Source organism: Pungitius pungitius, chromosome 5, assembly GCF_949316345.1.
Source record: "Pungitius pungitius chromosome 5, fPunPun2.1, whole genome shotgun sequence".
Lineage (NCBI taxonomy): Eukaryota > Metazoa > Chordata > Actinopteri > Perciformes > Gasterosteidae > Pungitius > Pungitius pungitius.
The window spans coordinates 8,283-566,070 of NC_084904.1; the positions used below are offsets into that span (position 1 = coordinate 8,283).

The window sequence follows — 557,788 nt, forward strand, 5'->3', positions numbered from 1 at the left end:
TTAAAGACAGACAAGGACATACTGGAAGCAGACAGTTAAGGTTGAAAGACATTTTAACAAGCATTACATAAATACCTGGATGAAGAGCCCAAGCCTCGCCCATCTGCTACCCAAGATCCATAAGCTTCCTTTAACCTGGATGGTTCCGTCATTTGAGGTCGACCACCCATAATCAGCAATCGCAGGTGGTTCCTACAAGATTCCAGAATACATTAACTATTAATCTACAGTCAAAATTAAAGTACAATTGTAAAAAAGGAATACATTTTAACACCAAGGCCGTAACATAGAGGGTGGGGGTTACATTGAAGTGTTCGAATTTCAGAGTCAATATTCCAACAACAGCACTACATTGTACAATTTTGAATATCCATTAAAATAAATCTTTAGAACACTCCCATTTGTCATTGTGGAACAAAAATCATTTTCAGTCAAGATGACGGTTCTTTAAAGCGGTTTTAATTACTGTCCACAGACATGTGCATTTACAGTGCATTTTTACAGGGTACGCACATACAATTCAAGCAATTTACACTACAGAACATACAGCACCATAATTTTGGACTACCAAGCCATTCAAATCATTAAAAGCTTTCCGTTGGCGATAAGAGCTGCGTCCCTGTGGTATTGTTGTTAATAACCCAAGTTTCTGACGTTTTTGTACTCCACCACTACGTTTCTTGCCCAAAGCATATGGAACAAACAGAAATGAGTAAAAAAAAAAAAAAAAAAACTACAATATTAAAAAAAATGAATGGTTACTTTGCCCCCTCACCTAACAGGGTGACTCCACAAAAGGAAGGTCAAACATGTTACACCTGGTTGGCATCTTAATATTCCCCAAATCCTGAAGTTCAGTAATTGAATTGAAATTTAAAGAAGGTAATAGCAAAAATCTTGGTCCGTGTATAGCAGTCAGGGGTTCGCCTTGCTTTTTTAAAATCCATTTTGCATTGCCGTTTCCATTTTTGGGGCCATCTACTTCACCTAAATAAGAGAATGGGGGAGAAATCTGTTTAATTTAATTTAACTGAAATGTAAGTAAATACTTTTGGCTAATGCATTGTGTGTATATTGAATGAGAAGTTGATTAACTGTAGGAAAGACATTTATAACTACTGGTAGCACAGGGTGGATTTTTCTCATAAAATTCATTATTGAACAAACACGGAGCAACGGGTGACCAAAGTCCCAGAATAACCGAATGGGCATCTAACAAATTGAATTCTACTGGTGACTAGGCCACAGGGCCCTCGCTGGCTTGGATGCGCCACACAAATACAGCTCAAACTAAGGAATATACTGAAGAATTATGTAAAAAATATACCATCAAACTACTGATAATGTGAAGTGCAGGTGAGAGGCCCAATCACCACACTCACCACCACCTGGGTAGCCACACTGTTGAGCCTCAAGCGCTCCTAATAAGAAGCAATTTTAACAATAAGTATCTTCTGGAATTTAACTAATACTACAAAAAGAAAGAGACAAAACCAGAAAAGAATATAGCAAAAACAGCAGTGGCTTACAATCGCAGCCTGGACTTTGAGCCTCCTGCACCTGGGCCCTGACGAGCTGGGAGACAAACCAGAAAGATCACCAACAGCCAAATCATTTGCTCAAGAACTGAGAATAAAACCACCTACCTGCTCTCGGAATTCTCAAGCCAGAGTGCAACAGCGAAAGGGACAAGCATGCTGACACAGCTTCATTACGTGAAGCTTTTACAGCCTGTCTAATTGGTGAACCAGGAAGTAGGAGGTGCCAAGGCTGACCTGAATCTATAGTAGCTCAGGAGGGACATTTCCTCACTGGCTACACAAAAAATGATTTATAATGGCAATAATTGATTTATGATCTTACAGGCTGAGCTTCTTCACAAACAAAGATGATCTTGTTTTGCAGTATCACCATTTAGATGATTTCATCAAACGCACCCAGTAAGCCGTAGATTAAATCATTACACACACGTGGTTTAATCCATTATATTACATTACATGTGGTTTATCTTTCATCAAAAGTGACGTACTTTTAGTCGCGTGTGTGACCTCGGCAGGCCAAGTGATGTCCAAATGATGCCCCATATCGAGAGAGAGGAAAGGAAGAGGTGTCTCACATCCAAAAAAATAATTGAAATCTATGTATACGTGACATTTCACATATAAGGCTTAGAACAATGACATCAAAAACAATCAAAAAAAATATTTCTTCACTAATGAATAATTAAATGTTGACCTGCATCTGTAAAAGCCTAAAATTCTGTGAGGAGACTGAGATAAGTGTCACTCAGAGGAGTAGGAAGATTGGACCAAACTTCTTGGGGAGAAAAGGAGCTTTAATACACTTCAGAGAAGTTTGTGTTGTCCAATCAGAAGCGCAAAAGAAATTTCAGTAGGAAACACTTATGTCCCAGTGTATCGTGTTTTTCAATACTTGCAACATTTGAATCATTTCTGCCGGTGGGAAAGGAGCCTTTTTGAAAATCTCACGCACACTGTGCACAGACACACATGGATCCATTTAGACTCTACCTTGACTAAAACACTAGCAAACTGTAGCACTAACAAATGGTAGCACTTAAACTGTACTTATAATGGCACTTTTCTATAACATGTTTTGAAACTGCTTATTTGATGAAAATTGTACTTTCTTGTTACTTGTTCTTCTGAGTTTGCATCTTTATGTGGAAATGCACTTATTGTAAGTCGCTTTGGATAAAAGCGTCAGCTAAATGACATGTAATGTCATGTCATGTCATGTAAAAATCCCCCCCTGCCATCGGAATGGACAGGCTGCCCTCTGCCGTTCGAAACGCGTAACGACACGGCATTTCCTCCGCCGTCAAGTTCTCCGCAGCACGCCAAGACACGGAGCGCTTCCGCCGGAACCAGCACGTATCGGCGTTGACGCTGACTTGACGTGCGCGCAGCCTCCAGCCCGCTAGGGGGCGCTCCCCTCCAATCTGCGACCTGAAACCACCGAAATAAAAACGACGAGACCCCCCCAGCTGTTTACCACGTCCGGCCAGCCGACATTGCCCTGGCGCTCTGCTGCATAGACATGTATAGAAAGGCTAGATGGCTTACCGGCGCTGAGAGCCAATGGGACCCGACGACGTCACACGGCGGCCATCTTAGGACAGGACCGCTCGTCCAGTTATAACATTAAAGTCTATTGTGCATGTAGTGCTGAAATAACTATATTTTGCTCAATTTTCAACCGATTTTCAAACGGCTTGGTGTGTCACAAACGTCAGGGATGCGGCTATTTAACTGCATACTTGTGAAAAATTATAGCCACGGAGTTTATTAAGAAAATAGTATATTAAGTAGACTAGACAGGTAAAGCACTAGGTATACCCATACACACACACACAGTAATGATATCAATATTTATAAGGTACATGAAACATGAAATAATATTAGTAATAAACAAAATTGCACTAACATTATTAAATACATGTGTAAATTCATGTATAATATAAATCTGTAAATATAAAGTTGCCATTCTGTAAAATAAAGAGAAAAGAGATGGGTCTTTGTTTTTTTACTTAGGTCCAAAGGCACACAATTAGAAAAAAAACAAAACATTAAGACACAATTGGACACAAAACTCTTTCCATCAATACAATATAATCAATACAGCTCCCTCCCTCTCCTCCTCTCTCTTAAATGGTCTGAACTTACATAGCGCTTTTCTACACCGTCTTGGTGCACAAAGCGCTTTACAAAGCCCCACATTCACCCATTCACGCACACACTCATACACCACTCATTCACATGCAAACATCAAAGAAGAGTAGCAAACTAAACAGACCACCAGTTGAAAACCCATCCTTTAGGTGCACAAATAGTTTGCGCTACTGCCCTTTGAAAAGGACAGTTTTTGTGAGCTTCTGTCTCACACTGTCTTTCTGCAAGCTAAGCGTTGACATTTTCGCAATGTGGTGCAGCCTTAGCTTGAAGAAGAGGGACACAACCAGAGTCAAGAGTGTATGGTGGTGACTGTCAATGCCATATCGCGTGTCAGTGACGTGCTCCCCGAGCAAAAACACATCCTCTCCACCTATCCTCTTCCTCACCACGTAGAGGACCTCCAACAGTTTGATGGGTTGCGATCTCCTGGAATCTGCTACTGCCTGCCGAACAACCCACTCTGCTGCCCTGACGACCTTCACGGTGCCTGCTGATGGGATGACAAGACCTACATTGTTTTTCAGCGTCAGCAGATGGTAGCTCTGGTCCTTACTGGCAGATTCAGCATCCATCAACAGGCTTGCCCGGCAGACATCACAGGAAAGCTTTTTTAGTGTGCGTCGCACCACAAATCCTGAAATCAATGGTGGACAGATTCACATTATAATGACTTTTTTTAATTAATAAGCATGGGGAAATGAATTAGTTATAGGCTAAATACTATATACCAGAGGTGGGAGCAAGTCACTGTTATGCAAGTCACAAGCAAGTCTCAAGTCATTGCCCTCGAGTCCCGAGTCAAGTCGAGTCAATGATGAAGCAAGTCCCAAGTCGAGTCACAAGTCAAAGCCAACAAGTCTCAAGTCGAGTCACAAGTCGTAACATTTTATTTTCGAGTCAATTCAAGTCATTTTATTATAGTGGGGACGGGGAACCCTGGGTGATGGTGCGCTGCCTCACAGACCTAGACTACGAAGGGAAGGGTAATGGTGGATGGACTGTGACTGTGTTATAGTGCTGTAACGCTCACCCCAATGCTGCAGCGTAAATAAGGAGGCGATGACTGGCTTGCAACTCCGCTGCATTTATTTATATAAAACAACTCAACTTCGGTCACTGTTGGCCGTCACCACGCCGAACGAACACTTCCGCATACACGGCTCCCCAAAACTCGGGTTGTCTCGCGTAACTACAGCTGGTAACGGAGCATAACGTGAACACATGCAACATCTGCATAACTGATTAACTAATAACTTTAACTCAGCTCATTACACTACTTTAAAACGGACGTTGACATAATGTTGGCGAGGATTTCCATCGGAGTCTGAATCCGGGTTCAAAAATCCCGATTTTTGTAACCATGAACGAGCTGTCTCGTTGATAAGGCCAAATGGACTGCAGTGATTGGATGTCGTGCAGGCAGCGCTCTCTGCATACAGGTGGCGCACATTTTTTTGACAGATGCAGATAAACAGAGCGGCGCGGTGGTGTGAAAATGTTTCCCCCAGTTTTCATGGGAAGTAGCAAGTCTTCTCGAGTCAAAAGGCACGAGTCCAAGTCAAGTCACGAGTCATCGGTGTTCAAGTCCAAGTCGAGTTGCAAGTCTTTGTACGTTTTGTCGAGTCGAGTCTCAAGTCATCAAATTCATGACTCGAGTCTGACTCGAGTCCAAGTCACAGGACTCGAGTCCACACCTCTGCTATATACTACTATAAAGTCTAACTCTACCTGAAATGTACACAAGCACATTTTCCACAAGACCATCAAACTTCTTGGGAAGATAGCTGTGGTCTTGTACAAGGGCAGGAATGTCTGCAAACAGGGAAGGGAGATCTTCTCCTTCTGCAGAGGACATGTCTACAGCCGACAGGTTGGTAGATGTGTCTATGCGGTAGGAACAGCAGACTGATCAGCTGGTAGGGACTCTGTGTCATCCTGTGCTGTCACATTGCCTTTGCTGCTTGGTTTAACAACCCCACACCTGGCCATCAGCTTCCGGAAAATGTACTTGAAATGGCTGGCGTTAGGGTTGTTATTCCAGCCACATTCAAAACAATATTTATGCAAACACACAGACATTCTAAATACTCTAAATAGTTTTTCTGACAACTCCAGATACTGTATATGTGAAAGCTATAAGAGCACATGCTGACACTTTATGTGGCTGGTAAATATGAACTCTACCGGATGCTCTGATGAGTTGAAAAGAAGCTCCAAGTGGTCCTGGCTGAATCGGTACGTCAGGACATATCGCTGTCCTTCGAGGAGCACGGGAATCATCGCCATCAATGTGTCAATGTTTATGACAAAGCCGAGGACAGAGAGCAACCTTCAAAAACAAAGAAGAGAATTGCAACAGAGACTAATTCACAGACAAGTAAATACATTATCATATGAATTATAAAATAATATGTACCACTTGAAGAGTGGGCCATCTCATGAACTCAGACAGGACAGAGCATCTTTTGAACGCAATGCAGACAGGAGGAGGACAGAGCATCTGAACATGATGCAGAAGATAGCAGAGAATTAGATATCCGGACAACCTCATAGACCAGGGATGCACTGAAACCCGTAGTGATGAACTATTGGTATTCAAATATAAAGTCTCATTATGATTATTACATTATAATTAAGAATCTGTAGTGGATATTGGTGACTACTCAAAAGTTAAATAGTTGTACTTGTGTCGGGGGGGGGTATCAGTGCATCACCAACAGAACATTCTCTTTTTTTTTAAAGACCTCTTTGTACGGTAGAGGGGTGTGCCATCTCCCATCCTCAAAGCGAGCAAGTAAGCCCTGGCTCTTGACAAGAACTCCCTGGTGCTTGTCCAGTTCCGAGAACCAAGTGGGGCTTTGAACCCTCTGGCTCTGGGATTGCGGCTGTTCAAGATATCGAACAGCCTGTCCGTTATCTATAAACAAATATCTTAAGTGACTGGAAGCACTGAAATCATCACCTTAACTGAGTTTAACGTATCATAGTATACATCTAAGTCTGAATAATTTGATATTTAAACCTGAGATGGGGGTGTTCCTGGGCTAATTATGAGTTGCGGTAAGTACAAAAAGCTCATACTGTACATATGTGCTTGCATATTGTTAGACTTGAGGATACTTTTTTGATACTGATACACCAATTATATATTCTGTACACATTAACAACCAAAATAGTAGATCTACAAGTGTTGTGTTGTCATGTTTTTGTGAAATCTTAAAATCTGGAATCTGTCACCTGTAATAAATGCCATAAATTCCAACAGAATTAAAGCAATTAATCACTCAAATGTTCATAAGAACAGTAGAATATTTGGAAATGACTTTGGATTGTGATGCAGATCTCTTGCTTTATTACCTCGATAAATTCTGCTGTAGCCTCACAATCTTGCAACACTGCATATTCCTTCAGATCCTGCAAGGTGCGCAGGGCCACTGCCACGGAATTACTGCAGGCCTGAGCAGCCAGGGAGACCTTGATTGAGATAAAATACACAAATGAGGAGAAAATTAGCGCTACAAGATCCAAACATCAGCACCAGGATAAAAACACAAAGCAAATCATCATAAAAACATACCTTCATCTTCTGATTACCAAAGTAAACATGATTATCAGTGACCCTATTTGCAGCATGCAGGCCAGATGAACGATGTACTTCCAATTGATGGTGCCAGTGACGCTTAAAATTGGGCTGTATGCCTGCAGAATAACCAGTTTTTAACTGCTCGCAAACATGCAATGTAAATCTGCATATTCTCCACAATTATGTGATAACACAGATTTCATACAATTAAAACATAAACAACTGAATATGGTCAACCAGAGAGGCACGTACCTCCAACATATTGCGCGTCAGCTTCAACATGTGGCAAGCGTCCATCATAACAAAAACCTTGTCACGGGTTCTTGGATGGGGGAAATGTGTCTTCAAGGGCTCACATGGTGTTGCCTTAAGGTCACAAGATCTGGCGCTGATGAAGCTCTTCCAGAGCATGCACAACTAAGACACTCTGCGTTTCCGGGGTTAGGCTCTTAGTCAAATAGTAACCAATTGGAGCCTTCCAGTAACCTTGGAGCCCAACGACCAGAAACACAAGAGCCTCTGAAGCTATGTCACTTTGATTTATACGATCCCCCATGTCCACAAAACCAGACATGGTTTGTGACTGTGGATCGTACTGAACATGCTTCTTTATGGCCATCGCATCCAACATCAGAGTGACAACCCCATATTTGGCCTCATCTTCTTGGCGCCGTTTTCCCAGCATGTCCAGCATCATTTTGTTGAGGCCAGGTTTGGCGTCCAGTGAGCTCAGCCACCTTGACACAATTGAGACATTGACCATTTAATTACTTACCCAATGAGCCACTAACCCAATCACCCCTATTGTGGACCCTGGACATACTAAAAAAACAACAACATCAAAATGTATTAGCACGACTTAGATCAGTAAGTTTAACTATTCATGACACTACAGTCTGTAGCTGAAGTTGTTACTGTAGTTGAAATTAGAGACGAAGAATACCTTTTCAAGGAACTGGGATGTGGAAGGTGAATTTTCAGGTCGTCTCTCAGGTAGTGATACGCCTTAGGACCATGCAGGTGGAGAGTGAGCGCAAAGTCTCTCTGGGCCTGGGTGTACTCTGCACCCCGTCTTGACAGGAGGTGAACCGGAAGATCTGAAATGTAATTAGAAAAGGTGATTTAGTAAGTCTCCTTTGATAGTAATTTTTATGTCTAACAAAGAACATAAAAAAGACAAAACATTTAAAGTCATTATTTATTTTACCTGAGTAGCATTCCAGCTTGTCATTCAGCTCTTCATTGATGAGGTTCTTAGCTTTCAGCTCCTCCAGAAGAGCCTTCATGTTCTTCTTGGCCCTCCTTACCCTTGCCAAGGCATTGCTCTTTTCCCGCCACAGTTCATGCGCTGTGGCCATGGCTGCATCAAGTTTGGCCTTAAGAGCCTTTGGAGAGGAAGGCATTGCATAAAAAAACAAAAAAAACAATAAATAATAAATAAATATATAATGAAGTTAATTAGGGTTAGGGTATTTGTTAGTGACATTCCTCATGTGTACAAATACTCACAACATCAGGTGGAGGTTGATCCTGCTCGGGGTACATGGGCTGGTTTTCTCCTGCTTTTCTTGAAGCGTTTGTGCTTCTTGGTGCTACCGGCTGAAAAAATAGTTAAATATTCAATTGATCTGTAATACACTTTATGTATTGCTAAACTTGCAGAAAGTGTGACATTAAATCACATTTAAACATCGATGCATCCATCTTTAACACCTTGTAATCTAGTTGGCCAATTGTACACGTACCCTCTGAAGATGAGCAGGGAAGTTGAAGACAGATGGAACAGCTCCAGCTTTGAATCCGATAGTCTGTCCCGTCCAAATCTTCATTTCTGAAGTGTTCGCTGCAGAGCAGTGTTCTGTCATTAGCCACAAAACCTTCCCTTCTCAGGGCACGCTCCCACTGTCTCCGGCGCTCGCTACATTTGGGAAACCTTACAAATGGGAGAAATAGTAGTCAGATATAAATGATTGTTAACCTTGCACCTTTATTTCCTTCAACACTGAGGGTATGGACTAAAATACAGTATAAAACATATTATCATTTTGATTCTATGTACTGCATGTATGCAAATATATGTAGCCAATCTTGTAATGTTGTCTCAGAAAAAACCCAACAAAGTAATCCAAAGGTAAAGATGTTTTTAAGAAACCAAACCACTTGGAAATCACGTGTAACTCAAAGCTATGTTGAAACGAAAGACTAACCCTGCCTCTCCCACCAATTTACAATTGCTTGGTGACTCACTTACGACCTCTTCACTGCTAGCCAGCAAATAAATACAACCACATCCACAAAATGACATTTAGACAAAAGATTAGGTTGTCAAGAAACGTTGTTGGTCTCAGGAAACCTGTTAATAATTGAAAATGTCGACTGTGTGGTGTCACTTTAGAGTAGAGGGCAGCCATGAAACACACAGCTACGCTGCAATGTTAAGCGTTTCTCAAAACGTGAAGCTACAATTTAAACATCGGCATCAGCACAAATCGTAGCCACGTTAATAAGGTTTGTAATAAACCAAACAGTTTGTAAATCCGTCAAGAATTCAGCAAGTTACGAGCATTTTAGTTGGCGTATGTCACTCACCTTCCGTCCACAGCAGCGCAGTCTCCTGACCCAAGATGGCCGCCAAGTGACGACACAGCTGACTTCGCCTTGAGCAATCTAGCCTTTCTATACATGTCTATGCTCTGCTGTCACAAAAAAGTGGAATCCCCCCCCCCCCCCCCCGTTCGAACCGATCAAGACACCCGGATGAAAGTCAGTCGCGTTGCAGCGCCGCGATCGATGACTGAGCGGGGCCACACGACGTGCGCTGTGGACGTTTCTACTCCCGCTGCCCTCTGGTGCTGCAACGCCCCGCCGCCGCCACACGATGGCGCCAAAGGACCCTGTTTCCCACACACGCCCCGAAGCTGAACGCACGACATGCCCCCGTTATAGATGCTGCATCCCAAGCACAGAGCAGCCCATGAATTGTGTTTGACTCGTGGCCCCGCTAGACGGAGCTGCCAGCCGGCTGCACAGCCCCAGCGGCTGCCTTCCTCCCAGAGAGGCTGGAATCCTTCCATGTGAATAAAACACATACATATATCTATGTGTGAGCGTGTCTCTACACGCGGCAGAGCTCAAACGCAGGCCAGGGGAGCGGCCCGCACTGTCATTGACGATGCGTAGACATCAGTGAATGCGACGCTTTTATCCAACACAGTGACGGGCCAACGTACGCAGCGGCGCCCTGCTGCTCCGCCAGCTTCAGCCGCCGCAGTCTTCTTCACCTGGATCCAACTCCTCATCTCAGCTGCTCCTCCTGCAAACAGTGTGGACTCTTAGTTTTTAAATTCCCTCATTTTAAATTGGCTGACAATGACCTTCTGGCCTGTGATGAGGTGAAACATCTTGGACATTTCAGGGTCAGACATTTCTAATGTTATACTATGGAGTACACAAACACCCATATTGTATGTGTGGCAGTAAAAGCGACTCTTATGAGATGCTTATGGGAATGTGGATAATTCGATTATTTTAAGCTGTGTATACGGTATGCGACTCCCACGTTTCATTTATATTGGTACATAACAGTAATATAACTGTACATACTACAGTAGTTTTACTGTGATGAAACAGCATTTGTAGAAGTTCCGCAACATTCTGCGTGCTGTTAATGGCTGCGCACTACCATTACTTAAAACAACGGCCAGGTAATACCTAGCACAGGTAGACCGTGGAGTCCACCCAGCCAAGTCTGAACGCTGGGCGGGCTCAGTGAAGGTCGTGTGGAAGGTGTGGAGCAGCGTCAGTGTGCCACAGGACACCGTGAAGAAGGACAGTTTCCCCGCTGACCAGTCCAGATAGACCCCCACCTTATTGGAGTTGGGTGGGATGGTTACAGCAGTGCTCATGTCATTGTGCCAGGTCCTGTAGGCGTCTTTGGTGCAGCTCTGTGCCCAGGAACAGTCGTTTTTCCCCAACCAGCTGTCCCGACCCTCTCCCGTCCTGCACATCTTTTTGTAGGCTACTCCTGTGACAGCTCTCCCGCTCCATTCTGGCTCCCAGTAGCAGCGGCCGGTCAGCTCCTCCCTGCACAGCACCTGAGTCCAAAATTCAAACCTTTCCGGGTGATCAGGATAAGGCTGCTTGGTCCAACGCCTCGCTTTCCTGTCTCCTCCGGACAGAGAGTGGTCCCTGTGTGCCGTGTTCGGGTCCAGGGTGAGTTTGGTGGTGTCTGATGACTTAGCAGATGGAGGATGTCAGTCAGCATTACATTTGACTCAATGCTATTTCATGAACTATAGCAGTTACTCACATTTCTTTGGACCTGGCTGAATCCTGGATTCACCACATTGCTCCACACTGGGAGAGGATGGAAGACATGTTTTCTGACACTTGTATTGTTAATGTGGTAAAAACGACAATCCACCAACTCAGCATTTCCCTCCAATAACATTTAGAGACTGGTGATGGAGAGTTTTTTAAATTATCAAAGTCAATGCAGCGGAAATAACATATTTCATTCTATTACTATAACTCTGACGTTGTGGAGCTATAAAGAGCTCTTCATCACCTTTTTCAGATATGCAGTGGTACTCCCAGATAAATGGTGACAGACTTTACGTTACGTTCCCCTTTTATGCTGAAAACGATGTGGAGATTATCTTGGAGATTTCTAAAGACAACAGCTTGAACTAAATATTGAGGCTACTACACTTTAAAGGTAAAAGAAAAGTCTGAAATCTGAGTCTTAGAATTTCCTAAGTTTAGTATTAAGCTACCCACATACGGGCTGCAGTGCACTCAGATGGATGTACTATCATGGATACAGTATATAACTTATATCTTTTTTTAGTTGCATTTGTCGATAACAATGGATCCGTGCCGCCACTACCTGAGTTTCTGCAGGCTGCATTGTGGGTCGGCCATCAGAGCAGACAGAAGCTGCACGCCCAACTCTCCCGGGTGGTTGTAGCTCAGGTCCAGCTCTCTCAAACTGGACGAGTTCAAAGCTGATGCCAGGAAAGTGCAGCCTTCCTCTGTCACTCTGCACAAGGACACACTTAAAAAAAAAACACCCACTTACCACAACATTTCATCTTATTTATCACCGTATCAACAAACCGCAAAGACTAATACATTATTTATAGGGGTGTCAAATGATTAAAAATTTTAATCAAATTAATCAGAATTTTCAGTGGATTAATCATGATTAATCACACCTGAATCCTAACCATTTTTTCTTTCTGAAATGCATACTAAAGATAAATAACAGGACACAGATACATAATTATCATTATTATTATCATAATTATTATTTTTTACATAAATATATGTTATTGATATTTGATTTTTTAATTCATTCCAGAAAATAATCAAATCAATGTTATTTGATAAGTTACAGACTGATTTCCCTGCATGGCTCTAGAAGGGTCTCGAGCCTCTGCAGTTTATCCCACTCTGCTGCGAGTTTGTGCTCCTGCGATGACCAGACATGACCAGACATGTCAACCCTCCCGATGTTTCAAAGCCCCCCCCGAAAATCTCCCGGACCGACCTTTCTCCCGATTTCCACCCGAACAACAATATTGCTGCACCACCCGTCACTGGGCGCGCCGTTTCAGACCGAACAATAATAAAGGTTACACCTTGAAGTCGCGGCGATTAGAACGACTGGCGCTGCAAAGAAATCCGCTACCACCCCCATTTCAGTGTGAAATATCCCCATACCCGGGAGGATTTACATCGCATTGGTTTCTCTTCCTCCGCATGTTTCAGAACAGCGCTGCTCTTGCTCTGCTGGGCGGAGCTTTTCTTCTTCTCTGTTCTGCTGCGCGAGAACGGGGGGGGGGGGGGGGGGGGGGGGGAGCGGGTCTCTGGCGCAAACAACTTGCTGAACCTGACGGCCTGACATATGCCTGCAGGTGGCAGTAATGTGTTGTATAGGATGAAGTGCATTCCCTAGAAGAAGAGGTTATTTCCGGACCTGAATAATTTGTCACACTGCGCATGCGTGAAATGCGTCAAAAAAATTGACGTAATTAACAACAAACAGCTAATTAACGCCGTTAACGCGCTATTTTTGACAGCCCTAATTATTTATTAATCTGGAACTCACGAGAGTATCTTCAGTTGACAGTGAGGACTCTCCAGTCCACCAGAGAGCGTTTTGACTCCTACGTCCTGCAAGTCATTGTCAGATAGGTCCAATTCTCTAAGCTGGCAGGAGGCTGAGCTGATGACGGCGGTCAGGTCATCGGAGCTGTGCTGTGTTAGATTGCAGCTCCTCAGTCTGAACGATCAAAAAATACAGAAAGAATAATATTTTTCACACTTGCAACTTTTAATTTTTATTTAAACTGGACGAACGTGGTTGTCTCATTTTTACCTGAGTTTCTCCAATTTGCTGTTCTTCAGTTTCTTGGAGAGCAGTGTTATTCCTGCATCTGTCAGGTTGTTGTTGGACAGGTCCAGCTCTCTAACTTGTGATGGGTTGATATTCTTTGCCAGGTTCTCACAGCAGCTCACAGTGAGATTGCATGCATGCAGACTGGAAGAGAGAAAGTATAAGAAACGTAAGTCATGAAGACATTTAAAGACTATTGAGACCAGACGGTCGGCCTATTTTCATCACTGCTTACTTGCAATATGAGCTAAGTATCTCAACTGTCCAAATGTTTATTAACGACCGCTCGTATAATTTCTAGGGCCGGGACTCAATTAAAAATCTAATTAGAGTCTTTGTAATTAATTAATCAAAATTAATCACATTTTAATTGCATAAATATTTGACCTGAGAACAGTGAGAAGTAATTTTTTTCACATGGATTTTTATTTTTGTTCAACCAATTCCAGCAGACAAGTGTAGAAATAGCATATTTAGAAATATAGTACTTTCAGAAATTCAGGTAGCCTATAGGTAAGTAGACCTTCTGTAAACTAGGTTTTTTTAAGTAGACCAATACTTTCAAGTACATTCAGAACATTGGTTATTTTTTCAGACGTGGACTTAGTTACCCTAGTCCTTAAACCAGTCATCTGGTGCAGTGTGGGTTGGGTGTGGGTCCTTGTACGTCCACGCTAGCTGCTAATTGTGTTGCGTTGAGGTGATACTTGAGGCTCGATGTGAATTCCTTGTTGCACAGCTTGCACACAACCACGCTCTTATCGACGCTTCCATCCGTGTGTTTATTATAAGAAGATTTCCCATTCACGGGGCCACCCGACACGGTCTCGTCAGCTTCTTCGTTCATGTTCACTGTGGTTTGTTGTTGTCTGAAGTCATGGACGCTAGTTGGTGCTCCGGTATAATCGGTCCCCCCGAAACTCATCCAGTGAGAAACGTTCCGCGGTGCAAAAAATAAGTGTAAAAATGCGTAAAAAATGTTTAATGTGTTATTGTGTAATTAATTAATCTTAATTCACATTGTAATTAATTAATCGTAATTAACGCGCTAGGGGTTAGGGGGTAAGTCCTGCCTCTAGTAAAAACGTGTTGGATAAAGTTGTCAATGAGAGATCAGAAAAAAATGATGAACACACTGGATCTCTCATGTGTCTCTTTCCACCCAACCAGCTGTTTTTCTGAAGTTTCTGTTTGGCCCTCGCTCACAAAGCCACCGGTACACAGGGAGGTACACAGAGGCTGTGGTCAGGCACACGTCCGCCGTCTGTGCGAGATTGTGTGTGTGTGCGTGCATGCATGTGTGTGCCTGTGCGTGTTTTAAGAGAGTGAAAGAGACGTAGAGGAAGCGGACATGTTGAAGGGAGACTCGTGTGGTTCTCACTCGGGCCCCCAGAGGCCCGGTCCTCCGAGAAAAGCAGGCTTATTGAAGAGTAGAGAGATGGGGGGTGTTGTTGTTTATCCTGACATGCTCTACTCAGTCTTTAATGCTCGCATCACAATAAAGATGCTGCGGCTCATCAGCCGTGTATACAAAACAGTGTAGCAAGCTGCATGAGCACACAGGTGATGGGCACAGTCAAAAATAGACCCAACGCTGGGATGTAGAGCCTTGTAGGAAAACCTTAATGTGAAGGAAATTGTTGAATAAAACATTGCGTTTGCATTTCTGTTTGTGTGTGTGTGTATGTTTGACCAAAGTTGTATAATACTGCTTCTGCACCCATGTAAAAAGGTACCGTTCACAATATTATATAATAAAATTCACAATACAATGCAACCAAAATAATTCAAACAAACAAAGACGGTATGGTATGGTGGGGCTGGACGGCATTACTGTGGATCAGAGAGCAACCATCAGTCTCAGGTCTGAACATGACAGCGGGCTCAGAACTGTGTATGGATCATTAGAGGCTCTTACTGTAGGGAGAGCCGGTGGGGGAGGCACTGCTGAAACACGGAGAGCCAGGGACTCCTAGACTGGTCATGGGAACTGTCCCATGGCCTCCAGTCATCCCTCCGCCGCCCCCGTAATTTGAGTGCTGAGGAGTGGAGGCTGATGGGTAACCCCTTGGAGACAAACTGCTGGAATTTCTGATGTAACCTGAAGTAACAATGAAAAGGTCGGGTCAGTTCTTCTTGATTTGTTAATTTAGGAAAAGGAAGGAAAGTATCAAATGGTCCACGTCTTATTCTGCTCACCTTGGCTGCTCTGTCCGTGCTCCCCGATGCTGACGCCTAACTGAGAAGGATATGAGCCCAGGCCCATGACACTGCCGTGGGCCGGTGAGCTGGGCAGCGCCTGCAGCTGACTGTGAGGACGAGGAACACTGTAGAGCGCCTCGGCGATGTCAGCAGCATGTCCTGCAGGAGATGCACAGACATTAGCAATGGCTTGCATTGTCACATTTACACAATGAAGCCACATGGACTTTTTTAGGCTCTTAAGATGTCGCCTGCATGTGTAGACGCACACGACTATAAGCTGACAGCTGCTTCCATTTACCTGATTACTGTGTGGATTTCCGTAGAGGGCCTCCACAAGATCTGCTGTTCTCTTTAGGAGAATCTCCTGCAAAGAAAATCATTCATTCCGTTAATATCTCGGTGGATATATTATTGACACAGTTCCTTGAAAACACATTATGGGCAATTTTTGGCAACTTATCTCACCTTGGCTAATTTCTCTGGGTCACCAGGATGTCGAGGAAGGACCTTTTGAAGTTGCTGGAAGCCATAGTCTATAGTGGGCTCATTTAGGGCTGAAAAAAGCGGAACATGTATTGCAAATCAAACCATATTCTTTAACGTCCTTAAACTATTGAAAACCCTGTGTGAAGTCCTGTGTAAATGAAGCGTCCAGGTGCTCCCTTGCAGAATTGTTTGGATTTATAAGACAGTGTGACCTCCACGACCCCGGGGATGTGTCGAGGAGGCGTCAGGACACAGATGGCGTGTGGTGTGATCAGCTGAGGAACAGGACACAAGACGGCACAAATTATACCCCTACACGCCTGGTAAATATTTAGGCCGACACAATACTGTGGAAAGATGAATGTATGTGCATTGCCCATAAATCGTTTAAATAATGACCCAAGCCATATGCTATGTATATATCATTTCAAAATAAGCTTCAGACTGTACCATCATCAGTGAGATGCTTTGAAGACAATTCCTACCTCACTCCACACCAGCATGCTGCCAAACACCACCTGCAGGCCGTCAAAAAAGTTCTCCCCAATGACGATGACCATCGCCCCGCCGGTGGTCCAGCCCTCACTGGGACTAATGGCTTTGATGCACGGGGTGGCTGGACAGGAGGGCAAAGCAAGAGTTACCCCAAGTCATTCAATTCAGCATGTACAGCAGCTGGAGAGAGGACGGTAAATCTCAGGCAGGTGTGTTGGAAGTGCTCTTTGGTTTTGGTTTATTCAATTCAATCAATCAATTAATTAAAAAGCTCATCACAAAACTTTCAGAAATGTTCATAGTTATTTAATTGTATATATGTGGCTTTGTTTGTGAATAACAACAAAAGCATCAAAAACCCACACAGAATTGGATCTATATCAGATTTTGCTTAGAAATCATATGATCTGCAATTGTACAGAATTGAAAAAGCTCAAGTGAAAACTGGTGTCCTGAGTACACAAATAGAAAAAGTGTTCAGCTCTTTTAATTGAGAAAAAGTAGCAGTACAACAGTGTAAAGAAACATGGTCCTACACAGTTTAACTACATAGAAATATGGATGCATTATCAGTTAAATGTACTAAAATGACAGCATTAACATGCAGGAAATGGATGGACTTCTTCATGTTTGAATTTGATTTTTTTTTTATCGTCTTAATGAATGCATTAATTAGCTCATCTAATGACCACTGGTTATGTTTGATGTATCACGGCGATTAGAAATGGACATTAAGGAACTCAAGTACCTGCTGTTACAGTGTGTTGAGTGTGAATGATGAAGTAGACACGTAATAAAACTGAAATGAGGTGTAACATTGTAGTGTTACGTTGTCACCGTCTCACCATATTCCATAGTATTCTCCACAGACTCGCCGGGCTCCAGTCTGCGGGCCCTTCGGCCGTGCTTAGAGTTGTTGTGGACAAACATGTTGTCGGACACTGCCAGGACGTGGCCATCTACACTCACGGTGCTGGACAAGACCACCTGAGAGAGAGAAAGAATTGAAATCTATCTATACGTGACATTTCACATATAAGGCTTAGAACAATGACATCAAAAACAATCAAAAAAATATTTCTTCACTAATGAATAATTAAATGTTGACCTGCATCTGTAAAAGCCTACAATTCTGTGAGGAGACTGAAATAAGTGTCACTCAGAGGAGTAGGAAGATTGGACCAAACGCCTTGGGGAGAAAAAGGAGCTTTAATACACTTCAGAGAAGTTTGTGTTGTCCAATCAGAAGCGCAAAAGAAATTTCAGTAGGAAACACTTATGTCCCAGGCAGTCGTGTTTTTGAATACTTGTGTAGCACCCGTCCCATGTAACTATATAGTAATAAGTGGATCTGCTTGGTGTAGTAGTACTATGGGCGGGGCCCTGGGTTCACTTGTAAATATAATGGCGCAATTACCTGGTCTTATACAATTTGTCTTATAATTATAGATCCCTTATTTTGTAAACTAATATAACTGGCGGTGCCTCCAATAGAATTTAATCAATAAAACAAAAGGTTAATGATTCTTATTAAAACCCTTTATCATATGTTTTAATGGTGTATTACCACTTTTACCTTTTAACCCCCTCTTAACCGAACACTATTACACTCAACATGGCAAACACACTTCAAAGGCATTTACAATTTGGCAAAACAGTTTGGCATTTATTACACTTTAATACGATCAATACAACATGCCCCCCCCCCCCCCCACTTTCTCACACCCATGACACACCAAACCCTCGTTGCAGGCCTGAGTCGATGCTTGGGAGCGTTGAGACCTAAAACTTAATGGCCGCTTCACTTGTTCACACAAGCAATAAACAAAAAGAGCAGGTGAAAGTTAGTCAGTACTCACGTCTCTGGTTCCCCATTCAAAGGAGAAGATGAGCGGAATCCGGGCGATGGACGGCAGCCAGAACCCGGGAGAAAAAACACACCAGCAAACTGTCTACAACCGGAAGCGCAGACGCGGGAAACCGTTCTTCTTAGTGGTCCACAGGAGTTTTTCCGATCCTCGTCTTAAATGTCCGTCTCCTGAATCAGCTAAACACACATCTATCTGCTACGTCATGTCGATCTAGCAACACTTGTCTCATCAACTGAATTCACAGCAAAGTTAACAGTATGAAAGCCGAGCTAACCTGTATTGTGCTTATGCTAATAGCTAATCGCGATTAGCATCATAACTTGTTTACACTACAACATTTAGTCACAGTATAGCAAACAATGCACAACCACATCATATTTACCTCGGGCAGGTCACCACAATCCAAACCATAGGCTAACTGGTCGTCAGCCGTCAAGTTATTAATAGGATCTCCGCTTAGATCATTGCAACTTTACCTAACGGTGAATGACTCTTCTCTCTTACACAGATACACTGAACCTGACCGTTTACGCCGAAGTCCCACCCCTTTTTCCCGAGAACGGAGCCGGATTGGCTGCACTGTCTGCACTAACCAATTAAACACAAACAAAACAAAGATTGACTACTGCCACCAAGTTAGACTGTTAGGGTAAACAAACGAGCTGAATCATGCACATAACACACAAACTATACTCATTTACATAAATGACAACCTTGAAACTGTAAAAATAAGGCTGTTATTGGAATAGCTTTTATTCACCTGTATCTTTTGCAACATATTTATGCACACTTCTAACTTGGTTTTTAGAAAACTATTTACATCCTGATGTCTGAGTGAATTTTGTGCCAGGGCTACACCTGCAACATTTGAATCATTTCTGCCGGTGGGAAAGGAGCCTTTTTGAAAATCTCACGCACTGTGCACAGACACACAGACACACACGGATCCATTTAGACTCTACCTTGACTAAAACACTAGCAAACCTTAGCACTAACAAATGGTAGCACTTAAACTGTACTTATAATGGCACTTTTCTATAACATGTTTTGAAACTGCTTATTTGATAAAAATTGTACTTTCTTGTTACGTGTTCTTCTGAGTTTGCATCTTTATGTGGAAATGCACTTATTGTAAGTCGCTTTGGATAAAAGCGTCAGCTAAATGACATGTAATGTAATGTCATGTCATGTAAAATGGACAGGCTGCCCTCTGCCGTTCGAAACGCGTAACGACACGGCATTTCCTCCGCCGTCAAGTTCTCCGCAGCACGCCAAGACACGGAGCGCTTCCGCCGGAACCAGCACGTATCGGCGTTGACGCTGACTTGACGTGCGCGCCGCCTCCAGCCCGCTGGGGGGCGCTCCCCTCCAATCTGCGTCCTGAAACCACCGAAATAAAAACGGCCTCCTGCCCGCTGGGGGGCGCTCCCCTCCAATCTGCGTCCTGAAACCACCGAAATAAAAACGGCTTCCTGCTCGCTGGGGGGCGCTCCCCTCCAATCTGCGTCCTGAAACCACCGAAATAAAAACGACGAGACTCCCCCAGCTGTTTACGACGTCCGGCCAGCCGCCATTGCCCTGGCTCTCTGTCTGCCGTCACAACAAAGTGGAATCTCCCCCCCCCCCTCGTGTACACGTACAAACACGGAACATGTGAATAAAATACATACATATATCTATGTGTGTGGGTGCGTAGGTGTCTCTACACGCGGCAGAGCTCAAACGCAGACCGGGGGAGCGGCCTCCTGCCCGCTGGGGGGCGCTCCCCTCCAATCTGCGTCCTGAAACCACCGAAATAAAAACGGCCTCCTGCCCGCTGGGGGGCGCTCCCCTCCAATCTGCGTCCTGAAACCACCGAAATAAAAACGGCCTCCCGCCCGCTGGGGGGCGCACCCCTCCAATCTGCGTCCTGAAACCACCGAAATAAAAACGGCCTCCCGCCCGCTGGGGGGCGCTCCCCTCCAATCTGCGTCCTGAAACCACCGAAATAAAAACGACGAGACTCCCCCAGCTGTTTACGACGTCCGGCCAGCCGCCATTGCCCTGGCGCTCTGTCTGCCGTCACAACAAAGTGGAATCTCCCCCCTCGTGTACACGTATAAACACGGAACATGTGAATAAAATACACACATATATCTATGTGTGTGGGTGCGTAGGTGTCTCTACACGCGGCAGAGCTCAAACGCAGACCGGGGGAGCGGGCCTCCTGCCCGCTGGGGGGCGCTCCCCTCCAATCTGCGTCCTGAAACCACCGAAATAAAAACGGCCTCCCGCCCGCTGGGGGGCGCTCCCCTCCAATCTGCGTCCTGAAATAAAAACGACGAGACTCCCCCAGCTGTTTACCACGTCCGGCCAGCCGCCATTGCCCTGGCGCTCTGCTGTCACAACAAAGTGGAATCTCCCCCCCCCCCCGTTCGAACCGATCAAGACGCCCGGATGAAAGTCACAGTCGCGTTGCAGCGCCGCGATCGATGACTGAGCCACACGACGTGCGCTGTGGACGTTTCTACTCCCGCTGCCCTCTGGTGCTGCAACGCCCCGCCGCCGCCACACGATGGCGCCAAAGGACCCTGTTTCCCTCGCACGCCCCGAAGCTGAACGCACGACATGCCCCCGTTATAGATGCTGCATCCCAAGCACAGAGCAGCCCATGAATTGTGTTTGACTCGTGGCCCCGCTAGACGGAGCTGCCAGCCGGCTGCACAGCCCCAGCGGCTGCCTTCCTCCCAGAGAGAACTAAAAAATCCCACCAGCCGCCACAAGAGGGGGCCAAGTGCCCGTGAGCTTGGCAGACTCATCAGCAGTCTGTTTATTGAAGTGAAAACCTCTGTCTCTGGCCATCTGTCTCCCTCTCCCACGTGTGCACGTATGAACATGTGAATAAAACACATACATATATCTATGTGTGAGCGTGTCTCTACACGCGGCAGAGCTCAAACGCGGGCCAGGGGAGCGGCCCGCACTGTCATTGACGATGCGTAGACATCAGTGAATGCGACGCTTTTATCCAACACAGTCACGGGCCAACGTACGCAGCGCCGGCGGCGCCCTGCGGCTCCGCCAGCTTCAGCCGCCGCAGTCTTCTTCACCTGGATCCAACTCCTCATCTCAGCTGCTCCTCCTGCAAACAGTGTGGACTCTTAGTTTTTAAAATCCCTCATTTTAAATTGGCTGACAATGACCTTCTGGCCTGTGATGAGGTGAAACATCTTGGACATTTTATGACAGAATAAACATTTGCACATGTGGACTCTTTTCAAATGCTTGTCGTTTTAAAAGCATTAAACAATGTCTCAGGGGCCTTCAGAACCAACCACAACAGTGCCCACGCGTTGATAAACAGCCGGCGTCCGCTGGTGTCACAGCGAACAAGGCCACAATCGCGCGTCACTCGACTTGACCTTTGACCTTTCCACTAACAAGAAAGAACGACGGAGCACCCAACTTGGCATTTCAGTCATCGGCTTAAGAGATGGTGCATTGAAAATGATAACATGTATTTCTGACTCTGTTACATGTGCGCACACACGCACACACAGCTAGAGTAGAGGGCCAACGCACACGGCGCCGCCGCCGCCGCCCTGCTCCGCGTGTGAGCGGCGAGAAGTGAGTGCAGGAAGGCTGAACCAATCTGGCGGAATACAAAACTTCATATTCACAATGGTATCTATAAAGAGCGCCTCCAAGCCTACAATTTAGACTTAAAAAGTGATGGAGAAACATTCTTCTCCAACATCATTAACAACAACACTAATAAGGCAAAAACCCCATTTGAAACTGTTGACAGACTGACCAACCCCCCAACACAAATACCACCTGAACTCCATTCCACGGAGAAATGCAATGAGTTTGCGTTCTTTTATACAGATAAAATTGAAGGCATCAAACGCGCCATCAATATCTCAAACAAAAATGCTGGATCACCACCCTATTTAGGCAAAAGTAACACAGCAATGATGACAACCTTTAATGTCATAGACTCAAACTCTAGTGGAAAGGGTGACAAGTCTAACCATCGACCGGCTGTCTTGATGCTCCTACCAACTTCTTTAACAATGTTTTTGACTGCCTAGCAACAGACGTATTGCAAATAGTTAATAACTCTATTCAGTCAGGCCATTTCCCAAAAGCCTTCAAAACTGCAGTTATTAAACCTCTAGATGCCTCTATTATCAACAACTACAGACCAATTTCAAATCTACCTAAAATAAATAAAATAATTGAGAAAGTTGTCCTACAACAACTTAATCACTTCCTGGCTTCAACTGGCTGCCACCACAACTTCATAGCACCGAGACGGCCCTTATTAAAGTGGGAATAGAGCTGTAGGTGAAGGAGTGAAAGTGGCATAGAAGGAAAATTAAGAGAAGAAAGGAAATGGAACAGTAAGTGAAGAGTGGGGGGGGGGCACAGGCTGGTTTTAGACCCCCTGAGTCCCTTTTATTCCCTCGCTCCTCCCCCCTCTCATTCCTCATCTCCTGCTCTGTCCCTTTCCATTTGGCTTCTTCACCTTTAGTGAGGTTCTGAAATATTTGATTCAGTTCAGAAACATTGAATTAAAATAACATCTGGCCGTATTGTTTCAAATACTCGGACCCCAGAGAACTAGAATCATCTTTGTGTGCACCGTTAGAGTAATTACTGGTTATCTTTTACAAGGTAAAACCAGAGCCCAAATAGACAGGGACTTCCCTCTTGACACCCAGCGAGTCCTCACTTTGTTCCAATCTGTTCCTTTAGATGTACAGTCCGCCTCCTTCCACCTGTCTCCTATTCTTCCTTTCAAATCAGGCGTCACTGCCAATCAACTGGATTGCCATGACAACATTTCGCATGACGCCCCTCCAAACCCGCCAGCAGCCCTATAAACAAAAACAACATACAAAAAAAAAGCTGAATTCCGACAGCTCAGGATTGATGAGGGGGAGTCCTGTCAAAGGCCAGATTAGATTAGGATTGAAGCACACACACACACACGCGCACACACGCACACACGCACACACAAACCACATCACAGCTCGGAGGCAGCAGGTGCTTTTGGTTAAACCTTAATTACATGATCTCTGATTTCTCTAATTGATATGGTAATGACTTTGTAATTAATGCAAAAGCAGAAATACCAGCAACTCTCCTAATGAATGGATTTATTTGATTAGATATCCTCCTGCATATTTTTGCATGCTGGTATAGAGGACAGTGAGACAAACGGTTGTTTGTGGTTGTTCGCAACCAATGGATGTGACAGAATTACACATACAGATACACAAATGAATGCGCTCACAATAAAATCATGCTGAGAGAAAAAAGGAGACTAAAAGAGAAGCTGGTGAAGTGTTCATTCAGAAAAATATGTTTTTCATCTAGAGGGCGCTATAGGGCTGCCTCAGACACACAAGACGCACTAAATCACAGAAAAAAAGGAACCATTATAAAGTCTGAAGATAGAATAAGGTTTGAAGATATTCCACATGTGTTCAAATCAGCAATACAAAGTGGAAAAGCCCTCGCTAGACACACACACACACACACACACACACACACACACACACACACACACACACACACACACACACACACACACACACAGCTATAACTTCATTGTCAAATGGTCACCTATGAAGACCAGATGTGATCCAGCTGCAATTACTCTCTGCCTCTGCAGCACTGGAGGGCAGATATGTGTCAGGACTACACGGTATGATGCGTCACATTCTGGGGATGAGAAATCATTTCTCCCTGCTCACACAGAGACACCCTCTATATGTGACTCCATGTCTTCTCTCTCTGAGAGACGTGGAAGTCAAGTGAAAGCACATGTGGACCCTGACCAGGCGTGTAGAGCAGAGACCTCAGGCCTTCTCCACCTTTCACTATAGCTACAACTGCACCACCCAGACAGTTGCTCTGGACCCTGCTTTACCTGTCTCTCCTACTTAGTCAAAAGGTTTGCAAAAGAGTGAAAAGACATCCAATAACAGACCAGACTGATCGTTACCATACCAGCTAATGATCAGTAATGGTTTCAGCTACTTTTATGGTCATGTCTTCAGAATTTATAGTCCATCGGAAAAAAATGGTTATCTGCCAGGATATATTGATCTGGCATTATTGCTATATGCTTGTTTTGATGGGTCTTAAAATAATAGCTCTGTCATCTACATCTAATGGCAAAGATGTGCTAGGATTTAGTCTAAAGTGGATTGCTAAATCACATCAGGTTTCTCCACCATTAAGGATTTCCCTGCTGTCCAGGTTATTCTACAAAAAGGGGAGTTTAATAAATGCTGAGTCAGTTGAAAAGCCCGACCGTATGTATGAAACTTACGTTTGATGATTGGCTCAAACAAGGAATTATGCTACACGAGGCGATGCCACACGTTTACGACGTGTTGGGAAAGTTATTATAGCATTTCAACTGGAGTCGCGTATCCGAAAACACGAGCCACCAATTCGGTGTTTTATCCTGGGCATTGACTCTACTTCGCGGCCAAACAATGTCAACTCACGACAACATCCCTCAATATCGCTATGAAACACAAAATAAACCCACTTGGTTTGGGATTTGCTTCCTGCTCATTTGATTTGTCGAAGCAGACGACGCGATCCGGAGAGCAGGCGACTCCATTAGTGATCGGTTTGAGCGCTAGTTGGTTAACTAACTTACCTCTGAATAATGTGTTTCTTACGGGGCCACGAGGGCCACGCTTGATGGATGGCCTTACAGGAGTCGGGTCAATTAGCCCGACTGGGTTTCCCTCCATGTCGGCGGCAGACAGCACCGGGGGAGCTCCCACCTCTGTCCTGCGGCCTGGCTGTAATTAATCACCAGCGTGGGGCCTTCTCACCTCACAGCAAACAGCCAATACGGTGGTTTGGCCCAAATTACATCTCCACTCTTCTAATCTGGCTAATTGTCAATAGTACACCCACAAGAGGAGAGAGATTGTGACATTAGGAACTGTACCAACAAAAGTGACTCTCTTACATTAGGGTCTGCATCCTAATTGTTGGGAACATTTACTAACAAGGCAGATCTAACATGTGATTGACAAGTCAATTATAGTTAGTGCAGCAAAGTAAATAAGTAACTATAAAATAACTGTGCCACGGACTGGTTTTATTATTAGTATATTCGCACCACACTGCTGTTAATAGTTTGTACATTTAAACAGCAGTACAACAGATCTATTTGTTCCATTATAACCAGAAGTATGCCACTTGTGCAATATCTGTCCTTGCGCTAATGTAGGCTACATAAAATCATGATGAAAATGAGTCAAAACTAGGGCCGGGACTCGATTAGAAATATTAATCTAATTAATTAGAGGCTTTGTAATTAATTAATCAAAATGAATCGCATTTTAATTGCATAAATATTTGACCTGAGAACAGTGAGAAGTAATTTTTTTTCACATGGATTTTTATTTTTGTTCAACCAATTCCAGCAGACAAGTGTAGAAATAGTGTTACTGGTTTCAAATGGAAAGTAACGGCAGTAACAAAAAGATTCTTTATGGGGTTCACTACTTTCACCTCGATGTCCATCTGGAAAACAGAAGCACTTTGTCCGACATCTTTAGATCCCAACTTCAATATCTTTATTACAATACATCAAGTCACAATATCAAACACTAACATTCCCTAAGGTAAACATATTTCAGTTTGTTATTGTCAATTTAACATGTCAATAAAGTTTTCTACACCTAACAGTGTTCATCTTCAAAACTTACATCCTCAAAATACTGTCTTAACAGAAATAAATGTCCCTCTCTTAAAGTGCAATAATAAATGCAATAATATCACAAGGATAAGTCATTCTTAAAGCCATATAGTTATCTATATTTATAGTTATTTGTTTTCTGTTAAACTTCAGAAATGTATCGTCTCTCTAAGGCAATGATGTGATTCAAACACTTTAGGAATATTTAAATGACTACAGTCACAACATGAATAATACACATAGGGAGACTGTTCTTCTGCACCGACCCATTCACTCAGAGTATCGATACGCTCATGCTGAGCAACCGCGCGCCATAGTGGACACACGCCCTCTCCCCCCCACCAAACACTCCACTACCAACCCGCCACAGCTACAACACACCTCATACACCCCGGGAGGAAACAGTTCTTGTTCTTTTTCACAGAGTACGAACCTGGAAAACAGAAGCACGTTGTGAGCGAGAGAACCGCCATCTTTAGATCCCAACTTCAATATGAGACTAAAGTAAGGGTCCGTCCCTCTAGGCGGCGCGATGCAACCCCACTCGCACTTTGGTTCCGGTTTACCTGGTCCCCCCTCCAATCCATGCTGTACAACACAATAAAAGCTGCGATTCCCATGAATGCTTAAACTATTATAATGAAATATTTTGTATAAAATCCCAATTGTGTTAACACATAAAGGTGCATCACAATAGCATATTTAGAAATATAGTACTTTCAGAAATTCAGGTAGCCTATAGGTAAGTAGACCTTCTGTAAACTATGTTTTTTTAAGTAGACCAATACTTTCAAGTACATTCAGAACATTGGTTATTTTTTCAGACGTGGACTTAGTTACCCTGGTCCTTAAACCAGTCATCTGGTGCAGTGTGGGTTGGGTGTGGGTCCTTGTACGTCCACGCTAGCTGCTAATTGTGTTGCGTTGAGGTGATACTTGAGGCTCGATGTGAATTCCTTGTTGCACAGCTTGCACACAACCACGCTCTTATCGACGCTTCCATCCGTGTGTTTATTATAATAAGATGTCCCATTCACGGGGCCACCCGACACGGTCTCGTCAGCTTCTTCGTTCATGTTCACTGTGGTTTGTTGTTGTCTGAAGTCATGGACGCTAGTTGGTGCTCCAGTATAATCGGTCCCCCCGAAACTCATCCAGTGAGAAACGTTCCGCGGTGCAAAAAATAAGTGTAAAAATGCGTTAAAAATGTTTAATGTGTTATTTTTTAATTGTAATTAATTAATCTTAATTCACGTTGTAATTAATTAATCTTAATTAAAGCGCTAAAATCCCGGCTCTAGTAAAAACGTGTTGGATAAAGTTGTCAATGAGAGATCAGAAAAAAATGATGAACACACTGGATCTCTCATGTGTCTGTCTCTCCACCCAACCAGCTGTTTTTCTGCAGTTTCTGTTTGGCCCTCGCTCACAAAGCCACCGGTACACAGGGAGGCAGAGACGTCACTCTGTGTTCACACAACATGCCCCTCTGGTCTGGTGAAAGCAGCAACTGACAGATGAGGTTTCTGCTGGAAGGAGGGTGTGGGGGGGTGCTATGTGTTGCTGCCTGTGCACACGCATGCATATGTGCATGCACTTCAATGTGTTTGTGCTTGTGTGTGTGTGTATTTTGTGGCAGGGGTGTTGGCGGGGGGGTTGGGGGTCTCATGGGACAGCTCTGTGTCTGTCCCATCTGCCACCCCACTCTACTGACACCCTAGGGAATGGCAGAAAGGGGGGGGGGGGTATTCATTTTGGTAAAAAGGAATCGGGGTCCAGTGGTCTAATGGGCAACAATGCTGGTTGTACGGACGGGCCAAAGGCATAGCACACCGGCTGGGTGTGTGGAAGCCAATCTACCAATCTATTTGACAAAGCAGTGGGCCAGCCCTGTCAAGCTCGGCCTCAGTCTGCCTAATAAGTCACGCACACCCCTGAAATTGTGCCTTAAATGGTAAAGGGGTGCACTGTATTTTACACACACACGCGACGTTACATACACCCGGGGCTAATGTCAGCCTAATGCATGGCCGTGCTGTGGCCAGAGGGCTAATTGGGTGTACAAACACAAACACATCCCTTGAGAGGCTACGGAGGGAAGGGTTTATTTTGTGCTATATGCTCCCTCTATTGTTTGCAAAACAATACTGTTATTTAAACATGGAAGCTCATCAGTACTTGAGCAGTAACGATAATGAAAGATGACACAGCGTTTGCTCTCATCTGCCCAGCAGCTAGATGTTCCTTTGAAGCTCTGCACACAGCGTGATGTGGAACGACTCGATGGCAGGTGGCATCTTATCCCGTTATTTATCCAAACTGTGATCAGATGACGGTAAACGGCCCCGCTGAAGACTCAACAACAGCAACAACAAAACAGTCATGTGGAAGAAAACATATGGCTCCTGCACCACTGGGCAGAAGGAGCACTCTGCAAGATGAATGCTGAGGTGCTGGGAACAAAGCTGACTTTAACTTGTCAAATTAACAGCACATCAAACGAGAGAGAGAGAGAGCGGGAGATGAGGAGGAGGAGGAGGAGGAGGAGGAGGAGGGGGAAGTAGCTCTTTTGATATGTGCCACTTGATGGTGACAAAGACAGCAGAGACAAACAGTAACTTGAGGTCAGATACTAGACTGGGTCAGCAGCAGTTTGAGCTGCTTCTGAGCTGAGTTGTTAATGCTTTGTTTGTCCATACATCTTTCATACAAACAAACACACACACACACACACACACGGGCATCCGCTGCGTGCTACCCTGCCCCCTCACTGCTTTGAGCGCTATGTTAATGAAACAGTTGCTGTTTCCTGGCAAAACATTAATTACCCGATCAAAATAGAGTGGGTAATTAACTGCCCTTCTCTACCTCTGCTAATTATATTAGCAGAGGCCGGGCATTTTAGGGGAGCACATGAGAGTCGACAAAGAAAGACGGGATGAAGCCCTGCCGAACAAAGGCCGAAAGAACAAGGCTGTGGTCAGGCACACGTCCGCCGTCTGTGTGAGATTGTGTGTGTGTGTGCGTGCATGCATGTGTGTGCCTGTGCGTGTTTTAAGAGAGTGAAAGAGACGTAGAGGAAGCGGCCATGTTGAAGGGAGACTCGTGTGGTTCTCACTCGGGCCCCCAGAGGCCCGGTCCTCCGAGAAAAGCAGGCTTATTGAAGAGTAGAGAGATGGGGGGTGTTGTTGTTTATCCTGACATGCTCTACTCAGTCTTTAATGCTCGCATCACAATTAAGATGCTGCGGCTCATCAGCCGTGTATACAAAACAGTGTAGCAAGCTGCATGAGCACACAGGTGATGGGCACAGTCAAAAATAGACCCAACGCTGGGATGTAGAGCCTTGTAGGAAAACCTTAATGTGAAGGAAATTGTTGAATAAAACATTGCGTTTGCATTTCTGTTTGTGTCTGTGTGTATGTTTGACCAAAGTTGTATAATACTGCTTCTGCACCCATGTAAAAAGTTACCGTTCACAATATTATATAATAAAATTCACAATACAATGCAACCAAAATAATTCAAACAAACAAAGACGTTTACTTATTTGTTTTATTTGGAGCACAAAATATAATTACACCTTGAAGATATACAAATCACATTTGCACCATTTTGTGTACCGTTTCAAAGGATGATGGCTTAAAAAAAACACATTATTAAATTGCTAATATTTTTTAAATAAATTAAATTAACCAAACTCTAAAAAGAGTGTCATCTACTCTTTGTGTTCTCTGTTTTCACGACCTGAGAATGAAGTTTGTGTTCTGATGACACAAATCAATGAGTAAGAACAGCATGATATGGATTCATTAACACCTAATACGCCCCGTTCTTTTCAATTGAGCAGTTGTATGTTTTCATTTACTGTACTGCATAGTGACTAAACACCTGTATTGGGTTGAGGCATTTTAATTATAATTGTTAAATCATATTCAAATTTGCAATGTGGAATGAAATAATATCAGGGCTGGTGTGAGGAAGCATGCATTATAAGTAAAATGAAAAAGAATAGGGCTAACTAACATTCTTCCTTTACACAAGGACAATACACTCTTTAGGGTACAAATTCATTATGCTAGAACCTTGAAAACTGGGGACATTTTATTTCCAAAAAGTGTGCCGGACTTTATCCTCTCCACTAATGACCATTTAGCAAATTAATTAGCAATTGTTGAGATAACTTCATTTCATTAACAGTTGGAAAAGGACCACTTTATAAAAACACGTTTATATTATTCCCTAAACTAACTATAATAAGTTAAATTGCTTGTTCTTAAATAAATCAATATATGAATTCCTTTAGTAATAACCACTGAGACAAAGAGTTCTCTCTTGTAAAACCCTAGAGATCAGAACAAAAAATAAAGGGTCTATTTTTCTGGAATGTAAATTGTCATCAAAAACTCTACTACAAAAAGAAAACTCTTGCTTACTCACAGGCAGCGTATTCTCGTGCCATTAAAGGTGTCCACACATGGACAGACAGCACCCTGCGTCTCAGAGCTGCAAAGTTGCACCAGAATTGTTCGTCTCTGAAGGCGGTTTATGCGCGTTGGAAGAATCAGATGCATGCGGTAGCTCGCCAGAGGTCAATACAGATGCTTTTGAATCTGGAGTTTTCCTTTTGACACACACGCACACACAGCAATACCTGGTCAAGTCTGGTGCTGTTAGCTAAGGAGCTTTGTCCTGTTGTAATGTGCTTTGCCTCTTAAGTAGATGGCTGTTCTTTGGACGTTATCAAAACCCATCCTTTTCAAGAAGAAGGGACTAAGAAATGGCAGGTTGGGGGGGGGGGGGGGCTCGGGAGGGAAAGTTTAAAACGGTGATCAAAAGTGAGACATTTTCCGTTCTCCCTTCCCTCGAAATGCCAAAAAGGGGCTAAGTGAAGCAGTGGTCTGGGGTAGCTTGGTGTGGGTGCTTTGCTTACATCGGGGGAACAACCAGGCCCATCATCGCTGGAGAGAAAAAAATATACCAAATCTATGATTCTAATCAATCAGCTCTTGCATTATTGTACATCCAGCAACTTTTCTTTCCGCCTTGTTCAGTCAAACTTTCGAGCGGTTAGTACGAGGGGGTTAGACTGCATTCGTGAGCTCGGACAGGGGGGTCAGATAGTGAGTTGGATGGCTACCTCTGAAGCTGTTCCCCCCTGTGGCGGGGCAGGCAGGGGAGGGAGAGCCCTGGGGCCTGAGGACGGGGGCAAAAGCACTCTTCTGTTTAGCAGCAGACGGGAAGGAGGAGAAAGGCAAGAGGGACGATGAAGAGCTGGAGCTCCCTGGTATGGTGGGGCTGGACGGCATTACTGTGGATCAGAGAGCAACCATCAGTCTCAGGTCTGAACATGACAGCGGGCTCAGAACTGTGTATGGATCATTAGAGGCTCTTACTGTAGGGAGAGCCGGTGGGGGAGGCACTGCTGAAACCAGGAGAGCCAGGGACTCCGAGACTGGTCATGGGAACTGTCCCATAGCCTCCAGTCATCCCTCCGCCGCCCCCGTAACTTGAGTGCTGAGGAGTGGAGGCTGATGGGTAACCCCTTGGAGACAAACTGCTGGAATTTCTGATGTAACCTGAAGTAACAATGAAAAGGTCGGGTCAGTTCTTCTTGATTTGTTAATTTAAGAAAAGGAAGGAAAGTATCAAATGGTCCACGTCTTATTCTGCTCACCTTGGCTGCTCTGTCCGTGCTCCCCGATGCTGACGCCTAACTGAGAAGGATATGAGCCCAGGCCCATGACACTGCCGTGGGCCGGTGAGCTGGGCAGCGCCTGCAGCTGACTGTGAGGACGAGGAACACTGTAGAGCGCCTCGGCGATGTCTGCTGCACGTTTCAGCAGCATGTCCTGCAGGAGATGCACAGACATTAGCAATGGCTTGCATTGTCACATTTACACAATGAAGCCACATGGACTTTTTTAGGCTTTTAAGATGTCGCCTGCATGTGTAGACGCACACGACTATAAGCTGACAGCTGCTTCCATTTACCTGATTACTGTGTGGATTTCCGTAGAGGGCCTCCACAAGATCTGCTGCTCTCTTTAGGAGAATCTCCTGCAAAGAAAATCATTCATTCCGTTAATATCTCGGTGGATATATTATTGACACAGTTCCTTGAAAACACATTATGGGCAATTTTTCACCTTGGCTAATTTCTCCGGGTCACCAGGATGTCGAGGAATGACCTTTTGAAGTCGCTGGAAGCCATAGTCTATAGTGGGCTCATTTAGGGCTGAAAAAAGCGGAACATGTATTGCAAATCAAACCATATTCTTTAACGTCCTTAAACTATTGAAAACCCTGTGTGAAGTCTAAACAAAGCCGACGGGGGTGTTTTACCTGTGTAAATGAAGCGTCCAGGTGCTCCCTTGCAGAATTGTTTGGATTTATAAGACAGTGTGACCTCCACGACCCCGGGGATGTGTCGAGGAGGCGTCTGGACACGGATGGCGTGTGGTGTGATCAGCTGAGGAACAGGACACAAGACGGCACAAATTATACCCCTACACGCCTGGTAAATATTTAGGCTGACACAATACTGTGGAAAGATGAATGAATGTATGTGCATTGCCCATAAATCGTTTAAATAATGACCCAAGCCATATGCTATGTATACAGTATATCATTTCAAAATAAGCTTCAGACTGTACCATCATCAGTGAGATGCTTTGAAGACAATTCCTACCTCACTCCACACCAGCATGCTGCCAAACACCACCTGCAGGCCGTCAAAAAAGTTCTCCCCAATGACGATGACCATCGCCCCGCCGGTGGTCCAGCCCTCACTGGGACTAATGGCTTTGATGCACGGGGTGGCTGGACAGGAGGGCAAAGCAAGAGTTACCCCAAGTCATTCAATTCAGCATGTACAGCAGCTGGAGAGAGGACGGTAAATCTCAGGCAGGTGTGTTGGAAGTGCTCTTTAGTTTTGGTTTATTCAATTCAATCAATCAATTAAAAAGCTCATCGCAAAACTTTCAGAAATGTTCAGTTATTTAATTGTATATATGTGGCTTTGTTTGTGAATAACAACAAAAGCATCAAAAACCCACACAGAATTGGATCTATATCAGATTTTGCTTAGAAATCATATGATCTGCAATTGTACAGAACTGAAAAAGCTCAAGTGAAAACTGGTGTCCTGAGTACACAAATAGAAAAAGTATTCAGCTCTTTTAATTGAGAAAAAGTAGCAGTACAACAGTGTAAAGAAACATGGTCCTACACTTAGAGTTTAACTACATAGAAATATGGATGCATTATCAGTTAAATGTACTAAAATGACAGCATTAACATGCAGGAAATGGATGGACTTCTTCATGTTTGAATTTGATTTTTTTTTAATTGTCTTAATGAATGCATTAATTAGCTCATCTAATGACCACTGGTTATGTTTGATGTATCACGGCGATTAGAAATGGACATTAAGGAACTCAAGTACCTGCTGTTACAGTGTGTTGAGTGTGAATGATGAAGTAGACACGTAATAAAACTGAAATGAGGTGTAACATTGTAGTGTTACGTTGTCACCGTCTCACCATATTCCATAGTATTCTCCACAGACTCGCCGGGCTCCAGTCTGCGGGCCCTTCGGCCGTGCTTAGAGTTGTTGTGGACAAACATGTTGTCGGACACTGCCAGGACGTGGCCATCTACACTCACGGTGCTGGACAAGACCACCTGAGAGAAAGAAAGAAGGAAGATACATGAGTGTGTGCAGCACACTGCGAAGTCTCCGATTACGAGTCCCGGAGCGACAATCTGTTTGAGCATACAGGTGATAGTAATATTTCTCAAAAGCTAATGTGACATCCCAGAGATGTTCATAATATGTCTGCATTCTGGTGATGACACTACTCACCCCTACACTCCTCCATCAGGCCTCCATATGGCCTCTCCACTGCCCCTCGCCTAACTTTTTGGGATTCATGTAGCCTGCAGCAGGCTCATCGCTATCTCCTCCTGATACTTCATTGACACCAAACACATGGACCAGATCTCCCATTTTTGCCGGCCGTTAAAACAGTGGATGATATATAGTGGCCTAATTTGATTTTCTGGCTGCAGCATGTGTGTCCATTCCCACATCTGCCTCGCATAGATGAAACACGTAATTAATGGGAGGATACTTCTCTGGATATTTATGAGTATGGATGTGATACTATTTGTGAAACTTATAAGGAGGTTGAGTGTTTCTGTAAGAGCATGTTTTTGAGAATTAAAAAGAATATTTCAGCAAGAAAACGTAACTTTCTATTAAACAATAACCTATAACTATTTATAGTGACCATTTTTAGAAAATCAGACGGCAAATATAAAACCTTGCTCTCCCTTCAAAATAGACACATGGCAGTAATTTTGAAGGTGAAGGAACATGAGAAAGAAAAAGGAGAAAAAGCATATGTGCTGTAGGCGGTGGAAGGGGAGGGGAACATGAAGGAAAATAACTGTAAATTATCGATCAAGCCGAAGACTCCTGTCCAGTCCTGATCACCTTTTAACCCAGAGATGAGAGTCTTGGAGCACCCGTGTGCCCATAACTTTTCAGCATGTGTCACATCGCAGGAGTTAAAGTAAACAATGTGGAAGACAGAGGGAGCAGGAAGAAGAAGGGGAAGGTACGTAGGGTTTGCAGGGAGAAGGAGAATGCCAGACAGGGGCCGCTGGTGCTGAAAGACGGCAGAGGAAGTCGGGCGGGAGGGTCCCCTGTGACCACTTCCTGGGTCACGGAGCATGACCTCCTCCATCTGGAGCCGATCACTCAAATCTTGACAACTTCCTGAAACACCTCAACCTATTTCCTGCACCGCAACAACCAAGTCTCCCACATATCTAACTCTTTTTGTTTGTCTTTCCATCTCTCTGACTCCTAATTGATTTTTGATTTTTACCTCCTTCCTCTATGTCTCCTATTGGGAAATCTTTTTTCAGAGCTTTACTAAGCCAAAGACTCAACTTAGAAAAAAGATATTGATTATGAAGTCTCCATCTAATACAATGGGGGGCATGAAGGGGGTGTATTTTGACTGTAAAATGTAATTTTTTAACATAATTTCATTCCCTTAATCAGTCCAAAGTATCACCAGCCTCCCATTTCCCACTTACACACACGCATGCATTTTACCCGTCTTTTTTCCTACCTGGAATCTCCTCATATCCCTCGGGTTTCCTGCTGTCTTCAGACAATTCTGGTTACATTTTAGGAAAAACTTCAGGAAAAACCTGCAAAGGTAAAGAAGAGGACACACGTTTGTACATCAGCGAAGAAAACGCATGAAAGCGACGTGCTGCACTGCCACACTGGCATGCAAAGAAGACATTCATTATTTCCCAGAGACAGCTCGTGTGTATGGTGTGTGCGTGTGTTTGCGTGTCTTTGTGATTACAGTTCTGACATCAATCCAAGCTGTTTAACTTACTATTAAAATAAATGTTATTACACTTTAAATCAAGTAATTAGAATCTGAAGCACAGTCCAGGGAAACATGCTGCTGTGTTTCAAAGTAAAATGGAGACAGTGATGTATTCCAGGGGACTCTGGGGACCGCGGTATCCCGCAATGCCATATTTGAACCCCCATATGGGAATGGAGAGGGAACGATGTGGAGACAACTACAGAGAAAGTGAAATGAGGAGGTGGAAAGAGGAAGGTATTGTGACATGGGCCCAGGCATTGGTATGGACATTTGTTTTCCAGTATACGTGTCTCATTAAGTATGTGAGAGTACTTTTGAGTATGTTGAGGCAGGGGGAGACTGAGACGCTGGGAGAGAGCGCTGCTACACCAAAGAAAACCCGAGAGAAAGGTGGAATAAGAAGGAAAGAGGAAGACTTTAGAGAGAGAGACTCCAAATCCCAGGTGTACACAGTTCGGCAACACAGCCCGCTGCCATGGCAACGCAGCTCTGCCGCAATCCCAAAGTCCCCACGCAGAAAGGCGAAGAGAGCGATGGGAAAGAGGAGGCAACAACAAGAACACATTCCATCACAGAAATGTAGGAAAGTATATATAAAAAGGGCAGGTGCAGACAAAGCCATGGAGATCCACACAAATCTCTTTAGACAGAAGATGTGTGTTAAAGCAAAAGAAAAGAAAAATGAGCTTGGAAGCGTCATGATAGAATTATGGCAATTGGCACATATAAAGCCCTCAAACCAGATGTCCACTTCACTTTGCAGAGAACACTACTCTGTCTTGCCAATGTAAAACACACCCATTAGTGTTCCGATAAAGCAAACAACAACAGTGCGGAAGAAAAATACTGCCGAGGGAGGCAGCGGTTTGAGGCTACATCTTCCTTCCCATTGCCACCCGCACTTTGCTCTCTGCAAAAATAAGTCATCTTAATGGAGAGCGGTTGTTTGGAGAGGAACTTCATATTGCCCCCACAGCCCCGAACTCTCCCATCAAATACTAATCTCTCCCTCATTCTGTCAGTCTTTACTCGGCCCTCTTCCATCACTCGCTCATGCTTTCTCCCTTGTGAACAGAATCTGGCTTGAAACGGGCTCTCAGTTCCAACAGTGTGTCCGAAATTTCTTGATTTGGGGTATTTTTTTCGAGGACAATCAATATTGTGGTTGGCAGAGGGTGGTTTTAATCTAGAGAGTTTGGACCTCCAACCTCAAAGCTGGGCTAGACCTCGGTTTGGGTGGAAAAATGCTAATTTGTGCCTCTCCCATTTCCCTCCTCAACAGCCTACATCTCCTTGTTGGAGATCATGTCTGCATCAGTTTAACACCATTTCATATCACAATGTGCACAGTATCACATTACAACGCAAAGGCTATATGGGTTGTTTCCTGCTTCTGAAGAGAGACCATGATCTTGTACTGCCTTCTTTGAGGGTTCTGCTATTTGTATGTTTGATCCGTGCTTTAACCGCAATTTTTATTCTCCGCCACTTGCTTCTCAGCTACTTAATGTTCATCTTACCAGCAGTCATCATTCATTTGACTGACTGACAGGATAAAACTTGTAGAGACGCTTCCGATAGCAATATCACAACCCTAATTGAGAGGTTGTCTGCATCCATCTGCGGCTTTGTGCACTTTCTGAGGGTTCTTGACCTTGTTTGTTGACTTCTTCTCATCATTCCATGTTTGTATGACATCAGATGCCTCACACACACAGAAATACACATTCACATGCATGCACGCACAACCTAATACACCGACACCCCCACCTTTGCCCTCCTCCTAAAAACCCATTGAGTCAACTTTTCACCCCCCTCAGTTCGGACGCACACAGCTGCAAATGCTGAAATTAAAGCGAGACATTGACGCATATATTAGCATGCATTAGCCGCTTCCCCCTGCCCACTTAACATGCAAATCTCCCAGCCCCGTCGCCTCGCACCTTCTGCCACACATTCATTTGCTGAATTATAATTAGACTAATCTTGCATAATTAATAAGAAGTCGAGGACCCTCTGTTTTTTATCCCCTTCTCTATTGTGGTTGCAAAAGTTTAATATTGCTGTTGTTTGTTTTTGTTTTGGTAATGTAATACACCCACACACCTCCCCATCCAGAGTGAAGAGATAAGGAGAAAATGCAAAGAATTGGAGGTGATCTTCATGTCACAGGAAGATTGCAGGGAAAGGCTATTTTCAAAGAACTACCTAAGCATGTTTATTTTATAATGTGTGCCTTGTTCTTTACATTCAAAGAATATCTGTTTGGTAATAAAAGACTAAAATGGTGGTTATGTTTGTTAAAAACATTATGAAGTGAGTAACACAGTACAAATAAAGCTACTGGAAACATTTTACAACTTTTTAAGTGTCATATAAATCGATAGTTTGTTCTTGAACCACTGATTTGTGAACGTACTGTAAACTGAGACATATTCCTGTGACATTAGATGACTTTAGTCTAAAATGACTTTTACAATAAACCAAGGATTGATAAGTGCAACTCCTCATTGTTCTCTGGAAAATGAAAAAGGTAATTTAATACCAGACTTTATTGTGGCAAACAAAGGCAAAAGGATTTTACCCCTCACAACATCTACCCTCTACAGACACACTTATGACAGGAAAGACAAACAAAACATGGACCCAAATCTTAAACCTTGGGATCAATTTCCACTGTGGCACCACAGGGAGCCGGCTTTTTCTTTTCTGTCCTCACTTCTGCATCTCTGTCAGGGCCTCCAATCTCTTTTGTGTGCATCTGCTTCAGTTCCCAAGACTAAACACATGCCTCCCAGCATGAGGCGGCCATCCTAACGTTGACAACATGCTTTACGAAAACTAGCTCAACGACTAACCAGCAGCTGGCGATACTGAAAATACTGCAGAAATGCAGTTTTTGCAAATATCTCAACTCTCAGTGTGGACTCTCAGTATCGCATTTCTCAGCCCACCGTGGCATCTGTTACAGATGAGTGTTACACATCGGGCTTTACACATGGCCTTAATCATGCAACCAGCACCTAGGCAGCGCAGGACCCCTAACAAAAGTTTTCATAGGCGCTCATCAGCACTAATCACTGTTGACATAAACTGCCTTTTCACATAGACATAAAACACATCGCCCTCTGTGCTCATTGTAAATGAAGGTTTACTGGTGGCCGAGGCTCTTGAAGCACGTGATGCAAAAGGCTTTAATACAGAGTGCAAGTTAGTCAACACCAAGGCTAGAAAACGTATCTCCTTTTCTGGTAGGTTTCCGAGGCCTTACATTCCTGGGGTTACTGCACAAAATATGACACATTTATGCTTTAAGAAATAAGAGGGGATACTTTAGGGACAGAATGAAGAGATTGTCAGGAGTTTTAATGAGCACACATGGAGGCCCTGCTGCTCAGACATGGAGGGAAAGAAAAAAGGGAGCGAAAGTACCAATCCAGTATCCAAGCATCCACGTTCATCCATGTAAATCTCTCCCCTCCATGAAGGGCAATAGGTATTGATTTCTATTGCGGAGCAATAGAGGAACAGAAAGGTGGAGAACAGGGTCGGCAAAGACAGAGGAAGAATGTTGATGTCCTGTATTCAGGGCAATCACTCATCACATATCCCCACCTCCCACCACCCCCCTTAACACTGAAAAAACAAAACACTGTCCTGACATCGCGGTGGAGGGGAGCTAAGGGGAGGGCAGGGAGGGTGGGAGGAAAATTAGGAAACCAGATGTGAAGCATTAAAACATAGTGACATGCTGAGGGCCTTCCTCTGCCACACTCACACACAGCGAGCACTAACTCATGCAGCAGGCCCAGATAGTATGCATGCATGTGTCCCACACTGGCTGTACACACACACATGCACGCATGTTTTCACAGGAAAATACACAAAGACAAATAGCGACTGGCAAGCAGCCATGCGCGCACAACCGATCGTGAGACAATAGACACATTAGCAAAAAGCACACCTCAAAAACAAATGTCTAAAAGTCAGTTTTGCACATGCAAGCTGTGATAATGGGTCAAAAACATGCTGTAGCCTACGGCTATGTGCTAAGATTTGGATAAATTAGGCCGGGGTCATCACGCATCAATGTATGGATATGCATCCAATTAGTACATTTACCCCAGCAGAGGAAAGGCTGGGGGGGAGAAAAGAAGGTGTTTTGTTTTCCTTCATTGGGAGAGCTGTTTGGGGGATGAAGCGGAGGGGTGGGGGAGGGATAGTAATAAATACCCCACGCCCGGGTCCCTTGGCAGACTGGAAGCTAGACTGGTCACCAGGGTTAACACCCGGGGCACATGACCTTTGACACTGCTAATGGGGCACAGAGAACCCTCCACGAACTGATACCCCCTCTGTCGCATACCGCCACAGGACCTTTCACACCAGCCTCCATATCCACCCCCCCCCCTCATTCGCCCCCTAAAACATACAGGAATATCTGTGGCATCAGCTTCACTCGCCTTTCACCAGCAAGCATCTCACAGCCCAACAGACTCCATGCTTGTCTTTTGTTTTGTGACAGCTTGTGAAAACTACATCCACTCATCAATAAAACAGCTGTAGCTTTCCAGACATTAACAAGATTGTCACAGTTGAGACTTGTATTCACCGTCTACCTATTAGCAAATGACTGGTTGCCACGTTACGCTGCTGTCTAATGGCCTCTCAGTGACATCACCTTTTTATCTTTAACCAGCATCTGTATACTCACATGCTAACAAGCACCTCAAAACAGCCAAAGATAATCCAATTGTGGGAAAAATATTCAGATCTTATCTCAAGTAATGGTGGTCATTGTGCAGCTGACTGGCTGAATGATAGTAGTAACTACATATATGGGTGATATGTCTAATTTATACATGTTTGTATATAATATATATATTACTGACTTAATTTAAGTATTTTATTTGAATATAATGTAAATAGTTATGTAAAGTACAAGTATCTCAAAGCACAGTAGTTGAGAATAACATACTTTATTGATCCCTAAGGGTGCCCAGGAGGGACACTGGCACTTGTCCAGATGCCAGTCCACACGACTTGCTCCATACTGGGAATGGGTTCCCAAGTCCCCACACATCTGGCTACTGCTGCCAAAATATCCCCTAAAACACTGGGTACTCTGCACATTATAATACATGTTATTATCCAAAGAGTTTTACATTGCATTGTAACCCATGAGTTACATTTTGCCTGGGGAGCAATGAGGGGTCAGGTGTCTTGCTCAGGGACACATGGCACATGGGGCAACTGGGACTCAAACCGCCAACCCTGCAGCTCCCAGCACATCACACTACTCCATGCACCACCATGCATAGTATATCTTCCACTGTGAAGATATTCCACTTCACAGATCAAAAGGGGGGCGCATCGCTCGTTGGTACCAACTGCAGCGCTGCTGTAGAAAACTGTGGGTGTTGGAAACAAAAACCACCCCAGGATTATAATCTAATTTTATTCATTTAGATTTATTATTTCTGATTCAGCTAAATGTATTTCCGCCTGCTTGCGGGTTGACAAAATTCAGCATTTAAGAAGTTTGTAAAGTAAAAAAAGTATGAAATATAAAATATATTGAGAAAACATTACCTTCCTTTAAATAAAGAGGCAGACAGCGAGCAAACGGGGGACTCGGCTCTTTATGAATTTGACTGGTTGTGCCCCTCCCGGCCTCCCAGGCTGGCTTCACCCCTGCAACCTCAGCCCCAGCCCACCCCGCCTCTTAACTTGAGAACTGTGACAAAGCCAAACATGTAAACCACTAGTGCTGATTTATAGAGCTTGGTAGCGCAGTAAAACCTTCAGGCTTGCCGCCGCAAAAGTGACTGAAGCACGGCGTAGCTGCGAGGAAAACAAGGCTGAGGGGAGGAAGCTGAATGATGGGAAGGGTACACAAGAGGCACTCGAGGGTTTCAACAAGGTTTCTCCTGGGTGTTGAAGTGTTTTACTGCGTAACCTCTCGCGAGCAGCTAAATGTGCACCTCATCGATTTAAACTGAATCACTGTTTCGGTCTCTCGTGCTCAGCTTAAAGCAAAGATTTGCATACAAAGCTCGGCCGCACGGGGACCGCAGCCCCTCAAATAGATGGATATGGATAGATATTCAGAGTCTGGAGAACATGAATTCGGAACCAGGACAGGGAATAGAAGTTCCATCAGTGGCCTCACCTCTCCCAGCATGCTCGCTGTGTCCTGAGGGAAAAACATTCAAAATATAGTCTCAACTGTCTCACGGAGCACCCTCTATAGCTGAAGAGATCTCAAACATACCAGAAGATCATCTGGAATGCACTAACACAGTTCTTTCTCCAAACCCTTTCAATCAATCAGCCACTAAGCAGATCTACTAATAACGTGTGTGGGTTTCAAAGCTCGACCTGAACCTCTCGAAGATGAACAATGAATCTTGAATTGATGCCACCAGGAGGCAGAGGAGAGGAAAGAGAAGCAACAACAGAAGGAGAAGAGATGTCTTCTTAATTAGCCAGTAATGATAAGATCTGACAAACAACATCTGTTTCCAGAAGGAGAGGGGGGGGGCAAAGAGAGGGAGGGAAGGAAAGGGTGAGAGAGAGGGATAGGAGGAAGGACGATGAAAAAGAGAGAGAGAGACACAGTGAAGAAACCTGTGAAGCCTAGACAACAGGGACTAGCTTGTAAGAAAGTATGGGGGATGAGGAAATGTGTAGGGGAGGGAACGCTGTGTAGCGTGACACAATAGAAGAGTGGAGGAAGAGAAGTATAACAGAAGTGAGAGAAAGACAGAAAGGGGAGAGAAATCTGACAGGGGTGAGGGAGTCGAAATGCCGGGACGAATATGACAGACAGAAGGAGGAAAACAGATCAAAATGAGAGAAAAGGACGGAGATGGACAGACGGGCTGGATAATGGTGCTGCTGCACCAGGGAGGAAGAACGTGTGAAGAGATGGGAACGGAATCACTCAGAGGTCCGGGGTGCTGTAATTTACTGTCCGTGGCTAATACACAGCAAATGTGTGGAGCCGAGGTATGGGAGAGGAGAAGGAACTGGGTGGTGGTGGGGGGGGGCTGAAGGGAGGGCAAGCTGACTGTTGGGGCTCCCAGCAGGCCTGCTGGGAGCCTGTCAGCAGTCACATCACCCCCTGCCCTCAGCCCTGACAGATTCATCAGGACCATTACACACACACACACACACACACACACACACACACACACACACACACACACACACACACACACACACACACATAGTGATGTTGCAATTGCTGTTCCTGTTTTCCTCTGAACTTTTTGTCCATGAGGAGAAAAATACAACATCTGCTGCATTAATGATTTAGCCAGAAAAGCACAAAAGAGCGAGCCAATATTTCTGCTTTGCTTTAACTTTGTATACTGCATTCAGTGCTTCTTCTGCACTCCCTACCATATTATTTTATAAGCATGGTGCTAATAAAGTGCAAGTGGGCTAAAAATGGGGATCTATTGTATAAAACTGTACCTACACAATACCCTTGTCTTTTCCGTGTCCCACAGGAGGGATAAACATTGCCTGAGGCATAATAAGGATACATAATCACATTTTATTTAAGAAACACTCCAGATGTGTAAATATTAGTGTTGGGAAAGGTTTTCAAAAAGGGAGAATTTGTATAGAAATCTAACTCCTGGGAGAGAAAAGTATGTCCAGAATCGAGATAAATAGACAAACAAACAAACAAGGCGGCTAGCGGGGCCAGCCGAGCACCAGGGGGCATTGTTAAGTCATTAGTGAAATTTAAGACTCTACAGACCGATCCCCATCACACACACACACACACACACACGCACACACACACACACACACACACACACACACACACACACACACACACACACACCCACAGCGGCTGCACCCAGCCAAAGAAAACAGCCCTTGTTCCTAAATACCACTGCTAACTGGCCTCTGACTCCGCACCCACACACACACAAACACACATGATGTCCTCATTATACTGATACAAAATCTTCTATAAAAAATGACACTGCAGGAATTTCACAATCAGTACTCACTTGCCTTTAAAACACCTTTAAATCACACTAATCTGCCCCCTTCTGGTCCTCTGAGTGCATCTCTACGCTGCTCAACGAAAGGTGAACCCGATTAGTGGACGGATAAATGAGAAGCCCCAGCGAGGCCTTTTCAGAGGGCTTAAAACTTCTAATTTGCTCCCCTTCCATCCCCTCTGCATCCCACCCCCTCTAAAAGTCCCCCTGCTGATTCTCCACATTAGCCCATCGGCAGTCCATTCCCATTTCCTGTGAAAACATTTCTCCACTGCTCCGTTTCCGACTGCCCCCCCTGTAGGCTCCCTCAAAGAAAACAAACCCGGCCTACAGCTCGTGTCAGGGTTCAAGCCGCAACAGCCAACACTGGCCGGAGCGGAGCAAAGGTGGCCAAACACAAACTAGGCTCATAACCTACTACTTATTATACACTTCCTGTGCACATATGAGTCCAGGATCTTCCCAGTTCACACGAGACCACTCCGCAGAAAGCTCGAGCCCTGCACATGGTTGATGAACTCGCTCTCAGTCTAACTCTGAGTCAGAGGCTCGCTGTTCGGTGCAGTTGCCTGTGAGTAAATTTGGTATTTCTAGACATTGCATCGTCTCTCCCTGTCTGTCTTTGTGTCATTGCCCCAGGGGAGGAGCCATCCCCGCGGCCCTGTGCCAGCTGCTCACTGGTCCACTGTGTGAGGCGGTGTGCACTGGAGCCTCAGGGCCCTGTCGCCACGCTGCCTGGCCCCCCGCCTGAGGGGCTGGCTGACAGGGGGTCTGGAGGGACTGGGCAGTACTACCCCACCGTGGAGAGACCTGTGACAGCGGGCTGAAAAGGTCCGGTGTGTCCGACTTTGTCTCTGAGCGCGTGTGTGTGTGTGTGTGTGTGTGTGTGTGTGTGTGTGTGTGTGTGTGTGTGTGTGTGGCACACAGATAATTTATACACATGTTTATACCCGCATCAGTGAGAGTCACTGAGTCGGACTGGGAGCGCCATCCAGTTTCTCAACAATGTGATCAGTCTGTGGAGAGAAATCAACCACCTGAGGACTCTTTCAACTCATATATAGCATCCAGTACTGAAATGTATCAGATACCTGTTCTGATTTTTTAGGATATACCTAGTAAATATTACATTATTATATGTAATACTTAACTGCAGTTACAAATTTTGACACGGAATTGCCAGCTGGCCCTAAATAGACCAAAGCCACTTTATGTATCGTCTTCACTATGTGATGGGTGGTCATGTACTGGTTTTTGATACTGCGTTATAGGAGAATACAGTAGTTTCTACATTAAAGCTTCATTTTAATGAAGGGCGGGTTTGCAGCAACTTTGCAAACATCATCTCCAGCTCTTTCTGTAGCTGGAGATTCTAATGAAAAAGCCCCTCCTCCATATCTGACTTTTTCTCAGCTACTTCTCACATGAAGTCTGCTTTGGAGATGATTTGTTGCACCTCAACATCTTCATCAAACATCCTGTTTCGGAGTAAATTGTTCATTTTAAGAAACAGACGGAAAATTTGAAACTCAAATCATTGAACTGGGTTTTCTTTATTTCTTGGCATCAAGAATGGAGGGTTCACGGCCCCTCTGGACTTGGAAGAGAGAGGGCAATGGGAGTACAGGTATAGGATGCCAGTATCAACAGCAAAATCTACAGCATGAGTTTCACTTAACAGCTAAAAAAGAATTGTATGTTCAAGAGTATGAGAAACAAATCTCCAAAAATGACAATGTTGTCTCACACATAAAACTCTCAAGTGCATATATGATGACCTAACGGGGCGACTTGGCGGCAGTGCATGAGTATGCATCTGGGAAAGGGGAGGAATTTGACCCCTGACACAGTCCAACAAATGTTACTGCATTTATTTTTTGGCTGATAGTTTAATGTTCTTTTCCCAAAGACTTGAAGCTTCTATTTTCTTTGTGGTTGGAGCTGAAGAACGAGGAGGCCAGCGTTCCCCTCCATTAGCAGCACAAGAAGCTATCTGCCCTGCTGCATGTACCGGCAGTGAAAAGGGGCCCTCGTCGTCATTTACTGTTATTTTTTAAATTAGTTTAGGACATGGAGACGCAAGCAGGTGGATGGACTACCATGGAAACAGATGGTGCCTCCCCGAGACTCCAGAGACATTTACATACACCAACAAATGATATCTGAATAGTTTATTGTCACACAGTCCAGACAGTGTTAATCCGTAAAGAACTGTTAAAAAAAGAGCCCACAGTTTTACTGCCCTGCAGAACGGAGAGTGCATGTGTATCTGAACGTTCATACTGGAGGAGCTCTGGAGAAAAACAGCTTTGATGATTAACATCAGCATAATGGATTAGCAGATAATAAACAATAAATATCCAACCACCTTAACTAAAGATATCCATTACACACCGGTAGGACTGAAAACAAGACTCTGCACTGAGGAGTTGAAAACAAACTAGTGGTACATGCACATCACTAGAACCAGCACTACAAACCGATCAATAAAATCCACAGTTTAAGATTAACAATAATGCATTCCGCTTGGAAAAACAACGATCAACTCAGAGAGAAAAGAAATAACTAAAAAAAAAGCCCAACATCAATGGGGCTTGTGCATTCTAGATTAAAGATTTTATTTGTAGTTCAGTATTAAAAATCCAGAGCGTAAATGTTCAAGTATGTTTGTCGTGAGCTCATTTTGAGTGTAAGGGAGGCAAGAGCAATATTGACAACATTGGAAAATTCCTATTGATTATTCTTCTTTTCTCTAAGCGCCAGCTTGTTAAAAAAGACCCGTCTTGGAAACACGATCAATTAGTGAGATAGTGCTCGCCATTGATTAGTCCTCCTCCAACCCCCCCCCAACTCACAAGGCTCTTGCCTTTCCATGGATCCCTCAACACACTTCTTATGACCAACTATTGATCACAGCTTCTTAGCCAAATATAAAAGCACTGAGCCTTGAGCACTGACCCCTCCCGTCCGAACCGCAGTCTCTTACTAATACTGACATCTGGTTGTCTCCATTGTAAACCCTGGGTTCACTCGTAAATGCAGAGGCCAGCTTCGGCCCAGAACCAATATAGTTCCCCTGAGGTCAGATGTCAGCATGGCAATAATGCCGCCATTACCGATCTGCCTATACGTTCAGAAGAGACAAAAAAGTGAAATAGCATTTAGAGGGAGGAACATGTGTTAGAGGGCTGATTATATGTAAAAATGAAATTGAATTATTTCAAAGTTGGTTATTGAATGGGTTAGAAAATGCAGTACATTTTGAGTTTATGTCAGAACTGGACATTTTTTAATGCTTGATAAATTACCAACACAGTAAATTGATTATCAACATTGTCTACATTAAATATTCTGACAACTAACCAATTGATTCACTAATTGTGTCAGCACTGAAAAAAAAAAAAAAAAGATAACCTGCCATATATAACAAAAATATCAGTCAAAGAGAAGAGACTCTCCAAACAGACCATTCACATCAGGCCTGTGAGTGTAGCAGTTCACCAGAGTTAAGATCAGACAATTGTAAAACTATTAGACACAGCGGGCGGCAGAGTATTAGATGATTCTCTCCCATCGGCAACTTAAGAGTCATCTCTTTGTCAACGACTGCCCTTGCTCTCTTCATCCCTCGGTCCCTCCACCCTCCCTATGGATCAGCTGTGATCGCCTCTTTCTCTTTTCACTCAAATCAGGATTAGGGAGAAGAGGAGGCGGACGAGGGTGCAGCAGCAGCAGAAGGAGAAGGGGGAGAGAAAACTGAAACAATATGGAAAGGAGATTAGAAAAGAGGGGGTTTGGGCCGTTTGGGGAATTGCAAACTCCCTTGTGCTTGGCTAGGTGTCCTAATGACACTGCCTAATTATGGCAAAATTAGACAAGCTAAAGGGAAGGGGGGAGGCGGGGGTGAGCCGTGTGAAGGCAAAAGAAGAGGAGCGGGGGAGCCAAGCAACGGGGAGTGATGAAGAAGCAAGCCGTGAAGTCAGTTGCATGTGAGAGCGAACGGGAAAAGAACCTCGTAAGGATACGAGGCGAGGAGGAGAGGAAGGGATGCAACAAAGACAGAGAAAAGGAGAAAGAAAAAAAGAGTTGAAAGCAGTGGCTGGTGCAATATCAGCAAGTGGGCCCAGCACGCTGCATGTTAATTGGAGAACAGGTGTTGGGGCTGGGAGCAGGAGGTTGATTACTGAAGCCACAGAAACAGACCGTCTCCTCCGCACACACACACACACACACACACACACACACACACACACATGAATAATTTAAGACCCAAGCAGTGACTGGGGAAAGGGTCAAAGTAGGGGTCACAAAGACACATAGACAATCGCACATACATCCATACACATACATAAATAAACGCGCAAGAATCCCCACACAGATGAAAATATACATCCGTCTGTGTGCACACAAACATGTAAATGCCATGAAAAACACACGCACATCTGCCAATCTTTTTCGGTTTGTGGTGTACATGTGTGCAGTCAGAGGAGGGAGAGCATATGAAGTGGGATAAAAGGGCACAGGGCCATGCGAAAATCCCATTGGCTTATCGGAAATTAACTGACTGCTAATAGGCTGCTCCCTGAGGAGAGGGTCTTGCAGGCCAGTCAAGAGATAGAAGCCCCCATCAGGACGGGATATGCCCCGGTGTGATTAGGGAGTACAGTATGTCAATGATTTAATTTAAATCAATCCTCACACGAGCCTTCGCACACAAACAAGGAGTTTCAAAGAGACGTGTAACAAAATGTGACTTCATCCGCCCAGCTGCTCACAAACAAATTCATCCCTTTTAGGAGGAAGTTTAAAGGGGTCACCGAGGGGGTTATTGGGAGAGTAATTCTCAACAGTAAATGGGAAAAGCAGCTGTTCCAAAAATATTGTGGGAAAATTCAACATACAACAGGGAAATTTTCTCCCTGTTATACAAAAACTATCTTTGGCGGAGATCCTTCGAGACAAACTGTCAACAGCCTGCCAGCTCGAACTGAGGAGGGGAAAGAAAAGGGTCCTTGACGTATATGAAGTGAGTGTTTTCCAGACAGACGATCGCAGAGAGGTAAGGATACAGGGAAGAGAAGGGAGAGGAGATGAAGGTTGCGTCTATGACATCACAGAGAAAGTATTTCACGTGCCGTCTGCTTACAAGCATTCATCACACTGGTTAATGGCGGGCCGACAGCCAGAGACCTCCAAAATCCCTCGGACGTGAAGGGCCTCACACACGCTGATTACTGACGGGGTCACCTGCCTTCATGCCCGGTAACTGGCTGTCAGGGTGAACATTTACCACACATGTCCTGTGCTGTGGAAAGCGCCACATGCTTCTGATAAAAACAAAATCTAAGCTTTTGGCAGGTTTCAGGTGCAACGTCGGCCTTTAGACGTAACGAGCAGGAGAGAGAAACACATGGGGGGCAGACAGACACATTTTTCATGCTGTGTACCACAAACCTCCCTGAATTGATGCCGTGTAAACTGACGCGGCAGAAACAATTATTTGAAAATATTAGGGTTTTTATGTGTTGCAGACATGCACATATTTATGTGTGAAATATACGCACAAACATCCGTGTGTGAATGCATTTTCACCGAGGCTTCTGTTCTGCTTTGTAGCTGCTCCTCTCTCTGTTCGTCTAAATGCAACAGCTGCTTAGTGGGATCCCACCACAACAACCTGCACATCAACCTGCAATCTCTGTCCTGGTGTCTCTGTGAGCGTGTAGGTGCATGTATACAAACAAAGGTCAACCTAAACATTTGGTATGAAGAGGTACTTGATCAAGGCAGTGGACACTGTGTGGGATGTGTTTAGATCTCATTACCTGTCAATGATGACTGGGTCAGAGGGCGTCTCGTTTCGGTTGCCGCAACTTTTCTTCTCACAACAGCGGCTGCGTGGGCGGTTAAGAGAGAGAAAAGAGGAAAAAGTCAGTCAAATTTAAACAGGAGGAGCCACTGTTTGTCTGACCCGTCCATGAGCACAGGCCCAGACTGCTGCGACGCAGCCGGGGCCAAAACCCAGGAGCACACAAAGGAGGCATCAGAGGGGGGGGAGGAGCAGACAAAAGAATAAAAGAGGAAGAAAAGGTACAACAACACACCCTACAAACAGTGAGAGACCATTCAAAAGTGAAAAGCCAGCCTGGCAATCTGTCACATTGATTTCAAAATCAAACTCATCCCCCACGCAGCCTCACACACACACACACACACACACACACACACACACACACACACACACACACACACACACACACACACACACACACACACACACACCCTCAACATCATACCATTCGTCAGCAGTCCTGTCCGAGGAGCCTGCTGGCCACCCAGACCCCCCCCCACCCCCCCCACCAAAGTCCCCTTGAATGCATAACAAAAGTGCCCCCACCCCTAACCATCTGCCACCCCTACACCTCGCCTCACCCCTCTCGTGTCCCAGCTTGGCCCTGCCCTGCCCCCCTCCGCCCCCCTGTCAGACGGCCTCACTCCCCAGCTGTGACGCTTGCCCTCTGCCTCCTCGGCTCTGTTATTAGCCAGCTGTGAGTCACATTCGGGCATCTGCTGGCTACACAATGGCAAAGCCCACTCTGTCTTAGCCCCTCTCCCAGTGTCCCAGCCCCCTATCCTTCCCCCTGCTGCCCTTGAATCCTGGGTCACTGCCCCACTTCCAGGCCGCTCTCGGCTTCTTCTCAGTCCATAACCGCATTTTCACCTTTTTTTTTTGTTCGCCAAACACTGAGCAAAAACCTTCTGATCCCGAAGTCATGACTGCACTCTTTAAATTTGCTTTCAGCTCCGTGTTACATGGAGACACTGGAACTATTCTACTGGACTTGTCATCGCATGTTGACAAAGTCACAGTTCAATGAGGAAATGGCTGATTGTTCACCAAAAGTATGTCAGCTGCTGTCAGCTGGGTCTAGTTGCAGAACTCCCGGCCGGCGAGCGAGGGGTGCCAGCAAGAAACAGGAGCTGGTTAGATGACATGCAGCGTTACAGCAGAAAGCAGCAGGGGGGAAACCAGTGTAACAAGGATGATGACTGACAGGCCAAACCACAGCTATGTGTTTATTCATTTTACATTGTAGAGCCAAAGGAGTCTTCTTTAAACCACGTTTTGAGCTGACAGAGACAAGGAAGGAGGATGTAGGATAATGACATTTGGATTTCTCCTTAGGGGTGAAGGTTTGAATGACTGGGCTGTGTGTGTGTGTGTGTGTGTGTGTGTGTGTGTGTGTGTTAGACTCACCTGCACATGACCTCATGAGTGAGCAGAACTCTGCACATTTCTGGATTCTTGTTTTGTCCTTCGTATGATATGGGCTGTGTGGAGGAAACAAGGATCACACTCAGTCTCATGTGGAACATGTGAAATTTCTTCTTGCAATACTGAGAGTTTACCAACCTGTTTAGTGACGGAGTCAATAAGTCGTGCATAAAGATCCTGCTCTGTGCGAACCCCTACCAAAAATAAGGAGAAATTGATAGTTGTCAATCGCAACAACATTAAACTGCAGAGAGAAAACAAAGGCTCAGCCCTTAACCATTAATGAAGCAACTCAAACTGCAAGTAAAGCCCCAAAAAAAGTTCCTGAGGATTTTTTAAAATAAACTGGAAAGATTTCTGACAAGAATCTTTCTTTTTTTTATCTTAAACTCTGAACATGCGTTCCAAAAAAGTATTGAACTCTGTCCAGCCAACACAGAGGGATAAGAAGTTGGTATTTTCTCTGATGGTTTCTGAGGGGATTGAGATTTATTTGATGTCTGATGATTTTCAGCGACGTTCGACTTTGAGGCCAGAATTAACAACCACGCTCTCACGATTTGTCAAGCTGTTCTTGGGATTTTTGTGGGTCAAGTTTACCTAAGTGTTTCTTAAGGGGTTTAATCAAATTAAATGTCCTTTTTAACATTGTCTCCTGCTTCTATTTACTCAGGAACGTCTCAGACTGAGATTTCCAGAAACACCTGAACTTCTGGATGCTTCGAAACCTCCACTGTGAATGACACCAAACAGGGAAGCGACATGTAATGAACAGCTTCAACAAAACAAACGCATTTCCCCAGGATTTTTTTCCCAGACTTTCAAAATGTGTTTCTCTCATCAAAGTCTCGATTGAGATGCCTTTGATATCGCTTGGGGGAAGGGGATGAGAGGAGGGCAGGCCGTGCTTTTGGTGTGCTTGTATGTACATGTGTTTGTGCGCGCGTGTGGGTTTATGTGTGTGTGTGTGTGTGTGTCTGCGTGTGTATGGTGGGTGTATAAGGGGGTTGCTCTGGAACATGTCTTTTATCTTCTCTCCCATGGGTGCCACTGCGATGGCAGACCAGGGGCAGCAGTGGCTCATGGGAACCAAATTTCTCCGTGTATCCCCTATCTGATGAGAAAGCACCATGGGGGCTGGAGGAGAGGAGGGGGAGGGCAACATGTACCTCATTTCTTCCTGCGTGCACACAGAAGTGGCTAAAACGTACAAAATCAGTGATTAGACCATGTGCAGAGGGGAATTTATGAGTTCAGAGAGGAGAAAAAACGAGGTGAGGATCCGTAGGAAGATTGCTCAAGTGGAAAGCTGTGTGTCATGTTAGCACACTCGTGTGTGACCTCCTTCAACTCCTGATTCATGCCGGGCCGATGTCTGCAGGATCAAAGCTCAAAGCATCCGCCCATAATCTATGAACTCGTGTTTGACTCTACTCACCGTTGCTGTAGAGGAGCTGCAGCTTGTAGTGAGTGCCGTTGTTTGTCTTTTCTCCCGTCTGCTCCTTGGAATGAGACACAGACAAGCGCAGGGCAAGCAGTTAAGCACTTTTGAGGCACAGATAAGTACAGCTGAGCATCCCCACGCCGTGTTAAGCACAGCGAGTCTCTCCTAATCCTGCCGCTCTGACAGCAGCACCGAGATCAGAGGGTTGTAGGCTCGGTGCCCATGTGGGACCTTTGGTTGTGTTTGAGAGCTGAGCTCTTAACCTTCACTCTGATGTTCTTTGTAGAGGTTGAACCATCATGTCGGATGCAAACTTCTAAAAGATCAAATCCAGGGGTCCTCCTTGCAAGGAGGTATAGCACAGGGCATGGTTGTGCGCGCATGTGTGTGTGCAAAGTGCGGAAAGTATTGTGTGTGAGACTGAGCAGCAGTCGACCTTGACAGAAAAAACTTCCCTTACACTATCCCTCCCTCCCCAGGCACTCTCACTTCTCACTTCTCCCCCCCCCTCTCTGTGTCTTGTTCCCCCTCTTTCTTTCTCTTCTTCTACCTCTACTGGTCTTTCTAAGTGGTCTCAAAGGAATGCTCTCTGGTCCAATAACCCAGGAGGCTGGCATCACAGAGACAAGAGCCAGAGAGGAGGAGAGAGAACGAGGAGGATGGAGGAGAAGAGAAACTGGGAAGGAGACAGTTGTGAGGAGGGGAGAAGAAGTGAGGCAAATTAAGATGCATGAAGATACGTTGGAAAGTACAAAAGGGGTCCAAACACAATATCAAAAGCGAGCCTTGATAAGTTTGGTGAATATACACAGAGGAACATTTATTTTGCCATGCCTCATTTTACCTCTGCATAATTACAAAGCCAAAACAGATGCCAGGTTAACCATGCAGAAAATGAACTGCTCCACTCCGTCACGTTGCTCTACTTTGGCCCGTGTGGCATAAAGAGGAGCAAACTGACAGCTCGGCGTGGCACTGCCGCCCGCCCTCTCCATCCCTCTTTCCCTGTGAAAGTCATAGTAAAACTATGTTTGAACTTCAGCTGACACCACGGTGTCCTCCTGTGCTTCTCACAGGGGAGATCTGGTGCCAGTTTAGGAGGCTCTCGCTTCCTTCCCCGCAAGGAAGAAACATCCATCAACACGAGGCATGAAGCTCCCGCTGCAGGCAGTCTCTTTCTAACTCTCCACATTGCACCCTTCCTTGTTTTGGTCTTTTCCAACCTGAGGAATCAAGACCCCCCCCCCCCCCCCCCCAACCCTGCTGCAGTATTTAGAGTGTAAGAAGCAAGGGGGGGGGCATGAAGGAAAAGGAGACTTTGATGATTAGTTCACTGTATAACTTAACAGGAGCAAGCATAATTTGCATTTTAAAAAGTAGTGATGTCCTCCTAATGAGGCGAGCTGCTAATTAGTCATTAGATATTCTTTTTCAATCCCACATCATCAGCTCAATGAGAGTATAGCTTGTGTAGACATGTAGCCGTCAGCTGTTCGATATGGTTGGCTTTACTGGAGATGTAGAGGATCAAGTTGAACACCTGCTTACAGCTGAAATATGGTTTGGTACAGATACATGTGATACAGACAATGCTGGTATAGATGAATGGGTTAATGTGTTAGAATGTCCCTGACATAACTGTAAAGACGGAATAGATGACATCTTCAAAAGAGATCAGGTGTTCAGAAACGCTAACACACCTTGTCATGTTCAACAAAGTCCACAAAGGCCGTCCTCTCCACCTCCACAGGTTGGCCGTGTCTGTCATAGAGCGCCAGGACAAAGTGGAAGAAGTTGGACTTGCGGAGATTTGAGGGCGGCTGCTTCTCAAAATGAGCTCTCGACAAAGCTACTCCGCTGAGGACACAAGAGAAAGAGACATTCAGCTCCACATCCATTCACATTGTGTCTGCATTATACCAGTGTAAAGGTTATCTGTGATTACAACTACATGGAACATAATATTTACTGTTTCTCAAATCTGAATAAAACAATATAAATAATATTGACATTGCTCTGTGTGCAGTAAATTATTGGAACTTACTCCATTTCGTTTTCATAAACTCTATTTTCCATTGGTTATAATTTTTGTTTTTATTTTAAGTGGCTTACTTTTTTTCATACAATAATTTGTAATGGAAAAAACATGCAGATAATTTATATATATTTGGTTTTCCCAAAACCTGAAGTGAATTTACTTGTCTAAACGATAAACTAATGCAGCATGAAAACACAAATTAGAGAAAGAAGAAATGGAAAAGCAAAGCTTGTTGAAACTTAATTTGTTACCAAACGAAATTTCGTTTTTGTTAACTAAAATCCACCATTTGGGACCGATGGTGGTGGGAAATACTGTCGAAATACTGATGATTTATTTTTCTTAGTAAAGATTTCGTTTTTTTTTTTAAAGGAATAAAGGAGATGGAATCGGAGGGGGAAAAAATACCCATTTAAATTTATTTTTTTTGTGGGGGAAATCCAAAATATCAATCGTTATTAATAACTATTCTAAGTTGTAACATTACATTAAATACTGCATGACATCAAATGCCCTAGCGCCGTTGTTGTATTATTACTGATTAAAATTGCTGTGCATATTTAGTATACATTAGGAGCGGGGCGTCTGTGCGTGTGTGTGTGTGTGTGTGTGTGTGTGTGTGTGTGTGTGTGTGTGTGTGTGTGTGTGTGTGTGTGTGTTGGTAAAATCAAAAAGTATGAAGATGTTGATTGAACATCTGGGGAATGTGGAAAAAGTGCAAAAAGCATTCAACGTCAAATTAAAATCAAAACACGTTTACATCTGTGGATGAAAACAATGAATATGAAGTGCGTTGCGCATGAAGATTAAAGTGTTTTCCTATTTATCAACTTAAAAAAGCTGATTTGTGAAATTCAGCTTTCACGAACAGGTTTTCAAAAATACTCTCAAATTTAACTGTGTGAGCTTTGTAATTCCCTACACAAGAGTATAAATCTGAACAGTTGCTCCTTATTTTTGACATCTTGAAGCCGAATCGTTCTGATTATTGGTTTCAGGTTTCTGCCATATGGGCCTTCTTTCCTTTTGTGCACATGATGTCTCACTACTTTAAAACCACCACAATAATATAGTTTAACTTTCACATCATTATTAAAGAGGTTTCATGAGTTGAACAGTATTTAAGGGCGAGACTTGTCATCTTTTTCAACAAGTTTTTATGGGCGTCTGCCATATTCACTCATTGTGAACTGCATTTTGCTCGTGATGCCGATTCCGAAAAATTGATCCGTTAATTTGCTAACGCAATGCAATTGATGAGAATAGATGGTGAGAAGCTGATGTCAGTGGATCAGCTGGCTTTGTACTGTACCTTTGCGCCGCTACGTTCGCATCGACAACCCCGACATTACGCACCCACGAACGGACCGGGTCCATCTCCTCCGCAAGACTTCTCTCTTTTAATCCGCTCACTTCTCGCATCAAATGCTCCTGGATTCCGAACATTTAAGCCACGTCCTTCCCGTTTGGTAGCACTTTTTAAAAACTTTATAAAAAAAACTCAGCTTGTTCGCTAAAGCACTTTGGCCAACAAAACAACGGAAGGTCCAGCCACGGCGCTGCGCTCCTGTGTGACCGACGCTGAGCGATGGTGTTTCAGAAAGTGCCCGCAGTTCAAAATCCAAGCACTTTCCTTCAAGGCTGGAACGATGATAACAGATATATCCCCACACAAGTTGCAAGCATTGTCCAAGCCCAAAACGCCAGAGTCGGTTCGAGTGCAGATGATCACCTGCTCGCTGTGCTCATTCCTCACACAGTTCAGTCCTTTCCCAAAAATACTCTCTCAAATATGGGTGTGCAGTGCAAGTATCCCTTTGTCAGAGGGCCAGATCGGATCGAAACAGTTGATCCGAGGGCCAGGAAGCTTGCAGTGAAGCGCTTAATCGAAGCATGAATGAGACCCTCTGCTGGGATAGAGCGCGGAGGAGGGGCCTCGGTGCCATATGGGGGACCGATTGTTGCGATGGATGCTCTCATTGGTGTAAAGTGCATCCGTTGTTTGGACTTCTGCCAGACTCAGCATCCAACCAGTGACCCGTGCAGCAAAGTTCTACACATCAACTTGGACCAGGAAGGGAACGCGTACACTTTTATACATGTGATAACAACAACTCCTAGATGCCAATAGTTTAAGTGTACACGTAGGGTTGTAATTGCGTGTGATTGATTGAATTGTTTATGGTTATGTGTGTGTGTGTGTGTGCGTGCGTGCGTGCGTGCGGAAAAGGAACGAGAGGAGCGACCCATTCAATCAATAACATTATTATAGCATCAAACCGCGTCAACAAAAGCGTTTTTCTTTCGTTCCTCTCTTTAGTGTTTTATACTTGTTGAAATGTTTGTACCCATTCTCATTCAGTGCCGCCCTGAACCCTCCGTACAGCAGATCCGGTTTAGTCTGTTCATTCAAGGCGAAATGCAACCCAAGTGCGCCTCGACACGCTCCTTTGAACGCAGTGATGCCGCTGAGGACGCACCGCATCAGTGTCAGCGCAACAATGGCCGTCTGGTTGGCGCATCAATCTCCGCCCGCAGCCGACTGCGCTGCGCTGTGATTGGCGTTGCGCTGCCTGACAGGCACCGAGAAGACAACAGACAGACACGGGGTGTCTCGTCAAAGTGTTCGTGAAATCGGTTGCTGGTAAAAGGACAAAAAGAAGAGTCTCACGCGCAGTTTAGCAAGTTATCTGGGTTGGAAACCGCAAACGCCTGCATATAAAAAGGTGTAATTCCTTAACAACAAAGTTCCTTAAGCTGTTTATTTTTATTTTTCAGCTTTGAAAGGTGTACTGGTCGAGCACATGTTTATGTCAATGTATTTCATTGATATATAACATTGATCATTGGATTGACTAAATAATTCTGAGTTCTGTTGAAACCCAACAGAACGAACTAAACGAGCTTTAATCTTCGTTTTTCTACACCCCAAAAAAAATAATTACCACTCCTGATCATCAGGAGCTTTTTTGTTTAACCCGGGGTCTTTGCTCTTTACTGAAACTATTGTCTCTGTAGAGTTTGTGCGCCTGGACAATAGAAATAAATCCCCCCCCTTCGATCCCACCCCAACCCACCATCTGCCAGTGAGGGACAAAGTCAGATGTTCCCCCAATTCTGAGAGCAGTCTTGGGGAATCCTGCTGCCGAGTCTCCGCCCTGTCGCGGTGTATCGCGCACACTTCCCATGACATGATGGACAGCTCTAATTAAGCATGAAACATTCTCATAAGATGACACACTTAAAAAATTCCTTTACTCAAATGCAGGGCGTTGCGCCAGTTCAAAGTGTTACTTGTTGTTTCCGGATTTGGTCTCATACAAGTATTTTTTTTTTTTATAGAAACCAGTTAATCGACTCAGAATGATTGCTCCTGTGCTTCTTCTGCAAGCTAAACGTGTCGTTATAATCTAAGGGGGGAAACTTCATTTCCTGATTCCTGATAACGTTTGATTTAAATACAGTTTAATTGTCCAGGGTGGTGTGCGATGGTCGTCACGCAAGCATTTCATTTTAATTTGGACCAAAGGTGGGCGGTGGCCGAACATGTTTTTAACAGCTCTGAGTCAGGATCAAACAGGTTTCTAAAGTCATCACAGGGGAATGTTTTGCTAAAGCATGCGGATGTTTTTAGCAAACACAACTATTTAATCACAGGTGTGTATTGGTGTGCTGCTAATTCTTTTGAATTCCATCCAGTCTTCTGCGCTTTAAACAACATCTATCATCTCATGTATGTGTTGAGATACAAGCATGTAGAAACAAGAAAGGAAATAAACCAATTAAGTCAATAGAAAATCCTCATCGATATTAAACCGAGTCGTCCGGCCACGCAGGACTCGTCCGCGATCATGATCACATGACTTCTCGGTCTAAATGTGCCTTTTATGAATTGTTGAAGGGGAGAGGGGCGAAAATGGGGGATTAGTCAAACCACAAACGTCTTTCTAATCCATTTAACCCGCTGAGACGGTCAGCCCGTGCGCGGGACCGGAAGGAGGTGTGTGTGTGTGTGTGTGTGTGTGTGGGTGGGGGGGGGGGAGATCAGTGACTGCTAAACTAAACAATGGGGTATCGTGTGCCGCTCGTCCTCTCCAGCATTCCCCTGCTCCCATGGGACACACAGCCCCTCTGTGTGGATGTCGCTGTGTCCACGGAGGTCAGGAGGGGCGTGGTCGTGTGTGTGTGTGTGTGCAAGTGTGTGTGTGTGTGTGTGCAAGTGTGTGTGTGTGGAGACGCAGCAGCTGGTCCCCCTCCCTCTTCTCCACTGTGCAGAAAACAATGCAAGCTAACCCTACCCACCAGGTATGCCATCGATTGCCATATATTGTGTTGTTTTTACTTTGTTTAGTAATCATGCAGTTTGGGAGTGCCAGCATCTGCAATTAGGGTTGGGTGACCTTCGGTGGCCCTGTTGTGATTTGGGTTGAAACAATTCTTTAAAGAAACGAAAAAGTATTCACAGCAACTAGAGGGGCTTATTGGACTTGCTAGCTAGACAAATAAAAGCATTTTGAAAGTTTAGAGGTTGGTTCTGAACATTGAAATTAAGTTTCTTGAACACGTTACATTACAAATAACTTTGACCTCATTAAACGTCATGCATGCTGTAGCTCAAATCCGAAAGAGAATGCTCCTTTAACAATCCATAATTATTTAATAAGCATGCCAGCACACTTCTGGCATGCTTTTCTTAGTACATTTTTTCTGCACTGGTTTTTCCAAAGAAGTGTGTCACCAAGGAGGAAGACCTAATTACATTTAGTGCACCTAATAGCTAGTATTGTATGTCTCGCAGCAGTACTCATGAAACCTACACTCAGTACCTCCTCTCTTTACTGAACTGTTCACCTGTTTTTAATTTGATATCAATTTATATACCAGCATTTGCAATTGAATATCAGATTGGTTTTTTGTTGTCGCTGCAGAAACTTTGCTTTAGTGAAGGGTTTTGCATTGCACACCAACCACCGAACTGAGGTTAATTTAGGGAAACAACGAAAATAAACATCCCTTCAGAGCAATCTTGACTTAATGTAGTTGCAAGCGATCGACGTGTTTGGATTCTTTGCTTCAAGTTTTTCAAAGATTCACGCGCATGTGTTTGAAGCAAAGAGTCAACAATGATTCATCAGTATTTGAAAGATACTGTCTACAAATTGATTGTTTATTTTAAGAAAAATGTTGTCCTCAAGATGGAGAAATAAGGACTTAAGGACGATTTTTCATTTACTTAAATATTTGTACGTCAGTGCCATCTAAAGGTCTGATTAAGAACATCATCACCGGTGGTTTTCTTGGTATGCAATTTAATTTGTTGTTTTTCTCTCATGTTGTGTTTCATCAGAAAAAGTATTCAGAGAAAGTTGATTTCATTTATTAATTAAAGTGAATTTCCCATACAAGTGTATTCCCAAATATGCATTGATATATTTAACCAGGTAATTCTGACTTTTCTTTCAATTAACAAAAAAGAAAATGAATGCTTTAAAAAAAATTGCATCACCTGTGCCTCCCCAAATTCTATTACAAAGCAGGAAAGTAAACTGGAAGTGGGATTACATCCTCAAATCATCATAAAATGAGCATTAGACTAAATGGAAGTTTGAAAAACAGCGTTTGGAGGATGCTGTGCATCCGAAGCTTATTCTAGAGCAGTCTTCTACTCTGTGAATAGCAGATGCCCAGAGAAAAGACTGTCCCTTGTCAAACTGTTGCCATTAGAATTAGCCACCAGATAGACACGGTCTCCCGGGACAAGTTTAACGTACAGGGTGCCACTAGCTGTGGTGGATCCTCTCTGCACGGTGGTGAATGAGTGCAGAATCAGATTGGAGTTACGGATCAGATCCAAACTGCCCTTGCCATTGAGGATGGTGCAGTGGAACTGGAATTCATACACACCTGGTTGCACACATGTAAAGAACCCTGTGGATGTGTTATAAGAGTTCTGTCCATTGTAGATGACCTCTCTGAAGGCCAAGGGCCGGCCAAGTCTGGGGAAGCCGTTGCCAAGTCGGACAGAGAAAGCAACTTTAAACGCAGAACCGGGAGGCCCAGGAGGTCCAGGGGGTCCAGGGGGTCCGGCGGGGCCACTTGGTCCTGTATGGAGAAAATAAATAAAATTATAAAGTGCAATTACATAAGCGGAACCTTCCTATTGCAGTATTTTACAGTTATACATTTTCAATTTGTATTCATAGATAAGTTGTAGATTTACCTGGTGGTCCCGGGGGTCCACGTGAGTCATTACCTAGTGAAAATAAAATTAAAGTAAGTAAATTATTCTAATGTTGGAAAGGATTGGCTTTGGTCAAATGTGTCTGATGTCATTTCAGGACAACTACTCACAATCATCCTTCCATGGACTGAGATCAAAGGAAGGGATGTTCTTGCATTGGGTGTAGCCAGCCCCTCGAGGACGGTACAGGAAGGGACTTTCCGGTACATCAGTGATACCTGTGTTGTCGCAGATAATCCGAGCCAGCGAGGTGTCCCTCAGGGAATTCCTCTGGGCAGCAGTAAATACGCCATCTTTCTCCCACCAAAGTCTGTAATTGGGAGGTTGCCCAAAATTGTAAGTATCTGTATCCTTGAGTCTGTCATCAAAGTAACACAAACATTTCCACAGAAGGCGTTTTTAGTGCTTACCGGTCACCCCGGCGGACACGCTGGAACTGAGTGGAAATCAGGCAGGCAAACAAAGGTCCAACCCTTCCTCCAGGGACAAATGGCTCTGCGACTCCTCCAAGCCACACATCAATGTTGTCAGGTGTTGAGTAGAGAGCCAGGAGTCTTTCGGCCAGGTCTGTGTTATTCAGCACTTGACCCAACTCGCTCACATTTTTTGGCTGTGACAGTCCACAAAACTTGCGCCATTGGTTGTACCCTAAAAATGACGTGCAGGATAAATATGTTGCCTGATTAATGAGTGTGATATGTAATGCCCGCAGAATTCTATATGTAAATAAAATTCTCTAGATGTAAAGACATCAGTAGTTTGATAAGTAAATAAATACCAGGGATTGCGTGGTCTCTTCCTCTCTGCATGTTGAGGGAGGCTAGATCCAGGGCCAACTTTTCAGTGAATTGAAACAGCCTGTCCCTCAGCTCATCAGTCATCATGTTTTTCTGTGTGTTCAGCTTGGCTTGACTACCCACCAGCCCCCTGATGAGTGGGTCCACACCACCTGAGGAACACAAGAGACAGGAACATTTTGATCAGTTTCATTTTTTCCTCTGGTTAGGAAACGATGAACAAGTTAAAGGCATCACCTTCAAAGACGACCCTCCACGGTGTGAAGAAGGATCTGTGCAGCAGTGGGCTGGGGTAAACAGGGTGCGCCTGGTACTGCTCATTCAGACGAAACATATGAGGCTGAACCATCAGGTGGGCGAATCGAAAGGCAGCTGTGGCGAACACACTGGCCATTGAGGCGTCCACGTTTTCATCATAACCAGGGTAGGTGGACAGATGGCTGGCAATGAAGTCTGGACCAACAATGTGAAGCAAGAAGTCTCTGAAGGTTAGAACCTAAAGATGGAAAATACCCTGAGTTCATGAAACCATGTGAAGACATACCAATATTTCGGCACTCCATGCTACTAAATCTGTCACTAACCTGCATATTTCCACCCATGATTTTACGTGCTTCCTGATAGAGTCTCTCTCCGTTCCAGTGTGGATTGAGTTTTGCCAGAGCACGGGCCAGCCGGTTGTGCTCTCGCATGAACAGTGTGTGCAAAGAGGTCAGAGCAATATTCTCATTGACCCGGTCCTCACCTTCAAAGTCAGATGAAACGAGAAGAAACGTGCTGTCAGCCACGCGCGATGCTTTTGATAGATTTAACACCTTAACTGTACATCAGTGTTTTTGCTGCCACTCACCAGCCACAAAGCAGGGCACCTCCGCTGCATTGCTGTCATTGGTAATGCGCACCCTGGTGGCACACATGTTGGTTTTCAAGGCGGCGAAGGGCAGGAGCTCGCGCCCGTTATCATCGTACTGTGCGTTGACTCTCAAAAGGCCCTCATCTGAAGTGAGGTTTCGTAGGACACGGGCTTTTGTGTCATCTGCACCGTACACCTGACCCACATCAAGGTACGCTGTGAGAGAGTTTATCTGCTGACGGACGGTGCTTGCTCCAAAGATGTGTCCGGAGTTGCCAGATCCACAAGCTGTTGCTGAGCGGAAGAAGGGCATGCACTTCTCTGACGGGTTGCGAGGGTCGTCATTAGGAAACTGTTTAGATGAGGAGAATCAGTCAAAATCTAGTCTGTGTATGTGTGTGTGTGTGTCTTTGTTGTATTCATGTCTTTTATTATGTAATGCAGAGAACACTGACCTTGATGGGGAAGCAGGGCTCTGTGTTCTCACAGCTCTCAGTACAGTCAATCCCGTTACTGAAAGACCTGATCACGGGTGAAGTAGGTGTCAGAGTCAAGTCGTGATCCGTCCATTGGGCGAAGATTGTCACCATGTAGGTGTACAGGGGGTCGCTATCCACAGCACCGTTCACTGTCTTCAGAATGTTGTTGGACACTGCTCTGACCTGAGAACAGGATGTGGGCAATGAGCACCTCGGTGAAAAGGACTTACAACTGCAAGTAATTCATATTCTCAATTGTCAGTGAAGGTGATACGCTTCAAGTACAATACCAAGGGAAGGATTTGTCCGTTGACTTTTTGGTCAAAGCCTTTGGGCAGAGAGATTCCATCCTGATATTCAGCAGGCAGCCAGCGGGCGAAAGGCGTGTTGGAAGCTCCCCAGCGCGCGTTTTTTCTAAAGAAAAAGAAATAATTATATTTTGTTAATCTTGTGTTTCAAGGTTTACTTACATGTCCCTTTGCCTTTACTGAATTTTACTGAGTGAAAAGAATACGGGAAAAAGGGTCAGGGACAAAATGCAACAAAAGTTGGACATCATAATCGTTTTCCTGAAATATAAGACGGCTTTGCAGTGAAAGGTATATTAAATGCCTCCATTGAAGCGTTGCCTCACAAGTTGTTACAGGTATTGTCTGCAGTGCGAAACTTGCTATCCGTTGGGCAAGACGGGTTGCGACGTCGGGGAGAGCACCCGGTCAGTCTGGCGATGAACTGCAGATCCTCCTCAGATATCAGATCTATTGAACAGAGACAGAAAACGATCAACTCAGCTGCACCCAATCTACAAATGTTTGACAGAAATGTCTGGGAAGCTGCGATGGATAAACACCTGTGGCGTTGATGGAGCGCTTTTGACGTTTATGCGAGGAAGCCTGGATCAGTCGAAGTGCATTGTCCATGTAGTCCGCAGCGCGCACAGCACTACGCGTCGCCCCGGCCGGCTGCTTCAACAAGCGCAGGACGTCCGACGGACTCACTGCATTCCTCCTCACGCGTTCAACACTCCTGCAGAGAGGTCACATTTTTCTGTCAGTATGTCTTCAACAGCCAATTTATACACCTTTGTTGAACAGCTTGGTTTTTTTCCAATTAAAATTAGGAGGGGATTGTTGTCCAAACAAGATGCACTTACACTCTCCTGGAGTACTCATAGGCTGCGTCTACTGTGGCCTTGGCTGCATTCACCGCCCTTTCAATGGCACTCCTGCTCAAATGGGATTCTGAAAGCATAAACACATTGGGTATATTTATTTTCTTTCGCAAACCTATAAAACCACAAACCATAAACTCAAACATTGATTGCGTAAATAAGAGAATAAATTGTGGCTACAATCAACCAAACAATGACGGCATTTAAAGATATGTGTGTAAGTAAGAGGATGGATATTTTACTCACCAGCATTCACCTGGCATTGCACGCTCAGGTAAAGAACTGCAGTCAGCAGGCAGAGAGGGAAATTCATCTCTGCAACAACGACCAGTCCGGAAGGCTTCGGTGAATCCACCAATTGTGAAAGTTGGAAGGCAAGTTAAATGTGACTGTGGTCAAGAGTCGCTTTTATAATCATGCTTTGGTAACGCCCATCAGAAAGGTTTTTCCTGTTGAGCCACTTCAGGTGGATGCTTCACAGAAAAGATGAAAGCAAGGGGAAGAGGAAAGAACTCCTTTCCCAAAAACCACGTTGCACTGCAAGGACCAGCACAATGCAAGTAATGATTGTTATGTTATGATGGGTTATTGAGGAAGAAAAAAATAATCTCACACAAAGGGACACATTTGGTTTGTCATTTTTCTGTTTCTATTGAAAAAAAAAAAAAAACAAGTCAAAGCTGTAACTTTTTGGAAAGTTGATATGAAACACATTGTGCGTGAGGATTTTTTTGGGGTGGAAACTTCACAGAATTTGTGACAAGTTGAAACACACTGCGCAAATGAAGAAAATGTATATAGATATATATCTATATAGATATACATTCTTATAGTATTTGTTGTTAAAGATGATTCAATATTTGGCTAATTTAAAAACTGCTGTGGTCCGATGGATCATTTGTTGCAGTGAAGGTGATTGCAGCTTTTTTATTAAGTCAAACATAAGGGACACCTGTGAAATATTCCAATCAATCTGATTTCAAACAACGGCAGATCCATCCACCTGTTTGCACCTTATTTAGCAACCTTCATTTGGATTTGAACACATTTCAATTCTGTAATTGATAGGTTGTAATTAGTTAGTGATCTAGGTGGACCTTGAGGAAGCTTTGGTTAACAGTAAACTGATCATCATCATGTCGTGTTACAGGTAGCACCGGGAATTTCCAAGTTTTTTTCTTAAGTACATGCCATTGCCTTTTGGGTAGTTTCCATTTTGAATGCTGAATCTCATTTTTGTGCGTCACTTCCTGCTGTGTCCTGTCATCTGTCCTAACACCTGTAGAGAGAGAGAGATTATATATATATATATATGTGTATCCCTAGTGAGTCTTTGTTTCTTTGGATAGCCAAAGAAACAAAGACTCACTAGGGATACATTTTGGTTTCTTCTCTCTGGGAAGGTGTGGTTTGGCAACAATTAGTAGCAATTATCAGATGGAAATAAGATGTTGACTGGAAGCGTGTGACACGTGTTAAAGAGTCATGTTGAGCTGGAAAATCCCTACCGCTAAATAATTTGCATCTTTGAATACTGATCCCGGCGACCCGACACAAAGAAGTAGTTTGAAGACGAAATGAGATAAATACTGGTGGGTTTTTCGAGGGCTTCGAAAAGTGCAATTTGTTGTATTCAGCAACATATGGTGGTCAGGCTGCCAAAAACCAAAACTTCTCCAATATGACGAGATCACACAACAACAGGGCGTGCACAGCAGTCAGATAAGTCTACTCCTCGGACTGATAGTCACCTTTAAAGCTTAAAGAAATGAGAACAAACGTAATCGTTTTACTAAAAGACTTGATCCCAGAAGAGTGATGTTTGAAGGTCAATTCATGATTGTCAGGATTCCACCCTTTCACTTCTTCAGTTACTGCAAAAGCACATGCAAATGTGCACTACTTCACTTGATCAAGTATTCAATCATTATTCAATTTATAGCAAGTTGGAGGAAAAGTGTAAAATAAAAACTTGGAAATTACAAATAATTGCAGAAAAGTCATTAATCATCTTTTACCTATTTTTAGATCTTTTATTAGCTTGTGTGAATCGTCTAAACAAATGGCAAGTGACGGCAGCCGATTGGCACTTGCTTTTATGCTTTTATGACGTTGAGGAAGTCAGTTGAGCTGTCCGGGAAAGCTTGTCAACTGCAAAGTTGGCAAATAACCAATGAAGTACTGCTAAAAAATGTGCCCAGCCTTGCTTTATATAAAACAACAAAACACTTTGGATGATGATATTATTGAACATCATTCTCATCATTTCTGAGCTCAAGCTTAAATTGACCGACATATATAGACAGGTTAGTTTACATCAAAGTGCTTTACAGGACCCTGCTCCTCGTACGTGGTTCAACTGAGTCGAGGTCAATCAAATGTCCCATTATCCATCAAATCAGCCAAACTCGTTTCCTCAAAGGCCGATCCGCAATCACACAGTCTAGCTAGTTTGAATCCGATGTCAGTCATCAGGATAGTCTTAGGTCAAAAGGCAGAAAAGTGGATCACTGAAACTAGGATTTAATATCAGTACAACTACAACAGCATCTTTTTTCTCCGCTGACGAGCAGGAGATGATCATGAACGAAGAATGAAAGGAGATAATACGGGTATTTGAGTCATTTCTGCCGGATGAATTGGACGTATTGCCTGATCTACGTCATCTTATCCTGAAAATGATCCTTGGAATCTTTCATGCCAGGCGCCAGTTGAAATGGAAACGGTGGATAATAACAACCCTTTGGCTTGTTCTTAATCTAAATCGAAAGTTGTCACATTCGCCAACTACCTGGACCTGCCAATAATGAGGCTCAGGCCAAAAATGACATCTCCTTTGACAGAGCAACTCCCTTCAAAACAACAGCAAACAATACTTAGTTCCTTTATGATCTAATCTCTATAACTATTTGAAGGGAACTCGCTGAGACGTTACAGTGAAGTATGGACTGGAAACTATTTGAGATATTTGCGAAATTAGCAAATCAAAGTGGGTAAATTATTATAAACCTGAGCCCCGTTCCTCATATGTGGCTAACTGAGTTAGCCGGATCATTTTCATGATAAGATTACGTAGATCAGGCTTTTCAGTTCCTGCGCAGGTTCTTTTGAGCCAGCTGGATTGGTTCGCCACTCCCATGGGAAAAAAGGGCAGCTCTTTTCTTTGATGAAGGAGCAATATCTGTTAGATTAACGTTTTACAGGGAGAGAGTTCTCCGATATCACAAAGACTGAAAGAGTTGAGCTCATTGTTCTCATTGGCTGATGATGCATTCCATTAACCCCACTGCCGGGCACATTTAAAGAAATATAAATCGGATTGATTGGAGTGATAAGGCCCTTACAATAGACCTTTTTCACACAAACCGGAAATGCGTAATCAATGTGGAAGTGGACTTCTTGTCAAGCGTCAACACATCAAGAGATAATGGAGTCTTCATAACTTCACTCACAAATGTACCTACACTTATATTTGCTAACTGTTAGCTACTGAACTGTTAACTAGAATGACAAATCATTAGCGTGTCCACTTAGACATAACGTATGTAGAGCAGGGGTCTCAAACTGGTGGCCCGCGGGACGATATTTTGTGGACCCCACCTTAATATGAAAGTTGAATATGAAAGTTAGTGTGGCCCGCTAGTTTCATATTGTAGCAATCCCGCTGATAGCTGCTGTGTGGGACAACATTATGATGTTCTGGTGTCCTACTGTATGCCTGTGCAGACAGCCATACAGGGGTGTGGGGGGGGACGAAATCAAAATCTGATGATAATTGATAATAACTAGAAAATGCATTTCCTGCTGAAAATGCGTTGGAATGCAGAAAGCTGAAATTTATTTCAAAAAGTTGCTTAAAGTACAGAATCGAAACAAGCTGAAATTATTCTAAACATTGCTGAAAGAATAGAAAAAGCTGAAATACATTTAAAAATGGCTGGAAATACAGAAATGAGAAAAGCTGAAATATAGTAATATAAGGTTTAGTACTAGTTATAAATCTAAACTCTGTCCTCAAACAGACGTAACCGGTGAACAACATCAGTCTCTGACACCACATTAAAATGTATGAAGACTCGTTATAGTATAGTTATGTAGCAGGTCGAACCAACCATAAAGAAAGTTAGATTCAATGTAGGATTTAATTGATAAAATTGAGTTTAGAACAATTATTTCACACTAAAACATTCCCCATTGTTCATGACCAGGCTTTAACAGGGAAACAAGGGGGAGTTATTCTAACTGAAGGGGGCTCATTAACCAGAACTAAACAAATAAATTCCCCCTAACAACGTACATTCATTCCACTGCGTGGTAATGTCATAAGCAACATGTAGCCATAGATGCAGTAAACGACAGGCCAAGCTTAACACTGTACTGTAACACTGAAAGCAGCAAACATGTAATCACAGCATTCAAAACTACCCATAACGTAGAGGTCCTTGTGTACAATTAAGTCTAATGTTATTATTCACACTGCTCCCTCAGTATTATGTCCACTTGCAGTTCACGGTTTTACCCGTTCAGTTCAAAAAAGGAGCCACGTTGGTGTTCGTGGACAAGGTGGAGTCACGTGTGTCAGGATGTTACTCACGTCGTGTAGTGGCGTGGGAGGGAGAGGGGGAGAAAGCAGGCGTGCTGCACGTCACGGGCTGTAGAGGCTGTCGTTGTTCGCTGGCGCGGTGAAGCGCGGTGAAGCCTTTGGTTGGTGACGAGCTAATAAAGTTGCTAAAGTTAGCTAAACACTTCACTAGCTAGCGAGGAGACCCCGCCTAGCACCCCACGAGCTATACTTTACCGCGGCGACGGACGATCTCCAACGCCGGAGGTGTAGACGCTCGTCCATCACACGGCCACTCCGACAGTCATCCTTCCTCGACACGGACCCTGAACTTAACTTGGTGCTAAACTTGCGATTAGCTGACATCCTACCGTCTCGCTTCCTCAATCACAGGTGTCCTTCCCGGGCTCCGCCAGCAGCTCAATGACGTCACGCCCCCGGTTTAAGTCCAGCATACGGGGAGTAGCCTCGTTAGCGGTTTAGCTAGCTAGCACTTATCGCTCTCCCATGTCCCACATATCTAACCGTCCTGCCTCCACATTACTTACGGTCTGCTCATCCCGGGTCTCCGTCCCAACTCACGACACGCACGTCCATGTACGGTTAGCTAAACACGGTTAAACCTACACGTCCCTGCGCAGTGGATGACTCCTGAGCTGCGTCTTCATGTCCATCGATCACCAGCTGGTCGCTAATGAGCTCACAGCGAAAAGAGCGAAGAGATTTACACAAAATCCACACCTCAAACAAATGCTTCCTGGAGCAAAACTAATTGGAGTAGCCAAAAAAATAACAATAACAGCATTTTGAGAGACACAAGACTCTACCGAACGCATGAGTGTAGTTTTATGTTTCTATGTGTTTTAAAACCGCTCAAACAGCCGTGTACCGTCGACGTACCGTCTGTGTGCTTTTTTACAGTTTTTTTCTATTGCTAAACGACAGTGAGCACAACTGGAACTACAGTCTGCACTACCAACAGTCATCTGAGCTAAACAGTTCACATCACCTGCAAAACTCACTCCAAGCAACATAACTCTTAACACATGGCTCAAAACAGGCTCAGTGCAGCCAAACACTATGCACAACCCTCACTGAGATAACACACACTGTCACTCAGAACACACTGAGAGTAAAAACACTAGCATCAAACACCAATACAGAAAATACTACATTTTCATCTTTACAGTTTGAACAATTTCAGTGACTTCATAGAAAGTAATATTTTCTTCAATGAAAAGATTGACATTCTTTCACATGATTTATTTTATTTACATTTTTAGAACATAACAATTCTTTAAGGTAAATGAAAATTAGCAGTTTGCTTCAATAGTCTGTACTGTAATTTACAGAATAACAAATAATTGAGGGGCTAATCTTGCCTCTCTCTAGCATCAGGCCACAGGTTTTCGTCAACATCACATCTAATGTTCTCTCTTGCCATGCACCTGGGGAAGAACCTTCTGGAGTGCCTTATCCATCCCTGGCAGTCCTCTGGACTTGTGGCCTCACATCCGGCACGCATGGCTTCCAAAAGAGACATTTGGTCATGTGGGTGGTGATCAAACACTTTCCACCTCCAGGCAGAGAAAAACTCCTCTATTGGGTTGAGGAAGGGTGAATATGCAGGCAGGTACAAAACCATAAATCTGCGATGTGCTGCAAACCAATCTGTGACAGCTGCAGAGTGGTGAAAAGCAACGTTATCGCAAACTATGACAAAAACTTGGGGGTTTCTTACTGGCTCCCCCTGTTCTGCTGGCACTAGCTGAGCATAGAGCTGTTCTAGGAAAGCTATAAGCCTTTCTGTGTTGTATGAGCCAATGAGTGGTGTGTTGAGAAGCAAACCATCATTGGCCATTGCAGCACACATGGTTATATTTCCCCCCTTTTGGCCTGGAACCTCCACAGTGGCCCTTTGACCTATAACATTCCTTCCTCTGCGCCGTGTTTTGGCAAGGTTAAATCCAGCTTCATCGATAAATACAAATGAATGTGATGTTTCCAGTGCTTCCACCTCCATTACTCTCTGAAAAACAGTAAGTGCACAGTTTACGTAACTGTAGTAATGCTAGTGGTTTTTTTACTGTAAATATTTTTACAGTAATAGCTGTGTATGTAACCTCAGACGTCTTACCTGGACATATTGGTATCTTTGCTCTTTTACCCGTTCACTGTTCCTCTCGAACGGTACAGTGTATAACTGTTTCATTGTAACTTGGTGTTTCTGTAGGACTCGAGCAATAGTTGTTGTGCTGACAGAATTAACATTTTCAAATATATCATTATCAGCCAGCACTCTATCTTGAATCTCCCGCAGTTTTATTGCATTGTTGACAACAACCATGTCAACAATAGCATTTTCCTGCGCATCTGAAAATATTTTTGCTCTTCCTCCTGTTGGGGGCAGCCTTTGGGTCCTGTTGTAAAAATATATTTTACAGTCAAACTTACTGTAATATATATTTGTGTAAATATTCCATAATTGCAATACAAAATAAATTCCTGTAATGTTTTCATTTACTGTAAGGTGTAACTCTCACCTGTTTGTATGATGGAAAATTCGCATTACAGATGCCACTGTGGATCTTTGCAGATTGGGTTGCACCCTCAACCCTGCCTCTCTCAATGAGAGACCATGGTTCACGACATGGTCTATAAGTGTAGCCCTTATTTCATCTGAAATAACAGCTCTTTGTCTTCTTTGTCTCCCTCCACCAACCCGTCTTCCTTGTTCCATTTCCAAAATTAGTCTTTCTGAGCTTTACCTGTGTATATATATATATATATATATATATTTTGTGTGTGTTCACTAACAAGTCTAAAACAAGACACCTGCTTAGCCTTTCAGCTGAAATTGCAATCAGCAGTGTTTGAAAGGCACAAGGCTGAAATCTATTCTGTTTTGAATGTGTGGTTCACAGTTTTGACAGCAGTGTGTTAGCATTTGAACAAAGTGCTGTAAATCCACAGTGTTGTGCAGGTTGTGGTTAAAGTCATGGGATAAGTGTGTAGAGTTTTGAAAACTGTGTTCAAGCAATGAAAAATGAACTAGAGTTTGGTCCACATGAGCTGCTGCTGTGCAGACTGTAGTTAGAGTTTTGCACATGTAGTTCCAGTTGTGCTCACTGTCGTTTAGCAATCGAAAAAAACTGTAAATGTCGGCAGATTTGTATGGAAGCTTATCGGGCTCGGGGCAGACTTTTTTTTTTTACTGGATCCTGACACGGCTTCACTCTGCCTCGCTCTAAGAAAACCCAATACACACTCATGTAAAACTCAGAAACGGACCCCAAAACTAATAAAACATAATTAGTGATTATGAAAAAATTATAATAGATATCAACAAGCTGTTTTTTTAATAAAATTGTTAAGACTTGTGTCAACATTTTAAAGTTTAAATGCTGTCTCTAGCTGAAGGATTAGAAAAGCTGAAAAAGTTTAAAGTTGAACAAGTTTTGAGAGGATTTGAAAATGTAATCCATTGGAAACCATGTTAAAAAGGTTGATGATTTTAATTTATATTAATTCAATTATAAGAGCTAAAAAGCTGAAAAGTCATAGCACCCCTCTCCTGAAGGAGCTGAACATTTTAATAATTGAATGGTCTTAATAGCTGAAAGTGTAAAGGAGTTGAAAGGTGCGGCGGAAGAAATAGAATAAGTAGAATAACGAATAGAAGAACAATACTTGGAATGCATTAAAGTACAAAAATATATATTCCACAACAAACACCACGACACAACAGCTTGTGATACATAAACAATATGTAACACTAATAAGTGTACATTTACAAAATGACCCTGCCAAACTGCATGCTGGGTACAGCTCACGACAAGAAGTAACAGTTGCTGCATGTAACACAGATAAGAGCAATACAGGAGAAACAAGAGAGACCAGAGAGGCACCAACACAACTTGTGTCCAAGATAGGAGCTGTGTCTGTTTGGAGGGTTTTTGGTTTTGGAAAATCCAAGTAAGTTAGATCAGGAAACAAATTAGTGCAAAGTTTCTCGAACCCAGGGAATTGCCTCTGGTGGCAACATTAGCAGATGCAACAAGCTAACACGCTAACAAGTTAACTCGATAACTAGCTAACTCGATGGCCAGTTGTGAGCCAGTAGGTCAGCCGGTCCTTTTCGGGGTATTTAATTAATGTGTTTACTTGAAAAAGTAATACCGTCACAATCTTTCAAAATTTTTGGCCCTACCGCCCAGCCCTAAATTAAAATACACATTTTATCTCCTTATTTCCGTTCATGATCATTTCCTGCTCGTCAGCGGTGAAAAAAGACGCCCTTCCTTAAAGTTTATTTGCCCTTGTACTGTTAAAGAATCCTGGTTTCGGGGATTGACTCTTCCGCCTACAAGTAGGACACCGCGCGTGATTATCCTGCTGACTGGCATCTGGTTCAAACAAACAAGTTTCAGTTGTCTGTTTGAGAGCGGATCAGCCCTTGATTAACCAGCATTGCCTGACAACAATCATCTCGGTAATTGGCACTGACTAATCGGACATTTAATTGACTTACGAGGAATAGGGCTCTGGTTTTGTTCTGTGAATCATAATTTGTTGACTAGAACAGCATGTAATGTTAATGTATGTCATTGTCTGTTTATCCGTATGATTTCATAGTTCCTGAACACGCCTACTGCCTGCGTGCGCACATATCTGCACATACACAAGAATTTTGTCGTTTTGATTTTTTGACGTTTTGTTTTTCTTTCCACACTGCAGATGGAATGTGAGTTATGTTGTTTTTTCACATTCTGTTTTGCCTTACCGGCAGTCCAAACCTTTTTTAAGAAGTATAAAGTGATACATGACATGTTTGCTTTCACAAGAATTAAAAATAACTTGCTAATTCAGGGACAAACACTTGTGAAGTATCATTCTAATAGTTGTAATAAATGGAAATATGGTTTATATCTCTGCTCTTAGAATGCTCCCAAGATTAGAACCCTGCAAATTTGAAAGTCTTTCCTGGTGAATTCAGTTTTTTTTCAATAATCGTAAATTGTTCATCTGTTAACATTCAAAGAATTAATTTATTTTAGCTTTGTTTTTGTTGCACATTTGGCACTGCCAACTGTATATCTCAGTGGTAAACGCCTTTACATGTACAGGTTGATTCCTTATGGATTTTGTATGATTAAAATGATTACTAGAAATTATGCAAAAGAATATTCATAGCGTATAATATTGACCTAAACATGATTGGTGTATCCATTTGTCGTGTGGTTCTCAAACGTTTTATGTTAAGACATTGAAAGAACCCCCACTGAATTAATTGCATTATAATGTTGTAATTTGTTTAATGTGTATAACTTAGTTATGCACATGGCTCAACTGATGTACTACAATCAAAATACAGAATTGAGTGGCATAGTGATACTTCCTTCTTCCGTGACATTCCTTGGCTTTAGGATTCATTCCTGTAGCACATTATCTGTGCGCGATAACGAGTGCGCATACTGCCCCCTGCTGCCCTGACGAAGCAACTACTAACTGTAACCGGTCGAGTGCACGAGGAAGCGCACACTCCGAAGCAGCAGGTGGCGCTGCTGCGCCCACGGGACGCACACGAGATGCGCTGCTTGCTAACCGCCAAGAAGAAGAAGAACAGCGGCGCACGGACCTTATGATCGATGGTAATTATTGACCTTAAGCCTTGAACCACCATGGCAGCATCTGGCCTCATCCTCGGGATCCTCGCGCTGTCTCTGAGTCCCGGTAAGATGGACATTTACTGCGGACGGCTTTGACGTCTGTCTCGCTGTCCCCCGACGATACGTTATTCATTCTGTTGTCAAAGATCAGGTTATTGTTATTTATGGCATTGAAAACACGGATGTGACGCTATCTATCGGGTGCGGACCAGTGCGTAAATCATTTAAACGTGTTCTCTGTTTTAAAGGAGACCCGTTTTCAATCATCAAACAGAAGCCACTGGTAAGCCTGTCTTTTGTCTTATGGCCGTTTCGTTACAATGAGCATCGTACCAATATTATATTAATAGCAATAATACAACACACAGTGTTTACACTGGACTGTGCAAGAACAATGTCTCGTTTAAAAACCTTTGTGTGTAAAATAGTTACAGTCACTTTGATTCAGCAACAAGGATTTCTGTACAATAGCTCTTACAAAGGTAAGACATATAATATAAATGGTCTCCCCGTGTCCCCTGTGCACTAGACCGTAGACGTGTGTTCAGAGTGCAGCCAGTTCATCCAGCTCTCTGCCAACATGATTTCCAGCAGGGATGCTAAGGTGAGGATGATGATGCTCGAGTCTCACTGCACTTTCCCTTCCCTTTGCTCACCACTTCTGCTGCTGGCTTTGAGGAATTGGTTAATGGGACACTGGCACACATTTTAAGAAGACATTAAAAGAGAGAGAGGCCGATCTTGGAATATCAGGCCGTTGAAATGTGGCATCGCTAAAGTTTACATCTGTCAAGTTATTTTGTAGGTGCTTGCTTGTGCTGTTACGTTACACTTTGCCAAGAGGACACTCTGTATACTAGCCACAATGTGGACTATGCATTTACTACTCTGCCTTTGCAGGAGACTGTGTATAAAACCCTGCATTCCCTGTGCCAACGCCTCCCGAGAGAACAGGCGTCAGAGTGCGATTCACAGGTGAAAGTGTATTTGCCGAAAGTCCTGCAGCAGACACCCGGTCACCTGGTAAGCTTACCTGCTATATATACATTTTTTTACTGACGCAGGGAAAATGAATGTACTCTTTGGCCTTCATGGATCACCTTTTAAAGATGGATGTTTTTTTTAGAAATCTGGAGAAACCTGCGTAGTTTTTGGACTTTGTGCTGCCCACAAGGAGGAAGTGATGGAAACTCTGCACCGCGCCACCAACACAGACGTGTCGGTCTCTGCACTCAGCTCCGCCTCCAAAACACAGGTTTGTGTGAGAAAGCAGAAGTTGTTATGAAATGAAAATTCCAATAAAATGTATTTTTCTACTTCAAATGTCCTGGTTTTCACGGTTTCTCTCTCTTTCTCCAGGGTCAGTTTAACCCAGCATGCACCCTGTGCTTGTATTTTATAAAGAAACTGGAGACACTGCTGCCAAAAAATATGACTGAGGTGACCCCTTTTTGTTTGTATTAAATACAGCATGTATCCCTCCATACACATCGCATCACGTGAATATCTTCTCTGCCCCGCAGGATGCTTTGGTGAAAGTCATGGGAGAGGTCTGTTATCTCCTCCCACAGAGCTACAAGGACCAATGTAATGATTTTGTTGAAAAATATGGCGTGCAGATAGTGGAATTCCTCTTATTGTCCGCTGCACCTCACACAATATGTAGCCTTCTGCACGTCTGCTTGTTCAAGGAGCAGCCCGTTCCAGGTCAGTCACATGTTCATAGTTGGTACATTTGGCCAGTATTTTCTCAAAGTTTTGACAAGAAAATCAACTCTGCACCAACATGTCTGACGCTCTGCCCCTCCCTCAGAGTTGTTCCTCCCCTCGGATTGTGACTTTTGTCGCACGCTGGCTGCCCTGAGCCGACTACACCTCGGTCTCAACTCCACCCAATCGCAGACTTCCTCTTTCCTGCAGTCTGTGTGCGTCAATCACCCCAACGCCATCCCCAAGGTCTGACACTCACTCTAAATATCCCTCAGCCTGTCCCTCAATCCTTGTTCATTTTCTAAAATATGCTCTTTTTAGTGTGGGGCTTTCACCAAAGTCTACGGCTCCAGACTGCAGAAGGTTTTGGGAAACCAGATGGACGGCCCAGATGCTTGTGAAGTAAGATTCAACCCATTTACAGAGACAAAGAAAAACAAACCTTGATGATTTGCCCGCAGTAAATGGTGGACACTGATCGCAACGAAGCCCTTTGAATGCTCACAAACTCATTTTGGCCCACTCGTCCTGCAGAGAGCGGATCTGTGTGTTGCTGCAAAGAATTTGGAGCCGCTGGGAACGAATCATTGTACCTGGGGGCCGAGCTACTGGTGCAAAGACATTCAAACTGCTCAAAAGTGTGGCGTAAGTTAAATTCAGGATTTCAGCGTGCCGCATGTTCAATGTATTTCAAGGAAAGTCATATTAAAGTCAACTTTGAGGTCGTTTTAGTGTATTTTGAACAATTCTTGCAAAGCTTACTGCATTCACAGAATCACAACGGTGTGCAACAGACACCACAATTCATGGTTTCCCTTCCCTTAAAATAGTTTCAAGTTTGAATATGATTTTGCAAATTCTATTTGTTTCACATCCTATTTCTGTTATCTGCAGAACCAGGCCTTCTGTGAGAAGTACATGTGGAAGGAGTGAACACGACGGACATCTGCATTTGCGTCCTGCTTCTGCCCCCCCCCCCGTCGTGACACTGACAGCATGTGGGCATAGAAATAACCGCTTTCTTTTTACAGAGCTACTGCACTGATCAAATCTTTTGTCTTTTGAAATTAATGCTGTACGCTATTTTGTTCAATAAGCTTAAATGTTTATCCAGAAATGATTAAATTTGTGTCAAGTAACAAAACAGGATGGGATTGAGTCTGACACATCAGTGTCTGGTATTCCAGTTCAGTGAGTAGTGATATTCTGTAGATTGCAAAAAAAGATGAATTACATGAGACTATTGTGTAATTTTATGATCCAATCATCCTATGAGCCGTGGTAAATTAGCACACGCAACAAACTGCTAAACCTTCATTAAAATTCAATAAACAGACACTCGTTTCCTGGAGTTTTTTTTATTTATAAACATCCAAATGGTAAAAACATAAAAACAGTGGAGAAAATCATGAGACTAATTTACATTTGTTTGTTTTTTGAAGGAGTAAAGATGCTCCTTTACCACCAACTTCTTATTCTGTTAACTTGAGTTTTCCCCCAAAATGAGGACACTTCTGGCCATTCAGTGAGGACACGCGTCCTCACTTACACCACAGTGTGGTGGTTTGTGTCATCGTCACTCTCTTGTCTCTTCCAGATCTAGGAGTAAAAACAGGTGTTTCCAAAGAATGTTTTACTTAAAACTGCAACCTGGTTTGAAAAGGATTCAATAGATACAGGTTTTAAAAAGCTACAATATATTTATTTGGAAGCTGATCATATACGTACACGTGGAGTATGGGGCTATTCCTTTTTTCATATCACTACTATTTCTAAATGCAATAAGCCACGCTATGAGTGCCATCAGGTGGAAGGAGATGAATATTTCATCTCTCTGATGCAGAGACAAATGGAACCCCGCCTACGCAAACATGACATTTGTGCTCAGAATGAGTTGGAAGACTTGCCTGGATGTAGGCCTCCGACAGTGTGATCATCTGGGGGAGAATGTCAGTCACCTGCAGATCCTGCATTTCATACCACTTCCCAGTTCCCTGATTAAACAAAACAGGAGATGATTTAAACATTAACACAACCCCTCCCTGGCCAGATCAAATTGGATACATTATTTTGTTTTTAGATACCAATAGCACCAGGAATAATTTCAGCAATATCTGGCCGCAACCTACATGATGCAGAACGTGTATTCTGTATGCTCCTTCAGTGGGTTTCCCATCGTGCACTACGTTGGCAACAAGGTCGTAGGTTGTGTTTTTCTCTGTAAGTTGAGCTTCTTCTGTCAAGTACTCACGGAGGTCTACATTTCTGTCAAAGAAATTCATATGGAAAGTATACAATAGTCAAAAAACAACCATTCATTTCTAGACATGCACTTCATGGTTCTGTTAAGCACTTTGATCAATGCTATCAAAGTATTTAAACAACACTTACGTGATGGGGAAATTGACAATTGTAGGGTTCTTTTCTACAAAGAAGTTGTTCTTGGTGAATCTTTTGATGCAAAAGACAAGGTACGGAGGCAGTTTGGTCAGCTGGAACCTTTTGAGAAAATTCTCTTTGTAGGTTTTGTACTCCTGGATGCAAATGAGACAGGAGAACATGCACTGGAGCTCAGTAGAACCCAAACAAACAGGACAACGCATGGCGCAGATTGCAGGTGGGGCTTGTTGCCCTAAGCATCTTTTGCAAACCACGGCTGTATTTAAACAGATCACAGTGGTCACTTTAAAGACAAAATCATGGCTTTTTTTTTAATTTACTGTGTTGTTAAATGGGTACAGAGTCCGACAGGTTGGTTTTCAAGATCTTTTTTGAGGGAATTACCAAAAATGACACCCAAAGGACCACATAGTAATTTGGGGTTAGGACATGTGCTGCTCAAAGGGAGTAGTGTAAGAGCAAATTGAAGAGAACAGGTATAAATGTGATTCAGGTGTACCTGGTTAGATTATCTGACAGACAGTTCATTACAACAATGTGTTATTTTCTGGTGTTTTATCTGTCCAAAGTAGCTGTGGTTTACATTTTTTACACCCTGAAGCCCCCCCCCCCCCCCAAGGCCTGACTCTGTCGAAATGTATTTGGGCCAAAAGTATTCAAGCCTTCTGTTTAGATTTCTGCTTTGCAACATTGCTTCAAATAATGTATCCTGCATTTCATACTGGACGGAATAATCTTTATTATAACACAGGTAGATGAAATCCAGCGTTCTGATTGGTAGGGAGTGAGTCCGGGGGGGTATTATTCAGCGATAATGTACAGTTGCTGTTCTCATTTACCCCCGCTTGTGCCACATTACTGCGCACTCAAAGTAACACGTTAGATTTTGCGCGAGGTGAAAGAATGAGATGGTGGGGGGGGGCCCGATGACGTTTACATGCACGTACTGGGACTATTTTCTCAAGGCTACTGAAATGCGATACACAACGTTTAGTGGCTACAACTATTTTGTGCTGAAAAGCAGCTATTTATAATTTCTCTGGTAACCGTATTATAAAAGCAATAAGGTACTTGAGGCAGAACTTTATCTTCAATAATGCAACGGTTCGCATTGGGCCAAATAACACGGGCGATCTGTTCCATTATTGGACGATAAAGTACAGCCTCTCGTAGCTCATTGCTTAAATAGACTTACCTTCTCTGTGTTGCCATTGAACTTTCCCAGGATGTTGAAGAGAGGGACTTGCGGGATAATGAGCTGCTCCTTCTCATCCTTGTAAAGTGGAGCTGTTGGGAGGTCGAGGGTTAGGAACAGGAAAGTGGACTCGGACATCTGCTCCTGGTACTCCTCCGTCACAAGCAAGGCCTGTTTCTCTTCTGGTGTCTGGGAAATAAACACAAATTGGACTTCAAATCATGTATCACAGGGATTCAACTCACAGTACACACCGTAAACCATTAATTGTCCGATAAATTCCAAGTTATGTAAAAATAGAGAATAGTCTTTTACCATTTGCATTGCACTAAAATATTACATGTGAGGAGAATTCTGTTCCGTCTCAGGTTGCTTTTCATTTGAAACGCTTCAAAGTTCATGAGAAAGTATTCAGGTAAAATAAAATCTTGATCAAAGGAAAAGTAGCTTATCAAAGTATTATTATTAGATTACAAAACTGGTTCAAGACTATAGAGCTACTCCAATAACAAGGTTGATCATATTCTAGATGGCAAAAAACTACTTAACAAGCAGAACACTCACTAAATCGGGATGTGGCAGTTTCTTGGAGAAGATCCGCATGGAGCCTTGAAATGCTTTTGCGATGATTGCTTAGAGAAAAATGTGGACAGAGGTTAATTCACTTAAAACATTTGACACGCTGAAATTAAATTTTACTATAGAGAAATATCATTTAACTTAGGTGAAAAAGTAGGTCATTGTTTTTTTCTTCACCTCAGAAACATTTATAATTAACGTACCACTATCTAAATATCACATGAAGGACTTGTATCATTGTGTGTCGTTAGGACTCATGGATTGGGGATTAATTGAAATGGATTTTCTTTTTGGCTCACATTTTTTTTTCTTTGTGCCTCCAAGAGCACCATGCAGAGCATTCAGGAACCACGTCATGAAGTCCACGGCATCTCCTGCAGAACAGAGAACCATCAATCGGCATCACAGCCTAGTTTGCAGAGAGTTGCATGTGTACAGTACTGTACAGTAATGTTTCTGTTTCAGGGAACCAAAGCATTACCTTGCTTAGTAATTTGGAAGTTCTTCTTGCTGCACAGCACTACAGCCTGCAGCATCTCATGGGGAGAAACATGAGCCTTGAAGTTTCTTGGATTCCAAAGTTTGCGCATTAGTTCACCAAACCTCTGCACCAAAAGGAACATGATGTCCCCCGGTGGCCGGCGGATTCCCCTGTAGTTTTCCTCCTCCAGAAAGTAGTTTCGCAATGGCGGAACATTGGAAAAAGCCTTGATAAGAGAGGCACACATGAAATGGTTGCGATAGATTCACACCTTTATGACAAAAGTCCAAAGACGGTGGCAGCTATTCATACCTGGAGGACCACATTGGCATAGTCATTGGCTTTGATGTTGTTCAGCCCTACAATGCCTGGCAGGTAGGTTGTGCCATCGTAGGCTCGGTAGAGTTTTCCCTGCTTGTCCAGACCTGCAATGTGGTGCTTGGTGAACGTTGGTTTCAGCACATACTGTGGAGAAAATTAGAGTAGATTACAAGCTTACAGTACATTATTTTGGAAACAACACCTCAACATTGACAAAGTGATATTGAAAGGTATAATAAAGACATGCCATCGTGATGACTTCCCCTACCGTGATGTCTTCTAGTGAAGAGTCAATGATCTCGTAGTTGTCTGGCAGACAGTAAAACTTGAGAGTGTGGAGATTGAGGAACACGTGATGGGTGAACTGCACACTGTGAGTGTAGGCATGGGACTTCAAACCTCTACCTACAAGGACGCACACACATTCATTTGCATACAAGGACAACATGGTCGTTGATTCCCTGGTTGAAAGTCAGATCGTTCACCTACCTTGAAAGTATTTCCCACATATAAGGCAGGCATAGACATTGATGTGGGAGAGAGAGATGGAGCAAAGTTTCTCAAAGTCAAAGTCCAGCACACTCCTGGTGGATAAAAAGAAAAGCCAGGGAATCAGCTGAAGAGCTAATGAAGAGGACATCGCTAACTAGCATTTAGCACAGACATTAGCAATGCGCAGTAAACATTAACATGCCTGTTTATGGTGTCAAGGTAAGGACAGTGGCGGCTTCTCCGGTCTTCGGTTGCACGTCCTCGGCCTATTTTGGCTGCCACTGCAAAATCGAGTAAAATAAAACAAACAAGAGTCGGATCAGATTGTGTTTAACCGTTGAATCGTTAGCTAACACGTTAGCTAAACTAGCTAACACAACAGTCAGGTTGTTGTTGAATGATGAAACATTTAAAAGCGGTTCGTTTATTTTAGCCAAATCAATATTTACACCGTAGTGGTCCTTGTTGGCCTACGGGTGACTGGACAGACCCGGGAATAAGACTGAAATAACTTGCATCTAACGTTAGCTCCTAGTAACATTAGCAGTAGCACGCTACCTGCTAGTCAAACGTAGCTTGTAGCAGTAAATAAACGCAACTTTACCTCTGCCTTCTTCCTCCTCGTCATCATCATCCTCCACTTCAGCCTCCCTTTCTCGCTTCAAAGAAATCATCATAGCAGTTAACTTGCCAGAGCAAAGTCAAAATAACGAGGTAGGCACAGCTTTATTTGGAAGAAATGAATGGCTCAAGCACCGAGCGTGTCGAAACTCGCGGTGGTTCAGCGGCTGTACGTCGAACTGCCAAATAAGAGACAAAAAAGTAGCCCGGAGTTTAGTCACATTCGCGATTGAACTGCTCAAACCCAACTCAATAACTAACGTGATCACTTCTTTATATTAAATTTATAACTAGTTTTTTTAATATTTAATTTGTGTAAACGCTCGGTTTGAGCTTGTTTAAGGATTTATTTTTCTGTAAACAGTGTGTCTTTTTTTATTCGTTTGTAAACTCCGGAAATGTTACATTTGGACAACCGTTTACCATTAGCTAGCATGTAACTTAAGCTTTTTGTCATTGGTGTCTGTGGATCTGCTTGTTGCCATCATAAGATCACACATACTGTCGCCGTAGTGGAACGATTTGTTAAAAATGGATATTTTAGGAGACGATGAAGCACTTGAGCTGAAATACAAACGTTGCGGCCGCTTGGACATGAGCCACGGCTTCCTGCACCATATCCGGAGGAACCAAATTGCTAGGTGATTTCCTCCCACGACCGTTAGCCGAAGCTAGTAACGTTAGCTTGTTGACCAACTAGGTCCGATCATCCAGTCGCAATCTCCTTGCGATGCAGCTATTCAATTTTGCGTAAGTTCGATGTTGATCTGAGGGGTGAATGAGGGGCCCCAGCGGGCCGGCCAACGTGTCCTCTCACGCTCCAACCGAAAATACGAAGAAAATGTCGCATTGTCCCAAGTTAGGCTTGGTTTCAGTTACCCCACTGGATGCAATATCATATAAATGTTATCTGCAAATTGCCAAAACATTTTTTACAATAATTAAAAAACAGTTGTTTTTTCAAAATGCATTTTACTTACACGATTAATTGATTAACTCTGGCCATGCTTTTTAATGGTAGAAATGGAATAGAAATGTAGTGAAGCATCTTCCTGAATGTGCCTTAGACTTATCGATATTAAACGGTTTTAGTTTTGAGGATCCTGTAAAAAATTCTTTAAAAAATAGCATTACACTATTTGTGTTTAAATAACTGGGTTAGAATGTCAAATGTGTTAAACTGAATGCTTTTTGCATTTTACACATTTTTACACTTCAAAGCAATAACTAAATATTCATTTTGTGGCTTCTCAAGAGATGACTATGATAAAGAGGTGAAGCAAGCCAAAGACGTAAAGCAAGCCAAAGAGCTTCAGCGGCGGAGGAACACCACGACCCCTAGACGACCACGGCGGCCTGATATCCAAGTGTACCATCCTCGATGCAGGCGTAAGCCAGATACACTTCATATACTTCTTTTGCCAAGAGAAAATCCAGGAAAGAATATAAACGTGTATGCACATTCTCCAGATGGATCAGACCCGGGGGCCGGTGCTGAGGCTGAAGAGTCTAATGAGAGTGGGTCAAGCACAGAGACCGAGACAGAGACCCATGGTGCTGAACTCTTCTGGCTCGACTACCAGGCGGACTCCGGTGCAATCAGCTCTTTTCTGGTGCACAAGGTTAATGAAGAGTCTTTTGACGGATGTTTTATAACTCCTTGATTTATTTGACTTTGTTTCTAATTACCTTATGTTCTCTCGGTTTCTACAGGAGGATAACCCTGAGAAGGTGGTGGATCGTGTTGCAGAGAAGAACATCCTGGATTCAGCCATGAAGGCAGCTCTAGAAGCTCGAATTCGGAAGGAAATCGATGAAAGAGACAGCAAACGTTGAGTGATATTCTCAAGCAGTTGACCATGATGACAGGGACATTTGGCAAAGAGGAGCTATACTTCATTTGCAGTTCTGAACCTCTACACAGCAGAAACGCTGCTGTCAGTATTGGGAACACAATGAGGACTTTAGGATCAGGTACAGTGACTATCAGCAGAGGTCCAACTTTATGACCGCTAACTAATGTTTTTTAAGGAGAAGGAATAGCACTTCTCAAAGAAGGTAGGATCGGGAGTTAACTGTATTTACATTTGTTCAAACCTTGTTTCGTTACCTCACACCCACATTCATAGGTTTAAGGACACATTTTCTACACCTTCAAGTCGATTGGACTTTGTTGCTTTCTAACAGTTAAATTCAGAAAATGAGTGAGGACAGAGAGCACTGTTAACTTCTCTCTGTTAAACACCTCCTGTGTTGCTTTTGTTTACAAAGACCTTGTTTTTATAAAGAGATGAATACTTTTGTAAGCTATACTGCTGGGAACAGAACATCGGTCTCAGTGATTCAATGGATAGAAATGTGAGAACACAGTTTTGTTTGCGTTTTGTTTGTGTTTATGTGGCAACTGTGTTTCATTTTTTGAAGTATTCTAATTTATTTTAGATTTTGAAAATGTTTATTTTTGATACTAAATATATTTTGATGATTCTTTATGTACAAAATGAATGTCACCTACATGTATATAAAATACATTTATTACTTTCCAATTGTGTCTGGATGTGGACTTGTTGACTTGAACAGCCATAAAAGTTGGTTGTTAGTGTCTCGATGTGTTGTAAAAACTCTCAATTGTTGGTAATTTGACATTTATCACTTCTATTCTGAAATATACATACTGTATAGTATTGGGAATACAACAAAATACTATATAGAATAGTTGGCTGACAGTGTTTCACACCATGTCCCCAGCAGGTGGCAGTATGAATCAGCATTGCAGGACTATTTGCTGTGTCTCAACTTTTCTTTTAATCGCTTGTCAATTTTAACGGTATAAATTAACTGCAGAACTAATTCTTGGAAATCTATTTTGATATCAGCTATCAAAATTAAAATATCATTGCTTTACCTTCAACCTAGTGGAGTGCTTTTTGTTTAAAACCTGTTTTCCATGCAGGTGCAAACCAGCAAGTTAGAACCAGCCAGGGGTGTGAATTGGTGAAAAAGACAAGCCTTTCATCTACAACAAAAGGGATTCACTGACAGAACTACCTGGGGACACAGAGATTAAAAAACAATTTCTTTAAAATGACAGGAATCCCCATTAAAACATAGCTACCAGCAGTTGTGCCTGAGGTAAATGTCATGCTGTCTCATCAGATTTGGCTGACATACAGGGGGAAACACGAAGTTCCGCCACCATCGCACGCTATGGTAAAAAGTTGACAAATGGTTAGACAAGCTGTCGATCCACTGTAGAGTAGGGGATTAAATAATTGTTTTCATGAATGGATAAAAATATGCAAACCTCACCCCATGACCACATGGCAGGCCAAGTTGCCATGGTGTTATGCAAAGCTTAGTCAATGAGGCGGGGCCTCTGCTCCGCTATTGGTGGAACAGAGACACTCCCCTTTAGGTTCACTACACCCTCCTGCAGCTCACTTGTCATCTTGCAGTCAGCATGTGACCGTGGTTATTAGAGGGGAGACACATTGCCTTGTCAACAGATTATCTCCAGTTTCACCAGGTCTCTATTTGTGGAGAATGACCCAATCACAGCTCACACCTTCACACTCCCCCCTAACCCTCATTAATAATGATGTGTAACACATATGTCAGGGAAGGACTTGCGTAATGTATGACATTACGCAACTAAGGGAACCTGAACATGTATGCTACCTGTCGTGGCAAGCAGTTGGTTATGTATGGCAATATTGCACAATATGTTATACCTTACATGAACTCTTTTCATTGAGATGTGTGCTTGGACGAATTGTTCGCATTGATGAAACACTGCACATATACAGATTTACATATTACAGAAAATGTTGAAATCCTGCTGGCAATTCTGTGGAAAGTCTCTGCTTCAACCGTGGATACTTGCACAACATCTGTTTCCAGCGTATGATTTCAAGGCAACGCTCCAGGCTGAGGGCCTGTTCTAAGGTGGGTTTCCCTTCAATGGGGACAAAAGTGAAGACACTTTAGGGAGAGCAGTAGAGGGGGATCAAACTACAATGGATGTCATGTGTACAGAATAAACAACATAAAATATGTACAATATATTCAATTCCTATAACAGAAATGATTAAAATAATACAAGTAGAGCCAGGTGTACGGACCACTGCAGGGACAACCACCTTCAGACATGACCACCATCAGACATGACCACCTTCAGACATGACCACCATCTACAGAAATAGCAGCCTGTCATTGCAAGTGTTTTTTAAACTTAATCTCTAAGACAAATGTTAAATGGAGAAGAAAGGGTGTGCCGGTAAGCGCAGGGTTGATGGTTTGAACCCCGGCTGCTCCTTGAGTAAGACAGCTGGCCCCTGACTGCTCCCCAGGAGCCTTCAGGGCAGAACACTTCTCCCTTGCAGGGATGAAAGCAGATTAATAAAGGATACTTTCTTTACTTTTCTTTCATAGCATTGTGTATCATTTTGTCTGGGTTGGGTTCAATGACACATTGAGTAAAATGCTACTTTAAAAACAATCTAGATCAAGTTTTGGAGTCCCTCCAGGACACACAATTGTATAACTGTAAAGTTCATAATGACTCAGCTGGATTTAAAGTGTGTAATCGGATGCAACTGCTGATTGTTGCATGGCGGGATTTTTCCACACACCCAAATAATGCCACATATATGGCGTCTAGAAAGAGACTATACTTAATATGAAGATGGTAACGGTTAATGTTTTGGGACATTTGACATTGTTAAACATGCACACTAATAATAATTAGGGCCGGGACTCGATTAAAAATATGAATCTAATTAATTAGAGGCTTTGTAATTAATTAATCAAAATTAATCGCATTTTAATTGCATAAATATTTGACCTGAGAACAGTGAGAAGTCATTTTTTTCACATGGATTTTTATTTTTGTTCAACCAATTCCAGCAGACAAGTGTGTTGTGTTGTGGATTCCAGCCTGAGAATCTATGAGAATTGAGGTTGGATTCAAAAGCATCAACAGGTGTGTGGTGGAACAGTGCAGGGAGATAGCAGGAAGGCTGAAGTGTGGAGGATCCTCAGTTCAAACCTGCTCTCTCAGAAGGAGGGTTTGGTTGCAGTCAGGGCTTCAGACTGTAAACTTTCAAACAGTTTTGAGGTTTAGTAAACAATCCCAAGGTCTAATATGAGAAACGGACACAATGAGGCATGTGCTTGAATAGCACAAGGGAACAACTGAAGGGCTGCAGGCTCCAACCTGCTGTCTGAGGTTGTGGGTTCATGCCCCTTCATGCAGACATCACTTCTGCTTTGAAAGAGTTTTGAGCTTAGAGTAGCAGTCTCAAGGTTAAATACGAGAAACAAAAATTTAATTTGTGCATGGTGAGGTAGTGCAGCACAAGAGCAGAGGAGCTACTGTCCTTAGGTTGTGGGTTCAAGCCCAGTCTTGGGTTTGAGCCTTTGGCTTTACTTCAGGTTTGAGTAGCAATCTCAAGGTTAAATACAACAAACAAAGGGTTGGTTAGTGTGTGGTGAAGTAGCACATCGGAAGAGCTGCTGACATAAGCCCTTGCACTGCACTTGAAGGTTGTCCACATGTGGAAGTAGCATTTAAAAAGAGTTTTGAGGTTTAGCTCACATGCTCAAGGTTAAATAGGAGAATCAAAGTTGCCAAATTGTGACCAGGACTGGTAGTGTAGGGGTGAGTGCAGGGTGCCAAAAGCCTCTGTGCGCACCGCCAGTGGGTTCAAATCCCACCCGCCAAGTCTTGAGCGCACTACCGCGGAGGTAGTAGTGGGGGCATTGTCCCCACTGGTTGTTTCAGAGAAGTGGACCCTAGGGGTTATGCAGAAACACAAGGCGCGTTCACTTGAGTTATGATGGCATTGTCAAGAATGATGAAGAATCTTTTGCTGATGAATTGAATTTGATGTTAATTGCTTTGCTTTAGCTTTTAGCACTCATTAGCCACGCTACGTAGCCTATAGGGTTCCACCTTTTTGACGGGAGAGAAGGCCGGTAAAGATGAGCAGATGTGTCTCATTCAGTGGTCACACTGACATGAAACTTATTACAGCCTCTGAGGGCATTTTTCAAGACAATCACATGTTTGTCTACTTCAGGGCATCCTGTGGACAACCTTAAACTGACAGTCTGGCACAGGGTGTAGATAAGTTGTGAATTCCTTGTTGCACAGCTTGCACACAACCACGCTCTTATCGACGCTTCCATCCGTGTGTTTATTATAAGAAGATTTCCCATTCACGGGGCCACCCGACACGGTCTCGTCAGCTTCTTCGTTCATGTTCACTGTGGTTTGTTGTTGTCTGAAGTCATGGACGCTAGTTGGTGCTCCAGTATAATCGGTCCCCCCAAAACTCATCCAGTGAGAAACGTTCCGCGGTGCAAAAAATAAGTGTAAAAATGCTTAATGTGTTATTTTTTGTGTAATTAATTCATCTTAATTCACATTGTAATTAATTAATCGTAATTAATGAATCTTTACATTAGAGTATAGCAACTAAATTCGCTCGTTTTATAAAAAATATAAAACGAGTAAATAGTGAATGTATAAACCCTTTACATCTTTATTTAAAATTTAAAAAATACAAATCAAGTTGAATAAACGTGAGAATGCCTACAGCACTTTGAGGTGCACCAACGTTTACAACTAGGGGAGAAATGGTGTAGTAAAAGAGCAATGTGCATAAATATAGCATCAGCTGTCACCCCGTCCCAAGAAACCACCACCTCAACTAAGTGCTGACCTGCTTCTGCCCTTTTCACTGTGATAAATATCTTTCTCTCCCCCCGCTGTGCAGTGAGCGTTGGCTGTGAGAAAAGTCTTTCAGTTCACAGCAATGTTTGGTCTGAGATGTGAGCAGAGCACAGGTGGCGTCCACTCAGATTTCTGTTTTGGGAAGAATCTGATTTTGTTTTTTAGGAGAAACAAAGAAACTACAAATCCACCCTTGACCTCAGCCTATAAGACTCTGTTTGATGCCTTATCGGCACGCCGTGTTCCCAGAGAGTAGCTCCATTCAAGGCTGCGTAAGACTGAACCCCCCTGACCGCTCCGAGTTAAATATAGATGTTGGACTGAGCCAACGTGGTCCTGCAAATGCACAGCTGCTCAACCTCGAGGTTTGAATATGTCCCTTAAGCGTACTTGATCTACTGTAACTGTATTAATGTAGTGGGAAAGTCTTCAAGATTCAGTGAAGCTTACAACACAAAAAGCTCACAGAGTCAAACAGGCAGGGCCGGTACAGCTAGCAGATATTTGGCAAACCTAAAAAAAAATTCCAACAATGAATACAACTCCAACAAAGTGCAGGAGGTGTAATGATTAGTGACTGACAACGAGGGAATTGGGAATTCAGGGCATTCTTGAGACAGGTGGGACTGAGCAGGGCAGACATTCCAATGTGGCAAAATAACAAAAACACACGATAGATTAAAGAATAAACCCAAAACCATAATACAAATTACTCCATTAACTATCAAAGTAAGCAAGTTTCAAGGTACATGTCTCACTGGTGTTGCTATGGGAGCTAAAGGCACCTGTGAGTATGCAGGTCTCCACCACACTGAAACTAATGCTCATGGGGCTCAGAGCAGATGTTCCCTGATTTACACAGCTGCAGGATTACACAGCACAGTAATATAGGTGAGGAAGCTCAATGGCTAGAATGCATTGTATTCATTGCCATGCGGGCATCTCCTTGTGTGGATTGGCACAATAGATTATGGGTTTGAGACAGCATTTCTATAAATGTGCATTACTGCTGATTATTACATCACATGTCATTTAGCTGACGCTTTTATCCAAAGTGACTTACAATAAGTGCATTTCCACCGTATCATCTGTAATGCCATCTGTCATCTTTAACGCCTTTAACACCCACGCACGCGCGCACGCACACACTTTGAAAAATGTAGTTCAGAGTTGAGAAGGGCGGCAACATTCAAGTTCAAGCAGTGTTTTCAATTAGCTGCTCGGCTTGAAGTGGCTGTTTTTTGTATAAATAATGAATGTAGTGGTAGTCGGTACCAACAAGCAGCCATGAGTTTATACTTTTAATGCTATTTGAGGAGGCAGCCTTATGGTTTTATTACATGGCTGTTTGCGCACAAAGACCTCCAAGAGCCCGGTTGTGTTCGTATTTTACCATTTTTAGGTGGCAATGGGCCAAAAGTCCTTCATTAAGAAAGTTAAAACTGCAAACACGGTGAGAGTCAAAGTACACAATGTGTACACATGTTAATCTGACCTTAATTTAGATAAAGGAGTAATTCCTGTTCCCAATATTTAGCCGCAGCAAACATAGAATCACTTTTGAATTACCTGATTATTACCGTTGACGTCTGACTTAACAAGAAAATCAAATCTTTTGATCAATTTAAAAAGAAAATCTGACGAGAATAAAACATGGTACTTCTAATCGTGCATTTGGGAATTCTGAATACACAAACCAAAGGTTGACGTTCTACAGACAATGTACACGACTGATTTCACAATGCTTGACCGAATATGATGAAACAAAGATAAAACTCCTTTATCATGTAATCAATGGGGGCTTTGAAAGCTTGCTATTTGGTGTTGCATAAAGAGTAAAGATCTGGACTCATTTGGTGGAAGCAAAATTACATTTCTCTCAACTGGAAAAAAACACAAAATAGACAATGAAACTTCAAATGCTCGTAAACCTGCCACACAGCAAATACAGAGACGCTTTCATGAGGTTCAACCAGCTGCTCAGGAACACCAACCCCCCAACTATTCCCCCCCGGCAACACACACACCCAGCGCTCAACGACTTGACTGTCCCACGTAACCCATTTAGCGCCTTACATACCAGAGAGCAGACACCCTGCTCTATTAACAGAAACGCTTTTAAAGGCTATCGGGTGGGTGAAGATCCCAGAGCAACATTTGAGGACTGCAATCAAGAAAACATCGCAGGACGCTAGAAATACATTTTGCAGGAAAGAATTGCCCTCAAACAAGTCATTTTGTATGGAGATCAGTTTCACAATCATTTAGAAACATTGAACGGTTAAAAAATTGTGAATAAAGTAATTCGTGGGACACAATGACAATGCAAAGTAGCCCAAGATGTGTTCTACCGAGTCCATTGAAGGCTGTGATCAGCTACCTCTGAACTGGAGAATAGACCATAAACCAGCAGCAGTTATTACGTTGCAGTAAGTTATGCCAATTTATAGTTTAACAGACTAAAACATTAATGGTGCATTATAGAGTTAGTTAATGCATGGCAGGGTTTGATGAGTTGTGAAAAACCAACTTTGTCACAATTATGTAATCATTGATTTGTGATTACATCCCTTTCTTGAACCTGAATATCTTACGTATTTAAAACCAAGTACTGGGACACATGTTTTTGCCAGGCATGACGTGTTTAAGAACACGCAACTGTTCTGATAACCACATGGTTTACCCAATGATCTCCTAGTTTCAATATCTACTTTAAGTGTGCGTGCATGTTAGCACACAGTGAGGTTCCATAGTATTGCAGAGATTCTTAGTGCTTTACAACATACAAACCAGATTGGTTACTTTCACATTGAGGGCCAGGGTCCCTTGTGTGTAGAGCAAAATATCCCTTTTATACAGAAACAGGCTTAAGGCTTTCTTCCTGCATGGCAATCTAGAAAAAATATTAGGCTTTGATACTAAACTCCCCACAGTAAATGTAATATTCAAGAAAGCGCACATGTCGAGTTGATCACACAACCACAAATAAGCACGTCAGTGACAGACATTTGGAAGTAGTTGTTTATTACAGAGCATAAAGAAACAACCCAGTCTAGACAGAGCAATACAGTACGAGCTACTTGTTCCTGTGAAAGTTGAGCGCATGTCAGTAGGAAAGCAGATGGGGAGTAGAGGCAATAGAAAAGGCACTCCTACACCTACGGTAGCCAACGGGGGGGGGGGGGGGGGGGTGGGGGAAAGAGTTGAAGCGAACAAAACTCAGAAACTCAATCTACCCTACAGATGACACGGCTGCGTAAACAAGGCTGGTTTCTCTGTACAACACCAACCAGATGTTGCCATTGCATCGAGGGTAGGTGAGAGCTAAAGAATTGCGCCAGACATTTAACAAGATTTCAAAACCAACTCACTTAAGATCTGTAGTCAAAAATTAGTAAAATAGTCATTAACAGAAGCCAGTGAAAATTGAGTTGAGGCGGACCAAAGCTTTTCTGTACAACACTCTGGAGCTTCAAGCCAAACACTGAAAAGTGATCACATCAAAAAGGAATTAAAGATTCAATAGATTGTTTAAAGCTGCTTTCTGAAACAACGGCTCCTCTGTATCAACGCAGCGTCTCAGAACAAATAGTGTCGCGGCTGGACTTTAAGCCAAAAAGACTCCGGAAATAAACACTCCACTAAGGATGAAGACTGACCAGGTTTCTCTGTAGCTACACCTGGCATCCACACACCTAGGGAGGGAAAGGCCCATTTGTCACTTCAAACAATAGTGAAACTACATTTAAAAAAACAAGACTCATTTTAAAAATGGAATTTCAAATGCATAACAATCCAATTATTCAAGTATAACAAAAACCTCTGCAGACCAGAGCATTGATTTAGCAGCTTCTGACTTTTCTGTATTACGTCAGAAAACAGCCACGGTCTGTAGGGGCGTCTGAGGATTTATAATCTGAGAATAATCTTTAAGAATTAGGATTTGGTTCTGCCATTAGTCTGCAATGCATAGCATTCTTTTTATAAACCGCAACAACCCTTCAATTTTAATTGTGCCATTAAAGCATCCTCCACAAAGATGCAGGGGTAAAGGTAACAAAAAGGCTCAAGAACAGCGACTGGGCCAGCAAAGCATCGTACTAGATTGAATGTAGGAGGAATGTTTAGAGAGACACTAAACTGTTTGGTAAAGTGCCACATCAGAAAACACGCCCCCTCCCCACCACTCAAATAATTATTGTAAACTGACTTAAAAACAGCACCAGTGAATGAGGAGTGACTCTTAAAGCCCAAAATGCGATCGCAAGGACACCAACCAGAATCGACTGGTCAAAGCAGCGTTTCAGTCGATCACACCAAGAATCAGTGGACCGTCACGACGTGGGAGAAGGTTATGGTTCATTAGTTCATGGAACCCATCCATTTCTTTAAACATTGAGTTTCTGAGCCGTGCCTGCTACGACCCACTATGTTACTGCAACCAGAGGAAAACAGCAAGAAGACAGGGGGAGGGGGGTGAAAGACAGGAGTCAAGGAAACCATTACTACGAGCGATAAGTGCATTTCACCCCCGGAACCTTGGAGGCTTCTCTGTAGTATACACCAACAGGCCTGGGGGGAAAAAGCTTAACATGTTTAGTATTTGAGTTTTTTGGGAACCTCCCATGGGAAGGCGTCTCGGCCAAAGTGGCCATAGGCTGCGGTCCTCTGATACAAGGGCTTCTTCAGATCCAGCTCCCTGGAATACATAATCAACATACTTAGCAGGCAGCCAGCAACGTCATAGGCACACAATGCTCACATTCGCCTGTTGGAGAGTCACGTGCCACCAAAAAAATTTAAAAAGCCGCCGTTGAACCAGCTGGTTAAGAGGGATTTGTGAAGCTTTAAAACTTACCCAGACAACCAAACTCATCCCTGAGCAGTGTAGTTACTGCAGCTGGAAACCACATTATACAATTTACAAAAAAAAGACATGTTCATAACTATGGCCGTTAAGGCTTTATTACAGAAAGCCATCATGCACATCTACCCCAATAAATTAATGTGTGCTCTTCCAATTCTACCTCAATGCCATAATAGAAGTTTAACTTTCGATACCAAAAGCAAAAAAAAAAAAAAGCAGGCTGCAGCAAACTGGGTATAGCGCTGCAGAATATCAAAACTATATCCTGGCCAGAGCAATAAATGACAAATCCTAGGGCATCAGGACTGGAGGGGATCGGTTGGCACCGAGTGGCTTTAGAGGCTATACATTACCTGACAATGACTCCAGGACGGAGATCAAAGTTCCTCTTTACAATGTCCAGCAGCTCCCTCTCACTCTTGTTTGAGGTCCCGTAATGGAAGATAGAAATTGAAAGTGGATGGGCGACTCCAATTGCATAAGAAACCTGATAAAACACACAAGCCATGTCAATTAAAAATTAAATACTTTGGGTAGGAATCTCTTGAGTCCCTCACCAAAAATAAAAGGGACTCACCTGGACCAACACTCTCCTGCAAAGTTCAGCCTTCACCAGTGACTTTGCCACCCACCGCGCAGCGTAAGCAGCAGAGCGGTCCACCTTCGTATAATCCTTCCCAGAGAAGGCTCCACCGCCATGGGCTCCCCACCCGCCATAGGTGTCAACAATAATTTTCCGCCCAGTCAGACCAGCGTCACCCTTTGATCAAAGAGCAGAGGTCACACAGGTGGATAACCCAAGTGAAATATTTTCTAAAAGCCATACCCTTTGATATTTACCTGTGGGCCTCCAATAACAAATCGCCCACTGGGCTGCAGGTGGTAAATGGTGTCATCATCCAAATAGATGCACGGAACGACAGCCTTGACGACTTTCTCCTTCAGAGTGTCTCTCATTTCCTCCAGGCAGATATCCTCATCATGCTGCACAGAGACGACAATTGTGTGCACACGGACTGGCAGCATGGCTCCTCGGTCCTGGCGGTACTGCACAGTAACCTGTGAAAAAAACAACATATAAGCCATAGTCCTAACAACAGTAAGTAACATTTCTGATAATTAAGAACTGTACCTGTGTCTTTGAGTCTGGCCGGAGCCACGGAAGGGTGCCGTTGCGACGCAATTCGGCCATCTTAGAATTCAGTTTGTGGGCAAGGACAATTGTGAGAGGCATGCTCTCCTCAGTCTCATCAGTGGCATATCCAAACATCAAGCCCTGCGGAGCAAGAGACAGTTTTTTTTAAAAGCGCATAAGTCTCCATTAAGGACAATGAAAGACACGTTATACAACTACAGCGCTAGGGTTAAATGTTAATAACCACGACTGACCTGGTCCCCTGCGCCAATATCCTCCTCGTTGCGGTCAACGTGAACACCCTGAGCGATGTCAGGAGACTGCTGCTCCAAGGCCACGAGAACATTACAGGTCTTGTAGTCAAAGCCTGGGCAAGACAGGACAAAAGCACATCAAGACTTGGATACCAAACAACAACAACAACAGAGTAGTCAATGCACAACAGCATCACGCACCTTTGGAAGAGTCATCATATCCAATTTGACGGATGGTGTCGCGAACAACTTTTTGATAGTCCACTGTGGCACGAGAGGTCACTTCACCAGCCAACAGGATCATGCCAGTCTTAGCAACAGTCTCTGCAGGAGGTAAGGATGCAACAGTCAATGTAAAGGAGTTGAGAAAACATTGAAATAAAGGAAGCGCGTTTTACTTACCACATGCAACTTTGGCATCGGGATCCTGCTTAAGATGGGCGTCCAAAACGGCATCACTGATCTGATCACAAATCTTGTCTGAAAAAACAAACAATGAAACTAAACATCTCGGACACTGCAGCAAAGGTGGGTGTGAATGAAAACGTGGGCTCACAGACGCCATTTCAGCATGTGCACATGTGGTGGGGAGGCGAGGGCGCGCAAGCAACATCCACCCGGGACCGGAAGGCGAGCGTGACACAGTACTTAAGAGTTTAAACTACGGCCTTTCGAGGAAAACCTTTTAGAAGGAACAAGACACGAGCGTTCGCCGTAAAGGCCAACATGGCGCTAACATAGCGGGCTTTATTAATGTTACATAACGCCGGTACAGTCTGCCACGCTCAGAACCACGCGTACGGACAAAACATTGTGATAATTCAATTAAGCAAGCAATTGTTTAACATCAGTTCATGTCGGATACGTTTGCCGTGAGTTGAGCACGCGAGAGCAGCAGTGATTAGCGCGCTAACGGTAATGTTAGCTAGCAGCGCGTGCACTCAGTCACTGGCCCGGCTAACGTAACGAAGAGGGGGGGGGAGGCCGTAATGTCCAAACCCACAGCTCACGTTCCTTCTTTCAGATTCAGAATAAAGTGAAGCGGGAAATCTAACGTCAGAGGACGTCGAGCAACATTTAGTCAATTTCGTAATAAATTCTCTAACGGACGGAGTGCGGAGGGTCTTACCGGGGTGTCCTTCCCCGACCGACTCGGAGGTGAACAAGAAGCAGTCCTCGTCAATGAGGGAGTTGTGGAAACCATTCACCTGCCCGTTCATTGTCGCTGTCGGTGGCTGCTGGTCTGTAAAATGTTACGGCCTTATTTATTTTATTTCTACGGGCGGCGTTTTCCTTCCTTGTGCAGAGGTCTCGTGATGGTTACTCGTTAAGTAGCTTCTAAAAGCCTCCACCTCATGGCGCAGAGCTCCACTATTTATCCTATAAAGTCAGCCGCTCTGACGTCACGACGGGATGGACCATACCATCGAGTCCCTTCAAAGGGTAGAATGGGTGCGTAATGTGGATGGTGATGTAATAATAGAGTTAGTTGCACCTTTTGGTGCGTTTATCAAACTAACTAGATCATTCTTCTTTTCACAGCGTGCGTCGGTGATGATTTGATTCCTATACAGATAAGAGTATGTTGAGTGATGCTTGAGACTTGATGCAATCCAGTTTGACTCCCCGTTAGTTGTGATTTAAGCAGGTGAGCTGACCGTCAACATTCAGTATAACATCTTAATGGCACATAGTCCTAAAAACGTTTTATTTTAGTTTGTTGTATTTACCACAATGTGTAATAATGTTTTTGATCAGAAAACATATTTTTCCAGCAAACCCTTGTTTGCTATAAACCCAAACTGGTCCATCATCTGCTACATGTGACTCATGGAGAAACAAGCAGAAAACCTGGAGATGATTGCAACAGCGTGATAGTGGACACGGGAGAGCGAGAACAGACTGTTTATTATTTCTCAAAATAACTTCATTATACTTTTGTGCCATTATGATTTTACATTGTTTCCACTCCTAGACCTTTTAGGGACGTAACAACTTTACTCAAAAAGCCTCCATCTCCCCTCTGCCCTTCAGGCACTGTTTTTTAATATAATCAAAAGCTCTGATTGTGAACAAGCTGTACCTTTGCAGGCAACAGATGGGTTTAATTATTGTTGCTAAAAGAACGGTTTTACCATGGCTCCAGAGCAGGACCATTTAATTATTTCAGGAGTATTTCTGGTTCAAGTTCTTGTCTGTTCTGAGTTCTGAGTGTTTTCTTTACTTCAGCAAAGATGTTGAAAATAAGATCTCGTGGTTTTCAATTCAGATTGCTGCTTCACCAAGAAAAAGTACATGTTCTGCATGTCATTGTGCCTATCCCTCATCTCAGTGACCTGATGTTTTCTCTGTTCAAGCTGCTCAATCTGCTGCTCGATCTTTGAAAGTCACTGTGACAGAAACGCAAACAATGACTGGTCTATAATGTTAGATTAAGAATAAATGCGGCATCAATATCCAACAGTACTGTTGAAGGGCAATGTCTTTATATGACCAGAGGTTAGAAATGGTCAAATATTAAAGGTTGCCTTCAACACAAAAATACTGTTCTACAGTAAAGTTTTATAAGCAGAAATTCAACCTTGATGGAAAAATGAAACCCAGAACAAACATTTACACTTGTTTCATTACATTGCCGTTAGTGTTGTCTGTGTTTACCCTTCTCGTCAGCCAATTGAATTATGGTATTATACTATGTATTGTCACTGAACAAAGCAACTCAATCTCTGACCGGTGTTGCATCAGGGGGGTAAAGTCATTTGTCACCATGAATTTGCAGGGCGGACCCTTTCTTTTCAGAGATCAAAAGCATGATGCAAGATACACCTGCTGTTGCCTTGTGCAGGATGTGTGTCCTGCTGGTTGTCCATATTTACATTGAAAGTCTAAAATATCAATCAACATCCACTGTATCCAACAATAAGTCCACATTCAAATGGCTGTAAAAGCTGATTAATAAAAGACTGAAGGGCCATCCGAAATCTGGTAAAAATGCAATGAGGTTAAATGATATCATCCATAATGAAATACAATGCATATGGAAGGTTGTAGGTGTAGTAATCGTGGAGTTACTACTTGCATGTCTTCATGTAAAGGTCCTAGCAGCCCAGGTTGCATTTTCTCAGGGCATCGCCTCGTATTTACTTTGTAAAACCACATTTCAGTCACACTTCAGCACTCTCATTCTCACACATTTAAGTGAGAAGAAAATAAATACAAAACTCTTCACTTATTCTTATAAATAAGAAAAAAAATACATTAAATTGTAATATAAAATGTTTCAGCTAATGACCATTTAGGAAACTTCATAAACACACAGGAAGCACACAGACAGCACAGTTTGAAGGAGAGTATATTTTGTCTTTGGACAGTTTCACTAGTTTCGGGGTTTGAGAACAAAGCAAAGCAGCCCCTAAAAAACCCTTCTCACTGAGCTGATCAGATGTTTTCACTGAGATAAACTTTTCTTATGATTTCTCACAGGCGTCTAATATTTTTAGTCGATTTCATTCATAATTATACAAATATCTGTTGACTAAACAATCCTCATTTCAGACAATTAAAGCAACATTTTGGCTAAAATGGAGAATGTTCACTAGGTCCTTACAGGAGAAGAAAATAATCATCAATATTCTCTGATAACTTTTGACATAATGCTCCCTCACTGGCCAGCAGAATTCAGGCTCATTTAAAAATGAAATAGGAAAATAAATACATAATTTAGGTAAAATCATCATTGCGGCATAGATTGTCTCCTATATATAATTTGCTAACATACTTAATATTAATCCTTTACGTGTATATATTTCTTCTATTTTAGCCACATAATTACAAAATAATAACATTCTGATATTTTTTTCCATTTCACAATAGATAGTTACTGGTCATGACAGCAGAACTGACCTTACTTATCTAAATGACCTAAAGTAAGACAAAGTTGTACAATCTTAATCTTTTTTAAACATATTACTCTAAACAAAGGCCCATTAGCATTTTCATTTCAAAGACAATACAAGAATGTACTATGACATTTTTTCAAACTATTTCAGATTAATGCAAGCTTAACTGCATGTCTTCACTTAACACGTTTACATCGTCACTGTTCTCAACAAGCTTTTCTAACAAATTTCACTTCCACTATTATAACAAAGAGGAGTCAAAAACAGCACTTTACGGCACAAGAATTACAGTACCGGAATGTACAGTATGTAAGCAAACATGCAAACACAGTCACACACACACACTCCCAAACAAACACACACACACACACATCCATAAAAACACATCCACACAGAAACTGAATACAGACACTTACAGCTACAACAGCACACACTGTCCTACGCTAACAGCCCAAAAGTACAATGTGTCTAAAATGGTGCATCAGAGGTCACACAGTAACAATGCAACATGACGACTACTGTTATGGTCGGCTAACCCCTATGACTAGATGGATCTGAGCGAATGACACCTGAAAAGAAATCATCTAATAAAATAAAGCATTAGGTAGGACCATTGAATGTAGTTAAAATAACGCATTGGCATGGAGATATTTCACTAGAGTGGAGCTTTGTTTCATACAATGCAAAGCCCCATAGCAGCTCTACATAGTAGAGCTCCTGCTCACATTTGTCAGAGATATCCAGATTGATTATCAGTTTTACTTGAGTTTTTGCAAAACGATCATACACAAAATACATTTTATTTTCATATCATACATGAAAATAGAGTAAAAAAGAATAAGATGAGTCTTTTTTTCCCGTGTATTTTTTGGCAAAGGTAACTAAACTGCTTGGATATGCCTCATTAAATGACAAACGTATAGTGGTCCCAGAAACGCACTGTAAGTGTATCCTGCTTCAGATATTGCTGTGGTTGTTGCCACTGAAGTTGGCAAAGCAGGGATAGTGACAAACAATTAATCAACTAGTTTTGGCAAGACAGATACGCTCTGCGAGCTGACAGCTTCTACGACCATCACATCCAACTGCACTCATTTAATCCATATATATATATATATATATATAAACTTTTCTAGGCTGTCGTGTGCTGTTCTGCGACCATGAGCAGCAGCCAAGGCCCCTAAACCCGTCCCCACCCACTTTGGTTCTGCTCTTTTTATTGTTGGAACGTTTGAAATGATTCCTGCATGTTATTCCCCTGGTTGGTGTATGCTGCATTTCCAAAGCAGGGAAATCCACACCAGGAGATGCATCACCAATTCAATCCAATGCATGGAACTCTCCATTAGCAGAGGATGTTGTGTTGTTGATTGACCCGTCGAGTATTTTGGATTTAAACTATTTTTTAACTCTGTCTCTGTGGTCAGAGGGATATATGTTTCACAACTAATGCAATTGATTTGTGAGTAATGTTTGTGGCAGGAATATCAGACTCAAAAGCCTTTACTGTTGTCTGCTGACCGTCCAGGGTATGAAACCATTGTCGTACGCTGCATGACCATGTGATCCTTGAGTATTTCCTAATGCAATGTGTCAGCTCCCTGTACTGTCCACACCTGAGAACGGACAAAAGGTAGAAGAAACACAGGACCGAGTGAAAAGACTTACAAATAAAAAAATATATACAATGTGCACAGCTCAATAGAACAACTCAAGGCAAACAGTAAGCCGTCTGGACCAACCAGATGGCTGTTCCTGAAAAGGATGGCATCAGAACCTGTATCATTTTATCACAGAAAACATACAGAGTAATGGATGTATTCGATCAAAGACACGACATTAGGCTGTGTGATCTGTGACGACAGCAGGACGAGGTTTGCTTTCAGACCCCTGAACCCTGTGCGTCTTTTTCTTTCTCCTCGGAAGCAGAGACCTGGCCGCTGCTGTCCTCTGCTGGACGTCCTGTGGACTCACGCTCAGCTGGTGTCGTGGCGACGTCCAGCACTTTCACGTTGGCCTGTGTGGGGCTTCCAGAGCGGCTGTGGCTACGGTGGCTGCGGTGCTTTGCTTTGCACGGACTGGGGCTGCGGGACCCCCCCTTGGTGGGGACGACGGTGCCGTCGTCGTCTGAGCTGAAGTCAGAGCTGTCCGAAGAACTGGCATCAAGACCTGAAGCTGGGAGCTGGATCTGGAGATGGGTGAAAAAGATAATACAGGTTGCATATGGGAACACCACCTTCCCAGAGCTGTAATATTCCCCTCGTAGGGCAAACGTATTACATACATAGGAAGCCGTGCCAAAGTGCCTTGATTACCTGAAATGGCTCTGTTACACCCACAATGGTGCTCATGTTGTTGCTATAGTAACCCAAGATGAAGTCTCCTGAGCCTTTTGGTAATTCCTCCTCAGTAAAGGTTACCTGGGAAGCAGGTATTTAGACATTTATTAAATGTGAAAGAAAAAGACATCAACGAGAATTCATCACGCAACCAGATTACCTGGTGCTCTTGTCGAGTAAAGTCCGCTTCCTCTTGCTTGGCCCACACGTATCCCACATAGTCCTTATGGTGCTTGAAACCCACCTAGGGTGGCAAATTGGTAGCGCACGTGATTCACCGCCGCGGATTGTTCAGAACATGGAATTGGGGGGGAGAGGTACGACTGTTTACCTTAAACAGTCCGATCCAGTCCCAGGAGCTGCGGGGGTAGTTGGGCACCAGGCGGAATTTTGCTACGGCATCTTCGATACTGTTCCACTCATCCTCCACTATGATTGTGACCAGCGGCACATCTAACTTGTACGGGAACTAAAGACAACATTTACCATAAACCTTTCTACAGCGCACAAATATCCTTGAGTAATCATAAAAAATGAAGATGGTTGACTATCAAATGGCTGTAAAGATTAAAATGTGTCCCGAGCATCAATTATCCACTACAGCACGGACGATGGTTTAAAGTGGTGAAAAGTCTCACCTGCAGGGTAAAGATGGAGGAGACTGGTTTGTGGTCACTGACGGTGTATTCCATGTGACTCCGGTAGTAGTGTTGCGTCACTTTGGTCCCACTGGCCAGCCCCAAAGTGGAGCCACGCTTTCCTGCGCCGAGAGCAGCGCCGGCAGCGGCGGTGGCTCTCAGGCGCCACAGGATCCGGTCGGTCCAAGCCGGTTTACGTTTTTTCCCGCTGGGTGAACAAAATATATAGAAAACGAAAACCAGAATCAGTCACTTCCTCTGTGCTAGTGGAGACCTTTAGGAAAAGGGATTATTCTTAAACTAGAGTCCGTGAAATCAGGGCAGTGGCCTAAAATTCCAAGCAGCACCTCACACGACCAACCTTGTGTCATATGTATCTGTTCCAACGTCAAACTTGTAGGTGGGGGGGAATTTCAGCGGCCCCTCTTGGAAACCCTCCAAGACGGTCTCACTGTCTTTGGCCATATTGAGCTGCAACCGTGAAGGAGAAGTCAGCATGTCTCTCTAGTGCCTTCTAGTGGCATCACATACACAGTGATTAGTCCACTAGACAACTATTTCAGCATGTACTTAGAGAGCATGTTTTACCTGATCCTTTTCCCACAACATTGGGAATTTGTTAGTATCGATGGCGGTTTTAATGACTTGCATTTCCAGGTCCTCAATGCGGAAGTTAAGATCCCCAAACCAGAACACCACACTGTGAAAAACAAAGAAATGATTCCATTAACTAAAACAAGTTCCTGCCTGTCTGGGATGGACCTCCACGGCTTCATGAGGGCGTAAATGTTGTGCCGACTCACTCATGGTCGAGAACACCAGTGGCCGTCTGGCCCTCAAACTGCTGCTGCTGCAGGATGCTCTCAAAGTCCTCCATGCGCTGCCCAGAGTTTTCCATGTGAGCCGGCAGGTGGCAGTTGAGGAAGCATATGGTGTGTCCGAACGCCGTCATGCGGGCGCTAACACCACCTTTATTCCCCTGTAACACCGGCAGGTACAAGGGGGGGTCAAAGCATTTTAAAGAAAGAGAAAACAACCACGTAGGGAACAGAGCTTTTGTGTTCGTTTTCTCATCCTTTCACTTCTCAAAAATGTAAAAATGTAATGCTGTACAGTAGACTGCACAGTGGGGAGACAGGAGGAGGTCACGGATATGTTTCAGTGTAAAATGTGAAGAATAGGCTGAGGCCCGATGAGCGCCAACGGGGAGGAATTCTATCCCAACGGAGCCTCATGTCATCATTTCAGTCAACAGGATCTTAGTTCTAAACTAGTTCATCAACCCATTTTTTCTTCTCCCAGTTTTCTCGACCTGCTCTTTGTTTTCATAGAACTGGTTCAAGTATACAAACGGGATCCAACAGCCTGTTGTGAAATGTCCACAATGGAGTGCTGACCACAGAAGGCTGGCAGTAGCTGTCTCACCCAGTAACCCCCGAGGCCGGTTCGGGTGGTCTCAGTCTGGACACCGCGGAGGAAGGGCAGATGGAAGTACTTGGCAAAGACCAGGAGGAGCAGCCCCTGCATCCGCTGGGAGGTCACCTGAGGGAGGCACAGGAGGACAGACAGACATGCAGGATGAAATAGGATAATATAGGGAAATATAAGGAGGCACTTTGCCTAATCCTGAACAGAGAGCACGTTTACAGTTCTTTGATAATCTTTATAATGTACACTAAACTTTCAATACACAAATTCTCAGAGCTGAGGCAGGCGTTGTGTGTGTCCTTTTCTCCCCCCCCCCCTCTCTAACCCTTTGCATTTTCATTTTCCCTGCAGAGGCCAGCGGCTCTCTCTCTACTCTACATGGAGTCACACATTAAGGAGGCCATAGCTCGTGGTCTACTGTGGCTGCAGAAAGCTGCTAAATGCATTGGGTAACAAGATGGATAAGATAAGATCTGCTGGATAAGTCAAGCCCCTCTCCAGATATTTATGTTCATCTCTCTGCAGTGGTCAACAGATCCCAACCCCCAATTGCAGGCTGAAGAAGCTTGATCACAGCCCGCCTGAAAGGCCTGTGGCAACGGAGGCACACATCTCTGCACGTGACTCGCTTGTATACTAACCGGCTATTTGAACTACTTTCGTTGCGTAATGGAATCTACTGAGCCGTGAAGTTGACTAACTTTATGTGTGGTACGTGTGTTTCTATGGGAAAAGTCCAAAAGGGTGCACCTGTGCCTGAATGCATTGTGGGAAGAAAAGCATTTCTCATTCATATCGATGAATATTGGGAGTGTGCTACATTTAGGCAGAGAAAAGAAATTCAATTAGTCCAAAGACAAGAGTGTTGGAGAGGTAGAGAGAAGTTTTGACATTTGGAATAAGTTTAGAGCTAAACAACAGCTTGCTTTTTCCTGTCTCTAATTATGAGGCCCACAAAAACATCAACATCTTCCAACATCTTCTCTTCTTAAGGTGATTCCGTCCACCTTGTTACATACACAGATTCCCAATGACACCGTAATCTACCTCTACTTAAAATCCCAACTAAATCCCCTTAACCTGTTCATTTCATAAATACCCACATGAAGGAAGTCATGTGGAAATTATTTTCACAAGGTTTAAGCTATAGTAGCAGTGCACGACATAACTGGGGGACTAAATCAGGCTCAATGTCAGAGGGATGTCAACACCGACAACAACGTGATCCAAAAATAAAACATCCTGAGAGACCTTTGTGAAGCTCTTTCAGCTCGACAGTTGATTCACACTTTGGTTCACCGGGCCAACGGAGTATCGCACACCAACCTCAGCTGGTACCAACCCAACCCTAACCATCGATAACGCAATGCGTATGAATGTAAGCTGTGTGAGAGTGTGCATGTGTGTTAATATAAAAGCCATTACTGACCAGCACATAACCAAAGGGGCTGAGTCTCTCCATGCAGACCTCGCTCCATTGGTCTGTGAAGAGGACATCTTTCAGCCTTTTGTTAATCATAGAGTTCACTTCCTGCAGCCTTGAAGAAAAACGACAAACAGCAACACACAGGGGTCAAAATCCAACAGAGATTCAAGAGGAGCTGATAAGGGAAAGCTTTGATAACGTAATGCTGGATTAATAAATGAAAGGAAAGTAGCCATGAGGAGAGAGACGTCCCCGGGGTTCAGAACTGAGCCTGACTGCTCATTAGTGACAATCTTTGGTGTGCATAGATGGAGGCTTAAGCTTTCAAGCTGGAGCAAAACACTCACCCAATAATGTACATGTCAGTGTTTCCATCTCCCACATTCAGCCCCAGCAAGGAGGTGATGTCATCAGGCGGTGTGGCCGAACCCACGTTCCAAGTGATGAAGTGCAGCCTGTTGGAGACAAGATGTCGTAAACGGTCATTGGTAACAGGCCTGATGATGACAACCTGCAGACCTGAAACAGCTGAACCTATAAACACCTGGAAAAGAGCCCGTCAGGTTGCAGGTTGATCCATGTTTGTCAAAAATTATTTCAAAATCAAGTCATCATCTTTTTACTTTCCAATGGTAGTGGGACAGGATATCGGCCTTTCAGGGGATAATATTGCTGCGCTTTGGGGGGTTTTATGTTGCTTTTTATGCTTCTATGTCAATGATTTATTAATCCACAAAGATTAGATCAAATTAGACTCATGTGGTTTCTGAATTTGTAAAACCTAAACAAAAAAGAACATGTTTAATAAGGAGATGTTTCCTGACAGAAGCAAATAACAGTGTCAAATAATGATGGTCGCAGCATGAAGCGAAAAATCACCAAAATCTACACTGCAGCGTCTGTCAGTGTAGATTAAGCCTTTGTGTGCTCAGCTGTTCTGGATGGAAAGCGGACATTAAGGAAGCTGAGAGACATTAGAACAAGCACTGATGAGGGAACTTGCCTGAAGTCTTCCACAAGCTGGGCCTGTGTGTCTGCAGTACCGGCTACAGAGAACGCCCGCTGTGCATGAGGGTTTGAGTGAGGAGCCACGGGCCTGCTGTCCGGTGGGTGGGGCACCGACGCAGCCCTCACCGGGTGGTGGCCCGGCCCTTTCGGACCAGCCTTGGCGCTTGGCCCGGCGCGCTCGCCTGTGGGTTTGAATGCTGCAGTGCGAGAAGGTTTGGGGCGACTGGCCGCTGGGCCGTCAGATTCTGTCTCCTGCTGGTTTGCCACCAGAGTGGGTTCGGCTTTGGGCTCAGCTTTGGGCTCAGAGATGTCCACGGAGCCCTCTACTCTGGCACTTCTCTGTGGCCGTCGGGGCCTGGCAGGAGCTGCAGGCTGGGTGGAATCTGTGGCTGGACCCGCTGCCTCCGGTTCTGTAGCTGGAGTTATTGTTAAAGCGTCTGCTGCTCCTTTTGGGTCGTCTTCCTCCGTCTGGATTTGGATCGGAGTATTTTGGTCCATTTCTTAAGCTTGCTGAGGCAAAAAAAAGGAATGTTTCAACTTGCAAGATGCACATTACATTATCATTTAAGCTGTTTAAGTCATCTGGAACATCAATAAACGAATGACTCTGAAGATAACACTCTTGTTCAGCATCAGAATCGTCAAAGAAAAATGATGTAAATGTGTAAAATGATGACATGATGTAATCAGGAAAGTGTATTCTAAGACTATACAGAGACAGTACATGCCTTTCACTGGACAGAAAGCCATGTGGCCTACTTCACAAATGACAAGTGAATTCAGCTGATGAGTGGGGGCTGTCATGAGACATCTTGACCCAGCAGGGCAACCGAGTGAGTCATTCAAGCTCCAACCGTGGTGACTTTTCAATTACCTGCCATAGCAAGGCCTTGAAAATGGATAAATGCAGTCACATGGACTGACAGAAGAAGACATCAGAAAGAACAATATACAAAAAAACAACAAGAGAGGATAAGGAAGAGACCAGGATTCACAAATTCTCCTACTGTCCTGACCTCTTGGAGCTTTAGGTCGGAACATTTGGATAAAAGCAAGCCTGGACACCGTGTATCCTCCTCCCTACTTGTGCCTAAGCCGCCTGCAGGTCCAGTAACCAGAGAGATGCTCAGTCAGTTCCTATCAGCTCACGGCACCTGCCACACACTGACATGAGGGGATGCTGCATGGATCAGAACCACATAAACAAACCGCATGGAATAAACAACAATGCGTTGAGAGGGAGCTGCAGAGAGATCAGACGGACTCAGAGAGCGTTAATAATGGAGTAACGATCCATCCAATTATGGCAAGAATAAATGGCTGCATTGCCTTTATCTACTGCTAATTAATGGGACAAAATATAAATTCATGCACAACCAATTTTCAAAAGCTTTCAAATGAAATCAAAGACACAGGAAGCATTTTACATCAACAGCTACTACTTCAATTAATTGATTAAAAAAAGTAATGATGATGATATCCAACATGATTGAAGATGTTGGAGTGTCAAATGTTTTAAAAAATCTTGGCCAATCTAAAGAAGAAATGCATTAGGGTACTGTAGTCCATACATTACATCACCAGAGATGATTCAAAAACAAGCAGGGATTGTTTGGATGTTGAATCCTTAAAACACTCGCCACGTAGAGTATAGAATGGGACGTGTCCTTGTGGACATGATGATCCTTAGAATAGCTGATTTAGACAAAAAACTGTGGCAGGCCGACCCAGATCCATCAGTAGAGTAATAAAAGTGCAACACACGGTATGGCACCATGAAAAGTCTCAGTCCTTTATGACACACAACCAAATCATGGAAGCCATTAACCCATCATACGCTCAACATGGTTCAAATGCTGTCCTCTAGGATTTTCTGTTTGGGGACGGAGAAACGACAGAGCTCTCATAACTACTCCCGCGACCTTGAAGAGACGGAGGTCGTGCCTCGGTACTCTGCATGCGCCCAGAGACGCTGGTCTTTCGGGTCCACCAATAGGCGGGTGCCTCGGCGGGGCATAATGTATTCATATGGCCCATGTATGGCATTCGGTGGGTGGGGGGAGTGTGGAGGGCGGCAGGGCACACGGGGGAGGGGGTGGGAGCAAAACGAGCTGAGGGAGCGAGTGACTGTGTCTCTTCACAGTGTCTCCACACTGATTCTCTCACACTTCCCTCTGGCACTATCTCGTTTTCCAGCCTTAATCCCCCCCCCCCCCTCTCTCTCTCTGTCTCATCGTCCCGTTTCTCTAATCCTTTTTCTCTTCCCATCCCCTCCCAGATGCTATTGTTCCATCTCACCACCTTCCTTGCATAGCCATTGATTTGCTCATCCCACCAATTTGATTTTCCACATCCTGTATTTTTCCGTTCACACCAAGACGAGGGCCCAAACTATTCCTGGCCTGAAGTGCTTTCATTGCTTTCCTCTTCTACAGCCCCTGTGCTCTGAGGGGACATTCTCTGCATTGTTTGCTTCAGCCAAACACCTCCCTGTCGCTGTGAGGTGGAGGCGCCGCAGTACGCCATGGCAACTGGACGTTATCATACCCAGTGGCTCGGGAACATGGGGATATTATCCAGGCTAAGAACATGTTCAAACCATGTATGAGGAAGATGGTCCAGTATGCAGGAATTTTTGGTGTCATTGATACTAAATTGTTTATTTAGAAAAAGCACATTCAGAGATTCTTCCTTCTGCATGCAAAAAACTACCATTCTGTCAAACTTCAAATACTTTTTTCTCTGGGAACCGCGTTGACAGATTCCACTTCTTATTCTGCTCACGTTCACAAGGAGAGGGTGAAATGATTTGATAACGTGGTGTTTACATGCACCCTCCTGAGGGGGAGGAAGCTGAGAGAACCAGGAGGGATGCATTCTAACAGACAGCAGGCTCCCGCCAATCTTCTTGATGGGATTATTTAACAACACAGATAGTTTTGGACGGCGGAGTCTGTTGAGTGGTCGGAAGACATATTTCTTTATATTCAAAGAGAGTAACACATCGATTTTTGCTGCTCTGCACGGCTGCACAGCGTCATTCCAACCAAAATGTTTCCCATGTTGCTACAGCCAGACAGGGTGTTGGTGTTCAGGGCCTCCGGGGCCATATGCCCCTGTGACAGGGACACTAATGGTGACCTGGGCCAAAATCACTGCTGCAGCTGCTGCCACAGCTGTAAATGGCTCCCCTGGGTCCTTGTGCCACTAAGATTCCCTCTCCTGTATCCAGGGGGCCTCATCCTTCTGATTAGGTCACAGCCTAGAATGCAGGTTGTCAAAAGTATTCTGGTAACATTTGAACACTGCAGACATGTGCATCTGCACAGCAAAAAATTGTGTCGTAAATAGACATTTCAGATTCTGCCAATTAACAATTACGGAAGCCAGCCAAATGGAAACATTCGCGTTTGCTTCATTTAGCCTGTTATCTGACGCAAAAGCTGCACCCAGTTCACTAAGTAATGGCTGTGCATGCATTGCACAATGTGGAGTAAATGGGGTGAAGATTTCCATTGAATCCAACATAATCTGTGAAGGAATTTGGCTATGCAATCAAGTGTGACAAAAAAATCATTAGTAAAGATAGAAATAAACCCACTGTGCAAAAAAGCCACGTCTATGTGGAATAACATCTGCATGTGCAGGAAAAGCTATTGCGTGCATGTTCCTTCCTGTTCAGATAGTGGGTTTAATAAGAGAATACAGAACAGTAGCTTCACAGTTCTCACGTTCTGTTGCACTGAGCGAACTTGTAAGGTAAGGTGAGTTATAATCAGTGAATTTGAAGTCAAATCTAATAGAGCCTTTTGAAACCCATTTTGGCTACAGATGGTTATGTTTGCAGCTTAATCCTCCAGCAGTGCATCAATCGCATTACATTACATCGTTGCATGTAACAGTCATCTGAATACTACGCTGTAAGTGATCCAGTGGGTCATCATTTACAAAAAGATTACAGTCGACAAGAAGAATTCTCGACTAGCAAGAGAAGGTTTTTTTGACATTTGATATCTAGTGTTATGTAAACACTAGAACTCAAGTACATTGCACACTTAAAGTGAAGCAGGCCCTGGTATTCGGCCAATGGTAGGTAGACACACATGTTTACATGTACACATAAATTACTGCTGGCTCGGCAGCAGCACACAAATCCACCATCTGGCCTTATTACACTGCTGCTTCAAGGACAATATTCATCTGGCTGACAAAGGGGATGAAGGTCATTGTATTTCATTGAAGTGCCATCACATATTAACGTCAGACACACGAGTGCCTGTGTGTGCATGGATTTGTGTGTATATCTGCTTTAGATGAGCTTAGGAAATCATCAAAGTCTACGTGTAAACTAATGTCTGATTGGTTCCTTCTTAATCATCGTGTTCCTCTGCAAACACATGATGTAGCGTGCACGGTGTCACCATCACTTCTCACGTAGACGCACAACTAGACCCACTTACAGGTGATGTCAAGATGAAACGATAGTGAACAACACATGTCCCTCTATGTGTGTTTCTTCTGTCTCTTGGTGAGTAATTATCAACACAATAAACACAGCTGATCTGGGATCACCTTTTACCTGTTTGGGTTCTCGTACGTTGATGTTTGAACAGCTGATGGATCTTGGGTGAAATGTTTCTACAGATGAAGAGGTGCCTCGTCTTCCTCGGTGCAGGTTGTGAATTTAGACGAATCACGACAAGAAGTGAGTCGCTAACTGAAAACAGGCTGAACTTTCCCTCCAAGATGAATCCATCGGCATCCCAGCGCCTGTTTGCCTTCCTTCCTTCCTTCCTTCCTTCCTTCCCTCCTTCCTTCCGTCCTTGCTTCCGTCCTAAGCAGCGAGGTGACAGGTGGGTTTGGAAAGCGATGCTGCCGATAGATTTGCCAGAAAAGCTACATCTCAGAAACGTTCCTGTGCCTCCTGGTTCAAAGAGCCGGGCTCCGCCTTCCCGGTGCCCGGCAGATGAAAACAAACCGTCCGGGACCGTGAGAGAGAGAAGGAGAGAAGGAGAGAGAGAAGGAGAGAAGGAGAGAGAGAAGGAGAGAAGGTCTGCCGGCGGTGGGTGATGATTACGCGCAGCGTGCAGCGCACAGAACTAAAGCACGCAGAAAGGAAACGTCATGGCAAATACACCAAACATGACTTCCGCTCGACATCGGCTTACGTAACACCGACCTGCGGTCTCCTATGGATGTGCGCATGCCAAATGGCCTTTTAACTGTACAGTGAGCATGAAAAAAAGAGCCGTTCTATGTAGTTTAAGTCTATGGTGACGCTCTACTGACCCCTAGCGGTAGTTAGGGAGAAGTGTTTGGCGCAAAGCCGCGCAGTGAAGCACCTGCTTCTGAGCTTCTTCTTGCCTGAGAGAATTTGTATTGTTGAAGCACCCCCCCCCCCTGTCCCCCCCCCTGTCCCCTCCCCCTCCCCCTCCCCATTGCATCAGGAGTCACGGGTAGAGGATCCTTGATGTTGTCTTGGCAGAACTTTGTACTTTTAAGATACTTGTCAGGGGAGACCTAGTCAAACATTTGCTTTGGGCCTTTCCTCCACTGAACCCTGTCCTCATTAAATAAAGACTTGGTTTAAGCCAAGACTATATTAAAAGCAGAGTTTTTATTAGAAACGTGTTCCAGATCTGTTACATTACCCTGATTGAGCTCTGTATGTCTCTACTAGACGTTACTTTAGCAGGGCCCACTTCAGCTGATGATGAACTTAGAATTAAACAACTTAAGCCAAACTTAAGTTTTTTTATTATTATGTACACACTATGTATTTCAATACATTTAATATGGGACATGTGTAATAAAACGATGCTCCAACACTGATACTGATATTGCATGTCAGTCCGATACTGAGTCAAATAGGTATGGTACAATTGTCCATGAATAATAAATGGAGGATATATATATACAATAAGAAACCATATATATATATATATGGTTTCTTATTGTTAGAACTTTGTTTTGCAAACGTAGGAAAGCAATCTTTAAGTCAGCCTCATGTTTCATTACACTTGACAGAATGTTCCCAGGCAAACAGCTCATTAATTAAAGGGCGTTGTATTGGGGGATAGCCGAGCCCAAGTACCAGTATGATAAGTAGTAAATGATACTTTTGCACGTGCATGTGACCCTTGACCTTTGTTCAAAGAGGTCAAAAGGTGACACGCAAGCTATATATTACTGCCTTAATCTCGTTTCACGGTTCTTCAAGGCTTTTATTTCCAGATGTTGTTGTCTGACTGCAGCATGTTTCTAAAGGTTATGCCAGAAGGTAAATACATAAAAATATACATTTATACTTATACTAACATACTAATATTTATACTAATTTATACCATTATACTAACAATACATTACAAAAATATAAGGCGAAAAAATAAAACAATTATTGTTTCGTACTCACCATAAACATGCTCCCTTTACAAATCTAATCTGGAAAAATAGGGCCTCAGTTGTAAAAACTAAGTTTTAAATGTGACGTAGCTGCGTGGTGCAAACAAACTGGACCAACATTATTACAATAACCTTCGCCTCGGATGCCATGACCTGCAGTGACGTGTTTCCTGTTCAAACTAACCCCACCTTGAACTTTGTCTCATCCAATGAAGCAAGAAAGCAGTTGTTGAAGGAATAACCGATCCGACCTCTAACAAATCATTTACATCGTGGTAAAGGAACACTCACTTTGTAAAGGGTTTCTCTCCAGTGTGCCATTGTCCTAATGAACTCCCCATAGGGAATGTTTCACATTATGGATTTACTTCCACAGCTCTCAGCATGGTTTCTGGATATAAAAGACACACACCATCTTCCGCCTGCACGGTCCTAGAATACTTAAATAAAACTAGTTTGACGATATATCAGCTCGTGTATGTTTTCTTTCATGTCTTAGATGTCATTTTTCTACATTTCCAAGCATCAAAGGATGCATTTAAATGTATTGGATTGCATCTAAAAAAGGGATTTCGCAGATAACCAATGAGCGTCCTGCACGCCCCCCCCCCCCCCTCTCCCTCTCGACGTGGCAAGAGGTCCGGACGTGACAGAGCTGCACATCATCCTTGCTCCCGCAGCCATGTGGCGGGTCGTTCTGGCCGCGTTGCTTCACTGCAGCTCGGTGGCGCTGAAGGACCTGGACCGGCTGGCCAAGGCGAGAGTGGAGGTACGTCCCCCCCCCCCCTTCCCTCCCCAGGTAGCTTCCATGACACCGGGCTGCATACGAGGCTGGTTGTGTTTATGTGGTTGTTTTAGTTGGATTGGCTTGTGTTACTAACCTGTTACTACGTGTACGTGGCCTCACTTTCCGCGGCGCATGCGCGTTGATGAGCTGCGGCTCCTTAGACAAATATGCTGCTTTGTCAGTTGATGACAATGATTTAAGGTAGTTGAGTCTGAACCATGAGGGTGTGGATCTGTAGGTCTTATTCCTGCACAAAAGTTTGTAAAACTCATCACTCCCCCCCCCCCCCCCAGGGTGTCATCAAATCACCACCTGATCCGCTTGTAATGCGCTGCTATTGTAGCTATTGTTGGATTAGTCACACCTGCTGATACTCAACACCTGTAGCCCAGATTTTCTATTTTAATTTTAAATCTGGATTTGTTATCAACACTGCGTTTCATTTGGGTCATAACCACGTGTTGATAACTGCATAAACATTTCCTGTATGTGATGTTCTGTTTCTTCCCAGACGTGTGGTGGATGACAGCTGAACAGGCTCATAGAGGTGAGTAACTATCTGGCATGTGGTCCACAAGTACAAAACACCCTGTTAGAGCTGGAGCCTCACCCCCGTCCTTAGTGTGTCTGTAACCAAAACTACCTCTAATCCCCTCCTCTGTCTCCAGGTCAAAGCCTTCGTGGTCCAGGACATTCCTCTTTAGTATCCTTTAGCATCCACTGCGGTTACTTATGTCCGTTCATCAATTGCACACAGTAAAAAGTGCCCTCTTTAACCACCCCTCCCTCAGCCATAACCTGGTGATGAAGCACATTCCTGGGGCCGACCCTGAGCTTGTCCTCCTGAACCACTACTATGAAGAGCTGGATGTAAGTTCTTCTCCTGCAGCGTACATATATTTTCATTGTAGGGCAACGGGCAATCTGTCAAACGCTCTATATGTACACTTTAAATGGGATTACAGCATGTGGACAGTTGTGATGTCAGTTATTAGGTTTTATACAACAATTATTGTCAATCTGTAAATCCTGCTGGAATTAAGACCTTGAGCTAAAATGTATTGCTGCATTGCTCTTTTGTTTCTGGCCACTTGGGGGCAGAATTACCACAAACCTGAACCCTCACCAGCACAAATCCAGACTAACACCGAGCTTCGGTCCCGTGCCGGCTCACGTCCCTCCACAGCGGATCGCCCTGTCCGCCATGAGTCGCTCCGAGATCAACGAGCTGCTGGGCCAGTTGGGCTTCTACAAGAAGGTCAAGCCCGAGGACCAGGTGCCCGAGGAGTTCCGCTTCTCTCCAGCCAAAGACAGCCCGTTTAAAGACGAGCTGCCCTACAAGTCCCCCGCAGCCCCCCCCGCCACCGACGGCGAGCATAATGACCTGTAACCTGCGTTGTGTGGAGAGGGAGATTCCCACAGAACCGCTAAGCTGACCCACATCCAGCTGGTCAACGTACTTAATGAAATAAACACTTTTCACTTTCTTTAATTTGCACACATTGCTGTTGCCTTTTAATCTCAATTTAGCTGCAATAATAACCCCACAGTTTGCTTTGAGTGCTTTTTTTACTCTGTACACAGAGCTTTTTGGTACATTGTGTGTAAACGACCTTCATTGCTTTGCCTCACTTGACCTCCTCTTGTGGGCCTGAATGCTTCCTGCTGGAAACTGAATGAAGCCTCAGGCTGAAAACTGTCTGGCCGGCCCGAGGCTGATGCTACATGTTCTGGTGGGTTTGACCTACGCCCACAAGAGGTCAAGTGGAGGAGAATAATAAAATATTTTTAAAAATAAATATTGCCTGTTCCGTGTGTGGATGAAGAGCGTCTGAGAATGAACGAAAGCATGTTAAACCCTTGATAGGACGACCTGGCGTGTTATGAGACCATTAAGAGCAATAATCACAAACTTATTCATTCTCAAATTGGTTTAATTTCAATTCACATTTAACTGTTTAAGCTGTAATTTACAGCATTCACTGCTGTGTGGAAGGAATTCATTTCTTTTAGTTTGGAATCATTTCTCTGAATATACGTGAGCAAGGCTTCAACATATTTTACATGCGGAATAATAATAATCTTTGTTCAAAAATGTTCATTAGTAGTTTCACAAAACGAGGGGATATCTTGAGCTTATTGGCACACTTTAAAACGAATATACACACACTAACAAAATGTAAAAAATATATACTTGCATTAATAAAGACAAGAGAGCTGTGAGTTTGCTGCTGGATGATGTTTCTTGTGCACATCTGGTCTCTGCACACACCTCTGGTTTCCTGTTTCACTGATTCAATGTTCAAAGAGTTGAAACATGTTGTCAGTAGCACTAGAGTTCAGGACAATCTTAACAATGACAAAAGAACAGCTCTATGATCATGTATTAAATAGTGAAAACTGTTTACATCAACATGAGAATTGTAATAACTTAATTCAAATACTTCAAGCAGCCCAAATTTGGTAAAAGTTCAAAAGTACCAAAACAAAAAAACTGCACCATTTGGTTGGGTTTGTGCTTCCTCTTCTGTGGATTTACCGATGGGGAAATAAAAAGTACAAATAAGTTAAAAGGAGAAATACTAAAAATTTATTTCATTTTCCTTTCTTGTATTTTTACACTTGAGCTGATGCATGTTAAATATGGCCTTGTACAAAGCTAAATACAAATCAATATGTAAAATTTCTAATTTTAAAAAGGTAGTCTTATAAAAACTTTGGTGCTCTTGTGCTGCAGAGAAGTGGACTTTTTGTTAATGAAATAATTAATACACATCAACGCTGCCAACCAAGATGAGAAGCAAAATGACGCCCGGCTCAGACCAGCAGGTCACAGGGGCGACCCTGGGACATCTCGTATCTGCGCAGGTGGTTGACCAGAGACTGCACGTAGGTGAAGACGCATTTGGAGTCGGGTTTATTACCCATGATCATCATGTCCTCCACTTCCAGGAGAGGCATGCAGTTGGCGCAGCTCCTGAGGAACAGCATGCAAGAGACGGTATGCTGTGAGAAGACAGAGCTGATGGAGTAGAGGGGACAACGTCCTCTTCAAATGTTCATGATCATTCATATTTAAAATCAACAACCACACAACCACACACACACCTTCCGTCCTTGTTGTAGTTACGCTCTGCTTCTTTGTTTTCTCTGGTGAGTAGAAATCGCTTTATAAGCTCTACAAATAAACTCCAGTCATTTAGGATGTTCCCACCAACAGATGGAGGACCAAAGACCACGTGGGGGCATCATATCTACACGCACTGTAAAACCTACATAGCACTAGTGATGGCAACAGCACCAGGGGGGTTCAACGTAAATCTGGTTTGGTTATTTAAGGAACTGTAGACATGGGATCATGCTGTGCTTCACCATTTTAAAAAGGCTTTACAAGCACAAACAGCAGTAAATTCCCCCGTGATAAACGTCAGAGGGCAACCCGGCCTCTGCGTTCCCTGCTTTGTTTCTTGACTTCTTTGTTTGAAACGTTGTGATGCAGCAGTTCCTTTTAAAGTGTGGAGCTGCAGATGGTCCTGGCCCTCTGCCCGGGCCATAGCCTGACTTTGCAGAAATGCACACATGGACCCACACAAACACACGTGCACACCATGTTTGGTTCGGCAGCTTCAGATGTGCATGAAGATAAAGGATCAAATGTCCAGAGTTGCCAATAAAGGAGATTTCTGAACCATCACGTTTGATTGAACAGCTGCTTCTCACACACACACACACACACCACACACACACGGACACACACACACACACACACACAGAGGCTCTTCCGTAGGCCTGCCCCCTCTCTCACCATGGATTCAGTGTTAGGTGGTACGACTCTAGGAGGAGTTTTTGGTTTTAACCAGGCCCTTCGTCACCAGCCCCCTGTAGAACTCCTGCAGGTACGTATACACACACTTCCAATCCGGCTCACGCAGCTTCACCATGTCGTCCACATCCAACAGCTGGGGACAGTCCACTAGTTTCCTGTGCCCACACCCGGCAGGGAGGGGGGGGGGGGGGGAGTAATGGCAGAGCCAAAGAGATGGATAGAAGGAAGAAGAGAAGGTGAAACACAGGTGAGAGAGAGAAGAGAGGAAGAAGAACAGAGACAGTGGAGGAAAGAGGAAGGAAAACAAACACAAAGCCGTGAGCAGCCAAACCAAAAAGATTCAGGGTGAAAAGAGAGAAACGACACAAAAGGAACAACATTACATTCTTTGTGGTCATAAATATATCCATGAGTCGACATGCTTCATGAACATCACGATACTTACAAACACACAAACATGAGACAAAACAAAAGGTCAAATGAGCTCATTTAGCCTTCTTGTGTGTTGTTGTTTTTTTCCGTGTGGGTTTTGACTTTTTCAACAACACGATGAAAAAAACAACAAGAATTCTGGAAAAACAACAACAACAACAACAACAACTGGTGAATCTAAAAAAAAAACGTACCGGTGCTCAAGATGGTGTGTGTGTGTGTGTGTGTGTGTGTTTGTGTGTGTTGGGATTCCAGATAAGAGCAAACTGCTGGAAGAGCCCGGGGGGGTGGGGGGGGGGGTGAGAGACGGTGAAACACAGAAGGTGAGGGGTGACGGGGAAGTTGGGGGGCTGTGGTTGGGTGACACTCAGTGTTGAGAGCGTGATTAACATCAGTCCTATCGGGAACATGTGAGCGCACACACACACACACACACATATACACACATGTGGTCATCACTAGTGTGGATGGTGTGATGCAGGAGGGAAGGCAAGACAGAGGGCAGGGACAAAGATTGGGAGTAAAAAGGGGGGCTCGTCCTTTTTCTGTTGCTTTGACCTGGTTCTGTTTGGGGGGGTTTCTCACAGCAGAGGACAGATGGAGGAGGTTCAGAGGTGGAGTAATTAAAGAAGACGGGGTTCGATACACCTGGGAGAGACAGGGAATGTTAGCAGTGGTGGAGCCTCTGCGTGTCCTCGGTCCACCAGGGTTCTTCAGGGTCAGGGGTCAGGGGTCAGGGTCTGAGCCCTCATCAGCTCAAGCTGATGTTGGCAAAGAGCAAAACTGAATAAAAACTACACGTGATTTTCTACAGTGAAACGAGGAAGAATATAATGCAGTCAAAGGGACAGGTTTGTGTTTGGGGGAAGTCGCTCTGGTGGTTTTATGTTGGGAAGCTGAAGGAGCTTCTCCAGCTGGTTTACCCCTGATATTCTGAAATGCATTTTTTCCAATAAGAACAGAAATGAAGGCTGAAGTGGGCTGACACAGCACTGATGTGGTTGGTGTAATGCTTACTGGGACAGGTGGTCCATGTGTACTCACTCTGCAGTGCTGAAGGCCACCTCAAAGTTCTGCCTGCGGTTGCTGGGGCTCAGCGAGTCGTAGTCAAAGGATTCGGGGAAAAAATTGTGTACCAGGGCACAAAAGGCCATGCCGTTGCTCCAACTGGATGAAAAATTCTGAATATCTACATGCTAGAAGTAGAAGACAGAGACATGGAGGCATTGAAAGATCCAGAGTAGGAAAATATCAGCTCCGCCCCGCAGACACTAATCACAGAATGGGCTGCTCGGCTCACCTCATACGAGCGGGTCTTGGCCCGGCACCAGTCCAGCAGCATCTGCTTGATGGAGTTTGCGTTGGGTACGCCGAAGCTGGTGGAGCGCTGCACCTTGTTGACCTTGGCGACCGCCTGATTCCCAGGGCTGAAAGAAAAGTCCCGTTTGTGTTGATATTCACAGGAGGTCTCTCTCTTGAGTATCTTCTCGTTCATCCTTACCCGCCTCCCTCCTTCTCCAGCTTCTCTATCATGGCTTTGCGGGCCTGCATCGCGGAGGTCTTCGGCAGAGTCTGAGCCCTCATCAGCTCCTTGCGCCTCTCCGCCTGCTTTCGCTCCAACGCCGCCAACCCGCCGCTGCCACCGCGGGACGATGTGTCATCCTCGCGATCAAAGACGCTGGGCGGCCGACAGGTAAGGCAGGTGAGACCCACGGGATTCCTAAATGAGTGCATTTCTAGCCGTCGTGTTTTGTGACCTACCTTCCCACTTTCTTCGTTGTGTTGGAGGACGATGACGTGGAAGAGCTAAAGCTGTATGATTTGGATTGAACGGTACCTCCTGAGATATAAAAACACAACACATAGATGTACTAATGACCTTGGGGAAAAGACTGTCGTAACTACACGGGATCGTAAGAGATCCCTGGAGCCAAATATAAGAGACTCACTGTCAGTTTTCTTCACATAACTGGCCTCGAAGACAGTGCTGCGTGTTGATTTGCTCCCATCATCTAAAACCACAAACACACACTTTATTAAAACAAACAGATTTTGAAAGTTTAATTGCAACTTTTTTTTCCCCAAAATGCTTTTTTTTCTATTGCAAAAGTTGAAATAATAGTCACTTCTTTGCTGACTAGGGTGGTTAAAAAGGAAAGATAAGAACTACCAGATGAAGCGAAGCGGTCCGTCTTGGTGACCTGGCTGAGGGTGGAGCCGTCCGCCGACTTCTCCACCTTCCGCACCAGCAGCTCTCCTGCTCCGAGCCCAGCGCGGCCCTTCTGCTGCCGGAGCTCCTGCAGACGAGTCTCGCGCTCCTTCTCTCTCTGGTCTGTGTTGGCGCAGAGGACAGGAGAGGGGACGAGAGGTGGGGATGATGTCAGTGGAAAAAAAGGAGGAGGAAGAGGACAAAAGGTCCTAAACAAACTGACAGCACCTCATTGGACTGCCACAAAGATGGATTAAAACATGAACCCTCTAAATTTGAGGAGATCTTTCCACAGTACTGGACAATTCCTTTGAACACACAAACACTCACAGGTGGCAGCAGCCAAGCCAAAGCTGTCAGGGAGCACAAACAGTGCAGAACACAATCCGATGCTCTCCCTGTGCCAGGTTCAGCCACGTCAAGAATAATGGTACCTTACAACCCTGATATTGTATTACACTATGCAGTGTACTCTACATATAATAGGTATTTTCTATGCACATTTCCACTGAATAAGAAATGGTTATGGTTCAATACAACAAGATGACCGGTGAATCAGATGGTGAGTGCTGGCTGCAAACAGGACACGTGGCAGAATGTTGCAGCATACTGAGGTGGGCGTGACACCATGGTTCATGCACGCTAACAACGACGCCAAATACGACCTGCGTCATCAACCACAGACATCCGAGAGATCACATGTTGATCACATGTTGTTGCACACAACGAAACAAAAAGCAGGCAAAGTTGCACACTGCACTCCAACCTGCCCTACCTAGTTCCTCCTGAGTGCATCCCAGCATCGCCTCTGAGTGCAGAATGGATAGAAATCATAGGTGCATGAAGAATGATCACGCTTGTTCATAATGAGGCAAGGCGTCAGCCTTTGATGAATATAACACATGTTAAGTGGGTTTCAGTATCAGATCAGAGATCACATTGCTCAGTTACCTCTCTTTCTCTTTCGAAGGTCCCTCATGGCTGCACGGATCATCTTCCTCTCCTCAAAGTCCTTTGACTCATCAAGCTGTCGAAGGAAACAATTGATGAAACAATTCCTCACAAAAAAGCCAAAGTAGCACGGCTCTATTTATGCATGCAGTTCTAAGATGGCATTGTGCATAGACACAATACCAGGCTGGGACATTTCCAAATATGTCCTCACATAGCTGGTGTCATTTAGTGTTAATACACAAACCTTCTACATGACATGACGGCGCTGAATGCATTACAAAGCGCTGCCTTCCACTCTGAATCATGCTGAATTATAGCTTGCGTGTTAAGTACCATTTTGTCAAGGACCTCCTCGTCCTCAATGGCAGCCAGCTGTTGGGCAGTCAGCTTGGGGACGGCCGGGACGTGAGATGCCAGCAGCGGGGACGGCCCAGCTGAAAACACCGGCTCCGGGGCCACAACCTGCTCCTTCTCCACCTGCACAGGAGCCACAGCGCAAACACACACAGGTGAGCGGCAGCATCTACATGCAGACAATGAATGCTCAGAAAAAGCTTGCGTAACCTTTAGGATGCAATCACCAATGCAGCCATAACAGGCCTGTGAGTGTAAAGCAGGCTGCCTCAAACGACCCCTTTTTGCAACCAGGCTGCCAGCTTACCACATCTGGTCATTTCTTCTACCCCCCCCCATCTTGCCGTCATGCCAGGGTGACAGTAAGCACACGAGAGCAGGCAAAACGCTGCCAAGTCACTGTGAATGTGACCCCACTGAGGGTCCAAATGATGCCGGGCTGCTCTGAAGCAAAAGTTTAAGTGACAGGTACAGCACAACATTATGGTTGAAGGATTTGAGCAATGCATTAGCAGATATAAACTCTGAAGAAATTGTATATACACATCGGGGGGAGTGAGCCATCATGCTGAAGAGGAAGAAGGGCACCAAGAGAACAATGATAACATTAAAGCTTGTTGAGCTGAACCCGAGTTTCTACCAGAATCTTTGAAGTGACCATAACCCCAAATGTTCCCCCCATGTGTGTCTTTGGGCCCCCGCTGTGGTGTTAATGCTTTTGTTGTAACCGAGTCCGTGTCCAGATTTAGCTCCGGCAGCTGGGCCCGTTCTCAGAAGGGGGGGGCAGTGCCCAGTGCCCCCACAGCGCCGTGCCATCACTGGTTTTAAGACGTCTCTGGACATGAAACGGGCCGGACTCAGTGGCACTTGACCCACGAGGAATGTTTTTCGGACACAACACGTCTCAAAGGCTCTGATTCAGGCAACGAGGGGACGCGAGTGGGGTGAGAAATTAAAGATAACTTGAAGTGGTTCGATCTGGTTATATAGTATATATAGTATACTTCTCTGCATCGGAGTTGACTGGCAGCTCCATCTGCCTGTGAAGGATTAGACAGGAATATGAACACTGGTTGGTTGTCAAACAGAAGGTAATATTAGGCATAAGGCATATTCTATCCATCAAACTGCCACAGAGATTACGTAACGCAAGTTAACCGGGGAAACTACAGGGCAGGTCCAATGTTACTGTTCAACAGGAGTTGGAGGATTGAAAGAAGCTCAGGACAGAAATCCACCCACATTAACCAACTGATCACTGACCGAGTCATGTGACAGACGGTCAAGCTTCTCCTAAAAGGAAGCCATGACCGGACGTACAATTAAAAGCAAAAAGAGAGTTAAGGGAGATGAAAGAGCAGCGCAGTGTGTGCACGGACACACAGTCACAGAGTCATCAGCTGGTTGGAATGGACATGTACCGTGCTGTTGTTGCAAGAAGCGTTTGCCATCAGAGGGGGAGCCGAGAGGGATCGGTGGGCAGCGAAGGTGGGCGGGTGGGGGACAGGTGGAGGCTCCAAATTTTGAGGTGGAGCTGTGTCGGTAGATGGAGAGTCTGAGCTCGAGAGGCATGAGAGAGGCTCCTGCAGCACGCTAGCTTCCCGGGTCGCACTGGACGAAGCGTCTTGGGGACGGTGGGCCGGAGGATCACAGGGGGGGCTTTGGTTTTCACACGGGGTTGTAGGTGAGCGGTCTTGGCTGGGAAGGAGATGCAGCAGCGCATCAGATGACCCCATCAGCTGGCACAGGGCCTCCACTTGCTTCACCAGCCTTTCTTGCTGAACCCTCAGCCTGCGGTTCTCCTCCTGCAGCCTGGCAACCACCTGGGCCAGAGGAGCCACCTGAGCTCCGGCCTCCTGCAGGCGAGCGTCCACTCGCTTCCCAAAGGCCTGCAGGTCACTATGGATCCCCTCCACGGCGCCCTGTAATGTCGATTCAAATGTACGCTGGCAAAACTGCTCCTCTTCATTCTCTGCCTCCTCCTGAGCGAGCAGATTCCCGATCACCTCCTCCAAGCCAGATTCTGCACAAACGCTATCTGGACTGCTCAGAGCCTCCAGAGCCTGTGGGGCTGGGAGGAAGTCCAGGTTCACTCCAGGCATGGTCAGATCTCTGCACAGATCTCTGTCCTTTTAGATTCAGATAGATAGGTTGGAGTGAGATGTCAGAAATGTTGTGGACACGGATGGGAAGTAGAAAGTCGGTCTACAGAGTCCTTTCAAAACAATGCACGTCTTTTATAGCCCGAGCACCCCCCCCCCCCCCAGCGCCGACTAACACCCCGACAGCCAATCAGCAAGGAAGGAATCCCGTTTCAGAAGCCCCACCCCTTGATTTCAGGTGGCCTGGACACGACTATTTCTCTCCAGTGGGCCGGGGAGGAGGAATATTCACCCCCCCCTCGCTCAACTTTCCTGTTATTTACAGCCGTTGTCCTTCACACCTCGATTGTCAGGCGGCGGGGGTTCAGATTAAGTTCTATTACGGGGCTGAGTTCCGTGTTTGTGTTTCACTCATAAAATTGATTTTGGACGAAATACGACGCACAAAATGTGTTGTGACTAATCAGGTAAATTGTGTTTAAGGACGGAGATTTAAAGACCTCCACTTCATGAAGGACAAGTTCTAGTTAAGAGCCACAACGCAGCAGACTGGCCGACCAGTGGGGGCCCAGCTGCTGCTCATGGGGGGGGGTTCAAGTGCGTTTGTGATAAATGAAGAGCTTTCCAAGAGCGCTGAAAGAAGTCTGTGTGCGCATGTTGTTTATAGCGCTAAGAGTTATAGCGCTAAGATGGTAAGGCACATCTTTAAAATGCCTACAGAGGATTTATTGGCAAACTGAAGACCCTCCAAAGCCCCCCATTGGTGCTGTACATGCTTCATCGCTGCAGGCAGTCAGGTAATTAGCGACACATAATAAACTTCTAATTGTTGAGGCCGTTACTTGACAAGCAAAGGGCCTCGATGGGGATTCACAGATGATGAAAATAGTTCACATTAGAAACTTTTCTCGAGGCGAGTGGAGAGAAACGTGGGTCGAAACCCAAGAAGGACTCGGCTCCAGTCTTCTCATGCACTGTAGCCCCAGCACAGCCAAGACCCGTCTATAGGAAGACACACACAACCGTCCCCATTTCATAGGTCTGTTCCTTATTGTCATGGCACAAACGTATGCAACTGTACCATCTTCTCACTCTTTTATGCGGCACTAAATGCACTAAATTACTTTTTGGAACAACAGCCAGAACTAAAAAAACAAGGCCATGCACAGATTTCAGCAATGAGGGAAACCGATCTAAAAGGAAGCAGCCAATCAAACATCGTCCACACATTCTCATGTCTCATCTCCCCAGTGTTCCCAGAGGCATAAACCTGCGCCCCGTGAACTGGTCATGAATCAGCAGCATGTTAACAATGGGCTCCTTCTCCTCCCTGTACGCCAGGGAGACGCTATTCTCCGTCGCCTCGTGCGTCCGGGTTTCTCACCGCGGCGCTTTACCAAAGACAAAAGGAATAAAGTGTTTACATTTGTACTCGAGGCCGCAGTGTTTGACAGAGATGAGTCGCAGGAGGAGGCATCCTTATCTGGACTTTCACATTAACTTTAAATAAACTCACATTTGGCCTTCGTTGTTTTCTTTGCAAAAACTATGTTTTGTTGGAATAAAATGTTAAACAGCACCCACAGGAGAGGTAGAGAGGGCATGGGGTCAGACCACAGGGGAGAAGCTAGGACCACCCAAACTGATCAGAGTCCCACATCAGGACCACTGGGGTCAAAGAACAACAAACCTCACCAAACAAGGAGAACTTGTACAACTCATGCTACTCTGCCTTGATATCTCTTCTTATAATAAACATACACATTAATTAGAGGAACTAGGAACTTGGCATGTAACTAAACTAATGTAAATCAAAGTTAAATGAAAAAAAATGAAATGGAATTGTCAATTCTACAACTCCATATATTTATTTTAGCATAATACACAAAATTATGTTTAGGATATCATACACAATGCGTGCCATTATGATAACATCGTAAAAGCACTCAGCTATAACTATGCTATAACTCAGCTATAACTATGACCTCCTGCAAAATCTTTGTCCTCCCCATTCTCAGCATGCGCTGTGCATCTCAACAAAGGTCCAACTGATGGAGCCGCTGTCATTCTAACACCTCAGATTCACCTTGTAGCCTCGTGCAGCCTCCTTCCGACCCGAATGACCCAAATCCCTGATCCCAACGCGCCCCACACAACGCAGTCACCATTCCTCGCCTCACCCTCTCACTCTGTTCATGAGGGTACTTCCTTCATGGAGGGGCAGGATATGGAATGAGGCAAATGTGAGCTGACCCCAGAGGTCACAGTGAGCCCACTTTCAGCCTCTCAAGCTGAACCTTTTGGTTTTGGCCCCTTTAGAAAAGACACGATGAAGAACTTTTAGTCAACATGTGTTTCCATCGGTGAGGCAGACAGGTGTGATTCAGGGACACAAACATCTCATCAAGCCTGAGGAGAGAACAAGGAGGAATGGCCCGGAGCCCCTCCCCCCCCCTCCCCCCCTCTCTCTCTCCTCCACATACCCTACAAGGACGTGAGCGGCTACCCACTCGGTGTTTGATAAACATGGTGCTTCCCTCTGCTCCCTCCTTTCCTCACGCTCGCTGTCTTTCACTGTCCCAGCTCACTTGCTTTTAAGGCCTTAATGGGTGACTGCTGTGACACTGACAAAAACACAGTGGAATTCAATTGAGTCAGTGGGAAATGAAATAGTAGATGAAAACAAAGCGTTAATCTCTAACTGGAAAGGTACTGGGAATGTGCCTTTGATTCATGTTTGACCAGTTCTGTCTTCACAAACTGCAGAGCCTCAAAGTTGGGCTCTTTTCCCAGAAAATAATTAGCACAGGCAGAATGTACCTTGATGGAGGATCCAGAGGAGAGGCTGGATGAGGAGATCTTGAATGGTGTAGCTCTGAGGCCAAAGGTCAACTCTGAAACACACAGTGAGGACACAAAGTCACCTGGATTTTAAATACTAAAGAAAAGCAGAAAAGGTGATGTGCACGTCACATGAACTGCCATAGAGCCACAAACAATCGGGTCTAATGAGAGTAAAGCTAGAGTAGATTCAGTAGACGCCCCCATGAACATAAACAACCCTCTTTATTTGCCCCCTGATCAGTTTTCAAAGCCCCAAACCTCCGCCCCTCCCTTCACTCCAGGCCCACACTAAAGCTACATGTAAGACTTTAAGACTTTAAGAAGGTCCCACAGTCTGACTGGGAGACCGTCAAGTTCCCAAAAAAGCACAAAATCATTAAATAAAACCGTGTGACCCCCCCGAGGGGCCCGGTGGGGCTGCCAGAATATGACGGCGGGGGGGGGGGGGTTCGGGTGTAAGAGGTGTAATCGCACAGTTCCAGCTTGAGTCTTAAATAAATTGTTTGGGTTGGAGTTGCCGGTTGCTGCAAAGAACTGAAACTTAAGACGTCTTGTTTGGACCTAACAGCGCCTGCAGCAGCTCTATGGGTCCGTGCTGGTTGCTAATGTACAGGAACAAGGTGTCCATGAGAGACACACTGCTTAATATACTTATTAACTCTATTTGACACACTTGTTAAACACAGTGAAGTAGGAGACGACTTGTCAGCATGACGTTACATGAAGATCGACTTCTTCAGAAAAAGCAGATGTTACCTCGATTAGGTGTTTTATTTAAATGTTTATCTCTCAGATAAGCGGCCATATTTCTATGTCTTTTCCATTTCCCTTTCTTCGAACATCTGGTTATCTGATAACTTAGAGGTTTTATTTTCTCATCTCTAATGGGGAAAAGTAGCGTAACGGGTGACAGAAGACACGTAAAGCACGGGACAAACGGAGCAATGTACAGCGTGGGCGAGCAAGCTCACTCCATTGCCCTGGAACAGTATTACTATTCATCATTGCTGCCATTGTCTGAATATACTTGCTTCTGTTGACCTCTGACCTGACGGCCGCTCTGCAACAAACGCCCTTCAGTGATTCTCATTCTGCTCTAACATCTATTCCCACTCGTACACTCGAGTGTTGCTTGTCATCGTCCCACTTGTGACCGCTTCGTTGGTGCCGGACCCCCCCCCCCCCCCCTGCTGGGATTCCACTGTGACCTCATGGTGGACAGTAGACCAACAGTCGTATTTAAGATTCATGCTGCCTGGAACACAGTGGGCTGCAGATCGCTATGATACCAAATCCTCAGAAAGCTTAAATATTTTTTAATATTTAAGAATATAAAAGACAAAAAAAAGTTAAATATAGTTACGTTTCTCCTAGAAAGTGTGCTGCATTAAGCGATAAAAGCAAACATAGGAGCTCACATTGCACCATGTGAAGACTCTGAGAGGTGGATCCTACCTGCTCTCTGTCCCAGAGCATTCGTGGCGATGCGTGGGGTCGTGTTGGGGGTCGGCACCATGTTGCTCCTAGAGGGCGACGTAGAGGAGGCGGTGGTGCGCCCCTCCTTGATCTCGATGGTGAGGAAGGTCTTCATGTCCGGGTCTTCCTCTCCCTGAGTGACCTGCTGTCCAGCTGCTCTCCCTTGGGTCTCGTCTTCCTTTGAGTTTCTGGAGACGTGCACATCTTTTTCAGCTGGATGCCTTGTCCCGCCCATGGAGTCCTCCCATTGGCTGGCTGTAGACGGAGGTCTGTTAGCCACGCCTCTTGGCTGAGGTATGGCCCCATTCTGGGACGCGGCGGAGTCGCGGGATGCCGAGTCCACACGTGGCCCTGCTGGCCGGCCTCCAGATGTGCAGAGGGATGCTGCTGTATGTGTAGACAGATTCGTCTCGCCTCTGCTGCCGGAGGTGGTCCCGTTCCTCAGGGGGGCGTTCTTCAAAGCCGGGACATTTGGGCCTTGGCTGGCCTCGGTGAACTTACGCATTCTATCGCGTACAGAGTTGTTGCGGTTGAAATGTTCCACAACATCTTTCTTCTCGAGTGCTGTAAAGACGTAATGCAGGAGTTGAAATGTGTGTAGAGCCTTTTGCTCTTATCTCCTTCACATCAAACTGCCTTTAGAACTCCTACCCCCCCGCGCCCCTCCCTCTAAGGTTTGATTCAATCCCCTTTATTTTGCTTGACTTAACCCCCGTCTACCGCCTTTCAGTTCCTTATTTTGTGGACTTTTGAGGACATGATTCTTCCACTTTTCATTCTCTGATCCTTACTACTGTGAACAAAGCTCATGATTTGGCACAGACTCCAACAGAAGAAACATGAATGATTAAAGGAGAAGATCTTCACTGAGGCTGTCATTGTCTCCTCATACTGGAGTCCTACCAGCTATTAACCATCTGCTGTCATCTTATTACAGACTAAAATACGATGTACATAAACTAAACCAAAATATACAATAATACACAACTTATAACGGAGTCATTTATTGAATGTAAGATCCAAGAATATTAAAAGACTTGTTCTTTTCAAATCAACTGCATTGTTCCATTGACAGGGATCACGAGTTGGACTGAAGTCTAAGAGAAGACGAGTTTCTCACCAGAATCCGTGGCTTTGCCGTGACGGTTTGTCATCTAAAAAAGAGAAAAACAAGAACAACACATCAACAATCACATGAGGAATTAGAGGAGCGTGTTAACATGTAGTGTCCCTGGATGACAACCATAACACCCATAACACCCCAACACCCCAACACCATAACACCCATAACACCCCTAAAACCCATAACACCCCTAACACCCATAACACCCATAACAACCATAACAACCATAACACCCCAACACCCCAACACCATAACAACCATAACACCCCTAAAACCCATAACACCCCTAACACCCATAACACCCCTAACAACCATAACACCCTGTACCGAATGGCTCCATGTTTAACAGTGATGCACATTCATGAGACAAGAGCCTATAGATGGCTCTAATGAAAACCACACACACACACACACACACACACACACACACACACACACACACACACACACACACACACACACACACACACACACACACACACACACACACACACACACACACACACACACACACACACACACACACACACACTTGGCAGCGGGGCCATGATGGGCTCCAGAGTGTTTACATGACTCTCAGGAGGCTGAGCATCAGCGTACTTTGCAGGGAACAATAAAGAGAAGCCGGGCCTCGGGTAAACACATTCTGAGGAGCGACGCGATGGCGCTGACCCGAGTCCCCAGAATGGGAGCCGTTGCTCGACAGCGAACAGGCTGTGCGTGCGCTCCCTGTGAGAGGAGACAGAGCCTCCGGTCCCTAACGCCGTCCATCCCTCCCACAGCAGGTGAGGAGGACACGCCGCTGACGTGAAGCAGAGACACCCAGGTGCAGTTTGTTTGTGTAGCCGAGTAACGAAAGTCAAACAGCACCTAACAATAGCTCGGCTGCGTTTGCGGACCCTGATGTGACCCGCGTGTCACTGAGGAATGGCGGGTCGGATAATGGGATTTAAAGAAAGAAAGGGGAGCTGGGAGGTCTCTACGCATGAGGCTCAACACCTCGCTCTAGTGGTGCAGTTAGGAGACGCAGCGAGAGGCCTCTCGAGCTCTAATGAGACAAAATATACAGGACCCCCTCATGTGGTGTTTTGACAACAGTGGTGAAGAAAGCCGTCCGACAGACGTGTTCAGAATGTCTTTGTCCAACTGAAGTAAACAAACTACACGTTTCGTGTTCAAGTTCATTTAAGCAGGCCTTTTGTTTGGTTGATATGCGGCAGCTGTGAAACCTTTATTATCTACATCCTCCTGACCTAAATGTGAGCTGTATTTACCATGTTGTGCATGTGTTCAATTTGTTTTACTCCACCTTCTGAGTCTGGAAGTCCTTTTCTCCCTTGGTGCTGCCGTTGAGGAGGCCATTTGAAGGTTCTTTTCCAGACAAAGCAGCCCCATCAGGCTGCTCCTGGTTGGACGCAGCACGGGGGCTGGCCGGACGTCGTCTTCCGCTCTCGATTTCGGAATAAGTCGAACCACTTGTGGCGACCTCTGCCTCCTCCTCAACTGGACCCCTTTCCTCAGAGGACGCACTCACACAGCGCTCAGAGGCCCCCGAGTCGGAGACATCGGAGCCCAGTCTCTGTCTGGCGCAGGACGCGGCGCTGAGGCTCCGCTCCGACGCCCCAGAATCCAGGCGACCACGCGGAGAAGGACTCTGGCTCCTGTCCGAAGCGCCAGAGTCCAGCCGAGGTCTGTAGGCCGAGCACACGGCGTGCAGACTGGACCCGGAGGTCCCGCTGCGGTCGGAAGCCCAGGAGTCGGACCTTTGGCTCAGGTCAGACTCTGTGGTCCCAGCCTCTCTCTGAGGGGGGATCAGCAGAGGTTCAGGGCCGTTGTCCAACACCATGCCGGAGCCTGTGAATCAGGAAAGATAAATAGATGCTTTAAGACAATGAATGCTTTCTGAATCCTGTGGATTTACGGATTTTGAACAAAACAAAAACAAATCCTCACATTACTTCTATTCTTTCTTTCACACCACACAAGTGAAGCGTGAGTCACTGTATGCGAGCAAAGGAACAGTCGCTGGGGGGGTTGAGACTGAAGTGAAATACTTCTGCGGGCAGAGGGGCCTCAGCTAGAAAACATCACTTGGGACCACGGAGGAGGCCCGTGGAGACATGGGGGGGTCGGAGGCATTTCCTCCAGACGGCTTCCTGAGCGAGATGCTGGAGATTGTGTCGGTGGATGTGCGTAAAGAGAAAGGGGTGAAACTAAAGAGAAGGAGCATGTGGCACAACCACAGGCGGTAATCAGGGAGTCAAGGAGGAAGTGAAACAGCCTACGGGACCCCCCCGCCCTCTGTCAGAGCTCCTGTACCGTTCCTCCTCTCCTCAGGAAACCACAGTCCAAACAACACAGCACTGCCCACATCCTCCCTCTGTGACGGTCTTCCAGCTCCCCGTAGAGCTTCTAGCGACGGAACGCCACGAGTACTAAAGTCCCACGATGGCTACACACTGCGCTGTTTGAACCAGCTATGAGACCGGTCCTCTACAGACCACATCCAGAGTCTGCACATGCTTTCACAGCTTCTTTTAAATCTTTATTGTGTAACCTTCCCCAAAAAAGATGCTCTCTAACTTTTGCATAATGAATTAAAAATGGCAGCAAGTGGTTGATCAAATAGACCAGACGATGATGTAATACACTCTGAATAGAACAAGGGACAATTAGGTCAATCATTTGCTGTCATTCTGACATGCGACAGATGTGCTGAACAGCAGAAGCCGAAACGCTTCTTCTACTAAACTCTCAGTATTGTTCCATGTTTTTGGCATCGGGAAGCGTGTTATGTTCATTGTGCAGCAAATTCTGGGAAAACCCTGGTGCTCCTGGGTAATGAGAGGCTTGCTTTAAGCTGCCAGTCAATAAATAGAGCACCAACAAAAAAAACTAAAAAACTACAGCTTCTTCTGTCCTTTCTCACACTGAAGCAGTGACCCGAGGAAGCGTGTGTTCGTCATCGCTGTGAACGGGTCAGAACAAGTTATTTGACACCAACTGGATGAGGAATCAGGAACATTTATTGCCAAAATATGTTTGACATACAATGAATGTGACAGTAAGACAATGGGAGGTAACAACCAAACAATAAAGCTATGCTAGACCACCAGGGACGATGCTCTCAGTCCTTCAAGTTCTTCACAGCTAAGTATCTCCTCTCCTCAGGACTTTTCACTGCTTCACCAGAATGCAGTCCAGCTGGACACATGGTAATTGAGGTAAAGCTTTTTAGTCTGAGAGGTAGAGGTATGTACCCAGCTCTCCTCCACCAGCCACAAACCTCCATGAGCCCACTTTAAAGGGCGCCTTCCCCTTTGCTTTCTCTACGGTGGTCTTTATTTTGTTCACCCCAGCTTCACCCTGGTCTAAATTGTAAGGTAGGGATAAAGTCAACAAGGACAGAGTGCTGTTCCGGTGTCAACTTTATATAGCGGGGGTGTGGCTGTCGGGCTTCTCTAATGCCGCCCAAAACCCCCCCACCAGCGCCGGGAGAAGGAGACGGGACATTTCTGGGAAGACTGGGCCACACAGATTGACATTATTATAGCAGTCAACCCAGTTAAGGTCAGCCAGCCCTAAAAAAAAGACTATGATCGATATCAAAAGTGAATTCTGTAGGTTTGTACTGATGGATATAGGGCTATGGGTGGGTTTGTAAAAACATGAACGCACTCATTGCCAGCTTTGTGAAAGTGAAGGAAGCACATTCATCCTCCTCCTAGAGGCTTGCATTCATAATACTGCATTAATGGCTGGACTAATAGAGTGGTTCACTCTGAAGAAGCCATTTGCACTAAGCCTCTGGCAGTGAGTGAACCTGAACTGTTAATAAAGTTAGATGAAGGAGCCTGAACTAATACGACCTCCTGACCTCCACCTCGGGATAATGGCTCCTTCAGCTGACGATTTTAACAGGCAGCAAAGAGGAAATTACACTAAGACGGAGACACGCAGCCACATAAAGGCAACACAGTTGGTCAGTGTGGGCTTCCAGCTATATGTTCTCAGACTGGATTCCCAAGGGGTGGAGTGGCCAAAGCTGAGCCATGTCGGCCCGTCAGAGGCTGTTTGTTACCTCGTCTCTGCAGCTCGGTGCCTGGTTGCGTCCGCTGGCCTCGTGACTCTCGGATGTCTCCCGTTTCCTGTAAAAAAACAAAAACATGCTTTGAGCTTTTCTAGCTCCAGACGTATGGCGCTCTTTAATGTCTTCAGCTTTTATTGGGGACGAACGCCCACCCTGTGATCAAAACCTCCCTACGGCCGCCTGCTTAAGGTCGCCTGCTGATCACAAGTCTTTTGTTGGAGGTCGAGGTCAAATCCTCCAGAAGATGTTTGGTCAGCTGGAAAAGCAACAAAACCATTTCTCATGGAATACGTCAGAGAAACGCACTGCGTGCCAAAGAGGCAATATGTCTCTAACCTGCACTGATGGCAGTAGGGGGAGATGCAGGAGGATTTGGGCCTCTGGAGGAAAGGAGAGAGGTTTGGATGAAGATCCTGGAACTACTGTTAGGCCTCTGGTGCCTGACCTTGTTCTCCTCCTCAGGAGAATCAGCTGAACAAATAAAGCTGCTCCGAGCACGTGTGAACACGCACACACCATTTAAATCACTACCATATTTCCACAACCCTTACAAAAAACACAAAAAAACGACTGTGTGTAGAGCATTAGGTGGTGAAGATGATTTGAAATGATGAACTACATCACTACAAAACATCCTGTTAAAGGTGTTATACAAGGGCCATCTGTTTTAGGACCAGTCCCACAAAAGGAAACAACACACAGGACGTGACCTTACATACTGTGTGGTGTATAACAGCCCACAATTACTTCACAAAGCTTCTGAAAACACATTCACGACCAGCTGTCCATGTGTGGAGCGGCTTCTTCTGCACAAGAGACGCAGCTACAGGTTGGAATCACATTAGTCACACCTCGAGGTGAGAATGGACGAGTCTCCTGCTCTGCTGACTACGTCCTTCCCTTTGAGCAGAACACAAGGTGGAGAAAAGGCAGCAGCTCAAGTAGGAAAGTTCAATCTGAAATGCACTGTTTAGGGTCACGAAGACACCACCTTGTTACCTGTAGTTAAATAACAGTAAATGAAAGCTTTCTTAAAGAGGAACCAAACTGAAATGTGACATCACAGCAGTGTAAATCTCACAGAAGGGGCTCCCATTACATTTTTTCCATGCCTTCCACTTTTCCATATGAAGCAAAAAAAAAAATGCTGGCCTAAATTCTGGGGCACAAAAAGAGAGCTAAACGTTTCCCAGACTGAGAATTTGGTGGAATGTAGAGATGATGAGTCGTCGTAGTGTCTGATGAGTTTGGAGGACACTACAGTAAGGTAAGGTAATAAGGTAATAAGGTAATAAGGTAATGAGGTAATAACTCACTAAAGGGGCGTCTCCACGGAGTCGCTCAATCAAGAGTCACACGGGGAGACGATGGTGTCACACATCACTTCACAGCTCCCACTAAACCGCAAGGGAACTATTTTCTCACAGGCGGACAGAGCGGGGAGGATGAAGTGAAACTGGAGACGCAGAACCTGCTGCCAGCCACCACGCTGTCATTAGTGACCCCGACCGTGAAGACCTGACACAGTGGAACCCACGCCGCTCCGAACCGCTCCCCCCCCGAGGCCTCGGGAGCCTGCTTGCTTCGGACTATAATTGCACGCGCTCAAACTCGTGAACACACAAAACAAGCGTCCTCCACTGTGACCACAGCCAGGCGTCGGCCATCTGGATTCCTCCCGACCCTCAAACGCCACAAAAACAACACGCCGCCGTCACCTTCCAACCCGGAACCCAGGGGTTCGCTGTCAGGGCCCCGTAATGTACTTCAAATATTAATATCAATGTTTGGAACAGTGCACAACGTACATTTACACGTTTAACACGACATGGACTTTGTTGCCGTCTTTCTGATGCGTCTCTCTATCTCTTTGCTGGGGGGGGGTCCCTGGGGACTGCTGTCCATGGGAGGGAGACCCATCATCCCATGGCAAGGGGAGACCTTTAGACTGGTCTTTAAGGCCTCCACACGGACCAGAGGAAATTTCCTGGAGGCTTTTTTTTTCCATTACTGCAGCCTGAGGAGCCACAAACTCGCCTAAGCTCCAATAACTGAAATACAGAAGCTGGAATGAAGAGGCAATCATCTCAGTATCATTCATTCCCACAGACGGCAGTGAGGTGCACCACGAAATAACTCAGCCCTTACTCTCATTATCATTTCTACTACTGCAAATCCTCACAGGCCAATCCAAGCTTACCGTTTTGGGCTTTTCTAAATGCAACTACTGTCCGTTTTAACGCTGAATCCTCTCTGGTTCAGGCCCGCTTTCACACTCTATCAACACTTTCAACAGGTTTATGAGGCCTTCAAACACCCACCTACCTGAAGCAGCCTACCTGAGCTCGGTCAACACATGCAACCCTGGGGCCTCACAGGATTCATCTACTAAATAAAGCGTTAAATACTCAAGATTTGACCTTAAAGTTACGTAGCTGCCTTAATTCAACAATTTGTCAATGATTAAGGTGTCATCTTATCCATCATTAAGGTGTCATCAACTGTTGATTCACGTCAGACAGAAAAATAAAGCAATACGTACAAATTCTGAAAACTAAAACAGAGAGGCGGGTTCTTCTTCAGTCACACAGAAACCAGCAAATATAGGAGGAAAAAAAGTGTTAAATGGCCTTTAAGAGCATAAAAACAACAAAGACATTCAGAAAGCAGCAATTGATCTGTGACACACAACAGCCCCCCCCCCCCAAAAAAAAATCAGAATGACATGTACCTCTCTCTCTTTCTCAGGAGCAAAACTTCTTTGAGCCACGACGTCCTCTATTCTGTCGCTCTACTCCCTCACCACACACTCTCTCTCTCTGACACACACACACACACACACACCACTAACAAGCCACTCCCTTTACTTCCCCTCCCTCCCATTCTGTCTCCAAAGGGATCTGACCCCCACCCCCCCACTCTCACACACACACATACACACACACACGTTAAAGGGTTGCCTGGTTGACACATTAACTTGGACACTCTAACTTAGTTTTAACATATTATTCCTCCAACTGTTACAAATGTTGCACTTTTTCCTTCTGCATTATTTTGTGGGCTACGTCATGCTATTAAAACATGGCCGTTAAATGCAGTCATCACCTTCAAATAGGTGTTGGATTCCGGTAAAATTAACAACTACACTGATCCAATAATTAAGCATCTGTACACATCCTAAATGCTTCATCACAAGGTGTCGATGCTTTGAAGTTGCTGGCAGCGTACACATATATTGTGCGTGTGTTGTGCGTTTGGCTGTTGCGGAGGCCTATCTCTGACCTCCAGCTGCCACGAGACAATCGCACACAGCTCAAAGAGATCCGCTGCTGTGATGTTGTTTCTGGCCACGGCCCAATTCCAGCAGACTAGGCTCAGCTGGTGGTCTGTCTGTCTGTCTGTCTGTCTGTCTGCACACCGTCTGTCTGTCTGCACACTGTCTGCCCGCTCTCGTTGTCATACAGACCTCCACCCTTCCACCCTTCCGTTGATCCATTACACAAACTACTCCCGACTCTGCTGAGTACAGCTATCCAACAGGAAGTGAGGTAAGAAAGGGTAGAATGTTGGGGCATCCTGTGACGTCAGCATGCTGTCATTGTGACACACACACACACACACACACACACACACACACACACACACACACACACACACACACACACACACACACACACACACACACACACACACACACACACACACACACACACACACACACACAGAGATAGACAATGGGCCTGATACTAACAGCATTCATTTGTTGACCTCACTGTGGAGGGACGAAAGACTACTTTCAGAACTTCGATAATACATCTGATTCTATCACACAAAAAGCTTAAGTTACAGCCACGGTGCTCGCATACAGTAAGAAGTAGTTTTGCGGTTCCTTAAACAGAAATCCAATCATCTGGAAACAGAGCATTCATCAAAAAACTGATGAGATAACTTCTGGCTCCTGGCAGACTCTCACCAACCGTGACGCCTCAGGTCGGCTTCAACAACCATAATGTTGTTAACGCTGAAAATAATAGAATACGCGTCCATCTGTAAGGACGCAGTCTGTTATCATCCACTAGAGGGCAGAGAGGGACGAGAGCTTTGATGTTGGCAATGAAACCATTAAAATAACTGAGCCAAGGTCAATTAAACCTTGTGTTAAAAACAATTCACTGCCTCCTCTAAACACCAGGCTCAAACTTCATTTCCTTCGTGGCAGCAAAGCAGGTGTTTTGTGTGTGTGTTTTGTGTGTGTTTTGTGTGTGTGTTTTGTGTGTGTTTTGTGCGTGTTTTGTGCGTGTTTTGTGTGCGTGCGTGATGCTGCAATCACATTCATGACCGTGTAGGACTGCAGTCACAACTCCTGTTGTTTTGCTGCATTTTTCATCAGACCAACCCAAGTTGTCTCTGCTGCCATGCGAACATTTTTTTTTTCTTTTTCATTTTATCCAAAAAGGAAGCCGACAGGAGTGAGTCTAACATTAAATACAGTGACCCGTGAGCAGCTATGTGACATCCAGACCATATCACGTGATGCGGTAACAAACCATTTCTCACCTCAGTTGCCATGACGATCTGGGGCTCCACACTGTCAGGTTCAGGGCAGCGACCCGGAGCTTTAGCCCGCTCCACAGTCCCTACAACAAAGTCCAATGATTACAGAAGGAATGACAGGAATCCACATGTGATCTATCGCTCCCACTCTAATGTACATTTATATCAAGACAGAAGCAGATTATTGCTTCCATTGTAGAGTTTGCTGATGGAGTATTAATTAAAATAAGATGAATTATCCTTGAGGGGTCATAGACTTGTGGTTGTGTCAGCTCATTAGATCTTCACAGAACCATCTTGTCAGTGCATGTGAGCCTCAGTGACGCATCATCCTTATATTTTGTGTGACAGTCACACAGATGAATCTCAGTGAGGAGATCCATGTTCCTTAGTTTAATGTGGCATCAAACCCACATACAGAGAAAGTCACATCTGCTGGACCCACCTTGCTGTTCATCTCGGAGTTGTCGGATGGCCGCTCTGATCATCTTCCTCTCCTCGTACTCACTGGCTGCTCGGAGCTGTACACAAACGCACAAACTCTCAGTTCACACACGTCATGTTTCGTTTCGTTGTGCCGTCATTACCATTTTTGTGAGCTCGTCGATGTCCTGGACTGATCGCAGATCTCGTGACAGGACGTCCAAGTCGTTGCATTCAGGCCTGAGATTGAGAGGAATTTGAAACACTCAAAACACAAATTGTGAACATTTGAGAGGCGACAGAAGATAATGACTGTGTATAGAAACTCATCAGAGTAAAGTGACATTCTGACAGATTGGATGACACACGGCACTTAGAAGAGGCTGCTCACTTTGGGGTCTGTTACTCATTCTCTGTCTCAGGTCCCCCTTTATCTTCTCTTTCCTCCTGTCACTGCTATTACATGATGCATGGAATATGTCACATTCCACCACTGAGAGGCAAAAGATAGTTGGAACTTCCATGCATGTTTTGTGTGTGTGTGTGTGTGTGTGTGTGCTACAGTAGCTGATGCTTTCTCTGGCAGGTGGATCGAGGCTCTGTTATTGTGGTCAAAGTCTTGATTCGGCCCTCTGGTCTTAAAGAGGATTCAGTGACAGCAGAAGGTTGAGAAATCCTTGTGGTGCTTAGTTCATTCATTCATTCATTAACACCTGTTACGAGACTTAGTGCATGCCGACCTGCAGAGATCACCCCCCCACAGAGAAAGAAGTTCAGTGTTACAGCTTAAACTACCACATTTGATATTTTTCTTCTAAGAAGCCTGTTGGAAAACAACTGGCATTTATCACTCAAATTATATAAATAACCCCAAAAAGATATTTTATATCGTTAACATTTTATAAAAGAGTGAGCTTTGATGAAGACTTTGAGTTCACAAAGCTTTTAAAGTAATGTTCACAGTAATCTTCTTCAATAACCAATTCTGTCCGTCCTGTTTTTCATTTATTATTATTATTTATTTATTTATTCCTTTAAGGGCAAAAAGGTCTTCAGAGCCGAGTCTTCAGTTTATTCACTTTCCTCAGATGAATTACACCAACTGGGAAGGATGTGTAACTGAGGGTGAACCAGTAAGGAAAAATAAATGTGCTGAGGAGAACGTCTTCTATCTAATTCTCCTATGAGGTCATGTGTTTAGTGTGTTTAATGTGTTTAGTGTGTTTAATGTGTTTAGTGTGTTTAATGTGTTTAGTGTGTTTAATGTGTTTAGTGTGTTTAGTGTGTTTAGTGTGTTTAATGTGTTTAGTGTGTTTAGTGTGTTTAGTGTGTTTAATGTGTTTAGTGTGTTTAGTGTGTTTAATGTGCAGATACAAAGGAAAACAGTACTGTGGTTGCAGTTGTGCGCTGTGATTTGTGACGTCTCTCTGATCCCACGGGGGTTGAGGAACGCTCCATCTGGGTTCTGTGCATTCCCCTTGCTTGTCCCTGTGTGCATGTGATCTCACCTGTGCAGGTTCTCCTTGTCCTCCTGCTGTTTGAGGCGCGTGGGCCGGAATCGCTTGGTGGCCAGAGCGGCCTCCATGTCCTCGATCTCCCTCATCCTCAGCTCCCGGATGGCCGAACGGATGAGGCGCCTCTCGTCCAGATCCACGGTTCCTTCCAGCTGTGCGACATAAAAACACATTAAAGAAAGAAGGCATGAAGACAAACGCAAGTGTCAAACGCAGCAGGGCGCCTAATATTTGGGTTGCAGAGAATAGACACTTGTTGCTCTTGCATCGCCACACGGTCGACCAAAGGAGCCACTGCCTCCGGGCCGTCGCTGTAAGTACAGGGTGGCGACTGAGCAGAAGTGTGTGGGTCCCTCAGACTTCTGTCTCTAGCCCTCTGTAATTAACGAGGACCAGAGTGCGTTTTTTGACAAGAGGGAGCCGACTGAGCCGATACATCACAAATGGGATTTCCAGCTGGTCTGGTGCTGGACCGAAACGTATGTTGGTTTGTGCGCTGAAGGTCGTGCTGCTCGGCCTCGTGGAGGCGCCAACGCGTTAACCGGAGTCACAGGTGACTGACAACAAGTATTCAGTAGGTGCCATGTGACATCCAGACGGTATTAGATTGGTTGTAGATGTGTGTTGGGGAGCCACAGGTCTGCAGGACCAATGCACGGCCCGGACTTCACTAATGTGAGGAGACAGAAGCACGTTTAGCCAGCAGCAGCTGGTGCTCAGTGCCCAGGTGACTCCTTCCCAGCCGGGCTGCAGGAGGCCCAAGAGACTTTGAATGTGGAAGTGGCTCACTTAAAAACACTCACAGAGGCTATTAGTCTAAGAGGGTTTATTCTCTCAAGCAAAAGAGGGGTGATTAAGGTGGTAAGACACGCCAGTCAGGGGGCTGGATGACTTCCACATTAGAGACAGCCTGAGAGGGAGCTCACTGTCGTATGGGAGACAGACCTCGACAGCGGGAACCTGTCAACACAAAAAGAGATGATGCTTCTTCTGATTCACCCAAAAACACACTTTAAGGCCTCCGAATGCCAACTGGCTTCTACGAGAGAGATGGATGTGCTTGTTAAGCTAAGCTTTGCTCCCCGGTGGGTCGATGTGTAAATGTGCCCCCCCCTGCCGGGCCGTGAGAGGAAGAGGGGCGAGGGGGGGGGGGGGGGGTTGTGAGATAGAGAGGTTGAGCGGTTTTTGAGGTCTCACTGTGGTTTGACTAAACATGCAGCCACTCTCCTACGTACTGTAATTTGTGAGAATGAAAAGTGCTGATGGGACTGAAGATTATGGGCAAGACGGGAGAAAGAATAAGAGGAAAACAGAAGACGATGTGAAAAAGAGCTAAAAGGAGGAGAAGCTGGAATCGCTTATGCCTAAAAATGGTCAGATGAGTGCTGGGTGGGAAAAGGCCTCGTTCAGGTCATTCCTCACATTCCTGCTGACTCACAAGGAAGGAGATGAACGAAATGAGAAGAGCAGGACCTGTCTCTGGGTCAGTGAGATGATACCATAACCACCCGCTCCCACACACACACACACACACACACACACACACACACACACACACACACACACACACACACACACACACACACACACACACACACACACACACACACACACACACACACACACACACACACACACACACACACACACACTGTTCGCATGTGATGGGCTGCAGAGCTGCACACAGCGGTCACTGCGATCGCTTGAATTACACAGAGATGGAATTATCATCATGATGTGATGGAACAGACTTTAACAGGTCCAACACACAACGTTTAAAACGGACCAATCAGTGCGCCGGGCGCATGTCAAGGCGCTTTGGGACAGCCAGCACGCCGCGTCCAGAGGCCTTAACCGACTTTTCCTTCATGCATTTCAAAAGTCAACCAAGAAGTTCCCTCCACAGGAAGGTGCTGAGTGGGCGGAACCTCAAGCCCATAAAACACACCTTAAAAACATGGGAGCCTGCCAAAGAAAACAGAGCAACCGTTAAAACAGAGACGGAAACACAGGGTCCGTTTAACCGAGCCTCCACATGACGGAGGTCCTCACAAAGAGGCCCCTGTGTCACCGGGACAATAAAACAAAGCAATGCAGTTACACAGCGTCTGACACCACAGAAGGCGTCTTCTCAAAGCAAGCCACAGACCAACTGCCACTGCAAGACAACAACAACAACAACAACAGCAGCAGCGTGACGCAGGGAGCCGTTACACTGAGGCAGAAACACATGTTTACTAAGCTGCAGCTTTTATTGGTGGGGAGGGAGGAAGCTTCCAGACGTCTCTTTCCAATGTTCTTACCCACTAGTACGAACCAATGAGGTGAAGCCTTATTTGGTAGGAATCCTTCTTCTGCCGTGGAGCAGAGTACAAAGAGATGTTTAATGATGAAGGCTCGCAGTCTGCACAAACTTTCTAACGTACGGCGCTCAATCAATCACTTCCAATCACACAGTTATTGGTTTCGTAATCGAGGCCAGCTGCGGCCCCCCCTGGACCAGAGCTGCACATGAAAGAGAGCCATTCTAATGGGAGGTTTCACTTTGTGTGGTCAGTTTAATTTATTGTGTGGTTGAAACATACTGCGCTGCTATAAATGGTTCTGAGTGCATAGCTGAGCTAAATGCACACCTTGTAACACGTAGCTGTGGCCGTGAAACGAGATCAAACCGTGGAAGTAAAACCTCCATGTGTGCAAATAGAAAGAAGATGTTAAAACCAACCCTTAATGATTCATTATGACGAGTATCCACAACAACTGAAACATGGCCGAGTACACGGAGCTGAAGGGCAGCTTGTGACAGTTTGCACACTATTAAGGGAAGGAGGCTGTTTATAGATTGCCTCTTTTACTACAGTTATTTTGGGATACAAATCCAAATTTTTCTTGTATTGCTCCAATTTCCGTCCACGTTTCAGCGCACCCTCGCAACAGAGGGTGGAAAATATCCAAATAAACCTAAAAAAGTGAAAGGTCAGGGGTTACTGGGTGTTTGTGAGAATGAAATGAGGGCTACAGTAATAGGTTAGAAGGTTAGAGTGATCGGATCAGTGCTTTAAACTCACTTTAAAGCCTGCACGTGAGTTTGCCCTTATAAGGACACACGGGACACTCCAGTTAGCATAGCTGTAGCACATCACCAGCACATTACCAGCACATTACCAGCACATTACCAGCACATTACCAGCACATTACCAGCACATTACCAGCACATCACCAGCACATTACCAGCACATTACCAGCACATTACCAGCACATTACCAGCACATCACCAGCACATCACCAGCACATTACCAGCACATCACCAGCACATCACCAGCACATCACCAGCACATTACCAGCACTACTGCAAACATTGAGACACAAATAAAAATTGCAAAAGACCAAAAGTGAGAGACAGTTCTGAAATATTTTGATCAAGCTGGAATCTGCTCATTGCCTTGCTTCAGATCAGCTGAAGGCCCATAAATCATTTCTCACCCAGAACAATGCAAGCACACAGCAGGGCGACTGGTGAATGGAACCATGAGGAGGACTCATGAGCCAAAGAGTTTCAGCCCCTTCTGCTGAAAATCCACAAGAAACTAATCAGATTGTCTCAAAGAAAAGGCAGAAGCATATTACTGTGCGTATAGAATAGAATAGAATAAAAGTACTTTATTGATCCCGAGGGGAAATGTGCTGTTGGCGGGTGGGGGGGCTCCACCTTATTCATAACTGGATGGTGGGGAGCAGACCTGAGGAGAGCAGTCTCTCCTTTACACATGAAGAAGCAGGCATAAAGAACGGAATGCATCAGGGCCACGGGGGGGGGGGGTCCAGCCGTCAACTAGGTTCTCTTCAACTGTTATGAAGATCTTCACCCACACATGGACTCATGCTGGTGGTAGAGTCGAGCATTAGTGCAGTGATGGATTAATCACAACCCACTGGATTGTTCACCTTTCAAGTTCTGAGGACTCGGACAGATCCGGGGGGGGGGGGGGGGGGCTGAAGCTGGATAAAGCTTCTCCAAATATGGGACATCACGGGCCCAACCGAAGCACTGCGTGACGGGCTGTTTGGGTTCGTTGATGCCTCACTAGAGACAGTTTGTTCTGATAGTGAACAGGAGTCCAAAAGGAATTGAACTGATCAGCTGTTATTATCTCGAGTTCCGCACCACATCGACCACAGCGGTCCAGAAAGCAAAACATCAACATCCGCTGGACGCTGGGAGTCGATCTCAGGAAACGGGCCCTTTCCCCGAGGGAGTCAATTTAGTAAAGTCCAACACAGTGTTTCTACATTCTGCTGCCTCTTCGCTTTCATGTGTTTTATGAGACCCATTCTTCCCCAAGCGTGTGAACATCTTTGTGTTTTACTACTTTAATTGGAAAAACAAAAGCATTAGTGATCCTGCTGAAACACCTTTATTCCGACATAAAGCCCCAAACTGCTGACGCAGTGGTGACGTCAAGCTGAGCCTCCATATGTGGACATCCAAGAGACTCTTCTGCACTTCACCAAAGTGCACATTAAGCTAGTTTTAGATGAGACATATCTATTCAGATCATTTAATTAGTGATCGTGAACGTTAAAAAATAATAAAACCTCTGGGAACCTTAATCACTTTGACTCTAGTAGTGATGTCCACAGACCACCTTCAATCCCTTTTCTGTTTGGCAGGATGATGATGATGATGATGATGATGATGATGATCCAGATGGAGATCTGAGTTTCTGCAGTTTGCATAAACTGCTCCAACCCTCCATTTGTCGAGCTGTGACTTTTTGGCCTCCCTCAATCACCCGGCAGTCGCTTCTGGAGTTTCCTCCCTCCTTCGAGGTCAAAGGTCACAGACTGCATTTTGACTTCTTTAAAAAGCCTGGAGGTGTTGCACACTAGTCGCAGGGAGTGATGTTTGTACCAGTGACTCGTCTCGTTGTGCAGCGCTGACACACTCGGACCTTGGGTTATTGCACTGCTGTGTGTGTGTGTGTGTGTGTGTGTGTGTGTGTGTGTGTGTGTGTGTGCGCACAAGTGTTACAGCGACACATTATTGTCTCTTAAAAATACAAATTGAATCCTATCGAGTTGCAGGTTCATTGAGACGACACAATGCAAAGTAGCGAGCGTGCAGTAACGTGTGAACGTGTGATGCACTCGATGTGAATTATTGTCCCACAACAACAAACTGCTTACAGGCCAAAGACCACGAAGAGCCCCCCCGCACGCACATCATCACTAAGAATACTGCTTTCCTTTCTCATCCTTCCTGAGCCAAAGTGGACATCTATTTATAGCCGTATCCAGCAGCAGGAGTTTCCTGTTTTATCTGACAAACCGGGGACTCCTTATCTCAGCGGCGCTGCAGCGGGCGTCGACCACTCGGACCGTGACGGTGTCGTGGCCTCCTGCCTTTAAACATGGAGATCCTGCAGGAAATGGAGAGGGTGCAAATATCTGTGAGAGCGGCGAGGAGCTGCAGACGTCCTTTGTGTTTGTGAGGAGCAAAGAGCAGGGAGGTGCTCTGGGAGGAGGGCTGCATGCAGCGGCTTGAGTCTCTGCAGCCTCTTTGAAGACAAAAGAAGAAAAATGCTGCTGGAGATGCGATTCAGGTCGAGTCTTGTCGAATCACATTCTGCCTTTGAAGTCTTTCGCATAGAATTTAAACCTATTGTCCTTCAAATTCCAACAGAACGTGTTAAAAATGTTCCATTTTGTCCGACATATCAAATACAATTATATCAAGTTAACTTTGTGAAAAAACTAAATTTACTTCAGGTTTGTTGAATAGCTGCAAATATCCAGAACATGAGTCCCAGACAGCAGTTACGTAACCTACCATCATTTTTACGATTTTTTTGTTCCTGATGATGAGTCTGACATTTTGGACCATGTCCCCGGGGGGCGAGGAGGACCCGAGAGTCCACAAAACAAACCCATTCTTCCTCCCACTGCAGCCCATGTCAACGCACAAAGGGTCCAAGGAGCCATAAAACGAGGACCCCGGGGTCCAATCCATCACAGGGGCCACCGAGACAAACCCACCTCTTTAAAAGCCTCTGGCTCGCAGAACCCGTCACGCATGCAAAGACACCGTGTGACGGAAACGTCTCCGGCGGGTCGCGTTAATTAGAAAACATTTTTTTTAAAAGAAAAAGAAAGAAAGGAATGACTTGTGCGTCAGAAGCATCACAGAACCACGTAAAAGCCAATAAGGGCGTGTGCTTTGAGTGACAGGGTGTCGTTGGGAGATACGGAGACAGTAGATCACGGAGCGGATAACGGACCTCGTGCACAGGTGCCACCACGACAGACACCTGCAGCCCCCCCCATGCAAACAGGAAGCCATCCAGGGCTGTGCACCTGATAGTCACCTGATAGTCAGCTGATCACATCTATGTTTAAGTGGCCCTGGTTGGAAGGAGCTTTTGTCTTTTTGCGTCCACGGGTCTTTAAGTTCTATTCCGACAGACGACCCGAAACAAACCGGACGATTATTTCTGTTGATGTTATAATAATAATTGGGGCAGCCTAAAAGAAAAGAAGAAGAATGTAGGTGGTTTCCACGGAGGGGATTAAGTGAGCAGAAAGGCAGCCAGGGTCTGAATGGAAGCGTAGAGGCGGGTTGGGTGGAGTGATTCTGGTCATCAGGTCCAACGGAAGCATCCGACTGTCGTTCCACTCTCACCACGTTGGATGAGGGGTGAACATCAGCTCTTAAATTCTAATGAAAAACAATCACATTCCACATGAACCTCTGAGCAGCAAGTTGTTTCCTTTGAGTTCACTGTGGAAAACTCTGACACCCAAAGTCACCGCCGCCATCATCAGGGGAAAAGTGGGATCTCGTTGACCTTGTAGCCGGCGTGTCGGCGCCACGGATCCAGCGCTCGGCTCCGTGGCGCAGGAAGAGGACCACAGCGGGTCCCAAAGCCTCCTCACTGCTGCAGCTTTCTGAGAGGCCTTTGGTCTTTTTACAAGGATCTTATCGGGCCACACAAGAAGCTTCAGAGGGAAACGGGTACCTTTCTCATGAATTAATGGGAGATAAAACAATGCAAAGAAAAAGCCACTCTGAATCCCATTAACCGACGAATCTGAAGCTCTGCTCACTTAAATATTAAACTACAACCAACACAGCATTGAAAACTAAAGGTCGAGCCTGAGCTCATTCTTTCCACTTCCAAAATGACCATTTTGAGCCCTTTATATTTATTTCAAGCTCTTCTATAAATAAACTCATAAATTTCTGATCAAAGCAACCAATACTTACTTACTGTAAATAGATATGCCAAAGTAAAATATGGTTTCCTTCCTACACTCCTGTACCCAGCTATTATCATCATGTTAGTGGAGATAAAAGTCTGAACTTTAAGAGATTTATGAGAAGAAAGCTCTTGGCGAGACAGCCGTGGGGGAAATAACGGTTAAATAAAACATTACTTTTATCCCCAGTCTTGTTCCAAAGTCAATAGCCTTTTCTTGTCAGATTTACTGATCTAAAAAAGGCAGAAATTTAAATCTTTTTGAGATATCGTGTCCTTAAAGAACACCAACGGCTGTGAAGCAGGTAACTTTATCTTCACCTCCGTATTTACCTTCACTTTAATGCCCCAAACCTTGAAGGTCGTGGTGTGTTTGTTCAGTGAAGGACAGCTGTTGTGTAACTGGGATTCTGTCTGAACAGGAACAGAACCAGTCACGCTGTAAAAGGGTTGCAGGTATCAGACAGACTGATGTCTCACCTTGCACATTAACACATGATGATGACTAATAAGAAACACACTTCCTCACAGACCGTCTGGACCCATCAGGACATCTTGTGAGTCACATGTTGGATCAGGACCTTCTCACACAATGTTGTAATGCAGACACGTCTGATATGTGTCATCATAAATGAAGGTTTACTGGAGTTAGCTCTGTGGTTTACATCGTGGACTTAACATGGTTGAGTAATTATCAGTTTGTGATCAGGCGTTAGTTCACAAAAACTCACTCAACTTCTTAGTCAGAAATACTTGCACCAAACTACTGATTTCATTATTGTGCTTATTATTTTATGAATTGCAATGTTCAATATGTGTGTGATAAATAATGGTGAAAACAGTCAGATATGCTGTCATCAAACGTGACCACTGAACGAATTCAACCCATGAAGAAAGAAATGAGTCACATCCCGGTACCGGTACCGGAGTCCACTCACCAGGGCTCGGAGGGACGACTCGTCCAGCGCGGAGTAACTCTGCGCGGACATCTTCCGCCTTCTTCCCCTGCTCAGGTGCGACCGGAAGCTCTCTGCGGGGTGAACGTGCGGGGCTCTGCGGGGTGAGGTCGTTGAACGTGCGGGGCTCTGCGGGGTGAGGTCGGTGAACGTGCGGGGCTCTTTGCGGGGTGAGGTCGGTGAACGTGCGGGGCTCTCTACGGGGTGAGGTCGGTGAACGTGCGGGGCTCCACCTGCGCGACTCGTTGTCCTTTTCTTCTTTTTTTGTTGTTGCCTTGAATGAACGTTTCTCGTCTCAAAATGTCCTCAAACAGAGTGAAGCCGTGTGCCGCTCGGTCCTCGTTCTTTGTCCCTGGGTTCTTGGCGGAAAGCAGAAAGTGGTCCTACGCTCGCGCTCTCACGCTCTCACTCTCTCACTCTCTCACTCACGGGACGTTGGCAGTTTTTTTTTTAAAAGAGGATTCCCACCAAAGGTGTAACCCCGCCCCTCTGAGCGCGCCGGCTTCTCCCGGTGCGCATTCAAAGCGTAGAACAACGTCCGAGTATGGAGGGTGATTAGTGCCACTAAAGTCCAATGGGTCGAAACGCACTCTTTCAGCATATAGTAAGTTGCATGGTTATTGGAATTCGCCATATATTTTGTAGTACATCATTTTTTTTCAAGAAATTCCTCTGGTGTAAAAAATCTAAACTACTAAGTAACAGTCTGAAAATGACTCGAATTCCCTTATAATGAATACCAGATTCTTTAGAGGAAAGTTCAGAGAAAAGTATGTAAATGACTAACCAGCTAAACGCAATAGCATTTTATTTCCATATATGAACGTCCAAATGCAGTTTAAAGGTTAAGCTGGTTAAGGTTTCTTCCGATCTTCTTTAAATTTGGTTCGTTAAGTTGTAATGACACAAAAAAGCTGAATCCTAGTCACTGAAAAAGTGCAAATACAAAAAATAGCATTGTTTTCAGAGCTCATTCTCACATCTCACGGAGGGACCCGTACATAACAGAAAGGATATTCCACATTTACCTTTATGCAGAGATTTGGTATCATCACAGGTAAACTGATCTGAGCTTAATGTACAAAAAGTACCAAACAGAACAAAAGCTGGAGCCATGGATCTCCCCATTAAACATTTAATAGCCAAACAAGACAAAGAGCATCAGACAGTTGTTCCTAACCAGGAATAGTCAGCCATGTGGCTGAGAGCCTACAGCCAAACCAAAACGCCACAGCAGGACATGTCACTGATGATTTGTGCCTCAACAGTTGAGCTTGATGATCAGATGTTAATCGGGGTGCTGCTCAGGCCTCGTCTTTAGTGAAAAGGGCTCAACCATCTGTGGTACCAGGTGCCCTTTCTTATATGTATTGCTTAAGTGGACCCTATGTTACACACAAAAACATTTTATCAATCTTAAAACTTATGCAGAGGTGAAGCACACAACATTTTTCATTCTACTTCAAAGGTGATTGGACAGGAGACACTGCTTCAGAAGACCCCTCATTGTGACACCACATTTAAAGTCCTACAGTTATGATTTAAAAAAAACAAAAAACAAAAAAAATCTAAATATTACTGAAGAGTATTAAAGACAAAATGTTCAACAGTATAAAAAGACAAATGTTCAGTTATACAGGGTTTTTTCTTTTGGGGACAAAGATGCATACATTTATCAAATGTGTTCCTCAAGCCCTTTTTTAACAAAAATAATCAAAGTGCTTTAGATTACATAAAGATTCAGAAACCTATAAGAACACTGAAAGAGCCTGAAAGAACTGGCAAACAGGGCTGAAAACAAAATGTCCTTGGCTGAAGTAACAAGGAAACGATTGAGTTCGTCCTGTGTCTCACGTTCTTAATGAGCCGCGTATGAAAATAATCAAATTCAGCACAAATCAAACTCATTTGATCATTTATCTTTCAAAGTCAGATGTTAGACATTCAAACATTTGAAAACAAATTGAAATAAAGCAGAATATGCATTAAACCAAATTACTTAGATTAGAATACTAGTAAAACTCAATAAAATATAAACTGCAAGATAACTAATACTCACACAGGCACTTATCAGATAGGTATACGTCTTGTTTTCACAAGTGTGTAAGAAGATAAATGAAAGCCCATTAGGAGATTTGGGTTTTTTTATTCCCCCACATGCTCTCACTCCTCCTGCTGCTGCTCTTCATTCTGCTTCTTGGGCAACTGCAAATGGAAAAAAACAGTATTGAGCTGCCATAAAAGTAAAATCTACATTTAGACTTTAAACTTGATGAAATGATTTGGTGAAAAAAGCATTTACAGTGAAATTATTACTATTACAAGCGTTTGAAAGATAAGGCAGCAGCATGTCCATTTACTGTCAGGTGATGCCGTTCCATTTATCCATATAAATATATAAAAATAATTTGATAAACCCATATGTATTAATGTTGTTCTGAGAAACTAATGTTAAAGTCTTTTACAAACAAGGAACAAATAGAAGAAACCAGGAGTCTGTCTAATGAGTGACCTGCGCAACAAACCACATACAAACTAAACCTCTACAAAGGACTAGTTCTTTATGAGACTAGAAGTGAACCTTTGTTAATGAAGGTCTTCTGTTCCCTCGCCCCTCTTTATTTTCTGGTAGATGTACTCTGGTGGAGAAACACAATAAATACTATTAATAATGACATCCCCCACAACATGTCCAAAAAAGGCACAAATCCTAATAGAGCTAAAAACAAGCCTCCTTTTTACCCCTTTAGAGACGCAGAGCCGGACGTCTCAAGCTCACGGACAGCAGAAGGAGCTCCGCCTGCTTCCAGGCTCTGCTGAGGGCGGTTCTTCACAGACGCGTCGCAGTTGGAGGTCTTCCTCTGACTTGGTAGTCCGATGTAACCTCTCTGCCATTCCATCTGGTTTAGTCCTGGCGGCGTCTCTCTGTCGCATCCAAAGTTCACTTCCGAAAACTCGACTTTATGTGGAACAGCACACGCACTAATTAATACCCAAATGAACAGTGAAACCCTGTAAACGTTAACAATGCCTGCTGACAACACCATCTTTGCACATCGACTATTTGCTAAAGGGGACATATCGTGAAAAACTCATGACATACATACGTTTGTAAATCTGTGTCTGGCGCACAAACTGAACTAAGACAACACAGTCTGTTTCTTTGTGGTTTAGAAAACATGTGATTCAACAAGCCGTTCAGGTTTAGCTCTCCTGCCTCGGTCACATGCTCATTAAAATGTACCGAGTACAGAGCGCCTTCATTCCCTGGGAACTACCTTTGCAAAGGTGTATCATGTTTCCTACAAGCCAATCAGAGCTTCTGGAGGAGGGATTAACGAGACCGGCGCTAAAGCGCAGTGTTTCGGAACAATGTTGAATATAAGTGTATTCAGACAAGCAGTATGAGAAAGTATTGTATTGCTTTATAATGTGTTTGAACAATGTAAATATGTTTCAGTAGAAATATCACTTGAATTTAGTTTCGATTTAGCATGATGTCCCTTTTAACAGAGATTTTGACTGTTACTTCCATGTCATTGTTAGTGGGGATGGTTATTTAAATGCTAAATCATTTTTCTACATGTTTTTGTAATATTCAAAATAGATTCCATACGATACCTTGGGGATTAATTCTCCTTTGAAAATCAGAAGACATCTGACCAAAGGTGTCTTTGGTGGGGCTCAAAGGCTTCTTGATGGATGCTTTTGTTAGATTATTCAAGGGGTGAGCATTCTGAGGACGCAGATCACATTTGTCCTAGATATAAGAACACAATAAATTAGCCATTAGACAATTACAAATCGGACCATTTCTTTATTACTCCATTATGTGTTTGATATTCAGTATCATTTATTTACTAGTGATTGGTTGTGGAAATTTTCATTAGAGACATAAAATACTGAAATATGCTCAATTAAAATAGGACGGTCACATTCTTAAAGTATTCGTACAACATATACAGATCATTTCCTTTCAGTATGGTAACCAAAAAAAAGTATGCAACCTGCCTTCTGATATTTTAAGGGCTATTGATGACCTACCTGATGGTGAAAGACGACAGCCTCCTCCAGAGCGACGCCGCAGAATTCACACGGAATGACCACATCGCCCTCTAGAGGACTGGCTGGAGGACTGTAGGAGGCCGGGGACACGGACCGGGGGAAAGTGGGGATGTTTGAAGCGAGTGTGTCGGGGATGTTGTGCATCATCCCTGAAGCATTCCTGCTCATCCTGTCCTCTTTTGGAGGAGACAAGGGCTGTTTGCTGTAAGACGCAAAGGCAGAGGCCGGGCTGCATCCAGTCTGAGAGGAAGAAGAAAAGAAGGCTGTTAAAATCATCACAAGATGGACTTCCTCTGGTTCAAAAGGGGTAAAGGCTTTAGCTGCAGTCTGAGCCGTGTGAACCAAATGTGAGGAAGGGTTGGACACATGATCTCTGACTGAATCAGACTTTTAAATTCTTTACATTTGTTCATACAACAATGTATTTCTCAATCATTTGACATTGCAGAAGTTAGACAGAATGTGGGCAGGTTTCAGTAACAATGACTCAGTCGCATTAAGTTTGTGCAACAGTAAAGTAAATTAGATTTTCTTTCAAAGTTAGCAGGTTTTGCTGCTTAGAACTGACAACACGTTTCTGCTTGTATTTTACTTGACTCATCACTGAAATACATTCAGGGGAGAGCAGTAAAATGAGTCAACAGTCTTGCTGATTTCTTGCTGACATCATGACCAACAGACAATAAAATATTTTAAAAAAAACTATTGAGCCTCAGTCCCAATTTCCTTTTAAAAAATGTGAGTAAATTCAATTCAGCAGACATGGGGAAGACCACCTGATCAGGTGACTCAACAACGATCAACAGCTTAACTGAAAGAATCAAAACGAATCACTAACCTGATGCAAAATGAGGTCCTCTTCAGGAAACAGTTCTTCACAAAATTCACAAGGAAGCATGGTATCTGTAAAATTATTTAGAAGTCATTCAACTCAACAAAGAAAAACTCCGAAGTATTCCAATCGTATCCAAAGTACCTGCTTGGTCGTGTTCCTGGACTGCACTCGTGCTCGTTCCTGTAGTGAAGTTTGGGTAGTTGTTATTGGGCGGAGAGAGTAGGGAGGTTAAAGATGTGTTTGAAGTCTTCCCAATCTTGTGGTCCCAGATACCACTCCACAGGTTTCCCTCTACGCCTCCAGCCACTGATTCTGCATCACTCTGCAGGCTGAGGGCCAACATGTAGTCCAGTCCGGATGAATCCTCATTCAGGGTGAGGTCGCTCTGCGGCCACGCACTGCTGCTGCTGCTGCTGCTGCTCCGAAAATCACTCTGCCCCATCACTGCAAGAAAAGAAAAGTAGTTATTCTAGAGAACAGCTGTGAATTACAACTACAATCAAGGTTTGACAAATATATATTTTCTGTGTTCTTTGGTGCTAAATGAGTAAAAACGAAATGGATAGACGAAAAGTTAGAAATCAATTTCCCAGAGGATCTCATACATATAAAATGAATGCATTTTCAATCACATGGAAATAATTGGGTCGAATTCAGTGACACTATAAAGTATTTGGAAGTTAAAAAAGGTACTTGGGGGCTATGTTTTTACATAGTGAAAGAAGGTGGCTCAAAGTCAGTGGAGAAAATGGCTCACGAAATATCTAGGTAAACAATGCAAACTTATATACTAACTTAAAGTATTTATCAAAATCTGCTATGAAATGTTTAATGGGGAAGGAAAATGTGTTTTGGTAATACATTGTGAGCGCCGTCAAATTCATTTTTAAAGCTTCATTGGCTACGTGTTTGGCCACTATATGATTATTTATTCAGATAAAACAATTAGGCCTGGTGAAAACCTTCTACCAAGTGTAACTCACGTTGGCTAAAAGTATTGCTGGGAGCGATATTCTTCCAGTCTCCTGGGACTTCAGGTCCCCTTGAAGTGTAATATTCTCTGGGATCAAATGGCCGTGGAAAGGCCTGTTCTGCAGCACTGATGTTATTATTCTTTGGGCTCCTCTCTTGGGCTCTTAGAAGGTTATGGATGGAGTGAGCTTCAAACCACGGCCCTGGAGACTGTGATTCTGCAGGACTGCGACTCGTCCGACTGTTGTTCCTCTCTTGGGGGGGCGTGAGGCTTCCACACAAGCCCGGATGCACAGCCTGTTCCCTCAACATTACGTTGCACTTGCAGTGCACGCAGGGCTCAGTGCGTGCGCCGCAATAATCCTCATGTTCTTTGGACTGACTGAAGACGATCTCCAGCTCACAGAATTGGCACGGGACCAGCCTCTGAAGGCATTCAAAACTCTGAAAGAAACAATAGTTGTGAAGAAACACAATTTGATCATTTAATAAAGATCACTGAATATTAGTGTTATAAACATCGAAGAGAAATGCTCTTTGAAAATACCTGGTGAACAGCAATATGATTCTTCTCAATCTTCAAACCACACTTGCATGTTATCTAAAATGAGAGTAAAAATGAATTAGTTTCATTCCAGTCCCAATGTGACATTGATTTCTGGAAGCAGGTGTCATGGAATGAGGACTAGAGGTTGAGGATGATGATTTTGGCTCTCATTTGATTTGCCACAGACACATGCGGCTTATAGCCAGTTTATAGGTAGTGTTACAATCCGCATCAGTGACATGATATCGACAACACATGTACCTCCCACCAATTTTCACGTCCTGCTCCATCAACGCATGACGGACCCTTCATTGAATCCAATAACATGCAACAATTTTGCTCAATAGACATAACAATCAGAAAAGTCACCTGTCCACGGTTACGTGGTTCCATGTATTGTTATTTAAATGTCCAGTAAGGCTGGTCTTTTACCTGTGTGTGTTCCTGCTGTTTGTGCTCCAGCAGCTCTGAACGGGGAACTGGCTCCTGGCAAACATCACACAACGCGATGTTTCTTCGGCAATGGATCTCATGGGTGGTAAAATTAGCCTCTGGAATGTCGTGTTTGCTAAAACGGCAAAGGAAATATTTCGTAACATTTTCCCACCATTTCCAATTGACTCATCACTTGCATGCGCATTATACCGTATTAATACGTACCAATTGCCACAGAACTGAGTATTTTCATCCGCCATGACTTAACTGCAGCCTATATGGAAATAGTTCACAGTTATAAATCACACTAAACAGCTCGGCTGAATTGAAAGTCAGATATTGACGTTAGATCTTTTAGCGATATAAGATGCGTGTATACATCTCGTTAGTATGCACATGTGTAGCTAACGTTATACAATGGGATTAACTAACATTAGTTCAACAGATTGCATTTAACGTTAGAGTGTCGGTCTAGTTAACGTTAAGTAATTTAACTGGCACTAACATGGGTTTACTCTTTAAAAAAGTGTCGCATGAATAATCAGGACTTGATGCCACAGCACAAATAGCTCCCACTGGCCTTAGCTCAATGAGAGTGGTTGACAGCTCACCCTGTGTTTACGTTAGCTAACGTTACCTGTCTGGATTTACGAGGAGATTCCTCTTAACGGCGAACAGTTAGTCTACAAGCATCGCGAAAAGTTGGACTAGCTTAACCGTGCTGCCTTTAGCTAGCCACGTAGCGTTAGTTTAACGGCAAATGCCCGTTTAGCAGCTACCACCTAGCATACATTTAGCTAACCTAACCAACGTTGTACGTAGCTTTTTGCGACGTAGCTACGAAGCCAAGAAGCTAATGGGCCGCGGAGTCCAAGCAAAACGAGGACACTCGTTGAAATGACACCATTTGTCAATGAATTACCTGTGTAGAAAATATAACCAAAATAATCCCGTAGACGAGAAATAACTATTGAACCGTTTCTTGGAAGACAGATCGTTATTTCCTCCTTGCTCTGTCGACACGTAGCAAGTGTTGCCCTAAGTAAGGCCTCTCAGGCTGTCTACGTACGCATCTATTCCACCTCTTTTAACACCGGCCCAATCGAACTAAACCCCAAATAAACTATTTGTAATATTACATATAATCTAAACGCAATACGATGGTGACAACCATACTGTGAGGGGCGAACATGTTATATAGTTTAGACGTGAACGCCCAGGGTGGAAGGTCGCTGTAAGTCCTGACTCAGGGAAAAGATACCAAGAGGCTCTGGGCCTCAATTCTGATTGGTTGAATGGGACCGTGCGCTTGGAAAAGCTTCTCGGGTGACACTGCTGCTTTATTTGACATACCTGATATTATCAACAGAATATCTTTTAACACTGTGATAAAGGTATGGTCAAATGCGTGTGTTGGTATTTGTGCAACAAGCTAATATCTGCAGTTAACAGCACAAGTCTTCCAGACATGCAGTGCACACATACACACAACACCATTGTCCTTTCAGTGTTTATTGAATTTTGATCTACCAATACTGTTGTTTCAGACATTTTCCTTTCTGTAAGGCACACTTTTGTTCAGATAAAACACGGATGTTATTTACAGCACATTCTCAGACGCCGTACGTACATCCTCAACCTCCTCAGTCAAAATGAAATCTCAATGATTGGACCATTATTTTTATATATACACACATATATAAAAACTTTCAAAGCCCTTGTTCCTTTTTGAAAAGGTAAAGCCAAATACTTATTTTACAATGCAATATGAAATTGAACTCCATGCCAAAAGCTGGAAAACAAAATTGAGGTAAAACAATTCATTTAAAAAATAGATGGCTAGATTTAAAGAAAAGGACTCGTTACATTTTCCAATAAAATCAGTAACCCAGCCTTGTAAAATATATTGATAAGCAAACAGATGATTCTTTTAATAGTTGTGCAGGCATGATTGGCAGATTTGAATTTCTGTCCAACATGACGGTGGTTATGGACCAATTCTTTATTCAGTTTGTTGAGTGAAACGTCATCGGGAAATGAGCTGCTTTAATTTGTAAAAGGATGGCAGTACAAACAGCCCTGCTGTTGTAGCCGGAGTGAATTCAGGAAAAGACTGCAAGAATGCACTAAAACTAAAAGACCTCGGAAAAATGACATATAGCTACGGACACGTCTCCTTATCCTGCACAGATGCATTACTTTTTGCTCTATTTAACAATCAAGGGGGTGACATATGTCAAAAAAAAGGTTAAAAGTACCAGCATTGAAAGATCAAATATGCAGAGTAGAACAAATAAATCGGCGCTACAAAATAAACTGAAATGACAAAAAAGACATTAGACTATATGGCTATTGACATGATAATTTCTATTATACAACTCCTTTATGGGTTCATGGTTACAAAAGCTTTAAGTTGATATTAATAACAACTTTCAAGCAGTTTAAAAGTATAACAGTAAGCACCATATCTTGCATCATACTATTTCAATATAGAAAATAGCTCAAAAATGTGCAAAACACAATATTGCTTGACCAAAAATAAAATAGCCATAATGCAGTTGGTGGTGGTGTTTGTGGGGCAAGAACATGAGCATCTCCCAGTTGTCCCTCACTACTCTTCACATGTATGAAAGAGCACATCAATAGGAAGCATGTGGGCAGATGTTGAAAACCAGATACACAACCAGCTTGTGACCAAGAGCGATATGCTACTCGTTCTTTTTATACCCTTCTGCAACTTAAGACTGAAAATACTTCTCACGCACTTGTATCGTCAGGCCAGCGTCACAGCGCTACTTTCCTCGCAATCTTTACTCGCCAATGAACACAGAAATAAAACATTGTAAAAAAGACGGGACATTTGGCCAGTCCCTGTTATTACAAAAGCTAAACGTTAAGAGTAAATTGCCTATCGATAACAAAAAAAAAAAAAGTTTAGACAATTAAAACACTGTGTGCCAACTTCTGAAGGAGGCAAGGTTTTTTTTAACTTTAAACTTCCAAATGTCCTCGGTCCAATATAAAATCCATTACTTTGCTCTTATAATTACCACAATCCTATGAAAAAATATTCCTACTACACTATTTTCCATGATTTAGAGTAGCAAAATGGAAGAAAGGGCTCAAAGACCTCAGAACAAGATGACAGGCGGAATAAAAAGGAAGAGTACAAACGTTGAAATGAAAAGAAGAAGGCACAGATTTGAAGAGACTAGAAGTCAGAGAGGTAGCGGAGGTCACAAAGAGGGAAGGGGAGAAAATGAAAGGTTAAAAAGAAAGGGAATGGTGATGAAATGTCTATCTGTCCTTGGATCCAAGCTTCTCGATCAAGTCCTGCAGGGGAGCAAGCTCTCGCCTGTCAATAAGGTTGAACTCCTACAACGACACCAAAAAAACAGTTTAAATAAAACATTTTGCTGCTTTGATAGTTGTGGTTCTATATAAAAAAAGAAAACAGAACAGAACTTGTAGTAAGACAAACACATATAGGGCTTCAATGCATTGCTTGACCCTTAAAGTACTTTGAAAATGATAAATGTAACTTGGTACTTTTGGATTAAGTCTTGCATCACACGTGTATACGTCCTCCTGTTCTGCCAACAAGCAGCCACAAAATCATGTGATCTGGGAAATCGTTGAGTTATTCGACTTGTCGTGACTTTTACATCTAGCTGTTGTTCTCTTGTTGATGCTTTGATCTGCAACAGCTTTCATTCACACTTGAGCCATATGACAGAAATGCTACGAGTTCATCAGCAGGCAGATTGCAAGAACAACTTGATGGAAAAACAGTCTTTTCATGTAAAATATAATGATTACAGCACATATCTAAACACAGACACACACAAGTAAATCAATCCTAAATTTGAATGGGAGAATCTTACCTGAACAAAGAAAATGAAGTGCTTGAAGGAGGTGTTGAGGTGCGCCTCCTCCTGCAGCTGCATCACGGAGTCAAAATGTTGGTGGTAAATGTGAGCGTAAACCCTGAAAAGTCGCTTCAGGATGGTTTTGGCCACAGACATGAAGTTCTTGGGAAAGGGAACTCCTGCGGGACAGAAGGTGGTGAAATATGCTGATGTCAAAAGAGGAGCAAAAATATGCTGAAGTCAAAAGAGGAGCATGTGCTCTTTCCTATAAACCATTTATGCAGGAATATGGAGTAGCAGAAATATCTCTGCACCTTCACAAAAAGCTCAATGTCCTGCAAAGAAGAGGAGCAGCACAGTTAGACCGTGTGGAACAGTTTGGCCTCTTTACTTCAAACATGCAGTTGGAAATAAAGCATCTACTTATTTTAGATATCCACCACTGGTTTACAGTTGGTTATAGTCATCCATTTCCTGCACTGTCAATTTCATTATTTGTAGACTTTTCACAATTTCAATTTCAAGGACAAAAATCAAACTGAAAGTTTTGGTCTAAACATTTTGTGACTTGTAATGCGTCTGTCTCGTTATCTAATGTTAGTGGATGATGTAATGGCCCAAAAATAACTGCCATTGAAAATTTTATTTTGAAAGAGGATTTTAAGAAAATGTTTTTCCATTAAAATAATGATTGAAAGAGTGTACTTTTATTGAATTATACTAAGAGTTGTGCACTTTTAAATATTAAAAAGCTAGATTTGGGAATTAGAAATGAAAAATCCTGATTAAACAAAATATAAATTAATTAAAACCATACAATCAAAGTAATAATTGATATGTACTATCTGGCTCCGGTAGGAGAAATGAGCAACGACTCGGCTTTAGACTGCTCTTCAGACATGAAGCACGTGATCAGCTGCATGCAGGGTCCAGTCACCTGACTTCAGTCCAGCTGATCATGTGCTCATTTCTCCTACCAGAGCCAGATAGTACATATCAATTATTCCTTTGATTGTATGGTTTTAATTAATTTATATTCTGTTTGCCCTGTCTGTATGCTTAGGATCATTTTCCTGCTGCATTGAACCATGTATTAAAAAGGGATACGAGACCTACACAGTTTGCGATGGGAAGAAAAGGTTTTAGCTGAAAGTTTGTTTACAAACTACTGAAAATGACAGTTATTTAGAATCAAAACTTACCAATCTTGGAAGGAAAAAGCGTCTCATCATCCAGTTGATCCTGCACCCAGGTCATCAAGTAGTCAATGTACTTGGGAGCAGAGCATTTGATGGGCTTCTTAATATTGGTGCCATCAGCCCAGTGGTACTCGTATCTACAGAGAAGCATCAAAATGAATTGGCAGCTCTTATATCATTTTGTCAAAAATGAGACATAAGCATTAGAAAGCTTGACCAAGCTTCACTCTGCCTTTCAGTCAAGACATCACATGTTTGTTTTTTAGATTAAGTTTAAAAAGAAACAGGAGGGGGAAATGCTAAAATAAACTCCTAATGGGGGTTATGTCAACAGGAAGTGAGCGGCGGGCTCTTCCTTCTGATTAGAGACCAAACACACCGAAACAATAGAGGAAGTGCCAAATCTGAAATTTGAACCAATCAGTCCAACAAGGGCCACATGCAAAGTAGAATTCCTGTTTCCCTCATGTGACATGCCGATGACGCATTTCAATGCATTTTACTTTAAACGTCTTCAAAATATAAACCCATAGGTGGGTTCTTTAGACAATCATATCAAGTTCAGTTCACAAAGCTTCTTCCCACTTTCATAGCAGTTTTCATCCTCACTTGATTGATAATTTAAATTTAAAAAAAGACAATTTCATAAATTCCTGTCATCCTGTACATCCCACATCAGGTTTTTGGTACCCCCCCCCCCAAAAAAAGAAACGTGATAGGCAATTCCTACTCATGGCTGAACCCTTTTCTCTTGTGATGTAGAGTATCGCCTTTAGCATGTTGGTATCGAGCGCTTTATAGCAAATAAATAAATAGAGCCAGGTATCTGGCGTCATGGATTTGCATTGTAATTCATGTTTTGTTATGGTCCAAAGATTTGTGGGTCCTAGTATACACCCACATTGCAAGCTGGTTTAGTGCCTTGTTTTCTCTTAAAACAGCACTGAGATAAGTCAGTGGGAGTTAAAGAGGAGTCTTGGAACCCCCAAGTTATTCTCCACCCGTTCCCCACACACAGTGTGATCCAACTACCAAGCCAAACTCTGTGTATGTGCAACGTACTAGGCACTGAACAGTTTGGGATTCTATTCAAATGTCTCAATAAGCCACGATATTGTGACAGTGAGCCAGCATGCACAATACCAGGAACCATAAAACATATCAACCATTGTTAATTTCATGCTATACACGTGTGCTTTTACTAACGGGACATGTCAGAATGTCTACTTTTGAGAAACCCTGTACTCAAAGAGAAGTAGCACGCATTCAGTGGACACGGTTGGCCGTTACCTTGGTCCAGCAGACATCACAGAGCAGCTGATCTCGGTGCAGAATTCAGTGATGGTGCCGTACAGCATATTGATCTGGTTGAAGAAATCCACCGCTGAAAGAAAAGGTTTATTGCATTTTCTTTCTCTAGGTGACATATTTTATTTTGTATCTATATACAACGTAGACAGTTTATGATCTGAATATTTAGAAAGGATTATCTAACGACAAAGGGAATCTAGTCGTTTCTGAACATATGCATTGCCTCCAGTATAATTAATCTTTTTGGCTACATTTCCAACACATGAGCATTAGTTTCCTGTAAACTGTTTCAAAGAATTCTGCTTCTTTGTGAACAATCTTGATCTATCAACTATATTTATCACTACGGTCTTGTGTTTTTTGCTTGTACCACTCTGTGGTGATCAACCCCTCTACAAAGGTCATGCGTGTATAGAACCAGTCATTTGTGGACCAAGCGGTGTGCTCTATAAATAAGTGAAATTGCATTTATCAACTCACTGTTGACAGCGATCCACTCATTGAGATCCTCTCCTTCAGGCAGCATGACGGCTTGCCTCAAGTTCCCACTGCCCAGCGTGGCCTCAGCGTGTTTCAGCAGCTCATACTGGTGAGAGCCCTCTGGGATGTTCTTCTTTGGCTTGAAGGTCTTGGATGAGCGATTGCCACTGCAAGTGAAATAGATGAAAAAAAACATGGGGGCTGAGCAGCTGTGAGCAAGCTAACAAAAAGAAGCGTTTTGAAGAAGTGGCTCCTCTTGGGGCCTTCGCGTGTGGTGAACCTTACATAGCGTGACAATTCAACAATAGCTGCCGCATATGATCAAAGTTATATTCGAACGAGTGTCGCTTTGATGGATTCGTTGACACATATCGGTGTCGTGGAGACCAAGTTATGGTGTCGATCACCCGCTAACAGGAAATGTGACATGGTAAACATGGTAAACAACCAGACCGTCAAGTCAATGTTTATCGATCTCACAACGAGGTCAAGACAGCCCCTCTGTGAACGATGACTAATGTCATCATGGCTCGTCTTAGTTGTGGAAGTATAACAATAAATTGTCAAAGTGACAATGTCAGCTATTTGGCTAACAAACCGGAAGCTAGTAACCATCATGCTAGCCAAGTTACAACGTAAATAGTTTTTTTTTTAACATTTAGGATCTATAACAAATATACAGCTCACGTATAATGTCACAACGCATGATGAGACTAGGTTAAAAAATGCGTGGTACGTTTAAAAACAAAGCAAGTATAACGTTAGCGTTGGAATAATTTAGCGGACTTGTTCTCGGTAACAGTCTTACTTTGACGCCAGTTACTTCCCTTGATGGAACTTCGTAGAAGCGTTAGCTCCGTAGCAAGAGACGGCTAACGCTAGCCTTACTTACAACAGGAAGCTCATCTTGTCGAAGCAGTCGGTCGCAGAGGCTTCGCTTACAGCTCGTAGATCTGGTGTTAACAAACTGAGCGTCGTGCGGTTCTGTCGGACACACAAGGAAACCCAGCTAACAGCAACGTTGACGTTCTCTCGGCTAACGCGAACTGCACCCAAAGTGTCTCTTCCTCTATCGGCTGTACGCTGGAGTCCCGCCGGAAGATTGTCGCCCTCTGCCGGCCGCATCAAGCTACTGCAGCCCTCCGCGTCAATTTATAATGGAGCCAACGGGTAACTTTTCCGTCTGCTAATAGCTACAAAATCTTAGGCATACGTGGGGGCCCAGTCATACAGGGTCCCAAAAATACGGTCCCATGTGCAGATTATGTTTTGGTTACTCGAAAACCTTTTTTTCGTGGAATCTACAATATTTTTGGCCCGCTTCAAGGTCCTGGAAGCAGACAAGTTCTGGAGAGACGTCAGATTGCAGCCAATCACCTTCTCTGCAGAGCGGATGACACGCTGCAGCCTGCCCTTATCCTTGGCTGTGGCAATAGCTTTACTCTTCAGTAAATGTGTATGTGAAGAATCCTTAGTACAGTACACAGTTCTTTGGGAGGGGGGGACTTTGGGGGGTCGTGTCCCCAATATAAAATATGTAAAATATATGTTCTCCTTTTATCAACCTTGGATCGGTCTCTTGTTATGTTTTATTTATATTCAATTCATTTCCGCATTAAGAAAACATGTGTGTGAATCCCCCTCCTAATTGTACACTTGTGTGATTTCGTTTGAAACCGACTTTGTTGGTTACCTGTCACTTTTCCGTCAGTCAAGTGAGAGCAAAGAAAGTTAGTTCGTTAGTGCTTGTTGGAGAGGAGGTAGTGATGGAGGATTTGAGGTTACCTAAAAAGCGGAGAAACCTGAACCAGCAGCCAAGCATACCGTTTTTTCAGACAGTAAGTGACCTAAATATATAATTGTAGGCAATGCACCTAACAAAAAATAAAATAATTTGTCTAAACCCTGCCACAGCGTTTCCGAATGTAATTTTACACTGGAGCCTCCCTGCAGGTTCGGGGCGGATCAGCATAACAGTAACGTGTAGTAGTCCATTAGGGGCGTGGCATCAGATTACAGTGACGCATGCACCGCGCCTGCAGGGGGGCGAGGCTATAAAGGCCATCTGCCCCACACCATCCGGCCCCCGCCTTTCGCACAAGTCTACCCGTCAGCCCGGCTCGCCGCTGCTGTATTTACGTAAGCGGTCTCTTCTCCTCTCGGCCGGGTCCACGATGGCAGCGATCAGGACTCTCAGGAAACTGTGCCAACTCTCCCGCCATCAAGCGTGCGAGCTGCACACGACCCCCTCGAGGTGAGTGACGCCCGCGCGCTCCTCTCGGCTCAGTCGCTTCAACCGCGACGTGGTTCGGCGCCTTTTCTCAGCCGACGCCGCCGCCTTTATTCGTCCCAAAACGTGTACCTATGCTTTGTCCTCGTCTCCCGTGACGTGGGATGGGACACCCCACGTTGTGTTATGCGGGTTCTGCTCGGTTATCGTACTAAATTTCCGCATCGGTTCCGTAGCGTGGCGCCCCTAGCGGCACGCCGGTAACACTGCAGGGGCCGGCTGGCTGATGAAATCGGTCTCCGGGTTTGCGCCTGGAGGGACCCGAGGTTCAGCTGGAGAGCCTGGTCGTTGCACACTCGTTCTGGGCTACGTGCGCTCATCGGGGACCGCAGGGTGGATGCACACTTTAGGGTTTTCAGTGACGTGACGTGAACGTGTAATGACTTAATGTTGCACACACGCCTTTTTAGAAAGTCAAACCCCGCGTGCTCCATGCACATGATCAGTCTCCAAAGGGCACAAGGTGCTTCATTTGAAGCCATAGGACTAGTCACGCGTAACACGGAACAGAGGCTCCATTCACTTTCAGAGGCACAGATTGGACAGACTCTTTGTTAAATTTCACACGTCAACAAGTAAGTTAACATGCAGGAGAATACTAAACGGATGCAGGGAGACGGCATAAAAAGGAAGAAACCAAGCAACCAACTCTCTTCCATTAGATATCAGACTTGGCTTTGTGGCCTTGGAGGCTCTTTCTGTTCCGTAGACCTTTGTGTTAAAGTTTGTTTGAGGCTAATGAGCAGTTTAATGCCCACTGTGTCCTCCTGAGAAATGGCCCGGTGGCCTCCTCTGCGCCTCGGTGTCACCTATTTTGCCCCCGAAGTGGTAATGCTTTTCTGCAGGTTTCATTGTTTTTGGCTTGATAAAAAGAGGGTTATGTAACTGTGGATGGCTCATTACTCTGGTGGTTGTTGGCAACTGATTTTGTTTGTTACGCAACCAGTTTGGTGCTTTTTGGTTTGACAGGTCGACCCAGTTTGTACTCGTACAGTGAATTATGCATCGGTTTGAAAAGTCATCCCTTGACTCGATGGAATCCAACATATGGCGCTGTGACTGCGTATGACTCTGTCCAGTGGAGACGTGCTGTGTCTAACTTTAGAGACCAGGGTTTGTGCATGCCCTGACCGCATGCTCCATATTAATTACAGGGTTCTGGTGTCTGTTTAATGGTTGAGGAGATAAAGGCTTTTTTTAAGAGTGGAGATTATTCAGAACTGTTTGTTCTGTGACTTGTGATAAAGTCATTAAAGCTACAGACTCATTTTTGTACAAACTATTCGTCCTCTGACCTTTTTTTTCCTTTTTTTCTCTCCCTTTTTTGGCCCAACTCTCAGACAGGAGGCGGTGGTCATCTCGGGAAAGAAACTAGCACGACAGATCCGAGAGGAGGTCCGGGCTGACGTGGAGAAATGGGTGTCAGCCGGTAACCGGAGACCCCACCTGAGTGTGGTTCTGGTGGGAGAAAACCCGGCCAGTCACTCCTACGTCCTGAACAAGACACGCGCTGCAGCAGATGTCGGTAAGAAAAAAAGAAAAACGAGTCTTCATTAGGACTTTGCTACAATGAATTTTTTTAAGTTGCTTTCTCACTTGACCCCCCCCCCCCCCCCAGGGATCTCTAGTGAGACAATTCTCAAACATTCAGCCATCAGTGAGGAGGAGTTGTTGGACCTGATTTACAAACTCAACACAGACCATCGTGTGGACGGCCTGCTGGTCCAGCTGCCTCTGCCCGGTACAGAGTGGGACATTTGGGCAAAGGGATACATGTGTTGTTGTTATAGGCAAGACGGACATTGCTTTGATATGTGTCGGCAGCACGCGTTTATGCTCTAAACGGCTAGAAAGATAAAGTTGTTATTGGATACACAGTGGCTTCGTGGAACCAGCTGTCCTGAATGTAGCTCGTCTTTCTTTTCCAACAGATCACATCGACGAGCGCGCCGTCTGCAATGCAGTGTCCCCTACCAAGGACGTGGACGGCTTCCACGTAGTGAACGTGGGTCGCATGTGCCTGGACCAGTCCACCATGCTCCCTGCCACCCCCTGGGGAGTCTGGGAAATGATCAATCGCACAGGTAACCGCGGGAGTCATCGTTCACTTGGTCTCGCGGTTGCAAACGATCCCAACTGACTCTTTGCTTTCCCGTCCTCCAGGTATTCCTACCATCGGGAAGAATGTTGTGGTTGCGGGACGCTCCAAGAACGTGGGGATGCCCATCGCCATGTTGCTGCACACGGACGGGCGTCACGAGAGGCCCGGAGGTCGCTTGCTGTTCACACGCGCTTAAAGATGACGGGTTCAAATGTACGGTACCAATCCGAAATGTTCCTCCCGTTGCAGGCGATGCCACGGTCACCATTTCTCACCGTTACACTCCCAAGGAGCAACTTCGACAACACACCAAGATCGCTGATATCATTGTGGCTGCAGCAGGTTCGTCACTCACAATGAGTCCATTGGTTAGATTTTCTTCCTGTTGTCTAATTGTGATTTGTTTGCTGATCCAACAGGGATTCCAAACCTCATTACCGCCGACATGATCAAAAAAGGAGCAGCAGTGATTGACGTTGGAATAAACCGAGTGCAAGACCCAGTCACCGGGAAGAGCCGACTGGTTGGAGATGTGGATTTCGAAGGTAAAGCTGGGCGGGAAATCGTGATCCTATTTCTGCAACTGGGCAGCTGAGCGCCCTGGTGTTCTCTAACTCCTTTTAATTGTCTATTTTCAGGCGTGAGGCAGAAGGCGGGCTTCATCACCCCAGTACCTGGAGGCGTGGGACCCATGACCGTGGCAATGCTCATGAAGAACACGATCAAAGCGGCTAAGAACGTTCTTCTATATCCCCAAGAGAGGATCCGCATGGCGGCTGCGTCCTAATGGGCCGCAGAGAAGCCAAGCGACACATTCCACCCTCTTAACAACAACAACAACAACAACAACAACAAGAAAAACGACGCCGCCGCCTCTGCATTTGTTACTTGGAGCAGCCGGATGAGCTCTTCTTGCACGTGGACTGGAAAGATGATCGCTTTTTGACTCTTGCTGCGGACATCTTTGCAAAGTCCCGGCTCATTATAGACTGTTACATTCACTCATGGACCTGTGACTTTCATGTTTCAGTATTTATGATGCAATGTATTTAAGTTTAAAGAAACTTTATTTATTGCTTCTTTGGCATACTATTGAAGCATGGACCGGGTGTTTTTCAGCATTCATCTGAGCTGGTAAGCAGTTTAAACAACGCATCCGAGGCCTGTCTTTTGGGCTTCTTTGTTAGTTTAGCCTTGGGTACCAAGAGAGAAAAGGGCTAACACCATCAGGAGCAAATGTTTGTCAATATATAAGCTTTAAAGATTCACAATTGCCTTTGTAAAAACTTTGAAATAAATATTGCAAATATGTTCTCATATTGATCCTTTTTGTGCCTAGCAATTATCCTTTAGTTTACCTTATAAAACTGTTACACTCCAGTATTGGATTTAAATATGCAACCCCTCTAAATGTATAACTTCTTAAGCGCTATTAAAACCAATATCTCTTGGTCCCCGTATTTAATAACCAAACCCTCTCGTCCTCTCCTTTAATCCCACTTCACGTGTTTGGTGTTCTGAAGCAGTCATTACTATCACCGATGTCTCATCGGGCTCTACAGGATGAGATAAACCTTTGCTACCAATTATTTGGTATACTAAAGCACTCTATTCCTTTAACACCATTACCCATCTTCAGGGGACATGCGAGCAGAGTCCAGATTCTAATGAGATAATTACTGGGGGAGAAAAATATCTGATGTGCTTTAGACAATTTGCTCAGTCTTTCATCTGTAATAAGACTATCTTTTCAAAGGAATTCTATAGATTAACCTGGTAAAACATTGAGCCGACCTCTGGTGCTATTTATGTTTTCTTGTTTCTGCTCTGGTTCAACAGAAGGTACCACAGCCTTAAAGGGAGGATGCTTTGAGGGCAAAATGTTGTGGTTTAAAACGATATCTTTGGATCTTTGCATGCTCCACCTCGACTTTAATCATTCCCTAAATTACAATATCAATAGCAGAGGTTGACTCAGCCAGAGACATATTTATATGAAACTTTATTTTGCATGCTTAACAGCCAAATGGCTGGTACAGGAATATTGCTCTTATCGTGGACAAAAACTACATTGAAATGTTTTTTTTTAAATGAACAGTTTAATAGGGCCGGGACTGGATTAAAAATATGAATAATTAATTAGAGGCTTTGTAATTAATCGAAATGAATCGCATTTTAATTGCATAAATATTTGACCTGAGAACAGTGAGAAGTCATTTTTTTCACATGGATTTTTATTTTTGTTCAACCAATTCCAGCAGACAAGTGTGTTGTGTTGTGGATTCCAGCCTGAGAATCTATGAGAATTGAGGTTGGATTCAAAAGCATCAACAGGTGTGTGGTGGAACAGTGCAGGGAGATAGCAGGAAGGCTGAAGTGTGGAGGATCCTCAGTTCAAACCTGCTCTCTCAGAAGGAGGGTTTGGTTGCAGTCGGGGCTTCAAACTGAAACAGTTTTGAGGTTTAGTAAACAATCCCAAGGTCTAATATGAGAAACGGACTCAATGAGGCATGTGCTTGAATAGCACAAGGGAACAACTGAAGGGCTGCAGGCTCCAACCTGCTGTCTGAGGTTGTGGGTTCATGCCCCTTCATGCAGACATCACTTCTGCTTTGAAAGAGTTTTGAGCTTTGAGTAGCAGTCTCAAGGTTAAATACGAGAAACAAAAATTTAATTTGTGCATGGTGAGGTAGTGCAGAGTTTTGAGGTTTAACTCACATGCTCAAGGTTAAATAGGAGAATCAAAGTTGGCAAATTGTGACCAGGACTGGTAGTGTAGGGGTGAGTGCAGGGTGCCAAAAGCCTCTATGCGCACCGCCAGTGGGTTCAAATCCCACCCGCCAAGTCTTGAGCGCACTACCCCGGAGGTAGTAGTGGGGGCATTGTCCCCACTGGTTGTTTCAGAGAAGTGAACCCTAGGGGTTATGCAGAAACACAAGGCGCGTTCACTTGAGTTATGATGGCATTGTCAAGAATGATGAAGAATCTTTTGAATGATGACTAAATTTGATGTTGCTTTTAGCACTTATTAGCCATGCTACGTAGCCTATAGGGTTCCACCTTTTTGACGGGAGAGAAGGCCGGATGAGTCAGTAAAGATGAGCAGATGTGTCTCATTCAGTGGTCACACTGACATGAAACTTATTACAGCCTCTGAGGGCATTTTTCAAGACAATCACAGTCTGGCACAGGGTGTAGATTTGTTTACCCTTTTTAGTGCATCCACCCTCCAATTCTCTGTTACATTCAAATTCAACTCACTTGTGCCTTTACCAATGCAGGAAGGATGAATAGCATGGTTGATCCTCCAAGATGCACCAATCCATCTCCGGACTCGATTAAAAATATTAATCTACGTAGAGGCTTTGTAATTAATTAATCAAAATTAATCACATTTAAATTGCATAAATATTTGACCTGAGAACAGTGAGAAGTAACTTTTTTCACATGGATTTTTATTTTTGTTCAACCAATTCCAGCAGACAAGTGTAGAAATAGCATATTTAGAAATATAGTACTTTCAGAAATTCAGGTAGTCTATAGGTAAGTAGACCTTGTGTAAACTATGTTTTTTTAAGTAGACCAATACTTTCAAGTACATTCAGAACACTGGTTATTTTTTCAGACGTGGACTTAGTTACCCTGGTCCTTAAACCAGTCATCTGGTGCAGTGTGGGTTGGGTGTGGGTCCTTGTACGTCCACGCTAGCTGCTAGTTGTGTTGCGTTGAGGTGATACTTGAGGCTCGATGTGAATTCCTTGTTGCACAGCTTGCACACAACCACGCTCTTATCGACGCTTCCATCCGTGTGTTTATTATAAGAAGATTTCCCATTCACGGGGCCACCCGACACGGTCTCGTCAGCTTCTTCGTTCATGTTCACTGTGGTTTGTTGTTGTCTGAAGTCATGGACGCTAGTTGGTGCTCCAGTATAATCGGTCCCCCCGAAACTCATCCAGTGAGAAACGTTCCGCGGTGCAAAAAATACGTGTAAAAATGCGTAAAAAATGTTTAATGTGTTATTTTTTGTGTAATTAATTCATCTTAATTCACATTGTAATTAATTAATCGTAATTAACCCCGCCCTACAGTTTAACTTGAGACAAGGATCCGGTGAATGTGACCTTCTGTTTTGGTCTTTGACCCCTTATTACTGGTTCAACCTTGTATATGATGTGTGAAATAATAGCTTATCAAACTTTAATTTACAATGATACCTTTGGTTGCTAGTTTTACATTGTATTTCAAATATTGTTATTAATTACATATACACAGTTGAAGTATATTTGTATGCCGACGCAGGACCTAGGAACCTTAGAAAGGCATTTCTACAGTTCCGCCAGGAAGACAATGAAAGACGCACCACTTCCGTAAACTAGAGCCGCTTCTTACCCGGTGAGCCGTGTGGGTTCCTGGTGGCTTTGTTGTGTTGGTGATGGATCGCAGAGGATCACCCGAGCGAGGTGGCAGAGAGAAGAAACTCGATAAGAAGAAAAAACGAAGGAGATCCTCTTCTTCTTCTTCCTCATCGTCGTCTTCCTCATCCAGCAGTAGGAGTCGAAGCAGATCGTCAAAGAAAACACCCAACAAAAGTCAAGGTTGGGACTTTACAAAGTTGGTAGCTTTGACAGCATCAAAAGTTGTGTTATAAGTGTTGACCTTCCTCTCCGGTTTCTTCTCAGATGTGAAAACACAAAGAAAGAAGCGACGAAGAAGCTCCTCTTCCTCTTCCTCATCGTCTTCTTCGTCCAGTGACGAAAAGACAAAGAAGAAGAAAAGTAAAGCCAAGAAAAAGAAGTCGAAGAAGCAGAAAGCAAAGCTGAAGAAACTGAAGAAAAAGGAGAAAAGGGAGAAAAAGAAGAAAGAGAAGCTGAGGAAGAAGGAGGAGAAGAAGAAAGCGGAGGTGCTGGTGCTGCTGCCCAGTCCTCCAGTAGAGAAGCCGCCATCTTTCCTGGAGGTGTGGCAGAGTGATGAGGGGGCCGTGGAGCTCGGACCTGGTGGGACATTCACTTCATTCTGTCTTTAAGTAGATTGTCTCATCCGGTTGTTGGACTATTGTAGAGGAATCAAAACTTGTGTCTCATATTCTGAATTCATGTCAACTTCAACTGACAAATGCATTTTTCTCACATTTATCATAATATGACGTGTTACGACTATTGAGAGACCATCACATGTCGTGTGTTCCAATTCCTCTGTAGTGATGACCGATGAGCAGAAGGCCCGACTCGCCACCAAGAGGCCCATCACCAAGGAGGAGTACGAGGCCAGACAGAGTGTGATCCGCAGGGTGGTGGACCCAGAAACGGGACGCACCAGGTGAGTCCACAAACAGATGGGACACAAACATTTATTTACATCTCACGTTTTTAAAAAACGTTTCTCTCCAGATTGGTGAGAGGAGAAGGAGAGATCATAGAGGAGATCGTCAGCCGAGAGAAACACAAAGATATCAACAAGGTACCGTAGGGTGTCATTTATCACCGTGGAAACGAACCGAGACGTCTAACCGTGAACTTCCACTGGTCCCATAGCAGGCCACCAAGGGAGACGGGAAGGAGTTCCAGAGGAAACTGGGAGTGAACCGGTAGAAGAGCATCTACTGCTGGAGTCCAGCTTCAATGAGATGAATGTTTCCTGCCAGGTGAAAGACGGCATCTTACTGACTTGCCTTATTAAATCTATGCTGCAGTTAGAGAGGGACTTTTTGGTCTACTGAGCTGTGCTAAAGGAACACAAGGACAGTGTCCAAAAGGATTTTAAATTGTATTTTTCAAAGTAGTTTTCTGTACGTGCTTCTCAGATGATGTGATACTGTTTTTGGGGGAACTCATTCCTAAAAAATAAACTTGTCAACTGCAATGAATTGTCCTTTATTTTTTATAAACAAAGCTCTGTGGGTATTTGCTATCTGACATGATCTCAATGTGAAGAAAGGCCCAACGCACTTGGTTGTTCTTTATATGTTCTTTATACACTGTACATAAAAACACAAGGAATGAATAAAATGAAGTTATCCAAAAGCTACAATATACACACCCTGTACAAAGGAAAAATATTTACCAAGGTATGTTGCATATACATTTATATACAAAGCCTATTGATTGATTGAACAGATGACCTAATAATGGTGAAATATTTCCTTTACAGAGAAAAGAGGTCAAAGCCTTTCAAGCAAATATCGGCCTCTTCTAATTCTTGTCATTTCCATGAAGTATTTGTTTGTTTTTAGGCCTCTCAACACAAAATGTAAGGCAGAGAAGGGACATCTAAGGCCTCTGGTAAAATGACTCTCTGCCCAGAGGGATCCAAACTCCACAGATAACCGCAACGCTTCTTCTTTACATTTTGGCGGATTTTAATGTCCAGGCATTTCAGATCTGAGGAAAGTTGGAGGACTTTAGATGAGTGCGTGTTTCACAGCACTGCCTTTACTGTTTTTCCAATTGCGTTTGATTTACAAACCATATTTTGTTCAACAGCCTCCGAAACGGTTTCATTTATAAGGCTGAAAAGTCACGTCACCAAATGGTACAACAGCCCTTCCTGAGTTATAGGCACCTAAAGGTTAGGATGCACTCTGTTATCCAGAATTAAGTCTCCACTCATTGATATAAAATGCCTGGACAAAATATTAGAAACACGTTTCAATATAACACAATACAATTCAACACCATCACAAACTACAGCCTCCATTAAGTGGATCATCTCTAATAAAGTACAAGCTTCATGACGCTAGCTGCACTCTCTTTCAGATCGCACAATAAACTGGACCAGTTCAGTGAGAAATGACTACTTTTTAAAAATGCTGCATGTTTTCCTGTTGAACTGATTGTCGATGCGCTGTTCCATTTGCTCAGCAGCAGTTTGATCTCGGTTGAGTAATATTGAACATTTCCCTTTCATCTGAGCCCAGTGGTCCATTGCAGTCAGCTCTCTGCTTCCCTATCAGAGCGCCTCATAAGAAGACATGTCCACAGTAAATGGTGAACAGCTTGAAGCAGGTCTGAGCTTCTGACAGCATGTTGTACATCATTGAGATTTCTCTTTCCCTCGAGGCGCAGTAGAACAGAGAAATGACATCTTAACTGAAGGAAAAGGATCTATGTGCACATTCAACGCCTCATTTACAGCTTAGGGATAAACCAGTGAGAAACTACATCCCACAAAATAGATAATAAACCTACTATATGTATATGACACAAGATAGGAGTTCTGTTGATACGATTCTTAAAACACAATACTGTGCCAGGCAAAGACCTCTTGAGTTTTGGCTGATGCAACTAAAGTTTAAAGAAAAAATGAAAACCAACATCGCATAATTAATCTTAAAACACACTTTGTTCACAAATCAATACATTTTAAAATATCTATAATCTTAAATAAGAATAGTCATCATGATGAATCATCAAATTGTCTCCGGAATGAGGTGGTGTTCGCCCCCGGAGTGAAGAAGACACTTGAAACTGGTCTTCAGTGGACCAGATACCAGATCTGCACTGGAATATAACAACTATATACAAGCCTTGTGATACTTATTCCACCTTTTTACATCATTTCCTTCTATACTGTTAACTTTGGCACATTCTCCGTACAGTTTGATTCAGGATGGGTCAGCAGCGCATTACGGTGAGATACGGTCAGATGATAAAAAATAAGAGAAAGAGGTTCTGCTGCAACCGTAGTTAAAGGGTTAATGTAATGTAATGTAAAGGGTGCTTCGTGGGAAACGAGTGGAACTGGAATGTTTGGTTTGGGGAGACTTGAGTTGACATATCGTTATCCCTATAATGATCCTAATCAAAGTACGTTATTTTTATCTTACACAAAAACATTATTCTTTTTGTTTTCCTAAAGCAATCATCAAGATAAAATCTCTCTGAACTAATCGGTGTCGGTCCAATCCAATCCAGTTCTGTGCCATTCTGCAGCTCTGCTCCCAGAAGGACAAATAGTTCAAACTCAAAGCTGACTCTAGTAGTCTGTTCCCGAGCAGTGTCAGAACTTGGACCTGATACAGGCTGTCTGTAACCACTGTCACAGCGTCGAGGTGCTTGTATGTGTAACCATCTTGGATCTAAAAGCCTGCTTTAGGAAGAAAACTGACCTTGAATTCAGGACCGATAAATATGTACTAAAGAGTAGAAACAGTCTGGATCTCGACGGTTTGGGCTCCGTATCGATGCCCATTGAAATGCCTGTTGAGTTATGTGCGTTCTGTATAATAAATAGAGCCTCAGCTCATGAATCTCTACGTGGAGTTTGTAAAGAGCGGTTTGCGGCACCTATTTACCCATCGTCGTATCTTCCAGTCGCTCTCGCAGCGTTTCCCTGACCTCATTTGGGGCTGAGGATGCCCGACTCCAGCTTGGTGCTGCTGCTCCGGCCCCAGCAGCTGGCTGTGATGCTCATGCTGCGCTGCGCGGCTCCCGGCGCGTAGCTGGCAGCGAACTCGGGCCGCTCGCCGTCTGATTGGCTCTGAGTGCGCTCGGGTCGGTTGGGAGTGCTGCCCGTCGGGGAGCTGGGGGCCGGTTGGGAGGAGATGGTGCGCAGCAGGTGGTTCCTCTTCCTTAGGAAGTCACTGTTGGCACCCACGCCGAAGCTGCCTTTACGCAGGACCATGCGTGCACTGCTGGACTTGGCTGGGCGGGAGCGGTGGCTGTACTCCAGCTGGGACAGGTGGGCCGCATATCCCTCCGTGATGAACTGGTGGAGGAGACATGATTTCATGGAAATCCAGTCGGACTATGAGGCTTTCTGCTTGTTGATTGATATGTATTCCTCCAGCCTATTTAGTTATACATTACTTCTAAGAGTGGTCACATGTTAAATCATCTTCATCGAGGTTTACTTGGGAATCCGTTGAAATAAGTTAATGTGATATTCCTTTGAAAAGTTCTGCATGAAATAATCAAATGGTACCTGGCACTGGTGCTGCAACTTCTTGGATGGTCTCCCGACAATATATATGTGGGAGGGAGAGAGGCCGATGGAGGTGTAGACGGAGATGTCTTTGGTCGATCCGTAGCCAGCGAAAATCTTCAAGTGAAGCTGCAATCAGTCAAATGAACATAATCCCATGTGAGCATTGTTCTTTTCAAGGATTTATTCCATATTCACTCCACACAAATTCAGACTACAAGTGCATGAACTAAGGTACATATACAACTGCACAGAGTCCCCATGACCCCCCCCCCCCCCAGTCTGACCTCTGTCAGGGACTTGAGGAAGTTGGCCTTGTGTCTGAGTGGGTCGTGGACCAAGCCGTCACAGAAGGAGACGATGCCATGAGGGAAGTTGTGCTGAGATAACCAAGCCACCACCCGCTGCTTCTGCATGTCTGGTCGTCCCGTGGCATAGATGATCAGATAGCCCAAATCCTGCCAGTGCCTGCAGCGAGGAGGGACAGAGGGTAAATGGACAAAGCCACATACAAGCCACTGGGCTTCAGTCTCAAAGAGACTCCTGTGAAAACCCAAGAGCACAGAGGTAGAAGGAGAGCAGCTGGGTACCTGACCACATCCACGGCTCCTGCCCGCACTTTGGGGTCGCTGCCCATGATGGACACACTGGCAGCAAACGACCCGTCGATGCTGAACACCACAAACTCTGTTCCACGAGGAATAACTGTCAGGTAGCTGTCTGCAAATGTGTGGTCGCCTCTGAGGAAAGAACAATGGAGAGGAATCAGAAAGTGACATTTCCCTCGAGCACACTGAACATTAACCAGACGTCCTGATGAAATTCAGTAAATCCTAAGAAGGCACAAACGCTTCTGTGCACGCTGAGCACCTGAAAAGGTCAAAGTAATCTCACCTGACAACCATTTTGACTGGGTAGACTCCGATGCCCAGACGCTTGTCCTCTGGGACGACAAAAGACACGCGCCCACTGCTGTTGCTCACTTCGGTGTTGAAGTAGATCCATTCTCCTGATGGAGGCTGGGTCATGATGTGGAGGTCAACCTGTGCAACACGTTACAAAACCATGAGCTCAATCTACACACACGTTACTGAAATGGGTTCTGCTGTGGTGGCACAAGGGTGTTCACCTTCTCCCCGGCCAAGGTGACCATGTCCAGGGGGCCGTACATGAAGCGACCCGTGACCACCTGCTGGGAGTCCTCCGTGAACACTGCGTCATTCACGCGGTGATTAGCTGTCACGTTCTGTCAGAGGAGGGAGAGAAAAGCTAGTGATGTCATTTCCTCCACAACACTACGAAAGACGAGTCGTAAGCCACGGGTCAGAGGGACGGGTCAGAGGGACGGGTCAGAGAGACGGGTCAGAGAGACGGGTCAGAGGGACGGGTCAGAGGGACGGGTCAGAGGGACGGGTCAGAGGGTTAGGGTCAGAGAGACGGGTCAGAGGGACGGGTCAGAGAGACGGGTCAGAGAGACGGGTCAGAGAGACGGGTCAGAGAGACGGGTCAGAGGGTTAGGGTCAGAGAGACGGGTCAGAGGGACGGGTCAGAGGGTTAGGGTCAGAGGGACGGGTCAGAGGGTTAGGGTCAGAGAGACGGGTCAGAGGGACGGGTCAGAGAGACGGGTCAGAGAGACGGGTCAGAGAGACGGGTCAGAGGGACGGGTCAGAGGGTTAGGGTCAGAGAGACGGGTCAGAGGGACGGGTCAGAGGGACGGGTCAGAGAGACGGGTCAGAGGGACGGGTCAGAGAGACGGGTCAGAGAGACGGGTCAGAGGGACGGGTCAGAGAGACGGGTCAGAGAGACGGGTCAGAGAGACGGGTCAGAGGGACGGGTCAGAGAGACGGGTCAGAGAGACGGGTCAGAGAGACGGGTCAGAGGGACGGGTCAGAGGGTTAGGGTCAGAGAGACGGGTCAGAGGGACGGGTCAGAGGGACGGGTCAGAGGGACGGGTCAGAGGGTTAGGGTCAGAGGGACGGGTCAGAGGGTTAGGGTCAGAGAGACGGGTCAGAGGGACGGGTCAGAGGGACGGGTCAGAGGGACGGGTCAGAGGGACGGGTCAGAGGGACGGGTCAGAGAGACGGGTCAGAGGGACGGGTCAGAGGGTTAGGGTCAGAGGGTTAGGGTCAGAGGGACGGGTCAGAGGGACGGGTTCTCGATGGCGTTTCTTACCCTGATCTTCACATGAGTCCTTTTGCGCAGCCACTTCTCTCGGGGTTTTGAGGGAGTGAATTCAGTCACTTCTTTGCCATCGAGCTCCAGGATACTAGAGGTGTCATGCCTCATGACCTGCAGGACACATGACCTATGCTGAGCATCTCTTTGAGAGGACCTTCTGGTCACCTACTAACAGGCCTCAATGAGGGGCTCACCTGTCTCAGGAGAAAAGACACAACATCAGTGGACTCCCAGTAGGATGCGTGGAAGAGGTGGGGTAGGGCCACGGTGGGGAAAGCGGTGAGAGCATCGGGGCAGTACAGGGCAAAGTCCAGCCGCTTTGTGCCCCACCAACGCGCTGCAACTGTTTGGGACCGGAGTGAACAGGGTGCAGACATGTCAGGGGAAACTGTACGATTCAGTGAGGGCTCACAGCCCAGTTCAATTCTGTCAGACCCCAGCAGCTTCTCAGCTGGAAATAAGGACGATCAAGGGCAGAAGGAAGAGAAAGAATATTAGAATTGACTGAAGATTTGTGTTGTGGTTAGTATTGGCTCAACGATTGGCTTAAATCCTTATGACTACAATTTAGAAAGAATACCAGCGGAGAAAAAGGCTTTGTGGAAGAGCTTTTAGGCTTGAATAGAAAAGAGCTCCAGCCTCAGATGTCCCTTCCCGGAGACAAATACCTTGGTCCACTTCAGCCTGGGAGTCCAGTGAGACCAGATCACATATAGCAGAGTCCAGCCCTGCTGACGGGCAGCTCTCGTACTCAGTGGGACTTAAACCTTCACTAGCCGCACCGCTCAGATCTGCATGAGGAGATCCTTCAGCCGGGTTCTTACGGGACTTAGGAGGACTTTTGAGGAAGAATTTGTTTTGCGATGACAGGGCGAGTTGGGACAAAAGGCCGAGCTTTTTGGATTGTTGAATTTTGCATGTTTTAACTACAGGGAGAAAAAAAAGACAAAGAAATCAAATGAAAAATGATGATGATAAAAATGTCACGATAAGAAGAGGAGTTTAGACAAAACAAGGCTACATCTTAATCGTTTGTACGATAAGTGACAGTTAAAAGAGTTAAAAGAGTTAAAAGAGTGATGTCGGGATGCATCAGGTTTCCTGCCTTAAACACAACTGTGGATGAAAAAGGTAAAAGATGATCGTTAGTACAGTCACAGCTAAGTTGAAAGTCTTCTGGTATCGCATGAACAAAAATCAGGTGTTATTGGTTCATCTGGATCTACACAGTTTTACTGCAGGAGCTAAAACAGCAGTGTGCAGGATTAACCCCTGACCCTAATAACCCCTAAACCTAATAACCCCTGACCCTAATAACCCCTAAACCTAATAACCCCTGACCCTAATAACCCCTAAACCTAATAACCCCTGACCCTAATAACCCCTAAACCTAATAACCCCTGACCCTGATAACCCCTAAACCTAATAACCCCTGACCCTGATAACCCCTAAACCTAATAACCCCTAACCCTAATAACCCCTAACCCTAATAACCCCTAAACCTAATAACCCCTGACCCTAATAACCCCTAAACCTAATAACCCCTAAACCTAATAACCCCTAAACCTAATAACCCCTAACCCTAATAACCCCTAACCCTAATAACCCCTAAACCTAATAACCCCTAAACCTAATAACCCCTAAACCTAATAACCCCTGACCCTAATAACCCCTAAACCTAATAACCCCTAAACCTAATAACCCCTAAACCTAATAACCCCTAACCCTAATAACCCCTGACCCTAATAACCCCTAAACCTAATAACCCCTAAACCTAATAACCCCTAACCCTAATAACCCCTGACCCTAATAACCCCTAAACCTAATAACCCCTGACCCTGAGGTACAAACACACGCTCCGGTAACAACGTGACATTGTGAGCAACGGGTGGACATTGGTGGACATTTACATAACAAACACAACAGAATACTGGTCATTGCCGCACACACTGGACCAAGTAGTAGACAATGTAGGAATGGCTGAGGTTATTCACATTAGATAAATGCAGCACTTGTTCATTGCATTTACATTTAGACAGTGGATAAGTAAGACAGACAGTGAAAAGTGGCGCTAATCTTCCTCTTCTTCCTCATAGTTTGAACAAAGTGGAGAAAACTGCTGAGCAAAAGTAAAACCATATATATATAAATATTTATCTGTCTGACTAGACGCTCCAGCTGGAGAGCAGGGTGAGTGTAGAGTAATAAAGAGAGAACAAGGGAGACAGAGAAGGGAGAAAGGGGGGGGGATAACGCTCTGTGTGAGTGGAAGGAAGAGAGAGGGAGGCTTGTTGGCATTTGGAGGACTTACTGTTGGCTACGTTGCTGGTAGTGTAACTGTCTGCCATCCCTGAGACCTGGCTGGCAATGCTGACCTCACTGGCCCTCCGCTGGGCCCGGGATAGGGGGCCCGTTATGGGGGATGAGGGGTACGAACTGTCCATGAAGACACCACCATGAGACTGAACAACATCCGCTATTGAGTCGAAACAAGGAGATCCCATTAGACAGAGACACAGGTAAGGAGAGCTGACAGTGATGGGGGGGGGGGGCAGCAGAGAAATGTGATGGCAGGCTCCGTGGTTTCACAGGTGAAACCGAAAGGTGAGCGGGTCGGATACCTGGAACCATCCAGCGTGAGAATAAACCCACAATCACATTTCTCCACATGTGTCGGTTCCCTCCATTTGTTAGTATCTCTCATGAAGGTGCTTTTATCTAATAGCTAAAATCTTTATCTTTGTAGACAAATAGGTTATAAATAAGATGAACAACATCACAACAAGAAACATACCAACCGGGATTCATGATTAATCGGTGAAGATCCACGCACAGTACACGATACACAACACCACAAAAAGCACAATATTCACATTGAGATATTTCTAAAGTTTGGATTATAATCTAATTGTATACAAACGGAAAAACACCACGTCACAAACACAAGTGCTTCAACACATTGAGAGGTGATGTGAATTTGAGATGGAAACAAGTGAATATAACGCCATATGAGATGCTTATTAGATATTCAACAGTATTTCCAGTACAAGTTGTACATATTTAGTCTGACTAGGAACACTTTGAGAGAATTTGACCAGTAAAATAAACTGCTGACCAATCTAGATAAATCTCCTTGCAGTGAACGGGACTGCAGCGCTTGCAGAGATGGGAATACTGGCGATAGTTAAACATCTGAGCATCTTGGGCGTGACAGCAAGAAGGTTGGAACACACAGAAAGAGAGACCCGGTGGAGGTGGGTGAATGGGAGAGACTACACACACTCCAGAGGGGCGGGTGTGGCTCTGAGGCTGCCCTCCTGCCAGTGTAGCACAGGCACAGGGATGCAGGTCTCGCTGATGGGCTCCTGACAGCGGAGGGAAAGAGGAGGCCCGCTCTCAAGCAGCAGCTGAGCGTTGCTCTGTACCGTCTCCACTACACGGGGAGGTGGAGGGGCAGAAGGGGCAGAGGTCAGGGGGGGTTTCGGAGGTTCGAGAGCCACGTACGCAGATAAGAGGAGAGGAGGGCCGAGAGAGGAAGAGGGAAAGAAGACAAGGAAAACACAAGAACATATGAGTCAAGCCCCAACTGCAGTCATATCACACTGTGGTGAGATGCCCTGGACACTGCTAAGTAGTACAACTGTTTAAACATCATTAACTCAAAAAAAACATTTCCCTCTTTTATATGACGCAGACTGGATATTCATTTTTAAGCCCTGGTTCAACTGATCATTATTTACCTAAAGAATTACTGTGGCCTTTCTTCCTGTTAAACTATGAGACAGATGTTTGTATAAAAAGGGCAGAGGGAAGCTCCAGATGTTACTCCACAATAATCAGGACTATCCAGCAGCACGATGACCACATACACATGAATAAGCCGCTTTGCAAAAGATGTTGAAGAACAATAATTAGAAACAAGTTTCATAATGTTTAAAGTGAGTGTGTGTGTGAAATAACTGTATCTTTAAGGCATATGTTGCCTCTGACCAGCACTTTGTGATCTATAAAACAGCCCTTTGATGAAAGGGACGTGTGAAGCCTGCACAGCATTAATTAACTGGAAATACAGGATATTACTGAATGAAAATGACTGAGTCTCGTATCTCTGCGCAGGGCTCACCAAGCAAGGCGGAGTTTCCATCTCCCAATGGAAAGCGTTGGTAGCGAGGAACGTTGAAGGGAGGCAGCAGGTGAAACTTCCTCTCCAGCAGAGGCTCCAGGCGGGAGGCGGAGGGGTCGGCGGGATGGAACAGGTTATAGACCTGTTGACAGGCAGGCCGCAGCTGAGCCACTAGGGGGAGAAACCACACCACCTTCAGCTTCACTTTGCAGGTCTGCCCTACAGGTCAGCGCGCTCCTTTGTGCATGTCCACCTTCTGCATAATGTGTCATAGACAATGTTTGCCATCAATGATTCTGAAAGGAGCTCACCATCCAGCGTAGGAATGACAGTCTTCCTCAGGGCGAGGACCAGGCCCAGGGGAGAGCCGAACATGAAAAAGTCGGAAACTTCAAAGTCAAACTTCCCCTGGGAGCTGCCGTCCAGCATGGTGCTGCTGCTGGACCTGCGTGAGGCCGCGTCGCTCCGCAGAACGCTGGAATGTAAGCTAGAAGGGAAGCAGACACAGTGTGCTTGGGTAGCGCTAAAAAACTAATCAAACGCTGACGGTACACAAGCTATTTCCCAGATGAGGATTTCTTCTCATCTCACACTCAACACACCTGGTCAGGAAGGCCTGGTGCTGCTTTATCGTGTCCGGTTCGTAGGTGGAGGAGTCACTGCCCTTGCGCAGAAGTTGCCGCTTGGTGTCGTCAGCCGCGCTGGCGCGAGGGATGTCGATGTTGCTGCGGCTGAGGTGGCGAGTGGCCTCCAGGGTCGGAGAGGCAGAGCCGTGACCGCTGACGGTGATGCCAGGAGAGAGGAGGTCCTGGTCCTGCAGGGTGAGGGTCAACATGTTTCAACATATCTTAAAAAATGTCCAAATTAGAGCTGCAGGGGAATGTCAACAAATAACTGATATAATCATTTTTATGTTTGATGAATTTGTCCCAATGCGTGTCAAGTATAAAAAGTAGTAAAGCATATGTGGGTCAAACATCTTTTGACATAGGTATGAAAGTGTGTTACCTGCCCACTGACTATGCTGCCCCTGCGACTGCTGTTCTGGCTTTCATTGACGGGCTGATTGCTGCTGCACAGCGCATCAAACCCCAGGATTCCTCCCACACAGTCCCCTATGAGGCACACCTGAAGAGGCCAAAGGTCAATATTCATGTTTTCATAGAAATTATTCTAAAATAGCTTATTGCACCCGAGTAACTGACCTGGCCAGAGAAAGCTGCACCGTCCAAAGACTTGAGGAAGTCCGTGTACACCTGGTTGGCTCTGACGACGACGGCGCCCATGGCGTCCTGGTACTGCGGAGCGGAGGTCGCCAGGAGAGGGAGCGCTGCCAGGGGGATGTGGTCCTGGCTGCTGGACAGACAGCCCTCATCGTAGCTGTACGGGCTCAGGCTGCCGCAACACACGCAAAACGAGACAAATTCAATTGTCACGCTATTTTCAGATCAAGAGAGCGCACAGAGGCCGTGTGCCCGACATGAGCTGTCAATCACAGTCAGGAAACAGAACCCGCGGATCGTTATTCACAAGGCTCTGCACATGCATGCGTGTCGTCTCACTTGGACACCAGGGAGAAGGCCTCGGCACAGATGGCGGGGCAGGGCACCAGGCGGATGGCGATACGTCCCAGTGCCGCGGGGTAGTGAACCCGCATCACCGCGTCGAACGCTGTGCTGATTGTGTTGACGTCGGCTTGCTTGCTGTTCTGGTCCCCCCCGCCTGTATCCAGGATGTTCCCTCCGTGCAGAACCAAGACCAGCACGTGGATCTTGGAAGGCTGCAGACGCGGCTGGGACAGGCTCTCCTGAGAACACAAGCGTGATGGACGGGACGTCAGGGACAAGAACCTCCAATAAAGTGAAGAAGATATCCCTCTTATCTGCATGACCAAAGACCACATGCTCACAGAGTGAAAGACATCACAGATCCACAGTGATGCCTTTGCTATGTGTGTGCCATTATTTGGGTTGGGTCCGATTCGCGAGTCACACGGACACCACCATAACAAACAGACTTATTCTCACAGCCAGAGATGAGTAAGGAACCATGGAGGGAAACAGGAGCAGAGCGCTCCACCCGGACAACTGTCAACCAACAGCAAACAACCACAAGGCTTCTTGAGGACAAGTCACATTCAATACCACATCATGTGCAGTTTCATGTTTCACATACAAAACTTTCCAAAGAAGCACTATATGCACACAAGGCCACAGCGGCACGCACACAGAGGTTGAACAGAGGTGGGTGAGGTTGAGGAGCACACATGGATTTGGATTTTGGCAACGCAGGAATAAAGCCAGTAGGAACTGGTTTTCTTCAGGGGTATCAGGGGTCTGTGGAGCTACTGTAGCCCACTGGGGCCAAAACGTTTACTTACTGACTGGTGCCTTGTTACCGTGATGGTGGGAATGGGAGTGCTATCGGTTTGGCCGCTAACAGACGCACGCATCTGAACACAAGAGGACAGAGAGGCTCAGGGACAAGCAGCCCTTCTCTTACCCCCAAACTGTAAAACCTCATGCAAAGGATTGTGCGTGTTATAACGATACCACGTTCAAATGGAGCTTTTGGCTCCTGAAGTGCTGTTTTCCTTCTTTTGGGGTTCCGTAAAGAGTCGCCGTCACACACACACGTACCTCGTCGAGTCTTTCCTCGCTGGTTGCTCTTTCGTAGTCGACGGTCACTTCCTTTCCTTCCAGCTCCCCTGCAAACGCACACATTCTTAACATCAACCACAACGGCAGAACGACCAAGTGCTCGTACTCTTCATCGTACCAGGCGGTTCCTCTGCAGCTTCCATCTTGTCTATGAGGTCGTTGGAGTTCCACTTTGCGATTTCCTTTGGGAAGACGTCCTCGCTGTCTGACAGGTCCTCTGTGAGGGCGACACAAGGCGGGTCGTGATGAACAGAAGCAAACATCTGCCCCTCAGGGCTCACAGTGACCCCATCGTCACTGATCGGGTCATCGCAGTGACGCAGTAAGCTGCTCTGGTTATTAAATGTTGGTCAGCAGAAGGAAAGAAAGTCAAATGAACCAGTAAATAAATATTTAGAACTTCTTCCTAGTGAGCATCACATAATGCATCGTACTCAGTGTGAAGTCTGATTGTACCTGTGTGCTGGAGGACAAGGTGAAGTTATAGAAAACTAATCTATTTACTGAACAGTTCTGAGAAGACGTTTCAAGGAGAATATATCTTTTTACATAAATAAATAGCTGACTGTTATCCATCAGCTGTGTAATACCAGAACTTCTCTCCTGCTGCCAGCAGCTTCATATCTGCTCAAATCTAAAATTGTATGCACAAATGTCATGTGATTCCATTTACTCCTGCTGCAGTTTTGAAATAAATAAAAAACCCAACTGTTGGATGATTTAGGAGTTTCTGAGAGACACCGCTCCACATCCAGGGACTTTATATATTTCATTTCATTTTTGAAGTAAAACTTTAAGTGACAAGTTTCCTCATGTCTTTCTTTGATATACAATAAGTTTTATCTTCACAAATAACCCTTTATTACAGTTGCAGGTTGTATAGTAGTTAGATTTTAGATGTCTTCTTGTCAGAGAAACATACCAACGGCTCTGAATGTGGAATCTATGAGTTCAGCAACGAGGCAAAAGGAAATCAAATATCAGATTACTGAAAGAGGTACTCGACCACAAACACATTTCAAAGGTAAATATCTAATCCCAATTAATCTGCACACCCACATTATGCTTATATACATTGATTCTTTATCCTGGGACACCAACCTCATTTATTTACCATACTTACATAACTAAGCAGTGTAGGCACATCTATTTGTTCTTATTCTTTTAGCTGAATTAATTGATAAGAATGTATGATGACAGGTAAATACATACATTATGCTGCTCCCTACCCCTGTCAGTCTTATTGTTTACCACCTTTATTTAGTGTAGTTTGTGTGATCTCATATTCAAATACTACTACTATTGAATCAAATAGAACCTGAGCAGGAACCAGACATTTAGGTAAAAGGTGAGTGTTCAAAAAACCCAATTGTAAACGTGCAGGTGTACAGTGGTGGGAAGCAGAGTGCCAGGGATCCGTACAGATGTTTGTTATTTTGTGGGTTCCGTACCCTTTTACAACAGCAGGCTTCGCTATCGGCTGTTATAACATCACTGCATCACTGACACATGGGTTATAAGTTATGAGTAGTCACGCATTTAATCCACTCTTTCACAAATGTGTCACGTTCGGCTCCCAACTCACAATAATTAGTTCAAACATGAATATTGCAATAAATTATCGGATTTAAAAACTATTGAGTGAATTTATATCATACCAGTTTCTCACAACGACATGAGCAGAATTTTATTGAACTTGAAACATGGAAAATGGAAAAAAATGGAGCTAAATCAGTATTACTAAAATAAATGACAATTTCTAGTCACATTTCATCATTATGATTATTGCTAAACAAAACACTTTAACCCCATTTATTGCACTGTGAATTGTAGAGGATTTGTTTGCGTGTCAGAATGAGGCAGACTGACGTCTGAGGTCTGTACAGGACGATGATCGAGCGAGTCCTCGGCCACGCTCATCCAGCAGAGAGCACGGATATTGCACCACACCCAACTATTTCAACTGCAGCCCCAAAGCATGCTGGGTATCTGGGAAGCTTAAGAACTGATCTGTGGTTAAAGAGACGCATGCATAGTCAGGGGAGAGCGGAACAAGCCGCTTCTTGGAAAACTGAAAGCAAACACTTCTGATCCATTAACTCCAACTTAAAATCTTAACTGAGGTTACCATGAGCGTCGAAGAACTCCTCGTCAGAGCTGTCTTCTGAGTCCCGCGCGATGCTCTGCATCCTCCACTCGGAGAGGCTGTGACGTGACGGGCTCACTGAAAAACAGAACCGTTATTCTGGGACATGTGTTTCAGCCTCTCTCTTTCCCTTTTTAACACACATACGCTACGACAAAGAAACATTGCACAATCTCCCCCGGCCCACACCAACACACAGTGTTATATAAACAGGCAACATTCTCTGTGGCCCAACACAGATGGACTGCTCAGTGGTCGTGGAAGAAGGGGATGGGGGGGGGGGGAGCACTCCGAAGACCAAAAGCCAGCCGCGAAAAAGGGCAAAACTAAAAGTGGTCCGTGTGTCTCACGGGTCCTTTGGTCCGTGCATCATACATAGAACTGGTGAGGAGAAAGGACCCGGCTGGTGGGGGGGGGGCACAGCTGTCAGCGCGCAGTAGGAAACTGCAGTGGTGGAAAGGAGGGGAGGGTCGGCCTCCTCTGGCCTGTTACGTCAGCACTGCTGCTAAAAATAGCCCAGGAGAGAACCACAAGGGGGGAGTTGAAGGGGGAGACAAGGCGAGCGGGATGAGAGTCATGGGTCCAAACGGCAGCTACAGCGAGCGCTGTTTCGAGGCAGGGGGGGGCACCAGGGATGGGTGTGTTTGAGCATCGTCTGTGAGGTCAGGTGTCTAAAAGATAATTAGCAATTTGAGCTCCGAGCTCTTCAGTAAACGAGGATTAAATCAGCTTTGGAGCAACTTTCACATCCGAGCCTCAAACACAAAACATCCTCTTGTTGGATGGACTTCTCCATCTAAGCCATTTTTTCATCTGACTCACAATTTCTACTGAATTTCGGGAAGATATGAACCAATACTTTTGGTTTGCTTCTTCACTGAGAAGTGAGCTATTAAGACACTTCCTGTGGAGCTTTGAGAGGTCATTGCAACACAGATAATCTTCATGCAACAGCAAAGCAGTGAGCTTTAAGGGCACCTTTCAATCCTCTCGTGGGATGAGTGTTTGATTCTCACACATAGAACTCCACTACAAACAAACAGCGCACACAACTGCGCTATTGTGGCTTTGCTGAAACTTGACACTTGACCTTGCTGCCATGTTGAAGCGTCTCCGATATCACATCTGACTGTTTACATATGCCACAGTTTGGGTTTGTTGTTGGGATACACAACCTTACAAAAGGTGACAGACTGAAGCGTAATAACAGCTGATATAATACGTGATGGAAGGAGTGCGGCTCACGTCATTCACAGAGGTGACAAACAAAGAAGAGTTGAAGTGAAGTTGGGGTGCGTCTAACCTCCTCTCTTGGACGAGTGGGAGGATCGGGATGAAGTGGACCACTGCTTGGTGAGTATACCTCGAGGCTGGAGAACCTCTCCACTTGAGCTTTCAACCACCTCCTCAGCTTCGATAGAGCTGATTGCCTCTTTGACCTCCTGGTCTTTGTCTGGGGACGCAGCACCTCCATTGGCCTCTGTGGCCTCCTCTGCCTGACTGAACTGAGCCATCTTGGTGGCCAGGGCCAGCTGGGTTTCCAGTTCCAGATGCCGAATGTCCTCCATGGTCAGACCGTACCACTCGTCCTGCCAGCACCAGGCCTGCCGGTGGGCTCGCACCATCACCTTTCTCAGGCCTAGGGGGAGACCATGGAGAATATTACTCACCCACTTCACAAGGTTCCTACATTTAGATGATCACATACAATTATGAGTAGAACTGGCTGTTAGTAAAACAAGTTACACAATTAGATCTGTGAGCGCACACTCACCAACATCATGGATGAAGCGTTCAATCTTAGACTGCATGCCCCAGTAGCGGAACTCCACCTTGCAGAGTTTGTATGCACACATGATGGGGGTCTTCCCGGGGTCATTGTTGTACTCTTCTATCCAGTCGTCCTGCAGAGGACCCCTCTGGGTCTTCGCTGACTTGAAGAGCCGTGTGTCCTCCTCTGCTTTGTACTCATGGGGGGACATGGGATCCGTCACAATGTCAATGGGGTCTGCCGAAGGAAAGAGAGCAAAAGCAATGACTAAAGGAGCCAGGTAGTTTAAATAAACTCAGCATTCATACCACAGAGATCTTCAAAAGCCTGCGGGGTGGGTCAGTAGAATGTTTAAGGCTTTGTGTTGAAGAGGCATGAAATTATTTTATTAACTGAATTTCACAGTTGGATATACACAAAAGAATAGGTAATTCATTAAAATGATTACAACGAATGTGGTATCTGGGTCACTGCAAGCCCTAAAACCATCCATTTCTCAGCAGCTATCACATTCAGTACCACTACATGGCCACAGGTGGGCCTTGTCTGCCTCCTATGCTTGAGACACAACAACAGATATAAAGACATCAGATTAAACCTCTAATAACTTAAAAGAAATGTCCTCTCATATAGCTACACAGTGGTGAAAGGGTTAACCCTAAATGTGAAAGTTAAAGCAGCCTGAACTTAATATTTAAATTCTCTTACCGATAGACCTCTGCCTCTTCTCCACTGGAGACAGGTTGAAAACATCTGCTTGGTTGCCTGTGTCGGGTTTGTAGTACGTCTCAATGTCAATGGAGAACTTCTCAACAAAGGGGCAGGTGTACCTGGACAAGAAGAAGCAACAAAAATACCGTGAAACAGAACAAATGTCCCGACACAGCCTCATTGCATTTTGGTTCCCGTCCGCTTTCAATTAAAGACCTCTCCCCTCAGTGGCTTAAGACCAGACTACATTATGAAGATAAACCCTCTCACTGCTGAGGACAGGGCATGTGTGAGCCATGGCCACCTGTTGCATCCGAGGTGTCTGAAGCAAAGCTGTCACTGGTTGGAGAGACGTGTCAACAGGCCCTCGCAGTCTATCAATATCCTGACAGTACAGCCAAGGGCACATCTCTGATCAGCACCGTCTAGTACCATGAGAGGCCCATCAAAGGTCCACCAGCTTGGACACACACTGAGCTGATGGAGTAATATTCTGACCACTTGCTATCAGGCCATTATTTTTTACTGAGGCCCAAAAGCTTCCAAATGTGTGTACACCGATGCAGAGAACATGTTGTATTCCTTAAATAAACCTCTTGGCAGTGGAATACGCTGCCGCTCTGAAGAGGTGTCCTTCCTGCAGACCTCACCTGGTGCGGGTGTAAGGGTAGGCGTTCCAGGACTCCTCTTCCACCCTCAGTGCGGCTTTGGGCAAGATGGAGCGGAACCAGCTGGGGATGTGCATGCCAATGTGGTAAACCTTGTGGGTGTACTGGCCCGTCCCACCGGGTCCATCTGTGTAGGGCTTATTCTCTAGAATCTCCACCCCGCTTCCTTCGCCACAGCTCTCTTCTCTGCTCTTTTTCTGTGAGAAGAATAAATGTGTGAGGTTGAAGGTAATCAGGTTTTTATGTTTGCATGTAGTGTGAACAGAGTGCTACTTTTATAATGAAGAATCTAAATGTACTGTTAATCTGAAACATAACCAAAATATCCAGATGGTTCCTTTTGCATACAAGACTCTATAGACTCACTATATGACACATGATTACACATGAACATAAATACACTGCTTTCTGAATCCTTCCGGCTATGAATTGCAAATGAGGAAAACTTGCTCATGGAGCCACACCTTTCCCATATTTACATTACAGGTGCACACAGGAAGAGGCTCTGTGTCGCCTGCACATGCAGTTGAGGAGACTCACAGGCAGGTGACTCAAGACTCAAAAACAGGAATTTGTGGCACAGAGAGAGAAAGACTTGAGTTATGAAATCCGTGAAAAGGGGAAGTGTGGAATGCAGAGCAGAGTCCAAGTGCACACAAAGAGCCCGGATCATAAATGTTTAGTGCCGCTCTCTGATAACAAAGAAGCAGACTCTTCGGGTCCAGTTGCGGATGAAGGCGAGGCAGCGAGGAAGCCACGAGTCGTCCAGTCCACCTCATCACCTCTGACAGGTCCTTCATTAGCCAGCCGGCCTGCTCTCAACAGCCCGGACACGGCTCCAAAGACACAGCACAGACGCCACATCGCCACCTCCACACACCCAGCCCGCTGCACCACAGGTGAAACACGGACAGTGAGCCACACACAGACAAACACTGTATGAGTGTATGCAGCTGGTTAAGGTCAAATAAGATGTGGATGTAATGTCAGCATTATGTTCTACTGTGGACTGTTACTTTGATTAGATCGCTGACGTGTGACAGCACCCAGACAAATGAGACAGATGATTCTCACCAGTTGAGCAGAAGAAAGATGACTAAACATAAGCCAGGGCTCAGCTGTTCACGCAGGCAAAACGGGACATGAGGGAATAGATAACATGCTTTCACTTAAATGAACACTAAGTGTCACACTCCATTCGTAATGACAACAGTGTGCTTTCTTCCTTTGTGTTCAGGTACAAACTGTACAGAGGAACATTAAAGAAGGAACAGTCTCAGAAGGCCAGTTGGCCGTCTCCTCCGCGACATTCACACAGACACAAAGTGCCGCTCTGTGGCCCCTTTGAGCCCCCCCTGAAGCCTCGCTGCCCCCTCTCCAACTTCTCTTCGAACAGACATCAGATCAGCCTGCGTTCAGGTTTGACAGGATGCTACTCACATCCTGGTCTTTTCCCCTAGACATCAAGTTAGTGAGCAGTGCTTCCTGTGTCCGATGCTTCTTTTCACTCCACAGATACATTTGCTTAGTCAGAACATGATGGATGTGTGCTGACAAATGAGACACAGCGAGATCTTCTCATATTTCATTTCTCACACATTCAGCATTTGTGTCGTGCACTACTGCAAATCTCTATGTGGTGATAATTCATTTACAATTATCCCTCAAAATCAAAGGCGGTGTTGTGAGGGCAAAGGAAAGGAAGTAGGAGGAGAGACGGGATGGGGAATTGCCGGCTGTCCAAAGGCCTGACTTCATCTATGATGCTAACACCGGGGAGGAAATCACAGGCATGCTGCAGTTGCCGTGGTAACAAACAGCAATGAAGCGATGGTATTCAGAGACTCCAAAAATATGTCCTCTCCGCTCAGAAGACAACTCTCTCTCTCTTTTCCATCCACCTCTTCTCTCGTTTTCTTGCCCTCCCTTCTTTGTAATCTCTCCTTTTTATCCTCCATTGCCTTTTTTTATTCACTCTCTCACTCGAACAGAACCTGACCACCAGCACGGTGCTGATGTCATGGTCGCCATAGTGACAAACGCTTCACAGAAACAAGTCTGAACTATAGGTCACCAAAGGCAGAACTCCTCTTCTTATCATTTGCTTACGTGCTTGATAACGGCCACCTGTGAGCTTCCTTTATGGCTCTGTGCTGCCCTGCTTCCATCTGTGTAATGTCTTCTCTGCACGTGCTGATAAACCTTCAAATGCTTGGAAAATAGTTTTTACTTCACATAGGGAACAAAGAGGCCATTTTAGCAAATACAGGTTGACAGGAAGCTGGAGTATTGATTTTCTGGTGGGCGAATATGTATTTAAGACAACCTCTTCAACATGAAACCCTATTAAACGTGTGCTGGAGAACACGTTTACCTTCCACAACATACATGTTTAACCTCCTGCTGCTTTGTAGCTCCCATCTGTGATCTCCTCCCGCAAATACATGTCAAGAAGTGTATACAAGTGTGTGAGATGGCTGTAAAGTGAAGTTCATTCACCAGACATTTACCAGATCTAGCTTGTGATTTCACTATTTAATAAATATATATTTATGACAAATGTGAAACTAGTGACAACCATTACACAACCCCGCAGCTCAAAGTGCACTTGGTTGTACCCTGTGATTAAACCCCTCCTTCATGTCATACGAAGCAGAAACATGCAGCCACTGAGGAGGACAACATCAACATCAAGTCCTTCTGTAACTCTACAGGCCTGATTACATAAAGTTACCTGTCTGACACGGTCAAAGCAGTGCATCAATAATCATCGTGTCAGTTTGTGTGAACCAGCAGCGGTGCACTCGACTTCCTTCTGACCAAACAGTCACCTTCATAGAGTTTAAATTGGCTAATCTATCAGCACACAAGCGCCTTTGTTCCAGTACACCACTGACGTCAGACCGTGTGACCGGCCATTTCATAATTGGGTGCGCTGCAATTGCACTCTGTACTTTTTTTCTCCTCCTCTCTTACAGCTCGTCTTTGTGTTGTGGTTTCTGCTGTAGTGACAGTTTGACCAGATACGTGTGGGTCAGAGTTCTGTGGGGAAAAGTCCGTTGTGACCTCACCTGGATCATATAGAGCTGGGCAATACGGTACTCCTCCACACTCATAGGCATGGGGATGCGGTACTCCTTGATCAGCATGGTGGATATTGGAGGAGGGGAAAGGGCGATCAGGAGAAAAGTGACAAGGGAAGGGAGAAGGAGGGACAGAGGGTAAGGGGGTAAGGGGGTAAGGAGGGGGAGAGGGGACAGGAAACAGTGGAGGTGGCTCCTATCTACGACTTGTCCAACCACCCGCCGGAGTCCACATCAACGGTTCCTGCAGAAGAACAAAACAAAAGCATTAGGTAAGCTATGAATGTAAGTACAGACACCCAGTCAGTCAAAACATGCTGTCAGTACGGATTTTTGGTTCTTCACCCACAAGCAAAAACCAGCTTCAATCAGTAAAAAAAGGATTTGTCATGAGAAAACTACTGCAGCAAGCAGACAATCCTCAGAAGTCAAAGATGATGTTGTGGCTCACGCGCAGAGGCGGTGAAAGGTATCATGCAGGGTATCTGATCCAAACCCGGCACCCAACACCAGCGCTGTGTATCCATCCAGCGTCCCAGTTCCAAGTAAAGAGTTTTCCACAATAAACTTCTCTTCTTATACACAAGCCGCAGCTCAGTGACTGTGTGTGTGTGTGTGTGTGTGTGGTGGGGTCAGGTGGCTGGAGTCTACAGAGATGTTGTCGACGGTCCAAACAGCCCCCCCGTCTCTCCCAACACTTCAGCACAGTCACATGGGGGGGCTCACTCGGTGTAAGAGGGATTACAGCTGAGTGGGGAGCCTTACGTAACTTTTTAAGAACCCCGTGTGCATGATGGAGGTTTCACAAATAGCAGCCTTAGAATTACACAAAGCATTGTTTTCAATCCACTGGGCACATGGGGGGGGGGGGGGGGGGGTGTTGGCTATACATAACCAGCGTGTGGGTGGCGTGAGCAGCAGAAGTCTGCTTTGACTGCAAGGAGAGGAACATCTCCAGAGCCAAGGAGGAGTCAAAGAGAGACATGAGGACGTCTTCATTCAAAATGGGTGAAGTTTTAATACAGTTTTAATATAGTTTTAATTCCTTTGTGAGAAGGGAGGGTAAAAATAATAAAAACAATTGGACAGAAGACAATTGCAAACAAGTTAGATACAAGTGTTTACACTAAAAGGTCATCAAAGATGGGAAATAAGGGAATAGTTATGTACGTAGAGTCGGCTGCATGCTGGCACTGTAATGCACTGTAATGCACTGTAATGCACTGTAATGCACTGCAATGCACTGCATGCACTGCAATGCACTGCATGCACTGCAATGCACTGCAATGCACTGCATGCACTGCAATGCACTGCAATGCACTGCAATGCACTGCATGCACTGCAATGCACTGCAATGCACTGCATGCACTGCATGCGTCTGGCAGCTGGCAAAACTACGGCCTGCTCGCTCACCTCAATGTGACTACACAACATTGCGTAACCCAAATATTCGCGCTTTCCTAAATGATGGCAGAAACCGGACCTGGCTCTGCCCCCCCGGTTGTCCTTTCAAAATCACATTAGTGTTCCAACTGCGTCACTTAACCAGTGAAGAGAGGCCAGCTCTGGTGCGGCTCCAAGGGTCAGAAAGGCTCCGGTCCGCCTCCTATCGAGTCCTCGCTGACGACACGTGATGAAGAGTACAGCTTTTCACTCTCAGACGGGCAGGTGTTCTGATTAAGAGAGCACACGGCCTTCTACAACTCAAAAATAATGATGCGCTCTGCAGAAAAACACAACAGCTCAGAGAGGCCTCGAGGGGTCGGGTCAGGCCGCAGGGCGAAGGTCACGGCGCTCTACTTGAAGCGTGCGTGGTTCAACACGTGGCACCAGGCATGTAAAGGGAACGGAGGGGTTCTCTGACTTAGTTACAGCTGCAACAAACGTCTGAATTCATCTGTTGATTTTTATCATCATTTATAAATTCTCAAATAAAATTGTAACCAAATGAAGTAAGTGTGAACTCACAGTTCCCCACGAGCCTTACTGACCTACTGAGTCACAACAAATGATCCATCACTAGTAGTACAATGATCATTTTATACAATAGTTTTTACATTTAAATACAGTTTAAAAATAATTCTTTGCTTGGTTATGAAAACAACAGAAGTGATGATTTAATGTACTTTCAGTTTTAGGCTAAACTTAAATATTTGACATGCAGCCAGCAAAGTTCAAAATTGTTTAAATGAGACAGAACATTTCGGGTCTTCACATTGTTGTTAGTCAGAGAGGTTTCATTTAGCTTCGGTTCCCCCCCCCCCCACAATCTGGTGTCCCTGTCGTGTTGAAACAAACAAATGATCAGCTTTGTTTCAGTGTTTTTTTAATCTTAATAAACAGACAGACACCCAACCTGTCCTCAAACATGAAGTTGTTGCATATTTCTTCTTTCTGTATTAGTAGTATTAGTAGTAGTAGTATTACTAGTAGTAGTAGTAATAGTAGTAGTCGATTGATGGTAGGGATACTTGGGCTAAAATTAAATTAAAACAGCACACAACTCTGCATGCATGGAACTAATGAGCTGCACCTTTAACAAGAAGCATCCATACGCAGTGTTTCCTCTGTGAGGCTCCAAAAAAGCACTATCCCCTCTAAAAAAAGCACACACATAGTTTAAAAATAGCCCGGTCAAAATAATCCGAGCAAGCAGAGTGTTTGACGTGGTTTGTTGAGAATATGCTCACTCCCTTCTAAAAATACAGCCCCCCCCCCGAGGCAACAACGCAATAGCAGCACAAAGCAACTTCCCATGTTGCTGCTCCTGCTCTGACTGACCTGAGTCAAGTAGGACAACCATCGCCTTTTTATACCTGCCTGTTACACCTGTGGCAGGACGGTGCAGACCCACAACGTGGGAAGAACCCCTCACTGGTACTACACGCAGTTCAGAGCCTTTATCAGTCGATCAGTCAGAAATCAATCAAACAAAAACAGCAAATCACCATCAAACCAGCGATTTTTTAACACATTCCCTGCTCCAAAAATCTCATTCTGCCTTTAATACTATTACAGCAATATGAGAAGAATAATCTTGACTACTACAGAATCATTATCAGCTTACCTGACACTTCATATTGTCCATTGGGTTTTTTCCCCTCGTACATTTTATTGAACTGAAATTGATCAACAGAGGAGTCCAGTTTGAGGCCAGCTGCTGGAATACAGCTTTAAAGTGATCTCTGCACACTGTACACTTGTATGAAGGGAGGATCCTAAACTCCAGTCTCTAACTGTCTTACTGACCCCCCCCCCCCCAAGCTGCATAAGGATAGTGTGCAAACGTGACCTAAACACAGAAACCTGCTTATTCACCAGAGCGCAGAGGTTCCTCTTCAGCTGAATGAAACGACCCTATCACAAGACCTTTTCCTCACCACCTCGGGCTGCTCCTCATCACAATGCTGGTATTGGTAAATGTGTCTGACGGTGCAACACGTGTTTTAGGGTTGAAGTCATAAGACAACATGGCAGGTTGACCACAGGACGGGGAGTGACAGCCGTGCTGTCGACACGAGGCACAGCGCTGGGAAGCAGGTGTTGACTCACAGGAAGCTCTTTGCTCCTTTAGATGTCGCTCTGTTCTAGAGAGCAAAGCCACGGAGGAGGAGGTGTGGGTGGAGTCGGCCCAGGACGGACCCGAGGCAAGACCCCCTTAAAATACAAGAGGGCTGCCTAAAACACCACAGATCCCTTTCACACAGCATTACGCGACATTACAGACAACGTGCTGTCAGCAGCCCTCATTTGATTCGATGGGTTTACCCACCGATCCAGTTCAAATGTCACAAGGCTTTGTAAGATGAGTCTGTTTGTTCTGGGCTGTGATCACTGCGGATCCATCTGCAATGACCAAAGAGCCCATGAGGCATCTTTCATATGTAAGGGAGATTAGACCCCCCCTCAAAGCATCAACTCAGAAGAGGAAGCATGGTGTTAGGGGTGCAGCAGGGGAAATATGTGGCTTTACTAAATACATAAGCAGACCGCACAAAACTGGCCCACTTAGTGTTTAATGAAGAATGAGAAGCATTCCTCCCCCAAAACGTACTACTTCTTCACCTCTAAATCTATCTTTGAGTTCAATGTTAACTTGGAGAGTTTCAACTTTTAACCATAACAAATTTGTAAAAGTTTCCCTCCATACAAGATACTACAGTGCAGGTGACTATATACAATATTTATATTCAGCATACGGGGGGGGGGGGGGGTTTGCATGTAGATCATTTCAACAAAGGCTGAGCATTAAAAAGAAAACGACAATCAAATGTAGATGCGACATAACGTGATCTCCAAGAGCAGATCTTTCATGGGGAGTAAGCTCCTCCACTCCTCCTGTCCCTCAGGCCCGTGCTCCTCCACAGGATGCACAACCTGCTCCTATTCTGTACTCACCATCACCATCCAAGGGGAAAGCTAAAAATACACACAGAGAGAATCGCATTCACTGTGTTCCTCCTCCTCGTTTTCCCTGTCAAACAAAGCAATACGTCTTCAGGGCATAAGGCACCACTTGAAATAGAGCTGCTGCTGTTCTTAATAACCTTAAATATATGGCTGGTTGTATAACAGGTTTACAAAGATCAACTCATTTGGGTGAACCTCCCTGAATCTGAAGCATTCATTTAGATACCTCCAGTGTGTAATTAAACATTCTCCATCAGTCTGGTGCCCAGTGACTTTAAGCTGGTTTAATACGTGGAGGCATTGTTTTCTCTCTGCCTCATTGGTGCTCATCAGCTTTCCAAGACCGAGCCGCTGCATCAAACCAGTTCTTCAACCCGCTTCACTCTGAAACCCAAAATAAGATGACCTTATATGCAAATTACCTTTGGATTAATCAGTTATGTTCCGAGGTTAAATGAGGATCTCCCCTTGCTGTCACTCAGTGTTCAGACAGCCTAAAGCTGTAAAAATGTGACTCAAAAGGACACAGAAACGGAGAGAGTCGCTACCTTCTAGAACGTTGACCTGATTCATGTCCCCAGAGACCACAGGATGTCACGCCACCAGCATCAGGTGACTAGCAAACAATCACTATGAATAATGTCTCAAATAAAGCATGCGATTTAATATTTTACAAAGTAGGGGCAGCTTACTATCCATTAGACAAACAGATAAAGCATATTAAAGTATTTTTTTTAATTTGCCTCAAAAACGTGATGAGTAACTGGCGGCAACTTTTTTGAACGACTCCATCAAGTAATAGAAATGAAATGAATAATAGGGCTGAAATGTACTCCCTTTCTGCCACTTTATCCTCTCCATCAGTCTTCAAAGGTGTGTGTGTGTGTGTGTGTGTGTGTGTGTGTGTGTGTGTGTGTGTGTGTGTGTGTGTGTGTGTGTGTGTGTGTGTGTGTGTGTGTGTGTGTGTGTGTGTGTGTGGTGGGGGCGGGGGGAGGGTTGGGGGTTTCCATGGAGATGCAGGGCTCTTTCCTCATTGGTTGCTGAGATGAAGTCAGACTAGAGAAGCAGAGAAACTTCTTCCTCTTGTTTCTCTGCTTTCACTTCCGTCACCGCGGCTCCTTTCCACTGCTCTCTGGTTTCTTTCTTCTCCCTGATTCTAATATACCTTCAATCTAAATATACGTTACTGTCACATACTATCCGTGAAAATGGTCAATATCACATCCAGCAGAATTGGACACACAGAGGTGGGTGTGATACACACTAGTTAAGGTGCTGCGATGCTGCTTTAAGCCAAGTGTGTGTGTGTGTGTGTGTGTGTTACTGCAATTAAATTAAATAGATACAAGTCCACTACTAGCAATTATAGTGAATGTCTTTTCATATAGTTAAAATGAACCTAGTAGACCATCAATGAATCCTGTCTTAACAATCTGTGAGTGGGGGGGAATATAGAGAAACACAAGAGAATAAAAATACAGACTTGATTGAAGCCCTTCAGGTGAAGTGGATGTTGTATTTATTAAGATGATACCAGCATTAAGGCACCGTAGTCTGAGACCTTTGGAGAAATACCTCAGATCCTTTTGTGGAGCCCAAAAAAAAAGGGTTCTACCCAGTGACCAGAGACAGAGTCTCTCCTGCTGACCATAAAAGGCCTTTTTCAAACGCTGCTGTGACTTTGTCCAACATTTTAATGGGATCTGAGGTCAGTTCAAAGCCATGAAAAAACAGGCGTTATCACCCTGGGATTTTCTCTTATGAGTAATTAAAAAAAAGGAACCTCTTTCAGCTTGATACCACGATGGATTCTGACATCCGACTCTGCAGGGAGGCTTCCCAAAAGCAGCTTGTACACCGGGAGGAACGAGAGGATCGGATTGAAGGGCCCGGGGTACAGCGTCTTAAAAGAGTCTATTTTTAGCCTCAAAGAAATCAGGTGTCCGCAGCCATGAAAAGAAAGGAGGGTCAGTAAATGGACACGAAGCATCATTTTACATGATCCTGGTGGGAGGAAATAAAACAGACACAAAGGAAAGAGGCCTGAATAGTTCAAACGGACATAAAACACGAGAAAAGTTAAAGACATTTTAAATGTGGACACAGTAGTGTCTGGAGTCCACCTGGGGGGCACGAGCCTGACGAAGCACCACCAAACCACACCCAGGATGCGTATCACTGACTTCATTCCTCTGCCATTAAACGGATCTCAAGCAAGGACACAGAAAGGTGGACAAGTGCTATAAAAAGACCTCATCTCTTCCATTCCACCCACACTGTGTGCAAAACCACGATCCAAAAGGACGGGGACATGGCGCCGCCTGCACAGAGCGCTCGTCTGTCTCATTTCACAGACACACCATAGCAGCGTTAGCGCTCAAGTGTCATTCATCAACTGGGACGGGCCGTAACCCCCATGTACCACCATGTCCCCCCATTAACAGCTCAACAACAGCATGGGCATCCCCTGATTTATTTGATGGGTACTGAGGCGGGATGGTTGATCCGAGGAGAAGGACGTGGTCTGGAGGTCAAGGCGCAGTGAAAACACAATGTTCCATTCGGTGCTTGGCTGGAACCCAGATGCATTATGGGCGATCATCTGGAATACTGTCATGATCCATGTCCATTTGAGAGGAAATAAAAGTAGACCTCCCCTCCTCTCCTAAGAGCACATCCTAAACTCTAAAAGATGTTATGCAAGACTGCTCCAAACCTCTGTGAGAGCTCCAGTACTCAAAAGAGGCTCCTGTACTCATCTGTTACTGAATAGTGAACTTGATTTAACAGCTCTCAAAATAATCTGGTGTTGTGCAGTATTATCTTCAGGGTGCAGGAAGTAACGTTCCTCACCTTCCATCATCCATCTTTACAACCCAAATCCAAAGCAGGCGCTGATCAGGACAATGCTTCACCTGAGCAGTTTATTGAATGCAAACTTCCAGCCTAACAGCTGACACATGTCTTATCATCATTCAAATCAAGTTTGTATTTCAGGACAAAACAATAAAGCTTCATGTAAAACCACTGTCAGGTGAGGTGAACAATGAATGGATATTCTAGCCCAGCTAACAAGAGGAGATCAGTTCACATCCTCCAGCCGAAAATATATAGAAAAAGACCAAAGCAATCACAGGAAGCTGCACATGAACAAGTCATGTGACCAAGTGAGATTGTGAGCTACAAACTGGTGTAATGAGTCTGGACTGTTTATCCTGTGCACAGCTGCTCAGACTCTGTGACCATCCACCGCATCTCATCACTGCCGCCTGGTCTTGGGTGACGGTGTGTGTGCGTGTGTGCGTGTGTGTGCGTGTGCGTGTGCGTGTGTGCGTGTGTGCGTGTGTGCGTGCGTGCGTGCGTGCGTGTGTGTGCGTGTGTGCGTGCGTGTGTGTGTGCGTGTGTGTGTGTGCGTGTGTGCGTGCGTGCGTGTGCGTGCACGTGTGTGCGTGTGTGCGTGTGTGCGTGTGTGCGCGTGTGTGTGTGTGTGTGTGTGTGTGTGTGTGCGTGTGTGCGTGTGTGCGTGTGTGTGTGCGTGTGTGCGTGTGTGTGTGTGTGTGTGTGTGTGCGTGGTGGAAACAAGATGCAGGAGATCCACGTGCACTCGGCTCTTCTAAGTAAAGAACCGAGCCCCTCTGCTTCAAACAGACGTTACGCAACATTTCAACGGGTTTTTAGAAAAGCAAAGGAGTCAAATAATTCTTATTATTTGATTACAACAAACGCACAGTACTACCGCGGTTGTACATGTCGTTGTACCTGACATTTCTCTCCTCTTCCTGTGACAGCAACCTCACATTATCGCAGCAGCTCAAATAAGAACAAGTGAAACGATGTGGTGAGCAGCTGCACACGCCACTCCAACCATAGCGGGCAGGAAATGAGTCTCTCTGCTTCCCTTAACTAACATGGCTGTACTCCACCTGTGTAGCCACGCCGGTGTTGACTTATGCCAAAAAATCAGAAGCGCTTTAGTGGAGCAGAAGACCTGGAACGTGTAAGAATTTTAAAAATCCTCCCTCAAAGATTCCACGCAGTGCCATGAATACACAAAGCCATCGGTCAGGAGTTTCCACACAGCAGATATTTATATATTCTCACAGCCTTTTCCTCCCGACCAGGAGGATGTGGTCAGCCACTCCTGGAACTGTGTAACATTAGTGGAGTGGTGGGTAATATTAGTCTTATGAAGAGAGACCTGTGAGAAACAAATGAGCAAACATTAGCTGGGTATCTGAGGGCAGCCAGAAATGATTATCCTCATTCATCAGGTCACTGAGCCGCGTAGCAACAGCTTTAATCCACAGATTCTACTGGTGAAAATGGATTAAAAATCCAAAATAAAAACCCACCACGTCTAAAATTGTACAGAACAGAGAGTGAGTCATAATTACTGTCACTCCTCCTCTCTCTGCAATACTGGGTTTGATTGAAGGGTCCGATTGCAGAGAGTTAAAACGTTATTACCATCCAACCTTCCGATTGGATTTATTGGTTTTCATCAGAAAGACGCGTCAAGACGTGAATATAACTTTTTTCACCATATTGTGTTTTCAGGATAATAAATCTATTGATTAATTACCCGCCAACTTTCTATTAATCAAAAGTATTAACTCATAATAACAATAATATAGGCAACATATTGCTGTCACAAACTTGAAAATATGACAAAATGATCTGTGTGGGCTTGTACGCTTTCTATAAGACTGCACCTTTCTGCATCTCTGTAATAACGCATAAAAATAAATAATTAGGCGTGTAAACGTTCACGGTGTTTATGCCAGCAAGAATATTCTAGCATTCTTTGTTTTGTGAATTCATCCGGATTATTCCGTTTTGATCTGATACGTACAAATAGCATCAATAGAAGAGGCCGGCGTAGACGTGGAAATTGAGGAAGTAACACCACGTTTTATGAAGCATACCAGGCTTGCGTTTCCTTGGCCACATGTGATTGGTCTAAACGGACCTCAAACGTCTAATTAGGCTGAACGTTGGCGAGGAGCCTGAAGCCCAAACTGTGAAAGAAATCAAACTGACCAGAATCCCAGAATACATTTTCCAATTTGCATGCGAGCAAAGCCCAGCCCACGTAGCGTGCTGTGTGACATTCCGTTAGTTGGAGGGAAGGAGGGCGGTTAAAACTGGTTATGCAGATGGCCTCCACTATATGTTAAGAGCTAACAACAGGTATGACAGGTAGAAAGGGCTGTGTGCAGTCAGGATAATGGCGTTGATCATCAGGGACGCTGATTTTATCAAAGTACTCTGCCCTTAATCCTCAGACTGGTACTTTGAGTGAATAGAGCAGCAACACAAGCAAACTGCTTGTTGTGTTGTTCCAAAAGCAGCAAAGTGACTCAAAGTGACTCTGACCAAAAGGGGGAAAGATACATAATGTGTCAGTTTTCTTCTTTCAAACTGTTCTGTAACTGTTAGTCCTCAAAATGACAAGAACTATTTAATCTTGAAGATCACAGGGCAGCTGATCCAGAGCGTGTGTTACAAACCCTCACAGCGCTGATGGTTCCAACAAGGCAGGTTTTAACACGTCAGCACATCTTCTTCATGCTCCAAAACACATCTTGCAATTTTCAACAAGCGTCAGACGGAGCGGCGTTCCAGCAGCTCGATTCTCTCCTGATCAGAGACTCGTCTGGTGGACAGACGCCTCGGAGTCAGCACCGACCCGCTGACTCAGCCGGGCCTTACGTTTTACTGACTTTTAATGTTGAAACAAAAACAAGCGTGTGGCAGGCCGGGTTGGAGCTAACTGAAGGGCTTGCTGACTGCCGCCCGATTGAAGGATGTATTCACATTTCCTTTCTTTCAAAGTGGACCTCCTGCCTGTCAGTCAAAGCCAAGCATCCAGTAAGGTGCAGCAGAACCTTCTCACACCTGCTTTCTCATTCTATTCAATGAGAAAATGTGTCCAAACGTTTGACTCGCGCTGTATATTTGAAAAAGTTATTACATGTTGTCTTTGAAACCACTCTAGGTCAGAATAGTGGGGACCAATTGAGAAGTTTTTAACTAGTATTTAGTGAGCCGAGCAGGACTAAAGCGTTCTGCACTTCCTCGGGCCTCATTAGGAACACAAACAAATCTAATAGCCACCAATAACCACGTCAAATTAAAATAAAATAAACTATTTAAGAACATAAAAAGGCGTTCTGTGGAATTTGAACTGGAGTAAACCCCCCAGTCAGTTAGTTACCTAGCAACATGGCAGCACGGAAACGGCTTGCAATGCTCATCACATACCTGGTCCAAACCAAAGTTCACCTGCCCGTCTCTGCGTCCTGGGGGGGGGGGGTGAAAACACGGGCTCGCTTTCAGCAGGAGACGACCGGCGACTCAACGAGGTCCGGAAACGATGCCATCGTTGGGATGAACGCATCGAAAGTCAGCAGCGGGTTTGGTTCGCGTGGCCCTTCAGCTCGGGAGAGGGGCGCGTGATGTGCGGGGGACACGCAGAGAAACATCGCCACGCGGGGATTGGGTCACATGGTGAGCAAGCGCCGCTTCGACTTGGTGTTTACTAAATGAGTCCATGTCGTTGCGCCGGAAAGAATCCCCGCTCCCGTCAACACGCTGGATTCCCTTCAAACGACAGGTAAAAAAGGCCAAAAGTCGCTATGGCAACGTTATAAAAATGTCGGTGGGTCCTCCCAGCTTCGCTTCGCAGGAGGCCGAGGTTCAGTGCCGCTGCTCTCGCCACTGTCCACGGAACCGGGAAGAAGGAAGCGGGCGGGGAGCTGCCGCCATCGTAAGTTGTGGCTGAAGTCTGCGAGACTTCACTGCGCTCCTCTCAGGCACGACGCGCAGCGCCGTCAAGCTGCCCCGGCCCAGCGCTACTTCCGGTTCACTTTATAAAATAAAGGTCGACACTTTAACGCAATGCATCCTGATCTCAGTCTATCCATCTATCCAACCATGTATAAAGTATACTTCTTCAAAGTAATTTAGCAGATAAAAACGTGTTTAGGGTCGTTATAATGAATTTTTTTCTGCATATTTGATGATGTTCAGAGGAGAGGACACGATCGTGGAGCGCCCCCTGTTGGCCCCGGAGTGAGTGCGTATTTCTGCACTCACAGCTGTTCTAAGGTACATTCACATCTGTCGTGTTAAACGCAGTTATAGGAGGAAGCTACTGTTACTGAATTCACCCAAAGTACTATTGTTTAAATGTATTCAGGCACACCTGCTTTTACATTGTACATTTACTATTGGAAAAAAAAATGTCATATTGGTGCAGGCTGAGTTTGCACATTTACTAATGTTTAGTTTATCACTATTTATACATTACTTAATATTGTATGATTGTACTCTTGGTACTATGGTAGCAACACATTTGCATTATCTAAAAGTCTGAGTTACTTTTAACACAATCATTTTGTGGTGGACCAAATATTGTAACATTTCTGTTAAAACGTATTTCTTAGGAGTACTGCACTGTATTGGCAAGACGAGTCTTTGGAAAGGTTCACAGAAACGAACTGAGGTTCAGTTTAGATGTGAACACTCAAGATAGTGTTCTAAATACATCTCCCCACATGATGTCATCACAGGTCACCCGAAAGGCTGTCTTCTCGTGGAGACCTACATACATTCCTAATCTACTAATTATAGGCATTGTCCATAGAGAACTATACTCTTTTTCAAGAGAGCAGCAAGCATCTATTTCCATTTTCCATTCTTTTTTACTTATTTTGTAATAAATGTAGCCACGGAAATAAATGGCTGTTGTTATTACATTCATCGGACCTTTTCAGGAAACCATCAATAACTACAACATTGTTTGCTCAATCATTGTAGTGATTGATGTCAAGTTATGTAAATAATAAAGCTAAGATTAAGCTTACAGCATTAAATTCAGGTAGAGTGAAAATTAATTGCTAACAACTATTGCAATAGAAGAAAGCAATCATCCATATCTTAAGGGCTGTTGTGAACACTAATCATGTTCTTATACGTCCCCTTCCTTTCCAAAATAACATTAACATAGCACCATGTAGTGGCCTGGCAGGTTTGGTATGTTTATGCAGGCATAACATATTGACATAACATACAGTGACACCCTGACATCTCTGAAGTAAGTTAGCCGACAAAGCAGTAGTCTAGAGATTATATGAACCACCTGGGATGGCTTTGTGGAATTCACAAGCTGTAGCATATTTTTCACATTGACGATACTACTATACTACTTAAGGTTACAACTGATGAAATAACTTGTATAACTTTGAGTATGCACGTCGCATATACTGAAGAAAGAGAGCGAGCGTTTCCTTCACACCTGATCAGGCAGACATTGCACATGAGGACTCTCTTGTTGAAGACGTGGCCCTGTTAACTTTGGTAACTATTTCCCACTATTGAGGCCCAATCATGCTTTTCAAGCAGATCCACCCTTACATTACATTTAAAACGTGTCCCCTTGCTGCAGGAGGTCTCTCGGTGAACCGACGCACGGTGGCGCCAGAGGCCGCACGAGGACATTCCGCCATGGCCACGAAGAAGAACACGACTCCTTCCGATTGAATCACTGTTGACGGAAACGAAGAAAAAGAAGAAGACCGAGCGCTAACTCACGTGGACACACGTCACCGTGAACACGTAATACACGTAATACCCCACAAGTCTCCACTCCTGCGTGGATAGCAGCAGGTTCAGGTCCGATGATCGATGCGTATTGATTGGTAACCCACGTGTTGTCTCTCACTTTGTAACAGATGTGGCGGCTGCCCCCCCCGTTCATCAGCTGTATGCACTGTGTGTCCGGCCGGGTCGTGTGGGGAGGTCCTGGCCGGGTCCCTGCGCTGCTCAGGCCGCTTCCAGCCGGACTGACGTGCGTTTTTGCATCCGGCAAAAAGGACCTGACGAACTTCCCCGTCCTGAACGAGGACGAGCTCGAAGAGCAGTTCGTGAGGGGATCTGGACCTGGTGGACAAGCCACCAACAAGACCAGCAACTGCGTGGTGCTCAAGCACATCCCGAGTGGCACCGTTGTGAAGGTCGATGCTGTTTTTAAACGTGAAACACGACGTGTCCGTTGCACTACGTAATATTTGCTGAATAAATACGTGGGTGTTTATGATGATGAATTTTAGTTTCATACTTGAGAAAATCTTACTCACCTCAGCATCCAGTGGTTCTGGTAGTTTGAAATCATATTACAAGGTTACAAATTCACAATTGTCATTGAAATGTAGTGATTGAAATGAAATGAAACATCTTGTAGGCTTAGAAGTTAGTGAGCTTCTTTCAGTTTGGTTATATATTAACCATGTTAATGTGATTTCTTGTACTCTTTCCCTTGCAGTGCCATCAAACCAGATCGGTGGATACAAATCGAAAACGTGCTCGAGAAATCATGCGAGAGAAACTTGATGTTGTTTATAAAGGGGAACTCAGTGAAGTTCTTGTGAAGAAGAAAGCGTCTGAGCTGAGGAAACAGGACAAGAGGAGGAAGGCAAATGAGAACTTAGAGAGAAAAAGACTATTTAGAGAGGCTCTGGCTGCAGACCCCAAACCTGGAAATGGCACTGCTTAGAGAATATATAATGAACACATCAATACTTGAGAGGTTCTATATGTTTTCATGCCTACACTGACTGGGTAACTAAACAAAAAAAGGGTTCATTATCAATTGTTGTATATCTAATAATCCTTGTATTGTAGTACAATGAGTTAAAGACAAGTGGAGAATAACATTTATGGTTCCTCTTACATTTGTTGAGAAGTTCTCCAGAATAAAACATTCATTGTGATATACAGTCTATATTCACTTCACTATATTCATTGAATTATGCTGTAAATATATTAAGCTCTGGTTAATTAATTAACTTTAACACACGCTTGAGTAAAGTATGGTAGTTAACTTTCTTCAGATAGTAGCATGCTGTTTGCCTCCTAAATATTACTACAGCAGCGTTTGGGGGGCACAGTAGACTGGGACACGTGAATGAAGTGAAACTTGGTTGCCCGGCGCTGTGACGATCCGAGCTACAGCCAATGAGAGATCTACATTCACTCTAGTGCCCCTCCCACCGGAATAAATGAGCCAATGAGAGGCGCAGAACGGTTTTTAAATCGGCCATGCTCCGCTCCACGGCGTAGTGCTTTAGTCCCCATTGTTGCAGAAGTAGTGACTGGAGCAAAGTGAGGAGCCCGTGGACTGCGTCCTCTATTTTTATTCTGGGACCTGACATGGCAAAAGGTAACCTCACCTGAAGTGTTTCTCCACGTGTGGGTCTCCCGAGGCTCGGTGACCGTAGTTCACTGCTAGCTGTCAGCCAGCTAGCGCTGAAAAGAGGACGCAAAAGGATAAGATGCACGCAGCTGGTCTGAGAGTTCTAATGGTACCAGCCGGTCAGGGTAGTTATTTCTATAATGTAACGGGAGTTGGGAAGCAGTTTGTGCTTTTATTCAATTCAGTGTTTTTTAAAAGGGAAGAAAAGTGTGCTGAAAACCGAAAAGAAGCCCGACGACTCCGTTGCACCCAAAATTGCCTCAAAGGACACCAAGGAAAACGAAACGACAAATAACAAGGTATGTTTAGTGGTTCTACGCTTTCGTCTTTGCAAAATGACATAAATAAACGTATTGTTGTTGCAACAGTCTGCCCCCCTATGACGTCATAGCAGCAGATATAACTGTAACCCAGAGAGGAGCCTTTCAGGCTAAATGTCCACACTGTGCTGCTCGGCCCTGATGAGCTACGTGAAGCGAGACGGGACCCATGTGCTTAATGAATAACACGGTTCTACAGGGCTGGTTTTTAATGAGCTGTAAGCCCTGAGCCTTTTAAAGTACATTTAATCATAACTCATACGCCACCAATCCGACGTGGTTCTGTTTACAGTTGTAACGTTGACCACTTCCGGTGGTTGGAAGGCAGATCAGTCAAGTCTTCATTAGGAATTAATCAGTTTACTTAGTTTTCTCACATGCATGTATGGTAAGTGGCGGTAACTCTAATAAAGATATTAAATACAGTATGCAGCAGAAACCTGGTTCTCTGCACAGTTTTGACAGATGCGATGCATCTCGTGCCATTAGGTGAATGTGTATATAAATCCTCAGGTTTACCTCAGAGGATAAAATCAACTATCAGTGTAAAATATTTTGCAGGATTGCATAGGTAAAGAGACTTCAACTTTACGGAGTCCAGGCAAACCTAGATCCCCCCTGAGCGACAATTCAAGCATGCTGATCCAGAAGGGAAAAGTATCGGATCCAACTAATGTAATCGCTTCAAAATTAAAAAAAGGTTGGTACCTAATTAACATTTAAAACTAATTGAATCAACTAATCTGACGTGTGGTTAATTTTTAGGTCATTTGATATCCTTTTTATTAAACACCCCATGTTGGTGTGGTCCGTAGCTGCATGTGAAGGAGAAACCTTTCCTGTGCGTGTGAACGTCCACTGAACCAACATCTACTGACCTTCACTGTCAAATCCATTCTTTGTTTCTTACTCTAGATTCACCCAATGAAATAAAGTGTGAGTCCAGGGAGCAGAAGCTTGACGTGGCCTGCCCCAGTCAAGTGATCAGAACACAACCCACTGAACAGCTTCAGCAAAAAGAGTCCACCACAAGTGCAACGTCTGCAGCAGACAGCAAAGTTCCAGTGAAACCTCGGAGTCGAACCGGTCGCAAACTTGGAGCAAAAAAGTAAGCATGCGAAGAAAAAAAAACTTCAATATTATTACAAAAGAAAACGTGGTTCCACAACGTCATTACTTTCACGTCTTTTTCAGGCCGGAGAATAAAGCTCAAAACAGAAAGGTCACAGACTATTATCCCATCAGACGAAGTAACCGAAAAACCAAGACCGAGTTAAAGGTCTGTATGAGGAGCGTTTCCTATGGGCTGGGATTGTTTCTACCTGTTAAGGTAGTTCAACTTTGAACCAATTACTGTCAACAGAGTGAAGAAGATCAACACATTGATTACCTGATAAAGAACAACATTGAAGAAGGGATGCAGGTAACGTTTTAATGGTTTAAAAAAAGCATGTTTCATGTTGACGGTTGTAAATAGTCAAAATGTTCTGTTAAGTAACCTCAATATTTACCCAGTAACATGTGGATGCATTTGAAGTATTCGTACTCTCTTAACATATGATTTATTAAACCAGCCATTGACTGATTCTTTGTGCAACAAAACCAATCTCTAACCAAAATGTTAATATTTTTAAGTAGAAGTACAGAAACGCCATCAGTGACACATTGCTGCTTCTGAATGTCAACAGATCAAACACATAGAAGGAAAAGGAAGAGGGATATTTGCTTCCAAACTGTTCAAAAGGGGAGAGTTTGTTGTGGAGTACCATGGAGACCTGCTGGAACTATCTGAGGCTAAAATAAGGGAGGCCCAGTACACGCAGGATCCCCAGAAAGGCTGTTACATGTACTACTTTCAGTATCAATCCAAGACCTACTGGTAAGTCCAAACGGGACATGTGGGATAACACTTGAATCACTTTATATTTCTTCAAATCATCCACTAGTCTATTCCTCTTGAATCAAAGGGATTTAGTTTTCTATTGACCTTCATGTTGGACCCATCTCTCTGCATGTTCCCACTTTCCTTTACAAGCAAAGATAAAACCAGAAACTTATCGGCTTCACAAATACCTGTGGATATTTTTTACATTTAGGGTTGACTGACTTATTTCTAAACGTTTCAGAATGAGCTAATAAGAAATCCTTGTACTTCCCTGTCTAAAGTAAATAGGTCCTTTCATTTGGCAGTCTCCTAGTAAGAAAAGAGACGGGTGCGAAAGGCTTTAATTAAAAAGGAAGACTTCTCTCATCTCTTTGTTCACGCTGTACAGTGTGGACGCCACGGAGGAAACGAGCCGTCTTGGAAGACTGCTCAACCACAGTAAAACTGGAAACTGTCAAACTAGGCTTCACGCCATCGATGGAAGCCCTCATCTCATCCTGGTGGCTTCCAGAGACATCGACGCAGAGGAAGAGCTCCTGTACGACTACGGGGATCGGAGCAGAGCGTCTGTGCAGGCTCACCCGTGGCTCAAATACTGAGCGCGTTTTCAGCTCCACGTACATGAAGGTATAGATGCAGACATCCACAGGATTTGGTTTTATGAACTAAGTTTTAAATGAGGACGATCAACTGGCGCGTGTGTGATTTTGAATTTATTTTTTTTTTCTTCTCAATCTAATTGAAGCAAACTGAGTTTTTCAAATTGTAATGAAAATAATTGACAATTCAATTGCCCTTTTATAAATTATTACTCGTGCTGTAAATGAAGGAATAAAACTGTCTTCATTCCAGCGATCACATGGTAAATGTTGACTATTTGACATCTGCTCCTCCATTTAATTTAGGTATTTTACTGAAATGTCCTACTTGTATAGATATAGAGGTACGGCACGCACCCTATATGTACACCCTAAGTGTCATCTTTTGTCAAAATGTTTGTTTGCCTTACAACTGATTTCTTTTAGTTATAGAATGCAAATGTTGACAGAATAAATACGTAGTGTGGCTATATATTTATTAGAAATATGTGCAACAACACTGGGAGTGGACTTTAACTGAATTAGGAATACAATCTTATTTGTCTACTTCCATGAGATGAATGTTTTAAACTTTTATCATTGATTTGAATCTGAACACGTCAAATTCAAATCAATGATTAAGCTTATAAATGACTTCATTTTGTGCGAGGGCTTCAACATAATCACTAACAGTGGTGAGATAATACTTTCCAGTTTCATTTCTTTACACACAATATATATTTCTACTTAATCCACTATGTTTAACTATTTTAGGTAAAAATGATCAGTACAAAATACAGTGCTTGTTAGTTTGACAAGCAGACGTGGTAAAAAATAAAAATCCTAAAAGTGGTTAAATGATGAGCAAAGCACCGATAAATCCTGTTTGTCTCGTGGTCCGTTCTTCTGAGATCCTTATTTTCGCCGGAATGAAAACCTAAAAATGGAAAAGATCCAGATGTAATTGAGGGAGTTTGTTCACGAAAGCAACATTAACTCAATGGAATGGAGTTTGTCAGACACACGATTTTCTCTCATTCAACATTCTTAGTGTCAGCATGAACTCACTCAGTCACAAGTCTTTCATTAGGAGGCTCACTTCAACGTCATGTGGTTACTAAATACATTCCACTTAAAACTTTTCCATCCAAGCGCTTCTTTCCAATGAGATCTTTGTTTTCTGCCTTTTAATATTCCTGTTTAGGTCTTTAACATTAAGGGACTATTTGGTTGGGCACCGACATGCTGCAGGCAGGTGGTTCTACTCACAGTTTGCCGATGGTGGTCTTCTCCTCTTTTGCATTGTTAGTTAATGCTGGACTCACGCTGTGCTCTGGGGGGGCGTCCAGATCCACCTCCACCATGGCTGCTTCCGTCTGTGGCAGAATCCCACTGCAGAAGAAAGTACCTTTCATTTGAATGTAAGTGTGTTGCACATCAAAAAGATCTGTAATTCAAAATCCACGATGCTGATATTCTTGCTATTTATTTTGGGATTAAATTTGTCAAATTAGCAACATGTACTGATAATATAAGTCTCTATGAAAACCTGATGTCATGTTTGTATTTAAAAGTAATCTAATGGCAGATATGGATGGGATAACACAGGAGAACAGTGTCCTTGTAAATAAATCTCTTACTGGTGTTACATGAATATATATTTATATATAGCCGCATATATACAGCCTCTCATTCCCATTTAAATCAATTCACCAGCCTGAAACATAAGTAATAAGTGGTACCATTCAGAGAACCCATCCAGTTTCCACTTCATTGGCAACACGTGACATATCTGCAATAAATACGCTCTTTGTGAAGCATGTTGAGGGGTTGATTTCTCCCTCTGGTCGTTTTCACAGCTGGACACGTTCAGAATAATGCACTTTTAGTGTGGAAAACAACAATAAGCACAGTTTAGATCCCACCTCTTGTACAGCTGAAGCTCCTCCTGAGCCACCATGAGCTGCGCTTTGAGCTGGTTCCTCTCCTGCAGAACCTCCTTCAGCTCCTGCATGGTGAAGCGCGGTCTGTTGGGGTCCGTCAGGTCCACCAGCAGCTGGTTCGGACCCGCCGTTTGCTTTTAAACAGCACACAGGGAAAAGCGTCTCCGAACGTCCACGTACCGAGTGGCTTCCAATGCGCTGTAAACACTCACCGTGCCCGGCTCGGACGAGCTCTCCGTCACGATCCGGTCCAGTTCGCTCTTCAAGTTGTCCCGCTCCATTTTCAGCTCCTCCAGAGACAAGTTGTACTTATTGACCAGAGTCTCGAACATCTCCAGCACGCGGACTATTCTGAACTGTAGGTCCGAGACCTCTTCGCCCGTGCTGCTTATTTTCAACAGATCTCGTCCGATCACGTACGAGATGTCGTAGACGTCTTCAACCGTGAGCTCGAACGCGTCCTTCTCGAAAGCCAAAGCGGGCGACGGCTCTTCGCCGAACTCCATGACGGAACCACGCGGCTCCTCGAGGGCTCCTTCGTACGTACGGGGTCGCTTCCTTTCCTTCTTTCCTTCTTTCCTTCTTTCCGAGTTCAACACAGAGTCCAGTGGCAGAAGGTAAAAACTTGCTTCCTCCCCATCAGTCATCTACCAATGGCGTGACTCTGGACAGAAGAGGAGGGCAAAGTATCCCAGCGACAGGTACGCACAGAGATCGTCTCCGCGTCAAGAGGACTCACTCAGGGGAAGGTTTCCACCCGGAAAACACGGGATTTCATGGTTTTGTTATAATTACGCACTCGCACTTCGTATGTCGCGTTCGGAGTGGTTTATGTAAGTTTATGTGATGTACAGTGGCCTTCTGTGCCGTCTTATTATAGTTGAATAACATCATTAAGACGCCACAGTTACAGGTGGCTGTTTGTTGTAAACTCGCTGAGACTATTGACGGGATGCTGGGTAATTAACACAATAATGCATGTAGTGTATTTATAAAAGAAAACCATTGCTAAAATAGCAGTAACTTTGTGATTCTGTTTAGTTATATACCACACTCAGTGTAACAAAGATATCATACTTGGTACTTGTACACGTGGGATTCTACTGCTGTAAACCACAGACGGTGGAGCCACACTTTGCATTTCTTATACATCTTAACATCACTTAAACATAAGTGACACAAGATATTCCATGTAATAGTCTTAAAGAAGCTAGACCGACATTTTATGTCTATAATCAAAGAAAAAGACAATTCATCCTCTGAGAAATGCATTGATAGACTTTATGTATTTTGAAGCCATGTAGTGTGAAAACTGGGTGTAAATGTATCTCACAATGTCTTTGAGGTGATTAATGCAAAGTTGTATCATTAAAGTGGACGTCATTTATTACACTATTTAAAACCCATACAAATTTAGTTTTAAATGGAAATTCTTTTGAAAGTAATTCTGAAACTTAATACATTCTGGTAAATATGTCTATTGACAACCTGTTGCACGGTGGAAAAAAAATAATTCAATGCAAGGTCATACAAAAAAAAGTCTTCTTATGGGCAACAATGTTGGATCATCTGCAATCAGGCCGGCTGCCACCATCGGCATGATGGCAGTGAAGATCCTGGAGGAGGGACATTTAGAAAAACAACATAAAGAGTCTAAGACACGGTGTTGTGATCAGAATAATGTAAACCTAAACCAACTAAAGAAAAGAAAAAAACAAGGAGGTGAGAGGCCACAATTACTTACAAGCTTCTAATGCCTGATTCAGCCTGATCAATGGAACCGGACACTGGGGGCGGAGATGGAGGACACACCATGAAGCTGATGTCATCCTCAAACTCCTCGCTGAGAGAGACGTAAAAGAGGTCATCGATAACTTTGGCATCGGTGTCACTTGAGTGGTTGAGATAACGTGTTGTACCTTTTGTAATGTGCTAGCTCCTCCTGTAGCAAGAACACTTGGGCCTTGAGCTCATTCTTCTCCTGCAGGACGTCCCGCAGCTCCTGCAGGGTGAAGCGAGGTTTGTTTGCGTCGTGTTCCGGGCTGTCGGTCTCGGGCTCCGTATCGTCCCATTCCTTCTGCAAAAATATATGTTTATGCAAATATTTTATGGAATAGGAACTTTATCCAAGATGCCAGTAGCGACAAACAGGGTGACAGTACGATCATGCTTTAGACGGTGTACAGAGCGGAGCTCAACAGGTCTAACCAGTGAGGATGTCTTCGTGTCCTTGTCCCCCTCTTCCTCAATATTTAGTCTTTTTGATGACCTTGGGAGAAGTGAAGGACTCTCGTCGCGCTCAAAGCAGTTTGCCAGAAAGCCGGGGTCCGCTCCACACTCCACCCACACTGAACGTGCTTGGATGGAGTTAGATGGAGACGACTGGATTGGTAAAACAAAGCATCCACTTAAAACCTGACAGACTTAATCAGCGATGCTCAAACCCAACTTCAGAAGGTCTGTGTGCATGGTCTCACCGGCACCAGCGACGGTGCAGGCGGTGAGATCCCGGATCGGCTAATAGAGGATTCTTCTATATCAGCGACCTCTTCCTCCATTTCCCTCCTCCGCAGCTCTGTTCTCAGCCCTGTGACCTCCCGCTGCACAGCGACCAGCTCCTGCTGCCGGGCCTGGGCTGCAGCCTCCAGCTCAGCCCTCTGCTGGATCAGAGACTTGCCCTGAGCCTCCATCACGCCGATCCTGTGACGAAGATCCTGGTTGATTCTGATCACCCGTTGCTGCTGCATCTGGAGCTGTTGTTGAGATGATGTAGATTATGACCTCACAAAACTGGGTTAGGGAGGTAAAGTGTAAACCGTGCTGTATGAGGTCTGAATCCTCACCGCCTCAATATCCTCGTTTTTAAGTGTCAGTTCATGGTCTCTAGACCGGATTTCCTCCCTCTGCTTATTCACCGAGTCCTTCAGCTTCTTCATCACCTGCCTGTCCTTCTCTGACATTTCTGTGTAAATCATACAGAAAAACATTAAAAAACAAATGCAACATAATACATAGCAGGAAAACCCTATTAACTGTTGACCTGTCTGGTGATGGCTGTTACCCAATCCCCTCATTAATGTTGATATTGTCGTATGGGATCACCGTATCATTTGAAAGTTAAACATTAGGAAATAACTGGCATCATAAGTAAAAGCAGTGGGGTTTTTTGTATTCCACATTAGTTAAAATCCTGGTTGAGTGGACGGGCAGAGACCCACCCTCCTGCTGCTGCAGCTGTTCCTCTGGGACGCAGCACTCTCTGAGCGAGAGGCTCACTAACAGCTTCTGGTTCTCTGCGTCAAGCTGGTTGATTTGAGAGAGCAGGTCCTGCACTTCTCCTCGCCACACATCCTCCAGCAGCTCCAGCTCCTGAGAACAAGGGACGAAGCATACGATTAAAGTTAAGCTGCCTGCAAAATTGCTTAGTTTAGAGTTTGTTGAAACGGTGCTTTTAATGATAATGTTGTAATGTATAGTGTAAATTTCTCCCTTATTACTATGATAGAATAGTTTGCTATGCTGATGCAATAGTATAGTCATATAGAAATATTGTGTAGGAAAGCTGTGACACAAATACTACCGAATTGATTGAAAGGTTAAACAGTTAATGACTGATGACGGATTCCAGAAATGTGAAGATTTCAAATGCATTACTTTTAAAGGGGATTTGTTGCTTTCCTTCGTCATCGTGGATGGGAGTCGGTGACTTGGGCTACCCATAAAGGTAAAAGAATACATCAAATTACAACAGACACAGAGCAAACACCTTCTGGTGCTTCTTCTCCTGCGCGCATCGCTCGCTGCGCTCCTGCCGCAGACGACCCAGCTCCCGGTGCAGCTCCTCGGCCTCATGCCCGGCGGCCGCGCTGCTCACCAGGGCCTCCAGCAGCTCCAGCACCCGCACCACTTTGGGCACCACTCCGACCAGGGACTCGCACCCGAACCTGTCGATGACCCGCTCGAACTCCCGCCCGAGCCCCGCCGCTATGTCGTACACGTCCGTGACCGTCAGCTGCGCCGCGGGTCGGTCCAACGATGACGTAACGCAGGTTTCCATGTGTGCCCTCTGCTTTATTTACGCCTCCGACATTGAACATGTCGGTCTGTCGCCCCTCCGACCCGCCGAGTGGACTCGCGTTGATGTTAAAAACAACAAACCGGGTTAACTACGCAACTTTTAAAGCACTTTGACGCTTTAAACGACCAGCGGCGCACGCAGTGCGCAACTTCTGATGCTGCCTTCACGGACACCCGTGAAAACTCGTACATACCGCTTACCGAATATTCAAGTTCGTATCCAAGTGACACGGGTTCGTTTAGGTGTGGCCTGGTTTTATTTTAAACAAGCTAAACACCGACTGTCTACCTGTAATACAGTTAAAAAGAAAGCGCCAGACAACAAGAAGCAGTAGCGCTACTAGCTACCAGTTTAACCACCAGTGTCATATACCGATCTATAATAACAATATAGGGTTTTATTGATTCATTTGACGATCACTATACATACACATCATGATCAGACCAGGTTCACCGTTGTGTTCGCGGGAATGATCATATTTACTGTCGCTCCTGAACGCAACAGCCCAACCTCCACGTTCACTCAAAAAGCCCTTTACCTTCTCTGCACATCGATCTATCTATCGATCTAACTATCGATCACAGTAGGCTACTACTTAGGGGTTAAGGTACTGGAAGCCAGGAATATGCAATGAATAAAACATGCAATGACAAAGGTGACCTTTTCTAGTTTGTATTAAAAAAAAAGCAAGTGGGCTAAATCAATTCGATAGGAGTGAAGTTCTCTTAACACTTTAACTGACGTTAAAATATCTAATGCTTTTTTTTAATGTTGATCCAATAAGACCTAAAAAAAACCTTAAGAGACAAGTTACACTGAGGGACACTTACACATTTATTGTTCATCTGTTTGACATGTACACTTCTTAAGGTGAAACTACCTTTACTAAAATATATTAATAGATCTGTATAAAGAAATGTAATACAGAGGAAAAGAAAGAACTTTAAAAGGAATTTTAAGACCCTTTATGAACGGCTCCCAAAGGCAGAGAGTGCTTGACCTTAAGCCTTCATACTATACAATAACTTACCCTAAAGCTTCATTTAGCTGAAAATAATTTGACAATTAAGACACCTACATCCAATAATTGAGCGCGCACACACACACACACACACACGATACTTAGTGTGAGTGGTACATACAGACTGTACATCTTAACAGGTACAACTTGATGTATCAGTGTAGTACATTCCAAGGCCTCGGAGACAATCTTGTACGGTTAAGAAAGAAAGACGTTTTGCACATAAAAAGGAAAATTGTCCACCATGAAGGCAAATGCTGGAATTAAGTAATATAGTAAATAAAGTTTTGTAGCAACGTGGACACACAACACCTGATTCGCAGGTTTCCTTCCACCAAAACATAAATAGCAAAAAGTGTACACGAAAAGGTGCTCAGTCATGAACATTAAAAAGTGTTCAAAGAGGTTGTCCAAAGCGTGATGAAAACTTACAAACTACAATATATGCTGTCAATTTGTGGTGATTATTTATTATTATTGAGGTTTCTATTCTAAAAGCAGCACATCGTCATTTAAAATCGTTGTGATGCAAAAAAGAAATCCAGCCTAAAGTAAAATATTATTTTATTATTGATAGAAAATAATAAAATTGGAAAAAAAGCCTAGACAGCATGTGCCTTTTTATAAAAGGGTGATAAATAAAACACAATCGTAACAGGCATTGAGGGTCAGAAAATAAGTCTTATGATCCATTTTGGCAAAAAAGAAAAAAGAAAAAAGGAGGAAGGAAAAGCAGCAGAACGAGGGAGACGATTGTCTGCGTGTAACTTAAAGGATTCACACGTTCACTCGGCACAGCAAGTCGATCCAACCATCCATCAGGGCTGGCGTGTTGTCTTCAGGCCTCACTTAAACTGTAACGTACAGAAGGAGATGGTTCATTATCAACAGGTGCAGCAAACATCGTCACATACAACACATCCTGGTCCCGAGCACCCCTCACCATGGTTTTGGGTGGGATGTTGGGTTTCTGGGCCAGCGTGGGTTTCTTGATGAGCGCCGGCTTGCTGGGTTTTGGCGACATGGTGACGGGACGGTCCATCAGTGCCGTGTCCCCGCCCCCCTCAGAAACCGCATCCAAGGGAACTCCGGCCAACTCGTAGTGCTTCTTCCTCAGCTCCCCCAAACGCAGCCGCTCGTTCTCCAGCTGACTTTCCAGTTCCAGCAACTTCACCTGAGGGGCAGGAAAATAACGCCGTTTATGCTATATTTAATTCAATTTGAGTTGGGCGTGAAGCTCATCCCAGGTCGCTGTAGCTCTATGAGGTCAGTCCATCGTTGCTGAATAAGGTTTTCTTTCAATTTATTCATGGCCCAATATATTAAAAACCCCTCATAGTTCTTTGACCATGACTGACCTGTGACTCTATTTCTTCTTTCCTCAACTTGATGACGGACAACCCAGAGAAGTCCATGGTTTCTGCGCATGAAAAGTATTGAAGTTATTAGACAGATGCACATCCACAGTGATCTAGTGCACGGATCCAAATGTAACCACCTTTCTCCTCCAGGTGCTCCTGACCCGTCCTTGTTGAGGCCACCACGTTTGCTGCCATTTCATTGACATGGCGAGAAGCCTGCTGCAGAACCGACAGCCTCTTGCTGTTGCGTTCCGCCTTAACCTGAGTGCAGAGGACACCAATTAAGACGCTACACCAACAAGAGTTGACAGTGTAATACAAAGCATCTCGAAAGGTTTCATTGTTGTGTTGATCGTAGATCAATCACCTTTGAGGCAGCGACCAGCTGCGCGGTGCTGGCGGCGATCTCGTGGGAGCAGACGATCAACTCTTCGTATTTTCCCGTATGCAGCACGACTTTATCAGCAGACTCTCTGTGGGGGACACAGTAAATATGAATATGTAACTCTGGCACTGCTGTAATCTTTGTTGTAGCGGCAGAAGCACACGATGACGCTATGACTTACACCATCTCCGTGGCGCCCCACCCCACAGCCTTGGCGGCAGAGATCAGCCCCTCAGTCCAGCGAGAGTTCCTGGCGTAGAACTCCTTGATGGTTGCTGCACCCTGTGCATGAAAAACAAGGACACCGTTACTCCCGGTTGGTTGATTTTCTGAAGAGAGCAGAGCAGCACGTGGTTTGAAACAAAAGCTGCAAGTTACTGATTCAGAGGAAGAAAGTTGGGTCTCACCCTCGAACCCTCGACTATCTCCTTCTGCAAGTCTGTGGAGGAGATGATCAGCAGGCGGATGGCCTACGAAGACAAGACGTTAGGACCAACTAAGATATATGCAGCATGGAAGAGAACACACGGGACATTTGTTGAAGGTGCAGTACCTTCATCAGGTCTGTACAGCTGTTGAGGATTCTGTAAAAAAGAAAAGAAAATTAAACTAAGGCACTAACTGTATCCACCAGTTTGAGTTTTATTAGACTTAAAGAGATGAGGCATCTTGTTACAAAATAAACTAACCTTTCATTGACCTCCAGTTTCACTCCTGATGTGTCCTTTCGCGCCTGATCCATCATTTCCTTTAAAAAAAATCATTTTATCAGTTACATTCAATTCACTGCCCAATACAAACCGTACATTTATAGATGATATCAGCACCTCTTGAAGTGAGCTTCACATCACTTACATCAATCCTGCGGACAGCCTCCTCAATAGCTGCTGATGTTGCAGCCATTTCCTTATCGACCAGATCTCCAAGCTCATCCTGACGCACGTCCATGCCCTTTGGTCTCAGCTCCTTCAGAAAACAAGAAAATACCATTAGGAATAAGCAAAAACAGCACCATCAGACTTAAGAAGTCACTGGTGAACTGAAATGTCTTTATGTAGATATTAGATTTAGATATTAGATATTAGGAATAATATAGTAGCAATATAGCATATGTAGAAAAACAAAGTATGTCCACAGCAAAATACTGCATTAGAACCCACTGATGCTTTTGCAGACACCCTGAATCCAGATATTTATTTGGGCCTCCATGGAAACTAATAATTAAGTGGATATATTGAGACCACATCGCAGCTTAAGTCCAACTTCTTTAAAGAACTGTTGTCATATTTCACCTTGTGAAGTAACACCAGGACAGGAACTGACTATAAAAAATACAGATTCAGATTTGCTGCTTTAGGGTCCCTCACCTGACCCAAGTGGAGGATCTTTTGGACAATCACTCGAATGGAGGCCGTGTCTGCCTTTTGGAGGGTGTTCTTGGACTTCAGGTCCTTGAAGAACTCCAGACTCTGCGTGGCGCAGCTTCTACAGTTCTCCGTCAGTCCTGTTCGTTGTAAAAAGGCAGCTATTGGGCATCATTTGGTGGCTGGACATACATGGTACTGAACGGTGTGGTTAATAAATAGCTATACAACCAATGTGATGTCAGGTAAAGTGCTTACGGTCTGCATGGTCAGGGGGTGCCATGTGTGCAGTGGCGCTGCCATTAATGATCGTATCCGCAGCCAAGTGGGAGAACTGGGTCAGAGCCCTCAGCAGCCCCCCAGCATCTGGTTACAAGAGCAAGCCGTAAGAGAGCAGCAGCCCACATACACAAAGTGCCATGAGGTCAGCGAGATCACGTTGGATCAGAGGCAGAGAAGACTCACCGCCCAAGTTACTCAGATAATCTGCATGGCCCCTTTTCACTTTGTCCACGGAGCCCAGCGTCGCCTCCGCCCGGCTGACCAGGTAATCTGTGTTTAAAGGTCAAACAAGATTTGTTGGAGTGGCTTTGGTGTTATCTTATCAGTTTGGGTCTGTTGAAATGAGGTCAGACCTGGAGAGCTGGTGCAGCGTATATGAAGGGGATCATCGAGTTTTGCAACAGCGTCTTGGATGATGTTCTCCGCCTCGGTGACGGTGCCCTGCAGCATGGAAAACTGATCCTGCAGAAGCTTCTGCTTCAGCTGCTCCTCCAGGCCCGTCTGAAGGTACCACACATGACAACGCACACGTATGTGGATTAATACTGACAAATGGAAACTACACAGATTCATTTTGTTTTATAACCATCATTAACAAGATTTACTTAATAGACTTAAATCACCAATTGAAGCGAGTGTTTGTTTTGCCCTTATTTAGGTGCAGCGAGTAAAGCTCTTCTCTACAGTGAAGGACAGGGTCCAGAAGCACTGCTCTGTAAATCCATCAACTCTCTACCCACATTCTGCTGGCAAATATTCATTCTAAAGAAAAAACAAAAAGTATTCCTTCATAACTCTTTGCATTTCTTAGAATGTATGTCAAGAGCTTTATATTGATTACATCCATTTGGCTGATGGTCTGAAGACTATTTATGTAAACTGAAGCTATTCTATTGATCCTCAAGTTAATTTACTCCACAGATGACTCTTTGCTATGGTATAGACTTCCCTTAAGACCAACTTTGAACAAAATACCTGTTCCTGTATTCATTAGGATGGTCTTATAGTAGTCCGAATAGGTTTATATTGTACAGGTGACTCTAGAGTAAGCGGAGACTCGTTCTCGCTGCTGAGCTCAGGGCGACGGTCCTGACTGACCTTCTCCTGCAGTTTGCCCTGCAGCTCTCCCAGCTCCCTGCTGCTCCTCTCGCGCTCCTGCTGAAGTGACGACTGCTGCACCTGCGCAGTCTGCCGCACAGTCGACAGCTCCGCCTCCTTCTCGCTCACAGATCGCATCAGACGCTCCTTCTCCGCCTGCAGAGCCGTCACCGAGCTGTTCATTTGGTCCGACGTCTGGCAAAAACGGGAGAGAGAGCGGTGAGGGAAGCAGATTGCGTCGGAAAGAAAGTCCATCTGGGTGTGTGTCACATGACACTCGAGCCTCCAGCTGAACACACCTTCTCGCGGTCCTTCAGAGTGCCTCTGATGCGCATCACTTCTGCCATCTTCTCATCCAGCTCCCTCCTCAGCTTCTCCATTTCAAACTTCTTTTCATCCAGCTACAATAAGACAGCCTTGTTTAAATCACTACCTGGAGAACCTCCGAGCTCGTGTGAAGAAGCAACACCGACCTTCATGTCAGCTTCCTGTTTAATTCGATCAACCTCAAACGCCAGCTGCATTTTGGTCCTCTCCACCTCTTCCTGGGTCTGCTGGGTTGCAGATAGCATCCTCACAGTATCTGCACTCTGTGGGCACAGGAACACGTTCAGCGTTGCCACACAGGGCCAGGTGCCGACATGGCATCGGTGGTCCGAGGTGTGTCTGTACCCTCCGGAGCAGCTCGGCGTGGCTGGCCACCAGCTCCGTGTGCTTCTCCTTCAGCTTGTTGTAGCGCTGCTCAGTGGCCTGCGCCCTGCCTGCACAGCAAAGACAGACGTCAGCGTCGATGCAGGCGCTCGGCCGCTTTTAGTCAGTCTACGCAAGAGACAGAATGGACTCGGCGTTTTACTTTCGGCTTCAACGAACACGGCCTGAGTGCTCTCGTGTTCTGCGTTCCGGCGCCGCGTCGCCTCCAGCTCCATGCGCAGCTGCTCATTCTCCACGAGCGCACGCTGCTTCTGGGCCCGCTGCTCCTCCAACTCGGCCTCCAGACTGTTGATCTGAGACTTCAGCTGTGTGACGTAGCGCTGGGCCTGGAGGACGGCAAGAGAGAGATCGTCCTTTCAGTAAATCTACCGGTGTCAGTGCAGATTAAGTTGGGTTAAATAGGTCAGTGGGTCAGGATGCACAACACCAAGGCCGCTGGCTCACTTCTAAGAAACGCAACATCATAATGTTATTGATCACACCCACGTTGATACTGTATATATATATATATATATATATATATATATTAAAAAACTAGACACCTCTGTCTCGTTTAGAGACTGCTTGCCAGGCACAGGATTTGCATACACCCAACATGTGACCCAGATTCCTTTCACGTAGATAATAAAGCCCTCTGCTGCCTCTTCTATGAACACAATAGAAGCCTGAAAAGGGGAGATTCTGTATCAACAGTCCATACCTCTGCTTTGATTTTCTCCAGCTCTGCTCTCAGTAGCTCCATGTCCTGCTTGTAGCTCTCAATCTGGAGATCCCTGCAGGATAGAAGACACACTCAGAATGTGCCAACTGAAACAACATAGTCTGACGATCACGTTAGTTAAAAACACGCTGGCTCACCGATCATCGAAGCCTCCGTTTGGAGGTCCAAACGTCTGGTCGAATATGTCGAATTGCTAAGAAAGAAAATAGAAAATAATACGTTTTAAACAGATATGGTACGAGTGCAGTGACTATGTGGCCTGTACCGTACCTGCGGCTGCGCCTGTAGGCTGGATGTGGAGACGTCGCTGACCTCGATGAGCGGCTCGGGGTCATCATCGTCATCCTCCTGTTGCTCTGCTCCGTACTCCTCGGGGATGACCACCACGGGCTTCACGTGCTTAGCCAGCGAGGCTGCATGCAGGAAGTTGGGTGGGGACTGACAAAAGGCACATTACCATTTTATTTTTTATGGTCACAGCAAGCTTCAACAGATCATAGCGTCTATGTGAATAAGATTGTAGCAAACAGGAGGCGTATTATTAAGAGGTCATTAACATCCTGCCGGCTCGCTCCACCCTTATGAGCTCTTACATCAGGCAGCTTGGGGATCTGGATCAGCCTCTTGAAGTACTGCATGTCTCTGGCTTTATTGAAGAAGGTCTTCAGGCTGCAGACAACAACAACAACAACGTTATGTCAAAAGATAACTTTGATGCAGCCACTGTCATTCACATGTAGTTGTGTCCCACCTGTGGAACTGGTCATGGAAACGATCACGGTGTCCTTGTAAGGTGTCAGCGGGGAGACCTGAGATCCACAACACACATTACTTCAAGGAAATAGATTAACTTGCTTGTACAAAGCTAGGAGGAGTAATTACTTGCTCCAGGCTACATTAAGAGATAATGATCCGTGTTCTTACAGGCGTGCAGCTTGAACAGCAGCTTGACAGTGAAGTGGTAGAGGTGACTACAGTCCTGCACAACTTGAATGAGTGGAGACAGCCGACACTGGCCTGATGTGAGAGTGGAGATTGCGATGGATGTGTTGAGTTGTCGCATCACTAGGAGAGATCACACAAAGGGAGGAATGTTGAGAATCCCTTTCGACTGTCACACAAAACATTCGTCTTTCATTAATATCCGAGCTGCAGAAGGCTTTAGGTGGCGACCTTTAGAGGAGGCCCGGTTACGCTGGTCCTCCGCCCTGCAGGCATGGGAGGCGCATACCATTGCAGTCGCACTGCAGGAAATGGACCTAATGTCCTTTAATTGAAGGCGTTTCCTTGAACACGAGTTTTAACTCGACCATCCGGTAAAATGAGTTTCTATCTGGAAATGAGGAAGAGTTGCTCACAATAATCCTTATTCTTCAAAGGGCTCTTAGTTTATTAACATAAATATTTCATGTAACCAGGCCGCAGCCCTTGTACTGTAGCTTAAGTTTCCCTCCTGGGGAGGGTAGGAGATGGTTTTTCACCTGTCTCAGCCAGCCTCAACTCTGCGTCCAAGTAATCAAACACCTCCACTGTGAGCTGGAAGCTGCAGGAGAGAAGTCGACACCTCGGTTAGACACGGACAAACAATGATGGTGTGACCACGTGGAATTAAAGCAGCAGCTTGTCAGATGCTGCTTTGTTGGATTGGAACTGTAGATTTAACAGATGAAGTCACTTTCTGCAGCAGCCAGAAACTCACACATTATTGATGTCGCTTCCTGCAGTGCGCTCCAGGAGTTCATCGGTGGCTTCCAGGTTTGGTGGGATTTCTGTATGCTGGAGACGTGCATTGTTGGGAGGGTTAGAGTCAATTCCAATTTACGCTGTGTATTCATATCATTTGCAGAGTCATCCATTCAGCGTCTGACCCGACACAAGGAGGAACATACGACAGAGGAAGCTCTCACCTTCATATGAAACTCCATTTTTGTGCAAAGCAGCCTGGTGTACAGAACTACCAGCTGTCCATATTTGTCATGGAGGTCCCTCTGAAAAAGACAAAGCCAAGAATAAAGCACAAATAATACTGATTAACATATTCTGTGTTGCTGAGTGGAAGCCTCAAGTAAAAAATCAAGTCAACCTGAAAAGTATATTTCTGAAATTGCATTCCTCTGAAATCCTCAGAAAATATTCAATAAGAAAAGTACAAAAACTCACCCATAGTTTCCCGATTTCCACCAAAGAGCTGTGGTGCCTCATGCAGTCCTGTAGAACCTGTGATGGTGACAACTTGAATGACCAACTCCTGCTATGAACTTAAATGAATGGCGCTTTCGCCTTTTGCACAAAGCCTCAATTCACAGTCTAAAAGTGAACCAATCCAGATGTTACTACCAGAAATAATAATAGGAAAGAGAGCCAATGAAGACATTATTAAGTCAATAACCGGATCATGTGAGGTTTCACAGCTTGTTGAACTCAGGATGCTGCAATCGTCTAACAGAATATTCAAAAGAGTCCTGGATAGTAAGAGGAAGTGAGGAAGGGCTTTAGGTGACGTACATTGCGGTGTCCGTCCCGCAGGATCTTGTGTAATACATGGCAGAACTTCCAGCTGAGAATGGAGCTGCTGGCCAGCGGGAAGCCGAGGGCGTAGGACCAGAAGGTGTAGGCTCCTTTCTCCCTGTGGGTCCCCAGGATGATTCCTGTTGGCGTGCACTTAAGGAAGCAAGTACACCTGCATGTTCTGCCTCCAGAATGGGTCTTAAATGAATGACCTTACAAGAAGCGATGTGAAGGCAGCACAAATAGAACAGCAACACTCTTGATGTTTGAAATAAGATGACATTTTTAAAAGGGATACGTCGCGCATGCTTCTCCTTCACAGGCATCTCGGAGGAGTTGATGGCCTTGCTGATGCTGCTCAGCTGAAAGGAGAGGAGGAGGAGAGGAGTTAATCTTGCTTTTATGATCCACACCTCAAAGACCGACGTGGAGCAAACTACCGACAACAAGCTGCGCTGCACTGACTCAGAGAAACAATGACTTTTTGTACCCACTCCGTAGGCATTAAGACCTAAAGGAGAGTGAAGCTCAGCATTGTTGCTGCTTCTTTGTGGCAAACAGCTTGATTAAGTTCTAAATCAAACTTTGTTTTTCTCTATCTAATGCCGCTACCTGTAATGTGCAAACCATGAAGGTGTGTGGTGTGTGGTGTTATTCTTCATGGCAGGTCGGATCAGAGAAAACAAACCCGCATCTAGAAGATAACCTCACATGCGATCTGCCTGATAATGTGGTGTCACAACCTGCTCAGCACGTAAAACCAGCGCTGCAGAGAAGGAGCAGGAAGCCAAAGAAAACACACAGACAAGAGTCCGGCGGCGTCCCCACCGACATTCAGTCGTTTGAATGAACTTAACATACGAAGCAAAGGGACAACTTCCTGATGCTCATGTTACAGCAGGCAGCGCTCCGTGGGCTTCAGCCCCCCGTTTGTACCCAGGGACTAAAAAGGACTTCATTAGGATTCATGCTTTTAGAATGAATCTAGTCTGCGTATAAAACTAAAAAGGCAAAATATTGTATTCTTTTACGCTTTGTCCAGTTCTAAGCAAAATAATGTATTGCTTTAGTGCACAAGACTGAAAACAAAGAAGATGGAAAGTTTGAACCACATTTACAGGAAGAAACAAAGTATGAAAATATATAATTTATGGTTCTGAGAAACTATGGGATGTTAATATGTTAACATGCATCGCCTTGTATTATGTAGTACAATGCATTTCCATTCCAGCAGATTTAGAATATATATTTCTTATCAAATAAAAAAGTAAAACATTGAGTCACTTACACAACAATTATTTATACAAGTATTTATGCAACCTAAGGCCATTAACAATTGCCTGGTACTACAATGACACCCAAAGCGATATTAGGCCTAAAAGCTGTGGTGGACTGAGACGTGGAAATGAACCGGCTTGTTTAACTTTAATAAACCTGTGATTATTGAGTCAAATCCTCACCAGTTTGCACCAAAATAGATAAAAACTCATTCAAATCTTGTTCCTTATGTACACTTTCATTTAAACTCATGTTTTCAAATGCATATAATCTCCATGACGTCAGTAAGCCAGCGTCACATCACAGTGTTACATAAGAGACTAATCCAAAATACAGAGAAAGCATCTTCAATGTCAGCCTCTCTTCCCAAATGATGTTCCCAGAACCACCAGTCTGTACCCAGAGCATGACACAAACCAGTACACGACATCACTCGGGGTATTTGGGGTCGACACTATAAAGGCCTCTTCACTACATTACAAAATCCCTGTAACCCCCCCAATCCACACACACAACATACACATGGTCACATTACAAAGCACAGAGGGCCACTGTGGAAACACGGAGGGGACAATGGGGGGGTTGTTTGGGGCGAGGAAGGCCGACAGTTGGGGCAGAAGATAGGGCTACATGGGGGCTAGGTGGGGGCTAGGTGGGGGCTACGTGGGGGCTAGGTGGGGGCTACATGGGGGCTAGGTGGGGGCCGCGGGTCTGGCACACAGCGCCTGGCACTGAGGCCTCAACAGATGGCCGATGAGCAGCGGGCGGCTGTAGTGTACTCAGATCCACGAGGGGCGGGGGGGCCACAACCATTTACTTCAACACGGGGCACTTTTTTGTACCCAGGAGCTGCAGAGTGCGTTCCCTTATCTTGCTTTACTGAAGGCTACCAGGAAGTAACAAGCACTTGTTCCATTGGCAGCACACGGCAGCAGAAGCCTTTTAGTCATTGATCAGTCATTTAACTGCCTTTCATTTTCCTTGATTAAAAAGTTGGTCAACAGAACATAAAGTCAACCTGATCTCCAATCATTTAAGGGTTTTATTTGATCAACTGCATTTTCTATCCGTCACAAGTCACTTTTGTTTAATCTAACGCAAAACAACTCAAACTATTTTCTCACAGTGACTGAGAAAAGCTGTGCAACGACACACAAACTAGTCCCGCGATGCTCGACCCACGCCCAGTTCACACAAACACGGAAACCACTTCCTCAATGCCACGAGCAAATGTTACTCAGACGACAATCCCAAAAACGTTTGACCTACTGAGCGATTTGGCCCGGGGGCCCAGGAGCTGCTGCAGTTTGCACTCGGTCCCAGGGTCAGTGAGCCCTCAGGGGGGGGGTCAGTGAGCCCTCAGGGGGGGGGGACATCCCGGCTAATCCTTAGCCATGCGGTCTGCTGGCAGCTAGCGTTACGGAAGCTACCAGCAGCCTCCAGGCTGCATGAAGACCTCCGGCCGGCCTTACCTGGTCATCTCTGCCTTTCAGCAGCGTGTCCATGTGCTTGGACATGGTGGCGTGGCTGAGCCGCTCCTCACTGCACGCTGCCCCGAGACGAGAGCACTTATTGCAGCTCCTTATCAGCTTAATTCAACAGGCGGGGGCTCCGGGGGACAAGGTCACAAAGGGTGTTCAGCACAGCGCACACCTATTGGCCAGGTGAACCGATGAACCAATGAACCAATGACAGGAAGGCGAGCGATTCACCAGGCGTCTGCTTTTCAGCAGCGGAAGATGTGAGTCAAACACAATTCATTGATCTTTTTTTCTCTGATTAAATGCTTTAAAAAAAACCTACTTTCACAATGTATTAATGTCACATTGTTGAACCATGTCCATTTCTTTGATTAAACTAGGCACTAACCATAAGAAACCCACACTTCAGTTTAGTTCATGCTCATTCCATCCGACAGCGTGGAAAGACAGTTTAAATTATCATGGTAACGGTTTGGAGTGATTGCACAGACAGTTTCGTTCCATTATAAGGTTCCGTCTTACTTAAGTCAATTATTTACACGCACCTCATCCATTCAAATATCCAACAAAATACAAACTGCTCTATAGCAGCCTGACTGTCACTAATTGACATGGTGTTTAGGATTAGGAGTTTGCAGTATAACATAACGGGGGAACAGGCCGCAAAACATCAAATATCATCGAGGCGGTACGATTACTTTGTGTTGAGGACGTCAATATTGAAAGGACATTTTGGAATTGGCGTTTTCATGGTTCTAAAAAAACATCAGCCTTTTAATTAAAAGCGTGGAACAATCCTGAGTAACATGCTTTTAATTCACTCTGACTGCTCCCACTCAGTAGCTGCGTTTCTGCCCTACTCCCATCCCCCCCCCCCCCCTCTCTCAGGCAACAAGAGCGAGGGAAAGCAAACACCACACACACACACACTTCATTCACCTTGGTACCGAGGTCAACACACAGAGGAAGAGCGCTGGAGGAGTGACAGCGAGCTGCAGCAGGAGTTTTCTCCAAAAGCATTTGATGAGTCACAAATACTCCATGACCAGGATAATAAATATGAATCTGTGATATGAGGGAGTCCAACTACACTCAAGGAGGAAATATTTCCCCGATGTACCATTTTAAAGTTGCTTAGTCTGTACAATTTGCAAGTAGTTGAGTCTGCTAAACTACCAGTAATCAGGTGTCATTCAGCTGAGCAGTGACACTAAACAGTCATTTAATGAAACAAGATGACAAGTTCAAAACTTTAAACGTTACCAGTTGCACATAGGTTGGAAACACACACACACACACACACATGAGGAGATTTAAGATCACAACTTGATGCCGTTTGATCTGAACAAGTGAACTCGGGGCCACAGACACGTTGTAGTTGTTGCTTGTGAGAAAGTGTGGGTGCAGATGAGAGGGTTGAAGCCTCTCTGCTTCATAAGCAAACAGCACGGTGACAGAGGAATAAAAGGCGAGCAGAGGGAAAGCTCGGCCCATGTTAGATAGCGTAGCACTGAATGTGCTGCGAGGGGGAACCTCCCAGGCACAGTGTGTGCACTGACTCCACCTCGTCTGAATCTCACATTTACGTGAGAGTCCGGGCCCCCGCCAGGACTTCAGCAGACTTGGTCAACATTACCGTCTGCATCACAGTATCCTTGATGGTAAAGAGGACATGACGTGACTCAGCAGAGGACTGCAGTGAGGTCATTCCCAAAAACCACAGAGCACCAACCTCCTTCCTTCGGTGAAAGGAAAGTGCTTCAGACTCAGTGAAGGAGGCTCCTACACCAGCTTGTTTAGTTTAAGGGAACCTACAGGTGGAAACACCTCGTGTCTGTGTGGGAGGGAGAGAAGCCCAACAGGAAAGACCTGATCAGCATGATGCCGCTTCCCAGACGGCTCTGTGTGGCACAGAGACAACAGGATGGACATGTGGGGCTTTCAGTGCTCAGCCTCTGGTCAGGAGGACGGATTTACGTTTAAAAAAGGGGGGGGGGGGATCACCACTAAACACTAAACACACATTGTCCACCTTATTTTTGCGATCTTTTGATCTGGGTTAGGGTTGTTGTACCAAACAAGATGCGTGTTCCACGTTAGTCTTTGTGGACATTGTTGAGTTTTTCATAGCTTGCAGGTAGCAGTTTTGGTGCCGCTATCAGAGAGAATTAAACCAGGACAACAGTCCAACAAACACACTCACAAACCAACGCGCCTGATAAAAAACCGCACTTTCAAATCACATTTTAAAACACCCAAATCCCAGGTTAAGGTGTTAATTGGAAACGTGGCCTGCGCGCTGCGCTTCTCTGTGAACACGCGCACGCGCACGCACGGTCACCAAGTGAAAGCCCGTCCCGGTTCTTACCAAACCCCCCCTCGTCCCTCGTCCCTCGTATGGAGCTGTTTTTACCTGCTGCTTGTCAAAATGCTCCTTCTCCGCGCCGAGGTTGACCTCGGATCGCCGGCTCTTCGCCCGCGTGGGCCCGTGCCTCATGCTGCTCATCCCGCGACGCCTTCACCACCGACCGGAGAGAGCTTCACGCCGAAGGGCCGTGTCGCCTTCGGAGGAGATGTGAGCGGCGCGTCGTTCTACCGAGACCCCCCCGCTGGACACCTCCGGGCTGCGGACTCACTGCTGCTGCACCGCGGCTGAAGGAGGAAGAGCGATGGGTGCGTTACGTCGATGGATCCTCCCCCTCGGCGGAGGAAATCATCCCCATCGTTGTCGTCATCATCATCATCATCATCGTCGTCGTCGTTTTCTGCCGCCACCATCATCGTAGCTAAGTGTTTTTAAATCAGCGTTGTTGTCCTTTCTTTAGATTGTGTGTTTGCCCCCTGTCCCTCTCAGCTGCGTGCAGTGACGTCACCGCCATCAAATCAAAACAAAAAGCGGATTACTCATATTTTAACTTTCGAGATTTCATCTGCTTCTACCATGACAGTAAACGGCTGTGGGAGGAAAAGCAGGAAGAGATGCTCAAACTAGAAAAGACATCTGTGACACAAGGACACACAAATAAAGCATCCTACAAATCACCATGTCCGGTTCCAACAAGGGTACATTAAAGAAAAGGCAATTATAGTCTCTTTTCTTTCTCTGTAGGGACTACAAACCCCAACTGGCTGATGTAACCTGAGGTACCTGGAATATAGCTATTTTTTTTGGGGGGGGGGGGGGGTGGTTCTGATCTGTTTCCCAGCTTCGACCCAAACCTTCAGAAAGACATCTATTCAATGACGAAAATATATTTTAAAAAAGGCAATACATCCTAGAATCGGACATTCTAAATGGTGTTGTGTATTAAGAAAACTAACCCTTGTGTCTGCATTGCAGACGTTTTCAAGGTTGTAGAACTGGAAAATCACGTTTCCCACGCGGGTGGAGTTGGACCAGTGTTTTGTTCACAAGAATACAACAGGAACAAAAGGAAGAGTTCGCCCTGCTAGCTGAACTGGCTCTTTCACATTTTTCACATTTTTGCACACACACACACACACACACACACACACACACACACACACACACACACACACACACACACACACACACACACACACACACACACACACACACACACACACACACACACACACAGTCAGTCAACCAGTTTCTACCAAACCAAACTCCCATCCATTGATACATGAGTGGGAGGCCCGACATGTGAACATGTGACATAACAGTAAATGATCAGTCACGTGAGAATAGTTCGACGCACACTTGCATCAGTAAAGCAAAGGAAGGTTCAGATGTCCTCCAGCAGGCGGCGGTAGAGGTTCACAAACGGATTGTGTGAGCGACACATTGAGCTCCCTCATAACCCTGTCCAGTCCTCTGATGGCTTTGACTAATAAGTCATGTTTATCAATGAGCCGATTCCTTCAAATCAACCCAAAACATCACAATCACCAAATTACAAACAATGCACTGCTCTGCTAAGCTATGGCCAACATTTTTATTTTTTCTAAAGCATTTTTTAAAATAAAGCATTGATTAAAATGCCATAAAATGCCAATGCAATTGTGTGATTTATGAACACGCACAACAGTGCAAATGATACATTTGATTGATCGTCACTTTAAACACAAATCAGTCCTCCTGCAAGCAGCTGATTAACCAAACAATCACATGTCAACACAGAACCAGAAGTGCTGTACAAGTCCATCTACACACTGATCTTCCTCTTTGCAAGGCTATGGTATAATTTAATAAAACATTCATAGTTGCTGCACACGTTTTGCTGCCTGAAAGACTAATTTATGCTCAATGTGAATTTATTCTACTTTATTCATTCTGTTTGAATTGTCCGTTCAAATTATGTCTAAATAAAATGATATCAGACTTCTCACATTCCTTCACTGAAATTATAATTATTTTAGGTTTCCATCAGCAAGAGTGATGACTTAAATGTTCTTCCCTTAGCAGTACATAACCAACATCTCGGTATCTGGAGAAATAGAATTCTTGGAGATTTGTAAATGAAGAAAAGCAGAACCGTCGGCTTCCTGTAAATATAAAAAACAGAAACACTTTTTGGATTAGAGGTTTACTTCTAAAAATGCTCGAAAGATGTCACAGTATCGTTTCTGTGACATCAGCACCAAAGTCAACATCTCAATGGAGCTCTGCTGATCACTATCCTGTTCACCATGTACACATTAAAACAAACACACAAAATAGTGAGAATATATTTTCTGTAAAAAAAAGCATTGTTTGTCGTTAGTGGCCTTATTAAAGATGGTAATTCCCAATAAATAGAGTGACCTATTTGACATAAAACTCCCCTGCAGACATGAGACAGATGTGTGAGCCTCAGTTCAGAAATACGAAGTGTGTAATGGATAACACAAGGAAGTCATTCATATGATAAAGATCTAAAAAAAACAACCTCAAATGTATGTCATATAAACTCGTAGAAATGAAGGGTAAATGTGAAGGGAATTAAGCCTATTTTATTCATTACACAAAATCAGAAAAAAACGTCTCTGAAATAGGCAAGTTTTTAAATTCTTTTTTTCTTTTTGTGTATTAATATTTGAAGCATTCTTTTATTTTTAGACTCTTGGAACGAATGCTCCATATGCTTGAAGTGTTGGGTCCACTTTGGCTGACAAAGGTTAACGTAGAATCCCTGACCTGAAGGATCAAAGCGGCAGTAAGGCCACTTTTCAAATTGAACACAGAACAAAATAGATGAAACTAAAAAGTAATGGCAGTAAATAACCGACCTCTTGGTACCTGGAGAAATAGCATTCTTGGGTACACATGACGATGAAAAGCAGAACCGTCGTGGCTTCCTGTCAATAGAAAAAAAACGGAAACACTTTTTTCATATTAGAGGTTTTCTTCTAAGAAAGCGAACATCTGTCACAGTTTCATTTCTGTGGCCGGAGGTCGGTGAGGCAGCACTGAAGTCAACATGAAATGCCATTTCAATGGAACCCTGCTGATCAGTGTCCTGCCGCCGATGCTCTTCACAGAGTTTCTTTTCGGAGTCCTCGGGAACGGTTTGGCTGTCTGGATCTTCTGCTTCCACATCAGGCCGTGGAAGAGCAGCACGGTGCTCCTCGTCAACCTGGCGATGGCTGATTTTCTGCTCAACATGGCCTTGCCTTTCCGTGCCGTCTACTACATGTCCGACATGGAGTGGAGGTTTGGGGACGCTATGTGCAACATCTGCCTCTTCATGTTGGCACTGAACCGCAGCGTGAGCACCATCTTCTTGATGGCCATCGCCCTGGACAGGTACATGCGTGTGGTGCATCCCCATCATCGCGTCAACTCGCTCTCCATCTCCGGAGCCGTGTGTGGAGCCCTGGCCATATGGCTGCTGACCATCTCAATGACGGTCCATGTCTTCACTCTGGAACACAACAACACAACCCACTGCGAGAGCTTCAGGGTTGATACTGAAATGCGGCATAATCTGAACTGGCATACGTTTGAGTTTCTCTTTTCCTTCTACGTGCCTCTGGTTGTGGTTCTTTACTGTACATTCCACATCAGCAGCCACCTGAGGAGGAGGCAGTTGGCCCAGCAGGCAAGGATTAAAAAAGCTCTTTGGTTGACCATTTTGGTGACGGTGCTCTTCGTCGTTCTCTTCCTCCCGAGCAACGTCACGCAGCTGCTGATTTGGATCAGGACGCCTCAGCTAGTCAGCCAACTCCCAGAACCTGAAGCCTGCCGCGCTCTGGAAGACCTGACCGTGTGGTTCTTCCTCACCATCAGCCTGACCTACCTCAACAGCATGTTGGATCCGGTCGTTTACTACTTCTCCAGCTCCGTCTTCAAGAACGTCTGCAGGAAGATTTTCCATCTGCCCCAAACAGACACCGCTGAAAGTACGGAGAGGAAGACCAGAGAAACGGGCTCCCAGTCGCTCAGCCAGCTCTGACCCCCCAACCATGGAAACCTGCAAAATGGACGCAGCTTCCCAGGTTACAATTGTGGAGAAAAATTGTCCTCTTAAGTGCCAAGGAAATACAAAATGCTATTTTTGCTTCTCAAATGCAAGTGTTAAAGTGTTGTGTGCGCTACTATAAAAAAATGTTCATTCATTTTCTTCCTCTTTTGATTGTTAAACTGTATTCATGCAGACTGCAGTGAGAAATGAAAATAAAAACAAGATGGTGAGAATATATTTTCTAAGATTTGGATTGTTGTTGGTGGCCTGTTCATTACCTATAGATAGAGAACATGTTTGAATCCGTAACACAAGGTAAAAATAGGTCATTCTTACAGACTTGATTCGTGTGATTGAGTGAACAGAAGGACACGCAGCTCGATGACAAGAATAACTTTAACACCTGCAGACTTGTGATATCCGATCAAACCTGAGAAAATGAATATGGATATAAATGTGGTGCATACAGAAACAGACTTCAAACTATTACATGCAGTTAATAAACTTAAATAACAGAAACTTGTTTTTATTTATTTGAACATATCAACTCTCCAAACCTGTTGCTATCTGTGTGCAATCTCACCGTTTACAAATAAGCGGAAACTTGACTAAGCAAATTTTCCCCCATGACAGAATGCCGAGTTGTGCATCGTGGACTTAGTTCACACCTGTGGGCAGAAGACAGAGAGCTTGAGGTGCAGAGAAAAGGTGGTTTGCTTGCATGCTTCCTCACCCAAAATATGTGTGTTTAACGAAAGGTGAAAAAGATACGCAATAGTTATCACGGTAAGTAAGTGAACAGAACCTTTTATTTATTTTAATCCTTTTAGGTGTTTACAACAATCTGATACAGGCATCAAGATGGGTTTTTAAGTTGTAGTCTTTTTAATGGAACAAATTTTGCATATTAATAATTTAATCTTAGACATTACATTTTATTCAAGAGTCTTGGAATGATTGTGATTCATTATTTTGCATATTGATCTCTTCAATAATTCCACTGCACAATGAATAATGAAAAGCATTTATTCCAAGCATTACTTGCACAATGGAAACATGTATAGTTGTGCAAATACTGCATCTCACTAGAGACATGGTAGGAATGTATATATACAGCTGCAGAAATGTTTGTTCATTCAGACACTCCATTTTGCACGTTGAGAAACTCCTGAAAAATAAAAAAAATTACAGAATTAAAGATCGCAGATTTTTTCTTTCCACAACTAATTAAGTATTTCTCCAGACTAAACTGGATCCAAGAGGTCAAGCCCCTTCACCTTCAGGCAGCTCGGTGGCGCTGAGCCGCTGGAGAGCGTTTTCCCTCCCTGTGGCTCTCGGTGCTTCATGTACTCACGAGCTACTGAGTCAGCATCGTCCTGACTGAAGAGAAGAACACAAGTCTTACACTTGAAACGGTCAAACCCTTCAGTGCGTTTCTGCTTTGGTCATCATAGTTCAAAAGTGTCGGAACATCGGGTAGTCGTCAGCTATTTAGAGAATTTTAAAAAAGCAAAAAAACTCAGACTGAGCCTTCACGGGACATAAAACTGTCACTTTAGCTGCATTTATGTTTATGAATAACTTGTTTGTTTGATTTAACTTCTTTTCATCATATCTTCTGTACTACCAGTCAAAAGTTTTAGAACGGTCCAGTGAATAAGCTGAAATGGTACTAAGGTAAGCAGCCAGACGTTAAACAAAAACTGAAACATAACGTATTGCACATAACGGCCTTTTTGAGGAACAAGTAATGGTTTAACAACCCACAGCTGTTCTGCAGGAAGTACTATATTGCTCTCCTGATGAGTGACAGGCAGACCATTATAACTGTTGACAGTGGAGGTTTTTCCTTTACAGAAAGCCACAGTGAGAAGTTTCCTACACCATCACATTCAGACACTGGAGGACACTCCGACAGGAAGAGGTCTGGCAGACCCAAAAGTCACAACGCAGGTTTCTGAGAGTCAACAGCTTCAAGCTCAACAGTAGAAGAAGCAAGCAAGAAAGAGAACTTTCTGCACAATATTTGATTTCCATTGTAGAAAGAACAAGTGTTTTCGGCTGTTAGATCTGCAAAATGTAGATTACATTTGGTTAAAAAAACGATTCCATGATTTATTTTTTGACTCCAGTTGTTTATTGGTTCTATGCTTTAGTTTCAGAGTACATTATGAAAATAAACTGTCGATTTTCAATAAAAACTGTGGAAATTGAGGTGTTCTAAAACCTTATGTTGTGTGCATGTAACCTACAGAAAGGTGTTCGCTAACCCAAACTCACCAGTTCTGACTGATCAGGTATTCCACCAAGTCTTTCACCTGGTTGGGTCGGCCACTCGACACAATGAGCTGCTTCAGATGCTTGAAGTATTTGGTCTTGAGAAGTTTCTGCTGTTGTCCACTTTGGTTGACGAAGGTTAACACGGTTTCCCTGACCTGGAGAACCAAAGAGGCAAATATGACATATAGAACAGACGAAAACAACTGAAATGTTGCTCCTCTTCTATGTGTTGAAACTTGAACTGATATCTAACCTGTGAGGGAACTCCAGCTAATTCCCCGGTGCTCATGAGCTCGTCCACCTGCTCCAGGACAGCGACGGGGTTACACGCAGACAGAAAGCCCTGGAAGCACAAGGAAAACACACAGAAGCCCTTGCTTTAAGGCCCTAATACATACAGATCTTCCAAATGGACCCTGCTGTACAGCAGTACACGAGGATGCTCACATGTATCTGCTGGGCCTTTTTATTGGCACATGGGATGAGCAGGAGTGTTCCCAGGGCAAAGGCTGGCAGGTTGAACTGTGCAAAGCGATTGGCAATTCCTATCAGGTCCAGATTCAACAGGAGAGGACACCTGTGTGGCAGGACGTTTGAATCAAATCTTCTCAGTTTATCACAGTTTCTGTGGCAAACAAATTTCAAATTGAGTAAATGAAACCTTTGTGCATGAAACCGACTGAAGTGTCAGAATGAGAATGACAGAATGATTTGGTGTCAAAGCGTAAATTGACATGTATTGCATGTTCATGCTGGGTCCCCATGCATCATGGTTGGTAAATGGTTGAATACCAGTACAACATACTTGAGGAGGAGAACAAAAGTCCTGTAGAGAGTTGCCTGTTGATCAGGACTCAGAGGAACAGATGCTGTCAAAAAGGAAAGGTCAGAGCGTGAGGAGCATTCAGGATGCAAACTGACAGGATTCCACCGAAACGCTGTACAATTAAAGATCGCTCCGCCTCAAGACAACGGACGGGAACCCTCCCTGAGTACCTGAAACAAAGGGGGCCAGTATCATGCTTCTCCAGGTCCTGGAGAAACTGGAAATCTGGAAGAAAATAAAGTAGATAAAATTACTGCTAACCTTTAACTCAAATATACCTCATGATCCTATAGGCCCACACGAGTGAAATTGTAGGTCATTTTGCATGTTTATATTTCTGCTGGACTATTCAGTAACTTCTTTGCTGTCTTGTGTTGCACCTCCTTGATGTTTGACGGTTAGGAAAGTTGTTGTCAAGCCAACAAACACAGCTACAGGCTGCCGTCTCTCACCATCTCCAGGTCGGAGATGAACCAGTGCGGATTGTGTTTTTAAAAGCGCCCACCCAGTCGATGGCAGGCAGCGGAACACTGAGTGCTTTTCTAATGAAGTACCAGTACTCCACCAGTAATCGTACCGTTTTCAGCGTAAGGGTAGCGCGGCACCTTTCTAGTACCGGTACACCGTGCAACATTACTGGAGAGTCAAAAACACTGACTGCAAGAACCACCAAGTTGGTTTTACAGGCCCTGATCAATATGTTTTTGAGCAGTTGCTCAACTGCAGCCCGGGTGAGGTCAGCCTCCTCATGGTTGAGCCTTCAAAGGGTTTGTTGAAAAAAGCCGGTTTCCTTTCACAACCACAACTTTTTATAATGTCATGCAAAAACCAAATGAGCTCAGGCATGTGGTCATAATCTCGAGAATAATCAGGTGGTACCTTTTTTTTGGTCTGTCACTCTGCGTCGACCTCCTCGCTCTAGTTTTGAACGTTTTTTCTTGATCTTAAAAACAGCAGCCATATTGATCGGCCAACCACTGAATTTCTTGTGCCAAAATACATTCATTTTGAGGTCTAAATTGACAAAATATCTCAAGCTGTTCAAGTTCTACACTGAAAAACCATCTCACCATCTAGAATAAATGGCCTTAGTACTTAGGCTTTATTCACGCTAAATGTGGTGCTTTTATCACAAAGTCAACAAATCTCATGGAAGATTGAGATAATTTGCTGGACTACAGCGAGATCAGGGGTCTGATTGCCTGGTACGGGTTGCATTTCAACCGTTTCACTTCTGGTATTTTGAATGGGACAGTATTTCTCACGTCTGTTTGAATGTTGTGTATTCTCAATGTTACACGGCCCAAGTTGGATTTTACCTCCCACAGAGCAGGCACAGCCACGACAGCCTCCAGCACCTTCTGGAGGTGGCCGATCTGAAGGCAAAAAACATACAAGTAGGTTTTATTTTCAAAGTTCAAAACAGAGTGGCCCGTGACTCTGTGTTCAATTCATTTTTCATATATAAACAGACTTCTTGAAACAGAGATTTATTATATGTATATAAATATTTTTACCAAGTTGAAGCCCAGCAGCTTCTGAAGAAGACTGTTCCACAGCTGCGGGTCGTACACCCGATACTCCAAGCACAGGTCGGCCACCAGCCGCACCGCCTGAAAGGACAAAGGGGGCTGCAGTTTTCCTGCCTGCTCGTGCCACATTTTTAACTTGGTGGATCTAAAATAAGGTAACTGGCTAAAGCAGTTTTTAAGGTTTTCATTTAGAAAATACCTGCGGCTCATGACTGTGGTTCTTCCACAGCCCTTTAACCAAGCCCTCTTTGGGGCTGCTGAGGAAGGACTGCACCGTGTAAGGGATGTTTAATGCCTCCAGTTGAGAGACAAAGATGTAGCACTTCAGGTAATATCTACACAGGAGAATAAAATACAGAAACATTAGTACGTCATGCACACCCCTTACATTGAGTTTGAAATTAATTACTTTATCGGTACTATGAAGGAGATTTTATATTACTGAATTTTGGTCTTGGGAATCTGCAACTGAGCCTCCAGAGTGGCTGAATCAGCAAGACGGACGAGACAAAGAAGCGCACGAGTCCGATGGCAGAAGGTCAGACGAGGCCCAGAAGCACTGAGGGGCTGCAGATGAGGAACCCAGACATTAGCCACTTTCTCTGGACACTTTGTCCAATTTTGACTCAATGCAAGACAAAACTCACCCAGGTTTGGGCAGATAGGATAGGGTTTAGGAGACGGACGGCATCCTCCATGGGGTAAGCCTGCAGCATGTACACCACCCTGAGTGCATGAAGTGAACCCAATTAACAGAAGCTAAAGGTTGCTGCTACACCTTGTGGCCAAAACGTGTAAAGAAAATGACAAGACCATTCCACTAAGTAATCTTTACATGCTGTACATTACATTAAATGTACTTACAAATAGATGGTACAAACTCGGTTAAGAATATATATGCAACTTGACACACGTCAAGATACACGGCTCCTCCTTGCAAGAACTTTAATGAACGTCCTTTTCTAACAGGCGAAACGCTGCCCCGAAGAAAAAAAAAAAACGTCAATTACTCTACCTCATTAAGTCCGGATCCTCCTCCATGTTGCTGGCACACTCTTCATTGCCAATACCCTTTATAGCAGAAAGTTGAATTAAATTTCCACACAACGGACTCAGTGATAAAACACAATGCAAGCAGGTGAGCTCATTGAGACCAACCTTGGGGACAGTTTTGCAGATCCATTTTTCCAACATCATGTTACGGATTTTCAGGAGATCCACATTGTTGATGGAGGCTACTTCCTTCACCACTGCATGTATGTCTGCTCAGAGGTAAATGCTTGAATTAGGATTAAAACCGGCTGGTGAAGAACATTTTTTTTCCTTACATTATGACGCAAGACAGTAAAAATAATCTATAGCGGATAGTAAAACAATTCAATGTGCGATATCACCAGTAGCCATCTTTAGCACATGAAGCTCTTCTTCACAGCCTGCTCACCAGGATAAATCTGCCCTCCTGATTCCCTGTAGCGCTGCTCCACACCGCTGTGCTCATACAGGGCCACTATGAGCCTGGCGGGCAGCCCAGTCAGCTTCAGATGCTCCGGGCTGTTCAGCTGGCTTGTAATCAGGATGTTTTCAGTAGCCGAGCGCTGGAACTGCAGTTTCAGCTTGGACAGAAATGTCTCCCCTCTGGCCCGCGCAGACTCCTACGAGTAGATGGCAATTAATCGCTTTATGGAAAAACTAAACAGACATGTGAGAGAAGTGATGTTAATATTTAATATCATTTGTGTAGCTGACCTCAAGTTTTGGATCCCTCAGCCAGGCATCTCCGAGGGCCAAACAGAACCTCAGAGACTGTGTCTTTTCAGGGCCTGTAGAGAACAGGGAACCATTCAGACCATTGATAAAACACACACACAAACAAGTGGTGAAGTGGAGGTGTCTAAGCGGCCGGTCGGACCTGGTGGCAGCTCCTGGGTGATCTTGTGGGCTGTAGCCGCTGCCCACTCAGGGCACTGGATGCAGTGGATGTACTTCATCATGGTCTTCGCTACCTTGAAAGTCTCACCATTGGAAACTTGACCTGGACCCTTTTTCCTCTGTTCCAAGAGTAAAGGCTTCATCTTCTTCTCAAACACGTGGTTTGCTGCTGACATGTACAACTTGTCCAGGTTCACCTGGAATGAGACCGGATGATTTGAATAAAAGTCAAACTTTATGGGTGAATCATTGTCATGATTATTGTGTCGACCTCTTTAGATGAGTTACCTTCATCAGTTTGCTAATCAGAAGAAGTGTAGGGAAGTTCTCCTCACTGAGCTCGGGCGCTAAACACAGAAAAAACATTTTAGTTTCCTTGCTCTTAACACAACCATTAACTGTTGATATTGACAGTTTTAACTCACAGATAATTTTCCAGTAATGTTTGGTCTGCATGAGAAGGTGGAAGGGCAGTCTGCTGTTGGACAGCAGGTTTGGAAGCTGACTGTTTTCTAGAAGATAGGTGTTCTCCACATCTGAGGCAGGAGAGACGCGCTTGTAGGACTTCAGATGTTGAAGGAGGCCCATTGCCTGTTGACAGATACCCTGGTTGATAGTCTGCACAATACATTTTGAAGGAATGGATTAAAAAAAATAAAAAAAGAAGTGTACAGTTTTTTTTTACCTGACAGACTGAAAAGGTCGTCACATTCTCGTCTGCAGCCGCAATGATCTTCAGCACTACGTCAATCCTCTCATAGTTGTAAGGGCTGAGCTGTACAAGGTACATTTTACAAGTTATGTGAACAGCTTGAATTCAGTTTGGGATTCAAATAAGTAATGACCTATGAAAGTAAATTCCTTTCGTCGTTGTTTGGACTCGCTGCTACTAAATACTAGTCAATGTTAGTCATTCTGAGCAAAAGTCAAGTATTCTGTTTGCAAAACAACAGGGCAGCTGTCATTCAAAAGCTGCAGAATGAAAAGCTTTTTGGTATTACTTTTTGGTGTTTTCCAGAAATGATCTGAAATGTCACTTCGTAAAAGGAGCTGAAAAACAATCAACACCAGGAGCTTATGTTGAAAGGAACAGGCTTTGTTCTTCCTCTGCTAGTTTGCCTCCCAGGTACAAACCTTGTATAAAGCAGCACAGAGACTGTCAGTGAGTTCGCTGGTGTTGCGCAACATTGGTATAATCTGCAGGACTCGCTCCAGTGCGTTTGCGTGAGCCAGAGGCTGCGTCTCCGAGTCACCTGCAGCTTCCTCGTCCTCCTGGAGCAGCAGTAAGGTGGTGATGTACTGGTTGATCACACTGTCGGGATCCAGACCGAAGGTGCTGCAGATGGGAGCAGAAGGCGAGCAAAGGAAGGAAAATAACACACTGTCCATGAGTGTAAATGAACCGCATTGATATAGACTGAAGATCATGACATTGTGGAGTGGGCACAATACCTGCAGTACTGGAGGATAATGTCCGGAGTGATTCTCCGGTTTTTAACCAAGTCAGGGATCAGGCTGCTCTTCATCTCCGGCCGCTGACGGAACACCGGCTGGATGGATATCTGCAGCCGGGCAGACGACAAGTCACGTTAAATGTCAAGTGTGACCATGACTTGTATTTCCATTCACTTCTTATTTCACAAGTGCTTCTCACACACACACACCTCCATTTTGCCAAGCTTAATGCCCCATTCAGCATCAGTGATGACAGAGAGAAACTTCTCTTGTTCCTCTGCCTCACCATACAAGCAGCAGAGATCAGCCCCAATCCTTGCTACGGCCTGAAACCACCGAAAAATACTCATTGTCAAAAATAGAAAAGGTTTGATGATAAAATACAGCTGAACAGTAACCAAATTGCTTACCAAGATTTTGTCGTAGTTTTGCCAGGTGTTGTCAATAACCTTCCACAGTATTTTGAAGACTTCTGCTTCGGAGAGGAGTGTACAGAGACCAAGAGCCAAATCACTATCAACCACCCTCCAGTTGAACACCTGCAGTTGATTATAAAAATAGAGTGATTTGAAAAAGAACTAAATCCCAGCATATCGGCAGCTACCATCTCAGAATATCAGACTCTGCAGACTCACCTTGTTCAAGAGAGCCACAGCAACAGCATTCAGAGACAAAGTAGTTGTCTTTCGAAGAGTATTTAAGCATAAATTGTACTTCTTAAGTTCTTTGGTATCATACAGCTGAAAGAAGAGTTTACAGTTACATATTACATGTTTTTGTCTCTCTGGGAAGTAGGTATGACTTATAATGCGGCGTAAAATGGATTCGGATACTCATCAGATATGTTGCAGCCATACCTGTACACTAAGCTTCATGTCCATAACATTAGAGGTGACGTGCTGCAGGCAGCTGCCGTACGAGTTGACCAGCACTCTGAGGGCCAGCTCCAGCTGACTGCACTCTTGTAACATCTGCAACATGTTGGTCAGAGGACCCAGGAGGGGCCGAAGGTAGTTTGAACCTGTATGTGGGCCAGTAAAGACATGGTCAACTTCCAAAAAAAGACAAATTTAAGAAGATACAATTAAATATAAACTACACACCGTCTTCAAATGAGCAGTGTGCCAGACAGGAGCAGTCCAGAGGGTGCAGTTTGGTCTCTGCAAGATTGGGACGAAGATGATTAGACCATCTAATCATTAAATGGCAAATATATTGAATAGATTCATTTCAGCATCTTACCCAGGGAAACCGGCAGTAAGCAGTTGGTAATTTCATACTGGACTGGAAGCACAGACACTGGGTCCAGAACAATACAGTCTTCAGTAAAAACATCCTGGAAACTCCACTGAGAATGTGGATCTTTGTCTGTCTCTGCAGTCGAATCCTGTGACGTTATACAATTCAAATACACACATGCATTATACGGACTTGGCTGATTTCACAACTGTAAAGGAGAGACGTTTGTTAATTCAAACTACTATAAACAAAACAAGAAGTCTAAATCCTGCTTTAAAATAATAAACCAGAAGGAAAAATGGGTCCAAAAGATGTCACATTGGGCCCGTTCCTTGTACGTGGTCCGATTCAGCTCAAATTAACCCGATGATTGATGTCAGGCTCTCGCTCCCTCAAAAGTTGATTCGCTCTAAAACAGTCTCGTTAATTTGAACGAGACTTCAGTCATCAGGAGAATTGTTCGTGCACGTCCTACTTCAAAAAGGGAAGTGTCGATAATCGAAAAGCACGACTACGCTTTCATACACATGCCATCCATCGCAGTCTGTACCTCTCGTGAGAGGGATCATCCTCTGCAGTGCTCTCCAAAGGGTTTCTTTCGGGGGGTTTTCTCCCCATCGCAGGGTTTTTCATTTTTTGGGGCATTTTTTTGTGCCAATGTGAAGGTTTCAGGACAGGGGATAATTTGCAATTTTGGGACAGACAAAATAACATGAATTATATATTCATGGCAAAATCTTACACCAGCCATGCTGCGAGGGCTACAAGCCCAGCAAAGCGTCGCAGACAAGTTAAATGCTTGTGTTGGGGAAAGGTAGAGGCTGATTTTAAGTCCCTCATCACCCCAATCAGTTAATATATATTTTGTCAAATGTACCTGCTCGCAACAGGCTTCACAGAATGCATCATCATCTAACGAGATCTTCCTGCCAAAAATGTTAATCCAACGGATATCGCTCAGTCTTTAATGAGGCGGAGAGCTGCTCATCAGTTAGCCACGTATGAGGAACAGGGCCCTGGTAGTCTCACAGTTTATAACGTTAATACTTGCAGAAAATGGATTGTATAACATATTAAGCATAAACCAGAGTAAGATTGTTTTATAGAGTCAGGTAAGATACCGACCTTGGCTATGAAGCCATAGTTGTCCGATAACTGACACTGATGATAGACATCCATCGCTATCCGTGTGCACTTGCAAAGCTCCAGACAGTCCAGGAGAAGATCTGCAACCGTCATTAAAATTTTATTTTGAACAATTTTACTTTCACTCTACGTTGTCCTGAAGCGTCTTCAGCAAGACCGGCTAAACTATTGTCAATATCTTAAAAACATTTTTTTAATTCTTTTTGATTCGTCACGTGTCTTTCTTTTTACTAGGTTTAAAGGAAGACTTGGCCCACAAAAATACCATCAGTATATCAATAACTCATAATACTAGTTCCCTTAAATGTTCTCGCTTACCTACAGAGTATAGATTAAAAGAAACTATATCAAAACATTACTGCTTCAAACAATTTGGAGATTCTCGCAATATATTCAAAATGTTGGTGAAAATCACTGATTTCAGAGCTTCATTGCGTTTTTACCTGCATGGCACGTGGCGATAGCCTGGCAGGCAAGATCATGGATGACTGCTGGCAAGTCCATGTCTTCAGGAAGCACCATGGGCACGTCTGCCTCCAGCATCTGGCATAACGTCTTGGCGGCGGTGAACAAAACCTTCCCTGTGCAGGTGTTGTAGTGGTGCTCATACAGCTCGCTGAACATTTGGAGGAAGAAGACAAATAAAACATATGAGATTCTGCATCCACAAAGAACTCAAGGGTGAAAAAAAGAAGAAGAAAAAAACCACCTCAGGATTAACACACCTGAGGATCTTGAGGGCCTTGTCCACCTTCCCCACGCAGAGAGCTCGCAGCGCTAAGTCGGACCAGAGCTCCTGTTCGGTGCGCTGCAGCTGCCTTCCTAGACGACGTAGGCCAGCTTCTGTGGAGATGGTCTTGATCTTGCCATCGGGGTCGTTGGCCACCACTGGAGTCGTCGTGGCCTTGCCCCGAGATGAGCGGCGGCCATGCGTGTTTTCATAGGCCGTGATGTGATGCTCCTGGATTTGCTTTCGGATGTTTGGATCCTCATAGTTTGAGGGGGTGAAGAAAACATCAAAATCCTCCTGAATAAACAAACAAAGAGGTTGGTTGTGAAAGAAGTAATGAAAGATCAGACGGGATAATAACACGTGCAATATTCCATGAACAAAACTCACCTGCAGGTTGGCGATCGCCTTAAACATGATGAGGTTGTTTTCACACTCCATGCTTTTAAGAGTGTCATCTGCAGAGGAAGAAGCCCGGTGTGACACACATAATATACATACAATATAATATTATACAATACATGGGCTGCATGCAGGAAGAGATTTACACTTCTAAACCCAATTTGTTCTTATTTTGTTAATTTTTTCAATTCACCAATATTTTCTCATTTTTCCTCTCACAATTTACAGATTGGAATTCACAAGGAAACTTCAGTTCAAAATGTGCATTTTTAAAATGCATCATCATCGATGCTTATAGTACGTTATAGTCTAGAATGATTGGATAACATTTTCTTTATTATCTAGGGATAGATTAATTAACCCTCTGATTATTATTATTATTATTACTCTGCGATGAACGACCTCCTTTGTGCACTTGCAGACTTATTTTATTTATTTTTCTTGAGAAACTGCAGACGTTCTAGAAAATCTTTGTTTAAGTGTATTGAAGAAGTTCTTGTTTTTCCTTCTTACAGCCTTTTTGGGTTGCATCCCTCTAACATCTCAGGCGTGTGACAAACAGACATTTTCACATGACACAAAACACTCCAGGCCTTAAATAGTCTTCAGATTAATATAGTGGATTATATTTTCTCCATGTAAACTTTTCCTAAAGCATGCAACACAAGTTTGAAGCCTTGAGCGTAATAGCTGGAACTAAGAAGAATACATTGAGTTACTCAAGAGCACATCAGCAGGATTGGTGTTTGCTGACAACAGCCCATGGACACATACTACATGTTTGTGTTATATGTCGAATCTTGCTGCTCATGTTTCAGGTTCGTACTTACGTTTTTGGATCGTGTACAAGTATTTCAGAGCTTCCACCATCACTTGAGCTATGACCATCTGGTGTTTCTTGTGCTATGGAAGACAGAAAACAAGGTTGAGATATAATAACAGTCAGAACTGACTACGTTCAACTCTGCACCTTTTAAAAAACATTTTTTTACAGGTTTTGTAAAAAGGACGATATGCTCTCTATAATGCTGTTCGATCACGTTCAGATCTTCGGGGTGCGATTTATTGCATTGATTGATCTAAACAGCAGGTCTGGAAATTGCATCCAAAAAATTGAGCGGGGAACACAAGCGTGTAAAAAGAAAATGATGTTATATTTTAGACACACCACATCATCTCTCCCCTCACCTCATCGGATATGTGGGCTTTGTCCTCCAGCTGCAGTCTGGCCCAGGAGGTGAGACGCATAATCACGCATTCTGCCTCCTCAGAGGACAGCCTCTTCACGACAGTCATGCTTTCCTCCGTCTGAAAGCAGCATGAAAGACTTCCCATCAATATGACATGGAAACATAAAAAAGCATTTCATACATCATACTTCCATGTGGATGACCATACCTTGCTGTGGCCAATCAGCTGGATGAGATGCAAGTAATTTATCTGCGAGGTTGGAAGTTTGTACGCCTCAGCTAATATGAGGGAGTCTTGTAAAGACATTGGCAAGTCTTGCTTCAGGATGTATCTAATCAGTGTCTGAGGGGATATACAGTGCATGACGGGAGGATCATATGATACAAGTCAAATGTCACATTATGAATTAGATCAAAATTACCATAATTTGAGTGCTGTTAGAGAGGTTGAAGTTGCGGATGCCATAGCCCCTCAGGAGCTTCCTGATTTCCATCAGACAGTAACTCTCCTTCAAAAGCCCTTGTCTGCAGAAAACAGCAGTAAATACACAATTATATTAGAAACTGATGATATTACCAAATTTTACTAAATTGAGAAAGAAAAATCATACTTTGGTCCATCCATCTCCAGGTACTGTTGAACAAGTTTTTCTACCACATTACTCCAGGGCACAACAGCTTTCTGCATTATCTCCAGCACTGCATCCACCATCAGCTGGAAGGAAAGACACAAATCCTGATACAAACATAGTTTCACTATTTTAGGGATTCTTGTTTGTCTGCCACTGTAATGCCCGTTTTTCCCACAAGCTTTTGGAGGCACAAGCCTTTAAACACGTGGTGAACTGTAGGTTTAATGGTGCTAGAGAAACTTACGTCAGGATCAGTCATGCAAGCCTGCACAGCCACTGCTTTGGCTTCCCATTCAGTGAAAAGAGTTGTAGTCTGAGAACTACAGCGCTCCAGCAGATCCTAGCGGAGATGAGAGGAGAACCATTTATAACCAGCAAGAAATTAAGGGGCAGTTCCCAGTGGGCCAGGGCGTCATTGAAAATTACCTTGATGTACTGGAGAAGTAACTCATCGAAAGGAATCTCATGCTCTTTAGCATACGGCAGGACACTGCTTTCCACCGTGGTGGAAATCAGCTCAGGAGCCGGCACTTTATCCAGCATGAAGAACGCAACGTTGCGAACACTCCCCTTTCAAAGAGAAATGATCACGGGTCACAAATGCAACACCACAACGTACTCAAAAGTAAGATATTGTTCATTTCATTATGAATTCAATGAAAGCTATCTTCACACGTTCCTGCAGGTTAATAAAATACAGGTTTAGTGTCTCAGTAGCTTGTTTGAAACTCAAAACACCTTCTCAAAGACAGAAAGTGAAAGTCTGCAGTTGTATTTCTGCTGGAGGTCCAGGAGCCGACGGAGGTTGGACACCAGGGACTTGAGGTTCTCCACTTCCTCTGCACCATAATTATCATCCTGAAAAAAAGATCACCAACCACTTGATGTCACAATAATTCAGTTACAGTTAGCATCCACTGATGAAATATGATGGTGAAGGCACAACAACATGAAAGAAAACGTTTCCGACTTACAGATTTCAACCAGGTCCACAGAGAAGGAAGTCCAACCACAGCCATGTCCAACCCGTTCTGGGGCCAAGCACCCTGGAACAACGGATCACATTACAATCATTGGCTCAACTCATGAACTTCTTCTATGTGTGATGTTTTATGAAATAAATAGGTAATGACCAGAACAGCCTGGTTTTACCTAACTTAGTGTTTAATGTCACCAGGATGAAGAGTGGTCTTTCTTCTTTTTTTACCTTTTCTGTTAACTCCAGGTTCCGCGTCCTCTGCTCCAGCCATCTCGCCAAGATTTTCTACGGGCACATACAACTCTTACGACTGAAACCATATTTCCATATTTTGAAATAAGTAATGATTCTTACTTGTCCTGTTGGAAGCACTCGCCTCACAAAAGGAACAAAAACCGCCCTCAACCAAGGACAGAGGTCTTGGGATGGCAGATCCTCTGGGATGGCACGAAGCACAGCTTCCAGTTTGCTGTCATCATAATGGGCTGCAATCTGTCCCTGTCATTAACAACACAAGGAGAACATCACAACTGGCCCGACGCCACAATAATTCTCCCAGTTCGGTCTCATGCAGTGCACCGAGCTGTCCGCTACCTCGTATCGGAGCCAGATGAGTTGTGCACCCTTCATGTCTCCTTCTCTCAGGTGGGTCAGAATTTCTCCTAAATTGTCGGTGCTGTTCAAAAACTCAATCCAGGCAATGCCGCTATGGATGACAGAATAACATACGAGTGTGCATTATGAACAAATCCCACGATTGAACATGTACAACACAAGATAACCTTGACTTACTTGAAGTTGTCAGGGCCGTGCAGGCTGCAGAATGTGGCCAGTCGGGCCAGCGCCTCTTGGATCTGTAAGGAGGAGTAGCGCGTGGCAGCGTGGCTCAGGATCTTCTCTGCCGTCTCAAAGGTCGGCCACGGAGCCTTGAGGCAGTATTCCACCACATACTGCTCATCCTAGGCAATGCGCAAAAAATAATAACCTTTATTGGAGGGGTTGAGGTCATGAACAATGTTGCAACCGTGAAATGAGATTGGACCAAATAACCGACTGTGATCTTCATCAGGTTGGTCTTGGCCTCCTCCACAAGTTCGGACCACACATCCTGTCCATAGCCGCCCACCGATGCAGAGGCCAGCTGCTCCAGCACAAAGTCAAGCTTCACCTTGTACACCAGCTGAAACAAACAAAGGACTGGAAGTTGAATGGAATACATTCTAATGAAATGTGCGTTAGCATTTTTTAAACTCACCTCCAAATCCAGTTCAAATGTGATGGCAAACTTTTCAGCTTCCTCAAACATGTGTTTGTGGAGAAGTTTGCTAAGTCTGGGAGTAGAAAAAAAATAATCAAGTAAGTCAAATTAAATATATATGCACAAACGACACAAAGCGCAGTTCATGTGTGAATGTCTGCTACCTGTTCTCAGGCAAAGCCTCAGTGAAGCATCGGACCACCACAGCAGAAATGGGCTCTCCGCGACTGCTTAATAGAGAAAAGAAAAGAGAAATATGAATATTAAAAATATGTTTTAACGCTCACCATGTTGTTCAAGTGCAGGCTGAAGATCGAAACACATCCTACCTTTCTGGGTTCTCACAAATCCCCTCAACTAAATAAATTGTATCCTGAAAGCAGAGGATACAACAGCAGAGTTAAATGTGGGCGCTTTGTATTTTTCAGTCAGTAACGGCCAGCAACAAATCATGCCACTGACATCTCTATTTGGAACATTTCCAAATGCCTGTATGTACTTTTTGATGTGCCTTGTTCTGGTCTGTGTAACGTGGAAAAGACAATACAAATATTTGTGGGCATATTAGCATCCACAAATAGTCCATCCATATTATAAGAGTAAAAGCGTTAATTATTTACCATGTTTATTTTTGTCTGGACAAGACAGGAGACTGAGGAGACGTCAAGAGAGTAGCAAATAGTCATGGAGGGAAGAAATCGTATTTCCAGTGAGTTGATCTGAAAAATGAAAGGTTCAGAGCAGGACTTGACATAATCATCTTTTCTGGTTTCTTCAAAAGGAGCTGCAGTTTTACCTGACTCTTGTCTTGCTTTGTTAGTGTGATCATCTTCATGCTTCCCTTGTCTTGGCTGGAACACATACATTTCAATTTTTGACCTTGTTTGAGGCACTTTCTTCTGTATATTTACGGATAGGGTACGAGATACATACGACACCATGGAGACGGAGCCACATTCTGCAGTGAGCTCAAAGTCATGAATGGAAAGATCCTGCCAACAGTGAATCATGACAAGGAAATGTAGGTCCCAGAGACTCAGGGCATCCTAGACCAAAGAGAAACACAAGAAATCCATATTGTCCTTAATTAAGCCTCAGAATGAACCACATGCAATATAACAGCTCCAGGTGATCGTACTGAACTCACCTCGGTGTCAAGAATATACAAGAGATTGTCCACAACCACCATCTTCCGAACACCTTTTAGAGTAAATATAAGGAGAATGTATTTAACAACACTCACACAATTCTCTTCAAAATCAAATCAAGACATTCTGACTTTTTAAGTGTTTATGTTTCTATCTCTGATGTTTTCCTCAAAAATGAAATATTGGGCTGGTAAAACATGAAGTTTAACTATGTAGTAAACATTGGGACGGGACCTTACCTGGAATTAAGCTGTTGTTGATCGAGTGAGCGAGGCACATCTTGCCCTGATGAGGGTCCATCATCCAGTGAGTCACAATACTTTCTTTATCCCCCTGTGAAGATAATGCTGTGATAAATTTAATTAAGAAATACATGTTGCTTTATGTAATCATCAACTACCATTCTTAGAAAGCTTTTGTTTACACTATTTAAAAGCTTAATTTAAAGTGGGTCTTAATATCATAGTAAGCATAGGTTCCATTTTTAGCCTGAAAACATACTTCATTTGGTTGTTCAGAAAAATTAGACATGCAACAGCATAGTGTAAAAAGGACCGATGAAAACAAGCAACAAATATTCCAAAGTTCTATCCTCCGTTATACTTTCATTCATAATTAACCAATGAATGGTAGTTGCAGGTGATAAATAAATAGCTTTAGACACTGACCCCAATCATTAAGTGGATTTCAGGACCCAGATTGAACGCCACTGCGGTACTGCAGCCCTCGTCATGGTATTGACTGGTGGGGCAGAAGTCTATCTTTATGAGAGACTGCAGCTGAGGTGAGAAAAAGTGATAATTATTGCTATAAAAAAATACAACTGTGACTTTGTGCCGTTATTATTGCCTTAACTAACCTCTTTCAAAGCTCCCAAATCCTTATTTTCAATGGCTGTGTAAGAATAAATGTGTCAATAGAAATAAATGTGTCAATAGGATGGCACCAAGAAAAACAATTAGTCTCAAGCACATGATGTCTGGATACCTGTCTCGATCTTTGCCAATGCAAGGTTTGTAATGTGGAAAAATCCATCCTTTACGAGAAGGAACACATGGTAGATGCCTGTGAACGACAGAAATTGGTGACACACAATCATTAAAGATTCAGATAAAAACCCAATCAAACATCTAGAGATAGAGATTCCTTTTAAGTTTCCATTATTTCTCATAAGATTTCTCATATTCACAAAGATTTTTACCTAACGAAGCCTTGTTCTCTTCTATGATGAGATAGCGGTAGGTTTTCTTATCCTCACTGTATAGTTTATCTACCAACGCCTGCAAACCCACACAACAAGAAATGTTAGCGTACACAAGTGAAACACATTGTTTTCAGGATTGTCAATGTTAAATATTTCCCTTCTAATGTTGTGGTTGAAATATGTAAACTATAACAATTTAAAGCTGGACACAGTGATCATATCTTATGTATTTCTTCACTATGAGACCACACTGTTATGAGTCCTATTACTATAGATATCACAAAAGCCTCATACCGTGGTGAGAAGAATTTTTTTGGTTGGAACATAGACCAAATTAAGGTTTCCGTTTCTTTCACAGACCACCAAAAACTGTCCTTCCATGCAGACATCGATGGCATCCACATTTGTTTCTGAAAAAAAAGTTGAGGTATTTTCATAGAGAAGTTCAAGAGTACAGATAAATGGCATTGATTGAAAATAGGATGATAAAATTCAGCCTGTGACTTCACACTGAATTTGGTTGGAATTTGACAGGCAATCACAACACATAGAGGGCACTGCCCATCAGGCAGCTTTGTTCTCGGGTCATCTCAGAGGACACAAGCGGACCAGCAACCCACCGAAATGAAGGAGCAGCAGGACGGCCTGGTAGCTCTGGTCAAACAGGATCACCGTCTTGTCAGCAACAACAATGTTCCAGTTTGAGCCGCCGGAGGAGGAGAGACGGGGATCCGTCTGCACCTGTAGGAACCAGCATTTCCATCGGTGAACTGAACCTGTGTAGGATGCACTACAAACTAGTCCGGTACCATGGCAACGGGGGATCGACTGCAAGAGCAGGTGTCGAGTTATTGTAGGTGTTGTAGGCAATGCGGATGTCGGGATCAATCACCTCACTGGCCGTGGAGATTTTGACCAGTGTATCCACCTGATACAAGCCGCTTCCATTCTCCTCCTTTGACACACTGCCGAGGCGGACAGTGTTTGTGTCCTCGTTGGTCAGAAGTTCAACGTCGCTCCACGTCGCCATTTCGTCGAGCTGAGGAAGTGTGACCGTTTATTTTGACCTAAAAAAATGCTCTCGTGTCTTAACTGTTGAGTTGAAATGCGATACAATAGCCATGCTAGCTGACGTTGTTAATCTTTACGCTCATAAACTATTAAGCAGAGATTTGCCACACCGACATTTAGACGACCTGCTGGTACCATTGACAGGTGCAGCTAACATTTACAGTTGCTAGTAGCCTGATATTAACTCACCTCTCCGTTGAAACAATCCCGGGGCTAACGTTACAGCACGGAGATGAGACACAAACCTACAGACGCAGCTTTAGAATTTGGCGGGTTGATGTGACGTACGGTAGGTCTCTTTCTCCTGGGTTTTGTCTAACAGACAGAACTTCCGTCCCCAGCTGGTTATAGATCTCACTGCTTTGTTTGGAGTTGCCAAAACTACCATAGTCCACCTTTTAATACTATCCATTTGTAATCCAAATGTAAGCATTAAAATGACAAAGCGTTTAAGTGCTGCCTGACAGACTGAATTTCGGGATCGAGCCCACGTCAAACAGAGGGGCGTGGCATTTAAGGGGCATCCGGAAATCGTTTGGGTGTTGCCAGGTTGGATACGTTTTGGTCTTTTAAGCATAAGCGATCGTACTTTATTGTTAAACTTACGGCAGTGATTTAAAAATCAGTTAATTTATTTTCATCGGGGGTTTGCTTTAAAAGAAAAACAAACACCAGAATAATTTCTATTAGTACAGTTTATCAAGCGCCCTAGTCACATTGATAAACATCGATTATCCATCGATTGTTATTTAATTGCGCATTATTTAATTTATTGGTTACAATGTATTTACACTATACATTTCTACGTATTTGCTGCACCTCTTTATGCGGGCTACAGCACTGTTAGTGTTTTGCCTGAATGTAGGGGATAGAAGAGGTAAACCTGGCAACTTCGGTCATACGCGATGAGCAACGCAGCGGCACTGTAGCAGCTTAGCACCTCTCCGTGCGTGCACGGTCAACAAAAAACAAAAAACATTTAACTCACATAATAGATAGTGCTTCGGAATTATGTCGGTAAGTACCAGTAGCATTTTATAACTGCATCGAGCATCTACATACATGCAGAACGATCTAACTAACGTTAGGGTTGGTTTACGATTATATCCAAGACTACTTTTTCTTTAAGATGGCGGTTATCGTTTGTTAGCTTAGCCACTAAGCTAACGCCAAAACCACTCTCTGGTTGAAGTATGAATGGCGAACGTAGAGGGATTCAGCTAATGTAGATAGCATGTTGGCTAACGGGCTTGTTTTTGTTGTAATCCCCGTAAAAAGCAATGTCATGACGTTCATGAAATCGAGCCTGTGTCGTGTTTTGATTTAGCTAATTTAGCTATATAAAGGATGCTGAAGAAGTGACACATTTAATAATCCGTATGTTGCCAACGTTACTATTTATTGAAGTTGAGGGGGTCAAAGGAGTGGTGAAGAACGTGGGGAATATCGCACTCGTACCCATTCTCACGAAAAGTGCTTTTTATCCAAATGCCCTCTGCCTCCCAGCTGTGTTACATAACATCTAAAAGGAGATGTTACATAGGAAGGATATACACACAGAGCGTGTTGTGTTAGTGATTAGTGATCTACTTAGTTAGTGCACCTTGTTGAATTTATTTGGTCGGGCTGAAACAAACTGCTGCACTATTTACAAAGCATCTACGTTTCAAAGTATGTTAGAATTCCATTTCAGATGCAGACACATTATGCAATTGGTGTGTGATTCACATGTCGCCAGTGTCACACTTTCCATTGTGGTTGTGTTAAATTTGGAATGTAAGTAAGTGGATTCATGCAGACATCGGCCTTCTTATCATCATTTTCTTCATCAACTGACCACGATATGCAGCCTTTTGTTAATTATCGTAGTGGCAATTGTTTTCCCCTTTGATGGCTGTGGTTTTCACACTATGACACAATGCGTTATGTCTCTATACAAAACAAACTATTTACCGTTGAATGTGTTAACCATGTGTCCATCTCTTCCAGGGAAGCGACAATGACTCGGTTGACATGACCAGAACAGCCTCCCCGGTACATCACAGAAAAAAGCACAGCATGGAGTCATCCAGATCTCCCAGGAGCTCCAAACACTACCATTCACGGTCACGCTCACGCTCCAGGGACCGAAAACGTTAGTATTCGCGGGGAAATCCGCGCGGAAAATGGGAATTGGGTCCATAGTATGACATTTAGTCCCAGTGTACTCATGTGATCCATTGATATAATTTATTGGAATAAAAACCGAGGAAAACTGGTTTACAAGAAAAATACATTATATTTCAAAAAGGGTTACTTCTGCATAATCTTTACCATGTGTTTGTTCAAATGTTCTTTACTCAGCATGATTTTGTTTTACAGCTTTGCTAAATGTGTATTTGTCCGCACTCTGCTTTGTGCTGTTTTCAGGTGACAGAAAACACAGACGGAGTCGCAGCAGGAGTAAAGAGGTAATTAATTCATTTCTATGAATAGAAAGACATTTGATGGTATTTTGAGTGCTTAAGGTGTTTTCCTTGTTAATTGTAGGTTGAGGTGAGTATGTTTCTATAAGGTTTAATGTGTTACAGTAACCAAAATTAAGAACAAAATAGATTCAAATGGGGCCACTTACATGGAAAGGTTTTTTTTTTTTTACCATCTCCATGTTGACATGTCTTAAAGGATGTTTTTATCCTTGGATATCTGTCATTGTTTGTAACCATATTAAATGGTGAAGAGTAGATTTTTATTTTTTTGTTAAACACTGTGTGTAGATCACATGATAACATTTCTATAATAAATCATACTCAGCGTGCTTATGCACGAAGAGACTGAACAGAAGACCCTGCTGACATAGCAAAATAATATGTCTACTACTGGGACAGGTAACTATCTGCCATTCAAACTCCTATTTGTCTCACACTATTTGTAGAACAAATTAAATTAACAATGGCATCTCTTTCAGCTAGGGATGGGCATGATTAAACAAACATTTCTCCTATTTCTTAAGTAATTCTTTCAGACTAATTTGTCTGGATAAAGAGTAACAACTACGGCCTCCCCCTTAGCACGTCATACCAAGGAAGACCAGTTCCAAACTATGATCACATGACATGAGTGGTGGGACTCTTTTATGAAGAGTTTTAAAAAGACTTTAAATATGGCACAAAAAGGCATTGTAGAAATATGTCATTTTAATTTAGCAGGTTTTTGGTATTGAATTATTATTGTGTTTTGGGTGATTTGGATGAAGCAAGCAAGTAAGGAAGCTGTGAGAAGTAAGTTGGATGCCCATCCCTACTTTCACCTTTCAGGGATTTAGAATTCAAAGAATTTTGGGTACATCGAATTGCTGTTCATGAACTGAACAAACCATTGTGTTTTTCTAGAGAATGAGTTTGTACAGTTTATGATTAAAAGATATAAGACGTTCCAAACAGTCTGGTTTGATTAATTACCTTCTACATTGAAATGAACTGGCAGGGCTTTGTTGGTACAAAAAGCAACATCAAAAACACAAATTGGCTTCCAGTGGTACATTTACAGAAATGATGTGGTGGTAATACATTTTTTGTGTTATGGGTCACGGTGCGGTCTGACCAGAGTTTTCAGTTTTCAATGGAATTCCATTTAAATGAGTCCATTCTGACAGACAGGCCCACGCTGAAGAATCATGCTCACAGAATGTCGTTCTGTATGTTATGAAAGTGGATTTTAAATGACAAGGTTATTCTCAACTTGTCAACATTTATTACATACCGTCTGCCATACGCCATGGTACTAACTCTCTTTGTTGCACTATTTTCCTGAAAGAGACAACTTCTTCTTAAAACAGGCACGAAAGGGGGACTCCGAGAAGCCATCGAAATCCCACAGAAAAACAGACGACCGGCAGGAGCCGGAGAGACTTTCAGCGGAGAACGGAGAGGAGCGGTCCAGGCGCAAAGACAGGAGACCCTCCAAGGGGCGGAGCTTGTCCAGGTCTCACTCGCGAGAGAGGTGAGTCTGATCCATGAAGTGTATACGGAAATATGTTGTTTGTGCAGGTGTGCTTTTAAATTCTGGTCATCATTATCTATGCTTTCAGGCGGCCTCACAGTAAAAGTAAGGACAGACGTCGATCCCGAAGCCGCGACAGGAAGAAGAAAGCTAGGTCTCGCTCAGGTTCAAGGACCAAACATCGTCACCACAGCAGAAGTCGCAGTAAGAGCAGGTGAGCTTTTACCTTCTGGGATGAAGTATTGTTTGACACTTGTCCTCCTGGCCTGCCATTCTACGTATTAACAGTATGTTCTTTCCTTTGGTTGTACCCTCAGGGAGCGAAAGAAAAAGAGTGAGAAAGTGCGCAGGAAGAGTCGAAGCAGGTCTGTTAATCCACCTGCCTTCCGGGGCCGAAACGCAGCTATGGATGCACAAGAGGCCCTGGCCAGAAGGCAAGGCAACAGTTCAATGTAGATCGGTCCTTCTGTTCAGGCCAAATCCCAAGAAGTGGCAGAAGTGCTTATTGCATCTGAGTAATAGCAGCTTCAAAAAAGAATAAATCATACATACATTGTAAACTTTGACCTACTTTATGATGCCTGACCTTTTTAAGAACATCATGAATTTAAGCACTTGGGACCAAGCATTAATGTGACCAATTGGAAATCAATTTAAAGCTGACCATCAGCCACCATTCGATCCTGAAAGGATTCTTGTAGCCCTCCAAAGCTTGGTTGTTATCTGACTTCTCATCCAAGGTACACTTTCCAGAGAGCCTTGTTGTTCATAAAACCACGTTGGTAGGGAAAGCAAGTACATGGTGATAGGTGGGGTGAACTGCTGGTCTGGGTCTCTGAAACACTGACCATGACATTTTAATGTCCATATTTGTCTGGCCGGGGACCTTTGTTGCATGTTACCCCTCCTTTCTCAAATCTCTCCTGCCCCCTGTTACATAGACAAGATATTCCAAAAATATATAAAAGAAAATTGTCTGTCTGCCAATGTCTCCAACGTGTGAAAATATTGATTTTGTCTCACACATAATATCATCACTTTGAGGTAAACGGCAGTGGAAGTGAGAGGCTTCTAAGTAAAGCTCTCCTCTCCCTTTCCAGACTGGAGAGAGCCAAGAAACTTCAGGAGCAGAAAGAGAAGGAACTGTTGGAGAAGCAGCAGCAGCAGCAGCAGGAGGAGATAGTGGCAGGTGAGAAGTGATTTCTGGGCCGTTTGTTAAACCGGATTAAATATCTTACTTACGATGCTCCTCTGTGCACCTTCTTCTCAGTGACTGCCCCCATCGCTGCAGTTGCAGCTGCGGCGGCCACCTCCCACCCTGCCCTTAATGTGGCAGCCCTCCTGGCCTCTGGGACCCAGGTCACACCTCAGATCGCCATGGCAGCACAGATGGCAGCCCTTCAAGCAAAGACACTGGCAGAAACTGGCATTGCTGTACCCAGCTACTACAACCCATCCGCTGTGAACCCCATGAAGTTTGCAGAGCAGGAGAAAAAGAGGAAAATGCTTTGGCAGGGAAAGAAGGAGGGGGTAAGATTAAATATAGCAGTTTCTAATGGATTTCAAATGTGCATATATATATATATTTGATGATGAATATATATTTTTATATATAAAGGATGCTTATATTTTTAAGGACAAGTCACAGACAGCAGAGTTGTGGGAGAAGCTGAACTTTGGGAACAAGAACCAAAATGTTAAATTCCGCAAACTAATGGGTATTAAGGCAAGTATTATTGTAATTTATTCAACCATTGGGTAGTTGATACTGGCGAAAAATCATCTTTCAGTCCACCAATTCAAGCTTTCTAATGTGAACTTGTTGGCGTTAATTGAATTTGGTGTCTTTACAGGGAGAGGATGAACCTGAAGTGGCCAAACCGCTGAATGAGGAGGGTTTGAAGACTCTTCAGAAGCAGGAGGAGATGTTTAGGAACCTCGACGTTCAGTACGAGATGGCTCGGTCTCAGACACACACCCAGAGGGGAATGGGCCTTGGCTTCACCTCCTCATTCTCACGTGGCATGGATTCCATCTAGGGGCAAATATTGGCTGTCTATATCATATAGGACCACTAATTCATCGCTAGGCCTCAAGCTTGCCCGGAACTGTAATTTATTTATAGACAAACATCTTGCAAATTGGAACATTATATTGTAAATAGCCTGATGCTGAGTTTGTCGCAGTGTTCATGAATCTGTACTGTAATCTTTGCAAAAGGGGGCATCGTTTGACTGGTTAAAATTAGATATGTTTCAATAATGTGGTAGCTTTTTTTAAACTCATATATATATTGATATGTGATTGTTTCAACATAAACTAAACAGTTTACATCAACTTAACAAAAAAAAAAAAGCAAGTTAATTTTACATTATCTGAATGACATGGATTCATTTTTTCTGCCTCGGAAAGAAAAGCTAAACTAAGTTTTAATTTTGTCTTTTGGATTGTGACAGACAGCTGTGTCCTTGATGAAAGATTCACAAACTTCAAAGCTTTTTTTAAATAAAAATTTGTGTTGAATACGATTTTTCCTTCATCACCTCACATTTACCGAATACTTTTTGATTACATTTGTTTTATTTTCCCTAATGTTACCAGGATTTGATGTGGAAATAGAATTATTTTTCCATATTCCATCTATAAAGCAATATAATCTTGTCAAAATGATATGGAATGAATTGATGTCGTTATTGGAGCTGTATTAGTCAACTGCATTACACCAGAAAAACAATTAACTTAATACATCTAACATTATTTTGCTAAACCCACTGCTTTGTATCGAACATTTTGCAAAACAAGATAATGTCAAGAAAAGGTGCATCCACCTTTTATAATCATCAATAGCACTTACCAAACCTGATAGAAATAAATAGTGTCCAAAGCAAGAAAGTACAACATCACATACAAACGACAATTTAAGAATTATAATAGTGGAAACGTTTTTGTTTTGACAACTAATTGGAAAACCACTCCTATTTACATATAAGACTGGAGTAGAGCACATGGGCCACACCAGTGATGAGGTTGTGATTGGCAAACTCCAGGATGAGGAGCAGGATTGGGTACTCGCTGTGTCTCCTCTCCACCGTGGACTCGTCACTTAAGCCCATCCAGTGGAGCAGCAGGGTTTGCATGGCTACGGGGAAAAGCTCTTTGGCCAGCTCCTCCGCAGGAGGCAAGTCACTAATTTGTTCGATGTGCTGTACTTTGAAGCCCTCCACGCGCTGGCTGATGCTGTTGTTGGCGGCATGAAACTGTTGGCCTAGCCATCGTCCTACAGCACAAAGCAGGGAACTGGAGTACGCACAGCCCCAGTCTTTAGCCGTAAGCAGGGATAACACCGTCTCCGTCACGTGCTTTTCTTCTAGTTTCCCGTTTACGTACTGATCAATGTTCTCCAAAAGCATCGATATGGTCTCCAAATGGTCCGTGTGGCTTTGAGTCTCAGAGGAGAGTTTGTCATCCAAGCTGTGCAATTTCTGCCTCAGTGTGGATACAACTTGTTGGTTTTGCTCAGCCTGCAAGCTCTGCTTGGGGAACGAACAATAATCGTGATCTGCTGAGGTATCACCGGTGTCACTGCAATGCACGTCCACCGACTCCCTGCCGCCATGGCAACGCTGGGGTTGTGCCAATCCAAGCTGCACATTCAGGCTGTAACTCATCTTCAGGGGGCTGTCATTTATCTGTGACTTCCAAACCTCCTGCAAAGGAAACACATGAATATATCAAAACAAAAAAGTATATATTGGGATATATTCAAAACAAAGCAAATGTCCGACGCGAACATCTGCATAAAGTAAACCGTACCGAACCTGGAAGTTCTCCAAAACAGCAAGCTGCTCCTCTTTGCTGTACATCTCAAAGGCCACTCGAAAAAGTCCTTGAATGCTGTAGAACCAGAGGCTGTTATTTGAGGTATGGACCTTCAACCCTTGGAACCGGAATGCTGCAAAAAGAAACAAAGTTTCAGTCTACGTGTGTGTAAAATCTCGTTAAAACCTCATGGTACCATTTTGTCCAGCTTATTTCACCTGAGGAAAAATGTACTTTTGTTGCAAATCCTTTCTTGGCAAACTTGGCGTGGTATCTGGGATGGTTCTCTGTGCGGATGTCTGTGTTCGAGAAGACATCTGCTCCTAAATAAAGAGGAACTACCGCACTCTGAAAAAAATACAGATGATACCTGCAGTGACACACTGGTATTGATCTTACTTTGAGTGAGGTTTATACATGGGACCTAGAATATTGTGTAAATAATTCAGCATCTTTGATTATACCATTTAACTCACACTCCCTTTGCTTTGACTGCAAGTAAATTGACCAAAAACGCACAATACACAAGTTAATGATGGCTTTCAACTTTATTAGGCTCATTTGAGAATAGCCAGCACACTGCAGGCCGGGTTAGGTTTATTTATAACCCCCCCCCCCCTACCGCGGAAACCCACGTGGTCAAGAAGCTCGATCTTCTATGAATGTGCACCTGAGCCAGTAGACCTGAAAGCTTTGCTTATACCTGCGGGCATGAACTGAGCCGTCCATACTCCCTACTGCGACCTAGCAGACAACGAGTAGATGGCTCTCGTGGCTTCCTGTTTACATGCCCATCGGGGCGTAATCTCACAACAACAGTAACCATCCTCCACGACAACGAGGGACGATTTGAAATATCTGTAAACTCATATATACACAAAACAAATCCACCATTTTCGCTGAAAGAACATATCCGAGACTGGTCTCACCTTGTTGGAACTCTGCGTCAGACTGAACGACGTCAGATTCACCAAATAAATATAGCGTATTTTCCGTGCGCCACCGTCACACTGCGGTAAAGTTAAGTGAATAGTTGAGCAACTTGACATTGCTGCATGCAAATTCACCCTCTCATAAGGCCACAATTGCAAAATTGGAAATCCGAATGGCAAAGAAGTTAAATGGCTGCAAAAATCCCCAACAAATAAAAATGATCTGACTCAACAAACAGAAATGCGAGTCTGGGGTTGTAATCCCTGAACGTTGTTTTAGGGACAAAGGAGGTCGCTTTGAATAAACGTAGGAATAAACGGTAGGCTTTGTGGCCGTGGTTTGTTTGCAACTACAATAGTGAGTTATACATAGTACAAAAAGATGTAACGCTCTTGTACGTTTTTTCCAGTTTCCTTTTCGTAATCTGAGCTAGCAACCTGCAATTCAACGCGTTGGGCTAAAAAAACACGTACTAACATGTACACGTGACATAAGGAGAACCAATGAATACAAAGAACAGCTGCTTTCACCTCTGAACTCCTTTCCTGTGTCGTAGAGCTGGGTGAAAATGGCTGAAGTGGATTTCGGGGATAGTGAGCTCTTTGAGCAGCTCGATGACTCCGCGCCGACGGCCCCGACGCACATTCGCTTCTCAAGCGACGATGGAGACCAGGAGGAGAAGAACCAGGTCCTGCTGGATACGTCTGACGACTCCTTCCAGAGACTCGTGGAAGAGAATATCCTTGTGTTAAAGTGTGTGCTGGCATGTTGATGTAGCACATGCTAACGTAGACTAGCAACTGCAACCCAAACAGAACAAGCACAGCCTCTACGTGTACGACAATGGCTCTTGTGTATGTATCCAGTCTGTTAACTTAACCCGTAGATTACATAAAGATTTGAGAAGACAACTGAACATCCTGACACCACCATGGTAATAAATTATTGTTGGCTGATAGTAAGAAATGCGCATTCAAATGAATCGAAACTGATCACCAACCAGTTTTTGCCTCTTGACGTTTCAGTGGCATCACAGTTGAAGATGTGAACACCGACGGGCCTGCTCTTCAAATCTTTTATGCCAACAACGTTATTTCAAAGTAAGGAGTTAAATGTAGTTCTTTTCTCACTTGTGCTATTCATAGAGTAAATGGAGTTAATGTCGTAATGGTGGACACATCTGAACCGTGTTATTGCGGCTAATCCAATGGAAGTGCATCATGTTCATCGTCTTGCTGTGTCCACTTAATGTCTAAATTGATAACAGATACAATTAATCTCCTTCTTTTTAGGCTGTGTCGTCAAGAGATTGAAGATTGCATCTGGAATGTGCTTTTAAAGCACCACAAACCGGGCAATGAAAAGAGCAGCTCCAGCTTTCAAGTGAAACCTCAGGTGTTTACCCAGAATATATATTATAATTGTTAATATCACAGTTTTTTTATTTGCTAAAAAAAACGTCCTATCCTGTCTAAAGAATTCAGCATTTGCTGTGGATGAAGATCTGCAGAAGTCCTCCTCCACAACTGAAGCCTTCAAAGTGAGGGTTTACTATTGTTTGGCATTTTGCACAAGAAGAAGAACCTTTTGTCAAAGTCTACTTTCAATACAATCATTTATTTTCTTCTCTCTCTGCCTTAGGTGGTGGGAAGTGTGCTGTATTTCACCACATTCAGTATTGATAAACTCGGACAGCCTCTGGTGAACGAAAACCCCCAGTTGACAGATGGTTGGGACATTCCAGCGTATCCTCAATGTGGATGAAATAACACCTCATCGAAACTCTGCCGTCTTGTCTGTTAGTTCATCCGTTTTGAACATGGATTGCACATCTGAATACTATTTCACATGTGAAATATTAAATATTCCAATTAAAGTAAATATGTCTATTAAATATCTAGCATGTAAGTCTGACTTCTGTTAAGGTGTTCAAATAGAAAAGAGTGTGTTTCTTACTTTTGCACAAAAATAATGCTTTCCTGAAATGTTGCAAAGCTATCAGCAGACATTCAACCAAGTTGTTGGCACAGATGGACTGGAAGTAGAGATGAAAGACAGAAGGTATGTCCTGTTTTTAATGAAGCTTCATTTGGTTTTCTTCTTTAGTTCATGACTTTCTTTTGTGGCATATATGTGCATAATGAGACCACTGATCTGTTCACCATAGACCCAAATCAATGTGTTTCAACTGTGGTTTGAGTGGTCATCAGCTGAGAGACTGTCCCAAGGTAAGAACAAGTAAGCATTATTGTGATATCAGCACAAGTTGAATATAACAACGGTCTTGACTTTCAACATTTCATTTTTTCCATCCTAGCCTAAGGACATGGCTGTGATAAATGAGAGAAGAAAGGAGTTCAACCAGAACAGCAACCAGGCCATGCAGAGTAACCAGCGGTACCATGCTGATGAGGTGGAGGAGAGGTTTGCTAAGTACAAGCCAGGAATAATGAGGTAAGATTGTTATTTTGTAAACCGCAGACACGCACATTATTTGATGGCATTCAATATCTATTGTACAAATACAACTTGAAAATGTAATGTTTTACATTCTTTGACCAGTGAGGAGCTGTTGAGAGCCATGGGACTTGATAGCAACACCCTCCCTCCTCTGATTTATCGCATGAGGCAGCTAGGCTACCCACCAGGTTGGCTCAAAGAGGCAGAGACCGAGAACTCTGGCTTGGCAATGTATGATGGAAAGGGTATGTTTAGGATGAAATTTAAACTTTTTTCTCGATTACATTACAGCAAAACATAATGTTGTTGACATGTTTATGAGTATCCTGTTTTTCTGTTTTCTAGATTCAGTTGAAGGTAATTTAGCAGAGAATACCAATTCACAGAGCCTCTCTTATGATGTTTCCAAGCTGGTTGACTTCCCAGGCTTCAATGTACCTGCCTCACACCAAATGAAAGATGTAAGTCCCACAACACAACTTCTATCCACCATATCACCAATTAGATGTGATTTCTGGTATTTGAATAATATTCATATTTGTGTTATTTATGTCAGTTTTTCTGAATTCGATGGAGGAAAATGGAAATCAATGCAACATCTGTAATGTGATTCCATCAGTATCTGTTCCAAAATACTTGATCACTTAAAATTCAATCGTATTCATTTCTATTTTATTTTTGGTTATACATTTGAGATAATGGATTTTTTGTAAATGCAAGGAGTCAATTTACATTATTTTTTTATTTAATCATAAGGAAATTGCCGCACAGGGTTATTTCAGTCACAGTGCTAATGGCAGGGCCTCTTTTAAACCTTCTCATCTCATTGTTTTTGTCATTTCTGACCACCAGGAGTTCATGCTGTATGGTTCAATTCCAATGCAGACCAACCACTTCAAACAAAACTATGCAGCCTACCTTTCCAAAAACTTCCCCAAGGTAATTCTTAAAGTCCCTCATCTCTTGTTGGCCGCAACTGCTTATTAGCTTCGATCGGACAGCCCGTCTTCTTTTTTTCAACCCCCTGCAGTCACCATTGCCTGGGTTTAATGTGCCGCCCTCATTCAAATCAGTGGAGGATGGGTCATGCAGCCTCAGCCTGCCACTTGTATGCAACAGTCCATGCCTTTCACATGCAATGGATGCGCTTTCTTCATAGACAGCCTTTCATACTAACCTAAGTTCTTATTGTCATTCAAACCTCTGGATTTTAAAGTTACTATTGTTTGTCAATTTAATGGCACTGATAAAGGGAGGATGTGTAATAACTACATTTGGGCACAACAACCCTAAATATTTTCACACCATGTGTCATTCTTCCTTGCAAACAGGCCGGTGATGCCACCTGCAGCAAGAGGCGGCATGAGTCTGAGTCATCTCCACACCAAAGGAAGAAGACCCGGTTCAGCCCTGACAGGAACTCCAATAGGAGCTCAGACATGGACATTGAATCGGGTAACTATTCATCGGTTACAATTTCAGCACAGTAGCCATTTTGCCTCCTTTTCAAGTTACTTTATAACAAAGGTTGAAGCAGTAATCTGTAATTTTCTGAATCTTGCTATCCACTTGATTTTAAAAATAGGACCATTGTTTGTATCCACAGCTTACCCATATATAGAATAATGTAGGGTAAAACTCACTCATCTTTTGTTGGGTGTCTCTCCTCAGACCCAGGAACGCCATATAATCACAGCGCAGGTGATTTCCAGTTCCAACCTCCGCTACCCCCTGGCTCCCCTTGCTTCAGTTCACCACCTCCTCTACCCCGAGGTACTCCTCCTGCTACACCCACTCCCCCACCTCTCCCTAAAGGTACACCTCCTCCCACCCCGACTAATGGCTCCCCAGCTCTGCGTGGGCATAAATGGGTTGTCCTCGATGACACTGCAGACGAAACAGAGGATGAATTGACATTGGAAGAACTGGAGGAGCAGCAGAGGCTGATCTGGGCAGCTCTCGAAAATGCTGACACTGCCAGTAATAGTGACTGTGAGACGCCTGCAGCGAGAACACGTGTACCAAGTGTGTCTTCACCTGCTCATGTCTGCACCAAAACCAAAGGAGATGTGATGGACACAACAAAGCCTGCAGATATCTGCCACGGCAGTAAAAATCCAAGGGATCGAGAAGGAAGCTCTCGCAGTCCGAAACTAATCAAAACCCAAGATGTCAGCCCTCAGAGTCCTGGTCCAGTCGAAGCCCAAGATGTCAGCCCTCAGAGTCCTGGTCCAGTCGAAACCCAAGATGTCAGCCCTCAGAGTCCTGGTCCAGTCGAAGCCCAAGATGTCAGCCCTCAGAGTCCTGGTCCAGTCGAAACCCAAGATGTCAGCCCTCAGAGTCCTGGTCCAGTCGAAGCCCAAGATGTCAGCCCTCAGAGTCCTGGTCCAGTCGAAACCCAAGATGTCAGCCCTCAGAGTCCTGGTCCAGTCGAAGCCCAAGATGTCAGCCCTCAGAGTCCTGGTCCAGTCGAAACCCAAGATGTAAGCCCTCAGAGTCCTGGTCCAGTCGAAACCCAAGATGTAAGCCCTCAGAGTCCTGGTCCAGTCGAAGCCCAAGATGTCAGCCCTCAGAGTCCTGGTCCAGTCGAAGCCCAAGATGTTAGACTCCAAATTCCTGGTCCAGTCAAATGCGTTGAAGACAAGCTGCAGAGCTCTGATGTGCGTTTGTCCAATGACGAGAAAGTAGTCGCTGTTCCTCATCGGAGCAAGTTTGCAGCTGGCATTGTTCCATTTGAAGATACACCAGAGTTCACTGAGGTTGCTGAAGCTACAGGGACATACCTAAAGATCAGAGACTTGCTTAAAAGTTCCCCCCGAAGTTTGGGGAAGAAAAAATAAAACATACATGGACATTTTAAAAAAAAAAAAAAAAAAAAAAGAATGGACACGTGGACATTTTTATGACCGTCCTATCTAGCATCATTTTAGCGGTTTCTCATTGTTTTACCAAGTTGAATGTGCTTTGTATATACACATTTTATCTGTTACCTACCACAACAATGTAGGCATTTAGGGATGCTACAACAGTGATAGTTTATCTGTTTTGACCAACTAGACCTTTTTTTAAATTCTTTTTTTGAAGCAGTTATGATACCCATGCTATTCTTTAGGTATAAAACTCGCCATTCCCTGACCTATTGATGTATAAATATCGTTTTCTATTTTTGTCTCACTCAAAAGTAAAAATGCTTTCCCATGCTTTGCTGAATTTCTTAGTTTTACAACCATGGATCAATGTGGGTGATTTATTTTTTTAATGTAAGTTGGAAGCACAGATGCTAATCTGAGTTTACGGTGTATACTTGATTGTTGGCTATTTATCAGAACCCCTTACATTACAATTGCTTGCTTTTTTCTATTTTGTCTTATTTCACTACTCATCAAAAAGATTTCTCACAGCTGAAAATGAATCCCCCCTTTTCAAACTGCTCCGCCGTCAAAAAAAGCTCCATAAAATGTTCAAATGCAGATTTACTACAAAAAAGTAAAGCAGCATTCTTTACCGAACTGTTATGCTCCCTCCTCACCACTAGGGGCGTGTCGTGTTAGCCAACTCAGCTGCTGAATAAGTGAATAAGTGTCTGGTCTTTCCTAGACAGCCTTCTTTAGAAAATCGTGGCAATTCAGAATATTGTATTTTTAGATAGTTGAGGTAATTTGCCAACATTGTCATGTCAAAATATTTTGAACTTACAGTACACATCCAAACCTTAATGTGCAGTATTTGCACTTAGACTTGTAAATTACTTGCACATAAATGCATACCAAATACTCATATTCCTAAAATACTGATGCAAATATACATGTGTGTGAACATTGCTGCAGCTCAGACACTGTTAAGAGAAGGACATTTATTTCTCCCCTTGCAAAGAGAAACGGAAGCTGTTCAGACCATAGACTCTATTAGACTCTGAGACACCTGGTTCCCTTTGGTCCACTGCGTTTACTTTCGTAACGTTGCTTGAACGTTGTATCCTTCAATAAAATAACATTGTTGGTTGGACAATAAGTTAAAACGAACGCAAAATAGTAGCTCATTTCAGGTTGACGAGACCCCCGTTTAACTTCCGGACTTTATTAAGCCAGGTTATAAAGTTTGTGTGTGGTGGAATAGTTCGTCCCTCTCACAAGGGAGGGAGTGCTGCATCGCACCGAACATCTCCTCTCTGCTCCGTCCCTCCCCGCTGACGTTTCCCGGCGGATAGGTGGACAGGTCCCGGCCCCCGGGCCTCTTATCCCCGGCTCTGATCCGTCTGAAGCGGAGCAGTCACTCGTCGTGCTAGCTGTGTATTTCCTCCCGAGTGGACGGAGGCAGTACGGAAACATATCAGCTCAGCGTTAGCTTTAGCTCACGTTGTTGAGGTCGTGCGTTTCCGGTAAACTTGCCGGTTCTTTCGCTGCTGATAACACCGGGACACGCACCGCGAGGTGAGAGTTTTCCGGGTACCGTTAGTGTAAATGGCACTTGTGGGGGTGTTGGTTTAGCTATCGTTAGCCAACCTAGCTGTCTTCCCTTGGTTCTGGTCACGGTTGGCCGTATTTTTCGGGCCTCGCTGCTAACGTTACTTAGCAACGGACCATAATCGGCTATGCCGCATGTTATCGTGACCACGGGCTGGGATCCAGGGTCCAGGTGACAGCGCGGTGGGAAAACTGCTAACAACAACAACATGATTTGTCAATCTTCTCGTTAGAGTTGACTGGTGCTGATCCGTGTGATTGTGTGGGGGGGCTGTGAACTTGTAACAGCAGTGTGTCCTGCTGGAGCGTCGGGCACATAGCGGAGACTGGCGGGCTTCACCGCTGTGTTTACCGCCGTGTTTGTGCTCAGTCGCTGGGCTGCTCGGATCTAACGTTATGCACATGTGTGCAGTGACCGGCAAACGTCACCATGAACAGGATCACCCCCCCCCCCCCCCCCCCTTCTCAGGAAGGTTCATTAAATAAGTAAGGTAATAAGTAAGGTAAGTTAGCTGCGGTGTTTTGATTTAAAGGCGCTTAGCTCTTTACCAGATGTGCCACCTCATCACGCCGTTAGCCGCGAGGCTCCTTAAAAGGGCCACATCGAGCCTCCGGAGACCTTCCTTAACGGGGACACCGGGGAACGCGTCAGTACAACCACCGGTCTGTGTATAAAGGCCTTCGGCATTCGTGGTTAACGTCAAAGCCTTTTATACTTGTTTGTGCTGCACGAGTAACGTGACCGCAGTGAAGGGGGGGATCTGAGAGGCTACATGCAACTTTCTGAATGTCTTCTTTTTACTTCTCTTTACCCCGTTTCAATGGAGTTTAAGATTGATGTGACTGGTAAAAATGTTTTTTTAGCTGGCTCTATCGTCTCTGGAGGTTCGGGGAGTGTTGAAAACCTCGACTACTAAACTGTTGAGTTATTAAAGTAATGTTTTAGTTGGGCCTGGGCCAGACTAAGTGCTGGGACACGTCTAGGACAGGGCAGGTGAAAGGTTTTAGTTCCACTTGGGGAAATGAGGGATGTTCATTTGAAAACGGTACCAATAGTACAGTACAATACCGGTGCAGAAGGCTTCTGGTTCCTCTTCTGTGATCATGTCCTGCTTTTTTACGCTTTCCTTTGTCAGCGCCAGCAGGGTACACAATCATCCCGGCAGATGTTTCCTCAAAAAGGAAGATGTAGATTTGCCCTTGTGATGACAGGAGTGTGGGAGTGAGGCCTACGTCTGTGAAGACACTTCCCAAGATGTAGAGGCATAGTAAGCAGCTGCGGTTGTAGCTTTAGATCAAATAGACCAACATTCTAAGGAAATCAGTTTGTACTCAAACCGACTTTCTTAATCGGTGACACACTGCCATCGGTTACAAAGTGCTTGGGAGGCTCAGAGGATCCAAGCAGTCATTTGGAGAAGTCTCAGTTCTGTTTTACAGGCTACCATCTTCCTGTTTCTATTTGTGTATGAACATCCCAAAACATTAATCCCAACTACCTGAAATATTAAGGTAGTTCAGATACACATACGTTTAATCTCTTTAAGAGTTTTGTTTTTAATAAATGATTATAGTGATTTACTTTTTTTACTTTTGGCTTTCTTCCTAGCTGCAGATTAGAGCGACTGTCTGTGGCAAAAGATTAACGTCACTGTAGTGGGAAATTCTCCAGAGTAAGTGGATCATTTTGGGTCCAGTGCACCATTCGGAGCAGAAACATCCTCGGGTTAATGCTCACACAAGTCGCAGTAAAGCCCGCTGGCGTTGAACTGGGGCATCATAATGCAGTGGGCTTTAACACACACCAGTCATATTCCACAGGCTTTGCGGGTCATTGATGGATATTCATCAAATCTGACATTTTTCAATGTCTTCCTTTTTAGTTTTTGTGCCAAATTAATTACTAAATGTTTGGCTAGGCTCCATCATGTCGTCTTCAGCTATTGAAAAGCTTTTCGTCTCAGACCTCTTCTTGACCCGAGGGAACCAATCGGCATCATTCAAACGCTGCCTATGAACTGGGTCAGTGCGTTCTGATGACCCGCCTTTTATTAGCCGTTGAGAACTATCTAGGAGGGGGTTTTGCAGTCTCCTCGATCCCTTTGATGAACCTGCACATTGTAGCTCTTGTAGTCTTTCATGAATTAAACATGGGTTTGTATGAGGCTGTTGAACAAGTTGGATAACGTATTTCTTTGCAGTTTGAGGTCAAGCGTCTCTGCTTTAAAAGTGACTCAAAACAGTTTGCATTCACCGGAGAGTCGACGAGGTGCAGGAGTTACACTTCTCACCCATTAGGGGGGAAAAGCAAATGCTGAGTGATATAACGTGTAATTCTTTGCTATTCACACACTTTTTAACCAACTGCAAGGTCACAATATGTCGTCATCATGGGTGTCCTTCACTTTCCATACACCTGTCCATGCTGTGTAGGCTGTAGGTCTGACTGTAGATGGAATCTTTACAGCATTTCATCAGTCCAAGCAAAAGTAGTATGAAAACCATAATGTAACATTAGGTCATATTGTCAAACTGATTACAACATGTTTAAATAGTACTTTCAGCCAATCAGTTCTTTGAGTTAATCTGGCAGGATAATCTGCTGCTGATTCTGATCTTTTTTCCACAGTAATCCTTTTTTATGGGAAAACTGCCAAGCAGATTTAAACAATTTCATATGCCAGATTCATAGATTGAGTGAGCGAGTGTTTGTTTTGTGGTCAAGGTCACAGATGAAAAGCTGTTCAGAAGTTGGTAATGGCAGTGACACAGACTGCATATCTGCTGGCCTTTGACAGGATATTTTTAGGTCTTCACAGTGACGTGATGTGTGCTGAGGAGCTTGTTGTCATAACAGAAACAAAATGCCTCCACAAACAAGGTCAATGCACATATAGCACATATAGCTTTATCTGTCGCTGTTCAATCATTTACTTCGTAACTTAAATATTTGCTTTCTGGGACATTCAGAGCAGAGACAGAAAAATATGGTACGTTTGCCTAAATGAGAAATTTGTTTGATTTATTTGAGTAATATTTCTTTTTTCCCCTTCCAAACAGGGACCTTTTTGTGACCAGCCCTTTTTCCCCTTTGCTTTTTTTAATATATTTTTTTCTTTTGGCGAGGAGAGACGAAACTTTAAGAGGGCAGAGCTGCGACTGGTTGTTTTGATGGTCCGGGGTTAGCCTGTACCCTACAACGCAAAGCCTTGTGGGTCTAAGCCATCGCTGGAGGAAACATGAGCACAGCCAAGCCCAGTGGGATCAAAGGGCCCAGCAAGATAGGAAGGCCTCCTGGGACGGGAGCACCCAAGACCAACCCCAGCACAGGTAGGAATCCCCCCTTGTGCAGCCTCTTCCACCTGTAGTGAACCTTTAGCAGTGCAGTATTCAATAACCTTGCTTTTCTTTTGCTTTATACTTGTGGTTCTGGTACAAAGTTAATTTTGTGTGTGTTTTACAATAGAAAATTTATGTCGCTTTAATTTTATGTTGTAGTTGAAAAAAAACAACTCACACTTTGTGTCCAGCTTTCTTCCAACAGACCTGTTGTACATTGAGCTTGGTCCTAGGTCATGTCATAACACCCTGAAGGTTGCAGTGACTGGTTTCATGTCGTCGTCTCTCTTGCGAGGAGCTTCAGCTATAAAAGCTGTAACTTTGATTGCATGGATATAACTGATAAATGACATCACTTGCCAGCTATATATTTTTTATTCTGCAGCCATCTGGCAAAATAAAAGCTGCAACAATTGCTGCCTAAATAATGTGATCATGTGGGATGTATTTCAGATTATTGGAAAGGTGAACAATAATGTGAAATAGTATCCTGACCTTGGCTAAGGGTAAAGATTGTGCTGTTGTAAAACACTGCATATCTTGGTCCATGGGTTGACTTTACTGCGACGGGCAGATTTTGAAGTGTCACATGATCCTCCTCAAGGAATGCCAGCGAAACACTTTGCGGCTCAGTGCTAGTTAGCTTAGCTTTTCAGTAAGGGGCTCAAGGTCTCATATGGAAGCCATTAAGGGGATTTTAGCATCCCAGCTGTACATGAAGATCTTTTCAAAACAAAAGTAAGAATTTGAATGATTTTTCCACAGCAGTAAGATTATCATGCTTTCTTGTCACTGTGGAATTTTATTTTAACACCCGAACAATTGGAAGTCATGTGGAAAGGTTTGTTTTATTACATTTTTTTGAGTTGCTAAGTGAACACGTATAAACTAATAAAAGATTAAAGATAATTTACGATCCCCTCTTATTTTTCAATTGGAGCTAAAGCAAATGCGGTCGACAAATCCGATGCACGGGTCGGCGGAGGAGATGCTGAGCAGAGCTTCCAGGTCGGGGACCGTGTCTGGGTAAACGGGAACAAACCTGGCCACATACGCTTTTTGGGAGATGCCCAGTTTGCCCCGGGACAGTGGGCTGGGATCGTTCTAGATGAGCCGATTGGGAAGAACGACGGCTCAGTGGCAGGGGTGCGCTATTTCCAGTGTGAAGCCCTGCGAGGAATATTCACCCGCCCGTCAAAGTTGTCCCTCACAGAAGGGGAGGCTAATGGCACTCAGACGGCGCCGCCGTCCCGCGCTGCCTCACCCACGCCTTCAGTCGGCAGCGTATCCTCGCACACGCCTGCCACAAAGTCAGCATTACCCTCGACCACCAAGAAGGCCTCCTCTGCTGCACCCGCTGCACCTGCAACACCGGCTACACCCCCCTCCAACCTCGCACGCACAAACAGTGAATCTGTGTCCAACCTCTCCGAGACGGGATCAGTCAAGAAGGGGGAAAGGGAACTGAAGATGGGCGACCGTGTATTGGTAACGTTGTTTTAGTTCGATACTCTAGTTCTATTCCACCGCATGACTAAGCACGCTCTCCTCTTCCTAGTAATCTCAGGGAAATGACTGCATAAAAGTAATAGAAACAGTGTTGATTATGTGTTTCAGTGTATACACCCTGAACATTTTGTTAAAACAATTTGCTTTAATAGTTTGGCCTCATTCTGTTAAAAGCTGGTACATGTTTGTGTGTGGAATTATCTCATTAAGGGTTTATCACCAGTCAAAGCTGATTACTCTTTTGGCCGCTCTTATCAGTTGAGGAGATCAAATGTTTGGTAATATTTTGACTTTTCTTCTCAGGTTGGTGGTACGAAGGCAGGAGTGGTACGTTTCCTTGGAGAAACCGATTTTGCTAAAGGCGAGTGGTGCGGCGTGGAACTGGATGAGCCCTTAGGAAAGAATGACGGGGCGGTGGCAGGCACAAGGTACAAAAGCCCCTGGATCTGCAAATATTTAAAAGAAAAGTTATTTTACGCGTTAACCCCATGTAGACTATGCTTTAAATTATACACATCATTATATCTGTGTTCCATTATGTGTGCCCAGATATTTTCAGTGCCAGCCCAAGTATGGCTTATTTGCTCCAGTGCACAAAGTCACTCGCATCGGCTTCCCTTCCACCACGCCAGCCAAAGCAAAAACCACCGTTCGCAAAGCAGCGGCCACGCCATCGGGGCTAAAGCGGAGCCCCAGTGCCTCCTCCATCAGCACCATGAGCTCTGTGGCATCCTCGGTCAGCGCCAAGCCCAGCCGCACAGGCCTGGTGAGGCGGGGACACGCTCGGTCTCATCTGTCATTATCGATGCCATGCGCACGGCCCCCGTCTGACCAGGCTCGTAATCTGTCTCTCCAAAGCTAACGGAGACATCGTCGCGGTATAATCGCAAGATTTCAGGCACCACAGCCCTGCAGGAGGCGCTGAAGGAGAAGCAGCAGCACATTGAGCAGCTTATGGCTGAGAGGGACATGGAGAGAGCGGAAGTTGCCAGGGCTACGGGCCACGTTGGAGAGGTGGAGCAAGAGATTGGCCTGCTCAGGGACGAACAGGAGCAGGTGAGCGCTCCCGGTGGTTCAGTAATAACACTCCTGTTGATCGTCATGCAGAAGAGTTGCCTGGTCATCAACAATGATTGTTTTTTTCTTTTTGAAGATGGAGACCAAGATGGATCAGTTACGTGCCTTGGTAGAAGCTGCAGACAAAGACAAAGTTGACCTGCTGAATCAACTGGAGGAGGAGCGTAGGTAAGGATTCCCAGAGGCACCACCAGTCAAAGATATCTAGTCGCCCCTTGCAGTCCATCAGCATCTATTGTTTCCATTGGATGGGGCTTGTTTGTTGAATAAGAGGACATGCTGCGCCAGAAATACAAATTGATATCCCTTTTGTCTCGTATCTTTATATTAAATATCATATAAAGGCAAAGTATACTCCTTAACAGAGATCCATTTGAGTCTAGAGAGCACGTGTTCATGTTAGCAATGGAAACCATCCGTCACTATCAGTACACGTCTTTGCATGGACAGTTAGACACTGGCATCGTCTTGCATTAGCATCCCAAATGCTTCCAGTGGTGCAGAACAGCTCGGGCGTAGATGACAAGGCAGAACCAAATACGTACTGATGTGGTCATATATTCAGAATTTGTGTGAAGTATGTGTGTTATAGGTTGTTAGTTCTCCTGTTATGTCAAAACAGCAGCAGCTCCCACATGTTGATTATTTTCTGTTGAGCAGGAAGGTGGAGGACCTTCAGTTCCGCGTGGAGGAAGCTTGCATCACCAAAGGAGACCTGGAGGTAAAAGCACGACACCAATCCACTCATTTCATTGAATCCCTGTTTGAAAAACCAAACATTGATCAAGTAGATAAATACCATTACATTGAACATTTCTTTTCTTTTTCTAAGTGGTTGTTTTGTCTGATTTATCTTTTTGTTTCTTCAGTCAGAAGCAGCAGTTGCTTTTTTCATTCTGAACATTAGTTCAACTCTAGCATATCAGTGAATTACCTTGCTCAATTTCCATGACAATGAAGTCTGATTCAATGCAATTCATGGTATTTCTTTCTGAACAGTGCCACACAGGGGACCGTCTCAATTACCCTGAAGGCAACCACCCCAAACTAGATGTTTATAATTGAGGGCTACAGGGTTAGAATATCCCTTTATCTTCTTTTTAAACTTGTATACTAACAATTAATTGCTTACTCACAGGTGTGGATATATTAAAAACTTGCATGCAGCTTGAAAGACACCAACAAAACCTTTTGTCTTATCGGCCAAACTCAAAAATGCTTTGTTGACTTCAAGCTGTTGGAGGAGTAATTACTAATGTTGTGCTTTGACCCTTGACACCTCCCTGTTCAGTGATGTTATTGGTTCTTCTTCCTTCTCTTCCTCGTCCTGTATGTTGGCCCAGTGCTCAGCATGGAACCACTGGAGATGCTCCCTTGTCATTCCACTGTCCAGTCACAGACCCGTATTCTGTTTGCCTACGCAATGAAATAGTAATAACACAAAATACTACTCCAAATAATAGTGTAATGGTGATTCAAAGATTTATGTGCCGGGCTACATTACTTTAAATGTCATATTAGCTGACGCTTTTATGCAAAGCGCCTTTCAATAAGTGCATTTCAACCATAAGGATACAAACCCAGAAGAACAAGAAACAACAAGCTGATTTACAACTTGCTATAGATCCATCCAGAAGAGCCATTACAAGTACAATTTAAGTGCTTTCAATTTGTTAATTGTATGCCAGTTTCTACTTCACCTCCGTGGTCAATGAACAACGGTGCATTCAGGTAAAGTCAAAGTAGCCCAAAAATGTACATTGAGCCCTAAAAATATGAGTAAAGTCTGGCAGGCAGTAATTTTTGCTCTAATCCTATTCTTCTTGTCCTATTTATACTGATTTTATACATACATTGTTCAGTCATGACAACTGATTTAGTCGGATTGTGTCCATCAAACACTAAATGTATACTCTGGTCCTGTCTGTTGGCATAACATTTCAAATGTGTGCTCTTTTTTTAAATGAAACTTTAAGTCAGTATATAAGACAGTATAGTTAGATGCAAGACAATAATCTCCAAATTTGGCCATGAAACTATTCAGTAAGTTGTCATTACACAATTATCATAGTCCACAGTAACAACAAAGTCAAATAGAAATGCTTTCTGCTTTTATGGTACTGATTTGATTTAAGTTGGCCATAAATCCTGCACATGGTGTCTGATAACTGGTGGATTATATTACAATATTTACTGTATACAATGTGGACAATGGTTTTATCACTAAGGAGAGAAAGCAGCGGGGTTGATAATGCTAAAGGCTACATCATTTTGCCAATATAAAATCAAGACCTGCTGTTGGTACAGTTTAAAATACAATCAATCAATTCAGATATGTCTTTGGGGCTTTGATTTATTCATTCAATATAACAACATATTTTCTATGTGTAGCGGTCAGGAGACTGCCATCACTGCTTTCTCATGACGTGGTGAAGTCATTTTTAGGTGATATACTTTCTGGCTTGACACATTATCGGATTCTCAATTTATCACAACAATCAATGTGCTTTGTTCATCAGGTGTCAATTTTGCATGGTTACTTATAAACTGCCTCCATCGACATTCTCATAACACATTGGCCCCTCTTTGGTTGCTTGTATGTCCCCATTTGCATTTCTCCCCCAAACTCCCTGTGCACAGCTGTTTATGGCACAACCTGAAAGCTCTGCATGGGGTGTCTTCCCATTTTCACTCCCTTCCTACATCCACCGAATAGCCTTCCCAAATACTCCTACACAGACCATCCCCATTCTCCTCGACCATCCTCTCCTGTCTCACTCCCTCTCTGTCTTCATTGGGCTGGCATGTGATGGTGGCACTGGTGTGTTCTCTTCCTCTTCCCCTTGTCTACTAACAGACGCAGACCAGACTGGAGCATGCCCACATTAAGGAGCTTGAACAGAGCCTACTCTTTGAAAAGACCAAAGCTGAGAAACTCCAAAGAGAGTTAGAAGACCATAGGGTAATGAATTCTGCTCTGTAGTGTGCTGCGTTGGAAAAGGGGGCCCGTGCCGGGGATAGAGGTAAAACGTGTCCTCCGAGGGGAACAGCTGGAGCGTTGCTTTGTGTGTGAGCGAGCATCCGCCAGGCGTCACACAAGAAAACTACTCTAAATATTAACAACATATAATTCAATAGTAAACAAATGCATATATTGTGCATTATTTGAATGCTCAAAATAATCCATCCAGTGCAGTTCGATTTTCAACTTTTGAATTACAATTTGTGGGTTTAGCCACAGAATAATTGAGTATCATCTTCCATTACCTTTTTATTTTCTTAAATTGAGATGAACTACCCAACCGGAACTCGCCCTTGCTTTACCGGAGTCGCTGCTTAACCAGACGGACAAATCATTGTCTCTGTTACCCTGTGTTCTACTGCCCTAGTGTGTCCTAGCATCCATTAGCCCTGCGTATCTGGTGTTAGTCTCCCACCTTCTCCACCTCCCAGACTATGCATCGTTTGGCTGCTCTGCCATATTCTAGCCATCAAGCGTTTTAACGCAAACCCATTTCTTTAAATACATGTCCACAGTTTCTACAGGTTACATTTGAACTACTCTTTGATCAAAAAAATGTAGATTAGACAAGCTTTTAAATATACGGTTGAAGAAGTAAAAACAAAAATATGCTTGAGAACATCAAACACTGGATCTGGGAGACAGCTGATGTTGATGCTCCCTCAGGGTTTCTTGCTTCGTACCTGTCCTTAGTCATGTGGTCCATGTAACCATGAGTTCAGTGATTGAGGGCGATGAGTCTTACACGCTACTATAGCTCCACACATGCTTTCAGTGCTCACTTCCATTATAGCCACGAGAGGTCAGCATAACACCTTGTTTTTGATCACTGTATTTCATGCCGTCCTCATTATGCAAGCAAAAACTTTTCTTTTAATTTAGCTCTTACCAAGTGTCTATAATTGCTGTTTAACAATCTTGTTATTTCTTCATTTTTTTCAGTAACCGAAAAGTAGGATCACGGCTTTAACACACTGTCTGTGCATTGCTTCTGCACGTCCAAAGCATCTTTTGAATATAAGATGTCCTTGTATCTTAAAGGTTGCTACTGTTTCGGAGCGATCCCGTATAATGGACCTTGAGAAGGACCTTTCTCTGCGCTCGAGAGAGGTAGCTGACCTGCAGCTGCGTCTCGGCACCCAGCAAGGCTCCGAGGACGCAACCTCTCCTCTGTCCCCCCTTCTGGAGGAGATAACGTCTCTGAGGGATCAGTTGGCTTCCCAAGAAGTTAAGCAGCAAGAGGAGCTAACCAAGTACAAGGAGAAGATGGAAGCCCAAGAAAAGGCCCACAGCGAGGCAGCTGCCCGCCTCCAGGCGACATCCGTGAGCCTCTCTGGTGACAACGAACAGCTGCAGATGCGCATCAGCCAGGCTGAGAAGGAGAATGCGGATATCGTGGATTCGTGGCGTTCCAAGTTGGAATCCGTTGTTGCCTCTCACCAGCAAGCCCTGGAGGGGCTGAAGGGGTCCTTCAGCAATGGCGCAGATGCCCAGACGAAAGAACTTATCGAAACCAAAAGTGAACTGGAGAGACTGAAGATTGAGCAGAATTTCGCCGTGGAGGAGGCCCGAGTCAAACACGAGGCCGCGGCTCAGGAGGCGCAGGCCCTGAAGGCTCAGCTGGGTTCTTTGATTGAGGAGAAGGAACGCCTGGAAGAGTCACTGCGGTCCAGCGTGGAAAAAGCAGAGGAGCAGCACCTTGTGGAAATGGAAGAAGTTCTTGGAAAACTCCATAATGCTGAAGTTAAGGTGAATGAGCTCGAGGAGAAGGAAGCAATGTTGGCGCAGCAGGCCCAAGACAAGGAGCGAGAAACCAAAGAGCAGATTTCAGAAATGGCGGCTTTGCGTAGCCAAGTAGCACAAGGCAACCAGGAGCTTGTGACCCTGAAGAGTCAATTAGAGCTGGTTCAGAGTCAAGGGAACAACCAGGGTGCCCAGGTGGGTTCTTCTTCCCCTCATTGGGGCCCACGTTTGAGCAAAGTTGTGTCCTTTATGTTGGGTTAACACTTCATTTCTAGACAATGCCTTTGTTTTACAATCCTTTTCACCTGACGTGTGCAGGTCAATGCATTGAGCTCACAGTTGGAGGGCCGACAGCAGGAAGTCCTCTCTTTACAGAAGAGCCTGACCACCCTACAGCAGGAGAAGGAGGCCTTGGAACAGGAGCTTGGAGGCCTGGTGGGACTTATGTTTTGGAAGTTGATACTGCATTTTGGTTTGGGGGATTGAAGTCGTATCATTTTCAAGTTCAGTGCTCTTTGATTAAAAAAAGACGACCTGATTCATATCTGGCTTTTCTGTACTGCCATATCTTGTTACTTATTGGCCAACATATACAAAGATATCAATCTTTAATATCTAAATGAGCTAAGAACAGCTCAAATATACTGAGTCATGTATCAGCTGCTATGAGGAATAAACAAAGTATCTGAAAAATATGAATCAACCACCTCTGACATTTATACTTGGAAATGTTTCCAAATATACAGAAACATTTTATGCATTTTTTTCCCCCACAGAAACAAAAGTTGGCTGATAACACAGAGGAGCAGACCATATCATCAAACACTATGCAAGGTAAATTACCAGCATTTGTATAATTCCTGTTTGTGCATTAAGGCTTCCAGCTTCTGAAATGTTAGCTTTGTTTCAGAAACACTTGAGAAGCTCAGTAAGAAGGACGAGCAGTGCACATCTCTGAAGAGCCAATCAGAGTCTCTGAGAAGTCAACTTGCTGGTGGGAACACACTGAATTCATCTTGCATGTTGTCAAACGTTGCTAAACACAATGCTATTTCCCCATTTGTGGTTGAACCTTAAAAATACCATAGCAGCTATGAACAAAGTTGTCTTTTCTCGACTCAGGGCTCGAGAGGAAACTAAAGGCTGCAGATGAAAAACTTGAGCAACTCTCAAAGGACAAATGCAAGCTGGAAAATGATATGTCGGACATGATGAAGACATCTGGTGATAGTTCAGTACAGCTGACCAAAATGAATGATGATCTCAAACAGAAAGAAAGGTGCCCTTCTACATGAATCCACAAAACCCATTACATCAACCATGATGAGATGCTAAGATACTGATGTCCTTGGTTTGATCCCCTGCTGTAGTCTGTGTGTTTGTCAGTTGTCGCTGAACATCCTGGTCCAATGCCTTTTTTATGTGGTCACTCAGGAGGCTTGAGGAGTTGCAGAGTCAACTATCTGAGGAGAAGGAGAAGGTGGCTCACTCGAATGAACAACTCCAGCAAGAAAGGTCCTGCAGAGAGCAGGAGCTGATGGAGACCAGAGATGCACATCAGTCTCAAATAAGGGGCCTTCAGGAGACTATTGCAAACATGGTGAGTATTGTTATGTTGCAGTTATGAACTTTGTTTACCAAGCATTGAAAAAAAAAACCTTTCACTTAAGGGTATACTTAAGTCGCGGTCTGCTTATTAATGATCTTTCAAATGTCTTGTTTTCTAGGAGAAGAGCGTTAAACAGGGCGAGACCCTTGTTGTGCAACTCAAGGCCTCACAGGAGAAATCCATCTCTCAGGTTTCCGAGCTTCATGTTGAGGAAGTAGAGGTTCTGCAGAGTCAGGTTAACAAGTTGAAGCAGGACCTCTCCTCCAGCAAGGACAAAAACCTGGAGCTGGAGAAGATGGTGTCAGAGCTGCAGGAGTACAAGGAACGAGCTCAGGTAAGCACAAACCCTCCAAGATGCACACATCGGATCAACGGTTTGATTTTACATCTTTTAGGTGAATTAATATTTACCTAAAAGATTTTGGTCTTTTTTTAACATCAGTGATTCATACAGATTGTCATGCTTTATTACCATCATACATATATAAAGACATACATTTGTGATGAGTTCCTTACTGCTCCCCCAACATAACCGCCACCACTGGTACCACCACTGGTACCACCAGTGGTACCACCACTGGTACCACTGGTACCACTGGTCATATGGATGCAGGGGTAGAACGATAATGTTTTTAATGTATTTTAGGAGCATTTATGATTATAGAACAAGCTAAAGAAAACCGTTTTAGATACTTAACGAGTTGTCTTGTGGCTGAATGGATCTCAGGAGAATTCAAGTGGAATCAGCTGTTTTCTAAAATGTTCCACTACTTTGGCTTTTTACCCCTGCTTGCATTGTTTATAAGCCTGACGTTTCATTCAAGTAGAACACTTTCACTTCCTAACAGAATGGTTTGTGTTTTTTTAGTTTCTATTGTATAATATGTAATATTGTATCATACACCAATAGATTGAAAGGATTGGGACAATGGTCCCTGATCATTGAGTGTAGATATTTGTGTCTTTGTCCCTGGCCATGAGCCACTCTTTGGTTTTATAAGCTTGTTGGCATCAATTTGAATAATAAAAGCATTAAAAGTAAGTCAACTCTGAAGTGAAAATGTTCTACCTTTTTACATTTAGCTGAAAACCATTTTGGTGAATGCTGTGGTGTGATCTTTGGCCCGTTTGATGCCCTGCAGCTTAACCTTTCCAATTGGACATATCTGCTTGGTTCAGTTTTCCAGGTGTATATATTTAAATATATATATTCCCCTGCTATTTTTCTTTCAACTTTATTTTTCCCAGTGTCTTTCTGCTGAGCTTGACTCCCACAAGCATGATGTTGAACATTTGAACAATCAACTGGAAAAGCAGAGTCTAGAGTTGGAAATTACGTGTAAGGAAAGGGAAGAAGTCAAAGGCGAGAAAGGCAAACTGGATCAACGTTGTTCAGAAATCCAAACTCAGCTCTCTGCCCTTGAGATTACTCACCAGGAGCTTTCTGTCCAGAATGAAGAGCTGCTCATTACTAGAGACCAGCTTTCCAGAAATCTACAGCAGGTAATTGCCAAAAACAAGTGTTCGGATGAAGAAAGTATTTCATTGAACAAGGAGCTGGAGAAGCTTAAAGGTCTTCTTCAGGAAGTACAGGCTGAAAACAAAAACCTGACGCATGCCGAAGGTGAACACAAGGCCCAGATGGAGGAGCTTCAAAGGAACCGTGCAGAGACGACCGACTTGCTCCTTAAATATCAGCAGGACACCCAGAAAGTGGAGATTATAAATAAGCAACTACAAGAGGATTATGAAAACGTCTGCAAAGAGAAGAACCGTCTTGTAGATGACCTGAAGGAAAGAACATCAAAGCTCACATGTGAGAAGGAAAATCTCATTTTAGAGCGAGATTCTGCCAGAAATGCCAAAAAATCGCTCGACGCCAAGAATGCTGAGTTGCAGGAAAAACTTAAATCGTTGAACTTGGACAAAGAAGATCTAACAATGAGGAACACCCAGCTGCAAGCCCTCACTGAAGCACTGACTAAAGAGAAGCAGGGCATGTCTTCTGACCTCGGTGCCACTTTGGTGGACAAACAGAGCCTTGAAGCGGTGAAGGAGGATCTCCAGAATAAACTGAGTGCTGCCAAGAAGGATTTGGAGAGTTCTGTCCGTCAATGTGAAGAACTTCAAGCCACCAAAGTGAGTCTGGCCCAGATGCTTGACTCGGTCAAGACAAGCAGTCAGGTGACTGACTCCGAGAGGCTTCACCTTCTTCAAGAGAAAGAAGACTTGATTGCAATCCAAAGGAAAGTCTGCAATGAGAAAGAAGTGCTCCTCGGCGAGCTGGAAGAAATCAAAGAGAAGTTCAGAGTCTCCTCAGAACAACTCTCACAGTCCAATGAGAAACTTAAAGAAGCGGTATCATCTTTTGAGCAAGAGAAAGAAGCGTTTCGCCTTCAGAATTCCAAAATTGAGATGGCTCTACATGTTCTACGAAAAGAAAAGATGAGCCTGGATTCAGCACTAGAGCAGCAGAAGATGGATAATGAGCGTTTGGCGGGAGAGATGGAAGAGAAGCTCACAAAAAGCCTATCTGACAATAATGCTCTTTCCCTTGAATGTGATCGGCTAGCCAGTGACGTCAGAACAAACGAGGGCCAGTTGGAAGGTTTCTCAAAAGCCAACGACCTCTTAACTCAAGAGAGGTCTCATTTGACAGCCGAGCTGGAGGAAACCAAACGGCAAAAAGACCGAGTCGAAGCCGAGGCGTCCTCTTTGAGGCGAGAAAAGGCCGAGCTACAAAGTGACCTGCAGAAACACGCCGCCGACATTGAAATCCTTACAAAGGGCAACAGCGACGCTGTGCAAGAGTACAGTAAACTGAACAGGGATTATGAGAAGGCTAATTCTCAACTTGTTCAACAGGTTGATGACCTGAAAAAAGCTTGTGAGCGTCTGCAAACGCTGCAGAATGACGCTAACGACAAAGTGCAATGCTTGCAGAAAGACAACCACCGTCTGCTTCAGGAGATCCAGGAGTTAAAATGTCAGACGCAATCATTGTCGGGGGCCAAGCACCTTCTGCAAACCCAGTTACAGGCCGAGTCCAGTGAACGAGATAAAGTCCTGTCTGACAAGGATGTTGTGTCCAAACAACTTGAGGATCTGCAGAGAACGTTGTCCCAAGTTAAGCAAGAAAACCAAGACATGTCTTCTAACCTTACGAATGCGGACAAGCAGAAGAAAGCCTGTCTGATGGATGTGGAGGTTTTGAAGACTCAATTGAAGCAGCGAGAGCAAGAAACTAGTGATTTGATAGAAGATAAAGGGCAGTTATTATCTAACATAGAAGAAATGAGCAAACGGATGACCTCCCTGACCACGCAGAAAGAAGACCTTTTAGCTGAACAGTGCAAGTTGGAGAAGAACATTTCTTCTCTCCACACAAGTCAGGAGGAGTGGCTCCTAGAACGGACCAGGCTCCTCGCAGAGATAGAAAACGTGCACGCTACCCAGAAGGAGCTGGAAGGAGATGTCAGGGGCCTGCAAACAGAAAAGGAGCTTTTGGAAAGCCAGTGCAGGAGCGCCGCTGTGGAGGTTTCTGCTTCTGCTGCTGTGAGAGAGGAGATGACCTCGGACATCTCAAACCTAACCGCTGCGAAGGGCGCCCTGCAGGAGGAGAGAGACCAAGCCAACCACAAAGTCAGCATGCTGGAGGCCCAACTAAAAAATGCCATTTCTAAGCAGCTTGAGGTATTCCTCCTCCAGTAGTAATCACTGACTCGGTGGCTGGGGGTGTGTCGCCTTCTCACTGCATGCTGGCCTTTCCTTTCCCTTTTATTTTGGTGTCTAAGTTTCATCTTCCATTTACTTACTGCTGTAAATGACCCTTTAGCTCCCAGCCTTTCCCTGTGGACTCAAAACGGGATCCAATTTAACACTTGAGGTCCAAGGTGATCTTCATCACGTTTCATATTCCATTTGAAATCGACGTATAGCTTTTAGAAATTATAACCCCAATAATCTGCTTTGTCATCATTCAGTCCAATTTGTAAGGTTATTTTGCCAAATCTCTCTGGTTAATTACACATGAGGAGAATGTTAAGTAATGAGATGTTGACACAAAGCAGCTTTCGGGGGTTTGGAAGCATCCGTCCTGAGACCACAGGGTTTTAGAGTGTGAACTAACTCTTTATGTTAATTCTTAATCAGAATTTGGACATTTCAAACGAACATCGAAATGACATTTGAATACTTAATTCTAAATCTGAAATGTAGAAACTAGTGAAGCATGCAGTCATTTCTTTTAATAATATTTTTAAAATATACAAAAATCATTGGCTTACGTCAAACAATACATTACGAATAGATTTAATCACCTTTCTTATTCTGGTTTGTAGAAGAAATATTGGATTCATCTCATCCAACAATTGGTTGTTCTCGCAAATGTTCTGATCGTGCACCGTTTAGGTCTCGGAGCAGCTGACCACCGCCATGCAGGAGAGGAACCAAGCCCAGTCCACTGTGGAAGAACTCCTGGGCTCCAAGCAGAAGGACGAGGTGTGTGTGTGTGTGTGTGTGTGTGTGTGTGTGTGTGTGTGTGTGTGTGTGTGTGTGTGTGTGTGTGTGTGTGTGTGTGTGTGTGTGTGTGTGTGTGTGTGTGTGTGTGTGTGTGTGTGTGTGTGTGTGTGGAATGATTTTTTTATTTCTTTTCAGCTTAAAACCTTGAAGAACACTCTTTCCAAATACCAAGAGGATATAAATGTTTGCAAAGAGCAGCTTTGCATAGAAAGTGAGAGGACGGAGAGCCTATGCCATGAAATGTGAGTGTCTGGATGTTGTTTTGGCTGCTTGTAAAGAGGAAATCTGTCAGATCTGATTTTGAATTGTACGATTTAGTTTGTGGTATCAAAGACGATTCTACAAATCAATGTGATGATATGATTTTAACATCTGTACCTATTCAGTGAGGAGCTTAAAGGGGCAGTTTGTGTAAAGACGCAGTCCATGCAGATGCTACAAGAAGAGAACAACAAGCTGACTCTGGATATCGATAATGATCAGAAAGCCCTGAGGGATCTTGAGAAGGTTCAACACTTACATGAACATACAAGAACATTTAGTTTTAGCTGTTAACCTGCCATCCATGAATGCATTTGAACAAGGTTTCTTTTTCTTTTAGCTCAAAGACGAGCACTCAAAACTAAAAAAACAGTTGAAGTTGAGGTAAGAGCTTTTTTGTCATTTGGGCAGTTTCTCGCATGCGTGCAAATATCACCAATATTTTGAAAGGCTTTTGTATTAATAAACACAAACTCTTTCACCTGTGGGACACGTGCTAATATTACTGATTGTGATTAAACGTTCCTTCAAAGCCTGCCAAATAATGCCTTGAGGTACTTGACACCTTCAGTACCAGGGAATGCAAGTCATCCGTCCTGCATGCTTCAGTGAAGGGAAACGGAAGCAATATGTGCAGCTTAATATGACCACCTTTATGTTGCTTAATAATCACATATGTGCTGTTTCTACTGATTCTGCATGTTTTTGTATGTTTTTCCATTGGCCCCTACTTTATTTCATAGGGTGTATGTACTATGTTGTTTTTGTAATGTCTTCTTTATTTACGGTCTTACATTCTATAACTGTAGTAACTATTTTGACTCCGTTTTGGTAGATTGGAGCCAGTTTGCTTCTGCCTGTGGAGATTGTTTGCTGTACCTCTGATAGCTTGGTATATCACTTGATGTTGTGTATTTGACAGTGAGAGCACCTTGAAGGAGCAGTTTGACAAGGAGAAGTCAGTCCTCCAAAAGTCCATCCATAAAAACAGTGCCTTAATATCAGAGAAGGACCAGCAGGTGGAAAACCTGAGGAGCGAGGTGAGGATCTGATGCATGATGGAACCCTTGTTGTCAGCTGGGAGGCAAACATTAATCCAAGCAAGTGCATTTTGGGGATCGTGCATGGACAGACGTGTGCACATAAAGTTTGCTGCGGTTGTTTTCCTCTCAGCTGGTTGTCCTGCGCGGGGAGAGCGACTCCGTTAAGAGACTGGAGGGGACCGTTGAGGCCTTGGAGCGGGACAAGGCTGATCTACAGGACCGGGTTCAGAGGCTGGAGAAGGACCTGCCTGCAGGCTCTGGTAAGAGTGGCTTAATATTCCCATGGCACCACTGGTTATGGCCTCCAGTGTGACCCATAGAGGGAAACCCGATAACCTAGTCTACTCCTGCATTTCATTTGACCTTTTGCCTGTTTACTTCCAGGTGATGTTTCTGAACAACTGAAAGAGGCCAGAGAGGCTTCTGAGAGTCAGGTGTGTTTCCTTATTCTCTCACCCTGTAAAATACTAATCACATGTCTGTTAAGCTGCTTTCCGACCCGAGCCCAAAGGTTAGACAATTATTAATGTACAATGGTGATTGTGAAATGACAACTGCATACTCAGACCGTTTTGTTACCTCTGAGTTTTGTCTACTCGTGTATCATGTTTTTATTAAATAGGTGAAATGAGTCTAAATTTACAGTCATTTTCAGAGATAATTTCTTACAGCGGAGGTCAACATCACTCATGATTCGGTATCAGTTTGAACTTCTGTTCCCTGCCTCTGTGTCCTCTTTACTGTTGATGACTTGAACGTGTTGTGTGGCAGTGGGTCGGCCCTAATTTGAATCTTTTTTGTATTCTCTCGTTGTTCTTCTTAAACACCAACTCCTCTTCCCTGTCTCTGATGTTGGCAATGCTACAACACCATCAGGCAGCGGTTTGTTCATGTTTTTCATCAGCTTCACTTGTGCATGTTTGTCCGTCACTGTCACTCGTACGTCTCGTCCGGTGGACCACCTTATAGTCTGTGTTAAAACTACAACATGTCTTCCAAAGAATATATATATATATATATATATATATTATAAGGATGCCATTCACTCGTAAGACGCTCATCACAAGTGGGAGTTTTACTGTCTCTGATGACTCATTCACACTCACAGTGCTGTTTGTCATGGTCAAGATTAGATCCACATTATGGGGTATTCTCTCATTCATTGACAGTCATAGGATGGGTTCATAGTGCAATAAATGGTCACAGGGGGGGACCCCCAATATATTTTTAGGTATAGATTGTATCATTGATGATCATTCAACAGCAGCAGCAATGATGATACGGTTTTGCATCTTCTTTCCAGATTGAGTTCCTGAATTCAGTCATTGTTGACCTCCAAAGGAAAAATAAGGAACTCAAGGACAAACTGGAGAAAATGGTAGATGCTGCTCTCAATGGGAATAATCCAAGTGAGCTGGATAACTATGACAGGTGAGTCCCACCCATAGCTTTCTTCAAAGTAAACACCGTATGAGGGACGACAACCACTCGATCTTTGTTTTGTTTCTCTGCAGCCAGGACAAGGAGCCCCTTAAGAAGAAGCTTCCCCCGAGACTCTTCTGTGACATCTGCGACTGCTTCGACCTCCACGACACCGAGGACTGTCCCACACAAATGCAGATGCCCGACTCTCCTCCACACACCACCTACCACGGCAGCAAGGGCGAGGAACGGCCTTACTGCGACATCTGCGAGGTCTTCGGCCACCCCACCGACTCCTGTAACGACGATCAGACCTTTTAGGCCTTTTTCCCGCCCTTGTTCGCACAATCAATGTATTTGCACATGGTGTTCGGTTCTGCTGAGGTTGGGATTTAGGTTTGTCCGTGTGCTTGCTGTTGCCAGCCCCCAAGTTCTCTTACAGGAGAATAGTCTCCGTCTCTCCAGAGAAGAAGAGGGACAACGCACAGAAAGATAATAAACAGCAGTTTGTAATCATGAATGATGTGTGAGTGAGGAGGATATTTAATTTATTAATATCCCTGTTTGCACAGCTTGTTGGGGAGTTACAAAAATAATATAGTATCATTAAAAATGTTTATTTGAAACTGTAAATTACTTGATTGAAAAAAAAAATGACTTGGTGCAGATATTGGTGAGCTATAGTTTATTTTTTTATGACTGGAGATGCTATGTTCTCTTTAAAGGTTTAATAGAATGTGTGTTTTGTGAATGGTTTTCTCACTCTTGCCTGAAGTGGATCAGTATGACCTTTAACCTTTGTTCTGCTTTAAGAGGAACATTTTACATTAAGGAACTGATGGCTGATGTTAAAGAAGAAACAGTTCCAGTCAAATGGCCTTTCCAAAAATGTACAAATAAGATTGTGAAATACTTCATTGTATTTCTTTAAAAATGTTTTGAATATCTGTATTAAAATAAACTATGTATAAATCAAACCTCTCTGTATTGAAGTGCTTTATTAATGTACGCAGTTATGAAAGTTGTATTGTTACCAAGACTGAAGTCCCCCCACCCCTGAATCTGGCTTCAAGACTAAACGGGCTGTGTGTTTAAGGAGTTCTGTTGTGGGCTCAGCGGTTGATGAGCTTCAGACGCACGGCCCCATTTCTCCAGCCCCACGTTCACTTCCACAGTCACTGGTTCCACTGGGACGGAGTCAGAGTTGTCTGTGTGGACATCTCCTCCCCGCCTTCCCTTGCCTTTGCCTACATGAAAGATCACAAAGGTCAGACTGAGAAGGAGTTTACTGACTAAATACTTGAAATCACTTTCTTCAGTACTTTAAACCACACTGGACAAAAATATTAACGATATGCTTATTTATTTTTTTTACCCCTTTTTGCATTAGCTGAGACTTTTTCATTGCACACAAGCCTTTGTTAGTAGTGCAAAGATAATCCATCCACCTGACTGATGGGGTACATCAAGATGCTGATTTAAAAGCATCATTAATATTCCTGCATGTGCCCAGAGTCACTAAAGGCAGGACATTTAGGAAGTCTAATGCCGAGGCTCGAGATGTTTCATTTTTTGGTTGCACTAAAACACACTAAATAAAAAGGGGCAGAGTGAGATAGGTTGTCTTCACTCAGTAATTCTTTGATATTCCATTGAGGTGGCTTATAGTAGGAAGATTTATCATCTGGACCCCACCTGGTAAGACGGATGGATTCGCTCCACAACGTAAAGTAACTTGGACAGGTATGTAGATGTTTTAGGTATTCATAGTTATACATAACATATTATATAAGATATATGCAGAGTATTCATTCCTTCCTCCCCGTTAGAAAAGCCATGTGTTCAGATAATTACCTTTGGAAGCAGTTGTTTTCTTCTGTTTGGTACCACTGTCTCCTCTCTGCTTTGACTCCTTGTCCTTCTTGTCCTCTTTGATTTTCTTTCCCAGATCCTAGAGAAGAATGAAAAACATCTCTGGTTCAATGGAACTATTCAAGGCTTGTTCTATAGCTGCTGTGCATGTGATCCTGCCTCTTCAGGTGTTTGTGCAGCGTCCTCCTCAGTCTCAGGGTGCAGAGCCCCAAGGTCACAGAGGACATTGACCTTTTGTCCTCCTGTGACCAGGCTTTGAAGGCAGATGTGGACAGAACCTAGTTTTCTTCTGATGGGGGCGTCCTGGACCATCTCGGGTAAACATTTTTTCTTTTTGTCTTTGGTGGATCCAGATTTGATTGGAGACTGAGGAAGATTCCACAAAGTATTGGGTTCATTTGATCTGTTTGAATAGACTTGGTTCTTCCACAGAGCTGATGTGACATGTGCTGGTTCTTTAAGCAGCTAGTGAAGGTTCTAATGTGTTCTGCTCTTCACAAATCCCCTCAACTTGATAACAGATTTATTAACTAACATCTGACAATGACTCTAAAGTTTGTTTTCGGTAGGAATTAAATGATGAACTCACTTCTTTGCCTTTTCCGCTCTTCTCTTTGACAGGGCGGCTGGGTTTGGCCAACAGGACGTCTTCAGAGGCCGCGGGCCATGACTGGACCTAAAATGTAAAATGGCGGAATGAGTCCCCTACACATTTGGCATTTAACATTTCTCCATTCAAACCATATTTACTTGACCTTTTCCTCCACTATTGTAAGACATAATCCTCCATTCAAGAACCTCTTCAAGCCTCCCAGATCAGTCACAATGTACGTTTGTGTGTGACTGAAGTCCATGCATCCTGACCACATGAGCTTTGATGTGCTGTGTTCTGACACTGTAGAAGAATCACAATCATACACAAGCGAAAGTTTGGCTCAAACACGTGGAAGCAGAAAAACCCACGAAGAAATGTCAGTCAGGCTTTTGACGAGTCCGAGATGACAAGGCCAAAAAGATCAGTCAACAGAGGTGAATCCAAGCATCACACCTACATCAGCTCTAGTGGGCTTTGGGTGCGTTTGCCTGTAGGAATGAAACGTGTTATTATTACCATATGCGATGTGGTGGCAGGTTTCCTCTGGATCCACCAGTAAGTCTCCCGTGTTTAGTTTGGATGATTCTGTCCCACTATGTCTGTGCGGTTGTAGGTCAGCGTCACTGAAGCACTGTGCTGCATCAGGTTTAGAATCCCTGTCTGAGTTCTGGTAACAACACCACCAGAAACATCTGATTCAAATCAAAGCTTCTGCACTTGTTAACTCTACATCTCAGCCAATGTTTTATGTTTCTTTTAATATTAGATTGCCAACATAAAGCACTTATGAAACTGATGAGAACAAAAGGCACATGTTGAACATGCTTGTGTTGTTATGGTGCTTACAGTGTATACAATGACAACATTTGAATCTAATTGTATAATAAGAAGAAAATGTAATTTCTGGCCAGTGTTGGACATGAAAAGAGAAGAGCTGCTGGAAGGATACGTCACCGGGTCACCAGCCTGATGACTAAGGAACTCATATGTGATGAAATAGCTGTAGCTGACAACAGGGAAGTCTGAAAGGTTTTCATCCACTCTCATCACTGGGTGTGGGATTCCCCGCATCCTGCCCACACTCACTGTGCAGGAGGCCCAGCCCACTGCCACGTCTGTACACACGGAGAAAACACAAAAAAGATGCAGTATTTGGAAATTCAAAAGAAACAAAAGCCTCCGATTCACTTTTCTACGACGTACTGTTCTTGGCAAAGCCCCTAAAGTGGTGTCTCTCCTCGGGGGAGATCCACGATGTGTCCAGGCAAGAGAGTCCTGGCAGACTGTCCACGGTGAAGCCCGGGTAGGAGGGAGCCAGAGTGAACGGGTTCCCCTCCAGCACCAGAGTCCTGAGGGAGGGCAGCGTGCTCAAGGCTCTCAGCAGGGCCTGCTGGTCCTCAAACTCACAAAGACCCAGGTCCAGACCCACCAGCTGTGGCCTGAGGTCAGAGACAACAGCGACGTGCAGCTCATTGAACAACTTAGAAAAACGAATTATTCATTGGAATTATCAATAAATAAATATTATATATTATTATATTATTATAAATATTATATATTATTATATTATCTATTACGCTTAAATTGATAAACATAAGGAACAATTTCCAGGTACCCCCCCCCCCCATTAATTTAATTTAGATCATTTAGAACTATACATATTATTTCGTAGTTGTTTGTATTTAATCTATGAGGTCCATGTGTGCCTCGCAGCTTTAACACACCACACAGTGGGTGTAACTGTGTAAAAGTGTGAACTCACGCTGCTTCTACTGGAGGAATTTCTAGAAGTTGTGATTATTTAAGATTGCATTGAAATATTTTCCACCCTACAGCATCAACTGCTGCAGCCACTGGGTCGTCGCCACGTTCAGTGTAGCCTCGTGGGTGTGAACACTGAGGAGCTGACCCACTTCCATCACATCAGGATGTGTGTGTGAACTACACATAGTGATGGGATGTTTCCCTGCTTTCACCTTGCAAGCAACAACTAAAATACACGAGAATACGTAGGTTCTTGTTGAAGCTGGTGTTGGTTCAGCTGAATGTAACCCAGGAACTTCGGTGTCGGTGAGTGTTCCTACCAGTGTCTTCCTGTAAGATGATGGAGGTCTTGGTGTGAACCCAGGCGGTTTGAGCTGAGGCTCAGGTACTGTAGGCAGGGAGGGGGGCAGGTGGTGAGACTGTCTAGAGCAGACAGCCGGTTGGCACGTACGTCCAAAATCTGGAAAAACACACAATTAAAATGAGTAAAACCAAAAGTTGATCACCTGCAGATGAAAACACGGATCTTTGAGTTAAAACAGTTAGTTGTGTTGCACTGCTGCAGCTCAACCTGTGCTTTTGTATAAAGGCCCTTTAATGAAAAGCTGTTGCACAGCAAACTGACCTTCAAAGAGCTGGGGAGGTTTTCTGCACAGATTTGTGAGATGTGATTGTCACTCAGCACCAATTCTTCCAGCTTTGAGAACTTTAACAGGCCGTCGTCGATGGCTGAGACCTTAACGCCACACGGACAAGTTCAGTTCAGGTTCAGCTTTTACAAAAAGCTTTTACTGACATTGCTCTTGTGTTTTAAACAAGATCAGGAGGGGGGTTGGGATTATTTTAACTATTTTAACGACACTGCACAAGAACAATGGTTGAATCAATTTTGAAGTACAACTCACACTCTTGTCCACAATGCGAAGTGTTGTAAAGTAATTGTAGATCAGGTCTTGGTGCAGGGGTTCGGGAGTGAGTACTGCAAGCTGTCTCAGAGCCAGAGCTTGAGGGCTCCATGATCCATCATGGCGCCATGGGGAGTGAGGGCAGCTCAGCAGATCCAGGAGGGCGTCCGTGTCTTCGGTCTCTGCTCCCTCTGTTCGGCCTTCGGTCCTCCTCTGAGAACATAATCACTCTGTTTATGAATATCTAAATTAGGGCCGGGACTCGATTAAAAATATGAATAATTAATTAGAGGCTTTGTAATTAATTAATCAAAATTAATCGCATTTTAATTGCATAAATATTTGACCTGAGAACAGTGAGAAGTCATTTTTTTCACATGGATTTTTATTTTTGTTCAACCAATTCCAGCAGACAAGTGTGTTGTGTTGTGGATTCCAGCCTGAGAATCTATGAGAATTGAGGTTGGATTCAAAAGCATCAACAGGTGTGTGGTGGAACAGTGCAGGGAGATAGCAGGAGGGCTGAAGTGTGGAGGATCCTCAGTTCAAACCTGCTCTCTCAGAAGGAGGGTTTGGTTGCAGTCGGGGCTTCAAACTGAAACAGTTTTGAGGTTTAGTAAACAATCCCAAGGTCTAATATGAGAAACGGACACAATGAGGCATGTGCTTGAATAGCACAAGGGAACAACTGAAGGGCAGCAGGCTCCAACCTGCTGTCTGAGGTTGTGGGTTCATGCCCCTTCATGCAGACATCACTTCTGCTTTGAAAGAGTTTTGAGCTTAGAGTAGCAGTCTCAAGGTTAAATACGAGAAACAAAAATTTAATTTGTGCATGGTGAGGTAGTGCAGCGCAAGAGCAGAGGAGCTACTGTCCTTAGGTTGTGTGTTCAAGCCCAGTCTTGGGTTTGAGCCTTTGGCTTTACTTCAGGTTTGAGTAGCAATCTCAAGGTTAAATACAACAAACAAAGGGTTGGTCAATGTCTGGTGAAGTAGCACAGTGGAAGAGCTGCTGACATAAGCCCCCGCACTGCACTTAAAGGTTGTGGGTTCAAGCCCAGATGTGCATATAGCATTTAAAAAGAGTTTTGAGGTTTAGCTCACATGCTCAAGGTTAAATACAACAAACAAAGGGTTGGTTACTGTGTGGTGAAGTAGCACAGGGGAAGAGCTGCTGACATAAGCCCCTGCACTGCACTTGAAGGTTGTGGGTTCAAGCCCACATGTGGAAATAGTATTAAAGAGAGTTTTAAAGTTTAACTCACATTCTCAAGGTTAAATAGGAGAATCAAAGTTGCCAAATTGTGACCAGGACTGGTAGTGTAGGGGTGAGTGCAGGGTGCCAAAAGCCTCTGTGCGCACCGCCAGTGGGTTCAAATCCCACCCGCCAAGTCTTGAGCGCACTACCGCGGAGGTAGTAGTGGGGGCATTGTCCCCACTGGTTGTTTCAGAGAAGTGGACCCTAGGGGTTATGCAGAAACACAAGGCGCGTTCACTTGAGTTATGATGGCATTGTCAAGAATGATGAAGAATCTTTGAATGATGATGAATTAACTAAATTTGATGTTAATTGCTTTGCTTTTAGCACTTATTAGCCATGCTAATGCAGGGTTCCACCTTTTTGACGGGAGAGAAGGCAGGATGAGTCAGTAAAGATGAGCAGATGTGTCTCATTCAGTGGTCACACTGACATGAAACTTATTACAGCCTCTGAGGGCATTTTTCAAGACAATCACATGTTTGTCTACTTCAGGGCATCCTGTGGACAACCTTAAACTGACAGTCTGGCACAGGGTGTAGATTTGTTTACCCTTTTTAGTGCATCCACCCTCCAATTCTCTGTTACATTCAAATTCAACTCACTTGTGCCTTTACCAATGCTGTCTGAAGTCATGGACGCTAGTTGGTGCTCCAGTATAATCGGTCCGCCGAAACTCATCTAGTGAGAAACGTTCCGCGGTGCAAAAAATAAGTGTAAAAATGTTTAATGTGTTATTTTTAGTGTAATTAATTAATCTTAATTCACATTGTAATTAATTAATTGTAATTAACACGCTAAAGTCCCGGCCCTAATCTAAATCTAAGCTGCTGTTTGCAGTGAGGTGAGTGCTTAAAACCACTCAATAGACCACAAGATAGCCGAGAAAATGTTGCGACCCATTCAAAGTCAAAAGAACTCACCCAGGTGCCATGTCCAACAGGAAAGTCCTTCAGACAAAGGCGCTGAATCTGCTTCTCCAACACAGCAGAGAGCTTGTTTGAGCTCATGTCTTTCAACAGTTGTTACTCTTTAGAACGTTGAATAGATTTCTGAGTGACACGCAAGGTACGGTTTGTAATAATACGCCAGGGAACGCCACCCCGGTATTTGTTTGTCAGTTGCTAGGCAACAGCTAGGTCTCACTCAAGGATCTCATTGAGAATTCAAATGAAATGTTTGTGCAAGTAAAGCAAATAAAACTTGATATAACCTTGTTTAAGAATGAGAATTGTTTAGACAAACATTACATTGCTAATATGCTGATGTTTATCCGGTATACACTACAATTGATCATCTTTTTTTAGCATGTTGAAAGGCTAATATTTATTAACCAAATATCCACTCGATCACAAATCTCCCCTTCTATTTCCAGCTCCAAATGAGTTCTGTGTAACTTCATCTAACAATCCCATTAGAATTCTCCTTGTTGAACAGTGTGAGCTCCCATTAAAGCTTAAAATAACAACAAGCTGAGAACCAAACCTCAAGTGAGGTTGAAGAAAATATCCATATGTGTGGTTCTAATATATCCTATACATTAATCTCTTAAATGACTCCAAGCTGAATCTATAGACCTAATAAATACAAGGAGTAATTACCATGAAGGGTGTTATCCACAGTTAGAATGTGTCAGACATAGGACTCGTGTTACTGCTAAATTAATGATCAAAGAAGGTATATTTTGAACAATACAATAAGTGAATAATCGCAGATGTAAACTAGTCAACAGTCAATCCGCAAAAAATGTGTTTTGTTAAAAATATGCTTCTGCGTTTTTAGAGAAACGCATGGACACGCAGACGCAGCAGCCCCTTTCGCCTCTTCAACCCCTCTTGCGTGCTTGCGTGTGTCGACCCATTTTTCTAAAATCATATTAACGCAAATTAACCCTAAAATTGCATGAAATAATGAATGAAATTAAAAGCATTAATATATATGTAATAAAGAAGATAAATAGATAGTTATATATAATTCAATCTATGGTTTAAATACAAGTATTCTGCCACTTCTGCGTCTCCTTAAACTGTCTCTCTGCTCACTGAAGCATCACAATACGTGGACAATAAATATCAGAGCCAAGAGCAGCGAGTGTAGTCAACTAACTGCTGCTAACACATCCCGTAGGACTAGGATTATTTATTTATATCCGTTAATCAACTTTTCTCCTCTTGTTACCCTGGTAACCGCTGTCATTACAGACGGTTACTTACTGTGAAAATCTACGTACTTCCGGTTTAGCGGAAAAATCACAAAAAGTAATTAACGGAGTAAAAAGTTGTCAGTTGGTCTCGTTTTTTGGTTCTAAACGAAGAACAAAAAACAACTGCCCATTTCCGTTATCTCGTTATTGAATAAAAACGAAAAACGAGAAACGAGTGTTTTCGTTTTCTGTTTTTTACGGTAAAAGGGACGATGAAGAGGTACACGGACCTGCACGGAGCACCCCGCCCCCCTACGCCTCTGATTGGTTTGTTTCAGGGTTCTCAGCCAATCTTACCAACGATGGCAGCGAGTTTTACCCAATCAGGGGCGAATAGGACGAGATTTCGAAGAATTTGGGTGGGATTATTTGCATATTAGACTGATATTGAGGTTGACTGTGATTGTAGCTTTGGAATCCATTGTAATAAATTATCTTGTTTTTATATTCAGTGTTTTCCTAGAAACGGTTGCACACATACCCTACCTCACTGTAGGACATTTTGGTCACACATCAATGACATGATGACATGTACAACAAAAGGTTGCATACTTTCCAGGTTAATTTTTGAAAAAAAGGGAACCCCCAGAAGTGACATCCTGAGCCTGTATGACTTTTCCACTTGTATGACTTGTTCACTGACAGCCAATGCGCAAGGGAAAATATTAAGATGTTGATCTTTATCTCAGAAATCCCAATAAAAGTAATGCTCGATAGATAGATGGATCATAGAAACTGTCCCATCAGAGAACCTGCAGCTGAACAAGGCCTCCTACTGTCATGCATTCCTGTACTGGTAAGAATTATTGAAAAGTGACACAATATTTCAAACCAGGTCCTACAATCTAAACTTCGCCGTTGCTCAACCACTGTGTGTGTTTGATTAGATCTAATTAATCTCTACTCTTCCTTGTCACTGCTGCAGTCATCATTTTGGTGTGCCTGCTCGGTGCAGAAGCAGCGCCTGCACTGCGAAAGGGGGTAAAAAGAGGTGCCTTGAATGCTGGTGTTGAGAGCCTCAGGAATGATATAAAGACCATTCTGGGCCACCTGGTAAGCTTTTATCGATTACTTATTTATTTTTGAAAAACACCGATGTTATTTCTGGGCGATTAGGTTACTTGCTGATAATATTGGGTTAGTTGTGCTGGGTGTTACTCACTGAGACACATCCACGCACGGTACTGAGCGAGTCTCTCTCCTGCAGGATGTACCTGGACAGCTTCCAAACATCTCCTGCCTCTCCCTGAACTACACAGACCTCGATGTGCCGGACCAGGAGCTCCTCACTGGTACACATCTCTCCACCTTCCGCTGTTACATGCTGAAGATGTCCGAGCTGACCTCGGACCTGTTCCACAAGCTGAGGGACGCAATCCAGGGCCTTTCTTCTCTCGAGCTGTATGTGAGAGCGCAGCCGATCAACCAGGACTGCACCCTGCCCCCCTTACAGCAGGACATGAACTTCAATGTCAAATGTATGCTGAAGCTTCTGGACCACCATCTCAGCAGAGCAACCTGTTTTTAGATTGATCTTCTTAGTATGATGCATTTTTTGAAAGTTACACAGCTTTTAATCACTAGAATATTTTTGTAATACAGTTTTATGTGGACGAGAAACCTGTTCAGGATGTTACTGCATAGTTGTTGTTATGATCAGTATCTGATAAGTAAGAAGTATGACAATAAACTACATTTATTCTAAAATGAACCAAGTTGAGATTTTCATTTTTGTTCATTTTTATTGCGAGTCTAAATCATTTAAGGCATCTTAAAACTCGCTGCATGAACTTTGGAAGTTAAACAAAAAAACACTCAGATGCAGAACAAAATATCTTTACATCTTAAAACAAATGATGAACTGATCCAATCTGCAACTATAAACTGTACATTATCATCAGGTACAAACCCCCCCCTCACAGAAAAAGCTACAAGTTGGAAATCCAACCTGGTATTACAAACATATTTAAATCCAAGACGGAGCAGGAAATAAACAAATAAAAGGATCACACAAGCTACGGTGCCACATTGGGACTTCGGGTCATTAGGCCTAATTGATCATCACTGTAATGTGTTGAATGCTTTTCAGGTGTAATGTAAATTGAGTAGTCTACATCAACATGTAAATTATTTCTAATTTACAAAATCAACTTAAAACAATCTGCAATTCGCAATAAAACACTAAAAAAGCTGCAGGGTATCAACAATAATCAATGTGGTGCCATTGTAAACCGGGTTTAGAATCAACGTCTACAGCGCAGTGACGATGAGAGAGCAACACTGATCGAGCCTGCAGATACTGAGTAAGAGCACTTTGACTTTAAGGCTGATCCACAGACATGCTCACTAAATCTGCACATTGTCTACTTCTCAAAGCAGTCAATAGGCACTCTGTCAAATATGGCTTCAGTAACTCGGTTTCCCTGTGCTGTACCTTTCCACAAGACATACTCATAATGTCCGTCATTAACACACCTTTTCAATTAGTGTATTTAGGAGTGTAGAAAACAACAGGCTGTACCCTTATACAGACATGTTTTCCTGCTGTAATGAAGCCTGACTTGATTTGTTCATAGCTGAATTGTACAAAATGCCACTGACCAGCACATCCCTGAGTGACAATCGTGGAACAGGAAGACGCCTGCAACTGCTGTGCCTCTATCCAAGAACCTGAAAAACTGTGAATACACTGAAGTATTTAATAGATCTGCACTGCTGTTTCCATTGTACTCCCTATGAGGGCTGTAAATAACGTCTCTCCATTGTTGTGACCCATTTGTGTAACATGTTTTTAAGACAATTGCTTTCTGGTACAATTTACTGTTGCACTTACTGGAACTCGGCAGAGCAAGAAAAGTAGTGAGAAGGTTGTTCAGGGCGTCAGGGGGAACCCGTCAGGGAACCACTATTGTCGACGCTCTAATAAACATTTACCTGAGTAAATTGAAAAAGACAATTATGGTGTCAGCTTTCTTGTGATGATCAATCACAGAGCCCACGGGTCACCGGGTGTCAGACGAACCTTGACCTCATGATGTGAAACCTTTGGTTTCAGAGCTTCCAAAACGCCCAAAACTATGCAGCCAACCAGTTCTGAAATAATCCCACATTCAAGTCATGCTGTTTTTTTACATAAAAGAATTATGCTATCCATTCACTTTTTACAACTGTGTAAATAAAATGAACAATCACGCAAAAACATACTTCCCTTTTCAAAACAACATTGTGTTTTTATATTATAAAACGGATTCAAATTTAAATATATTGTTCAAACAGGCAAACAACAAGTGTTCAGAAGCCCTTTCACTTGAAGCTTGTGATTGACTCATTGCCTCTGAGAGCAGGGCCACCCGTCGGCCTGTGTGACGGCCTGTGTGGCTTCATCAGGCAGCAGGGACGGATCACTGAGGATGGACGTGGTGGTGCTCAGCTGACGGAGGGTCCTCAGCACCACTGAAAAAAAACAAGAAACCGCATTTTAATAAAAGCATAACTGTCAAACGGCTTTTTGAAGCTAATTATCAAGCGATGTATCCTTCAAGAGTGCTGAACCGTTGGATTCACAGAAACATCCTGTGTGTCATTCTACAAATAGTGACTCTAAAAAAAACTCGTTGCATCATTAAATCTATGAAGACAAAACACGTAGTGAGCAAACTGAACAAGGTGGAGCGATAAGCTTCTTAACAGTTTACCATGCCTCCAACCAGCTGAAACTGTGACTTCAATGATCTTTTGACGTCATCTTTCTTGTCAGACCCACCAGCTGTCATGGTAAAATCCGACCAAGTCAGGAACAAAGGCGTATTATTTTTAAGTGGGAGGTAAAAAAAAAAAAAAAGATAAAGCTGAGAAAGTGTGACACATGAAGATGGACAATTTAAACGCATTATTGCGTCATTAAATATGAGTATATGCACTGTTGAATTTGTCTCATATGATGGTTGCTTGATAACGGAAACAGAGATAGTGATTAATATGAAGTATCAAACCGCAACGGAGTGGTTTTACTTTTACCACAGTGGTGATCGAACACTTGAGACTGGAAGGAAGTCCCTACTGGGCCGCAAATGATCCAAAACTACTGATAGGGCGTTGTTGGGTAGAAGAAATAGCGCTTTACTCACTGGGTCGGAGCGCTGGGAGAGAACAGTGACGATCGAGCCATTGCAATGTGGTCTGACAGAGCTCTGCCCTGCTCGTAGTCGACACCATCCCATTAAAAGACTCAAAGAGAGGCTTGATAATGATGCTGAACTAGAATGAATGAAGGAGTCAAGGATCAGTCAGACTGCAGAAGGAGACAAAAGCATTTCAGAGTTCTAACATGATCACCTTCAGACGTGACCAATTTATGCATCAATCACAGGGTGCTTAACCCCAACAGGGCAGAACTAACACACCCGTAATGCCTCAACATGGTAGATAACCACAGAGAAATTCTCCTTTTAAATACAATGTCATTTTGTAAAACAATAACTGTAAATTTGTTTAAAAAAAGATGTATGGAGCAAACCGTCCCAAAGCTCCTTTATTGAAGGATACAATCCAGAACTTCCAGTTCTGAAGAGTGCGATTCTTTACATATTCATCGAACTTCTCCTGCATGTGGTCCAAGCGGTTTCTCCTCACAGGGACTCCTGTTGCAGGCAACTGTTCCTGGAACGAGCTGAGACGGAACCAGTGGAGAATGAATGTGCTGTGTGTAAATATCAGGAGAGGCGTGGCGTGACAAGCAGTGGTCAGAACCTCATCCACATCCTCCTGCTCATTACGTTTTTTAAACATACCCGATGGCGGTGTTGATCTCCTCGATCTCCTCTCGGAGCATCTTGACCTCCTCCAGCACTTGCTGTCTCTCCTGCTGGAGCTTCCAAATGTGATCCACAGTCTTCTGCAACGTGACTGCGTTACTCATCTAAAAGGCACAAAGCAAATTCATATGGTAGGAAAGAAATCCACATATATATATATATATATATGAATCCATTGTGGATGTTGTGTGAAGTTTAATGACCACACAGACTTACATTTGATTGTGACTTTAAGGTCGGAACCATATTGCAGAGTGTTTTAAAGCCAATGTTTATGTTTGATCGCCTCTTTTGCTCTGCAGATATGTATGTTGTCCTCCGGCTCTGTTCCAAAACAGCAGTGGAAATATTACAACAGTGTTACTGTGTCTTCAGGAATCTTTAGCATTGGAGTGGATGGCTTACATGCTTTAACATAACATGTCATTTTATTGATTCATTACAAAAAATGAAGCCTGTAGAGGCCAATATGTCATTTAAATAATGACATCCTCAAAAAATGTTTCAAAACACACAAAGCAAACCATTTAACATAAAAGATGAAAAAGACACAGACCTGATTTTGTTCATTCTTTACCAGCGGTGTAATGCTGCTGCTGATCAGTGACTGGGGACTAGAAACTTGATCTAAGCCATGCGGTGATCCTTGACCTGATCCCGGCTGACTGTGACCTGAAAAAGCAAAAACAAGTTAACAAGCGGAGAGCTTTCAGCTACGATGTCGTACCCGAGCCGACGCTCACCGACAGCAGAGGCCGCTTTCTGACTTCTGCGGCTGGAAGATTTCTCTTTGGGGACAATCGGCAGAGGAGACTTCTGTGTCTGAGGTAAGACGTGAAATCCAGGAGTCTGAGACACATGGAAAGAAAACAAAAAGGGCTTCAAAATGTCATTCTATGACCTTGTAACCGATCACATGTTTTAAGACAACACTGGTGAATTATGCACATCACAGAGAAACAAACAATGAAATGTAGTTTTGTGACTTTCTATTGGAAACTCAACAACGTAAGGACCCACTGTTTGGTAAGATCTGTAAACATACCCCTCCAAGTTGAGAAGGAGTGATGACCACTCCAGTGTTATGGACCACGTCTGCTTTTAGAGGCGATGGTGTAACGATCACAGCACTGGTGTGACCTTGGAAAGGGGTTGCTGGGATGAAAACAAGAAATTAGTATTATGCCAAAACGCATAGATAGATAGAATTTCCTCTGCCTTTTTCATCTTCCATTGGTTAGGACAACATTGCATTTAATATCTTGAAATTTACTTTACAAAGCGGCAGCCTAAAGGCTCAGTGGTTTGCTTTAGGAAAGGCTTGAGCGCTCTCTGGTGGGGATTAAGTTTATGTACCAGCTCCACATACAGATCAACAACCTGAGACCCCAAGACCAGAAAGAACAAACCTGTGCGGAGGAGGATGGAGGAGGGGAGGGTGTTCGCGGGGGCAATCCTTTGCACGGGGCGGTTTTTGGTGGCGCTGGGTGAGTAAAAGGGGCGTGGCAGGGCAAACGTCTGCGGGTGTTGGACAGGCGTGGCAGGTAATGGAGCCATGGGCTGAAGTGGAGAAGGAGGAGGCTGTGTGGATATGGAGCCGTAGCCGGAGGCATGGCTGAAGGTGGATGCCGTGTCGCTGGGTTTGACAGCGGGGGTCTTGTGGGTAATCACAGGTGGTTCTACAGCCTCATCCTGAGCTGAGGCGTCGTCCAAGGGCGACGGAACCATGGAGGCTGCCGACGCCGAGTCCTGACCTGGATGACACTGGGACAGAGGATCATGGGATAACGGCGGACGGACTGAGGGACTTGCTGCTTGATCACTGGGCGCCACATGCCCTGGAAACAGAGGTAGGTAGTTCTGTTCATATGCTGCAGCACCACCACCACCCTCTGTTGGACTGGCCATGGGAGAGGGGAGGGGCAGGTGGCCAGGAGGGGAGATGTTGTCGCTTGTGAGCATGGAGGACATTAAGAGGGCCTGGCAAAGGTTAAAGGGAAAGGAACAAACATTGATTAAGCTTAACTTTGAAAGTCCTGACCATCTAGCAGCAAAGACAGCGTAACTTTTTATACTAGACAATGTCCCTTTTTGTTGAGTTGGGAGGGAAGGGAGAGGAGACTGTAATAGAATTATGGAAAAGTTCAATTTAATTTTCTTTCAATTTAAAAAAGAATAAGCTAAATTGCAATGGTTAATGTCTGAAAAGGACCTATGCAGAATTTATCGACTCCACAGAGAACATAACAAAAGCTTCTAAATGCACTACAGACTGAAACAGAAGACAAATATTTTCTTACCTTCTATAACTTTTGAGCAATACTATTTTAATAAGATTTAGTAATATTATGTTAAAATAACTAGAAAATAGTGGCGTAAATCCTCAGGAAAAGTAACCCACTCCTTGAAGAAAGGCACCTGGGGGGGTGTGTTGGACGTGTGCCTTGCGTTTGTTTACCTGTGACTGTGAGCTGCTGCTGGGTTGAAGGGTGACAGGTGGTGCAGTGGGTGAAACAGAGGGGAAGGCGGGCTGACGGAGGCTGTGAAATAAGTCTGGAACAAGAGTCTCTATGTTAGCTGGAGGTTAGTAACATCCCACTATCTCTGGTGTTAAGCAAAGCCCACTGCTTTGGGTGAGCTAGTAGCACATGTGCGCCTGATTCCTACCAGGAGTGAACTAGTAGGTGAGTGCAGCACTACTGCAGCGACGGCTGGTGCCTTACGCCTCCCTACCTTGCAGCGGGTCAAAAGAGTCCATGAAGTCCAGGTTGGGTTGTAAAGGGATGAGTCCTGGTTGGATCATGTCTGCGTTCCCTGCATGTGCTGTTGGAGGTGAAGAGGAGGGGGAGAAGGCCGGTGGCACCGATTCCCCAATCAATGTCTTAATGACCTATTGATTCCACAAAGTAGATGATCAATATGCTCACCAATCTCCCGTGGGTTAGGCCAGGCTATGGGCTGGTGCGAGGCCAACGTGGAGAACAACGTGTCTGAAAACTCAGACATCAGAACATCCATATCAAAGAGGGGGTCCATCTCCATGGGGGCGGGGGTTTCGTTGTGCCGCCGAGGCAGCCGGCGCACGGCAGTGTCCTCGTCCTGATAAGAGGAGACACGCAGCATGTCTGGAGAGACTTCCCCGAACAGCAGTAGCTGCTCCTCAGGTCCCTTTATGAGCGTTAGAAATGCAAGCAGCAGGCGAGTTAATGACACACAAGCATGCAGCCACCATGGACGACTCTGACCTGACTAACAACACTTTATGCACAAGTCTGAAATGAATCCCCATATCTGTATATGGACATACGTTTAAGTATGTGACTAATATATATTTAGATATTATTTGCAGAGTATATATGATCTATTACAAAGCATTTAAGTGTGGAAGGGTGACTAGTTTAGTGAGTTATTTATACAAATATTAACATCTGGTTAATTTTCACAGTACAAATGGTAATGACGACAGTTCATCCAAGTTACAACAGCACTTTGGTGGGTTAAGCATGATGCAGTTTTTTATACCTTAAGCAAGCTTGAGAGGTCATCATCCTTATGCTTTTGTAACTATAAAAGAGAATGTGAGTGCTCCATTAGATAAACATTATATTTTAGAAACAATAAAACAAAAAAAGACAGCTTTGAACAAAAGTTCATTCATGATAACTGGACAATACAATACCCTTTTTTTAAAGTATGTTCTCCACTTGTGGTACTCTCTGATAACGATTTCAATTCGTCTTTTCCAGCATATCCCATCCATGGCAGAACCCTGCGGAGGAAAGACGGAGACGATCCATCCCAAAGAAAGCACGTGACAAAGGAAACTCAAAACTCAATGACAAGCAAATGCTTGAGAGACCGGACTTAAAATCATACTCGTGATATGTTTTAGAAACAAAGTCCCCATTGCTGTTTGGACACTTGGTGTCTGCCTTTACCTCTGCAGAGCGCTGGATGTTCCATACTACGTCCATACTGCCATCCAGGGGAGTTGCAAAGTGGCAAACCGGATTCTCCCTTTTCTCCACATCTGTGGGCAGAACAACCACCTTAACGACATGCTCCGTTCAATTCCCAATGCAATGAAAGATAAATGAACATATGTTGCAGCAATATCTCCTTACAGTGGACAAATAATGGCCGTAGCCCAGCTTGTAACTGAAGAAAAGCTTGACCCAGTTTGTGTTTATTTTTGGGATACGCGAGAGACGCTATCGATCACTGTCACACAACGACTCGTGGTACGTAAACACATCGATAGTCCTGCCGACGGCCTGCTGCTTATCTTGGGAGTCGTGAAAAACAGAACACAGTTCCATACTGTAAAAGTTTAGGAATCTACCGATGATGCTTCTGGAGTAGGACGATAGAGCATCAATAACGGCTGGTGCCATCATTGATCATGAAAAGGGCAACGTGTGCTCAAATGTAGATGAATCAAGTCACTTGAATGCTGTAACAAATGTTCTACACTCCAAAAGAAAGAGGAAGTCATACACTGCATATACCAGGCCCTCCAAATAGCGTTGTTGAGGCGGATCTTGTCTCTCCAAAGCAGTTTGAGACCTCTGAAGTTCTTCCATTTGGGAGACACCAAATTACCACTGAAAAGACAAGAAGGTATACAGTGATGAAATCTCACCAGACCTTCTGTGAAACAAATACAACGGCTTCACAAGTAGATTGCTGTGTGCTGAAAAGTCTTCTTAAGAAAAGGCAAAACAAACAAGCAGGAATCTGACAAGTTCAAGTCAGAATTATATTTACAAGGCTGACGGGAGACAAGCAATAAACAGGGAGGAAAGAGACACGTGTGTCTGTGTGCCACTGGAGCTTTTGTGCGTTTTGATTAAATTAAATCAAATACTTTTCTTACATTGCCGTGTATCTTTTATTCCAGTATTTTATACCAGTCTCACCTGACCTTGTTTTAAATATATATTATCTTGGCTCTTTAACATCGGTTTTGTCTCCATGCTTTCACTTTGTTTCAAGATGTTTTTTGGAAAGAACTTTGAATTCGCTGAAATGGCTAAATACAAGAATAGGTTTAACTAGTAACTGAGTATGCATTAAACTTTAAAAATGTTTCTCAAATGACAGGTTTTTGATTCACTTTTTAACAGGACCGGAGAGAGTGACTCATAGAAAACCTTCCTGTCTGCTTTGATAAGGAAGTGGCAATTCCTCTATGAGAAAGTGAGTTCACAATTTCCTTCTTCCCGGCCTTTTATGATGTCGTTTGTGTGCTTACTCAGTTTTAACAAGTAGGTAAGCACTCCCGCTCCAAGCAATAGAATGACGAATGAATGACAGCAGCAGAACAGTAAGTGCGGCCGGTGCTTTGCAGGCCTATAGATAGTCCTCCCGGTGAATCCAGGAACGTGCCATTCGGATCCTCTGAGCAGCTGGCTCTCCACCAGCGCTACAGTAACACGACTGTAAACAGAACCAAGAGCAGCCGAGGCTCTGCAGGAGCAACTCCGCTGAGTTTCTGAATCCAGCAGGAAATATTGTTAGTACCCACAGCTGTCAAGCACGTGCCCAGAAATAAGGGTACAGACAAAATACGTGATGGTAGACAGTCGGAGAGTCCAGTTATTACATTTGGGCCAATAAAACGATTGGAGGGGCTTATTGACTTGATACAGTCAGGCAACAGCTGCAGATACTGATGCCGTTGACTCATTGATTGCTGTCAGGCTCTGTTGTTGATTTGAAATATTATTATTATTATTTAAATGAACAACTCTGCACCGTCTTCAATGTCATAAAGTCTCAGTAGAATACCACAAATCAGTACATTTCCCAAAGTACAAGTTTACATTGTTTTGAATTTAACTAGTGTTTTCTTTTTTACTTTTAATGCTCGGGAAGAACGCATCATCAAATTCTGAGATTACAGAAATAGCAAATAGGTCATTTTATTTTTGACAAGGGCTTAATCCACAAATTCCACCACATAAAGTTCTATTTTCACACCCCAAGAAACATTTTACGAACGTCTAAATGTATCTTGTGACCTTTGAGAGGGAGTGTAAACACCTGGATGGGAACATTTGTACCAATATTAAGCCAGGATGAATCGAGAAAACACTGCAAATGCGTTATTACCCGTCATCAGTCATTGGGGAGGGGTTTAAGCAGATTTGGGGGGGCAATTGTAATTGGTTCTTTTAACTAGAATTATGGTGAGTGAGAGTGAGTGGAGGGTTTTTATTATTTTGAATAGGTGAAGAGTAAAAGAAGACCTAATTTCTTCCCCTAAATGACCAGTGGTCAAGCAGGAAGTAACACGAAGAGAAGCCTCGTGACAGCAGGATCTCATGCTTGACTTTTCTTATCTGCACAGGACTACGGTCAGCTAAGGTGGGGCAATACATGACAGCGCACCGTCACGTTTCCACGTGAATCCAGGGAGGCGAGATGCGTTGCAACAACAACAACAACAACATACCTGTACGCGAGAGTCATGCACTCAAAAAGTTTGGTCAGTGAAGCATCTATGGAGAGATGTGACATCCTCGCGTTGCCAAATCGATAGGTGCGACAGGTCTGCTCGTTGACAGTATCGAAGTCATAGCCTTTCTTCGGAGGGTGCTCGATATGCGGCGATGACACCATGAAGTGTCCGCTGTGGATGATCTGAGACTCCAGCTTGTCCAGCCGCTTCAGGGCCATCAGGTGGGTCTCCGAGTCCGAGTCGTCGTCCTGCTCCGTCTTTATCCTCGAGGGTGGGCGACGATACGTCTGCCGTGAATTGGTCTCTCTCGCAGCCATGTCGGTAACTCGGTAACCGGGGGACAAATAGCTAATGTTAGCCAGCAAGCTAGGACAAAAAAAAACCTCGCTTTCATCGGGCTCGCAGAGAATACGCGGCTGTAGCGGCCTCTTGGTTAAAGTTTGTCAACTTGGCGCCGTGTAGAGGTCCCGGTTCACTCATGTTTTAAGTTGTAGGCAATTTATAGCGCAAGTGAACTTGTTGACTTGTAAGACAGCGTTAGTGGACGTAGCTGGGAGTTGCGGCGACCAGCTGACCAAAAAAAAAGCAGCTTGCGGACTGTTTTCTGCCCGGAGCAGGAAGTTCCAGTCTGTGAGAGCTTCTGATTGGTCCGTCAGAGCCCCGCCCACAGAGGAACGCAACGGATACAGGTGTTACACCGAAATCTGTGACCCCTCAGAAACTGTGACCGCAGTGGGCGCTGTTTCACATCGTCTGCTCGTGCGTGTTAGACATGGGAGGGCGAAGAAGAGCGCCTACGCAAACGGCGTAAACGTTAATACATTACGTCCATGGATGAAAGCATCATATTGTAGTGTTAAGAAAAGAAAGAACAAAATATTTAATGGACCAGCACATTGGCTAAGTTGTCAGAATGTGTGACCCCACTGTAACTGCTTAATAAAGAAGTTAAACTTCAAAATATTGTTTGGGGTTGTTATTTCATCTCTTCACATTACTCTGGACACATATTTTCTTATTTGGAGTCTTCACAGAGCCAGTAGCTCAGAGGTCACCGTATCTGACAACTAGCAGCCGTCAGAATGTGTGACCCCACTTTAGCGTAGGCGCCCATTGGCGCTCTTATGTTTACGCCGTTTGCGTAGGCGCTCTTCTTTGCCCACGCACGAGCAGACGATGTGAAACAGCGCCCTCTGCGGTCACAGTTTCGGAGGGGTCACAGATTTCGGTGTAACACCTGATTCTTCCGTTGACTCATTCCGCAGAAATATGCTGTTACCAGTTTGTAGAGTTGTTACTTAAAACACTTTTTCTGAAAATGTGACGAAATAATGTATCGATGTATTGTTATTATTTTATTTATAAATAAAAACATTTAAATTTATTTGTTTTAAATTTTAGCCTTTTGGCCCCTCCCTGTAATAAAGCCTATCTCCGAGGCTCGTCTTTTTGTTAGATTGAGTTTAAAGGCTGTTTTGTATGAATGTGATTTGTTTCATGGTAGGAGACGAATTCTAATCCTTTACATATGCTGTACCACAAAAACTCCGTAGGACAATACTGTTAAATACTGTTCACAATGTCAATCTGAAAGAATATGTTACTTTAGTGTAGACATTCTTGATAGATAATAGACTTTAATATAGATGTTTATTCATACAATCTGGAATCAAAATACAGACAAATTTCAGCATCTCTATTAGGGCCTCTAATTGATCTTAAAAAGACACTAGTGTGTGAGGCTCGTCAACCCAGCTTCTCACCAACAGAGCGTTTCCTTGATTTCATCCCTCAGGCGGGGAAGCCCTACTCAGCTGAAGATGGGAAACCTAAGATGTGACCTGTGAATGTCTCCATGGAAACCTCACGTGGAATCACACACGCCAGTGTATCTTCTGAATTTCCACCTAGACACAAAACCACACACACATCAGAAGATAATGCTGTTTCTCCACTGTTGTGAAAATTCTGAAGGTATGGTTTGCGAGTGAGTTGTCTTTTACATACTGTCAGAGTTATAACTGTCATGGTCAGATTGTTCCCCTCCTGGTCCCGCTTCTTCTTCTTCTTCTTCTTCTTCTTCTTCTTCCTTCTCTTCACTGACGCATAAAAGTGTAGTGAAACATTCAACCACCTCTTCTTCTGTCATGTTTTCTCCTGGGCAAAAATATGTCAACAATACATGAGCATTACATGTAGAAACTGAAACAGAGGATCAATATTTTCTCAATAATGTGACAGCAATACAGCCTAAAACAGAGAGAGAGAAATCCTGACTGAATAGCATGCACGTACCTCGAGCTTGTAGAAGTTTTACCAGTACACGTCTACGCAAAACAGGTTGTCCTGTGATATCAGGATCCCCAAGGATGTGAAAAGCTTGAACAAGCTGATTGCTGGAGATGCCTAAAGCTGGTCGATGATTGACATACAACTTGATTAACTCCTCCAGGTTGATGTCGGTCACATATTTTCCTGTTTCTGCGAACTTGCTGAACTGGACCTCATTATGCATATCTTCTATCTGGTAAGATATATATAAATATATATATTTTAAAATGTGTTAGCTTTAGAATTGCATTTTTGTAATAATTTTACTGTCAATTTAAATAACAATAATAGAAAAATGGTGCACACATTGTACCTCTTGCTCAGTAGGGAAGAAGGACAAAGCTCTCATCAGAGAGGGAACATCTGACAGGGAGATTTTGGTAGACACTTGTCGTTTCTCCATGGTGTCAGTGCCTTGATGCTGAACTTGGCAGTAATAAAAGAAATCCTCAATCTCCTAAAGACATAAAAGCTTTGATAAACAAAATGTGCACGTAGCAACCTGTAAAAAACACACAAATCATTTAATCTGGATGACACTACCTATCAGAGAATATGATGCATGCTTCTTTTAGGAAGTTAATTGAATAATCTGTAGCTGCCCACTTAACGCTCAGTCGTTGGACACAAGAACAACTTTGGACCAACCCTGTAGAATCTTCCGTCTCTTCCTCCCTCTAAAAGAGTGTAAAAGGGCACCAGGTCCTTCCCTCCCAGGGCTGCTGCCGCATTCAATGCACTGCGCTCACAAGAGATTCAATTAAAACGGTCACACAAAACGAACTTCCTCTCAGGTGGCGACTATGTAAACTCACTTCAGGCCTATCTCCCACGACAGTGCAGCGCAGTCAGACGTCCCCGCGGTGAAGACAAAGCGGCCGTCGTAGGAGCAGGCAACAGTGGACACTCCTGTTGGATGGCAGATCACAGCATTGGACTTGTAGGGGTTCCCATCCAGAGGCATCATCTGGAGACCCACCTGGATAAACAACACACTCTTAGGAGTCATTTAATATATCTAAATTATATTCAAGATCTAACATGCACTAGTCTTATATCCTTTTTGCCTGAAATGAACGATTGAACAACAAGCAACAGAGGAAAACGTTGTAAGAAATGAAGAGAGAAGCTTTTTCCCACAGGTTGTGCCGTTGGAGGTGTTGGCAACTGCAAGATGATCATCGATCAATCAGAAATAGAAACTTGTTTGCAGTTGTGACACCAGCCATTAAAACAGGATGAAAGATGAGCTGCTGCCAGCATACACGTAAAATACTAGAAACAGCACTGACCTTGTCCTCTGTGATGTATGCCAGGTAATATGAACCAGTTTCAGGTCCACTGCACTTGGGAAGGACCAGTGTTTTCTTAATGGGAGAGCCGTATGTTGGGCCAAGGAGAGTCTTTCTGCTTCCATAAAACACGTGTAATAAATCACTAAGTATTTGTGTGACAAAACTCGGGGGGGAAACATTTAAGGAACAAAAAGCGATCTTGTTCCAGCAGGTCACAGACCTGCACATCTTGGTAATGCTGTTGAAAAGCTTCATCTTGTACTGGTCTGTAGCCACGAGAAGGAATTGCTCTGTAGTAATTGGAGGGTACCAAGTCATGCCCGTTGGCACAGCGCTTTGCTCAATGCGCACCGAGCTCAGGATGACGAGCTCATTTAAATCACTGTTTTCCAGGTCATACTCCACCTATTCCCCACAGAGAGCTGTGTCACTCTATAGTATATAGACTAGAGTATATAGATATAGTATATAGCATAGTCCGGTCCATTTTGACCAAGCAGACTAACCAGCCGGCGGTCCAGTCCCAGTGAGAGCAGTCTTGGTTGTGTGCTGTCCAGATGGAGCCCAAACAGAAGGTCTCTGATGGGCTTGTAGTGGGAGTGGTATCTGCCCAAGTACGCCCATCGAGGAAGAGAGCCTTCATCAGTCTGCAAGCGGAACACCGTCACTGCTTTTCCTGCATCCTAAGAGTGAACAAGGTGAATGAAGCTACCGTGTCTGAGATTATAACAAAGCTACAGCACAGATGACAGCACAAACAGACTTGCTCACCGCAGTGGCAAGGTACTTTGAGTCTGAGGAGAAAGTAATGTGGTGGATGCAGTCTTCAGTGGAACGAAAACCTTCCTCTGGATCACTGTGTAAAGTGCTGGGATTCAGTATGTGAACCGCTCCACTTCCAAAGCCCACTGCCAGGTATGATCCTGGTCAGAGACAGAAAGGTTGCTGTGTACTTTGTACAATGTGGAGACTAAGTGATCATTCCTGCAGCAGCTGGGTGAGTGTGGGCTCACCTTGGGGGTCGAAAGCGACGCACTGAATCTGCTGCTCTGTCTCAAAGACCCTGCTGCAGAGGATGACTTTGTTGTCATAGTCCCACACTTTTAAAACCCCCCTTAGATTCCCCATGACCACAAGTGGCTGTTTGGGGTGGCAGGCCACTGCATGTATGGGCTCACTTTCCTTGTGTAGCAGGGTCTGAGGGATGCCGCTCTGTATATTCACGTGTACTACTTCGGAGGTGGCTGTGGACACAACAAAGTTCCTGCAGAAAAGAGACGTCAGCTTGTCGGCTAAAATGCACGTAACAGTGTAGACGTACTCGACAAAACAGATTGTGTGTCTTCTACCTCATCATTAATGGTTTCCCCTCTGGATTGTAGACATCGGGACAGGCCACTGCACACTCTTTGGAAAAGGAAATGGAAGCAATAGCATCCAGGTTGAAGTCGGTGTACCAAGTGAGCTTGAATTCTTCATTATAAAACTTGATGTGGCCTTGAGTGTCTCCCGTCACAGTAAATCTTGGATTTCAAACGGATAGAGAAGTCAAAATCAATTAATACATGACCCTTTTATTTTTTTAAAACAACAACATGAAGTTTTCTCTCCCTCCGTCTACCTGTCTGTTACAGTGAGAACAGTGATGGGATCTTTCTGAAGCTGGATTGTAGTTATGGGGCGGCTTTTGTTTGGAGCAACGTCTCTCATCACATCCCACACAACGATTGTGGCGGCCGCAGTCAGGGTCAGGATCCAAGGAGATCTCAAGTGAAACACAGACTGGCGCATGGAGCTGCGAGGCATCTCGGCAGTTTGGGAAGTGCCTGGAGAATTCTGAGCAAGAAATCATAGAAATTCAATGTTGACCAGTTGAAACCACTAATACACCAGTATGTCATCAAAGTAATTGCTACGAATTACAGAAACATCGATGACAATTTGATAGCATTTTCTACAACATTTTTATTATTCTCTGTTTTACCTTCTCAATATTCAGGGGAAAGTATTGCAGACTTCCTTTGGCCTGAAAAAAAAAGATCTCTGATTATTGCAAAACACATAAACTTAACACTCTATCTTTTGAGAAAAAATGAACTGCAGGACTTACTGTGTAAAATAGCAAATGGCTTCTACTGTTGCTGAGAAGTTGGGCACTATCATTTGGATTAAAACTGATGTAGTCCTGAAAAACAATACGACGTTTGAATGAATCTATGTACTTATGAAGTAAACAACGTTGGAGGTAAAAGTGACTTACTTGGAAACCATGGTTTGGATCCAGCTCCGTAAACCACAAAGGTTTATCTGTTTCATTTGTCCAATTCCAAATACACACACACTGTGCGAAGACCATCAAATGGTTAGTTGGGAACAGATGATTTTAGTGAAATCCAGTGTTTAATATTAACCATCAAAGATGTTTTTGTGAACTTGTTTTTGTACGGTTAAATTTAGACGGAGTGCTGTGTCAGTAAAAAGCACCCGTTCATGGCCTTCAAAATGTCTATTTCCTATTCATCATGAACCAGGACCAGAAAGATCATAAATGCGTTTGTATGTCGTTTTTCCTGGATTGTGGATTCACAATCTAGATTATCCAATTCTGTTTACTTGATTAAAAAATAAAAACCTTCTGGCGTACTCACTTGCTTTTCCTCAGCACCGAGAGTCACCAGATATTTTGTGTCACTTGAAAATGCCATCGCGCCGACACCTCCTCCTCTGTGGCAGTCGAACAATGTGTGCACAGGAATGCTGAAAGAGTCGTTCATTCTTGTTGTCACCATCAAAAGCAGACGTTATATACATAAAAAGCCTCCATGCAGAATCAAGAGCTACCCAGAGTAGGAGTCCCATATCACCACTGTGCTTTTGGGCCCCTGGTCTGCTGATGCAATCCAGCGTCTGTCGTCACTTACACACATGCATGAGATTGGGCAGCAGTGACCCTGAGAAGATTGATTATATACATTAGGCTTTTTAAATCAACACTGCAACCTGAAAGCTGAAGATGTGTGTACCTGAAGTATGTGCTGGGATGTTGTTGTGTGATTGTAGATGACCCCAACATGAGCTGCACCATAGAGGACCACCAGCTGATCGTGGTCTTGCATGTTGAAGGCAGACAGAGCAGGATTCATCCCAAATACCCATTCTGGAGACTGAATAAAGAGGGTTTCTAATGAGCCTTTTATTTATGGTGAATATTTTTTATTGAAACCTTCTCGACTGCAAGTGCAGGAAGTCCATATACAAAGAGTACTAAGTTTGTTAAAGACATGCTTACCAGGGCATGTGTAGCAGTGTGAGTCATCCTCTTCTGGAGGAGCGTGTCTCTGGTTGCTGTGAACACCTGAGATTTCACGGTCTTCTCTTCTCTGACTTCAGAATCTGACATCACGTTTCACCGCTTCACGTCTTACGAATCTTTGTTTGCAGTTGATTCTTAAAGCTTCATCCTTTTTCTTTTCTGTCGACGTCTCTCCGAATGGAAAAGTTAGCAAACGCAAGCTAACGGCAGTCAGCCTGAGTTAGCCTAAAGAGCAAAGTTAGGATACAACACATAACGGTAAATATGGCGAATAAATCAACTGATAACAAATGACCACAATATCAGCCGTCAAATGAGTTATTTCATTTAGTATAGCTAACGTTAGGTATGATTACATTAAAAGACACTACTACCTCTGTCATTCAGCCAGCTCCGGCGAAGCGTCGCGTTGCCTAGTTACCGTTGACAGAGTGGACGACTGACCTTTAGACTAAATTACACATTTAAGCTTAAATGCGTTTTCAGAATTAATGTAGAGCAGGTATGAGCAGCAGCAACGGCTACCAAGGACAACATGCAAGAGGTAGTGACATGAAAAAGCACTTATTCTTTGTTGTTACAGAAGTATAAACACATAAACACAGTTCCTTTTAAATATTCATTGAATTGTTTAATTACATTTTACTTTAGGGTGGTTTGATCAATTCGAAACGTACACCTTGTATTTATTACACAAGCATGATGACTTCATCATTATTAAGTTATATTTGTTCCTCTTCATGTTCGTTACTCTGTTTTGAAAGTATTTGACGGAAAAGCCATTAATGACCCTGACCAAAAAACACTTGATTTAAATGCTAAAAATATTAAATTATGTTTTATCTCGTAGTAGTTGATGACTTAGATTTCGGGCTAGCGACAGATTCATCTATCTGGACAAAACTTGTGAGAGGTCCTCTCAAATGGTTTATCATTTGCTTTCAGAATAACAACGTATTAATTCAGAGATCCTCAGGTGGAAACGGAATATTGACAATTCCTATCACCCTCTGTATATTCCCCGTGAAGCCAATTAAAAAAATAGCTTGAGCGTCATCCCTTCTCCCCTTCTCTCCCTTCAGTTTGGTCGTTTTATTATGAAAGAATGTAACGAGTAATTTTATGTTCACTGAACTGTCAAATTTACTTGGTTGTAGTTCCTCGCTGTGACCACATGAGGGCAATACATACATGCTATTCAAAATACCGTAAAGACGGGAAAACTAAACATTTACACCGCATTGTCAAAAGCTACTTTTTAAACTCAAACGGTTAATCAACGGTACAACGTCCTGTGCAACATTAAAAGGTAATCAGAATGAATAAATAGCACCTACAGACAGTCGTGTGGTTACACATTGGGACCACACGAGGGCAATAGTTTCCCTCGTGCCATCATGCCTCAAACCATGAATACTTCCGGTAAGGACATTCTACGTGGTAAATGTATTTAACATACAAACTGCTATTAAAAAGGATTGACTTATGGGATTTGCTATGTTATGCTAGAGGGATGTGTGTATGTGTTGGACTTGGCCTGTTAAAGTGGGGAATCATTTTTGTAACTTAAAATTTTACCGTAATGCCTTTACTTTGAAAGGTCAAATTCTGTGTTGATCATTACTTCCACCTTACAATTTGTTTTAACAGTACTTTCCGGTTGCACAGGTTCGAGAGCTGCGATTTTTCTCTGCGTTTTCGGTCAAGACGGCGAGCTCTGTTGCGTGTGTGATACTGTTTCAGACTTCAGTAACAACAACTAAATTACCGAGTTCCTGAGGATTGTTGTTCTCATCGTACGATACAAGTTATGAAGAGTTCGTGAAGAGGACAAATTAAATAAAAACACTCCGACGAGGAAGCGGCCAACGTTATGATTTCAACAGCTGACAGGTGAGCAGACATTTCTCTGACTTTATCCTCTCTGAACAGTATCCACCAGTTGACTTAACGTTAGTTGTACACTTTGTGTAAAGTCGTCAGCTAATCCACTCAACGCTAGCTAACATTAGCCCGCGGTTCTTAACTCCCAACAACAGCTGACGGTCATCTGACGAGCTCCTCACACGCATATGACGTTTAACCCTCGATGACGTGGAGGATCGGGTCTGAATAACATGTAATAAAAAGTTATTATATCAAAGAGTTATTTGATTAGTTATTTATACAGGTCCTCACCAGCAACTCAAGGCAAATCCCTTTTTCCTACACACACACATTTATAATGTTCAATTCTCTACTGTTTTTTTTTTTTTGTTGCTATTATAAGTTCAACCTTTACTTTTTATTGACAACAATCTCAACTGACGTCAGTTTAAGCATGATGCCATTTTGTGTCCCCTTTATGACAACACGTTTACAAATCATCCAGTTTTAAGCATTTCTTAATAGATATTTTTTAGTCTACCTCTGGTTCTCCGTTGAAAGCATGAGGAGGCCTGGGGTCATGTACCAAGTTCAGCACAACCTTTAGCCACTAAACTGGTGACATTTGGGTCCCTGCAGTCACTAAAGCAGGAAATAGCAATCCGAGGCATTATATTGGAAATACGAAGTATGTGAACATGTTGTTGTTGGGTCTAAATACGAACGTTCTGTCCAAATAGGTGTGAGTAGTATCTAGAAGAACTCAACGATGTGGACCGATAAACAACGGGGGATCCGAGTGTCTCAGAAGGAGCTGCTCTGCAAGAACGCCTGCGGCTATTATGGAAACCCAGCGTGGCAGGGCTTCTGCTCCAAGTGCTGGAGAGAGACGGCCCGACCAGCTGCCGCCTCCAGGCAGGACGCGAGGTAGACGCGCTCTGTGTAAAAGTCGTTCAGACTGACAGGAACGTCTGTTCTGATTTTTATGCCTGATGTTGTCCCTCTTTGTAGTCCGGCCAGTGATGGAACTCCGCTCACCTTCTCCAAATTTGAGGAGAAGAAAAGCACTGAAAAAGGTCGTCGAATCAACACAATGAGGAGACTCTTCTGGGGCACCCCATCACCTCCCAAACCTCAAGGTGTTGTTAATGCATTCATGTAATGAACACAAAATCCAATAAATGTATTTTGTTTTTTTTATTGATCTTGAACAACAATAACATAGCCTGTTGTCCCGTTTCAGAGTCCTTTGAACGGCATGCCAATGTGTTGAAACCTTATCAAAGCCTCGAGCCCGGAGACTTCACGGGTTTCCTAAAGATACTGAAGAGCCCTTCCTCCCAGCGCCTGCAGTCTCGATGTACAGCGTTCCTCAACACAATGGAGGCTTACCATGTAATTATCGGTTAACATATAGCTCTGTTTCTCTCATAGCATTTTAATTAACTTTTTGATCACGCGTATAATCTTTTTTACAGGACCTGCCGGTACAGAAGCAGTCAGATCATGTGCAGGATTTCTTCCAGTCTTTTGCTGATTATTTTAGCAGTGAGTACAGATGAGTTCAACACCTCTTGGCCAGGTTATTCTGAACATTTATTTATTTATTTATTTATTTCATTTTTTTCCAGCTTTACCAGAGGCTCAGGTCACTCGCATAATGGAGCATGTAGAGAAGTTAATAATGACACGGTTGCACAAATGGGTCTTCTGCCATGACAGCTGCGATGATGAACAGAAGGACCTCGCTCTCCAGAGGCGGATACGGTAATCCATAAATACGGATATATAAATATGCAGTTCTGAGTTGTATTTGATGGAACCCTTGGATTTAAAGCCCCATTTGACAATGATGTCCTCACCTTGCAGATCTTTGAACTGGATTACTCCCCAGATGCTCAGCGTACCTTTCCCTGATAAAAAGACTGAAGTCACCGGCGACCCCTTTCTGCCTGCTATAACGGGTAATTCACCAATGTAATACTGAAAGGAATCATTTGTCATTTCAAATATATATATATATATATATAATATTGTTCTAAGAATCATGAAAAGGACTTGACGTTTTGTTCTGCCCTCTGTTTCCTTTCCTTTTTTTCAACAGCTATAATTGAAATGGATGCTAAACGAGCGCCTCAGGACAAACTTGCATGTGTCTCTAAATGCAGCCAGCATGTCTTCGAAGCGCTCTCCACCTCCAACAGTGAGCCGGCTAATGCTGACGACTTCCTGTCGGCTTTGGTTTATGTGGTGCTGAAGGCCAATCCTCCTCGCTTACACTCCAACATGCAATATGTCATTCGTTTCGGTCTCCCTCACAGTCTGATGGCAGGAGAGAGCGGCTATTATTTCACCAATCTGGTGAGTTTATTGCAGAGTTGCTTATCCGGCGTACCACAGGGTGCTGCTGTGTGGCAGTTGATCACTCATGCCCTTCCCCACGTCCTCTCTTTCAGTCTTGTGCAGTGGCCTTCATCGATAAGCTGGATGGACCAGCTCTCAACCTCAGTCCAGCGGAGTTTGAGGGCTACATGCTGCGTCAGCGTGCTCCCACTGAAGGAAAGAGGCAGCAGGTTGATAGCGACACGCAACATCTGTTGGAAGAACTCCAAGGCCGACAGGAGAAGCTGGACCAAGGGATGGATGCTCTCAATCTGCAGCTACAGCACTGGGTCAAAGCGGTTCACTCACAGCTGGATGAGGCGACAGCCCAGTTTGCTGTGGTGCAGAAGGAGATAGCAGCTCAGGGCGAGCTCTCGCAGGTTTTTCCATCCTCATCTCATAATGCATCACCTCAAGAGGACAACAAAGACGAGTCTGTTCTGGTCCTTACCGATCAACGTGCTGGAACACAAGATACAGACTGTTAGCTTTATTAACACAAACGCCAGACCTGGTACAGGACTTCTTCTTTTTTTTAAAAATCATCAGCACTCATTTTTGTCGGCTTTAAAACAAAGGCAGTTTTATATTCCAGTGTCCCACTTTAATACATTCCAGTGCCATGAAGCTGCAATTTGTTCTCCAGTTGGACATGAAGGAAAAGGTCTTGAAGGAAAACGTTTTGCATTCGTTATCACAGAGGTCTATTAACGACTTTGATGCATATTTGCACTTGTATCCTGTTTCAGGATGAAGGCCCTTAGAAATGCATTCCAATTTATAAAAACAAATACCCCAGCACAGCTCAGGATGCATACACAGCACTTGGGGAAAATAAAAAACTTACTGCTTATTTAGTATTGACTTTCTTATAAATACCAATGTGCCTCTATGTAAAATGCTGTGAAATGAAAAAAGACATGCTACAGGTGAAAATGTTAGATGTAGACCACTACAAGTCAAGTGGGTTATTGAGTTTCAGAGCTGAGGATCTGTTCTAAACATGCTGCATTGAAGATAAAACGTGTCAACAGTTTTTGCCATCTGTGTTTGTGTACTGATGGTGTTTATTGTTTACAGCTTAAAGTTTAAAAAATGTATGAAAGTTTGTATGTTCTGATCAATTATTGTATCCAATATTAAAAATTACTATTATTTGCTCTAATAGGTGTTAGTGGGTTTTTTTTATTTATAAAATGTTATAGAAAACAAACTGTTTACAGCTACCCTTTTTTATTTTCTTGGTTGCAAATAGGACTCAATTATTAAAATACTCTGTTAAATACTTGACTGAAGCTTTGTGTCAAAAGCTTTTAATATGACATGTTTGTCTCCCTAAAGACTCACTGAGCATACTCTATTAGTGTGTTCCTGGTACCGGCCAGCAGGGGGCGGTGACGTGCAGTTGAGGGGAAACCCCTCCACAAAGAAGACGACCGATGACGTCGAACGTTAGAACCCGGATGTGAGTTCAACCATGAAGATGACGGGCGAAAACAGTGCTGGAGAGTTGAAAATAACAATGGAAGATGTTAAAAACCTCGTTAAAAAGAAAGATGAAATCGAGGAACAGATAAAGGCTTATTACGACGTTTTGGCAGACGTGAGTTTTTTTTATTGGGACACTCAAAGCAAAACCGAGAACGTTAGTTCATAACGAGCTAAACATGCCTCTCTTTGACGTTATCAATCCTTTACGTCCACAGCAAGGTGTTGGAGTCGAAGGCCCGCTGGTGGACGCAGAGGGCTTCCCCCGAGCAGATGTTAATGTGTACCACGTCAGGACAGCAAGACACAGTATCTCGTGTAAGCAGCGGCGTGGGGTTGTTTTGGTGTTTTTCTGACAGCAGGGGGCATCGATCACTCAACCAGCAACCCACCTGAAAGTTACATAAAAGTACGCTGTTTAATGTTTAGCTGTACTAAATAATCGCCCAATAACAATCTTCTCATTCATAGCGGTGTATAGATTTCCATCATAGTATTTGTGACACCCAACTGCAGCATTTGCAACATTAAACGATTTTAAGGTAATTTCTTTACATACATTTAAACGTTTGTCAACACATACTTTCAGGAGACTACATATTATAATGCCAATTAATCAAGTTCGCACTGATACTGATGGGACATTTTAGGATGATTCCAGCCTATATTTACAGTATAAAATATAGTATGTCAACACGTACATTTTAGACCTAGTGCTTATTGCTTTGATCGTGTCTTGTAGGCCTGCAGAACGATCACAAGGCCATCATGGAGGAGATCGAAGAGGCCCTACACAAGCTGCATGCTGGGGAGAAGGCCAAGCGGGGAAGAGATGAGGCAGGAGCCCAGGAGGAGGCGATGGAGCAGCAGGTCACTCTTCCCCCTCCCTTTGCACGGGTGGATGCTGTGACGCAAGGCTCACCCGCCTGTGGAGCTGTGAGTGACGCGTCAAATATGCTTTTGTGTCGGGTTCAGACTTAAGTCAACCTCATCTCAGTTTTGTTCTAGAGATAATAGTATATTGCCTGTTTCTTTCAAAAGGGTCTCAGGGTTGGTGATGAACTCATTGAGTTTGGTTCTGTGAACACGGAGAACTTTCAGAACCTCCAGAATATCGCTTCTGTGGTTCAACACAGTGAGGGTGTAAGTTCCTGACACCATTTACACTTCATCAGACTTTTGTTTTGAGTAAACATTCTGGTATCACTTTTATATCCTTTTTTTGTATCCTACCATAGGTTACTTTTTGTATCACACACTAACTAACTGCATTATCATGTCCTTTTAAAGAAACCATTAAGTGTCACAGTGATCCGGGATGGCAAGAAGGCCCAGATGAGCCTGACTCCTCAGCGATGGTCGGGCAGAGGTCTGCTGGGGTGAGTGCTACAGAAACAATACAAGTCGTGTGTATGGATCGTCACATATTCATAACTTAAATCTAGTGGATGAGCTGATAGTTATAAACATAGCTAGGAAGAACACAGAAACAAAGCTGCAGAAAAGCTCTAAAGGGGCTAGTTGAATGTTTCTCTTGCATGTATAATTTGACCAACAGCATTATTTGAATAAATACACCACATGAGATGCATCATTGGAAGGTGTGAAGTTGGGTCACATCAATCACTAGTCTTTCCTTGTTTTCTTCAGATGCAACATTGTTCCAATCCATCGATGATCAACATGACATGCAGAATTTTGTTCTTTCTTGTGTTATCGCTGGGTGGTTTGAAACTGACTTTCTACACACAAATATCCACCGGTCTCAATATCTCAATCCAAACTGGTACCTTTTTCTTTATATAAAGGCAGCCTTCAAGATGGTAGAGATGAAAATAAAGTGTTAAAAGTACTTCTGTTGAAGAGGCTGTGATGCATTTATTGAATGATAGCTGATCAAGCAATGCTTTATTAAAATACAACTACTAAAACCTTCCATGTTAAAAAAAGTAAAAATGTAACATGTAAATAAAAGGCAATGTTTGCATTGAGTTAACACTTGTCGCAGCACCATAGATTCATGCTGTAAATTTCAACTTTGACAAATAATTAACTTTGCTACAATAAAGCCTAATTTTCATACAACATATTTACATTTAACTTCAAATCATTATTGGTTGAATACAGCTTCTGATCTTGTTGGAAACAATATCCACTGAACTCATTAAGTAAAATGTTTCCACTTCATCACAATTTATTCAGCTGGAAAACCGAATCAATTCAGCAAGGAATGGGGAAGAGCCCACAACATAATGACAACCAACATTTCGAACAATGTTTTAATTTTATTATACAAAAGTGTACGTCACAAAAATGACATAAAAAGCAATAACCTCATTTACAATAGGTGGAGGAAATGGTCTTAACTTATAAACAGCTAATCTTGTGTATAATTATTTCAGTATCAATGTAAACAAAACAAGTCACACAGACCAAGAAAATGCTAAACTAACCATACGTGTGTTGCGTATGTTCCATATCTGCATTTATATTTATTGAATAAACTTTTCTGGAAAGGAATATTTGATGGATGGAGTTTAACTTCTTGAAGAGAATGAATGGTTATTTATAGAGAACAGATTCAGCATACGTATAATGTGCAGACACTTCACATGGTCCAACTGCCCATAAAAGACATTTCCAGGATGTCACTGAAGTCGGTTACAAACGCATACCCAACAAAATGGTAAAATTTGCTCTTAAAAAAGGAAACTAACTGAATTCACTACATTAGTGTAGGTTGCTTGAGTTTCTTCTTTTTGGGCTTGATCATCTGTGGTAGTTGGATTTTGAACGCAGTTCTAAAAAGACAATTATTTTAAATCATGTTAATGGAGACAAATTGAAGATCAAAACAATCAATGTATAATTACAGATGTACAGTATTTGTAGAAAATAGGTTTTCTATTAACAGGTTTCTGACATTATTTCAAAAACTTACTCGCAAGTTGTGCAGATGGGGCTGAAGTTGCAGAATACTTCAGAGAAGACAGGACAAAGCGTCAAAAAATAAATAAACATACTGCTTTTGCCACTGATACAAGAGATTGAGATGAAGTGTTCTTTTAAAATGGAACTCTAACTTACTTGACAGACAAACCGAGCACACATAGCCGATCTCAATGAGGTTACGGTGGCAGAAACACGCAGCTCTGTAGTCCACGTGTGCAGGGGGGGGCAACACCAGCTGAGAGCGCTGCTCAGAGTCAGGCAGGAACACCCACTGGCCAGAAAACACCATCATCAACACACGGCAGCTTTAAATTGTTGTTTTTTCATAAAAAGGTACTCAGAAATGTGCAAATCCCACCAAAAGGTACTGCGCCAGAGCAACTTTCTGTGGTATCTTGAGGTACAATCCTCCAGTTATATCGCAAGCCTACAGAAAAAAAACTAAAAAAGGTTAAAAAAAAAACTACACAGAATTTGTAATATCCAAACAGTCATAAATATAGACCTGCTGAAGGAGACCAGAGTCTGAGTCCAAAACACAGGCATCAATCAGGATGTTCTATTTTGAAATACAAAACAAATTGATTCAAACATTTAAAATACAAATACAAGTTATTCAACAAAGACACACAAGAAAGATCAGGGATTGTACCTGCTTTTGGGCAGCAAAAATGACATTCATGAAGTTCATGTACTGACGAGCACAGTCCTCGGCTGCTTTAATGACCTAACCGATGAAATACAGAGGCTGCGTTTAAAGTCACGCAATAAACCAAAAGCCCTCATTAAATTGGAACGTTCAGTGCTTACCAATATTCTGGACTTTATCTCCTGTCCAACTAAAAGAGAAAAGGTATCATTAAGAATAATTGAAAGGACCATGTAAGGCACATCATTAAGCTTGATGGGAATATTTCAATACCTTCAAGCTCTTTTGACACCCTGTGAATATCTGAATGTCAAAGGATTAAGGAACACTAAACTCTCTCCCCCACTCTGCTGTGTAAAGAAAGAAAATAATGAAAAACAATCTATACACACACTTGTGACTGAAAAGCCATAACACCTAATTGTCAACATATAGGCTTCTGTGCAGCAATTAATGAAGGGAATGTTTTCTTATGTTAGTCATTTTGTTCATTATCATCTGGTCTTCATGTTTTCTAAGTCTATGTCATAAATAATGAACCTGTAAATGGGGTTTTTCTTTTCTGAAAAGGATACAACACAGAGCTTTGGCAAGGGTTCCAGCCAACAAAGTGTCAGTTGAATTTCCCCTCACTTCAGCTGTAATCACATAAGATGCATGCTAAATATCAAGATGTGACCCATACTCTACACAGCATTTTATTAAACCTGAAACAAAACATTTCGACTGCAAGAACCAAACTTGTGTTGAGAAAGTCCATGTACTAAATCAACTAAATGTACACAGAAAAATAATTTTACTTACTTTTTGACATGACCTTCCTGATCTCATCAACAATAATGTTATTGGCAACTGCCAGGAGTTCATATTTTCCATCCCCACTGGAGTACGCATCATCCCCGCTGCTGTCCCCCGTTCTCCAGCTCTTACCGGGATACAGAAAATGACTGAAACGAGGTAAATGAGGAAGATGAGCATCTGCAGACAAGTAGAAGATGACAAGGCCCCGCAGAAGGAGCCTGCTGTGTGACGTCACCTGTCTTCACAGTGGCTCGCGATCACAGCCAGCTTGCTCGTCCTCGCCATGGCCATGTAGGAGTTCCCCAACACCATGACTGCATCCAGACACTTCGACAGGCTCAGCTGGGGGGGCAAAGAGGGGGGGGGGGGGTCCAATATGAAATGCACGACTAGAGAGACGGAATGTTATCCATGGCGCTCACTTACCTCGGTGTCACGTTGAGCTTGCTGCCCCCACCAGATCGGATTTACATCCACAACGATGACCAGCAAGTTGATTTCTTCGTCTGAGGAAATGCAGGGAACTATTTAACATAATGCAACTCGAGGGCTGACCAGCGCCTTTAGCGTTGGACTAAAGGGAGAGAAAACGTTAACTTACCTGATGCCATCACGGCAAGATATTAGAAACTAAGATAGATCTAAAAGTGATGACTGTGGTTGTCCTGAAACGTTAGCTAACGGAAGTTAGCCTCCATTTGAATGAGTGTGTCGAGGTCTAACGTTAGATAACCTGGCAATAGGGGAAATAATCAGTAACAACGGGCCGAGTGTTGTTTATTGTGGCTGAACACATTAGCCTTTCAGCAGCTACATTGGTCTTCTTCTACTCATCATATGGGGGTCACGTGGTGCACTGCTGCCCCCTAGCGTCTGTTTCTCAGGGGCTCAAAGTCACATCCATCATACTCCCCACATGCTTTATCACTTGCCTAATTAGAACAAATTAAAGATAAATATTCAGATAACTAATCTGATGAACTGTAGTAATACGGAAATACTCACGTACAAGTAAAAAAATATTGCATTCAGAAAATGAGGTAAATAAAATAACAGAAGTAGTACCAGCAGATGTTAAAGTATGAAAAGTATTTGTTATGCAGACAAACAACCACTGTGATTGTAGCTCTCATCATTGGATTGAAGTTCCCAAACATTGGTGGGAAAGGAGCAATTTAACGTTGTAGTTGATCGAGGTGGAGCTCCTTCTGACCACCATGTTTAATACCTACCAGAGCATTTAGAAGCTCATCTAATGTTGTGCTTGAAAAATCAGCAAAGTAATTGGATTGAGTTCAAAAGAACTTGGCTTCATATGTAATGAAATAATGTTTTCTATTGAAAATAGTTAAATTGTATAAATTAAAATTAGATTCATACAACAGTCCATGTTCACTGTCAATTTGAAATCACATTTTCAAATAAGTTGAATTTCTTTAGTAAATTCTGAGCACAATAAGCACCACAAAACTCCAAGTCCATCTCCAACTGAGGCACAAATATCCGCCCTGAAATGACACACATCCTGCGATTACATTACATGTCATTTAGCTGACGCTTTTATCCAAAGCAACGTACAATAAGTGCATTTCCACATAGAGATACAAACTCAGAAGAACAAGTAACAAGAAAGTACATTTTTCATCAAATAAGCAATTGTGGTTTGCAGGACTATTTGCTGATATTCATCTCTACCCTAGATTGGCTCATATAAATCTTACAGGCTTATTGGCTTGCACACTTAGTAACAGATTTTTGACAATTATTATTGTGAAAATCAGATTCTGAAGACAGTTGATAGGCTTTGTAATGAAATATAACAAAACCTCTCACTTGGTCTTGCAAGCACTTCAGTACTTGTAAAGTAATCAATCACCTCAAAAAAGTCCTAGAGTGTCTGTTTTATTTCTTGGCCATGGGTTTTTGGCTGGGCCTTGTCTCAGTCAGTCGTATGTCTCTCGGTCCTGGTACACATCGGACTCAATGGCCTCACTGGAGTTGTTCAGAGTTACGTATACATTTCCGTTGACCTCAGTGACTTTGTGAATCCTCTGTTTGACCCCTTTGGAGCGCCAATGAGTTCTCAAAGGTTTGGCAGTAGGATCATCCACAGCTTGGTAAAGCCCTTCCCCTTCTGCTAGTGTGATCTTGTACTTGTGCCACGGACACACAATACACAGCCGCCCATTAAACTCCTGATGGTGGCACAACATGAAAGTGACGAGAAAGATAAGAACATTAAGCTATAAGGAGCTTCCAAAACTTTATACACACTAATACTTGAAAAGGGACATTGAAACAAACTGACCAGATGTATTATAAGCATTCAATTGATACTGTGCTGCAACGTGAAGAGAATATATAGCTTACCTCAATGTCTCCGTGCTGTAATGTACCACCTGAATCTGTCAGTGGAAAAAATAAGTGTCATTATAGGCCTCAGTGATGAGCCATTGCAGAAAGTTCCATGCTTCAAAATATAATAAGACAATAAATGTCATCATCTTCCTAAATGTATCAACAGGAAAACATCAAAAAGGTGAGGAAAGGCAATCATAGCTCCCTGGATCTGTCAACACCAACATACAAAAGTCTTACGGTAGCAGCGTCGATCCATAGCGTAAAGCTGCTCCTGGTGGAACAGAACCAGTATATCTCTGCCTCCATTGAGAATCTTAGTCACACGCCTCGCCTGGACAATGTCCTCCTTCTTTCCGATGAAGTAGGAGGCTGGAGGAGGTGAGGAGGACGAGGCGGAGGAAGAGGAAGGGGGGAGTGTCTCCTCTTTAGAAGACATTTTGATCACTACTTTCATCAGGTATCCTGGTATGAATAAGAATATACATGTAATTTAGTCGTGAGGATGTGATTAATAATTAACTAGATGTTAATTACTTTTTAATGCAAACCTTTTTCGACATAATTCACTTGCAATGCAATTCACATGAAATAGAACCTGGCACTGAACTCGCTTAAGATGTTGATCCCAATCGGTTATATACTTCTTCTTACAAACAACTAGTCTTAATTCATGACAAAAAATGTGAACTAGTGGATTAGTTGAAAAGAGTCAGCGCCACAGAGAGAGAGAGAGAGAGAGAGAGAGAGAGAGAGAGAGAGAGATGTACCCATTCCTTGGAAGGCGTAATAAAGTCTGCTTATACCTGACTATACCTGACTGTGTCCAGTCTACTTATTTGACTCCCTCTCCGCGTGATATTCTCTCGCAAAAAGTACACAAACGAATGAATGTCCGACTGCTATATCTGCATTAAGAAGAACATATTCCTTTGCAGAATTTATCAAGTTACAAAAAGCGAACCAAACGTAGTAAGAGGTGTTTCCGCTCTTGTTGGAGGAAGAGCTAATGTTGTGTGTTACCTCCAAAGTTGTCCCCAATGAAACAAGGTCGAGGGACAGGGATCCTAATTCGGGCTACTTTTTAAACGTATTTGCTACCTGTCTGCCAAGAATAAACAAAGGATGTGTACATTCACTGGTGAGTTATAGACTGTAATGTACATAAAGTTGACCAATATCCTGCGTGAGATACTGCAGAGACTTGAGACCCATGAAGGTAAATGATGAAGATACAATTCATACATACAAGACATACAAATTCATTGAATTCATCAAAAAATACTTCAAGTACAATCCCACCTATCTTTATATTTGCCTGTTATATATATTTATCCCTACAGATTGTTTCCATGTTTATTTTCCTTTGGGTAAACTAAATTGCCAGTTTAAAAAGCTGTTTATACTAATGTACAGAGCTCCATAATTAACAATAACAATGTTTGTATTTTGTATTTAATATAGAGTATATTCAGTCCATTGCTCTCTTCAGTCTGTGGTAAAGCCAGTAACGGTTTAGTGTGAGGAGGCTTTGTGTCTCAGCAGGTTTGTTGGTGGGCATTAAGCCTCCTGAAGGATTATCTCTGTCATGCTGCAGGCAGCGTGACGTGTGTCTGCGCATGGAGACCTGTCCGTGCAGGCCTCGTGCTCTTAACCAACGCGCTCTCCTCGTGCAGTTTCCGTCGCTATGGTTACCTGCTTTTGTGTACGGAAATCGTGATACTACTACGCGACGGATTAAAATGAATGCCCCCCCTCATCCCTTCATTGTTGCTTAAGAGTCTGGAGTGATTCAGGTACGTTTACGTCTGAATGTTTCTTACCATTTGGGGAAAGGTATAAGCGTTAACTGCTTCTCATTTCATACAGAAAACAATTTGTGAGGCAAAAGCACTTAATAAATCGAATATCTTTTATTCTATAATATTATATTATAATAATTGAAAAAACACAACAACTTTAGTGTATTAACAGATCCTCAACCACTTTATATTGGCCATAAGTGTCACGTACACTGCTCGTCTAGTTTTCTCCTTCTAAGTTCATTGCAGAATTAATAGTTGCTGACACTGTAATCCCAACAGGCCGACTGCAGGGGTTTTGTACTGTTTCATGAACACAGCCAACAGCTCTCTCACCCAGTGCATATGAAGAGAGTCTTGTTCAAGTGACAACTGGGAGAACTAATTCAGCTGTCAGCCAATCGAGGAGTCGAGGAAGCAACACTTGCACGTCTCTGCCTGCTATATTTATCATATTTGCTCAGACACATATTTGACGTGGTTGCCCTGCGCTGCCATGGCTCCATCCAGACAAAGTGTCAAATGTCAGCCTCATATAGTGTTGTGTGCTTTGCTTGATGCAGCAACTTTGCAGCGTGGTAGTAGAAACACACAGTGACCGACCAGACTTTTGGCATCAGTCTCCAGCAGGAATCACTGAGGGAGGAAACAGCACGGCACCCAGTCTTGGAAAAGTAGTAGTTTGTAGTTAAAAAAAAGTTTGTAGTTTGCATTTACTCTAGTTGTAGCCTGCATTCATTTCTTGCATGCCTTTGTATGACCAATTCACAGAGATACTAAAGCAACATGTCTTCCACTGCCGGGGTTTGAGGGAAGAGAAGTAAAAGAAAGTGAGAAAGGGCCACTGAGGGAATGCCACTGTGCCTCTACGAGTGTCTGACGGCTGTCGGGCTTCAGAGTCACTTTGCCAGGTAAGGTCAATCAGATGCAAACTCACTAATTGTCCTGCGCTACCAACAGATGTTTCTCCTTATGCATCCTGTCCTTCAGGTTTACCTCGTTGGGTGTTCATCAGGCAGCCCACCTTTCGGATCTGACCGTGGAGGACTATCCATTCCTGGGGATCCGCTCTATGGAGGACAGGACTCGGCTCTTCAATCTGGTCCAAATGCTCAAAACTCTTAACCTCAAAAATGAAGATGCTGATGACGATACTGATGCTGAGGATACTGACCACGAGAGGGTTGCTGCTGTGAGCAAGCTAAATGCACCAAATCCTCCCAAACCGCCACACGTCCGCAGGCGGCTTGATTTCAGTTGTGAAACCTCGGATCATCGCCTGAACCTGTTCTTCTCTTGTCCAGACAAACCTGTTCATGTCTGTGCAAGTCATATTAGAAATATTGTGCCATGCCAGGGCAGAGCATCAGCTATACCAGTGCAGGTTGACACTGGAAGTGGCTGCAAGGAGAAGAACCACCACAGGCTGCATTTCCATAGAAGGATCAGCAGGAAAGTAGTGGGGCAGAAAGGTAGAAACGGAATCCTTAGGAGGGAAAACTTCTGCAGCGATATCAAAAATAACGTGCACACTGAACACAACACTAAGCCAACACCTGTTTATGAATCAAAGAGAACAACTGGCTACAACTATGGACTGCCACTCACTTCTCCTCCTGTTCCAGACAACAAGTAAGTGGCCCTGGTTTGTCTTGTATTCACAGGTAACTCCCAGCTTGAAATGTGCATTTCATTGAAGAAGCAAGTTGAAAACAACGTCTTTGTGCAGGCATATGAAATTGAAATTCCGTTCTTTAAGTCGTTGTGGTTCTTCTTTTGCATATGAGTATTGTTTCCATTGCACTTGGCATCCTAACTGTCAATTTTGTCTGTGTGTGTGTGTGTGTGTGTGTGTGTGTTGCAGGCAGCCAGGGGGGCAAAGGATCAGTGTGTGTCTAAGGAAAAGACCTCTGACAAAGGCAGAGCGCAGGAGAGGAGAGGCAGATGTTGTAACAACTCAGAGTGGAGAGTGTGTGATTGTTGATGAAAGTAAAGAGGCTGTGGATCTCTCACACTACAAACTACAGGTAGAGAAGTCGCTTGGGGGGGAGACAATGACAGTTTTACTCTTACTGTCAGTACAACTAAATATAAAAGTGTCTCCAAATAAACATTACAGAGGCAATCCTCAAGATCCACTTAATGTTCATATATAATGTTTTTAGAATACAAATTAGAAGAACAAAAACTGTTAAACAAAACTTTGCTCAGAGAGACACTGGGAAACACTGGGATGAAGGATGGTGACTTTTAAGAATGAATGCAAATAGTAATAAAAATATACAAAACAGTATTTGTAGAGCTGGGGAGCAAAACGAAAACACCTAATAACAAAAAATACTAGTTGACAGGAAGAGAACGAATGAGTCATTGAAGTACAGATTAAAACACAAATCCATCTGGACAAAAAACAAAAATGTGACACAGTTGATAACACTGCAAATGTAGACATTGCAATACTTTTATAAGTTGGGTCAATAGAGCCAATCACTATTGTGTCATATACTTTATTTACAAGTTAATGAGTGATTGCCACATTAAGTCATGTTTTTCATGATTGATACTGCAATTTTGTACATGTCACATCGTCATATTTAATGCATTGTCCCTTGCTCTTTTGTCACTGCAGCACAGGTTCTACTTTGACCAGGTCTTTGGAGAGGAGAGCTCCAACGTGGAGGTGTACCAAAGAACAGCGTATCCTCTGGTACAGCACATGCTCAATGGGTAGGTGACCATTGACCAATCTTCTGTTATGAGGCAATTTGGAGGCTAGAAAGACGCTTTTTTTTGGCTTGTGGTTTCTACAGATCTCTGCTCTCTAGCTCTATTTATTTGTTCTGTGTGTGTGTCCATAGAGGTAAGGCCACCTGCTTTGCATATGGCCAGACAGGTGCAGGAAAGACTCACACCATGTTGGGTTCTCCTGTGAGACCTGGGTTGTATGCACTGGCAGTCCTGGACATCTTTGCTTACCTCTCTACTCCTGACATGCATTCACCCCTGCTTGTCCATGTCAGTTTCTTTGAAATCTACTGTGGTCAGCTGTACGACCTGTTGGACCACCGAAAAAGGTGTGTATGATTGTTTTAAAAGTAAACTTTTCACGTACATGGATGTATGAGAAACATTGATATTTTGCATTCTTGACTTCTTCGCCCTCTTAATGTCCCTCTTTTCATGTCTTCCTTTAGGTTGTTTGCCAGGGAAGATGGACAAAAGGTGGTGCACATTGTTGGGCTGCGTGATGTCAGAGTCGACTCAGTGGGCTCACTCTTGGAGGTGTCCCACTTTCTTTACAAACACCCCCATGTCCATGTTTTGTAGTCAAGAGCTGGATTCCTGAATTTAGTATAATATACCTACCTAGGTTTTCATTTGTATACAATCACCTGAGACTAAACTGAGGGCCATCACATGGTTCGCTGTGTTGCGCCTCCAACGCCGCAGCAAGGTGCCAACAAATCCCACACACTGTCCCTTTAAGTCTATATTGTTGCCACAAGAAATGAAAGAAAGTATACTTGTATGTACTTATTTTATCTGTGTGTTTTACCTACTTTAACTATTTCTAGGATGTCTGTCCTTTATCCTTTCCTTCTGCATACTTGATTTTCCTTACGCAGGTGATCTCGCGGGGTACAGAAGAGCGCACACAGGGAATGAGTGGCGTGAATCCCGTCTCTTCTCGTTCCCACGCCTTGCTTCAGATTCAACTAAGAGATGCAGACCAGCACATTGCTGGTAGGTGGGTGACAACCTGTGATTTATTCTATTGTAGACTTTTTACGGGGAATTCTGACGGCTTCCTTTGGTGTAAAACGACTCCTCCTTTCCTGTAGAATGTGGTTTGTGGACCTAGCAGGAAGTGAGAAGGCATCGGATACCAAAGAACCAAACAGGCAGAGTCGTATGGAGGGAGCTGAGATCAACCAAAGTCTGTTGGCTGTAAGCTAAACACACACACACACACACAACCACATACACACTATCAGAGATCACACATACATACACAAACATTGAAGATGGTTTTGGAGGATTTTACATATTTGCCTTTTCTCAGCTGAAAGAATGTATCCGGTCCCTTGATCAAGAGCAGTCGCACACACCTTTCAGACAAAGCAAACTTACTCAGGTACTAAGACTTTTGTGTGTGTCAGTGTGATGCATCATGTTTTTACATCATCCTCGATGCATTTGTCCAGTTTGATTAATAAATTTGCAATGCATCGCCTCCCTTCCAGGTTTTGAAAGACTCGTTTGTTGGAGACTCAATGACATGCATGATTGCCAACATTTCACCAGGTCACTTGGCAACTGAACACACGCTAAACACACTCAGATACGCCGACAGGTAAGTGAGTGGGAATGGAATATTTGTTTCTTGAAATATTTTGCTGCTGTTGTTTTTCTCAGAGACCTAATTATACTTTCATATTTTTTGTTTTATTTATACTTTATTCCTTTTTGTGCCATTGTACACAACCTTTCACCTATTTCTAAATGATTTTGATTGTGTTGCTATTATACTTCCTTCTTCATAGGGTGAAGGAGTTGGGGGGACAACTAGGGCTAAGAGGAAGAAGAAGGGGAAAGCCAACACACTCCTCCAAATGTAACCTGTCCAACAGCAGCAGCCGAACCAACGTTGTTGGCACCAGAGGGAAAGGTCCCCCTAAAAAGCCAAAGTCAGGGGGACAAACACCGATTTTTGGTGTCCCCACACCAACCACGAGGTTGACCATGGAGGGTTCAATCCTCTGCTCCACGCCCAAAGGAGGCAGACAGGAAGGGGAAACTAGTCCGAGCGCGAGAAAGAGCATTGGACTTGAAAAGATTACAGCTGTAAGGGGTTTGCTGGGAATGGGGGATTCAAGGGATAGAGGAGGTGGGAGGGAAAGTGAAAGAAGGGAAAGTAATGGAGTAACAGGCAGCCTGGACAAATCAGATAAGAAAAGCGTTATGGCAGCAACAGATGAGCAGATTCTCTTGAAAGAGGTGCAGAAGAAATCTGGATTTAACCACAATAAAAAAGACAATCATCAAATCACTTGGAAAGAGGAGTCAAAGGAAGAAAGAAGTTGGATGGAAGAGGAAAGACGAGTGAAAAGCAGTAGAGACACTTCTGGTGAGGTGGACAGTCCAAGACAAAGAGATAAACAAAAGGATGACAAAAATAATGAGGAGAGAGAGAAGCGTCTGAGAGAGTATCACCAGCAGCTGCAGTTCATGCCTTCATCAGCATCTTCATCTATTCATCTCTCCTCATCCTCTACTTGTCCATCTTTTTCTTCTTCTAACCAAGATTCCCTCTCTTCTTCTGTCTCTAAATCTTCCTGTTTTTTTCTACAACAATCTTCCCGCTTATCAGTTTCGGACCTCATAAATCAGGATATGGATGAAGTCTTACATGCATACAGAGGTAAGTCTGGTTGTAACAATCAAATGTTGTCTTTCTTTCCCAGTGGAGAGATTTGCTTCCCGACTGAAACCTCTCCAAGCCACAGTAGAAATAAGGATGAGGTTGGTCAATGTGGCTCAGCTAGTCTTGGTGAAAAGTTGAGAGTATCTAGGGGGGAAACAGAGGCAAAACTTGGACCACACAGTGGTAAACAAGAGAACAGGTCCCAGAAGGAAACAGGGGAAGGAGTAAGGAGGGAAGGGTGGAGGCCATCCGGGATTGAAGGAGCTACAACATTAGAGACAGAGCGGGCGAACAGGAACACAGGCGCAATGCCAGCTGAGGCCTTAGTGGTTGATGGAGTGTGGAGTACTGAGGACAGGGAAGGAGCAGATGGCTGCGGTTTACCATCCATACAACGCAACCTTGACATCACCCTCCTTAACCACCCGCTTGCTGAGTCATCCCGTCAACGAGCTCCAGCCGAGCGACCCCTCTCCCCTGCCTGTGAGCACACCGACGTGGTCCTAACCCCTTGTAAGCTTCGTGATCCCTCCCTTGGGTTTAATCATACCAGAAGCTCCTTGAACATTGGGCCTCTGCCATTGCAAAATGCTCCACATGGAGTGCCATCAATCAGAAATAAAGAGAAGCAACCGTGGTTTGCCGCTCACGCCTTTAGAACAGACTACCTCTCGCTACTCCCAACACCCGGAGTGGTTATAAGATATCAGCTCAGCCCCTTTGCATATATTATTTGCATAAGTGTGAAATAGTGTTTTCTCTTGTTCAGGTTTGATGGAGCCACTTATCCCTGAGGCTATGCTTCTCTCTTGCCAGGACCAAGAGACCAATCACAAAACCCAAACAATGCCAGCTATTGGCGTCCTGGGCCACAGACCTCCTGCATCCCCACTTAAAACCTCTACATGTAGTCCCACCCAAACTTTGGCCATGCAGCCCATCTCATCCTTTGTCCGGCAGTCTGGGAACAGTAGTTCCCCCGGCTCACGGGATCTAATGACATATGGTACCACCCGTGTGCCATCAGAATACGCAGACAGTGTTGGCCGATTGAACACTGTGCCAAAGCAGCGTCACACAGTGACTGCAGATCATCCCGGCAACTCAAACATCTCACTCCAGCAATACGGTCCTATGGAATTAAATGGCACCAGCAATCAGAAGATTACACCCATAATCAATTTGCTTAAACTGGGAGATTTGGACGATAGGCGGTAAGTACAATAAATGTTCCAATGATGTTCCTCGAGCAGCCAAAGTGAGCGTTTGAGAAGCCATTACAAAAGGCACCGCTAGCAATAATCCTACATCTACAACGACATGATAATACCCAATATTCACCACTAATTACACGATACTCCTGCAGACATGATACAGAAATCACACTGGCCTCTTTTGTGGCAGATTAAGAAAAATGTTTTGTATTTTCCAATGATGAAGTATCACAACCTAAAAGTTACAGCTTCGATCAAATATTTTGTTTTTTTAATCCAATTTCACCTTTAGGTCCAGTGTTGTCCAGGGCCATTGGGAGCAGCTGGAGGAGATGGAAGCTTTATTTCGTAAAGACTGGACTCTTATGTGCCAGCAACCTGATATGGTTAGAATTGATGAAAGACATATTTGTTTGCTCCTTGTTTGAAGACTACATTTGACAATTAATTTCACTGTGTCTCAACAGGCATTTGGGGAGTATGCTCACAAACTGGTGGATATCATGGAGAGAAAGGCTCGCTGTGCCCAGAGCATGATAACTCAGCTGCAGCCATTCCTCAAGCCGAGTCATTCAAACTAGACACACAACAGGGTAGACGATAATAAATGCACAATATATTTTTTACCGACAACACTAAATGCAATATGCAACATATCAACATACAGCTTTTAATTTATTAATGTTCAATTGACTAAAACTGTAAGAGTTCACATCTGGAAATATATATTTATATATAAATATGTTTCCCCATTGAGACAAAAAAAATAAATTTTGGAATTGGATAAGAAACATATATCCATTTTGAGATATGGTTGTATTTCTTCTCTACAGGTATGGGGATGTTATGTTTTCCTCTTAGGTCATCACACAGATTCAGATCATAATGGTATATAGTTTGTGAGTTTCTTGAATTGCTATTTATAAAGCCTACTGCATATTTTCATTTAACCCAATAACCACTTTTCACCTTTGATTTTTCTTAATCTTTGTCTAAAAAAACTGCTGGAGTTTGTGCACAGCAAATTATATTTTGAGACATTTTTACTAAAATTCTGATGATGATACAAAACTCTTATTTCTTACCCAAACAAGCTCAGGTTGACTAAGCTGTTTACTTCACATGTGGAAAATGTAGTTTCGTCTTATTTGTAGAAATAGTATGCTTCCTGTTTTCTATAGCAATGAGGTTATTTTGTGTATTTCTGGTTTACAGCTGGGTATTTGCAAATATTTGTTTTCAGAGTAGGCTTTAAGAAATAATAAAATGTGTCTGATGTTCAGATGGTGTTTCGAAATATTGTTGTGGTGATTTGATTATTGTTGATTTGATTCTGATTGTAGTGCAAATGTGTTGTTTTTAACCTTGCCCGTTCGTTTAAATGGCCCTTGATTATGAAAAAATGTATATGCATGATTGCACGACAGTACAATTAGAATATGAGGTGCCAGCCTATAAAGACACTCCAAATTCATTATGCCATTACTAGTTTCATAACACCGTCAAAGAAACCCATTGAACCTATTCTGGCTCAATTTAAAAAAAAGTAGTTTGAAACTCCTTCATATTAAATCGTAACGTATCACCTGTAGGCTTTAAAGGACCCACATCAGCATACGTTTAGATCGTTTAGATCTAAAATCACCACATTCTTTATTATGGAACTTTTCACCCGTCCTTAGGGTGGAGGGGCTGGAAAACGGTACGGTGAAGCGCGCCCCCACACAGGAACGCGCACGCAAGGTTACGGTGCTGAACCACCTGACCAGCTTCGGGGATTTTGGTTGGCAGTGTTGGCCTTGGAGCGTTGAACAACGGCGCGGTGGGTCACGTGACAGCATCTGCTGCTGCTGGCTGAGCGAAGCGTGTTAGCAGGTAAAATAAATAATACGATGTGTTGTTCTAATGGATTTTAACCGAGAGCCTATTGAACGACCCAAGTGTCTTATAACTTTTACAATAACGTATGGAAAACCGACCAGTCGATTCAGAGAAACCTTTCCTCTTCTTTGGTGGTTAGCTAGCTAGCTAACAAACTAGCTAGTCAGCTAGCTAAGTCACCAGCGTTGTATCCGTAAGTTGCTCTGGGGCTGCATTTATTGTATGCAGACGGGCCGTTCACATGCCGGGCAATTGGCCTGCTGCTAATACCTGTGGTAGCTTAACACGAATGCGTCTTTCGTCAACTTTTCATACCTATATACAGTATTGCATTCAAAGCACCCAACGTCACCTTTCGACAGCGGTCGTTTTGATGTTATTAAACAAGCGACGATTGTCGCTTTTTTAGTATGTTCTAAAATTACATTCGGTGTAGCTTTTTTATTGGTTAACACAAAGGGTACGTCGTCGCACTTTGTTTATTTGTATTAGTTCCTGTGCCATAGAGCCTAACCGTAAAACGTCTTATTCGCTCACTGTTTGACTTATTGTCTAGTCACTGCGCTGATATCTTGCCATTAGATGATGCCTTTTTGTAGACTATTACCGTGTGTATGGTCCACGGAACAAAGACGAGCGCTAGCTAGCGTGAGCTAACGTTAGTTGACCTAACTGTTAGCTAGCTAGCGCAGATGTGAACTTAGCAACTCGTGTTTCCACCTCAGCTTCTTGAAACGTTCACCCTAAATATAGTTAACGGCTGTGTCATAATCTACGTTGGCTAGGGAATTCACTTGAATAATCAATACTTTTAAATGTTGCGTTATATAACTGACTAAAACCGTGTATTTTCTGTTGGCCAACGATTCGATTATCAGACAATATGATCACGGCCGATCGTTCTTATTTGTTTGGTTCCCTTGCTAACAAATTGTAAATTACATTATCTAAAACTAGGGACTGAATTTAATATATAATCAACCCACAGTAAGTGCTTTCGATTTCCGTTCACCCCGTTTTGTCTCTCATAAAGCCCAGGTTCCTTTGCTGTTAAGTTAACGTTACTCATCACTTCTACTCAAATGCCAAATGGTTTTTGCCGAACTGACTTCGTTAATGTGGTGAAGTTTTATAATTAACGGCACCACAGCATAGGCTGTTGCATACTTGCTGTGTTTTTGTGTGGGAGACTGAGGGAGGAGTGTAAGGTGACACCCGGACTGTTCCCTTTTGGCTGGCTAAATTTAACTGGAGTGTTGGTGGGCGACAGATGGGGTTATAGTCTTACATGGTACACTTGACAGGGAGTCTGAGTTCACTTCATTCTGCTGGCATTAGACATTTATTCAGTATTGTATTTGACATGGAGTTGAGATTGAATTTAACGCACAGGTATATGTGACTTTACTTTGCCTCTGTTCCCTCTTCCCCAGATTTTTCTATTTTGTACATACATTGTTTTGTGTATATACTGTATATGATGACTTCAGTGGTCAGCAATCAAGCCCGAGGGACGCGGGATGGCACAGCGTCCATGACCACACAGACAACACAGCCACAGAAAGCAAAACAGGTGGGTTTTGACCATTGAGTTGCAGCCAGGACTAATAGTCACGCCCAACTGGAATACAGTCTGTCCTTTTTATTATGTCACACAATCACAAGGTTTAATCCCATAGTTTTGATGTTCTTTGGATAGTACCTTTTTTGTATTGGATGTAAAATATAATTTCACACTCCTCCATTGTAAAAGTCTGCAGATTAACATGCTTTAAGAAGCAAGTTTAGGGAGAACTTGTCGTTGGCACTAATTCCTAATAATATATCAGGGCAAGAGTTGATTCAGCTGTCAAAGCAGAATTAAGACATGAGATGATGGACACGTTTTTTTATCACTTCAAAGCTGAAGACGATGTGAGAATCTGAAGAAATTAATTGAACAAGCAAACCAAGATTACGTTTTTAATGATCTGGTATGTGCATGATGACAGCGGCACTACAGGTATTTTGTATAGCAGGAATTGGGGGCGGACAGGTTATCTGAACACACTGAGATTTTTAATTATGAATTAAAACACAAACTACAGTTCAATTAATTTTGCGTTTTTATTTTTATAAAGCCGATGAATAACTGCAGAGTATCTTAAATAGGCAAACTATTGGATTCAAAATCTCGACCATATTTGCTGCCTGGTTGGTTTTTCTAACTGAACTGTTTGTTTTACCAGGCCACAGCAGAACAGATTCGCTTAGCCCAAGTGATCTACGACAAAAATGATACAGATTTTGAAGACAAAGTCAAACAGGTAATGTGTTTGAACGTACATACCAGTTTACCTGCGTAGCTTCATGAAATTCTTGGATAATTAAGACCCTTAATTGCCCTGAGTGGTGATCTGACTGGTTGTATTTTGGTTTGGCACAACCCAGCTGATTGAGGTAACTGGGAAAGCTCCGGATGAGTGCGTGGTAGCCCTCCATGACTGCAACGAAGATGTAAATAAAGCCATCAACTTTCTGCTGGAGAGCACCTCTGACACCGTAAGATTTTCTGTAATCATGCACAAACCGTATTCATGTGTACATTTAATGCGTGCAGGTTTTTGCAGAAACTAAAATGCCATAAATGTGCACAATTGTCAACACAGTACAGCTGTACTTTATGTATTAACTTCATTATCTGGCTTGCCTCCGTCAGAACTCATGGGAGACTGTGGGGAAGAAGCGTACTCTGGGAAAAGAAGGAGGACCCTCGGAGATAAAGGAGAGCAGGGAGAAGAAAGGAGAGAGGGAGGCCAGTCGTGCACGTGGAGCGTCCAACAGGAGGGGAAGAGGCATTAGCAGAGGGCGCGAAGGTAAGAAATAGAACAAATTCATATCTTGTCTGGATTGTGTAAATATGTTTGTTACTTGCAAGTCCCTTTATTTAAAGTCTCCGAGGGCTTTATCAAAGTTCAGTGTTAATGAGTGTTCTTCTGTATCTTGTTGAATTGCAGGTCGGATAGAGGAGAATGGGTTTGAGGTGGCTCCTGGAGAGAGGGGGGGGGACCGTGGGCGCAGAGGGAGGGGCAGAGGTGAGCCACACCGAAAATCAACCTCTTTAGTTTATTGAATGCACATTTGGTCTTTTTGCTATACTGTAACAAAATTGAAATATTGGAATGTTATTTGCAATGGGGTATCTATTGTAACCATTTCTTCCCATACTCTTGTCCCAATAATGTAAGGCAGATTTTTTTTATATTGTCTGTTTTTTGTTCAACGGGATATTTACATAGGGAATTGTCTCAGATGTTGATCTTTTATGTTTTGCTGATGTAGCTTGCAACATATCTATTTGTATCTACAAGCATTTAGAGTATTGCCACACTCAGGCTGTGTGGAATGAGTCCCAGCAGCTGCTTGCGTGCATGTGTAGTGGGACGTCATTGATAGAAGAAATCGGAGACGGTGAAAAGGCATAGAATCTGACTGGATTTGCAGACGTTTTTTGTAAAACGAATTATCCAGGATTGGTGGGGTCAAAAAAGGCCTTCAGATTACATCGTATCAGACTGCTTATGATGTAGTAACACTGAATAAATGTATTCCTTTAGCTTGTCGTACCTGATTGCTGTTGAATGTTCACTGTAAAAATCAAAATCTTGACTTAAAGATATTCTTTTGCTAAAAGGTGTTGTTGCTGAAACCAGTCAGTTACCTTAGTTGGACTATACAGATATAATGTGATGACATTTTGATGTGCTTAGCACCTAAGACGTTGCACTGTATTAATAGTTTACTAATTGAATGCGGTCTTAAAGCAATGGAAGATTTTACAAAGTCAATGAAAAGGGTTGTATTGTCTTTCTTGTTATAACTAAATGACCTCAAAACTACTTGGTAAACCTTGGAAAACTGCCTAATGACAAGTTGAAGCTACTTGTCAACTGTGGTCCTGTGGTTGTTCTGTGTCCTCAGGGGCTGGGGTTCGTGGTAGAGGAAGAGCAGCTGCTGGCAACCGGTTCTCTTCCCAGGGAATGGGGTAAGAATGTCTTTAATTAAAATCTTAAGCCTGAACTATGATCTGGAGGTTGTGATGCTGATTACAAGCACATATCTTAAAAAACATGTGGATAAATAGTTTCTGAACCTTCTCATTTGGTAGCAACAATGGACCAGATGGTGTATTCAATTTTACTTACTGTCTCCTCTTTTCCTTTTTTCATTTGCTTTTTTCCACTCCCTCCTACTTTTAGCACCTTCAATCCTGCAGACTACTCGGCCAACGCTCGAGCTCGCCAGGATGCATGGGAGGGCAATGACACTGCTGAGGGAACTGGTAAAGAATATAATATGTTGTTTTTTTAGATCGCATTTACCTATTTGCGCTAGAGCTGCTTCATTTTCAGATTAAAAGTATTTACCTACCCTTGTTGTAGAAGATGTAAAAACAATTAATACATTTGAGCATGTAGAGTGCTATATTTTGTTTCCATGCTTTAGAGTGGTTAATGGTTGCTGAAAACACGAGTATTTGCGAACATGGGAACACTAATTTGGCTGCTGTTCTGTTTTGTGTTTTTTAGGAACATGGGAAGGCAATGTGGAGGACTGGGCTGCAGAGGAATGGAATGAGGACGTAAGACAAACATTTGAATCATCTGAAATGGCATTTAGATTACTTTAGATTGAGGGTATAGAAAAGGTTTGTTAATGTGGCTTGTTTTGAATCTGCACTGTCCTGGTTGGACATGATTGATTGGTCATATCATTGTGGCTCTTGATGGTTTTTGTACTATATGCTGATATAAATCTAATGGATGCCTGTGTTTCCACTTCCTGTCTGTTTCAGTTGTCTGAGACCAAAGTATTCACTGCTTCCTCTCCTCCAGTGAACCACAACACACCTGGACCCAAGTAAGCCTCCTGCTCAAAGTCCACACCACTTCAAACAATACAGAAAACACCCTTTATTTTGAGTATACTTACATTTTTTCTTATTTTCTCCTTTCTTCCACACACCCACACTTCCTGGTTGCTTGTCTTTTGCTCTGCCTCAGTGCGGACGTGGCTTCAGGGATTTCTATGGACTCTGACATGGAAGCCGTAGTTGATGGCCCCTCAGCGGAGCATCTGGGCCAAAGTTTGGTGTTCACCAATTCCCACCACAATGGACGCACTGCAACACACAGCTACGCGCACGCCACAGCCAACAGCTATGCCCATGCCGCCTCTGCTAGTACCCACTATGCACATGCCGCACTGGTAAAGACACCCCCACATGTGCAAGCACCAGAAACATATAAAGGTGTTATGTGCCTTCCCACTAATACTGGTGTATTCAGTACTTGTTCTGCTTCTCTCATCCCCCCAGTCCTCGGTCCTGGGTTCTGGTTTTGGGTCCTTGAATGCGAGTAAGCCAACACCTACCTCTGACATCAGGACATCAGAGCAGCTGAACGGCCCTCGACTCGGACAGAGGGCCAGTCAGATGTTGGGCGACGGCAGCAACAATAGTGTTTCCAAAGATGCGGGGGCCCCGCTGATACAGAACCCTGTTCGAGCGTTCTCTCCAGCTCAAGAAGTTAAGGCTCGGAGAATGGAAACTGGCCCTGTTACTCCCCAACACAGTAAGATTTAACTTCTCAAAGTAAATTATATTAAACCTTAACTAACTGCTCTCACAGTGCACAGTGGTGCAATGGGTATACATTAATACATATGTATCTCCCCTTTCTCCAGTGGATATGAAGCTTCAACCCGAGCCATCAGCAGTGCTCGGCCAGCTGGCCCAGCGGCAACAGTCCTCCATCCTTCCCACAACGGATTCTCTGGGCCTATCTCGTGCTCCACAGGTCCCCACACCACCAGGTAGGGCTGCAAGACTGTGTCACACAATGCCAATCAAGTAGAGCTGCACGGATCAATTGGTTACGGAAACCAAATGGCTTATAGCTGACGTGGCATGATCAGTCTTTTTTTTCACATTTTATATATGTGGTCCAGCGTAAAAGTTTCATGGTTGCACTTGGCCTCACAGACTTTATATGCCAAACTGAATCTGCAAGTTGGATGGTTAAGATATTGGAATTAGCCATCATATCTTTCATCTTTTGTTCCTCCTAATGACATAGTCTCTCTCCTACAGGCCATGAGTCCTCCTTTCCTCCTTTACGAGATGGCGCTTCTCCAAGAGCGAAGATGGCCTTCATGGATAATTCTGTCACAGAACTCCCTCACCGGCAGCTCAAGACTCAGAGACGCAGAGTTCCTCCTTCTTCAAAGGTAGGTTATACTGATATCTGAACTTCTCTGTCAGACAAAGTCAGTGGGATAACCTACATGCCAAAAGAACAATGTTACTTGGTGGACATTGTAGGAACGGAGTCTTTAATAATTTGTCACATAGTGGATAAGACAACCAGCTATATGTAGGACCTGGTGTATTCTGGTCTTCTCCCAAACATAGAAGTAATTCATATAAGCATCTTTTTCAAAGCACCTCAATTAACAGAACTGACTCCTTCTCTTAGTTGACGCTTTTCAGCATATCCATAAAATGCATTTTAGGAGATAACTCTTTTTTTGCCCTAAAAAATACCTGTGCACACATTTAAGCATCATGATTACGTCAACATTTTATGGTATGGAAGTAATTCAAATCCAATTCAGAGTTATTGGAAAAGGTATATCCATGTTCTACTTATTTCCTACTTTGTCTTCTCAGATCCCTGCGTCAGCAGTGGAGATGCCGGGCTCCGCTGATATACCTGGCTTGAATGTTCAGTTTGGTGCTCTCGACTTTGGCTCTGAGGCTGGTAGTGGAAGTGTAGACCTGGCACATACAGAGCCAGCCAGGGAAAAAGCCCAAACTCAGGGCTCCGCTCCAGTACCCATGCCTGTTACTACACAGCAGCCACAGAGCAGCTTGTTCTCCAAACCAGGACCTGTGAGGTGTGTGTTTACACTGAATTATTACATATTATTGTGTCTGTTCCACATGTCTTTGGGCAGATCATAATTAATGAGGTCATAAGCTCTGGTAACTGGTAGCTGATAATGATGATACTGATAAAAAAGTATAGCCAGTAATAGAACGTCCTGCTTCTAAAACATTCTTTGTATGTTCATCTTTCCTCGTTGTGAACAGTGAACACATGAACAGCTTACCCACCTTGCCAATGGCTGTATCAGATCCCAGCTTCCCCTCACCATCCTTGGGTTTGCCTAGTGCCACGCCCTCCCCCTCCATCGGTCTACCCAGTGCAGCCGCCCCACCCTCTTCTATAGCCCTTTCCGCAGCCAGCCGTGTGGAGAGTAGTGGTCCAAGGTCCCTGCCAGCTCATCTGGGCTTCTCTCAGACCAAAGATGCCACCTCAGCTGCTGCTCTCACGGTGACGATTAATCTTATTTGTGAATGCATAAGTGACTCGAATGAAAAGAGGCTGTTGACCTCTGGTAATTTCCCTGTTACTCCTCAAAAGCTCAATATCTTCTTAACACCTGACATAAAGCTGAAGATTATTTCCTCCTCTCATAGAATGGCTACAGTGCCATGAAGACACAGAGCACACAGGACAGTAAGTACCTTTTCATCTTTTGATTCCTCCTTGACCCGTTTAACATCAGCAAAACAAACGTACACCAAATTATTTTTTTAAACAGCGTCTAGAACAATCAAAGCAGAGTCTCCCGTGATGACGAGTGAGCCCGGCCACCACATCCCTTCGCCTGCACTTACACCATCCCACTCAACATCCATCCCCTCGCTCAGCAGGTAAGGATGCTTCAAACGGTGTCTTTTAATATTCCACATTGATTCTTTTTTTTTTTTTTGGGTCCTTTGTCTGGAGATGATGATGTTTACAAGCACATATCCTAAAACTCATGTGGAAATATACTTCACTGAATCTCCTCTTTGTGCGCATGTTTCCTTGATGAAGAGCGTATGTCGCTTGAATTTAAGCTGGCTGACAAAATATTTTTACTCTCTGTAGTCATGTGACCAGTGCTCACTCGGCAGGCTCCGCTCTCGCCACAAGCGCGTCCCACACGGTAAGTGTGCATGCAGACACAAGTTAATAAAACAAACATACAACATTGTGGAACAATTGTGGAACAAGAATTTACACTTATTGTGCATCTGGGTTGTTTGAGTGAAATACTTTTCTGCTAATATCTGATGCTTTGAGAAAAGCATACCTGTGGAATTGCAGCTTCTTCTCACACAGCCTTTCTGCTCTTGTCATGTGACCATCAGATGAGTAATGTAGAGAACATCAGTGGCAACCTCCATGCCTTTTCTTCGTCGTCGTCCAGTCAAGCTGTTGATTCAAGTCCATCAGCTCACCTGGCGGTTAGCGGCTCAGTCCCCAATGGTCTGCACCCATCTGGAGCACCTGGATTAACTCCTAATGGCACAAACCCCCAACTCTCTGCTGCAGGCAGCCGCACGGGACCCCTGCTCACCACAACTTCTGGTAGGCTAATAGACAGAAGATTCTTAGCATCATAGCATCGTAGAATCAAATTGACCTCCTCGCTAAATCAAGCGCCTCTGACTTTGCGTTCACACCAAAAGCAAAGCAAATTTTTTTGCTTTTTTTTTTGCACATTGTAGTGGAAATTTGTGGATTAAGTAATAAATACTTAAATACATGCTGTAAGTATAGACAGCTGCAAAGAAACAGATTGTTCCTTCTCCCTCAGACGAGTAGGAAGATCTGACAAAGCTCCTTGGTGTAGAAGCTTTAATACACATCAGAGGTTTGTGTTGTCCAATCAGAAGACACCCCTGTACAAGGGAATTTCAGTAGGAAACCCAGATGTCGTAGGAAAACATCCTGTCCCTCCATTAATGTGACTCAGGCAATCATATGCAGACAGACAGAAGGAAAAAGTATACATTGGTTCCAGCTGTAAAAACAGTTCAGGTTAGTTTTCCCAACAAGGTCAGAGTTTCTGAGAGAAACAATGTGCAGATCAAAACTTCTACCCCAACATCACTACCTGGCATTAGCAAGCTGCTGAAAGTGTACTATATGAATATGCATGCCGCTTTGGGTTTTTAATAACTAACCGTGGAAGGCCTAGCTGGCTTTACAGGAACAATGTCATCCATAATCTTACTGTCTTTCATCTCAACGTCAGGTGATGTTGGGATTAGTTTTTCCAAAAAGTTTGGTAACGTGTAACCAGGAGGGCAATAGGTAACACTGTGGGTTCTATGGTCGTTTTAAAGATTGATTCCTCTTGAGCTCTTTTGACACACATAACTGCTATACAGATCCATTCAAATTTAGCATAATCAATTTATGTCTGCAATACTATGTCATTTCAAAATTGCTCTTTACTTTTCCAGGTAAAGCGCCTCCCAACTTGGCCCAAGGAGTGCCGCCTCTCTTGGCCAATCAGTACATCATGGGCCCTGGTGGCTTGCTCCCTGCTTACCCGGTAGGTATACACTTGTAAAATGAAAATTATATTTTTATATATTGCAGATTTTTTTTTTTTTTTTTTATCAAGGAAAAGTTTGACAAATTGCGCTATAAAATATTAGCATCACCATGACTTGAGCATTCTATAGTTCAGAATTTTTTTTTTTTAATTGGCATTGCCATTTTGAAGATGTAAAGCAGTGAGGCCTGTGTTTACATTACATGTCATTTAACTGACACTTTTATCCAAAGCGACTTGCATTACATTTTGCCCGTGGAGCAATTAGGGGTGAGGTGTCTTGCTCAGGGACACTTCGACATGGCACATGGGGCAGCCGGGATTCGAACCACCAACCCTGAGGTTCCCGGCGCATCACACTACTCCATGTGCCACCATCTCCATTTGTGGATACCTTAATTGAACTATTATGGCAGCAGGTTTACTCCTTATGTCAGTGTTGATGATGACTGTGTTTTAGTAGGTTCTGATCAAACATGATATCTAAGACACTGACTAAAGCTGAGCAGAAGCTTTTAATGGGCGAAGCATATGACGAGTTGAGCTTGCTGGCAACAGACAATCCAGCTGGTACTTATCACTGATTCGGTTCTGTTATTGTTTCAACAGCAGATCTACGGATACGAGGATTTGCAAATGCTGCAGTCTCGCCTTCCTATCGTGAGTACTTTTCTGTCCTATACCCTATGTTACTGTTACTATATTATTCTGGTAAACCAGTGATGGATTTTGAATTTGTTCTCCTGTATGTTACATTCCTGCTACCTTTAAGTAGACCAAGCACTAATTATATTATTTGCTGTCTTTTTACACAGGATTATTATGGTTTAACATTCCCTGGTACTACAGCTGCAATGCCTGGAAGAGAGAGTCTGGCCAATAATCCATATTCTGGTAAGTGAGATGTTATTATGTTGTCTGACTTTGTCTGCTAAATTTGTTTTGGGCTCACACTTAGCAATTGAATTACTTCCTGTTTCATTCATGGCTGCCACTTTTGTACTTCAATATATTATGTTTTGCATAACTGGTTCGATCTGTGTGAGTTTAATGGGCAAAATCAGTTTTATCTTCTCTGCTTTCATTTTTTTTTTTTGTCCAGGTGAAGCAACAAAATTTGGCAGGAATGATTCGTCATCTCCAGCTCCTCAAACCAGCATGTCTACAGCTGGGGTGCAGCCCCAGCCCCAACAAGCGCCGCAGACAGGAACACAGGGGCAAGGCCAGGGGCAGCAAACGCAGAACCAGGCCTTCCTCAACCCCCCTCTGCCCCCAGGCTACGGATACACTGGTAAGGAAAAGTATAACGCGTAATTAGCATGACGTAGTGTAACCTTTTCTTCTTTTTTTTTCTATTCTTAGTGTTGATGATGACTGTTTTAGTAGGTTCTGATCAAACATGATATCTCTGAAACTCACTGAAACACTGACGCTTAAAATGGGTGAAGCATGTAACAAAAGATCTTTGCACTGGAAGATTTAAAAAAGAAAAAAAAAAATTACGTCCAACTTTACAGGTCTGCCGTACTATGCTGGTGTCCCGGGGGTTCCCTCAGCCTTCCAGTACGGCCCAACCGTCTTTGTGCCTCCTACTTCTGCCAAACAACCTACAATGGGCCTGGCCAACCCTTCCAATCAGTATCACCAACAGCATCAGCCCAGCTATGGACAGCATGCATATGGCGCAGGTAAGACCAGGTCAAAACTAGACTGCTGTCAATCATCTGATGTTTTAAAAACAAGGGATTTAAAAGCTCCCACGTGTATAGTTATATTCAATAGTTTCAATTCAGCGTTTAATGTGATATGAATTATGACACTATGCAAACTATCACCGCAACTTGCCACAAAAAGTAGCCCTGACTATTATTACTTGATCGACTTCTAGTTATGGGGACATTTCTTAAGTGTTTGATAGACAAGCTGGCTGTCTTGAAGAAGTTGAAGACTTCAGCAGGAATGACTGGTAACAGTTTAGTAAAGGTATTTAAGCAAGATGTGTACAGGGAGGCAAAGGTGGATTACATGAACACCAAATGTTGCATGTGTGTGTGGAATCAAGCGTGTGATTTTTGCTTGTGCTGCATGCAGAGCTCAAACCCCCTGCTGAAGTTGGACCTGGCTCAATATAGACACTGCTTCCGTTTTTAGTCAGGTTACCTTACTGCCTCTCTCCCCCCTGCCCCTGTCTTTTCTCCTCCCATCCTCCTCTTGCTACACCTTCTCTTCACTTCCTGTTTCCTGTCTTTCACTTCCTACCCCACCTCTCTGTCCTTTGCTCGCTGTGCCTCCTTCTTTTTCTGTACTTCTTCTCCTTCAGCCTTTGATGACCTGTCTCAAGCCCACGGTGGGGAGTACAGTAAGGGAGGGTACGGAGGCTCTGCCCAGTCACAGGCCAAGTCAGCGGGCAGCGGCCCAGGGAAAGGTACACGCACAACACAGTCTAAGTTGGCAGGAATCCCTGTTTGGAAAAACGGACATACTAACGGATGATTCAAGTGTTCAGGAGAGAGGTGTAAATCTGCACGTTGATTGCACGTTGATGTGTACATTAAATAACAAATACTTGCAAAAAGGTGACAAAGTGAGAAATATGCACCTCCTCCCTTAATACGCTTTCTCCTACTGGCTGCCCCCCCCCCTCCTCCTACTAACAGTGTAAAAAATCTGTGACCGTTGTACTTCTCCCTTAACTCCTTTGCTTTTCTTTGTCTATTTTTCTTTACTCCCTTCCATTCCAATTCTTTTCCTTCCTATTCCCTCCTTTTCATTCTCGTCTCAGCACCAGGACTGTCAGGGTCAGGTACCAGTGGAGGAGTACCTGACATGGGAGCCTCAATCTACAGCAAAACTCAAGTGAGTGACAGTTGAATTCCTGTTTTGGTTAAAGCTCAATGCCCCTACTTGTACAATAATGCAGTAACCTCTTCTGCAAATTTACTTTTATCAAAAGTATAGAATGTCCTCTTAAGTAGTCTATTGTTTGCATTGGTAAAATATATTTATTGAAAACGGAGTTAACTGTGCCTTTAATTCATTTCTTAACCTATTTTACATGATGTACATAATCAAGTTGCCCCGTGTTCACGTTTTTAAATCTGTCTTTTTATTCTTATCTGCAGTCCTTTGATAAGCAGGGCTTTCACACGGGGACACCACCTCCCTTCAACCTGCCTTCGGCGCTGGGGGGAGGAGGGCCCCTGAACCCTGGGGGTGCTCCTGGATATGCCCCTGCTCCCTTCCTGCACATCTTGCCACCGCACCAACAGCCCCACTCTCAGCTGCTGCACCATCACCTGGCACAGGACGGACAGGTAAACAAACGTTTTTCGATTGCCTTTGATCCTTGTGTCTTCTGATCAGCTGTGACCTCATCAGATGTACTATAGAAACATGCATGCTGCAACTTAATGGGCCTTTTTAAATTATTGGTCCTAAAAACATTTTCTCCCAAAGAAGCAAAAAGTCTGACTTCATGAGACTTCACTTAGCACTCAACACACATTTGCATCGATACACTAATGGCCCCGTTAGTCAAAGCTTTCTAAACTCTAGTAGGCATCATTAAAAACAGCAGCAGTGAATGTGAGGAGAACCCTCAAAAGGTTCCTGATAGCGTTTCTTTAACTAGACAGGGCTGAAGATTTAAACATGTACGGTACACTCATTGTTTTAAACATGGGGGACTTACTGAACCTTTTGTGCGCAGGGTGGTCCTGGTCAGCGCAATCAGTCCAGCAGCATGCAGCAGAAGACCCAAGGCAGCAAGTCCAGCTATGGCAGCTCCCCCTACTGGGCCAACTGAGGAATGCCTCCCCCCAAAAGGCTGTGTGCAGGCGTGTAAAGCTAAAAGAAACACACTACCCTCATAATGAGGCCGCCGCGGCCTGCTCCCCCACCTCCTCTAGTCCTCATCCTCAAGTCTTTTGGGTTCTCTCTTTCCCCCCCCCCTTTTCAAAATTGGTTGTACATGTAAGATATTTATGTATGTATTTATATATATATATTTATATATATATATATATAAATATATATACTGTATATGTAATAGTAGATCATGAAATGTGGTTGCTATATTATTTTTGAAGGACTTTTCATTTACTTTTTCAAAACTGCAGGAAAAGATGTTACATTAAGACAAGATGAGATGATGATGGTAGAGCAATTGACGAAAATAATTATCTAAAATCTCCCTTAAGAAACCAGAAAAGTAAAAGAGCTATAGCACTGATTGTGAATGAGGACATTTCAGATAATGGGGTGGGGTTTATAACTAATTCCATCTGTTTTGTCTTTTTTCTTTTTCTTTTTTTTATACATAACTTACCAGGCTCATCCCCTAAACTTCATTTTGTATCCGTTTCCCCTTCTTGACTCTTTCCCTCCCTTCTAGAGGGCTGCTGACTCTCGTGTCAACCCCTTACCTTTAAAGACAGACATGCCCATCTAAATTTTATATTTTTATTTTATTTTAACCCGGATTTCCCTTGAAATAAAAGTTCTGAGCAGTTGGAGATTTGACTTGACTAAGTTATTTTCTGTATTTGTTTTTTCAAATGGGCTTTGTTGGAAATTCAGATCTTTCAAACCTTTTCTGGTTCATCCTTTTTACAAGATAGCAAATTAGTTTTCAGACACATGGAGCAGAGACTGACCATCAAATATGAACCATTCCCTCCACATCCAAAGCAGAAAGATGAATGATTGTGACTTTATTATATTTATATTTCATCCGAATAGCTGCATTGCAGGTTTGTGGTTACATAGAAAACTTCACTATCATTGTCTGTAATTATGTAAAACTGACACACATGGTTAAGATGAGATCATTTTTCATAACGGAAATTAAGAATTTGCATATGACAACCTCTTATCATTTCATAATGCCTTCAAATGGATCCAGCTCTAAAACCAAATATAGCCTTTTTTTTTCTTTTGCTGCAAAACCTAAATCTCTACCTTCTGTTTATTAAATTCCTGAACAAACCTTCTAGACGACAGGTTTGCAGAGAATAAGCTCTTGTTTGATAACGTGTTTAGAATTTAATATATCATTCTAAGCTGATGTATATTGAGAGCTGAAGTCCATCTGGTCTGTGCCACCTAAAAAGTACATCTCAATTTGTACATTTTTGTGTGTGAAATTTTGCATAACTAGTTCCCTGAAACCGAATTGAGCATATTCTGTAATCCGATCTGTGTAATGGTCCTTTAAGCCAGTTGGCCATATGGTGACCCAGCTTGAGTGAGACGCAGGAGCTCAGGCATAAAACACCCTCATTTCCAATGAGATGCATATTCTATGATGCTATAAAATGAACAAATCTGACTTAAGTAAAAGGAAGATCAAATAGTTTGTTTTAAAAATAATAAATAATTAATGAATTTGAATTTTGAACATGACATCACAGCAAAAACTTCAGTTCCTTTTCAAATTTACTTTTTACACCCTTCATCATCACATGCATTCCAAATAATACCAACGTAGGAAACTTGTGCAATATTTGATCTTTCTCCAGGATATTCTTTTAAGGTACATAAAGAAAAACAAACACTCAGTTGTCCCCTGCAATCTCCATCATGTAATCCTCTCAGTTACCACAAGATGGCAATGTATAGATATCTCATACCAACTCAGCTGTTTGGTCTCTAAGCAGGACAGTACTTTTTTAAAGAAGGGCAAAGGAACATACTAAATGTAATGTCTTATTTATAAGCTGTAACATAGAAAAAATCTATGGAAAGAGGTCATGTAAACCTGTCAAACAAGTACAGTTGCAATCAAAATCATTCAACCCTCATTGCGCATTAGGTTAATTGGCAAAATGTACCATTTCTCCAGCTTTTGACAGCGTTCTGGAGAATTTCTGAGCCCATTGCTCATGGGCAAGGGCCTCCAGTTCAGTCCCATTCACAGAGATGCTTTTCATGAACGGCTTGAATCATTTGGCGACCGCAGTGGGATTAAAAGTAGCATTTTGTGTTGAATTTTCATGACAACCATGGTAATGCTTATTAAAGTACTCTACAACCGTTCTTGTTCATTGGAAAGAGCAGCAAAATTGTACTGCCCCATCCGCAGTGGGGGTTAAATAATTTTGTTGCAACCATGTGAAAATTTAAAAACTTCACTGCTCAAATCCCTCCATTTTCTAATCGGTTTTAAACATTGTGTTTTAATTGATAAACCACTGCCATACTGATGGAGTACCATGGAGATTGTAATTCCCGCAGATGCAGGAGAGTAAACTTTCCTTATCTACACTACTCTGTCTTCCATCTCTTTTCACTAAAGGTGGTGTTACCTCCAGAACCGTCTGTATGACACTGGTATCTGGCAGACTAAGGAAAGGGCGAAGAGACGAAGGCACGGGCGCTTATTGGAGGGTGAGACGTCAGTGAGTGGCAGGTGCTATTGTGGCCTAAGTGCAGCAGCCTGTAGCTACAAGGTCATAGGTCAAAGTGAAGTCGAAAGGTCAACCTTTACTCCCAGGAACATCGGCCAATGAGAGATAGATGAGCCCCAGAAAAAAAATGAAGGAAAGGAGGGAGTAATGCAAAGATGTCAAGAAAAACACATAGATAGACCTCTAAAGAATAATGGAACCAGATTTAAGATACAGGCAAAAAGAGAACATTTGGAATGCAAAACACAACAAATGAGTTAATCCAAATGCCATGAGTAGAGAAGAAGGGATGGATGGTTAATGTTAAGAGGGGCACACATGAATGATTCCCTGTCTGGATGGGACGAGATGTAGGCCTCATGTAGGCGGTTCTCCCAGAATCGTACGGCTTGACACTGAATGAGCAAATTAGCCGTGTCCTTAGTGAAAAAGCGCGTTGGCTGCAGTGTCTCATTTGGAGTCTTCCATTGTTTTGTGTCATGGGGGTTGTGTGCAGTTTAAAAAAAAGAAGTTGTGTTTGGCCTAAAAACGAGATGCACCCTGTTATTTCATTGAAGAGGCACAGGAATGCCCCTCAGACTGTTTGTTGACACTCCGGACCGATCCGCTCTCACATGTTGACAAAGGCGTTTTGTTGGGGGTCACTGGGGGTCACTGGGGGTCACTCCCTGGAGAATCTCGGGGAGCTGTGAGGCCGACACACAGGGGGCCCAAGTTCTAGAGGTGGCCTCGTGATCTGGGTACTTGATTTGGATACTCAAATCAATTTCTGCTCTGTTTTGTCTCCTCTTTTTTCCCTTTAAATTACAAGCCCCTCAAATTGTCTGAATGGAGAACGATCACGGAGTTTCTTTTGTTTCTTTCTTGTTTTTTTCCCGAATCTTAACTCCCTTTCATCTCCATCTGGGGGACCATGAGATGTTCGTTTCCCCCCCCCTTGTTGTGAGATGCGACAGCGGGGTCCATTCAGCGAGAAATTGGCTGCAATTAGTGCAATTATGCTGATTTTCACTTGTGTCCCATGCAGAACAGAGTTGTTGCTGTGCACAGAGACATCGCCGGGAAACTGCTGCAAAACAAAAACCCATCAATCAACAAAGGCCTTGAATGAAAGACTCAACTGCAGATAACACCAGCCACATTCCATAATGACAGCGTTTAGTCAGCTGTGACCTGTGTTGCGATGAGGGGCGTGACGTCTAGAGCTTCACTGATTGAGGGGGGGATATGCAGTGAAGTTGCTTAGAAGGGCAGAAGGCCTGTTTCCTGGGTCAGGGTTCATTCCTGCATGGCGGTGGTGGGTGTAGAACCCAGGGAGATAGTGAGGTTATCTGTGAGGTGCACTGTTACTACTGTGGTGAACACACTTGAGTTCATGTCCAAGATTCTTGAGCAATTGACACTTTGAACCACAAATGGTGACGGTCACAACCCTGAAAATGATCCATAAATGAATGCAGTTGGATGAGGGCTCAGTGTTTACTGGGAGAAAAGAATAATTGTGTGTTGTTATTTGATGATAAGATTGTTTCCCACTGGATGATTACTGAGGTGGAGGTCATGGTTTGCCTTTACACTGGTATGTCTATGTCAATATTGCCCAGGAGACAGACTGACAAGGCTTGCATTCAACGGCAGAACTCGAGGAGCAGTATCCAATTCCACTCGTTAACTCCTTGACTTATTAAACATACATTTAGGGAGAAAAACACTACTGCTATGCATTTGTGCAGCTTGTATCATCAATGTTAAATGTGGCAAACTTCTAACATATAAATAACTCATTTTGGCTGTTTTATTCAGCAAGATAATAACTACTTTTGCAAGAAAAGGCATTGACTCGTTATCACTGCACCAAAACCCCATGGTACAATCACTATTTTAAAACAACTACATGCATGGCTATAATGGTGAGAGCAGGATCAGCATTAAGCTACAGAATCTATGCTCATGACACTTTAGCTGCAATGCCTCCTTGCTTTGGCAACTGTAAACTTTGTTTTAGATTTTTCTTCTCTGAGCTTTGCTGTCAATCAAAACGAAGAACAACGTTTCATGCAATCTTACTGGACGGCTGCTTTTGAAATCATCACAGCAATAATAACTATAATTCTGGATTTTTGGGGGGGGGCCCTTGCAGTTGGCTCTTGACACTGCCCCCCGCCCCCCGTGTCAGGTGGACGCACGGCCGGTTCCACCGCGGACCCGAGAGGAGTGTCTTTAAGACCCAGCGGAGCTCGGCAGGGAAACCCCGCGGCTTCGCTTGTTTCTTCCTCCGGAGCGTCAGACGGTCGTTTGCGGGGAGGCGCTGGAGCCATTTCGCCACATGAAAGCCCGACGCGCTGAGCCTCCGACATCCGACTTGTTCGTGGAGAAGAGAAATCCGCTTTTGAGGAGCTCCGCGCGTGCGCGCGCGCACACACACACACACACACGAGCTCGCGCGCAAAGACGCACGGCGCACGTTACACGTATTACACTTCCTCCTGCTCCACTGGGGAGAATTAGAAAAAGGAACTCGAAACGCAAACTTCAACTCTCCCATGTGGAAGGCAGGGGTTTGAGGATAAGGTATATATATATTTTTTCCTCTCCCGGGCTCCGTCCCCCCCTCCTCCTCCCCCCCTCCCTCTCTCTCCCTCGTCTTTATCTGTTTTTGGCCGGATAGCTGAGCTTCTATGAGAGCGCGGCTCGGAGAGAAGAGAAGTTTGGTTGTTTGCCTGGCCGGCTGAGGAGGAGGAGGAGGAGGAGGAGGGGAAAGAAGAAGAAGAAGGAGAAGAACAAGAGTCGGGTTCAAAGTGGGTGAAGAAGATGGTCCTCAACGGCGCGTGGAGGAGAAGCTCCCTGTGCGTCCTGGCGCTGTGTCTCAGCGTCGCGTCGCCGCCGTGCAGCGCCCGGATTTACACCAACCACTGGGCGGTCAGGATAGCCGGTGGCCCCGATGTGGCCGAGCGGATAGCGGACAAATACGGCTATAGGAACATGGGACAGGTAGGTCGCCCATTGCTACACCGAAGGGTTTCTTTCTCTTTTCGACAACTCTGACAAAAAGTAGTGCATGGCACATGTAGACAAGTCCCAACCTCGGCCACGATTGTTCTGCTGTGATTCTGTGTGTGTGTGTGTGTGTGTGTGTGTGTGTGTGTGTGTGTGAGAGAAGCCGCAGATGACCCATTGAAGAAGCTCCAGAGCAGGATGGCACAACAGGTGCCTCCTCGCAGTGTTTCCTTGGGTCCTGCTCCCTTCGCAGGGGGGGGTGGGGGGGGGGGCGCAGCGGTCTCGTGTGCTTGGGGCTTTTGACACAGACGTGAGACAGCTAGTGCTGTTGGGTTTGTGGTCCTGGAGTTGACATCAAAAGATCTCCAGTCAAACCGATTCTCTTGTTTTGGGCTTATTTTTAAGTTAAAAATGCTTTTTTGTTGTGTAACACTTCCTCTGACTGATGGTGCTCGACTTGGCAAACATGGATTCCACTTTAATGATCAAGTGGAGGCTCCCATACATTTGCTCTGTATTCTCAAATTGGCACAATGAGTTTTATTTCTTCAGTAACGATGAGGAAATGTTGAGATATACACGTCACATCGCACCGGAAGGATCCAAATGTAAAGCTGGGATTGTTATTGTTGATATTTGTGGTTTGTCTTGACAAAGTCGTACCCAGAGACGGGGAAACGGCAGTGGAACCTTTGTCCATCCGTCTACACTTGATGTCATTCTTCAATCAACAGAATTGGTCCAGGAGGAGGGTTTTGAGTGTTTTGACAACGTTTTTAAAGGGGGATCCTTTGGGGGCCACACAAACATGGCCCCTCACATTCTCACGAGTATCGTGACTGAAATGCGTGGGTAGTTCAGGCCTGCACTTGCCGCGTGGAACAGAGGGGGGCATTCTGACAGGTTGTTGTGGGGTAGCCTAGTCAACAGCTATTGAACCCCCCCCCTCCGCCCTCACCCCCCCACCCCCCCGTATTCTTCCTCGCCTTATCCAGCCCGCCCACCCACTATACTCCCCAGAGAGCAGGCCTTAATGGCCTCGTTCATCCCCTCTTTTTGACGGGAACTAATGTGTGGAGTCCCCCCCCCCCCTCCACCTCCTTTCCACACCAGCCCCCCCATAGGAATTCCCCTGTGGTGCAGTGCTGCCCCCGACCCCCACCAATCGCCCTAATTTCCATGTCAATATGAAGCGTTCGTTGGACTTTGACACCTAGACCAGAGTTTCACTTCACTTCCTGGTTTTGGGCTCCCGTGGGAGAGATAACCGCACTATCTGGTTTCCTAAGGTGACCTTTGACATCCCCAATATCAACGCCCTCCCTCATGTATCAGTGCTGCACTTAAACATAAGTCTGAGTTATTGCAAGTTATTTTCTCCAAGCTGCTCATTCTAACAGACGCGCTTAGATGAGCGAGCTTCTGATTGGCGGTACGAGGATATGACGCTAAAAGTGAAGAGCTTTCACCATTTCAAAGGGGCCAAGTAGTTGGAGACAGGAAAAGGGGGATGGGTATGGAAAACATGTGACGCAGGGACAATATAGTCTTGTTGACGGGTGGAAAGAGGAGGACAGACAAAGATAACACACACTGGGAGATGGAGGGAGCGAAAGAGGGGACCATAGATGGACGCATGGATGAAAAGAGTTGGCATGGAGGGAGAGAGCACCTCGTTGGGGAATTCTGGGTAATCCTCTTAACCATGGAGCCCCCTTCCCAGACTTAGACAGTGGCCCAAATTGGGTCGAAATCAGCTGACAAGACCCTCGACGTGGATATCTGTTGAATCCGGTGTGTGGAAGAGATTTGAGAGGAGTTGGAGACACTGAGGGGGGGGGGGGGGGAGGATGCGGCCGGACCTGAACATTATAAGATTATTAAGGCAGGTTGCACTGATAAACCCATGCTAAAGGCACCACGCCAACATGGTACTGATTCAGGGAAATACCGGACCTGCTGGTCATTTTTATCCAAGCTAGACATCCAGTGTCTTGGATGACAAATAGAATATTCAGTCTTTTTTTTATTACAGGTTTTTGTTTTGCAGATTTTAATTGTTATTCTTTACCATTTGAGGTAAAGGTTATAGAAATACTGAAGTGAAATCACTATTGTACGATTGTCCTTGCTGTAAAGGAACTGCAGTTGGAAAACATCGTGTGTGTTTTGTTGTCGTCTTGTTTTTCCATTCTGCCGTCATGAGACTGATTTATTCTTAAATGTTTGTATCTGAGCAACGCTTACTCTGGCAAAACCTGACCTTGAAGTTTGGTCGTCCCCTTTCAAATGGTATTTGGCAGGACTTTGTATCACGCCACATGGAAGACGTCTCTAATCACTGCAGTGCAGGTGGTTTCCACTCACAAAGTTGTTACGGCATAATTTCCAGTAAGCAAAGCAGAACATATTAATCACTCTGTGGGTTATTGCATCATAATGAAAATTGAATAGACTATAAAAGCAGATGCATGTCCTTCTGCAGTCACAACTCAAGCCGATGGTTCAAGAAACTTCTAATTAAAAAGGGACCCAAGAGGTTTTGAAGCTACCATAAAGATTGATCATTTCAATTAAATGTCAATTAAGTTGAACTAAATAGTTAGATGGTCTGCAGGAGTTGATACCTGGGCTTAAGCTTTATTTCCTTCTATTTGGAGGCGGTGCAGAGGTCGTGTAGGTGGGATCCACGATATGTTGAGACCTGTTGACGCTACATGGAAACATCCAAACTGGTAGCCGCCTATTATGCAAGCACATTCAGCTCCTTCTTGTGTAGAATGCTATTTGAAATTGGTGCTGTCTGTAACATCCTGAAAGTTGCCGGATGTCTGTGTGTGAGCGGCGCTGAAAGCCGATCTGATGGGTTCTGTGGTGCTGGACTTCACTCCGGGAACAGTGACGCAACACAGGACCCTCGGCAGCCATGACAGACTCCATCTGAGCGGCTGCATGCTCTTTATCAATTATTAAAACTGATCAGCGTCAAGCAGCTCGCCGCCTGCCCGTCGGCGTCCGTCTGTCCTCGAGTGTCTTTGTCTGTTTGAAGCCTTCATTCATCCATCGTTTTGTGTTGATTCTTTTCTGCCTTTTCCATCCCACCTTGTAGTCACTATTCCTTTCTTTTTCTCTGAGAGTTTTTAAGATCTAAACAAATCTGTATGTGCAATATATTCAATATGACATCATGGGAAACTAACTCTACTACTATAAGAGAAGAAACTCTCCTTTTAGAGTATATTCATGTGTCTGATTAGGTTTCCTTTGTGTTTGATATGCACTTTGCACACACCAAACATCAAATTAGCTTTTGGATAAACCACTATCATAATATATAATACAATGGTTTTATTTTACAAGTTATATCTGTTCAATTGTTTTGACTCTATGCTCAGAGTCATTATAGTATTATTTAAAAAAAAAAAGTACTGTTCAGCCCAACAATATTGCAGCGATATCAGTATTGAGTTACCAGGTGAATGATGTCATGTGTGTTTTGCAGATTGGGGACCTCAAAGACCACTATCACTTCTTCCATAGCCGGACCATCAAGAGGTCGACTTTGTCCAGCCATGGTCGCCATAGCTTCATCTCCATGGAGCCCAAGGTGAGCCTGCTGCACTCTTACAAGGAGTCATGTGAATTAGTTCCAAATGGGACTGGAGAACAAAGTTCTCACAACTTAAGGTCTTTGTTCTCGTCATGTGACCGAAATCCGTCACGTCTTCCGATGAATGAGTGACATAAACCACGAGACGTCTTGCCAAATGTCCAAATGAAGAAATGCTGCTGGTTTCTATCTCGTGTGTTGATTTGTTTAATACTGATTTAATTGTTCATGAAATATGACGATAATGATATTAGGTGATCCTAACACACACATTGCGAGTGGTGTCATTATGTCACCATCACGGTGCACAGGCCTGAAGGAGGAATCCACTTCACACACCACCACAGTCTGGTCTTCTGGCTCATTGAAGTATTTATGAGCACAGACATTACATTGCCCCGGAAATTCCAATATTCTTTAAAGAAGAAAGGTGATAATTAGAACTTGTAAGGTTTGATTGCAGCTTATTTTTTATTAGCCTGATGTTGCTATGAAACGTAGCAACACGGGAGGCGGGGTACAGTCTAGATAGTTAATTGGATATGTTGAATAAAAAATCAGGGAAATACTATAGTTTCAATTCAAAGTACGTGGCTCTTACAAAAGACCCGTTCTAGAAACTACTGGGAGGAACCTCCAAGTACAATATAAATATTAAACACACTTTGACATCAAGGTTAGACAACACTTATTAGACATAAAACATCTTGCTTAGCGCCTTAGTCAAATAAAAAGTGTTTTAGTGGTAACAAAGGTTTGAATATTGAGTAAATATTTTACTATGGTTGAAGAATGAAATGTAGTGCTTGATACTTTCGATCATTAACTCCATTAACTCTTCCTCTATATGTCATGTGTTTTTGTTCTAGAAATGAAACCTTTTAATTCTTGGGTACAAAGCTGCAAGTCTCTCTCTCTCCCCCCACCCCCCCCCTCTCTCTCCCCCTCTCTCTCTCTCTCTCTGTCTCTCTCTCTCTCTCTCTCTCTCTGTCTCTCTCTCTCTCTCTCTCTCTCCCTCTCTCTCTCTCTCCCTCTCTCTCCCCCTCTCTCTCTCTCTCTCTCTCTCTGTCTCTCTCTCTGTCTCTCTCTCTCTCACAAACACACATCCAACATAATTACTTTATAATCGACAAATGAAAAGTTTCTCACTTGTTTCTCCTTTTTAGTTGTTGTGTGCTGTCACCCCCGTGGCTCTGGCTGAGGCTACTACTTATGCTTTTGTTTAAAGTTTACATGTCGACTTCACAGTAGTTGTGCCTGACAAAAACAGTATTGATAAGAAAAAGCAAGTGGGCGGTTTTTCTGTCCTTCGCCCTCCTTCAGGCCGCAGTCACGGCTTCAAACATCCGCTCCAAAGTGCAGATAAGTGCTGCTAGACACGCCACTTGCTGTTTTCTCCAACGCCCCTTCTGTCGGCAATAGTAGAATTATAAAATGCAGAATTGAACAACACAACACCTGCTGCCCGCCGTTTCCAAACCGGTGGTGTTAGTAAGATAGTTAGTGATCTAAAAGTGGTGTGGACACCAAAGGAAGCAGGTGGAGGTAGATGGCTCTAAACGGGATCTAGTGGCACGTCAGTTTGTGCAGACGCCCAAAATTGTGTCTGAAAGAAAATGTTACTTGTTGATAACTGAAGGTTGGAAGTGGATCAGAAGATTGCTCCTGAGAAAACAAGATGAAACTCCCCAGAACCAAAACATCCCATTTATGTCCATTTTGAAAAATACAGCCTTTTTGGGCGCTTCACGGATTTAATCCAGCAGCAATGGCTTTTGTGTATTTGTTTGTGTGTTTTGAACAACGGATTCCAGGGCACGCATGTGTGTGCCGAGCAATGATAAAAATGTATCAGCGGGATTTTAAAAAGAATGAACAGGTCGCCTTTGTTTGAGTCCTGTCAAAGCTTCCCTGTTGCTCTGACGCCCTGCGCCACCTCCAGTCATCTCCTCCTCTCTCTGGCCTGACACTGCAGGGAGGTTTGGGTCCTGGTGCCAGCTGGCTGATCAGGAGGAGAGGTTAAAGGGGAGGGAGGGAAGGAGATAGTGACCCGTCTGTGGGTTTGGGGTCAATGTGATGGCTACTTTGGCGCTGGCGCAGTCTGGCGCACCACTAATGATGTTGTGTGGTAATAACAGCAGCGTGTGCGTTTGTGAGTCAGATGGGTGTAGCGCTGCCATGAAAGGGGCAACCTGCCAGCCGCAGTACTCATTGGCACGCGTGTTGCCATGGTGATTCAGCACAGCCCAGATTACCGCTTTATGGCACCAGCCGAACCACGGTGTCACTTGGCTCTAAGGTCAAAGAGCATTTCCAAGCTGATGAGGCCGCTGGCTGAGAGGGAGAACGCATTTCATTACATTTCCTTTCGTTCCTTAATATTTCGTTGATTGGATCTCAGAAATAGTTATATTGTTTCATGAATTTATATATATTCACATATTCTCGCAGGAAATCCAATGTTATTAATCTTTAAGTTCTGTAATGTTACGTTGATGGAACTCAAAATGACCCTTTTGTGTATCACAATCCCAATGTTATCCCCTTCATCAGGGTGCCAATCAAACCAGGGCACCCAAACCCAACATGAGAGATGAGATCTGCTCTTTGGACGCCTGCACCCCGCGTGGCTCTGCTGACGGATGCTCCTTACTGCATCTTTCTGGGAGTTCAAACATCATTTGGGCGCCCACAGACTGCTTTTAGTTTTTAGTATGAAATGAGTTCAAATATACTCGACCCGCTTTGTCTGAAAGCTATTTCCGGCTATTTCAAGTTTGTTGTAAACAGCAATTAAAGTCCTACATTGGTTGCTTCTATTTTCTATAATGTCCTTTTGAAGTCTGTGGAGGCATTTTTAGGGAGAAACGACAGCTGAATGCGGTTGTCTGTCCACAGCGTTGCATGTGTTTCCGTAGAGTTTCTACATTGCATGACCCACTCGTGTTGTTTATCCCGACGTGAGGCCCGGTTTGTTCCGCAGCTGAATCCTCGCCGGGATACAGCGAAAGGCAGAATGCCAGCAATACAATCTCAGCGTCGCATGGCCCTCATAAGTCAAAAATATTACTAGAAGGAGCTCCAGTCCAAATGATTTAGTTGATTTAAAACCGTTCTCCATATTTTGCCGCTACGGCTGGTGGATTAGTTTCACTATGCAGCTGCCTTTTGGAGATCAATGTACTCATGAAGCCGTGTGGGAGACGAGGAGACTCACAGCAACAAGGAGACACTAATTACGCACTATGTGGACCCGTCAGGACTTTCAGGGGTCATTTGCACTCGTGCAGGTAACGTGAGGCTCCATCTATTCCCCGTTACATATTTCCATGAAGCCAGGATGCTTCTGCCAAAGATCCATGATCCTTTTTTTTTTCTCCCCTTGAATTCTTTAAACAGATGAACTATTAAGAAGTTGACGCCCTGTGAGAAGCACCTACAGCTGTGATAAGTTGTGTGACTGTGTGCTGCGTTTGGCTGAGCTGCACAATAACTGGCTTCTTGTGTCGGTCCAAAGGTAGTTGTGGGTGTTCTGCTACACCAGCCTTTGACCTTTGTTTAAAAATCGCAGCTTCAGTTCTTTCGCCTGCAACTCAAACAGCGTCTCCAAAAACAGCAGGGAAAGTGGATCAATTTGTTCCCATTTGTTCTATCGAAGTGAACTCTTCCCCAGTTTCCCCTGGTTACTGACCCAGCCAGCAAAAGCCACCTGCAAACCCTTCCACAGTGTGAGGGAACGGAGGGAGGAAGGGGGTTGGAATGGGAACGAGAGAGAGACACAGAGAGACAGACGGACAGACAAAGAGAGAGAGAGAGAGACTCTCAAAGAAAAAAAACGGGCACATGCAGGAAAGAAGACCTAAAACGCAACAAAGAGATGGCAACTAACAGACGAGAGAGAGAGAGAGATGAGAAAAGCCAAAGTGTAGGAAAATCCTTTGGAGTGTGAGAAGAGAAAAGCATTGTGCCGAGATGAACAGGTGCTACAACCTCATAAAATATGGAGCAGATCCAATCGTCACGCCTCAGAACCTGCCAGCAAGTTGGCCCAGAAACAAAGGCAGCGATACTGGCAACTTTTTTTGCAATAATAGAGGGCAATACTGTCTTTGTTTAGGTAAGGGTTGGCAAATGGGACTTAAGTGATGCAGATCCTCAGGCTGAATGATGATGAAAGGGACAACAAAGAATGGCGATTCTCTTGCTTTAGAAGATCCGTTCATCATTTATCTTCATTTTTCTTTTTAGAATAAATCCAAAGAAAGAAATGCAAAGCTGTGATTTGTTAGCTGTAGCTATCTAGTATTACTGTTTAGCCCAATTCTGAACACATGCACATTTCCTACGCTGTTTTTGTTGTGGTTTCTACAGTTTATATTGGCGACATAGATTCTTTCCTCTGTAATCACTAGACTGCTCCTTTTGAAGATAAAGAGAACATTGTAAGGCCTTAAGAGCCGATGATATTATTGTCATGGCGTCATTGAAACCTTGAGCTTATTTAGTTTTTGCCTGTGGTAAAAATGTATGTTGAGAAATGTGAGGGGGGATTATTCACTATTTGATTCAGCAAAATCTCTCTCTCTTTTCTTTTCTTCTGTGCTCTGTCTTGTAAATATTAAGAAGAATGGACTGTGTGAGGGGCCTCGTTAAACAAGTTGCACACAGCATCAGTTTGCTGTTGGTGATGATTCACCAGGGATTGTGGTGCTGCTGGTCCTGATGCAACTTAAAATGAAACGAGCTGAGACTTTGAAGCTAAAACAAACATTCTGCTTCTCTTTGTCATTTATTGTGCTCCCATATTTCATATACTCTCTCAAACACTTGAGTTATTAAATGTAGTTATTTACAGGCTCATTGTGAGAGCTGCATACTTGAGTTATTGGATCAATGCTATTTTTGCTCTCTCTCTCTCTTTGTTTTTACTTTCTTCCGCTTCCAAGCTTGCCCTTTTTTTTTCATGGCCTCTTCTGGGACTTCTTCTCTTCTTCTCTCCTTCTCGTTGCCTCCTGCTCAGATCAGTCAGATTATTTCAGTGACTGAGTCCAGATAATCACTCTGGCACCTTTTCTCTCCTCTGGCTGCTGCAGCTGTTTTCATGTGGAGAAACGCTTCGTCTTTGCTGTTAAATATTGATCACATTCTCCCACCTTTTTTGGATCCGACCAACAAAACCTCTTTTTATTGTAAGGATTGGATCATTCCATTGGAAATCCTCGGTGCATTAGGGGTACGCTTTTAGTTGACAGCATACTGTGTTTGGGGAGGAGTGCATAGCTGTAGAAATAAGAATGTGCTCCTCATCGATATCTCAGCTCAACCTGGTGTATTCGTGTTTAAAGGATCCTTCTGTAATCTGTGAGCTGGCACACAAGCATGTCTGCAAAATCCCACAACTATTTATCATAGTAATATTTACATTTCTGGCTATGTGTATATACAGCTTGACACGCGTTTTTAAAAACCTTTGTTCTGTCCCCTCAGCTGTTACATGTCAACTTCTTTTCAGACGGATGAAGTCTGCTGGACTTCCACTAGACTAAATATCAGATTTATGGTGTTTTTAAAGCGACAACCAGGGCCAAGCAAGTGGGTCCAGCCCTCCTGCTCAGGTCCAGCAATGCTGATTTTGAAATTGGAAAATTCCTTCTGCGTGATACCTGCCAAGGAATGCCTCGCGCCTCGAAGCGACCCCTAGGATTTGAGAGATTGATGTTACCTGAGAGACGTTTATGTCGTCACAGCACATGTGTGTATTAGTCCGCCCATTTTGCAGACCAAGAAAAACAAAGTGATAGAGAAAAAACCTTTGACTCCACTGCAAATATTTAGCGGGTAAATAGAGTCTAGATGTCAAACAGGAAAATATTAGGATACTAAAGTCTGTGTACTTTGTAATTATTTCCTTTTTGGGTTTTATTTTGTAGTCCTAAGCCATAATTATGTAGGGCAGCTTCAAGTAAAAAGTGCTTCACAACATCTTTGAAAATGTTCTTTCTTTAAAATGCACCATTGCAACTGAGACACTAGTTTGGCTCCTGCAGTTAACATGCAACAACAACAATGTAATTTGCACTCATCGCTCACCCATAACAAAAATTCAATTCCCACCTGCTGCTCTCTGATGTTTTGTCTGTGCTGGTTGGCAGGATACCAGCCATATCTATTCTCTGGAGCTGGTCATAGAAGTCAAAGGACAGGAAATATGGTCACTTTTTTATTCAAGATGCTGCACTCTTGCTTAAAAACACCTTAGGTTTCCCAGGACCTAATGTTTTGAAGATTGTGTTGAATGAAGAGCAGGATATAAAAGATGAAAATGTTGGCTGATTGTACTGTGCCAGTCCTGTGTGGTATTACTCGATTACTTCTTAGTTTTCTCTCAATCTGTTTTCAGGTGGAGTGGATTCAGCAGCAGGTGGTGAAGAGGAGGATCAAGAGGGATTACAAGGCAGACCCGCCCCTTTCTCTGACTAGCCCCGCCCACAGCTCCCCGGCCCAGAACAACATATTCTATAACGACGCCAAGTGGAGCAGCATGTGGTACATTGTGAGTACGCTGTATACCGGCACCAGAGAGCTTCTTTCTCTGATTGCATGACTCCTGCAGCCAAACAAGAATGTCACAAGATCCAATGGAGCCCAGTATGTTGTATTGTCTTCTCTGTCTACCTTTGTGGGTAAAGTTCAGCTGAGGTGACGGCATGATCCTAATTACTGCTGGGTCAGTGAAGACAAGGGGTTTGTGTGTGTGTGTGTGTGTGTGTTAGTAAATAAAAATTAAAAAAAGTCAGAAGTAATTTCCTCAATTAGTTTTTACTCATTACTGTTTGTCACAGGTAAGTCTATAGCACATAAAATATACTACATGTCTTTGTGTTGCTACATTTCAAAATATCTTATCTTAGATATTGCACACACACACACATTTTGTGTGTGTGTGTGTGTGTGTCTTTGCCTCAGTGTCCTCTGCTCTGTCAATTGTTTATACAGTAGAGATCAGGGTTTACATGTATTTTGTTAGGAAAGAACGGTTTGAACTTGTGTATCTTCAGGTTTACCTAGAAATGTATTTCCTGTAGTCATTTCTGAGTACCTGGTACAGTCTACTTTTAACATCATTGTGCCAGTAAAATGGATCTGTCTTTCCATATGTATAGATAAATCAAGAGATAAATCCGTATCATGAGTTTGAATGTTGTTTAATTGCCTCTCATGCAGTGTGCATACAATAGAGTCTTAATACTGTATCCACTACACCGAGGTTTTTACTCGTATACTATATCCATGTAGTATTTTCGGTGCTCTCTCAGCGGCTCAGTCGGTGTTTTGGGCCTTTTGATGTGCAGACGATGTTTGGACAGAATACCTCAAATAATCATCATGGTTTGCATACTGCAAAATATGACCAGATGCAGAAGGACATCCATGTGTTCTTCACTAACTTTATTTGATATACTATGTATAGGGGACATAGGAACTATTTTCTATGATGGTTTTGGGGTCTGTAGACATGCCAGATACCCAAATGAACGCGTAGAAGCACTAGAACTAAAGGACTTGAGGCTTGACTTAAACTTGTTTGGACTGACTGTTCATGTTCACACTCGTTTCAGGTTAAATGGAAAATGTTATGTGGGCGAACTCATAAAGTTTATGTTTGTATCTGCAAGATGCTGATGTGTTGTTTTTTCTCCAGCACTGTAACGACGATGTGCATAACTGTCAGTCGGACATGAACATCATGGGGGCGTGGAAGAGGGGCTACACGGGTAAAGACGTGGTGGTGACCATACTAGATGACGGCATCGAGAGGAACCACCCAGACCTCTTTCAGAACTACGTGAGTGTGTATGTATGCGCATGTACACTGTGTGTGTGTGTGGGAATGTTGAGTCAATGCATTTTTATTTAAAAGTTTGTTAATCTAGGGGTTTAATGTAATAATTTCAAACTTCCTCAAACCTGTTGGTGTGCAGTTCTGCTGAGCACACGTTTATTTCTGTGTACATACTAAGGGCCGATATTTAGAGAAACGTCTTGGCCTGAGGCTGCAGGTAAGGCCATTAATCAGCTATGCAGATGAAATGTTTCACACCCTGTTGGACAGCGCCTGTGCTGCTGTTATCAGCTTCTCTTAATGCCTGAATTTGTTTATGCCGAAGGGTGAGCAGCGCAGCAGAGTGAATTTGCTCTGATTGCATTCGATTTACCAAACCGTTGTGAGCGATGCTAATGTGGAACTGTTTGATTGGGTTGGAGACGCTTCTTGGCTACAGGTCTCTCATTTACACACACACACACACACACACTTATGGGTTGTATCTGACCTGCCATTCTGATGAATTGACCGGTTGTTTTCTGCCTTTCAATCACTATGCAAGTGTTGCCTTGTTAGATTTTCTAGTTTTTACCTGCGTGTCTCCTCCAGGACCCTCAGGCCAGCTTTGATGTCAACGGTAACGATATGGATCCGATGCCCCGATATGACGCAACCAATGAGAACAAGTAAGAAAAACAAGCTAATGACAAATTGTCATAATATTGTTACGGTAAAGTTTAGCGTTTTGGGGTTATCTCATTATCAGAAGCTACTTGCCTCACTATTTTTGTATTTCTGAGCGTGTTGTGAATGTGACGAGTTATTTGATTGTGACATTTGTGAGTGGGTTATGTGGGTTTCTTTGTGTGTGTGTGTGTGTGTGTGTGTGTGTGTGTGTGTGTGTGTGTGTGTGTGTGTGTGTGTGTGTGTGTGTAAAAAGGGGCTCAATTGTCCAGGCTCTTGTGTCAGTTTGAATTACTGAGTGTTGTTGTTGTTGTTGTTTGTGTATCTATGTGTTTGGCTGCATCAGTCTTATTCTTAGTCCAAGCTTGACAGTGGCTCAGTCACTGCTGGTAATACAATACAAAGAGACATGAGGCCTACAGATAAAGCTCAATGAGCTGTTTTTCTTTGTAAGGCTGAATGCATTGTGGCCTGGTGTGAAGTGTGTCTCTGCCCCCCCCCCCCCCCCCGCCCCCCTCTTTGACTCTTCATATTCATTCATACTAGTTTTTATCCAACAAGTGATCATGGGATGGTCATTTTGGTCCAATCAAAGCACGGACGTCACAGCTCCCGTGCGAATAGGGAGTCGATTGAATGGATGTTAAAAGTCGGCTCGTGGTGGCCTGCCAGGCTAAACTGGTCAACACGCCTGAAAGGCTGAAGAAACAATCTGTAAAGCTGTGTTTATACTTGCGCTTGGCACCATAGTGCGAGCATCCCCTTACAGCCTGCGTGCTCTGAGCATGTCAGGAGTTCATTGAGTCATGCTCCAAAAAGGCAGCGGACATGCAAAGAAAAATAACACATTTTTAGCTTTTCCAGGGAAGTCCTTTGTGTGCGTGGACTAAATATTATTGACAAATAAACAACCCCAACCACCATGGGTTTAAAAGGACAGTCTGATAATACAATTACAGAAACACCTGTTTTAGGCTGGAAATTACTTCCAAAGTAACTTTTTAAAGATACATTTTAAAGATAATAAAAATGCATTATAAAATCAATTGCTTGTCAACACAAATAGTTAATCATACAATCTCATGACAGCAACTCAATGCATTTCGACATTGGATTTAAAAAAAAAAAGAAAAAAGATGTTCGACGATGATCATTTCGCTCAAACAACGTGAAATAATTAATTCCTTCTGCTTTGTATCAACGGTTTAGATAAATATATTTTCATGAAGTTGCTGTGAGGCAGGTTGTCAATTGTCTGAGTGCTTCCCTGCTATTGAAAACGTCCCTGTGTCTTCCCCTGGGGGGGCTGGACAGCTAGATGCTGGGTTTCCATGGCAGCGGCTGGCGCTTTCCCCGGGGGGGGCGTGTGGGTTTGTGATGCAGATGTTCTCTGCAGGTGGTGTGTACACGCGTCCAAGTTTCTTTGTGCCGATCCAGAAAGTCGTGTTTTTTTGAGAAGGCGGCAAACGCAAACAATCTCATGTTTTTCTGCACTTGTTGCCGACCCGGGTCCATTGTCACCAGCGCAGTTACTAACGGTTCTCCTTCAAAGTGTCACGAGTGGTCTCGCTGCACTGTTTGAGCTTTCATCATGTCGAGGCCTCTTTGCGATGCTGGACTCCAGGAGAAGGCCTTTGTTGGTAAGCTCTTCATTGCTGCCTTTCCTCAGACACGGGACGCGCTGTGCAGGTGAAGTGGCTGCAGCCGCAAATAACTCCCACTGCATTGTGGGTATTGCCTACAATGCGAAAATCGGAGGTGAGTGATTTATTATTTCATCAATGTGTTTTTAACTAAACGGACTGTGTTTTTAGTTCACTGATGTGCTTATGACACACCATTGAGATGCCGTCATAGTAATGCAGCGACTAAAACGCAATATGTGATGAGAATAATAGGAGCCTTTTATGGAGATATTTTTGAAGAAATTTGCATATTAAAGAGCAACAGATTTGATTAGTGTAGTAGATACGAGTCTGTCCAATATGACCCGGCGTTGTGTGGGTCAATTTGTCCGACTGTGTTTAATTATGCATGTAGAAACATAAAATATACATACACTACGATTCTTTCTCTTTGTGTGTGTGTGTGTGTGTGTGTAAGGTGTGCGAATGCTGGATGGGGATGTGACGGATATGGTTGAGGCAAAGTCTCTGAGCCTCCAGCCGCAGCACATTGACATCTACAGCGCCAGCTGGGGACCCGATGATGACGGAAAGACTGTGGATGGACCAGCATCTCTGGCCAGGCAGGCCTTCGAGAACGGCATCCGCATGGTGGGCAGATGCACCACGCCAACACATTTACATAAAGATAGTGTTACAAATGTGCTTCACTGCTCAGCCAAGGTCAGAAAAAGAAATAAAGTGTGTGTGTGTGTGTGTGTGTGTGTGTGTGTGTGTGTGTGGTTATGTGGTCTTTTTCCAAAGTCCTCCCTTGCTGACAACTTATGAAGCTCCTCTGGACATTAGAGAGCCGCCCTGATCTGTTAGCATACTCTCATCTACATATTCATAGCGTACTTTGCATAACAATAAGCTGCCGCCGTGTTGTTGGCTGGGTGGAGTGAGAAAGCAATAACGGAGGTTAAGAGGGGTGAAGTCATTTACTGGTCACGACACACATCTACGTGCTCATAGCGCTACTCTTTCTGCCATCTGGTTAAACCGCTGATGAGCTGAGACACAAAGTGAAAACCTTGACTTGAGGTGTGACTGCCTGTGGCGCGTTACAAAAAAGAGAAAAAAAAAGTCACAGGCTGGCAGGTGTGAGCGGAACAGAGTCCCTGACAGGCCGGCCTTTTGAGATGACGGGGGGGGGGGGGGAAATATTTGTCCAACTGGTACTGTGTGTGTGTGTGTGTGTGTGTGTGTGTGTGTGTGTGTGTGTGTGTGTGTGTGTGTGTGAGAAGATTTTTAATCCATAAAGCTTGAGAAACCCCTCCTCTGTTTCCTCTCCCTCTCAATCTTTGTCCCTCCATCACGCTCATTGGCTCCTGTCTGACCAGCCTCTCACTCAGGGGGGGCCACACTCCCTTATCACTGCCTCACAGAAGCACCCTTTGAAGAACTATCTCACGTTTGTATACGTGTGTGGATGTGGGGTCATTTTAAACTCTCACAATTTGAAAAGAAGAAAGCCAAAGAGCAACTGGTTTCAAATGGGAAATAATTGAGACTGAAAACAAATTGTTGTCTTTATAGTCCGTTTCAGTCAATGCGAAGTCTCACAATTCACATCTGCCATGGTTTTGTTCTTCTTTTTTGACATATCCCGTGTAACCTCTCCTGTAGAACTGGATTTGAACATTAAAAAGCTGCCTGGCTGCTCGTATAATGTTCCTCGGCTATAACACATTTCCATATGTAGACAATGTTTAGCCAAAAGTTGGTGAAATGCAAAACATGCCCAATGAATCAATGTGAAAACCCTGCTTTTGTTGTGGAAAACCAACCGGCCCTTTTTTCAATACTTTGTGGCTGTATTGATTGTCCACAAATATGAAAGAAAGCAATCAAGTCAATTCTATCGTGGCCTCTTTATTCTTAAAGCAGCAGTCTTACTGCTGGAAGCAAGAATTAAGCTCAATTTAAGCATCAACAGTAATGTAATCGAATGTACTAAAAACAAAAAAATCCTTTAAAAACTATATATTCTGTGTTTAATTTATTGCAGATAGATAAAACCACTTTGTCTCGGCCCAGTTGAAACATGAATTCTGAACTAGAATCTGATCCCAGTTACCAGAGGCAGCAAAGTTCTCATTTAAAAAGGCTTCTCTGCCTCTGACTTGCTATCATGATGAGATCCGCGGTGAAAGGAGTCTACAGCCTCTTACTTTATCCTCTCTGCACCTTTTTCCTGCCAGGGGAGGAAGGGGCGGGGCTCCATCTTCGTGTGGGCCTCGGGAAACGGCGGGCGCAGCCGAGACCACTGCTCCTGCGACGGATACACCAACTCCATCTACACCATCTCCATCTCCAGCACAGCGGAGAGCGGACGCAAGCCGTGGTACCTGGAAGAATGCTCGTCCACTCTGACCACGACCTACAGCAGCGGGGAGAACTACGACCGCAAGATTGTAAGGGAATAGTGTGCACGGAAGTTAACACAAAAAAAACACACAAAGAAGCTTCTTTCAAAGGATATTGACCATGGTTTTGTGTGGAACTTACAAAGTGTAGAATGCACATGCACGGTATGATCCCTGTGTGCTGTGGGGTCTGAGGGGTGTGGCCTGGTGAGACCTGCACTGACCAAATCACACCCATGATCTACTGGGACGGTCCACTGTAAGCCAGCTTGTCTGCCAGTGTTTAGCTACATTCCTCATTTCCATGCTGCAGACAAACAAAAACACACACACACACACACACACACGCACGCATTCTCTGTGCCGCTCAGTACAGTCGAACCACATGAATGACAGTGTAATCTGCTTGAGCATGCGCTGTCCCGTCCACTTGGTGCCATTGGACCACTTTCACTTCCTGCTTAACCCTTTCAGATTGAGCGTTTCGGTCCCTTGGATGAGGGCTCGTGACAGTGACAGTGACAGTGTGAGCTGTCTGATCCGTTGGTTGTTTAAAGTCCAAACAATAAAACGAGTATATGGCGCTTCAAAAACATGCTTAACCACTCTTTCTTCCGTCTTACTGGTTGTCCTTGGGGATGGAATTAATCCCTTTAGTTATTGTGAAAACTGGTGATTTGTGTCCCTCTGTGTGAAAACCTGTGTTTTGCATGCTATGCTATCTGTAGTGAGGCAGTGTTTCGTGGCTGCAATGAGTTACAGATCTAAATCCTTCTGATCCTCATGACTTCACTCACTCTGTCTCATTCTTCCTCTTCTTTCTAATGCACCATTTTCACTTTGCATGCATCACTCTTCCTCTCATTCTACTGTTGTCTCTTCCCTGCTCCTTTTTCCTCTCTTGATTCCTGTATGTCCCTTCCATGGCACTTTCCTCTGTCGTCCAACCATGTCTTCACGCTCCTTCTCTTCTCCTGTGTTTGCAGATTACAACAGACCTGAGACATCGGTGTACAGACAGTCATACGGGGACATCGGCCTCGGCCCCCATGGCCGCTGCCATCGTTGCTCTGGCACTGGAGGCCAAGTAAGTCCCACTTACCCTCCCTCTTCTGTTGGTCCCTTGCTTACTTTGCAAAGCCTTCGTCATGCCATGGGGAGCATGTGAAGGCTTTTCTCACTAGTAAATGTTCTTGTGGATGGTGAGCCAGAGAGTGTAACGTTAACTTGCCTCTATGTAGAGATGGATTCACATTCAGTGAGTGCAGCTGGCTTTGTGGTGCAGAATTAAGAGTCATCTGCTGTCAATATTTAACTTTTATTCTGGTGCCAGGCCTACATCAATAGTAGACCAGTTTGTTGATTTGACATAACAATCATTTGTGAGTTAACGGAATTGAGCACTCCATTTAGTGTGTGCACACTGTAGCCTGTCTAACATGCATGGACATTTACTTTGATGAACGCAATACTTCCAATGTTGTCTTGTGATCTTAAGACTGAGGTGTTTTTATCCTTTATTGCTCACATTTGAACTCTGAACTGTTTTTTTGCCAGTAAAAAAAACTGGTCCAATGTGGTCACATGACACAAAAAGTCTTAAATCTCAGCTTGCAATACAACATCACAACTACATGAATAGATGTTGAATACAACAAGCGATTATCTTGAGATATTGATGTCATTGGGGGCATAATATTGGGATTATGGATTCAATGCTGGCATTTTTAGAGATAAGAAGAGAAAGCCAGATGGTTGTGCAAGTGTTTTTTTACTTTTACCTTCTAGGTGCCCTGGTGGCTTCATGTGTGAGACCGTGCAGATGCGTGCCCTGTCTGCCTCTCTTTGTTTAGTGATAAATGATTTGATTGGAGTGAAGCCAGTGCAGTTGCAGAGGCTCTGAATTGGTCTTCACCTCATCATCACATGTTGAGCAGCTTTGTGAGCAGAGGTCACTTCATTTATCCTGGATAATCCAATCCAGATCCTCCCAGTAGAAAATATTCCCGGTTTCCAGGCCATGCTGGGCGCATGAGACGGTTTCCTCAACAAGATGATCACATAGTCCTTCTCGCCTCCTTTCTTCTCTTCCAGCAGCTCTCAGCCGTGCGTGCGGTGCCTCCTCCTCAGTCAGGAGGGTCTTTTTTTTCCTCCTCCAAGGCAAAAGCTCTTTTCCTTCCTTGGATCCTTCAGTTTATTTTCTCACATGGATAATCCTGCATGCATGCACATGCAGGCGAAGAGCAGAGGATGAAAGGGATGGGGGGGGGGGGGAAAGCTGAGGCAAACTGCGCAAAACTGATTGTATCTGCTCTTATCTGGTGAAGAAAAGAGATTGAACTCTCTGTGATAAACATGCCAAGACTGCATTAGGCTAGACCTCCTTTTACTCTCTCCGCCGGAAGGTCTTTCCCCCTCAGTATGAGGGGGCTCCATTCTCTGTACATCGTGCCAAGTTTATGATGTTATAAGTCAGCAGATGCTTTAGCTCTTTTTGGGTCTGGCACAGCATCAGCAATGTTTGAGAGCTTCAGAAACGTTCTGCACCTCGTCCTTTTGTAACGCGCAGTGAGATAATGTAAAGTGGTTAACTATCAGGGAAGGAATTAGAAGGATTACCTGCGTAAATGTCATTTACTTAAAGGTTTTAAGCAGAAATCCCCAGCCCCCCCCCCCCCCCCCCCCCCAAAATCCAACTCTGTTTCCTCCGCGTTCTTCCGTTATTAAAATTTAAGCTATTGAAGCAGATATTTAAGTTAAAAATAATGATAACCGTTCAGCAGCTAATCCAGTGAAGGTTTGATGGAGCGGGCGTCTCGACATTGTTTGGAGTATCAATCTTCCTTCTTGCTTTCTTCTGTGTTTACCCATAATTACACTGTGTTTCCCCAGTATGCAAGCTGCTCCATTAATTAGCATGGGCTGGTTTATAGGAAGGGTGTCGTGGCCTAGATAACGATGCCAAAGTCACTTTTAATTAATGACCATGAAACATGTACGGGATCATAATCGTACAGCAACAGCGTAGCCTATTATTAATAATCAATACATTCATTATTCTCACTTGTTATATCTATTTATAGAAACAATACAATAAAGGGTAAGAAAACAAAGCAATACATTGCAGACTATTTTAGATGATGTCACTATATTACCTCATTATAGTGATCTTCCTACGTTTTACAACCTGAATGTTGGGTTGCAAACGTTAAATATTAGTTTGAGGTCAGACTGATTCAGAGTAGCGCTGGAGGTCTCATGGAGACGAGGAGATTGAAGGGAATCCCAGGAAACTTGGTGACCCACTTCCTGTTTTTTCTCCCTTTTTTAATTTGTACATCAAAGCGATTTGAGGCAAATCTCGTAATGGATCTCACGTGAGGAAGCTGCCGACGGATGAAGCGCCATCGATGCTCTCCGTCTAAGCTTCTGTCATTTTCTCAGTAATCATCCAACTTCTGTATGTTAGTACGGATAATTTAACTTGTTTTATATTTCATCGGCTTTGTTCCTCCTTGCACTTTTATTTTTTTAACCTCCTTCCCTTTTTGTTTCTCTTTTACTCACATATGTCTGAATTTATTCAGAATAAACCGTGAGAGGTCTCTTTATACCTTACTATACATTCATTATCCACCTTTTACATATATATTTTTACTTTAAAAAGTACACTTTACAATAAATATAATGGTGTACTTGTGTGATTCTGTGTCTATTTTCCAGTCCTCTTCTATCATGGAGAGATGTTCAGCACATCATTGTAAAGACCTCAAGAGCCGGACATCTCAGCGCCCCTGACTGGAAGACCAATGCTGCCGGTTACAATGGTACACACACACACACACAACATGTTATAAACAATACTAGACAATTAAAACATTTGCATTATTTTGACACCTTCAATCAAAGGAATCATAAGCAGTTTCCAAAAATCTTTTTTTCTTGCTCAACCAACATCCATCTGTGAGGGAACATGTCAGGGGGGTGTAACTTTGTGTGTGTGTGTGTGTGAGAGAATTCGGGGGTCAGCCAGGCTACAGGCTCAGTGTGTCTGGAGATCTTCCAAGTGACTGTTTTTTGAAAGAGGAACTAAAGAGAAACAGAACGAGGAATGAGGAGAAGGAAAAGAATGGAAGGAATTCATATTTGAGCTGTTGCACTCATTTATATATATATTTATATATAACTACCTTTTATGTCCTCAGTATTTTTACTTCAGGTAATAGAGGGCACCAAATTTAGAGAGTAATTTATCTTTTTTAGACACGTTTTGTCTCTGTAATAATCTGGATAGCTGCCTGTAGATGGCTACAAACATGTCAAACCAGAGGTCTTTACTGATTTATTTTGATATTTTCTGGGTTCATGATTTCAAGATGTAGGACAATAATGAAATAAAATCTTCCTGGGACGTTTGATCTATGGACCGGTCGTGTTCCTACAGTCAGCCACCTCTACGGCTTCGGCCTGATGGACGCCGAGGCGATGGTGAAGGAGGCAGAGCGATGGAAGCAGGTCCCCACTCAGCACGTCTGTGTGGAGAGCGCCGACCGACAAATAAGGTAGAGCCAACACGCACGTCCTGACATGGTCAACAAGGGGTGACTATTCTGCAGGTGAATAAACTGGTAGACTCGCTGAGTTTGAAGTGAAATGCCATTTTTTTTTCCTTTTCCTGGTGTTTTATGCACCAGCATGTGTTTGAGAGTGTGGTTGTGCAAGCTGTACCTTGATAGGGGCCAAGCATTAGTTCTGGCAGGGTGGTTTTCACATAAGACCTTTAATACACACACACACACACACACACACACGCGCACAGAGCCAGGGCTTCACAGCTTGTTATTCTCGATGCAGCTGGAAGCCTGAGTACTGTTCTGTGTTAGGCCGGCTGGCTGAACTCGGGCCCTGGTTTTCTTTCAGTCGAAGGCATTATCAGTGTCACGTCTGTCTGTTCTGCTTTGGTGCTTCAGTCGGGCCGTGTGAGGCGCACGGAGCCCGCGTCGGAGGCCGCTCTCTGGACTCATGGGTTGTGCGTTACCAATGGTGTTCCATCAAAATAAATCCAAGCAACCCTGTCATTCAGGCCTCCTTTTTAGTGTCTTGGAGATCAACTGGTCAATCAAAGATTCCTTAGTTATTGGTAGCCTACGTGCTTCCATGCAGCCAAATGACAGGCTCACAGAGTAAAAGCAGGCAGTCACTAGGAAACATAGGGCTTTATTTTGTTTGGTTTGCAGTTGGAACAATGGCAAAAACGTCATAACATTTTATTGTGCAACACTTTAAAAAAAGTCTGAAGTCTGAAAAATTCTTTCCCCTCAACCAGCCACTTCATCAAGTAAATATCTATTTTTAAATGACTCGGTGCTCACGTGGGTCATGAGCGTGCGTCTGCTTGTTTCACAGATTGTCTCGATGCGTTTTGGATGCAGAGGTGCACGGCTCTCTTTTTCTTCCTCGGTGTACATCTACAGCAGACGCATGTGTTTTCTGTGACGTGCTGACTGAGTGCAGCCGTCCCCTCCCCGCTGCATGTCCCCACGCACCCTGCGGCTCGCCTCGCTCCACACAGGAGAACCGCCTGATGCGTGTGTGATGAGGATGGTGTTGGTCAGCTGTGCGTCGGCTCTGCTCGGTTCCATGCTTACGCTTTGGTGATCTGCGTTGTGAGCTGTGATATCAGCCCCAGACTCCCCAGCCATTACTGCGCCCTGCTTCCAAACCCGCATTAACTACTTAGGAAAGAGACATTCATTGTTTTCTCCCCTAGTCGTTCCATCATGTCTGCCTGAGCTCATGCCTTTTCCACTGGTTTTAATGTTAACTGTTTATATTGACTATTAATCCCCCAAGAACTATATAAATGATTGACGATTCACACGTGGCTTTAAAACAAAACAAGATTAGCAGAATAGAATGATTAAAGTAGTTATTTATGACTTCAATTGAAATCAGGCACTTTTAATCAAAAAGACTCCGAAGCCAAGTTTGAGTAAAACGTTGTTCCAAGAGAAAAGATTCATCCGTACCAGCTGATAATTTTTCTTTTTAACGATAAACATCTGTGCTTAGGCCCTAAAAACGTCCCCTCTGTCATGTGACCCTGACAACCTCTGGTTGAAATGAAACCGTTTAGAATACGGGATCAAAACGCTCAAGTCATTGGCTTCAATTCAAGTGTTAATTATAGCAATCCTTTTTTGTTATATTGGTAACAAGTGTCATTCATAAGCTCCATTTTATTCTCCAAGAATAAATCCTTCAAGTAACCCAGTACCACAGTTAGTGAGTGAGCATGCTGAGCTTCATGTGTTCACCCAGTTTCACTTGCTACAACAAGACGGTGTCCAATGTCCGCTGAACTGGAACCGTCCATGTTTTATGTCTTTGTAAAAAGCCCTCCAGAGTACTGCTATATACCGCAGATGTTATGGAGGGAGACGTGTTGGCTAAATGTTTGGTGATAATTCTGTTGTATGGACAGGAAGAACCAAATAACGCTCTTTGTCTTACTTTTATTCATTAAATCACTTTACATGGGATTCATTTTAGGGGTGCCTCATTGGATGGAAACTCAATATTGAGTGTTAAGTCATTAACAAATATGTGGAATGGCTTGAAACAAGTTCACTAAAGTTCTGTGACTGTTATCAAAGCACAGGTTTTAACTGAAGCATTCCTATGTAACATGCTTTTAATTTGGTAGGCCGTCCACTGCTCCGATATGTGATGTGTCTTTCTATTTGCTTAATATTTGTTAATGTTTGACTCTGAAATTTCCAATGCAACAATTATTTTTTGTCATTAGAGCTGTTTAAAAGTGCACTTTTTCTTATTTTCTTTGGCGGACTGCAAACAAATTAAGAACATCATTGGAAACGCTTCAAGAAATCAAAAAACGGGATATTTCTTTTTTATTTATTGTCTTTTCATGTTTTGTGTTGCAGAACTATCCGTCCTGAGCATGTGGTCCGGTCCGTGTACAAGGCAACGGGATGCACGGACAACCCAAACCACCACGTGATCTACCTGGAACACGTGGTGGTGCGTATTACAATCACACACCCTCGCCGTGGGGACCTGTCAATCAATCTGACCTCTCCCTCAGGGACCAAGTCTCAGCTTCTTGCCAACAGGTAAAAATAAGCCAGTTGTGATGTTATACAACATAAACTGCAAAGATGACATACTAAATTAAATAGATTTGATTTGTTCTTTCAGAATATGGTTTTAAATAGAATATACAACCTTCTATTGGCCGTTTTTTGCACATTATGTCAAAAAACGGAGGGAACTGGAAATTCAGCTTATTTTGTTAAGACCTAATGAAAAGACGAGGTGCTTCTAAATTAAAATGTTTTGAACCTTGGTAAATACTTAACAGAGCTTAATTACAGTTGGTGATTCTGTCCATTTAAATAAATTAACTTGATTCTCCAAACAAATTGACTTGTCTGTGCTTTTTTAAACAAGAATAATTTTTTTAATCCGGGCAGAAACACCACACAAACAGAAGTGCTGCATGTACTTAACGCATGTTCCCTCACATGAAAGAGTCCCGTTCAATGCTGAGCTTCATTTGATTCACTCGGGTTGAGCTGCTGAAATGTGTTTGAGTTGTTTCCTCATCTACGATCGTCTTGTGCGTTTATGTGTGTGTTGTTGATGTGCAGGTTGTTTGATCACTCCATGGAGGGCTTTAAGAACTGGGAGTTTATGACCACCCACTGCTGGGGAGAGAAGGCCGCAGGCGACTGGGTCCTAGAGATCTACGATTCACCTTCTCAACTCCGCAGCCAGAAAGTACCCGGTACGACCGCCTCGCTAAATATTCCAAAATAATCATCAGACTCGTCACAGATAGTAGAGAAGGAAGTACAGCAGGAGGTCACATGTGGAATTTAACTGCTCAAATGACCCACTAATGTAACAACAAAGGGAGAGTAGTAGAAGTTTTTTAAAAAGCAGTCACTATATTCCAATGCAGTTTAATAACAGTAGCGGTAAATAGAATAGAACTATGTGTGTTGTTGAAAGATGGTTCAGGGAGTTATTGTGTTACAACTGAACAGAAGAAAAAAAGAACACATCTATCTGCAAAGGACACTCGTCTCGTCCGGATCCTGTGACTCTTACGCTGCTTTTGTTTCCTCAGGGAAGCTGAAAGAGTGGTCCCTGGTGACTTATGGCACCTCGCTGCACCCGTACTCCTCTCTGCGCAGCGAGAAGCCCCGCTCCACCGACGAGGAGTTCACCGAGGAGTACAACGGTGAGTCACGAGTCCACAGCCCTACCTGGACAGGTCAGAGGCCGTAGTGGTAGTTTCCTGTCACAATGACAGTAAGTCGCATCATGAAACCTCTTCATAGGGTCATGATGTCTTTGTCATGTGACCTTCTGGGTCAACAGGCCCCTGTGACTCTGAATGCAATGAGAACGGCTGTGAAGGTCCTGGACCTCATCACTGCATCAACTGCCTCCACTACTTCCTCAAGTTCAAGAACAACACCAGGTCAGAACCCTCTAGGCTCCCTCACTGTGACGTACGCTTTATTATTAAGCAGGTCTAAATGCAATTTAGATTTAGTGAATTGGCTATAAATCTTTCTAATCTGATTCTGATGATCAGCATTCCAGCGGAAATTAACTGCGTGACGATTCCTTCAGTGTCAAAACTACACGTCGCTGTTTCTAGCTTCTGTAATATTCTCACCATTTGTCTTGTTTTGATTTGATCATCACATCAGGTCCATGTTGCCCTGGTACTTGTTGAGCTTCATGTGAATATGGTTCAGGCTTGTTCCTAAGATAGCAGAGAGGCTGTTTCTTGTTGGTCATGTTATTTTCAGTTTCTCCCTTCCCCCCCACAAAAGTGTGTGTGTGTGTGTGTGTGCCCTTAGGATCAAAGTCTTTCCTAATTGCCTTTGTGTCGGCGGGTCTCTGCACTAATAAAAGGAAACCCGATGCAGGTGCATGAGCCCATGCACGCTTAGCCGATGCCTTATCATTAGCCTACTTTAGAGGTGTGCTGCCCTTTTCTTGCCACCACAGGGAGCAATTGATGAATGAAGATTGGGGGAGTGGTGGTGGGGGGGGGAGGAGGAGGGATGTTGTTTAATGTTCACATAATTACATCCCTACACATGTGTTTGATGGTCTAGACCCCCCAAAAGGCGTGTGGGTGTTTGAAAAGGTTTGCCCCCCCCGTGTGTGTGTGTGTGTGTGTGTGTGTGTGTGTGTGTGTGTGTGTGTGTGTGTGTGTGTGTGTGTGTGTGTGTGTGTGTGTGTGTGTGTGTGTGTGTGTGTGTGTGTGTGTGTGTGTGTGTGTGTGTGTGTGTGTGTGTGTGTGTGTGTGTGTGTGTGTGTGTGTGTGTGTGTGTGTGTGTGTGTGGGCGCGCGCATTTGTGGTTATGTGGTCTTTTTCCAAAGTCCTCCCTTGCTGACAACTTATGAAGCTCCTCTGGACATTAGAGAGCCGCCCTGATCTGTTAGCATACTCTCATCTACATATTCATAGCGTACTTTGCATAACAATAAGCCGCCGCCGTGTTGTTGGCTGGGTGGAGTGAGAAAGCAATAACGGAGGTTAAGAGGGGTGAAGTCATTTACTGGTCACGACACACATCTACGTGCTCATAGCGCTACTCTTTCTGCCATCTGGTTAAACCGCTGATGAGCTGAGACACAAAGTGAAAACCTTGACTTGAGGTGTGACTGCCTGTGGCGCGTTACAAAAAAGAGAAAAAAAAAAGTCACAGGCTGGCAGGTGTGAGCCGAATAGAGTCCCTGACAGGCCGTCTTTTGAGATGACGGGGGGGGGGGGGAAATATTTGTCCAACCGGTACTATTTGGGCGTGTGTATGTGCTTGCATGGCGTCCCGCTGGTGTGTGTGTGTGTGTGTGTGTGTGTGTGTGTGTGTGTGTGTGTGTGTGTGTGTGTGTGCATTGTGTTGTAAACGGGCTTGTTGGCAGAACTCTTTAATAGTCTGTCAAAGAGTTTCTCTTTTCAAAGCTTTGTTTTTACATCACCAGGACTACATCCAGTAGAGAAACTATTTAGTTGTTGTATTAATGTCATTTTTAGTTTTTTGGCTCACTGAGGACACGACCCTCTTTGGCCCGGTTGAATTTATTTGACAGCTTTTTGCGGTCAATTACAACTTCTAAGACTTTTCAATCAATTGGTATCTTTGGTGTGTAGACGCTTCATTGTAGTATTTTGACAATCTTTATCCGTTAAATACTTATTGCATTGAAGCTGGAACACATGGCCGTGTGTGCGTGCACGTGTGGATTATGTGTTTCACACATGCTGTGTGTGTGTTTCTTGGCAGAAAGATGTGTGATGAAGGCTTAAGGTGTGTGTGTGTGTGTGTGTGTGTGTGTTTTGCTCTTGAGGATTTTGGAGATCTTTTTCACCTTTAGGAAGGGAGCCTCAGGGAGAATGGGGGGGGGGGGGGGGTTTGCTGAGGTCCGTGAAGTTATTCCACAGATGTTACACCTGTTCATCATATAGCCCCCGCACGCACACACCCTGGTCGCTCTACTTCAGCTTGTCCATTAATTCATGAAAAATATTCTGCTTTACTCCTTTAAAACCATATGAAATATAACTATATAAATACCTGTGCCTAAAGAGCACCTGTATACAAAGGCTTTTTGTAATTGCATACATTTACATTGTAATTGAGACCTACACAAGAGGAATGTTTTCCATTAGACATATGTTTTCCATTTCATGGATTCTGTGTGATGAAGGTTGTTAATTGTGCATAAATTTAATATGTCTATAAGAGATGTAAATTGTCCCTTATTTTAGTTCCACTTTTGTGACGCTCTCTCTGCCCTAAACCTCCTGTCTGCAGGATGTGTGTGTCCGAGTGCCCCAGTGGCTTTTTCCGTGACGATAGGAAGCGCTGCAAAAAGTGCTCCTCGTTATGTGACACCTGCGTTGGTAGCCGTAGCGACCAGTGCACCACCTGCAGGACTGGTTTCCACCTCAATGAAGGCTCCAACACGTGCGGCGCCACCTGTGGGGACGGCTTCTACCTCGACAGTGGTACGTTCCACTGAAACCCTGAAATAATGAGTGCAGCCCTGCAGTCGAGGACTTGTTTCAGAACTCTTTTTATTGGTCCCACCTTGGGGACATCTGACTTCAATATTTAAAATATCAATTGTGAATATTGTGTCATAGTTTCCTACAATCTCACAACACCATAAAATTCATATTGAGCAGAATGTATATGTTCCTCATTGTTAAGTCTTTCTCATTTCTGGATAAAACAGTTTATAGATATGTGCAAACAGTGTTAAAAATATATTAAAATGGCAATTACAATTTGTTTGGTCCAAATGCGGTGTCTTCAAATTCACTGGTACCAGTAATTGACGCCGTATAAAAGAGCTGAACGCAGCCTCATCTGCTGTCTTTCAGATTCCAACATTTGCCGGAGATGTCCTGAGAGCTGTAAGAAGTGCACCAGCTCCAACATCTGCACAGAATGTAAACCTGGGATGAGGTAAACGGGGAGGCATGCGGGTCGGTGCCTGAGTGATTGATTGGACTCGGTGCATTGGTCATTTGACAGAGTTGGAAGATTTCCTCTTAACTGTCACAGAAGCTGATTGATTGTCACTATGACAACACTTTTTTGGGCCACCTTTAAGTACAAAAAGAAACAAACATCAAAAAGGTCTGTGATAATGGCAGCAAGCTGGCGTTTAAGTCTGTCAATAAGCTGCCAAAGATGCCCCCCATCTGCACAAAGTGTGGCTTCAGATGCAGCTCACCTAAACACATTTGTAGTAAGTTATATAGAAAGATATTGACAACATAGTGTATGTGATTTTGGAGCTGTGTGCTTGGAAAAGCCCTAAACCGACAATATAACTGATCGGATGTGCTTGTATTAAATTGAAGATCTAGCATTGCACACAGTCCTCTTTTCAGTCTTTTAGTACAAAAGTTAATGTTTTGTCTCTTTGATTTGATTTAGCTTTAATGTCAGTGTTGTGGTTTTAGGATAAACATCTTTTGTGTTCATCCACTCCCGATGCTGCAGGAATACAGCACTTTGGAGCTAATCCGAACCAGGACATATTGTTTCTCTGTGGTTTGGAACAAATGAAACCAGGGCTCCCAAACCATCTCCCTCTGGGACCCACACTGAGTAAACAGAGTTTCATCCTGTGACCGAGACTTATTACAACCCACACACACTCATGTAATGTGGAGACCCACAAGAAGTGGAGTAGTTGTCCTTTTTGGGTTGTGGTCTTCACTTTGAAGAGCCTCTGATCTGAAGCTGTTTAGTTATGCTTAAAGACATGTTGCAGTTCATTTTCTGGTCACTTCCACAGCTTCAAACAAACCCGACTACACTTGACCTGACAACGGTTCGGGCGTTTCAAAGTGCTGGAATTCCTGATCGGTCATGAGAGAAACACTCGTGAAGCACGTAAAACACATTGTGGTCTTGAACGTGGCTTTAAGGGTTCAGTGTAGCCAGAGGTGGAGGTGGAGACACCAGTAAGCCATAATTTCCTCTGAATGCCGGCGAGACCACAAAAAGACACATGCTCACACACACACACACACACACACACACACACACGCCTCCCATTCTGTAGACCCTTCATGGTCGGCTAGGAGACGAGGAGGACCAGACGAGATCGTTTCTGGGAAACCTTAACGCAGACCAGCTGTGCGAGCTCACCTGTCCTGTGACTTTGTAACCTGCAAACCGACTCACTGACTGACTTCTACTCCTGTAAAATGTCTTTTATAACTTCCAATCAACAAAATCCACTATTTAATCCAGAAGATGAAACACTGTTTTATATTTCTGATAAACTGAACTGTGCTAATGTAGACACCCACATGATACCAATGCTGCAGCTTTTATTGTTATCATTATTCCAAAATATTTGACTAGTAAGAAAGTTCTAATTAAAATGGCTCTTTAACAACCCACTTTTAAACAAACTATTTTTCAAAAAACAGTTTGGATATGAGCGTGCCTTTACTTGCTCCCACCTGAATGGATATTTAGTTTGTCTTGTTATATCCATGTTGTTTACTATAACATCGTGTGTGTGTGTGTGTGTGTGTGTGTGTTCCTCTTTCTAGTCTTCAAGGGAACAAGTGTCAGATGACCTGTGACCCAGGGACTTATTACAACGGCCACAGGAGGAACTGCGAGCCTTGTCATCGGGCTTGTGCCACCTGCGCAGGTATGGAGTCATGTGATTGATTGGAGGTACAGTTTATTATGTGTACTTAAGTTTCCAAGCAGACACAATCCTAGTACTGACCTTTGATCAATGCAAGAAGTATCAAACTCGCCATCTTTGCTGATCCTGCAGGCAGTTGTGATTTTAGTGGATAAGCAGATGTGAACATTTGATCTATAATGTCTTAACAATGTGCTGAAATGTGTGTCCATGTCTTCCCAGGCACGGGTATAGAAGCCTGCACAAAGTGTGCCGATGGCTACTTGCTTGAGGACTGGCGGTGTGTGCTAACGTGCAGCACTGGCTACTACCTGTCAGAGCAGACCTCAGACAGCGGGCAGGTGCAGAGGTCCTGTAAGAAGTGAGTCAGCACACCTGCCAACACCTCTTCAGTGAACTTGTGGATCTCCAGTCTACAAAGATTTAGAAAGAGATCTTGAAAACAGAAATGTAGAGCTTCAGGCAGGGCTGTGCAAACTTCCCATGTTGTTCTAGCACAGGAACATATTTTAACTTGTGTATTAAAACTTTGAATAAATAACTGACAGATTTGGTTTACTTTATATGTTTGTAACCTGAATCCTGTGTGGAAATAATATTGGAGTATAATCCATATAATTAAAGTTTTTTTTAAACCTACAACCGGCTCATTTGCTGCTGTGTGATTGAAAGTGTAGACATATGATATATTCTGGTCATTATCTCCATCATCGATTGGCCATGGCGAGCTACGTCCAGCAGCTCCACTCAACCTGTAGCTGAGGTGAAGGCAGTCGGGGGGGTGCGTCCACAAGACTAATTTCAACTAATTTCTTCTAAGAAAGTAAACCAAAGTCAAACAATTGGACGTTTTTGTTTGACACCTTTTCTATTCAGTCCAAAGGCAAATGCCATAACCCATTTAGGAGTGACATTTACTTTGTTGCTCATGGAGTTTGTAACTTTGACGATTTGATAAATTTGCACCATTTATTAAAAAAAAAAGAAAAAAGAAACCTTTCAGAACTGCCCTTTTATTGTGGCCATTGTTTCTGTCTTAAAGCAGTTTGCACTCCTCCCACAGTTGTCACTCATCACTAATGGTAACCTGGATAAGAGGGAAAAGGGAAAGAACATAGTTATTGCTGTATTAATAACTGTTTGATGACTCCTTTGCCTCCTTTGACTCCCATCAGACCCGTATTTAAACTCCTCCACAGTCAGACAGCTTGTTTCTTCCCTCATATGTCCTTCTCCCATCTTGGGACTGGATTTCCTTATTCTCTGTCCTCTCCTGGTCAGATCATTTCCTACTAGAATCTTTTTGATTTTCACGGTAAATGTGATAACTTTGCTTTCTTGTTTAATCATTTAATCATCACTCTGCTCGTCTATTTCTGCACTCAAATCTTTCCAATTCTTTCCAAACGCTGCTCACCAACAGACTCTGGAAGGGCCGAATACATTAACTCCAGCCTATAAATGAAAAGCATACATTTGGCAGATGAAATACACACATATAAGGTAGCGTTGCCTGTGGATTTCACTTTGTTAGGTCCCCTCTTTTGTCCCCGGTTGTGTTTACACAAATAGAGAATCACACCATCACATGCATGCAATCAAAGAGGCATTTTGGAGTGCAGCAATTTGGAAATGTAAAATAAATAACTATAAGGGGGGGACATGTGAGCATATAGGTATAGTGCTGCACAGAGTGGTGTCTAAACCTGTACCCACCCATCGACAGGTGTGACCATAGCTGCTACGAGTGCTCGGGGCCCGGGGAAAGGAACTGCAGCAGCTGTGTCGGGGGTTACAATCTGGAGGCGGGAGCCTGTGTGGTCAGCACCATCTGCAAAGATGGTGAGTTTGACAGATTTCTTATCTACGAGATGGCCTCGATGTGATTGTTTGATACTTGCATTGCCGCTCACTGGCAGCATACTAGTGTGTAGAAGTAAAGGCTTAAACCAGGCTTGTTTGAATGTTATGAAATGAAAAATAATTGCAGAAGGTAACTTTATTAAGTAAAAGATGAGGACTTACTAATGCCCTTATTCATAATACTTTGCCTTCTACTAACTTCTTGAATCAAACTGCCTGAAAGCAGCAGCGCAGTCTGTCCTGACTTTTGTGCTTCATCTAAAGGTCTCATTCATGTTCTACAAGACTAATTTAAAATCTACTACAAACGCACTCATCCTTTTTTTAAATGTTTTTTTATTCCTGTGCTTTGTGAGCGGTTTCTTGAACCATCTAAAATCCATTGCTATTAATATGTCAATCTTCTTCCATATCATTTGCTTAACGACAACAATTTCTGGTTTTTAGTTGCTTTTACTTGCATTTTCTGTTTCATTCCTATGCTTTAATGTCTTTCTTTTATGGGGTTTTCTTTCCTTTCTTTTGACTCGTTTCTCACTAACTGGCGAGGCGATGGTCGGACTATGACCCTTTGACAGCCGTGTGTGAGTTGCTGGTCCAGCCAGGATTCTGATTGAAATGGTCCTGTGACCATCCGAAGTCTTTGAGAGGATGATGTGTTTACTGAGACCTTTCTGTTGATGATGAGTACTTTACTCAAAGTGCACACCCAGTCTGTTTTTAACCTTCCTAAACCTAAGCTCAAAGGTGGCTGGTACGTTTAAATGTTGTTGATAAATGAAGTAATTGCCTGTTTTTGCAGACTGGTGGTCCACTTTACAAGTTTTGAATTTAAAAAAATCTTCAAATTGCTAATTGTGTGACTTTTTTTTTTCTTGTCTCTCTCTCTCTTTCTCTCTGTTTTTTATTTATTTTTATTTCCTGTCTCCCGACGTGGATCCAATCTCTCCACTGGACAACAATCATTTTCCACCTTGATGAACATCACCTGTGATTGGATCAAAAAACTCTTCCTGTCACCTGAACCCTGTTCTGACCAATCACATTGCTCTACCTGCCATTCAATCATTTTTGATGGTTCTGCCCTGTGTGTGTTTCCACATGCATTTAAATGTGTATGTGCATGCCCCCCCCCCCCCCCTTCCTTCAAACCCCTTATATCTCTTCTTCCTGGTCTGTGGAAAGCAAATGAAGAATCTTGGGCGGAAGGCAGCTTCTGCGTGCTCGTTAAAAAGAACAACCTTTGCCAGAGGAAAGTGCTGCAGCAACTGTGCTGCAGAACGTGCTCGCAAAAGGGTTGACGGGACGTTCTCAGCGGGCATAAAGGGAGTGCCGGGGCGAGGGGGGGGGGTGGGGGCACAGGGGCCACCCCTCCTTCTCAACCCCCCCCCCCCCCCTGCCCACACATTCACAGTCACATAATTTATAAGAGAATTTGTGCCTCTTAAAGGGACTGCATCGGAGGTGCGATGACAGGACTACAACAAACCTACCTTTTTTCTGTACTGGGACACACACACGTGGTCAGGGTGTAAAGGACTTATTTCAAGAAAAAACAAGCAAATGAAAACAAACAAAAGAATTAAAGTGTCGGTATTTTGTGACCAAAGCATCGCTGCCAAAATAATTGAACCTTTCGTTCTTTCTTCTTTCTGCCAGTGTAGGAAGCGTAGTTTAAAACCGGAGCCACTCAGCCTGTGAATCTCTGAATACGTCTGTGTGCAGTTTTCTTTTGGCTCCTTCTCTCTTTCTTGTGTTAATGATGAACAGATGGAAAGTGAATATACAGTAGGAAAGGCCCTGATTTTTCTGCCTGTAAATATACGTCAAAGAAAGAAAAAAAAAAAGCTCACTTAGTAATGTGAAAATAATGTCTGTCTGGGCTGACTTTGGCCGTCTAGAAGAGGGAAGACACACACACACACACACACACACACACACACACACACACACACACACACATAGTCTAATAAACATGGGCCAGAAACATGAACCTGCCACCACTTAAAGTTGGATACTGCAGTGTCACCGTGTCCCTAAAGCGATGCACGTTACTAACCAAAATCCCCTAATTTCATGTATTCACAAACATAAAGTTCCCCTTTGAGTAGAGTGTGTTTGTCTTTATTGGTGTAGGAGAATGCCATTAATTCTTAATGTAAGCCCAGACAGCATTGATTCATTCCAGAGGTACGAGAAGACGAGTCGATAGCCCTTCCTTCCGGAGCTTTCTGCAGGGAAGGAAACGCCGCAGTGGAGAATAATTAATTTGTGCTGCTACAGATGCACCGATGACCATTTTTTGCTTATGTTACAGATTCTGGATTAGAACCTTCCCCCCCCCCCCCCAAAATATTGATTCCGTGCATTATGGTGTTTTTAGGATTTCTAATCTTTGTCATTCCATTATCTGTTCCATTGTTGATGGCTATGCACATTGGCTGAAGTATCAGGTCAATGAAAGTAAATGTTAACAATAAAGACAAAGCTCTCACAGTCAGACGGACGGCAAAACACGGCTCAACGTGTAGATGTTGAAATAGATTTGGGATTAGACTTTAGGTTAATTCAACCCCCCCTCCCCCCCCCCTACCCAAATTTTCTTATTTACATTATTTTGCGTTGAACTGACAAAATCATTGTTGAATGCTGTTGAGCCAACAGACGTCAGATGTCTGGTTTCTCCTCCTGTCTGTGAAAGCTAGAAGGCTCTTCCTGTGCTGATAAAGAACAGCAAATATAATGTTTAAGACTCTTATTCTAATCGTGTGGGTTTTTACTCCTGCACGTTGAGCATTTACAGTATTAGATCAATTGTTGTACTGTCAACTGGTTATGGTTCCTGATGATTTGTAATAAAGATTGATGACTCCCCTGTTTTGGTTAACAAAAACTTATTTTTGGTCATTGTTTAAAATGACTTGAATGGACTGTGTGGTAGTAGATGCACACACACACACACACACACACACACCCCTCATATAAGAGCTGTTTTTATTTTTTACCTGTGACATATCTGTGACGATGCATTATTAATGTTACTCAAAGTCCTAGTTTTGAAAATCTTTTTTACTTGAGTGTTCTTATTAAAATGTTTAATCTGTTGATGTTGATGTTTTTCTTTTTGTTTCAGTTCTCATCGATTGTTTGACAGTGTATTAATTATTGTTTGACTCATTTGCATTTTCATTCATCAGTTTCTCACTTCCTTTCCAAAAGATTAGGTTTCCTCTGAGTCCATTGTTATTTTTGTTTCTTTTGATCAGGTATTGGAAGAGGTAAGATCATTTAAATTCAGATGGTTGCTTTCAGTGTTTTAAATGCAAAGGATACGAAAGGAAGACGTGGTTAAAGGTGTTTGCTGCTGTTCTTTCATCACCTCACTGGAGTTGTGAAGCTCACGCTGTCGTACTCGTTTTTTTGCACCCTGGAGAAGTGTAAGAGACACACAGGTGTGGAGTGTTTGGGCCAACTGTGGCCAATACTATTACTGATACACAAACTCTTCCTTATATAGTTTGTGTGAGAGGGGGGGGAATGTTTCCTACAGTTATTACCCTCATTAATTTAAAAAATAAAACCCATTTCTAATCCTGTAACTAAACAACCGTTCCTCTCTCATGGCGTCAGCGCTCTTCAGTGCTGGTTTTAACCAGAGGAAACATCACCCTGCAGATCTCTAGCATCCGCTGCCATAGACATCATGTGGGTTTGGGTCATGCAAATCTTAGTTCACCCTGCTGTAACTTGTGGAGGCAGCACTGTGGCTCAGGGGATATTCGTATGGGCTTTTCTTCCTCCGGTACCGCCCCAAAAGGCATCATTTGGTCATCATTTTGAGCCTGCCTTTGAATTGATAAGAAATACGAATCTCCCCTCAGTTCAAGCAGTACAACCACTTACCTGCTTAAATGTATGCACACTATTAAAGAAACAGGTTTATATTCTCCTGAATTTAAACTTGCAGCATATCGTGGACACATGATTTACCCCTGCCTCCTTGGACCAAGTGTTTGCAGGTACCAGGAGGCAGAAGGGCCAGGTAGTTGTTATTCAGGACCAGGTGTGATGGATGTCAGTGTCCCTCTCCTCACAGAGTCGACTGTCAATGTCCTCACAAGGTCAGCTAGTGCATAAAGGGGCAAAGGTTTTACTCCCCTGAGTGACAGGCTCTCTTCCCTCTCCACACCCATTCCTCCCCCCCCCCCCCCCCCCCCCCCCGGCAGGGGGAGTCCAAAGTGTCGAGTGGAGTTGTGCGGCTTTCCGTCCCTCGACAACTTGGCTCCCTGTTTTGTCTTTGTGCGTGTGCGTGTGTGTGTGTGTGTGTGTGTGTGTGTGTGTGTGTGTGTGTGTGTGTGTGTGTGTGTGTGTGTGTGTGTGTGTGTGTGTGTGTGTTGGTGGATATGTTATATGTGGACTTTTCACCTGATTACACACCAGCATTATGAGGACCTATATGGTATATACGAACCATGCTGAGGTCCTCATAAAACAAAGAGTGTAAACGGCTTATAACTGTTTAAGTAACATACTCTCTCTTTTTCGTGGAAAGTCCTTTTTTACCACTTGACCTGATTTCTGTGTATCACAGTGTATAGAACAGCGCCGCGTAGCGTCCTGACCATGCTGGTGCTGTTTCATACACATTTTGACACACACGGTTAAAATTTCGCGGGCTGCCTTGTGATTGGCTGGTTTTTCCTGCGGAGCGGGACAGGGTGAGTGACGTCGGAGGGGCGTGTCAGTGACGTTGGAAGGACTTACGGACGTCAAGTACAAGGTCTATCAGCCCTTTAAAGATGGAGACAGGCTTGAATACCTAGCTCCGAGATGAGACCATGTGAGGTGAGATATGATGGCATGCTTTATGATTTTTACATACGAACGTTTTTTAAAGATGAAGACATGCATGAGTAGCAAGCTCCGTGAGTAACGTTAGCTCCGTGTGTAGCTAGCTCCGAGTAGCTCCGTGTATAGCTAGCTCCGTGTAGCTCCGTGTGTAGCTAGCTCCGAGTAGCTCCGTGTATAGCTAGCTCCGAGTAGCTCCGTGTGTAGCTAGCTCCAAGTAGCTCCGTGTATAGCTAGCTCCGAGTAGCTCCGTGTATAGCTAGCTCCGAGTAGCTCCGTGCAGCTCCGTGTGTAGCTAACTCCGTGTGTAGCTAGCTCCGAGTAGCTCCGTGTGTAGCTAGCTCCGAGTAGCTCCATTAGTTCCGAGTAGCTCCGTGAGTACCGTTAGCTCCGAGTAGCTATCTTTGTATAAAACGGAGCTAGCTACAGTTACGAATGGAGGAGATGAGACCGTGTGAGGTGAGATATGATATGCTTTGTGATTTTTACATAACGGACATGCTAGGGACTTTTTTAACTTCTACAGTTAATCTTAGAGCTTCTAAAGATGTTCTTAAATTGTGAAACAGTGTCAAAAAAATGTAAATGGCGCTGTTAAGGATTTTATTATTTTATCTCCGTTACTGATTTAAATGGATATAGAATGTTTTCTGATCGTACATGTTCTATAAATAAAGATAAAAATGCGTCGGTTGCTGGGGTACCAAAGACATGCATGTATTAACTATTCAGTTTTTACTTGATCGCTTTGGTTTGATGTTTATTGTTAAAATCTTGAGAAATATTAAGGAAAGCCTTCTGATCGTCCACCCACTCCCTTTCTATCTGCTACAGATGACCACTGCGAATGAGCTGATTGAGTCTGCTGCAAGTGACGAGGCCAACAAGATTGAGACCTCTGTGGATGGTCTGAGTCCAACATGTCCACAACATGGTACCCCCAAAAGGGTTGAAAAGGTAAACTAAGTCTAAACTTAATTACTTGTGAAAAAGCATTCAATCATGTTTCATGTGTGTGCAGTTGCTTCATTAAAACCCTAAATATTCTCTATAATGGTACATTTCCAGTTTCTCTATACATTGTCCTTCTCCTTTTCTATCTGCTACAGATGATCACTGCGAATGAGCTGATTGAGTCTGCTGCAAATGACGAGGCCAACAAGATTGAGACCTCTGTGGATGGTCTGAGTCCAACATTTCCACAACATGGTACCCCCAAAAGGGATGAAAAGGTAAACTAAGTCTAAACTTAATTACTTGTGAAAAAGCATTCAATCATGTTTCATGTGTGTGCAGTTGCCTCATTAAAACCCTAAATATTCTCTTTAATGGTACATTTCCAGTTTCTCTATACATTGTCCTTCTCCTTTTTCTATCTGCTACAGATGATCACTGCGAATGAGCTGATTGAGTCTGCTGCAAGTGACGAGGCCAACAAGATTGAGACCTCTGTGGATGGTCTGAGTCCAACATGTCCACAACATGGTACCCCCAAAAGGGTTGAAAAGGTAAACTAAGTCTAAACTTAATTACTTGTGAAAAAGCATTCAATCATGTTTCATGTGTGTGCAGTTGCTTCATTAAAACCCTAAATATTCTCTATAATGGTACATTTCCAGTTTCTCTATACATTGTCCTTCTCCTTTTCTATCTGCTACAGATGATCACTGCGAATGAGCTGATTGAGTCTGCTGCAAATGACGAGGCCAACAAGATTGAGACCTCTGTGGATGGTCTGAGTCCAACATTTCCACAACATGGTACCCCCAAAAGGGATGAAAAGGTAAACTAAGTCTAAACTTAATTACTTGTGAAAAAGCATTCAATCATGTTTCATGTGTGTGCAGTTGCCTCATTAAAACCCTAAATATTCTCTTTAATGGTACATTTCCAGTTTCTCTATACATTGTCCTTCTCCTTTTTCTATCTGCTACAGATGATCACTGCGAATGAGCTGATTGAGTCTGCTGCAAGTGACGAGGCCAACAAGATTGAGACCTCTGTGGATGGTCTGAGTCCAACATGTCCACAACATGGTACCCCCAAAAGGGTTGAAAAGGTAAACTAAGTCTAAACTTAATTACTTGTGAAAAAGCATTCAATCATGTTTCATGTGTGTGCAGTTGCCTCATTAAAACCCTAAATATTCTCTGTAATGGTACATTTACACATTGTGTGTGTGTGTGTGTGTATATGGTGTATGAGGACAGTGGTGTACAAGGACGTTAGACATCGGAAATTAAAATCAGAATTGACATCCTCGATTTAAATCTACTAGGTGTGTGTAGTCGCCTCTCATGGTGTATGGGGACAGTTTTATATGAGGACATTCTCTGAATCTACTAGGTGTGTGTGTGTGTAGTCACCTCTCATGGTGTATGGGGACAGTTTTATATGAGGACATTCTCTGAATCTACTAGGTGTGTGTGTGTGTGTGTGTAGTCGCCTCTCATGGTGTATGGGGACAGTTTTATATGAGGACATTCTCTAAATCTACTAGGTGTGTGTGTGTGTGTAGTCGCCTCTCATGGCGGACAGTTTTATATGAGGACATTACACTCTCTAACTCAACAACGGTGCTTTTGAGGAACTAACTGCTCAAAACATAACTAAACTTGGTACACACATTTAATGGCAAAGATTAAGTTACCTGATTTGATTGTAGTGCTTCAAAATGGCACTTTGGTTTAATTGTGCCCCTTACAAATCAATCATCCAGCCCCCAGCTCAACGGTTGACCTACATGTATGAAACTTCGTAGTCATGTATAACGCATGTAAACTGAAAGTGTCTTGGGATAGCGCCCCTAAAAAACATATCTCTTTGTTGTGAAAGCATACAGATGTCTCACTATATGACTGATTGACCTGAAATTTGGCACACATGTGCTTATGAAATACCAACAAGACACTGTTGAATATACATTATATATACTTTTTTTTCACAGTGTCTAAAGCATCACCTGGTGTGCGCAACAATATCCTCTTTGGACAAATGTGTGGGACCTGTATCCTCCTTCAAGTGGGTTGGCTATGAATGCAGAGGTGAGCTATTTAGTGAATTAGTACAGAGTTTGTCTTTAGGTATTGGGTCGATATATTTGCTGTGTTCTAATGTACACACCATTCTATAATGAAACTCTTACGACAAATAATTCTTCGTTCACAGCATAATAAGCTAATATATCAACTATTTCTCATAATTGTGAAATGTGTAAACATCTGTTGTGATGAAGTTGAAGTAGTTGGTGTGGAATATCATTCAGATTACTTAAAAGGTGTTTTATTTTGGCACTGACCAGATCTGTTGTGGTTTAATGCTAGAGGTTTTTCTCCAATACACCTGTCATTACAGTTAAAGGTACAAACATGGGCATCAATTATTTCTATAAAAGGGGAACCTTTTGCATTATGCATTTCAGATCTCTATTGATCTGACAACAACTTATAATAAATCTGTGGTATTGAAACTTATACTATATATTCAAAATGTCTCAGTTTGTTCAGGAGTCTGGCATAAATCCTGCCTCAGAAAAAGGGTTAACTCAAAGTAAAAATGTGCTAAATTAATTGTACTTGGACACAAAAAGGCCAAAATATTAATTATTTTTGTGTGATTGTCTTTGTCTACTTTGTTTATCAGGAAAGGATGCTGGGTCCAGAAGAGGGACAAAGAGAGCGTGGTCTAATTGTGAGGTTCATGCGGTAATGCGGCACTTCAAAGACCATATTCGTAAAGGTCACCTGGCCACCAAGAACGAATGCAGTCACTGCAAGTTGGTGGAAGGACCCGTCTTGGAACAAAGAACTGTGCAAAATGTCAGAGACTTCGTCCGGAATCGGGGAACAGCTGAAAAGACTATCCCAGCTGTAAACAAACATGCGTTTTTGTTATTTGTTCTACATCCTTTTTGTCTTCTAATCTGTTTACATGCAAAAGTATACACGCACAAGTCATTAACCTCATCATAATGTAATAAGAGACGTTAGAAATTCTTAATGGATGAAATCTTCAAGTTTGTGCACGTTTTCCCCTTCATTGTCTTGAGGTAAATTTCCATGGTGCGATGAAAAAATGTTATGTATGTCTTGCTTATTGCTCTGTCAAGTCCTTTGTCTTCAAGTCTTCTGTCAAGCAAGTCTTTTGTAAACAATTGTTTCATACAATAGTTTCCAAAACCACTGTAGTCTGGTTGCTTGTGTCCTGAGTGGGACAGTAATAAAAAAAAAATCGCCCCAGCTCGTTGTTGTCTTTATCATCTTAAATGAAACCCAGGTTGTAGGGGCTGATCTCCCTCTGCATAGATAGATCTTTATATAGTATAGATAGATTTCTACACATACTATCTCACTTTGAGGGGCCAAATTTGTATGCCACTAATTTGGCCATCCTTTAACATTATTTTTTATATTAAATTGATGGTTCCAGTAATGCTGTGTCCAGTCTGTGTGTATTTATGTTAATGAGGAGGGCGGGATCATTGTCCCTTTAAAGACCCAATAGTGTTTTTTTGGTCCTTATAAGTCATACTTTTGTCAAAATAAAAATGTCTACCTATACCACGGTATAATTAGGTTGCTGTGTATGAGGTTGTGTAGGTTGTATCTGAAATCTAAAGTGAGCTGATTTTTTTTCTGATTTTTTTAAGTGTTTTAACCTAACTGCCAAAGCTGTAGGACTTCAGGAAAGGGTAGTCCATCTAAACCACACCCGGGCCTGTATGGCGAAAAAGTCCACCTAATACATATCTACCTGTATGTGTGTGTGTGTGTGTGTGTGTGTGTGTGTGTGTGTGTGTGTGTGTGTGTGTGTGTGTGTGTGTGTGTGTGTGATGGCGTTTAGCGAATGGGAAGCCACCGCCTGTTGTGTTCGCACACAAAGGAGTTCTTTTGTCTTGAGAGGAACAATTGAGCTCCTCACAGAGCGGCAGAGAGCACACAATCTCGCCGCTTCCTTTAAGGATGCTCGTCTCGCACCAAGACCGCGCCGCGCCGTCCTCATGTCTGTCCCCTCTGTCCAACACAGAGGTGGTGCAATAGACCACGTTTTGTCTCTTTTGTCGTGGCTCTTTCCAATGTTGCTAAGTGTGTGTTTTGCAACGTTTGACACAGTATCCCATGTGCATTTCATATTATTGTGTTTGGGATAAATGTGAGCAAAGTTGACTTGTTCACGCAGTGCGAACAAATACTCTTTGGTAAACATGGTTAGTTTATGATGTTAAAAGAATAAGAATGAATTATGCAAATTATAATACATACTAATAGATCTACCTGGAGTGGGATGATGCTTTGGATCAACTATTACATTGCCGGGTGTTGAGATTTCTAGTGCTCTAAACTTCATTTCCAGACCCGACTCCCAAAACCTACACATATTTTTAGCATTTTCAACAGAAGAGGATGTGGCGAGGGGGGGGGGGGGGGCTGGTGGTTAGAAGACATTTTATTATTTTGGTGAAAAAGATGCAAGTGGAAAGTCTGTAATAGAAAGTTCCTCTTTACATAGTAGAGGCTTGTTGATTCAGCCCCTCATGAAGGATAATTACATTTCTGCTTACGGCTCCTTTGTCTCCTGCCAAAACCCCAAAATGTGTGTATGAGTGGCAGCGCGTATCAGACAAAGCTTCTTATGGGTGACTTGGTTTCACTTGATCTGCATGAAATCACACGTATAAACTTTTGATCTCATACAATAACTTTGGGCTGTTACGCAACACTTCTAAATTATGAAAGCCACAGCATGATGGTCAGTTTACTTCCAATACAAACACAGTGTGTTTATATGTGTATAAATGCATTGCTGCACATTTCTATTTGTAGAGTAGATGTTTTGTAGTTGATGTTTATGATGCAAATCCTTTAAAATCGTGAAACAAAATTGTTTAAGTCTTGTGTTCAAGCCCATATGGGGCCAAAAAACCCAAAACATGACATTTTAAGACTGTAGATGTTTTTAATGCTGTAAACTACATTTACACATAATGTGAAAACAAGATGAAGAGGAGAAGATTGTTATTGGGTCAGAAATCAGCATAATTGGGTTTCAATGAAATGAAAACAACAACCAACTGGTGCATATATTTGGTGTAACTCTGACACAAAATAAAGAAGTCCGCACAAGCAGGTAAACAGATTAAGCGCATTGTGATTGATGCTTTGTTCACTGTCGCTGTCCGTCTGCAGGACAGTACATGAGCCGTCATGGATCGTGCCACCTGTGCGATGTTACCTGTCTCCAGTGCACAGGTCCAAACAGCGAGGACTGCACCAGCTGCCCTCCTACACGGTGAGATGACACCCCCCTCTCACCACGTGTCCCGCACCGGTCAATTCTTAATCATGTGCTATTTTCTAGTTTAGGTCATCTTAGGCATAATATATTGATTTATACTGACAGCACTCTTTTTCAACCATTTTATCATTACTTGATGAAAATTGTGGAGCTACATTATTGCTTTGTATTAAAATGATTTCTAGAATGCAATCCACCATTCATGCTTATAATGTGATCATTTCTTTCAAAAATGAACTATTGGCGAGTGTTTTAACATAAAGCTCGTCGTGGTTTGTTGTCTACAGTCATTTTATCTGGAGAAGAAAATGCTAAAGAAAGACATCCTGCAGTCAATGGAAGCACTGATGTTGATCAGGACGCAAATGAGAGCAGAATTAGCGATAGCTTGGTAGCTCATCCCTACGCCCCCCCACCCCCCCCGCGAGGAGGGCAGAGGGGGGGCATTCGTGTAGCGCACGAGCCAATCACAGCAGCAGGCTCCCTGCTGGGCTCAGTCAGACCTGAACGGTTGGAGCCCCTCAGCTGTGGAAGGTCCTTAGGTGTGCACGTACTGGAGCCCACCTTCTTCTCAATGATTCCTCAAAACCTGCTCAAACAGGAAGGCTTATTTTATATTTTATTTTAACTAAATGCCCACCTGCAGGTTCTTTGACGATGGCCGCTGTGACATCCGCTGCCAGAAGGGCCGTTACGCCATGGGGGGCCAGTGCCATCTCTGTCACCACACCTGCCATGAGTGTGCCGACGAGGGACCGGACAACTGCACCAGCTGTGACCGAGGTACACACACCTGGATCGAGGTTTAAAAACCACCAATTCCTCTTAAACAAAAAGTATACATGTTTCTATGGGTTGCAATAGTGTAACGGACAGGACCAGTAATAACAGATTAAACTGGTCAGCCTTTGAAGTGACAGGTAGCATTTTGTAAAGGTGCCCTGGTATTCATTTAAAACCCATCGATCTAGCTGTGACTGGAATGTAAGTGAAATCGTGCTTTTTTTGTGGCATCACGTGGATCAAATCAAGACTCGTTCATTTCTGACTCCAGTATCAAACATTTAAAGGTAAATTAATCTCACTGCAAATCTCTCAGCTTTCTATGTTTGATGAGTGATTTTACTTCATTTCATTTTTACTAGTTTTCCTTCCCTGCATAGTTTCAAGATCTTGTGAAGCGAATACAAACCCCTCCCCCCCTTATTCTTTAGTGTGAAAACAATTATGATGAAACTGGACGTCATTAGAGGCTCTCAACTCTAGAAACATCAACTTGAAGGTGTTGGTAATAACTCTGTTTATCACAGTGTCACAGATAGTATTTACACTGGGGAGATTATATTACACACACACACACACATCGTATGATGCCAGACACCCAAGGAGAAGATCAACACCAGATTTCCCTTTCACGCACTCTCTCTCTCGCCCTCACACACACACACACACACACACACACACACACACACACACTCACACTCAATTAGCCGGCAAGTTGGTCAGACTGTTTGCAAATGTGGTTCCATTTAATTGCAGGTCTGTCTGAGGCTCACTGAGACATAACAATAATAACATGAAGAAACCCTCCATCTGTCTCTCACCGTGTCATTTCTCTGTCAAAACAACCTCTCAAATCTTGGCCAGACACACACACACACACACACACACACACACACACACACACACACACACACACACGTGCCTTCATTCCACACAAGCTTTTGATATTCAGTGTATTTAAGTGACACAAACTTTTGAATCCTAACTCAAGAATTAAACTTGAACATCTTGGCAACTTTGAATAAGCAATCAGGTCTGGATTAAATAAATCATAAATTAGCCCCAAAATAAGGCTAAATCAATAAACATGAATGAAAATACAGGACCCAAGCAAACACAGGTTCACACAGTTCGTAGCATGGAACTCGAGGTAGATTTGTTTACATGGCCTCCCTGTGAATACCATTGTATAAACATATATACATGTATGTGTATATATATGCATGTATATGTATGTATATACTGTATATACATGCATAACAGCATATCCGTTTCTTACCTCCCAACATTTGCTGCACGTGCTTCATCTTCTCGTCTTTCTCCATCTAGATAAGTTTGAGGTCTCCAGGTACCTCTTTCAGAGCCAGTGTCGGGATGTCTGTCCGGGAGGGTTCTTCCACTCTTCAAGAAGTCGGTGTGAACCTTGTCCTGGAACCTGCCTCATGTGTTCATCCGAGGATCACTGTCTCCACTGCAGCCAAGGACACAAGCTCAGGAATGGCCAGTGTGTCCCGATGGAGTGCAGCACAGGTGAAACAGAGCCTCATTAGATAAAAGACACTGTCTTATAACCAGGCATATTTACTAATGTCACCATCACAGAGCATGAAAAATCATTTAGGAAAGATCTTATTACAGAGTGACCTCATTATTACCTACCTTACTTAGTTAAAATACCAAATATGACACAACCCAGGTACTCATTTAACTAGGATGCCTTTGATTTCGTAGTGGGAAATAGGCAGTTTGAGGAATTATAACCTTCTGAAGTGAACTAAAAAGTGATTTAGGGCTGCAAGGTCCATTTATCAACCTTCAACACATGTCCTCGCAATATATATATATATATTTATATATGTGCTATAAAGCTATGAATGGGGTCAAATTAAATGAAAACTTCTGCATTTGCCCCAGACCGACAAGTAGTCAGCGCTGAGGATTTTCTTTGCTTCTACTTTCTGTTCATCTGAAGAATATTTGCTGAATGTATTTAATGTCCTCAGGAAGATTGTGAAGGTTGAACATGTCCCACTTTAGCTCTTAATATGAAATGTTAGTGTCAGCCAACAGAGGTGCTTTGAGTGAAATTCTTCTGTGAGATCTTTCAGATAAGTCGAAGAATTGGAGGTGGGAAGTTACAACTTGAACGTGACACGTAGATGAGGTGTAATGAAGAAAGTATTTAAGGGTTGAGATAAGATGTGAGCGAGGAGATGCAGTTCTTATCACGTAGCAGGCAGGTCCTAACAGGCCCCACAGACTGCTTGAAGTGGCCATAACACAGCTAGATATCCACAACACAGCTCGGTATCTATCGCTATCACTTTGGCAGACGGGTCCTAGTTGGTATCACAGGGAGATCCATGTGACATCTACTGCAGTGGTTATTCATAAGACACTTATTTGAGCTGTGAGTCGGCTTTAAATGAACCTGTAACACAACTTATTATCCTCTACATCCAATATCGAGCCATTGACATGAACTCAATAGTTTTCACAAAATGGACATTTTAGTTCAACGTTGTTTCTGTTTACTTCATGTTGTTCCACACGTGCTGTTTTTTATCAGGTGAGGTTGCAGATGCATTGAAAGAGGACTGTGTCCCCTGTGACGAGGGATGTAAGCAATGTGAACGCAGTAAGTTGCTCCGCCTCCTTTCCCACCTCTTTCCCCTGCATCCACCAAGAAATTATAATCAAGTGCACCAACACTACAATCTTATATATGTTGTAGTCAAAGTGACTGTAGATGAGAAAACCTGTACTGCTCAAATTCAGCTGTTTTCAGAGTTGAAGACTTAGATTATTGTAATCTTTGGGAATGAGATCCAGTGACATGTCAGAAAAGCTTGTAAGACAGTATATTGTCCAATATAAGCAAAAATGAAAAAAAAAAATTCTGAAAAAGCTTCAAATGAGATCATTTTTTTGTAACCCTGTGAAATGTGAACACATAAGTGAACCATACAATATATAATCAGTAAAAACTGTCCTTACTTGGGCTCATCATACAACTCACCATGTCAGTGAAGAAGAGAGCCTTGTTGTTCTCAACTCGTCTGAGGTGCAGACAGGTGTTATTATGTTATTATGCATTCTGGGTGGAATAACAAACTCCCCCCAACCTACTTGCTCTTAGTAAACTACAGAACAAGTCATTCGATTGGCCCTGCGAAACGTGTGTGTGTGTGTGTGTGTGCTTACATTTAGCACATCTTGAGTTTCATACATGGCATCAGATTTGGATGCACTCCACTTTTTGCTAGTGTGTATTTGTTAAATTCAATCGAGGATTAAATTGATACCAGATTTCCAATGAAGGGTCCAAGGACAGTAGGTGTTATGTGGACAGATCGTAAAACCTCTTAAAGCTAATTTGGGGTAATGGGCTGTATCAATAAAACGGCCTTGGCTTTGCTTGGCTGTGTATAAGATGTTAGAGCAATGATAAAAGCTCTCTCAGGCTGAGGTGCTTTGTACCTGGGATAAAAAGCCCTCATTATTGCTGCGGACTCCTTTCCAATCGGTGTGTTGTGTTTTGAGTTTACATTTTCTCTGACATTCAGTCTGTTTATCTCTGTGCTTACTTTTTTTCAGGCTTGTTAGACCTGTTTTTTTAAGGCAAGGTGATTCGTTTAGTTTGTTTCAATATCAACTCAAATTGATCTTAAGTATTCCTCTCGATCCTTCACTCTGGAGCTGAACTTAAACCTCATCTCACCTCCACTTCTCTGATGCTGCTTATATCTGAGCTAAAATAATGTAATTTAACTGGCATATCTGTTCTGTTTTTTTTTTTTTCAACCAGCAATCCACTTCACAAACACTTCTCAGTAAAAACACGTCACTTTCTCAAACTGCAGTGATAATTTGAGGCGATGGTAAAAACGCTGTTCATCCATCCTCTGATGAGACTGAGTGCGGGTGAACGTGTAACCTGTGAGTGCACGTAGGCTGTAAATCGTATGAGTGCTTGTGCATTCCACTCGTGCATACTTGGGATGTGCACGGCGCTTTGAATTCTGTCAGAATTTCCCTTCCCCTGGCTTTCACAGCTCCTATTTATGCTGGAGCTATTTAGTCTGTTCTCGTAGACGCAGCCTGAAGGCATCGTTTCCAGCTCCTCTGTCCCCTCCCACCTTCCCTTTGTCCCAGTCCCTCTCTCTGTGAGTAATAGCTTTCACAGGTAGTGGCTTGTCGGCCGCATTGAAGTACAAACCGGTGCAGTGTTAAGTTGAGGCTGCTGGAGGGGGACTGAGAGGAATGGGGTGTTGGGGGTCGATGGAGGGGTTTCTAGAGAGCCCCAATGCCCCTGGGGGGGAAGTCTGCAGAAGTGGCTTTTTTCAATGTAGTTATCTATCTTTCTTTCACTCTACTTCTCTCTGGTTCCTGTCCGATCCTTTCCTTCTCCTCCTCCCTACTTGTTCCCTCTGTCCCTGGAGATATCTTCACGTCGGGGGACTAAGGGACGACAGGGGGGCTCTTCCTAAGACACCGGTTGGATGGTTTTGATTGACAGCAGGAGCTCTCACACTCAATGACATGTTCCTATCGCGTGGCTTGGTTCTTGGGTCTCTAGTAGTACAACACAAAGTAACAGTAAATATGCAGGTTGGTTTGCTCACGTCATCATGCCTGCTTTTGTGTCGTAGTTTGGGTGCAAGCTGCACAGAAGCACAGCAGGGCGGCAGCATGTCACTTCTGTCTTCTTGTAGATGAGATGTTTTAGAGGAACGGAAATGCTTGAAGTCTTTGATGTTGGATCTTTTAGGTTCTTCTACATTCATGGCATTCCGATGAAGATTGATCTGTCGGTGCCATTAAGTTGTGCAGCATGTCTACACGGTCATTGTGTGATGTCACAGTGCCTCCTGCTGGTGTGAAAGGAAACTAGATCAAATAAACAGGACGCACCAGCATTCTTACACTGACGCATATTGTCTTCATACCATACTTTATACTCTTTGTCAAGATGGGGATTTTTGTCAGTGCAAATAGTTTAAAAAAAAAGAAGTTAAACAGCCTCTTTTAATGTCATTTGATTGCAACAATGATAACAAGGTTGATCGGATATAAACCATTTTTTGTCTTGCCTTGAAATTGAAAACTGTGCTAATTCACCAAGTCCAGAAATCCCAGGATGCCTGGTGTGGTGATTTGTTTAATTTCTTCTCTTCACCACAGAGGATTCAGCAGATCAGGCGCAGGGAACTGTTTGTCTCAAATGTGAAGAAGGATTTTACCAGTAAGTCTTTTGGGTTTATTTTCATTGCACTCCTGTATTTGTATGTCCTCACGCGGACATCGTCTCTCTACCAGGTTAGACACAGACTGTCATCAGTCCTGTCCAGATCGGACCTACAGTGTGGACGCCACCATGGCGTGCGCTCCGTGTGAAGAACGTCAATGTGAAATCTGCGACCAGTCCCAGTGCTACTTGTGTAAAGAGGGGTTCTATGTCTCTGGTGAGCATTGGAACCATTTATCCTTATGGTGTGAGTTATGGTGTGGCATTCGGTTTTTATAAATATATATATATTTAAAAGTGTACACGTTCCAGTAAAATTCTTCAGCTATTGCTGTCCATCTGAAACATCCGAGTCCAATCATAAATCGTTTCTGAAGGAAAGAACTTTCTATGTTTATGGAAGCCGCCAAAATGAGTGTTTTTGTGTCCAGGCGGCAAGTGTGTGGATCACTGTGAGGAAGGTTTCTTTGTGGATGAGGAGAGCCAGGAATGTGAGCCGTGTCACCGCACCTGCCTTACCTGCGGAGGGCCACAATATGACGACTGTGACTCGTGCGAGGGCGGAGTCACACTGAAGAGCGGGGAGTGTTTGAGCGGCAGAGACCTTCCACTCTGTCCCGGGACGCACTTCAGAAACGGTTTGGAAAAGTACCAAATGTTTCAACCGTAGCTAATTGTTCTATATTTGTAAAATCTGATGCTTTGCACCATTGTGATATTTTGACTTTTCTATATTTCACTAGGCACCCTGTGTTTGTGTAGTGATCTGTTGTTCTCACCCTTGATTTCCCGCTACCTTCCATGTGATTGATGTCTGCATGTTTTGACCGGGTTTCCTTTTGCGGGTCACGGTCAGGTGAGCAGGACTGTGAGCGGTGCCACTCCACCTGTGAGACATGCTCCGCTGCAGGGAAGACGGACTGCAACAGCTGTGATTCTGGTAAGCATCTTCTGCTTCTACATCTCAAATGGGCTCGTGTGAAAACCTGCCGTCACGGTACGTCTCACGTAGGGGGGAATGTGAGACTGGATGATTAAGAATCGACCTTAAAGATAACCTTACCTTCCCGTTTGTTCTCTTTTGTGAGTGATGCAATTTGTCTTTTTTGTCTTGAGGTCGATTTTTGACTGCCCATCAGACCTGCTTGTCCCGGTGTCCCTCGGGGACTTTTGCCAACAAGACGTCCAGCCGGTGTGATGACTGCTCCAAAGGATGCGTCGCGTGCGACGATGCCCAGCAGTGCCAGCGCTGTCGCAGTGGGCTTAACCTCCACAAGGGAGTGTGTGTGGAGGATTGTCAGAGGTGCTTGTTCTGTTCTGCAGGCGAACACACACCGTAGTAACACATCCATGACACCCCATTCTCCCCTCTCCTTCCCAGAGGGTTTCCTCAAAGTGGCGTTTGCCAGCCGTGTGCCCCGGAGTGCGCCTCCTGCCAAGGAAACTCCTCTCGCTGTCTGAGCTGTGAGAACAAGTACTTTCTTCTGGACCACTCATGCAGGTCTCGCTGTCCCGAGGGCTATTACGCCAGCGGGGCGCAGTGCCATCGCTGCCCGGCTCACTGTGGAGAATGCAACCCAGACGGCCTGTGTAAGGGTAAGCACGCTGGGTTGAGCGGTTAAGGGCAGAGAACGTGGATTACGAGGATTAAAGAGCGGTGTTTTTGAAAGGTGACTTTAGTGATGAATCAGCTGTGCCATGTGAGATTGTAAGGTAGTGAGGACCGGAGGAAAATCCCAGGAGAAGAATGGACAAATACAGGAGACATTGAAGTTGGGCAAAACCAATATTTGTCATGTTTGTATCTTTAGCAGAAGTACCCATAATAGCATAACAGTGTTTTTTCTCTTTCTTTTAAAAATGTATGTAGTGGTACCATCAAGGCAAGGGGAACCAGTATGAGGAAGAGTCTGCTTTAGGGCATTAAGAGATTTTAATGTCCTTCTCTCTCCCAGAGTGTGCTCAGTACTACTTCTCACATGAGGGTAAGTGTGTGGGTGATTGTCCTGACGGCTTCTATGCCAGCAACGAGCAACAGGAGTGTGTGCGCTGCCATGCTGATTGTGCCTCCTGTGACGGACCGAGCTTTGATGACTGCGATGTGTGTCACAACCCGAAAGCTGTCCGGTACAATGGAGAGTGTCTGGCTAAGTGTCCCAACAGCACTTACTACGACGCCACTACCAATGAATGCAGAGGTAGGGGGGGTGAAAGTGGAAATCAAATAACGCTGTACTATTTAATGAAATGATTTATTAGCCGTCTGCTTCTCATTACATTTCATGTTTCCCAGATTGCGACAGGTCGTGTCTGACCTGCTCAGGACACGAGCCCTCATCGTGCCTCAGCTGCGATACCAAGAGGCGCAGAGATGCCAGTGGACACTGTGTTTGGTTCAGTCAGTGCTCTCTGGACTCATACATGGACCACAGCGGGCAGTGCCAGCCGTGTCACCAACTCTGTCATCGCTGTTCTGGGCCGAGCCAAGACCACTGCCTCACCTGCAAGGAACCAAACTTCCTGCACAGTAAGCTGTATCCATAGGACATTCCCAAATGCTCATGTAAACTTCATGTTTAAAATAAAAAAATAATTGCAACTCTGTGTCCATCAGACAACACATGTGTGCAGGAGTGTCCTGTGGGTCACTACGCAGAGGGCGAAGACGGACGCGTGTGTGAGCGCTGTCACTTCAGCTGCAGGTCATGCGCCGGTCGTCACAGCTTGCAGTGCGTCGACTGCAAGTCCGGGTTCTTCAAGCAGGGGAGCAGCTGCGTGGAAACCTGTTCGGAGAGGTTGAGGGACACACGGACACACAAAATGACGTCTTCTTTTCCCTCGAAGAACATCTACGAACTAAACTGGTTTCCTCTCTGCTTGTCAGTCACTTTGGCAACGCGGCCGCCATGGTGTGTGAGCGATGCGACCCCTCCTGTGGCCAGTGTTGGGGCCCTGGTAACAAAAACTGCCTGAGCTGTCGGGAGCGCTACGTCTACCTGGGGCAGTGGGGGCAGTGCCTGCAGAGCTGCCCTCCAAGCTTCTACCTACACGGCCGGACCAGGACCTGCCACAAGTGTCACCCGACCTGCAAGACCTGCAGTGGTAAAGGAAGCCGCTCGTGGCTCATTTCTGCCACGTGTTGTTAGTTCGGCCCCAATTATTTTCATAGTCAGCACCCAAATTTCCCCCACCCGAAGTATTTGAAACGTCTGCTGCACCTTTTGATCCGATGGCAATCTGTCAGTTCCAGTTCGGCCGCGTGGAGACGTTTGACCGTCTCCTCTCTTTCCAGATGGGGGCGCCCTGGCCTGTCAGTCCTGTTATGAAGGCTACACTCTCATGGGAGGCATCTGTGTGTCCCGCTGCCTCGTAGGCCACTACGCTGCTTCACAGGTGAGAGAGCTCATGTGCTGCTGGATTGCATAAACATTGTTTCTGTTCATAATCAGAATCTCATGGTGGAAAATAAATAATATATTGGACCTATAAGTCCGTCACAGTCGCTCTGGAAGTCCCCAAGCACATGACCCAAGCAGAAGGACATCCAGTCTGCTGTGTAACAAATTCCTCTGTCGCTTAAGGGCTCTGAGTCCGAAAGTGATGAGCCAAACTGCACGCCATGTGACCCGTCCTGCTTTGACTGCCGGGGTCCCGGCATGTGGAGCTGCACAGTGTGCCCGGCACTCCTGATCCTGTCTGAAGGCCGCTGCTTGTCCTGCTGTGGAAATGAGACACGCCATGATGATGCACCAATACCCAGGGAGTGCTGTGACTGCAAGGCCTCACGAGGTAAACCAGAAGCCTCACTGGAACAGTCCGAGTTTAATCAAACCCACAAAGACACAGACTCCATTGAGACTTGCATCTGAATAAATAGTGTTTTACTTTGTTTGACTCATCAGACGCACTCTTTCAGGGATTATAACTTGTAATGGTCGCCATCCTGAGTAATTCATTTACAGCCTTCTCACACGCTCCGTCTCCTTCTTCTCAGAGGAATGCATTCTGGGAGTGAACTTTAGGATGAGAGATGCTTCAATTCATTTACAGCCTTCCCACTGTAGAGACATGGGTTACCCAACATAGTTTGCAGTGCTCCACAATCATGCAAATATGTTGTTTTTTACAAAGAACCTCCCAAGCTTTCATGGCCTCCAAAGACCAGCATTCGACTAAAACCCAAGTTTTGTAAAACACACTCATCCCGGACAAACCGAATGTTCAGATCACATCTCTTCTTTAAATGAACCTAACGATGGGCTCCGTCTCCTTCTTCTCAGAGGAATGCGTGCTGGGTGTGAACTTTGTGATGAGAGATGCCGGGGACTCAGAGGCTCAAGGAGGCACCGCTAAGCTCTTCGTCCTGGCCTGTGTTCTCCTCATCGTGTTGGCGGGCGGTGGGGTCTTCCTTTTCCTCACTGCTCGATCCAAATCTCTTGTCATCGCACCCAAAGCCAAAGCGGGAGGTTACGAGAAACTGGGCACCACCAGAGGCATCGCATCACAACCCACCGCGTCCACAAGCGGGGAGTACTGCGACCGCATCGTTGAATATGAGGAAGATGAGGAGGATGACGATGATGAGGATATCGTGTACATGGGACAAGATGGGACAGTGTATCGGAAGTTCAAGTATGGACTCTTGGATGAGGACGAGATCGAGCTGGAGTACGATGACGAGAGCTACGCGTTCAATTGAAAAGGAAGCCTAACGTATGAAAGGAGTCAAAACTCTCCTCAGATACTTATGCTTATACTTTGTGAAAAGTTGGATCTTGGATCATGTTAGTACAGTCATCGGTGAAGCAGGACGACAACTTGGCATCAATGTTTTTCCAATGCTATTACATTTCAAAGACATTTTAGTCACACTGCCCAATGAATGTGTGAAAATGTCAGGAACTTTACGACGGCTGCTACGGAAAGTCTTGAAGTCTTTATGACTGCTGGGTCCAATCGACTCAACGTCTAATCATTGTCAGATTATATAACCTATTCCTGTGATTGACATGAAGTTGCATGTGTTATTTACATTTTATTACAAATTTAAATGATTAATAGTTGATTCATTAATTAGCACAACATGACATTATGTAACAGACATTATGCACTGATATTGTGCACTGCTACAACAACCTACAGAAGTATACGTGCATGGTAGTGAAAATGTACACAGTGAAATATCCATCTATGATGTTTCAACACAGTGGGACATTAATAACTATCGTTTAATCGCAAATTGTACTGTAATTACAACCCAGTTAACTGCACATTTGGACAGTATGCTAATGTCATACTTATGTCATACTCTGTTTCCGCGTCCTCTGTTTGAATTGTAAGCTGAACTTTGTATCGCAATGCAAGAGTCAAAGCAAACAATACACTGAAGTACAATCTGTACCTTATGCAAAGATGGACTCCTTCTGCAGGAGGGTGGTCATTTTGCAGGGAAATCTACTTTCTTGCCGTAGGCCGTTTTTCCTCTATGTAATACTTACTACTTTTAAATCCTACTTGGGTCTATGTTGACCAATGCAGCTGTGATGTCATTTGCTGGTTCCTCATTTGTCACAGGGGGGGGGGGTCATAATATATGTGCTTTTGTTTAACCCCATTTATTTTAGTATTCTCACACAAATTGAAACATTCGGCCCTGGAGAGATACATGTGAACTTATTACTAAAGGACAGCTTCTGAGATTGTTCTACATACTGAGTTGCTTGAGTCTTTGATAATTAACTACAGCGATTACCCAGCAAACAGGCTGAGTCCAGGGTCTTATCTAATTTTAGACTTTGTAGCAAATAAAAGCCGTAACAATTTGTTCCTTAGCTGCAGAGCAGGGAGGGCTGACTTCTGACTGAAGTGAAGAGTTGCATGACTTCTGTGTTTCAGCCACATCGGAAAAAAGAAACAGCCTAAGCCTCCAAAATCCATTTTCATTCGAGTCTTTTTCTAATTATAGCAAGTGTTGGTGAGGTGCATTGGTGCTGCTCGATGCTCGCCTCACTTGAAGAACACAGAACGTTTGCAGCTTGTTGGCCACGAACCTTCCTTCCTGTCTCTTCTGTACAAACACGCCTGCTTCACACTTTGAATCTACTTCAACAGTCAGTTTGGGACATTTGGACTTTTGACCCACATACAAAGAGTGTCTGATAACTGTAATATATGTCAGAAGGATTACATTGTAAGACTTTGGTTTGATTAAAGGGGTTTCTTTTAAAATGCGAATGATCAAAAGTGTGTATGTGAATGGTTTTAAGAATTAATTTGTTTTTGCCCTGAATTTTTGATTGAACCTTTTTAAATGAGAATAAAACTTCAGATTTTACCTGGTTCTTCCTCATAAGGTTAATAGATCAAGATACCAACTATAGCACATTGACTTAAGGACACCTTTTGTTCTTGCTATGACTCATGTACACATTTGTTTGGCTGTGGGAACATTTCGATTTCAAGTGTGTTTTTGTGTGTGACGACACGGTAGTCTTAGTATTTGTCTTTACAATTTGTCCCAGGAGAGAAAACTGAATTGAATGTCAATTCAATTTTATTTTATTAACATTTTGAAAAATGATTTAAAAATAAATATGCCTATTTGCCAGACCTGATATAACAATAATAGCAATATTCTGTATGGCAGGTATCGGTCAATTATGGCACAGTCCTATTGAGATACCTCAGTGGCCCAAACAAAAGGCCATGTTCAATGTTCGATCCTGATTTATGCTTTACGAATTTAAAATACATATTTCCATCACATCTTTTACAGAATAGAAAATTGACAAGTATGTTCAATATATTTGATTAAGTTACAGATAGCAGAAACAATGAAAACAGAAGAGGTGCAAACATTGGACTCGTAAGTTTTGAAAACAAAAATTAAAACGTCCACCTTTAAATCTTCCAACAGGTTTAAAGAAGCAGGTCATCACAATTCAAAGATACATTCAATTTTATTTTGTACATTAAGTGCTTTAGAGGATGAATAGAATTAATATTGTAGCATTTTGCATTAGAGAAGGTTTTTATAGCTGAGTTTGTCAAAGTGACTACAGTGAAGTACTGCTGCTTCTATTCATTCTGTCATTGTTTCCCTGCAAATTGAAAACTAAACCGATGTAAAACAAAAACGAGGCTGAGAATGGAATCGTTCTTGGAAATATATATATATATGTTCACAGAGGTTAAAAGAATTGAGCAGTTGTCATTTTCTTTGTAAAACCTAGAGGTGGGCACACACACATTCTTAAAGACCCCATGAATGTAAAATGAAGCTAACGAATATAAAGTATTGAAGAATTGCGGGTTAGTCTGCAATATTTATAGAACAAATTAGAATATACTTGAAAGACTGCTGTCTTTCCCAAATAGAAGTGCAATGTACAAGAGCTGTGCTCATTATACTCATCAATGTGTTTCTATCTGTAACAAACCCACAAACACTAGTGGAATGTAGGTCTGAGCATCAGGCCGGCTGCACTGAACAAAACAATGTGCATTCCTTCAACTGTTATTATTATTATATTTGTGTCACTAATACCACTTTAATCCATAAATCAATGTTAAATATAAGTCCTTACCTAGTTCATAGGTTAATAAATTATGCAAGATTTTTTTTTTCTGCATACGTATCAAAAAAAATATTAAAAAATCAAATGTAAAAGGGCTCATCTACTTTACGGCAGTGACACAGAGGGCTTGTGTCTCACTATGAGGGAAAGACATTCTCTTTGGAAACTGAGATGAGAAAGCCAAAAGACTTAAACACCCCTAAATTTACATTAATAATTTAAGCTCCACATCTTTACCGGCTTGCATTTTGCTGTTGTTGCATATTCAACTAACCGTGGTGACCAGTGTTGTTACAGATAAATAATGCCCAGGTTCTCCCTCTAAATATCTGACACAGAAACAAATGCCAACAGTAAAGAACATGCAGAGTATCTTTTGTTTTTTCAACCTTGGCCTGAGAGCATTCACAGAGTTAAGTTTATGGACCATTTGGGTTTTCTGTTGTAGAGAAAATCTGTTGTAGGAATATACAAATGAACATCTATTGAGTGGCAGAAACAAAGCAACACAAACAGTTGGGACAAATGAGGAAGAAAGAAAGAAAGAAAGAAAGAAGGGATTGGTTGTTTTAGATGATGTCCATGTGCAGCCAAAACAATTGCAAAGAGATCTCAGAATGAGGATGTGTGAGAATCCTCGGTTCTGGAGCCAAGTGCTACAGTCACAGCCGGCTGTCAGTGACCATTTAGAATAGTCTGTGAGGTGGAGGGGCTGCTGGGGGTCAGGGCTGCGGACGGGCTTGGCGCGCTGGTGAAGAAGTTGTCGTCTCTCAGTTTGAGAGGCTCTGGAAGCTCCAGCTGGGCCTTGGCCTCCTCAATATCGTTGTTTATGGCTGCAATGAGCGCTTCTGTTATGAACACAAATAAGTGAAACATGCAGAAAAGAAGTCAGATGATGAGAGAAGAATAACAAGCCGAGGGAAAAACATTATTGCAGAATCGCTCAGTATTGGTAGTGGGACTAGAGAATGCGCGGCATCTTACCAAGTGAGCTGTAGCTTCTCTCTGGACGGATGTACCCCACCATGACGACACTTAAAATCTCTCCATAGAAGTCCTCTTTGAAAGTGTGAATCACGTGGGTCTCCTAGAATATGTAAAATACATCTGGATCTTTAAAAGGATACGGCAACTGTCAAATGTACTGGTAAACATGCACCTTGTGTTGTCCAAAAGTTAGTAGAGTAATAAAATAAGTTACAAAGTAAATGCTAAAAGAGTACCAAACATGGCAGACTCTGTCCACTATTCTCTTTAGAGAATTTGACACGACGGTTATTCAATGAACACTTATTTGGATTGGATTTTCCAAATATGTTTTGCCCCACTGGGAAATTTGATTTGTGTGAGACCATGGCCTTGTGACCATGGATTGTAAAAGACTATTCAACATAGTAGGAATAGATTCGCCAAGTGCACGCGTCTCTTCGGATTAAAACACCAAGCAGTTTGCAGTGAATGCTTTTTTCTTGTACTGACTTGTGTTTTCTGTGGTGTTTTGTAATTTGTTAAGTTTTGTTATTTCTTATTTACATGTGTGAGCAAATGTTTACCTGCCAGAGCTACATTTAAAGGCCAGGAACACTCTTTGAGGCGTAGCAGCCCCTTTAAGAGATGACTGTGCTGTGAGGACATGTGACCGGTGTTAACCAGGTGAAAAGGAGGCGCGAGATTCACTTGTTCGTAATGACTTCCAACCCGGTGTGCAGCCACTTGGTAAGCTCTCTTAATTTCCAATGTCTCTTGTCTGCTTTATGATGTACACTTCATGTTGTCTGATGTCGCCATAATATGTTGCTGCTGTGTTTACTTTCGTTAGTTTTATATGTTTAAAGCTTAAAATGTGGACTGGTGTTAAAGTAGGTACTTCCTGGTTTGCCGTGGGGCATTGTGGGAGTTGTAGTTTCCTGCTAAGGAAAGACTGCATGCTTGTGTGAATGTGGGGCATAACGTTTGAATGTGAATGCAAATAATGAAACGATGATGGTGGATTATTATTGGTGTTATTATAGTATTTATAATGTTTTTGTATTTTGAATAGTGTTATTAACATAAAGAACTGGGGAGCTGTGTTTGTTGTACTATGCACATGGGAATTGAAACGTTGCATTTCTCATCATTCCAGGTTTATTACTTGGTTCCTTTTTGAACAGAAATAAACAAAGAAATGAGGAACGCAGAGTAATGTCCTATGTATGCCGGGTATGCCCTTTCCGTGGGGAGAACACAGAACACTGACCATGGACTTCTTAATATTTTTGTAGTATGGGTTCCAGCCAATGCTCATCACCATCTTGTAGACGTCCCCATTACCGACACAGGCCCAGCCGTAGTAGATCCCTGTGCCGATATCTGCTGGAAGATTGTCCACCACCGAGTCGGGAAAGTTGGCTGGAGATGAGAAATAAAGTGAGACAGAAGAAAAGAAAATGTTTAGCATGTGAGCAGAACCTCTTCTCCAATCTCACCTCAAAGTTAATGTAAACTAAATCCAAACCAGATATAGAGAAACATTTGAACTTATTTTATTGAGATTGTTATTTTTTACGACATAAAACACTTCTTTTTGCACTGTATAGAACCTCTGAGTGATTGGACACAAACCTCTTCTGTAAAAGAAAACATGATTTACTTTAGAATATCTTCACAAATGCTTTAACCTGCATCCCGGTTAAGAGATAAGTCAAGCAACCTGTTTGGAGTTTCAAAGGCACCTTCAGGAAATGTGTGTATATATATTCTTAACTTCGGTCTTCTGAACACTGGGCACTGGGGTGACGTCATGGGTTCCATTGCCCATCTTCTCTCGCGTTGTTGAATGGGGATAAACCGTTTCACTTTGATAAAAACATGACGTCACTACTCAAACCTGGACACGGATAAAATAGTTGATCAGCCATCAGATTCAACTCGTTTGCATCCCAGTCCAAACAAAAAGGTGCGCGCGCGTTGCGTAAGCAGGTGTCGTCGTTAAAGCGGTTAGTGCGAGTTGGCAACAAGCTACGATCCTCCGCCAAAGAGGAAGCCTTTTGGACATTTAGGTCATAAACACAGACGTTGAATGAGAACTAACGTTGTGTAACATTTCTCGTTAGTTCTCTCTGCGGGGAAGTTTCTCTGAACCGATTGAGACCGAGATCTTCGTAAGCTAACGTTGTGTAGCGGGTCAGCTAACATGACCGAGCCGCACATCGGGCTCAATGGCAGACGATGGACTCACCGGTGGGGATTCCCAGTTCCTTGCTTCCCCTCCCGAAGCCTCGGATGACCTCTCCCCGGCAGAAATACGGGAGGCTCTTCATGACTTGCGCTAGCTTCCGGACGACAGCTGGCTAGATGGACGCCGTAGAATGACCTCGAACGTTGAGAGGACGTCGGACTGAACAATCAGCCGACAATCAGCCAGCTCCTTGACTGTTAGCACGACTCAACCCGAACTGGTGTGGAGCTCAGATCCGTCCTGGAATTCGGCGAGAGCTTCCGTTGCCTGGTTAGCGCCGCTTGTGTTGGATGAAGTTGAACGTCACTCGGTTAGCAGCGGTGGTTAAAACTCACCCGCTGTGCTAGCTAAGGTAGCTACTGGTAGCATCTATAGAGGCACCAGGATACTCGAACGATGACGCCTCGAGGTTTCTAAAACACTAAGAAGATAACTGCCCCAGTTTCACCTTGGTTAGGTCCACAGTAACAATGAAGCTCTCCCAGCCGGTAGTTACGACATGTGTGGGAACATAACGTTAGGGTTCACTAACACTTTTGATGACGTCAATGACCACGTGACTAAAGCAGGCCGGGAGTTACGTGTCGCGTTCAAATGTTGTAGGAAAAGAATAGCGAACACATATGAACGATTCTAAGATGCATTTAAACTGTTTTATTGGTCAAATGTGACTTTTTTTTTATTGTGTTCTCCACATACACACAGTTGTTTGAAAATAAATAGTTGTATTGTTAATTTGTCATTGTGAAACATAAAACATGCACATTGTGTAAATAACGAATGGTCATCTTTGTAGTAAACATATGGTTTGAAAAACAACACTTTTGATGTTAATGACTCCTTTGTCCACATCTCGTGAAGTTTGATGTTGATTATGAATTCATTTCCACATTTTTATTTAACATTTGGTGAAATTACAATTACAGGCAACACTAACTCAAATGTAATTACAAAATGTGTGTTTAGACATGTATTATACATTTAATTAAAGTATTATACATTTAATTAAAGTATTACTTTTGGGAAGACAACACGTAAGTAAACCAATTTTAAGCACCAAAACAGTTACCGTTTTTACTGTAATGATAGGCATTCTATTTGGTAACCACAAGGTGGCAGTGTAGCCTTTCCCTACCGTGTGATGCTATATGTGAGGAATAGAAGAACAACCACAGGACGTGACTGGGGACCATGTGCGGAGTTCTATCAAATAAATATAACTAGCTAGCAGCACCAATGTTTATGCTTGACTTTCTTAATAAACAGAAGGCTGAACATTGCATATAGCACCAGGTGGCAGTATACGTGTATTTAAAACATTTGTCTGGCAGCTATTTTTGATTTAGTCTTGGTCACGTTTGTTCTCCAGTGAGATGTCAAGTTGTTGGAAAACCCAAACCAACCTGTTTCTCCGGCTCCTCTGCAACTGTGCGCCGCGACGAGGTATCCTGAAGCCATTCCACTACGCACCCTCAGGGCCAAACCAGTTGTGAAAGTGCTCACTAAATTCTTTTCAACTTTCGTCTTGCCTAAAACTATACAGAGTGACCAGGGCACAAATTTCATGTCCAAACTGTTCGCACAGGTAATGAGAGAGTTAAAAGTTAAACATGTAACATCAAGTCCATACCATCCAGAGTCTCAAGGTGCACTTGAGAGGTCCCACCAAACCCTAAAATCTATGCTGCGTAAATATTGTCTTGAGTCTAACCGAGAGTGGGATGAAGGCCTCCCTCTTCTGTTGTTTGCGGTGCGTGAAACTCCTCAGGAGTCTTTGGGGTTCAGTCCTTGTGATTTGGTCTTCGGCCATACTGTCCACGGCCCCCTTCGGCTCCTTAAAGAAAAGTGGTTGTCAGAGTCGCCAAAAACTGAGCATAATGTGCTGGATTATTTCAGTTGTTTTCGTGAGCGTGTGTCAGGGAGCCCGTGAAAACTTGTCACAAAGTCAAGCGTTGTTATGACAAAAAGTCTGTCCTCCGTGTTTTCCAACCTGGCAGCTAATTTTGATTTAGTCTTGGTCGCATTTAGTCATTTCAAACCTTCTTAGTTTTAGTCTAGTTTTCGTCAACAAAAACATTTTAATTTAGTTTTACTCTACAAAAACTAATTTGATTTTAGTCTAGTTTCTAGCAACCTTTTTGACGCGGTGTTATGACTGTGGTCATTTGTGTACGGCTGTGTGCCCTGTGTTTTTCCTTTTTTGCTATTTTTCTTGGTTTTTATTTTTTGCCCTCATGCAGATCGGGGTGCCACCGCCAGGTGTGGATTGGTCGAAGATCCTCTCAGTTTCCGTGATTGGCTGCAGCGGGACTACTAGGAGATAAAACGAGCCAACATGGCGTCCTTTGTGAGAGTGGGGAAAGCAGCAGCAGCAGCACGCCGTCCTCTATGGAATGCCGTTTTATTACAAATTGAATAAATACACGGTAATGCATAATGACACGGTATTTCATTTCACGTTCTTATATGCAAATCAGGGGGCGTGGCTATTTGTAATACTGGATAGGCCATTATGCCGCCAGGTATTAATTACTTTATTGAAACAATTATTTTACCTTATTTATGTTTGTGGAAATAAATAAGTTTATAATTTAAAGGTTATTTGTTTTTGGCTACTTGGGAGATGGGGAAGATGGGGCCTGTTCATGTTGCGTCCTAGGCACCCCTAGACTGGGGCGTAACACGCGGGCCAAAAATTTGACAGAGTGGCCAAGAACAAATGCATGAAGCGTTTGTGTGAAAAATCATTACATGAAAGGATTTGGATTTTACCAAGTAGCAAAGCATTTATTTGCAAGGCACTTTAACAAATTTGAAAGGGTGTAAAGCTCGCCGACTTCATGAGAACCAGGGGCATAAACGCAGCACTTTGTTGTCTTTGTCCTCTTTTGACACGGCCACTGGAAACGTCACGGTCCTTTGTTTCCACTGGGAAATTGTTTTTTCCTAAGAAAAGACACCCTTAAACCGTTCTACAAATGGTGCAATACACTATTTTAAAGCTGGATCATGAACCAGCCATTCCCAACCAGACCCCCACGTCTTTTCTTTCTCTTTCTCCCCTCTTTACTTTTTGGTTTCATGACCAGTTTTTTTCTCTCGTGTCTGTCCTCCAGGTTTTCCTCCACCTGCTCTATGCCGCCACATTCTTGACTTGGAAGAAATAGAATAAATAGAATAAAGATTTGAAGAACAATACTTGGATGAATGCATGAATGCATTCTAACAATAAATAAAGAATAAAATACTGATTATTTACGGCAGCTGACTTGTTGGTCGTTTCTGGGAAAACCTGGCTCCGCCCACTCAGTGTGCCATTGTGACGGCGTCCGCACTTGTCAAAAGGCCCAGACAATAAGAACTAATATTGGTCAAATTGTGTGGTCTAAGGCATTTTACATGTTCTCACTAGACAAGAATGTGATGTTGTCTGTTCCTGTCCTGTTTAGTGGCCAATCCGAAGCACACAGAGAACAGAACAAGCATCTCTTGAGGTTGTACTTTCTGACCTGGTATAGCTGTTTTTTTACCACCAAATGCACCTTTAATTATTAATTTGTGTGAGGTGTGAATTTCATTAAGATGTTTATTTCCTCCTGAAGTCCACTGTCATCTCCTCAGTTTTGAGCTCAGTGTTCATCTCCAGGTTGTTCTGACTACAGCAGAGGACCAGATGGTCAACCTCCTGCTGTACGCAGGCTGATGAGACTGAGACCGTGTCGTCAAAGCACTTCAGGAGTTCAGTGGTTGGGAGTGACGTGGAGAGCGAAAAGGGGCCAGTTCACTTTTCAAAAAAGGTATGTTCCGGGAAGGAAAACACTAGCAAACCGTAGCACTAACAAATGATAGCACTTAAACTGTACTTATAATGGCACTTTTCTATAACATGTTTTGTAACTGCTTATTTGATGAAAAATGTACTTTTGTGATACTTGTTTTCTGAGTTTGTATCTATGTGGAAATGCACTTATTGTACGTCGCTTTGGATAAAAGCGTCAGCTAAATGACATGTAATGTAATGTCATGAAGGATCGTTTCCCAGAAGCGGTGCCGGTTTGGTGTGTGGCGACACGTCGAGGCCAATCATTCTCTCTGCAGACCTCACAATCTGTGATCTTGTTTAATGGCCAATTAACACAGTGATGGCGCAGAGTTAACACACTGGATGATGGCGCAGTTGAACATGACCAGCAACTCCTACAGTTGCACCTTTACTATTATGAAATCTAGTGTTCTGATGGTTTGAAAGTGATGCTATGCAACAGTTCTGAGGTGTTGTTAGGCCTGACGTGCAGCCACATCTACCAGCTCTGACTGAGGGAGGCCAGTGCAGAGATATAATCTCTCCACATAGTCCTGGGTCTTCAGCCCATCTCTAAGGGAGACGTCACTCTCCTGAGGAAACCCATTTCGGCCGCTTGTACCCGTGACCTAGTTCTTTGGGTCATGACTGAAAGAACTGGGGGGCCGGTGATTCTCACAATAGCAATGTCATCCGGCGGGCCGCACAGACTCCCCCCTCTACACCAATTATCTCGGCTCTGTCATTCGCTGGCACGGCTTCTCTTACCACAGCTCTGCTGATGCTACCCAGGACCTGACCATTAACTTTGGCAACCAACTTTGACTTCTAGGAACCTCGGCGTGACACTCTCCACGACTCCCAACATTACAGCGACAATACGATCCTGTAGATGCACGCTCTCAGTGTACGCACAAACTAAAGACACCTCTTTAGACTATACATTGACTAAAAAACCTGGCCCTGATGAGAGCAGCAGGTCAGAAGAAGAAACATTGATGGGCAGAGACCTTTGAAAGACACACACATCAGCTGAACACCTTGTGTGTGTGATAACAAAGTGTTCAGGCTTTGGAGCTGATGTGACTTACATCGGCGTTGGAATAAGGGGAGGAGCAGTGGGGGGGTGGGGCGGCGCACAGCGATGGATCACCACACATCCACCACACAAACACATCACAATCCAAAGGGGTAAGTTACCTTTAGATTATTTCTTACAAAATTGCAGAGATAATAATTGAGTAGAATATGCTCGAATCAAGATTCGTCAAGTGGAAAATTTGGCAGGAACAATGTTAACATCAATTTTTGAGGCAGTATGCTTTTTCACCGTTTGTGGGTGAAAAACACGATAAATTAGGAATAATGTATTATCTGTATACAGCATATTAGAAGACATTAATTTTGCTATATGATTTCATACTTTGGATCAAAGATGTAAAACTCAATCGCAGAGTTCTTGAAGAGTAAACGGAAGTTCAGCTTCATTAAAGATACAGCGTCTGGAAAAACAGCACAAGCAGGAAAAACAATTTTAGCTTTCTAAGAAAAATCCCAAGGAATGAAGCCAATTGAACCCCATGCAGAAGTACAGCTGTAATTCTTTTTTATGATACAGTGAAAGTAATGTATAATAGAAAGATGTTGCATATTGCAGTATGTCTACTTTTATTGTTTATTTCTCAGATATTTATTATTTGGCATATTTATTAGACTAAAACAATTAGTTGGAAATCATACAATTGGCTAAAGAACGGATGTATTCATAACGTTTTTTAAATCCTATTTCCAGGGGTGAGGATATATGGAATGACGAATCTTCCTGGATACAAAATAAGAGGAACTTAATTGAACTTTGTCAAACATCACGTCGTGATCAGTAAGAAATGCGTTTAACAAAAAAAAGCTGTCTGCTGCTGGTCATTGTAGGAGTCATAGTACTATGGATGTTTTTCCCTCTACATCCCCTGGATTTGTGGGGTTCGAAACACATTTACAGTTACAGCTGGTTGAATTATTCAGATGCTGATGGCGGCCCAGAGAATAAATGCGACTGTCCAGCAATTTTGCAGGGAGACAGTAAGGCCCTGGAGCAGGCCAAGACACTGACCAGCACCAAAGACTTCCAAAAGAGTATCACCATCCCCAATGAATATTACATCAATGCAAGCCAAGACTGCAGGTACGTGTCTTTAAAGTACAGGTTTCCGTAGGGGGACTGTGTGGTGGCGGGCGGGGTTTGGCTTGACTACACAGGGGATGGAGGCAGGGAGTGGCTCAGGGGACGGTGCCAGGTGGAGGCGGCCTGTATTCCTCGAAAGAAAAGACTCAACATCTTTGAATGTACTGTATTTGACAAGAATCAATCTTTTCAGGAACTTCAAGGCAAGCAGAAAGTATTTGACGATTCCATTGAGCCGTGTCGAGGAGGACTTCCCTCTAGCCTACTCTGTTGTTGTTCATCATAAGGTATGTCGCCAAAATTTGAATTTAATCAGGATACATTTAAATAACTTTGTAAACAGTGTAGAGTAATGCAGGAATGATTCACAAGTGAGTTAACATGGTTGTTAAATAAGGTCTGTGACAAACACAAGCTTAAGATACATGATAGTGTTACCTCTGTGATATGAATTAAGTCAGTGTATACTCCTCTTAATAGTTTTGTTTTTTCATTCACTCTAGGTGCAGAACTTTGAGCGATTACTGCGAGCCATCTATGCGCCCCAAAATATTTATTGCGTCCATGTAGACAAAAAATCGGATGCCTCGGTCTACTCTGCCATCGGTGCCATAACCTCCTGTTTCCCAAATGTCTTCACATCCACCCTCTGGCTGACCATGGTCTATGCTGCTTGGCCACGTGTCCAGGCTGATATCAACTGTATGGCTGATCTCTATAACGCTAAAACTAAATGGAAATACTTCATAAACCTTTGTGGGCAGGATTTCCCTCTGAAAACCAACCTGGAGATTGTGAATGCATTGCTGTCATTGAGGGGCGACAACAGCATGGAGTCAGAACAAATGCCTGAAGGAAAGAAGGACAGAGTGACACACACTTACAAGATAGTTAATGGACAAAACCAGGTAATAGATTACAACAATTTTATTCAGATTGACGTTAATGACCGTCACAGTGACATCATCTGACCACTTTGACTGTGTCAGCCAACAGGAAATGAAAAGGAGCCGCCTCCCTTCAACCTGCCCATTCTGACAGGAAGTGCCTACATTGTGGTTAACCGGGGCTACGTCCGCAGTGTTTTGGAGGACAGCCGCATACCGGCGTTGATCGAATGGTCCAAAGACACCTTTATTCCTGATGAAACATTCTGGGCAACCATTCAACGACTCCCCGGTGTTCCTGGCTCTAAGAGGCCTCATCCTAAATACGACATGACGGACATGAATGCAATAGTGCGGATGGTGAAGTGGCAGGGGCACGAGGGAACCGTGTACCCAGAGTGTCACGGACACCATGTCAGGGATGTGTGTGTGTACGGTTTCGGAGACGTGCAGTGGCTGCTTCAACAGCATCATCTCTTTGCCAATAAGTTTGATACAGATATCGATCCCATAGCCGTCTACTGCTTGGAGAAGTATCTGAGAGAAAAGGCACTAGCGGAGTTATTTTAGGTGTGCTGGACATTTTCCGCAAGCCATGTTATTGGGGAACTGTTAAACTAACTTAATTTTGTTTGTCTGTTTCTTCAGGTATTCATTCCGTCTAAATACAGCTGTTTGTGGCTGGGGGAAAGTAGGAAAACTACAGAAATGAGATTGACTAAGCCATAACAACATATATTTAAAAGATGTTTGTTGTTAATGAAGCTAAATTGCTAGCACCACTATTCACCAATGTATTGTGAGCTGGTCTTTTTGTGCTCATGTAGTTATAATTGCTCATTTTGATTTCTTTGGATAAAATAAGTTCAGCTTCTTTAAAGCCAATGGGGGCATAAAATGTACAGCGCCTGGAAAAACAAGACAAGCAATCAAAATATTTGTTGCTCTCTAAAAAAATCCCTACTGGTTGGACCTGTTCTTTTACTCTTTAATGGTGGTGTGTGAGGATTATAGTAACATCCAATAAAGACATAATAGCGTGTATTCGTTAAATGGGGATGATATTCAGGTGTGTATGTGCTCAGGTAGTCTCTTGGTTGGTTTAGTTTGGTATGGTTAATTTTCTCAGTCGTCTGTGCTATGTGAGTGTGCAAGAATAATAAATTGTTACATTTTGTATAAATTGTCATCTGATGTTTGAGCAACCAGCTCGGTACCTTGGGCACTTGGGTTCAAGACCACAGCTGAGGAGGAGCACATCTTTAATGATTTCACAACAAATGTACAAATAAGAAGAACTAATAAAAGCGGATGCATTTAAATCAAAGCCCTCTCTGTGCTGCACCTCTCTAGCAGTTAAGGCCCAATCTATCTCTCAGACAAGCAATCAAGAGAAGAACTATGACTAAAATGACATCACCACACAACTTTGCTTGTAGGCGGTTAACAGGATCAGACTATTGTAGCAAGTGAGAGCATGCAGCACATTACTGCAGCTACTGATAACTCTGGTGGCCCTGGGTCACCAACATCTGTAAAATAGGCAAAAACATGCAAATGGACACAACGCAAGCAAATGCAAAGTTCTCACAGTTTGCAGCCGGTTTCCTTCTTTGCATTATTTTCCATAAATATCGTGCGTTTCTGTATTATCTTGTCTTTTTTCATGTTGCATGTGTTTTCTTTCAGCGAGTTGAGCTCTCAGGAACATCCTCAAAGACCTGCTTTTTTGCTTTATGATCTGATGTTGCAACCCTTTTCACAGTGACAAACAGTCTGAAGGTTACAGCCAAACATTCAACACACTGACATGGGCCACCCACACCATCAGGAGCAGATGAAAAAATATTCACAGTAAAACAATCAGTATCCTTTTACATTTATATCTGTTGAGAGTACAGTAAGACATATTTATTTGTTAGCAAATGGGCTGTAATATAACTTAAGTTTGCATGTGTTTGGTTATTAGTGGAAAGAGTCTTGAGCCACACGTATGATCATCACGGGTTACAAAAGGTTAACATGGCAAATGCCTAGTGTGTAGAATAATACAAGATCTCTGTGGCACCCTCACCTGAGTATTGACTAATCACCAGCACAGGTGTTCTATTACCTGCTCTACTTAAGCAGCAGTCTCACTGCAAAGTCCTGTTTTGACCCGGTCAACAGTAAAGATTAAGTAAAAGAATACAAAAAATAACAGAATTGGGAACATTTATCAAGTGCTTTGTAATGTACAGTAATACAGGGTAAAGCATCTAACCTTCCGCACAGTGGTGGTCTCTGAACTGTAAATACAGTATTATGCTGAGCCCCCTCAGGTTTGTACTTCCCTCAATTAACTGGCAACTTCCTAATGTTTTGAACCACAGCATTTTCCTTTAGAAACCATTGCTAGTTGTGAGTGTAACAACCATGAGCCGTACACCTCATGCTGCAGTCTGGTTTATATTCAGATAATACGGAATATTTGAATGTAATGCAATCAACCCAAATGCATGTATGTAATACTTGATGCCACCACTTACATTGACCGAGATACATTCACAATGCAAGTTAGAATCAACGCACCATCCAGTGTAATATCTCACTGTACCACCATATTCTGTATATGCTACTAGTTAACTTGGAACGCACCAGGACACTTCTTTTTACAGCTCTTTTGACCTGTGTAAACTATACCTGCAGGTCCCCATTGTTCTAGGCATAATACGTGGAGAGAAGAGGCAGCGGCCAGGTTTCTTGGAACAGTCAAACCAAAGAGTTTCCCCTCCTGTCGGCTCTGAGCGAGAGAAAGAATATGAGAAAAATGATCTTGTCATCAAGGCATTAGAATCAAATATTTAAAGCAGAAAGCTTTCCAATGAAAATAATAAAAGGTATGAGAAATTAAAACAGCAGTCATAATATTCATGCCTCTGCAGAAGTTAAGACATATTTCATGACTGGGACATGCAATATGTCTATTGACATTCAATTTATACTGTTAACCAAAAATCAATATTCATCAGGCCTGCATTTGGATGTATACGGTTTATTGACTGTAGTTCCTTTGAATATGGTTTACTCTGAAATAATATCACTAAGTCAGTTTCATCTGAGGTGAGTTAGATATATAATTATCTCTTCATTCTACTGTCTTCATCAATTACCTTTCAATCAACATTCATTCCAGCAGACACAGTGGCTTTGTAAGAGTAAAAGTTATTTCAGGGTTTCTTCCTGTCACAGACAGTTTTGGAAAACATTACCACTGTTGAAATGAAATGCTAAAATGAGCATGTTGAGAAAACCCTCCGTGAGGCAGGCAGAGCAGCACGAGAGAGTTCAGTGAGCCTCAGAGTTAGTTTGCATATCGGCCTGGGAAAATCTCAAGTTGTATCTGTTTAATGTCAATGTAATGAAATGAGTTTCTCTTAGCGTATCAGCACTTTAGAACCACGCCCTCCGTCCCTCTTCAGTTAGCTGAGAGATAATATCTCCCCTGTCAGGTTATTCTGCAATGGAAAGATGCAGGAAGGAAAAAATCTACGGGGAATTTAACACCAATTAAACTAATAAAACATTTGGCAAAGCAGTTCTGTGCAAACTCTAATGATCTGTGAAGGTCAGGGTGCTGCTTTGAAAATACTTTTTCTTCCTCTCTTTTGAATATTGGGGAAATTGTGAGGAATAATTTTCTTTGTGTGTGTAAAAATGACTCGCTGACAATAAACAATGTCCCTCTACTTACTGAATTGAAGAATCTTGCAATTCTGTATCCAATCTGGTGCAGCATTGCGTTAGAGGGTACAGAGCAAAGGTTGGTCAGGGAGGTAAACGAGTGACACAAGACAACCACATTGTCAGTAAACATGCAGTTAATGGGAATTAGTAGCCTGCAATATCCACACAGTCACAAGAGGATGTATACAAGGAAAGGGAAACAAGCATTAGTGCGCTGAAGGGGGAGTGTTCAAGAGTGAGCCATAAAGTAATCAAGCAATCATGGAATACTGTGCACCATCAAATCATGCGTCATATTTTTTGTGGTATTTCTGTTTTTTAGGGGGCTGAAGGTTATGACAGCCAAGTCTCCTTACCCTTTCCCAACTCGTTTTAGATATGTCTAACACTTGGTCATGCCTCAAAGACACAAGTCATATTCATAATGGTACCAGCCGTTGGTGGTATCAATAGATATATGAGAAACTCCACTATGCATTGCACTTGAATCCCATTACAAACCATCCGACCTGCCTAGCATGGGGAGCACAGTTGTTCATTAGATTTCTACAAAATGGGAAGGAAGAGAGGTGAAATTAACCACTTCCCGGAGATGAGTAAGAAATCCAATATGTGGTTCTTTTTATGATGGATACGAAGACAGCCAAAGGTCAATTCAAAGTTAATCTGAGCATGAGACAGTTTAAAGTAGCGTTGAAGAATTATTAGGGAGACTTCCACAGAGCCAACTGGTTAATATAGGCAGGTTAGATGATTTACCTCATACATGCAAATTTGTGTATACCCCTCTCCTCGTCATACCTTGGGGGCAGAGTGAGAGATCTTTTAGTCAACAAAAAGCTGATGGCTACAAACGATTCTATGTATTTGACAAACAGCTGTGGATTATTATTTTGCTTGTGTGGAGGCCAAAAGGGGCATGAATATGAATATATACATTAGGGCCGGGACTTGAGCGCGTTAATTACCATTAATTATTTACAATGTGAATTAAGATTAATTAATTACACAAAAATAACACATTAAACATTTTTTACGCATTTTTACACTTTTTTTTTGCACCGCGGAACGTTTCTCACTGGATGAGTTCCGGAGGACCGATTATACTGGAGCACCAACTAGCGTCCATGACTTCAGACAACAACAAACCACAGTGAACATGAACGAAGAAGCTGACGAGACCGTGTCGGGTGGCCCCGTGAATGGGAAATCTTATTATATAAGTCTAAGTTCTAACATCAACGTGCTAGAAACGGGTAAATGTATTGATTATGTGTCATGTTGTAACGTAAGGTTGAAAGAGAGACGATGATAATATCATTAAGATTATCATAATAATTAATGAACTGGTCGGCGAAATTTGGTCTACGCAAAGACGTGATTTCACCCATTTAAGATTTTTCTTAAAACCTCATGAATATGGAAATACAGAGTGTGTGTCTGTTACGCCGCCACCCCGGCTCGGGAGAGGAGATGGGGCGTAACAATATGCTTTAAGGACAAAATAATGCGGGCCGTTTCAAACATTAGTTGAAAACACGTAACTCTGATCACATCTGTAACGCGCATGCGCAGGTTCTTAGACGCTTGCAGAGCTTCCACCGGGGGCAGAGCGAGGGGAAGTGTGTCCGGGAGCAGAGCGACGTGAACGGGCTGATACAACCACGGCTACCGGCCCCAATACTCTGTAGGTACGTGAGTGTTTGAATGAAGCACACGTGGAACTATAACCAGTTATTTTACATGTGCTGCCCACTCGATACGGGAAGGACTGTTATGTTATGTTTGGTAAGCTAGTTAGCGTTAGCGCAGATAGTTTGCTAGTTAGCACGCTAGCTTGGAGCATGCTAGCTCGGAGCATGCTAGCGTTCAACATGAACTGGACCAAAAGTAAACCTCAGAGTATTTTCCGTGTGTTTTGTGTTGCTTATGCGTTAGGTTGTTGCTGTACCCATATCATATTATTGCCGTTCCCATTTCATGTAGAAAATACACGTTTTTAAAGCAACTAAACACATATTGCAGGTGAATTCAACAAGTTGTGGCCTGTAAACAAGCTAGCCAAAACATTGTAAGTTACTGCATGCTTAAAGCAACATTGTAAAGTATGGTACTGTATAATATACCTGGAAATGTTACTCCAGAAATGCCATAAATTGTTTATAATGTCAGTAACAAGTAAACAATCCATAAATAAGGGTCCTAAAACACCTGCTGCTATCATTATTAGTCACTTTTTTATTACTGTCATAAACCCATATTACACACTTTGCCTTTTCCCTAAAGTCTTTGTTCTTCCCTCCTCACAAGTTCCTGTGGATGGAGGTTACATCTGATGGAGTTTGTCGCTGCAGTTGTCCTCCCTTACACCTGGTGTACTACTCTGAATATTTTGATTAATTTCTGTCGTAGGAATTGAACGTACTGTACATCTTTAAGTTGTTCTTTCTGTACTCACCTACTCCTCCACTGTTCACCCTTAAGTGTTGTCCAGTTGAAGGGAGTTTTATCTGTGCTGATGTGATGGTTTTGGGACAGGATGCTGCATGTTTACAGACTGTAAAGCTCCCTCAGGCTTTTTTTTCATTTTGGGTTGAACAAAATAAAATGAATTGAATTGAATTAACTTGTTGACTAGAGGCATCTGCAACTAAGGGGTGTTCTGCACATTCTGAATCATTGAGTGATGATGAGGGAGACGGAGCTGATTTCAGGTATACGATCCGGATTCAAGTGACTCAGAGCCAGATCTTGTTACAGAATCTGAAAATGAAGTGCCAATGATTCAGAAAAATGGTTTACAAACAGAAAATTCTAAACTAACTGGTTCATGTTGTTGCTCCACTTATAATTTCATAGTTTATTTTCACAAAATATAATTTATTTTTGTATTCTGTTTTGTATAGGAAAAGTGTTTAGTGTTATATTGATATGAATAAATACAAATTAATCAAATTGTGTTGTCCTTGTTAAGGGCTGTTGACATGATTGACTGTCAACAGCTGACTGTGTGTAACTTGTACTTTTCCAGCGAGCAATTTCGCCGTTGAAAAGACGTTTAAAAGACGTCTATGACCCAACGTTGAAAAGACGTTGAAAATTGGTTTAAAAGTGAAAGTTGTTTCAACGTCTATTCGTAGACGTTGAAAAGATGTCTTTTCAACGTCGGGCGTAGACGTTTATTCAACGTCTTTTCAACCAAAAAATGTTCACTGGGACACGTCCCTGTCACTAATGCCAAATGCCCCAAATTTCTGTACTTTAAACCTTATCTGGGTTCAACCCTCAAGGGACATGGTGGCTCTTCCTAAATCCTTTTTTACTTTTGGGTAACTGACATTTATAAAAAATCATAATGGGATATTGCCCCAGAGACGGATTGGTGCATCTTGGAGGATCAACCGTGCTATTCATCCTTCCTGCATTGGTAAAGGCACAAGTAAGTTGAATTTGAATGTAACAGAGAATTGGAGGGTGGATGCACTAAAAAGGGTAAACAAATCTACACCCTGTGCCAGACTGTCAGTTTAAGGTTGTCCACAGGATGCCCTGAAGTAGACAAACATGTGATTGTCTTGAAAAATGCCCTCAGAGGCTGTAATAAGTTTCATGTCAGTGTGACCACTGAATGAGACACATCTGCTCATCTTTACCGGCCTTCTCTCCCGTCAAAAAGGTGGAACCCTATAGGCTACGTAGCGTGGCTAATGAGTGCTAAAAGCTAAAGCAAAGCAATTAACACCAAATTCAATTCATCATTCAAAAGATTCTTCATCATTCTTGACAATGCCATCATAACTCAAGTGAACGCGCCTTGTGTTTCTGCATAACCCCCAGGGTTCACTTCTCTGAAACAACCAGTGGGGACAATGCCCCCACTACTACCTCCGCGGTAGTGCGCTCAAGACTTGGCGGGTGGGATTTGAACCCACTGGCGGTGCGCACAGAGGCTTTTGGCACCCTGCACTCACCCCTACACTACCAGTCCTGGTCACATTTTGGCAACTTTGATTCTCCTATTTAACCTTGAGCATGTGAGTTAAATCTCAAAACTATTTTTAAATGCTATTCCCACATCTGGGCTTGAACCCACAACCTTCAAGTGCAGTGCAGGGGCTTACGTCAGCAGCTCTTCCACTGTGCTACTTCACCACACACTAACCCACCCTTTGTTTGTTGTATTTAACCTTGAGATTGCTACTCAAACCTGAAGTAAAGCCAAAGGCTCAAACCCAAGACTGGGCTTGAACCCACAACCGCCAAATGCAGTGCAGGCTTGTGGCAGCAGCTCTTCCGCTGTGCTAATTCACCAGACACTAACCAACCCTTTGTTTGTTGTATTTAACCTTAAGATTGCTACTCAAACCTGAAGTAAAGCCAAAGGCTCAAACCCAAGACTGGGCTTGAACCCACAACCGCCAAATGCAGTGCAGGCTTGTGGCAGCAGCTTTTCCGCTGTGCTAATTCACCACACACTAACCCACCTTTTGTTTGTTGTATTTAACCTTGAGATTGCTACTCAAACCTGAAGTAAAGCCAAAGGCTCAAAACCAAGACTGGGCTTGAACCCACAACCGCCAAATGCAGTGCAGGCTTGTGGCAGCAGCTCTTCCGCTGTGCTAATTCACCACACACTAACCAACCCTTTGTTTGTTGTATTTAACCTTAAGATTGCTACTCAAACCTGAAGTAAAGCCAAAGGCTCAAACCCAAGACTGGGCTTGAACCCACAACCGCCAAATGCAGTGCAGGCTTGTGGCAGCAGCTTTTCCGCTGTGCTAATTCACCACACACTAACCCACCTTTTGTTTGTTGTATTTAACCTTGAGATTGCTACTCAAACCTGAAGTAAAGCCAAAGGCTCAAAACCAAGACTGGGCTTGAACCCACAACCGCCAAATGCAGTGCAGGGTTCTGGCCGCAGCTCTTCCACTGTGCTAATTCACCACACACTAACCCACTCTTTGTTTGTTGTATTTAACCTTGAGATTGCTACTCAAACCTGAAGTAAAGCCAAAGGCTCAAACCCAAGACTGGGCTTGAACCCACAACCGCCAAATGCAGTGCAGGCTTGTGGCAGCAGCTCTTCCGCTGTGCTAATTCACCACACACTAACCAACCCTTTGTTTGTTGTATTTAACCTTAAGATTGCTACTCAAACCTGAAGTAAAGCCAAAGGCTCAAACCCAAGACTGGGCTTGAACCACAACCGCCAAATGCAGTGCAGGCTTGTGGCAGCAGCTTTTCCGCTGTGCTAATTCACCACACACTAACCCACCTTTTGTTTGTTGTATTTAACCTTGAGATTGCTACTCAAACCTGAAGTAAAGCCAAAGGCAGTTTGAAGCCCTGACTGCAACCAAACCCTCCTTCTGAGAGAGCAGGTTTGAACTGAGGATCCTCCACACTTCAGCCTTCCTGCTATCTCCCTGCACTGTTCCACCACACACCTGTTGATGCTTTTGAATCCAACCTCAATTCTCATAGATTCTCAGGCTGGAATCCACAACCGTTCCGTACCGTTATAATAGAACTGCAGGTCAAGTAAAGTCATATAATGGCATTTCTAATAAAGCCCTAGTTGATTTCACTACTTTTATGCTGTGATCCTTATTTCACTTTTTTCGACATGTGTGCTGATGCCCGCGTGTGAATTGAGAGGATCCATACCGACTCCCCTATGGAGCTAAACCAGTCTGAGGGTCCTCCTCAGCTGAGTGGAGAATAAATCCCGGAAGAAATAAACACGTTTGACACGCGGCACCTTGAGGAGAGAGAATCAAATCCCAAATGTGGATCAGGAAGGTCAGCTTTGATTCCACTAGAGACTCCAGAACTCACGATGATTCACAGTGTCACTGTTTGTTTATATATATATATATATGTATGTAAAAATTAAAATGTAAAAATTAGAGGAACACTAAAAAACCATTAAATATCAATGTGAATCATGTTGGATATCTAAACTGATATGGTCAGTTTAATGTCAGAAACGAAAGCATGTCATATCTTTCGATGAAAATAAAAGATTCTAATAAAAGAGTTTTTCATTTTATAAACCCCTGAGGAATCAAAGTGAAATAATGATGTGGCAGACTGTGGGCCAAAATTTGACCTCAAAATCCTTCTCTTTACTTTGTGTGGCCCCCACGCACTGAAAACGTCGCGAGTGCTTCTAAAGAGGCAACAGATGGTGTCCTGTGGGATGTCCTCCCTGTTTTGTCTAAGGGCATCAGTAAGCTTCTGTAAAGGCTGAGGAGCAACCTGGAGGCATCTGATGGACAAAAACATAATGTCCCAGAGGTGTTCTACCGGGTTTAGGTCAGGTGAACGGGAGGGACATTCAATTGCATCCATTCCTTCATCCTCCAGGTACTGCCTGCATACTCTTGCCACACGAGGAGGAACCCAGGACCTGCTGTACCATGTGTTCAAGGATTCCATCCCAGCAGTTGTCTAGCCTGTAGAGGTCTGCACGTCGCCTCCCCGGACCATCGCTAACCCACCACCAAACAGGTCATGCTGAACAATGTTGAAGGCAGCATAGCGTTCTCCGTGGATTCTCCGGACCATTTCACATCTATCAAAGGTGCACAGGGTGAACCTGGTCTCCTCTGTGAATGAAAAGCACAGGGCACCAGTGCCCATTCTGGTGTTATATAGCAAATGCCAATCAAGCTCCATGGTGCTGGGCAGTGAGCACAGGACGAACTGCAGGGTGTGACCCTGAGGGCCTCATGAAGTCATCTGTTTCTGATTGTTTGGGCAGAGACATTCACACCAGTGGCCTGCTGAAGGTCCTTCTGCAGGCCTCGGGCAATGCTCAACCTATTCCTCCTTGCACAAGCAGAAGATGACGGTTGCAACGGCACGTAGGATTGTGCCACCCTGGAGGGTTAAGAAATGGCACTATGCTCCCAGTAGTGATAATGACTCGAGTGGACAATCAGTCCAGAGATCAGACCTGACCAGATCTATATCAGAGAAGTGCAATTGAAATAATGCTATACTCTAATAAAAGATTGTTCATTTATGTTTTTTGTGGTAAATTCCTTCTAATGTTGTGGCAATAAATGTAGGTGATTCCTGATTCGTGGAGTATACATTCATGTGTTACACCTTGAAACAAGCGGACTCACTTTACAATGCTGGTGGGAATGTGCACAAACTCCATTGGGATGGTTTCTCCAAGCTCCTGCAGGCTGTTCACGTACTTGATCTTACTACTGAACTTTGAGCTGTAGAAAACAGAAGTCATAAAGTTATGTTAGAGTGATGTGTAACGCCATTCGGGCTTTAGCTGACTTTTGGATTCCCATCCTCTGTGAATTAGGGCTGTAATGGGTGTTTTATTTTGATTGGTGGTGGTGTCGAGTTCAAATATATATCATGTATGTCCATAGATGGTGATACTGTTGTTATGATTTGTTTCCTGTGGCATGTATGGATACAGTTATTGGTGACATTAAGAGCGCAATGTTTGCATTTACTGAACTTAAAAGCTGTCATGTGCTTTACATCCCTTCCTGTGTCATGTGTATGTCTTCTAAATACTACAGTAAGTACAACAAGGAGACCTTATGAAGGGTCTGGTGATTCCTAGCAAAGTCCGGATGAACCAAGAGGGATGGACAATGATGAACATCTTCAGATTTTTCTTCAGTCTGTGGAACAAGACGAGAGGCAGATGTGGTGAAAAACGATTTGTAACAACTTCCTTTACAACATACTAAGTTATCAAGTTAATTGTTAATTATTCTTTCCCACAGTTTACAGTGATAGGCAGAGCACATGATTTTTCCCAGTAAAGTTATTAAGTAGTAAAAGAGCTCTTAAGACCGACCTCTTATTTGAAAGTGAAATGTTTATATCAATAATTTGCCATTGAATATTACTGCGCTCGAGTAAGAAAAATGATTGTTTATCGTACGTACCCTATTTTCTGTTAGCAATCCCACAATACAATGTGCTGATTTTCTAGATCTGCCAAAATTGTCATCATCAGATCATGATTTATGAGGAAACCTTAATTTAATCACTTGTGAATACAGTGAAAGTCCTATCGGGTGTGAGGAAGTGAACCAGGCAGAGACTATTGAGACAGCATGTAGTGACATCATCATGGAACAAAGTTCAAACTCAATTCTTCACAATTTTTTGGTTGCGCATTAGAGCATTAGGGGTTTGTTCAACATATTATAGATATGCCTCCAACTGGCCTACCTATGAACCTCAAACACTACTTATGTCCAAATTAGAAGAAAAATAGTGATTCATGGTGTCAGTTATTTATTGCATCACAGTGAAGTCTCTTCTATTGCCATGAACTACGTTGTTCATATGAATAGATCTTTCTAAAATGCATCATTACTGATGCATCAACCAATAAACTTAGTAACTATATGATATATAAGCAAAACCATGGCCTGATGTTATGAGATCTCGGTAAGAAAAAAACAATACTAGTATCATGATTAGAGAGAGGGATATTTACAAGGAATCCAAACGTTTGTTTTGTTTATCTGTGAATTTTACCTTCTGTCTATCATTTGGTAGCATTTTTTCATCCAGGTAAAGCCAGGCATTCTCCTGCGAGGTGTGGCGCCATTCAGGTAAACAATCATGTAGTCTTCTGCCACCATCAGTTCCAGCGTACTAATCACATAACTAAAGAGAGGAGGGAAAAACAGCCATGTAGCTATAATCTGAAACAGCCCGATGCAAGGTCCGTGAATATGGGATGTGCAGGAACTAGACTGGCTTGACCTCAAGCCCATTTGACCCATTTGGGATGAATTGGAATGACTTGTCAGCCTGGATCCACACTCTTCTTCAAAGGAAGGTCGCTAATGCAGCATACTAATGAAAGCCTAGTGTATTTACATGTCCACAGATATCTGGTAATGTAATGTAGCTTTACTCACAGAAAAAGGTTTTCCATTACATAATTGTAATTGTCACAGTTGCTGTCTGGTAGGAAGCATGCTGCAAACACGATGATGGCATTCTGTTCAGCATAATAACCTGAAAGCATTGACACAAAGACGGACAGTCAGTTCCACTTCCACTGCATATGCACATATTTGTTGTAGAGGCCCTAACACATTTCCATTTTTATGTGTTAAGCCACTATAAGGCGAATGGGGGGTGTCTTTAAGGCATACAATTACCAATGCCTTTCCCCTTGCATTAGACTACTTTTGCACCACACAGAATAAGACGCCACCTCGTTGCACAACACGTTGACACCTGCAACGTGGTCAAAAACTGTCTGGTTTCCATCCACAGCTGTTCTCATTAGGAGGCATTTTTATGGAGATGTGCCACCCTGTGTTCATGTGTAGGAACTGCATGTCCCAATTCAAGATGAGCAAAATCACCAAAACCTGCATTATGGTCCCAACACCTGTGATTCTGTCATGTATGATAGAGATTTCTCACAAAAATCCATCTCCACCTTTACTGCAAAAATATATAATATGGGGAAGTGCAGGGCAGAGCTTAAGTTACCAAACAAATTATTTTGAAAAAAAACAGTGAACAGGTAATTTTCTAACATTGAATTGGATTTGACTTATTGTTAGTTTAATGATTCATTTGAAATAAGGCAAAAAGCAGATGGTTAATGATGCAAACGAACATGGAATATCAAGAAAGAGTGAATCAGCAGATAACAAAAATGATCAAAAGCAATGAACCATACAGGAGAGACAGGTATGTAAGGATACATCCTTTGTATCTGCCTACCTCCATGAGAAATGACCCTTTTGTAGGACTCAATGCACTTCATGTCAATGCGATGCTCCTGCTCTCCAATCACCACACTTCTCCACAGCTTGTCTTCTCTGCGCTCCTCAGCTGCTCTGTGTCCTGCGACGGCGTCTCCTGATGCTGCTCCTCCTCCCAAATTAGACTTTTCTGACTCCCCTGTTTTTGCCATAAAGATTTGACAAGACAACATTAGAGCAGAGCTACATCTTACTGTACATTTTGTTCTCACTGTTCCATTGATTGAGATGCGACTGTGTGCCTGACCGTGTTGGTTGAAGTCCAATAAATCTCCCTCGTCAGGTGTGTCCAGCTCATCTACGCTGTCATCCAGGTCATCACCAGTATCCGCCCCATCTTCTGATTCCAGGGCATCTTCTGAGATGAGAGACCCCTCGCTGCGGTCCAGTGACACATTCATTGGTGGAGCTGCCAACTTTCTCCTTTGGTTGGATCCGCCTGACAGATCCGCAGAGGATGGTGGGTCTGGTCAAAGAGAGAAGGTTTTATTATTGTCTTGGTTAATTCTATTATCTTTTAAGAATAATTTGTCTTGTTTCTATAGATTAAGGACATCTGTGTTGTCCTTAATCTAGACCTCTCGTGAGAATTATCCGACTGCTAAAATCCTTCTCAAACCCATACCATTGAATACTGGATTTTATCAATTTCTATTTACATTGCTTTTGATTTACCTTCTATGTTATCAATCTTCTCAGCAGCTTCCTCACTGGGGGGCATCTTCATCATCATCATCCTCGCTGCACCGTCTCCCTGTTGGGAATGTCTACTTAGAGGCACAGAAACACAATAATGAGCAACAACATAAATCATCATCGCTATTGCCACGGCAACCATTGGCACAGCTACGCATAGTATTGGGCCAAACAAGCCAAAGACGACCATCTAAAGGGAAAAATAATCAAACTTTTCCCACTACATTGAATAAGTGTTTCAAATCCGTCCATTTGACTTTGGGCATAAAAGCTTACGGACGGAGAGCGACTCACTGCTTCGTTCCCAGGCTCCATGTGTGAGCTGAGGAAACAATGCGGAGCAGTGTTGCTCCCGCCCCCCAAACCAAAGCCCCTCTAACCGCCTCTGATCAACATAAGGCCTGCTAACAATAGAGGAAGCATTACAGAGACATGATTACAGAAACAAAGACGCTTACATGTTTTTCTTTTAAGAACAAATCTCTCGCCGAGGACACCAACCTTACCCTCACTTTGTCTTCCCCCGGCACATTAACACAATGAAGTCACATGACCAACTGATTATGAAAAGGTCTGTTGTGTATGCATGCAAACACACAGAGTAAAAGGGAGGGGGGTGTCGGGCATCCCAAAGAGGGGGGGGAGGTCATCCGAATTACAAAGTGGGGCTAAACAAGTACAAGCCTATGATGTCGCTGCTGAACATTGACCCCCCCACCCACACCCCACACCCCACACTGGCCACCAATTCCAGAACTTTTGATTGAGACAAAATACTAATCTTGGATAAGAGATGAGAGAAGTGAACTGGTGGTATACTGACTGGGACAAACTGGGCGACTCGTTGTACTGGGACAGATGATGCTTTGAAAGTCAACATCAATAATCATGCATTCATAAAATAGAGGAAAAAAACTAGTGCTTCACTTACAGTATATTTAAAACTATATATAAACATATAGTTGTATACTTTTCGCTAATGTAAAACTGAAGCTACAAGGCCAAACTTCATTGTCTGCTATATTAGAATTAGCTCTGCACACACCTGCACACAAGCTTGCACACATCCACACACACCCACACCTTGTGAGAGAGCTAGGAGCTGTTTCCATTAGCTGTGGTGGGGCTCCAGCTCTAATGAGGCAGGTAATGCATATTTAATGAGGCGTAAACAGATTTATAAACCTAAACACACAGGACCGCAGATCAAAGCTTGCTACCAAACAGATGAAATACACATACAAATGTTGTCTTTTCTCGCTCACACACACACACACACACACACACACACACACACACACACACACACACACACACACACACACACACACACACACACACACATGCTGCTCATGAGACTCAATTACTCAGGAGGGCTTTTTTCCCCGAAATTTCAAGCCTGTTCGACGATGATAATATTCCTCTGACAACCAAAAACAGAAAATTACGGGATGGTGATGGGAAGCGTGTTTGGTTCATGCATATGTATGCGTGTCACAGGAGGCTGGTCCATGGAGGCTGTTGTCCTCCTCTATTTTTGAGAGGCAATAGGTGGATCAAAATACAACTATTATACTAACTCGTTGAATTTAACCATAACACCAAAGGTAATATGTTTCATCAAATGTTTTAGCCAGCTGCTTGTGTTAGCCAGCTGCATACAGGAAGGACTTGAAGATGAGTACATTGTCTAATAAATCTATCGTTATATTATTCAACTGACTTTTGAATAACTGTAAATGTGACAGAAGACAAATTGCACAGGAGCTTAAGACACATGATTTTAGGAGGATTGCTTACCTTAAGAGGGTTGAATAGCTGTCTTGTGAAGACTGATGGCCCCCAATCTGTTGTTCAGTCGACCATTTATCATAACCAGCAGCCATTATAGGTTGTCCATAATAGTAATCCCCTGTATTCTGTAAGTATCCATCCCACTTTGGCCCAAGTATTTGTAAATGTAAATTGTGTTGTTGAAATGAAGAATCTTCCGTCAGTTGCTCAGTGAAACTTAGAAGATCAGAGGATCCTAACTGCTGCCTTTCCTCCCCGTCTCTTTGTATTTCTGAAGTCCATTTTGAATGGGAAGTGCGCTCTAAATCAGTTCCCTCCTCAAGCTCTTCCTCATCGTTCTTTTCTTCCATCAAATCTCCTGAAAACGGCAATCCAAGTTCTCTGTCAGCAGAAATAACAGAATCACTTAATGGGGTGCCAATGAAGGAGCTTGTGTGGGAGGCCGAGCTGTGGGTGAGTACAGGTGACTGTGGTTCAGATGTCATCGGCGCCTTCTGACTCGCTAACTGAACCTCCCAAACCCGAAGGTCACCCAAAGAGGTTGGGCATGGCGCAGGCGCCGAGGGCGATTGGCCACCCTCGTCTGAATCTTCCATCGAGATTTGTGAATGGACATAAACTTCCTCTCTGGTTTTCAGGAAATGATCTGACGGATATCTTAAGGATGGAGACACACTTCTGGCCACAGTGTTTGATTCATCCTCAAGGTTGACTTCGTTCACCTGTGTTTGACTGCCACCTGTTGGGCTTGAATGTGACTGTTGAAAAGTTTCGTAGTTATTTTTGGATTGGAGATGAGTGCATGGAACAGCTTGACTCTGCTCTGTAACGTTGCTTTGTGTGCTGTCAGAACATCTGATGATTTGGTTTTGCTTGCTTTCTGTGCTGCCATGGCGCTCTCTATCTTCTGCCCGGGCCTGGCTTTGCAGCACCGTGGCAGCGCAGGAAAGCATGCTAAGCGTCTCCATGGACTTTCTCGTAGCTTTTGAAGCCCTGTCAGCCTGTTTGGGCCGACCGTGCCGCTCCCTCTCCGTTTCTTTTACTGTGCCAGACACAATGATGTAATCCATTTCCAGGCCTGAGGATGAATCTCCATCAGAATTGGACCTGAGTTCGTCTCGACTGGCTGGCTGAAGGCTGTCGGGGCTGATCTTCAGCGTGTCTCTGTCCCCTCCGGAGCTGGAGTTGTGAGACATTGTTTCTGAGGTTTTGCAGAGCGCATTTCTAGTTCTTTCATCGCCGGGACCAGCTTGGCCTTCAGGAACAGGCACATCTTCATTCTGCGCCCCTGTCAACGGCAGGACAGGCTCATTGGAGACGGGGTCACCCCACTCAATGGGGCTTGGGGATAACGATTGGTCCGGCTGGATTTCAGTCTCACCAGCTGCTCGTAGACTTGAACCATGATTGGCTGAAGAGGTCCGAGTGACAGGAGAGCAGTCCACCAGAACAAATGGTGAATGATCACTGAGTTGCTCTGTCCAATCAGCTTCCTCTGAATGCTCTTCACCTTTCTTATTGTAATTTCTCTCAATTGAACTTGCGCCACCGGTGATCATGTGACCCACCTCACTACTTCCATCAAATAGGAACATCTGGTTGGTTGGCTGTTCTTTATCTAAAATGACTTCTTTGTCTTCAGTCTTTTCCAGAGGATCACCCCCCTGGTATTGATCGTGATCCTTGTCTATCTGAATTGGTTTTGTCAGAGCGAAAAAAGGGCTAAACTGCTCCTCTAGCTGAATCATGTGTGCTACCGGGCAAGCATACGTCTCAGGGGAGGATGTCAGACTCCAAGTACCAGCTCCTACATTGTCATATTCCGAAGTAGAGGCGACCATGCCGGGAACCGGTAGGCCCCCCATGTCGGTGCCCAGGTATGGGAGGTTCTCCTCTTCTAAATGGTCAGACGCCAAGTTCTGCAAGACGGACCGTTGGCTTTGAAAACTCTGGATGTCGTCGTCAACCATTTCTTCGCCATGTGTGCGACCCTCTGCCGCGTCTATGACGATTCTCACGTGGTGCTCATAACCTCCCCACCCTGCTTCTGGAGGCGTCTTTTCATGTACTTTGTTCATACCTATCTCCTCTCCTACGGGCTTTTCGTCCTCTACCGGTTTGCTTGCATGCGTCTCAAGAGAATCACTTACATCCATTGATCCCATTGGACTAAGCCCTTTTCCGTTTTCAGCTCTTTCGGGGCTTGTTAATGCGGAGGAGCTGTCTTCCTGGATGGTGGTGTTCCACATCACCATTCCACCATCAGGGAATTCTTGTGGACTTTCCACAGATGCTCCCGCCTCAAAATTGAGGTTCAGCCCACAGAAAGAACCCGAGTTCCCGGACAAGTTGTCGGGGGTTGTGAGAGGTGATAGACTGTCATCTCGGATTGTCGTGTTCCACATATCCAGTGATTCAGGGTAAGATGTGGTAGTTCCACTATCTGATTTGAGAAATCCCTTCTGAGCTGAGTATGTCCAGAAGTCGAGGAGCTCCATTTGTCCGTCTCCTTCTTTTCCATCTTCTCCGTCATCCTCTTCTTTCGATGTGTCTGGCGTTAAAGTGTTTATGATCGATCTCTTTCTCGACAACGAGGTTGTTCTTTCTTTCAGTTTCTTTATTCTAGCCGTACACTTTCCAGTTACGTCCTCCTCTGGTGGCGTCAATTGCAAATAAGCCAATGTAGCGGGGTTCCATTGATCCTTACATATTGAATCTGGGTTCCAGGTGTCACATGCTTTAGTTTGCTCAGTGATCAGACTAAGCTGGGGCTCTAGGGTCTTTGCCCTGTGGCGGATATTCTCTGACTTGAAGAGCTCTTCTCTGCTTTCTTGCTCCGTCATATGATGAGGTGACTCTTTCCCTCTGACCTCCTCCACAACATTTCCAGGGCTCTCCGATTCCTTGGTCCTATTCCAGCAATTATTATCACCTGACAACGATGCCCCTTGTGTGTCAAAGCCGAGCTCATCCCAGGTCTCCGACAGCGATGAGGAAACACTGTCCTTGTGCTGCAGGCCATTGATCCTCTCAACCACATCTTCTGGAAAGAACCCTGCCCCACAACAGCTGGGCGGACGACTACCTACCACACTGTTGACTGGGGTCGGAGGAACCACTGTTTCCATCATGTCGTTCACGTGGTGGTCGATTAGAGAATTGCTGCTGTCCAGCCTGCCCAGTGAATCGGGAGTAGAGAAGTCCAGCAAGCTCAGCTCCTCAAGTTCTGATAAGCCAGAGCCTCCTGCTTGTCGATCTTCTTCACCTCCTCTCACTCCACAATTGACGAATTCCCCTCTTGTTATGGCGTGATCACTGCTATGTAGTGGGTCAAAACTAAAAAGGTCAAAGTTTTCACTCTTGTTTCTGTCTGGCCAGTTCTTCCCCCTCTCAGGTGGAGCAGGAGGACAGAGGGCCGTCGATCCGAGAGGAGATGGGTTTCTCAGGAAGGTGGCAGGCGGCCCCCCTCCTGCAATGACTTCACCAGCCGAGCTGTCATCACTGAGGAACACTGAACTCTCCTTGGAGGAGCGGTCGCTGCGGATGGTGGTCAGACCACTATCGGGGCTCACGAGCTCCCCACAGGTACCAACTCCTGCACCTCTGGGGTCTTCTTCACCATTTGCCACCACCCTGTGTACGGAGATAGAACACAACCGTCAGTGTGTCGTGTCAATTGTTGCGTAAAGTCGGTAAGCGTGCCTAAATAATAATACATGTATTCAAGTTTAATTTGACTTTCACTGACACTGTTGAAACCCAATCAAAGGGAAGTATTGATTTACCGTGCTACGGGCACCGCATCTCCGCTGCCTCCCTCAGCTCTCTCTACGTCAGAGGTGTCCATGTCAGTGATACCAGATGACCCTTGGGAGAACTCAACGCTGCCTGCCACTCCCTCTGTGGAAGAGGTCCTCCTGCTGGGGTGGCAGGCTAATACAGAGCTCCGCCCGTCAACAAAGGTCTTGAGGAAGCCCTGTATCTCTTCTGTGAGCAGAGGAGGACTGCTCAGAGTTAAGCAGGTGTTCATGGGAATGTGGTAGACTTGGATCTCGTCCTTGACTTCCAGTTCGGCAGAAAGAAACCAGCTGAAAGATTCTTCCAACTCACTGCAGATCTGCAATGAAAGCCACTGCGTTGTAACATCTTATGTTTTCTATTTTTTACTTTGCAAAGCAATAGTTAATTTACTAAATGTTCTTATTTGTTTTCAAGTTGATAGCATTCTAATGTCTGTCCAGAATGTAATTTTTCATGCAACTTTATCAAGAAAGCAAATAAGTGCATTTCAATAATGTGTTTCTATTTCATTTTATGGATTTTCAGGGAAGTACAACTGACAAAATGGAAGGACTTTACATGAAACCTTTTGATCTCTATAATGAAAAAAAGATAAAATAATATCAAGAGATACAGGAACATTTTTAAATGAATGAGCGACATAAAATGCTTATTTCTAGTTCCAGAGTTATTCCTAGAGTTGTGTTTATGAAAGGCACTTTATCATATAGCTTTATTTATGGTCTTGCGTTCTATTTACCTGGTTTAGGAGATCTGTGTTGCTTGAGTAGACAGCCACCTGCTGGCGGGGATGATGAAGCGTGTCATTGATAGACGGCAGAAGGACCAGACCATCATAGCCATGGCGATGGCTGAATGACTTCAGCTCGTCCACATAACTATGCCAGTCCTGGGAAAGAGGTGTAAAAACAGACAAATAGGTAGAGAAACGGAACAAATAAGAGAAAAGGAGAGAAAGGAGAAAGGAATCAAGCTCTGAATTGTGTGATGCATATAACTGGAACTCTAACCCATTATATTATGAATGAACTTAATATGAAAAAAGCAGTTCTAACATTTTTTCTATAATCTATCGTAATTATCTCAAAGACATTTTCAAAGAAATGAATACTTCTAATGAAGCAAAGCCAGTCTTTGTGATTACAGTTGGAAAGAAAACTTTGTTAGACCCTTGCCTGTCATTGTGCATATGATTAGTTTTTTTTGTTAAAAGAAAAACTGGTTTCAAGTAAGCGTTCATCTGTAGCAATGAGAGACGAAGCTGTCAAGACGCACAGAGGGGCAGAGAGACACTTTGTGATTTATTGTTTGGAAATTAACTGTTTGCTCTTAAAACAGCCACCATGCACAGATTATGGTAATTCAGCGTCACGCACAAGGATTGATGAATTGAAAGTTGCATTAATTAATTGTTTTGCTTGTCAAGTCAACTTGCTTTTCTTTCTTTCTGAGATGATTAACAACAATGTTATGGCAACCGTCATTTGCAACCCAGTGTTACACATAAAGTGATACTTTTGAAAACATATTTACTTGATTAATCTAGATTTGCAGTGCGACTGTTTGCTTTGTGAAGTTGTCAAAATTGTTGTTGTGCTTATTTAAGTAGAACTTTCAAACAGAAGAGACTTTGTCGTTTTAGGAAAGCTAATTGAGGAGTTTGACATGTATACGTGTGTGTTTTTTTAAATTTAAATATACTTTTGTTCCTGTTGCCTTGTCCAAATACAATTTGATTCTGTCTGACTTTAAAAGTTTGCATTTTTTTTCAATGTGCTGTGTCCTACAGAGTGTGTAGTCCTTCTCTCCGCTTGAGTCTGAGTGTGTGTGTGTGTGAGTGTGTGTGTATTTGTAAGGGTCCGCTCAAAGTGATGGATGAGTGCTGCAGGCACTGTATCTGCCCAGACTGTGTCAATATTAACCTGTGAGGATGAGGGGGCTACAATAGTGCTCCCACTGCTCCTCCCTCCATCCCTTCATCCTTCTCTCTCTTCACAATATGGCTGCTGTCAGACTCAGGCCCATCAATCCTAACACACACACACACTTCAATGACACTGCAATTTTTCAAGCGCTGATATCCTGATGAGTGCAATGAAGCCTCCCAAGATTCGTTAAAACACACATATTCACTCACATAAGTGCAGAGACACTCATTAAAATACAAACCCTGACTTATGCAGATACACACATACATTTGCCCGCAGTCGTCTCAGTGTGTGAACAAACGTGCACCAGTATACACACGAGCTCTGGTAAAGCAATAGTCTTCAGCATTTACAGTACATTATCGAAGACATACTCAAATGATGGTGATACTTTAAAGCTACTACCCAACTGCGTGCACGTGCACACAAAACTGCACACACACACACACACACACACACACACACACACATTCTCACTCACACAGGCAGGGAAATATAGTCAGAAAAAGAGCAGAGTGCAAATCTGGGAGATAACACGCAGGGCGACAGTCTGTCTGCCATTTGGCTCTTGACTGAGTAAATTACTACTCATATTGCCTGCCCCCCCCCTCTTTCTGCCACCCCCAGATACACAGATTGCCTTTTCTTATAAATTACCAACATGTTAGCGATAAAAATCCACTTGCTATCAGTCTCCAAGAACCTAAGGATCCGGACAAAGAAACCTGTTTGTCATTTGTTGAGCTGAGATATAAAAACACAGTCCCTTGTTAAACATTTCACTGTGCTTGCTTTTGAATGACTTTAATTTGTATTTGTTGTAAAAGCAAAGACTGTTTGAAATATTCAAAGTGTAAAGCTTCAAAACAACATCAGAGAAAAGCACACGGTTACCTACAATGTAGATTTGTATTGAAAAAACTACCAAGCTACAGCTTAATTTGAAGTTTGTATTAAAAAAAGATAACTAGAACAAAATACATTTATAGAAGTTAAAGAAGTGTTTATAGTTTTCAACATAAAATACAGAAAAGCTGAATGAAATATTAAACTAAGAAAGAAAATCATGGATAAAATAACACTTGAGACAAACAAACATATGTTGTTACTGCTCAGATTGTACCCAAGTTTATTATCTTAAATCATGTTTTCTTATTTTACACAACACCTTTCCTGCCCTTACCTGTGTCTCTTGTCTGTGTTACAACACTTTGCAGCTTCATCTTTCTGGCTTCAAGAAGGCCCCAATCCACAGACACACACACACACACACACACACACACACACACACACACACTCCCTCCCTCTCTGTCTTTGGTTGTCTTTGCTCCACAGGTAGCAAGTCTTTAGCGGCTGCTCGCAGTTCTCCCAACCTGCCATCATTATGCACAATAGCCTTAGGTACCAAACTCAGGCCTCATAACTCACGCCCCGCGCGCGTAAATTCCCGTGCAAACACAGTCAAAGCAAAAACACATTTCCTGCTGTCGCCAACATCTTCGGCAGAGAATTAATCAAGCGTTCATCCATTTAGGCTCTTTGCATACCCTTTCCTTCAGAACACAGAACGCTAAGAGAGTTGCGAGTTCTTCTCAGGCGATCGTTTCGCCACCCTGATGAATCCATCAAGCAAGGTTTGATTTATACATCTGTCTGTGATCACAGCGGTACAGCTACAGCAAATGGGGTGGCAAGGAGCGAGCTGACACCACCCTGCTCAAATAAACACAAGCAAATGCACGCACACATGTGCAACATATACCGCTTGCCACACACACACACACACGCGCACACATGCACAGCCAAACTCACACACGCATGTGCTCACGAACCAACAGTCACGCGCTCTCACTCACACTTGTGTGCACACATTGCTTCAGTATTACTGCTTATGAAGTTTTTGGAGAGACAGAGGGAAAGGGGGAGGGGGTAAAAGTTTGCAGAGAAAGAAATGTCTTTCTATCGTTCTCCGCATGCTTCATTCACTCAGCGCTAAGTGCAGGGATTTTGGGGGCCAAGATGCAAACACTGAGTCTATAAATGTTTTGTTTTGGATATTTGTTTGCCCTTAAAGCCCAAGGAAGCCACGGGGGGAGGAGGACAAATATAGGAAGTGAAAGAACAATGTGAACTAGTTGGACTGCTTTTCAAAGCTTGGTTTAATTCTTATTATATTGTGGGTTGCAGCCAAACCAAACCAATTTAAAGCAAAATATATACTTTTATAGAGTTTAGTTTGGATGTATACAGATATAAAGCACTGCATCGCAAAGACACTGAACGGACCTAGGAAATGTGCATTTGTTCTTCTCTCAAGCCACGGATTAGCGGATGTTTACGCATTAGAATCAGGAGCGGCTTCAGCATCGTCTTCTTAATGGATAGTCTGACCAAGAAACTCACTGCGGAGCTCCAAAGAAAGAACCAGGAAGTCGCAGGGGAATAGAAAGACAGAGGGATGTAGGGGCGGGGCACCCCTGACTTCCTGGTCTTCAATCTTAGTCCCTGGGAGGCCCACCCTGCACCTGCTGTCTCCGAGTGCCTCTCATCAGAAAGGCATTTACCGAGTGCCGTGGCTGGGGGCCCCGTCATTAGCGAGCATAATTATTTGTGCAAGTGGCGTAGGGCAAAACTGGCCCCGCATAAACAAACAGAAGGGCCGGAGGACTGTGAACAAACAACACATTAGAGACGATCAACGTCGCAAAAATGAGATGTAAAGGTTACCTCAGACGGAGAGCTGGACACACAAACACAAGAACCCAAAGATCAAAACCAACAAATTTACAACCAAAGACATTACAGTAAGGAAAATGGGGAATTAGATCTTGTTGCAAGCAGATGCATTACACATAACCAGACTCACACTCACACAGAACAAAAGATCATTCATTTTGTTTACCACACAGAGAAAAGAAACACCATTAAAATCATCCGGATATGTTGGTGGAGCACTAGATCATATTTGCATATCACAGTGGAGGCTCCAACCAAAATGCTAACTTTTATTACTCTCCCACGGCCCCCGTCTCTAAAGTCTGAAACACCACTTAAAAATAGCTTTAAAAATACAGAACACAAACGAACTCCAAAACATATTGTAATACTTAGACGTCCATGTTAACATATGCTAAAAGCACATTATTCACATATTCATGACTGTGTGTGTGTGTGTGTTTGGCTGTGGGCTCCTGTCCTTCCCACAGTTCATCAACTCCACAGCACGACAACTCTTTATCCGACCAATGTTTCATCTCCCAGTGCTAATTACTGAGCCATGAAAACACACACAAACACACAAGAATATGTGGATAGCATGTTCATTCATTTGAGCTTCATACAAGTTTTACACAAAGCATTTCGTACAAGGAACTAAAGCTTCCAATTTCTCAGTCACCTGTCATTTACAGGTGATGCTGCGCATCAACTGAGGGCCCTTTAGCAACAATCTCCAGCCAATGCGGCTCTTCTGCAGCCTTCCACTGTCAACTAGGAACCAGTTGGTAAAAAAGTTGGCTGGACCACATGAAAGTAAATACCTCTAACACGTGTGGACTCAATACAATACAAAATAAAACAATACATTTTAAATCTATTTTAGGATATAAGTTTGCCATAGTATGAAAAACTCACACAAAAATACATATTAACAATTAAATAAATTAGTTTGATAGAAAAACTTTCTTTCCAAAGAAATCCTCGCAAAAATCTATCAGTATGACATTAACTTTGTTCCCTAGAGTTTTTATTTAGATTAAATTACACACGCTTCAAAGGGCAAATGTCCACTGCAACTCAAGACTTACAGTGTAAATTATAGCATGTCACTCTGTTATATATTCACATATGAATTGTGACAACAAGCCAAATTGTTTGTGAGACCACGGAAGAATTTGCAGATCTGGAACGGAAAGTATAAAAAAAACAATGAAAGAGAGTAATGTTTGAGCCTCGGACTGCTGCGGTACGGGAGTGTGCTCAGTATAGAAGGTACGTGCACTTTAAACTGAAAACCAACAAAACCTCATTCTTGTCTCACAGACTAACATGCGTGAACGCAACAATAATCACCATCTATTTTGATCTTTTATTATTACAGATATGGAACTAACTGCTTTCACAAAGTGTATACACTGTACACTATGCAACTTGGCCTCTGTCTATAAGCTGAATCATAAACAAGCATCATAGGATTCATACAATTATTGTGCACCATCATTCGGCACGCGCATTAAGGGAAACTTTTTAAATGTACATATGTAAACGTACGCAGCACGTTGTGTCATTGTGGATAAAATCTAACTATTGTTTAGGAACTGAAGGGGCTGGATTTTGAAGGAATGAAACTCCATTCATTACCACTTTTCTCTTCCGTAATAAAGGAGCACAGAGACTGACTAATGTCTATTTGTACAGTATAAATAGATTAGTCAGTCTATATGATGTGACCAAACAATCACACTTTTTTTCTTCTGCTAACTAGACAATCACAGCCAGATTTTCTCATACCTCAAGATCTAACTCTGTCCTCTTTAACTGTTGCCACACACACAGACACAGACACACACACAGAAACCAAAAACACACAACACATAAACCATTAAAGACTAATTGAATCTAATTTATTTAGTTTTCTGGAAAGAATCATTTAAGCCAGAAGTCCCTTCAATAAATGACTCTCTCGCACCGTTTTACTCTCTTTTCAAACACAATTAAAAGATGATATATATAAATATATACACACTGCAAATGACATGCATATAAGGAGTTCATTTTGGAGCCCGATCTCAGGTCATTAGTAACCCACCATGACGCTGTGGAGTTTGAGGGTCCGCTGGCGACACACAGGCCCCTGGCCATTTATTCTATATTAAGTCTCTAATGGGCCCCTCTCTCACTCTTTCTCCCCCCCTCTCTCTCCCTCTCGCTTTCTCTCACTCCTGACACACAGCATGCAGGCACAGCGATGGTAAAATATGCACAGAAAGTCCGGCGCGCACACACAGACAAAGTCATTCAAATGAATGGTTATTTATTCGCTAAACGAGGATCTGGGTGTTTAATGTTCCTTGGACGTTAGGTAGTTTTCTGGGGGAGGCAGAGCCATACCCCTACGGCTACAGACATCATTTATTTTACACATAGCCTAATACCGCACGCTAGGCAGCCGCTGAGTAAAATGGGCTTTGGAAGTGGAAAGGAGATATAAAATAAATAATGAATGATTTTTTTTGGGGAGACAGGGTAGGGGTGGTGATGGGAGGGGGTCGAACGCATTAGTAGCTGCAGAAGGGAGAAAAGCAAGGGGGTAAGCTTTAAGGCTTAAAGCACCTTCTGCGTGCGAGTGTGTGTTTGTGTGCCAGTGAGCGGGTTTGTGTGAGTGTGTGAGAGAAGACGGAGAATGACAGTGTGTGTGTGTGTGTGTGTGGGGGGGGGGGATGTTAGGTTATCAGTGGGCGGCAGGTGATCCCTGGGTGTGCGTGAGGCTCTCAGGCCTCCATCTGCATCTCATCCAAATGCAGAACATCACAACATCAGAGGGGCTCCTCTACTTGCATAACAGCACTTCCCCAAAATGACACAGCACCCGTGTGATGTATCCAGAACAACAAAGCCATCAAAAGTAACTTTTCTAAAATCAAAAATGTTTTATTCATTGAGCAGTTTTTGTCAAGAATGTATACATTATCCATTATTATACATTATTTTAAAAAAAAACCTTATCATGAGTTATCATGAGCTTATTTAAAAAAAAAAAAAAAAAGTATTTGTGGAGACCTTAAAATATATTATCAATATAATTATAATGTAATAATAATAATATTATTATTATTATAGTGGGTATATATTAGTTAATCAATATTCCTATGTTAGCACACAAGCATGCACACATTTAATTGTCATATCCGAAATTAGTTTTAAAATACATACTTTGAAAGGATTCCATTTCATTATTGCATGAAATGGAAACCTTTAAACTCTACTTAATACAGTTGTGAATTGTTTACAAATGTTATTGACATAGAAACGGGTCTTTGTGGGGGTTTGAACCTTCCCAGTTAACATGATTAGGCAACTGAGCGTCTTTATCGGGTTCTCTGCCATGCACAGATGCACCCGTAATTAGAGGAGGCCACATTCAGAAAGATCAAGCCAAAATTAAAAAGAAATAACAAATGATTGAATGTCATCGGTAAATTGGTTTATATTTATGTTTGAATTCCCTGAACAAAAAAAAAGACTGGAGATGTAAAACGTACCTCGTCATATGTGGGGAGTGAAGTGAGTGCTACGGTCATTCCTCCATCGGAAAATTCCTTCAGCTCCACAGTCAGCAGCTGCTCCAAGTCTACATCCAGTCAGCACACACAAAGAGACTCACAGTCATGTAAAAAACACACACAAACAGACTCACATCATGTGAAAAACACACACAAACAGACTCACAGTCATGTAAAAAACACACACAAACAGACTCACAGTCATGTAAAAAACACACACAAACAGACTCACATCATGTGAAAAACACACACAAACAGACTCACATCATGTGAAAAACACACACAAACAGACTCACATCATGTGAAAAACACACACAAACAGACTCACATCATGTGAAAAACACACACAAACAGACTCACATCATGTAAAAAACACACACAAACTGATACGAAACACACAGAAAAAAAACACAAGCATGAACCCATTTTCCAGAAGCGAGAGGTGATTGAAAGGATGTTGTGATCCAGGGATTTCTACAGAGCGTTTAAGGTCCATGTGACCTTGTGTAAGCAGTAGAGCACAGAGGGAGCTCACATCGTTAAACGTGTCCTCTTTTGCTGCTCAGCTTACTGACGATGTCTTGAATCAAAGTTATGCTGTCACTATTAAAGATGATGCAAACTGGTAAGACTTTAAATCAACTCAAATAATTTGATATTTCCAGTACTAGCTCAAAAGCAAGGACGTAAATAAAACAAGCTTTTCACAAATTTGCAATTGGATTTTAAATATTTTGTCATCTTACATCTACAATTACGGCTGTGATGCTCATGAATTAATTGAAGCTGCACAGCCACACAGGAATGAAAACTAATCCCCCCGATTAAAAGGCATAGTTGATCGTTTGAGATTTGACAACTACAGATGTTTCCTAAATACTAGTTTTCACATTAAAAAAGTACCTCAATTTTCAATTAACCAATTATAGCAAATACTACTAGTTTGAAAGTAGCTAAACTTTGTAGCTGGTGCAACTCAATTCAGTGCTACAATTATTTGAGTAATTTACACTCAATGGTGAACAATGGTTTATTAATTTTTCTGTAGAATAAAATGATTATGAGGATGATAGAGAACTGTACAAATATCTTTGTTATAAGGACAAACACGATGGTCCGTCTCTTAGGTCAAGAGGCAATCTATATAAACCCAGAGCGATGGGTTGAATGTCACTTCATCTAAACTACTCTGCCTGTTTAAATGTGCACATTGTAGCCTCTTCGCATCACGTTTACCTGCAGTGTCGTCACTGCAGTGCTCCAAGGACCTCATGAGCTCCTCCAGTTGTGCAGGCCGACGGCCATGTTTGACCCACAAACCTTCAGTCTGCAGCCGCAGGGCCTCTGTGGACACACAAGCACACAAATACACAGCGGTGTGTCTGGGAGGCCTATTCTGGCTCTCGTTAGTTTGAATTTGTTGAGTATAGGTTCAATAAATCCTTAATAGCCAATAAAAAATAGCATTTGTCCTTTTTCCTCATCCCAAGTTTATTTGAGGTTGGCTACTGGCCTTTTTTAGGAAGCAATGCACCTGAACATGCAACTTCTGAAGAGCTCTCACAAGGAACTTTGAGATCAGGACCATACATCACTCTCCTGCTCTAAACCTCACTTCTTCTCACTCCATCCACCTAAATGAACTTTTACAACCTCTACACGGCTGTTTCACACACACACACTCACAGTTTTGTCCTGTGATACGATCTCCCTCTTACTGTTTTCTTTATTACAATGGCCTTTTGTCCACATAAAACACGTATCGATATCTCTTTAATTTCTTGTTGTAACTTGAATTCTAAAGGTGATAAAACACAACTGCAGACTAAACTAACTAGATGAAGAACTCTGTGTGTCTTTCATCCCTCTTTCTTACTCACCCCCACCCCCCCTCATCTCTCGCGTTCGCCATCTCTCCCGGTGGGTGTTAAGCGAGTCATGTCAGGGGATTTGTGTGTGTCCTCCTTCATCGCCCCATTACTCCCCCTGGGGGGCACCTGCGCCTTCCTCACCTCCGAGAGTCTCCCCCAGCGCTGCTCCGATGTGCTCTGCTGCCTCTTGAAGAATCTCCCCAGCGACGGTCGTCACCGCAGACGATGCCCCATCATCCCCTGCGTCCTGCTGCCTGTCTTGATGGACCACGCGCAGGATGCTGGACTCCAGGGTGTGGTACTCGGAGCTAGGGAGAGTGAGAAGATGGTGGTGAAGGAGAGATATGGACAGCTGCAGGGGGAAGGAGCCACGATTGTGAGTCATTTGCATGAATACAATTTCCAATGGATTGTGAGGGATGAAATACACACGCAATCTCCTTTTTTGCTTGACTTTTGAGCCAGAAGCCCACGATGTTTGGATGTATTAGTGACCTCCATGTGTGCTTCAGTGTGTACACACAGTAACTAGTGTTCCCTTATTGACACATAGAACGTCACGTAACCCGCTTTCCAGGGTTCGAAATGACTTAGGACTCTTGGGGGGTCCCCTAAAATGTAACTATAAAAAATACTGAAGACTACCTTGCTACACTATATACTGCAGGCAAAATTATATTGACATATTTTATTTATTTGTTAACAACTTCATCAGGTTAGTGTTACCTGGGGTTGGAGAGAAGACCTACAGGGCACCCCTGCTTCTTTTTTTTTAGTTAGTGAAAAAAAAAGGAAACTATAGTGAGCTCAACATTAAATGAATTATTAATAATGTAATAACAATAACTTATAACAAAAACTTATTTCACCAGTAAATTACTGTTAAACGACAAAAACAATGGGAAAAGGGTATTTTACAACAACTTTGAATGCAGCACAAGGCTGGCGAGGCGAATTTCAAGTGAACGCAACATCTGTTTGTTTTTCAGACAACGGCAGCTACAGACTGTTCAGTGAAACACAGACACACTTTTACACCGTTTAGCTGTCAGTATTTTAACCGTGGTTGCTCCATTGACATATTTAAAATATATATATACTTCAGCTGCTAGCTAACGGTAGGCTAACACTGTCTAGTGTAGTGTTTACTAGCGTCCCGTGCGGCGCTGTTTCAGTTCCCTCTAACGTCCGTTTTCGGAGCATCAGGGAGAAGCGGGAGGCATTTAAGTGGCATCCGAAATCAGAGTTGCTATTCGGTCTGGTAGATAACGGCCGTTAAGACACCTGTACCGTATTAGCACCGGGTCTCGGACCCCCCCCCCCAAAAAAAACCTCTTCGGATCTACACGATTCACGTAGATGACATTTTCCCATTCAAAACTCACAGACTTGAATTAAGTCCTTGCTATCTTTCGTAATCACTGACTGGACAATTAGGTTAGTTTGCTAGCTTTGAATAACTAGTCTAGCTAACTGCTAACTGTCTGCTGTTAGCTGGCAGTTTGTTTGGCTTCATACACGTACAGCTAGCAAGAAACGTTGACAAACGCACTCTTCTAATCATCTAAGTTAATGCAACTTTTGAAATAGGAACACCAACTCCAAATAGTTTACTATAATAAGCAATTATTATGGAGATATAAACATAATCGAAGCACTTACGGGATTTTCATTAGGGTTCTTTAGATTTCACTCTTTGTGAGGCTTCGTTTTTGCCGCGTTCAGTAACCACGTGTCTGCGTCACAGACCACGACAACAACCTGTGACGCTATTGGCTGCCCTGATTGCTGCCCAATCGCGCTAGGAAATAAAGTCGTTTTTTGTTATAAATATAAAACGTCACTAAAGACCTATAATTACACAATCATTTTTAATGTTAAAAATATTTTTTCGGGGACCCCCCAAAATCTAAAAATAAATTCTTATGGGGGGTCCCCAATGGCTTATGGGGGGTCCGGGACCCCCCCCAGACCCCCCTCATTTCGAAACCTGCCGCTTTCAGCTAATAAGATATAAATATTTCCCATAGAGTTCTACGCACTGACCAGCTTTTTGTACCGTGACATGATGTGAGTGGTTACCTATCCAGCAGTCCATCTCTCAGTAGTGTAAGTGAGAATTTTCCGGTGTGATGAAGCTTCACAAGGTCCACGTCCTTTTTCCACAGCAGCGAGCTCTCACGAATTTTTACCCTCTGCAGATACTTTATCGTCTCCCCGGGCAACGCAGCGTCACATGGCCGGCGGCACAGCACAGGCACGCACACTCCACCTGAGGCTTCCTTCTGGGGGAGGGAAAAAAAAACCAACCACGCATCACCACGGCTGAACAACTACAACGATTCTGAATCAATAGGCATACGTTATATGTGATGTTACCTGGCTGAGGTGTAGTGCTATGCACAGTGTTGCAGCCACAGTGTCAACATCTGGCTCCGGTCCACCCAAAACCGCATGGATAGGATCCTCCAATGCATCCGTCTGCAAAGACAAACACAAGCATACAGGGATGTCGGTGGCTTCTTCATTACTTAATATGCCTGACACAGCATCATTCACTTAGTACTTTGTTTAACAACCTCAGGTAGCAGGTAACGCTACACCTGTGTGTGATAACTACAGCATTTTGAAACCAACAATTCACATTGATGATGAAATGGTACTGTGGGGTACGCGCCTGCTTGGAAGAGGATAATGTTTGACTAGAGGCAAAATCAGTTGTAACAGCAAGGCAAAGCTCTAAAATAGCGAGAGAAACATTTTCACTGCTAACTCACAGTTACAGGCTGCATCAGAGAGCTGATGACTTCCATTAATTTCACTAAACAATGCAGACAAACACTCCTCATTTAGGTTAAGTGGACATTAATGACAGATCTATTAAATAGATTAGGCATTCATCTCTGGTTGGAAAGGCATAAAATTAAGTTTCTACCACCATTTAGAGACTTTTATTACACTGTATTATGGCATTCCAGAATTGGTATGTAAATGAAGGTATTTACAGAGTTACATACATGGGGACACACATCCAAAAGTCAAGTGTCTGTGGATATTCAACATTTGTCTTTCTGAAGAAAAGAAAATCCAAACCAAAATAGAAACAAGCAACGACTTCCTCTTAATGACAAGCATCCTCATTCATTACACCTGCTGAAAGTGAAAGAGCGCAATTATTTTTGATAATTGAGATCGAAATCACTGAGTCATCCCCATTTTGCACTTGCACTGGGTGTTCTGTGACAATCTCTGATGTTTTATCTTGAACAGATTAGCTGACTCACCACAAGTACAAGACTGCAGCCTGCACCATTAATCAAGAGGCAAAATGTGGATACAATGAAAATCCTGTCTATCTGGGACTCATCTTAATGGGCTCGCATGCTCTGATGGGAGAGGACGATTTACAAAACAAAGACTGACAGGCACCCTTCACCATTTGTGTCTCCTGATACTTGTGCACAACCCAATATACATGAATGTGAATGGCTGAATACAAATCTGTGTTGTGCTTTGGAAAAGGGTCAGCCACAATGTAAATGTTTAACATTCATAGCATTGCTCTTATGACCCCCCATTAAGGGCAACCTTGATTTTATTTAATACTCCTGGTTTCTCCAAAATCACCATGAATCCCTAGCTCTTCCTTTTTTGAAATGTCAAATATACAATGGTCAGGTGATTTACGGGAGCTTAAGGAATAGAACATAAAAGCAGAGCTAATAATACATACAGAATGATGATGTTGTCTTGTTTCTGTTCATTAGGACTCAAATGGATAAATGAAATGAGGGGAGAAGAAATGAGAGACCACAGCAGAGGAAGGAAGGCGAGAGGTCAGAGGTGACTATTATACACCCACTGCTCCATAGAGTGAACCCAGTTTCTACTCTGAAAGGTGCACACTGTGCAAGCCCTCTCTCTGGAACGGACACTTATAATATATATCAAATCGAAACGCTTTATTGATCCCCGGAGGTAAATTTGTATACTGCTCCAATTCTAGAATAGAAACATGTAACATAAATAAACTATACAACAGATGAAGACAACAGAAGACCAAAATATGCAAATTATACAAAAATATAACGACACTAATATGAAATTGAAATGAGACAACAGGACGTGAAGATATGAGCCAAAGAGGTGGAAAGAGTGAAAAAGAAACTGTGTAGAGGAAAGAGGAGAAGGTGTGCAAAGGGGAGAACATGAGAGGGGGGGGGGGGGGCTGCAGCCAGTTGCTTCATTTAGGAGAAAAAGAGAAAGAGAATAAATCAATATAGCCAGTGAAAAGAAGCATGCATTAGCCGGAGAAAATGCCACTAAGTGTCTCTTCTACTGCAGCGCAAGGACGTAGCTGTGAGTGTGTGTGTGTGCGTGTGTGTGTGTGTGTGTGTGTGAGCACACAAGTATGCGTTAGCCATCCGATATCCTTCAATGCGAGTGCTCTCCCTCCGAGCTCCATCCTCATGTCCCAACACATTCAAGTTGTCTCCTCTCCTGCAATTTGTTTTTTAAGCCATATCAGCCAAGAAAGAGAATATTGACTCACTTGCAGTAATTGCTTCTTGCCTAAAAGCAGCAGAGCTTTCAAATACAACCTTTAAATATATTCAGAAACGGTAAAGGTTGGTTTTTGCAAACATGGAAGCAACTTGAGACTTTCCAACTGCATTTAATTGAATTCAAGGGAAAACTGAGAATAAGTCACCAGTCCATCATACGGACATATAATCAAGTAGAGACACTTTCTTAAACAAGGAAAAATACAGAAACAAATGAATTACATTCAAAATGTCAGTGTCTAAAAGTGAAGAGAGATTCTCTATCCATAAAATGATTTAAGAGACACTAAATGTTGCTGCACATTCTCATTGCCAACTCTCATTAAAATGATTTTGAAATATCACATTGCACACGCTTAGTATGCACTCACTGGGAATTTGCCATCTAATGTGTACTCTCCAGTATAAGTTACACAATTTGATTTAGAAACAAGAAGAGAACACTTCGTGAATCAACTATAATTTGTTGATTTACAAAACACTGATTGTGATAAACAGTCATACGTGTATTATTTAAAAACAACCTTAAACCTTAAATCTTAAATGTCTTTTCAGGTGTGGGAATGTTTGTGTGTGAGCGAGTCTTAATGTGCACACTGAGAAGGGCAGATGGTGTGCGTCCACTCAGCACATTGCTTGAGCACCCGGGTGAAGGAGGGAGAGCTGTGGAGCAATACGGAGAAGAACTGAGTGGGACAGAGAGATGGGTTCAGCAGCACTAAGAGCCAAGCCAATTAGAGGTATGGATGTGTTGGATGGAGGCCACGCAGAGAGCAGAGAGGCAGAGGGAAGAGGAGGGACAGTGGTCAGCCAAATACAATAACATCAAAGTTTATATTGGAGAGCTGAAGGAAGTAAAGTGTGTCCAGGTGTGTGTGTGTGTGTGTGTGCATGAGACAGACATGTTTGATAAGCATTACATGTGTTCCTCTTTATCTGCAACCTCCAAGACACTCATCAGTTGCCCTCCTTATCACTCAATTACCCTGCTGTGCTCTAATCTGCGGATTTGCTTCTTTGATCTTCTCTTGAGCTTTCCCTTGGTTCATCTCTGATAGAAGCTCCTATCCTCCGTCAATTCTACTCCAGACAGGCTGCTCATATGCATCTTTGTATTGTGCAACAGTCGCCTGTTTAGATGAATAAACTGCATCATCATTTCGACTGCTTTTAAAACGTGGGAACAGCATATTGGTGTAAATATAACATACTTCTCCAGTATGCCTTTAAAAAAAGGAATGTTTATTACATGCAGTTATGGAATTTCCCAACTTATATGCATGTTTGACGTAAATGTATTGCTAAATCACATTTTGTTCACATGAACACCATCAGTTTTCTGTTATCTTCCATGTATAGTTTGCACAATTATTATCTGCTAATGAAAACCATGTGTTTTGATCCATTTAAAATGTCTATAATGAAAAGGTTACAGATGGGCCATGAAAGTTCTCTAAGCGGTTTTCAAAGCATGATGTAGAAAAAAAATACATGTTATCTATATGGAGATAGTGTGGAGAAACGTCTAGCTAAGCAGAGACTGAAATTATTCCCCCTTGAGGTAATCCAAGCATCTTCTAGGGCTTGGTTGACCTGTAGCCGGCCTTTTAGTGCCCCCTCAGTGTGCCCCACCCCTGCTCATCATGGCTGTTCCTCTTCTCTGAGATCTGACGACAGTAATAGTGTCCAAATCCAAGCTGTCGCGTAGCATAGTGTGAGTTAATTGTAAACAATTCCTTACATGAATAGGTGCCATGTTCAGCAGAGAAATGAAATGTAAACACAAGGTAGGTAAATGCCTAAAATGCAGCCATGCCAATGTTAATTGATGAAAATGATTAAGAATAAAGATATTCACAGCTCCAAACCTAATGTTTTGTCAAGATACCACAATGTAAATGTTACTGATAATATTGGCATATCTTCAAAACAAGCACACAGAGAGAGAGAGCAGTTTCACTGCACTATGGCCTCAAGGCATTTACATCCATGAAAGGACCCTGATAGAAACGTCAGTGAAAGTAAGTGTTGCAGGGCTCCCCCAGCAGTCTAGATGTACACTATGGCACTTAAAGACTTGATCTGCACAATGCTAATATGTGTGCCCCAAAGGCTCCATGGGCATTTAGTTCACATAAATGACGTGTTTAGTATATACATTAAGCTTTTTTTATGTGAACTATATTCAGTCCTGGATCTAATGCCTGCCATGAGGCCGTATCTGCAGAGCAGCCAGGCAGCATCAGGCTAAAGTTGTTGATGTCACGCCTACCCCTCAGTAGCCCCTCATTCAAATGCACACACCGCTGTCCGAGCTTATTGTACGGGGCCAACCACGCCTTCCCCTCGCCTGTGCTGCTGTCGATCTACAGGTGCTTAGGGGACCGAAGGGACGTGGGAAGCTTCCCCCCCCCGTGCTCTTTAGTGGCAACAGGACCGCAGCCTGTAGCAGTGTTAGCCTGCACGTCTTGCTCTCATTCCGTTCCCCCGCCGACCTGCTGGTAACTCACCCCGAGTCTGCTCTGCACCCTCCGCAAATACTCTTCCATGTCGGCCTGCGTCGCTGCAGATCTCTCCATAGACCAAGTTTCTGCAATAATGCTGCGGATGCGTGCGTGCGTGTGCGTGCGTGCGTGTCTGTGTGTGTCTGTGTGTCTGTGTGTGTGTTTCCTCTCCGCTTCCGAGTCCCCCGCTGCGCTCGCACTGCAGCACGGTCTGTCCTCGGCTTCTCTACGGGGTGAACCCACAGCACCGAGCAGAGGGTGTGACGGCAGGAAGAGCAGATCCGACGGGGGCGCGCTCAGTGATTCGACCGCGCTCCCTGCGGTAGGGAGTCCCCCCCCCCCTCCCCTCTAACCCACACACATATCCTATACCGTCCAGTCCACCAATGGAAAACCACGTAGTGAATAATCGATAATCGAGGCTTTCCAGCACCACGGACAGCACCTGTTTCAGCGCCTTCCGGCTTCTGGTATAAACAGGAAAATGTACCCTATGTCTTTGGTGTGCGGCGTTTTTCACACATTTGTCCATTTTATCCACAATGTGTTAAAAACAACTGCCAAGAAAAACGCATTGCTTTTCTGGGGTGTGTGCTTGTGCGTGCGGGTGTGTGTGTGCGTGTGTGCACGTGTTTTTGTGGAAGGAAGCACTTTAATTAAACTGAAAGGTGACCTGCGAGTACCAACCTCAGAATATAGAACGAGAGATGTCCTCTCTCTATTTGCACACACACAGACACGCAGACACACACATGCACACACGGCCTACCCTGAACCTTTGATATTTTAAAAAGACAAGCATTTGTCATTGAGTCGGGGTGCCATCTGTCTATCTCTCTTCCTCTTAGGTATTAACCTGCAAACATCGGTTGGGCCCCTTACTGACTACTCACGCTGTAGAATCTCTAAAGCCGGCTGACATGAAGTGAACCCGGAGGGTCCATGGAGAGGAGTTTGAGACTTTCCTTGTCAAACGGAAAGTTTGAATTGAATGATACGGAAGCATATTCATCAAAAAATCAGTAAAGATAAATTCTCTTACAAAAGGACAACACGTTAACAGTAATACATCACATACTCAAACACATTCATTTGTGTGTATGCGGTTATGTGTGTGTAAGTGTTTGTTTGTGTGTGTGTGTGCTCATTTTTACCGTCAAGGCTTTTCATTTCAGGCATTTTATGGACAATATGAAAATACCTAAAAGATATAGGTATTTCCCGATTGTTGTGAAAACAGTGATAGCCTGGTGGTGTTACGTCAATGGAGGCCACTGTATCGCAGTATCAATGTGGAGTGCCAGAAAGGTGCTCGTCTCAGACTCACAGAAATGGGAAATATATATGAAATAACTAATGAGTTTGAAGTTTAGTTGTTTTGGTGCATGGAGTAGCGCTGGTAACCACAGGGTTGGTTAGCTTCTTTGTTTCTATATGTATTGTGTGAATACAGCAGCAACTCATGCTTGATGGGAGGCATAGCTGTAAAAATATTTGTTATGGTTTGAGAAAGAAATAAGAATTTATTGTTGTTCTGTAAGTTTAAGAGAGTTTGAAAAGAATACAAGACTGAAAGTATTATAATTTGGTCACTGTAAAGAATAATGATGTTATAGTACCTACCTGAATGAAATAACTCTTAAAGGCAACAGGCAGACACAATGCAGCCTTGATAATGTTCCTGCTAACTCGCTCTTTTATGGGGAAAAGGAAAGATTTGTCGTAGTTTGTCTCTAAATAATTTCCCATTACACATGGAAGGCTTACAGCGTTTGTACCATCGTCCTAAACTGGTTTCATTTTACATTGAAAACAATAGGCACCGCTAATTGATTTTAATGACTCTCTCCGCGACGATGAGCCCCTTATGACTTGGAGAGAGGTCTTTAAGATTATTATTATTAGTATAATTGCCATTAACCAACACTTTCCTTTTGCAAATGGGAGACAGAGAAAGAATATCTTTGCCCTTAAGCTAAACAAATAGTTATTAGAGGAAGGAAACAAACAGACGACCGTCACTCACACACACACACACGCACACACACACACGCACACACACACACGCACACACACACACGCACACACGCACACGCACACACGCACACACGCACACACACACACAAGCGCTCCACCTTTGAGTGGACCCCCTCCTGGCGACCCTCATTCCCTCCGCCGCCCTCTTCGTGCAGCGTGCCGCTTGTAATTTATGCAAAATTAATTGATACATCTTTTATAATTGATGTGCTGTAAACTTAATGAGTAATTTATGTAATTAGTCAATTAAGGATAATTCCAGCATATGTTCCATATGCCCAGAAGGTGTGCTTTACAACTAGTTATTTGTCCAGGAGTTGGGTGCAGACGAAGACTGCCGTAGACTACCTAATTAATTTTGTTATGCAGATCAGCCACAGTGTCTATTTAACGGCCCCCTTTGTGAAAACAGATTTAATATTGATCTTTCCCGGGCGTTTAAAGAGGATGCTTTTACCCGCGTTGGCCTCTGAGGGCCTCTGAGTTTTGAAACACATTTTTCAGGTGCCAGAAAAATGTTTTTGCAAACAAAACAAAACAACCCCCCCCCCCCCCCAACAAAAATGAAAAATAAATCACATGCAAAACAACACAATTTTTATTTAGAGAAGAATTTTTTTAAATGTTCATCAGGCGCTAAAAAGATGATTTTCCCTGCAATCGCATGATGTCTCTAAAATATGCTCTCCGTCGACACAGTTAACCTTTTGAGTGGGCGTGAAGGACCGAGACGTAACGGGAGAGAGCCTCGCCGGCTAATTAATTGACACAGTTTTGAATATTCATACCTAATACAGGGATCTTGCCCTTAATTACATTGTTGAACTTCTCTCCTAGGAGGCTAAATCACGATAGGCTTAATTATTGTAATGTATTCGAGGGGCCCCACCGGAGCACCGAGACAGGAGCCGTCAAGGACCCAGTCATGACACCTGGCTGGAAGAGCATCCGGGAAGAGGAGCAGCTTTTGTTGTTCTCCGCTGAGCAGAATTCAGAGCAGGGGTTGGAGTTTGTTTACATCCTTGTAGGATTCACAGGAGAGTGTTTGAACAGACAGACAGCCGCCGGACTCCCCTCTCAGCAATTAATCAACACCAGCCTCCCCTCTCTGTCCTCACGCTGTCTGCGTGGGTTTGTGTGTCTGCACACGTGTGTAGTTGAGGGGAGGCAGAGGAGCACTGCACTGATGATTGTGCGCAAAGGAAGACATGATTTATTGTTTCCAAAGTCGGAAAGTGCAATCGAGCAAATTTTGCTAAGAAGTTGTATTTAAAATCCCATTCTGTACACTTCCCCCCATAAGAAAGTTCGCTGTAGTGGGCGATTCAAATGGACCTTCTGTGGCATATTTCAATCCTTTTATCTCAGCATCAACATTTTCATTTATATTAATCGGTACTGGAATTCTGAAATGTTAATAACACTGAAATATTTATAATGAAATGCAATGGAGACAGCGGTGTGTGTGCAAGATACAAAATGAATGACTGCTATTTTTGACCAAAGAGGTCAAAGGCCAGTGCCCCCACAGCCAGGGAAATAAGGAATGGAGGCATTGCAAGCATCGGTTCAAGTATTGGTTCAGTAATTGAAATTAGTCCCTGGTTATTTTCCAGTCCTTGTTTAGCATGAATCTTTGATTGGGAAAGAGGAGATAAGAAGGGTCTTGAACGCACCACCCACCCCTCCCTTTTCATTTCTTTACCCACGCCTTTCTGTCAGTATCTCTCTCTCTCTCTCTCTCTCTCTCTCTCTCTCTCTCTCTCTCTCCACACACGCACACACGCGCCCAAAGAGCCCTGTGCTCTCCCCTGACGTGTCCCCTAAGTGTCTGGATAACAGATAACAGAGGCAGCGACCTGCGGGGGTCTTACAAAAGCGGCACTCAAAGAGTGGGAGCTTCGCACAAGAGGAGAGGAGCACACGCGAGACAGCGACGCAAAGTGGCCCCGCGCATCATCCAAGCGCCGCGTGGAAACAGAGAGGACCTCATAACTTACGCGCAGACACTGACTTTTTACGCACGACACCAAGAGCAGATTTTGACAGAGAGAAAAGTCCGTAGAAGAAACCTTCTTGGGATACAGGAGCTTCTCACGGATGTTACCTGACAGCGTAGGCCCCCACAGCCCACAGCTCTAAGACTATTTACCAGCTTCTGATCCAATGGCTAAGAACTTTGGAACAGATCCGTCAGATGGAGACTGATATGGAAACTTTGAAGACAGCCTGTTGCAATATATAGTTCAATATATAACTTTAAAAACGCTTTTATTTGAGGATTCATACTACTAGAAAATAGTAAGCAGTCATGCCTCGTCCGGGGAAGAACTCTTACAGCGACCAGAAGCCCCCATATTCCTACATATCACTGACAGCAATGGCTATCCAGAACTCATCCGAAAAAATGCTGCCTCTGAGTGACATTTACAAGTTCATCATGGACCGCTTTCCGTATTATCGAGAGAATACCCAACGATGGCAGAATTCCCTGCGACACAACCTCTCGTTTAACGACTGCTTCATCAAGATCCCCCGGCGGCCCGACCAGCCCGGGAAAGGCAGCTTTTGGGCTCTGCACCCGGACTGCGGGGACATGTTTGAGAACGGCAGTTTCCTGAGGAGACGGAAGCGCTTCAAGGTGCTGCGGGCTGAGATCATGGCCTGCAAGAGCTCCCCGATGATGCATTACTTTCACCATCACCACCACCACCACCAGAGCAGCAAGCTGCTGGGCACAGCATCTGGCCACCACGACCACTCGGCTGGCCCGGCGAGTGCCGTGGGTCGACTCCCCCCCTTCCAGGGTTACGGGGGCATTACTTGCGCACAGTCCGGCGGGTTCAAACACCCATTCGCCATCGAGAACATCATAGGACGGGACTACAAGGGGGTGATGGCCAGCGGGCTCCCGCTCACCTCGGTCATGCACCACCTGGGTTACCCTGTGCCCCCGCAGCTCAGCAGCGTGGTCAACTCCATGTGGCCACACGTCGGGATGCTGTCGGAGTCCATGGGGGGTGTGCACGTGCCCGCATCATCCGAGTACGTGCCCTTCGGCGTGTCGGCAAAGAGCCTGTACCATAACGCCAACGGGCAAAGCCTGCCCGCCGTCCCTGTGCCAATCAAACCCACCCCGTCCCTCGGTCCCGTGCCCAGTCTGGCGGGGCTGCAGCCCGGCCCGACACAGCTCTGCTCACCGGTGTCCGCGATGGAGAAGGGCGACCTGCTGGAGGGGAAGGGCAACCCTCTTCACCCGGCTCTTCTGCTGTCCTAATCGGGTAAATTGAGGATTTTTGAAAAGTTACTCACAAAAGAAGGACCTTGTTATTGCATGAAGTGAGAGAGGAAAATGCATATCAGCTGCATTATAGATGCAGCTGTAGAGGAGTTATGAAAGGATAACATTGTGCTATGTAATGAAGTTGTTCACTAAACCCATGTTGATTGAAATTATGATTTATTTGCACAAGTTGTGAGGGCATTTACCACATACTGTAATGTGGCACTGATACATACAATCAGACAAATAGATACGCTGAACCCAAAGAAAGCTTTGATCGAAGAGACAAAGAGTCTAAAATGATTCCCAAATGCAAACTCTAATTAACTCTGTTTATTTATTTTTTGCTCTTATTCTATTTATTCTTGATCAATTACAGGCCTATTGACAAAAGACAAATAGGCCTTGATGTTTTTAATTAGGCCTGTTGCACTTTTTTGTGTGTTACTTTGCAGTCATTTGAAAATGTTATGCTTGTATTATAATACTATTTATCTGAAAATATTCATAAAGAACTTAAAACCAAATCTTCTTTGGTGTTGTAATTATTTACATTCTTGTTTTGATTAAATGTCTTTGCTGTCACTGTTTGCACCACCGGAAGGAAAAAGAGACAAATTCCACAGATATTATTTTTCTTAGATTACGAGGAGGTTATTTAATGTGATGCTCAAATCACTTTTTTTTACGTGCATCAATTTTCGAATCCATCTGGTTAGTTTGAGAATAATAATTGCTTCCAAACCCAGTTATATACGACAGGGAGTGATGCCACCAGTTGCTCTTTGAGACATTTAATTGATGCTCATGTTTATTTGCATTATTTTGTTCCAGAAATTTAAAACATCCCCATTTATACCCCTATATTTTAAAATGTAAAATATTTGCATCCGTATTTGTAGCACGATGAGTGGAACCTGTGACCATCATTTGGAAAATGTTTACTCAAAAGCATCACATTAAAGTCCCTCAAGACCATGGACTCAAATCCACACGTTTCATACACCAAACTCACTGATCAAAGGGGAAGAATTGTGAGGGAACTATTTAGCAGGAGCATTATGAAAATATGAATAATTTTAACATGATATGACTCCTCTAAATAAAAGAGATAAAAAAAAGAGAAAATCATGTTAAAATCCCCAAAACTTTGCCCAACATTTGTTAAGTTAAGCTATCATCTTCCACAATTCATCATTATGTGTACTTGTTGAAGAGACATCTGGGAATATGTGCTGATATACGTGCATTTATTAGATTGATAGGAACAGCTGACCCTGCAGCTTCAAAAGCAGGCAGGGTGATGGGATCAAGTTTTGCTCTTTTGTTTGCTGTGTTTAAACGTAGCTTTGAAGCTTCTCCTCTTCAGCGCTACAGAGTGCCAGCTTCAGCCCACTGAAATTGACTTATATTCAACCTCCTGTCCCCTGCTTAGCATCCCAAAGGCTTCCGAAGCCGACACCATTGTCACACCAGCCTCTGAACAAATAATTGAGATGCACCAGTGCAGCAGAGGCGTGGGAGTGAAGAATTAAAACCTATTTTGTCATTGCTAACAAGGAGAATACATATAGTCATCATATCTTCTTCTATGTGATCATCCTACTTCATTTTATAATTCTATATTTTCATATATTTCACCTGGATCTCTAAAGGTAATTTCCTCTTATCTACCACTTTCTTATAGCTAATTGTGCATTTTCGCCAACACTTTCTCTTCAGGGTGTCTCTGATCTCTAGTTAAAGGGAACTGAAATTTCGGTGACATACCAATGTCTATGTGAAAAGTGTGCGCTCTGCCTGAAGGTGTGTGTGTGTGTGTGTGTGTGTGTGTGTGTGTGTGTGTTGCTTTAATTCCCTGATCAGCAGGCCTCAGCGTCTTTAATAGGCCTCACTGCATTAGTGTATAATTAAATGCCACTAATTAAGACACAATAAGAGGAGTAATAATGCAGCCATTATTACCCTCCATGATCCTCTGTCCTCACAACACCGTAGTTAGAAGCCCCTGGAATCATAATATCACATGAGGTCTCCTAATCTGCACATGTGTTTATGCACTGGCTATTAGGAGGTATATCTGCAGCTCATTTATGAGCTTTTTTATTAGGGTACAAACTGTGCTGCATGGGTGTGTCAAAGCATTTAACAGTCTGCAGAACTATGGCGATGTGTCTTTGATGCTCTTATTTTGGTTGTCATAGTGATGTTGGGGCTCCATTAATGTGTAACATCTCGTCCTACATCTCGCTTTGTTTTTTTCTGGTGTCAACATTTTAAATGTGTTTCTACAAATTCAAAGTTGGATCTAATATAGTTCTAAAGATAAACACCTGCCCTTTTTGTACCATTGTGACCAGGTCTTGCATGTCCTGAACATGCCTTTTATATATATATATATATATATATAAGGTAGCTGTATTAGTGATTAACTATCAAACAATCACACAAACAACACACAAAAAATTCTAAGCTTAGAAGACAAGAAACTGCTCACTAAAGCGTCTCAAAATCTCAAAACTTTGAGATGAAAGCAATCGGTAAGTTGGACTCAAAAAACGTTAATTGCTGGGTATTACATCACATGTTATTCAGCTGACGCGTTTATCCAAAGCAACTTTCAATAAGTGCATTTCAACCATAAGGATACAAACTCAGAAGAACAAGAAACAACAAAGTGCAACTTCATCAAATAAGCCGATGTACCACTTGTCATAGAAGAGCCATTATAAGTACAATTTAAGTGCTACAATTCTTTAGTCAAAGTAAAGTCTGAAGAGGTGTGTCTTTACTTTATATAAATCAGCGGCTTAATGTCATCAATGATCAATGATGTAAGTAGTTAAAGGAAACTGTTACTCTTCTGTGTTGTGTAGCAATAGGAGCATGAAGGTACTCTGTATGTTATTTTTATTCCAGCTAAGCACAATATATACATATAGATATAAAAGAAATTACATCAAGATCTCTGTTAAAGGATTTGATGTTGGCTCCTCTCTAAATATATATAGACATTTGAACATTTTCAAGGACTATTAACATAAACAAAGCTTACAGAAGGAAATATACCACAATGAACACAAAGACTTCCATTTGTTTCCTTCAAAAATCTATATTAGTACTTTCCAAGCATGCAACACATGAAAAAAAGAGAGTTAATAGTATGTACTGTATATAATAGTATCTTATGCATCTTTGACACCGGTCCTATAGGTATCACGATATTTCAGTTGAACAACATAACAAGTATTATAGTACACCGTATGACAGCTATAAAAGGGAATGGGGCATTAAAATGGAAAAACTGTTAATCTTAAGAAACAGGAGCTTAAATGAATAATAGCAGTCTTATGAATGAATAAAACATTTAGGTCAGAGGTGTTTCACTGTCAGCCCTCAGAAACGAAACGTTACGGTCTAGAATAGGCGATGATACATTAGTGGTAATTACCCATACTTCATAGGGGCCAGGGTGGCAAATTCTACATGCGTTTTTCTTAATGACCAGCAAGAGCAGGCCATCATAATGAGCAGCTTAATTCATTGATCTGCTCTGCTGTTTGCAATAACTCAAGCAGACACACGCATAAATATTAACAACCTTCAATATTACTCTTTGTTTCAGATCATGGTCTTCTATTCAACATATTGGCATCATTAGATAAAGTACATTTTATCAAATTTTATTTAAATGTATGGTAGGATTCCTTGTTCAGGGGAACCATTTCAACAATAAATGGAGGCAGATAACTTAATTACTTCAACAATTAACTTTGTTACACAATTCTAGCAAAGAAAATAAATCTGTCCGTATCAAATTACCATCATACAGAACTCTTTGTGATGTGTCATCTTCACAAATCCTTTAATCAGAAGAATACATTGTAGCTTTTTAAAGTTAAATCTATAAAAAAACATTTTTTGACAAGAATAGCAGGATTTAAGTCCTTCTTTGATTCTCTTATTGTTCACAGAGCAAAAAAGTTTTTTTCAGTACTATTATGTGTATAGACTTGTTCACTGATTATATGTAATCAATAGGTGAATATATAGAATTACATAAAAACATAATGATTAATTATAATTATATAATAATGGTGGTTAAACCATCATGTAATTAACATTTTAAATGGTTTGAATTTTTTATTTTTACTCTTCGTTCATCAATTTGTGTTTGTGTGTAATATTCCATCACACAAATTATTTATTTTTTGCATAGACAAAAACCACATTGAGTTTTATCCTCAGTTTAATGAAGCTACATTTTGTTTATTTTAAAGACTTGTGCCACACCGAATATTTATGGTCTAAATCATTTCGAAAAAATATTTTTTCATATTTACCAATAACGTGTGTGTAATCACTGCGTTAAAATTTAAAATAATTCTAATAAAAAATTCTACAAACACTAATGTATTACAGTAATATACTGTTGTCTGGGTCGTGACTTCCTCATTTTACTCTCAGACGACATGTGGTTCCAGCTCTGCTGTTATCTGCTGTTTTCAAGCAAAGTTCCAAATCTGTGTTTTGCATTTTAAATTCCTCTAAAACTCATATTCATACTCCTTATGTCCTAAAATAATCCCCAAAAATTGTCTTGGAAAAATGTAAAAATAAATAAATATTGTTTTATGTGTATAGTATATCTGGCATTGATTGCATAGCAATCACATAATTAAATTATATCAATTACAATCACACATATTCACACTAATAAAGAAGTTGATACTCCTGATTTTAATGGACTGCTCCATCTGATGAGTTAAGGACTTTGCTCAAAGGCACCTGTTGGTCATAAAGGAGAGGTAATGACTCCCTTGTTACATACCACACAATGCCGAAATACTTATATTTATTATATCACTTTTTTCCCTTTGACTCGCTTACTTTCTATTTCTCTGCGGCTTCGTTAAATCTTTTCCTGACCCTCTGTTGTGTGTTGAATGCTGCTCACCTGATCCTCCCAGAGGATGCAAAACATTTCTCATTTTTTTTTACAATTTGTTTCTGTTCAGTAACACTTTTTTCCACCTATTCTCCTGAACAGTTTTCCCACTGCCTTCATTCACCAATGTTCTCTCTTATCCCCCCTTGACCTCCTCCATCCTTTCTCCTTGATACTCAGACAATGAATCAGGGGTCAAATCTGAAGTGTTCCGTCCTCACAGTAAGGTCTTCTGATGCACCTCATCTTGTGTTCAATCTGCCATCTATCTTTATTGTCCCAAATGAGTACACCTTATTAGCCATTATTACATTTTATGGTCAATTCAAAACAGGTCAATGGTTCAGCCATTCTGGCCTCCTTCCCACTCTTTCCCCTTTTCAACTAGCCCACACAAAGAAGTTATCCGGCCAAAAAACGTCTGCAATTTCATAAAAGGTTCATGGCTTTGTATGCTCATTGGACTCTGCAATAATAGAGATTAAAGTGAAATGGAAATGAGCAACGTGTGTCATCAACTCTTTCCCTAATCAGAGTTTGTACTTGGAATAAATTCCATCCCACAATGTCAGAATGTTAGAAGTCAAAACAAGTGGGAATTGGCAGCATCAGCCAATGAAAGGGCCATCTGAGGGGGATTAGCATATTGGCATCGGGCCGGGAGTCCAAACGACGGGTTTAAATGGACCACGGCACATTATTATGACTCTTCTTTTTGCAACTTAATCCACTTTCCTTTATGCTCTATTCCCTTTTTCTCTCTAACTTATCTATTTGGTTATGTGCTATCGTTAGAAATTAAAGCTAGAGATGCTTTAAACAAAAATCAACCGGATAGAATCCACAAAACTAGGTTGATTGATCTTTGATCATCGGGCACCACATCTCATTCACTACACTCCAATCGAGGAGCAAGTTTGAAAGATTCAACATCCCCAAAAACCAAATCGTAGTTTCCATTGTACCTTCATTGTGACAGAGGAAGGACAAAAGGTCACTTTTAGCGGGATGTAGTCACACATAAGGGGTTCAATTCGTTAAGACCTTCAAAGCATTTTGGATAATTAGTTAACGTCTTGTTCTGAACAATGAATTAACAAATTGAATCACACAAAAAGCAAAAATATAATTTTCCGCTAATGCACTTGAGTGTAGTAGAATGTTGGGCAACAATGCACTGTCCTCCAGTCAGTGTTAATTGCAGCTGTGACAGCGGTTAAAGGCAAAGGCCTTGCAACGACTCCCAGTCATTTATCTCTCCATTACAGGCAGCACTCTGGGTTTTTAGTAGTGTAATAAAGCCTCTTGACCCCTGGGTGTTCTGCAGGCCCTTGACCCCGCCGAACGTATTCATCATCATCATATTTCTTTCTGTGTCCCCCACGCTGCACGCTAACCCGTGCTAACTCGCTAGGAGCAATGGGATCATTTAACCAAGGGGCAGGTGCATATAGTGTGGATGTGTACTTATTTGCACAGACTTAACCAAATAAAAAAATATATAGTAAATAAAAGTTAGTATTTCATTTTATCTATTAAATCTTACTTACTTGTGGCTCCAAAACAAATAAACGTCAGTTTCCGTGACAGTAAATGTAATTCAAGTCCGCCCTCTTGTGGTTGAAGGACTCACTTTGTTAAGGGCCTTTTAGCTCGGAAACCTAATTTCATCTGTGTAGAGACGCCAGGGTTTCATAACATTTCCACAAGATGTGTCTTTGTTCTAAAAAATTCAACAATTACACATTCAAATTACATGAATTACACATGGCTGGATTACATGAAATATTTCTACAGAGGGATGAAGAGTCCAAAAACTGCATAATCTATACAAGGGATTTGGTACTTGTTAGAAACACATTTTCAAACCAAAACAAAGTCATATCACGGAAGAGATGCTGAGCAAACAATTCATTTAAAAGAATCTTTTAGGAGTTCCATCAGTGCTACTAAAGGAACACAAACATTTGCCCCCTGGAAATGTCTTGGATGACTGATGAATTTAGGTGAGTTACAAATGTAATGAATGAATAAAACCAGTTAAAATAATATGTGCTGTATAGTAAGGCTGCATAAACACCTTGATGCCCCCTTTTTGTTCTGCAGAGGGTAGAGAAGTCACAACGTTTATCTCTGATGTTTGAAATACCTGAAAACATAAAAAAACTGAATGTGTGTGTTAATCTAACTAATATTCAGTTGTCAATACGAAATAGCAAAATGTTACTTTCATTCTGCGAAAAAAAGTGTTGCCTTTAATACACACACACACACACACACACACACACAGATCAGTGATGTGTGTGGTTGTTTAAAGGTCAGCGAGGAGGTTGCTGTGTTTGAATCACCTTTGAACAAGAGGTCATCCCTCTCAAAGGCAGTTCATGCTCACATCTTCATGACCACAACAAGACACACCTCCATATTATGTTCTGAGTCCAGGGTCCTTCAAACATAACCTAATAGAGTGATATATGTGATGTAGTTTTAAAGTTTTATTTGCACATATTTGTACAATATGTATGTTTGTATGTGTATTGGTATGTATACTATATGTTTGTGATGCATGCCCTAATAGAATTTAGAGCATCACAGATAATCCTTTGTGACTAAGGCACATTTCAGTGTTAATGTTAACTGCATCAGGTGAAAAACAGACGTCACATCCTTGTAGCGCAAATAAATGCACAACAATGATCCCAATTCTAATTGCCACCCACCCGCCCCACCACAGTGAGGGACTATTTAAAACTCAGTGCTGTTGGGTCTGTGAACGTGTACAGCCTGTTTCTCTGATTCAGGGGGGGGGGGGGGGGGGGGCGGTAGATCACTGACGTAGAGCGTCACACCCGCCTTTAAAATCAAAATGTATCATCGGCCCATCGGCCACTCTCGTGCAGTCCGTTCCTCAGAGGCAGACAGATCAAGAACCAAGCAGGTGAGGAAAAATCTTTCAGATATCGACATTTAACTTCTTCTTCTTGTAGTTATAAAAAGTGTGTTCAGTTTCCTTTATTGTGATTTTGATTGATATGAATTATAATTTCTATTCTTGTAACCAAAGGAAAAAGGTCCGACTCAACTACAAAGTCATCACATTGCATCAAAAGAAAAGAACTATGTGGGTGTTTGAGAAGATCAGTCAGAATGTGGAGAGCATTCCTCTGAAGCTGAGTCATTACCTGGGGAAGAATGAGGAGGATGTCTCTAATTCTTCTGAGGGCAGGCTCTCCTACCATCTGCACAGGAACATCCTCAGCCCAGACACCATCCCAGAGTTCTGCTTGCCTCCCAGGCTTCGCAAGAGGAGCCCGCTGCCGGAGGCTGAGACAGCGTCACCTCACCTGCGCTGTCGGTTACAGATGCCCAGGAGCAGCACTTCCTCAAACACCCCACAAGATGCAAAGACAAAAGATGGACAGAGGAAGGATGGGGATGCATCTGTGGTTTGGAAAGCCACGAAGAAACCTCTGCCCTTTTGTGCAGAGGGATATGGCCTGGCTGGAATACACGAGAGCCCCAACACTCGAAGGAAAGAGTCTTTGTTCCACTCAAAGTGCCCGATTTATACTTTTGATAGAAGCCTTCCTACTCCCTTACCGAGGCCACCAAAGGCAACAAACCTGCCCAAGAAAACTTCATCTGGGGTTTTCCCTCTTTTTTCATTCAAGAGCGCGTCAGAGACAGCAAGCACAGGAAGGGAAACACCTTCTTCCAGTAAATCCTCTGCCCTCAGTTCTGTTTACACTGCTAAATCCTCCCTGTACTTCCCACCAGGCAGTAGACAACTTAAAGGAGCAACGTCCTGTCCTTCATTAAATGACGGGAGGCTGGACAAAGGGAAGTGGGAGAGGGTTGGGTTAAGTTTAACAAAGTTGCCCGGTAGCTCTCCGAGCTTAAAGGGAAGTTCGGCCACCTTGGCCTCGCCTGTCCTCCTCCCGTTGGATGTTCTGAAGTGCCAGGAGACACATCAGCATGAGCATGTCCTTCCTCTGCAGGGCCGTGGTAAGGTGCGTCTGTTCGCTGAGCAGAGCACATCCTCCACCAACACGTCCCCATTCCTTTCCACAGTCAGAGTCTTTGTGGTGTCCGTGGAGGGTCTATGGGACGACACGGACCGACAAAACCTGAGCTGTGCAGTAAATCTGAGTCTGACCCCGGGGAAGCTTCAGCAACAGAAGAGCGCCACCATCAGTAACTGCCGCAGCCCAGTGTTTAATGAAGATTTCTTCTTTACAGAGCTCAGTAGGGAGGATCTGCTGGAACTGCAGCTCAGGTTAAAAGTGGTGTGTAAACCTGCAGCTGGCGCACTGCGGGGAGGGACAGTGATTGGAATGACAACCGAACCACTGTTTCAGCTGCTGTCTCTTAGAAGACTCACTAATGTTGTGTAGTCTGATGGGAAGACGGCACATAATATGTAACTAGTACAATATGTTATATAAAGGTTGTAGGAAGGGTTGTGTGACCAATGTGAGCATTGTGCTTTCTTGTATGTGTGTATTTTGTGTATTTTGATTCCTTGTTCTCGGACAAAACATACATATCACTTTGAGATCTTTTTGGTGAATGTTATTTTATTCTAAAAAAAATAAACATGGTACACGTTCACTTAACACATAAAAAAGAGCTACTTTCACACTCTGTAAACTGTGTCAATGTAGTCTTTGGTTTCATTATTGAGTAAAAAAAAATGTGGGTATGGTATTTTGCCAGTATATATTTTTCACCCCTAACTGTTGACATACATGAGGAAATGTGTTAATAGTTACATTGCGGTGTAGACAAGCCTAAATCACCACAGGTACTGTGTGATTGACAGGGGCTGACAGCCAATGGGAACTGCTGTAATCTTGTGTGTCAATAAAGTTATACCCCTTTGGATTATTGAGCTCCACTGAGCAGAAGTGATCCCACCGCGTTTTATTTCTCCACAAATATCTTTGGGCTAGAACTGTATTATCAACGCTAGAAACGCTGAACAGCTTAAATCTGTTAAGAAAGACCGCTTACTATCTACCATAAAATAATGGCGAGTATAATCCTTTTGACGGAAGTAGTAACTCTTATGACGTCAGAGCTCCGCCTCCCCAAGAAGGTCCTAATCAGACGTATCACTAGAGGCTAACGAATCCTCAGGATGTAAACATAGTGACAGGTGGATGAAAGAAACTGGAAAATGGTCTTCGAAAGCGTGGTAATTGACGTCCTCAACCGGTTTATAGGGGACTACGTTGTCAACCTCGACAGCTCACAGCTAAAGCTTGGCATATGGGCAGGTAACTGGATTTGTGTTTCTCATTGTAAAGGCTGGGCTCCCTCGCCAAGCTAACTAGCTAACGCTAACGTACGTTAGCCACCGGTAGCGTGAGAGCGGCTCCCTCAGCTGTTAGTAACAGTTTTTTTTAGCGTTAGTCCGACGTTAGTTGTTGAGTGTGACACTACAGCACGGCCACATACCAGTTTATAGATTAATCGCTATAGATCAGCGTTGTTAAATTCTGACAGACAGTTGGAGGTTACACCCTCTCAACACAGCCACAGAGAGCCTCAGGCATCAGGGCGGTGAGATCACTAGAGGAGAGCTTTCAGTGCTACTGCTAAACATGTACCAACGTGTTTCATCTAACGTTACACAACTAGCCAACGTTAACGTTAAACCACGCCAGTGGGTCCCAAACTAGGGGGCGGGACCGCCATGTGGGTCGCGGCTTCATCTCCAACCCTAACTTGGCAGAAGGTTTGGGAACCACTGCACACGTGACTCCCTTGGTTTGATCAAACTTGTCTTGTGTGGCTTTAATAATGCAGGATTTCTGGTGAGTGCTGAATTAAATCAATAAAACCAATTTCCAATCGATCTCCTTTGTAGGTTTGCGTACGGCTCTCATAACACAGTTGTTGCTGATCCGTTTTCCTTCCTAAAATGTACATGGTATGAAAATGTCTGTCAAACAAGTACTCCTCTCATCACAGGCGATGCTGTTCTCAAAAATCTTGAGATAAAGGAAAATGCCTTGGTAAGTCGCAAATTAATTCTTTTTGAGTTGGTCAGTAAAATTCTTCTTGTCATGGCGTTCTGGCGTTCTGGCCTTGATGATGGATTTGTTTCTATTTGATTTAACGTTCTTCTATTGCAGAGTCAACTCGACATTCCTTTTAAAGTGAGAGCCGGTCACATCGGTGAGGGTGTAGTTACTTTTCCCATCTGCCATCTACTGTCCTTATTTGCCACTTTTCCTTTGATACGGATTGTTTCTTTTGTTTTCAGGTCAACTGCAGCTTAAGATTCCATGGAAGAACCTCTACAATCAGTCAGTAGAGGCTAAACTGGATGGCGTCTATCTGCTCGTCGTCCCAACAGCAAGTAAGACCCTCATTTGCGTCTAGTCTAGATTATTAACATGCTGTATGTTCATTTGAATGCTTACAATGTTTACTTACTTAATTTACTTAAAATTCATAAATGCATTAAACACTATTTGCATGTTAAAGAATTGTATTGTAGTGAAATCCATATCATGCATTTATAAAATCATAGGTATCAACTTTTGTCCAATGATAACAAAGAAAGTCACTTATTCATGAATGAAAAGTAAATGTCAAGATAAACAAAAACTCAAGTTTAAGGGTTTTAGGGTTGTGCAACCAATTTATTGTATTGACCCCATTCCTTTCAGGTATAAAATATGATGCCGTAAAAGAGGAAAAGCAACTGCAGGAGGCTCGTCAGAGAGAGTTACAGCGGATAGAGGAGACAAAGCTGAAGGCTGCAGAAAAAGGTGTGTGTGTGTGTGTGTGGACATGAAGACAATCAAGCGAACAACTGTTCAACATATTTGAATGATATCAACTTCAGTTGCGATGGAATGTAGGGGGCTACTCAAAAATGTACATCGCAGATCAGTTAAACAAGTAGTCCAGTCACAGGCGTGCTGATATCTTGAGGTATCCACTTGGTGGGATTACGGTTGTTAGGATTAGTTACGCTACGGTCGTCCTACTACATAATTGTAGTAGGACGACCTTACTCTGTGATGCAGGCCCCTGGTGTCGTATGAATCATGTTGGTCTTTGGTGTTTGACAGAGGACCCCAATCTGGAAAAACAGGACACCTTTGTGGAGAAGCTCGTCACTCAGGTCATCAAAAACCTGCAGGTCAAGATCTCTAACATCCACGTACGCTATGAAGACGATGTGAGTATTCTAGCTGAGTTTCCTCAGTGGTGTTTGTGCAGCTTAACTCAATTTCTTCTTTTGTAAAGTAAGCAGTACATAATAAATGAAGGGACTGATATTTCTTTGCTTTTTTTAGACCCCCAACAAGGACATCATTCATTATGCCGTACATGCACTCCACCAGGCTAGCTCTTATTCTTTTTTGCTTTTTTGTTTCCAACAGGTCACTAATCCAAAATGTCCCTTGTCATTTGGAGTATCACTTAAAAACCTCAGTCTTCAGGTAATGTTTTGCAATGTCCCTCCTGTCAGATTACATTTGTTGTCTCATTCAGCAATCAGGCTTATGCATGAATTCACATATCAGACTTAAACCGAATTGTACAATATTTAATGTACATTTAAGGTGATCTCAAAAACTATATCTCACTGCTTTTTGAATTTTTGCAGACATCTGATGAAAACTGGAATCCCAGACTGTTGGATGAGCATTCCAGGCTTTTCTTCAAGGTATCCACTCCATCCGTCAGCCGCACCTCTTCTTCCCGACCCGTTGCCATCTGTCATTACTTTTTGAAAGCTTTCCGGGCAACTTAAGCCGGTTGGTTCATTTTGTCGGCAGTTGTTTAAGGAACTGATTTGATTTATCATAACCCAACTTTGAGCTGGGATCAAATCTTTAGAATTCATGGCACACTGTCGGTTAAGTTATGTCATCATGGTAAAAATGTGCACTACTTCAAATGCTTTGTGTTTTCTTCCTTCTCTCAGTTGGTACAACTAGAAAACTTGTTTGCCTACTGGAATGTAAACTCCGTACTCTTCTCCAACCACAGTGCAGATGAGGCCTTGGTAAGTCTCCCTATTAGGACTTAATTGTTACTACTACTGTTATTTTCTGTCTTACTCTGCTTTATCTGGGAATTAGATTCCACCTCAATATCGTAAGCTCACTGACCTACCTTTCAGTTTCAAGCCGTAGAATGTCTTTAAATGTGGTATTGACTGTTCACTCCTGTATGTTGTTAAAGCAATAACAAAAAGAGATCAAATATTTGAAGAAGTATTGTGTAAAGAAAACGGGCGCAACGTAGATGAAACTCCTCTTCTCTCTTTTTTTTTTGTAGCAATGTCTCCAGAAAAGCATGGGAACCGGCAACTCTTTTTCTGTCAGCCATGACTTCAGTGAGTGTCTTTCTGCCTTCCTTCTTCACATATTTCATACTTTCTATGTAACTTAATGACTGTGTCTAGACTGCCTGATGGAACCCGTCTAAGGCCACATGTTGTCCATCATTCATGGATCATAAGTTGTAGAATGGGACTTGCACTTGGTGTATTGTGTTTTGCTGTGACACTGCCAGGCCTGGAAAAAATGTGTGATTCAAACCCATTGTAACAGATTTTCATCTCATATTAACACATTTGGTATGAGCCACAAGCTCAACAATTTTCAATTCCCCAAAATATAAATGTATGTTTGGCAAACAGAAAGTAACATGAAGCCGTTAACAATCAGTGAGTGCACAGGCATAAAAGAATGCAGGTAACCAGTTCAATCATTTCATTACTTTATTACCATCCTGCGTTAAGCGTAGATGCCCAAACAAACTTTTTTCTTTCATAGCATTTCATTTATTGATTCCTCTGTGGGAGCGTTAAAATTATAATAATTATTGCAAAAACTGTGTAAATAACCAACCGTAGCTTTAAATAATGAATTTTCTGTTGCTGTTCCCTAGTTTTTCGCCCTATCTCAGCGCGTGCTAAACTGCGGATGAATCCCAGGTCAGATGTGGACTTCTCCTCTCCCAAGGTGGATCTAATGGTCAATCTCAGTGAGGTTGCCATTGAACTCAACAGACCTCAGGTAGGGGTTGTTTTATAAACTTGTTTATTTCAAAGCCTGTTTGAAAGGGTGAAAAGAAATGGAGAGAAATAGAAGACAAACAATTTAATAAAACATAATATAGGGCCATTAGCAGTGGTTCAGTGATCTTAACTGCACTCACAGCAGTACTCTTTGCCCGTGAGTAATTGCTTACTTCCTGTCTTATCAGTACATCAGCATCCTGGAGCTGCTGGGCTCAGTGGATATGATGTCTCGCAATCTGCCGTACAGGAAGTACAGACCAGAGGTTGGCGTTAACAAGAATGCACGCATTTGGTCAGTAAACACTTTGATTAAGAATAACATATGATATATATATATTTTTTAACATTGCATGTCTTTATACTATATACCATATTTCAGAGTGTTGATTTCCCTATGCTACCGTGTTCATGCCTTGCAGGTGGAAGTACGTGATCACAGGCATCCTGGAAGTGGATGTGAAGCCCTGCCTCCACATGTGGTCGTGGAAGAGCATTCGCAGTCACCGCAGGATGGTAAAATGTTACAAGGAGCTCTACAAGACCAAAATCACCAGCAAGAAACCCAGCCCAGAGCTGCTCAAGGCACTAGAGGTGGGCCTTTGTTTGTGTCACACACTGTTGGGTCGTGGACTTTTCCACAGCGTTAGTTGTGGGTTATTAATTGTCATGAAGTTATAATCATGACTTCATCTTGGTGCAATTACCACATGTAGCTCCGACCGCTGCGCCCTTGGCGGTGAGCGGTGAAAAATACATTTTGCTGCCCGCCGAGGAGCGTCAACAGTTGTTAAAACTCTGCAGCGGTATGAGTGTGTGCAATAAATTCATGCCGTGAAGAAATGTTAAACTGACACAGCGGTTGGACAGGTTTACCGCCCAGCCCTACTTTCATTGAGGCCTAGTCATAATTTCTCTATATCTAGAAAGGGATTGAATAAAGTGAGTTTTAGATGGTGTACCTTTTTAGAGAAATACAAAATGAATGAATGTTCTCTGCTTTATTCTCTCACTGTATCTTGTCTGTGATTGATAATGGACATCTAGTCATTGATGCAGTTGTGCATAGTGCAGCAACTAAAATGAGCTTGTCTGGCTTCTATTCTCAGGAGCCTGAGAAGACCTTGGATATTTTTAACATCACATTGGCCAGACAGCAGGCTGAGGTTGAGGTAAGCACTGTTTCATCTCCTGTATTGTGGTCCTCTTCACATTCTCATTCCAAACCGGGGTCGCTGCAGCTAAAAAAAGAACCTCTTTTAAATGAATTCATTTTTTATTTCCCCAGGCAAGTAAGGCGGGCCTACGCATTTACCGTCCAGGGCTCAAGATGGAGGAAGAGGAGTCTGAGGGCTGGTTGAGCTGGATGTGGAGTTGGGGAGGACAGGCTGATGCAGCCACAAAAGATGTCAAGTCTGGAGGTAGGATATAAAAAAACTGCAAGACGTGCAAATTAAGGTTAATGTGCACATATGACTAACATAACTAAAGCACGAGCTAGTGGCGTTAGCTAATGCTCTTCTTACTCTTCGTTTTCCCCGTCTTAGTCTTCAATGAGCTGTTAACCCCTGCTGAGAAGTCCAAGCTCTACACTGCTATTGGATACAGTGAGGCAACTGCCAATCCCAACCTGCCAAAGGATGTGAGAAACTACCCCTCACCACACACCTGTCAACAACACCATCCCACTCACTGGGTTACTTTACCTCCAAAAGGATGATTTGTAATTCAGTGACTCAACCTCATCACCTTGAATTTACCAAAGGAACTAGGACGAAGAAGACAAAAAGTTCATGCAGAAGTGGTTTCATTTAAAGGTTTTAACTAAGACACATGGGTTTGTTAAATACTGAGCATAAGACTGGATAGATGACACTTATACAAAATATACTGCACAACTTCTGTCAGACGGATGTTTTGACGTGCGAGACAAACTGAGCTTCCCTTCAGAATTTAAGCACTGCAGCAGAACACTGGGGGAGTAATTGAAAGGCCGATGGTTATGGTTATTTTGAGGTGAAATATTCCTTAAAACAAGGTTACCACAAACAAAATGCAACGTAATACTGAATCAGATACTGTGATTGTGATGTTCTGTACTGACATTTCGTTATAGTTTGAAGACATGAAGGTCAACTTCCACATGGAGAGGTTGTCTATCTCCATCAAAGACAACAAAGACAGAAATGAGATCATCAGGCTGACTGTGGGGGAGCTCAAGTCCACACTCACACAGAGAGCTGGAGCACAAGCCATCAAGTTGGTCAAATATGTTTTTGTTTTTACGATAACCCACCCTGATGACTAGTAGAAGCAGTTTGTGGCGTTCCCTCTTTACATAGTAGGTCCTTTATGTATGCAGGAGGATGGAGAATATCGAGCCATCTCTTTTGAACCCAGCACCTACAGTACATCCCATTTGGAGGATTCTGGCATGGGTGTCACTGACATTTATTCTCTTCCTCTTTGTATCAGACTCACAGCTCAGCTCAGTCTGTTTGAAGTCACCGGCCTGGCCAGTGACCGGCCTGCACCAACCGTCCTGTCATCAAAGAAGGCCGCCACAGGAGCAGGAACCCCGCTGCTCTGCATCTTGTTTGAGACCAACCCGTTGAATGAGAGCGCTAACCAACGCCTTCATGTGGAATCGCAACCCTTGGAAATCATCTATGATGCTGTAAGTGGTGTCCGTCAGTGCATGAGCATGAATCGAGCATGAGGGGGGGGTTACTTATGCAGTGGATTCTTTTGTGTGTACCTCGTCGTAGATAACGGTGAACAGCATGTCGGCGTTCTTCATGCCTCCTGACGACCTGCAGCTGGATGAGCTCACCAACGCAACCCTCATGAAACTGGAGCAGTTCAGAGACCGCACAGCCACCGGTCAGTTGCTGACACATTTATGACCATCTTCCGTTTAATCAGGGGGCAAAATACAAGCCCGGTCCAAACCCGGTGACCCCGTGCAAATGTTTCCATTCATCATTTGTTGTCATTTTTTATTTTTCCATGTGCTTTCTCCTGCATGTCAGAGGCACTGATTCAGTTGGATTTGTTTCACATGTGTTAAGATACATGAGTATTAATGTAACAAAACTTTTGTTAGAGAATCCCCACCTGAGAGAAATATACCTATTCTGTTGGGGGGTTTTGGCATAAAGAGAAAGAAAAAAGTAATAATGATGCTGACTGCAGTGCTTGATTTAGAATTCAGTCTCCTTTGGCTGCGGTTAATACATAAATTGCTTTTTTTTTCTTTTAGGTTTAATGTATGTGATCGAAACACAGAAAGTGCTCGACCTGAAGGTGAACCTGATGGCGTCCTACGTCATCATTCCACAAACTGGCTTTTACAATGGCACTCAGAACATCCTTCTGTTGGACCTTGGGCATTTCAAGGTCAGAGACCACAAACCGTGATCCTTGGTATAACTAAATGAGCCTTTTTAGTTGTCATCCAAAGGCTTTATTGTGACAAAAATGTCATCTCTTGATTTTGTTGTCATTTCAGATGTCCAGTAAAAGCCAGGAGCATCTGCCTCAGCTGTCTGCATATTCCAGCAACATTGAGGACATCATGTCCAGAGCATACGACAGCTTCGACATACAACTTAGCAGCCTGCAGTTCCTTTATAGCAAACCAGGTACACACTCAAAAAACATTATACAGTAAAACAAAATTTAGAGAGAAAACTGAAATATAAAAATGCACTGCCTTATTGGCTGTACTGTAATAAGACATTTTCATAGCTTTGAAGATGTTTGGTGTGTGTAGAATAAAAAAAGAGTAAAATTGTGTTTGATAGATGGCAACTGGAAAATGGCCCGTAAGCAGAGACAGTCACCGCTGCACATTCTAGAGCCAGTAGATCTGAAAATGGTTTTCAGCAGGGCGATGGTCAGCAAAGACTTACGCATGGCAAAGTATGTTTGTTCTTTTTTTTCCCCGTGCATCTTTTTTATCGAGTATCCCTTTTGTAAGAATGTAAGCTGCAAGTCACACTAAAGTTAAAGGTCACAGGTGTGTCTCCTGTGTTTCAATGTTTGCATATGTGTTTCAGGTATAAGATGTCAGGAGAGCTCCCCTTGCTCTCTATGCGTATTTCTGATGTCAAACTCCGAAATGTCCTGCAGCTGGTAGAAAGCATCCCCCTGCCTGAGAGCAGGTCTGATGCACGCACCAATGCTTCATCCTCCACTCCAAAGGTAAGTCCAGCAAGGTGATTCTGTTAGGATTTGTTTGCATTGTGTAAGGATGAAGGATATTGGTGCAATTGGCGAACTGAAATCTGCAAGGTAGAGTCATGTGTTTTTAACAGATAAAAGTTACGGCCACCGGTCTTTTACACGGCGTTTACCTCGACTTATGGGCCGGGAAACCCCAAAACATGACAATCCGGGAACACTTAATGGAGCTCGGCAGTCCATAACTTATAAAACACACGCTAAAGTACCTCTGCCCAGACATCTAAGCGTCACTGTGAGTAGATCCCATCATCTACTCTTCTTGATTGCTTTCCTCAATTTACGTTTAACCCGACATCCGCTTCCTCGTTTGTTGCGGGAACCCTCCAATCTGTTGCTAAATCGTAAAGGGAATGTCCGGCCATCTGTCCCAACAGAATGGCATCTCAGAGGGTCGGTTGTTCTCCCATCTGCCGGTTGGATTTCTTCCTGAATGGTTGAAGAGGCCCAGCAGCTAAAATCTAGAGATTCTTTTTGTCCCTCTGTTGATGAAAGAGAGAATTTGCTTGAGGAGAGCGCTGGTTGTTATGATGTCAGGGCCGAGCCCAGGGACCCCTGTGGGGTCTGTGGCCCTTATCCAATGACACCGCACACCAAAAAAGACTCACACCAAGGCGTGATCCAACGTCTTGGTGGTGTTTTGGTGAAAATTCCTCTCCAACCAGACTGTGGTGATGCATGCCAGTGAAGGCCCACCTTTTTACAAGCCTCACGGTGACCTCCGTAACACGGATTTGTTTTTTCCTACAGGTTCTTCTATAGTTCGCTGCTGCTGTTATTAGTACAAATTAGACAATTTCAAAATAAATTGATGGACACAGTGTACTTTGATGATAACAGAGTTTGTTAACTCATGTGTTGGTGTTGTTTCCTCCTCAGACAAAGCAGTCGTTCACCCCACAGCTCACTCCCAGAAGTCACCGGAAGTTAGCTGATCAGCGCTCCTCTCTTTTTTTTGAGTCATGTGAGACCATCAGCATCACCTCATTGGGTAAGACTCGCCGATCCTCCTGTCTCTATTTAACAAACAACCACGCCATGCTTACCCTCACGCTACATACATTGTTACACTACCAACACTTCAGTGTAACAGATGTCTCATTGTGTGTATTTTGTCACCTCTCAGGGTCAGAGGAAGACTTGTTCTTCGATGCTCCAAGCTCTCCCATCGGTAATCAGCCATTCTTCCCAGATAACCCTATGCCGCTGAGCTACAAAAGAAAAGTTTCAGAAACTCCAAAGAACATGACGGAATTCATCATGACGTTTGAAATCAGTGAGGTACAGAGAGGTCTTGGACTGGCCACAAATGTAGTCTGTGATGCTGTTTCATTTCTCTAATTGTCCCTCTGTATATTCTCTTTTTCAATGTCTTCTTTTTCTTTAGTTTTCCGTTCAGTTGTGTCGTCTATCTGGGGATCAGGAGGTAACAGTGCTCCACTTGGACATAGAGGGCCTCGGCACTGAGCTGAAGATACGCACCTTTGACATGACATCAAACACCTACCTACGAGAGATCTGCCTCAAGTGCCCCGAATACATGGGTCAGTGGCCGGAGTCACCGTTGTTGACTTGGTTCTTCACTCCATTTCACTAACATTTCATGATTACAAACATTCAAATTCGCTTTGGTGGACAAAAGTCAGACGGGTGTTGACTGCAGTATTTATTGGTCCTGTTTGGTTTTAATTCAACTTTGTATAGATTCGGAGAAGAAGCAGGTTCAGCTGATCACCACTCTAGACAACACAGAAGTTGACCTTCTTACCCTGGAGTATATTAAAGTATGTTTGGTGTCCCACACGTACAACTTCGGTTGGTAAAATGATTTGTTTTGCAAATGGTGATGAATTACTTGTCAAAGAGTATTGGTTGTCCTTTCTAGGCTGATAAGAATGGCCCTGAGTTCAAGTCTCAACACAACAACACAGAGGAACTCATTAAGGTGAGAGATGCTTCTCTTTCATTAGAGCTCCTGTATTGTTTTATTTATGGTTCATAAAGTTCATAAAGTTCATATAAAACCAATTGTGTCTACAATGTAATGACAAGACAGTATAAGAACAAAAGCTATTGTACTTCATTCTAAAAGCAAATTTAAAAATAGTATTTCATTAAAATATTCTCATTATTCTTCTCCATTCCCCATCAGGTGACCTTTTCATCCCTGGATGTCCATCTCCATACGGAGGCTCTACTTAACACCATGAACTTCCTCAACAACCTCCTTCCTGCATCAACTAAGAAGGAGGGGGCACCTGAGGAGCTCCCCGCCATCCCCGAAGAGGACGAGGCAGAAGCAGAGCGGGAGGGAGAGAAGAAGGAGGAAGCCGCCGTATCCAGGAAAAAAAGTATAGCATCCCCAGAAACCCTTTCAGAGTTTAATTCATACTGCAAGGCCATCATTCGCCTGTGGTCGTCTTTAATTACCGACCTTTTCTTTCTCACAGGCACAAAGAATTCTAAGTTTGCAAATGTGATAAATCGTCATATCAGAGCTGATCTCCGCTCGCTGAAGGTTTTTATTCGAGGACAGAAAGCCAGGATCTCCGAGATTAGGATTGAAGGTACGATTCTGCCATCTCGTGCTCCATGAAACAATGGATATTTACTCCAGTCCCACCCTCTGCATTTTGTGGATTAATTAAGAAATTATTAAACCTCAACCCTTCAGGTCTGGTGTCTGAGGTTCTGATGAGGAAAAAAGAGATGGAGGTTCAGGCAAACCTGAAGAACATTGTGATCTTAGACTGTGACAAAGATGCAGTTTACAAAAAGGTACAATCAGCAAGTGACCTTTAAATGTAACGTGAATGTTCTATGCTAATCTATCTTGTAGTAATGCTCTTATTCTACTTGTCTTTTTGCTCAATAATACTACTAATGTATCTGTCTATATGTGTACTTTGCCTCTGCTTTTAACTGCTGGTCTCTTTTAACTGTCCTTGTGTCATTTCATTCTTAGGCTGTGTCAATTGCAGATAAGGAAGTGTTTGCTTTCCGAATGGTAAACTATACAAACGCAACAGAGGGAGATGCCTATCTGGACATGTCTAAAGTGGACACTTCTGTCATGCTGACTGTGGGATGCATTCAGGTCATCTTCCTTAACAAGTTTGTCTCCTCCATACTGGTAAGAATAACAAATCCCTGTAACTATTCAAGCCATTTTTATCTGTACATAAATGTGTTTATGTAACAGACTTAAAAGTGTGTTTCAGACAGTACAGATACCGTTATAAACAAGCCATTTGTCTGACATATTTAACTTGTAAACAACCATCGAAACAGATGGCACAAAATGCACCCGGACCCCAGAACAGCCTTTCTTACTCTCCCACATGTCTCACAAGGAGAATAAACTTGAAAAACAGAAGGGACTTTGTTGGCCTTGTCCCAATCAGTTCATATATGAGGGGTGATGACTGTAGAACCACACATATTTTTATGCATTTACCAGGATAAACACTTCAATAATATCTGCCTCCCTTCAATCTAATGATGCATATACTGTATGTAAATATCTCCATGTAACCAATTATTACTCCATTCCAACACAAACCCCTATTCATTTCTGTCCGTGTGCATCTTTTTTCCTCCCAGGCATTCATCAATAACTTCCAGGAGGCCAAAGAGGCCCTGACTGTGGTCACAGTCCAGGCTGCAGAAAAGGCAGCATCCGGTGTGAAGGAGCTGGCAGAGCGCAGCACTCGGATCGCTCTGAACGTCCACTTCAATGCGCCGGTCATCTTCCTGCCGCAGTCCTACTCTTCCTCCAATGTCATCGTAGCTGACCTCGGTCTGCTGTCAGTCAAGAACTGCTTTGCTAAGCAGCCCTCTATAAGTGATGCAAAGATCCCACCTGTTGTGGATAGAATCATCATAAAATTGACTGACCTCAAGATGTACAGGTAAGATACGTGAAGAAATTATATTTATAATATATATAATTTTACCGAGCAGTCAAAGTGTTTCTGATAAATTTCAATCACAATAATATCATTTTTTAAGGATACCTTCTCATATTACTTGTGTGTTGTTGGCTCTTCAAGGACCACCTTCGTAGGTGAAGGTTTTCAGGGAGAGACCCAGCTGTTGATGCCAGTCAGCCTACATTTGGAAATCCAAAGAAATCTTTCATTCAACTGGTACCACAGCATACCCGACATAGAGATCACTGCTCATCTTAAACCCATCAGTGTAAGTACTGCTGTATGTCAGCAGGGGAAGGTGACTAGTTAGCATTTCTTACAGTCAAACTTGTATTTGTGCATTTTGACCAATTCTGCTTATAATTAACCGGCCAAGCGATTAAGATGTCTTATGAATTTTTTTTGTTGTCTTTTCTTAATATCCGATACCAAGATAAGAGCTTATGGGGGAAATCTATATCCCCAAACCTTTTTACTAAGCATTTCAAACCTTGTGTCTGTTCCAAACAGCTGATCCTCAGCCAGGATGACATGATCGTGGTCTTGAGGACTCTTAGTGAGAACCTGTCAGAGCAGTCTGATGCTCTTCCACCTCCAGCTCCTCCGCCCACCACTGACCTCTCCTCTGACTCTGCGTCTCTTAAAGAGTCCCAGGGCTCTGGGACCACTGGACCAGCCAGCAGTAAGGCGTTATACCTGTTTATGGCCGTGTGTGTAAAGTAGTTCTAAAAATAAGGCACAAAACATAATGAGCTAATGAAAACATTAGTGACATTCCATATTTTTAAAGTTGACCATTTTAGCATTTAGCTAAAAGCTCATCAAATCTCTCAATGTCAATCTTTTAAATCATCGTAACCAAGGATTAATTGATCTTTCTGACTGGTTTGTGCTGTGTCACTTTTTTAGGTAACACAGTAGTGATCGCTGCTGTTGTGGAGCCCCAGAAAAGCATCAAGCTGAAGAGCAAACTCAAATTAGACTTCAAGTTTGACTCCATGACCCTCGTCTTGTATAGTCCAAATGTGAATCAGGTAATGCATATATATATATATATACACACACACAGACATCATTTTACAAAGCTCAGTCTGACACAGTGTACATGTCAACATCTAGACCCAGCTGTTGGATTCCCACAATGAGCTGTTGAAGTTGGCAGAGTTCACTATGGGCACCATCTCCACCTCCGTCCACATGTTCTCCGACGACACCATGAAGGCCTCAGTCCGGCTGGCTGTGTGCCTTCTAGATGACAAGAGACCGCAAATAAAGATGGTCACCCCGAGGTACTTGGCACGTGTACAGAGACACTGACCAACACTCGTGCACGTTTATCAGTACATGCACTTTTAGGGCAATTTACGTTTCATGTTTTATTTATCTGCTCCTCTGCTGGAGATAATATTGTATCACTGCTCCTTCTCCACTCTCTCAGCCCTTCTTTTAAGTACTTCTTTGTGTTTGTCCATCACCTCTCCGTCTTCTCCAGGATGATTGCAATGCGTCCTGGAGCAGAACAGAACATGATGGTAGAGGTGAACTACCGTCAGGGCCGTGACGGCACCACTTTGGACACAGTGGTGCAGGATGTGTACCTCTGTGCCAGCATGGAGTTCCTTCTCACGGTGGTGGAAATCTTTCGCATGGCCACCCAGCAGGGTTTCGATCAGAAGCCTCAACCCAAGAGCAGTGCTGGAGCGGGAGAGAAGAAGAATATTAACTCCTCCACCACATCTAAAGAGTCCAGTGAGTCAAGCGTAAAACGTACATCAAGTTTAAGTTTTGTGGATCCAATTAGTGCCTTTCGCCTTGTGGGTCTTGTATTTTGTTTGTGTTGTTAAATACTTGGTAATATATTGGGCCATATTTCTGAAACTAAATAATAGACATTATGCAGCATTTTCTTTAATCTGTTGCTTCTTCCTCTGACACTCTGCCGCTGCCAGCTGTAGCTCCAGCTGTGGTGTCAAAGACGGAGATGAATGTGGTGGTGCGTAACCCGGAGATTGTGTTTGTGGCTGACTTGACGCGCGCCGACGCCCCGGCCCTGGTGATGACCACGCAGTGTGAGCTGTTGATGAAAAGCGACGCAGAGGGATCCCAAATGACTGCTGTCATCAAGGACCTCAAGGTTTATACTGTCACTGTAGTGTAACAGTGTAAAAGCCTTTCATGCTAAAATGTAAGTTTGTATTGATTGTTGCTGTCATTGTAGGTCGTGGCCTGTCCCTTCCTGAGAGAGAAAAGGGAAAAAAATGTGACCACAGTGCTGCAGCCATGTCAGGTGTTCTTCAAGAGTGCTCAGTCCCCGACGTCCCCTCAGGCCATGGAGGTCTCCATCAATGCTCTCACGCTGAAGGTATCTCTTTTTTTCAGTTATCATTACAATCTAATATCCTGTTTTACCCTTTTATACTGATTGTAGTGCAAAGTTTGATTTATACTTATATATTAATTATAATAACTATTATTTTAAAAGTGTTTTGCTATTGTGTATGATTTTATATGTGTACCTTTGTGTCTTTGTGACCTGCCCCTCGGCCCAGGTATCTCCGATAATCATCAACACAGTGATGACCATCCAGTCTGCACTGACTACCTGGTCGACCCCTAAAGAGACGCCCAAAGCGTTGGATAGTCCTGTTCCCGTAGACCTCTGGGAGAAACGGAGCTGGAAGGACCTCAAATTTTGGTTCCTGGAAGAGGAGGGGGATGAAATCCAAGAGGCAGCGGCCCCACTGGTACCACAGGGAGAGTCATTACAGGTATTTGACTGCGTTTTGGCTCAACTGACCAATCAACCATAAATACTTCATGGTTAATTGTACAATATACGTCAGTATTTATTTATTAGCTCTGGCTATGTTTATACTACAAACCTGTGAACTTTTGAATTTCAGTTTGGACACAGAATAAATATTTGATGTATAAGAGCATTGTGTCATGTGTCCTTTCATTGTCCATCCTTGCAGGTGACCATCAGATCTGTCTGCCTCACTCTGGAGGCTGGAGTGGGACACCGAACCATCCCCATGCTTCTGGCCAAGTCCTCCTTCCATGGAGATGTCACAAACTGGTCTACACTCATTAACTTACACAGCGAGCTTAACCTGGAGGTAACGCACATAAGCACTAGATCCTAGGTCCTAATTACTTACTTATCAACATTTCATTGTAGAACAATGTTAGACTTCTGCGTCTGTTTGCATTTTGACATGGTTTAGTCCTTTCAAATATGACGCAATACAGTAAGGCATGAAACATTTTGTACATTTTACATGAACCTATTGATGGTAATCTTAAAAATATTCCAGTTAGCTATGACCAGAGCTCATGTAGCTGGAGAGGTTACTGAGCATTTCTTGTGTTTTTGGTTATGTTTAACTTTTAGGTTAACTATTACAACGAGATAATGGGTGTGTGGGAACCGCTGCTGGAGCCCTTAGAAGATGAGAAGACCGATGGTTTTAGATCATGGAGACTGGAACTGAAGGTATTGATATACATTAAAAAGAAAAGACACCCATGCTATATACATACTGTACATTACATGCGCAAAGTATTTAAAATGTTTCTCTATCTTATAATCAGATGAAAAAGAAGCCAGTGAAGTACACTAATTTGTCAGATGAGGTGGATTACTATGTCCCCGACTATAAGACCATTATCGTCATCAGCAGTAAAGACCAGCTCAACATCACCCTCACCAAGTCCGGCCTGGTCATGCTCGGTAACCTCGGCACGGTAAGAGCGGCGCGCCGAGTGTTTTAACAGGAAGCCTAAGAAGAGGGCGTCATCTGCAGTGTTTGTGTTGCTGCCTTTCACCAGGCATTTGCAGAGGCCGCCAAACAGACCGCAGACTCTTTCCAGAAGGACGAAGCTCCGTTTGTGGTGAAAAACCGCCTCGGCCTGCCCGTGTCCTTCCGCCACAGCGAGATGTTTTGTCCCATCAGCGAGCAGAGCACCAACGGCACTGTGAAGATGCAGGATGGGGAAACCATTGGGATGGACTATTCCACAAAAGCAGACTCTGACCAGTTCTCAGCAATGATCTCCTTGAGTGGAAAGGACTACTACATAGAGCCTAGTAAGTTGACCTGTATGTAAATGCACATGCTAAAGTCAATCACTACTTCACTCACCAAGAGTGTTTGTTTTACACACAGCCTACACTATATTCAGTTTAAAGGAGAAAATGTTAATTATCAAAGGAGATATTCTTTTAAAACAATCACCTAATAGATTTTTGTATAGCCAATTGATTAAGTATTCATCGTTAATAGAAACAAGGTGTAATCATCAACCCCTGCTGCTGTATGTACTTTTGCATCAAACTATTTCCTTTTGCTTTCTCCAGCGCCAATGGGCCACACCTCAGCCGGTGTGATCCCCTTGATCAAGGTGGGCGGAGGCATGTACAACGTCATGCACAACGACTCGCGAGTGACTCGTTTCCTGGTCTGTCAGATTTACTCTGTGGAGGGAAGCAAGTACATCAAGATCCGCTCTCCGTTCCAGGTAAAACACCGAATATATTATATAAGTTTAGTCATCTTCAGTCAGAGCTAAAACTTAATGTATGACTTGTAAATAAAAGAAAAGACACGTTCAAAGCAGAACTCTTTCTCTCTTATCATTCAGATCATCAATCATTTCTCCATCCCCTTCAAAGTTCTGGAAGGATCAACTTGTCTGGGTACAGCTCTCCCTACCGAAGAGTTTTGTGTGCCTCTGGACTCGTACAGGTGAGAACAAAACAAACGGTAATTCTTTGCAGTGTCTCTTCTAAGACAGCACAGGGACGATATAAGAGGCACGTAGTACACACTCCTTCAGACACCTGACCTCTGCTGCCCCCCTCAGGTCGGAGCTCAGCCTCCAGCCGGTAACGGAGGACGATGCCGAGGATCAGGCTGAGCAGTTTGAGTGCTCAGAGGGCTTCAGCTATGAAGAATTTAGCAACCTGCAGCCACAAACATGCCTCAATCAGTCCTGCCGTCGCCGTGGAGATCAGGGTGGCGTAATGATGGTCAACATGGTGCCATTAAGAGATGCTGTGACATTCAAACACAGTGGAGGTGTTGGGGATAACTTTGACGTTCCCTTTGTGCTTCACCTGTGGCCTTCCATCCTGCTACGCAACCTGCTGCCTTACCCCATCTCTTACAAACTCAAGGTAGGATGGATCTAGTTTTCTACACTGAAAAGGACCAAATGGGTTTGTGCCTGTCACAGCATCACTTTTTGTAAAATGTATCAGATTACTGATGTTTAAGCACTAATGAATCATTAGCACTAACACAAGAAAAGTACCACACAATCTCTGCGTGATGCTGCTTGGAAGAGGAAAAAAAAAAAAAAGCTATGCCATGGAAAATGGTCACTATGTGTACTCTGTGTGGTAAATATAACTTTTGGGTTTGTCACCATCCCATCATGGATTACAAGCTCTAAATCGTGTAAGGAAATTGCTTCATTTTGGTTAGTTTTTAGATAGTTGGGCATGATTTAGGTTACAAGTTAGATTCACAGAATAATAACGAGTCTCCACTCTGCTAGATCCTTGCTTCGTTCTTTCAATCGACTTATAACTACCGTCTTTACATGAATGATGATGATCTCTCTAAAATCTGATACCCAAGTATCCCTGTTGAACTCGATGTCTCTCTCTCCCTGCTGCTGAACAGGACAGTGGAGCCTCTGCCCCCGAGGCCACTTTGAACCCAGGCCACTCGGCCCAGCTTCACACTGCAGTCATCAACCAATCAAGACTCGAGCTGCGTCTACTCAACTACTTGGCTCAGGACTGGTCATCCGAGTACAGGTCTGGCTTCGCTTCCATTAGTTGTTGATGTTTTCCAATTGTTAGTGTTTCCTTGTTGTCTACTCATATTCACAATATACTATTCAAGGTATAGTCACAATATCTTTGTGAAAGGTCCTTCTGTTTATGTGAGGGCCATAGTTCACATAGTATGGTTTTAAACCTTTAACACTGTAAACGTATCCTGATCATTTCTCATTGGAAAACAACGATTCTCCTGTTGTGCAGTTTTCACAGTGACAAGGAAGAGATCACCTTCATCGTGTTCCAGTCTCTAGGAGAGAATGACGAAGACGAGTGCGACGGGACAGGGATGAAGAAGGCGGAGCTCGATATAGCAGTGCACGTCAAATATGACCTGGGGCAAACGGTGGTTGCCATCCACTCACCTTATTGGATGGTGAATAAGACCGGCAGGTTGCTGCAGTACAAAGCTGACGATATCCACCGCAAACACCCGCTGGACTACGACATGCCTCTGCTCTTCTCCTTCAAGCCTCATTACTTCCTGAAAAACAACAAGGTAAAGTTTTCTTTTACTTTATGTCATTAATTAATAATGATGCAGCATTATGGTGGAACTGAGAGTTGAGGAATTAGTATTAGTATTAAAACATTTCCTCCGCATCTAAACCGTTTTGAATTACACTCTTTATTTCAATCAAAGCATTTATGGAAGTAGCCAAATCTTATTGCTATCATTAAACTAGGAAACTAAGTATGTTGTTCATGGACAACATTTTGTGCTAAAGTGAAAAATACTGCAGCTTTGAACTCTGGAACATTGAGAGTCCAAAATCTCTGGCTGTCATTCTTACTTGGTGTATTTGAATTTGATGCCATTCTTTTCATCCCTCAGGTGCGTCTTATGATCTCAGACAGTGAGCTCTCTGATGATTTCTCCCTGGATACAGTTGGCAGCCACGGAGATGTCAAATGCAAAGGTCATGTCAAGGATTACTTGGTAATTACATGTTTACATGTTGCTTTTTCGTCTGATATTCACAGATACAACAATTCAGACTTACTGTCACATGATTGCCCTAAATAGCCAAATGTATGGTAGCCAGTTGTTTTTAATGGGAAATAATCATTTTCTCTGTACATCTGTCTGATCTCAGGTGGGTGTGAAGATTGACAGTAGCAGTTTCAGTCTGACCCGCATCGTGACCTTCGTGCCGTTTTACATGCTGGTCAACAGAACCAAGCACAGCGTGTTCGTATGTGAAGTGGGGCAGTCCAACTGGACAGAGGCTCGGCCAGAACAGGTCAAAGCAAAACCCCTTTCAACTTGTTTCATTTAGCGAGATATCACATATTTTGGCATCAACAAATACAACTCAGGTACCCAACAGTTGGTTTTGACGTCATTAAGATCAAGCATTATTGTATGGTTAGTACATGTTAAACATTTTTTTTTTTCAAATTCAACATGTAATGTTTTAAAATATAATGTCTTTAGGAAAAATACATCCACCCATTTTCAAATACTGAATGACTTATTTTGTTTTATTTCACATGTAGTCAGCCATTCCCTTCTGGCCTGAGAATGACACCAAGCAACTAAGGATCAAAGTGGAAGGTTGTTTATCGCCTCCTCGGATAATTGACTTCACACGGCCGGAAAACTGCTTACTGCTGCATCTGGACAACTCTGTAAGTAGAATCATGAGATGAAGGTTTCCCTCCATGCTGAGTGACTCATTCTGAGATGCACTGTCGAATGAGATGTTCAACTATGTCAGTGCTGATAGAATGTACTCACTTAGAAACCGTGATCGTGTTTGTATGATTCGTATGTTTTTCTGCAGGTGGGGGGGATCACGGCAGACGTGAACTTGTCAGAGCACTCGGCCACGATCCGATTCTTGGAGTACCACGACGGTGCTGCCCCCTTCCTCATCATCAACCACACTAAAGACCAGACTCTGCATTTCCATCAGAGGTGAGCGATAACAAGGACGACTTACCCACTGGGTCGGATGTATTGCGAATAGGAAGTAAGATATTAAACAGGACAGATTAAGCCTGTCGCCATGGTTACATTCAAGAAGATGGATTGGCACTCAATACTTTGTTTTGGTGAAGCTAAATTCAAGACTTAGTCAAACCTTTTTTGGGAAATATATATATATATATATGCTTGTTACTTGTTTACCGCTAAGGGTGCATAACGTCTGCTTTATTTTATAATATTTCATTACTCTGTTCGATGTGCTGTCTGTAAATGTGCTGTCAGACAGATGTATGTCTGGATGATGACTCTCTTCCCTCTTGTAGCAGCAGCCTTAAAGCGTCGCGTTGTTTCTGATAGCGGTTTGTGTTTTTGTGTTGTGGGTGACGCAGCGCCCGCAGAGATTCCTGGTGGGTGGCTGACGAGCTACTCGACCTCTCCTTCTCACTGGAGGAGGACAGGTAGAAAATAAGAAAAAACTCTCTCTTTCTCTGAACTCGGATAGAGAACGCCCTTAGATGGTTTAACATATGTGGAAGGTAGAAGAATTAAGTATGACATGAAAACACATCCCAAAATCAAGAAAAATACAAATACTGCACAAACAATGCAGCATGTCATTGTGAATTTGTGTAACATTATTATACTGATTTAGAAATGACCTGTTTTATAATCCACTCTTTTTATTGATCTGCTGGGAACTCACACTGATTAAGAACCATTAAGCATTGTTTAAAGGAGCAGTCTAGACATATAAAACCCATTTACTCCTTCATCAGTATGTTCTTTTGATCTCCTATCAAGTGTTGGCTGGTTGGGATTCTACCACTGGACACCTCCTGCTTCTTCCAGTTGTTCTGTTGCTTTACAAGTACTCTTCCCCATCTGTGGATTACACCTTATTTCCTTTACTTGCGCTGCTTGGTTTCTGAAAGGAGACATCGAGTATCGAAGTGGACCGGCATATATTTGTGGCGGGATTGTGGACTTTCTCAGTGTTTGGCTGTCATTCTCTCATCGTCTTGTCTGTTGACGGGAATTGTTTGTGCATTCTGTCAAACAGGTACTTTTTGGTTGTCATGGCGGCATATTCTTGGTGGCTGAGCCCTGTTTTACTGTGGCGTCGTCTTGCTTTGTCTGCTTTCTGTCATCTCAAATGCCTGGCATATTTTCTCTTAATCAACTCCTTCTAGCAGTGGTGAATAATATAAAGTGGTGGCTTCCATTTGTGTGCAGCTCTCAGAAGGAGGCGGAGCAGCAGGAGGAGCTGCAGGCTGGGAAAGCTGTGCACTACACCTGGAACGAACCCACTGGGTCCCGGGAGCTTTGCTGGAAGTGTGGTACTTACAGTGGGAAGCTGAAGACTGAGGAGGTGCTGTGCGCATTCATTTTTGTGCCTAAAGTATAATAGAATAGTTATACACAATCAACATCTTAATAGTTGTCAGGTCCTGCATGTGAACATAATTGTTAGATGTTTTTTTTTTTACAGTATGTGTGTGTTTGTCTCTACCTTTTAGGACCTGCGTGAGGACATGAACAATAAAGGAAAACTGTTTGTGATCTCCTTTTATGAAGGTAAAGTACAAGAAGCTTGTAAAAAAAAAAAAAGCTCTACGTTTCTTTCACACAACGTTGTTTTCACTTAAATGGATGAAGAATGTTAGTGCGGTCCTACGGCAGTGACACCGAGGTTGCTTTTGGATCGCAGGACTTGATCATTTGAATAGTGGATCACGTCTTATCTACCAGCTTTAGGAGTGTGCTTACTGTCACTAAGCTGTAACTGATCCTGCCTTCTGATGCGATCAAAAACCCAAAGGGCTCCAGCGCGTGGTGCTGTTCACTGAGGAGCAACGGATCTACAAGATGCTCTGTGAGAGCGAGAAGGCACAACTGGCCGAACAGGAAATCATCCTCTCGCTGCAGAACGTTGGCGTGTCTCTGGTCAACAACATCAGCGGCCAGGAGGTCTCTTTCATTGGCATCACAAGGTAGCCGACCAGCATCACGCACGTGTACGCGTATTAAAAAGCAGAATAAATGGCCAGGCTCGTGTTATGACCAAAGCGCACTGCAACTTTAAAACATCTAAATGCGTATTTGTGCCACAGGTAGTGAATGCAGTTATCAGAGCGCTCTCCTCACACATCCCCTTGCAGCTCAGTGTGAGATGTTTGCAAGAAACTGGCTGTAGTGGTTTTTGCTCGTGCCATGGCATCAATTACACTCGATTCTATTATTTGCGGGGGTGCCATAATTTGAATCAAAAAAGTTCTCATTCGCTCAGCGTCGGATAAATTAAAGATCCCCGTAAATCTGAATCCAAATCTTGTAGAATAAAACTAAACTAACTAAAGTTTGTACAGGCCTGCACTTACATGCCACTCTGGTTTCAGCTCTGATGTGGTGTGGGAAATAAAGCCGAAGAATAAGAGCCGTTGGAAAGCTCTGAGCTCTAAAGAAGCCGAGATGCTGGAGAACAGGTTCAATAAGTACATTGCATCTGGAAGCGTCGACCACGCCATTGCCGACCTCGATAAGAACCTTCAGGTCAGAGGCTAAACCCTCTGTACTGCTATTCTGATACGGACTCGTAAAAGACAAAGTCAAAAAGTAAAATAATACTAATTATGTTGTATCCGTCTGTAATTGTCCTCCAGGTGTCCTTTACTCCCAACGGCATGGATATGAGGATGCTGCAGCCCTATGATGCACCGCTCAGAAGGCACTTCCAGCCGGGGGTGAAGGTGGAGTACAGCGTGTCACCCAGACAGCATGCCTACCGCGTTCAAATCCACCGCATTCAGGTGAAAAGAAATACAAACATTCCCTAAAGATCCAGTATATTAATGTTTTTATCACAAGTTTCCTAATGGCATTTATTGAATGCCACTTGAGTCCTCACTTTCCTTCTATTTACTAGCTTTTGGTTTACATATTGTCTTCCTATAGATCCAGAATCAGCTGCCAGGGTCCATCTTCCCCTATGTTTTTTACCCTGTAAAACTACCAAAGTCCATCACCGTGGATGCAGGTCTGTTAAAGCACGTCACATGTTAAAGTGCATTCTGTTTATATGTTGTCTTTCCTTATGTCATACGATGTTCTTGTTCTTTCAGAGCCAAAACCTCTAACTGATATCAGCATTGTCACCAGAACAGCAGGACACTCTGACATCTCCCGCATCAAGTAATTGCTTCTCCTTTGACTTTTTTCCCCTCAATGGATCTCATCACTTCACTGTCAGGTCCTCCAGGACCCCACCACAGGTCCTTTTGGTTGTAATGAACGGTACTATGTCTGGTATCTACTGTCCCTCTGATAATTGACTATAATGCATATTTTAATGTTGATATTATGCTCTTAATCATTTTCCCCAGAAAACCATTTTTTTTTTCTCACAATTTAAAAAGAATTTTCAGTTTTCCTGCAAAGTGTTTCAAGGGAGTGTTTGTCTTCTTCAGGTACTTTAAGGTGTTGATTCAGGAGATGGACCTGAAAGTGGATTTGGGATTCCTGTATGCCATCGTGGACCTGTTCACAGCGGAGAATGCCAGCATCATGAGCTCAGAACAGGAGGTCCGATTCAGTTTCTGTTTCTGTAACATAACCTGAGATTTGAGTGGCACTCAACATCATCTTTATCAGCCTGAGGTGTCGTCCATTCTGACATTTGGGTTTGTGTGCCGTTTATTTTCTTCAGGTGGAACTGTTTGAGAAGGACATAGAGTACATGAAGACAGAACTAAACCATGCCTCTGCTGCTGACACCTCTCCCATCAGCCTCTATGAGTACTTCCACATTTCCCCTATCAAGGTGTGTACACTCCAGTGTCATTTTCAAGTAATGCTACATCCATGAAATTATGAACCAATAAAAAGCTAGACATGGCTTCAAAGCACATTTCTGTTGTCAGTTAAACACCAGAAACCGCCACGCTCAACCATTTTATTATTTTTTTAATTTGCAGCTTCATCTGAGTTTCTCTCTGAGTACGGGAGGAGAAGACGGCTTGAAGGAGAAGCGAGATAAAGAACTCATTCCCGTCCAGTCCCTCAACCTGCTGCTCAAGAGCATAGGCGCCACGCTCACCGACGTGCAGGATGTCGTCTTCAAGTAAGAGCGCACGCCCAAATAAGTCTGTGTGAGTCCCTGCTACTTGACGCATTGTGTCGTTGGTTTCAGGCTGGCCTTCTTTGAGCTGACCTTCCAGTTTTGTACCACCCAGCAGCTCCAATGGGAGGTCATCAGGCATTATTCCAAGCAGGTAACACACGTGCACAATGACAATGTTCCGTAGAAACTGAAGTGACGATTCTTTTTCATTTGTCATTTTTATATATATATATATATATATATATATATGTGTACATTGCAGGCTATTAAGCAGATGTATGTGCTTGTGCTGGGCCTGGATGTACTTGGAAACCCTTTTGGTCTGATTAGAGGACTGTCTGAGGGAGTGGAGGCTTTCTTCTATGAGCCTTACCAGGTAGGAATGGAATACAAGTTCTTATGTATTGGTGATGTGGCGTTGGAAATAAAAAAGATATTCTGATTCCCTATCTTGAGTATGCATACCTGTTGAATATTAGGAATGAGACGCATTAGTTTCATGTTAACATTTGTATGCGTCTGCATAAAGCACCAACAGTACAGATGGCCCACTGTGTCCTCTTGTCTTCTTCCTGTTTTCCAGGGAGCCATCCAGGGGCCCGAGGAGTTCGTTGAAGGAATGGCTATTGGGGTGAAAGCTCTGGTGGGAGGAGCTGTCGGTAAGTACAGGGCTTAAAATACTATGAAAAGAAGTCTGAGCCCATTAGAGGAAACATGACTAATATGTGTTGCATACAAATACATAAACACTATTATTTCTTTAGTTTGAGTTTAGGTTAAGTAACAATGTCATTCTATCAAGTAAAAGACTTAAATATCATACAACTATATACATAGTTATTTACAATTGTCCATCGCTGAACTGTTTTTTCTACACAAAAAACCCACAAACTGATCATAAATAACGTGTCCACAAATGTCTTTTTAATAGAAAATGATATACTGTGCTTTCCAAATTAAGTTAGCTTGTGGGCATGAAGATGAAATGACCGAGAAGAACCCAGTTTCTCTGCCACATTAAAGAATAAAGTACCATAACTGACTCATTTGTGCCTAACAGGCGGCATAGCAGGAGCCGTCTCCAGGATAACCGGAACCATGGCGAAGGGCGTTGCTGCCATAACGATGGACGAGGAATACCAGCAGAAGAGACGAGAGGCCATGAACAGGCAACCCAGAGGCCTGAGGGAGGGGCTGGCTCGGGGGGGGAAGGGATTAGTGTCCGTACGTACTCACCCCTGTGTTCATCAGCAGCAAACACACATGATTTTAAGTGCACAGATTTAAAGTAACGAACTTTCTGTTGCAGTTGTCATTCAATCATTGAACTGATTAACGAGAAATGATACTAATAATAATGCTGCTTGCTGATGTTGTTGTGTTCTCCTTTCAGGGTTTTGTCAGTGGCATCACAGGGATTGTTACCAAACCTATTAAAGGTAGTGATGATGTTCAGCACACGCTGATGTGCAAATTGAAAGGCCAAAAACGTGGCATGAAATCTATTGGTACTATGTTTGTGGAACAGCATATCTTATGGTTTTTCAAAAATGAGATTTTTTTTTTTTTTTTGCAGGAGCTCAGAAGGAGGGTGCAGCAGGCTTTTTTAAAGGTGTTGGGAAAGGTCTGGTTGGCGCAGTGGCCAGACCTACAGGAGGCATTATTGACATGGCCAGCAGTACTTTCCAAGGGATCAAGAGGTGTGTGGCTACACACTAGTGTATATTTGTTGTAGAGCATGAAAGCAATGAAAATGTATGGTGGAAAGACACCGAAACACCAAAATGAGCACCAGTACTCGTAGCTGTGTGTGACGATACATTTGTGTGTCTTGTGTCGTTTTCAGGGCAGCAGAGACCTCACAGGACATCGCCTCGCTTCGCCATCCTCGCTTCATCCACGAAGACGGTGTCATACGACCATATAAGGAAAGCGAGGGCTTCGGAAGTCAGCTGCTCCAGGTAGGAAAGAGAGTCCTCTGTGTCCACTCCACAGTCGTCGTTGGGCAAATATTGTGCTGTATTTCAGAGATAAAGAGAGGTTTATGTAAATACATTTTAAAAAAGTATCTTCTACTTAGTTTAATCATCTATTTTAAAGTTTTTCAGCCATTGCATTGGCCCTTTTCCTTATGAGCTCAAGGAGTAATTCAACTTTTGGGCTGTTTTATGTTTGAAGAAGATAAATGAAAAGAGAGGATTTACTGCTTACAAAGTCTATTTGATTGGTGGGTCTTGTTTTCGCTGACATCACGTAGCAGTTGTGCTGGACGGAGCGCGTCGCAGCTTCGGCTCACGAGGGTCAGGTCAGAGCTGCATCTGTTTGGCTCCTAGTGAGGATTTCCAGATCGGTGACAGATAAAGTGTCCTGGGCGACAGCTCGGATGCTCCTTTGCAAAGGATCTAAAAATGTTATAGCATACAAGTCGTGTCCTTTTCACCACCTTCCTGTAGCCCCCCATGTTTGTCCCTTCATTTCATTTTGGTTTTCCCTCTTAATTTGTCACCCATCTGCATCGCCGGCTTCAGACCTAGACTAGGGTTCTGTGCTGATGTGTGAGTGACAGCTGTCTACTTGCGCTAAATTTAAGAACCAATGACAAACAAGTAAACTACAACTCATGCAATGTCACATCTCATGCTTGTGTTTCGTTAAATGGGGTTCAAATAGATTATGACTTCATTGAATTGACTTCATATCTTGGTGGTAAATAAAAAGAAAATTGTATTTTTAACAACTGAATGATCCTTTGATAGAGGGAAGAACGAGGCCAAACACACCCTCACATTGGCCTGAGGAGGGTTAGATCCGACCTTATTTTTGACCGAGGCGGTCTGTGTAAAAAGGCGCTTTTGTTGTGTCTCTGTGACCTTGACTCTTCTCTCTTGTCGTGTCTACAGAGGAGATTGGCCTACAGTGAAGGGACTGACTCACAGGATGAGGGTGATGAGCGAAACTAGCTAGACTCTAGTGAAGTGAAAGCTGTAGTGTGGCGTCAGAAGCTGTGTCTTAAATCTGTGACGGTGTTATAGTTTATTTCACCTCATCAAAGAAATGTCAGGGATTCTGTCTTTTTTTTGTCTTTGTTTTTTGTGTCTTTTATGTTTTGCGTATTCATCATTCATCATTGCTTTTCTTCATCTTTTCCTTGTTAAGACGTTCATCGCTGTCAAAGCGCTCTCACAGTCCCACTCTAGTCTACTTTATTTGTTGCTACATCCATGTTTGATCATTGTCATTCACAGCCCTCTTTCTATCAATAAAGTGCTCACACTTTTAAACTTCTGCCTGCAGTTATCATTGTCTTTGTTTCATCCCATCATCCCTCACCACCTCACAATGTCTGCACTCTTTTCCCACATGTCTATTGTTGTTATTACTTTACAGTATGCAGTTGGAACATGTTTTTTCTGTTGATATATACTTTGGTATCTTGCTAGTTGTTTTTTAGTATTGGTCTTTAAGAATATTTATTCACTTTCTTCCTTTTCATTCAGAAAATTGAGAATGGACGTTTTGCCAAGTACAGGTACTTTGCTCATGCGAAGGTCAATGAGTCCGACTTCTTGATGATCACTAAGAGGTGAGTTGGGGCTACGTTTAGTTTTCCTTTCATGTTCACAAACCCCCATAACTCAGTGAAATCGGTATATCTACGTTATTGTGTGTATTTAATCTTGTGTGCACCTTGTTGTGTTTGTGTAAATGGTCAACGCTGTGCTTTTTATCAAAGGCTGCTGAAATGAATCCTATTTTCTGCCATGTTTTTGTTCCTTTTCCAGGGGAATCTTCTTTGTGACTGAAGGCACATTTGGCCAGCAGACGTGTGAGTGGCAGTATCTGTTCGAAGAGTTCACCAAGGATCCCATCATTGTAGAGAACAAGCGCCTTCGCATCGAGGCCAAGGTACCATGGGATTCTTCATTCATCTTTGTAGCACAGTTTAAAACAACCATTGTACTAATAAATATGACGTGTTATGTTCTGCAGGAGAGAGTCAAGTCTGTCTTCCATGCCAAGGAGTTTGGGAAGATCATCAACTTCAAAGATGCTAAGATAGCCAAGGTGAGTGACGCGTTTGGACCAATGTGTTTCTGCTTCTATTCTATCTTCGGTTTCTGTTTAAATTGATAGATTTTTTTCTATATTATATTTAAACTATTCCAATTGTTTTTTTTAGTGGGTTCTTGCCAGATTGGACGATGCAAGAGACAGTTTACCCAAATACTGACACGTCAAGAAGAGCAAGGAATTAAAATGATTTAGCAAAAGAAAACGCACACAAAGTCTGTGTGTGTCAGTGCCTTTGTTCTTTACTGCATGACACTTTGGTTCCCCTCCATACGAGAGTCGTGCTCTGTGTGGTGACTGTTGGTGGATGAAAGGTGTGTGTGTGTGTGTGTGTGTGCGTGTGTGTGTGTGTGTGTGTGCATGCATACTGAAGTGCTAGAATTGGACAGCTGAGACACCATTAATTGACCCACAGAAGCTCTAAATAACTCAAACCAAACATCGTCTCACTGCTTTCGCTCTGATTGCTCGTTATTCCGCAATTCAAAGTCGATTTTTAAGGGTTTCTCATTAAAGATGATAAAGGGAAACTATTTAACATGTTTTGAGTGGGATTATCTCTCACACATCTAACGTGTGTTGTTTTCAAACCCACTTTCTTTTACTTCCACTGGATCTGTTTCTCTTGCTGTTGTCATGTCTGCTTGATGAAGACAGTTCAGTGGCTCATTTAGAGCTGCATGTTATTTTTATACCATATTGTCGAGCTGTACATTGATCTAATGTAGTATCCTATCTTATGTATAGAACCATTGAACACAAAAGTCTGTATCATGGGGTTACAGATTGTCATTTTGTGGTTTTTAGGTTTTTATACTCCACATATGCAATGCCAACTATGTTGATAACTTATGCAGAGAAAAGTAAATTAAATTAATGCAAATTGTGACTGCGGCTGTTTACTTTGGTGCACATTTATTGCTTTTGGTTTGAGGTGTATCATATATTCACACCAGTGGCTTAAAACATTTTTCCCCACTCACACCCAAATAAAATGTGTTTTTAAATGTATCTCTTTTACGTTGAAAATCTCACAAAACTCACAAATGACACTCTAAATGAATTAACTCGACATCTTACTTACTGTGATCTTTAAAACACTACCTGAGGCTCTGGGTATTCATCTGCAAACAAACGCAGCATCAGCTACATCTGCTGTCACGTTTAGACACAAACAAACAAACAAACAAACAAACATTGTGGCGTTTAGGACCCTTCTCAGAATACGATTGAATGAGTGTATCTCGACTTCGTAGAGGTATAAAATATATATATAATCTGTATACTAGGTACGTTGTTGGTTTGTTAATGTTAACAAAAAGGAAAAAGCAATGGAACTATGACCCAAAGTACATGTTTACTGTATTCTGTGTGCCAACTTTTACTAATAAAGAAAAAAGTAAATTAAGTAACTATCATTCTTTATTGAAAATACCATAAATATAACTTCCATTTCTACAGAGAATACAGTTGAGAAGAGCCTTCAAAGCACAACTTGGATTATTTACATCTCGACTGTCCTGAGTAAATGAGGCACTTTCAGTGTTAGAAAATACAATCTACACGATATAAAAATGCAGGTCATTCTTGCAGCTATTGCATGAGGAGAAATGTTACATATGGATCTTTTTTTTGATAACTTGTTACATATTTGCAAGCCTATGGTTTGTTTCTATGTGGATGCTGTAATGTGATGGAGGAGCTGGACATGAATATGAAAACAGTGGTTTGTAAATTGCCATATAAATATAGTGAAAGGTGGAGAGCTGTTGCCCATGATTTAATGGAAAAACGCAATTTGTTGTTGTTGAATTTGTGGAGAAAGTGAGAACACGTGCCGAGCCCCCAAAGGTTCCTACCCTATATGTGGGCTGACCCGCCAATCAGCGGATCATAACCCACCACATAAATCCGCTCTCACAGCTACAGTTTTATGTAATAAACGTATCCCGCACAATAGGTTGACAATATTACTTCATACTAAATTTGACATTCTTCTACTTCAAAGTATGATTTTCTTACAGCACATTTCTAAAATAGAAACTACAAAACACAAAGTCTGCATTTCAGAAACGTTAATATAGAGAAACGTTTGTTTGGGTAAGTCGGTTAACTGTTTGTATTTCCTTTTGCCGAATGAAAAGATGAATATTGAAAACTTTTGATTAAAGAAACCGTACGTATGTTTTCATTGGACCCGATTGTTCTCTTTTCAAGGAGCCAAGAAAGAAGCACTTTAATGGTCCGGCTCCTCTCACACCAGGTTGAACTCCTTCAGGTTGTGTCTGAGGATGGTGTCTTTGACGGCCACGAAGACGAAGCGGATGTTCTCTGTGTCGGTGGCGCAGGTGAAGTGGGGGTACACCGCCTTGTCTTTGTCCGGGTTTTGTTCATTGTACATTTTCAGGATGAATTCTTGCGCCGCTGTCGCATCCTGCTGAGGTCCTGCAATGTCGGTTTGTTATTGTTTAAATAAAGTTTTCAGTGGTTACATAAAAAAGCCTTTTGAGAACGTGAGACTAAATGTCATAGAAATAAGGGCATAAGCGTTGTAAACCTTTTAAAGAAAGAAGAAAAGAAGAAACCTGTGAATTCGGGGAAGTAGGTGGATATGTGAGAGTGCATGATCTTCTCCTTGAGGATGTCGGTCTTGTTGAGGAAGAGTATGACGGAGGCGCGTTGGAACCAGGGATAGGTTATGATGGTTTTGAACAGAGCCTTGCTCTCCTCCATACGGTTCTGAAATCAGAATTTAAGCAAATAAAGAGGCAACAAATGAAGTTCTGAAGGGCGAGAGCCCGGGGCCCGGTGGGCTGAACTCACCTCATTGTCGCACTCGGCCAGCACCTGGTCGTACTCGCTGAGCGCCACCAGGAAGATGATGGAGGTGACGTCCTCAAAGCAGTGGATCCACTTCCTCCTCTCTGACCTCTGACCCCCCACATCCACCATCCTGCAGGGACAACCACAACAATGAAAGCACAGAAGGTATGCAACACAAACCCGCAGAGGCTCCTGTTCCAGTGCAGCACAACCTGCTACGCTGCTGTGTAGCAGCTCACCTGAAGATGACGTTATCCATGTCAAAGGGGTACTCGATGATTCCCGTGGTCGGCACTCGCACCCTGAGGATGTCCTGCAGGTCAGGTATGTAAGAGGGTTGAGAAATGCGATCCAGGTCGGTGAGATAGCTGGAAAAAAAAAAATTGGTACAATAAGAGGGAATCTAATGGAAATTAAAATATTGTGGGAGAATTTGAAAGCTATTCAAACTGGTAGAAAGTGACCTGATTCATTAATATTAATATCTTCCCTATGCATGAGTTATGTGAGCAGAATGTTTTTTTACTCCAGTAGAGGTACAAATACGGTGCATTTATGTGCATCTTGAGTTCCATATTTCTATGCTTATTTTTGTTGTCAATTTGATTTTCTAAGAATCAGCATAATTTAAGTTATCTAGTTGCAGGTTGTTAAACCTCCTGATGTTTGGGAAACGCGACTTATCGTCAGTGTCTTCAAAGTCAGCCGCAGCGCTGCCGATTAAAAGGCAAAGCAGTTAGAACACTCTCCCAGTATATTAATAAATCACATACAGTTCATGCAGTGCGTGTCAGAGAGGGTTATTAGAGAGTTATTTCCTTCACCCCCTGTAACACTTGTGCACTACTGTGTGTGTCCGATGCTCACTATTTGGTGGAGTCGGACAGCTGGTATTCTCTGCGTCTGTCGTAGCACTGCAGGATCCCCGCGTCCCCCCACAGGGCCCTCAGTGCCGCCGCGAGGCTCTGATCAAACTCCTCCACTTTATCCACCTCCACGTCCAGAACCGAGTGTGCATGGTTCTGTGGGGACACACACACACAGAGAAGGGTTCATCTCACCCGTCCCATGTGTCCCGCTTTATTAAACTTCATTAAATCTACCAAATGCTAAGACACAGTGCTGAGTTTGACCTAATGTGAAGAAGACTGTTTATTAAATTAGCTGCACGAATAAATTACACAAGTGAGTCTAAAAAAAAAAAGGGGCTGAGTAAACCGTTCAAATCAAACAGAACAAAGAACACAGACCATGTGGGACTAAACTGGTCCGTGTAAATATGCTGAGCATAAAGTAAAGAGTCGCTTCTCTACCACTGTGTGTGTCCCCCCCCCCCTTCAGCACGACAAGAGAATCAAACATAAAACGACTCCGACCATGTGATCGGTGAGGGGAAAAGTGTTTGCCTCTAATGTCTGGACTTGATCCCAGTTGGATCACGTCATTGGACTAATTGTCCCTCGCCAAACAAGACAAATCAGTCCCTCGACCAAAAGCTGCTCTCAAGGGGGGGGGGGGAATCACCACGATGAAACGCCCAGGTGAGCTTCCCCCCCCCTTTATATTGTCTCTGCCCACTTAACCTGGGTTAAGGAGTCAGAGACAGTAAAAAGAAAAAGACACTTCACGCATTTGGCTCGACAACATTTTAAAACTGCAAAACAAAGAGAAACATTTAGCAAAATACACCTGGGCTGCAAACACATGTCACTGGTGGGAAGAGAAGCGGACGCTGGTACCTGGTTCTGGGGATTAGTGAAAGGAATACCGAGCGCCTCCATGGCTCGGAGCATGGCCTGCATGGAGGTGAAGATGTTCTGGTAGACCAGTTTGGCGTAGCTCCTCTTGTCGTCATCGGTGTATCCTCCTCCATGGATAATCCTCATCTGTTTGACAAAGGTGCTCTTTCCACTCTCTCCGGTACCTGTTGAATACAACGAGGCTTACATGCACTCTAATCCGTTCTCACTCATCGGCCCGTTTCTGTGCAGCTTGACACTAGGAGTGAAGTCTGATACAATGTGGCTGGTTTTCTTTGTATTCGGTGTGTAATAGAGTGTGTTTGGACACATGGCAGACAAGCAAGCAGAGACACTAAAAACAGGGCCGGCCCACTACATTCACGACAATACGTTAGAAATGCAGCACCTCACATGTTTGCCAACTGTCTCTGTTTAACACACACACACACACACACACAGATTCTCAGTCAGTCCATCTCTCATTCTCACAGCTCAAGCACCTCATTTTCACATTCATGCCACACGAGGCTGAATATATTTGTTTAACAAATGTTTGTTTATTACCAGATGTGAATATTGAAAGTTCTCACTCCCGTGAACTTGTACACCTGCGTCTGTGTCCCTGCCTGTCATTGAAGCCCAGTGAGGGCTGGTGACTGGTACCAGCACTCCCCTGGTTCCCCGGCTCCTTTGCATGGCATCCTGGATACGTGAGTTTTTACATCTTAGAAAACAAGGCTCAGACAAATCGTCTGCATTTGAATATGTGCCTGGTTTACAAGTCAAGTTTCTTGGAGACGAGGAGGTAAATACAGAGATGGAGGCAAATCTGGTTCAGGCAAAGTCTGCTGTGCTTCACTCTCTCTCATCAGGGATCAGGATGTCAGTCGTTAGTAGGATTCATGTGAGGTGATGAAGTTCATTCTTATTGAGACAGATCTGATTGACGCATGTTACATTCGGCTTAGTTATTTCTGTGGTTCTAACATCAAACTTGTCTCTTTGTTTCTCTCCTTTCGAGCTTAAGTGTAAACAGAAAGGACCAGCTGATGAATCAAAAAATGAGTCTATGTAATTATAATAATGGATAATTTAACAACTTGATGACAAATAATTGGATAACCAGTTAACTTTTGTACTCATTTGTAAACTAAGCTCTTTGCATTTGTTGCCTAACACTCCTTTTTACTTTCTGAATGAGTATTGACCATCATGTGTTGCTTTTATACCATAAAATTAACTCTAAAATGAATAAAAACACATTCCTAAATGATTGATAAAGATGAAGTACTGTTTAAGTTAAAAAAAACATTTGAAATGCTTAAAGCGGTAAAGATGTCCTCCTCAATCCATCTTCAAACTGCTGACCCTGCACACAGGGTCACGGGAGTCTGTCCCAGCCCAGTTTGGGCCTGAATCGCCAGCCAATCGCAGGGCAGCACGGAGACAAACAACCACTCACACACACACACACACACACACACATCCACACACCTACGGGCAATTTAAAGTTCCCAATCAACCTGATCCCCAGAGCAGGTCTTTGGACTGTGGGAGGAAGCCACCAGAGAGAACCCACGCAGACAGGGGCAGAACATGCAGACTCCACACAGAAAGAACCCAGAACCTTCTTGCTGTGAGGCGACAGTGCTGAGCACCACACAACTCCTCAATGACTACATCTAATGCGACATGTGTGTGTCTGTACAGGAACAATATGTTTCTGGTCATCCATGTCTAAGTGTGTGTGTGTGTGTGTGTCACAGTTATGCATGGTGGTGACTTTCAGTTTACCTGTGGGTGCTGAATGGTGACCACACACCCACACACACACACACTTACACACACACACACACACACACTTACACACACACACACACACACACACAAACAATGAACCACAGACATAACGTCGCACACTTCCTTGTGAGGCGACTCTGTGAATGATTGCCAAGAAGAAAAACTACTATCACCTTTCCCACTTTGCCCTCATTTGAACATGAAAATGAACATTTTTAGTTTTAGTTAGAATTATATGGATTATAAATTAAAACCAACTGCAATCAAATGATATTTGAAAGTGAGACGTTGTCTTGGTTGCACATTATTTCTTTGTATTATTTACGCATCTATTTTTGTATTTAATTTGATACTTTAACTATGTGAGTTATCAACATTTATAATGCGTATGTGGTTACCTTAATCATTTTACATTGATGTGTTGAGTATTGTCAACACAGTATTTCACTTACTTGGTCTTCGTTTGACTTGCCCTCCCTAATGTGTGTGAAAAAAAAGGAACGCAATAGAATATTAAATATATTAAAAGAATCGCACAAACCTACTGAGAGGTTTTGGAAGAAAATGAGGGGCACAAAAGGAAAAACTAGTTTTTTTAACTTCACGACAGCCATTACACAGAAACAACCCTTAATTTGAAGCCGTTTAAACGCATGCATTTCACCTTCTACACTGTGGCCTATTGTTGCAAATGTGTCTTCTCCGGCGCAACGCCTCTACAATGTAGAGCTAAACCATTTTTAGCAAAGCAACCTTTTATCTCCACTGAACGAAATGACCAGTAGCGGCTGGTGCCGTGTGCTGTGTGCTGTTGACATGTGTGCGTGGCCTGGATGGACAGCAGGAAGAGCTGCTGTTGATCTTTGGTTCTGGTTCTCTCCCACTCGTGCTCTCCGGGGAGCCGACTGTGGCCCTAATGAAGCCCACAGAGAGGCCCGAGGCTCTCTGATCACATAAATACATTTTATTCTTACAGTACGTATGGAAGGTGGCGGATGACTTTTGTCATCGTGCATTAGGCCAAGATACGACCCTTTGACAGTATAAAGCGTGATTGTTAGTTTAGGCTCTAGAAAATAGTGTGTTTTCAATGTTAAAGGGTTTACACTGAACACTGAGCTTTTTATACAATACTACAGACAAAACTATACAAACAGGTTTTACAGCATTCTGAATGCCTTTTGCTTGAATAGGACCCAGATGTGTAGAAGTAGTCATCAAAATATTCTAATCCCTTGTAAAAGCAAACCGGGCTGGTGTGACGTCGTCTCCTCATCGTGAACTTGGACCTCTGTTCATCAGTATCACACTGACTCCGTTCTAGGTCTGGTTTCCCTCTACATCTACATTTCTCATGAATTCCCGGCAGCTGTAATAGTGACGCTGTTTTCCCGCACAGTAGTGAAGCGAAGCAGCGCGCGCTGTACCAGAATACGTCTACTCTCCCATTCAGTGAGGAGAGAAAATCATTTTCAAGCAAAATCAAACGGCGATTCTAATCATTCGGGTCTGGCCCTGTTTGAGGGAGCAGCAAACCCTCTATTTCTGTGCGGCTCAGGACAACATTTGCATGACTTTTGCATGAGGTGCGCCCACAGCAGCCAGTTATGGCTTTCTCTCACACCACAGGCCGAGGCCTCGACAGCAGCACCTGTCCCCCCCCGGGGGGGGCTCACACTGCCGCAGTAGAACAGGTTTCGTTCCAGAGCCATGGATGAATCATGCATGGAGTGTTTAACATGCCATGTGGATACTTAGTATCATAATACGGAAAGGTTCAAGCCTGGAGCTGTTTCCCCACCGGTCTGCAAGCAGGTCTGTGTGCTCACACCAGGAAACACGCTGTGAGGACATTCGCATTAACGTCTTCCTGAAAGGCGCCACAGTGTTTGAGCAGGATGACAATCAGCTGTAAAGGTAAATGACTCCTGAACATCACATTCATCATTCCCCCCACCACTAGCTATTGTTTGTTCCTGTGCTCCCGTTTTCTTCCTGATGCTCAGCTGAGGCTGTGGTTGATGCCAGCAGAGGGGGAGAAAACGCCCACGTGACACCGGTCCACCGTGCGCCAGGCACAGGGGAATCTATCGGGAAATGAGCGCGCTCCTTCTAGTTTCTATGGACGACGCGGTGGACTGTCACGCGTCACAAACATCGCTCTGCGTGGGACTGCCGACAGTCCAACGGACTCAGTGAATCACGTGAACTGTGTCCGTGTCTCCCAGCGTGGAGGCTGAGGGACAGCGGCCAGCGCGCGCGCGGCACCACATCCGGAGAGCACGCCGAGGAGAGCGATTAGACTGCACCTGCAGGACCAGGTGTGAGCGGGCAAGGTGATGGATTCAAACAAACACTTTTCTGGAGAGCTTTGGCAGATCGTGTTATGGTATTTCTGGTAGTGCAGACACTAACGCGGGTACGCGCATCATAAGGGGATTTTTTTTTCGCTCCGTAATTTACCCCACGGTGTCACCGTGCACACCCTAGCACCCCCCCCCCCCCCCACGGCGGGGATGCTCACCCAACAGCAGCAGCTTCAGCTCCCTGCGAGAGTCCTTCTTGTCTCTGCGCAGCTGCTTCTCGATCTCCTCGTTGATCCTCTGGTTCTCTCTGTCCTCCGCCGACGCACAGCACCCGGCCATCGTTCACACCCAACAATTGGCTTCTTCTGGTTTTAAAATGCCTAAAAGGTCGTTCGGGTTCCTCTCCTCTCTCAAAGTCAGTGGGAATAGACGCATAGCATCTTTAAGGCTTCTTCTTCTTTCTCTCAAGTGGAGAAAAGCAAGTGTTTCCCCTGGATAAAAACAGATAATCCTTGTATTAGAGGAGGTGAAGTCCAGAGATGTAATTAATTCTTCCTTCTTCTTTGGCCCTCAATAAGAGCAGTTGACCCTCCCAGATAAGGCACTGCGGTCGGTCTGAGGCGGAACGCCACTTGTTGACCTTTATTGTCGAGAGGGCGCGGCCCCGTTGAACTTTATTCAGGAGGGGCGTGGCCCCGTTGAACTTTACTCAAGAGGGGCGTGGCCCCGCTGAACGCATGTCAGGGGGCGTGTTCCCGTTGAACTTTACTCAAGAGGGGCGTGGCCCCGCTGAACGCATGTCAGGGGGCGTGGTCCCGTTGCACTTTATGTCAAGAGGGGCGTGGCCCCGCCGGCTGCAGACGGAGAGCCACACATGATGCCTCCTGGGACGATAAATAACCACAAACAGGACCACTCGTGCTTTGATTAAGCTGCAACAACAAAAGCCAAGAAGCGGTCGGCCCTGCTCGGATGAAGCGGCCCTGATGACACCACTGCCATCTGCAGATAGCTTTCTTGGCAAATTTACAGACATCGGAAGCTTTTAAGCCATTGTGAGCTTTCTCCATAGGAGGAGAAATGGAGAGGTGCCGATGTGCATATCCTATGCTCTGCTGTGTCTCCTGACGGCCACTAGGGGGCAGGAGGAATGCATTGGTGTTTGAGTTGTGTTGTGGCTCTTGGCTTTTTCAACAGTGTTAGACAGGAAAAGGAGAGGAATTGCATTCAGTTTTGTTTTACATTACTGCTTGCGCTATAAGAGAGAATTATGTAAAGATATATTTGTGTTATTGTCAAATAAATGCGCATAAAGATCAATGTAAGGCCATTATTTAAAGGTGAATACAATGTTGGGTTATAGTAGTGATTTTCCTTTCTCAATCGGTCCTTGTCATTTATCTACACACTAAAATATACAATGAGTTACGAGCGAATAGGTATAAAGACAACCTTTAGAAAATAACCACAAGCAGCCTTCTGAGTTATTTTGTGTTATTTACTCTCTGTTTGTCCTCTTTTTGAGCAATGCTCTCAATACATACATGTAATAAAACTCCAGTCCACTCTGAATCATCATGATTGATTTGCAACAAGAACATTGACCACAACAGAAAGACTTAACATTATAATAAGTGGGAACAGTTAAGTGCAAAGATTTCACTTGTCAATTAAGAGGATGGAGGGTCTCTGCTTTATTTATCTCAATTTAATGTCAATATAATACCGTAAATCCCATTTTAGAGTTAGAGAAGCATCTGGGAGCAAACGAGCAGTTTATGTAAAGCTGTTTTTCCAAAACTCAAGCCTGTAGTTTTACATGAAGCAGTCCTCAACACACTGCGTACCTAACACTGTGCTCATTAACATGTTGCATGAAATCCAAACAGCAGCAGAGATTTCAAACTGTCAACACCAGCTGGAGTCTCTTAAAGGGAAAATCCAACTCACACGTGCTCCCCCAGAGTAACGATGTGAACAAGTTACTCACAAGGCTCGCAAATTGTCCTTTGTGGCTCATATTTATCGAACAAAATCCAATTATCATTTGTATTTTTGCCGAGACATGAATAGTATATGGTCTTTTTTTTTCATCATTACTCTTTGACGCACACCAGGCATTCTGTGCTCACAGGGTTTTCCCTTTAAGCATCAGGTACATAAAGCACTTTATCATAGCGGGGACACAAGTTACTGATTACTACAACTCCACCATCAACACTGATAAATTTAAACTGGAGTCCATCTTCCGAACATCTCCTCTGGCAACAAGCAGAATCACATCAACACTGTTTTTAACATTCAGGGAAAAGTGTGACAAGTTGGCCCCTTAGTGTCTGCCTATGAGGCCCTGCTGTTGAGAAGTGGTTATATCAGAAGATCAAACAAAATTCTCACTAAACGAAGCTGGAAATTGACTTGTGGACGCGGTTGTCTGGTCTGCCAAAGTCAGTCAATCTTGTAAGAAATGTTCCTGGCCAACTGACATATCTGAAAACAACCGTCCCCCCGAGGGAGGTTCTGGTTGGTGCCAAATGGAGCAAAAGGTCCAGATAGTGGCTCAGGCTCCACATCCTGATGATATGTTGCTTAGTTGTAGTGTCACCGGGTTGTTTAATGCATCATAGTGCACTGTGCCAGGAGTTTTAAGAAATGAACCTTAAGCGACTACATTATGAAATCAATGGACGGTACGTTCAGATTTCAATCCACTCATGATGCTCTTATGGTTTCTTGTAATGCTGTTGTATAAGCTATGCTTCGTATAGCGCTGACAGACAGAGAGAGACCGCTGAGCCATAACCAAACACTAGCTTCACTTCTCCTAGAAGCACAGGGGCGTTGATGAGACTTCAGAGGCACAGCTTATTCAATAAGGCAATATGTACAGGTTCTTTCTCCTATGTTGTCATTACATAAATAAAGTCGGAAATAATACTGTACATTTCAATGAAATTGTGACACTCAAGATTGACATGAAGTTAAAAAAAAAAAAAGAAAACAGAAGTATAAAAGCACCGGAGTTTCATTTTAGGCCGTGTTTAGGGAGACATTCTCATCTATTAGCACAAACAAGATAAATACTTCCTTAATGAGATGAGCCAAAGCCAAACTCAGCCTGCCTGCCGTCCACCTGGTCCTAGCGGTGCTAGTTAAATAAAACGTACTACGGTGGCCAGGTGGGGACACTAAGGAATCTCAAAGTTAATAAATACTTAGTGTGACGCTATGTGATTAAGTTAAATGTAAAAGAAGTAGAAGAGTGACGCGATGACACCTATATGACGAGTGCGCTGTTCCTGAAGCTAGTTAACAATGTGAAGCCTTTAAAGAACTAAACTATTCACAATTAGCCCTGTAGATTGGATTCAGTCTGCAGTTTTTTTTTTTTCTATAAAAAATTAAATTTAACAAACTGGCTACCATAAGAACTAGCATGTCGATCAATGAGTTTCTGGATGATTATATTCCTCCATAGAAACAAAACTGTCAAAACACAACATTTACATTCTCTTAGAAAAAAAGGAAACAAAAACAAACAAACAAATGAATTAGACGTACAATAGAATTACATAGATACATATTTTCAATACCGCATTCAATCGGCTAAAGAAGTAATGATTGAAAAGTCAAAGATTCTGCCATTTATGTAGAGAGATGTATGTACAACGATCATAGCATGTATAATTGCACTATGCCTCAATAAATTTTGAATTTTGACAAAAGATACTTAAGATAACGTTGAATAAGGGGATTCAGAGGTGTCAACCAGAGAGAAGAAGGGCATCCTTTGGTCCAGACTGAACATCAATATTATGTCCTTTTAGAAATGAGCCAAATGTATTTCCTGCTGCCATTGAACTACAAGTCAGGACAGCCGGGATGGGGGGGGTGGAGTACCATTGACTGTTGAATACTTGCAGGAGTTGATCAATAAGTCATTGGCTAAAGCGTTGGTTCATCAGCATCTACTCAGGTTCCATTCAAGCAGTGAACGGTGCAAAGTGGACTATGGTGCTCAAGTGGTTTTGGCATCAGCGACAAATGTACAATAAAAAGCGTTAATGTGGCGCAGCAGGAGCGTTACCATCTAACAGCAGGGTCTCATCAACCACCCCGTCCTCATCTCACGTCCGAGGTGAATCCTCACCGCAGAGCCTTTCTAAAGCCCCTTTGTGTTCAGCTTCAGAAGCTTCACAAGCTTCAGAAGCTTCACGCTTACGTTGCTGCCAGAGAACCTGTGTACCTGTCAAGACTCGGGCTATTCCCACCCCCCCAAAGAAATGTCTTCCACGGTCACACATGACGGATGTAACCGAATTCAATCTAATAATAAAAAGAATGCTAATGATTCAAGTCAGCAGATACCAAATCAATGTGAAAGCTTTTTTTCTTTTTTCTTCTTTTAAATCACAGTTTAAACCTATTTCACAACCAAAACACCATCAGTCCTTTGAAGTACAAAGGAAGCTGTCAATTTGAGATATTTTTCTGTTGACCCAATAGGAGGAAAAAAAAAAAAAAAAAAAAAAAAAAGAGTACGGAAATGTTCTTCTCATTTTAAAAAAGGCAAGAGCTTGCGTGAGCAGTTCCGGCTCTGATGGAGCGACCAAACAAAACCTCAAGTTTCTACGTCTGTCAAAAGCAAAACAACCCCCCCCAAAACTTTACTATGCGCAAAATGAGCATTGTTGGCTTATTTAAACAACTCCTTAAATAGCGAGATAACATTTACTTTGCTCAACTCTTGAGCACCAAGAGATCAACAAATGGCAAATAAATTAGTATTATGCAACCACCCCCCCCCCCCCCCCCCCCCCCCACTCTGATGATCTTTTCTTGCGTGTGCATTCTGATCCTTCCTTTGACAGATTGCGTCAGTCAGTGGGGGCTCTACACCAGGTTGTACTCCTTCAGGTTGAGCTGCAGGATGGTGTCTTTGACGGCGGCGAAGACGAAGCGGATGTTCTCCGTGTCGGTGGCGCAGGTGAAGTGGGAGTAGATGATCTTATCGTTGTCTGGATTCAGGTCCACAAACATCTTGAGGATAAACTCTCGGCCCGCTTGCGCGTCCCTCTGGGGGCCTGCAGAGGGAATGAAGGTGATCACCAGTTCAGAATACTTGGAGGATTGGATTGTAGGTCAATCTACAGGGATGCATTCATTTTTTAAATACACAATAGCTGATAATAATGTGCAGTAGTGCAATATATATTCAATTCTTATTTGGAACATGTCCCGATTTGATCAGTTTGTTGATCGGCGGATCATTAAAAGTCTTCCTGTTAGACTATGATTGTTTGTATAACAGTCAAATTACAGAGGAATGTTTCTCAGAAATAAACAGATGAGTGTTAATTTGATTAATTTGTTAATTTGATTCACTTCAGAATCAAAATGTTATTACACATCTAAACTAAAACTAAATCTGTGCTGCTGCTGTTGTGTTTGCCACCTCACTATTGGTCCATTACTATTCTGCAAGCTGATATCTGGTTGAATTGACATTCGGTGTTACTTTAAATGACCAAAAATGAATTACCATTGAGAAGTTCATGGTTGTAACACAATGGAGTTACACATGTAGGAAATGTAGTAAATGATGCTGTTTTGACATCAATCTGTCAAGCAGATAAGTGAAGTGTGTCAACGAGCTGTTGGATCTGGACACAGATGACTCCACGCTGCTGGTACTCACCGTCATACTCTGGGAAATAGTCCACCAGATGAGAGTACATTATCTTCTCCTCCAACAGGTCCTTCTTGTTGAGGAAGAGAATGACCGAGGAGTTCTGGAACCAGGGGTATGTGACAATTGTCCTAAACAGAGCTTTGCTCTCCTCCATTCGGTTCTACGCACACAGAGAGAGAGAGAGAGTTATTTACTTCATATTAAACAGCCGTATTTCATGCCAATAAAGGTTTTTAGGGAGAGCAGAAACAATGAGAGAGGCGGCCATATTGCCCCTTCCACTTGATTCCTTCAACAAAACTACCTTTGTGAAAGCAAGCTTTAGAGATCACATCGCTAAAACTGCAGTGTGTTTCTTAAGCAGAACATCTCCTGTATCTAATTAAAAAACTGGTCTAATGATGTCAGAAGGACATCTGGTCAGTCTTTTACTCTTTCTTCAGTTTGCAAGTAACAAAGGAAACAAAACACAAGGACTGACATTCAGACGATACACACGCTAGTGACACGCTATGTCCTCCTCAGAAGGAGAGGTGACCGGAGGCGGGATTCAAATCAGCTGGCTGATCATTTACAAATGCTTTCCAAGGGAAAGAAGGAGAGTCCGATTTCCATTGTTTTAAATAAGGAATAGCTTTTCATCTCCGACGTCACTTAATACATAATAAAGCATTGGAATGTTTGAACAATGTGAAACTAAGCGTTACGCAAACATTAAGCCAGGTTAAAACGACGTGATCATCACTCACCTCGTTGTCCGATTCCACCAAAACCTGGTCGTACTCGCTGAGCGCCACCAGGAACATGATGGAGGTCACGTTCTCGAAGCAGTGGATCCACTTCCTCCTCTCAGACCTCTGACCTCCGACATCCACCATCCTGAAGAGAGACAACGCGCAAATCTGTGTGAGTCTCTGTGTGAGACACCTGGTTGGGGGGTTGTGTGGTCAGGTGGGCGTGTTCATCACTCGTTCATTACTGGGCCCAAAGATCCACTGAGAGAACCATCATCGATCTACGCAACGTTCTTTTTCTTTTCTAATCTTGAATATATTTCTTCCCTCACCTGAATATGACACTCTGCAGGTCGAACGGGTACTCGATGATGCCCGTGGTGGGGACTCGAACCCTCAACACGTCCTGCTGGGTGGGGAGGTATCCTGTCTGAGAAATCCGGTCCAAGGCGTTCAGGTAACTGCAGTCACACACAGGAGAAACCAACCAGGGTGAGGATTTCCCATCATGGAGACCTCCCAAAATACTTGAGCCTGCCTCAAGCTCTTGTATTTCACCTCCAGCGTTCTCCAAAAATGTTCTGTTCACTCTCCTCTCCACAGTTTAGTCTGGTTTTGGCATCTTTACGCCCACCCCCTCCCAAAGTCTACTCACTATTTGGTGGAGTCTGAGAGCTGGTACTCCCTCCTCCGGTCGTAGCACTCCTGGATGCCCGGGTCGTTCCATAAGCTCTTGATGGCATCTACGTAAGGATTCTGAAACATGGTGACCTTTTCTACGTCCACCTCTCTCACGATGTTTGCGTTGCCCTGGAGTGAAGAAACAACCGACTTACTGAGACATCTTTTATGTACAAACACCAAACATACTAAATGTTGTACCTCATTTGTTAGTACTTCAAGCTTTTTTTTGACAATCCGAAAACATTGGCAATTAACTTTTATCATTACATCCGAGACATCAACCGTCTGGGAGCTGCGACCTGTTGTGAAGCACTAGGGCCGCGACGTGAGCCCCCCCCCCCCCTCCATCCCCCTTTTTACTCCCCGAGCCACAGCCGCCCTGAATGATGACAGACAATCACCATTCGAGTGATGCAGCCCTAGTTATCGCTGGTTTCTTTTCTCGTTTCTCGTTATATTCTATTTCCAGAAAATGAATTTGCACCCGCAGGCTCTGCTGGGACCTAATATCCGAAGCTCAATCCCATGGAGGCTATTAAGGGGAAAGTTTTTGACGCCCTAGATCCCTATTAAAACTCTCAAGAGTCAAAAGCTCAACATGTACCTGAAAGTGAAACTGCTCCCCTTTTGCATACGGCACTAATTATACGTAATGACACAAGATGACATAGAAGACAGAACAGGTACGCAATAGATGCTGCTCTCATGGGTGGGTGTCATTTGCTTAGTTAAATTAGTTTAATACTAAGAGCCCAGAATAAGCCAGTGTACACATGAACGAAAGTTGAACTTACACTTCCTTCAAGAGCTTAGTGAACTTGTTAGTCAGAGGTCTGGTTCTTCCTGTTTTCCCCTTATGCAGAGACGTATAAATAACTTGATTGTATCATCGTTGTTCTTCTTTTTTGACGTGCATTCACGGCTGACATGGACACTGGCGATCCCACACAATATTCAAAAAGTCTCAACGCTTTAAAGATGAAGACGTTACAACTAAAAATGAATTGTGGCAACATATTAATCCGGCAGAAAGGTCCGCCCTGAAATACATACTCAAATATTTAAATAAAAAAATAGTTTTTTGTTTTTTTTTAAAACAACATTTAACTAGTCAATATATATAATATAGTCGTATCATTGACTACGCAATCAAATGTTCTGAAAACACAATTACTTATTTATTGATAATTTAGGAAGTCTTTTGAGTAACATTAATGGGCGACTTTTGAGGGATTTATGTTTATAGATGCAATACTGATAAAAAAGAATTTCTGGTTCCATTGTATTAAATATCACCTTCAAAACGAGCTGGCTTTATTATTATTAAGTTTATTAACCCCTCGTGCCGGCACCGTGGCGGGCAGCATGGCGCTGAAGGGCTGCAGAGGTCGTGACCCTTTCAGCTGTCGCTCAATAAACTGCGTCTGGGAAAGAACTGTGTCGGCTCCCAGCGTGAGGATTAATGTACACGTTGTGACCTGCTGAATAATAATGAGCGTAGGGCCGTTCTCTCGTGTGTGTTTGTGATACTGTAAACGGGTGAATTTCAGTGCAGGGAAACACACACAGGAACACAAACACAGACGGGTTGCGATGGAGGGACACAGGAAGTGTCATAAAGGACCGGAAACGATAAAGGACGGCTGTTCCGACGAAGATAGAAAGCGCTCTAAAAATACACGAGGTCACTTTCTAGCGTTCCTTCGCATCCTTTGTTATTTCAGTAGAGCCGTTTGAAGTGGATTGGGTGAAAGGATCATTTACCTTGTTGTGCTCGTATTTGTACGGGACGTTGAGCGTCTCGGAGGCCCGGACCATGGCCTGCATGGCCGTGAAGATGTTCTGATAGACCAGTTTGGTGAAACCCCTTTTGTCCTCGTCAGAGTAGCCGGTGCCGTGGATAATCCTCATCTGTTTGATGAATGTGCTCTTCCCGCTTTCCCCGGTGCCTGAAAGGGGAAAATCGGTAATTGGGTTTTAATTGTTCTGGAGGTATTTGCAGGATTCGGTTTCACAGGAAAACACATTCCCGTTCCTTTAGGGACATTTTGGCTTTTTTTATTTACTTTCCTGGACCTTTATGAGCAAAACTGTAAAAACATAACAAAAGTTGGAGTTCTGCAGTAGGAGGAGATCCAGTAGGCATAAATCATACTACATAGAGCTGAGGGGGGGATCTGCAGAGGTGTGAACTCCCCCCGGGTTTATAATTATGAGCCCAAATTAAAAGTAGATTTGACTTGATGTGTGATTTAAAGTCATTCTAAAACATTCAAAATGTACTTGCAGGGACATTGATGGACAAACACTTGCACACAGACGTACATCAACATCAACATCTGTACGTCACACACACGTTACGCGCTGGCTGCTTCCCTCACAGCCGGTTGGCTCGACCAAGAGCAACATCTCTCTCCTCTGAGTGGTGACAGGGACTATTTGGGGGGGGGGGGGGAGCTGGTGGTGTAATTGCTCTTTGACTCATTGAGAATCTTGACAGACAAACTGAAAGGTTTAACTTTGCCTGACCACCAGCTCTGGAAGGATGTAACTTACCTTCTGCATTGACCTAAGGTCATGACCTAAAGGTTCTGCACTAATTCTCTTTGTAAAATACAAACCTATTTGAGTCAAATTGGCTTCTCTGCGGGTCCATAACAAGCCTGAGCAGCAAGGTGAAAGGTGAAAAATAGAGTGTGAGTTTGTGCTGGCCATTTGAGGCTTGCTTTCAATCCGACCTATGACCCAGGACTGACCCCGTGTCTGAGGTCAGGGGGACTCGTCAAACTAGTCAAACTCACTAGGGTGAAAGGAAGCACAGATAGAGTGTCCCTGTGCGGAGAAATCAATCACTCGTGTGACATTCTGGACATTTCTCGAAGTTTAGGTAACACAGCTACTTTGTTAGGTCTAATAAAAAACTTGCTTTGGCTTAAAATGACTGAAATTGTAATACAATTAAACAAAAAAAGGCAGGAATTTGGTTGTGTTCAGACAACAAAACTACTTCAACTTCTGTGAGTGTGTGTAAATGTTTTAAGGGCGACAGATACGAGAAACTGGGTCCGATGGTCTCCTGGGGGTTGGAGCAGGGCCGGGCCACTTCTCTAATTGAGCAGTTTTTAATCAATTTAGCAGATGGAGACAAGCCTGATAATTATTCATGTTAACCCCTTGGGCTGTAAACAGAACTCAATAAGTAGAAATAAGATGCATGTTATACATAAAGCTTTGCAATAAGAATCTAAGTACTATGTAGGATATACATAATATGTATAATAAATATACAACTTAATTATTAAAGAGTTTTAGCAATATCTATTGAATTCTGGTCTCCAGGCGCTAGGTCACCATCCTTAGACTAAGCTGCTGCTTGGCTTTCGTTTCTCCATGAAGAGAACTTCACTCACACCGAGAAACAGAGTCATTGAACAACCTCAAATTGAATTCCCCTCCCAAATAAACATTGTTTTAACCTCAATGCCCCCACCACCTGCACATTTCAGAGAATCTGGCTGTTCTTCAGCTCAGCCACTAGCCAGGCATGCAGACCATGCAGACCATGCCAACCATGCAGACCATGCAGACCATGCAGACCATGCCAACCATGCAGACCATGCCAACCATGCAGACCATGCAGACGGCACCTGGCTGGCTGCGTAGGAGAGTCTCACATTATCTCTCAGGTACAGAGGCTTTGACCATTAGCATTTAACATTTAACATAGGAAAGGATATCTTGTGTTTTGCTTTGGGAATTGGTCTTGTTTAACTCCTATCGTGGCTTTTGACTTCTCATAGCAAGTAAGGCACAGGTGGCACAATTATTAAGAACAGAAATGACTTGCAGCGATTACCAGTGTCATTAGTTGGCTCAGTATACACTGCAGGGACAAGGCGGTTTCTGTGATGGCTAACAAGACATATTGAGCACAATATACTTTGTTGTAATGGGTTATAACAGGGATATAATTATTTAATGAATGGGTTGTTCATGCTGGAAGAGATCAAGCTCAGCTGCTGGTGGTTGCAGAGATGCGCGCCTCATTCGGAAATCGATTTTAGCTGGACGTATCCTGAGTCCCCTTTCTCAACCCCCCAGAGTCTCTGACGCATTAGCAAACCGTGTGTGTGTGTGTGCGTGCAGACCTGACAGCACCTAAACAGTACCCTATCAACCCCCCCGCTGCACCTGCTTTTACACTGCGTTGCCGGTTTTGAATTCTTGATCATCAGGTTAGATGCGTTCCCTCTTTACGACGCCTTGATGGATATTAGGTGCACGAGGAGGATGGATGAGGCGTTGGACACTTTGAAGAATTCAGAACGTGCTAAAACGTGCGCAAGAGTTTTTCCCCAGATCCCACGGGACTTTGAGCAATTAGTAAATTTGAAAACCCACTACACAGATGGCTAATGGAGCCGTATCGATCATGCACAACTTCCTCTGGTTAACCAGTAGAGGGGAGACCGAGTGTGTGTGTGTGTGTGAAAACATCACACACACGCCTTCAAGGGGAATTCAAAGCACTGCATAAGCGTGTATTTAATGAGCTCTGATCTCACTGAGGGGGGGTTGATTGAGCCATATTTGTTTTGTGAGGTCACACAAATGGATCAACCATTACTGGAAACCTTTTCCTCTGCTTGATGGATCGTATTCTCCCTGCAACTTAATGTCCAAAAACCTTCATTGTGAGCATCCTGTCATTAGAGGCATGCTAGTAGACGACGGACACGTGACACTGTAGCAGAGTGACTGAGAAAAGAAACACATTATGGATATGAACTGACAATCTTTCGTTCATTAGATGATCAAATCTACGCATTAAATAAATATCACACTCTCAGGAAGGGAACACAGTTACCTCCTCAGATTTAAATACAATCTCTTTCCGGTTAGGGTCAGTGGCTGTTTGTGCATTTGCATAATAGGCGAATTGTTGGGTATTAAAAGAGATTAGAGGCAAACAAAAACAACACAATTATTTGTGCAGTTAACAGGGGCGTGGGGGGGTTCGGTCAGCCCCTTCATATGGTCCGAGGCTTCTCCCACACTTCTCCTCTGGGTGTTTTCCAAAGGCCTGAGAGAGGAAGAAGATCAGGAAGACGGGCTTCTGGCTCTGCTAATGGGCAACTCTAATCAGGGATGGTGAGTACATGACTTGTTTTCCTCTATTTTTTTCCAGTATGACACATACTTCTCAAGAGGATTAACACCCACCACATGTCGCAGTGACCACACTGAAACTCCACTACAGAGATCCATTTTTAAAAGTTCTAAAGAACGCACGGCAGTTATTTTGTGATCACTTTGTCTATTTCATGCCCGGTGATTTTATTTGTCGGATTGAAAAAGGTGGCTGCGTGGGCAGATCACGGGCCCGTGAACCGCGGGACCGACCCCTGTGGAAAACCCTCCCCGCCAGCGTGAGCTGTTGCGCTGCCTTGATTACTCCCAATAAACCGTCAGACTTTGGCCCAGCTCGTAAACTCCCCAGCTGGCTGCGGGCCCTGCAGGCCTGGCTGCACGGGTCGCTGTCAGGCCCGGGGGGGGGGGGGCACGGTGACTGGGTGAGCGGTTATTCAAAACAGGTGGTTTGTCTGAGCACCGGGCATCATCCCCCCCCCCCCTCCTCCTCCTCCTCCTCCGCAATCTGTGCGCCCCACTCGCACCACGGAGGCACGTCGACCACCCGCCCGCCAGTTAGTTATTAACACCCCGCGCGACAAAGGTAGTTACGGTGAGGGGAATTTAAACTGTGCATCCCTCCCCCCCCGCCGATCTTACCCAGAAGCAACAGCTTCAGCTCCCGGCGCGCGTCCCTCTTATCCCGGCGGAGCTGCCTCTCGATCTCGTCGTTGATCCTCCGGGCTTCTTTCCCCTCCTCGCTGAGGCAACACGACATGACGGATTCCAGGGTCATTCTCGCTCCTTGGGCTTTTTTTTTAAATTATTATTTATTTTTTAAACACGCACTTCTTGATGTGTGTGTGCCCCCTCCTCCTCCTCCTCCTCTTCCTCTTCCTCCCTCCTCACTGATTCATTCAGATATCAGAGATCCGGCAGCGGTCTGTCCAATAATGTCCTCATACAGGAAACACGAATAAACGCCTTTTAGTGTCCAGCCTGACGCCGCGCAGATTGGAGCCAAGGCCAATTGATCAGATATTATGGGGAATGATTGGCTTTTTGATAAGCTTCTTCTTTCCCCGACAGCTTGGAAATAAGCTAAATGATGGGAAATGACGTCCCGAGCAGTTTGGATCTCCGCGGGGTCTTAATTGGTGCAATTTGCCCTTTTCCCCTTCCGAGTATGATCAACAGATCATTTTAAGACACCTCCAGTTTGCCGTCCGCGTGCTGCCACACTCCCTCCGAAGCCCTTCCGCCTTCTTCTCGTTCAATCAGCCCCCCCAAAAAGAGAGGAAAAATCCACCTCGGTTGGCGTGATCCTCCGTGGGCGATACAGCCATGAACACGGCCGTGCCGTCTATTTCCCAAACGGCTCGACTCCCGGGCGTGGTACGGCAGAATATGGCGGACTTTCACTCCGATCCGCTAGGCTGGGACACAGTGCAGTTATCTCCGAGTGTGTGACGACTGTCTGCTCAGGAAAAGCCAAGAAAGCCACACGTGACATGGCATTTCAGCCGCAGCGGTGGATGTCGCGAACCCTGGGAGGAAAAAAAAAATGTCCCCGTTGGCGTCAAAAAGGCGAGCGGGACCCGTGGGAGGAAACGGGGAAGAGGCTCGGTGCTGTGGCCTCTCTCCCCCTCGGCCAGTTCTTCTGCGTCTCCTCGGCTCTCTTCGCCGTATCTTTTGTTACAGGGGTCCGTCCACTCCTCCGCTGGAAGGGTGACGTAGGCCGTTCATCGGCGGCGGGGCGGGCGGGGGGATAAAACAAACGCCACACGAGTGTTTGTACTCCAACCTGTGGAACAGAAAACGTGCATGAATGGAGGAGCTCGAACGCGGACCTGCCTCCGTGGGCGTGGACGTCAGAAAAAAAGGACAATTACACTTAAACGTTTCGGGCTGACTTTGAGATTCGTCACAGTCACGATAGGCGAGGCGGAATGTGACGTAATGTGATGTCAGCATGAGATGTTCGTACGAATAAGACTCGTCGTTTTGTGATTGTTTTGTTGGGTGAAAAGAACACGTGTCAAGGCCCTACGCAGTCCAGCAAATGTGAACATGTTGACTTTTTTTAGGTGTTTTTTTGTTTGTTGTGCTTAGCAAAAGGCGGCTTAAAGACATTGATCATAACATGATATGATGCATACATGTGTAAAGCAGTTGGGTTGCATCATATGGTGCTGTCATAAATCATCTGTGCTATAAACGCCTTTAACAAGCTGCAGAGTTACACAGCATTCATTTGTCCCGTTATTCTAACACACTTACACATTGTTGAAATGATAAGTGGATGGATGGATAGATGGATGTTAGAGGCTACGTTGTGTATCTACAGTTGTTCCATTATGACCATCTCCACTGTTCTTGCCTGAGCCATTAGTGTTATCGGTGAATCAGTGCCCCTTTTACTTCTGCCTTTGCCACAACCAAACATTAGGCTTGAAGGGACAGTCCATCGTGTTGTAAGTCAACACGATATGGTATTGGGTCTGTTTTTTTTCTTGGGTCTTGGGCCTACAGTGGACTTTTCAGGGCCTCTGTAATGGGAGCAGTAATATGCCTGGATCCCAAGCAACATACTTAATTTCTTATTTTGGATTCCATTCAGATTATCCAGAGCCATGTTCTATGTGTGCTGAGCTGCTTTATTGGTCAGGTTTTTGTTTAACGGCCTAAAAACTTTGATGAAAAAAAGAAAACCCTCCTTGATCTACTTAAGGAATGAGGACAGCTTTCTGCGTCACATTATTTTAAACATCAAGCAAGCCAAGTGTCTGGAAAGTTTATACGTCAACCTGATATTATCGTGTAGACTGAACAAAACTAGTATTCCACCATTATTGTAGGCAGATTACAAGTCATTCCTGGGCCCAGTTTTGCATGTTTTTTGGCAAATAGTCACCCATAATGTATTATTCAAAACATTTGAATGGATTCATAATTCTTTGTGTAATTATCAGATGTGTATGTGCACTACAAGGTTCAGGGCTTTTAACTTCTTCACATCAGATCCACGTTACTAAGGCATACGCTAATTATCTAGGCTATGAGCACTTATGACTGTGGCTGAAGCAAATGGATCTTGCACCATCAAGTCCGAGATAGGGATTAAAGTGGATTTAAAACATCTATATTCACCGACATATCCGTCATCAGACCTGAGTAAAGAATCATTAAGCAGACCAACTTTAGGATCTAGAGTTCTGCTTTTACTCGGGCAGGAACATGTGTTACTGCACTGAACAGCAGAAAACACTCTGGAATAGTCACACATGCTCTTATGTGGAAACTGCTAAACTTAGAAAACTATTTGATATTTGTAATTCCATCATTGTTAGAATCCAATTATTTGGTTTTTAAATGCCATCAAAACCATATCAACAATTTAGCTGTAGTCATGCTCACATAAACCATTTGCTGCAAAAACTAAAAGTTAGAATTAAAATAATCTCACATACTATATTCAACAGTAACCTAATTAAGTGGCTCATTTAGACCTTTTCAACGTGACAGCCCACTGACTCAGTGCCTGATTGCTCGTAATGTGTTTGTTTGAATTCAGTTCATGAAGACGAAGCCTATTTAATCTTTTCTGACTTTATCTAACAAAAAACAGAGCCACGATACAGCACAAGAAAACAGGACATGAAAAGAACAAGTGTCAAGCAGATAAATTCCTGTTAGCTCTCAGCGGACCTGTCTGATCTGTTCCAGATTCCAAGCTTGGGGAGCTATTCAACCTCTGTCTGTAATGAAGGTCTTTCTACCAGGTCTGTAAAGAGCCACCCAGCCACAGGTCAGTGACATGTCAACCTGTCAACCTGAAGATTTCCCTTTAAACAAATGCATTATGTTGTTGGCTGATGACTCACATTTTTCCAGTTTATTTTGTATCAACTAAAGAAATGTTATAATAATATGTTGGTTTAGCTTAACCTGTACCCAGTAATAACACAAACAGTGTCGGGAAAGAATGGATTTGCAACAGTGTCAATAGCTTTCAGATTAGGCACGATCCATGTACAATATACTACGTATGCAGATAGTCAGTGAATAGTGTCTCAAGCAGTGTCCACGTGAATTCAAAGAAAGGCAGCTGCAGGTTGTAGCCGTCATCAATATCTTTAACGAGGCACATACCTCAAATTACTGTGTGGTAGCTGGTTGGTCACTCTTTTTTTGGTACAATATGGAATATACTTTACTAAAGTACAATATCGACTGTGATACAAGAACCTTAAAATGTACTCTATTATCCGGCCGAGGCCCTGTTTTGTAAAGAAGACATTTTGCTCACAAATGTGTTGTCACTTATTATTTACTTACTTACTATTTGGGATTGTTTTAGTCCATGCTATTATGCTATAAATAATGCACCACAACGAGATAATCACATTTTGACTGTTGAACACCAGCAGGATTAATCCAGCCATGGTTGGTTGTGGTGATGTAGATTGGCTATTGGAGGGGAACAGATTAATAAATGACATGGTGTGCATATGAATTCCTGTTCTCCCTGGGGACGTGACCAGATAAGGTGTGCACGTGTATTAACTTAAATGCAAGTAAATCCTAGATGGTGGATGGCACATGGGGAGAAATGATCACACAGATTGGTGAATGGTAACCGTGACTTTTATTTTGTAAGAGGATTTCCTTCCCCGTGTCACGTGACCTCGCCCTCGCCTGGATACCAGAAAGCGTCGCTCCGTGGTCGCTACGGAGAGAGCGATGGCTCCGCTGTAGTTTAAAGACACTTCGGTGTTGTTTCCCACGCAGTTACAACGACTTACTGCCATGGCAGTCTGCGGGAAACGCTGCTCGCTCATTGCAACAACGACTTTGCCAAGTTCTAACGTGTGTATCACCACGTTTTGGTGCTACTAGTGCGTTCTCTTGACATGACAGACACAGATTAGTTAGCATGCTAGCGAGCTAGCCTCAGCCTCAGCCTCGCGCAGCGACCGCACCTGCCGCGGACAGGTAAGAAATCTTCATTCACGTATCGCCGAAGGGCGCAGCGCGAGCCACGGAGGGTTCTCCCCACCACAAACTAGCATTTTGGTGAACATCTTTGCTTTTGCGGTTACATAATGATTGCCAGCACAGTGCATGGCAGGTGTTAACGAGCGATTAATGCCTTGTGACAGTAATGATGCCGCTCTAATAGGATTTGAGCCTCCTCCTTCCGCTCGATTGTTTGAGGAGTTCACCTGGACAACGAGGGACGAGCTTAGCTGTGCGTGCGTGTGACAGAGCAGTGTTTGCTCAGGGACCTGTGCTTTAATCTCCCTTTGTTGACTTGTTTGTCAAACCCGTATGCCAGGTATTTCGCTGCAGAAGTCTACCCATGTTGGGATGTGAGCCCATAATTAGATAAGAGTATTGAGAGTAAAAAAACTCAAATCAAAGAATGGTCTAACATTGTGAGGACTTCACCCACAGACCTCAGTGTTTACAATTTCAATTTTACACTTTGAGAAATTCAGAGTTTTAACGTTTAGCGTTTTAATTGGACTTAAAAAAGGGGCCTTGATCTGTTGCCCCTTTATCATCACCACGTCCCACTGACACAAGGATACACATTGGTGAATGCAACAATGATTTTGTTCTAGTTTGTTTGCCTTTGTCTCAGTGTGTCGGTGTGGCTGCAGGATCCTAGCAGACATGGGCAAACTACAAAGCAAGTTTCGCAAGAGGTCGGAACTCTACAGGTGAGACACGTCGCTCCTGAAACAGTCCTTGTGGGCTCTTTGTACAAATTAGAACCAGGATTTCAGAATGTGAAATCTGAAAATGGTTATGGAAAGAAAATGCTGAATATGTTAAATTAGTGATTTGTTTGTTTGTTTGTTGTATTGGTGTTTTCTGTGCAGGGCATCGCAGGGGGAGAAGGTAGACAATACCTGTGACAGTCAGGTGGTGCAGTATGAACCTGCCCATCATGGCTCCATCAGCACTGTCACAAATCTTAGCCCAGATTTGTGTGTTTCTGGTGGGAGTGACCAGGTAAATCATTCTATGTAATAGTTTTCTCCAAAATAATATCATTTTAATGACATTATCAATTTGCTGATGATAGCTTTTCTGGTTCAGTTGAAAACTATCCAGGTTAATTTCCTAATGTAAACCCACACATCTCTGTCCACATTGTAAAGTGTCCTTGGCCAAACCTTGTATGTTAACTTTGTAAATAGGTAAATGAGCGGCAAAAAGCCGCAAAAACCTTGTAGATCAATGTGCCCATTTAATATTGACAGGTTATCTTCTGATTCACGTGTGCACATGTATTTGTCTGTGCACGTGTGTGTCCAAACCTGTAGGCTGTTGTGGTGTATGACTGGAAACAAGGCCGGATGTGTCAGTCCTTCCAGGGACACAACCGTGAGGTTACCAAGGTAACATCCGTGTTTCGCGTGCGCAATAGTGTGATGCTGCTCAGAGCTGTTGCCCATTTTGCATATGTCTGTCATCTTTATTCTTTGTCTATCATCTTCATTCTGCCTCCATCTATCTGCCAGGTGATGTGCTATCCAGGCAGTACGTGGATCTTTAGTGCCTCACGGGACAAGACTGTTCTGATGTGGGACCTAAACCAGGGGGACGAACCTATTCAGGAATTCTGTGGGCATGAATTGGTGGTCAATGGACTGGCCATCAGCCCTGGTACACACACACACACACACACACACACACACTTTCTATCAATAAATAGACATAGTCATACGCCTGCTCTATTCCTTGTTTTGTAGTTGTGGGTTGGAACAGTTATTTAGGTTTTGGCAGCGAGTCATTGCAGCAGATAATATAACGCAATAAAAAAATTAAACAAAGAATAATTGCAAATATATTAAAGCAATTATTTTGTTACTGGGTATGGACACATTTTAAAATGTGAAAGAGACCAGGTTGATTGAGTGTTTAAAGCAGAGTGGAATACCTTTGAACCGATCTCATGTCCTGGTCAGTTAAGTTGAGTAAAATATCAACCTGCCGAACATTCTGAATGCAACAGGTAACACATCTTGTCCCTTGACTGGACTGTGACTTTATGATCTTAGTTTAGCAACCAGAACAATGTTGCAAAACGTTTGTTTTTGTACATTACTGAAATATTAAACTAGGGACTTCGAGGGTTTCGTACTCGATGCACATTGTGATTTATTCATGTAAGATTTCTTGTCCGCACTGATCATATGAAACTGTTTTCATTGTGATTCGTAGAGGGGAGAAAGCTGTGCACCGGTTCCCGTGACAACTGGATGTGCCTGTGGGATATAGAATCTGCTAAATGTGAACAGAGAACCAACATTTCTAGAAACCTGGTGAGAAAAACAAAATGTACCAAGAATGGTTTCAAGCACTCTGGATTGCCTTGGGTGTGCACCTGGGCATGGAAGGAAAACTGATCAAATCGCCTTTCAATCGGACTCCGGTTTGACTTCATGCTCTGCAGACTGGAAACTTTTCCAAAGTCCTTTCTTCTCTGTCCAGGTGACTCATGTGTGCTGGGTGCCAAGCAGCTCCTCTCTAGTCCAGACCTCCGAAGATAAGACCATAAGGTACCGTGCTTATGTTCTCTAATTCTAAGTAGAATAATTGAGTGCTTCTCATTTGGGGACAATACAGGGGTCAAGACTACAATTAGTAATTTATAAAAGCAACAAGCAAGTTAAGTACTTAATAGTGCTTAATGGCAGCTACATGCACATGACCCTCTGTTAGTGTGTATAAAGTGATAACTTTTCTTCTTTTCTTGGGACCCTCTGACATCCTCTCATGCAGCATGCGGCTTAGGAATAAATCATGTTGAACGTGTTTATACCACCTCATGTTCAGTTTAAGCAGCATTTAGCCCGGTTCAGAGCCTACTGAATTACTTGAGGCATGATCTCAGCGTGGCACTCGTCGACAGCCTGAGCTACCCCAGCAGTGAATAGATGCTTAACGCTTCATCCCCAGCAAACTGTTCTTTCCATCAGTGTATGTCTACAGTCACGGTTTTGCTTCTTGCACAGGGTGTGGGACAGCCGAACATGGCAGGTGACCAATACTTTTCCAGCCAAGCAGTACATCCAGACCCACTGTGATGTTTCTCCAAACGGAAACTACTTGGTGTCCAGCAGCAACGGCTTCGGGGGCCAAGGCTGTGAAGCCACGGTGAGACGGTGCAGGGGCCTGGACGGCTGCGTTGATGTAGAGGTCTATTTACATCATACAGCTAGCTGACCGCGGCCAAACATGGCCGTCTCCACCTGATCACGCGTCCTAATGAGTTTTGACGAGATTATGAAGAATTTTACATTCTGTATTCCTGTAAATGCACCATTAGTAATACCACAGGCCACTAGGTGGCGCTCTTAGGCCACTGTTTGAGACTGCCAAACAGGCATTGAAATATTTTATTAAACTACTTCCAGGTAATATGGAATTACTGTTAACTGCAATTGTTCAGGAATTTTACAGAGCTGTGGAAATGTTCTTTTATCATCTTGCATTTCATTAATATCTCATTTCTTTAATGTAATGACACGCTTGTCAATATGAAGGTGTGTGGATTTCATCTTTTCCGGTTTGTTTTGAGGATTGTAACTTTTGTTTATATATGGTAAGTATATTGTAATTGTCGCTGGGAGGGCGACCCCCCTCCTGACACTGCCCTTTGTTCTCAGTGGAGTTGTGTCTGTGTCATTAGCTGTGGGACCTGCGTCAGCCCGGCTGCAAGGTGGTCGAGTACAGAGGACACCTCCAGACCGCCGCCTGCTGTATGTTTCTGCCGACGCCTCCTGACGGAGCAGCTCAGGTTGCAACGTCCTCTCACGACGGCTCCGTCAAGATCTGGGATCAGAACTCTGCAGGTAACACCCCCCCCCCCCCCCCCCCGTCCCCCCTCTCCCCTTGATGGATGGAAACGTTGATATGCAGAAATACGAATACACACGTGGGCAGAATCTCTTGTTACACTCACTCCGGTCCAACCCTCCCTCCGTCATCCCCCCCGTGCAGTCTGCCTGGGGACGCTGTGTCTGGACGGTGCTGGTCCACTGGTTAGCCTGGCCCCCACTGACTCCACCAACCTGCTGTGTGCCAGCTTCAACAACGGCCTTCATCACCTCCAGGTGGGCCACCAGGCTCAGGGTTTCGGGGCAGAGTCGGGCGCAGCTGGCGGCACGGAAATAAAAGTTGTGTCACGCTTCTGACGGCCCGATGGCGCCGGGTGTGACTCGCACCGCTCACAATGTGAACAGCCAGCTACCACCATCCCCCCCCCCATAAGGATGTCTCCTCAGTCATTTTTCTAGTTTTCCTTTTTTTTTAAAAAAACATTTTTGCTTTACTAGACTGCCATACATCCTGCAAAGCCTCCTGCTGTACATCATGTTACCCCTCAATTGACCAGAGACAAAATGTCCGTGCTTCATCTGCTGCTGTCATGGATCCGAGCGTTGTGGTGGTGGTCGATCCTGACGCGTCTGAAGTGTTGTTCAATCCCTCTTACAGCAGGAAAACATGTAGCAGATGCACCCGGGCTGGCACTGTTGTTTGTGCAACGTTTTTCTAAAGAGTAATGGAGTAGACGTGACAGTAGTCTGACAGTTGACTAGTTTGTTCTGTAGCTTTAACCTTTGTGGTCGACCCAATGAGAACCTACGACACAACACTGTACTAACACCAGCTTGGTTATTAGGTAGAATTTATTTTGTAATGTTTTTTTTAAAGATACAGATTTTTTTTTTTAACTGAAGATGCCAAGCTCATGTTGCTGCTGGTGTTTAATACGTTAAATTGAAAGATTACTATGCAACAAAAACCTTAGTAATTCCCACAGTATTGTTCGAATGAACAAATGAGATTGGAATATATTGCAAATACAAAAGATCGCTGCTCTTTGGGCTATAAACATAAAACCTGCCACTATAAAATGGATTGGATGAATCTAGTGTTGGTACTGTGCTTTTCCCAAATGTTGAGCGACTTGTTAACTCTAAAAGTCTCACTTGTATACTGATTACTTTACTTTCAGCTTTTTTAAATGGACAGTTTTTGTTTGTGGAGATCCGATTACCATCTGTCACAAAGACAGCTGTCACATCCAGCTGTGATGAGAGGCTTTGTCTCATGGTGCTGAGGAATCCACATTCTATTAAGCATTATTTTTCAAAACATTTAGAGAACGTTACAAGCAGTAGAAATGAATTGCCTGAGAATTGACTGCTTGGGTATTGATCACTTGAATAATATACATTATAATTAAGCAATAAATCATTTTGTAATATCCGAGTTTGGAGTAATTCTTGGTTGTGTCTCTAAGATTTTCGGACTTTAATTTATTATGTCTTTTGCATGCTTATCACTCATTATGAATACCTGCTTTAGTTCATTTAGTCGAGTAGTGCAGATAAATTGGATAATTCATCACTAGTCGCTGGAACTCCTTGGGGTTAATTGTGACAATGACAATCTTTTAAAAGAATGAAATTCCACTGCATCGGCGTCTCGTAATCTGTAATTTATAATGAGACTTGATACGATGACACGCTGCTTGTATAAGATAACCAGCCGACAGCAAGTGTATATTTAAGTAAATGATGTTTCTTATGCATTTACCTCAGCAAAATGAGTGCATTTTAAGACATGGACTGTAGTGAGTATGTTCCAGATCTTGCTTTTAGTGAACACAGCTTGATCAGCGCCATCTGGTGTCAGACACGTCGTGTTCCAGAGCTACTGCCAAGTTCTACAAAACGAAAGAATCAGTGATTGTGTAAAAGGGAATGTTTAGATGGAATGGACACGTCATCTCAAACCAACTTATATTATGTTTTATGTATAATTGTAAAATGATTCCTGTGACTTTCGCACACTAGAGGACAAACCGGTGATTCTTAATTGAGAAAAAATCCCAACAAAACTAAATCTAATCCACACTACGCCAGGTCATCACATCGCAATGAAACTATTGAGTCAAAAAGTAGACATTTGGTCATACAGTGGTGTTTCATTTATTTCAATCGGGACCTCATTTTCACTGACAAAAAATAATTTATCCATCAACAGCTTTTGATAAAAGAGACATTCACACACAAACAGCAAGTCGCCTCCTCACTGAACCACAGAAATACTGAGACCCCAAAAAGGTCAAAATACAGAACAATCAACTGAAAAAATAGCCATAAATAAAACAAATATATTATTGGCACAGCATGTTATAAAAATCAGGCGAGATGGAATAATAGCAACAGGTAGGATACAGTACAATACATTTGTATTATTGGCTGTTTCAGCATGGAATAGATTTAATCTGAATGCAGCATTCCATCCAGTGCTGAGAAATGTCAACTAAAACATCCAAGTGCTACTGAACAGCGGTACAAACATGAGCCAGTGGCAACTTTAGGTACACAGTTTGTTTTCAAGCTGGTTTTTCTCTTGGAAATTGACATTTTTGTGCTGCAAGAAAGTAGTAATAAAAAAAAACAAAAGTGAGGGAAAATCAAACTCTGACATCAAACCATGATTCATTGACAACTGGGTAGAAAACCCAGTGGGTACTACTATTGACATTAATAACACAAACACTGGTCATCGTCTTCAGACTAAGCACCGAGCTCCTTCAACACTGCTTTAAACCGTTTGCATTTTAGGATTCCCAACATACCAGATAGTTCAGGGTTCCCCGTTTAGTCAGGTGAAACACACCATATGGGAGGATTTGGTCTGTACAGTGCAGTAATCTGTGAAAATGTTGTCATAATACAGAAAAAGACTGATAACAAATCACTAATTTCAATAATTAACTTCTAACTCATCACACAACACATTTGGGAAGGGTTCAGAAAACAACGTGTATAATGTAACGTCATGCAAGAAGGCTCCCGTTACTATGGCAACGTGGGGGTGGGGCGGTACTGCAGGGATGAACCGGGTGTCGGGGGAGATATTTTCAATGAATTGATACACAGCAAGACAAGCCGTATTCAAATATTGAACTAGTTTTGGACCCGTTTAAATTTAGTCTAAAAATAAGGATGAAATGCAAGACGATGGGTCCGATACCAATGTGAATCCAGCCGTTGTACAAAACAAAACGTAATGGTAATCATCTGAATGTGCGGATACAAAGTCACAAAGTCAAAGGGTCTGTGTCCGGTACTTTGTTGATGCAACATCTTCCTTCTCCAAGAAAAATATTAACACTTTACTCGCACTACATGAAGAAAGTGAAAAGGGATCGGTTTGGTTCTTTGGCCGTAGTTATGGAAGTGGCCTCGCATGATTCCAACCTTCTGTAGTCAGACCTTCTAATGTGAAAGTAACATTTTCATCCCCCCTCCAAGATTTGCACAGCATGAGGGTCATTTGTATAAAAACACGTGTCTACAGTGTTCAGATTAAAAAAATGTAAATTACAAAAAAGCTGTGCCAAGGGGAATATTAATATAATAAAAGGTGTGTTAAACATAGAGAAGCAAGGCTGGTCTTTAATGCAGCACACAATGAGAGAAGGATTGTTCTGTCCAAAAATAATAAGGAAAAAAAGATTTTTAAAAAATGGATTTTGATACATAGATGGACACAGAGCCTGTGTTGAAAGCACAGATTCATTTAATACTTGTTTGAATTGTAAATCTCTTTAAGATATTGATAAGCATCACCTGCCACATACCAAATTCAAAAACAATTATGTGTATGTGTCAGATTTCCAATGCAGGGTCTAATGTGGATGTACAGTAGCCGCTTGTATTTCTGCTACAGATTCAAAGGCACCAGACCAGATTCAATCTGTCATCAAGTTAAGATAATGATCCTGTTTACACTTGAGTCTAAGATGCATTAAGACATACGTCAGGTCAGTGCTACTCAAAACGACCCGGATGCAAATTAAACACGATACAACAGCATGAAATGCACAGACTTATCAGTATTTTAAGTTACTGAGACCGATTTAAAACCAGATTTGAAAAACCGTTTAGTGACTCAGAGACCAAGACGTGACTTGAATACACCTGATAACTCTATATGCGTGTTGGTTGAGTCCCTGAGATTTTGCTGCCTGTCTGCATTTTTATTTTAGTCCAATGGTGACTCTTCAATACGGTGCTTTTCATTTCACAAAACACACAATAATGCCCACACATCTGAGTAGGTCCCCCAGACACACAAACCCACAGAATGAAACTATTGCCACTATGGGACGAGACCTTAATGAAACAAACTTGACCTACATGATTGAAACTGGAATAAATTAATCTAAAACTACGAACAGCTATTTAAAATCTTGAGGATGATTTTAGGACGAAATTTTCTAACCTGAAATAGGGAGTTTCTCCAAAAAGGAGTTGAGGTGTAGAACTAGGCCAGCATTTAAAAAACCATCAACATCCCAAATGTAGCAAAACCCTTTTAAATCAAAGCCTTGAGACGGACCCAACAAAAAAGTTTAAAAAAAGGTTTGGTTGATTTGTGTAAGCTCAAAATCAACCGTTCACACCTCTGGGGATTTGTTTAGGCTTCCTGTAACAAAAAAGAATTCAAGCAGTTAAAATACTGTTTTACAAAAACTAGCTTTGTCCCCCATCCGACCGTAGAGATGTAAATACCCAGTAGTTGTTTTTGCTGCAGAAGCGTACAGGAAACATCCACCCCCCCCCCCCCCCTGCTGCTGACACCTACTGGTCCCCGGCACGCTCCAGGCCGTCTATGACGCGGCTCAGCCGGATGTTCAGCAGCCGGATCTGGGTGTCCAGGTGGTCGATTTTCTCTTCCAGCGAACCGGCCCCTCCTCCCCGACGCCAGTAGGCGCCGACGGGCCCCGTCATGAAGTACACCGCCATGACGAAGCACAGCGGCAGCACGGCGCGCTCGGGGTCCCCCTCGAACTTCTGCAGGATGTAGAGGCAGGAGAGGGCGAAGAGCAGGACGCGCGCCAGCCAGAAGAAGCGCCCGAACACGGCGTGCAGCAGGTAGAAGAAGCCGCCCAGGAACATGGAGAGGAACCAGTAGGCCACGAGCACCGCGGCGACCAGGAGCAGGGCGCGCGCCGGGGAGTTGGTAAGAGACGTGGGGCTGAAGTAGTGGCTGAGGTTGGAAGCTACAGAGGGGGAGGAAGAAGAGGAGGGTAGACTTACAATAAGACCCTCTCTTTCAGCCTCGCCGTTTGCAACAGTAAAAAAAAACAACAAAAACAACTTACATTCGATGCCCATCACATCGAGTAAATCTGACCAGATCTTCCAGATGGTGTCGAGGAAGGAGTCCACTCCATGGACAAACCGCTCTGTGGTTTTGGAGAAGAACTACAGAGACAATGCAGAGAGACAGGTGAGAAAAGTAAGAACTGTTTCTTTTTATTTCAGCCCGCCAAATGGAATGGATTCATTAAAAGTTTAAAGATTAAAAACGTGTTTTTTTTGCTTACAAGCTTGCGATCATGAACAATGTACATGCACAGCGTTACATCTGGATCTGAGTATTTATGGTGTATTAACGTTAATAAACACACACAGACTGCAGTTCGACAGTTAGTCGCGTGACGTCACGTGGCCTCGTACATGTCCATTTGGGGGCTTCATTCAGGGGAATGAATGAAAACATTGGGTTCAAAATGCAGGAAGTGCACGTGAGCCAATGAGAGCAGACCGAGCAGTGCGGGTTAGCAACACGAGCAGCTTCCTGTACGGGGAAGAGGAAGTGGACACAAGGGGACACAGGGGGGGGGGACAAATGGGGACAAATGGGCCGCGCGGCTTGCTGTCACCACGGAGCCTCGTAGTCGGTGCACTTGCTGCTGGACTCAATGAATGAATTAGTAAATGACGGCGTTAAAGCGCTGCAGCGTGAACACAGACGCCATGTCACTGCACACGGCGACGTCATATCGACGAACAGTATTTTCTACACTTAGAAAAAATAGAAAACGAGATAATGGCTAATTTTCAAAATGGCATCCGTTAAAATTGTCGGGCCAGGCCTGCTTCCCCCTCGTTCGCCGCTGATAACAGCGGAGATGCCGGGCAGTGAACACACGTCCCCTCGCTCACCTTGTACATCCCTCTAATGTTGTCCTCTCCGAAAACCCCGCTGAGGGTCTGGTAGATGCCATTAGCTGCCCGTCGGAAGCTGTTCTGGTTGCTGGTCTTGCTCCTGCCCGCTTCGGCGGTGTTCGGCAGAGAGGCGGAAAGCGCCAAGAAAACCACCAAGACCCCGATCCCCTTCATGGCAACGCAAGGTCCCGAGATTTACAAAGCGTCGATTTGTATCGGAATGGATCGATGAAACGCAAGGAAAGGGCTGCGAGTGAGCTGCCTGGGGAGACACCTTGAAGAGGATGAGAGACCCTACACCGCGATTATGGTAATGACCCGTGATGCCTTCAGTGACTCATCGCCCCGTATACGAAATTGGCGTTTCGTGTGAAAGGTGTAGTCTGTTCAATGGCTGCTGCTTTATTGTAGAAGTAAAACGGACGGTTTGAGCGACTCGAGGAACCCGTGGAAATATTAACATGGTATTAGTATCATAATTCGTATTTGAAGTGGTTTACTTGCTAAATAAATCGCTGGGGAGTCACCAGCGATTTATTTCGCTTTGAACTAAGCATTCAAAATTGACTATTGTAAAAAAGACACGACTCCTACCTAACGACACTATTTAGACTACAAAATGGATGGACTTATATCCATGCCATGTTTTGTCGACCTTTTCTGACTTTTAAAACACTATCAACATATCTCATTAAAGGTAAATACTCCGTTTTCCTTTAAAAGCACCGTTTGTGTGAATCTGAGGCAGTGGAGTCTCATCAGAAGCCTGCTGCTGCCCTCAAGCGGTGAAGTAGTGCAACTAGTCTCAAGCAGCATTGTGCTTCCTTAATGAAAGCTCTACACTCTGTTGTGGTTTCCTTCACACGCTTGGAGAGATATATTTAATTTGATTCATTTATTAATGAACGAAGACATGTTTCTGCACCATTCTGTCTCCCTTTATCCGTGATATTTTGTCAATAATAATAAGCTGTATTTGTGTACACTCCATGTTGTTATTGCTCCTGCTAAAGTATTGAATGCCCTGTTGTCTGAAATATTATGAATAGGATTAAAAATATCTGTCTAATCGAGCACCATTAAGGAGACAAAGCGTCACGCTCATGAGACAGGAAGTTTAAAATAAAGATGCTCCAGAGAGGTACTTACTTGTATGGTTTACCCCTGAGTTCTCATTATCCATGTCTTAACTGCATTGCGAGACAAGGTAATAGGGCAGGGGAAAGTAGGTCAGGAATGTAAATGATGACAGTAGGAGTGCTGAGGAGACAACACAGTTACAGGTGTTTTTACTGGAAAAACCAGAACGCGGTGTGTGAGTGTCAAAAGTGCTTCTATAGGCTGTTGTTTCACCTTGAAGACACTGAGAATTCAAATATACATGATATTAATGCAAAATAGCTCTTTGCTAATTGCTGAATATTTTTATGATGTGAAGGAAGGTTCCGACTTGACAAATTCAGCAGTGAGAAGTTGCTCAATTTAGTTAAGCTTCCACTCTGTTTCAAACATGGAAGTTAAAATGTACGTTCTAACGCCAAGAGTGACCCTGAGAGCAGCACTTTGATGGCATTTTCCTACAAAGACAACTGTTTCATTCATGGAGGTAGAAGGTAGGAGAGCCTTAAATACTGGATGAGAGCGAGGGGGACAACTTGTTTAGTAAATAATTAAGGGCAAATCTTTCTTGATTGCGAGCTCCTTCTCTCTGTGTGTCGGCTCGTCTCTTTGTCAAACACGTGTCTCTGCAGCTCAACGTCCACGGTGGTCAAAATCCACACCACCGCCCCGAGCGTTTTGAACAAGGGAAGAAGGTTCCCGGGCCGCGGGGCCTAAAATGTGCTGCCGGTTCCAGGGAACCCACCGAGGGCCGTGACGGCGGATCGGAGCAGTTGGCAGAGGGGTGTCGTTGTTTGGACGGAGTCAAGTTACATTACAAGGTAGAGTCTAAAGAGAAGATGTAGAGGCTCTCTGCAGAACTGATGTCATCAGAGAGCTCATTCCACCATCTGGGAGCAGGACAGCAAAGAGTCTCACCGAGTGCTTTTGCTTGAAACTGTCCCTTTTCTATTGTTCTCATGAACAACATCTAAAAACATTCAGTGAGGCATTAAGAAGAGGCAAAGCAAAGGAGAAGATAGATCTTTTGTCCCTAAATGGTTCATGATCATATTATTGGAGCTGTTGAGGACAAAAATGTAAAGACAGCAGACCGATAGAGTGACTGAAGAAATCTGTGCCTTTCACCCTCTTCTTCATCAGCCCCTGGAACTTTGCTACCCACTTGTGTTTGGGGTCCAGTCCAATCTTCCCAAGCACTGCTGACATCATTGCTATTTATCAAATGAGCGCCTTGGAGCTGTGTGATTCCACATTTGGCACAAAGAAAGCATCAAATGTCCGAGTCGCTCGGAGAGTACCAGAATCACAACGCAAGAAAACAATTGGATCATTTATTCTGTGTATGTTGTGGATGAATGGAATTCAATTTGGGATAATGTGGTCCAGCAGGCTTCATTTCCACCAGTGAAACACGCTCAGTCTGTCTTTGCTGTTAACTGTGACAATTTGACATAGACAGGTTGTTAAGAACTGCAAAGGCAAATCACCCACATATCATCACACACACACACACACACACACACACACACACACACACACACACACACACACATCCACCTTCATTTCTGCTGCTTCTAGACTTTTCCAGAAGTTGGTTGTAAAGCTTTGATGCGTTTCGACTGGCTCGCTTCCTGCTTCTGTCTTTCCTTCTATCTTCCACATGTTCTCTCTTTCTTTCCTATCCTCTGCTTACACTTGCTCCTTCTCTTCTCTTTTTGGTGTCTCCTTCAGACTCGCACCTTATTGCCCCCCCCCCCCCCCCCCCCTCGGGGAATTGCTCAGCTACTTTGCGGGGCCAGGGCAGCCTTTCCATCCCAAGTGCTGACTTCTCCCCCCCCCCCCCCCCCCGCCCGTCTGCTTCCTTCCTCCTCTCTCTGCACAGCGGCTGCAGGTCTCCAGCTTGTGGGTCAGTGAGAGACTCCGTCCAGTCCTTCCTGCGTGCCTGGCCTATGGCTACGAGGAGGAACCCCCGCACCCCCGCTCCCCCTTCCACCCTCACAAATCAAAATCTAAATGAACATCCATCAGAGAATGTGAAGTATTCATTTGCACGCGTGTGTGCTTTCATTAGTCCGTATGAGTGTGTGTATGAGTGTACTTACTTTGGCTGCGAGGCGAGGTCCATTAGCTCTAGGCAGATGTAATGCACTGCTGAATCCCCCCCCCCCCCCATTCGGGTGTCTCCGAACCCATTTCCTTAGCTAATGAATGCAGCTCAACTGTGAAAAAAAAAAGAAAAAAAGCCAACGATACTCATCCATTTTACATGCCGACAAAGAGAGGCATTGGTAATGATTCTTCAAGCTATATTACAATATGCACTTAAAATAATGCACACCCCTGCTGGTCTGGCTCCCAATTAAGTTATTTTTCATCTGTTAATGACCATGGGAAGTCAACAGCGTCCTTGAGTGTGTCAACCCACGGGCGAGGCGCTGTGCTTCAGGGCCATCAGCAGCACATCCATCCTCATCCTCTCAAGTCCTGTTGCTCTCCCTTTGAAGGTTTTGACCTCCCTCTCTGTCAGTGTTCCTCCCTCCGTCTCTCCGTCTGACACGCTCCTTTGTGGGGGGGGGAAAACGCAGACACTTCCCCCTCCCGGCGCTCCGAATGAGTTCAAAAGTGTGAGGACACAGAATGGAGAGGTCCTCCAAGGACGTAACCTCAAAGTAGCCCGAGCCTTGAATGATGAGACATCCGTCATGAATCAGAAGAGAGCAACGTTGTTTTCTGTCTAAATGTTATTGAGAAAAACCAAAACATCTTTTTTTGTTTCATCCACTGACTCTAAAGTTACGGTTCACCAAGAATCAGTGTTGGTTATTGTGTAAAACATTGGTAAAGAAGTGCTCCTGTTGTTAGTTCCCATTAGTTCTGTCGGATGGTCAGAACGCAGCATCAGTATTCAATCAATATTACACATCGCAGCCCTTTCTAACCGGCCAATCAATCAAGAGTTATAGTTCGATCGCCACTACTTGTTGTTTGCCTTTATTCTTTAGACGGAGCGGACTGAGGGGAGAGACAAAAACCTATTCTCATTTAAATAAGAAATAGTATTGACTTTAATTCTATTTGAAAGACCATGTTTGAACCCACTTGCTGTGTTTTTCATTTTTGCTTTTCAGAAGCTCCCCTTGACAGAAACAGGCAGTTTGATCCTCTGAAGATCGACGCCAGCTGCGATGACATCACGAGGCTTCTGTGAGTCTGCGTAAGATCCGAGGAGTTCTGTTTTTATTGTTTAACTTTAAGCATTGGAACAGCCTTGTGTCCTATCTCTCTTTCTCTCTCTCTCCCGCCACACTGGATTGGAAGATCACAGGGGACACGGCGTCAGATCTCGTCCTCCAGTCACCGTTGAAGTTGAGATGAGGAGACAGGCACCGCATGGAGTACCTGCCGATCCTCACAGAACAGCCGGGTCGAGGCCTGGTTAGGGAAGAAAAAAGGGAGACATTTCTCATGCTTTGTTTTTTTAAATTCAGTAAGAGAAGCTTTCTTCCTACATGTCTGTTTAATTTTAGTACACGTACTTACTCCTGGTCTTTAAAACGTACTAACCCCCCCCCAGTTAAAACCCCCGTTGCCAAGCTTTATTTATGAATCTTTTTTATCTCTCCCTGCTATCGGTCCAATTTTTGGGTGATGACTAAATACCTTGAGAACTCACCTGAGCTGCACTATTTAGCATCCCAGCACACTGGTAGCCATTCCAAATCCAATAATCCTATTTTGCAGCTCCCTTGCAATGTATTTCTTGAGAAAACCTCACACATTATCTTCAAAGACGTGTTTGGTTTACACGTGGCCAACTCATTTTCAGACACAGCCCGACTCAGTAGGGAAGCTGCTGAGCGGACTGGTCCTATCTGCAAGGCCAGAGGCAGAAGAAGCAAGCTGCAGAACTGTAAGGAGATAAGAGAGGACGCAGGGTGTCCACGCGATGGCATTTGGCTGAACTTTGCATTTCATTCAACCCCAACTTCATGAGCTCTGGCAGGAAGAGTAACCCGATAAGTGTGAATGTGTCAATGGGATTTCCTCCCACTTTGTTGGTGCATTTATCCTTTGGTTATCTCCTTCTCTCGCTTCTCCTATCATCTCCTCCATTACGTAGGCAGAGAAGAGTCCCTCACAAGTGTGAAGGAGTCCACCGTGGCAACATGACAGGGAAGGGACTGGGCCCCCCGTAGGCCTTACACATCCTGCTACTGTATTAAACATACCAGCACTCAGCATCAGCTGCATATGAACAACAATGGGTGTCAGCATAGCGTGACTGTGGCGTCATGTTGAAGCAACAGTTTGACCACTTGTGGACCACACTTTGCATGCCGAGGACTCGTTGGGAAGATGCTGTAGTGGCTGCTCACGTTAGCATTGCTTCCGGAACTGTGCGCGCGGGTTCATCTGTGAATATGAAATACTGAGAATTGATCTTGACGGAAAATCGTTATTGCACAAAAAAACCTAATTAATTAGCATTTTTTGAGTCATGGAACAAAGTTGGTTCGATAGATGTCAAACCACCTATAAAGAAGTGCAACGTGTGTTTGACATGTTTGACCCTGGGAAGTCACAGAGCTTTGATGACCACAGAGGACGGGTCCTACTAAGCCCTTCTGCATTGTTGGGCCCACACGAAGCCCAAAAAAAGCAATCCACTAAGTGATGTTGTTGTAGACGTATGTGATTATTGGAATAATTAAAAAAATGCTGACAGGGCAGTTGTTTTAATGCTTTCTCCAGTGATTCATGTTGTCTTCCATCTGCCTTCGCCTTGTTTGTATCTACCTCCATGCTATTCCAATACTACTCCACTTCCCTTTTCTCCCCTCAGTCAACACAATGCATCTCCCCATTTCTCCCACATCACCTCGCTCTCTCCCCCTCTATTCTCCTTTTCTATTTGTTCGTCTGTGCCTTCGATTCCCAAACACATCGACCTGTTTCAGAAAACGAGAAATGGAGCACTTCAAAAGGAGCACAAAGGCAGAGCTGAGCTAAACGTCCCTCGCCACCACAAACCGGTGCCCAAGCAACAAGAAAAGAAGGCAAGTGTGTGTTTTGTGCTGGTCGTCTGTGTCCTTGCGGTGATCCACGCGCTAAGCTTACATGAATGAGAAATGACACAAGCTTCAGGGGACTGAGATCAATATCGAGCTTCATGCCGCCGTGGGGACGCGGTGCCTTTTAAAGGGAGCCTACATGGAACCGGCTGATCTGTGGCAACTAGGACAACAAGTGGCAATTAAAGCTACCTTATTGGATTTTTGGAAAAACTTTGGGGCAGTGCAGCAGAAATGTAGGCCCAGTGTTGACATATTATCCCCTTTTTGAAGTCAATACGGTGCAAAGAAAGCCAATTATCCTCCACTTTGTGAGAATGTGGTACCGTGGCCATTCATTTGTAAACTGGAATAACAACAAATTGTCCCTTATGAAAGAACCCGGCCTTTCCCTCCAGCTCTCGCAGTGGTTGTAAACGTTGGCACATCTCACATCGTATAAAGGATTTGAGTCATGGATTACATCAGCAGAAAAAATGGAAAATTTAAAACTTTGAAATATGTATTTTAAACTGCCTGCAGCTATGTTGGGAAGTTATACAGCTTATATTATCTATTTTCAATTGCTTGGAAAACATCTTCCTGCTGTAAAAACACCTGCTTTTTAAACTAGGGCCGGGACTTTAGCGCGTTAATTACGATTAATTAATTACAATGTGAATTAAGATGAATTAATTACACAAAAAATAACCCATTAAACATTTTTTACGCATTTTTACACGTATTTTTTGCACCGCGGAACGTTTCTCACTGAATGAGTTTCGGGGGGACCGATTATACTGGAGCACCAACTAGCGTTCATGACTTCAGACAACAACAAACCACAGTGAACATGAACGAAGAAGCTGACGAGACCGTGTCGGGTGGCCCCGTGAATGGGAAATCTTATTATATAAGTCCTAAGTTCTAACATCAACGTGCTAGAAACGGGTAAATTTATTGATTATGTGTCATGTTGTAACGTAAGGTTGAAAGAGAGACGATAACATCATTAAGATTATCATAACAATGAATGAACTGGTCGGCGAAATTTGGTCTACGCAAAGACGTGATTTCAACGCATTTAAGATTTTTCTTAAAACCTCATGAATATGGAAATACAGAGTGTGTGTCTGTTACGCCGCCACCCCGGCTCGGGAGAGGAGATGGGGCGTAACAATATGCTTTAAGGACAAAATAATGCGGGCCGTTTCAAACATTAGTTGAAAACACGTAACTCTGATCACATCTGTAACGCGCATGCGCAGGTTCTTCCACCCGGTGCAGCGCGAGGGGAAGTGTGTCCGGGAGCAGAGCGACGTGAACGGGCTGATACAACCACGGCTACCGGCCCCAATACTCTGTAGGTACGTGAGTGTTTGAATGAAGCACACGTGGAACTATAACCAGTTATTTTACTTGTGCCGCCCACTCGATACGGGAAGGACTGTTATGTTATGTTTGGTAAGCTAGTTAGCGTTAGCGCAGATAGTTTGCTAGTTAGCACGCTAGCTTGGAGCATGCTAGCTCGGAGCATGCTAGCGTTCAACATGAACTGGACCAAAAGTAAACCTCATAGAGTATTCTCCGTGTGTTTGGTGTTGCTTATGCGTTAGGTTGTTGCTGTACCCATATCATATTATTGCCGTTCCCATTTCATGTAGAAAATACACGTTTTTAAAGCAACTAAACACATATTGCAGGTGAATTCAACAAGTTGTGGCCTGTAAACAAGCTAGCCAAAACATTGTAAGTTACTGCATGCTTAAAGCAACATTGTAAAGTATGGTACTGTATAATATACCTGGAAATGTTACTCCAGAAATGCCATAAATTGTTTATAATGTCAGTAACAAGTAAACAATCCATAAATAAGGGTTCTAAAACTCCTGCTACTGTTATCATTATTAGTCACTTTTTTATTACTGTCATAAACCCATATTACACACTTTGCCTTTTGTTCTTCCCTCCTCACAAGTTCCTGTGGATGGAGGTTACATCTGATGGAGTTTGTCCCTGCAGTTGTCCTCCCTTACACCTGGTGTACTACTCGGAATATTTTGATTAATTTCTGTCATAGGAATTGAACGTACTGTACATCTTTAAATTGTTCTTTGGTGATGGTTTTGGGACAGGATGCTGCATGTTTACAGACTGTAAAGCTCCCTCAGGCTTATTTTTCATTTTGGGTTGAACAAAATAAAATGAATTGAATTGAATTAACTGGAACCGGATTCAAGTGACTCAGAGCCATATCTTGTTACAGAATCTGAAAATGAAGTGCCAATGATTCAGAAAAATGGTTTACAAACAGAAAATTCTAAACTAACTGGTTCATGTTGTTGCTCCACTTATAATTTCATAGTTTATTTTCACAAAATATAATTTATTTTTGTATTCTGTTTTGTATAGGAAAAGTGTTTAGTGTTATATTGATATGAATAAATAGAAATTAATCAAATTGTGTTGTCCTTGTTAAGGGCTGTTGACATGATTGACAACTGTCAACAGCTGACTGTGTGTAACTTGTACTTTTCCAGCGAGCAATTTCGCCGTTGAAAAGACGTTTAAAAGACGTCTATGACCCAACGTTGAAAAGACGTTGAAAATTGGTTTAAAAGTGAAAGTTGTTTCAACGTCTATTCGTAGACGTTGAAAAGACGTTTATTCAACGTCTTTTCAACCAAAAAATGTTCACTGGGACACGTCCCTGTCACTAATGCCAAATGCCCCAAATTTCTGTACTTTAAACCTGGGGGTTCAACCCTCAAGGGACATGGTGGCTCTTCCTAAATCCTTTTTTACTTTTGGGTAACTGACATTTATAAAAAATCATAATGGGATATTGCCCCAGAGACGGATTGGTGCATCTTGGAGGATCAACCGTGCTATTCATCCTTCCTGCATTGGTAAAGGCACAAGTGAGTTGAATTTGAATGTAACAGAGAATTGGAGGGTGGATGCACTAAAAAGGGTAAACAAATCTACACCCTGTGCCAGACTGTCAGTTTAAGGTTGTCCACAGGATGCCCTGAAGTAGACAAACATGTGATTGTCTTGAAAAAGGCCCTCAGAGGCTGTAATAAGTTTCATGTCGGTGTGACCACTGAATGAGACACATCTGCTCATCTTTACTGACTCATCCGGCCTTCTCTCCCGTCAAAAAGGTGGAACCCTATAGGCTATGTAGCATGGCTAATAAGTGCTAAAAGGCTAAAGCAAAGCAATTAACATCAAATTCAATTCATCAGCAAAAGATTCTTCATCATTCTTGACAATGCCATCATAACTCAAGTGAACGCACCTTGTGTTTCTGCATAACCCCTAGGGTTCACTTCTCTGAAACAACCAGTGGGGACAATGCCCCCACTACTACCTCCGCGGTAGTGCGCTCAAGACTTGGCGGGTGGGATTTGAACCCACTGGCGGTGCGCACAGAGGCTTTTGGCACCCTGCACTCACCCCTACACTACCAGTCCTGGTCACATTTTGGCAACTTTGATTCTCCTATTTAACCTTGAGCATGTGAGTTAAACCTCAAAACTATTTTTAAATGCTATTCCCCCACATCTGGGTTTGAACCCACAACCTTCAAGTGCAGTGCAGGGGCTTATGTCAGCAGCTCTTCCACTGTGCTACTTCACCACACACTAACCCACCCTTTGTTTGTTGTATTTAACCTTGAGATTGCTACTCAAACCTGAAGTAAAGCCAAAGGCTCAAAACCAAGACTGGGCTTGAACCCACAACCGCCAAATGCAGTGCAGGCTTCTGGCAGCAGCTCTTCCACTGTGCTACTTCACCACACACTAACCAACCCTTTGTTTGTTGTATTTAACCTTGAGATTGCTACTCCAACCTGAAGTAAAGCCAAAGGCTCAAACCCAAAACCTTCAAATGCAGTGCAGGCTTGTGGAAGCAGCTCTTCCGCTGTGCTTCTTCACCACACACTAACCAACCCTTTGTTTGTTGTATTTAACCTTGAGATTGCTACTCAAACCTGAAGTAAAGCCATAGGCTCAAACCCAAGACTGGGCTTGAACCCACAACCTTCAAGTGAAGGGCAGGGGCTTATGTCAGCAGCTCTTCCGCTGTGCTACTTCACCACACACTAACCAACCCTTTGTTTGTTGTATTTAACCTTGAGATTGCTACTCAAACCTGAAGTAAAGCCAAAGGCTCAAACCCAAGACTGGGCTTGAACCCACAACCGCCAAATGCAGTGCAGGCTTATGGCAGCAGCTCTACCACTGTGCTAATTCACCACACACTTATCAACCCTTTGTTTGTTGTATTTAACCTTGAGATTGCTACTCAAACCTGAAGTAAAGCCAAAGGCTCAAACCCAAGACTGGGCTTGAACCCACAGCCTTCAAATGCAGTGCAGGCTTGTGGCAGCAGCTCTTCCGCTGTGCTACTTCACCACACACTAACCAATCCTTTGTTTCCTGTTTGTTTAATTTAATATTAGGGCCGGGACTTTAGGGCGTTAATTACGATTAATTAATTACATGGTGAATTAAGATTAATTAATTACACAAAAAATAACACATTAAACATCTTTTACGCATTTCTACACTAATTTTTTGCACCGTGGAACAGTTTCTCACTGGATGAGTTTCGGAGGACCGATTATACTGGAGCACCAACTAGCGTTCATGGCTTCAGACAACAACAAACCACAGTGAACATGAACGAAGAAGCTGACGAGACCACTTCTCGCTGTTCTCAGGTCAAATATTTATGCAATTAAAATGCGATTAATTTCGATTAATTAATTACAAAGCCTCTAATTAATTAGATAATAATTTTTAATCGAGTCCCGGCCCTATTTTAAACACATCACGATGACGTCGTCATTTATCTTTGTCATATAAAATTCTGTACTGAACACCGCCTGAATGCATCACAGTGTAACACAATGGAACGTCGTTGATCTGCCTGAACTGTAGGAGGAAAAAGTCAGACAAAAAGACCCCGAGGGGCAAAACGGCAATGTGAGAGCAGATGTTTGACGGCGCACACAGAAGCAGCCCGAGTGTGAGGAGAAGGGCTGAAGCTGGAGCCGTGAGGGCAGCATTACAAAACCAGAAGTGAATCAGTCATCTTGTCAAATTCAAAGAACATGCTCTTGAATACTGATGGGTAAAAAGCTCCATGCATCTGCCATCACTGAGTGGCAGCTTACAGAGGATTGTTGTAGACGTAGCTCGTTAAGTGTCTGCAGGGTTTCTAAAATCTAAAACTCTTTTCATATTTAAATGTAAAAAACCTGTTCCTCTTGCCATGTCTTTCTCGAGGGTCAGATGATCGTTCTGGGAGCCTGGGCGAAGGAGTGGGGCCTTCACAATTTCTTTTCAAATAGTTATCTCATACTGAAACACTCATTCTTCAATTGTAATGCTTTGGTATGTTTTCAAAGACAAAACAGCTTGTCCTTTCTCTTCACTGCACTTTGATTCAGATACATTCATAAAACGATATGAATTGAAAACTGCAGATTGAGAATGAATAATGATAGCCGGACAGAAAGAGAATTACGCCATAAAAGTGATCAAGGTAAGTACTTGGGATTTATTCTTGATTTATATAAGGACAGTGGATTACAGAGGAATAAAATGATTGGACCCCTCCTCCCACTCTCTGTATAATTCATCATCTGCTCACCCATAGAGGGCAGTAAAGCATTAGATTTAGTCACAGACTGGCAACCGCACACATGCAGCGGTACACTGAAGCCTGCTGTGTGGAGGGAGTTCTCACCTGCAAATGAACTTGAGGGAACTGGCAGAGCAATTCTTTGTGATGCCTCATTCCTCCTGTCGGTGGGGTGGAGTGAGTGAGGCTCAGTCTTAGAAATGTGGGACTGGATTTGTTGAGAGGTGAATGTGTCCCTTCCATCGAGGACTGGCACCTACACCTCTCTCTCTCTCTCTCTCTCTCTCTCTCTCTCTCCTTGAATCCTTGAACATTTTGTTCTTTGGCCTCTCCTTTCTTTTAGTCTAGTTTCAGTTGATGTTATCATGCATAGTTCATTTAGTCAGTATTTTGTTGGATTGAGTTCCACACTGTTTAAAAATCATATATGGCCACTAGAATTCGTACTGGACATGCTATAAAGTGGGATTTTTTAATCAACAACTTGGCCTTCTTTGTGTTCTTGTGTGTGTGTGTGTGTGTGTGTGTGTGTGCACCAAGCTGTATTTGGGCCCCCTACAGTGAGGTCATCATTAGTACCTGACAGTTCAACTCACGTGTCCTCCCACATACACGTACACAGTGACCAGATGGGTCATTACCCACAGTGGGGACACTCAGGACAAACACCTTTGCCTTCATGAGATCAGCAGCAGTCTCCCTCTAATGGCTCGGGGCTCCTGGTGTCCCTTAGAGTTTAAGAGTGTGTAGCTTTCCCCATTAAACTGGCTTCCTGACAAGAGCAACGAATGAGCACCTTAACAAACCATTATGGCGTGTGTCTTGCAGTTCATCTGAAAAAGGAATTGAATTGAATTTTAACATTACCGTGGATGATGCAATCTTTGCAGGACTTTTTAGCAAATGGGTTGAAAAAAAAATAACTACGGTAATACCTACCATAAAGTGAGCAAACAACCCGTATATGTCTCCATTAGGGATAACAATATTACTGTATCTTTGTAGATATTGCTTTCATAATGTTTCATAAATAGTGCAATCGGCAAAGCACAGAGATTTATTATTAATCCTGATGGTAACTGAAAAGACATAAGGTGTGAAACTTAAAAACGTCAAACTTCAGGAAAGAAACAACTGAAATGTCTTTGAAGCAGAATAAAAGTAGCTTTGCTTCTTACAGCGTTGACTGTAAATGCTGAGCTTCATTGGGTAGATTTTTATTATATATGACTGGACTGATCCATAATAATAATAATGATTGTGCAACATCCATTATGGCCAGTTGTAAAGTGTACTGTTTACAGGAAGTACACGTCAGCATGCCCAAAGCAAAACGTTAAGTGAACCACTTGGAAATGAATGGTTCTCTCTCTATACGTTACCTTGACAACAAGTTACATTTACCCCTCTTCTGTATGTTACTCACCATCAAAAGCAAGTTCGTCCGCTTTACTTGTACAGATGTTGTCTTAATGTGTGTTGTCCTTATAATCATTCTTTTGTATTTTAAAGACATCACTATTTAGCGGGACCCAATCAATCAATCAATAATTACATCTATTGTCTTGTGCTAGTATTAACAGAATCATTAAATCAGCTTGCGAGAAAATGTCATTGATCTTAAGTGATCATTTCAATGATGGCTTGTTTTTTACGGGTCTAAATGCTAAAAATCTCCACAGGAATCCATGCTGTTTACTGCAGACGTAGTTAAACGACCTCTGGCCCTGCAGCCTCACGGCTTCATCACAAACACAAAGATGTCCTGGCTCTGCAGTAGACAATGTGGAAATGTCTGTTTCTCTCTACCGTTCACTGTGTGTGTGTGTGTGTGTGTGTGTGTGTGTGTGTGTGTGACAGTAATTACCACACTGAAATGGCGCAGTAATCTCGCCCTACCGAGCCACACGGTTGATTGCTATTGCTTCAAAAAAGCAGACATGCACAAGCATTCAGTTCACCTTCCAGTGTCTGTCTCTGTTTTAACAAATGACTTAATTGCAGAGCAGAGAGAGAAAATAGCTGTTCTTACTACACTTACTCAGTCATTTGGCCTTGCTTCATTTTCCTCCGCGGGATCTTTCATTTACTTAATTAACCTTTAGAATAGTTGTTACCTCTGTGAGCCTATCACTTACGCCAAGGCAACTTCTCTCTGACTGTCTCCTTCACTTCCTCATGCTCTCTACTTGTTGTCTACTTGTTACAGTCATATTACCAAAGCATTTGACTATAATGTGACCTCTTACTTCTTACTTACTTATTTCCCGCTGTGCTGTACAAGGCAGGTTCTTTCTTAAGCAACTTTAGCCTTGCTTTTGTCCACCAGGGTCCATTTTCAGTTGAAGTATTTTGGCTTCCACTCTTCCTGTTGTTTTGATTTAGAGATCTTACACCCAGTGCGACGCGCAACAAATCTAGAATCGCAGCTTTAGACCGATGCGCTTGGTGTTTTTGCCTGCAGTCATGTGTGTAGGTAGGAGGAACGCATGCGCCCAGGGTGTGGCGCATGGAGTAGTGTGATGCGCTGGGAGCCACAAGGTTGGTAGTTATAATCCCAACTGCCCCATGTACCATGTGGACGTCCCTGAGCAAGACACCTGACTCCCCAGGCAAAATGCAACACATGGGTTATGATGCAATGTAAGTCGTTTGGATTTGGTGTTTCTTATGGTAAGCGTTTTGTGGGTGGGGTTTGGGGTTTTAGGGTTTGCACTCTGGGCCAAAATGCCCCCAGTGACACCAACACCAGTTAAGCAGGTAATGGTGCATTTTCTCATACTGGACCACCCGAGGACTGGGACACGGCGGAGGCAGAGGGTCCACTCTTCAAAAACACGAGTTTCACTGCAGAAAATGCCCACATTAACACATGTCCTAATGAAGTCCGTACGACAAACCCAGCGGCACCGAACCAAACAGAAACGCGTGGGCCATGAAACCATAACAGTGAGGGAAACTGGTCCGGTGGTAGTTCTCTGTGATACCGGTCACATTACACATGGTAATTCGATTCATTGTTAATAAGAATGTTGATAAGTGCAGCTTTAAGAGACAGCCTGGTGAAGCTACGGATGCTATGCGTTAAAGAGAATTCATTTTCAGCTCGCACATGTTCTGTGGTGAAAGGGATCAGGCTTGATTTAGGGATGGACATCATCATGCACAGATATTGATTTCCCTGACACAGATAAACAAAATTAGATCCATAGATCTTCTGGTGTTACTTTACATAATGCACCGTGCACCGAGAACACAATCACCTCATATTGAAAAGACTTCTCAGACCTAATAAATGGGAGGAAAACACATTCAATTTACAATTTCTCAAAGGAGACGAGATTTTAATATGGAATATTTAAGATTAAGTTACAGATCCACGACACTGAGCCGGGCTGCGCTTGTTTAATTGATGTGCTCGGAGTGGAAGGTTCCTTCAGATGAGGGTGAAAATGAGTTTATTAAGAGGCTCTGAGGAGCACACATGAAGGATGTGAGAATGTGTGGTTTTACGTCTCAGGAATAGCTGAACTCCTCTGTGGCACTGCCCCACAACTTCACTCCTGTGAATCGGATGTTTTAATTATCGCCCTGACACACATGCACACGTGACAGCGTATACTCATACCCACCCACACACACACACGCACACGCACAACGACACACACGCACACGCACAACGACACACTAGAGCAAGTTTCACCTGCAGTTTTTAAATGTTACCTGCAGACATATATAGACATAGACAGGTTGTTAAGAACTGCAAAGGCAAATCACCCACATATCATCACACACACACACACACACACACACACACACACACACACACACACACACACACACACACACACACACACACAGGAACTACGCTAATGATGTTTGAAACATAAAACATCCCGGTGGTTTCCTGGTGTAAACAACTGATGCAAGTCCTGGTTTCATTTGATCTGTGTTCATGTGTGTGTGACAGTTTGCTCTGACCTAATTTCCCTGGCCACATGCTGTGTTCGTGCGGAGGAGCTGAGCGTGTGTGTGTGTGTGTGTGTGTGTGTGTGCGCGTGAGTCCTCTTTCATGCAGAACTGAGAGCGACGGTTTTCTTAGATCTTCGTCTCCCGGTAAGTCCGGCCTCCATCTTACACCGTCGCCCTGCAGACGGTTGGAGGGCGCAGGAGGGAGTGGAGGAAGGAGGGAGGGGAAGATAAGAGGAACAGCTGGATAGGCCGCCTCTCATCTCTCTCTCTTCTCCTCTGACGTCCCAATTTCCTAAAGCTACTGCAGTGCCTGTTGAAAACACGCCTGTTCGGAAACGGGCTGATTGCGTGGCCTCCAGCGACGCCGCTTCCAGCTTTCTCGAGGAGCGCTCATCCAAACCGCTGCGCTTTCGACGCCGTGTGTCCGTGCTTTTGGGCGCAATCTCTCACGAAAACATTGACGGAGAGCCAGCTGCACCAATGACGCCGTTCAAGAGGTGTAACAGTCAATAGGTTCCCTCTCTCAGTCCACTGACTGCCCAGTGTGTTTGCAAGGTGCTGCAAATCAGAACCCTCCGTCTGAGGCCGATCCGCTAAACGGAAGTGGAGAAAATTGAAGGACAGACAAACAGAAAGAGACTCCCTTCGTATTTATTCCAATAGATTTGTTATTTTTGAGCAGGGCTTGGTCTCAACTCGTGTCCTAGACCAAGAACAATCAAAACGTCCCCTAAATGTCCCCTTATGAAAACTTTAAGGGCTTCCCAAGCTGTAGCTGTTTGTTTCAATAAAAAGATCAATCTTAGTTTTTACGTGGCCTTTAAAGGATTTGTCTTTCAGGAAAGAGCAATTTAATCTCCATCTGGGAGATTTCTTTATACCGTAGCATGGGCTGATAGAAGCGTGTACTGATTGTAGATGACATTGTAAATGGGAGTGCTTCTCAACAAATATCAAAGACACCACCCACAAGACCGAAGGCACGCACGCCATAGTTTCCTTTCCTTTAAAGATGATTTTTTAGGGTTTTTATTGCCTTCATTAGAGCAGTTAGAGAGAGAGAGAGAGAGAGAGAGTAGGACAAGAGGCAAGGTGTAATCGAACACCCAGTGCGCCAGTGGGTCAGAGGTCGCTCCAAACCCAACAATCTGATCAACAGTGGAAAAGGTTTTTTTTTGTTTGGTGCCAGAGGGAAATGTGGGCGCTTGTACTGCTTCCATTGTTCCATCACTCACTGTGGCACCATTAAACCACATCAACAGATGTCACGACGTTCTATTAGGGAGGTTCCCAAAGAGGCCTCACACATTGCATGGACAACATGTCGGCATGTATCCATTTGGCATCCACTTTCATACTTAAATTAAAAGAAGGCACAGCGGGCTTGCGAATAGGACATTATGAGAGCCAGTTGGGCAGCGTTGGATTGACAGATGGCCACAAACCCCAGCTTTGACTTTGAATTGAACGCAGTTTTCTTTGGCCTCGAAGCAGCATGCCTCATAACTCCTGCACGTCTTTTATTCTTCTCTTCAAACACGCTCCGTTTCTAACACAAACACTTGTCCTTTAAGTCATTTACTTTTCTCCGTTTCCTCCTCCAGCTGCACAGCAAGTCTTTACTCCTTTTTGACGGAAAGCTCAATAACTCAACTGTGCCTTACTGACACCAGTTTCATTACCCCACAACTAGTTTTCCATTGTGTAAAATCAATGATTGCCATCTTTCCCAAGTTTCTTTCTAATTTATTATTGTTATATATATATATATATGTGTTTAATATAGTGAATAAGATAAACCGCTAGTCATACCCTGAAGGTGAAGCTGGTGGTTGCAACGCTGAAAAAGCTTTGTTATCAACACAATAGTCAAAAAACATTACATACCTGATTGTGTGCACCATGACTTTGGATCATTGCATCATTATTTTGTCCCGTTGTTCCTCTCCTCATCTCACCGCTTTGTTTTGTCTCTATGAATTTAGCGTGGTTTTCTTGTTGGTTTTGTCCCAATCCACTTTAATGTGTTTGTATTTACTGAGACAGCTTCTTAAAAGGTCAGCATGAAAATGAACTGGCGCCAATGCAAAGTGTAATGTTCATCTGTTTAAAGACTTATTGTTGCATTTAACCCTCTTGAATTCGGGCTAAACTACAAATAAATAAATCTTACAAGATCGAAGGTGAGTCTGACGATGCCGGGCTGAACCCGAGGTCTTAAAAAGGCTCTTAAGGGTAGAAACATGGCACCTTCCATCCATCCACCGTCCACCAAGTCTGCTTTCTGCTGAGTAATGAGCAATAAAACGCCGATGGTGCAATTATAAACGGTTTTCAGGTAAGCTGCCTCCGATCCGTCTCTCTCTCTCTGCTTGGTGTCCTTGTTCCAGTGAATATTCACAGCTGATTATTTAAAACCAGCGTGGTAACAATTCAAATTGTACAGTTTCCTTGTTTCAGTGTTGTTTTGTCATCTTGTTCCATTAAAAGGTTCATTCCTGTGAAAGAAGTAGAAGTTCTGTGTGGTTGTGTGTTTAATGCAGATCAATTTTGTGCTGTTCAAAGTCATATTCTGCTTAGTTTTATGTAGTTACTTTTCATTTGGGCGTATGAAAATGAACGCGTTGATCTATTAGACTATTGTGGCCCAGATTAATGTGATACAATATTTTGACGCAGTTAACGCTACTTTGTTTACCTCCGGTGAAGCTCAACGGCTAAAAGGAAAAATGGTCAAAGATCAATCAATATAGTCATTTTTATGATATCAGGCTAAAATATCCAGCTTTGTTACTCATTTCTTCATGGCATTGTGTGTGAATATTGTGCCTGCATTCAGACACAAATGACAACAGAAAGTACAGCAAACAGCAGTCACAGAACATCTGGGACTAAAACCAGTGAAGAACTGCTTAACAGGAGTCTGAGATGAAGTAAGTTTTTACTTCCATAAATGGGCCATCTCACTGGTAGCATCTGACCCACTATGCCGAGGGTTCTGTTTCCCAGCAGTTAATTGTCTTTGACTGCTTCCTTTCTTTCATTCCTCCTAATGCGCTCGATACTGAAGAAAACAGGTCACAATTTGTAATAA

The 557,788-nt window shown here is 43.5% G+C and overlaps 47 protein-coding genes and 2 long non-coding RNA genes across 99 annotated transcripts; 23 read left to right on the forward strand and 26 right to left on the reverse strand.

The window, feature by feature from the left end:
• Positions 1–8,787: 8,787 nt before the first annotated feature.
• Positions 8,788–17,794, reverse strand: LOC119198990 (uncharacterized). Its single transcript, XM_062562162.1, has 13 exons — positions 17,710–17,794; positions 16,855–16,985; positions 16,582–16,644; positions 15,878–16,026; positions 15,597–15,779; positions 13,661–13,822; positions 13,391–13,564; positions 12,167–12,334; positions 11,588–11,634; positions 10,990–11,506; positions 9,868–10,591; positions 9,024–9,211; positions 8,788–8,877 (listed from the first exon to the last, which is right to left on the reverse strand). Exons 1-11 carry the CDS (start codon positions 17,792–17,794, stop codon positions 10,579–10,581), a joined length of 1,692 nt encoding a protein of 563 aa, XP_062418146.1. The 3' UTR covers positions 8,788–8,877; positions 9,024–9,211; positions 9,868–10,578.
• Positions 17,795–21,724: 3,930 nt separating this feature from the next.
• Positions 21,725–23,649, reverse strand: LOC134129074 (uncharacterized). The gene is made up of 2 exons (XR_009956267.1): positions 23,453–23,649; positions 21,725–21,856 (listed from the first exon to the last, which is right to left on the reverse strand). It is a non-coding gene; the product is annotated as an uncharacterized LOC134129074 (long non-coding RNA).
• Positions 23,650–29,992: 6,343 nt separating this feature from the next.
• Positions 29,993–56,515, reverse strand: ebf2 (EBF transcription factor 2). 5 transcript variants are annotated; one of them, XM_037482998.2, is made up of 16 exons: positions 55,975–56,510; positions 54,325–54,481; positions 52,619–52,676; positions 51,319–51,374; positions 51,163–51,236; positions 49,730–49,798; positions 35,602–35,683; positions 34,000–34,141; positions 33,147–33,277; positions 32,801–32,927; positions 32,605–32,693; positions 32,450–32,515; positions 32,133–32,307; positions 31,852–32,034; positions 31,596–31,766; positions 29,993–31,416 (listed from the first exon to the last, which is right to left on the reverse strand). In XM_037482998.2, the coding sequence occupies exons 1-16, from the start codon at positions 56,106–56,108 to the stop codon at positions 31,385–31,387; spliced, it is 1,746 nt and encodes a 581-aa protein (XP_037338895.1). In that variant the 5' UTR covers positions 56,109–56,510; the 3' UTR covers positions 29,993–31,384. The 5 variants fall into 5 exon arrangements, 4 of the variants coding, with proteins under 4 accessions (XP_037338895.1, XP_037338894.1, XP_037338892.1 ...); XM_037482997.2 differs by having other exon boundaries at positions 52,619–52,682; XM_037482995.2 differs by having other exon boundaries at positions 29,993–31,766; positions 52,619–52,682.
• Positions 56,516–60,023: 3,508 nt separating this feature from the next.
• Positions 60,024–64,597, reverse strand: LOC119225574 (eosinophil peroxidase-like). The gene is made up of 14 exons (XM_037483532.2): positions 64,450–64,597; positions 64,186–64,273; positions 63,883–64,058; positions 63,667–63,790; positions 63,323–63,446; positions 63,009–63,215; positions 62,551–62,905; positions 62,285–62,445; positions 61,938–62,196; positions 61,682–61,852; positions 61,314–61,551; positions 61,014–61,213; positions 60,883–60,915; positions 60,024–60,764 (listed from the first exon to the last, which is right to left on the reverse strand). The coding sequence occupies exons 1-14, from the start codon at positions 64,514–64,516 to the stop codon at positions 60,325–60,327; spliced, it is 2,643 nt and encodes an 880-aa protein (XP_037339429.2). The 5' UTR covers positions 64,517–64,597; the 3' UTR covers positions 60,024–60,324.
• A 9,745-nt stretch (positions 64,598–74,342) lies between these two features.
• Positions 74,343–77,481, forward strand: sftpbb (surfactant protein Bb). Its single transcript, XM_037482985.2, has 11 exons — positions 74,343–74,497; positions 74,682–74,716; positions 74,963–75,037; positions 75,334–75,456; positions 75,560–75,688; positions 75,793–75,873; positions 75,957–76,140; positions 76,247–76,389; positions 76,465–76,545; positions 76,678–76,788; positions 77,038–77,481. The coding sequence occupies exons 1-11, from the start codon at positions 74,446–74,448 to the stop codon at positions 77,074–77,076; spliced, it is 1,053 nt and encodes a 350-aa protein (XP_037338882.2). The 5' UTR covers positions 74,343–74,445; the 3' UTR covers positions 77,077–77,481.
• Positions 77,482–77,536: 55 nt separating this feature from the next.
• Positions 77,537–82,428, reverse strand: usp39 (ubiquitin specific peptidase 39). The gene is made up of 13 exons (XM_062562222.1): positions 82,216–82,428; positions 81,814–81,892; positions 81,605–81,703; positions 81,388–81,520; positions 81,111–81,263; positions 80,799–81,024; positions 80,617–80,691; positions 80,303–80,370; positions 79,739–79,927; positions 78,535–78,677; positions 78,273–78,408; positions 78,051–78,137; positions 77,537–77,742 (listed from the first exon to the last, which is right to left on the reverse strand). Exons 1-13 carry the CDS (start codon positions 82,286–82,288, stop codon positions 77,689–77,691), a joined length of 1,515 nt encoding a protein of 504 aa, XP_062418206.1. The 5' UTR covers positions 82,289–82,428; the 3' UTR covers positions 77,537–77,688.
• A 250-nt stretch (positions 82,429–82,678) lies between these two features.
• c5h2orf68 (chromosome 5 C2orf68 homolog) lies at positions 82,679–85,562 on the forward strand. Of its 2 annotated transcripts, none has more exons than XM_037482986.2 (4): positions 82,679–82,873; positions 83,488–83,621; positions 83,703–83,854; positions 83,946–85,555. In XM_037482986.2, the coding sequence occupies exons 1-4, from the start codon at positions 82,764–82,766 to the stop codon at positions 84,066–84,068; spliced, it is 519 nt and encodes a 172-aa protein (XP_037338883.1). In that variant the 5' UTR covers positions 82,679–82,763; the 3' UTR covers positions 84,069–85,555. The 2 variants fall into 2 exon arrangements, with proteins under 2 accessions (XP_037338883.1, XP_037338884.1); XM_037482987.2 differs by lacking the exon at positions 82,679–82,873 and adding an exon at positions 82,874–82,982 and having other exon boundaries at positions 83,946–85,562.
• A 6,409-nt stretch (positions 85,563–91,971) lies between these two features.
• On the reverse strand, positions 91,972–96,634 carry mat2ab (methionine adenosyltransferase 2Ab). The gene is made up of 9 exons (XM_037482704.2): positions 96,354–96,634; positions 95,627–95,704; positions 95,426–95,548; positions 95,225–95,337; positions 94,968–95,111; positions 94,676–94,894; positions 94,413–94,595; positions 94,189–94,322; positions 91,972–93,667 (listed from the first exon to the last, which is right to left on the reverse strand). Exons 1-9 carry the CDS (start codon positions 96,442–96,444, stop codon positions 93,565–93,567), a joined length of 1,188 nt encoding a protein of 395 aa, XP_037338601.1. The 5' UTR covers positions 96,445–96,634; the 3' UTR covers positions 91,972–93,564.
• Positions 96,635–98,526: 1,892 nt separating this feature from the next.
• On the reverse strand, positions 98,527–112,504 carry inpp5jb (inositol polyphosphate-5-phosphatase Jb). Of its 2 annotated transcripts, none has more exons than XM_037482974.2 (13): positions 112,375–112,504; positions 105,958–106,472; positions 105,302–105,409; positions 104,958–105,066; positions 103,526–103,642; positions 102,904–103,079; positions 102,689–102,800; positions 102,462–102,571; positions 102,101–102,308; positions 101,794–101,931; positions 101,623–101,706; positions 101,439–101,543; positions 98,527–101,311 (listed from the first exon to the last, which is right to left on the reverse strand). In XM_037482974.2, the coding sequence occupies exons 2-13, from the start codon at positions 106,458–106,460 to the stop codon at positions 101,006–101,008; spliced, it is 2,076 nt and encodes a 691-aa protein (XP_037338871.2). In that variant the 5' UTR covers positions 106,461–106,472; positions 112,375–112,504; the 3' UTR covers positions 98,527–101,005. The 2 variants fall into 2 exon arrangements, with proteins under 2 accessions (XP_037338871.2, XP_037338870.2); XM_037482973.2 differs by lacking the exon at positions 112,375–112,504 and adding an exon at positions 110,542–111,207 and having other exon boundaries at positions 98,529–101,311.
• Positions 112,505–113,004: 500 nt separating this feature from the next.
• selenom (selenoprotein M) lies at positions 113,005–114,950 on the forward strand. Its single transcript, XM_037481410.2, has 5 exons — positions 113,005–113,133; positions 113,663–113,698; positions 113,820–113,854; positions 113,943–114,021; positions 114,338–114,950. The coding sequence occupies exons 1-5, from the start codon at positions 113,047–113,049 to the stop codon at positions 114,539–114,541; spliced, it is 441 nt and encodes a 146-aa protein (XP_037337307.2). The 5' UTR covers positions 113,005–113,046; the 3' UTR covers positions 114,542–114,950.
• Positions 114,951–115,053: 103 nt separating this feature from the next.
• smtnb (smoothelin b) lies at positions 115,054–147,382 on the reverse strand. 4 transcript variants are annotated; one of them, XM_037481403.2, is made up of 21 exons: positions 147,247–147,382; positions 139,047–139,204; positions 137,703–137,778; positions 137,561–137,636; positions 137,119–137,198; positions 132,553–132,619; positions 129,781–130,325; positions 128,469–128,502; positions 127,328–127,912; positions 125,849–125,922; positions 120,906–121,049; positions 120,570–120,645; positions 120,394–120,426; positions 119,580–119,741; positions 119,359–119,421; positions 119,171–119,249; positions 118,911–119,087; positions 118,710–118,836; positions 118,454–118,605; positions 116,957–117,132; positions 115,988–116,128 (listed from the first exon to the last, which is right to left on the reverse strand). In XM_037481403.2, the coding sequence occupies exons 1-20, from the start codon at positions 147,295–147,297 to the stop codon at positions 116,985–116,987; spliced, it is 2,907 nt and encodes a 968-aa protein (XP_037337300.2). In that variant the 5' UTR covers positions 147,298–147,382; the 3' UTR covers positions 115,988–116,128; positions 116,957–116,984. The 4 variants fall into 4 exon arrangements, with proteins under 4 accessions (XP_037337299.2, XP_037337301.2, XP_037337300.2 ...); XM_037481402.2 differs by lacking the exon at positions 116,957–117,132 and having other exon boundaries at positions 115,054–116,128; XM_037481405.2 differs by lacking the exon at positions 120,394–120,426.
• A 1,003-nt stretch (positions 147,383–148,385) lies between these two features.
• On the reverse strand, positions 148,386–155,378 carry trafd1 (TRAF-type zinc finger domain containing 1). 2 transcript variants are annotated; one of them, XM_037481407.2, is made up of 12 exons: positions 155,041–155,378; positions 154,344–154,392; positions 154,116–154,251; positions 153,684–153,737; positions 153,148–153,580; positions 152,306–152,608; positions 152,168–152,232; positions 151,309–151,569; positions 150,886–151,024; positions 150,007–150,223; positions 149,846–149,903; positions 148,386–149,469 (listed from the first exon to the last, which is right to left on the reverse strand). In XM_037481407.2, exons 2-12 carry the CDS (start codon positions 154,376–154,378, stop codon positions 149,428–149,430), a joined length of 1,743 nt encoding a protein of 580 aa, XP_037337304.2. In that variant the 5' UTR covers positions 154,379–154,392; positions 155,041–155,378; the 3' UTR covers positions 148,386–149,427. The 2 variants fall into 2 exon arrangements, with proteins under 2 accessions (XP_037337304.2, XP_037337305.2); XM_037481408.2 differs by lacking the exon at positions 155,041–155,378 and adding an exon at positions 154,756–154,955.
• Positions 155,379–155,614: 236 nt separating this feature from the next.
• mob1a (MOB kinase activator 1A) lies at positions 155,615–162,111 on the reverse strand. Its single transcript, XM_037481409.2, has 6 exons — positions 161,870–162,111; positions 160,978–161,144; positions 160,477–160,570; positions 159,190–159,323; positions 158,003–158,166; positions 155,615–157,493 (listed from the first exon to the last, which is right to left on the reverse strand). The coding sequence occupies exons 1-6, from the start codon at positions 162,100–162,102 to the stop codon at positions 157,416–157,418; spliced, it is 870 nt and encodes a 289-aa protein (XP_037337306.2). The 5' UTR covers positions 162,103–162,111; the 3' UTR covers positions 155,615–157,415.
• A 926-nt stretch (positions 162,112–163,037) lies between these two features.
• Positions 163,038–166,685, forward strand: mthfd2 (methylenetetrahydrofolate dehydrogenase (NADP+ dependent) 2, methenyltetrahydrofolate cyclohydrolase). The gene is made up of 8 exons (XM_037483157.2): positions 163,038–163,231; positions 164,608–164,792; positions 164,886–165,008; positions 165,199–165,351; positions 165,431–165,538; positions 165,618–165,710; positions 165,788–165,913; positions 166,007–166,685. Exons 1-8 carry the CDS (start codon positions 163,152–163,154, stop codon positions 166,153–166,155), a joined length of 1,017 nt encoding a protein of 338 aa, XP_037339054.2. The 5' UTR covers positions 163,038–163,151; the 3' UTR covers positions 166,156–166,685.
• Positions 166,686–169,710: 3,025 nt separating this feature from the next.
• arl6ip4 (ADP-ribosylation factor-like 6 interacting protein 4) lies at positions 169,711–171,236 on the forward strand. Of its 2 annotated transcripts, none has more exons than XM_037482455.2 (5): positions 169,711–169,966; positions 170,051–170,365; positions 170,570–170,687; positions 170,759–170,828; positions 170,906–171,236. In XM_037482455.2, the coding sequence occupies exons 1-5, from the start codon at positions 169,804–169,806 to the stop codon at positions 170,957–170,959; spliced, it is 720 nt and encodes a 239-aa protein (XP_037338352.2). In that variant the 5' UTR covers positions 169,711–169,803; the 3' UTR covers positions 170,960–171,236. The 2 variants fall into 2 exon arrangements, with proteins under 2 accessions (XP_037338352.2, XP_037338350.2); XM_037482453.2 differs by having other exon boundaries at positions 169,712–169,966; positions 170,903–171,236.
• An 84-nt stretch (positions 171,237–171,320) lies between these two features.
• Positions 171,321–202,981, reverse strand: LOC119224949 (membrane-associated phosphatidylinositol transfer protein 2-like). Of its 6 annotated transcripts, XM_037482437.2 has the most exons (27): positions 202,305–202,981; positions 191,619–191,874; positions 188,530–188,744; positions 187,877–187,998; positions 187,172–187,405; positions 186,701–187,036; positions 185,380–185,475; positions 183,370–183,468; positions 183,231–183,298; positions 182,972–183,043; positions 182,154–182,398; positions 181,797–181,986; positions 181,600–181,719; positions 181,194–181,405; positions 180,903–181,078; positions 180,592–180,762; positions 179,749–179,901; positions 178,780–178,944; positions 177,137–177,394; positions 176,663–176,811; positions 176,463–176,579; positions 175,420–175,536; positions 175,185–175,333; positions 174,881–175,030; positions 174,578–174,758; positions 174,291–174,419; positions 171,321–174,074 (listed from the first exon to the last, which is right to left on the reverse strand). In XM_037482437.2, the coding sequence occupies exons 2-27, from the start codon at positions 191,694–191,696 to the stop codon at positions 173,706–173,708; spliced, it is 4,371 nt and encodes a 1,456-aa protein (XP_037338334.2). In that variant the 5' UTR covers positions 191,697–191,874; positions 202,305–202,981; the 3' UTR covers positions 171,321–173,705. The 6 variants fall into 6 exon arrangements, with proteins under 6 accessions (XP_037338334.2, XP_037338335.2, XP_037338336.2 ...); XM_037482438.2 differs by lacking the exon at positions 182,972–183,043 and having other exon boundaries at positions 202,305–202,973; XM_037482439.2 differs by lacking the exon at positions 179,749–179,901 and having other exon boundaries at positions 202,305–202,967.
• Positions 202,982–204,489: 1,508 nt separating this feature from the next.
• On the forward strand, positions 204,490–205,815 carry mtrfr (mitochondrial translation release factor in rescue). 2 transcript variants are annotated; one of them, XM_037482450.2, is made up of 3 exons: positions 204,490–204,668; positions 204,776–205,057; positions 205,366–205,815. In XM_037482450.2, exons 2-3 carry the CDS (start codon positions 204,776–204,778, stop codon positions 205,594–205,596), a joined length of 513 nt encoding a protein of 170 aa, XP_037338347.2. In that variant the 5' UTR covers positions 204,490–204,668; the 3' UTR covers positions 205,597–205,815. The 2 variants fall into 2 exon arrangements, with proteins under 2 accessions (XP_037338347.2, XP_037338348.2); XM_037482451.2 differs by having other exon boundaries at positions 204,492–204,659.
• A 304-nt stretch (positions 205,816–206,119) lies between these two features.
• Positions 206,120–209,099, forward strand: kmt5ab (lysine methyltransferase 5Ab). Of its 2 annotated transcripts, none has more exons than XM_037482449.2 (8): positions 206,120–206,262; positions 206,494–206,594; positions 207,177–207,315; positions 207,531–207,723; positions 207,810–207,894; positions 207,979–208,038; positions 208,304–208,494; positions 208,889–209,099. In XM_037482449.2, the coding sequence occupies exons 1-8, from the start codon at positions 206,253–206,255 to the stop codon at positions 209,097–209,099; spliced, it is 990 nt and encodes a 329-aa protein (XP_037338346.2). In that variant the 5' UTR covers positions 206,120–206,252. The 2 variants fall into 2 exon arrangements, with proteins under 2 accessions (XP_037338346.2, XP_037338345.2); XM_037482448.2 differs by lacking the exon at positions 206,120–206,262 and adding an exon at positions 206,386–206,404 and having other exon boundaries at positions 206,499–206,594.
• A 211-nt stretch (positions 209,100–209,310) lies between these two features.
• rilpl2 (Rab interacting lysosomal protein-like 2) lies at positions 209,311–211,741 on the reverse strand. Its single transcript, XM_037482456.2, has 4 exons — positions 211,234–211,741; positions 211,004–211,155; positions 210,348–210,470; positions 209,311–210,015 (listed from the first exon to the last, which is right to left on the reverse strand). Exons 1-4 carry the CDS (start codon positions 211,666–211,668, stop codon positions 209,994–209,996), a joined length of 732 nt encoding a protein of 243 aa, XP_037338353.1. The 5' UTR covers positions 211,669–211,741; the 3' UTR covers positions 209,311–209,993.
• A 540-nt stretch (positions 211,742–212,281) lies between these two features.
• On the reverse strand, positions 212,282–215,291 carry LOC119224951 (RILP-like protein 1). Of its 2 annotated transcripts, none has more exons than XM_037482446.2 (8): positions 214,788–215,291; positions 214,240–214,390; positions 213,865–213,983; positions 213,499–213,774; positions 213,230–213,403; positions 212,941–213,098; positions 212,766–212,864; positions 212,282–212,637 (listed from the first exon to the last, which is right to left on the reverse strand). In XM_037482446.2, the coding sequence occupies exons 1-8, from the start codon at positions 215,076–215,078 to the stop codon at positions 212,547–212,549; spliced, it is 1,359 nt and encodes a 452-aa protein (XP_037338343.2). In that variant the 5' UTR covers positions 215,079–215,291; the 3' UTR covers positions 212,282–212,546. The 2 variants fall into 2 exon arrangements, with proteins under 2 accessions (XP_037338343.2, XP_037338344.2); XM_037482447.2 differs by having other exon boundaries at positions 214,676–214,798.
• A 618-nt stretch (positions 215,292–215,909) lies between these two features.
• On the reverse strand, positions 215,910–230,454 carry hip1rb (huntingtin interacting protein 1 related b). Of its 2 annotated transcripts, none has more exons than XM_037482444.2 (32): positions 229,723–230,454; positions 224,849–224,912; positions 224,548–224,690; positions 224,203–224,259; positions 223,950–224,030; positions 223,742–223,818; positions 223,524–223,585; positions 222,967–223,107; positions 222,794–222,851; positions 222,636–222,711; positions 222,313–222,480; positions 222,180–222,235; positions 222,022–222,094; positions 221,464–221,647; positions 221,283–221,371; positions 221,084–221,200; positions 220,910–221,011; positions 220,611–220,805; positions 219,866–220,013; positions 219,696–219,782; positions 219,489–219,596; positions 219,234–219,370; positions 218,722–218,832; positions 218,556–218,614; positions 218,420–218,450; positions 218,274–218,336; positions 218,048–218,148; positions 217,849–217,954; positions 217,619–217,742; positions 217,479–217,540; positions 217,064–217,294; positions 215,910–216,974 (listed from the first exon to the last, which is right to left on the reverse strand). In XM_037482444.2, exons 1-32 carry the CDS (start codon positions 229,813–229,815, stop codon positions 216,966–216,968), a joined length of 3,213 nt encoding a protein of 1,070 aa, XP_037338341.2. In that variant the 5' UTR covers positions 229,816–230,454; the 3' UTR covers positions 215,910–216,965. The 2 variants fall into 2 exon arrangements, with proteins under 2 accessions (XP_037338341.2, XP_037338342.2); XM_037482445.2 differs by lacking the exon at positions 229,723–230,454 and adding an exon at positions 227,301–227,506.
• A 24-nt stretch (positions 230,455–230,478) lies between these two features.
• LOC119225458 (hydroxycarboxylic acid receptor 2-like) lies at positions 230,479–234,499 on the forward strand. Its single transcript, XM_037483324.2, has one exon. The coding sequence runs from the start codon at positions 232,733–232,735 to the stop codon at positions 233,705–233,707; it is 975 nt and encodes a 324-aa protein (XP_037339221.2). The 5' UTR covers positions 230,479–232,732; the 3' UTR covers positions 233,708–234,499.
• A 183-nt stretch (positions 234,500–234,682) lies between these two features.
• On the reverse strand, positions 234,683–253,261 carry kntc1 (kinetochore associated 1). The gene is made up of 62 exons (XM_037483322.2): positions 252,927–253,261; positions 252,559–252,705; positions 252,287–252,407; positions 251,961–252,076; positions 251,664–251,742; positions 251,450–251,527; positions 251,322–251,356; positions 251,131–251,241; positions 250,702–250,795; positions 250,462–250,514; positions 250,248–250,360; positions 250,111–250,165; positions 249,935–250,033; positions 249,644–249,687; positions 249,479–249,544; positions 249,312–249,387; positions 249,111–249,236; positions 248,849–249,015; positions 248,651–248,762; positions 248,411–248,554; positions 248,285–248,341; positions 248,052–248,123; positions 247,816–247,935; positions 247,504–247,647; positions 247,322–247,417; positions 247,057–247,160; positions 246,868–246,970; positions 246,654–246,788; positions 246,444–246,563; positions 246,086–246,158; positions 245,244–245,311; positions 244,849–245,150; positions 244,567–244,739; positions 244,103–244,203; positions 242,981–243,125; positions 242,842–242,898; positions 242,596–242,759; positions 242,374–242,478; positions 242,149–242,277; positions 241,948–242,064; positions 241,736–241,845; positions 241,418–241,619; positions 240,969–241,058; positions 240,709–240,874; positions 240,572–240,630; positions 240,264–240,480; positions 240,101–240,174; positions 239,796–240,006; positions 239,513–239,616; positions 239,370–239,425; positions 239,002–239,080; positions 238,797–238,921; positions 238,554–238,689; positions 238,340–238,435; positions 238,142–238,198; positions 236,993–237,047; positions 236,802–236,865; positions 236,444–236,573; positions 236,250–236,339; positions 235,997–236,151; positions 234,994–235,096; positions 234,683–234,884 (listed from the first exon to the last, which is right to left on the reverse strand). Exons 2-62 carry the CDS (start codon positions 252,694–252,696, stop codon positions 234,849–234,851), a joined length of 6,627 nt encoding a protein of 2,208 aa, XP_037339219.2. The 5' UTR covers positions 252,697–252,705; positions 252,927–253,261; the 3' UTR covers positions 234,683–234,848.
• A 359-nt stretch (positions 253,262–253,620) lies between these two features.
• On the forward strand, positions 253,621–259,388 carry rsrc2 (arginine/serine-rich coiled-coil 2). 2 transcript variants are annotated; one of them, XM_062562142.1, is made up of 10 exons: positions 253,621–253,754; positions 254,727–254,871; positions 255,147–255,187; positions 256,555–256,718; positions 256,807–256,932; positions 257,036–257,152; positions 257,819–257,907; positions 257,989–258,248; positions 258,355–258,448; positions 258,576–259,388. In XM_062562142.1, exons 1-10 carry the CDS (start codon positions 253,749–253,751, stop codon positions 258,755–258,757), a joined length of 1,224 nt encoding a protein of 407 aa, XP_062418126.1. In that variant the 5' UTR covers positions 253,621–253,748; the 3' UTR covers positions 258,758–259,388. The 2 variants fall into 2 exon arrangements, with proteins under 2 accessions (XP_062418126.1, XP_062418127.1); XM_062562143.1 differs by having other exon boundaries at positions 257,036–257,083.
• Positions 259,073–261,891, reverse strand: si:ch211-110p13.9 (uncharacterized protein LOC562347 homolog). The gene is made up of 4 exons (XM_037482144.2): positions 261,467–261,891; positions 260,756–260,885; positions 260,537–260,670; positions 259,073–260,425 (listed from the first exon to the last, which is right to left on the reverse strand). The coding sequence occupies exons 1-4, from the start codon at positions 261,584–261,586 to the stop codon at positions 259,694–259,696; spliced, it is 1,116 nt and encodes a 371-aa protein (XP_037338041.2). The 5' UTR covers positions 261,587–261,891; the 3' UTR covers positions 259,073–259,693.
• Positions 261,892–262,006: 115 nt separating this feature from the next.
• On the forward strand, positions 262,007–267,288 carry zcchc8 (zinc finger, CCHC domain containing 8). Its single transcript, XM_037482141.2, has 14 exons — positions 262,007–262,207; positions 262,362–262,404; positions 262,496–262,570; positions 262,763–262,865; positions 262,948–263,010; positions 263,112–263,215; positions 263,466–263,531; positions 263,638–263,698; positions 263,788–263,924; positions 264,033–264,175; positions 264,276–264,391; positions 264,783–264,869; positions 265,262–265,385; positions 265,602–267,288. Exons 1-14 carry the CDS (start codon positions 262,039–262,041, stop codon positions 266,768–266,770), a joined length of 2,460 nt encoding a protein of 819 aa, XP_037338038.2. The 5' UTR covers positions 262,007–262,038; the 3' UTR covers positions 266,771–267,288.
• A 770-nt stretch (positions 267,289–268,058) lies between these two features.
• Positions 268,059–288,916, forward strand: clip1a (CAP-GLY domain containing linker protein 1a). 6 transcript variants are annotated; one of them, XM_062562136.1, is made up of 26 exons: positions 268,065–268,360; positions 271,454–271,723; positions 272,673–273,220; positions 273,545–273,669; positions 273,791–274,007; positions 274,100–274,297; positions 274,395–274,486; positions 274,979–275,039; positions 277,176–277,280; positions 278,382–279,278; positions 279,402–279,518; positions 279,860–279,917; positions 279,994–280,077; positions 280,206–280,362; positions 280,518–280,683; positions 280,811–281,026; positions 281,941–284,385; positions 285,103–285,192; positions 285,349–285,455; positions 285,600–285,720; positions 285,815–285,858; positions 286,397–286,514; positions 286,648–286,777; positions 286,902–286,951; positions 287,821–287,948; positions 288,032–288,916. In XM_062562136.1, the coding sequence occupies exons 2-26, from the start codon at positions 271,633–271,635 to the stop codon at positions 288,258–288,260; spliced, it is 6,594 nt and encodes a 2,197-aa protein (XP_062418120.1). In that variant the 5' UTR covers positions 268,065–268,360; positions 271,454–271,632; the 3' UTR covers positions 288,261–288,916. The 6 variants fall into 6 exon arrangements, 5 of the variants coding, with proteins under 5 accessions (XP_062418120.1, XP_062418121.1, XP_062418122.1 ...); XM_062562137.1 differs by having other exon boundaries at positions 271,523–271,723; XR_009956208.1 differs by lacking the exon at positions 288,032–288,916 and having other exon boundaries at positions 268,059–268,360; positions 286,902–287,399.
• Positions 288,917–288,984: 68 nt separating this feature from the next.
• On the reverse strand, positions 288,985–295,618 carry LOC119224795 (leucine-rich repeat-containing protein 43-like). Of its 2 annotated transcripts, XM_037482148.2 has the most exons (12): positions 295,254–295,618; positions 293,076–293,288; positions 292,796–292,906; positions 292,491–292,630; positions 291,610–291,845; positions 291,361–291,521; positions 290,923–291,073; positions 290,567–290,706; positions 290,401–290,487; positions 289,971–290,177; positions 289,794–289,890; positions 288,985–289,186 (listed from the first exon to the last, which is right to left on the reverse strand). In XM_037482148.2, the coding sequence occupies exons 1-12, from the start codon at positions 295,338–295,340 to the stop codon at positions 289,014–289,016; spliced, it is 1,803 nt and encodes a 600-aa protein (XP_037338045.2). In that variant the 5' UTR covers positions 295,341–295,618; the 3' UTR covers positions 288,985–289,013. The 2 variants fall into 2 exon arrangements, with proteins under 2 accessions (XP_037338045.2, XP_062418125.1); XM_062562141.1 differs by lacking the exon at positions 289,971–290,177.
• A 2,687-nt stretch (positions 295,619–298,305) lies between these two features.
• Positions 298,306–308,421, reverse strand: mlxip (MLX interacting protein). Of its 2 annotated transcripts, none has more exons than XM_037482146.2 (17): positions 307,805–308,421; positions 305,845–305,951; positions 305,286–305,377; positions 305,027–305,116; positions 304,870–304,911; positions 304,275–304,446; positions 304,081–304,170; positions 303,806–303,900; positions 302,757–303,327; positions 302,393–302,502; positions 302,091–302,196; positions 301,904–302,019; positions 301,564–301,671; positions 301,324–301,451; positions 301,079–301,202; positions 300,661–300,790; positions 298,306–299,986 (listed from the first exon to the last, which is right to left on the reverse strand). In XM_037482146.2, the coding sequence occupies exons 1-17, from the start codon at positions 308,125–308,127 to the stop codon at positions 299,859–299,861; spliced, it is 2,532 nt and encodes an 843-aa protein (XP_037338043.2). In that variant the 5' UTR covers positions 308,128–308,421; the 3' UTR covers positions 298,306–299,858. The 2 variants fall into 2 exon arrangements, with proteins under 2 accessions (XP_037338043.2, XP_037338042.2); XM_037482145.2 differs by having other exon boundaries at positions 298,307–299,986; positions 304,275–304,515.
• Positions 308,422–309,505: 1,084 nt separating this feature from the next.
• On the reverse strand, positions 309,506–315,186 carry cfap251 (cilia and flagella associated protein 251). Its single transcript, XM_037481426.2, has 21 exons — positions 315,124–315,186; positions 314,726–314,974; positions 314,460–314,600; positions 314,278–314,387; positions 314,085–314,193; positions 313,697–313,777; positions 313,547–313,621; positions 313,421–313,462; positions 313,058–313,272; positions 312,786–312,959; positions 312,450–312,700; positions 312,208–312,359; positions 311,943–312,119; positions 311,657–311,841; positions 311,434–311,548; positions 310,957–311,120; positions 310,790–310,880; positions 310,455–310,598; positions 310,106–310,334; positions 309,818–309,967; positions 309,506–309,717 (listed from the first exon to the last, which is right to left on the reverse strand). The coding sequence occupies exons 2-21, from the start codon at positions 314,834–314,836 to the stop codon at positions 309,617–309,619; spliced, it is 2,817 nt and encodes a 938-aa protein (XP_037337323.2). The 5' UTR covers positions 314,837–314,974; positions 315,124–315,186; the 3' UTR covers positions 309,506–309,616.
• A 961-nt stretch (positions 315,187–316,147) lies between these two features.
• LOC119225592 (rab5 GDP/GTP exchange factor-like) lies at positions 316,148–319,528 on the forward strand. Of its 2 annotated transcripts, XM_037483564.2 has the most exons (10): positions 316,148–316,171; positions 316,418–316,642; positions 317,356–317,542; positions 317,627–317,754; positions 317,859–318,010; positions 318,094–318,163; positions 318,247–318,382; positions 318,485–318,579; positions 318,720–318,976; positions 319,072–319,528. In XM_037483564.2, the coding sequence occupies exons 3-10, from the start codon at positions 317,385–317,387 to the stop codon at positions 319,483–319,485; spliced, it is 1,410 nt and encodes a 469-aa protein (XP_037339461.2). In that variant the 5' UTR covers positions 316,148–316,171; positions 316,418–316,642; positions 317,356–317,384; the 3' UTR covers positions 319,486–319,528. The 2 variants fall into 2 exon arrangements, with proteins under 2 accessions (XP_037339461.2, XP_062418373.1); XM_062562389.1 differs by lacking the exon at positions 316,148–316,171 and having other exon boundaries at positions 316,363–316,642.
• Positions 319,529–320,438: 910 nt separating this feature from the next.
• On the forward strand, positions 320,439–322,337 carry psmd9 (proteasome 26S subunit, non-ATPase 9). Its single transcript, XM_037483043.2, has 6 exons — positions 320,439–320,600; positions 320,704–320,803; positions 321,228–321,421; positions 321,527–321,628; positions 321,776–321,864; positions 322,136–322,337. Exons 1-6 carry the CDS (start codon positions 320,475–320,477, stop codon positions 322,161–322,163), a joined length of 639 nt encoding a protein of 212 aa, XP_037338940.2. The 5' UTR covers positions 320,439–320,474; the 3' UTR covers positions 322,164–322,337.
• A 420-nt stretch (positions 322,338–322,757) lies between these two features.
• On the reverse strand, positions 322,758–325,715 carry gtf2h3 (general transcription factor IIH, polypeptide 3). Its single transcript, XM_037483042.2, has 13 exons — positions 325,489–325,715; positions 325,314–325,393; positions 325,123–325,229; positions 324,891–325,033; positions 324,662–324,724; positions 324,360–324,389; positions 324,248–324,276; positions 324,090–324,164; positions 323,943–323,996; positions 323,796–323,864; positions 323,573–323,708; positions 323,427–323,463; positions 322,758–323,286 (listed from the first exon to the last, which is right to left on the reverse strand). Exons 1-13 carry the CDS (start codon positions 325,496–325,498, stop codon positions 323,211–323,213), a joined length of 909 nt encoding a protein of 302 aa, XP_037338939.1. The 5' UTR covers positions 325,499–325,715; the 3' UTR covers positions 322,758–323,210.
• A 288-nt stretch (positions 325,716–326,003) lies between these two features.
• Positions 326,004–328,256, reverse strand: LOC119225287 (Rieske domain-containing protein). Its single transcript, XM_062562228.1, has 4 exons — positions 328,052–328,256; positions 327,486–327,710; positions 327,258–327,292; positions 326,004–327,082 (listed from the first exon to the last, which is right to left on the reverse strand). Exons 2-4 carry the CDS (start codon positions 327,700–327,702, stop codon positions 326,831–326,833), a joined length of 504 nt encoding a protein of 167 aa, XP_062418212.1. The 5' UTR covers positions 327,703–327,710; positions 328,052–328,256; the 3' UTR covers positions 326,004–326,830.
• Positions 328,257–329,633: 1,377 nt separating this feature from the next.
• LOC119225284 (kinesin-like protein KIF24) lies at positions 329,634–336,970 on the forward strand. 5 transcript variants are annotated; one of them, XM_062562227.1, is made up of 15 exons: positions 329,664–329,958; positions 330,038–330,679; positions 330,912–331,074; positions 331,677–331,774; positions 331,906–332,121; positions 332,242–332,329; positions 332,674–332,795; positions 332,890–332,995; positions 333,111–333,182; positions 333,292–333,401; positions 333,592–334,175; positions 334,419–334,469; positions 335,242–335,686; positions 335,979–336,072; positions 336,154–336,970. In XM_062562227.1, exons 1-15 carry the CDS (start codon positions 329,900–329,902, stop codon positions 336,265–336,267), a joined length of 2,964 nt encoding a protein of 987 aa, XP_062418211.1. In that variant the 5' UTR covers positions 329,664–329,899; the 3' UTR covers positions 336,268–336,970. The 5 variants fall into 5 exon arrangements, with proteins under 5 accessions (XP_062418209.1, XP_062418211.1, XP_037338938.2 ...); XM_037483041.2 differs by having other exon boundaries at positions 333,592–334,469; XM_062562225.1 differs by lacking the exons at positions 335,979–336,072; positions 336,154–336,970 and having other exon boundaries at positions 329,634–329,721; positions 329,819–329,958; positions 333,592–335,385.
• A 442-nt stretch (positions 336,971–337,412) lies between these two features.
• LOC119225047 (ubiquitin-associated protein 2-like) lies at positions 337,413–351,519 on the forward strand. Of its 2 annotated transcripts, XM_037482666.2 has the most exons (29): positions 337,413–337,561; positions 339,001–339,140; positions 339,796–339,873; positions 339,998–340,108; positions 340,266–340,422; positions 340,564–340,641; positions 341,528–341,591; positions 341,806–341,888; positions 342,136–342,188; positions 342,402–342,466; positions 342,610–342,814; positions 342,924–343,179; positions 343,292–343,420; positions 343,698–343,834; positions 344,277–344,503; positions 344,700–344,943; positions 345,090–345,129; positions 345,215–345,326; positions 345,547–345,604; positions 345,810–346,029; positions 346,911–347,002; positions 347,615–347,665; positions 347,821–347,899; positions 348,108–348,296; positions 348,523–348,693; positions 349,326–349,430; positions 349,788–349,861; positions 350,128–350,319; positions 350,715–351,519. In XM_037482666.2, exons 2-29 carry the CDS (start codon positions 339,045–339,047, stop codon positions 350,808–350,810), a joined length of 3,462 nt encoding a protein of 1,153 aa, XP_037338563.2. In that variant the 5' UTR covers positions 337,413–337,561; positions 339,001–339,044; the 3' UTR covers positions 350,811–351,519. The 2 variants fall into 2 exon arrangements, with proteins under 2 accessions (XP_037338563.2, XP_037338564.2); XM_037482667.2 differs by lacking the exon at positions 349,326–349,430.
• Positions 351,520–355,623: 4,104 nt separating this feature from the next.
• On the forward strand, positions 355,624–411,152 carry pcsk5b (proprotein convertase subtilisin/kexin type 5b). 3 transcript variants are annotated; one of them, XM_037482094.2, is made up of 37 exons: positions 355,624–356,403; positions 359,912–360,016; positions 366,420–366,572; positions 367,722–367,865; positions 368,454–368,530; positions 370,198–370,286; positions 370,632–370,804; positions 372,397–372,609; positions 373,548–373,648; positions 376,285–376,388; positions 377,006–377,123; positions 379,509–379,697; positions 380,235–380,371; positions 380,717–380,830; positions 380,971–381,073; positions 383,427–383,620; positions 383,999–384,083; positions 385,694–385,797; positions 386,020–386,158; positions 387,524–387,639; positions 398,694–398,796; positions 399,449–399,585; positions 400,915–401,115; positions 402,155–402,223; positions 404,770–404,830; positions 404,905–405,050; positions 405,265–405,471; positions 405,690–405,773; positions 405,950–406,136; positions 406,215–406,429; positions 406,789–407,031; positions 407,127–407,360; positions 407,448–407,628; positions 407,718–407,935; positions 408,126–408,226; positions 408,415–408,622; positions 409,114–411,152. In XM_037482094.2, the coding sequence occupies exons 1-37, from the start codon at positions 356,224–356,226 to the stop codon at positions 409,530–409,532; spliced, it is 5,652 nt and encodes a 1,883-aa protein (XP_037337991.2). In that variant the 5' UTR covers positions 355,624–356,223; the 3' UTR covers positions 409,533–411,152. The 3 variants fall into 3 exon arrangements, with proteins under 3 accessions (XP_037337991.2, XP_037337992.2, XP_037337993.2); XM_037482095.2 differs by lacking the exons at positions 398,694–398,796; positions 399,449–399,585; positions 400,915–401,115; ... (12 more) ...; positions 408,415–408,622; positions 409,114–411,152 and adding an exon at positions 388,846–390,765 and having other exon boundaries at positions 355,636–356,403; XM_037482096.2 differs by lacking the exons at positions 398,694–398,796; positions 399,449–399,585; positions 400,915–401,115; ... (12 more) ...; positions 408,415–408,622; positions 409,114–411,152 and adding an exon at positions 388,855–390,765 and having other exon boundaries at positions 355,636–356,403.
• LOC119217331 (uncharacterized) lies at positions 391,967–397,248 on the forward strand. Of its 2 annotated transcripts, XM_062562145.1 has the most exons (8): positions 391,967–392,505; positions 393,343–393,465; positions 393,618–393,740; positions 393,894–394,016; positions 394,169–394,291; positions 394,445–394,567; positions 395,456–395,552; positions 396,151–397,248. In XM_062562145.1, exons 1-8 carry the CDS (start codon positions 392,491–392,493, stop codon positions 396,477–396,479), a joined length of 1,056 nt encoding a protein of 351 aa, XP_062418129.1. In that variant the 5' UTR covers positions 391,967–392,490; the 3' UTR covers positions 396,480–397,248. The 2 variants fall into 2 exon arrangements, with proteins under 2 accessions (XP_062418129.1, XP_062418128.1); XM_062562144.1 differs by lacking the exon at positions 391,967–392,505 and having other exon boundaries at positions 393,063–393,465.
• A 389-nt stretch (positions 411,153–411,541) lies between the features above and the next one.
• Positions 411,542–416,210, reverse strand: rfk (riboflavin kinase). Its single transcript, XM_037482102.2, has 4 exons — positions 415,631–416,210; positions 414,650–414,801; positions 413,395–413,497; positions 411,542–413,258 (listed from the first exon to the last, which is right to left on the reverse strand). The coding sequence occupies exons 1-4, from the start codon at positions 415,710–415,712 to the stop codon at positions 413,086–413,088; spliced, it is 510 nt and encodes a 169-aa protein (XP_037337999.2). The 5' UTR covers positions 415,713–416,210; the 3' UTR covers positions 411,542–413,085.
• Positions 416,211–419,148: 2,938 nt separating this feature from the next.
• On the forward strand, positions 419,149–423,650 carry LOC119224778 (beta-1,3-galactosyl-O-glycosyl-glycoprotein beta-1,6-N-acetylglucosaminyltransferase-like). Of its 3 annotated transcripts, none has more exons than XM_062562147.1 (5): positions 419,149–419,427; positions 421,225–421,614; positions 421,808–421,901; positions 422,118–422,522; positions 422,604–423,650. In XM_062562147.1, exons 2-5 carry the CDS (start codon positions 421,319–421,321, stop codon positions 423,069–423,071), a joined length of 1,263 nt encoding a protein of 420 aa, XP_062418131.1. In that variant the 5' UTR covers positions 419,149–419,427; positions 421,225–421,318; the 3' UTR covers positions 423,072–423,650. The 3 variants fall into 3 exon arrangements, with proteins under 3 accessions (XP_062418131.1, XP_037337995.2, XP_037337994.2); XM_037482098.2 differs by lacking the exon at positions 419,149–419,427 and adding an exon at positions 420,515–420,623; XM_037482097.2 differs by lacking the exon at positions 419,149–419,427 and having other exon boundaries at positions 421,077–421,614.
• Positions 423,651–423,746: 96 nt separating this feature from the next.
• Positions 423,747–459,788, reverse strand: LOC119224776 (protein prune homolog 2-like). Of its 7 annotated transcripts, none has more exons than XM_037482088.2 (19): positions 459,462–459,788; positions 454,766–454,867; positions 454,469–454,671; positions 452,528–452,694; positions 451,752–451,859; positions 450,495–450,583; positions 443,046–443,195; positions 442,291–442,622; positions 438,512–442,138; positions 436,691–436,782; positions 436,263–436,481; positions 435,975–436,154; positions 435,152–435,251; positions 434,763–434,894; positions 433,805–433,891; positions 433,367–433,465; positions 426,987–427,028; positions 426,235–426,267; positions 423,747–425,283 (listed from the first exon to the last, which is right to left on the reverse strand). In XM_037482088.2, exons 1-19 carry the CDS (start codon positions 459,528–459,530, stop codon positions 425,253–425,255), a joined length of 5,862 nt encoding a protein of 1,953 aa, XP_037337985.2. In that variant the 5' UTR covers positions 459,531–459,788; the 3' UTR covers positions 423,747–425,252. The 7 variants fall into 7 exon arrangements, with proteins under 7 accessions (XP_037337985.2, XP_037337984.2, XP_037337986.2 ...); XM_037482087.2 differs by having other exon boundaries at positions 436,691–436,785; XM_037482089.2 differs by having other exon boundaries at positions 423,747–425,998; positions 436,691–436,785.
• A 3,504-nt stretch (positions 459,789–463,292) lies between these two features.
• Positions 463,293–465,207, forward strand: foxb2 (forkhead box B2). The gene has a single exon (XM_037482980.2). The coding sequence runs from the start codon at positions 463,804–463,806 to the stop codon at positions 464,767–464,769; it is 966 nt and encodes a 321-aa protein (XP_037338877.2). The 5' UTR covers positions 463,293–463,803; the 3' UTR covers positions 464,770–465,207.
• Positions 465,208–472,625: 7,418 nt separating this feature from the next.
• On the forward strand, positions 472,626–474,596 carry LOC119225369 (C2 calcium-dependent domain-containing protein 4C). The gene is made up of 2 exons (XM_037483177.2): positions 472,626–472,661; positions 472,788–474,596. The coding sequence occupies exon 2, from the start codon at positions 472,843–472,845 to the stop codon at positions 474,115–474,117; it is 1,275 nt and encodes a 424-aa protein (XP_037339074.2). The 5' UTR covers positions 472,626–472,661; positions 472,788–472,842; the 3' UTR covers positions 474,118–474,596.
• Positions 474,597–474,807: 211 nt separating this feature from the next.
• Positions 474,808–503,813, forward strand: vps13a (vacuolar protein sorting 13 homolog A). Of its 3 annotated transcripts, XM_037481744.2 has the most exons (76): positions 474,809–475,002; positions 475,700–475,743; positions 475,864–475,906; positions 475,995–476,090; positions 476,404–476,505; positions 476,812–476,921; positions 477,127–477,186; positions 477,354–477,413; positions 477,675–477,755; positions 478,031–478,088; positions 478,646–478,773; positions 478,964–479,070; positions 479,198–479,369; positions 479,885–479,947; positions 480,064–480,196; positions 480,323–480,417; positions 480,892–481,034; positions 481,251–481,452; positions 481,544–481,658; positions 482,038–482,174; positions 482,287–482,419; positions 482,582–482,699; positions 482,837–482,981; positions 483,900–484,011; positions 484,147–484,301; positions 484,408–484,564; positions 484,725–484,804; positions 484,906–484,965; positions 485,173–485,371; positions 485,471–485,587; positions 485,695–485,798; positions 485,986–486,153; positions 486,624–486,931; positions 487,073–487,220; positions 487,463–487,634; positions 487,862–487,986; positions 488,072–488,241; positions 488,445–488,701; positions 488,902–489,086; positions 489,171–489,314; positions 489,502–489,720; positions 489,928–490,071; positions 490,347–490,448; positions 490,547–490,699; positions 490,784–491,042; positions 491,313–491,473; positions 491,597–491,700; positions 491,819–492,131; positions 492,643–492,779; positions 493,008–493,302; positions 493,639–493,743; positions 493,901–494,047; positions 494,304–494,435; positions 494,591–494,724; positions 495,126–495,194; positions 495,970–496,105; positions 496,254–496,311; positions 496,556–496,727; positions 497,133–497,286; positions 497,397–497,543; positions 497,689–497,770; positions 497,856–497,925; positions 498,201–498,315; positions 498,440–498,553; positions 498,708–498,853; positions 498,923–499,004; positions 499,116–499,229; positions 499,437–499,512; positions 499,914–500,077; positions 500,247–500,292; positions 500,430–500,553; positions 500,700–500,814; positions 502,351–502,436; positions 502,636–502,759; positions 502,844–502,918; positions 503,034–503,813. In XM_037481744.2, exons 1-76 carry the CDS (start codon positions 474,903–474,905, stop codon positions 503,082–503,084), a joined length of 9,831 nt encoding a protein of 3,276 aa, XP_037337641.2. In that variant the 5' UTR covers positions 474,809–474,902; the 3' UTR covers positions 503,085–503,813. The 3 variants fall into 3 exon arrangements, with proteins under 3 accessions (XP_037337643.2, XP_037337641.2, XP_037337642.2); XM_037481745.2 differs by lacking the exon at positions 495,126–495,194; XM_037481746.2 differs by lacking the exons at positions 502,351–502,436; positions 502,636–502,759; positions 502,844–502,918; positions 503,034–503,813 and adding an exon at positions 501,754–502,343 and having other exon boundaries at positions 474,808–475,002.
• Positions 503,814–504,177: 364 nt separating this feature from the next.
• On the reverse strand, positions 504,178–512,194 carry gna14a (guanine nucleotide binding protein (G protein), alpha 14a). Its single transcript, XM_037481747.2, has 7 exons — positions 511,814–512,194; positions 507,487–507,671; positions 506,615–506,769; positions 505,987–506,115; positions 505,748–505,877; positions 505,510–505,663; positions 504,178–505,369 (listed from the first exon to the last, which is right to left on the reverse strand). Exons 1-7 carry the CDS (start codon positions 511,932–511,934, stop codon positions 505,179–505,181), a joined length of 1,065 nt encoding a protein of 354 aa, XP_037337644.1. The 5' UTR covers positions 511,935–512,194; the 3' UTR covers positions 504,178–505,178.
• Positions 512,195–513,072: 878 nt separating this feature from the next.
• Positions 513,073–525,572, reverse strand: LOC119224636 (guanine nucleotide-binding protein G(q) subunit alpha). Its single transcript, XM_037481786.2, has 7 exons — positions 524,496–525,572; positions 520,470–520,654; positions 518,677–518,831; positions 518,354–518,482; positions 518,037–518,166; positions 517,294–517,447; positions 513,073–516,679 (listed from the first exon to the last, which is right to left on the reverse strand). The coding sequence occupies exons 1-7, from the start codon at positions 524,629–524,631 to the stop codon at positions 516,489–516,491; spliced, it is 1,080 nt and encodes a 359-aa protein (XP_037337683.1). The 5' UTR covers positions 524,632–525,572; the 3' UTR covers positions 513,073–516,488.
• On the forward strand, positions 523,576–534,122 carry wdr31 (WD repeat domain 31). Of its 4 annotated transcripts, XM_037481790.2 has the most exons (11): positions 523,576–523,856; positions 527,562–527,643; positions 529,483–529,561; positions 529,724–529,856; positions 530,171–530,245; positions 530,369–530,513; positions 531,072–531,172; positions 531,342–531,409; positions 531,866–532,007; positions 532,543–532,705; positions 532,854–534,122. In XM_037481790.2, exons 1-11 carry the CDS (start codon positions 523,854–523,856, stop codon positions 533,045–533,047), a joined length of 1,185 nt encoding a protein of 394 aa, XP_037337687.2. In that variant the 5' UTR covers positions 523,576–523,853; the 3' UTR covers positions 533,048–534,122. The 4 variants fall into 4 exon arrangements, with proteins under 4 accessions (XP_037337687.2, XP_037337688.1, XP_037337684.1 ...); XM_037481791.2 differs by lacking the exon at positions 523,576–523,856 and having other exon boundaries at positions 525,592–527,643; positions 529,502–529,561; XM_037481787.2 differs by lacking the exons at positions 523,576–523,856; positions 527,562–527,643 and adding an exon at positions 528,434–528,830.
• A 3,370-nt stretch (positions 534,123–537,492) lies between these two features.
• bri3bp (bri3 binding protein) lies at positions 537,493–539,223 on the reverse strand. The gene is made up of 3 exons (XM_037483070.2): positions 538,889–539,223; positions 538,042–538,144; positions 537,493–537,939 (listed from the first exon to the last, which is right to left on the reverse strand). The coding sequence occupies exons 1-3, from the start codon at positions 539,063–539,065 to the stop codon at positions 537,518–537,520; spliced, it is 702 nt and encodes a 233-aa protein (XP_037338967.1). The 5' UTR covers positions 539,066–539,223; the 3' UTR covers positions 537,493–537,517.
• On the forward strand, positions 539,079–545,465 carry LOC119225302 (uncharacterized). Its single transcript, XR_005121109.2, has 3 exons — positions 539,079–539,201; positions 543,142–543,217; positions 543,332–545,465. It is a non-coding gene; the product is annotated as an uncharacterized LOC119225302 (long non-coding RNA).
• The last annotated feature ends 12,323 nt before the right edge of the window (positions 545,466–557,788 follow it).

Coding starts and splice junctions, on each gene's coding strand:
- trafd1 (XM_037481407.2), bottom strand. CDS start 154,378: ATGGCGGATGAAAATACTCAGTTCTGTGGCAATTG. Junction 151,570..152,167: donor AGGACCTCATTTTGCATCAG/GTTAGTGATTCG, acceptor TCTTCCTCTCAG/ACTGGATGCAGCCCGGCCTC. Junction 151,025..151,308: donor CTGTCGTCTTTCACCATCAG/GTAGGTCATCAA, acceptor TCTTATATCTAG/GACAAATGTGATCTGCGTCC.
- smtnb (XM_037481402.2), bottom strand. CDS start 147,297: ATGTCCGCGCAGAGTTACTCCGCGCTGGACGAGTCGTCCCTCCGAGCC. Junction 137,637..137,702: donor TCGACGAGCTCACAAAAATG/GTAATGACGGCA, acceptor GTTTGTGTACAG/CTCCGAGCAGCCAGTGAGTA. Junction 137,199..137,560: donor ACTCCGAGATGAACAGCAAG/GTGGGTCCAGCA, acceptor ACTTTGTTGTAG/GGACTGTGGAGCGGGCTAAA.
- LOC119225047 (XM_037482666.2), top strand. CDS start 339,045: ATGATGACTTCAGTGGTCAGCAATCAAGCCCGAGGGACGCGGGATGGC. Junction 343,180..343,291: donor CCCTGTTACTCCCCAACACA/GTAAGATTTAAC, acceptor CCCTTTCTCCAG/TGGATATGAAGCTTCAACCC. Junction 344,504..344,699: donor TCCAAACCAGGACCTGTGAG/GTGTGTGTTTAC, acceptor CGTTGTGAACAG/TGAACACATGAACAGCTTAC.
- foxb2 (XM_037482980.2), top strand. CDS start 463,804: ATGCCTCGTCCGGGGAAGAACTCTTACAGCGACCAGAAGCCCCCATAT.
- pcsk5b (XM_037482094.2), top strand. CDS start 356,224: ATGGTCCTCAACGGCGCGTGGAGGAGAAGCTCCCTGTGCGTCCTGGCG. Junction 373,649..376,284: donor GCTCTGGCACTGGAGGCCAA/GTAAGTCCCACT, acceptor TCTATTTTCCAG/TCCTCTTCTATCATGGAGAG. Junction 405,774..405,949: donor CTGCAACAGCTGTGATTCTG/GTAAGCATCTTC, acceptor TTTTGTCTTGAG/GTCGATTTTTGACTGCCCAT.
- c5h2orf68 (XM_037482986.2), top strand. CDS start 82,764: ATGGATATTTTAGGAGACGATGAAGCACTTGAGCTGAAATACAAACGT. Junction 83,622..83,702: donor GTACCATCCTCGATGCAGGC/GTAAGCCAGATA, acceptor CACATTCTCCAG/ATGGATCAGACCCGGGGGCC. Junction 83,855..83,945: donor GCTCTTTTCTGGTGCACAAG/GTTAATGAAGAG, acceptor CGGTTTCTACAG/GAGGATAACCCTGAGAAGGT.
- zcchc8 (XM_037482141.2), top strand. CDS start 262,039: ATGGCTGAAGTGGATTTCGGGGATAGTGAGCTCTTTGAGCAGCTCGAT. Junction 262,571..262,762: donor GCCAACAACGTTATTTCAAA/GTAAGGAGTTAA, acceptor CCTTCTTTTTAG/GCTGTGTCGTCAAGAGATTG. Junction 265,386..265,601: donor AGACATGGACATTGAATCGG/GTAACTATTCAT, acceptor GTCTCTCCTCAG/ACCCAGGAACGCCATATAAT.
- LOC119224636 (XM_037481786.2), bottom strand. CDS start 524,631: ATGACCCTGGAATCCGTCATGTCGTGTTGCCTCAGCGAGGAGGGGAAA. Junction 520,655..524,495: donor GCTGAAGCTGTTGCTTCTGG/GTAAGATCGGCG, acceptor TTCCCCTTTCAG/GCACCGGGGAAAGCGGGAAG. Junction 518,483..518,676: donor CTCTCAGACTCCACCAAATA/GTGAGTAGACTT, acceptor GTGTGACTGCAG/TTACCTGAACGCCTTGGACC.
- psmd9 (XM_037483043.2), top strand. CDS start 320,475: ATGAAGATGACGGGCGAAAACAGTGCTGGAGAGTTGAAAATAACAATG. Junction 320,804..321,227: donor AGCAAGACACAGTATCTCGT/GTAAGCAGCGGC, acceptor CGTGTCTTGTAG/GCCTGCAGAACGATCACAAG. Junction 321,422..321,526: donor GCTCACCCGCCTGTGGAGCT/GTGAGTGACGCG, acceptor TTCTTTCAAAAG/GGTCTCAGGGTTGGTGATGA.
- LOC119225284 (XM_062562225.1), top strand. CDS start 329,900: ATGCCACTGTGCCTCTACGAGTGTCTGACGGCTGTCGGGCTTCAGAGT. Junction 332,330..332,673: donor CAGTGGGCTCACTCTTGGAG/GTGTCCCACTTT, acceptor TTCCTTACGCAG/GTGATCTCGCGGGGTACAGA. Junction 333,402..333,591: donor ACACTCAGATACGCCGACAG/GTAAGTGAGTGG, acceptor CCTTCTTCATAG/GGTGAAGGAGTTGGGGGGAC.
- LOC119224795 (XM_037482148.2), bottom strand. CDS start 295,340: ATGAGCTCAAACAAGCTCTCTGCTGTGTTGGAGAAGCAGATTCAGCGC. Junction 291,522..291,609: donor TAGGGGCTTTGCCAAGAACA/GTACGTCGTAGA, acceptor CCGTGTGTACAG/ACGTGGCAGTGGGCTGGGCC. Junction 289,891..289,970: donor CTGCACAAACACCTGAAGAG/GCAGGATCACAT, acceptor ATTCTTCTCTAG/GATCTGGGAAAGAAAATCAA.
- ebf2 (XM_037482995.2), bottom strand. CDS start 56,108: ATGTTCGGAATCCAGGAGCATTTGATGCGAGAAGTGAGCGGATTAAAA. Junction 54,482..55,974: donor GCGAACGTAGCGGCGCAAAG/GTACAGTACAAA, acceptor TTGTGTCCTCAG/CGGAGTAGCTTTGTCGAGAG. Junction 34,142..35,601: donor GGGATATGAGGAGATTCCAG/GTAGGAAAAAAG, acceptor TCTTTCTCTCAG/GTGGTCTTGTCCAGCACCGT.
- LOC119225369 (XM_037483177.2), top strand. CDS start 472,843: ATGTGGGTGTTTGAGAAGATCAGTCAGAATGTGGAGAGCATTCCTCTG.
- arl6ip4 (XM_037482453.2), top strand. CDS start 169,804: ATGGATCGCAGAGGATCACCCGAGCGAGGTGGCAGAGAGAAGAAACTC. Junction 170,366..170,569: donor GGCCGTGGAGCTCGGACCTG/GTGGGACATTCA, acceptor ATTCCTCTGTAG/TGATGACCGATGAGCAGAAG. Junction 170,688..170,758: donor CCAGAAACGGGACGCACCAG/GTGAGTCCACAA, acceptor GTTTCTCTCCAG/ATTGGTGAGAGGAGAAGGAG.
- mat2ab (XM_037482704.2), bottom strand. CDS start 96,444: ATGAACGGGCAGGTGAATGGTTTCCACAACTCCCTCATTGACGAGGAC. Junction 95,705..96,353: donor GGTCGGGGAAGGACACCCCG/GTAAGACCCTCC, acceptor TTGTTTTTTCAG/ACAAGATTTGTGATCAGATC. Junction 95,112..95,224: donor ATATTGGCGCAGGGGACCAG/GTCAGTCGTGGT, acceptor CTTGCTCCGCAG/GGCTTGATGTTTGGATATGC.
- kmt5ab (XM_037482449.2), top strand. Junction 207,895..207,978: donor AAACCAAGACCGAGTTAAAG/GTCTGTATGAGG, acceptor TACTGTCAACAG/AGTGAAGAAGATCAACACAT. Junction 208,495..208,888: donor TATCAATCCAAGACCTACTG/GTAAGTCCAAAC, acceptor CACGCTGTACAG/TGTGGACGCCACGGAGGAAA.
- kntc1 (XM_037483322.2), bottom strand. CDS start 252,696: ATGGCGACGTGGAGCGACGTTGAACTTCTGACCAACGAGGACACAAAC. Junction 249,237..249,311: donor CATTTGAACTGGATTTGGAG/GTGAGTTTAAAA, acceptor TGTTTGTTTCAG/CTGGTGTACAAGGTGAAGCT. Junction 244,204..244,566: donor TATCGCCACGTGCCATGCAG/GTAAAAACGCAA, acceptor TGACGGTTGCAG/ATCTTCTCCTGGACTGTCTG.
- LOC119224951 (XM_037482446.2), bottom strand. CDS start 215,078: ATGGAAACCTGCGTTACGTCATCGTTGGACCGACCCGCGGCGCAGCTG. Junction 213,775..213,864: donor AAAACGAGGATATTGAGGCG/GTGAGGATTCAG, acceptor TCTCAACAACAG/CTCCAGATGCAGCAGCAACG. Junction 212,865..212,940: donor GAGCTAGCACATTACAAAAG/GTACAACACGTT, acceptor CGTCTCTCTCAG/CGAGGAGTTTGAGGATGACA.
- LOC119225574 (XM_037483532.2), bottom strand. CDS start 64,516: ATGAATTTCCCTCTCTGCCTGCTGACTGCAGTTCTTTACCTGAGCGTG. Junction 63,216..63,322: donor ACGGACAAATCCTTCCCTTG/GTATTGTACTTG, acceptor TCCTGTTCTCAG/GTCAGAGCAGTGTCCAACAA. Junction 62,446..62,550: donor GGTGCCCTGCTTTGTGGCTG/GTGAGTGGCAGC, acceptor CTGACTTTGAAG/GTGAGGACCGGGTCAATGAG.
- rsrc2 (XM_062562142.1), top strand. Junction 255,188..256,554: donor GTCGCAGCAGGAGTAAAGAG/GTAATTAATTCA, acceptor TTCTTAAAACAG/GCACGAAAGGGGGACTCCGA. Junction 256,933..257,035: donor AGAAGTCGCAGTAAGAGCAG/GTGAGCTTTTAC, acceptor TTGTACCCTCAG/GGAGCGAAAGAAAAAGAGTG.
- usp39 (XM_062562222.1), bottom strand. CDS start 82,288: ATGATGATTTCTTTGAAGCGAGAAAGGGAGGCTGAAGTGGAGGATGAT. Junction 79,928..80,302: donor AACTGCCACATCCCGATTTA/GTGAGTGTTCTG, acceptor TTTATTTCCCAG/ACACCAGAAGAGAAACAGGC. Junction 78,678..79,738: donor TCAATGGCAACACAGAGAAG/GTAAGTCTATTT, acceptor ATTTGCATCCAG/GAGTACAAAACCTACAAAGA.
- LOC119224778 (XM_062562147.1), top strand. CDS start 421,319: ATGCGTTTAACAAAAAAAAGCTGTCTGCTGCTGGTCATTGTAGGAGTC. Junction 421,902..422,117: donor CTGTTGTTGTTCATCATAAG/GTATGTCGCCAA, acceptor CATTCACTCTAG/GTGCAGAACTTTGAGCGATT. Junction 422,523..422,603: donor TAGTTAATGGACAAAACCAG/GTAATAGATTAC, acceptor TGACTGTGTCAG/CCAACAGGAAATGAAAAGGA.
- bri3bp (XM_037483070.2), bottom strand. CDS start 539,065: ATGAAGGGGATCGGGGTCTTGGTGGTTTTCTTGGCGCTTTCCGCCTCT. Junction 538,145..538,888: donor ACATTAGAGGGATGTACAAG/GTGAGCGAGGGG, acceptor TTGTCTCTGTAG/TTCTTCTCCAAAACCACAGA. Junction 537,940..538,041: donor CGATGTGATGGGCATCGAAT/GTAAGTTGTTTT, acceptor CCCCCTCTGTAG/CTTCCAACCTCAGCCACTAC.
- LOC119225592 (XM_037483564.2), top strand. CDS start 317,385: ATGTGGACCGATAAACAACGGGGGATCCGAGTGTCTCAGAAGGAGCTG. Junction 318,164..318,246: donor TTTTGCTGATTATTTTAGCA/GTGAGTACAGAT, acceptor ATTTTTTTCCAG/CTTTACCAGAGGCTCAGGTC. Junction 318,580..318,719: donor CTTTCTGCCTGCTATAACGG/GTAATTCACCAA, acceptor TTTTTTCAACAG/CTATAATTGAAATGGATGCT.
- LOC119224776 (XM_037482087.2), bottom strand. CDS start 459,530: ATGGAGAGATCTGCAGCGACGCAGGCCGACATGGAAGAGTATTTGCGG. Junction 436,786..438,511: donor AGCTATTCAACCCTCTTAAG/GTAAGCAATCCT, acceptor TGTGCCTCTAAG/TAGACATTCCCAACAGGGAG. Junction 435,252..435,974: donor AAGGGTCATTTCTCATGGAG/GTAGGCAGATAC, acceptor CAATGCTTTCAG/GTTATTATGCTGAACAGAAT.
- gna14a (XM_037481747.2), bottom strand. CDS start 511,934: ATGGCCGGGTGCTGTGCGTCGGCGGAGGACAGAGAGAACCAGAGGATC. Junction 506,116..506,614: donor CTGTCCGACTCCACCAAATA/GTGAGCATCGGA, acceptor TTTTTTTTCCAG/CTATCTCACCGACCTGGATC. Junction 505,370..505,509: donor CTACTTCCCCGAATTCACAG/GTTTCTTCTTTT, acceptor CCGACATTGCAG/GACCTCAGCAGGATGCGACA.
- LOC119225458 (XM_037483324.2), top strand. CDS start 232,733: ATGAAATGCCATTTCAATGGAACCCTGCTGATCAGTGTCCTGCCGCCG.
- rfk (XM_037482102.2), bottom strand. CDS start 415,712: ATGAAGAGCCTCCCGTATTTCTGCCGGGGAGAGGTCATCCGAGGCTTC. Junction 413,498..414,649: donor AAAATATTAAGAAGTCCATG/GTCAGTGTTCTG, acceptor TACATATTCTAG/GAGACCCACGTGATTCACAC. Junction 413,259..413,394: donor GAGAAGCTACAGCTCACTTG/GTAAGATGCCGC, acceptor TGTTCATAACAG/AAGCGCTCATTGCAGCCATA.
- cfap251 (XM_037481426.2), bottom strand. CDS start 314,836: ATGTCAGATTCTGAAGTCAGAGAAGAGAAGACCGTGAAATCTCAGGTG. Junction 314,601..314,725: donor ACACTGCTACACATGCCCTG/GTAAGCATGTCT, acceptor CTCTTTATTCAG/TCTCCAGAATGGGTATTTGG. Junction 310,599..310,789: donor GAGACGGAAGATTCTACAGG/GTTGGTCCAAAG, acceptor TTATGTCTTTAG/GAGATTGAGGATTTCTTTTA.
- vps13a (XM_037481744.2), top strand. CDS start 474,903: ATGGTCTTCGAAAGCGTGGTAATTGACGTCCTCAACCGGTTTATAGGG. Junction 475,907..475,994: donor AGTGAGAGCCGGTCACATCG/GTGAGGGTGTAG, acceptor TTTTGTTTTCAG/GTCAACTGCAGCTTAAGATT. Junction 484,805..484,905: donor TTACCCTGGAGTATATTAAA/GTATGTTTGGTG, acceptor TGTCCTTTCTAG/GCTGATAAGAATGGCCCTGA.
- LOC119225287 (XM_062562228.1), bottom strand. CDS start 327,702: ATGAAAGTAGTGATCAAAATGTCTTCTAAAGAGGAGACACTCCCCCCT. Junction 327,293..327,485: donor TATGGATCGACGCTGCTACC/GTAAGACTTTTG, acceptor TTCCACTGACAG/ATTCAGGTGGTACATTACAG. Junction 327,083..327,257: donor TACAGCACGGAGACATTGAG/GTAAGCTATATA, acceptor TGCCACCATCAG/GAGTTTAATGGGCGGCTGTG.
- wdr31 (XM_037481790.2), top strand. Junction 529,562..529,723: donor AAGAGGTCGGAACTCTACAG/GTGAGACACGTC, acceptor TTTTCTGTGCAG/GGCATCGCAGGGGGAGAAGG. Junction 532,706..532,853: donor CTGGGATCAGAACTCTGCAG/GTAACACCCCCC, acceptor CCCCCCGTGCAG/TCTGCCTGGGGACGCTGTGT.
- hip1rb (XM_037482444.2), bottom strand. CDS start 229,815: ATGAGCAGCATGAGGCACGGGCCCACGCGGGCGAAGAGCCGGCGATCC. Junction 222,236..222,312: donor GCCTACAGGCGCAGCCGCAG/GTACGGTACAGG, acceptor TTTCTTTCTTAG/CAATTCGACATATTCGACCA. Junction 219,371..219,488: donor ACCCCCTGACCATGCAGACC/GTAAGCACTTTA, acceptor TACAACGAACAG/GACTGACGGAGAACTGTAGA.
- LOC119224949 (XM_037482437.2), bottom strand. CDS start 191,696: ATGCTGATCAAGGAGTACCGCATCCCCATGCCTATGAGTGTGGAGGAG. Junction 180,763..180,902: donor TGTCATTCCTACGCTGGATG/GTGAGCTCCTTT, acceptor TTCTCCCCCTAG/TGGCTCAGCTGCGGCCTGCC. Junction 177,395..178,779: donor TACCAGCAACGTAGCCAACA/GTAAGTCCTCCA, acceptor TTCTCCCTGTAG/TTAAAACATGCAAAATTCAA.
- LOC119198990 (XM_062562162.1), bottom strand. CDS start 17,794: ATGTTTGTCCACAACAACTCTAAGCACGGCCGAAGGGCCCGCAGACTG. Junction 13,565..13,660: donor AGCAAATTGGAGAAACTCAG/GTAAAAATGAGA, acceptor TTGATCGTTCAG/ACTGAGGAGCTGCAATCTAA. Junction 11,507..11,587: donor TCAGCCAGGTCCAAAGAAAT/GTGAGTAACTGC, acceptor CTAAGTCATCAG/ACACCACCAAACTCACCCTG.
- inpp5jb (XM_037482974.2), bottom strand. CDS start 106,460: ATGGACCAAAATACTCCGATCCAAATCCAGACGGAGGAAGACGACCCA. Junction 102,801..102,903: donor ACTGGTGTTCTCGACCATGA/GTGAGTCGGCAC, acceptor TGTTTTTCACAG/TGTGGTGTTCTGGTTTGGGG. Junction 101,544..101,622: donor TTACTCGACAAGAGCACCAG/GTAATCTGGTTG, acceptor CCTGCTTCCCAG/GTAACCTTTACTGAGGAGGA.
- mob1a (XM_037481409.2), bottom strand. CDS start 162,102: ATGCGGCCGGCAGAGGGCGACAATCTTCCGGCGGGACTCCAGCGTACA. Junction 161,145..161,869: donor GACAAGATGAGCTTCCTGTT/GTAAGTAAGGCT, acceptor TTTCACTTGCAG/TGGCAATCGCTCATCCAAGA. Junction 157,494..158,002: donor ACTTCATTTTCTTTGTTCAG/GTAAGATTCTCC, acceptor GTGTCGTTGTAG/GAGTTCAACCTTATTGACAG.
- mlxip (XM_037482145.2), bottom strand. CDS start 308,127: ATGGCTGCGAGAGAGACCAATTCACGGCAGACGTATCGTCGCCCACCC. Junction 305,378..305,844: donor GAGGGCCTGGTATATGCAGT/GTATGACTTCCT, acceptor TTCTGCCCACAG/ATGTGGAGAAAAGGGAGAAT. Junction 301,203..301,323: donor GAGATCAACACCGCCATCGG/GTATGTTTAAAA, acceptor GTTCCGTCTCAG/CTCGTTCCAGGAACAGTTGC.
- gtf2h3 (XM_037483042.2), bottom strand. Junction 325,230..325,313: donor AAGCTCAACGTGACACCGAG/GTAAGTGAGCGC, acceptor TTGCCCCCCCAG/CTGAGCCTGTCGAAGTGTCT. Junction 323,997..324,089: donor TTTTTGCTGCCCAAAAGCAG/GTACAATCCCTG, acceptor ATTTCAAAATAG/AACATCCTGATTGATGCCTG.
- rilpl2 (XM_037482456.2), bottom strand. CDS start 211,668: ATGACTGATGGGGAGGAAGCAAGTTTTTACCTTCTGCCACTGGACTCT. Junction 211,156..211,233: donor GCTCGTCCGAGCCGGGCACG/GTGAGTGTTTAC, acceptor GCTGTTTAAAAG/CAAACGGCGGGTCCGAACCA. Junction 210,471..211,003: donor GAGCTTCAGCTGTACAAGAG/GTGGGATCTAAA, acceptor TTTCTTCTGCAG/TGGGATTCTGCCACAGACGG.
- si:ch211-110p13.9 (XM_037482144.2), bottom strand. CDS start 261,586: ATGTCAAGTTGCTCAACTATTCACTTAACTTTACCGCAGTGTGACGGT. Junction 260,886..261,466: donor TGACGCAGAGTTCCAACAAG/GTGAGACCAGTC, acceptor TATTTTTTTCAG/AGTGCGGTAGTTCCTCTTTA. Junction 260,426..260,536: donor CTGTTTTGGAGAACTTCCAG/GTTCGGTACGGT, acceptor TTTCCTTTGCAG/GAGGTTTGGAAGTCACAGAT.
- sftpbb (XM_037482985.2), top strand. CDS start 74,446: ATGGCAGCATCTGGCCTCATCCTCGGGATCCTCGCGCTGTCTCTGAGT. Junction 74,717..74,962: donor TCATCAAACAGAAGCCACTG/GTAAGCCTGTCT, acceptor CCTGTGCACTAG/ACCGTAGACGTGTGTTCAGA. Junction 76,141..76,246: donor CAAGGAGCAGCCCGTTCCAG/GTCAGTCACATG, acceptor CCCCTCCCTCAG/AGTTGTTCCTCCCCTCGGAT.
- mthfd2 (XM_037483157.2), top strand. CDS start 163,152: ATGGCAGCGATCAGGACTCTCAGGAAACTGTGCCAACTCTCCCGCCAT. Junction 163,232..164,607: donor CTGCACACGACCCCCTCGAG/GTGAGTGACGCC, acceptor CCCAACTCTCAG/ACAGGAGGCGGTGGTCATCT. Junction 165,352..165,430: donor GGAAATGATCAATCGCACAG/GTAACCGCGGGA, acceptor CCCGTCCTCCAG/GTATTCCTACCATCGGGAAG.
- mtrfr (XM_037482450.2), top strand. CDS start 204,776: ATGTGGCGGCTGCCCCCCCCGTTCATCAGCTGTATGCACTGTGTGTCC. Junction 205,058..205,365: donor CGAGTGGCACCGTTGTGAAG/GTCGATGCTGTT, acceptor TTTCCCTTGCAG/TGCCATCAAACCAGATCGGT.
- LOC119217331 (XM_062562144.1), top strand. CDS start 393,220: ATGCATGTATTAACTATTCAGTTTTTACTTGATCGCTTTGGTTTGATG. Junction 393,741..393,893: donor CCCCCAAAAGGGATGAAAAG/GTAAACTAAGTC, acceptor TATCTGCTACAG/ATGATCACTGCGAATGAGCT. Junction 395,553..396,150: donor GGTTGGCTATGAATGCAGAG/GTGAGCTATTTA, acceptor TTTGTTTATCAG/GAAAGGATGCTGGGTCCAGA.
- clip1a (XM_062562136.1), top strand. CDS start 271,633: ATGAGCACAGCCAAGCCCAGTGGGATCAAAGGGCCCAGCAAGATAGGA. Junction 274,298..274,394: donor TCAGGGACGAACAGGAGCAG/GTGAGCGCTCCC, acceptor TTCTTTTTGAAG/ATGGAGACCAAGATGGATCA. Junction 286,778..286,901: donor GGACCTGCCTGCAGGCTCTG/GTAAGAGTGGCT, acceptor GTTTACTTCCAG/GTGATGTTTCTGAACAACTG.